At 41.5% G+C, this 576,716-nt stretch overlaps 3 protein-coding genes and 1 pseudogene across 3 annotated transcripts; 2 read left to right on the top strand and 2 right to left on the bottom strand.

The window, feature by feature from the left end:
* Positions 1-7,436: 7,436 nt before the first annotated feature.
* LOC126474025 (gem-associated protein 5) lies at positions 7,437-350,547 on the bottom strand. The gene is made up of 22 exons (XM_050101432.1): positions 350,062-350,547; positions 349,763-349,985; positions 321,032-321,257; positions 307,220-307,357; positions 306,471-306,595; positions 283,150-283,315; positions 255,028-255,136; positions 248,810-248,969; positions 220,216-220,305; positions 186,978-187,095; positions 173,970-174,163; positions 163,596-163,723; positions 142,558-142,732; positions 126,223-126,306; positions 113,623-113,694; positions 99,224-99,418; positions 78,052-78,199; positions 75,870-76,127; positions 64,560-64,770; positions 29,556-29,792; positions 16,487-16,649; positions 7,437-8,686 (listed from the first exon to the last, which is right to left on the bottom strand). Exons 1-22 carry the CDS (start codon positions 350,368-350,370, stop codon positions 7,791-7,793), a joined length of 4,425 nt encoding a protein of 1,474 aa, XP_049957389.1. The 5' UTR covers positions 350,371-350,547; the 3' UTR covers positions 7,437-7,790.
* A 93,722-nt stretch (positions 350,548-444,269) lies between these two features.
* Positions 444,270-444,387, bottom strand: LOC126475898 (5S ribosomal RNA; annotated as a pseudogene).
* A 14,819-nt stretch (positions 444,388-459,206) lies between these two features.
* LOC126474416 (trypsin-3-like) lies at positions 459,207-512,098 on the top strand. The gene is made up of 2 exons (XM_050101885.1): positions 459,207-459,617; positions 511,733-512,098. Exons 1-2 carry the CDS (start codon positions 459,207-459,209, stop codon positions 512,096-512,098), a joined length of 777 nt encoding a protein of 258 aa, XP_049957842.1.
* Positions 512,099-537,985: 25,887 nt separating this feature from the next.
* LOC126474417 (trypsin delta-like) lies at positions 537,986-551,035 on the top strand. The gene is made up of 2 exons (XM_050101886.1): positions 537,986-538,396; positions 550,688-551,035. Exons 1-2 carry the CDS (start codon positions 537,986-537,988, stop codon positions 551,033-551,035), a joined length of 759 nt encoding a protein of 252 aa, XP_049957843.1.
* Positions 551,036-576,716: the final 25,681 nt, after the last annotated feature.

Genomic DNA, 576,716 nt, shown 5'->3' on the forward strand with positions numbered 1-576,716 from the left:
ATAACCTGTGCTGCTGTGTGGTGTAGTGTTGAACACAAAAATTGCATACAGCACCCATTTGTCCCATGAACTTTGATCTCCTGTTACAAAGTGCCTGAGATATTCTACAATTGTTCTATGACTCCTTTCTAGAGCACCATTTGACTCAGGGTGGTGCGCTGTGGTATTTATACATTTTACCTTCAACAATTTACATACACTTTTAAACACGTCACTCAGAAAATTCGATCCTCGGTCTGTTAACAAAACCGATGGAATCCCATATCTTAGTACTATATTTTCTACGAATGCTTCCGCTACTGTTTCAGTGTCTTGTTTGTCAGTCGGGACTGCTACGGTGAATTTGCTCAGATCGTCTTGGAATGTTAGCATGTACCTTTTCCCTGTACTAGATGCATCTAGTGGACCCACTATATCCATTGCACATTTTGCAAATACTGTTTCAGCTGTGTCCGTAATTTCTAAGGGCATCCTTGTTTTCATCTGTGTGTTTTTGTTCTTTTGACATGATGGACACTTCCTAATATAATTTTCAATGTCTCGCTTCATTCCGTGCCACTGCTTGTACGTTTTTATCCTTTCGAATGTCCTATGCATTCCTTGGTGCCCTCCCAAGGGATTATCGTGCATCTCTTTTAATATACGCTCCTTTTCTTTGGGGCTAATTTCCTCACTACTATTTGTTTCCTGGTCTATCTCACCTGACACTTGCACTTGCCGCATGTTTACGGGACTCTGTTCCGCCTTTGCTTGTGCTACGGGGGTTCTTTCTGCCTCCACATTTCGCTTTGAACCTATCTCTTCCTTTCCTTCATGCCTTATCCAGCTTAACGTGTCCGCATTACTGTTTAGCCTTCCTGGCTTATATACTACCTCGTAGTCGTACTCTTCGAGCTTCAGTCTCCACTTTAGGAGCCTCGAACTCGGATCCTTCACACTAAATATCCATGTTAGTGGCTTATGGTCTGTCACCACTGTGAATTTTCGCCCATACACGTATGGTCTAAACTGCTTTACCGCGTACACTATAGCCAACAACTCTTTTTCCGTTGTACTACAGTTCAGTTCTGCTTTGTTCAGTGCTCTGGATGCATATGCAATTGGCAAGTCTTCGCCAATCTTTTTCCCATGTGATAACACGGCGCCCAACGCTGTGTTACTCGCATCCGTTGTGATTATAAACGGTTTCGTAAAGTCAGGGTACTGAAGTAACGGAGGATTCACTAATTTCTCTTTCAGTTCCTCGAACGCATTGTTCTTTCATTTTCCCCATTGGTACTCTACTCCTTTCTTTAAGAGATCGTGGAGAGGTTTTGCAATTTTGCTGAAATTTGCAATGAAACGTCGATAGTACCCTATCAATCCTAGAAACCCTTTTAGTTCTTTTGTTGTTCTCGGCTGTGGGAAGAACTTCACCTTCTCCACCCTTGCCATATCTGGTGATATTCCCTTGTCCTTGATACAATGGCCTAGGAAGATTACCTCCTTCCTCAGGAATTCACACTTGTCTGGTTGCAACTTCAAATTGTGCTCTCGCAACCTGTCAAATATTTCCCGGAGTTTTTCGTTATGCTCCTGCAGGTTTTTCCCATAACATACTATGTCGTCCAAATAGACAAAACACCCCACACCTGGCATCAAAAGTTTTATTTATGTCGCGTCCCATGCGTGGGTATTGCGAGGGATTGAGCGACACGGTTTGTGGATGGGATTTAGCCGGTTGACCTTAGTGAGAGGGAGACTTTTTGATCTGGCTAAGATGTAGAAATCCCTGGTGTGAAGGTACAAGGCTAGGAAGCAGGTACAATTAAAGTCTTGATAACTTTAACAAATTGCAGTTTATTCCGAATAAATACAGCTCACCCTAACTGCGTGGTGATTGCATTCACAGGAAGGCCAAGTCTAATACAGAGACGGTGACTGACTCCACCGTTCCGACTGCCTACTAGAAGCTCTGCAATATTTTCCAGCACCCTACGTTAGAGTCCCGCGGCTACGCCCTAACGCTCTCCAGCGACTATCTCCGGCTGCCTGCCTGCAGCCCATTCCTCAGCCCAAGTCGGCTGCTGCTATCATGCTCCAACTACTCGACCAGACAAGACTACAAGACGACAAAGACCCCCCAGAGTGGCGTGCTCTCGGGTTTTGTTAGCGTTTCCCCTTCGACCCCGCCAGCGCTTGGCATGACGTAGCGTTGAAGGCAACTTGTCCTTATTTGGTATCGTTAAAGCATTGTTGTTGCTATTGTTCTTCAGAGGCTGAGTGGAGGGATAGAGGCGCCTCTCCCTATATGGTCACGCACTGCGTCCTGAGCCCTTCATTGGCTCCTCATGATGTAGTGCTGTCCCCACCAAAAGCCCTCTTTCTTTCTCTCTCCACTCCCAGACCTCTCTCTCCAGCCAGGAATGCTTTCTGTTGATACTCCTTAATTGATTGCTTATCATGAGTCCCTACACAGACCTTCGTTTGTATCTACTGGCTGTTTACTTTCTTATCAAGTGCCGCTGCCCAATAGTTTGAGTGCCGCCTCGGCTGACTCTTCAGCCATGCCTGGCGTCCAGCGCTACAACTTTAACTTCTTCCTGCGTACTATTCTCAAGGTACTGCAATTAGACTTAGCTTGTTCCTGCGGTTACAACACTGCCTAGCCTAAAAAACTGCCATGTGCTCTCCACAGGTACTCTACCAACCGAGTAGCTGCTTCCTTTGTGCAGTACAGAAAGACAAGCCTGATGTGATCCCTCAGGGAGTTCACATTCTTTGTGTAGTTGTTACCTAAAAGGTCCTGAGCTGTCTGTCATATTTTTTTCTGATTTCATTTTCTACACAATGATCCTAACCTCTTACTATTCTGTATACTCTGTTTATAGTATTTATTATTATCAGTATCTATCTACATAGTGATTTATTGAAAAACAACAACATGGAAAGAATAGATTGCAACTCATCACGTAGAGGAGTCTTGTTTTTAGTCACAGACAGGCACTGTCAAAAGGACTGCTAAAATATTAAGCTTCTGAACAAAGTCCTTTTTCTGCCCTGTGACAGTGGCCATGTGCATGTTGCACTGGTGTGAATGTGTGTGTGTTTAATTTCTATTTTGGAATAAGGACTTTATCCAATAGCTCAATATACTAGCAGTAATTTTCATTGTGCCTGTCTGTGACTCAACGCCTCTTCTATGTGGTGAGTAGCAATTTATCCTTACGGTATTATTGTTATTCCATCTAGGACTTTCCATCATTTTGATTAACAGAAAAAACTAGAGACGAAAAGTCAAGGAACATTTATGAGGAGGATGGGTAATCCACACTGCCACACAATAGCAGGATGTTGAGATTAATTTCCACAGCCTATGGGGTTGAAGTTGGTCCCCTGGCCCACCAGGGAAGTCCTTCCTCAGCCCCCTCCAAAACAGATTCTGGGGTGGGGGATGGGAAGGGTGTCTGTCTTTGGGGCTAGCTAGCTTCTTTTCTTCTTTGGTCTCAGCATTCCTGATCTTTTTCCTTCCATACTTCCCTCTTTTGGGTAACATGCCTAGCTTTCCATCTGTCCACATTATTGATAGTTGATGTACAATTAGCCAGGAGATCAATCATCAAGACTGAGGATTGTTTGGCTGCCTCAAAGTGACTTTTCTTCAGCACCACCCAGGGGACACCTGTAGCTTTTTAAAGTGTTTACTGGAGAAAGAAAGAGCTCCACCGAGGTGCTCAACAATAGGCAAGCACAGGGCTCAGTCCTTGCCCCACTGTTGTTCAATCTTTACATTTCAGACATTCATAACACAATCTAGGAAGTTTGGCTATGCAGACAACTGGGCCCTAACTGCACAACATGGATCATTTGAGGTCACTGAAGACATCCTGTGCTCTGAACTGAAGTCACTGAGTGGCTACTTTTGCAAATGCAGAATGCAGCTAAACCCGAACAAGATCGAAGTATCGTGCTTCCACCTATACAACCACTCACCACTCAGCAAGAAGAAAGCTCAACATTATATTTGAAGGGAAATGCCTTAACTATAACAACTACTGCAAATATCTAGGAGTTACACTGGGCAGAATGCTCTCTTACAAGGAGCACCTGACAAAGACTGCAGCAAAATGAGGACAAGAAACATCATCACCCACCAATTGTGCAGCACTACTTGGGGCTCCACAGCAGATACACTCCGCACATCAGCGATTAGGCTTTTCAGGTCGTGCTCCAGTACAGATTAACAGCACAGAAATGATGTGGTAATAAACACACCATGTGCATCATCAGCGGCACAATAAAATCTACCCCTACTGTACGGCTGACAACCCTGAGGCATATACCACCATCAGAGATTCGGTTAAAAAAAATGCTATCCTCAGAGAATACAAAAACGTAATTAACAGCTCTCAGCTGTCCATACCTAGTGATACAGCTGACCTGGTGCACAGAAGACTTAAATTGAGAAGGCCACCACTACTCACTCCTAAAGAGATGATGACCTCCAACTTTGACATCCGCAATCTCTGGTGATAACATTGCCCATCAAAATGCCAAAGCTTTATGATAAATGATAACCCGCCCAATTTCAGTCAGTGGGGACAACTTTAAACTGCATATGCAGTGGCCATGGAAGAAGTCCTGATGCCCTCTACAAATGGGGAAAGATACCAACTCCAAATTGTGACTGTAGTGCTGAAAAACAAACAATCCAGCATATAGTAGAAGAATGCCCAGTTCGAGCTTACAAGACAACCTTTATCGACTCGCTAGCTGCAAGAGAGGAAGCTATCGATTATAGTCAATGCCTGGATGTCAATTTGTAATTAAATTTACATAAGTGTATAAGAATAGTGATTTATGCCATATAATAAATAAATAAAAAATCTGTCCACATTAATTATGTTCTCATCACGAGATCCTTCTCTTTTCCATTACACTTCCAAACCCAAAAATGGGATTTAGCTAGGATCATGCATTCACAATAAGAAATGCCTCTTGCACATATTAATCTTATGCCTTCTTTATATAGGAATACCGTCTCTGATGAGAAAAGTTGATGGGAAAGAAGAAGTGTGTGTGAGGCATGAGGGGAAAAGTGATACAACATAATTGTAATAGTATTGAAATATATAATTTGTGAGACTCACTCCAATGTTGGGCAGAATAAAGTGTGCCCAAGTTTTAGAACATTAAGGAAGTTAAGCAAATAATAAAATATTAAAAATATGAAGAGTATCTGAAACAATGTGGCAGAAACAATATAGATCAAGATGACAAAGGAATTACAGTAAATAGAATAGAATAAAGATTTCCATGTAATTACACACAGATTAACTTCACAAAAATGAAGCCCATTATGAAATGAAAGTGTAGACACAGTCTGTTACTGAAGAGAATTCAATGTTGAAAGTTCTTTCTTGCAACTACAGCACAAAAGAACATCAGTACAAATGTAAATGCATATTGCTTTGACTCTAATAAAGCACGCCGTCTTCAGGCCACAAGTGGCCCATCGGGACCATCCGATTGCCGTGTCATCCTCAGTTGAGGATGCGGATAGGAGGGGCGTGTGGTCAGCACACCGCTCTCCCGGTCGTTATGACGGTTTTCTTTACCAGAGCCACTACTATTCGGTCGAGTAGCTCCTCAATTGGCATCATGAGGCTGAGTGCACCCCGAAAAATGGCAAAAGCGCATGGCTGCTGGATGGTCACCCATCCAAGTGCCAGCCGCACCCGACAGCGCTTAACTTCGGTGATCTCACGGGAACCGGTGTATCCACTGCGGCAAGGCCATTGCTCTTTGACTCTAATATAGTTGTCTTAATTCTCTGATAGAGATGTGAGTGGATTTTTACTGAAACTGTATTCAGTGTAGTGTTTGTGTTATGGGTAGATGTAGGTGGGGAGGAATACCACAGACTTTATGACAAAGAGAAGAAGGCTTTTAAAAAGTACAACCTTACGTAACTAGTAGAGCAAATAACTATATTACAGCGAGATGATATGTCTTGGAGTGGAGGAGAATGGGGAGGATATGTGATGATAGACACAACTCCCTTCGTCTTTTTACCAACGAATGATACTTGCAACCGAAAATTATAAAATAAGATGTCTTAGGTAAAGATACAGATATTGTGAAGCTCGTTATCTTTATTTGTGTGTGGTGAGCTCTATAGAACTACGACATGGGACAGTGACCACAACTTGGAGAGAGAGAGATGAATCAAAGATCCATGGATTGCTAGCCTGCTTTGGAGATGCATTGAGTTCCAAAGCACAGACAGAAACAACTGAAGCTTGTTTCAAAAATAGATGTTAAAATAATCCTTGTTATTCATTCAGATTCTGACCTTGTTATTCATTCAGATTCTGATTTCAGACATGACATATTGCACATGATGGTGTAAACAAAAATAAATTACTGTTATGTTTTGTGAAGAGAATACACTCATTACTGAAGCTATCAAAACCTCACAAGTTATTTGATAGAGACTTAGAAATACGGTGTAATGATTCTCAATTGCACCCAATGAACAGTCCAGAAGTATGACAAGCATAAAAATTGATAATGATCATCAATAAAAGGCAAGGAAGAGCTAAATTATACTAAACATCACACCTCGGTATCCAGCTGATCTGTATGTACATCATTGTCCCTCACATAGAGATCTATGTGTCTCCATGTTCTTCTCGACATTTTCCAACGCAAAGCAAGAGTTTTGCTTCAAAAGGCCTTTCTCAACAGTTTAGCACAATTCTTCCTTAATCTTGTACTGATGGTGGAACACAAGGGGCACTATTATGCCACAACTGTCTGGTGTGGTGAGATGCAGGCTTGGTGGTGGCCATTTCACTGTGACTGGAAATGTTGCTGAAGCATGCCCAATCCATTGGTCTCAAAACTGTCCATCAAGGAACTCACACACTCAAAAGCAAAGTGTACTGGAACTCTATCCTGCTGTAACCACACATGATCCGTGACTTCCTTGTGTTTAAGCTCAGGTGTTGACCACATACGCAACATGTCTAAATATGAATTTCCATTCATGCAATTTTCTGAATAGGTATTACAATGACATCTCGGCCCATATCATAACACAAGATGAGCTGATTTACAACTTGTAAAAGCAAGAGGGATCTTATTTATATGAGAAATGCAAATACCGCACTTTCATCAGAAAATAACACTCTAGTGTGAGACACAATGTTTGGGAAATTGTGCAGGGCAGGGCGGCACGTGGCTTTACTAGGCTGAGCTTTGAAATCGTTTACCGATATGTAATTGCAACACTTAACCAAACAATCTAATATGCAAGTAATTGTTCTAAAAATGTGAGAATGATGCTAACCTTCTGTTTAGAACTTTAGCATTTTTATAAAGCTTCAAATAATATTTATGACTTGCAGAACTAGTATATTAATAAAATAATGAACAGCTTCTAAGTTAGCACAAAAAAGTATAATTTATTTTAGTATTCATCACAGCCATTCACAAATATCTGAAAATGGTAGAAAATCTGAATTGCGCATCCTTATAATTGGATCAAATGAGTTCTCTGTTACTAATGTGAAAACAATACTGTAATCAAATTCATTACTGTAACAAAAAATATAACATGATGTTAAAAAAAAAAAATAAGGTGTCAAAAAGTGCTTTAAATATGACATTTACATGTCTTAAGTTGGAATTTTAATTTCACATAACATTTCACACATTTTATGACATATTGTTGTCAGAAGCTGTAAAGTTTGAAGGGGCATCAGTAGTTCTACAACTCCAATGTCTGCATTGAAATTGCACCACACTTAACTTAATGAGCCAATTTTCAAATTCCATGAACTTTTAACGTTTTCCAGCAGTTCATTTCCCTCAACTGGAAATTTCTCAGCAATTATCTGACAAACATTAACCATTTTGCAGTAACTTATAAATGGGTTTGGTACATTAACTCTCTGGGCTTCAAACACTGTTATTTCTTGTTTAAGTTTTGTGAGTGTTGCCAAAAGTTTTTCATTTTCAGAGTGCTCATCTGATAATGGTGATGTATTTTGTTGAGATTTTGCAATGCAGTTAGCTAACTGTTGCTCCAGATTTTTTACCTCCAGCTGGTTCTTGAAATGTCTAATTGCACTTTCTTCTATAACATCTGGAAAATACTGTTTAAGAATTTCACATACACAGGCCCAATCTTCATTGTCCTTTGCAATAGTAATTTCTTTTAAATTACCTGCAGTGGTTTGTAATTGACTGATCTGTTCATTTTCTACAATTGTATATACTTTATCACTATCTGTGTTGACCTCTTCCCGATTCTTATCATTGCTTTCTCTTTCAATTATACAAAAGCTCTCTTCTGAGTTCTCTGCATCTTTTCCAGGCTGGACTATTTCTTCTGAAGTAATGGAGACCTTTAAACCATTTTTCTCTTCTGACTGAACCTTCTCATCATCTTTTGAAGTTGTAACTTCTTTGCCATTATAAGAGTGAGATGCAACTACAATATTGGTAGTGACGCCATCATCATGTCCATCGCATGAGCCTTCTACATCTTTGCTGGATTGGCTCACCCTCTTTGTTTCTGATCCCACAGAAATATTTTCAACCCATCGACATATCTCAGCAACTATATAACATCTTATGCTCTTATGCAAATACATGTTGCTGTGATCAGAAACTTTGAAAAGTTCATCTTGAAGGGGACCTGAAAATATAAGTGATATAAAATTTAATACCATTAAATTAAGAAAAATTCAATTATATTAGTAATAGTTAAAATTAATGTAATTTGCATGAAAATTATGCACCCTACAATGCAATTCATTCAGAATGATCACTGTATTATTTGCACTTGGATTCCCAGGCACTAAAATTTTTCCTCCGACACAATTCAAGCTTCCAAGCATTTCCATTTTAAGCACAAGTTCCAAAGAATGTAATAACAAAAAACTACTAAAATCAATTTTTGATATTTTGTGTAATGTGTTGAAAGAACACTAGTGCCTCCAATATACTCACACTGGAAGGGGTAAAACTGAAAAGAGTGAGAGACAAATATTTGGATTAAAAGTGATATAAAATTTATGCTGATAGCGAAAATGCATCAGAATACATATTTATAATAACAAAACCAACATCAATGTCAGTAGAATAATGTGAATGAGATTTAAAAACAGACTTCACTCAAACACCTAAAAAAGAAAGGAAGATTAAGATTTAATGTTAAACTGCTGATAGAGAGAGAGAGAGAGAGAGAGAGAGAGAGAGAGAGAGAGAGAGAGAGAGAGAGAGGGAGAGAGAGAGAGAGAGAGAAGCTCTGACAGTGAAAGGAAACTGGCTGTGCCCTTTATGAAGAAACTACATCAGCATTTATCTAAATGACTTATGGAAACCATGTAAAACCAAACTCTGGTTGGCAGGACAAGGTACCGAACTTCAATCTGCCTGAATGTAAGTTCTCTGCACCACCTTCCTTACTAAAATACCTGAAGTTCTACTCTTCTACCCCTACACACATGTATGTTCACATCAATCTGATGATTTTCAGTATTAACCATTCTTTTGATTGGATGTTGGCTCGATGTAGACAGAATTGGGGGACAATTTTTTCATCATACTTACTTCTTTTATTGATCTTTATAATCAGTCATAGTTATTCATATCTTTGTTTACAATCTTCTCCTTTACCATTCCTTCTGCTGTTAAAGCTACTACCCATAGATGCTACAGCATTTGATACATTAAAATACCTCCCTTTGTCATAGTGATACTACCAGTTGCATTATCACACATCTTCCAATGAGTTTTCTGTCTCATAGCTCTACATTTTGAAATTAATATGACCACTTAATACCTTTCTTGGATGGTACTGTTATTCTTCTTTCACCTTGGCACCATGCTGAGTGCCAAATGAAGAGATTCAAACATTTTAAGTCACTACTGAATCAGTTTTGGCTCCAATACACCTACAGGATATGCCATAACAAGATGCTCAATGTGGTTTTAATGCTGAACTGTGCAAACATAGCATATTTTTAACACTGATTTACAAATTTTATCGCAAATCTCCCAAGATGTGGGTTTTCAAATTCTGATCGAATTCATTCCTTCAAATGCTGAACATCAGGAATCTAGACAGAATAAGCATCATTTTTTAGTATACCCCAAACTGAACACTCCATGGGTATGATATCTGTGGATAGTGGAGGCCACTGAATAGTACTGTGTCTAACAATCCATTCATCAGAGCTTTCAACTTGTTGCCATACCAACTTTTTCCATAGCTGGCTGCAGGGGTTCAAAAGTGGACTATTTTCCAATTCTAACAACATTTCTCAAAGCATATCTAGGTAATTTACAGAACTGACAGTACCATTATGAAAATAAGCCCAATTAGCTCACCACTGAAAATCCCTACCCATATACTTACACTAGAGTAACTCTGTCTCCATACCCGCATAGGGATTCACAGAATCCCACTAGACATGTTGTGTGTGATCAGTCTGCCATTCACCTTAAATATTGCTTTGGTGCATCAAAGAATGCTTTGGTAAAACTTGGAATTAGCTTCTTGTCTGGCTGCGTACAACTCGCAGAATTTCATACGCCTGTATAGATCATCTTCATTTAGGCCTCAAAATAAAGTAGGTCTATATGGTCTCCATCCCAGCTTCTTCTGGATCCTTTGCAGGTTTGTTCTAGCTACTTCATGCTTCTTCAATACTTTTCTTTGAGATTTAGTCAGCAACTGCACGAAAAATTTCGTGGCAACATTAGGATTCTCTTCTGTAGTAACAGACTTTGGATTATGTGAGAGAGGAAGCTCCCCTACTGACCCACTCCCTTCAAGTCTTAAATTTACTTTGTGAATACCTTGTCAAGATGGAGGCTGCATTTTTAGAAAACATTTCACCATCAAATCACAAACACGACTTTAATTATGGTCATGCTCGCAACATGTTTTGCAAAACAAATACAACCTGTTCTGTAGTTTACTTTCTATTCATTGTTTTTCAGACAACATGAATAAAGGTAATCAGAAACTGTCAGTTGACTTGAGGGTACTATGACAAGTCAAGTTGACAACCGACTACCACCTTGACAGGCGAAACAAAGTATAAAGTCTAAGAATTGCTAGTGACAACAGACTTAGGGCCCATCCTCTACATTGCTTCCTAGGCAGTGACTACGTTTTCTGTAGCTAAGTTAAACATTAACAATGTAGGAAAAGATAGATTGCTACGTTCCATAAAAATGACACATTAAGCTGCAGACAGGGACAATTAAAAGACACTTATACGTAAGTTTCAGCCACAGCCTTCATCTGCAAAAGAGAAACACATACCACTCATTCACACAAGCAAGCACACCTAACATGCATGAGTGCCAACTGCATCAGTTCAGGCCAGAATGCAGCTGTCACGTGTGATGGAAGCAGCAATCTGGAGGGGACAGGGAAGGGGTAGGGATAACAATGTATGGGTGATAGGAGAGAGGAGTGCTATCTGGCAGATTGTACAGGGTCTAGAATGCCATCAGGCACAGCATGGGGCAATAAACAAAAAGGCTAGGAGACAAGAATGGGGAGGAGGTGATAGGACAGAGGGGATGGAAACTGTGGAGGAAGGGTGCAGGGATAGTATGTTACCATAGGTTAGCACAGGATAATTATGGGAGCTGATAATTTGTTGTAAAGATTAACTCCCATCTGCACAGTTCAGAACAGCTGCTGGTGGTGGTGGTGGTAGTGGTGGGGAGAATACAGATGGCTTAGGTAGTGAAGCAGCCATTAGACTAATGTACCCTGGTGACCATTCTACCTGTCCTCTGAACTGCAACTCTAAATCACTTACACATCCACCAATGTGTGTGCCCATATGAAGTTACACTGACATATGATCATGTCTTCTGGGTGCTTCACTTTTTTGTCAGGCAACGTTTTCTCACACAACTGTGTGAAGTATGAACCACATAGTGTGAACTGTAGTACACAGAAATTACTGCTAAAAAGGGAAATTAGTCTACGTCTTATTGAAAAAGTGTACTACTCTGCCATTGAGTAGTACAATGTCACAGTAATATAGAGTTCCTTATGAGGTAGCACTACTAGTAGTTGTAGTTATCTCTCTCTCTCTCTCTCTCTCTCTCTCTCTCTCTAAGAACAATGTCCTATACATGGATGGATCAGTGGCACTTCATCATGAAACACCATGGGGCCATTCCATTCCAAGTAGTCTAATTTTAGAAGAAACTCCTGTGTGAACATCATGGATTTTGATGAAATTTTGTGAAAACATTTGCACATGTTCCCAATGATCATTGGTAAAATTCCATGATCAATAATTCAATACTTCTGGAGATACAGCAGTTTGTTTGACCCCATAGCGCAGCAATCAACAGTGCACCCATGAGTTTTTGGCAAAATTTGAGACATAATAAATACCTCAGACAACATTTTCTTGTAAGAAATAAAATTTTATTGTACAGAGATCTTTGAACTCTCCTAAGCAAAATAATAATAATAATAATAATAATAATAATAATAATAAAGAAAAGATTTCCTGAGTGATTTGCATATGGATAATTTGAAGCAAAGCCGGCCAAAAAAACAGGCCCCCCAAGTCTAATTATGATGACACATGGGTCTACAGTTATGGTGTTGAGATCAAGGATCAATCTTCACAACGAGTCAGTGAAGGTTCTCCAAGACCTAAAAAAAAGCTCATCAGGTCAGCTCAAATGTCAAAGCAATGCTTATAGTTTTCTTCAACTTTGAAGGATTAGTTCATCATGAATACATGCCACAGGCACAAACTGCTAATCGATAGTACTATCTGGACGTGTTGCGATGTCTGTGAGAAAATGTGAGAAGGAAAAGGCTTGAAATGTGCCGAGACAATTCATGACATCACACTAATGTACCCACACATTCATCCCTGTTGGTGCGTGACTACTGCATAAAAAAACAAAATCACTGTGCCACCTCATCCTCCATACTCTCCAGACCTGGGCCCTGCAGTTTTTTTTTTATTTCCGAAGTTGAAAATCCCACTGAAATGATGAAGATTTGCTACGATAGATGAGAGAAACAAGAATTTGCAGGTGGTACTTCATGCGATCCAGACAGAAGTGTACCAAGCCTGTTTCCAGAAATGACACTGGGAGCAGTGTATCAATTGTGGAGGAGAGTATTTCGAAGGAGACCATGTACAATAAGAAAAAGGTAAGTATAGAAAAATTTTGTGGACAAAGTTCCAGAATTTTCTGAACAGACTCCGTAGATGTTGAACAGGGTTAGAGATAAATTTCATCCTCGTATTAAGCCTTTAAGAATTCACGCTTCTCTTTCAGTTTAGAGAGTGCTTACTTTCACTTCTTTCCTTGTATATTTATTTAATTATTCTCCTGTCTCTATAATCAAACTTAATTATTTTTTTTTTTTAGAATTTCCATTAGTTTGTTCTAGTTGAAAATGTTGAATACTTTCCTCAGATCTACAAAAGCTATGTCAATTTTTCTTTTGACTTTCTTCAATTATATTGCAAAGGCACAGGATGGTTTCATTTGTACCTCTTGCATCATGGAAGCTGAACTGGTCTTCACGTAAATTCACTTTAGTTTCATTCTTGATGCACTTGTGTATTATTCTTGTTCATATTTTCAAAGAATGCTCTACGTCTTAGGAACTTCGTGTGTACCTGTTTTGTCCTTGGGCATATTACAATATTTTTCTTAAAGTCTTCTGGAATATGGCCAGTTCAATACTTTTATAAAACCATCTGTGATGTTATCAATATCATTAGCTTTTTTATCCCTTAGGTCATTCAATGGTACTGAAAAGTGTTCTTTGGTGATTTCAAACTTCACTTCAACTTCTTACACTTATTCTTTGTGTTCCACATATTTAAATTGTTTTGTTAATAATAATAATAATAATAATAATAATAATAATAATAATAACAACAATAATACAAAATTGTTAAGGTTTTTGTGGCCACTTGTTGAGAAACTGCCTATTGGCTTCTATCTCGGGTTCTTCGGCCGACATTCATCTAATGATTTTACTGACGTTTCGCCAGCATGAGTGGCTGGCATTGTTGAAGCTTCACCCTCCATTGCCAGTGGTGAACTGGAGCCGAGCTCTCGGCTGCAGACTATATGTACCTCGCGCACCAACGTCCGAGGGCTCCTCTGCGGTCACTTCCGGTGCGGTTCTCCTCTTGCTACCTGTGACCGTCGTTCACTGCAGTACGGGAAGCCAGGATCCGTTTACCTTAAGGGTTTCCTCTTTCTTGTTGAAACAGTTCACGTGTTTTTGTATTTTTGTATTTCTACAGCTTCTCTGAACAAGTGCGTGTGATAGTGCTTCTCTACAGCCAGAACCAGCCGATTCCTCCACCTGCCCTAACCTGCAATATTGCTTATGTTCTTTGAGCCTGGTGTTGATCGATCGTCCAGTCATTCCGACATAAACTTTCCCGCATGTGCATGGTACATGGTATATTCCCAACAGTGCAAGTGGGTCCCTTTTTCCCTTTGCTGATCTAAGACACTCTTTGACCTTCCTTGTCAGTTTCAAAATCGTCTTTACCGCCAAGTTTGCGCAATATATGGCCAATTCTGTCCGTCACTCTGGGAATGTATGGCAGAAAGGCTATACATGACATTTCTTTTTCTGGTTCCTTACTTCGCCGAGTGTTTGGCTCTGTTACACTTCTAATATAATTTGTGGAATACCCATTGCTCCTCAGACCACTTTCCAGGTGTTGCATTTCGCATCTGAGGTGCTGTGGCACACACATTTGTCCTGCTCCCATTACGAGCATATTAATCATGCCTCTTTCCTGGCTCGGTTGGTGGTTTGATAGTTTGTGCTGGTATCGGTCTGCATGTGATGGTTTTTGATGCACACTGTGTCCCAGGTTTTCACCATCCCTTGTGACCAGCACATCTAGAAATGGCAGTTTTTTGTTCTTTTCTACTTCCATGGTAAATTTTATGTAGGCATGGAGGCTGTTCAAGTGTCTTAGGAAGTCACTGAGCTGTTCTTCACCATGGCTCCATACAACGAAGGTATCATTGACATATCTGTACCACACCTTAGGTTTGCAAGTCGCCAAGTCCAGTACCTGTGCTTTGTCAAACCACCACCCAACCCAAAAAAGAGGCATGATTAGTACGCTCGTAACGAGAGCAGGACGAATATGTGAGCCGCAACACCTCAAACAAGAAATGCAACACCTGGAAACCGTCCTGAGGAGCAATGGGTACTCCAAAAATTATATTAGAAGTGTAACAGAGCCAAACACTTGGCGTAGTAAGGAATCAGAAAAAGAAATGTCACATATGGCCTTTCTGCCATACATTCATAGAGTGACGGACAGAATCGGCTGTATATTGCACAAACATGGTGTAAAGATGATTTTCAAACTGACAAGGAAGATCAAAGAGTGCCTCTTAGATCGGCAAAGGGAAAAAGGGACCCACTTGCAATGTCGGGAATATACTGTATACCATGCACATGTGGAAAAGTTTATGTCGAAATGACTGGACGATCGATCAACATCAGGCTCAAAGAACATAAGCAATATTGCAGGTTGAGGCAGGTGGAGGAATCGGCTGTGGCAAAGCAGGCACTGAGTGTGACCGATCACGTAATAAAATTCGCCGAAACGAAGTTCTGGCTGTAGAGAAGCATTATCACACGCGCTTGTTCAGAGAAGCTGTAGAAATACAAAAACACGCGAACTGTTTCAACAAGAAAGAGGAAACCCTTAAGGTAAACGGATCCTGGCTTTCCGTACTGCAGCGAACGACCGTTGCAGGTAGCAAGAGGGGAACCGCATCGGAAATGACTGCAGAGAAGCCCTCGGACGTTGGCACGCCAGGTACATATAGTCTGCGGCCGAGAGCTCGGCTCCAGTTCACCACTGGCAATCGAGGGTGAAGCTTCGACAATGCCAGCCACTCGTGCTGGCGAAACGTCAGTAAAATCATTAGATGAAAGTCAGCCGAAGAACCTGAGACAGAAGCCAATAGGCAGTTTGTCAATAATAATAATGATAATGTAAAATTAATTTTACATATATGAACTTTTGATCAAGACTGTCATGATTTCTGTTTATTCTTATGTGAAACTGACTGATTTCAGCTCCAGTACCTTACAAAGTACACACAATACTAACTCTATAAAAAACAAGAATAAAATTTTTGTTGTTATTACTATTATTATGGCCTTTTTCAGAGAAGTTGAGTGACTTTATGCCCACAATATTAATAATTTTAATGTAATGCAATACATGAAATTCCACAAAAATAATTCTTCATGAGGCAACTATAAAAGGTTATTGAACCTGATACCCAAATTATAATGCTATGAATTCTGAATATGAATACCACCGTAGTGCACAGTTAATAGTGAATTTACTCACTGATCATGTAGTATGAGAAAATCTTTATTTCTTGCACTGAAAATCCCTTTTCAAAACAATTGTTCAATACTCACCTCTAGGTGCTAGCCACATACTGAGTTGAAGAAGACTGTTGTCATCAGGATTGCACAGTTCAAATTGATAACATTTACCAAGAGCATGAATTAAGTGATGTAACCTCTCCTCACCGTTTGTGCTGCACGCAGCACACACATTTTCACTTACTGCAAGCCACAACTGTCAAGACAAAATGAAAACAATATTAAATTAGAACACAGTTTCCTTCCACCAACTGTGTAATTAAAATTGGGATTCAACACTGCCACAAATGGGCTACAAAAATCCATAATTTACATGTTTCATTACAATATGTTGCAAGTAGTGTAGTGTAACTCTCCAGTTGAAATTTGGATGCTGTCATATTTTATACAAATTCCACATCTTGGCCTATAGTGTTTACACCTCTATATAACTTAACTTGCTCTTCAGGTCTTCAACTTGCCCTGTCTTTGATACCTTGTTGATGGGAGATATAACAGTGACCTCCCTCCCATTTTGGTGGTCTAGTGACCAATGACTTTAGCTTCCTTTACACTGAACAAAAGAAAAACTACCCACAAGTAACTACATTAATGATATACTCATTTGAGAAAAATCATATCCTAAAGTGATAACGCTTGTCACTTCAGTGTTTACTATTATGAAATATGTACTATTATGAAATCTGTACTTTGTTGTGTAAACTAGAAAGCCTTAAGCCTTCCTAAATTCCAGACCTACAATGGCATCCAATGCAGTCCCAAACAGTCAGTCTTTCCTATTCATCTCATACGGTAAGCCTCCCCTAACCTGCAGCTCTGGATGACTTTCTCGAAATCTAACCCTTTTCCTAGACCTCTCCAGGCCTTTTCCTTCACCCTTCTTCCTTCCCCTTCAACCCTACTGTCTGAAGAAGGAGCCAATGGCTCCGAAAGCTTGCCAATTACAACAGTCTTGTATGTGTGTATTCTGTCACCTCTTGGTGAGTAGATTTGTAATCTACCCAATTAAATAATTATGAAATGCTCCGATATGTAAAAATTATGATTACTGAAAATAGTACAAAAGCTAATAAACATCACTAAGAACTTCCCTCCACTAGTCTTTAGTTTCCATAAATGATCAAGTGCAGAAAGGTTTTGCTTTCAGACATGAAATTAGTAGCTCAAACCTCAGTATAATCAGTTCCCATGTAATGAATTTTATTGGCATACCTCTGAACAAAATTTAATTATACATAACCTTACACACTTCCCAAGAAGTACACCAAAATCTTGCAGCAATATTTTATGTCTCCATAGTTAATCTTTCACTCTGCAGTGGAGTGTACACTGTTTTAACACTTCTTGGCAGTTTAAAACGGTGTGGTGGACCAGGACACTAACCCAAACTCTTGCCTCTTGCAGGTAATGCTTTTACTGATAGCTGTGCAGGCACAGCTCACAACCCATCCTCATAGCTTTACTTTTCTTCTACTTTCCCTTCTTCCAGGAATGCTAGTCCAGAGAAGTATGCAGGAGAATTTTTATGAAGTTTGAGAAGTATGAGAGCAGTAATGGCAGAGGAAAATCTCTAATGGTGAGTTGTGAGTCACACCTCAACATCTGAGTCTGTAACAAAGGGTGAGGTTTAGCATTCCAGTCCCAACCCAGCACACTGTTTTAATCTGTTGTGAGGTTTCAAGGCATCTGATGCCGACTGTAGGGGTACTGTGGTGCCACAAGGCCTTTGTAACCAAAATGAGTTCCTTGGGTGTGCTCTGGCAACTTTGATGCATGCAGATCTCTCCTTTTGTCTATATACTAGCACAAGAGAAAGATGCGTTGTGTAGGCATTCTTTTAATAGAAGTCTTTTCTTGTGGTCTTCCTGACTTCTCTAATTACACTCCCCTCCTGTTTTCTTCCCTTCACTGCATATAGTGTTGAAGGAAAAATGGAGCGAAGCAGCAGTACAAACATCAATTCCATCTACACTGTGTGAACATGCTGTTTCCAAGTTGGACACAGGAAAATAATGAAACAAGTAACATTTATTATAAAATGGACATGGGTACTCCTTACATTTCTTGTACATAATGTAGTGTAACACACGGTTCTTTGGAGTAACATGTTCCACCACTATCCTTTTAGGCCAATGAAGATGTTTTGTGAGTGGTAAACATATTTTTGAAACTTCAGGTAGGAATATCAATAATGCAGGAAAAGATAGATTGCTACTTAATGTAAAGAAATCACAGTAGTTCACAGACAGGCACAATTAAAAGACACTTACACAAAGCTTTTGGCCACAGCCTTCAGTAGCAAAAGAGAAGTACACAGCAGTCATACACATAAAAGACCTGCCGAATCCACCCACCCAGCACTTCTTATTACAGTACTATCACACGTTTATCCTACCCCATCAGGGGCTGGCCCACGTGTGAAAGCAGGCATGTCGTCTACCAGCTTTGCTGCAATCATTACTCAGCTTTTCATGAGGGCTGCCCAGAAAGTATTACATTGCATTTTTTTTTTCTCGGCCGAAAACAATGCTACGAATGTGAAACATTGCATATGTATTATCTGAAGTCTCCTGAGTGAGTGCGCCAAGTTTCCATCACTTCTGACAGATAGTGTAGCTGCAGGACAGTTTCAAAATGGTGTCTGTAGGTGATGTACATTACAAGCAATGTGCCGTTATTGAATTTCTCACTGCAGAGAAAGAATATTCACTAATACTTGTGAAAAGTCTATAGAGCATTTGCTGTCGACAGAAGTACAGTTAGTCCTTGGGCACAGAGGATGAGGTCATCAGAAGGCAATGCCGGAGCTCCAAGATTTGTACTGATCTAGGAGACCATCCACGACTGTCACAAGTGATATGTTAAGTGAGCTGATGTTGGCGTTCACCATTACAGAATGTGATTTGTGGAAGACATTTTGAGGACGATGAGGAGTTGATTCACACAGTGAAACGTTGGCTCCACAACCAGTACAAGGATTGGTACTGAAAGGGCATACATGTCCTTGTGTTGCACTGGAGGAAGGCCATAGGATGGGATGGAGATTACATGGAAAAATGTGGTGTGTAGATAAAACACCATTCTTTTGTGTGTTTAGTTCTCATTGTTTTCAATAAAGAATTGCTGAAGAAACAAAATGCAGTACGTTACTTTCTGGGCAACCCTAGTAACTGGTACGATTACTAATGAGCTGTCCACCAGAATGAATGGCCGCCAATCTGTGGCCAAGAGCAAAGTAAACCACCCTGTGGTACAAAAAACAGCCGAACATAATATACTTGATTTCAATGGCTGCTTCACTACCCGAGCCATCTGGGTCCTTCCCTCCACCACCAGCTTTTCTGAAATGCACAGATGACAGTTATCCTTACAAAACATTCTCCACTCCTGTAATTATCCCAGCATCAAACTACGGAACAATATTGTCTCCACATCCTGCACCCAACAGTTACCACCACCTCTGTTCTATCATCTCCTCCCCATTCTTGTCCCCCATCCTCTTTGTTTGCTGCCCTTTGCCAACACACCCACATATCTTTCCCCGCTCCTCTCCTTCACTCCTATTTTACCCCACCTCCCTGTTGCACAACCTCCTAATGCTGCACCTGTTGGCATTCTAGTACCTGCACACAAAGCCACAAAGCATTCCTCTCTCCTCCCACCCGTATGCTACTATCGCTTCCCCTTCCCCATCCCCTCCAGACTGCTGCTCCCATCCCACTTGATAACTTCCATCCCACGTGATACAGTGAAACTTCGTTAACACGAATCCGAAGGGACCGAAAAATCAGGAGTTTGTGTTCAAAAAATTCGTGTTAAGTGAAAAACACAGATTTTAATAAGTATACGTGTACAGCAGTACACTAATGTGTAATACACTACACTATCAATCACATTATTGTAGACTTATAATACTATAAAGTGATTGTAAAATCCAAGTACTCACAAATTATGTACGTTACTTTCTTGGAAAAAAATCGGTCATGGTTCACTGACTTTCATGGGAACAATAATATTTTGAAATGTCACAACCAGTTGTAATGATAGCATCCATAAACCCAGCAGTGACGTCGGATGTTGAAGCGAACCGTTCTAAACAGTCCACAGCTGTAAACATCTCCTGACAGGTAGGTGGAATGGTATCTGTATTCTATTCCTCTTCACTTTCTTGCACCTCATTCACAGCTTTTGGCACACCCAATTCCACAGAAGAACATACAGCAACAACGTCGTCTACACTAATGAATTCTTCGAAATTAATCCCAGGGTTCGCAACATCCTGCAAAACTGTTCACTCATCAGGTGAAGTGGCATCTTCTAACTTGTGGACATCTTCAGTGTTGCTACGTCTCCAAGCTCCGTTAAAGCACTTCCCTATATGATGTGGCTATACTGAGTTCCAGGCTGCTGCAATGGCTTTTATTGCGTCAAGCAGATTCCAATTTAGGGTTGCACTATTGTTTTCAGCAGCACAAATTGCAGCTCTTACAAGCTGCTTACAATAAGCTCTCTTTATGAGAGAGATTATGCCTTGGTCCAAAGGCTGAAGGCGGCTTGTGGCATTGGGTGGAAAAAACTGAACCTTTATGTTGGATAGGTTCAGATCATGAACGTTATGGGCAGTACATCTGTCCAATGTAAGAACAACATGTCTATTTTGAGCAACCATTTGACTGTTGAAATGAAGAAGCCACTTGCGAAATGATGTGCCATCGATCCAAGCTTTCTTGTGGTGAGAGTAGATGCAACGTAAAGTGTCCATATTTATGTTTTTAAAACAACGTGGTTTCTCAGAGTTACCGATAACCCAGAGACGAAACTTCTCACTGCTGTCAGCATTACAGCACAGTACAACACTCACATGTTGTTTGCTTCGTGCTCCACCATGATACTCATCATCTTTTATCCCCAGGGTGTGATTTGGAAAAAGATTGTAGAAAAATCCAGTTTCATCCATGTTAAACAGATCACACGAGGCATACTTTTCCCTCACTCGGTTGAATTTATGCAACCAGCTGTTCACACTTTCTTCTTCAACTTTATTTGCTTAACCACAAATTTGTACAGATGAAATTGAATGTCTCTTTTAGAACCGATACAACCAACCAGCAGAACAACGGAAGTCTTCGATGCCCATATCTTTAGCAATATCATTTGCTTTTGACTGAATCACAGGGCCAGTTAAAGGTTTGTTAGATGCACGCATATGATTGAACCATTCTAGCAGTAACGTCTCGATGTCCTCATACTTGATGGTACGAAGTCATTTAGATTTGTTTCCAGAACCTGATATCGCAGCATTAATAATTTTTTTTCTATTCTTAATAATTGTAGATTTAGGTATTCCAAACTGCTCTGTAATTGCTGTTTTCTAGGTACCACGGTCCACTTCACCTAGAATCTTCAGCTTTAACTGTACATTTAGAGCTGTCTGTTTCCTCTTTGCCATTTTCGCGTGCTACGGTACCAGTTGTAACTGTAGTTTTTATTCAGTATTCCAACTCCATAAGGCTATGAAAAACAGAACACCTGTCAAATCTGGCACTGAGTACATTCCTAAATGCTGCTGCACACATTATTCAATGTCTTACAATGACAGCATACGCTGATTGTTGAGGTGATAATTGCGGCTACAGACCTACAATATGTTAAAAACGAGTCAACAATAAGTATAATTAGCTTTGTAGCTACATTTCCTACATTCACTTCCGAAAAAAATTACACTTTCGAATATTCTAAGGTCGGAAGTTTGTGTTACAGTGAAATTTAATTACGGTAGAAACTGAAACAGAGTTCGTAATTTGCCTTAACCGATAAAACATACCATAAGAACTAATGTATTCCTGGCAGGACCAATATTTTTTTCGCATTAACCACGAGTTCATCTTATGCGAGATCGCACTAACAAGGTTATACTGTAGTTGTATTCTGGTTCAAGCTGCCGAAGTTGGTGGTCATGTGTGCATGATGTGTGCTTGCGTGAATGTTGTGTGTTTCTCTTCTGTTGTTGAATCCTATGGTCAAAAGTTTCATGCAAGTGTCTTTCAATTGTGCCTGTCTACAACTTAATGTGTCTTCTTTGCAGTGAGTAGCAATCAATCTTTTTCTGCAACGTTAAAAAGTATTTCAGGTAGTTACTAAGGTGAGAACACCCTTGTACGAGGGTTGGAACTTTAATAGTGGCGACTATTTATTTACAGCTTGTAGAAAATAAATACAGGGCTATTACAAATGATTGAAGCGATTTCATAAATTTACTGTAGCTCCATTCATTGACATATGGTCACGACACACTACAGATACATAGAAAAACTCATAAAGTTTTGTTCAGCTGAAGCCGCACTTCAGGTTTCTGCCGCCAGAGCGCTCGAGAGCGCAGTGAGACAAAATGCGACAGGAGCCGAGAAAGCATATGTCGTGCTTGAAATACACTCACATCAGTCAGTCATAACAGTGCAACGACACTTCAGGATTAAGTTCAACAAAGATCCACCAATTGCTAACTCCATTGGGCGATGGTATGCTCAGTTTAAAGCTTCTGGATTCCTCTGTAAGGGGAAATCAACGGGTCGGCCTGCAGTGAACGAAGAAACGGTTGAATGCGTGCGGGCAAGTTTCACGCGTAGCCCGCGGAAGTCGACGAATAAAGCAAGCATGGAGCTAAACGTACCACAGCCGACGGTTTGGAAAATCTTACGGAAAAGGCTAAAGCAGAAGCCTTACCACTTACAATTGCTACAAGTCCTGACACCCGATGACAAAGTCAAATGCTTTGAATTTTCGGCGCGGTTGCAACAGCTCATGGAAGAGGATGCGTTCAGTGCGAAACTTGTTTTCAGTGATGAAGCAACATTTTTTAATGGTGAAGTGAATAGACACAATGTGCGAATCTGGGCGGTAGAGAATCCTCACGCATTCGTGCAGCAAATTCGCAATTCACCAAAAGTTAAGGTGTTTTGTGCAATCTCACGGTTTAAAGTTTACGGCCCCTTTTTCTTCTGCGAAAAAAACGTTACAGGACACGTGTATCTGGACATGCTGGAAAATTGGCTCATGCCACAACTGGAGATCGACAGCGCCGACTTCATCTTTCAACAGGATGGTGCTCCACCGCACTTCCATCATGATGTTCGGCATTTCTTAAACAGGAGATTGGAAAACCGATGGATCGGTCGTGGTGGAGATCATGATCAGCAATTCATGTCATGGCCTCCACGCTCTCCGACTTAACCCCATGCGATTTCTTTCTGTGGGGTTATGTGAAAGATTCAGTGTTTAAACGTCCTCTACCAAGAAATGTGCCAGAACTGCGGGCTCGCATCAACGATGCTTTCGAACTCATTGATGGGGACATGCTGCGCCGAGTGTGGGAGGAACTTGATTATCGGCTTGATGTCTGCCGAATCACTAAAGGGGCACATATCGAACATTTGTGAATGCCTAAAAAAACTTTTTGAGTTTTTGTATGTGTGTGCAAAGCATTGTGAAAATATCTCAAATAATAAAGTTTTTGTAGAGCTGTGAAATCGCTTCAATCATTTGTAATAACCCTGTACATGGTTCAAAGTTTTACTGACCTTCAAAGTAGTCAGCAGCATTGTGTATAACCCATTGCCAGTGATGTGGAAGTCGTAGGATACTCTTAGCAGTGCCAGTTGTGTTGACAGTTTGAGTGGCGCAGTCTATTGCCTAATGAATTTGTAGCAGTTCTGAAGCGAATGCCGTGAAGTGTTTCCTTCAGTTTAGAAATGGAGTTGAACTTATGAGGGCTTAAGTCAGGGGAATGCAGTAGGTGGTATAGCACTTAGCAGCCCCATCAGTCAAACAAATCATTAACAGCTTGCACTGTATGTGCTTGAGCATTGTCCTGCAAAATGATGGTCAGGTCCTGCAGGAAGTGTCATCACTTCTGTCTCTAAGCTGGTCGTAGGTTGTGTTCCAAAAATGGACAGCATAGAGACAGAAGAGATGACACTTTCTGCAGGACCTGACCATCATTTTGCAGGACAATGCTGAAGCACGTACAGTGCAAGTTCTTACTGATTTGTTTGACTGATGGGGCTGCTAAGTGCTATACCACCTACTGCACTCCCCTGGCTTAAGCCCTCGTAAGTTCAACACAGTTTCTAAGCTGAAGGAAACACTTCACGGCATTCACTTTAGAATGGCTACAAATTCATCTGGCAATAGACCACGTCACTTGAACTGTCAACACAACTGGCACTGCTAAGAGTATCCTGCGACTTCCACATCACTGGCAATGGGTTATAAACAATGCTGGTGGCTACTTTGAAGGTCAGTAAAACTCTGAACAAAGTATTTATTCTGTACAAGCTGTAAATAAATAGTTCCCACTATTAAAGTTCCATCCCTCATATTATGTTTGGGCAGACGAACAGTAAATTAAGTCAGATCTAGACACTGTCAAGACACGAAGGTGGAAAAAATGCTCCATCTGCTATGCCACAGCACTTGTTTTTTTGGACATGGCCTTCATGGTGCCTTGGTAGACAAGGAGCAAAAAGAGGCATGCAAGAATATCAACAAAAAATAAATAAAAAATTAAAAACAACAATGACCAATAATCACAACTGCCTCTCAATCGTTGGTTAATGTCAAAGTAAGGTGAATGGATGTTGAAACCGTCTGAGCTCTGTTGACCCAGAATTACCACTGAAGTTGTACAAAGAGAAAAAGTGAACATGAAATACAGAAGAATTAACGTCATTTTGTAAATTGTTGGAGTAGATCTGACATCTTGTACAGCCCTGATCTGACATCTTGTACAGCCCTCGACCTTCTGCAGAAGGAGATGAAGTCACACAGCCAGAAGTAGTAGCATTGCATAGCAGGTCCACAGCTCATCAAGTTCGAAGCATCAGGGTGACAGATGGATCGAGAAGTGAGGACTTAGTTACAATCTGTACCCAGAGACCTTTATATTTCAGTCCCATTCTTAACTCAATGGCCAAAAAGGAATGCTAATGGGAGCATCCTGATACTGTCTCAATAATTACGTAAGTAAAGTTCAATATCAGTCCATATTATAAATTTAAGTCCTCCACCATGGTTTCAGCCTGTATCTTCAAGGTAATCTCAAAATTACAGTAGGGATTTTGACACATTTTCACTAGGAGGTATACTGAATCACAAGGAAGGCTCATGTATACATTTATTTCCACTCAGTAATGGTAAGTGAGTAATTCATATATTGTTATCTGCCCTATATTTAACTGTCACCTGGGAGTGACATTTCCCGGCAATGATACTAGCTACAAGCTGTTACACAGCAGGTAGTATCTGGTACAAAGCAGGTAGTATCTGGCACAAAAAGCAGTAGCATCTGGCATGAAAAGTAGTAAAGTAATCAGCTGGTGCAGACCCAGAGAGCAGTGAAGCTTGACCAGAATCTACATCAGGCATGTTGGTCTTGCAGGCAAGTGCGTGCCTGGAAACCAAAAGGGATTGAATTCCAGGCAGACCAAGGTATTTCACTTGGCCTTTTAACCAAGCATTCACCTCTCAATGGTGTTGAATTTTGCCAGAAATGATGCATAGTCTGAGTTCGGAATTAAACTGTTGGTCCCCTTTCTCCTGTTGGATAACTGGGATAGGTTAGAGATACACAGGTAGCCGATATGGCATCCAACTGAAAGATTTACACATGGACAATGAACTACATAAAATTATTATTACCAGAAGCTATATATAACTTTCTTTTTCAACACATATTATGAGAATGTATATTACGGCTAATCCTGGGAAGTACTGTAGGGATTTTGAAAAATTATGAAAAAGATAGTTACTATTAACCATAATCATGACACTAGCAAACAGGCACAACAACAAGAATGTTACACACTAAGGTTCTTGTCAAAGCCTTCTTCACAGGAAAACTAAAGAAAAGAGAATAACATTCACAGAAGCAAGCACACATCAAGTACACATGACCGCTAGCTCTACCCACTCTGACCAGAATGTACCTGAAATGCGTCCATAGGGAGCAATAATTCTGGGCAAACTGGGGAACGGGGAGGAACAGCAGGTTATGGGTGGGGGGAGAAGGGCCAGTTCTGTCTGGCAGAGCATGTGGGGTGGAAGGACAACACTGCCATGCACAGCATCAAGAGGCTGTGGGGGGAGGGAGAGGAGTTAAAAATGGAGTAGAAAGGAGAGGAGCACAGAAGGGCATGGGACTAGTGAGTGCATTGGCTTAGAGCACCACACAATAAGGTTCAGGGGATGTGAACTAGACACAATTGATAAGACAGAGGGGGCAAAAACTATTGGGCGGGGACAGTCAATTACTGCAGTTTGAGGCCAGAATGATTTCAAGAGGGGAGAATTTGTTGTAGGGATACTCCCATTTATGCAGTTCAGAAAAGCTGGTGATTGAGAGGAGGACCCAGATTACGTGACTGCACAGATTGTCAGTGCAGCTTCTGATGTCCCAAATTCTTCCTACAGATACTTAAATTATTCATGCTGATCCCATTGCCTCCCTAACCCTCATGTATTTTTGTGTGTTGTTTTCCACATCTACCTGTGCAAAACAAACGTGTGAACCTCAAGTAAATCAATGCCCCCCCCCCCCTCTTCCTTTATCTCAATAGGCAAATATTGCCTGGCATGTATTTTTATGTATTTGTGTGGCTTTTTGTTCTTTTTACACGTTTGGTGAATTTTTGCACGTTTATACATGAAGTAAGACCTTGCTTTTATGTTCCCGGAATTAATCCTTCCCCACTGTTTATGACATTTCTTATTGTGTCCACTATGTTAATCTGCACCCAATTTTTCGTCAACATACTTTTCCCATAATTTACACATTACAAAAAATGTTCATGGAGAAAAAATGATGCTGGACATCCAGTAGTGTTTACAAATATTATGTGGTTAAGTGTCTTGACACCAAGGTATTCTACTCAGCAGACTTGAACCGATAAAAGTGTAACAGTTGGAACAATTCATGCCGTATCTTCCGCCGCTGCCAAGCTTTACTTGCCATGATGGCTGATGACATGGGCGTACCCAGCGAGGGTCAAGGAGAGCGGGGGAGGGGGGGGGGGGGTGCAGCATTTCTTATTAAATAAAACAGTAAACTAGTGCACAGTACAATCACAAATGTCTTCACATACAGGCACTATCCCCCAGACCTAATCCACAAGAACATTTCCTGGGCCACATGAGTGAGCCACATCCTACGCCAAGGACTTGATGATCTATCACCATGCACTGAAATGAGTGACATCCCACCCAAGATTCTTCTCACCTCTCCTAAAGTGACGTTTCGCTACTTACCCAATCTCCACAATATCCTGGTCCATCCCTATGCCACTCCCACTCTCAATCCCAACCCCAACCCCTTGTCACAGGGACTGTATCACTGTGGAAGACCCATTTGCAAGACGTGCTCAATCCATCCACCCAGCACCTCCTATTCCAGTTCTCTCACATGCTTATCCTCCACAACAAAGGCTGGGCCACCTGTGAAAGCAGCCATATATCTTATCATTTACCAGCTCTGCTGCAATCACTACTCAGCTTTTCATGTTGGCACGACTATCAACCAGGTGTTCTCCGGGATGAATGGCCATAGTCAAACTGTGGTCAAGAGCGAAGTGCACCACCCTGCGGCACAACATGCAGATGAACGTAACATGCTTGATTTCAATGGCTGTTTCACAGCCTTGGCTATCTGGATCCTCAAATCCATCACCAGCTTTTCTGAATTGTGCAGATGAAAGTTATCCCTACAACACATTCTCCATTCCTGAAATCAACCTGGCCTCAACCTACGGTAACCTACTGCCCCACACCCTCCACCCAATAGTTTCTGGCCCCTCTATCCTATCACCTCCATCCAATTCACATCCCCTACCTTCACTGCACACTGCTCTCTGCCAATGCACTCACTTGTCTCTTGCACTTCTCTGCTCCTCTCCTTCCCACTCCCCTTTTTCACTCACCCTCCCATCTCCAAAGCCTCCAGACACTGCATCTGGCAGCCTTGTCCTGCCACCTCTAGTCCGTGCACACTCCATCAGGAAGTGGTGATTCCTCTTCTCCCACCTGTCACCTGGTATCCCTCCCCCCTTCCCCACCTCATCACGGATTGCTGCTCCCATTCGACACATTTCATTCTGGTAGGAGCAGGCAGAGAGAGTGATCGTGTGTGCGTGTGTGTGTGTGTGTGTGTGTTTCTTTTTCTGAAGAACATTTTGGCCAAAAACTTAGCGTATAACAGTCTTTTTGTTGTGCCTGTCTGCAACTCGGCATGTCATCTTCATGATGAGTAGCAAGCAATCTATCCTTTATCATAATTAACAATACTCCACCCTAAATGATTTGATATGGTTTTCCATAATACATCGACTGATTAATGTGGAAGGCTTGTGTATATAATTTATTACCGCTATCTCTGGTCTTAGTACCACCTCTTGCAATGAGGGCGGGCTGCACCTGCAATACAATTTTTGGAACGATTTATATTCATGGAACTGACAATGTGCCTGAAATGGTTCAAAACTAGAAATGGAACATTTAATTAAGTTGCTGGTTGCAACTACTTGTAACTATGACTGACTGCAACAGTGATATTATCACATTGTAACACAGATTTATTTCCTTTGCATTTTACCGAGTGAGGTGATGCAGTGGTTAAATTTAGGTTTTCCACGATTTCCCTAAATCATTTCAAACAAATACTGGGATGGTTTCTTTGAAAGGGCATGGCTGATCTCCTTCCCCATCCTCATCACAATCTGAGCTCTTGCTCCATCTCTAATGACCTCGGTGTCGATGGGATGTTGAACCCAATATTCCTTCCTTTGCATTTAGTCATTTGGGGAATATCCCCTTCATTATGCCTATTCAAAATGACAATTTTTATTGTAGCACCCCTCCCTCACACACACACACACACACACACACACACACACACACACACTACTTCAGAAGACCATATAACAATCATTACGAACTTCTGAAAAATACAAAATTAAAGAGTCTATAAAATCTTTTCATCAACAACATTTGAGCAAGAAAATATGTAGCTCTGCGGCATGGATGCCCCACTGAAATTCTATGCTAAATTTATTACCTCTTTTGCAGATAAAGGAAGACTGAAGTTTTTTTCCAAAATTCCTTCTTGGATAACATCAATTGATGGTGTACCACTATAGTCCACCCACAAAGCTTTTATTTTCTCAGTCAGTGGTTCAGTATTTTTTGAATAACCTTGCAACCATGCCCAGTTATCTTTATCAGATGATTCCATTGATGAATTTCTCATGGTAATCAATGTTTTATGAACAATGACCAAAAACTTCAAAGTGTTCTGAAAAACAAAACAAAAAGAGTGTCTAATACAAGCAAATATTTTAAGATGTAATAACTGCATTAAAACATAGCAATGATAAACAGAAAGTGAGATATGTGGTATGTGTGAGAATAATGATCAACAACAAAATATGACATTTATGCCTTTATAACAAAATATATTAAATTTATATTGGACATTAACAAATATATCTTTTCTATAAATGTTTTTCTTACTGTTGCAAGTCTGCTATCTATATCCTTTCTATTTTGGCCATCAGTTATTTTGCTGCTCAAATAGCAAAACCTTCCCACTACTTTTAGTGTCACATTTCCTTTACCAACCCCCTCAGCGCAGCCCAATTAAATTCAATTATATCCCATTAGCCTTATTCTTTTACAAATTTCCCCTTGGTCTCCTTAACGGCTTGCTCAATGCACAGATTGAATCACATATGCTATCACCTTGTCTCACTCCTCTCTCACTTACTGCCTTCCTTTCATGTCCTCTGACTGCAATCTGGTTTCTGTCTGTATTGTATTCCTACTATCTTCAAAATTTCAAAGAGAGTATTCCAATTTGTCAAAAGCTTTCTGTAAATCTATTAACCAGTAAATGTCAGTCTGCCTTTTCTCAACATGTTTTCCAAGATAAGATGTAGAGCCAGTGTTGCCTTGTGTGTTCCTGCACATCCAAACTGATCTCCCCAGAGGTTGTCTTCTATCAATTTTTCCATTCTTCTGCAAATAATTCTTGCCAATATTTTACAACCATGACTTACTATACTGATAGTTTGGCAGTATTCAACTGCAGTCTTTTGAACTGGAGTTATTGCATTCTTCATTCAGTAAGGGGATATTTCGCTGTCTCATGCACTGTATCTTGCACATTAGGCAGAACAGTTTTGTCATAGTTGGCTCTTCCAAGAATTTCAGTAATTCTGAAGGAATGTCATCTACTGCAGGAGCTTAGGTCTGACTTAACAGATTGACCTTAAATTGGATTTGTCTTGTTTTTCCTTATAAGCCATACACCATTATTGGACAAGAGTTCCCAATTTTTGAAACTGATGTTTGGGCTTTTTCATATGGCCCCTGGAAAGTTTATATAAGAATTATGGAAGCATGTTATACTTCTTGCTTGATTAAACCTCTTCAAATTTTAGCATTTGTATAAGGCAACATCTCAGTTGCATTTGCCTTAACTGTAAAATTGCTAGTACTTATATCTGGTCATTCAAAATACCATACCTAACACTGTTAGTTTCCTGTTCATAAGACTAGATGACATGAAAAGGATACACAAGAAAAGTGGATAAATGAGGTGATTGTGAACTGTTGTAAATTTGTGATCTGACAAATGAATAATGGAAACCATTTCAGGATGATGATAAAAATTTCCTTGTTTTTGCTACAGGAAGCTTTTGAAATATAAACATATGCTAAGTCTTCAGCTTGGTCACCTTCCAGAATATTGTATTTTCCTCCTACAAACCCTTTTTTTCCTTGGGAAAAACACAAATCTTTGAATAATGTATCTAGTGACTTTGTTTCCCGACTTATTAGTTTTGTCCATGGTACAGAACCTGAAAAACTAAACTGACAAAACTCTCAACAAGTATCATCACTTTGGCATTCTATTACCTTCTCTCCAACATATAATTAATATCTGTGACTTTCCTGAAGTCAATTTGTCCTTTTTATTGCCTGCACTCCAACTCACCAAACAATTCCTCACTTTCTTGTCTGTGTGCTGTTAATGTTGTGTTGTTGTTGTTGTCATAGTCTTCAGTTCAAAGTTGGTTTGATGCAGCTCTCCATGCTGTTCTATCCGGTGAAAGCCTGTTCATCTCCAAATAACTACTGCAACCTACACCCTTCTGAATTTTCTTACTGTATTCCTCTCTTGGTCTCCTTCTAAATTGGTGATCCCATTATGTCTCAGAATATGTCCTACTAACCAATCCCTTCTGTTAATCAAGTTAGGTCACACAAATTTATTTTATTTTCAATTTTATTCAGTGCCTCTTCATTAGTTGCACAATTAATCCATCTAATCTTCAGCATTCTTCTGTAGCAGCACACTTTGAAAGCTTTTATTCTTTTGTCTGAACTTCTTATCGTCCACATTTGAAGGCTACTCTGAAGACAAATAGAAAAGGCTTCCTAACGCTTAAATCTATATCTATTTCTCTTCTTCAGAAACACTTCTCTTCTCATAGCCAGTCTACATTTTATACCCTCTTTACTTTGGACATAATCAGTTATTTTACTGTCAAAATAGCAAAACTCTTCTTCTACTTTTAGTGACTCATTTCCTAATCTAATTCCCTCTGCATCACCTAATTTAATTTGACTATATTCCATTAGTCTTGGTCCGGTTTTTTTCATCTTATATCCTCCTTTCAATATTCTGTCCATTCGTTCAACTTCTCTTCCAAGTCCTTTGCTATCTATAATGGAATTACAATGTCTTTGGCAAACCTGAAAGTTTTTATTTCTTCTCTCTGAACTTTAATTCCTAATCCAAATGTTTCTTTGGTTTCCTTTACTCCTTGTTCAGTGTACACATTAAGTAACATCGAGGATAGGCTGTAAACCTGTCTCACTCCCTTCTCAACCACTGCTTCCCTTTTGGGCTCTTCAACTCTTATATTGCCACCTGGTTTTTGTGCCATTTGTAAATAGTGTGTCACTCACTGTGTTTTACCTTTGCTAGCTACAGAATTCCAAAGAGTGTATTCCAGTCAATGTTATCAATAGCTTTCTGCAAGTTTACAAATGCTGTAGACATAGGTTTTCCTTTCCTTAATCTATCTTCTAAGAGAAGTTGTAGAATTAGTACTGCCTTGCATGTTTCTAACTTTCTCCTGAATCCAAACTGATCTTCTATGAGGCTGGCTTATACCAGATTTCCCATTCTTCTGTAAAGAATTCGTGTTACTATTTTGCAACTATAACTTTTTAAACTCACGTCATGTAGAGTAAAGTGTGCTTCTCTAAGCTGAATTAATTTCTGTGATGTTTGAAAAGTTTCACTATCTGTGCCACATACAGTACCACACTCATCTATAAACTGCATTTAGGCTCTGACGGTATATTTTAGAGCATAGCCTTGTACAGAAATGAAACACAGACAGCAAGTAATTCAGACAAGAAGGGAGTAGACGCTTATGAAATGTGGTGCTACAGAAGACTGCTGAAGATTAGGTGGGTAGATCAGGTAGATAGGTATACCAGGGTGTATACGCGGGCAAGGAAAAAAGTTCCCAGAGTTTCCAGTTAAAAATAGTTTTTCCCAGATGAAAATACACTTTTTCCATGTTAAGTGACAGTATTCTTTCCCTAGGAACTGAAAAACTTATCAACCTTTTAAATGGTTAAGGTTTTATACACCGATGTGGAGCTTTCCAGCACTTTACACAAAAAAACACGTGTTTGAAAGATCTTTGACGTGAACAACATGTATGCTGCATATTTTCGTGTTACAAAAGTATACATTCGAATTCCACCAAAAACAGCGTGTTAGTTTCCGACGTGTTGAAATTCAGATTGCGATGCCCTCTTGTAGCCAATCATAGCTCATATCATGTGATCTCGCCAGTCAATGACAGCACACATTCAGAGCATAGGGCACATGATGTAGACAGCCAATAGCAGCATCACTGTTAAGCAGCGCGAACACACAAATTGGAAAGTTAATAATTTAAATTAATACACACGGTGTAGCTACAAGAAAAGCTAGACTTCCTCATATAAAATTGGTCTCAAAGATTAATAAGCTACAAGAAAAGCTAAGCCTTCAATTGTAATATTGATCTTTTCCTGCGTGTGTTACACTCACAGATATATCACACAAATGCCCAATAAAATTTTAATAACGACATACATGTCTGGTTTTATGGGCTTGAAATTCTTGTAAGTGGCTGGTCCTCAAAGTGTTAAGTTTTAAATGTCAGTTAAACACTCTGTGATTTAAGAAATTCATCACACATTCTCACAGGTAACATAATTCATCTTGTGCAAAAGGAAATTTACTTTGAAAGTAACGCTTTTCAAACCACCATTCACAATATTTTCCTGCTATCTGTTAGAAATAGGTTTGTTTCAGCATTTGCCAGAGAGCGCCAGAAAACACGCATTACTGCGCGCGTGCAGCTATCATGGTGGAGGAAGCCCCTATGTTCATGTGTATAAAGCATTAAGAGATCTTACATTACGTCATAAAAAAATAAAAAAAAAATAATAATAATAATAATAATAATAATAATAATAAAAATAATAAAAAAAAAAACAGGACATCAGAGGATACTCCAAGAGCATTGGAATTTCATAAACCACACTAAAATAAATGATTCAGCTTAAAGTGCACATTAATATGTCCAGATTCTTGATGAAGTAGGCCCTAACCTGATATTAAACTTTTCAATGTGGTTTTCGGGATGTAAATTTTCTTGGAACACTCTGACCGTATTATCTCATGATTGGTTCTTTATTATGGCATAATGCTATATGTGTCAGAAGATGAACACACGCACTTGTAATTCAGCAAACAGTTGAAACCAGCCAATTGTGTGGAATGAAACCCTTTGTTTCAACTAAATTGACTGCCTGGAAGGAAAAGATTAATAAAAGGGAATTTTCTTTAGCAAGCTGACAAAAATAACTTCATTGTCCTGCAAGGTGATTAACACTTGACTGCCAAAAATGTGGAAATAAGAAAACTGTAACTAATAACATACACTCCTGGAAATTGAAATAAGAACACCGTGAATTCATTGTCCCAGGAAGGGGAAACTTAATTGATACATTCCTGGGGTCAGATACATCACATGATCACACTGACAGAACCACAGGCACATAGACACAGGCAACAGAGCATGCACAATGTCGGCACTAGTACAGTGTATATCCACCTTTCGCAGCAATGCAGGCTGCTATTCTCCCATGGAGACGATCGTAGAGATGCTGGATGTAGTCCTGTGGAACGGCTTGCCATGCCATTTCCACCTGGCGGCTCAGTTGGACCAGCGTTCGTGCTGGACGTGCAGACCGCGTGAGACGACGATTCATCCAGTCCCAAACATGCTCAATGGGGGACAGATCCGGAGATCTTGCTGGCCAGGGTAGTTGACTTACACCTTCTAGAGCACATTGGGTGGCACGGGATACATGCGGACGTGCATTGTCCTGTTGGAACAGCAAGTTCCCTTGCCGGTCTAGGAATGGTAGAACGATGGGTTCGATGACGGTTTGGATGTAACGTGCACTATTCAGTGTCCCCTCGACGATCACCAGTGGTGTACGGCCAGTGTAGGAGATCGCTCCCCACACCATGATGCCGGGTGTTGGCCCTGTGTGCCTCGGTCGTATGCAGTCCTGATTGTGGCACTCACCTGCACGGCGCCAAACACGCATACGACCATCATTGGCACCAAGGCAGAAGCGACTCTCATCGCTGAAGACGACACGTCTCCATTCGTCCCTCCATTCACGCCTGTCGCGACACCACTGGAGGCGGGCTGCACGATGTTGGGGCGTGAGCGGAAGACGGCCTAACGGTGTGTGGGACCGTAGCCCAGCTTCATGGAGACGGTTGCGAATGGTCCTCGCCGATACCCCAGGAGCAACAGTGTCCCTAATTTGCTGGGATGTGGCGGTGCGGTCCCCTACGGCACTGCGTAGGATCCTATGGTCTTGGCGTGCATCCGTGCGTCGCTGCGGTCCGGTCCCAGGTCGACGGGCACGTGCACCTTCCGCCGACCACTGGCGACAACATCGATGTACTGTGGAGACCTCACGCCCCACGTGTTGAGCAATTCGGCGGTACGTCCACCCCGCCTCCCGCATGCCCACTATATGCCCTCGTTCAAAGTCCATCAACTGCACATACGGTTCATGTCCACGCTGTCGCGGCATGCTACCAGTGTTAAAGACTGCGATGGAGCTCCGTATGCCACGGCAAACTGGCTGACACTGACAGCGGTGGTGCATAAATGCTGCGCAGCTAGCGCCATTCGACGGCCAACACCGCGGTTCCTGGTGTGTCCGCTGTGCCATGCGTGTGATCATTGCTTGTACAGCCCTCTCGCAGTGTCCGGAGCAAGTATGGTGGGTCTGACACACCGGTGTCAATGTGTTCTTTTTTTCATTTCCAGGAGTGTATTTTAGCCTTCTGTAATCATGTGAATGTATTTTAATTCCCTTGATGGCTCCCAGGCACAGAAATCTGTTTTGTGTCCATTTGACGTGAGAGTTGTAAATGAAGAGGAAACAGCAAAATCACTTCATGTAAACACTGGTCAAGTGGGGACTACTTCCTCCCCTCCACAATTCAAACTGATCTGCGCATGCATGAATATAGCAGTTTGGGCGTGCAAGAAAAATTGTTCTTGGTAGCATATGACTGCTTGTTACTACTGCCGATATAGCCAACAGCCACACGTTAAGAAGCCAGAAGTGGGAGAAGGTACTGCTCATATGTGACTCAATTGCGCATCAGCCCGCTGGCAACTGCTCAAACAAACCTAATGTTAACAACTGTGAGGTCACGCACATCATTGGTTGTTGTGAAGTTTTGCATAGTCTTTGTTCTAAAGCCTTCGACATATTTTGTTGTTTGCAGACGCTTGTGTGTATGCTGTGTTTTGTTTTGCAATTGGAGCATTTCCTTTGCAAGTTAGATTTTATTTCTTTTTTTCCCTCCCATTTATGTTTTTTTGCTGCGCACAGTATTATTCTGAAGTAGCAGGATATAGCAATATTCTTTGTTAGAGAATCAATTCTTATCAGTCACAATTACTAAAATTTAACTGAAAACAAAAACAATGAAAAATTCCCAGAATTCTGAAAAATTCCCAGGTTATTCCCACTTTCTCCCGGATGAAAAAATTCCTGGGCTTTTCCCGTATTTTCCAGGGCATATACACCATGTATACTGAATAATTAAGGAGGACATACTTGATGGAATTAGGGAACTTGACATAAAGAGGGGATCACTCGACAGGACACATCCTGAGGGATCATGTAACAGTCTATTTGGTAACGAGGGAAGTGTGGGGGATAAATATTCTAAGAAGGGGACCTAGGCATGGATACAGTAAGCAGTTTCTGATAGATGTTTAGTTTCAATAAAATAACTTTGTGATTGACAGATTGCAGTGGCAAGGAAGATGTTGCCGGTGAGCTGCATTCCATGCTTGACAAAGCTCTGCTTGCACTTGCAAAACAGGCAGCACTGTGATCACGTGGCACTCAAGAAAGAAGCTGACGGCTGTCCCTTACCACTTTCCTTGCTGAAACATCAATCAAAAAGCTATTTTAATCCAAGTATAGGCCACAGTTCTTACTCTGAGATGGAGTGGCTTGCACAGGACAGGATTGGAGAGCTGCACCAAATCAGTTTTGAGGCCAAAGATCACAATGACAGTTAACTGATAAAGATGACAAGATATGCAGAGATTTTGAAGAACTAATGTTATTTATTTGCACAAGACATTACATTCACCATAGCTGTTTAAAGCGGTGCCCCAAGGTTCTGCAAAGGAATATATATGGGCTCTACGTCCAAACACTGATGGATCACTCAGTACCTACCAGTTGCAATGCCTCCTCTACCAGTATCGTCATTCAGATGTGGTATGGATGATATTGCTGCTAGCATCACAATCTCAAGACTGCTTTCAATTTTCTAAACTTGGAACTGTTACTTCCTACTCAAATAGATCCCCAATCGCCACCATGAGGCTGAGTGCATCCCAATGCAGCCTTCCCACCAAGGAAAACAACTGAACTGAACCTGGGTCCTCATCCACATGCCAGTCAGGCATGCTGACTTCTCAGCTGCAGGGTGGACAACTATGTACATAATAAATGTATTTATTATGTCACACAAACACCACCTCATAGATTCTCTTATGCCATTGGCACAGTTATCTCACTACATATATAACCACAACTACTGACTCGGTCCTTACTGGATCAGAATCCCTTATTTCACACTGATATCTCTGCCAAAGAACTACAACACCAGTGAAAAAAGTAATATCTTTACACCCATTTAACTCAGAAATCATTTGAAACAGAACATAAATGCATTTGAACATTTCTGCAACAACTCTCAGTAAAAATCTGCAAGAGCTGAAATTTCTCAGATTTTGCCATCATGAACATTTTGGTCATGGGTTGCTTGACGATTTTTGCAGTTTCTTCAGTAAACAGTAAACCTTCCAATGATGTTCAGTGTATCTCTCTTAGTATGTGACATTGGAGCTGGATGGGCAACTGTATGATCTGCGATGAAATGTCCTGCTTCATTCTATCAAACCTACTTATCTATTTCATAATGATCGACCCCTACTTTGGAGCTCATATTATGTTTACATCAAGTGATGAACATTGATGTGTTGTACCTTGCCAGAACTGTGGAAATGTCTACTTTTATATGTGATTATAAATATTGCATTTTAGTTGAAGAGAGGGTGATGTACATGGTAATATTTAAGAGAAAACATGCTTCTTAGAGCATTTTTTTTGTTAGTGTCAATATTGGCGAGTCACAAAAGCCTGACTATAATTACAACAACAATTTTCTTTGCACAAAGATACAACCATTTTCTACTTACAGGTGCGTTTTTGTTGCTTTCTGATTAAGCATTCTCTCTTAACAACAGTGAGTGCAGATTGCCACAATTCTTCTAATGGCGATATATACAAACAAAACGAAAAGTGTAAATGCAAGCTCTGTCATTACCTTTCAAACTGTGATCTTTTTATGCACAAAAATCTACAGAAATCACATCATATATTGAGTTTATTTACTTTTGTATTTCTTTGAGTCATGAGCTTGTGTTTGCTATGTTGCCAGACCTCCGAACTGTATTTCTATTTCATTGCTTGCTGCTGCAGTGTTTACATTGAGGCTTCCTCTTGGGTAGGAAACACTTTAGTTGTCATTCTTTGCTGTGTGCTCAAGTTGGACTTTGCTCATGATATATTTAATTGCTTTGTAGTTTGGTGAAATTGTATGTCCTTTACAAAGCTGTGAAAAGTCCATAATGATCAGTGTGCATACTTGCTGTGGGACCAAAAAAGAAAAGAGTGAAGGGTGTGAACAGTTCCATATCACAGCCAGTAAAGAGAGCTTTCAAATAACTTTGTATTAGTAACAGTACTGTCAAGTGCATTCGATGTGTGTGTGTGTGTGTGTGTGTGTGTGTGTGTGTGTGTTTGGAGCATTCACAAAAATTCCCAATAGATCTGCAGTTATTACAGATTAGGCTCTGTACCAATAAATCCATTATTACAAAATACATCTATGAAATGAAGGAAGGGTTCTGTTATTGAATGGGTGGAGAGCAATAAAAATGAGCTACTATCTAAAGCCATGTCCTGAGAGGAATTTACTAATGCCTACTGGAACACTTGCAACCATATTTAAAATCACACGAATACCTTCTGGGAAGTGTACTGCTCTCAGTGAACAAGGAATTTAAACCTCTGTGGTTGTCTATGGTCACTGCAGATTTGATGCTACTGATCTTACTTGGATATTTACCAAGAACAAGGTAACAAAGGCCAGCAAGAATATTAATATAAATTATACTTTCCAGTAGTGTCGCTCCATTCCAGTAAGTGTTCCCCAAAGCGCCTGGAGGAATTCAGTGAGTAATGAGCACAAACTTCAAAACATGTGTTCACACAAGGCCCACAATCTTGACATAGTAATAGAATGGTTGCTGATCCAAGTAGATGACTGCAATAGCAAGAGCGAGACCTTAATCAGCAGCAAAACGATTAAGATAGGTTTTATTTCCCTCATCATTTATTTCACAAAATTTATTCGAGCTAATCAATTTTTCATTTACTGTTAAAAATGTACAATGTATTTCACTGTTCATTTATTGAGTGCTGATTGTATATCAAGTGTTCACTTGCAATTTCTCATTTTATTTTCCTCTACTCGCAACAGCAATAGAACACATGACAACAGAGGCAGCACTCCGAAACCACCCAACACAGATTGCTGCTACTAACGCAACTGCTTTATAAATTCTTAACTGACTAGAGTGGAAAGTATTCATCCGTAATGACATATGATGCAACCTAAAAAGTTCAACCACTTGTGCTCTCTCCACCACAATAGCTACAATGATAAGCTCAATCGCAGTGTCTTGCATTTGACTTCACAGTGGTGAAACAAAGATTTGCGTGCAAATAGGGGGAAAAAAAGACTTTCTATCTTTATAAACTGTGCAAAGGAAATTTCTCGCATAATTATGGTCTGTCTTCTATGACTCCTCGGAGTTGACACTCAACAAAAAATGCTCAAAAAGGCGCTCTCTCTCTCTCTTCAATATTAATATATATTGCATCCCATTTTCAAGTAAAATGTAATTTTCATGTTCTAAATTAAAGAATATATTTCCACAATTTCGGCAAGGAACAACACATCAATGTTTGTCAAATTAGGTAACTACAACATGAGTTAAAAGTCTGAAATCAATAATTATGAAACACACAATAATACTTCCTGGCAGATTAAAACTGTGTGCTGGACAGAGACTAACTTTGAACCTTTGCCTTACTCTATCGACTGAGCTACCCAACCATGACTCATGACCCGTCCTCACAGCTTTAATTACGTTAATACCTCATCTCCTAAATTTCATTCTGGAAACATCCTCCAGGCTGTGGCAAAGCCATGTCTCCGCAATATTCTTTCTTCCAGGAGAGCTAGTTCTGCAAGGTTCGCATAAGAGCATCTGTGAAATTTGGAAGGTAGGAGATGAAGTACTCGTGGAATTAAAGCTGTAAGGACAGGTTGTGAGTCATGCTCGGGTAGCTCAGTCAGTAGAGCACATGCCCGCGAAAGGCAATATGTCCTGAGTTCGAGTCTTGGTCCAGCACACAGTTTTCATCTGCCAGGATGTTTCAAATCAGTGCACACTCTGCTGCACAGTGACAATTTCATTCTGAAAACAGATAATAGTTAGCATTCCAGGCAGATGAGCAACAGCCTAATCATGAAATGGTTGAAGGAAAATTTTGTAGGTTCTCTCACTCTTTGTTGGTCACATTACATTTCTTTAGCATTCGTACAAGAATTCTAGTATGACAACTGCTTTGCTGTTATTCCACTTTAGGTCATAACAGAAACAGTCTCCTTTTGTTGTACTATCAACATTTTCAAGTACGAACTTACCACCTATCATTTAATTAAACAATAATGAGTCTTTCTCTCTATTTAATCCCAATTAATTACATTTGTTTATGATTAAGGTCAACTGCCAGTTTCTGCACCTTGCATGTCTACGTGCATTTTTCTGCAATTTGCTCTAATTTTCCTTTGACTTTCATTTGTACTAAGGAACTGTCCAGGAACAGTCTCCACCACTATCCTCCATTTCATTTATGCATACCATGAACAATAATGACCTTTTAAGAACTCGGGTGCTATGCCCTAAGAACACAATTTAAGTTTTTTCTCCACTGTGAACAATATGCAAGTTATTAAGTTCTAAACCACAACCTTGACCAGCAGTCTGTAGCCTCATACATTGTAGACCAGGCAACAATGCAGACAACTGCAAAAATTGCAGAACAAAATGAACACTACAGCAACAAGGGCATTACTATCTACTGCCTTGTGGATGAATAGAGCACAGGTTCACAATTTATATGTTACTGAAATCTAGGCTGATTCCTACCAAAGAGACTCATAGCCCTCCAGAAACACAGTACTATATAAGCATAAAACATGTTTCATAACTTTAAAACAGATCAGAGGCAGTGATAGAGGTATACTGTTATGTGCGCCTGTGTAACAACCCATCTTATGTATGGGAATGACCAAATCCTCTTTCTAATCACTTGCAAATGTTTAATTTCTCATATGATCTACAATGAACTGCTGTAAGGATAGCAAGTTTGGCTGCATAATATACATATCCAGTAGTGTAGATACCCCAACAGGTCCAGATGCCTTTCCTCTTTTGAACTATTCTATCTGATCTTGAATATTTCTCCTCAGTTATTCAGCCAGCTAGCATCATCCAGAAGGTGTATTATTTTGGCAAGCTGACTTATTGCCATTTCAGATGTTCCTGATTTCTGGTGCACACCATCTTTATATCCTTTCTCCCCCCCCCCCCCCCCCCCCCTTCTGCAACCTCCAGTCGGCTGCCTCTGGACATGGACCTGGTGCGGCAGTGAGAGAAGTGTGACACTGGAGGTTGATCCACGGTCCTTGATAGTGCCGTGGTCAGTGTCACAGGAAGGGGTCTGTCGGTGAGGTAACAATGCATCCTCATCTTCTTTGGTTGTTATAACAGGAGCGGATTTCCATATGGTTTGTATTTGTGCTTTGATCAAAGCACAAGGCTCGAACTCAGGCCTTGCTTAATTGAAAGCTGTTGTCTTTATGTATTAGTCCGCTGTGTATTTCGATATTTACAGCCTCGTTTAGAATATAGTCCTAAAATTTTCTGGCTTGTTGCAACAACTTGGAGCCATCAAATATATGGCATGTCCGTAGGAGATTCAGTGTTCCACCACAGTGGATTTTGTTGGTTGTTCATTGTCTGTGTAGCGTTTATGCTCAGTGCATCTCTCCTGTACTATTTGGTTGCTCTGGCCTAGACAAATTTTCCCATGCTGGCAGGAGATGTGGTAGACTGCCAGTTTCCAGAGTTCTAGGTCATCCTTAACTGATCCCAGTATGACTTCAGTCTCAGTTATTGGTCACAAGTAACTGTTTGTGTGGAACACGGCCTGTAAGTGCTGCAGTTTGTTTGTTAGACTATAATGGTCTGTGATCTCACACACTCCGTGAACTTGTGTACTTAGGACACCTTCTCGTTGTGAAGGGACATAACAGTTGGAGGCATGCAAGTACAAATCTGTATTTGCTGGTTGATGGTAAATGCTTGTCATAGTGTGCTGTTTTGTCTTTGCTTGATGAGTACATCGAGAAAAAGAAGCTGATTGTTTTCTTCTATCTTCATCCTGAATTTGAGGTTCTGATAAAAACACAAATGAGGTTTTGTAGACTGCCGACTCCAGGGCTGCTTTTTTACTAATTTCTGTTGAATAGAAAGTTGGAAGACATCAGCACAAATTCAAACAGTTTCATTAGCATTGGGTCAAATTTTGCTCCTATGAAGCTTAGGGAGTCTCTTAGTGGCACTTCATAAAGAGCTGGAAGTTTTGCAGCTGCTGGAAGAAATGAGCAAAATTCTGTTTGATTTTCTATGCTGCAATTCCTTATCAAAACCTGTAATTTTGGAGTTTGTGTTATAATTAATAGACAGAACTGTGGAATGATCTACCTAGGCAAAACGATTTTAGAAGACAAATTAAGGGTTTTTGGCCATTTTATACCGTTCTACTAGAATAATCACTGAGCTATTTATAGACTTTTAACGTAAGACCAATGTTTTCTAGGATTTTTGTGAGATTGTTAGACGGAATTTTACTTCCAGATACAATGAATCCTTTTTGGAGTGCTTTTCCTTGCACTCATTTTGACAGTTTGGCATTGAATTCATTTAAGTCTGTAATAATGATCTCTTAACTTTTAAAGCAACTTTCAAACAGGTCTTTCCCATCTCTCACAAACTTGTCTAGCACATACATGTCAACAGCATATTGTTCAATAATCTCAAATTTTTTACTTTGATAATCCACATTTTTATCTACAGTGATAAATGTTTGATGTTGACTGCTCAGGTAAAGTGCAATTTGTTTCTCATCACATCTGCTAAAACAATATTTTCTTACCTTTCCTAACATTTATTCTTAACACTCATAGTCATTCACATTATGACAACTGTATTTTCACCAGTTCCCTCCTTTGGGAGAACTGAATTCAAAAGAAGAGTCAATTTCACAGCTGTTGATCCAAAATGTTACCATCCAAACTGCTCAAGGTAATATTTGGATAAGATATTTACTAGAGTATTACATGAATCCTTGCCCATGGCACTCTTTCGACTCGTGTGGGTCTCCCCTGTAACCACTGCATGATCAAGAAAATTACGCACAACATTCTTCGTGTTTCTCATGTATTCTGTCAATACAGATTTCAAGGTACCTGCATAGTCCTGGTACAGGTAAAGTAAAAGCTGCAGCTGATCCAACTGTCCCAATCAAAGAACTGAACCAGTACTTCACAATACTTACAACCAGTGGCGCCGACTTAGGGGGGTGGGGGGCAAGGTACTTTGTGCTTCCCCAATAGTTAAAAGTAGGGGCCTCGCCCCGCCCCCCAATATTCAAATATGCATTTCACACCGCTCTCTCCCCCTTCCTCATCCTTTACTGGGAAATTTGTTAAAACTTGCACATGCATTTTTGCATAATAGTATGTAATGATTATGTAGGAAAAAAAAATACTGATTTTACGAGCTTTTGCGTATTCCTTTCTGTTACTCCTCCAACCTCTGCATATGACGAACTGTTATGACAGGGTTTGTCCCCTGCATCTGTACTATTCGCACTTTTTTACTGTATGGAGGTATGCGGGGAACGAAAGCTGACCATGAGCTTGCAGTGCTGTAGCTGCTAGGACGAGCTCCACTTCCTCCCACAGCAGCCTACTGGCAGTTTCTAAAAGAAACTAATGAGCAATAGTGACACCGATTTTTATGGCGATCGCTAGAAGGACTTGGTAACGTTAAAGACTCTTCATTTTTGTAAATTCTATTGACAATCACTAGGTACAACACCACACAAGCCAGCACCGGCTCCATGGATTTTACCACCCTGGACGAACATGTCAAGCGCAACCCCTCCCCCCCCCCCCCCTTTTCGACATAGTGAACTTTTCCCACAATATATTTCATACATGACGGCTTATTTTCACATATCACACTCATTTGTCTCTTTGTTGTGAATAAGTCTTTAAGATCAAAGTAGCAGTCAGTGATATGTTTACAGTGAAATACATTTTAAGCCATTTTTGTTGGAGGAAACATTTCTTTCGTAAATCGGAGCACACTGTTTCTGTACCATAGATAATTTTCAATAAGACCCTTGACTTTATGAATAATTTGTATTTCCAATTTATTCTCACATTCCTTCATTTACGCAAGATGGATTTGCCGCCCCAAAAATCTGCCGCCCTAGGCGATGGCACGGTTCCCCTCCCCCCCCCCCCCCCTCCCTCCCTCCATAGAGCCGGCCCTGACAATAATCAACACTATTCTTACATGGCTACTTCTTGTTAGGCGCACAGTACTGTTAAGCAGGCTGCAGCTAATGTTGGCAGCGAACATAAATACTCCGGAGCTGGGCATTGCCAGTGGTCAGTTAGTCTTACTTTTAAAATGGACAAGTTTATAATTAGGAAGAAATGTGACAATGTGGCAAGTGTTAGTGATGGTGAATCTAGACCCAGTGTTAGTGGTGCTGCGTGTTCTCACAAAGACTCAGATAGTGATGGAACTGTGGCAGTGACAAAAAACACTGTTCCTGGAAAAAAAAAAAAAAAACACTGTTATCAGCCCTCTTGGAAACAGCAATTTGCATGGATCAATTACAATAAGGTAAAAGATGTTATTTTTTGCAAAATTTGCAGACAGGTGTTTGAAGAAAATCGTTTTCAGTTTTCTCACAAAATGGAAAAACCTTTCATGGAAACCGGTTTTTCGAACTGGAAGAAAGGGGTAGAAAAGTTAAAACCACATGAAGCATAGGGCTGCCACAGAGAAGCTAAACTGAAATTCGAATCCTTAAAATTGAATGTCAATGTATTTAGCCAGATTTCCAAAGAAAAACTGACACAAATAAAAGAAAACCGAGCTTGTATACCAAAAATCATATCTTCCCTCTGTTATTTAGCAGTGTAGGGGCTTGCAATACATGGGCATACTGATGAAACAAGTAACTTTGACAATTTATTATGCCTTCGATGTGAAGATAACCAGCTAATTTTAATATGGCTACAGAGCGAAACTTACAAATGGACATTCCATGATGTGCAAAACGAAATTTTCGCTATTTTAAGTCATACACTTCTTAGAAAATTATTGGAGGATATCAAGAGTGCAGAGTATTTTGCAATAATAGCAGACGTAACAAAAGACATAGCCGCCAAAGAGCAATTTAGTGTCTGTATAAGGTTTGTTGATGCTTCGCTAGAGATAGAAGAATATTTTTCAGGGCTATATTCAATACAAATTACCACAGCTAAGGCTCTGTTTGATATTATTATCGACATTTGAAGACGATTTGATTTGCCTACATCTAACTGTAGTGGCTAATGCTTTGACGGTTCAGCTAACATGGCCGGATTACATAATGGTGTCCAGGCAAAGTTTATGGAAATGGAGAAGAGAGCTGTGTTTGTGCACTGCCTTGCACACTGTTTAAAATTAACACTACAAGACACTGTGAAAGCAGTTCCAGAATGTCGAAATGAATTGAATGTTATGAAGGACTTAATACATTTTGAGAGAGATTCACCTAAAAGATTAGATCTTTTTGCTCACCTGAATGCAGATGCCTCTACAAATTTGTAACCACTCTGTCCTACAAGGTGGGCCATAAGATACTTGGCAATGTCTTCAGTTTTGTCCAACTATACAGAACTTCAGGAATTTTTTCTAAATGTTTCAAGAAATGACAATTCAGACACTGGGGCCAAAGCAAATGGCTTTTTGATTAATATGCAGACATATGATTTCTTTTTCATGCTATCACTTTTGGTAAAACTGTTTGGTCACATTGATACCGTAAACATAGCACTACAGAGGAAATCCCTACACTTAGAGGAGGCCAATAAGATGATTTCCACTCTTGTAACTTCCATTAAATTTATGAGAAACAATTTTGAATCATTTTGGGATGAAGTAACTTCAAAATGTCAAGATATGGATGTTGATTCCCCAAAATTACCCCGTAGAAGAAAAGTCCCTAAGAAATACGATGACTCTATCAATTCATCTGTAGAAACATTCACTGAAGTATGTGACAAATATAGAAGATTGTATTATGAAACAATGGATACATCCATCAGCTTCTTGGAATCACGGTTCAAAACTCAATCATTCATGTATGTAAATCAAACTGAACAATTTCTTCTTGGTGATAACAAACATTCATTTGATATTTTATCTTTCTACAAATCAGATACAGACAAAGAATGCTTGCTTCTCCACTGAAGCAGGTTTCATGAAATTATCCAAAGTAGTGATTCTGCAAGTATTAGTTCGTTGGATGACATAGTGAAATACTTAAAACAGGAAAACCACCTGTTTGACCTACTGCCTGAGCTAGTGAAATTCATGTGTGTAGTGCTGACAATTCCAGTAACGTCCTGCACCGCTGAGCGATCGTTTTCTTGTCTGCGGAGGGTGAAAACATATCTTTGTTCTATAGTGAGGCAGGATCGTGTTAATGCCATTGCCCTTCTCAACGCCCATAGAGATGAATCGATGAAACTCGCCTTGATACCACATGTGACGAGTTCATATGCAGGAATGATCTGAGGAGGAGTACATTTGCCATCAAAAATTAAGGTATGTTTCTTCAACTTTATTTATATATTTGTTTTGTACCACTACTGACCTATACTCCGACTGAAATGACATTGTGATTGATGTTTCCGCGAGTCGAGGGGTAGGGGCTAGTCGCCAGCCAATCGTAGTTTGCATGATTTTCAGCTGTTTGCATTTTTCATTATCCTCACAATCTTTTTTTGTTTTTTAAAAGTTGTTATGCTGTGAGGGGAATCTCCCAAAAATATAATGTCATAACACACTTGTGTTGTTCCGTATAATTCTCATTGCATAGGTCATTTTAGATAGCTTAGAATTTAAGAATGTGATGTGGGAATTCCATTTCAGATTGTCTTGTAAGTAAACAAAGCAATTTTGTTTCAGTGACACTTAATTTTTTGGTTTTCCAAAGAAACATTTGGTTTTAATAGATTTTTAATTTTGCCTTTTCATTTGTGACTTCAGCATACAGCCTAAGAGCCTTTCTACTTCCACCTCTAATCAATACACTGGTGTCATCTGCAAATAGGACTGGTTTGGAGTGTCCAACATGTAGATGAAAACGCAAAGTTATCTGTCAAATGTAATACCTAATAAAATGATAAAATGATTCTGCCCCCCCCCCCCCCCCCCCAAAAAAAAAATATTTTCAAGTTGGCACCTCTGCTAACAACCATACATTGTCCAAAGCCTTAGAAACAACTATCACGTGCTTTCTTAGAATTCAGCAAAACCTTTGACACGGTTGACTTTGACATTTTACTTGCCACACTTGGTAGCCTAAATTTCTTACCAAGTGCAGTTCAGTGGTTTTGCTCACACCTGATGTATTGCCAGCAAAGCATCATGTCCAGCAACAAAGTCACGTAGTATCAGGCATCACCCATGGTTCAGTAATGGGTAGGGACATGAAAACTTCATTTAAACGATAACACGAATTTGGTGGTATTTAAGAAAATAGTGTGAATTCAGCAGTTTTTAAGGAAGTAATGCTAATTTGTTGGTCTTTAAGGAAGTAACGCAAAATAAGTGTTTTTCAACAAAATTTCTCAGTGTTCTCATAAGAAGTGTTATAAAACTAATGATGTCAGTGACATATTTAACGTTGAAATGTTCCATGTTCAACTGTCGCACTACTTTTTGCAGTCGTGATGTCACTAGTGACCTTCTGACCATCAACTTTTGCAAGCACGAATGAACGACTACTGAGTGAATTTCAATTACTTATTTCTTTTGTAGTGTATGTGCTGCAGCATGCCATTTCAAAGCAATGGCACAATGAAAATCTATCACAAATGCATCACCCTGCTCATAAAATACGGTTAATAATGCAGCAACGATGTAAGGTTTGAAGAAATGTGATCATTGAAACTTGAGACTGTAGCCGAATGAGTAAGCCACAATGTAATAGATAGTTTCGCGGTTTACGATACGAATGGATGTAGGTTTGTGTCCCACTGCATGCTAATATACAGGGTGTTACAAAAAGGTATGGCCAAACTTTCAGGAAACATTCCTCACACACAAATAAAGAAAAGATGTTATGTGGACATGTGTCCGGAAACGCTTAATTTCCATGTTAGAGCTCATTTTAGTTTCGTCAGTATGTACTGTACTTCCTCGATTCACTGCCATGATTTCATACGGGATACTCCAACTGTGCTGCTGGAACATGTGCCTTTACAAGTACGACACAACATGTGGTTCATGCACGATGGAGCTACTGCACATTTCAGTCGAAGTGTTTGTACGCTTCTCGACGACAGATTCGGTGACCGATGGATTGGTAGAGGCGGACCAATTCCATGGCCTCCACACTCTCCTGACCTCAACCCTCTTGACTTTCATTTATGGGGGCATTTGAAAGCTCTTGTCTACGCATCCCCGGTACCAAATGTAGAGACTCCTTGTGCTCGTATTGTGGACGGCTGTGATACAATACGCCATTCTCCAGGGCTGCATCAGCGCATCAGGGATTCCATGCGATGGAGGGTGGATGCACGTATCCTCACTAATGGAGGACTTTTGAACATTTCCTGTAACAAAGTGTTTGAAGTCACGCTGGTACGTTCTGTTGCTGTGTGTTTCCATTCCATGATTAATGTGATTTGAAGAGAAGTAATAAAATGAGCTCTAACATGGAAAGTAAGCGTTTCCGGACACATGTCCACTTAACATATTTTCTTTCTTTGTGTGTGAGGAATGTTTCCTGAAAGGTTGGCCATACCTTTTTGTAACACCCTGTATATTTTTTTCCATGCCAATATATATTTTTTTCCATCTTAGCATTGTCAAGGAGCTGGGTGCAGACACTGCCAACACCATCATCAATCATTGAGCTTATGGCCCTACCACTTTTTACAGTAAAAGTAAAGGAAAAATCCGAACGTGTAATACAAGTATGTTCTGCAATAAATGCTGTTAACATTTCTGTCTGATTAGGGACTGAAGAATGAGAGAAATATTTGGGTGTTTATTTCTGAATCTGTGATGAGTTCCGAATGGTTGGTGAGGCAGGTACCTTACAGAACAGCATTAATTTTGGCTATGGAAATAAGCAGCTACAAAATTCATCTTTTTGGATTTCTAGCATGCTTGATTAATAACAAGACAGCAACTTGAGTTAACCAGTTTTATGTAAAAAACAGCCAAAGTTGCACAGCTCAGTTACTTTTGTTTAATTGATGACCGGTTTCACGTATCAGAACCCATTCTCAAATCACCCAAACAAAGAGAAAGGTGTACTCCCTTGTAACACTCAAACCACTTTAATATTTTACATGCTTGTGTTTAAGCTATTAGTCAAGTTTACAAAGACCATTCATTGGCAGGACAACTGTTTTGCGTATTCTAGCTGCCAATCCTTGCAAATAAACAATACTGTGTGCAATACCAACAGCCCTGTAGTATTCAAGGCTGAGTGAGTATTTTTCTGCAAGTATTAGCTTATGAAAATTTTAATTAATATTGATATGATTGTTTTCAAATTTCCTTGAAACAAGGTTTGGAGACCGGCTTCTGTGATCTCCACAGTTCAAGAACGACATGAAGAAGCACGAAACATGCCATCAGTAAAATATGTGCAACATACAATTATTTTCATTTTTACCTTTGGTATTTGTTTTTAAGTAATTATTTGTGTCAAAATTTTTGGTTAAAAAAATTATTCTCTACACTTGTCTCATGTTTGGCCCACCCTACCTGAGGAAAAGCTCCATTTTCAACATAGCATTGAAAAATGGTTAAATATGACACAAATAAATAACTGGTAATAGAAAAAGCTTGTCAGAAAATAACACTGGTAAATAACACTGAAAAGTGCAAAAAATAACACCGGTTTTGGCCTTAAAATAACACCGTTATTTTCTTGTCCCTAGTAATAGGTCCTACACTCTTTTCACTGTATGCAAATGTTAGTATTTTTTAAGCTTAACATTTTTATTACCTACACCATTCCCTTAAATAGCACAAAATGCATATATTATATGTATAGATTTATTTAGTCCTATTCAAGAATTCATATACAGTATAGAAGGAGTTGTCAAGGAGATATGATTTCAATTTATTTTTAAAACTGCTACTGTTGCCTGTCAGACATTTTATTTTTTACCAAAAAATTTTACAGCAGCACATTTTAACCCTTTCTGTGCCAAAGACAGGTTAAGTAGAGGATAGTGTAAGTCATTCTTTCTTCTGATATTATAATCATGAATGTCACTGTTGTTTTTAAACTGGTCAACCCTAACTGGGACAAATATCAACTTCTCTCCTTAAGCTAAGGCTGTAGGAGTAATAATTGATGAAAAATCTAAATTAGGCTGAGCATGTAACTGCAATGTGCACAAAGGCATCAGCATCTCTCCATGCTCTGCAAAAATATAAAAAGCTTTTCTCTCATGACCTGAAAAAGAAACTTATACAAACATTCATACTTTCAATCATTGATTACAGTGATGTTGTCTTGCAAGGCCTTTCTCAGGAAAGCTCTCGGCACCTGGAACTGGTTATGAATGCCTGTGCTTGTTATATCTGTGATGTTCGATTCTATGATCATATTCCACATCATATGGACAGCTATCCTGGCTGCGTGCAGACAAGTGCAGGGATTTCCACTAACGGGGTTCTCTACTGTCTTATCAATGTATACTGTCCCCCATGTCCCTACTCGAACTTAATGCTCTTGCCTTAACAACATGGCAGAAACACGCATTACCATTGGAGCAAAATCCTTTCTGTCCCATTCCATCATTCAGCCACTTTCTCGACGTCTTTCCAGTAGCCGAAACATGACTCTGGAATAACCTCCCGCAGTACATTAGATAAATGAATTACATCTCCAGCTTGTGAAGACAGTTACTGACATATCTGATTAAGCAACAATAATGATTACCATTGTCCCTGTATACACTTGTTACCCTTGTACATCCTTCTTTCCGATGAGATCTTCCTCATTTCCCAATATTCTTAGCTGGTGCAGTCTCCTTAAATTTTCTTTCCCCAGAAACTGTTATAGAAGAAAACATGTACCTTGTACACCTACAAATTCCTTCTATATCTGCCACTATCATCACTGTCATTATTGTTATTTCTACTTCTACTACTACTACTACTACCACTGATACTCCTATTAGTAGTAGTGGTACTGTCAGTATTAACTTCATTAGTTAATAGTCAGTAGTGCTTCCTCAAATTGTCACTATATACACTCAAATCATTTTAATATTATTTCTTACGTAACTATGAAGTAAAAAAAGGTCTTGTTGGCCCCAATCAGATCAGGTTAAATAAACACATAAATGCATCTGATTACCAGATGTGACTCGCCTTTTATCCTCACCACCATTATTTCACATTTCGAAAGAAATAATTGAATTTATATTATTACAACCCCCCCCCCCCCCCCCCACACACACACACACTGCACCCTGTTTCTACTTCAGGCATCATCCATTCAGCCAGAATGGTATTTTCTTTGGCAATAAATACACTACAATCACAGGCCCAGATTGTCTTGTGACATGCAATCAGAAGTGAATCCTAATGAATATATTAGCCCTCCAAAAGATGATGCCCCAAGAAATAATAGAATGAAAATAAGGAAAGTACAGTAACCACAGAGAACATTACACATAAGCTGTAGAAGTAGAATTAGTCAGATGAGGAAAGTATGGACAGACAAAGAAAGGGGAAAAATTATAAATGGATTGGATGGTTGGAGGGGTTATAGCACGAGTTGTAAAGTCAAGTCACTGAAAGCGAAGTGATGGATGAGAAATGAATGAGAAATAAAAGCACTTAGACAAACTACACACAGAAGGGGCTCATCTGCAATGAGAGGAGACCTGACACAGAAGAATAGAATAAATAATTCCTTGTAGCTGGGTTAAGAGGTGGTCTGTAAAAGTAAAGGTGAACAGGATAAACAGTTAATGAACATTAGGAGGTCCAACTATAGCAAAATAAGGTGAGAGAAATGATGAGACTGGTATGTGGGTGGGGTGCAATTCAGAGTCATGCAGGGTTCAGCATGTGATGGAAGGCAGCCCTCCCAACAGCCCCAGATCTGTTATAGTCAAAGTGTTGAAAATAGGAACAGAACCCACTCTCTCAGGGGTAGCATGAAATCTTGTAGCAGTCCCCTCCCCCTTTCCAAAATCATCATCAGCTACTAATAAAGCTAGGGAATCTTTAATGTCTTGCCTTTTATTGGAGTGCTGTATGAAGGGGAATCCCTAAAATAATAAAATAGGGTGCAGTAGAAGAAAAGGGATAAGCACTTCTAGAAGTAATTAAAAACAGAGTAAATGATGACTGACCAGGATGGTTGGCAGAGAAGATAGGGGTTAGGCTCTTCAGGCTCAGCAAGTGGCAGGGGACACCCCAAACTTAACCATCCTGACCCCACTCGAAAGCAGTTTAACATTTAGATCTATGAACGAAGACCATTTTCTCAGAGGAAATGAGGAACAATTTCAACTGTCCATATGTCGTCGACTAACATTAGAGGCAAAGAATCTGGAAGACCATGCTTCGCATGGAGAATCAGGAAGAGGGGGTGTACCACCAGGATGTGAGCTACCGTATGTACAGCTCTGCAACCAAAACGTGAGGGTTGCCGATTACATAAGATAAAACTATAGACCAGTCTTACAGGTGTGAAGGCAACACAGGATGTCAGAGCAGAAGAATGAGTGCCAAGCAGCTGTAAACTCAGTGATAGAACAGAGTTTATTAGAGGGCAGGGCACAGTAGGCTGTCAAATGATGTGTGATTGTTTATATGATTTTTTTCTGAAAGTCTGATGGTATACTATGTCTTCACACTCAAACAGTCTACAGATGAACTTGAATAGTCATTTCGTTGCCGCTTACCCCGTTGATTTAACTAATTCTGAGGGAATGATATCTGCATCTTCTGCCTTATTTGATTGCAACCTACTGCAAATGCAAAAATCATTGACATACAACACAAGGGTAACCGCTGGTCCAGTGGTGGTCACTACCCCATTGATGGCAATAAGGCAGAGTGTAACACTCACAAGGGAACCTCCCCATCGCACCCCCCTCAGATTTAGCTATAAGTTGGCACACTGGATAGGCCTTGAAAAACTGAACACAGATCAATCGAGAAAACAGGAAGAAGTTGTGTGGAACTATGAAAAAATAAGCAAAATATACAAACTGTGTAGTCCATGCGAAGATAGGCAACATCAAGGATAATCTGAACTCAGGAGCGCCGTGGTCCCGTGGTTAGCGTGAGCAGCTGCGGAACGAGAGGTCCTTGGTTCAAATCTCCCCTCAAGTGAAAAGTTTTTCTTTATTTTCGCAAAGTTATGATCTGTCCATTCGTTCATTGATGTCTCTGTTCACTGTAATAAGTTTAGTGTCTGTGTTTTGCGACCGCACCGCAAAACCATGCAATTAATAGACGGAAGGACGTGCCTCTCCAATGGGAACCGAAAACATTTGATCGCAAGGTCATAGGTCAACCGATTCCTCCACAGGAAAACACATCTGATATATTCTATATGACACTGGTGAGGGCATGTGCGTCACATGACAGGAATATGTTGTCGATCCACCTAACTTGTACACTTGGCGAATGGGTAAAAAGATTCTACATTGCCCGATTTAGGTTTTCTTGTGAATGTGAGAATTACTCCCAGAAAAGTGATGAAAACATAAGAGTTTGTCACTGTAACAAATGAATCCAACAGTTTGACAGTCACACACTTTTTCCTGTGCTCTGTCAAAACATATGTTTTTAACGTTTTCAAATTTTTCCGTGTGTAGACTGTCAAATCCTGCATATGTCCAAGCAAATCTGAACATGTCCTGGAATTTTGGAGAGCGAAGTTGAATATGTCTGAGTTCCTGAACATTGATAATTGCCTGAAAATAAAAAATAAAATTTTACGCTCGAAGGAAGACTTGAACCAAGGACCTCTTGTTCCGCAGCTGCTGACGCTAACCACCGGACCACGGCGCTGCTGAGCTGAGGTACTCCTTGATGTTGCTTATGTCCGCATGGACTATTCAGTTTATTTATATATATATATATATATATATATATATATATATATATATATATATATATATATATATATATATAAAAAAAACAAAGATGAGGTGACTTACCGAACAAAAGCGCTGGCAGGTCGATAGACACACAAACAAACACAAACATACACACAAAATTCAAGCTTTCGCAACAAACTGTTGCCTCATCAGGAAAGAGGGAAGGAGAGGGGAAGACGAAAGGAAGTGGGTTTTAAGGGAGAGGGTAAGGAGTCATTCCAATCCCGGGACACAAGCAGACATATTTAAAGACCAATATGTCTGCTTGTGTCTGTATGTGTGGATGGATATGTGCGTGTGTGCGAGTGTATACCTGTCCTTTTTTCCCCCTAAGGTAAGTCTTTCCGCTCCCGGGATTGGAATGACTCCTTACCCTCTCCCTTAAAACCCACTTCCTTTCGTCTTCCCCTCTCCTTCCCTCTTTCCTGATGAGGCAACAGTTTGTTGCGAAAGCTTGAATTTTGTGTGTATGTTTGTGTTTGTTTGTGTGTCTATCGACCTGCCAGCGTTTTTGTTCGGTAAGTCACCTCATCTTTGTTTTTATATATAATTTTTCCCACGTGGAATGTTTCCTTCCATTATATATCGCAAACATGCCTTCGCCCTAGCCAGATTACGCTCGCATATTTTATTTTCTCAGGCTTGTCTGACATTTGGCATTACCCCCAAAGGCCTCACACTTAAAGTTCCCATCTCTGGCTGCAACCCTTCCTTCCATCAGTCCCTATACCAGTTCCAAACTGAACAATCCATTGCCCTCACCCACCTAATCCTTCACCTACACATCAACTAAGCCAATGAACACACCCGTCAACTCCTATCCTTAATAAAAGTCCTTAATCTTTCCTCTCCCACATCCACACCGGCTGTTCAGAGCATCCTCCTACAGGCCAACCGTAAATTAGAACAGCATGCCACCCTCCACCTCAAAAAACTATCCAATCTCCTGGTTTCCCACCTCCGGAAAGGCAACTCACTCACCCTTCACAACCTTTCCAGCAAACCTCAACCTCCTCTCATTGCACACAAACCCAGTCTCTCCCATCTACTCAATCTCCCACTTCCAGCTCCACTCCCTCCAAAACCTCAAAATTCCGATCAACACAATCTGGAACCACAACACCCGAATTCAGTAGTTAACCTTTCCTCCAAACCTCTCTCCCAATCCGAAACCTCTGTCCTATCCAAAGGCCTCACCTTCAGCCCCACTCCCAGATTCAACCAAACAGCCCTCGTCAAAGATTTACTGTCCTACACTCGTACTCTCTGCTGGAAGTATCACTTTGCCACGAAGAAAAATGATCCTAATCCTAATCCTAATGATCCGACTCCTCAAGACACCATCCAAATTGAACCCTGCCTGGAACAGTTCCGTCCTCCGTCACAGCGGGACCCACCTCCTCTTCCTCAAAATCACCCTCTCCAAACCTTCCAGGAATTTCTGACTTCCAGCCTTGCATCTCAATCCTTCTTAAAAAACCTTAATCCTACACCCAACATCACCACTGCTGAAGCCCAGGCTATCCGTGATCTGAAGGCTGACCGATCCATCGTCATTCTTCCGGCGGACAAGTGTTCCACGACCGTGGTACTTGATCGTCGGGAGTATGTGGCTGAGGGACTGCGTCAGCTTTCAGACAACACCACATACAAAGTTTGCCAAGGTAACCCCATTCCCGATGTCCAGGCGGAGCTTCAAGGAATCCTCAGAACCTTAGGCCCCCTGCAAAACCTTTCACCTGACTCCATCAACCTCCTGACACCACCGACACCCTGCACACCTACCTTCTACCTTCTTCCTAAAATCCACAAACCCAATCATCCCGGCCGCCCCATTGTAGCTGGTTACCAAGCCCCCACAGAACGTATCTCTGCCTACGTAGATCAACACCTTCAACCCATTACATGCAGTCTCCCATCCTTCATCAAGGACACCAACCACTTCCTTGAACGCCTGGGATCCTTACCCAATCTGTTACCCCCGGAAACCATCCTTGTAACCATTGATGCCACGTCCTTATACACAAATATTCCGCACGTCCAGGGCCTCGCTGCGATGGAGCATTTCCTTTCACGCCGATCACCTGCCACCCTACCTAAAACCTCTTTCCTCATCACCTTAGCCAGCTTCATCCTGACCCACAACTTCTTCACTTTTGAGGGCCGGACATACCAACAATTAAAGGGAACAGCCATGGGCACTAGGATGGCCCCCTCGTACGCCAACCTATTCATGGGTCACTTAGAGGAAGCCTTCTTGGTTACCCAAGTCTGCCAACCCAAAGTTTGGTACAGATTTATTGATGACATCTTCATGATCTGGACTCACAGTGAAGAAGAACTCCAGAATTTCCTCTCCAACCTCAACTCCTTTGGTTCCATCAGTTTCACCTGGTCCTACTCCAAATCCCATGCCACTTTCCTTGACGTTGACCTCCACCTATCCAATGGCCAACTTCACACGTCCGTCCACATCAAACCCACCAACAAGCAACAGTACCTCCATTATGACAGCTGCCACCCATTCCACATCAAACGGTCCCTTCCCTACAGCCTAGGTCTTCGTGGCAAACGAATCTGCTCCAGTCCGGAATCCCTGAATCATTACACCAACAACCTGAAAACAGCTTTCGCATCCCGCAACTACCCTCCCGACCTGGTACAGAAGCAAATAACCAGAGCCACTTCCTCGTCCCCTCAAACCCAGAATCCCCCACAGAAGAACCACAAAAGTGCCCCACTTGTGACAGGATACTTTCCGGGACTGGACCAGACTCTGAATGTGGCTCTCCAGCAGGGATACGACTTCCTCAAATCCTGCCCTGAAATGAGATCCATCCTTCATGAAATCCTCCCCACTCCGCCAAGAGTGTCTTTCCGCCGTCCACCTAACCTTCGTAACCTGTTAGTTCATCCCTATGAAATCCCCAAACCACCTTCCCTACCCTCTGGCTCCTATCCTTGTAACCGCCCCCGATGCAAAACCTGTCCCATGCACCCTCCCACCACCACCTACTCCAGTCCTGTAACCCGAAGGTGTACACAATCAGAGGCAGAGCCACGTGTGAAAGCACCCACGTGATTTACCAACTGACCTGCCTACACTGTGATGCATTCTATGTGGGAATGACCAGCAACAAACTGTCCATTCACATGAATGGACAGAGGCAGACAGTGTTTGTTGGTAATGAGGATCACCCTGTGGCTAAACATGCCTTGGTGCACGGCCAGCACATCTTGGCACAGTGTTACACCGTCCGGGTTATCTGGATACTTCCCACTAACACCAACCTATCCGAACTCCGGAGATGGGAACTCGCTCTTTAATATATCCTCTCTTCCCGTTATCCACCATGCCTCAATCTCCGCTAATTTCAAGTTGCCGCCACTCATACCTCACCTGTCATTCAACAACATCTTTGCCTCTGCACTTCTGCCTCGACTGACATCTCTGCCCAAACTCTTTGTCTTTAAATATGTCTGCTTGTGTCTGTATATGTGTGGATGGATATGTGTGTGTGTGCGAGTGTATACCCGTCCTTTTTTCCCCCTAAGGTAAGTCTTTCCGCTCCCGGGATTGGAATGACTCCTTACCCTCTCCCTTAAAACCCACATCCTTTCGTCTTTCCCTCTCCTTCCCTCTTTCCTGATGAGGCAACAGTTTGTTGCGAAAGCTTGAATTTTGTGTGTGTGTTTGTGTTTGTTCGTGTGTCTATCGACCTGCCAGCGCTTTTGTTCGGTAAGTCACCTCATCTTTGTTATATATATATATCTAAAAACAAAGATGATGTGACTTACCAAATGAAAGTGCTGGCAGGTCGACAGACACACAAACATACACACAAAATTCTAGCTTTCGCAACCAACGGTTGCCTCGTCAGGAAAGAGGGAAGGAGAGGGAAAGATGAAAGGATTTGGGTTTTAAGGGAGAGGGTAAGGAGTCATTCCAATCCCGGGAGCGGAAAGACTTACCTTAGGGGGAAAAAAGGACGGGTATACACTCGCACACACACACACATATCCATCCACACATATACAGACACAAGCAGACATATTTAAAGACCATATTTAAATATGTCTGCTTGTGTCTGTATATGTGTGGATGGATATGTGTGTGTGTGCGAGTGTATACCCATCCTTTTTTCCCCCTAAGGTAAGTCTTTCCGCTCCCGGGATTGGAATGACTCCTTACCCTCTCCCTTAAAACCCACTTCCTTTCGTCTTTCCCTCTCCTTCCCTCTTTCCTGATGAGGCAACAGTTTGTTGCGAAAGCTTGAATTTTGTGTGTATGTTTGTGTATGTTTGTGTGTCTGTCGACCTGCCAGCACTTTCATTTGGTAAGTCACATCATCTTTGTTTTTAGATATATATTTCCTACGTGGAATGTTTCCCTCTATTATAACCATATATATATATATATATATATATATATATATATATATTTTTCATAGTTCCACACAACTTCTTCCTGTTTTCTCCATTGATCTGTGTTCAGTTTTTCAAGGCCTATCCACTGTGCCAACTTATAACTAAATCTGAGGGGGGTGCGATGGGGAGGTTCCCTTGTCAGCACTGAGTGTTGACAGATGCCATTCTCTTATATCTGTATGAGATGAGTGATTTACTAATTCTACTGTGAATGATTTGAGGGGTAAAAACTGAATGAATGAATGAATGAATAAATAAGTAAATAAAGAAATAAATAAAGTAGAGAGCCTTGAAAAGTAAAAGGTAACCTGAAGCATTTCCCAGTCTGTGAAAGGATCATTACATGATTCACAGTGGTGGAAGGCAAAGCATAGGGGGAAGTCTTCAATCTGTATTTCATGTATTCAAAAGGTAGCTGGATAAGAAGAGCATGTCAATATTTGGAAAGTGGGCACAATGTGTTCCATAAGAACTGAACAATCAGTAGAAATACCACTATGAAGGAGAAGACCTGGAACAGTTACGTAACCCAGTGGACTACAGAGATTGGCCCACGCCTGAGATGAAGAGGGACATGTTCCTAAGGAAACGACACAGTGCACCTAACATTCCTTCTTACTGTGTTTAATTAGATAGCAAGCCTTTGTTTGGATTCCCTTAATAGTGATGAGGGCGGTCTGTGAAAGATGACACCTGACTATGTTGCAGGCCTTCTGACAGTCCTTTGGTCTACAATGGTATTGGCCTCTCAGAAAGGGGGATAGCTGTTCCAGTGGGTCTGACGATTATGCTGAAGACATAGCTAACAACCTCGTTGATACACTCTAATGGAGAGGGGATGAAGGTGTTAGAGATACATGTTGCCATCTGGTCCTTCAGAGAGCCCACCATGGCAGGTCAAAAATATTATAATATAGCGACCACTGTAGTAAAAATACAAGATTGAGGAAATAGAGTGTATAGTCGATAGCCACAAAAGGGCCATAAGTGGAGTTAAATAAGTAAGAGGTGCTATCGTTGAGAAGATACAGATCAAGGTGTGCGAGACGTTGGTCAGTCAGAAGGCCCCTGCCAAAAGACATTATACTCCTCAATTATGTAGTGTGCATTAAAAGCACCAACGGGGGAGGGGGGGAAGAATAATTGTCGGATTAAAGTGTCCAAAAGTGCCACTGTCCAGTCCCCAGGTAAATCTGGCCGGTTACAAAGTAATTTACTGCAGTTCCACTGAATTATCATGTTAAATGTGTCCTGCTTAGGTATGAAGCTCACATACCAGGATCACTGTCTGTCAGCTGTGTGTGCAGAGCATCATCTGTAGACACAAGTTTTGAGTCCAATGGCTAGGGGGATATGGTACCTCTGGAATCAATAGAGTAGCCTCTCCCAAGACTTCTTATTTTCCTCCATAACTACTTTACAGACTGAGGCTCTTGGGAGGACTTATCCGCAGCGAGGGTAGGAAATGGAAAGGAGCAGGGAGCTATTGGATCCACATTTCATGACTCCTTCAGCCAGTTGGTAACAGGTTGCTGATATGTAAACGTTGAGGGACAGGGTTGCCTATCATCAGTAGATGCCAATAGGCAGATGCTGCTTCTCTAGACAGTTGAGAAGATGGTATTGTAGCAGCCACAACAGGGAAGGGCATATCTCCCTTATGGACTAATTTACTTGCACACCTACCAGATGTTGGCATTGAGAGAGTAAATACTCAAGTTACTAGCGATGACCTAGCCTCAATAGTGACAAAATTCAATATTAAGCTGTTGTACTTTTCCTATGCCTCAAAATATGAAAGGCGATCTTACATTCCTGGACTTGGCATTCTTTTTTTTATGTTTATGAGTGCCTGGTAACAATCTAGTTGTCTGGCAAACCTTAAAGTATACAACATACGATGGTGGTTTGAAAAGTTCTCAGAACGGAATAGAAAAGAAGTACTTACATCACTTTTTTTTTTATTTTTCAATGTAGTCTCCTTGTAGATTAATGCACTTGGTCCAACGATGTTCCAGTGCCTTGATCCCGTCTCGAAAATGAGTTTCCTCCAGGCCTGCAAAATGGTTGTCAACTTCGGCTATCAATTCTTCATTTGAAGTGAATCTTTGTACACCAGCAAAAATTTTCAGTTTTGGGAAGAGATGGAAGTCTGACGGAGCCATATCAGGTGAATAAGGTGAGAATGGCAACAATTCATAACTTAGTTCATGACATTTTGTCATGGCAATGGCACACGTGTGCGGGCACGTGTCGAGAGTCACGGCAGCCATCTTGCAGGTAATTTTTTCATTCTAATTCTTCAGTTAAAATCTGATATACTCTTTCAGATGACATCTGACTAGTTTGAGCAATTTCACACACTTTCAATCGGTGATCCTCCATGATTATTTTGTGCACTTTTGCAATGATTTCTGGAGTAGTGACATATCTTGGCTGACCACTGCAAGGATCATCATCTAAGCTCTCACGACCAAATTTAAATTTATTTGTCCACTTGGCAATAGGTGATTATGAATGAGCAGAGTCACTCAGTGAATCCTGGAAATCGACATGAATATCCCTTGCTTTCATACCTTTCTTTATGGACCTTTAGACACTGCTCGAATCTCGATTTTTTTCCACCTTCGCAAATCACTATGTGGGAACAACAACAGAGCCATGTCACCACCACAGCTCTCTTCCAAGAGCACTGATGTGGCACATGTTTACAGGCAACAGTCCACTGAATATCACATGAACAACTCGTTGCACTAGCACTGACCTCTCGTGGTGATTCTGAGAACTTTTCTAACCACCCTCGTACTAAGTGGACCCCTATCTTCCCCAATTTTTCACATAATTTTTCATAGGTCTGCAGTGTTAAGTCCTGGTGAAAAATTAAACCTCGTACCTTGTTCAGGTTGTCATAACAGGTATGTCACCAAGTTTTTTGCGAGAGAGTAGCACTTGAGACTACACAGAATTTGCCGATTAGATTGACACAGGATGACCTCTTAAGTTTCTGAGAGAATAGATTTCTCCAAATATATTTTTGATATTGCCTACAAAGAACATTGGCTTACTAGATAGAAAAAAGACTCCCCATCAGTCTGGGTGCAAACCAGGAATTTAGGAGATAAAGATTCTTCAGTGCTGTTGATTTTACTTTTCTCTGTGGCATGGGCAAGGACTGAAAGTTCTTGAGGCTGTAATGATCCTATTGAAGCATTCAAATCTGTCTGAAGAGATTGCTGGAGCTCACAGCCACCGCCGATACCTTTTATTTAGTCACCACATGACAAATCTGCCATGACACGGTCTGTTCTGAACAAGAGCTCGAGCATGTGCATCACCCAGCCAAAGTAATGGCCACCAGGTTTGATGACTACTGCGTGGAGACCTGATGCCCCCAAACGGACAGGCACATATTCCTCCGCATGCAAAGGGACATAACAACTTGGACAATGATAGTGCATTTCCTGCACAGTCCAGGGGATACTACTGTACAGGTACCTAAAGTGATAATCAATGTCCTTCAAACAAGCTAGTGTGCCAACAGGAGATCTGTCCTAGAGGACAAGTCTGAGAGAAGACATAGGCAGAGAGTAAAACTGCAGGACAGGATAGAAAAAAGTACTGTCTCCATTCCTTCCAGTCTAATCATTAAGTGTAGGACATATGTGGTTTAGCTTCAAAGAAATAGTAACAATTGTAATTGAGGAAGATGTACCACATAAATTAATAAGAGATGGTACTGATCCCTCAAGGTACACAAAACAGGCCATAACACAAGGGAAAAAGCATGCCAACTTTAACAGAAAGATGTACCACATAAATTAATAAGAGATGGTACTGATCCCAAAAGGTACACAAAACAGATCAGAACACAATGGAAAAAGCATGCAAACTTTAACAGAATGCAAAATTTGCAAGATTGGCAAAGTTTTACAGAAGTGCAAAATTTAGTGCAATCTTCAGTGCTTTTAATAGTTTCCACAATGACACTATGTTTCGAAATCTGGCAGAACATCCAAAGAGATTCTGGCAGTATGTAAAGCACACCAGCGGCAAGATGCAAACAGTACCTTCAATACGTGATAACAATGGTAATGTTACTGATGACAGAGTCACCAAAGCAGAATAATTAAACATGGTTTTCTGAACTTACTTCATAATCGTAGAAGACACAGTAAATATTCCAGAATTTGTACCAAGAACAACTGCCAACACGAGTAACTTATAAGTATATATACTTTATGTAGCAAATCAGCTTAAGTCACTTAACAAAGGCAAGGCCCTCAGCTCAGATTGTATACTAGATAGGTTCCTTTCAGAATATGCTGACACAATAGCTCCACACTTTCCAATCATATACAACAACTCAATCGTCAAAGGATCCATACCTAAAGACTGGAAATTTGCACAGGCCACTCCAATACCCAAAAACGAAAATAGGAATAATTCACTGAATTACAGACCATTATCACTCATGTCCATTGCGGTAGGATTTTGGAACATATACTGTGTTCAAACATTATGAATTACCTCAAAGAAAACTATTTATTGGCAAATAGCCAACACAGATTCAGAAAATATTGTTCTTGTGAAACACAACTAATTCTTTATTCTCATGAAGTAATGAATGCTATCGACGGGAGATGTCAAACTGAGTCCATATTTTTAGATTCCCTAAAGGCTTTTGACACAGTTCTTCACAAGTGGCTTCTAATCAAGTTGTGTGCCTACGGAGTATTGCCTCAGTTGTGTGACTGGGTTTGTGTTTTCCTGTCAGAAAGGTCAAAGTTTCCAGTAATTACTTGAAAGTCAGGAACATCTCATGAAATTTCAATCACCTACATTCGCCGCTGAATGCAAAAATATTTTGCTTGCGCCTACCAGCTTATGAAGAAAAGATCATCATAATAAAACTAGAGAATTCAGAGCTCACAAAGAAAGGTTTAAGTGTTCATTTTTTACTGTGAGCTGTTGTTTGTGAATAGAATGGTAGAGAAGTAGCTTGAACACAGTTCAATTAACTCTCTGCCAGGCACCTGATTGTAGCTCATGTAATCATGTAGAAGTAGATGAATGGCTAGCGGCCTACCTTTGGTACGTACTCAAAAGAGTTGTGGGGGAGGGGAGAAGTTTTCTGGGGAAAGAAACCTGCACACAAGAAGTACAATGTTTCTGAAGGAAGATTTAAAGGGATAAGAGAAAAAATAAAGGACAAATCACAAGAAGGCGGAAATGTTATATGAGCTGCCATTATCATTTTTGATGACAACAGAATTCAACACTCACGTTGTTATTTATGTTGTGGTGAAGCATTTCAAGTGCAGATTCCCACTTCTCATGAAGGAGATATTCACACACACTTTTCTTTAGAAAAGCATTAGCAAGGTCTAGATCCCCTGCTTTCTGTGCAATCTGGACAGCAATGCACAGAGCCTCTGGTTCTGGTCGCTTCGCAATCACTTTAGCTGCATCCACCATATCACCTGTCGCCAACAAGCTGCAAATATTTAATTCAGCTCATAACATACAACAAACAACTATAAGCACCACAAAAATTACTACTGCTGTTACTTCATGCAGGGGGGAAAAACACCATATTCACCAGACAATGTGAGTATGGCTAAATTAAAAGGTATCTGAGAAATTGCATGCATAGGTAAATCCTGGAAAATCTAAAATTGACCTTAAAATAATAACACATGCTATGAATTTCTTTCATACACTACCAGAGCTTCTTTCATTACATTTTAAGTTCATCTGAACATAGACGATTCAATATGTTACTCAACCTAAGGTTTAGTTTACCAACTACCAATAACGCTTCTGTCTTCTTTCTTCCAGATAATGTCAGTCTGAAGCTAAATAATGCAGTAATTCACAGTTCTGCTTTATATACCTTTTGTACTTTTTATGCCCACCAAAGGAACGGTCAACAGCAACAGTGGCAGTAAGGACTTTAAAACAAAGTGGGAATGGCCAGCCTATGCTTTGGGCCACTGCAGTTACATTCTGACACTATCAATTCAGAAAAAATTGTCATTGTTGTAACTATCTCAATCTTCTTTTTTCCACTTATGACTACTACATTACACATAATTTTAATATAAAACTGATCAGATCCTTAATTTTTAATTACATAATGCAATTAATAACCTAATCACCTAGTACACAATGTTCTGTATGAAAAAATTTCATTTCTATTTGTATTTAGAAAAGGAAATAACACTAATATCCCAATGTGCTCCCCAAATATAAAGTCAAGATTATTATAATTTCTGAACATTTCAATTATATTTTGAGGATACAAGGAGAATATCCCAAAAGATCATCTTTTAATTATCTGAACATAATTAAACTATATCTTGGGAATCCAGATTATGAAAGTATTTATTTTGGTATTGATTAGGGAGATAAATGGACTAGCAACTGTAATTGAATGGAGAAGGCATTTCAAGTGGACTTTGAAACAATGAATACAAATTAATCACCTATTAAGAGACACAGTAGTGTAATTTTGAGCTGAAGGTCTGAAATTAAGTTGGTTTTTCACATGTCAGTAAATAATTTACACTTCTCCATGGTTAGACAATTAGGCAAAAACAAAAACAAGTAAGTGACAACCAATATCATAAGCAATGACCACTGAATAATTCAGTTCTTTTCACAACAAATGTGAGTGCAGCTAATAACTGCATCACTACACAACAACAGATATTAGGGTATCCAGTATATGAATTCAGTTTGAGAGGATTGCAGCGATTTCTTTTGCAGACAAATATGTCAATTTCTCTACATCTGGCTTTTGAAATTACAAAATGCATGCATAAATGGCACTACATCTGTAAACAGAAAATATGTCTGTACAAAATCAACATCAGTATGGGGTACGTTACACGCAAGGCTGCAAAAATTATATACGGATAAGTCACGAAGTGCCGAGTATCATCTTTACAGAAAGGAGGTCCAAGGTTTTAATGATGGTCAGAGCTTCTTACAGTATTGTAAACTAAACCAACCACTGTTCAATTAAGTTTCGTGTACACTCAATGGACAGTCTGGTGACTATGCTTGGGGGAAATATTTCACAGATGGCAAGTAGTTTGCGAACAATAATTGAGGAGCGTTTTCATCAAAATTGATAAATGCAAGAAAGTAAATTTTTAAGGTATGACATCTTTTAAAATCTTAAGAATACTAATTACATAAATGAGATAATTTAACATTTACACAGATTTTTAGGCACACTTCTGTGTTTATGAGTATAAAATTTTCATTGTTGATCTTAAGACAAAAGAAAAAAGTCTGCAGGTTTTTTCGAAAGTCAATAAATGTAAAGATGGTAGTTAAATGTTTTGTTAACATACTCATTCAAATTTTTTCAATTTCTTTTTTATCTTTAACAATAACTGCAGAGAAAGCTACTTTACTTTTCATTTTGCATAGTAATACAATTACGTACTTCAATATAACATTTTAGTATTGCACTTTTCCATAAACGTTTGATAAGCAAATGTGTAACATAGCAACAAATCAAAATACAACACAAAATACTGTCAATAACAATATTAAACTGGAAATCTTTTGATAACTTTTAAACAACGCACTTATAAAACTCTTCAGATTATTCTGGTTCATGAAAGTGCGTCATAGGTTTTAAGACATACTTTTTCTCTTCTTTGCTGCTCATTTTATTCTTTTCCAAAGTGGCTGCTTTCTTCACTTCCTGGTTGCAATTTCTGGATTTCCGTACCTCTACAGGGCTTCCATTATAAGTGTCTAATACCAACAAAAATACCTTCTTGTTAGACCTTTTATAAGGCACACACACTTCTACATCTACATCCATACTCCACAAGCCATCTAATGGTGTGTGGTGGAGGGTATCTTGAGTACCTCTATTGGTTCTCCCTTCTATTCCAGTCTCGTATTGTTTGTGGAAAGAAAGATAGTCGGTATGCCTCTGTGTGGGCTCCAATCTCTCTGATTTTATCCTCATGCTCTCTTCGCGAGATACACGTGGGAGGGAGCAATATACTGCTTGACTCCTCAGTGAAGGTATGTTCTCGCAACTTCAACAAAAGCCTGTACTGAGCTATTGCACGTCTCTCTTGCAGAGTCTTCCAGTGGAGTTTATCTATCCTCTCCACAACGCTTTCTTGATTGCTAAATGATCCTGTAACGAAGCGCGCTGCTCTCCGTTTGATCTTCTCTCCCTCTTCTATCATCCCTACCTGGTATGGATCTCACCTGATGAGCAGTATTCGAGCAGTGGGCAAACAAGTGTACTGTAACCAACTTCCTTTGTTTTTGGACTGTGTTTCCTTAGGATTCTTCCAATGAATCTCAGTCTGGCATCTGCTTATTTGGAAAGGCGTCTTAGAGGGAAGGGCTAAGGATCCATTGCTTCTCAACCTTTATTTAGTATTTTGACAATACCATGTTGTTCCAGCAGTTTATAGTACTGAGACAGTAAAAGAATATCCTCCCTGTTGTGGTAGTCTTTATCCACTCTAGCAAACAGTCTGTCGGGATTACAGACATGGCCACAATAAGGCAAATAATGTACCAGCTTATTAAATTTTCTGATTTATTCCATGAAGTTCATTAGTGTGCACAATTACTGTATTTTTATTTTGACTGGCACAGGAGTAATAAAATAAATTAATTTTATTTGAACCATTTTCTGGCTGGGTCGCCTCAACGTTTTTGAGAAAATCCAACAGAGCATAGGCTACTTGGCTGCTTTTGTTTCAAGTTAAATAAGAAAAGTAATACTTTCCTGTGCCTGTGTTTGGGAATAAATTGTAAAGTACACATTGTATAGCCAACCCAGTCTCAAAGATAATACTTCACTTATGGAGAGCTTCAGTATTGGCTGATTCTGTTGTATATTAAAACATACTTTAAACAATGGAAAATCTAGGATGGAATGAAGCAGTATTACGAAAAGGATAATTGCTATTCACCACATACTGGAGATGTGGAGTCGCAGACAGGCACAACAAAAGGACTGTCAGAAAGTGAGCTTCTGGCCAACAAGAAAACAACCACCACCACACACACACACACACACACACACACACACACACACGCACGCACGCACGCACGCACGCACGAGCATGGTAGCTGCATTTGCCTGCACTCAGGCAAATGCAACTACCATGCTCGTGTGTGTGTGTGTGTGTGTGTGTGTGTGTGTGTGTGTGGTCTATTTTCAATGAATGTCTTGTTGGCAAAAAACTCAGTTTCTGACAGTCCTTTTGTTGTGCCTATCAGCAACTCAGCATCTCCATTATAGGATGAGTAGCAACCGTCCTTTTCAAAACATACTTTATCCACATTTGAATTTTTGTCCTCCATTACAGCAGCATGGAACTTTTTTGCGCAAATGTGGTATGACTGGTAGTTGGTTATTAATTGATTTCCTTTTGAGAATCTGTCTTTGGACATCCCTGATGTTGCGGCACATAAGGTACTGCCTGGTGAGCCTTTTTCCTTATGCTGAAATTTACTGAAACAGTATTCATCCTTTCTGCTTCTTTCTTGATGTTCCTTCTCCATGAGAAAACTGGTTTCAACTGGGCAATAATCAGGAGTTAATGTTGTTAATGTAAACCACTAATTTACTTCTATTGCTAGTTCTGGCAACAAGTGCTTGCATACAGTTTATGTTCCTTTTAGGGTTCCATTCCTTAACTGAGAAAAACGAACCTAGATCACTTTGTTGTCCATCTGTCTGTCAGTCTGTCAGTAAATAAACTTTTTTCACAGGAGTGGGTAGACATACCATGTTCAAATATGTCACATACTAAGGTTCCTTGGCTGTGTAGAAAATGTAAGCGTGCAAATCAATGCAGTCAAAAGATATAGCCTTTTATGTCAAATATTTTGATATTTGCAAACTCATTCATCAAAACCTATAGGGTACTTCCCATTGACCTCAACCCATGAAACTTGGCAATGGCAAGCAGCAAGATTTGACAGTACAGGTAAATGTAAAAATCCAAAAATTGTTAATGTGTAATTAAATCCTAGGAAATAGTGTGTGTGTGTGTGTGTGTGTGTGTGTGTGTGTGTGTGTGTGTGTGTGTGATTGTTGTGGTCCATCTGTAAGGACCCATTTTCTCAAGAAAGGTAAGATGTATGATGTTCACATTTATGTGACATAACAAGGTCTATATTTCTTTGGTGGTGTCAATCAAAAGATACGGCCATTATGTCACATTCTCATTCATCGAAAACTGTATGGTTCTTCCCATTGACCTAGAATCATGAATTTGGCAAGAAGTATGATTTTACAGCAAAACAAAAAAAATCTGGAAACTGTTAATTTGTAATTATACCATATGATTCCCCCCACCCCCACCCAAAAAAAAAAAAAAAAAAAAAAACTGTCTGTCTAACAAAACTCCTTTTTGTCATGAATTGCAATAGCAAATGTGAAATTACACAAAGAACTTAAACTTAAAATTAAACTATTCTCAAAAGTCTTGGAGGTCCTGGGACTGCTGAAATTCTCAAAACCTCAGGGCCAAAGCCTTCCTCACACTTCACCAATTTTTTGTTGTTGCAATAAACATTCTCACATTATCATCAACAATGATGTCCAGGAGCAAAGCGCAGTTTGCTTTTATCAACTTTTGCTTTAACTGGCTGAAAGCAAATATAGAGTTATGCATAAACTAATAGTTTTCAATACCCCATAATAACACCAAATATTGGCTTCTGACAAAACTGTTTCACAGATTGTATTTGGCAACGAGTGCAATTTTAACTATAAAAATCTAAATTTTGAACAACTGAGCATTTATCGACATTTGAGGAAAAAAAGGGGGGGGGGGGGGGTCCTCGATTATATGGATAGAAAAGCAAATCCCATTGTTGTTGTTGTTGTTGTTGTTGTTGTTGTTGTTGTTGTCTTCAGTCCTGAGACTGGTTTGATGCAGCTCTCAATGCTACTCTATCCTGTGCAAGCTTCTTCATCTCCCAGTACCTACTGCAACCTATATCCTTCTGAATCTGCTTAGTGTATTCATCTCTTGGTCTCCATCTACGATTTTTACCTTCCACGCTGCCCATTACTGCAGTAGAAATAACTACAAAACAGTTTAGTAGCTATCCTGAATATATGCTCTGCCAGTGAGTACATTTTGTATGAAACTTGGAGATTAGTGATCATTATAGGGGATGGTTTCCAATAGCCTGGTGCAAGAAATTGAACCTCTGTAAGACTGCCTTTCACATAAGGCCATAAGTAAGCGACCTCACAGATTTCTGTGGACAAGCTAATCTCACCAGAGAGTGAGTACTAGAACTTGTCTAATCTATTTATACTTCCAATTACTCACAAGTTACTATATCAAAATTACGCATTCCTATTTGGTTGAAGAAGTTCAATTTATGTCATAATTAAGATTTATTTAGCCTTGTTTGCCTGTTCTCTAAAATTTCTTACAATGGACAACACCAGTTTTGCAATTGACTGCCTCAAATGTTTACTATATGAAGATCGCACACAAACAATGGATTAGTATCACTATACTCAACTGCAATTAGCATCATCATAGGCAAGATGGACAGAAACCCAACATTCATGACAGTAGTACAAGTTTACATGCCTGCTAGCACCACAGATGATCAAGACACTTGAAGAATGTAGGAAAAAAATGTTCAGGTCCTTAACAGGTCCAATATCCTGAATCATTTATGAAATACAGACAGTAGGATGGACAATGGACAGAACTGGGTACACTGCATATATGCTGCATAAGAACCTTCTGCCATATGTACAAACTAGTATCTTGAGAATTGAGGTAGATATTTTTCTGCTCTCACCTTTAAATACAATGTTACTCCTAAAATTTTGTCCAATGGGTTACTTAATTTCAATGCTTTCACTATAATGGAAAAAAAAAAAAACAGTTCCATCATCAAGCAAAGATGTGAGGCTATAAGACTTGGAAAAAAAAATCTACTAGTTTTCTTAAAATGGATGAGAAATATTTCATAGTGACTGGCATGTCTGCTCCAGCACTTTGGTAACAATTCATATAGCAGCAATGGGTACAGTGGATGTCGTGCCTAGCCTTTTCTGCGATTGGTGGCACAATGAGCCTTCATGTCAAGTGGTGCACAGAAAAGCTCAACATATGCAGCAGTGCTGCATGACCTGTCACAGAGAGAACCGTAGCACTGTTACTAACATTTCTGTAAGCCAAGCTCTAGGGGTACATGGCCTTTTAAGGTTTGTACAGGAAAGGGTCATGTGGAAAATTAATGGAGAGAAAAATTAAAAGGGGAAGGGTGATTAGCAGAGGTCTAGACCAAGAGGATTGTGAGAATGGAGAGTACGCTAGACAGAGATTTTTTCCTGTTGAGGTAGTTGAGCAGGTATGATCGCCGGAAGTGGAACCAAATCACACACACATTTAATCAGCTACTAAAATCACTGATGTGGTGTTAAGCAGGCTCACCAATTAGGTAGGTGAGTTTGTGATTCTCCACGAGTTGGCAGTGGCCACTGAAGTGAATGAGCAACTTGTTAGTTGTCACATTCATATTAAATACTGTGGACTAATTGTAGTAAAGCTGGTTTACACTAAGGTGACAAAAGTAATACAATACCTCCTAATAAATGTCGGACCTTCTTTTGCCCGGAGTAGTGCAGCAATTTGACGTGGAATGGACTCAACAATTTGTTGGAAGTCCATTGCAGAAACACTGAGCCATGCTGCCTCTATAGCCGCCCATAATTGCCAAAGTTTTGCCAGTGCAGAACTTTGTGCATGAATGATCTTTTGATTATGTCCTGCAAATGTGTGATGGGTCATACTGAGTGATTTGTATGGCCTTAACTTGAATTGTCCAAATATGCTTCAGACCGGTCGTGAACAATTGTTGCCCAGTGACATGGTGTATTATCATCCATAAAAATTCCAACATTGTTTGGGAACATGAAACCCATGATTTGCTGCAAAAGACCTCCAAGAAGCTGACCAACTTTAAACAGAACTTGATTAATTTTCACACACATTTATTAAAATAATAAAAAGCATAGACATTACGTAACTTGATTTTGGATGCTGTTTACAACTGACAATCTGAAATTCCTTTGGTCTTGGTGCGTTAATCTTATTCTCACATATCTCTGATACTTGACAAAGTGTCTATACATTTATCTTCATGGCTATGTACAGGAATATGACAATCTTCTTAGGTGCAGACTGAAACTTGACTATAGACTGGTACAGACTAATGCAGACTGACTAATCGGAGGTCTGTACACTCGTTATAATACCTCGCGCGTTCAAGTATCAGTGTGCGAGTGTGATCCGCGAGGAGAAAAGGTTCTACGTAAGCAGCAATCTCATTCGCTGCGTTACATATTAATACGTGGATCGGCGGAAGCAGAATTTGGTCCGTCTCTAAGGCAGCGCCATCTCGTACTGCGGAGACGGACGAGCGTTGCGCCTGCGCTGTTGTGCTTAGCGGGGCGCACTCTAGTGGGAAAGTTGTGTACACGCTGACTACGTGGAACTATGTACACAACATGTACATAACAGAGGCGGGAGGGGGCAGTGAAAAATAGACAGGAAAGACAATGAGAGATGGGTGAAATTAAAACGGAGTGAAGCGAAGGGTAGTTACAGTGAAGAAAAGCTGAGACGGAAGAAATTAACGTAAATTAAGGCCTGGTAGGTGCCAAGAGCCAAGGACATGTTTTAGTGCTAGTTCCCAGCTGTAGAGTTCTGAGAACCTGGAGTCTGGGGGGGAAGAATCCAGATGGCAAATGTGATGAAACAGGTGCCGAGGTCACAAATGTCATATTGTACAGCATGCTCTGCAACAGGATATTGCAAGTTGTCAGTATATACTCTCTGCCTATGCCCAGTCATCCTAAATGATAATTTGGTGGTAGTCATGCCAATGTAAAAAGCCAAACAGTGTTTACATAACAGATGATATATGGTGCGTCATTTCACAGGTGGCTCTCCCTTTGATAGTGTATGTTTTGCCAGTTACAGGGCTGGAATAGGTGTTGGTAGGAGAGTGCATAGGGCAAGTCTTGCAGTGGGGATGGTCACAGGGGTAGGAGCCATACAGTAGAGAGATGGGTGCAGAAGAAGCATATGGTCTGACAAGAATACTGTGGACACGGGGCAGACAATGGAAAGCTATGGCTTGGAGGGCAAAATTTCAGGCAGAATGGATCTCATATCAGGGCATGATTTTAGGAAATTATGGCCCTGTCGAAGTAGCTGATTAATCCATTCCAGACCAGGATAATACTGAGTCACCAATGGTGTGTTCTGAAGCTTTTTTGTGGAGGGCTCAGCAGTAGCAGGATTGGATGTGATGGCCCAGGAAATCTGCTTTTTAACTAGGCTGGTGGGGTAATCAAGTGCAGTGAAGGCTGAGGTGAAATTGGGGGTGTATTCCGTGAAGAGTGTGCATCTGAACAAATACATTTGCCTTGGATGCCAAGGCTGTATGGAAGGGAATGTTTGACACAGAAAGGACACCAATCATCAAAATGTAAGTACTGTTGTTTGCTGGTAGGTTTAATGTGAATGGAAGTGTGTAGCTGGCCTTCGGTGAGGATGTGATCAACATCAATAAAAGTGACATGGGATTCAGAACAGGACCATGCAAAATTTAATTAGGAGAAGCTATTCACAGATTCCAGGAATTTTAGCAGGTCAGCCTCACCATCAGTCCATATAGTAAAGATGTTATTAATGTACCTAAACCAAACCAGGTACAGGTATAAAGTTGAATAAGGGGAGTAGGAAGGATGTCATAGGTTTGGGATCAGGTGGGCACCGACTAAGGAAATGTTCAGCAGCAGGCAGACCATATACGTGAGGGATGTTTGTATAGAGATATACGTGAGGGATGTTTGTATAGAGGGAAGTGGCATCGCATCAATGGTGACAAACAAGGTGTGTAGTGGGACTGGGATGGGCATGGAACTCAGACAATCTATGAAATGATTGGTATCTTTGATGTAGGAGGGGAGTTTTTGTACTATAGGTTGCAGATGTTGGTCAACTAAGGCAGATATATGTTCAATGGGTGCTTTGAAGCCAGCAACTACTGGACGACCAGGATGATTGGGTTTGTGGATTTTAGGAAGAAGGTAAATGTTGGGGTGTGTGGTTTGGGTGTGGTGAGAAGTTCTATGGATTGAGGTGTTAGTCCTTATGAGGGGCCTGAGTTTTTAAGGAAGGACTGCAGGTCAGTTTGAATCCCAGGGATGCGGTCTTGATGGCAGATGCTGTATGTAGAGGTGTCAGACAGCTGGCATAGACCTTCACTAACATATTCGTTTCGGTCATGTACTACAGTGGTAGATCCTTTGTCGGCTGGGAGGATAATGATGGAGTCATCAGATTTTAGGGAGTACTATCCAATTAAATAATTTGATCAATAATTGATTGTTTTCGTTTTTATAGGATAGGAAATTCATGTGACTGGACTACAGTAGCAGGTGGCGGAAGGCTGTGTAGGACATGTCTTGTATCTTGACTGTCTAAAGGTGCATTACCTGAATATTGCAGAATTGCTTTAGCTTAAGGATGGATTGGAATATTGAATAGATTTGATGGGAAGCAGCATATTATGTTTGGTGATGATGGTAAGATTTTGGGTAGGATATTCCTTATTTTGGGATAGAGTGAGAGGTAACTGAAGCCCTGGTAAAGAATGTGATTGAGATCTTCCATGCCTGTGTGCTACTAGGTGGTCAGAAGAGTTCTAATCGGTAACTGGTTCACAGATGCCACAGATTTGCTGTTGTAATTGAAGGAGACGTCATAGAAATCTGTTTCAGTTTTGTTCCATAGATGTGATGTTGGACTAAAAGATCAATGGGGACTAAATGAGAAACAAAATTAGAGGTGAAGAATTATTGAAAGGCATTCAGTGGTGACTGGGTGGAACATCCTGTTCCACAGGTGTGATAATGGGCTCATTTGTTTGACACCAAAAAACCAATAGCCACTGTCAGTCAATCACTAACCAGTACATCTCTCTTCATGGAATGTCACACAGGCCTTGAAAAACATAGCTACATCCACTGCCAGTGCTTTTACCACTTTTCAAATTGCCCTGAGATAATGAATATCCTGTCTTATATCCTACCCTCATAGTCCAGGATAGCATTCTGTTACCCATCCAACAAATGCAATATCCTAGTCTATTATCACACAAACCCTACCTGCAATCCTGCACCACCTGGGTCTTTTTCCTGCACACAACCCAGGTGCAAGACCTCTACTACATGCCAATCCATTATCTCCTATCGCAGTTCTGTGACACGCAATTCCTATCCTCTAAAAAGTAGGGTCGTATGTGAAAGAAGTCATGCTACGTATTAGCAGTGCTGCATTTCAACATTCAATTTAGGGATTGTAACTAACCACCTGTCTAAAAATTCCTCCCCCCTCCGCAGCTAACACACACACACACACACACACACACACACACACACACACACACTTCGAATATTAAAATGTTTAGGCCACTGATGTCATATTCATAATGATACGACAAGAGCTAGAAGTTATTACTTATATCTTATTTGTCTTAACTTACCACTCTGTTGCTTGTTCATAGCTGCCACCATTTATGAGATGAGTTGCCCATTCATGTAGCACATTCTTAATCAATGGATCGTCTTCTGAAAGTCTGCATTTAGCTATGCTCAATGCTTCCCGATGAAGTTTGTTGGATGACAACATTTTCACTGCTTCATTCACTTTATTCAACACCAATAAATATGAGGCTGCTTTATGATAAAAACCAGCATCAGTTAGCTGCTTGGCATAAACCTCTACTGTCTCTCTCCACACTCTGAAAATCATAGATATACTTGATATACTTTTAAGTATTGTGTAGATACAGGAAAACAATGCACAAATCAGACTAACCAAAAATTAAGTGACTTTGCTATTGTCAGAAAAATTCAAATAAAAACGTAAAAATAACATCCTTGGGTGAAAACTGTCCAGGCCCTACACTCCTTCACATCTTCATTTTATGTTATGTAATCAACAGATGACACACACACGTACAGTTACATTTTTAGCGCATTTTTGGTCTTCATTTTAATCAAATACTTAGTGCTTCCCAATTAATTATACCAACTAACACACAATCAGGAGAAGTGTCAAGGTCTAGGAGTGGCATCTTTGATTAGTAATAAAAATGTCATGGGTCCTGGATTTGAACCCAGCCACTGCTTAAATTTTGAATAGAAATCATCAGACTTCCAGCATAAGAAGAAGAAACAAACATACAGATTTTTTCTGAGATACAGTAGGCAGTAGGCCTTACAAAATAATCAGTATATCACGAGCAAAAGCAGTTTTCTTGGTCAAGCCAAATACAGGTCAAGTATAGGGTTTGCACTATGTGAATATGCTCAAAAACTGCAATCCACTTGTTACCTAGGAATGTACACCATCATATTCTTGGTAACTGGAATGAAATAATAATTCAATCCTTTTACTGACCTCCCAACTCAGATGATACAATTACTGAAAGGTTCAAAGAAAACTTGAGTTTAATTTCAAACAAGTAACTGACTCATGCAATCATAGTTGGTCGTGATTTTAATTTACCGTTGATATGTTGGTGAAAATACATGTTTAAATCAAGACGTATGCATGAATTATCATCTGGAATTGTGTTAAACTATCTGAAAATTAGGGCTGTAAAGAGTCTAGAAATACAAGCAAGAGTAAACAGGAGGAGGAACAAGAGGAAGCTGGAGGAGGAGTTTGCAGAGGATGAAGATAATCCATCCTATGGACCTGGAATGCACTAAAAAGTTAATCCAATCTTTGTCGCTCGATTCCCAAAACTTTTATTTTCTCATACTAATTACATGTTTTCTAAGGAACTTCCAAACATATTTGTTTCAAACTTTCAGTAAATGTTACACAGTACCTTCTGCATAATTTAACACAGCCTTTTTCCAAAAAACTGTATATTTTTGAATATATAAATAAAAAATTGCAAAAAAATGTTGTGAATTTTCATTACAATTGGAAAAAAAAATCATCTTTAATAACTGAACTAAAATTTTGTAAAATCCCTGTGTTAAGTTGTAGCCCATATTCCAATAAATAATCTGTAAAAAGTTCAACTTCCTACCTCAAATACTTTGTGAGGAAAGATGTAATTTATAAGCGTTATTTTAACATTGGAAGTATAGGGCGTTCCGGAGCCCCTTAAGATGACAGACGGCAATCTAAAATAGTGTTCAAGGCATACTCAAGTTATATATATATAAAGCATACCGACAGCTTTTACCACAGTCACTCGCAAAATTTTATGCCACTGTAGCTGATCACTATTCTCTGAAATAACTGGATTTGAGTCGAACCCAAAAACCGAATCTTTATTATTACTTTGATAAACACTCAATTATGACAACCAGTAAATTACAAAGAATAAACAATGATGGTGAACTTCCCAGCTTTTCCAACTATCATCTCTGAACTACTGTCACTATAATACATTGCCACATCATAAAGGTTACACAAAACCAAGAAATATTACAAATACAAAATTAAACTGGCTTTGTTGTCTCTTAATGACCCAAATCCCTACATTTGCTGTAGAAATGAGGGGTTGACAGTTACATGCATTGTAAGTAATAACCTTCTAATTACTCCATTTTTAACTGCATGAGTTTTGCAATATCCATGATGTTTCAAGTGTACTATAACAGCACATTATAAAAAGTGCAGTACCTCACAATAATGTTTACCTTTGGGAGATCATAGGTGATAATGAAACCAGCCAATCACTTAAACTCTTTCTCTCAGTTGCTTCTTTTATTATATTTGCCAGGTTTCCTTTCCAATGTTCCATTTCTTGCACAAACTCAAAATGTCCATTTTTTGTATGCAATTCCTCTGTAAAAAAAGGAACGCACTAAGTGAAGCAACTTCTCTACTATTTAACAAATATATGTCTCTCTGAAATAAATGCAGAAGTTTTAGAGTAGGTAGTTGACAAAATCTGTACCAAGACTATCATTTCTAAGTAAAGAAAAAAGGCTACCATAAATTACAAAGGAACAGCCTAAAAATTACAGTAATAATCAACCAGTGGTTTGTTACAACACCACAATGTTATAATTATCATGGTGTATTGAAAATTAGATGATGTGTATCTTTCCCCAGAGAAATGATGATCAGCGTTTCATGTACTATCGATGACTTTAGACACTGGGCACAAGCTACGATTGGGGAAGAATGAGGAAGAAGTCAGCCATGCCCTTTTCAAAGGTACTATCTCAGCATTTACTTTTTGAGATTTAGTTTAACCATGGAAAACCTAAATGTGGAAGGCCAGATGTCATTTGAACACAAATAGAAGTCCTATGTTTTAATCACTGAACCATCTTGTTCAGTTCTCATCAGATTCAGCTCAATTCAAAGTGATGTGTTTATACTGAGGTATACAATACAACACAATTTCAAATTTTTAAATAAATACAATATTTTATGAGCTGTAAAACTATTAAGTGTCTGAAAAAATCCTGAGAATTACTAGAGACAGAATTTGGAATTTATGATTTGATATTTAACAAACGCGGCTGCTGTTCCAACATCAACTGAAAATTTATTAGGGAGAAAAAATAATGACACTTGCAAAATATTTTATTTCATTATTTAACTGCAACAAATTATTCCAAGGCAACAACAGTTTCTGAATAATATTACCACAGAGAAGTTACATGAAGGAATAATGATATAAGACACAAGAGAAACTCTCAAATTAAGCAGGGCACTGGAGAGCCTCCAGCTGAAACCTGTCAGAAGACAGATACACTACGGAAGAAGACAGGCATATGATAGTGGCTGGGGAGTACACAACTAAAAACTAGTGGAGTTCAAATACTTGACACAGCAGGATGCACACTCGATTACATTTAATTTACTGCTTGTAATTTATTGTTAACTTGTTTTACAAGTGATAGATAAAAACTATTATTACTCCTCAGCTATACTAATTATAAAATTGTAAGGCCATCATGTCTGTCTGTCTGAATACACTGATTTCCAAAATAACTAGACAAATTTTCGTGGGATTTTACAGGAAATATGAGCATAGGTTGGGGAAACACAGAGGGATTACTTCATCAAAATCAGATCACAGAAAAAAATATCACAATTTAAAGTTTTATAAATGCGAAAGTGTGTTTGTCTGTTATCTTTCCATAATGAAACCACTAAACTAATTTTGTGAAATTTGATATGCGGATAGCTTGTATCATGCAGAGCACAGACTATTTCGTGTAAAATGAGGGGAGGACAACTTTTTAACATCAATGCACATAAACGATGTCAAAAAATTATTAAATTTGTTGCATAATATATGCACTGTATAATGTTCAGCTACCTCAATAGTACAATGCATAGATGTGCACAATTGCTCGTGCCCGATCAAACGCACAGCTCGGCAACAACAACGTACGTGTGCCATGTCGTAGTGCAATGGGTTAGTCAAAGGACTGGGGGGGGGGGGGGGGGGGCACCTATGCATTATACCACAAACACAAAACCCCCAGACAGACAGACAGACAGACATGTGAGAGCAGCTGATATTATTGCATGCACAATAGCTTCCTTATCATAAATCATCATAACAAAATTACTGATATGCATGCATAGCTGTGGGTAACAGCAAGTGTGAAATATCCAAGTGCTCAGACAACAACAATACAAGGGGCATTGGAAAATTACATGCAAAAATTAAAAATACTTATATATTTGGGGTAAACCTTTTTTTATTTTTCGACATTGTCTCCTTTTAGACTTATACACTTCGTCCAATGCTGTTCTAATTTGTTGATCCCTTCTGAATAATAGGACTTGTCCAAGACTGCAAAATAGCTATTAGTTTCTGCAATCACCTCCTCGTTTGAATAAAATTTTTGTCCTGCCAGCCATTTCTTCAAATTGGGGAACGAATAGTAGTCCGAGGGAGCCAAGTCTGGAGAGTAGGGGGGGATGTGAAATGAGATGGAATCCTATTTCCACTAATTTTGCGACCACAACTGCTGAGGTATGTGCTGGTGCATTGTTGTGATGGAAAAGAATTTTTCTGCGGTCCAATCGCTGGTGTTTTTCTTGCAGCTCGGTTTTCAAACTGTCCAATAATGATGATTAATATTCACCTGTAATAGTTTTACCCTTTTCCAGACAGTTAATGAGGATTATCCCTTGTGAATCCTGAAAAACAGTCGCCTCGGTAACACATTGTTTAGATTGTTGTTTGGTCTCAGGAATATAGTACTGTATCCATGTTTCATCCACAATGACGAAATGATACTTTAAGTCCTGCAGATTCTTCCTGAACAACTGCAAACCATCCTTGCAACACTTCACACGATGCCGTTTTAGGGCACGCGTGAGCAATTGCGGATCCCATCTTGCAGATAGCTTTCTCATGTCCAAATGTTTATTCAAAATATTATGTACCCATTCATTCGAGATGCCCACAGCACTAGCAATCTCATACACATGAACTCTTCTGTCATTCATCACCATATCATAGATTTTATCAATGATTTCTGGAGTCGTAATCTCCACAGGGCGTCAAGAATGTTCAGCATCACTTGTGTCCATATGGCCACTCTGAAAATTTTGAAACCAATTATAAACTGTTCTAATCAAAGGTACAGAGTCACCATAATGTTTATCAAGCTTCTCTTTAGTCTCCCGAGACGTTTTGCCTTTCATAAAGTAATGTTTAATCACCACGCGAAATTCTTTTTTGTCCATTTTTTGACAATCACTCGACTTCCTTGATTCACACGAGTGCCAAACACAAAGGAATAGACCAATATGCCCGATACATGGTGTGCGTTCTTTCCAAAGATGCTACTAACTAAACATGACCTCGATAGGCGCCAGTGGTGCATCTCTCGGGCTTTGCATGGACTTTTCACACACCCCTCGTAATAACATATTACATGAGCATCTCAACATACTAGTGATAAACTTTACAACTATGCCTAGTCTAGTTGCTGTAGACTAATTATTATTTGGATTGATCCACAATCAAGTTTCCCTAATAGCTTAAAAGAAAAAAAATCCCCCTTCTTCACTCTTGATCAGATGTGACTGAGCACTGAAGCTCCTCATCAGTTCCGATTCTCTGGGCATTTTTGGATTATATAGCAAATGAACCCATCTGTCTAAGACATCAGAACATCTTTTCCCCTCAAATCAGTGTAAACAGCTACCAAATGCTGCTTACTAACACACATTAGAAACCACAGTAATGAGATGGTAGACAGAACAGTTGAACTGGCTTGTGGAGAAAAGTGTGACATCTGAATGCACTATTATCCTGCATACAGCAAAGCCATTCTTGAGAAGGGCTGTTAGCCATAGATAGGAAGTGGGCGAGCTGGTTGTAGGGAGAATAAAACAATTATGACATGCCTCCGTTCTCTAACAATATGAGGTAATTCTAATTAACTTCCATACAGGACCTTGTCCTTTTACATATAGGTTTTTCAACTGTAAAAAAGAGCCACCAGAATGTGATGACCATAGCACAATCCTAACAGGGCATCACATTTAGACCAAAGATTGTTTATGCGTAAGTGAATGGGCATGAAGTAATTTTACACCTGTTTTGCCATTACCATTGACAAACATCCTACAAAATTTTGTGAAGGAACAAGCATAAGCTCTTAAATAGATAGATGTAATTTCTTTCCAATTTGGCTTTAACTACTATAAATTTTCCATTTCGCAGTACTTCTTTCCTTTCTAAAGATTTAATCTCCTGTTTTACTGTTTTCCTGTTCCTCCTTTTTAGACTGTCACAGAAAACACATGCTTTACAACAGAGCCTCAACAATCAAAGTGAAATGTAAACTCTGTCATCTCCTACACCACCTTATCTCTCTCTCTCTCTCTCTCTCTCTCACACACACACACACACACACACACACACACACACACACACACACCATGCACATGCACACACTGCCGGAGAAAATCATTGGTAACTCAATAATACAACTTACGTGGTGTGTCTAAAATGTTTTGTTAATGCTATCAGACAACAAATAAAACAACAGATACAAACAAATGTTCTTTATGGCCCTTCAAAATAGTCACCACATGCTAAAACATACTTTTGACAATGTTCGTACAGCTTCTGGAAACTATCAGTAAAGGCTTCCTGTGCAATCGACTGCAGAATGGCTGTCACACAATCTTAGATCGCATTCACATCTGCACAACGTTCACCTTTCATGGCTGCCTTCAAGTGGGGAAACAGGAAGAAGGCCGCAGGAGTCAGATCAGGGGGTACAGAGGGTGTTCAAGAACAGTTACCATCTTCTGTGCCAGGAATTGGTGCGCATGGATCACGCAGTGTGCAGGGTCATTGTCATGGAGCAGCATCCATTTTCCAGTCCTGTGTGAACTTTGGCTGAACCCGCCAGATACACTGTAGCAATCAGTTCAAAATGGACTGGTAAAATGCAGCATTAATGGTTTGACCTGCAGGAACAAATTCCTTGTGGAGATGCCATTGTTGTCGAAGAAGGCAATCAACAGTATTTCCACCTTGCATTTTTGCAGACAGCTTTTATTTGGTCATGGGGAAGATTGTGAACACAATTACATTGATTGCCTTTTTGATTCCGGATTGAACTGATAGCACCAGGTCTCATCTCTCATGACGATGGTGTTCAGAAGCAATGGATCCTGATCACACATGGAAAGGAAATTAGCAGAAGTTCCCATCCGTTTTGCTTGCTGCTCGTCTGTGAGCTTGTGCAGTACAAATTGGGAGCTGATCTCCCACTTACACAAATCATTACAGATAATAGTGTGCACCGTGTCCTCGCTAATGCCTAATTCCTCTGCATTCAATCTCAGAGTCCATCGGCGATATTGTGCCAGCATTTGTCACACTTTCTCGATCTTTTCTGGGGTTCTGCTTGTCAATGGCCAACCTGAACGTGGCTCAGTCTTAGTTGTTTCCTTCCCTTCGCAGAAGCATTTAAACCATCTGTAAACACATTTTCTGCTCACAGTTTCCCTCCCGTACAACTGCACCAACATCCCATGTCTCTGCTGCAGTTTTCCCTGACTGGTAGCAGAACTTGATGTTTAAAAGTTGCTCCATTGCACTATGGCATTTCTCTGACAATGATTACGTTCAACTGGCCTCATGCAGTGCATGCCTTGTATCGATTCTCCTCAAGTCTCTCAATACCCCTGCGCATGCAAGCACACGTGCCACATTGCCGTTCAGATATGACACTATTCACCGAACTTTTTAGACACATCATGCATAGACTTGTCCTGGTTGGTTGTTACTACCCACTATTATTTTCGTGTTCCTTTCTGCATCAAACTACAGAGTTCATTATCATGGTAGCTTCTAATTGAGACAGTGCTGGCTGTGTGTGTGCAGCTTTGTAGAAAGTATGACAAAGAGAAAACATATGTGACAGCATAGCACGTAATCTGGAAGACTTTCCTGTTGTTTCTCCCCCAACTCAATTATCGACTGCCTATACAGTATGTGTGTACAGTGCTAGCTTTAAAAGTTTTTTCTTAAGAAACTTTCAAACACTGCAACATCCTCTGTACAGCCCAGATCTTTCACTAAGTGATTTTCACATATTTGGTGACCTGAAGAAAGACATGGGCCAATGGCCTTGCAGCAGTAGTAACACTGGTTCTCATCAGATCACTGAAGTTAAGCGTTGTCGGGCTGGGCTAGCACTTGCATGAGTGACCATCTGTTCTGCCGCTGTTGACAAGTGGAGTGCACTCAGACAACCTGAGGAGCTACCTGATTGAGAAGTAGAGGCTCCAGTCTTGTAAACTGACATGTGGTCAGGAGAGCGGTAAGCTGACCATGTGTATCCAGGACACAAACTGACCGTGAAAGAGCAAACACACTTTTGGCTTCTTCAACACTAAGAACAAAAGACTGCATCAGTAATCACCTATAATGACGCTTGAATATGAGTGCAATCTCTCTTGTACTGCACCAAATCTAAAATCACTCTGAGCCTCTCCAGTAACCAGCGTGGTAAGTGGTTAAAACCCCAGATTTGGGGGCCATATGGGCTCCACACCGAGCACACGAACACAGATTCCAAATGGAATCATGGCTCGGGAACGGTGGGGAAAAAAGACAATCCAGAGGAAAATGAGCAACAATATGGTTAGCAGGTGAGGTTGGAGATGCAAGAAACTTACACATCTGGCGTACCAGGAGAAGCTGCTGCCGGATGGTAAGTGGCAGTTCCCCGGCCTCAGCACAGAGGCTGTGTATGGGACTGGTTCGATAAGCACCCGTGGCCAGCCGAATACCTGTATGGTGGACAGCATCAAGGATCCGCAAATAAGAGGGCCTTGCTGACTGCTGTGCACCCGTAGTCCAGCCACGAATGCACAAAAGCCCAATAAAACTGGAGGGGAGACACCCTGTCCACTCCCCAAGACCTGTGGCTGAGGCACTTGAGGACGTTCAGTGCCTCCAGGGTTCCGGCTTTCAAGTCTTGCAGGTGTGGCAACCATGACAATCTGGATTCAAAAATATGGCCCACAAACTGCACTGCCTCTCTAAAATGTAGGATAGTGTCCCCCATATGCAAGGCAAGCACATTAAAAGGATGACGAGAACGATTAAAGTGAACACATACACACTTATCGGCAGAAAAATGAAAACCTGTCTTGGCAGCCCACTCCTCTAACCACTGCACTGTAAGTTGCAACTGACGGCTCATCATTGCAACACTGGAGCACTGTACTGGACTCCATACCATAGATGTTATACCGCTGATGGCTATTGCAAAGAGGGAAACACTTAAAACACTGCTCCTGCTCAAATTGATCAGACAGTGTGTGACCAACTCGGGTCCGAAAAAAATGCTGAGACAGGAAAGACCGAATAAAAATGGGGAAGTGGCCATGAAAGCGCCAATGATGCAGTTGTGCGAGAATACAGTGTTTCCAAGTAGTATCGTACGCCTTACTGATATCGAAGAATATGCCGATATAGTGATGCTGACGGAGGAAAGTCTGCTGAATAGCCGCTTCTAGGAACATGATACCTGTCAAATTTTACGTAGCTCAATGAGTTTTGTGTAATCTAGAAACTTGTCCAATTTGGAAAATTATTGTAGTCCCAGCCAATTCTGTTTTGAGTGAGTTTTACATTACTTTATTTTATGTAATTCCCATGTAAATTTGAAGTTTTTTGCTGCTTTCCATTGAGTGTTATATATTATGTAGCTCATATAGAGGACGCCATACAGCCAATCGATGTGTTCTCCACACAGCCTACCTTCATTATACAGCAGTATTCAAAGAACTGTGACTGACGCCCAGACAACAGGAAACTGACATGCATTGAGACTAGAAAATAGTGGTATGTAATCTAATGTATAAGATATATATGGATTATGCCACGAGCAGTAACTTTTTATAGTATGCCTGACCATGTACTTCTTGTATTTTTTAGCACTGATAATGGTGATAATGGCAATTATCATTATCCATGTGCACATTCTCATTGTAAGGGCCAATGAAATGAAAGTGAGGCAGGTAAAAAGTAAGTAAACTGTTTATTATTTAAAAACCAAATGCCACAGCTGCAAATACATTTATCCGACTGTGAGACAAGATGGTTAATGCCTTCACTGTCCTTGCACAGTACAATTTCCAAAATGCCGCACATGAAAATGTGAATTTTCAGGGGGTCATACCTTGTGTTCTATCGGTCACTGCGATAAGGGGTCAAGTGTTCTGGATAGCCCTTAGCCCAGCAACCATTTGTACACCTATCAGAAGAATGGGCATACTGTAGCTTTCTTACAGTACAGGGTCAAAATTTAAACATTATACACTTCCTCTAGCCCAGGCAAATGGAGCAAAATGGTTGGTACTTTTGCATTAGCTCTTAGGCGGCTTATAAAAGCAACTTTTGTTCATGGGTGATTCCTGAGAAAATGCTGAAAAACCATGACTTTTGGGAACGAGAAGTACCAATTGTGGGAATGGCCACTTCCATCAATTCTACTCCTGGTAGATAGTTGAAATTGGTAGATAGCTGAAATTTTTATCACATGTTCTTAAGATGATATTTTTTCACTATCATCATACATTACTGAGATCCAGATGTTCAAAGTTACCGTACTTATGTAGGAAACAGCAAAACCCAGTTTTTATCTGTTTTTACACCATGGGTCACTATTATCTAAATGACTAACTATAGCAAATGGTTCTCATTTTAACTGTACGTTCTTTAGATATTCATCTAGAAATTCCATTCTTCCATTTTTGAAAATATGAACCCATTATCAAGATACACCCAGAAAAATCACAATTTTTGGGTATCTAAAATACTGAATGGTTATACTTACAGTGCAACTACTCACAGAGGTTCAGTGTGGCTGTAATTATCATATGGCAGTGAAACTTTGTAGATGTGCTAATGTGTTAATGTTGAACCAATTTTAATTCCAGTTTTAGCCACTAGGTGCAAATCTGTAAATGCAAGAAAGATATATAGACTTGTTTCCATGTGTAATGGATTAGCAACAGAATGTGGGCAACAAAGGTCAAACAAGTGAGAAAGGCATAACACTGATTTTATTATTGCCTGCCACTTACATAATTTGTTCAATGCAACCACCGGAGACATCGACTAGATGCTGGATCCATAAAATAATGTGACCAACATTTGCTTGCAGCAATTCCAGTGGAATCTGAACACGTTCCTGTGTGCTGGCCTCCAGATCACGTAGAGACCGAACTTGTCCATGGCAAATGCATTCTTTTAGATATCCCCAGAGCCAAAAGTCACATCGAATTTGATCCAGTGATCTTGCATGCTATATATCTGGAAAACCTCTGGCATTAAAGCGTCCAGGTATCACACCACACTCAACTGTGATTTCGAACTTCATTCATGTCTTCTTTAAAATATTAAAGACGTCAGATCTCTCCTCAAATCTTTCAGTTGGCAATAATCTCTGAATCCACCACTGTAATTGCTGTCATTCACATAAAACATTTTTACTAATAGCACACAGTCTCTCATCTTGATAGTCATATTGTTCACTTACATTATGGCTCGTCAAATGACAGCGTGGATGCCATACCATCATACAAATAGTGTACAGGGCCAGATTCGCACCTATTGACCGCAATAGGAATTAGTTTTTTTCCAGCTTCAATTGGTTTGGCATTAATGCATTATCACGTCTACCGAGTTTCATTGCCATAAGATTATTACAACCCAAACTGGATCTCCATGAGTAGCTGCACTTTGTAGCCACCCAGTATTAATTATGTGGCTGGCCACTTATATAATTTCTGTTCATAGCAAATCATTGATATTTTTATCATAAGTTTGTTCTAAAGATGGTGTTCTCGGGGAACCTTGAAACTTTTTATGATATCAGTATCTGGAGGTTCAAAGTTACAGTACACACCAAGCAAACATATGCACATAATATTATCTGGTATGAGGCATAAGTGTAGTTTTAAGCAATGTAGTGAACACAAGGCAAGAGCTCTAAGTCATTTCACCAATAAGATTTTATGTTGAGCTGTCTCTGTGTAATGGGCACTTCACATCTGTGCAAATATACCCACAAGGTATTACAGTGACAAAAAAAACATTGCTGCAGGCAGAGCTTGTGTAGTATGCATTTCTGCCACTAGGTGTGCATAGTGCAACTCACTGCCAGTTCAGCACCGCCTGTGTTGTCAACCTGGCTTGTTCTCTTTATCTGCAGTGATTGTTTTTGCTAGCGCTGTTTTGTACATGTTTTGGTTTTTATGGTGGCAAGATAAAGTGAACAATGTTCACCTGTGAAATTTTGTTTTCTACTCGGTAAAAATGCTGCTGAAACTGTTTTAATGTTGAAAACAGTTCACCAAGATAACGCTATGGGAAAAACTCGAGTGTATGAGTGGTTTGCTCGATTTAAAAATGGCGACATGTTGATTGATGGCAAACCTCATTCTGGACATCCAGCAACTATCCAAATTGACGAAAATATTGAATAAAACTGCTCCCCAAGTCAGACCATTAATCAAATCTTTTATTTGAAAATTTTAAGGAGATTGTGCAACAATGTTAGTCCAAAACGAGCTGATTTGTGGCATACAGGAGACTGGTTCTTCCACCACAACATCATATGCACAGACAACCATCTCTGTTAGACAGTTTTTGGCTAAAAATGGCATGGTTCAGTTGATGCACCTTACTCACCTGACCTAGCTCCATGCGACTTTTTCTTATTCCCACGCATGAAAAAGGGCATGAGAGGACACCCATTTGACCACACTGCAGACGTCAAGGAAAACACGAGGGAGGAGTTGTAAGCCGTTTCTAAATATGACTACAAAAAATCTTTCGAACAGTGGAAGCACTAGAGGGGCACATGTATTAATTATAATGGAGAGTCTTTTAAAGGGGATAAGACTGTTTTGTAAACAGTTTGAAAATATATAGCTTTTAAGAAATAATTCCAGTTTTTTTATACTCCTCGTAAAAATCATAAGCCAGGTGTTTTTTGATTAATTGTGATTGATGAACAAAGTATTCAGTACAAATGTAAGGCAAATGATTTTGTGTTAACCTTATATTATGCATACTTGTTTGTTGTTTACATGTGACAAAGAATAAGTTGTCAAAAACTTTACTGACCTATAAAATATGTTTTATTTAAGCAGCACACCTCGCTGTAGGAGAGTAAAGAAGCCAACCAGCGAAAAAGTGCATTGGAGCACTAAGAAAATGAATATGTTCCTCTTTAAATGACTTTGACAGAAGAATGGGGAACCAGCTGCCTCGATCCCCATTCTGCCTTCCATCACCAAAAATTCTGGCATGCAAACATATTCACACTTCTTTGTGCTGAGAGAAAGCAGCAGAGAGGCAATGGTGTGATTGAAAAGAAAGGATACAGTGTCATTGGGAGGGAAAGAGAAAAGCGGGGGAGAGGGGGGAGGGGAGGGGAGGGGAGGGAGGGAGGGGGAGAGAGAGAGAGAGAGAGAGAGAGAGAGAGAGAGAGAGAGATGAATTGCTGAAGACAACAGCACTGGGAGCCAAAGAGAGAGAAGATATTAATGGTCAGTAAGAGACAGTGGCAGTAAAAGAGAATGAGAGATGGATGGAGATAGAAGCAGTGTGAGCAATAGAGAGAGGAGACGTGGAAATGAAAAATACAGAAAAGACCATACATAGGTTTAGGAGGTCTGGACCCTCCCAGTCCAATAAACTTTAATACATAGGTATAAGCGATGGCACATTTTGGCCCGAAATTACAGTAAAACATTTTTGAGCTGCTGAAGTATAGTGGAGAAGGTGGCACTGGAAAAAAAAAGACAGAAGCAGACAGTGTGAGTGACAGACAGTAGCAGTTAAGTATGAAGGCTTAAACACAAAGATTGTATTCACGTTTACAGCTCTTCATCTGAAGCAAATTAAAGGCAATGAAGTGTCTTTCTACAGAGCTCCAAAAAGGTGTAAATCATGAGAAGAGATTAGGACTGTATGGAGTATGTATAAGGGCTTCCCAATGAAACTTCTGTAGCATACTCTCAACAACCATGGCAACATATGAATCAACCATTTGGATGGCAGGTTGTTTTTATTACGCTGCAGAAGTTTCACTTGGAAGCCGTTACAGATCCTCTATACAGTCTTGATCTCTCCCCACAAAACTTCCATATTTTTGGAGCCCTAAAGAAAAACATATGTGGCCGTCGATTTGCTTCGCACAAAGAGGAGCATCCCTGGGTACAATCACAGTTCAACAGGCAACTACAAACATTTTCTCATGAAGTCATTGATCATTTTCTCTCACATTGAGATAAATGTATTAAAAGTTATGGCAATTATTTTTGAAACAATAAAAGTTAACTTTTTTTCTGTCTATCTGTTTTCATCTGGCTGGCAATTATACTGTGTCTAAGTAACAATTCTCTCTGTCTAACTGTTTGTCTTTCAGTCCCACCCATTAGTATTCTTCAAGGCATAGCCTAAAACAAATACAGTTTCCATATACTAAGGGAAGTCACAGCTATCCAAAATGAGGAAACTGAATGTTAGGAACTTATTTCAAATTCTGTGGTAATGCAGACCAATGAACAAGAACTAAAAGTAATGCGATATGTGTGTGTGTTACTGCAACTGGAGTATCCACAACATTTAAATATGAACATCCCTAGAATGAGATTTTATGAACCATTGTTACTTACAAGCGTAATTTCTACCATAGCCCCTAATTATTATGCAGGACAGAAGTTCATAGCAGTGTGAGACACAGAGGAAAACTTTTTACATGTGCGTACGTCTTCTTTCTTTTACCTCTCTTAATGTCAACATACACACAATTTTTTGTGTGCATTTCTATACCAAAGCACCTTCGAATGCATGTTTCACTGGTTTCCTTCTATAATTAACATCAAAATTTGCTATTTCCATTTTCAATGTTAAGATATTAATATTAATAATTCTTTAGGTCTCTTGTGATGGTGTATTTAGGGAGACACTGATCTGATTGTTTTACTCAGTGTCTATTATTCTTGTGTTAAATGTTGATGGGGGAAAGGGGGGACGAGGAGATAGAGGGCGAAAGGGTTTGAGGAAATAGGGAAAGGAGGGATGGACAGAGAGAGAGGGAGGAGGAAAGGGACAGAGAGAGGGAGGGGTAGAAGGAGGAGGAGGAGGAGGAGGAGGAGAACGGAAGGAAGAGATTGACAGGGGGGAGGAGGCAGGAAATTATAAAGTACATCCAATTCCAATACATATTTAGCACTGCGGGGTTTATAATGTCTTAGCTCAACAGCAGTGGACAAAGAGGCAAAAGTGTCCCCCCTCCTCCCTTCCCATATAGGCTGCCCTGTAGGACACGTATGTTGTATGGGAATAATAGCAGCGTACTTCATCAACCTGCATTGCAGGACAGCCTATCGTTGGGGCAAAACCATTTGTCAAGCCCCCGGCGTGTAGGCTACCACGCACGACAGGTGTTTTATGGGAGTAGAGCTACATATACAGAATGGCATGGGTGGTGGCAAGGTTGAGATGAACATAGATGGAATGGACAGAGAGAAGGGGCAGACAGCAATGGATAGGGAGAGAGGGGGGAAGAATGATGTGGACAGAGAGAGAGAGAGAGAGAGAGAGAGAGAGAGAGAGAGATAGAGAGAGAGAGAGAGAGAGAGAGAGAGAGAGAGAGAGAGAGGAGCAGGGGATAAACAAAGAGAGGGGGAGGATGATGTGGACAGAGAGGGGGGAGTAGGGGATGGACACGGAGGGAGGGGAGGGGGAGGGGGAGAGGGAGGAGAGAGAGAGAGGTGGGGGAGGGGAAAGGAAGGCAGAGGAAGAGTTGTACAGAGAGGGGAGGAGGAGATGGGCAGACAAAGGAAGAGGGGGGGGGGGAAGAGATGTACAAAGAAAAGTGGAAGAGAAGATTGGGAGAGGGGGAGGAGAAGATTGGCAGAGGGGGGAGAGGAGAAGATTGGTAGAAGGGGGGGGAGGATGAGACAGGCAGTGAGGAGGCAGGTGGAGGTGGAAGGGGCGGAGGGTAGATGTAGATGGAGATGGAGGTGGAGAAGGAAGAGGAGGAGGAGGAGAGATAGGAAGATACCGTATGTTCGGAGAGAGGGAAATGACGAGATGAAGTGGAAAAGGAAATGAAGAAACCGACAAGAGTGGGGAGTAGGTAATGGACAGATAGAGGTGAGAGGATGAGGTGGTTAGAGGGGCTGGGCAAGGAATAGGTGAACACATGGGGTTAAGAGGGGAGGGGGGGGGGAAGCAGATGTATGTTGAATACATACAGGAGTGAAGCCACGGGAAACGGCTAGTAATATATAATGAGTAGTCAAATGAAAACAGTGCAGATGGAAAAAAGTAATTAAACTGTTCAATATTTTAACTTTTAACACATTTACCTAGCGATTGACAGAAGAGGGTCAATGCCTTCATGAAAAAATGTTAAGTGATTGCCTACTGAACCATGACTGTACTAAAGCAAACTGATGGCCACAAATACAGGCAGACCCACATGTCACCACGGTCATTTAGACTACACTGTAGGAATTTCACTGGGAAGTCCTTACATATCCTCCATATATCTTTCCACATGCTATTCCATACTTTTGTACTCCTGAAGAAAGACATCTGTGGCCACTGATTTGCTCTGGATGAAGAGGTGCACAGCTGGGTACAACCATGGTTCAGTAGGCAAGGTAAACATTTTTCCATGAAGGCACTGGCCATCTTGTCTCACAGAGGGATAAAGTGTTAACAGTTATGGCACATACTTTTGAAACAATAAGCAGTTGAATTACTTTTTCCATCTATCTTGTTTGCATTTCACTCCCCTTATACAATGAGATGACAAAAGTCATGGGATACCTTTTAAAATTGTATTAGAACTCCTTTTGCCCAGCATAGTGCAGAAACCCAACATGGCATGGACTGAAGAAGTTGCTGGAAGTCTCCAGCAGCAGTATTGAGCCATGCTGATTCTAAAGCTATCCATAATTGCGAAAGTGTTGCTGGCACACGATTCTCTGCACAAACTGACCTCTCAATTATGTCTCACATATGTTTGATGGAATTCAAGTCAAGCAAACTGTGTAGCCACATCATTCACTTGAACTGTCCAGAAAGTTCTTCAAACCAGCCATGAACAATTGTGGCCCAGTGACATGGCACATTGTCATGGGAACATGAATTCCCTGAATAGCTGCAAATGTTTTCCAAGAAGCTGAACATAACCATATCTGGTCAATGATCAGTTTAGTTGGAACAGAGGACCCAGTCCAATCCGTGTAAACACAGCCCACATCATTGTGGAGCCACCACCAGCTTGCATGGAGCCTTGTTGACTACTTGGGTCCATGGCTTTTGGGGTCTGTGTTACCCTCAAATCCTACCATAATCAGCTCTTAGCAACTGAAATCAGGACTCACTTGACCAGGCCATAGTTTTCCAGTCATCTAGGATCCAAATAATATGGTCATGAGACCAACAGAGGCACTGCAAGTGATGTTGTGCTGTAGCAAAAGCACTCGCATCCATTGTCTGTGCCACAGGCCATTAATGCCAATTTAGCCAAACTGTCCTAATGGATACATCTGTCATACTTCCCACATTGATTTCTGCATTTATTTCATGCAGTGTTGCTTAGCATTGACAACTCTAAGCAAACACTGCAATTCTCTGTCATTAAGTGAAGACAGGTGGCTGCTGCACTGTCTGTGGTGTGTGGTAATGCCTGAAATTTGGTATTCTCGGCAGACTCTTGACACTGTGGATCCCAAAATACTGAATTCCCTTATGATTTCCAAAATGGCACTTCCCATGCATTTAACTACAACTAGCATTCCATGTTTAAAGTCTGTTCATTCCCATTGTGCAGCCATAATCACTTCAGACACCCTTTCACACGAATCACCTGAGTACAAATGACAACTCCGCCAATGCACTGCCCTTTTTTACATTGTGTATGTGATACTACCAACATCCATGTACGTGCATATTGCTATTCCATGACTCCATCAACTCAGCGTATATGGTCAGCTTCACAAGACATAGTTGTTTCTACCAATGGTTTTCTGTTTCTCAAACAGTATACTAGCTAAGTGTTGTACCTCTTACGTTCATAGAAAAGTGATTATTTTCCAAACTAATACCCTTTCTCTTAATTATCTGGAATACATTCTGACACACATTCCCATCCTGTTACTGGCCATCTTTTCTGAGCTGAAGCTCACAGCAGTCAATACGGATCTCTTTTCTGATCCTATTGGGGACATTTCTGTGTAATGAGTTCACCATGGTGATCCCAAAAGCAGCTAACAATACAGAATACCACCCAGAGCCCACCTGCCTTGTGCAACTGAGGTAGCTGGTTGATGACCGTTTCACCTCAATAGCTGCCCACCCCTTCAGCACATAGCACAATTTGAGGTTAGGTGTTTTACCTTTCTTTTTTGCTTATTTCTTAATGGAGGTTTATATTCTCCTTGTGATCTAGAGCAGCTGAAACCCTGATAGAACACACAGTGGTTGCTGAAACACAAACAATGTTTATGATCAGAGAGCATTGGCTGGGAAAAACAATTCCCAGCACAGGGAATCGGGTTTCACCAAACCTGAACTCAGCCACAAAAGCCTAAGATCACAAAGATACTGCTTTTTGGCTTGACCCAAGAGAATTGTATGGCTTAAACAGTGGATGTCACAGATGCAGGAAACTCCTTTTGAGAATGACTTGGTTCTGGTATACTGTCACACTTCCAAGAAATATATGTGGTAGCATTCTATTCCACTGATACAAGATTCAATAGTGTGTAAGTATGAGAAGCACTATTAGGTATTCATGTTAGCCATGGACACAGTAAAAGTTTAACAATGTGATTTCGAAGTGCTTTTGAGTGTGGGTGAATGCCATGAACAATTGCATTTGGCATTTGGGAATTACTGTCCCCCTACTGCTTTGGACTTTCTTTGCTTTCACACAATGAAACATTAAATAAATACTCTTGAAGGTGAAAATTTGTAATTTCAGTCCACACAAAGTTAATGTTTATCATCATAACTGGTCAAGAAATGCAACTACACAAATCTGAGCAACCGACAAAGTGGTAGTAATGTGTCTGAATCTTCTCACAGATGCTCTTATAAGAAAAAGAAAAATTGGAAGGAGTGTGTGAAAACACCTGCGTACACTTTCTCTGCTGCATGTGAACACATTGTCAAAACCACAGAAGAAGATCATAAGACAGTGACAATGGATTTCTGTACTGGAGGAAGACTTCTTCAGGTTGTTTGAAAGAATTTGGAAGAATAGTTTAGAGGCTTTTCTTCTGCTAGGGTAATGCACACACACAATTGTGAAAAATATTCAAATTAAGAAATTACTGTTTTCACCTTAGAGCCCACATCCCCTTAAATGGGTGACTGGGAAATGGGGTAGGGAGGTAGGGGCCACACCCAGGCCAGGAATGTTATTTCAAGTCTCCAGACATAGCCTTATAAGGAAACATAGCAATGAGGGAGAGGTTTCACATATATTAAATGTGACATAAGAGAATGATGCAATGTGTGGACAATTTCTTGAAACTGAGACAGTGACAGGCGTTTCTGTAGCTTTTCAAGTGAGAGATCCACCTGATCTGTACACATACAGGTGTCTCCTTTAATGATGCACCATTAATGATGGGTAGATTTCTCTTGCTTGAGTACAGTTTGGATTTTAGGAAGGGTTATCAACACTAAAATATGATGTTAAGACCACACCCTAAATCATGTTGAGAACACTGTTTCCCATGATGTCAGTTGAAACTTTTCTGAACATCAGGATGTAAATACAGTGGAACATCGATTTTCCTTTTTTCGCAATTATACGCCACAAATTCATAGCACCTGTGAAAAACCCATAAAAGCAACACAAAAAATTACCTCATTTTACTTTTCTTCCTAGTAAGGTTTACCTCGATCCTACATTGTTCTTGACGTCTTGCTTGATTTCATCCTGTTTTCTTCCTATTGACATTTGATTTGACTGAACGAATTACAAGTGGCACAAAAGATACATGGTTCGCACCATGAGTGGTTATGGAGTTAAAGGAATATTTTATGCTGTTGCAGATGGGGGAGATGTGAGATGGGAAATGTTGACATAATCCACAACCGGTGTTGCCAATACAACCTGCAATGTTTAGCTTCTCCATGTAGTTATGATACGACTACTGCTAGTTTGTGGCAGCTATGGGAAAACAAATTAATCGACACGAAGTGCTCCAGAATGAGCCAATGCATGACCAAGGGGCCCAGCTGCTCCCTCTTCTTGTGCCGCTTATAACTCAGCCTCATCTTTTTACTTGCATTTCCAATGTACTGTATTCAGCAACAACATCAATCATCAACCTTTTAAGTTCAAACACTGATTCTCAAAGAATACGCTCGGTCAGAATCAAGGAAATGTCGACCATTTCCAGCTAGTGAGCTCTTATCGGCTGGCGACTTATTATGTCACCCAACAGCCAGTGCAGCCACCACACCACACTAATACACACAATACGAGCTCACCTGCTGGATGCGTAGAGAGGAGGAGAGGCCCTTCAACCATGGGAGTTCACGTAGGGGTGAAAGCATTCTGTAAAGTGCTGAAAATGCACTTTTCATCCGGATCATCTGCATGGCAGAAATGTCACACGAAACAGAACAAGAGTTTTGCAATAGCACGCTTTAAAGACTTTGGTGTTCAAATCTGATATGATACAGTCACAACAGCTACACACACTACACACATACATAGTTTGCACCACACACTGTTGATCATAAAGATTGGCAACAGTGATACACTACATGAAGCAAAGCTGTAGCACCTGATCTTTCTTTTAAATTTACATTTTACACAGTGTAGAGAAATTCACTGAGCCGACTTCTAATAAGCTTGTAACGTCAATTGGGGAAGTGAACTAATTTTTTCAAGTCTCTGTTTCTCTCATTGAGCCTAAAATAACATTTTGAAAGTGGCAAGCATATGATGCATGGTTCATAACAAAGACAAAGTTTGTCATTAAGCAGGTGTCTACATTTATGCTTATGGTTTAATAACTCAGCTGCTGTGATATTATCAGTTTAATTCACCACGTTCACCAATTTTGACTTTTTCCTAGGTGAGTGCAAAGGAAAGATCTCTAAAAACACTTGTTTTGACATATAATTTGTGCTCGTAGTCGGAAACTTGCTTGATTACCTTGTACCCAGATACCAATTTCAACTTTTTTCTAAGTTTTCACTTGTTGCTACACATCTGTGATTTTTTAAGAAGTGATGAAATTCATTACCACAAATTAAATTAGAAACATTGTATTATACATTTAATTTCATTCAGTTATATAGATTTTATACAATGTATTGGAGAAGATTGTGATTTTTAATAATTTGTGCCAATTACATATTTGTATTTTGGGGGTCTTAATGTTTTCCTCGATTTCGCATTTTCCTCAATTTAGCGTTTTTTACATCTGGACAGCATGAAAACCTAAAATAGGGGTTTCACTGTAACAGCAACATGAAGTACTCTCAGAAAGCAGCAAATATCAGAGGAGCAGAGGAGTGCAATTAGCAGAAAAGGTGCAAAATCACATAGAATGATTGTTACTGAGGCAAAAGCCAGTAATTCAGTAGCACTGAAAGACTAAATAAACATGGGGAAACAATCTGGATTTGCGAGTTCAGTGGATCATCATGGATTGAGGAGAGATTCTTGGCATCTTAACGGACATGGAGAGAACATAATCATTTTCCTCAGTTTTTCATTTTCTTCACATGGAAGTTGTGATCTCTTAGAGATTTGGAGACTTATATTTCACGTACAGAGGCCTAGTATGATTTCAGTCGCTTGCCTCTGCAGGTGGCTGCTGTAGAAGAATTTACTGGAGAGGCTCAAGCACTACAGATGAGCTCCTTAACCTACAAAATGTGGTATAGGAAAACACAATGTCACTGAATCTACACAAATAACATGAACATCATACAGCAGGGAATAGGCTTGACATTTAACTACAAGTGTCATTCAATAAGAATGCCCCACATTTTCTAAAAAAAAAAAAAAAAAAAGCCATTAATATAAATAGACAATCCTTGTAGGTGCTTCATATTTGATGTTTGTTCTGTACACCGGTGAAGTTTCGAGCCATTCTGGCAGATGGCAGAGCCATAGTACAGCATCAAAATGGCATCTACGTATGACTCACATTACAAGCAGTGTGCTGTTATTGAATTCTTGTGTGCAGAAAAAGAAACCATGGTGAACATCCATAAATATTTGTGTGCAGTTTATGGCAATGCTGCAGTTGATAGGAATACAGCTGGGCGATGGGTAAAAAAATTGACAGCCTCAGGAAATGCAGAAACAGAGCTCCATGATCAGTCATGCTCGGGGTGACCTGTTACAGCCACTGTTGCAAGCACGCTGAATCATGTGGATGCCATTATTCATGCCAACCGGTGCAACAAAGCTCGAGAATTGGCTCTACGTTGGTCAGCACTGGAGTGCTGAAACATGAAAACATGGCTATGCCTACAGGACAAGAACTTTTACCAGCAGGGAATACATCCTTTTCCACAATGTTGGCGAACAGCCACAGAACGTGATGGAGACTACGTAGAAAAATAGGACATGGACAAGAAATGTTGATATATATGGTCATCAAATTCTGACTATTTAACAATAAATAAGTTCTGAGAAAAAAATGTGGGGCATTACTTATTGAAGGACCCTCGTACATTTGTCATCAATAATCTGGATCCATGAACAGGATTACACTGTGTTGTCAATAGGATAGCAAGGTTAAAAGTGGAGTTTCATCAGTTTGGAAGAGAACACATACCTGGCAAATCCTCAATCCTGGAAAGGAGAAGGTATTTCAAAATAATACCAAGATGTTAGGCCTGATCTGTCGATTGCACACTTGGCCACATGACAGCAGGCCATCAAGGACATAAATGAGTTCAAGAAAAATTGGGCCATGACAGATATGCTAATAGTATCTCTTCATCTGGCCCAAGAACCGAACCACCTAGTCAGTCAGACAGTAATACTAAAATTTTGTCAAAACCGCAGTGTGAACTATCATTATTTATATTCATTACGTGGGTCTTTGAAAATGAAATACCTAACTTCCTTAGCCTGTTGTGTCTCTAAAGGTGTTGTCATCAGCCAGGCTTTAAATTCTAATCTTACTTCCTTTGTATTCATTAAGACTTATCAAATTAACAACAAGAACAATCCTAGGAACACTGACAGATGAAATGCAGGGTGGATAAGAGATGAGAGTTATGGACTGTGTACAAATCGCCTCCGTCACTGCATAAGTATCCCCATATACACTTACCTTCAGCATCTAGAAGCTTCACAAGATCCTCACGGGGCCCAAAAAAAGAAGGGCCAATATTAGATCCTGATAACATCCTCTGTATACGAGCGAAGTCCTCTACTTTTCCTAGACTTCGCTGCTGTGATGAGACTGGAAAGTGTGATTTACGAATCTGAAGCCTTGTTGACTTGGACAGTTGTTTTCCAATGGAACCTAAAAAATCAATTCACAACTAAGAACATAAATAGGAACATGATCGGGGACTGTTAATGGTGCGTGCTTCATGAAAAAATTAATTACCAATAATATCCCAAAAATAATTACATTAATTAAGAAAGTTGATTTTGTAAGCAAGAGCTTCCAAATTGTTCAAATCTGTGTTAAGCTCAAATTCACAACTCACACTTATATGACTACTGCCTCTGGCAGGTGAGGCTGGATTGTGCACAGAAACTGTGCCTGATGGGAGAAGCAATAAGCAGGTGGTTCGGGTAAGGAGGAGGCTTGAGGAGGGAGGAGGTGGGAGGTGGTAAAGGAGAGACATAGAGGCAAAAGAACAAAAAAGGCTAGTGTGTTTGTTGGCAGAATAGAAGGCTGTGTTGTGTTGTGCTGGAGTGAGGGCAGGGAAGGGGATAGCCAGGTGGAGGACAGGAACTAGCAAAGATCGGACCAGAGGGTGGGTGGGGGACAGTGGGTACATGAACATAGGATGACTGCAAGGAGATTTCCCACTCACACAACTGAGGAAAGCTGTATTGGCAGCAAAGATTCTGTTGGCACAGGTTGTGAAGCTGTCATGTAACTGAAGCATGTTGTGTTGGGCAGCGTTTTCACCAACTGGGTGATCCACACGCCTCTTGGTCACAGTTTGTCAGTGGCCATTCATGTGGACAGCCAGCTTGTTTGTTGCCATGCCCAGATAGAAAGCAGCACAGTGGCTGCAGCTTAGTTTGTAGATCACGTGACTGCCCTCACAGGTAACCCTACTTTTGGTGGGATAGGAGATGCCTGTGATTGGAGTGGAGTAGGTCCTCTTATGTGACCTTCAAACTAAGCTGCAACCACTGTTCTGCATTCTACGTAGGCGTTATAACCAACAAGCTGTCTGCATGAATGGCCACCACCAAACTGTGTCCAAGAGACAACTGGACCACCCAATATCTGAACATGTTGCCCAAAACACCATGCTTCACCTCCGTGACTGCTACACAGAGTGCACCATCTGGATCCTTCCTACCAATATCAGCTTTTCTGAATTGTGCAGTTGGGAACCCTCCCTGGAATATATCCTACGTTCCCACAACCACCCTGACCTCAACCTTCACTAGTCCCTGCCCTTCACCCACCTAAATCTAAAGAGACTTAAAACTGGTTCACAGCAAAACTCAATCTCTTAATTTTCTGAAACTCATTATGACCTTCAAAACCAGTATTGATGATCTACAGTTCACTATGATATCAATTAATATACACTTTAAATGAACTCTAGTCATAAATTTACATGTACAAATGAATACTGTTAGACTGAAACCACAATGAAGTCCAAGTCCAAAGACAGTGCTGTAAAAGAAGTACAGCACATAGTTCTGAAAGCTTGTTTATTACTGACAACAACATCCAGTCAGAATAGAACTGAATTCCTGGACAGAGAGTGCTGCTATTTACAGAAACATGAAACACTCCAGAATACACAAACACAAGACATTTTGAGAACCTTCCTAAAATGATATACAGGTTGTATCAAAAAGAATCATCTGATTTGGCATTTCTATATTTCTGAAATTAACAAACATATGAAGCTTGCACACGAATAATGCTGTATGGCACAATTTGATATTTCATAGAATCCCGTGGAATAAAGCCGTATACGGCAGTTTGCATCGCCTGTTGTTATAATTGACATGTTCACCGCCCGAGGGCAGCACTAAACAGAGACGAGACGTGCACAATTTTCTCGCCTCTGCGCGAACAATGCTGTATGTTACAAGAATGGCGGAGTGCAGCAAGGTGACGCTTACCGCAAGTGGTTTGAAACGTGCAGATAATGCATGGAAAAGGAAAATTAACATTGGCAGTTGGCAGGATATTAAGAGGAAAAGGCTTCGTGATGCTGGACTGGAACATAAATCACGAAAAGGAAAAGTAGTTCCTGCGAAACAGCCTCCAACACAGGTGAGCGGAATAATGCTGTATGGGTTTTGTAAAAAGGTGTATGTCTTTAGAGAAGCATATGTGTCCTGTAAAGTGGCGACGTGCCCTGTAGAGTACATGGCTCTAATGTGACGTTATGTGTATCTTCTGAAAACATTACAGTAAAAGTATGTAATGTGAATGAAATTAACTGCAGTTCTGTAGTTATCATTGGCGAAAAAATAGAATACTCAGCCTGAGTAATGCTATATTATTAGAAGAGAATGTGAAATTTGATAATCTAGTTGAATATTAGGTAGTAATAGTGATTGTTTTCGTGATTCAGGATCGTGTATGCAATGCAGAAGTGTGTTCAAAAGAAGGACGCAAGGATATAAACCTGGAAATGAAGTTAAAGCTGTACGAAGAATATCATGCCTTAACATACGATGAGCAGTCCATATACTTAATAAAATCCATGGAAATAGGCGTGCCAGCCAGGCGCAAGAGAGGTAAGACAGACGATACTTCACGAAAACAAGCTACTTTCAAATACAAAGTTTACTCAAAAGAAGTGTGTCAAAAAACATTGCTTGACATATTCTCCATCACCTAGCGATGAATGCAGACTCTGAAACGTAAAGTAAAAGGTGGAATAACCACTCCTAAAGACAGTAGAGGAAAACATTGCAATAGGCCACATGCCATATCAAATGTCGACAGACCTCTTATTCGGCAACACACGTCGAGTTTCCCAAAGCAGATGAGCCATTACAGCACGAATAAATCCTCAAAAGAATGTCTGCACCCCGATCTCAACCTCTGTAGAATGTATCGATTGTTTACCGAAAAGTTTCCTGATAAGTCAGTAAGCAGGTCATACTATCAAAGTGTGTTTCAAACAGATTTTAATCTGCGTTCCAGAACACCTAGATCAGATACTTGCAGACTGTGTGATTTGTTGTTTAACAAAATGATTGCAGCTTCGGATGAAATAGAACTGCACAAGATCGAAATTGAGAGTCAGTTGCATCATTCAAGGGCAGACCAAGCATACAAAGCCCTAAAAACGATACGGAAATGGCTAAGAGGAATAACAATATACATGTTATATGTGTTGACCTACAACAGGTTTTACTTTGTCCTACATTGACTCATTCCACGGTATTCTACCAGAGACAGCTGTCGTCGTATAATTTCACGGTTCATGACACTGGTACTGGAAACATCACCGTAAATTTGTGGGATGAATCCACCGCAAGGAGAGGTTCAGCCGAATTAGTTTCCTGTCTGCTTAAATTTGTGACGCACAATTATGATACGCTTGAACAAGGTATGGAACGAAAACTAATTGTTTGGTCTGACTGCTGTGTCGGGCAGAACAACAACTGGAGAGTTTTAGCGCTTTTTTTCTATCTGATCAGCTGCAAGTACTTTACAGAAATATATCAGACGTTTTTATGTTCGGGTCACTGTTTCCTACCTTGTGACAGGGATTTTGCAGTCATTGAGAAAAGAAAGAAAGTGTCAAAAGTTATGGTTCCTTCAGAATGGAAGCACATCATTGTTGAGGCCTTTGTCGATCCTTCAAAACTGACCATTCATGAGATGATGATGGAAGACTTCAAGGACATAGGATCCATCAAGTTGCTTTTGAAGAAGCCGCCTCCTTTGAAAATTACCGATGTACTTTGGTTGAAGCTGTGTAGTGATGATCCTCGAGGTTTAAGCATGCACCGTACCCACAATGTGCTTCGCCGATGGGAAAGACACTGTATTGTAAAGCATGGTTGTGAACATCAAGTAAAAAATTGTCCATTGCCTTCTGAATTCTGGTTGTTCTATAACAGGACGCTGAAAGTTCATAAGGAGAAGAAAAGGGATCTATTGGACATGACGAAATATTTGGAACCAAAATACAGGCAGTTTTATGAAAACCTGCAGTGTGACAACTGACTATAATGTACTAGATTTGAGCCTAAACTTGATAAACTAATGTTGTATTATTTTTTTTAAGATCAAGCAATTCAGTTTACAATAAATATTATTTAGTATCTTGTTTTAAATCTCTTACTTACTATTTTTGGATTCTAGACACCTTATAATTACAGCAGAGCACTGGCTGATCTGGAATAACGCTGTATATCCATTGCCATACAGCGTTATTCCATTTTAAAACTTACTTATTTTCGAAAAATCTGTACTTAGCGCAATTTTAAAAACCAGAAATTAGTATTTTCCACAGTCAGTATGCACAAACAATACATATCTGCTATTACATTACTATATCATATTAATTCTCTGGAACTAACAGTTTTTGTCAATTTCCCAACAACTGCAAAATGTGCCATACAGCATTATTCGTGCACATGCTTCATATAATGTTTTTTTTCATAGCTTTTCTTAGGTGTTCAATATCCCCCCCACCCCCCTGAAATGCATGGCATATGTCAATGTGGTATTAAAATTGTTCCCACATAGTAGCAAGCATCTGTTGAGTTACAGCTTCCAAAGCTGCTGTTATGCAATGTCTCAATTCATTCATTGTTGTTGGTAACCAAGACACAAAGTCTTTTATAAAAACTCAACAAGAAATAATCACATACAGTAACATCCAGTGACCTTTGAGGCTAGTAATATAAGGCTGAATCATTTGGTCCAGTGCGACCAATCCATCGTTCAGTAATCCTTTGATTTAAAAATTCCCACACTTCCAGATGTCAATGTGGAAGTGCCCCACCTTGTTGGTAGATAAAGTCATTTGAATCAGTCTCCAACTGTACAAAAAGAAAGTTCTCAAGCATATCGAGATATGTGCTTCCTGTAACAGTGTTCTTGGCAAAGAAAAATGGACCATACAATTTTCCTGTGAAACTGCACAAAATAAATCAAATTTTGGAGAGCCCCTCTCACATTGTACAACTTCATGTGGTTGTTCCATACCCCATACTCTCACATTATTACAGTTCACCTTTTCATTTTAAGGGAATGTTGCCTCGACGCTAAGCACTAAGTGTGGAAGAAAACTGTCATCCCCCATCTTGCCAAGAATGAAGTTACAGAACTCCACACATTGTGTTTGTCACCTTCATTAAGAGCTTGCAGTAGCTGAATTTTATATGGTTTCATGTGTAAATGTCGACGCAACACATGCCATACAAACATCGGAGGCATGTTGAGCTGTCGAGCTGCACATGCGAATGAATTTCTGCAGACTCCTTGTGAAACTATGGTGGATGTGTTCGACATCTGCGCCAGGCACTCGGCGATGGCCCAGCGATTTGCCTTTACACAAACAAGCTGTCTCTTGGAATTGTTCATGCCATCATCTAATGTTCTGTGCTGTGCGAGGATCCATATCACACCTAGGGCGAAAGTCAGGCTGCGCAGTTATTACTGACCCACACTGCGCAACATGTAGAACACAAGACACTTTTTGTTGTCACAACACCACTTTTATTTGAACTGAAGTGGGTGCACACTGCTGTTACCTAGCGGGAACCATGTAAAACTCGCAAGTTTACTCTTTCCAACAGTACACTGTTCGTGCACATGTCTCAAATAACATAATAGTAATGATTTTTTTTTAATTGGGTTATATTTTTTATACTAAATAACAAATAACTGCTGGTGGTTGGGTTTGAAATGATGCACCGTGACACACAAGCCAGCAACACTAGCCACTAGGTCACACTGCTAGCACCACAACTTATGACTGGATAAGAATCTCATAACCCATACTGCATGGGAGGGGATTCAAAATATCCAAATGGGAATCCATGTCAGTGCTCTTCACCAGCTCTTTCTACAGGAATTTGACAGCAGCTATTTAATTAATTAGCTCTGCTGTGAAACTTCCTGGCAGATTAAAACTGTGTACCGAATCGAGACTCAAACTCAGAATCTTTTCTTTCACAGGCAAGTGCTCTACTGACTGAACTGCACAAGCATGACTCACAATCCATCGTCACAGCTTTACTTCTGGCAGTACCTAACCTTCTGCCTTCAGAATTTCACAGAAGCTTCCCTGCACAGGAGAGCTTCTGTGATATTTGGAAGGAAGGAGACAAGGTACGGTGGAAGTAGAGCTGTGAGGACAGGTAGTGAGTCGCGCTTGTGTGGCTCAGTCGGTAAAGCACTTGCCAGCGAAAGGCAAAGGTCCAGAGTTCAAGTCTCGGTCCTGCACACGTTTTAATCTGCCACGAAATTTCACATCAGCACACACTCCACTGCAGAGTTAAAATTTCATTTTGGTAGATCTGTTGTATCGGTGTTTTTGCTATATTTGGCACCAAAATTAGCTACACATTTTTCAAAGTAAGATGCAGAGATTTCATTTAGCTCTTTTCTGCCAGAAAATTAAAGTGAAATGAAACATTGGGTTATATACGTGATTTCTGTTTCCCATTTCATTTATAAGCCTATCAAATATATTGAAGCAGTCTAGATTAAACAGTTTCATTTCAGTCCTCAGTTGGCAGAATTAGGAAGCCTTTGGTTGAACAACATATTACTTTCTTCGAGTCCCAACTGCCAATCTTTGAGATCCTAAAAATACTACAGCGAAGTAGCACAAAAGCTCCATTGTTGAACATGAGCTAGCTGTCTAGGCAGCAGCTGTACGAACCCAGTGCACTGTTGACACACAACTCAAGTGACACATGTTCAACAGTAGTCATTTATGTGCTACTTTGACGAAATGACACTGTGACTACGATGCGCATTTTCAGTCTCGTGCAGAGGGAAGGCTTCTTGCAGGCAGGAGATAGGATCATGTAGGGCAGGAGCTCACATGCCTTCCCCAGTCAGTTTTTAAATCATCTTTCTTGTTGGTTTAACTAGGCAGTTTTTGCATACCCTCTGTGCTCGCACTCACGGCGGGGGTCCTCTTTCTTCACGGGCTTGGTACAGGCCTGCCAGTAGCTCAAATTTTCACTCTCATCGCTTTCCATATTCTGGAGCTGCGTCGTTAAAGCCTGAGTATTCTCATAGTGATTTTAAAATGAAAAAGCAGATTGTTTTCTAAACATGGCCCTTAATTTGCTAAGTATGGAAAAGGGCTAAAAGTCACACGTTTAAGTGCATATCAATCGATAAAAATACTACACACACAAAAAATTGCTGAGTTCACTTCTGTCTGTACTTTACTATTAGCTTCAGTATTTTGTGGATTATGTCAATATTTAGAACTGTACAATTTACCATATTTACTACTTTTTAAGCAGTATGGTGTAAATGAAGTTTATATAACAAACAATTTGGAACAATTTCATTACAAAGTTTATTGACATTTTATTTAGGCTGCACCAATGAAATTGAGCTCCAACCACCAGTGGTTGTGACTGTGTCAGGCAGTACACTATTAACACTGCATTCTAAAATATGGGATTGTTTTTCCCACTTACTTGCATTAAGTTACATTTTTGTTAATTCAGAGCAAGCAGCCATTCATCAAGCAAAATAAAATTTTTGTCTAAGTCATCTACCAAAAGGGTCATGCATGAAGGTTCCCAATATGCCAAAGGTTCCCAATATGCCACCTCAATGCCATCATGTGTGGTAATGATAACAACAATATTATGTAAAAGATGATTTCCACTCATCATACTCAAGAGAAGTTGAGTCACAGATGAACACAACAAAAAGAATGTTAAACACTTGAGCTTTCAGCCAAAAGGTCTACTTTTAAAATAGGCAAAACACACACACACACACACACACACACACACACACACACACATTCACCCAAGCACAATTCACTCACACATAACCACTACCTCCGGCTAGACAAGCAATCTGGGTGATGAGGGTAAGAAGGCTTGGACAGGGAGCGGGAGGGATAGCGGATAGTGGTGGTAAAGTACTGCTTGTGTTAGCATGCAGGGATGTGGTGGGGATAGAGTAGAGCAGCTAGGCGCAGTCGGAAGGTTAGCTGTGGGCTGGTGGAAGTCGCCCCTTGCCCCCCTACCCCCACTGTCTAACATTATGACTGCATCTCGCTAGGCATATTAAAACTTCTACTAAAGATTCACGCTTTTTTGTATAGTAATAAAAATGTGTCTTCTACAGCCTATTAATTTTTGAGGCAGATAATGTTATTGAGATATGTTCACAATGCTTGATGACAACTCCAGGTACAACATATTCCAAACAGTTGAGACACCACTTAAATATCACTACAAAGCATGACGTTATTACAATGAACAACTGTTTCAATGCTGGACACACCACTTGGCTGCCCAATACCTTGTATTTCACAAGTAACCATTGAGGTTACCTGTGACTTTTTGCTTATAATTCTGTAAAAAGTTGTGTAATGTAATTGGATAGATAAAAACTTACTCACCATGCGGTGGCAGAACACGCACATAAAAAAAGATTGTGATTATGCAAGCTTTTGGAGCCAGTGGCTTCTTTTTGCGACAGAAGGGTTGAAGGGGAAGGAAGAGGAGTGAAGGAAAAGGACTGGAGAGATCTAGGAAAAGGGTTAGTCGCACACAACCTCGGGTCAGGAGGGACTTACCGGACGGGATGAGATGAAAAGACTGATATATGAGGACTGCTCTGGATGAGAGTTAAAAACATGAGAGCTTAAAAGGGGAAGACAGGGTAATATGCAAGACAGAGATTACTGCACAAGTTAATGAGAGTGAAAAGCTAAGTACATTGTATGTAACACAGGTGGGAGGAAGAGGGCAAAAAATAAGAAAATGGAAGATGTAGATAACTAAAACAGGGCGAAGAAAGGAATAGTTTCTGTGAAGAAATGACAAGATGGAAGAAATTAACGTCAATTAAGGCCAGCTGATGGTGAGAATCAAGGACATGTTGTAGCACTAGTTCCCACCTGCGGAGTTCTGAGAAACTGGTGTCCAGTGTCCAGATGGCGCATGTGGTGAAACAGACACCAAGGTCACAACAAGATACTGTGTGTTGCATGTATATACCCTCTGTCTATGCCCAATCATCCTAACTGATAATTTGGTGGTAGTCATGCCAATGGAAAAGGCCAAACAGTGTTTACATAACAGCTGGTATATGACATGTCATTTCACAGGCAGCTCTCCCTTTGCTGGTATATGTTTTGCCAGTAACAAGGCTGGTATAGGTGGTTGTAGGAGGGTGCACAGGGCAAGTCTTGCAGTGGCGATGGTCAAAGAGTTAGGAGCCCTGTGATAGGGAAATGGATGCAGAAGAAGCATAGGGTCTGACAAGAATATTGTGGAGATTGGGAGGACGATGAAAAAATATTCTAGGTGTGGTCTGCAAAATATCAGACAGAATCGATCTCACTTCAGGACATGATTTATAGAAGTCATGGCCTTGTTGAAATAGCTGAAAATACATTCCAGATCAGGATAATACTGAGTGACAAGTGGTGTGCTCCGAACAGATTGGATGTGATGGCTGGGATATCTGCCTCTGAACTATGCTGGTGGGGTAATTATGTCCTGAAGGCTGAGGTGAGAATAGTGGTGTATTGCTGTAAGGAGTCTGCATCTGAACAAATACATTTGCTTTGAATGCCAAAGCTGTGTTGGAGGGAATGTTTGACATGGAAAGGTTGTCAACTGTCAAAATGTAAGTACTGTTGCCTGTTAGTAGATTTAATGTGGACAGAAGAGTGTAGCTGGCCTTCAATGAGGACAAGATCAACATCAAGGGAAGTGGCACAGGTTTCGGAAATAGGACCACGTGAAATATAATTGGGAGAAGGTGTTAAGATATTCCAGGATTTTTAACAGATCAGTCCATATGATAATGGTCTCATCAATGTATCTAAACCAAACCAGTGGCAGAAGACTTATGAATCCCAGGAAAGCCCCCTCCAAGCGACCCATGAAAAGGTTGGCATATGAAGGAGCCATCTTGGTTCCCTAGGCCATATCCCTGATCTGCTTGTATGTCTGCCCCTCAAAGAAGAAGTATTTGTTGGTCATCTCATCATTTTTTCTGTTTTCCATTGCTCATTAGTTGCTTCAAAATTCACGGAGGTATGTTCCGTCCATGCAACTGATTGAAAGCAGTTTGTTTATTGTCTATTAGTTGCCCAGACAGAACATACCTCCATGAAAGTTGTTGGTAAGTATAACTCTACACCAGGATCTTTTACAGTTTCAAATACAGCAATTTCTTGCACTTACCCAGCTAATCTGTGACCTATATGCCTCATCAACCATTTTCCGCTCCCTCAGACGTTTCTCTTTCTACAAAATCCTGCAGTTATCAGCCCGTTATGACTCTACCTTAGCTTTTGGAACAAATAGGAAGGAATAAATATTTCTGAAAGCTACAATTGTGCCATCACTTTTACTTTTATGTTTTTCTATGGACACTACTACATATCTTGCCTCCAGCAGGGAAGCACCAGCCAGCAAGCCGTCTCATGATTTATTAGTTCTCTTGTTTAAATTTTTCTTTGATAGAATATTATCGATTACTCAAATGTATCCTCATTTTTATTGGTCTATTTTCTGTGCAGATACGCCACAAACTAATCATAACCTACAACACACAGTTCAAACTGAACATGGAGATGCTCCATCATCACACGGAATTTATGAAAATGTCAAGGTAAATGTAAATCTGATAATGGAGATAGGAATATAAATACACCGTGGTCTAGGGAGTGGTGGCATGCTCCTTTAATCCAGTGACCTGGAGGCCGGGTGTAGTGGATAGTCTGAGGATGGGAGTACTGTTTCACAGCATCCTGTGTTGATGGGGCGTCCGCACTGAGATCGCCATCAATATGGTCAATATGGTCGCTTATAAGGAGTCTTGGGCGACCAGGTCAAGTAAGGAAGGGGGGGGGGTTCTCATCCGAGATGTGGAGGAGGCCCTGCCGGTGGCGATTGAGAGCACTGGGTGCACCCTACTGCAAATTGTCGCTCATGTCGGCACCAATGACTCCTGCCCTCTTGGTTCAGAGGTCATTCTCAGTTCATACAGGCAGTTGGTGGAGTTGGTGAAGGCGGAAAGCCTCGCTCACACGGTGGAATCTGAGCTAACATTTGTAGTATCGTTCCCAGAACCGATCGTGGTCCTCTGGTTTGGAGCCGAGTAGAAGGCTTAAACCAGAGGCTCAGACGATTCTGCGGAGATCTGGGGTGCAAATTTCTTGACCTCCGCTATTGGGTGGAGAAATGTAGGGCCCCCCAGAATAGGTCAGGCGTGCACTACACGCAGGAAGCGGCTACAAGGGCAGTGGAGTACGTGTGGAGTGCACATGTGGGTTTTTTAGGTTAGAGAATTCCCTCCCTAGGCCCAAAAAGACGCCTCCTGAGACACGGCAAGGTAGGAGTAGGCAAAATGCAACAGGGAATAACAATATTAATGTGCTAATAGTAAACTGCAGGAGTGTCTATAGAAAGGTCCGAGAACTGCTCTCATTAATAAACGGTCACAATGCCCACATAGTACCTGGACAGAAAGTTGGCTGAAACCAGATGTAAACAGTCATGAAATTCTAAACTCAGATTGGAATGTATACCGCAGAGACAGGCTGGATAGTGAAGGGGGAGGCGTGTTTATAGCGATAAGAAGTGCAATAGTATCGAAGGAAATTGACGGAGATCTGAAATATGAAATAATTTGGGTGAAGGTCACGGTTAAAGCAGGCTCAGACATGGTAACTGGATGTCTCTATAGGCCCCCTGGCTCAGCAGCTGTTGTGGCTGAGCACCTGAAGGATGATTTGGAAAATATTTCGAGTAGATTTCCCCACCACGTTATAGTTCTGGGTGGAGATTTTAATTTGCTGGATACAGACTGGGAGACCCAAACGTTCATAACAGGTGGCAGGGACAAAGAATCCAGTGAAATTTTTTTAAGTGATTTATCTGAAAACTACCTTGAGCATTTAAACAGAGAACCGACTCGTAGCGATAACATATTAGACCTCCTGGTGACAAACAGACCTGAACTATTTGAAACAGTTAACGCAGAACAGGGAATCAGCAATCATAAAGCGGTTACTGCATCAATGATTTCAGCCGTAAATAGAAATATTAAAAAAGGTAGCAAAAGTGACAAAAAGCAGAATTCAGAGTACCTGACGGCTCAACACAAAAGTTTTGTCTCAAGTACAGATAGTGTTGAGGATCAGTGGACAAAGTTCAAAACCATCGTACAATATGCGTTAGATGAGTATGTGCCAAGTGAGATCGTAAGAGATGGAAAAGAGCCACCGTGGTACAACAACTGAGTTAGAAAACTGCTGCGGAAGCTAAGGGAACTTCACAGCAAAAATAAACATAGCCAAAGCCTTGCAGACAAATGAAAAGTACGCGAAGCGAAATGTAGTGTGAGGAGGGCTATGCGAGAGGCGTTCAATGAATTCGAAAGTAAAGTTCTGTGTACTGACTTGGCAGAAAATCCTAAGAAATTTTGGTCTTATGTCAAAGCGGTACGTGGATCAAAACAAAATGTCCAGACACTCTGTGACCAAAATGGTACTGAAACAGAGGATGACAGACTAAAGGCCGAAATACTAAATGTCTTTTTCCAAAGCTGTTTCACAGAGGAAGACTGCACTGTAGTTCCTTCTCTAGATTGTTGCACAGATGACAAAATGGTAGATATCGAAATAGACAACAGAGGGATAGACTAACAATTAAAATCACTCAAAAGAGGAAAGGCCGCTGGACCTGATGGGATACCAGTTCGACTTTACACGGAGTACACGAAGGAACTTGCCCCCCTTCTTGCAGCGGTGTACCGTAGGTCTCTAGAAGAGCGTAGCGTTCCAAAGGATTGGAAAAGGGCACAGGTCATCCCCGTTTTCAAGAAGGGACGTCGAGCAGATGTGCAGAACTATAGACCTATATCTCTTACGTCGATCAGTTGTAGAATTTTGGAACACGTATTATGTTCGAGTATAATAACTTTTCTGGAGACTAGAAATCTACTCTGTAGGAATCAGCATGGGTTTCGAAAATGACGGTCGTGTGAAACCCAGCTCGCGCTATTCATCCACGAGGCTCAGAGGGCCATAGACACGGGTTCCCAGGTAAATGCTGTGTTTCTTGACTTCCGCAAGGCGTTCGATACAGTTCCCCACAGTCGTTTAATGGACAAAGTAAGAGCATATGGACCATCAGACCAATTGTGTGATTGGATTGAAGAGTTCCTAGATAACAGAACACAGCATGTCATTCTCAATGGAGAGAAGTCTTCCGAAGTAAGAGTGATTTCAGGCGTGCCGCAGGGGAGTGTCGTAGGACTGTTGCTACTCACAATATACATAAATGATCTTGTGGATGACATCGGAAGTTCACTGAGGCTTTTTGTGGTTGATGCTGTGGTATATCGAGAGGTTGTAACAATGGAAAATTGTACTGAAAGGCAGGAGGATCTGCAGCGATTTGATGCATGGTGCAGGGAACGGCAATTGAATCTCAATGTAGACAAGTGGAAAGTGCTGTGAATACACAGAAAGAAAGATCCCTTATCATTTAGCTACAATATAGCAGGTCAGCAATTGGAAGCAGTTAATTCCGTATCTAAAATGGAATGATCATATAAAGTTGATCGTCGGTAAAGCAGATGCCAGACTGAGATTCATTGCAAGAATCCTTAGGAAATGCAATCCGAAAACAAAGGAAGTAGGTTACAGTACGCTTGTTCGCCCACTTCTTGAATACTGCTCAGCAGTGTGGGATCCGTACCAGATAGGGTTGATAGAAGAGATAGAGAAGATCCAACGGAGAGCAGCACGCTTCGTTACAGGATCATTTAGCAATCAAGAAAGCGTTACGGAGATGATAGATAAACTCCAGTGGAAGACTTTGCAGGAGAGATGCTCAGTAGCTTGGTAAGGGCTTTTGTTGAAGTTTCGAGAACATACCTTCACTGAGGAGTCAAGCAGTATATTGCTCCCTCCTACGTATATCTCGCGAAGAGACCATGAGGATAAAATCAGAGAGATTAGAGCCCACACAGAGGCATACCGACAATCCTTCTTTCCACAGACAATACAAGACTGGAATAGATGGGAGAACTGATAGAGGTACTCAAGGTACCCTCCACCACACACTGTCAGGTGGCTTGCGGAGTATGGATGTAGATGTAGATGTAGATGTCTATAAGCACTGCTTGTCCCACATACTGCTGCATTCAATAATGCTGATGATTTTTTCTTTTTTCATGATCTGTTTTATGTTCCTTCAGAAAAGTTAAGTATTTTTTTTTTTTTTTTTTTTTTTTTTTTATACATACATTACTAAGCTACCTGTCTGAGTGTGTATATGACCAACTAACACAAAACAGAAGAGAAAATTGTTTACCTTTTTCAGTTGTTGCATACTCAATCCCACCTGCCACTGCATCTGAAGTTCCATTATTTCCCACGCTGTTACCTAAAAAGAAAATCGAAACTAGAATGTAGAATCTTACCAACTACATTTCATTTTGCATACAGAGTATTAATATTGAACCAAGATTATAATGGGAAAAAATCTGTATCTGCAGCAATTCCTAGAATGTATGGTTTCTCAAATGCACAAAGTCTTAATTATGTGTATAACAATAGTGAATGGTGGTCAAAACAATATTTACACTGTCTCAGTGGGTTTTAGGGGTAAAATGACTAAATGAACTTGATAAGAAGAATTTTTGTATGAGGGTTAGCCATGAAGACTTAATTATCACATAAAAAAGAAAGTGCCCTGTTGTTGTTGTTGTTGTTGTCTTCAGTCCTGAGACTGGTTTGATGCAGCTCTCCATGCTACTCTATCCTGTGCAAGCTTCTTCATCTCCCAGTACTTACTGCAACCTACATCCTTCTGAATCTGCTTAGTGTATTCATCTCTTGGTCTCCCTCTATGATTTTTACCCTCCACGCTGCCCTCCAATGCTAAATTTGTGATTCCTTGATGCCTCAAAACATGTCCTACCAACCGATCCCTTCTTCTACTCAAGTTGTGCCACAAACTTCTCTTCTCCCCAATCCTATTCAATACCTCCTCATTAGTTACGTGATCTACCCATCTAATCTTCAGCATTCTTCTGTAGCACCACATTTCGAAAGCTTCTATTCTCTTCTTGTCTAAAATATTTATCGTCCATGTTTCACTTCCATACATGGCTACACTCCATACAAATACTTTCAGAAACGACTTCCTGACACTTAAATCTATACTCGATGTTAGCAAATTTCTCTTCTTCAGAAACGCTTTCCTTCCCATTGCCAGTCTACATTTTATATCCTCTCTACTTCGACCATCATCAGTTATTTTACTCCCTAAATAGCAAAACTCCTTTACTACTTTAAGTGTCTCATTTCCTAATCTAATTCCCTCAGCATCACCCGATTTAGTTTGACTACATTCCATTATCCTCGTTTTGCTTTTGTTGATGTTCATCTTATATCCTCCTTTCAAGACACTGTCCATTCTGTTCAACAGCTCTTCCAAGTCCTTTGCTATCTCTGTCAGAATTACAATGTCATCGGCGAACCTCAAAGTTTTTACTTCTTCTCCATGAATTTTAATACCTACTCCGAATTTTTCTTATGTTTCCTTTACTGCCTGCTCTATATACAGATTGAATAACATCGGGGAGAGGCTACAACCCTGTCTCACTTCTTTCCCAACCACTGCTTCCCTTTCATGCACCTCGACTCTTATAACGGCCATCTGGTTTCTGTACAAATTATAAATAGCCTTTCGCTCCCTGTATTTTACCCCTGCCACCTTCAGAATTTGAAAGAGAGTATTCCAGTCAACATTGTCAAAAGCTTTCTCTAAGTTTACAAATGCTAGAAACATAGGTTTGCCTTTTCTTAATCTTTCTTCTAAGATAAGTCGTAAGGTTAGTATTGCCTCACGTGTTCCAACATTTCTACGGAATCCAAACTGATCTTCCCCGAGGTCCGCTTCTACCAGTTTTTGCATTCGTCTGTAAAGAATTCGCGTTAGTATTTTGCAGCTGTGACTTATTAAACTGATAGTTCGGTAATTTTCACATCTGTCAACACCTGCTTTCTTTGGGATTGGAATTATTATATTCTTCTTGAAGTCTGAGGGTATTTCGCCTGTCTCATACATCTTGCTCACCAGATGGTACAGTTTTGTCATGACTGGCTCTCCCAAGGCCATCAGTAGTTCTAATGGAATGTTGTCTACTCCCGGGGCCTTGTTTTGACTCAGGTCTTTCAGTGCTCTGTCACACTCTTCACGCAGTATCTTATCTCCCATTTCGTCTTCATCTACATCCTCTTCCATTTCCATAATATTGTCCTCATGTACATTGCCCTTGTATAAACCCTCTATATACTCCTTCCACCTTTCTGCCTTACCTTCTTTGCTTAGAACTGGGTTGCCATCTGAGCTCTTGATATTCATACAAGTGGTTCTCTTCTCTCCAAAGGTCTCTTTAATTTTCCTGTAGGCAGTATCTATCTTACCCCTTGTGAGACAAGCCTCTACATCCTTACATTTGTCCTCTATCCATCCCTGCTTAGCCATTTTACACTTCCTGTCGATCTCATTTTTGAGACGTTTGTATTCTTTTTTGCCTGCTTCATTTACTGCATTTTTATATTTTCTCCTTTCATCAATTAAATTCAATATTTCTTCTGTCACCCAAGGATTTCTATTAGCCCTCGTCTTTTTACCTACTTGATCCTCTGCTGCCTTCACTACTTCATCCCTCAGAGCTACCCATTCTTCTTCTACTGTATTCCTTTCCCCCATTCCTGTCAATTGTTCCCTTATGCTCTCCCTGAAACTATCTACAACCTCTGGTTCTTTCAGTTTATCCAGGTCCCATCTCCTTAAATTCCCACCTTTTTGCAGTTTCTTCAGTTTCAATCTGCAGTTCATAACCAATAGATTGTGGTCAGAATCCACATCTGCCCCTGGAAATGTCTTACAATTTAAAACCTTGTTCCTAAATCTCTGTCTTACCATTATATAATCTATCTGATACCTTTTAGTATCTCCAGGATTCTTCCAGGTATACAACCTTCTTTTATGATTCTTGAACCAAGTGTTAGTTATGATAAAGTTATGCTCTGAGCAAAATTCTACAAGGCGGCTTCCTCTTTCATTTCTTCCTCCCAAGCCATATTCACCTACTATGTTTCCTTCTCTCCCTTTTCCTACTGACGAATTCCAGTCACCCATGACTATTAAATTTTCGTCTCCCTTCACTACCTGAATAATTTCTTTTATCTCGTCATACATTTCATCTATTTCTTCATCATCTGCAGAGCTAGTTGGCATATAAACTTGTACTACTGTAGTAGGCATGGGCTTTGTGTCTATCCTTGCCACAATAATGTGTTCACTATGCTGTTTGTAGTAGCTAACCCGCACTCCTATTTTTTTATTCATTATTAAACCTACTCCTGCATTACCCCTATTTGATTTTGTATTTATAAACCTGTAATCATCAGACCAAAAGTCTTGTTCCTCCTGCCACCGAACTTCACTAATTCCCACTATATCTAACTTTAACCTATCCATTTCCCTTTTTAAATTTTCTAACCTACCTGCCCGATTAAGGGATCTGACATTCGAAGCTCCGATCCGTAGAACGCCAGTTTTCTTTCCTCTGATAATGACGTCCTCCTGAGTAGTCCCCGCCCGGAGATCCGAATGGGGAACTATTTTACCTCCGGAATATTTTACCCAAGAGGACGCCATCATCATTTAATCATACAGTAAAGCTGCATGTCCCTGGGAAAAATTACGGCTGTAGTTTCCCCTTGCTTTCAGCCGTTCGCAGTACCAGCACAGCAAGGCCGTTTTGGTTAATGTTACAAGGCCAGATCAGTCAATCATCCAGACTGTTGTCCCTGCAACTACTGAAAAGGCTGCTGCCCCTCTTCAGGAGCCACATGTTTGTCTGGCCTCTCAACAGATACCCCTCCGTTGTGGTTGCATCTACGGTACGGCCATCTGTATCGCTGAGGCACGCAAGCCTCCCCACCAGTGGCAAGGTCCATGGTTCATGGTGGGGAAAGTGCCCTATAATTATTTTTATTTGTTGGTAGGTACATGTCTGCAATCCTGGTACATACTGAACTTCCCACGTCCACAGTACCATAGCATACCATTAGATGTGCCAAAACAAAATGGTACAGCTCACAGATAAAAGAGTAGTATCATGCAGTAAACTGATTTCCGCTGCTACCAAAAATGAATTACCGCATGAAACTACACTATATCAACAGGGCTGCACCATTTTGGTTTGGCTCATCTAGCAACAAGCTAGAGTGGTGTGTCATGAAGACATGTACCTATGAACAATGAACAAACAAAACATTAATCACATTTTCCCCCTGAGGGTCACTATTACAACTTTTTGACCATCTCTCATATATTCCTGTAAATAATGATCTTTAAGTTACCATAACACTCAAGATGTACCAGATTCAACTGAGTGATATGCTTTAAAGAGAAGAACTCTCACTGATGTTCAGTCTGGGAGTTAGTAATTGCACATCAGCAAGGGGTAAGGAGGGTGAATTTTTTTATATGGGGTGTGTGGCTTGGGTGGGAAGACTGAGAAGGGGGAGGCCTTTCTTTTCCCACTCTCATCAGATTTTTTTTGTTTGTCACTCTGTCAATCAATTTTCTTTCACCCTTCTCTGTTGTGTCCACAGTGAAAAGCCTCCAGCCTCTTCCTGTCCTCATTTCTCACAATCCAAGTTTTGGCACCATACAATAAGATACATCAAACAAAAAATTTTATCAACTTTCCCTTCATCTCAGTTACAAATTTTTCCACAGCTGTTCTAAATTAAATGTCTATGTTGAACCTCCGATTATTTTCTATTTGACTCCCTAGGTACTAAAAATATACATATTCCATTTCCTCTCAAGTCGACATTATTTTTGTCATTTCATCTCCAGCTCTTGTCACCATTTCCATTTACTTTCATTCCATGATCTCTTACAATAGTTTCAATTTCCTCTGCCATTTCTTGGACCTCTTTTCCATGCCCGGCTAAAATAACCATACTATCTGTAAATGTCATGTGCTTCAACCACCATTTTTTGCCCCCTTCCATTAATAATGCTCAATCCTGCCTTTTAAATATATGTTGAAGAGTGGGCAACAGACAACAATCTTATCTTGTCTTAGACTATTCCTTAATTCTATCGGGTTGGCATTCTCTCCTTTCTGACTTGTCAAAACCTTTTGTTTCCAATACAGTCAGTTTAAAAGTGGTCTGCCTTTCCAGTTCATTCATCTTTCCTTCAATATATTCACAAGCTTTTTCCAGTTCATACTGTTTAAACTTCCTGCAAGCCTATGAAACAATTTTTAAGCTCTTTCCCCTCTCAATAAATCTCACCCTTAAACATAAATTGCTCATTACCAATGCTTTTTTTAAATTTTTCTTTTCAGTTTTCTGCTTACCACTCTGAACCAAACCGTGTAGCATGAGTCTGGAGGGTTCTCTGCTCACTACATTTTCAAGTACACGATTGACACTAATGATGGAGGACGGGCAAAGGGCGAAACAGTTTTGAAATGTCACCACAAATGGCTCTAGGTACATTTTTACTAGTTTATATCCATTACCAGTTTTGATTGTCTTCAAACTGATACCGAATTGTTAAGTCTGATTGATGGAGCGGGAGAGGAGTGCAGTTTGTGAAGATGTTGTTTGGGGGGTGAAACGGCAGTAGGCTGCCCCTGGGTATGTCCTTGTTGTAGTACTGTTTATTCAGTATTGAATTAATTACTGCAGCCATCTTTAAACAATTCACCCTGTGTCATGTATTTTATTGTAGTCACAATGTAGGAAAAGGCAGATTGCTACTTACTGTAAAGAAGACAAACCAAGTTGCAGATGGGCACAATTAAAAGACTCTTACATATTCCCCCTGGAGTTTCCATTGTTTCATTATTGTAGTCACAGAAATTCCACTACTTTTATTCTTCACATAGGCACTTAAAGATTTCCCTTGCAATAATGTATGTTTCTTTTCTACTCTTCACTGCATTTAAGGCAGTCCTTACTTCCTATACTGAAATTCATGGCCCTTTCATCCTCATCCATCTCATCCAGTGACACGAAATCTAACATTCAAGGTTTGTGCCCAGAGTGTCAGTGTTAATGGGATATGAACTAGAAAACGGAAGTGGAGAAGTGTTTTACATCTTAAATTACGAATTACAGCTATAGGTAAAAGTCTGAAGATGCTCATCTAAAAGAGGTAAAGATCTATCTGGCTCTCCACCACAACCTAAAGAGTCCTTAAAAAAAATTACATTGGTACTAATCAACATAGTATAATTTTGCTAAGATTCCTCATCATTCCCAAGAATGGCACATAGGATGTCTGGTTTGATCTCCATTATCATCCTAACAGAATTCAGTTAATGCTGCAGCTGAAAGAAGCCTATCATGAGAAAATGAGACTTTTGTTGACTGTATTCTAAGGAGACAACAGTTTTGAGAGGAAAATGATCTGCAGTGATGAGGTGCACTTCACTTAAATGGATTTGTGAATAAACAGTACTGCCATATCTGAGGATCTGAAAATCCTTATAGGGTTCAACAAAGGAAAATACATACACAGCAAATAATGATTTGGTGTGGCTTTCAGGTGGGTGGCATCATCAGCCCTTGAAGCGGGTCACCAATGCGATGAAAATAAATTTTTTTCGTAGCGTAATTTCAATGGAATGGATGTTCAAAATTTGTGGTTTTGGCAGGATGGAGACACTATCACACTTCCCACAAAACAACTGAATTATTCCACGAACAGTTTCCAGGTTCCCGAATCGCCCACTGCGGTGACCAACAATGGCAACTAAGATCAGAAGACTTTTTTTCTTTGGGGTTATCATAAATCATTAACGTATATCAATAAACCACAAAACATATGCAAGTTAACAGAAGAAATCTGTAGTGTTGTCAGCGAAGTGCGAAAGTCTTGTCAGACAGTCATGGCAAATTTCATCAACAGTTCTTGCATGCCAGCACAGTAGAGAAAGTCATATGCCAAACATTTTTCGTACCTATAATGGATTGGTGTGATCAACACATTTATGTATTTTGTAAATGTTTTTTAGAACAAATAAAGATCATAATTTGATACACCAAAACAGTGCACTTTTTGAGGATGCTATATGATCTTACAACCATTCTGGACATAATCTCTGCCAGTAATGGGGCAACCTTAACTCATACCAAAAAGATATTCTTTTATGTTTGTTAAATGAATTTCTAAATACTGTAAGAAAATTCACAACCGTACATACAAAAAACTTTTTGGCGTAATTAATTCACAGTCCCCATCATGAATATGGAGACACGATAAGACAACGCTCTATAGATACAGCAATATCCATGAAATGGCGGGCAGACTCATACGGAAAATATGTTTGTTTGCATGACCATCTCCACAGCAGTTACTATTGGTTTCTCCATCTTCCTACTGCAAGAAGTAGTGATTTGGAAAATATGTAAGCAAGAGGCAGAAACACCGAAAGTAAAGTACACATCAAATGGCTCTGAGCACTATGGGACTTAACATCAGTGGTCATCAGTCCCATAGAACTTAGAACTACTGAAACCTAACTAACCTAAGGACATCACACAGATCCATGCCCGAGGCAGGATTCGAACCTGCGACCGTAGCAGTCGCGCAGCTCCGGACTGAGCGCCTAGAACCGCGAGACCACCGCGGCTGGCAAAGTACACATCAACTTTACAAATAAAAATACTGTTTTCAATATAAAACAATCAAAACTGCACAGACCTATATATCCAATCTGCAGAATAACCACAGGAGATGCTTTATAAATAAAAGTGTCTGCTGTAAAACACTCTTTAATTAAACTACAGTAAGATTAAAATGGAGAATCCGATAACAACTGACATATGGAAAAAACTGAGACCTTTAAAACCAAACCTTCCTGTATTGGAACCAAGAAGAGAACAATAAGAGTTGGTAGGTTGCAAGAAAGACAGCTCAGCTGACAAAAGAAATAAAGATTCATTTACACTGACTAGAGTATGAGCTCACTTTTTTGGTGTCACTTATCTGTGTCCCAATGGAGGTGTGGAGATAAAAAATTGATGCACAGGATAATTTTTTCAATTAAGACAAGAAAATTACTGAAGAGTAGCAACAATGAAAATGATACACATGAATACAGAATTTTTTCTACACTGTATTTCTAAAGTTGAAGAAACGGTTTACAGAACAGTATATTCAGAGGATACTGCAAGGAAGTGAAGTGTGAAAAGTGGAAGTCTAGGAAAGAATACAATACAAATACCACAAATTACAACCACACAAATGAAATTTGACTGCCAAATCCAAACACATTCCAATAGGCAAAGAAAGAAGTCAGTCAGAGAGCCATACTGAAGAAAGGAGTAGTTGGCAGGTTATGTAGCCAGACACTGTGCAGTAAGTAAAATAACTGTGAGACTAATTGCTAGGAAAAGAAAGAATGGAAGATAGCACAGATTGCCTGGACATGCGCATAGCAGATTTACGGAGTTCTAATGACAAAAAGTAAATATGTGATAAATGTCAAAGTTATGGAAAGATTAATGACTAAAATCAATGTAAACACACAACATTTTTGTTGTGCCTATCTGCAGCTCAGCATATCCGCTCTATGGTAAGTAGCAACTTTCCTTCTCACAATACTGTAAACACATAAATAAGCATTTATTTTAATGAAGAGGTAGCCTTTGACACTTGGGTGTGTTGCATAGTTGTAAATAAACTGAAAACCTGTAACCAGACATCACTAAAATAATGTAAAACATAGAAATAGACGTTGTTGTTGTTGTTGTTGTTGTTGTGGTCTTCAGTCCTGAGACTGGTTTGATGCAGCTCTCTATGCTACTCTATCCTGTGCAAGCTTCTTCATCTTCCAGTACCAACTGCAGCCTACATCCTTCTGAATCTGCTTAGTGTATTCATCTCTTCGTCTCCCTCTACGATTTTTACCCTCCACGTTGCCCTCCAGCACTACATTGGTGATCCCTTGATGTCTCAGAACATGTCCTACCAACCGATCCCTTCTTCTAGTCAAGTTGTGACACAAACTCCTCTTCTCCCTAATTCTGTTCAATACCTCCTCATTAGTTATGTGATCTACCCATCTAATCTTCAGCATTCTTCTGTAGCACCACATTTCGAAAGCTTCTATTCTCTTCTTGTCTAAACTATTTATCGTCCATGTTTCACTTCCATACATGGCTACACTCCATACAAGTACTTTCAGAAATGACTTCCTGACACTTAAATCAATACTTGATGTTAACAAATTTCTCTTCTTCAGAAACGCTTTCCTTCCCATTGCCAGTCTACATTTTATATCCTCTCTACTACAACTATCATGTTTTTTTTTTTCTCCCCAAATAGCAAAACTCCTTTACTACTTTAAGTCTCTCATTTCCTAATCTAATTCCCTCACCATCACCCAACTTATTCGACTACATTCCATTATCCTTGTTTTGACTGTGCTGATGTTCATCTTATAGCCTCCTTCCAAGACACTGTCCATTCCGTTCAACTGCTCTTCCAAGTCCTTTGCTGTCTCTGACAGGATTACAATGTCATCAGCAAACCTCAAAGTTTTTATTTCTTCTCCATGGATTTTAATACCTAGATCGAACTTTTCTTTTGTTTCCTTTACTGCTTGCTCAATATACAGATTGAATAGCATCGGGGATAGGCTACAATCCTGTCTCACTCCTTTCCCAACCACTACTTCCCTTTCATGTCCCTCGACTCTTGTAACTGCCATCTGCTTTCTGTACAAATTGTAAATAGACTTTCGCTCCCTGTATTTTGCCCCTGCCACCTTCAGAATTTGAAAGAGAGCATTCCAGTCAACATTGTCAAAAGCTTTCTCTAAGTCTACAAATGCTAGAAACATAGGTTTGCCTTTCCTTAATCTTTCTTCTAAGTCGTAGGGTCAGCATTGCCTCATGTGTTCCAACATTTCTACGGAATCCAAACTGATCTTCCCCGAGGTCCGCTTCTACCAGTTTTTCCATTCGTCTGTAAAGAATTCGTATTAGTATTTTGCAGCTGTGACTTATTGAACTGATAGTTCGGTAATTTTCACATCTGTCAACACCTGCTTTCTTTGGGATTGGAATTATTATATCCTTCTTGAAGTCTGAGGGAATTTCGCCTGTCTCATACATCTTGCTCACCAGATGGTAGAGTTTTGTCAGGACTGGCTCTCCCAAAGCTATCCATAGTTCTAATGGAATGTTGTCTACTCTCGGGGCCTTGTTTTGACTTATGTCTTTCAGTGCTCTGTCAAACTCTTCACCCAGTATCGTATCTCCCATTTCATCTTCATCTACCTCCTCTTCCATTTCCATAATATTGTCCTCAAGAACATCGCCCTTGTATAGACCCTCTATATACTCCTTCCACCTTTCTGCTTTCCCTTCTTTGCTTAGAACTGGGTTTCCATCTGAGCACTTGATATTCATGCAAGTGGTTCTCTTTTTTCCAAAGGTGTCTTTAATTTTCCTGTAGGCAGTATCTATCTTACCCCTTGTGAGATAAGCCTGTACAGCCTTACATTTGTCCTCTAGCCATCCCTGCTTAGCCATTTTGCACTTCCTGTCGATCTCATTTTTGAGACGTTTGTATTCCTTTTTGCCTGCTTCATTTACTGCATTTTTATATTTTCCTCTTTCATTAATTAAATTCATTAAATTAAATATTTCTTCTGTTACCCAAGGATTTCTACTAGCCCTCGTCTTTTTACCTACTTGATCCTCTGCTGCCTTCACTATTTCATTCCTCAGAGCTACCCATTCTTCTTCTCCTGTATTTCTTTCACCCATTCCTGTCAATTGTTCCCTTATGCTCTCCCTGAAACTCTCTACAACCTCTGGTTCTTTCAGTTTATCCAGGTCCAATCTCCTTAAATTCCCACCTTTTTGCAGTTTCTTCAGATTTAATCTACAGTTCGTAACCAATAGATTGTGGTCAGAGTCCACATCTGCCCCTGGAAATGTCTTACAATTTAAAATCTGGTTCCTAAATCTCTGTCTTACCATTATATAACCTATCTGAAACCTTCTAGTATCTCCAAGGTTCTTCCATGTATACAACCTTCTTTCCTGATTCTTGAACCAAGTGTTAGCTATGATTAAGTTATGCTCTGTGCAAAATTCTACCATGCAGCTTCCTCTTTCATTTCTTAGCCCCAATCCATATTCACCTACTACGTTTCCTTCCCTTCCTTTTCCTACTGTCGAATTTCAGTCACCCATGACTATTAAATTTTCGTCTCCCTTCACTACCTGAATAATTTTTTATATCTCATCATACATTTCATCAATTTCTTCATCATCTGCAGAGCTAGTTGGCATATAAACTTGTACTGCTGTAGTAGGCATGGGCTTCGTGTCTATCTTGGCCACAATAATGCATTCACTATGCTGTTTGTAGTAGCTTACCCTCACTCCCATTTTTTTATTCATTGTTAAACCCACTCCTGCATTAGCCCTATTTGATTTTGTATTTATAACCCTGTAATCACCTGACCAGAAGTCTTGTTCCTCCTGCCACCGAACTTCACTAATTCCCACTATATCTAACTTTAACATATCCTTTTCCGTTTTTAAATTTTTTAACCTACCTGCCCGATTAAGAGATCTGACATTCCATGCTCCAATCTGTAGAACGCCAGTTTTCTTTCTCCTGATAACGACGTCCTCTTGAGTAATCGCTGCCCGGAGATCCGAATGGGGGACTATTTTACCTCCAGAATATTTTACCCAAGGGGACGCCATCATCATTTAATCATACAGTAAAGCTGCATGCCCTCAGGAAAAATTACGGCTGTAGTTTCCCCTTGCTTTCAACCATTCACAGTACCACAACAGCAAGGATGTTTTGGTTAGTGTTACAGGGCCAGATCAGTCAATCATCCAGACTGTTGCCCCTGCAACTACTGAAAAGGCTGTCGCCCCTTTTCAGGAACCACACGTTTGTGTGGCCTCTCAACAGATACCCCTCCGTTGTGGTTGCACCTACGGTACGGCTATCTGTATCGTTGAGGCATGCAAGCCTCCCCACCAATGGACCAATGGCAAGGTCCATGGTTCATTGGGGGGGGGGGGGGGGGGGAGGGTTGAAATAGTAGTGGTTGAAAATGTATATGAGGTACACATCTTGGTTAGTATTCCATTGGCACTTTTCAGTTAGGGACTGAGTAACCATGGCATCAGAAGTCATCCATTTCATGTATCCAGCAATATCTTCTTGGCATGCTCTTCCTTTTTGGACTGCTCATGGATATTCAGCTGGGTAACATTGCTCTAAATTTTATAACACTGTTGCAAACTATCTTAGTCTAGGCTACAGATTATGTATCTGCTGGCCGCTGCTGTTGATCTTAGGTTCTCCATAGTTGGGTCTGGCTCTGCTGGAGAAGTAGAAGTGGAAGTATGGTGTTGGCTTTAGGATGCATTGGATCTGCCAGTAATTGTAGCAATTTTTCAAAAAATCTGCAAGTTTAACTCAACTTTTTGACTCCCTTGGTCATGGACTATGTGGATCCTGTGTCCACACATGGATTCATGTCATGGCAAATAATGGCACCTGCAGGCTTGTATGTCTACATCTATGTCAATTCAGAAATTGTTGAGATTCTGAAGTTTTAATATCAAGAATGGGACCTAGTGTTTATATTTTTACGGAGCACAAGTGTTCAAAAATTAAATAGCTTTTGCAGTAACTACAATTATTCATCTGAATAACATAACGTAGGGTACAGAAAATATATTAAACTTCTTACTAAAGCTCCTTCATGTTTCATATATTTCAACAGCTTTTTCTAAATGAAAGAAAGATAAATGACGTTCCGGTTTTTGGTAGAATATTAATGTATTTCAGTATAATTCTTCATTTTGATCTTCTTACCTTGGGGCAATTTATCCTCTGCATTTTGTGCTAGCATTTTTGAAACAGTTTTGCTGTGCATTTTTGCCTGTTTCTTCTGTTTCCCTGAAAAGAAAGAAGTTAAAGGTCATTGTAAAATGCAAATAAATAGTAAACAACAGGAAAGCTAGAGTATATTTCTAGCTACAAATTTTAATCGCTCATTGCTCAGTCAGTGTGCTCCCTGCCGCCGTTGGATAAGCAGCTGCAGCAGCAAGTCGTATACTCCTAGCTCACTCATTTGTTACATAGTTTAATTCTTAATTTCTTTGCGTGTTTTTGGTACTTGCATTGTTTAATTCATAAATTTCGGGCGTATTATAGTATTTGAGAGTTGTAGCATCGCGTTTTAGTACCTGAATAGTGTAAATTCGCGTAGTCGTCTGTCTTCTGTTTTTGTTTTGAACAGCCAGTGTCGGTTGGTCACAGTCAGTGTGCTCCCTGCCGCCGTTGGATAAGCAGCTGCAGCAGCAAGTCGTATACTCCTAGCTCACTCTTTTCTTACATAGTTTGATTATTAACTTCTTTGCGTGTTTTTGGTATTTGCATTGTTTAATTCATAAATTTCGGGTGTATTATAGTATTTGAGAGTTGTAGCATCGCGTTTTAGTACCTGAATAGTGTAAAATCGCATAGTCTCCTTCCGCCGCTGAGCAGTGTGTCAGCAGGGCGCAAGTAGCAGCATTACTGTATTTACTAGGCAATCTTGTATTTTAATAACCGTTTAAATTTTATGTCGATTTGTTTGCGCTCTCTGTAGATTAGTTCAGACGTTCTTTGCACAACAGTTTTTAGCATGGATAGGGACTGCAACTGCTGTGTTCGGATGCAAGCTGAGTTGGCATCCCTTCGCTCCCAGCTTCAGGCAGTATTGGCTTCGGTCACACAGCTTGAGGCTGTTGCCAATGGGCATCAATGTGGGGGTCCGGATGGGGGTTTGTCAGGGATGGCCAGCTCGTCCCACACATCCCCCGATCGGACTACGACTGTGCTTGCCCGGGATACTGCCTGCATTGAGGCTGATCCCTCACCTGGGGTAGAGTGGGAGGTCGTCTCAAGGTGTGGCAGGGGGCGAAAGACATTCCGGAGGGCTGAACGGAAGGCCTCTCCAGTTTGTCTGACGAACCAGTTTCAGGCTCTGTCTCAGGCTGATACTGATCTTCGGCCTGACATGGCTGCTTGTCCTGTTCCAGAGGTTGCCCCTCAGTCTGCAAGATCCGGGAGTTCGCAGAGGGTGGGCTTACTGGTAGTTGGGAGCTCCAATGTCAGGTGCGTAATGGGGCCCCTTAGGGATATGGCAGCAAGAGAGGGGAAGAAAACCAATGTTCACTCTGTGTGCATACTGGGGGGGAGTCATTCCAGATGTGGAAAGGGTTCTTCCGGATGCCATGAAGGGTACAGGGTGCACCCATCTGCAGGTGGTCGCTCATGTTGGCACCAATGATGTGTGTCGCTATGGATTGGAGGAAATCCTCTCTGGCTTCCGGCGGCTATCTGATTTGGTGAAGACTGCCAGTCTCGCTAGTGGGATGAAAGCAGAGCTCACCATCTGCAGCATCGTCGACAGGACTGACTGCGGACCTTTGGTACAGAGCCGAGTGGAGGGTCTGAATCAGAGGCTGAGATGGTTCTGCGACCGTGTGGGCTGCAGATTCCTCGACTTGCGCCATAGGGTGGTGGGGTTTCGGGTTCCGCTGGACAGGTCAGGAGTCCACTACATGCAACAAGTGGCTACACGGGTAGCAGGGGTTGTGTGGCGTGGGCTGGGCGGTTTTTTAGGTTAGATGGCCTTGGGCAAGTACAGAAAGGGCAACAGCCTCAATGGGTGCGGGGCAAAGTCAGGACATGCGGGGACCAAGCAGCAATCGGTATTGTAATTGTAAACTGTCGAAGCTGCGTTGGTAAAGTACCGGAACTTCAAGCGCTGATAGAAAGCACCGAAGCTGAAATCATTACAGGTACAGAAAGCTGGCTGAAGCCAGAGATAAATTCTGCCGAAATTTTTACAAAGGTACGGACGGTGTTTAGAAAGGATAGATTGCATGCAACCGGTGGTGGAGTGTTCGTCGCTGTTAGTAGCAGTTTATCCTGTAGTGAAGTAGAAGTGGATAGTTCCTGTGAATTATTATGGGTGGAGGTTACACTCAACAACCGAGCTTGGTTAACAATTGGCTCCGTTTACCAAGCTCCCGACTCAGCAGCATTAGTGGCAGAACAACTGAGAGAAAATTTGGAATACATTTCACATAAATTTTCTCAGCATGTTATAGTCTTAGGTGGAGATTTCAATTTACCAGATATAGACTGGGACACTCAGATGTTTAGGACGGATGGTAGGGACAGAGCATCGAGTGACATTATACTGAGTGCACTATCCGAAAATTACCTCGAGCAATTAAACAGAGAACCGACTCGTGGAGATAACATCTTGGACCAACTGATAACAAACAGACCCGAATTTTTCGACTCTGTATGTGCAGAACAGGGAATCAGTGATCATAAGGCCGTTGCAGCATCCCTGAATATTGAAGTTAATAGGAATATAAAAAAAGGGAGGAAGGTTTATCTGTTTAGCAAGAGTACTAGAAGGCAGATTTCAGACTACCTAACAGATCAAAACGAAAATTACTGTTCCGACACTGACAATGTTGAGTGTTTATGGAAAAAGTTCAAGGCAATCGTAAAATGCGTTTTAGACAGGTACGTGCCGAGTAAAACTGTGAGGGACGGGAAAAACCCACCGTGGTACTACAACAAAGTTAGGAAACTACTGCGAAAGCAAAGAGAGCTTCACTCCACGTTTAAACGCATCCAAAACCTCTCAGACAAACAGAAGCTAAACGATGTCAAAGTTAGTGTAAGGAGGGCTATGCGTGAAGCGTTCAGTGAATTCGAAAGTAAAATTCTATGTACCGACTTGACAGAAAATCCTAGGAAGTTCTGGTCTTATGTTAAATCAGTAAGTGGCTCGAAACAGCATATCCAGACACTCCGGGATGATGATGGCACTGAAACAGAGGATGACACCCGTAAAGCTGAAATACTAAACACCTTTTCCCAAAGCTGTTTCACAGAGGAAGACCGCACTGCAGTTCCTTCTCTAAATCCTCGCACAAACGAAAAAAGGGCTGACATGAAAATAAGTGTCCAAGGAATGGAAAAGCAACTGGAATCACTCAACAGAGGAAAGTCCACTGGACCTGACGGGATACCAAAATTCGATTCTACACAGAGTACGCGAAAGAACTTGCCCCCCTTCTAACAGCCATGTACCGCAAGTCTCTAGAGGAACGGAAGGTTCCAAATGATTGGAAAAGAGCACAGGTAGTCCCAGTATTCAAGAAGGGTCGTCGAGCAGATGCACAAAACTATAGACCTATATCTCTGACGTCTATCTGTTGTAGAATTTTAGAACATGTTTTTTGCTCGAGTATCATGTCGTTTTTGGAAACCCAGAATCTACTATGTAGGAATCAACATGGATTCCGGAAACAGCGATCATGTGAGACCCAACTCGCTTTATTTGTTCATGAGACCCAGAAAATATTAGATACAGGCTCCCAGATAGATGCTATTTTTCTTGACTTCCGGAAGGCGTTCGATACAGTTCCGCACTGTCGCCTGATAAACAAAGTAAGAGCCTACGGAATATCAGACCAGCTGTGTGGCTGGATTGAAGAGTTTTTAGCAAACAGAACACAGCATGTTGTTATCAATGGAGAGACGTCTACAGACGTTAAAGTAACCTCTGGCGTGCCACAGGGGAGTGTTATGGGACCATTGCTTTTCACAATATATATAAGTGACCTAGTAGATAGTGTCGGAAGTTCCATGCGGCTTTTCGCGGATGATGCTGTAGTATACAGAGAAGTTGCAGCATTAGAAATTTGTAGCGAAATGCAGGAATATCTGCAGCGGATAGGCACATGGTGCAGGGAGTGGCAACTGTCCCTTAACATAGACAAATGTAACGTATTGCGAATACATAGAAAGAAGGATCCTTTATTGTATGATTATATGATAGCGGAACAAACACTGGTAGCAGTTACTTCTGTAAAATATCTGGGAGTATGCGTGCGGAACGATTTGAAGTGGAATGATCATATAAAATTAATTGTTGGTAAGGCGGGTACCAGGTTGAGATTCATTGGGAGAGTGCTTAGAAAATGTAGTCCATCAACAAAGGAGGTGGCTTACAAAACACTCGTTCGACCTATACTTGAGTATTGCTCATCAGTGTGGGATCCGTACCAGATCGGGTTGACGGAGGAGATAGAGAAGATCCAAAGAAGAGCGGCGCGTTTCGTCACAGGGTTATTTGGTAACCATGATAGCGTTACGGAGATGTTTAACAAACTCAAGTGGCAGACTCTGCAAGAGAGGCGCTCTGCATCGCGGTGTAGCTTGCTTACCAGGTTTCGAGAGGGTGCGTTTCTGGATGAGGTATCGAATATATTGCTTCCCCCTACTTATACCTCCCGAGGAGATCACGAATGTAAAATTAGAGAGATTAGAGCGCGCATGGAGGCTTTCAGACAGTCGTTCTTCCCGCGAACCATACGCGACTGGAACAGGAAAGGGAGGTAATGACAGTGGCACGTAAAGTGCCCTCCGCCACACACCGTCGGGTGGCTTGCAGAGTATAAATGTAGATGTAGATTGCAAAGTGATAAGAAGAAAATGACTATGTGGGTGATAGGAAGCTAATAATAAAAAGAAAGGCTCAAGATGGGCAGGGGGTGGGTGGGAGGCTCGAGGTGGGGTGGGAGTGGGGGGGGGGGGAGGCACGAGGTGGGCTGGGGGTGGGGGTGGGGGGGAAGCTCGAGGTAGGCCGGGGGTGGGAGGAGGCTCGAGGTGGGGTGGGGGCAGGCTCAAGGTGGGCTGGGGGCAGGCTCAAGGTGGGCTGGGGGCAGGCTCAAGGTGGGCTGGGGGTGAGGACAGGCTCAAGGTGTGCTGGGGGTGGGGGCAGACTCAAGGTGGGCTGGGGCTGGGGGGCAGGCTCAAGGTGGGTCGGGGTTGGGAGGAGGCTCGAGGTGAGTCGGGGTTGGGGGGAGGCTCGAGGTGAGTCGGGGTTGGGGGGAGGCTCGAGGTGCGTCGGGGTTGGGGGGAGGCTTGAGGTGGGTCGGGGTTGGGGGGAGGTTCAAGGTGGGTCGGGGTTGGGGGGAGGTTCAAGGTGGGTCGGGGTTGGGGGGAGGTTTGAGGTGGGTCGGGGTTGGGGGGAGGTTTGAGGTGGGTCGGGGTTGGGGGGAGGTTGGAGGTGGGGGGAGGTTGGAGGTGGGTCGGGGTTGAGGGGAGGCTCGAAGTGGGTCGGGGTTGGGGGGAGGGTCGAGGTGGGTCGGGGTTGGGGGGAGGGTCGAGGTGGGTCGGGGTTGGGGGGAGGCTCGAGATGGGTCGGGGTTGGGGGGAGGCTCGAGATGGGTCGGGGTTCGGGGGAGGCTCGAGATGGGTTGGGGTTGTGGGGAGGCTCGAGATGGGCCGGGGGTGGGCGGAGGCTTGAGATGGGTCAGGGGTGGGGGGAGGCTCGAGATGGGGCAGGGGAGGCTTGAGATCGGGCAAAATGAAGAGGCCAAGGGGAGTGAAGAGGCCAATGGGGCAAGGGAGATTTTGTGGCGGAGAGAAGGTGAGGAGGAAGGATAGGTGGGAAAGGGGAGGGATGGCAGAAATGAGTTGGAATGGTTGGTTGGTTGGTTTGGGGGATTAAAGGGACCAGACTGCTATGGTCATCGGTCCCTGTTTCCAAAGACAAAGAACACCCACAGAGAATAAAAACAAGGAACAGAAGAGATCACAGACGATACAGAACAAGAGATACTGAGAAAAAGACAAGACAAAACAAACTAAAACCACACAGAGTGTGACGGTGGTTGGCCGACCATAGACATAAAAAAGGAAAGGCCAACCACTTAGAAACACATTAAAAAATCAGTTTAAAACCATAGGCCAAAGGCCAGAATCAACACAAAACAATAAAATAAAACAGAAACACTCAGAGTAAATGATAAAATCCCCCTGCCCGAATAAAACGTAAAACTAAGTCAGCCATAGTGGAGTCGTCCGTTAAAAGGGCAGGGAGCGTAGCAGGCAGCGCAAATGTCTGCCGGACCACAGCTAAAAGGGGGCAGGCCAGCAAAATGTGGGCCACTGTCAAAGCTGCCCCACAGCGACATAGAGGAGGGTCCTCCCGGCGCAGTAAATAACTGTGTGTCAGCCGGGAGTGGCCAATGCGGAGCCGGCAAAGAACTACTGAGTCCCTGCGAGTGGCTCGCAGGGATGACCGCCACACAGCCGTCGTCTCCTTGACAGCACGGAGTTTATTGCGCATTGTCAGTTCGCGCCATTCATCGTCCCATAGCGCCAAGATTTTGCGGCGGAAGACTGCCCGCAAATCAGCCTCTGGGAGGCCAACGTCCAGAGATGGCTTACTGGTGGCCTCTTTCGCCAGGCGGTCAACATGTTCGTTACCCGGGATGCCGACATGACCGGGGGTCCACACAAAGACCACAGAGCGGCCGCAACAGGCGAGAGTATGCAGAGACTTGTGGATAGCCATCAGCAGACGAGAACGAGGGAAACACTGGTCGAGAGCTCGTAAACCGCTCAGGGAATCGCTACAGATAACGAAGGACTCACCTGAGCAGGAGCGGATATACTCTAGGGCACGAAAGATGGCGACCAGTTCAGCAGTGTAAACTGCTGCAGCCATCCGGCAAGGAACGTTGTTCGGAAAGGTCCCCTAGAGTGAGCGCATATCCGACACGACCAGCAACCATCGAACCGTCAGTGTAAACAACACCAGAGCCCTGATACGTGGCCAGGATGGAATAAAAGCGGCGGCGGAAGGCCTCTGGAGGGACTGAGTCCTTAGGGCCCTGTGCCAAGTCGAGCCGAAGGCTAGGGCGACGAACACACCCTGGGGGTGTATGCAAAGTAGCCCGGAAAGGAGGTGGAACAGTGAAACCCTGGAGCCCAGAGAGAAGCTCTTTGACGCGGACCGCTATTGTACAACCAGACCGGGGCCGACGTTCTGGCATACGGACGACCGACCGCGGGAACAGGAGGCGATAGTTTGGATGCCCGGGCAAGCTTAGAACATGGGCAGCATAAGCGGCCAGCAAACGTTGGCGTCGGAACCGCAGTGGAGGTACACCTGCCTCCACTAGTACGCTGTCCACAGGGCTAGTGCGGAAAGCACCAGTGGCAAGGCGTATCCCGCTGTGGAGAATCGGGTCCAGCACCCGTAACGCAGATGGGGATGCTGAGCCATAAGCCAGGCTCCCATAATCCAGACGGGACTGGATTAACGCCTGGTAGAGCCGCAACAGTGTAGAGCGGTCGGCGCCCCAGCGGGTGTTGCTCAAGCATCTCAGAGCGTTTAGATGCCGCCAACACGTCTGTTTCAGCTGCCGGATATGAGGCAGCCAAGTCAACCGGGCATCGAAAACCACCCCCAAAAACCTGTGGGTCTCCACCACAGCAAGGAGTTCGTCGGCAAGATAAAGCCGCGGCGCAGGATGGACTGTTCGGCGCCGGCAGAAATGCATAACGCAGGTCTTGGCTGCCGAAAACTGAAACCCATGCGCTACAGCCCAAGACTGCGCCTTACGGATAGCGCCCTGTAGCTGACGTTCAACAGCTGCAATGCCAGTAGAGCTGTAATAAAGGCAGAAGTCGTCAGCATACAGGGAAGCCCGTTAATGGCTATTAAAAACAGACAGACACTTAAAACAGAGCCCTGTGGCACACCGTTCTCCTGGACGTGGGAGGAACTATACGAGGCCGCGACTTGCACGCGGAAGGTACGACACGACAGAAAATTGCGGATAAAAATCGGCAGAGGACCCCGAAGACCCCATCCATGAAGCGTAGAAAGAATGTGATGACGCCATGTCGTAGCGTACGCCTTCCGCATGTCGAAAAAGACAGCGACCAGGTGCTGACGGCGGGCAAAAGCAGTACGGATGGCCGACTCCAGACTCACCAGATTGTCGGTGGCGGAGCGGCCTTTACGGAACCCACCCTGAGACGGAGCCAGAAGGCCCCGAGACTCCAGTACCCAATGCAAGCGCCGGCTCACCATCCGTTCAAGCAACTTACAAAGAACGTTGGTGAGGCTAATGGGACGGTAGCTGTCCACCTCCAGAGGGGTCTTCCCAGGTTTCAAAACGGGGATGACAATGCCTTCCCGCCATTGCGACGGAAACTCCCCCTCGACCCAAAGACGGTTGTAAAGATCGAGAAGGCGCCGCTGGCAGTCCACTGAAAGGTGTTTCAGCATCTGACAGTGGATGCCATCTGGCCCAGGAGCGGTATCAGGGCAAGCAGCTAGGGCACTGCGAAATTCCCACTCACTGAATGGAGCATTGTAAGATTCCGGGTGGTTGCTGCGAAACGAAAGGCTCCGATGTTCCAGCCGATCTTTAATGGAGCGGAAGGCCTGGGGGTAATTCGCAGAAGCGGAACTCATAGCAAAATGCTCTGCTAAGCGATTTGCAATGACGTCGGAGTCGGTACAAACGGCTCCATTCAGTGAGAGCGCAGGGACGCTGGCAGGGGTCCGATAGCCGTAGACGCGTCGAATCTTGGCCCAGACCTGCGAGGGAGTGACATGGAGGCCAATGGTGGACACATACCGCTCCCAGCACTCCTTCTTGACTTGGCGGATAAGGAGGCGGGCATGCGCACGCAGCCGTTTGAAGGCGATAAGGTGGGCTAAGGAGGGATGTCGCTTGTGACGCTGGAGCGCCCGCCGGCGATCTTTAATCGCTTCAGCGATCTCAGGCGACCACCAAGGCACAGCCTTCCGCCGAGCGGACCCAGAAGAACGGGGAATGGCAGATTCGACGGCAGTAACGATGCCGGCGGTGACAGATTGAACCACCGCATCAATGTCATCAGTAGAGAGAGGCTCAAAAGCGGCAGTGGAGGAGAACAAATCCCAGTCAGCCTTATTCATAGCCCATCTGCTAGGGCGCCCAGAAGAGTGACGCTGTGGTAGTGACAAAAAGAGCGGAAAGTGGTCACTACCACACAGGTTGTCATGCACACTCCATTGGACAGACGGTAAGAGGCTATGGCTACAGATGGAAAGGTCAATGGCGGAGTAGGTGCCATGCGCCACACTGAAGTGTGTGAAGGCGCCATCATTTAACAGCGAGAGATCGAGCTGCGACAACAAATGTTCAACGGTGGCGCCTCGACCTGTGGCCACTGACCCACCCCACAGAGGGTTATGGGCGTTGAAGTCGCCCAATAGCAAGAAAGGTGGCGGCAATTGGGCGACCAGTGCAGACAGGACATGCTGCGAGACATCACCAGAAATGATTTGGAAGAGATGGGGGAGTGGTGAAAGAAAGGGAAAGGGAGAGGTAGAAGAAAGGGAGGCGGGAGGTGGGAGAGATGAAGGAGGGCTGTAGAAGCAACATGGGGGGCGGGGGGGGGGGGGGGGGGGGAGTTGTTGAGGGGATGTGGAAGGGTCCGAGGGGGTGAAGTTAAAGAGAATGCATGGAGCAAGTGTTAGAAAGGGGAGGGAGACAGGCAAGAGATGGAGGGAAATCACAGAAAACCTAAATCAGGATGGCCGGACGCGGGATTGAACCATAATCCTCCCTAATGCAAGTCCAGTGTGCTAGCCACTGTGCCACCTCGCTCGGTTTGGAGGGAAGGGAAGGGAAGGGAAGGGAAGGGAAGGGGACAGATTGAGGGCGAGATGGGAAACTGAACGGAAGGTGGGAGATTGTAGGGAAGCAGGTTAGATTGAAGGGAAGGGAGAAAAGACTAAGGGAAGGGACGGGAGACTAAGAGAAGGGAGGGGAGGCTGAAGGGAAGGAAGGGGAGGCTGAAGGTTCAAATGGCTCTGAGCACTATGGGACTTAACTGCTGAGGTCATCAGTCCCCTAGAACTTAGAACTACTTAAACCTAACTAACCAAAGGACATCACACACATCCATGCCTGAGGCAGGATTCAAACCTGTGACCGTAGCGGTTCCAAACTGTAGCGCCTAGAACTGCTCGGTCACACTGGCCGGCCGAGGCTGAAGGGAAGGAAGGTTATATGGAGGAGAAGAGAGGAGAGATTGAAGAGAAGGGAGGGGAGGCGAGAGTGAATAGAAGGGAGGGGAGGTGAGAGTGAATAGAAGGGAGGGGAGGCGAGAGTGAAGAGATGGGAGGGGAGGTGAGAGTGAAGAGAAGGGAGGGGAGGCAAGAGTGAAGACAAGGGAGGGGAGGCGAGAGTGAAGACAAGGGAGGGGAGGCGAGAGTGAAGAGAAGGGAGGGGAGGCGAGAGTGAAGACAAGGGAGGGGAGGTGAGAGTGAAGAGAAGGGAGGGGAGGCGAGAGTGAAGAGAAGGGAGGGGAGGCGAGAGTGAAGAGAAGGGAGGGGAGGCGAGAGTGAATAAAAGGGAGGGGAGGCGAGAGTGAAGAGAAGGGAGGGGAGGCGAGAGTGAAGAGAAGGGAGGGGAGGCGAGAGTGAAGAGAAGGGAGGGGAGGCGAGAGTGAAGAGAAGGGAGGGGAGGCGAGAGTGAAGAGAAGGGAGGGGAGGCGAGAGTGAAGAGAAGGGAGGGGACGTGAGAGTGAAGAGAAGGGAGGTTTGGTGAAGGGTGTGATGAGAGGTGTGGGGAGGTTGAAGAGAGGGGAGGGTATGTGTAAAGGAGAGGTGGGGAGGTGAGGTGAAAGAAATTGGGAGGCAAGGTGAAAGAAACTGGAGGGTGAGGTGGAAGAAATTCAGGGTGTATACGTGGACAAGTAAAAAAAATTCTCGGATTTTTCCCGGATTCCCCAGTTAAAAATACACTTTCTCCCGGGTGACAGTATATTTTCCCTTATCAGTCCTTTGAATGGTTATGGTCTTATACACGGGCATACAATTTCAGGGAGTACAATTTACCGGTACTTTGGAAAACGAAACTCATGGAAAAAGACACGTTTTGGATATATCTTTGATGTGCAGCAACATGTACGTTGCATATTTTCGTATTACGAAAGTCTACATTGGAATTCCACCAAACACCCCATGTTACGTTCTGAATCATTGAAATCGAGATTTCGATGCACTTTTGTAAGCCGTTCGTAGCTCATGTCATTTGATCTCGACAGCCGATGACAGCGGATATTGAGAGCATAGGACACGTGATGTAGTCAGCCAACAGCAATATCACTGCTAAGTAGCACGAACACACAAACAGGGAAAGTTAATAGTTTAATTTAATATACATAGTGCTCCTATGAGAAAAGCAAAGCTTTCACATATAATAGTGGTCTCAAGCTGCAAGAGAAGCTAAGCTTTCGCATATACTGTTGACCTTTTTTGCGTGTGTTACACTTTAAGATATATCACACAAATGTGCCAGTAAAATTTTTAATAATGACATAAATGTCTGATCTTCAGGGTTCGAAATTCTTCTAAATGGCTCATCATCAAAGAGTTGATTTTTAAATGAGGGTCAAACGTTCTGTTATTTAAGAATTTCGTGGTACATTCTCATACATAGTTCAACTTACGTAAAAGGATATTTACTTTGAAAGTAACACTATTCAAACCACTATTCGCAATATTTTCCCGCGACCTCTTAGCAATTGGTTTGTTTCAGTAGTTGCCAGAGAGCGCAGATAACAGGCAACACTGCGCTTGGGTCGCTATCATGACGTAGGAATCCGGTACGTACGTATGTGTAAAACATTGAAAGATCATACATTATGTCATAAAAGAAACAAGACATCAGAGGATACTGCAAGAGCATCGGAATTTCGTGAACCATATTAAAATGTGCACATTTAAAGTGCATACTTAAAGGGCATATTCGAGTGTCCAGGTTCCCAATGAGGTAGACCTCGACCTGATATTAAGCTTTTCAGCGTGGTTTTCGCGATGTAAATTTTCTTGGAGCACAAGTACTGTATTATATCATGTTTGGTTCTTCATTGTGGCATAATGCCATACGTGCTAGAAAATGAAAACATGCACTTGAAATACAGCGAATGGTTGAAACTAGCCAGTACTGTGGACTTAAACATTTCGTTTCAAATACATTGACTGCCTCTGCGGAAAAGGTTAACAAAAGTCAAATTTCTTTAGCAAACAGACAAAAATAACTTCATTGTTCCTCAAGGCGATTAATGCTTGACTGTCAGAAAGGTGGAAATAAAATAAAATCTGAAACTAATGACATATTCCAGCCTTCCGTAATTATGTGAATGTGTTTTGATTCACCTGATAGCTCCCGGCCACAGATACCAGTTTTGTTTTCATTTAACATGAAAGTAAAAGAAGGGGAAACAGCAAAATCACTAAATGTAAACACGGGTCACATGGAGACTATCCACTATAACTCAGACTGCTCTGCGCATCAGCCCCTGATCTACGACATTTGCGAACCGGGTCAATACTAAAAAAATCGAATTTTCAAAATATGTTCATCTTTTAGCGCACATCTTTCTGAAAAGTCAAACATAAACAGGAAACGTAAGACATATTATTTGGTCTTAAGTATGCCAAAGTGCAGTGCCACGCCTCTTCATAAAGCATTTTTCTACCGCACGTCCAAACTATATTCAGGAGAGTGGAAATTGAAATGTCCTGTGGTGCCTCTCCTGCTCCCAGTCGGACGGTTTGACAGCCTGCCCCTCTTTAAAAAAAATCTCGCAATTAATAGCGGATGGGATTATTTGTAATCAAGAGAACGAGAACTCTTCAGAAAATCTGAACTCTTTATGGCCTATTAGTTAATAACTTGCTGTTTTGTGTGACATAAAATTAAATATAGGATATATAAAACCAATACTGTCAAGAGATAAGCAAGAAATTACACATTTCTTCAAACCTTAGCTCTTAGCATTTTTTTCTCTCTAATCTTGCTACAGCTTTACATGGCATGCTTTCCTTTCTGCGAAAGAATCTATTACTTCATCAAAGTTCGTGAAACGTTTTGCTACATGAAAAATCGAAATGTCATTATCTAATACTGAAAAAGCTGTTAATACAAATAATACCCAAGACTGGTGTGGTTTCTCGATCTGATTACGTCTATTTTGTCACTGTCTGCTAGATAAAACAGAATAGGCCTTTCTAATATTGCAGCAATTTTGTAACACACCAAATAAACGAGACTGTTTTGGCACAAATGGCCATCTTTATAACACGACAGAATATAAGCCACCAAGTACCAATATCAAATGCCTATTAGACCTACTACAAGCAAAAAGCTTTATGTTAGGAAATAGTTTCAAAAAAATGGTTCAAATGGCTCTGAGCACTATGGGACTTAACATCTGAGGTCATCAGTCCCCTAGAACATAGAACTACTTAAACCTAACTAACCTAAGGAAATCATACACATCCATGCCCGAGGCAGGATTTGAACCTACGATCGTAGCGGTCGCGCGGTTCCAGACTGAAGCGCCTAGAACCGCTTGCCACACCGGCCGGCGAAATAGTTTCACATTTCATTCATAGGCACCAGCTTGTCAGGCATGAGATAGCAGTACTGTGAAATTTTTATATAAATTTGGAATCGTCTTATTCTTCCATAATTTGTGTGATGTCCCCATTTCTTCCCCTTCCTCGTTTTAACAAACAATCTTGTCATCACAAATTCTGTAGCTATTGCTGCCACTGTCAAAATTTGTTCGCCGATTAACTTCACTAACCCTGCCAGAATCACAGGTTTAGTTATCCCGCGATTATTTTTGTGGTGTCACCGCCAGACACCACACTTGCTAGGTGGTAGATTAAATCGGCCGTGGTCCATTTAGTTCATGTCGGACCCGCGTGTCGCCACTGTGTGATCGCAGACCTAGCGCCACCACAAGGCAGGTCTCGTGATACGAACAAGCACTCGTCCCAGTTGGACGGACGACCTAGCTAGCGACTAGATGTACGAAGCCTTTCACTCTCATTAGCCGAGAGACAGAATAGCCTTCAGCTAAGTTAATGGCTACGAATTAGCAAGGTGCCATTAGCCTTACAGTGATTGTAATTAAAGTCTCCTGTGTATAGTCAAGAGCGATGTACCACAATGATTGATTAAAGATAAGTATTAATCCAGCTACGTACTTTTCTTCATAGCATTAATTACGTAGCCTGTTCCAGTACTTGATGCCCGTCGGCGTGTGTGTGTACGCGTGCCTTTCTTTCGGCTACCCGTCACTGTGGACTGGCTGCCTTGTCAGTCCACTTCAATTTTCTGGTTATGCGTATTACGTGCTCGAACAACACGTTTTCCACGTTACTTCCAGAATAGAATTTACGCGGCTGCTAGCTGGGGCTGTACTACCGGTCCTTACTAGTGTAGCAGCGATCTGGCGAAAAAATTTCTGTCAAAATTTCATTTTCTTGGATACACCGAGAAGATAATACATAATCTTTCTCACCTGTTATTCCTGTCAGTCGTTTAATTCCATTCTGGTAGTCTGAATCTATGGATTTCGCTAGTAATTATAACAACGCTGATCATTTGCAAACCCAATCAACCATATAATCAGACAGCAATTGGAATTCATCCATTCGGCTTTACTCCCTCAGCTCGTATTGCCCCGTCCCCTTTTGTCTGCGGAAAGTTTATTTCTAGATGCAACGAGGATTCTCCTGACAGAGACATCATGTACACTATGCATGCATTCAAAAGTCAACTTATGATTCATTCAGAAATCAACTTAAAATGTGTTCAAAAACCAACAGGGAAGCGTTTCAAAATCATATGAATAATCGCTAGACAAACGTGCGCTGGATGCTAGGCGCTTTGTGAACCAAGTTTTTTTCCTCAAGAATATGAATTTGGCGCCCCCTTTTCCCGGTAGCATCTAGCTGCTTGCTGCGACTGCTTGCACAGCCAACAGCCACATTCCTGTAGCTAGAAGCGGGAGAATCTACTACCCAAACGCAACTCAACTGCGCACGCGCATGAGCCCGCGTGTAACTGCTAAAACAAATCGAATGTAAACAGTTGCGACTTCACGCTCATTGGAGGCAATTTGTTGTTATGAAGCACTCCATAGTCCTCCTAAAGCCTTTGACACATTTTCAGTTGGCAGAAGCTGGCATGATCACTGTGTGTCGTCGTATATGGCGCATTTCGTTTGTAATTTAAGTTATTTTCATTTTTTTCTCTCGTTTATGTTTTATTGTTGAAGTATTATTCTGCAGTAGCGGGATACAGTAATATCCTTTGTTAGAGTATCGGTTCTTACCAGTCAAAATTACAAAAATTTAACTGAAAACTAAAACAATGAAAAATTCCCGGAATTCTAAAAATGTCCCGGGTTTTTCCCGGATCTCCTGGGTTGTATACACCCTGAAATTAGAAGGTGAGGTGGTAGAAATTAGAAGGTGAGGTGGAAGAGAGGGAAGTTAAGGTGGAAGACATATGTTGAGGTGGAAAGCAGGGGGGGGGGGGGGAGGGGGGGGGGGCAGGGAGGGTGAGATGAAAAGAAAGAGAGAGAGAGAGAGAGAGAGGGGGGGGGGGGGGGGGGAGATTACACCACAATATAGATATAGGGTGCCAAAACAATAAAAAGGAAAACAATCATCATATAAACATTGTTCACAGACTCATAAACAATTGATTCTCAGATAATGGGTGGGATGGAAAGAGAGCACTCTCTTCTGCCATTAAGAAAAAACCAGTCTGGTCTGCCACATGACTGTGATGCTGTCTGTCTAACCTAATATGACAGACCATGGATCAAAATGTGATTCATCAAAACAATTGGTCTTAGCCAGGTTGCACGAGTCTAATGTTGGGGACAAGGCAGCTCCAAGGTCATGCAGGCACTGGGTTTTTCACATTTTCACAGCATCATGTGTATACACTGTGAGAGCACCTTGATTTGGCCAAAAGTATCACCACTCTGCCACTATCATGGATATTATTGTATTTTTATTAGGGGTTTTAACTTGAGATAGAAATGTTTAAGTGTAGTAAATCAATTGTCTATTTCGAAACCATAGAGCTGGTCTGGGTGCTGACACATGCAAGCACATACACAAGCACAGGTGTGCGCGGACCACACGCGCGCGCCCTCACTCTCTCACACACACACACACACACACACACACACACACACACACACACGATGTTTGGGTTGTGAATCACATTTATTTCACTAGTTACAAGTTCTATAGGGGTTGATGTCACACACACACACACACACACACACACACACACACACACACACACACGATGTAGTTTGGGTTGTGAATCACATTTATTTCACTAGTTTCAAGTTCTATAGGGGTTGATGTCTCTAAGAGAATAAATAATTTATTTAAATATTTTCAAGCACACTTTTACTTTTAAATAAAACCAAAATTATGACTATACATACTGTTTTCAATGGGAACCTTATTAGTCTGTTTGCTGATTTTCCACACACATAGTGTGTTATCTGCTGAGCCAGTTATAATATAATCAGGATCAAGAGGGCTCCACAGACAACACAGTACAGCATCACTGTGCAATGAACAGTTTGCTATCGGCTGTTGAGATCTAACGTCCCACACCTGAAACATAAGAAACAAACAGTTATTTCTTTCCTGCAGAGTGCAGAACACTGGAGTAAGCAGGAAAAATGTCTCATTTCATCACATTTATAAAGATGTGGAAGACAATTTCTATCTTGCAAATTAATGTATTGCTTCGATTGTTTCAATGACATTGTAAGTCAATAATCTTATTTTAATAAATACAAACCAACTGTCTGTTCAAAGACATACAACGTGACTGTGTTTAATCCAGGGTGCCCACTATGCAAGTAGGAGTGAAAAACCAATATATATAAAACAAGAAAAAATTCGCGCTACAACATGTCCTTGGTTCTTGCCACCCATCTATCTTAACTTACATAGTACTTTCTGTCTCAGCATTTCTTCTCAGTAACTTTGTCTTTCTTCACTCCCTTTTTGTCTCCTATATCTTTCACTTAATTATCAACACTTATTAACTTGTGAATAATGTTTCAGCAGTAATCTTTGCCTTGCCTACTACCGTATCTCTCATGTTTTCATATCTCATCCAATGCAGTACCCAACAGTCAGTCTTTCTTGTCATCCCATATGGTAACCTGATCCACAGTTATGGGCGACTTTTCCAAAATGTAGCCCTTTTCCTAAACCTTATCAGTCCTCTTCCGTCACCCCTCTTCCTTCTCCTTCTACCCTTCAGCAAGAAGTAGGAGCCGCTGGCTCCGAAAGATTGTAAACTTTAATACCTTTATTCATGTGTTCTCCTGCCATTGGGAAGTAGATTCCATTATTTCTTCAAACATTGATTACTTTTGTTGCTATGTTAGCCCGTGTAGTCACAAATTTTGCTCGATATCCACTACAATCCTATTTTTGATAACAAGCATAGATGTGGTACTCAGTCAAACGCTTTTCAAAAATCCTGAAATACAGTATCTACCTGACTGCTTTGATCTATGGCTTTCAGTATGTCAAAAGATAAAAGAATGAGTTGGGATTCAAATGATTGATGTTTTGGAATCTGTGCTAGCTGGCATGAGGAGATCATTCTGTTTGAAATACCTCATTACATTTGAGCTCAGAGTATATTGTAAGATTCTACAACAAATGGATGTCAAGGATACTGATCAGTAGTTTTGTGCATCACTTTTGCCACTCTTCTCGTAGACAGGTGTGATCTGTGCTTTCTTCCGACTACTGGGAATGGTTTTTTGTTTGATTGATCTAAGGCAGATTGCAGTTAAAAGAAGGGCTAACTCAGCCGCAAAATCAGTATAGAATCTGACAGGGTTCCCATCCTTGGTGTCCAGAGAGACTTAAAAAAAGTTCCCTGTGTTTTCCAGGTTTTCTAGGCCAATTTTTTATTTTCCCAGGGTCACACTGTGCTTAGAGCCTACCCAGTTTTTATTGATTTCATGACAAAAACTAAAAATTTTGCCAACATGTAGGAAGTAATGAGGGATATACTCAGAGTTCAAACAAAAAAAATTAGTTTAAAATGAACATGGTTTATTTTAACCAAGAAATAAACATACCGGGATATGACAACAGAATTAAGTGGGAAATGTGTTGTGGATTGGGGGAGGGGGGGGGGGCACAGGAAAATTAGATGGTTCAGTCACATTAATTTAACCATTGCCTGTGTTTGAAATCAATGTCCAAGAACTACTCACTGATGGATGTGGCAGCACTAGTAGGGGATGGTATGGTATATAAAGACCATTGGGTGATGCAGAATATAGTGCAGTTGTTGTCGTAATGCGGACATGGAGCAATTTATCTGATGTCTAAATGGGTATGATTGTTGGCTTTCGGGCCAAAGGTGGAAGCATTTTCATTGCTGCTAAATCTGTAAACTGTTCAAATACTGCTGTGGTATAGTATGGTGTGCATGGTAGTATGGTGCTAGAGTGACATTTTCACCTGCAGCAGAGAGTGCGGTGATATGAAACTTCCTGGCAGATTAAAACTGTGAGCCGGACCGTACTTGAACTCGGGACCTTTGCCTTTCTTGGGCAAGGTCCTGAATTTGAGTCTCAGTTTGGCACACAGTTTTAATCTGCCAGAAAGTTTCAAAATGGCATTATCTAACAACGCATTGAGGCAACAGTGGTACATCACAGGCCATAGGTGATGAAGGGGAATTACGGCTGCAGAGATGTGTATAGGTGAACAGATGTGCAACTGTTGCAAAACTGCCCATCTAGATGAATCACAGGGATACCAATGGTGTCTCCTCAATGACTGTTCAGCGAATGTTGCTGCCGTTGGCCCTCCACAGCAAGCACCTAGTTCATGCACCTATGCTGACTGCTGTTCAGTGGCAATTATGTCGGAATTTGCAAACTAATAACAGCAACTGGACATCCACTGAGTGTTCTGATGAACCTAGTTTTGTTCCATCAGACAGATGGCTGTTGGTGAGTATGACATGAAAGCCTGAAAGCAAGGGTCCAGGCCAAAGGGGCAAATGTTATGGTCTGTGGGAATGTTTTTGTGGCATTCCCTAGATCACATCATTCTGGAAGGCCCAATGGATCAACACAAGCACGTATCTGGTCTTTGAGATCATATTCAGGATTTTGGCAGTTGGTCCATTAATGTGACTGGACAATGTAGAATGAGACTTGGTAGCAAAGGAAGTATGAAGTAACATTATTAATAACTAGACAAATTAGGAACAATCAGCTGTTGGCAGCACACAAGACATAAAAATGAAGAGCATTATATATGCAAGTAAAAAATTACACTTTTTACATAGAGATTTAAGAATAAAATCCAAATACCATCTGAACAAAATGATTAAGGAAGGAACAGTAACAGACAAACAGTCCATGGGTGTATTGCTTGTTCATTGTGTCCAACGGGCACAATATTTCATGATAAGAAATGTCACCATTAATGAACTGAGCTTCTGAGGTCGCGCGGCCAACTAATATCCCCTGCCCCCAAAAGCCATCCCTTCTACGGTCCGCGGTTGGGGAGATGCTAGCGTTGGCATCTGTGGCAGCATTGATGCAAGTGCTCTGTTCATCCTGATCACCAAATCATTTTGTTAACTGAGAGTCTTCTTGATTAAACTCAGTGCTGGTTCCCAAGTCTTTCTGAGATTATAGCAGCAATCTCAATTGCTGAGATCGTCCCTGGTGCGAATTTCTATGGCCCCTCTATCAACACTGTCCCAGTATTTGGAAGTCTGCGTCAAGATCCTGGTACATTCGTTCTCCATTGTGTGATTCTCAGACAAATAGTTCACTGCAACCGCTGGCTTGTTGGGATACAGGAGTCGAGTGTGACTCTGGTGTTCTTGGCAATGATCTTTAACAGTGTACACTGTCTGTCCAATATATATCTTTCGACATTGGCATGGAATCTGGTATATACTGGCCTTCCCCAAACCGAGCTCACCTCTGAGGCTTCTCAATGATGCCCACTTTTATTTGGTGGGCAAAAGGCAATCTTTACTCAGTGCTTCCTTAATGTGCTTCCGATTTTTCTAATAGTGTACCAGTGTATGGTATAAAGGCAGTGACTGCCTCTTCCTCTTCCATCTCCACAGGTTGTACTGTTGTGGGGTGAAGAGCGCATCTAGTGTGTTTTCTGGATACCTGTTATTTTGAAATACAGTTCTGAGGTTTTCCAGTTCCTCAGGCAGACACTCTGCATCTGAAATAGAGGATGACTAGTGTACTAGTGCTTTTAGTACCCCATTCCTCAGCTAAGAGTGGTGGCAACTGTCTGTATGCAAATACAGGTCAGTGTCTGTCTTCTTCTGGTACATGCCATGAACAAAGGTGTCATCAGCTCTTCTCCTGGCCATGAAGTCCATGAATGGCAGGTAATCTTCCTTCTGCTTCCGTCTCCATAGTGAATTTAATGTTGGGATGTATTGAGTTAAAATGTGTAAGGAAGTCAGCAAGTTTGCCCCTTCTGTGGGGCCACATAACGAAAGTGCCATTCACATAAAGAAAAAACAAATGGGTTTCAATTTGGAGACGCCAGGGCTTCTTCCTTGAAGTATGCCATACACAAATTCACAACCACAAGTGAGAGTGGGTTGTCTACTGTGACTCCTCCTATTTGTTCATAGTATTCTCCATTAAACAGAAAATATGTGGAGGCCAGGACACGCCTAAAAATCCAGTGGTCTGTGTGTCAAATTTCTAACCAATAAGCTCTAGTGACTCTCACAGAGGTACCCTGGTGAACAATGAAATGACATCAGAACTCACCAGGATATCTGAGTCTTTCACTCTGAAGTTGTTGAGACATTTTACAAAAACCACGGAACTGCAGATATGATGAGTGCATTTACCCACAAGAGGGCTTAGTATTTCTATCAGGTAATTTGTCAGCAAATATATAGGTGCCCTAATGTTGCTGACAGTGTGGTACAAAGGCACCTCATCTTTGTGGACTCTAGGAAGTCCATATAGTTTTGAGAGTACAAGTCCTTAAGGTAACAGTTTCCTGGCAACCCCCTCTTGTAAACCCGTGTCCTTGAGAAGAGACCTAGTATCGTTCTCCGCCTTCTTTGCGGGGTGAGTGTTGGTCTTCCAGTAGGAGACTTCATCTAGCTGGCTCTGCATTATCCCAAAGTAGTCCTTGTGGGAAAGAACAACAGTTGCGCTGCTTTTGTCAGGAAGTAAGACAACACTTTCAGGGCACCCTCTCAGGTCCCAAATGGCCGCCCTTTCTCTGCTGGTAATGTTATGATTTCAAAGGCTTAGTTCTCGTCAGAGCATGGCAGGTTTCACAACATACTTCTTCAGCTGTTTTAGGCAGTAGTTGTGCTGCAAACTGTTCAACTATGCTGATGATGTCCATGACCAAAGTGAGAGCAAAGTTAACTCCCTTCTCAGGAAATTAAACTGCATCATTACTCCGCTCCAAGTCAGTCAGATTGTTCACTGTCTTACTTGGTGCCTCCAGTGATGAATTGTCAGAGAGACGTGACAACTTTAATATTTGACGTCCTGTAGCTTTCCTTTGAGCAGAATTGGCTGCCACCCAGGTAACACTATAAATCCAGTCCTAGGTCCAATAATTAAAATGATTAGCCAACTACAAATATCATTTAAATAGTTCCTGGGAAGTATACTCAAGGCTCCAGCGAGAAAAGTACACTCTCTCATGTACCAAGGCAAGGCTGGCCCGCTTTTCAGTTTTCCTGGCTGCTGCAGAATCGATGTGCTGCCTGACCTTAGCAAAGTTCGGCACAACATGCTGGGCACAACATCTCTTCAGAAATGCTAGAGCACTCAGCAAAAGGCATCTCTGATGGTAAAACTTGTCGAATTTCTTCATGTTGTGATACATCTCCTCCCCATAAAGTTCTATGATGTGATTCTTTAGTTTCTCCCAATTCATTTGTTGACCAAACAGTCCACAGGTGTACTGTCAGTTCATTGTGTCCAACGGCCACAATATTTCGGTGATCAGATGTGTTGCCAGTTTTTTTTTTTTTTTTTTTTTTTTTTTTTGTGGTTTTAGGGCGCACAACTTCAATGGTCATTAGCGCCCTGACTACTCTAAGAATACACCGCGAGGCACAAGTTGACCACAACAACTAAAAGGGAAAACACGATAAAAGACAGACTGACAGGCATAGGATTAAAAAACAGCATCATCAAATGTCCTTAGCGAGGTTTGTCAAATTGATAAAACGAAGAACACGAGCAGCTGCTCGTGGGTCATCCGCTAAAATGGCATCGAAAGTATTTGGCAGGTTAAGATCGAGGCGCAGTGTGTTAAGATCTGGACAGGACATTAAAATGTGTCTAACCGTCAGCAAGTGCCCACATGGGCAGAACGGCGCCGGCGCAGCCGTCAGCAGATGGCGATGGCTGAACCGGCAGTGTCCAATTCTTAACCGGGCTAAAACGACCTCCTCCCGCCGAGAAGGGCGTGAGGAGGACGTCCAAGCCACGGGAAGAGGTTTTAAGGCCCGAAGCTTCTTGTCGGTAAGTGCAGCCCAATCGGCATGCCACAGAGATAAGATGCGTCGACAAATCACCCTGCTAAAATCGGACGAAGGGACGCAACAAAAAGCTGTCCGAGGCTGGAGGACCGCAGCCTTGGCCGCGGCATCTGCAGCTTCGTTCCCAGGGATACCGACACGGCCAGGAACCCACATAAAGCTAACTGGAGAACCGACGTCCACCAGCTGCTGAAGAGAGCGTTGGATCCGGTGTACGAAAGGGTGAACCGGGTACGGATCACTGAGGCTCTGGATGGCGCTCAGGGAATCTGAGCAGATGACATAAGCAGAATGTCGGTGGCGGCAGATGTAAAGAACAGCCTGGTAGAGGGCAAAGAGCTCAGCTGTGAAGACAGAACAATGGCCATGGAGCCGGTATTTGAAACTTTGTGCCTCGACAATAAAGGAACACCCGACCCCGTCATTGGTCTTAGAGCCATCTGTATAAATGAAAGTCATGTCGATGAACTTCGAACAAAGTTCCAAAAAACGGGAGTGGTAGACCGAACCGGGGGTGACCTCTTTTGGGAGCGAGCTGAGGTCAAGGTGAACGCGGACCTGAGCCTGGAGCCAAAGTGGCGTGCGGCTCTCGCCCACTCGAAAGGTTGCAGGGAGTGAAAAATTAAGGTGGTGAAGGAGGCGACGAAAGCGAACTCCAGGGGGTAGCAGGGCAGAGACATACAACCCGTATTGACGGTCAAGAGAGTCGTCAAAAAAGGAACGATAAGACGGATGGTCGGGCATTGACAGTAGCCGACAGGCATACCGACAAAGCAGTATATCGCGCCGGTAGGTGAGTGGCAATTCGCCAGCGTCAGCATGAAGACTCTCTACGGGACTGGTATAAAATGCTCCGATCGCAAGTCGTAAACCCCGATGTTGTATGGAGTTGAGGCGGCGTAAGATGGATGGCCGTGCAGAGGAGTATACGAAGCTCCCATAATCCAGCTTGGAGCGGACGATCGACCGATATAGACGAAGTAGGACGGTTCGATCCGCTCCCCACGACAGACCACTGAGAACACGGAGGACATTTAAAAAACGGGTACAACGGGCGGCCAAATATGACACATGTGGAGACCAGCTAAGTTTCCTGTCAAATGTAAGGCCTAAAAATTTGGTTGTCTCCACGATTGGGAGAGCAACGGGACCGAGTCGTAAGGACGGTGGGAGAAACTCTTTGTAGCGCCAGAAGTTAATACAGACCGTCTTCTCGGCAGAAAAACGGAAGCCATTGGCGACACTCCAGGAGTAAAGACAGTCAAGAGAACGCTGAAGACAGCGCTCCAGGACACGTGTACACTGCGCGCTGCAATAGATGGTAAAATCGTCCACGAAAAGGGAGCCTGATACATCAGCTGGGAGACAATCCATTATTGGATTGATCGCGATGGCGAAGAGAGCGACGCTCAAGACTGAGCCCTGTGGCACCCGATTCTCCTGGCGAAAGGTGTCGGACAGGACAGAACCCACACGTACCCTGAACTGTCGATCCATTAAAAAGGAACGAATAAAAAGAGGGAGGCGACCGCGAAGGCCCCATGTATGCATGGTGCGGAGAATGCCCACCTTCCAACAGGTGTCGTAAGCCTTCTCCAAATCAAAGAACACAGCCGCGGTCGGGCGCTTCCGCAAGAAGTTATTCATAATGAAGGTCGACAAGGTAACCAGATGGTCAACAGCAGAGCGGCGCCTACGAAATCCACATTGTACATTGGTAAGTAGGCGTCGAGACTCGAGCAGCCAAACCAATCGAGTGTTAACCATTCGCTCCATCACTTTACAGACACAGCTGGTAAGCGAGATAGGTCGATAACTGGAAGGAAAGTGCTTGTCCTTCCCCGGCTTAGGAATCGGGACAACAATAGACTCGCGCCAGCATGCGGGAACATGTCCCTCAATCCAGATGCGATTGTATGTACGAAGAAGAAAACCTTTACCCGCAGGAGAAAGGTTCTTCAGCATCTGAATATGAATAGAATCTGGCCCTGGAGCAGAGGACCGTGATCGGCCAAGTGCGTTTTCGAGTTCCCGCATGGTGAATGGGGCATTATAACTTTCACAATTCGAGGAGCAGAAGTTAGGTGGCCTAGCCTCCTCTGCCTGTTTGCGGGGGAGGAAGGCAGGGTGGTAATGAGCGGAGCTCGAAACCTCTGCGAAAAAGCGGCCGAAGGCATTGGAGACAGCCTCAGGGGCTACAAGGACGTCATTCGCGACCTTCAAGCCAGAAACTGGTGAGTGGACCTTAGTGCCAGATAGCCGGCGCAGGCTACCCCAGACAACAGAAGAAGGAGTAAAACTGTTGAAGGTGCTTGTGAAAGCAGCCCAGCTGGCTTTCTTGCTTTCTTTGATAATACGACGACACTGAGCACGTAATCGTTTATAATTGATACAATTCGCCACTGTAGGGTGGCGTTTAAATGTGCGTAAAGCACGTCGACGAGCACGTAAAGCGTCTCTACATGCCGTGGTCCACCAGGGGACCGGTACGCGACGTGGAGAAGAAGGAGGGTGAGGGATGGAATATTCAGCAGCAGCGAGAATGACTTCCATGAGGTGTGCGACCTGACGATCGCAGCTTGTAAAGGTTTGATCCTGAAAGGTCGCCCTGGAAGAGAAGAGCCCCCAGTCTGCCTTGGAGATGGTCCAATTAGAGAAGCACGGAGAGGGGGTATGCTGCAGGAGATGGATAACACACGGGAAGTGGTCGCTCGAATATGCATCAGAAAGTGCATACCACTCAAACCGGCGTGCAAGTTGGGGAGTACATATAGAGAGGTCTAAATGGGAATAGGTGTGAGATGTGTCCGAAAGAAAAGTACGGGCGCCAGTATTGAGGCAGACAAGATCGAGCTGGTTGAAAAGGTCTGCTAACAAGGAGCCCCTCGGGCAGGATGCTGGAGAGCCCCAAAGGGGATGGTGGGCATTGAAGTCTCCAGTTAACAAAAATGGTGCAGGTAGCTGAGCAATAAGTTGCATCACGTCTGCCCTGGTAACGGCAGATGACGATGGAGTGTAAACGGTACAAAAGGAAAACGTAAAAGTGGGGAGAGTAATGCGGATGGCAACTGCCTGCAGGCCGGTGTGCAACGTGATGGGATCGTAGTAAATATCATCCCGGACCAGCAACATAACCCCTCCATGAGCTGGGATACCTACCACAGGGGGTAGGTCAAAACGCACAGAGGTGTAGTGTGCCAAGGCAATTTGATCGCATGGGCGTAGCTTCGTTTCCTGGAGGGCTACGACGAGCGGACGGTGCAAGCGGAGCAGCAACTTCAAGTCCTCTCGGTTGGAGCGAATGCTGCGAATATTCCAGTGAATAAGTGCCATCGTAAAAAAAGGAAGATGAGAGAAGTGGTCACCTCGAAGGCCGCTTAGGGCCTGGCTTCGAGCGAGCACTGCCGCCGCTATCAGTAGGCGGACAGTCATCGTCCATGTGGTCTATAGGGTCATCGGCCATCTCGGGAGGATGGCCGGGAGGGGGAGCTTCCTCCGCCAGTGAACGGCCAGATGTACGGCTACCAGCGGTGCGGCCAGGCGAAACAGATGACGGCCTGGGGCGGCAACCGCTGGGTGGCGCAGGAGAAGGAATGCGCCGTGGCGGAGAAGGAGAACTGTGCTTCCTATGCGCCTTTTTGGAAGGACGTGTAGTGGAAGTACCGGTCGAAGGCTGGGAGGTCGAGGTACGGAGGAAGTCTGCACGGGATGGTTCCTTCTTGAAGGCCCGTGCATCTGACTTCGATGTCTTCGTCTTAGCAGAAGCTGAGGAAGGTGCTCGTGTCTGTGGGGTGATGGGAGGAAGAGGAGACGTCGACCGCGCGATCTTAGCACTGGCCGAACGGACGACCGTGGTGCTGAAGGTCAGATCGCATGTCTGGGTTGCTACCTCCCGGGTAGTCCGAGGAGAGGCGAGGACAGTACTGTATTTCCCCGCTGGGAGCAGCGTGGGCTTCCTACTAGCCAATAGCTTGCGAGCAGCCGAGGTGGACACTTTCTCTTTGAGCCGAATTTCTTGGATACAGCGTTCTTCCTTATAGACAGGACAGTCGCGGGAGGATGCGGCATGGTCACCCTGACAGTTCACACAACGAGGAGACGGAGGTGGACAGTCACCCTCATGGGCATCCCTGCCACAAGTGACACATTTAGCCGCATTGGAACAAGACTGTCTAGTGTGATTGAAACGCTGACACTGGTAGCAGCGCGTAGGTGTCGGGACATAGGGGCGAACAGAAATAACCTCGTAGCCCGCCTTGATGCGCGATGGCAGCTTAATACTATCGAAGGTCAAGAAAATTGTCCGGGTCGGTACAAGGTCATTGTTGACCTTTTTCATGACCCTATGGACAGCCGTCACGCCCTGCTCAGCGAGGAATGATTGAAGCTCCTCATCAGTCAATCCGTCGAGGGAGCTAGTATAGACTACACCACGATACGAGTTCAAAGTTCGGTGGGCCTCCACCCGGACAGGGAACGTGTACAGGAGGGTGGCCCGAAGCAGTTTTTGTGCCTGAAAGGCACTCTCAGTTTCTAGTAATAAGGTGCCGTTTCGCAACCTGGTACAAGATTTGACAGATCCGGCTATGGCATCTACGCCCTTCTGAATAACGAAAGGGTTGACAGAGGAAAAATCCTTTCCGTCCTCAGATCGAGAAACTACGAGGAACTGTGGGGCAGGCGGTAGTACTTTTGTCACTGTTGGCTGGTCACGTTTCCGTTTTTGAGTCGAAGTCGAAAGAGATGGAGTAGAATCCATTGCGGAGGAATCCCCCATGATTGCCAGCGTCTCCGATGGCGCGCTCCTTCCTTGTGGGGACCCTCTCAGAGGGCACTCCCGCCTTAGGTGAATGTTTACACCTCAGGTCACACCTCCCGAGAAACAGACGGAGGGACCAATCGGCATGGTCAGAAGGTATCAGCTCAGGCAATCACCCCTCCCCGGGCCTGGCCTTTACCAGGGGGTACGCGCGTGCCTTACATGTCTACCCAGGGCGGGGAATTACGCGTTACCCCGTCACCGGCTACGCGTGCGAACGCGTGGGTTGGCCTTCAGGCACGCACAGGGAGGAAGGAAGAAGAGGAAAAAGAAGAGAGAGAGGGAGAAAGAGGACAGACTGTCTCAAACGCCGAGGCGGAGACCAGAGAAGGCAAGGAGAAGAAGGTAATGAGAAGGCAAGGAGAAGAAGGTAATGAGAAGGCAAGGAGAAAAAGGCAAGGAGAAGGCAAGGAAAAAAGGCAATGAGAAGACAAGGAGAAAAAGGCAATGAGAAGGCTAGGAGAAATAGGCAATGAGAAGGCAAGGAGAAAAAGGCAATGAGAAGGCAAGGAGAAGTCAAGGGAAAGAGTAAGGAAGACAGTGAGGTCGAGAAGAGCAAGGAAAGGAACCAACAAAAGGAAGGAAGAAATGAGAAGTGAAAAACCAAAAAGACCACGATTATAGGTCGTGGAACCGTCCGTCTCCGGACGCAGGCGCTAACTACCCCCGTGAGGGGGATGGACTCCTTTTAGTCGCCTCTTACGACAGGCAGGAATACCGCGGGCCTATTCTAATCCCCGGACCCGCAGGGGAGTGTTGTCAGTGTCAGATGCGCTAACAAATTGAGCTCCAGAGGGCACGCGGCCCACTATATCCCCTGCTCCTGCAAGGCATTCCATCTGTGGTCCACATCATGTCCTTGCTTAGGCGGTTACAGAGACACTAGCATTGACATCTGTGGTATGGATGATGTAGGTGCTCTGTTCCCCTGGTCACCACATTGTTTTGTTTGCTGAGAGTATTCTTCACTAAACTCAGTGCTGACTCCCAAGCCTTGCTAAGATTAACCCCAATCTCGGTTGAGAGATCGTCCCTGGTGTGAATTGGTATGACATCTCCAACAAGGCTGTCTCAGTATTTGGAAGACTGTGCCAACATCCTGGCACTTTCAAACACTATTGCGTGATTCTCAGACAAACAATGCCCTGTGACTGCTGACTAACCAGGATACACGAGTCGAGTGCGCCTCTGGTGTTCTCGGCAACGATCTTCAGCAGTGCTCCCTGCCTGTCCAGTACATGTCTTTTAACACTAACATGGAATCCAGTACATGCTGACTGTCTGCAAACTGAGATCATCTTTGATTTCAAAGAGGATCTCAGTTTGCGGAAGGCCAGAGTATAACAGATTCCATGTCAGTGTGGAAAGACATATGAGGCGCGTTCAAAAACTAAGGTTACTTTATATTTTTACGAAAAAATATTTACTTATTCATCAATATGCATGTTGTTCCCTTCAAAGTAATCCCCCTCAAATACAGTACACTTGTGCCAACACTTCTTCCAATCCTCAAAGCATTTCTCATAAGCACTTTTTGGTACAGCCTTGAGTACTTCCAGCGATGTAGTTTTTATTTCTTCAATCGTTGAAAATCTTCATCCTTTTATAGATCTCTCCAGTCTGGGAACAGGAAAAAGTAGAAGGGGGCCAAATTCGGTTAATATGGCGGCTGAGGCACGGTTATCGTGTTGTTTTTGGCCAAAAAATCTCTCAAGCAATGATGAATGAGCAGGTGCATTGTCTTGATGCAAAAGCCATGAATTGGTTTTCCATAATTCTGAACTTTTTTGTGCATTGCTTCTCGCAAACAGCACATAACATCAAGGTAATACTCATTACTGACCCTACGACCTTGAGGCAAAAATTCAAGATGAATTACGCCACAGTAATTGAAAGGAACAGTGAGCGGAACTTTGACATTTGATCGAACTTGGCATGCTTTTCTGTCTTGGCTCTGCGGGATGCTTCCAGTGGGATGACTGGGCTTTGATTTCGATGTCATAACTGTAAACCCACGTATCATCACCAGTTATGACCCTTTCCAGCAATCAGTATCATCACTGATGTCATTCAAGAGCTCCTGAGCGATGCTCATGCGACAGTTCTACTGATTGGAATTGAGACATTCTAGAACAAACTTCACTGATGCACATCTCATGCACAAAGCATCAGAAAAAATTGCACGACAAGAGCCGACTGATATGCCAACATTCTCAGCAACTTCTCTTAAAATAATCCGACAATTTTCGAAAACAATTTTCTTCACAGCTTCATTATCACCTGTTATTGATGTGCTGGGGCGTCCAGAGCAAAGTTCGTCATTGGCATCTCCTCGGCCATCTTGGAAGAGCTTGTATCATTCGTAAACATTTTTTTTTATTTAGAGCAGACTCACCATATACCACAGTCATCATTTCAAGTGTTTTAGCACATTTGATTCCATTTTTCACACAAAATTTGATGCAAATTCTTTGCTCCACTTTTATAATAATCGAAAATCGTCAAGCACACTAAGACAGGTCTAACCTTTCTATCTGCCAAACACAAAGTATGCTGTTCACTTGAAAACGGTGAACATATGGCCGGGATGTGTGTACCAACATAATAAAAAAATATCAATAATGTAATTTACATTGCCTGCAAAATTTGAAAAGTCACCTTACTTCCTGAACAGCCCTCATATATTGGACAGACAGGACACACCATTTAAGATCATTGCCGAGAAAACCCGAGGCACGCTCAACTCATGCATCCCAACATGTCCACAGTTGTAGAGCACTGTTTGTCCAACAATCACGTGATGGAGTATGAACGTACCAGGATCTTGGCACAGGCTTCCAAATACTGGGACAGCATTATTAGAGAGATCATAGAAATTTGCAACAGGGAAAATGTCACCAACCAAGACCGTGGCTATAATTTTAGTATGACTTGGGAATCAGCATTAAGTTTAATCATGAAGACTTTAACCAAACAAAACGATCTGGCAACAAGGGAAAACAGGGCATCTACATCAACGCTACCACAGATGCCGACATTTGCATCTCTGTGACCCCTGACACAAAGACAGGTGTGCGGATCACAGGTGGAACGGCTCTCAGGTTAAGGGATATAGTCAGAAGCACACCCTCAGGAGTTCAGTTTGCCAGCGCACCTGATGATGGCGACATGTCTGAATGTCTGATCGCCGAAATAGTGTGTCCATTGGACACTATGAACTGGACAGATGGACTGCTTACTCAACAAATATGCCAGGACAAACTGACGAATCACAGTAATACACTAGTCTAATGAGGACACATAAGTGGACAGTAAGTCACAAACAAGTCGTTGCAGTGATAGAATTACTACCTCAATCAGATAAATCTCTCTCTCACCTCTTTCCATGAGCTTTGTTTTTTATTGTTTGTAGTGCTCTTGGGTTGTCTCTACTCACTTTTTTCTTTCTCTCATTTTCTTCTGACATCTCAACTGTCCTTTTCTCTGGTACTATGTCATGGCATCTATCACATGCATTTCTAAAGCTGTGTATTAACTGTTTTGTGATGATTACAGATCAACCCCCCCCCCCCCCCCCCCACCATGCCGTGACCTTCATGACATCGCCAACAGTATGAACAGCTATGAGAAAGGTTTCAGTCAAATTATTACCAGAATGGAGTTGTCAGAGAAACCTCTTCTAAGGCTGGCACAGTCATGGAAAAGACTGCAAGAAATCTTGATAAATCTCTTCAAATTTTCATGTCTACTCTTCACCCAAAATGGCCATAATCCAGAACTGACTGACGCGAACATGATCCCCATCAAATTCTTTGAGGACTTCCTTTACTGACATCATCTCCACTAAACTTTGGAACTCATCGGCAAAGGCGCCATCATCATGGCCACCAAAGCAATATAAGGTAGTGAGACATATCAATGCAGTGCATAACTGTCTATTCTCATGGTCAGCATTAATTGGCACTTTGGGGACAGAACATGGAACGCCTTTATAAAGAAATAAGCCAGGGGCTATTTATCCATAATTGTGGATACCGTACTCTTCACAAATGTAAGGCACTCATTCTGGAACACCAAGATATATTTCTCCGATATGTAATATTGACCCAGATTGCTTCTTACCTGATGTCCACTTTCTGAGGCTGCTACTGATTTTAATTGTTATTCAGATCTGTGCTGATGCTACACTGTTTCTACAAACTTCTGCTTGGACAAATTTTCTCAATTAATTCTTTGACAACCAACAACAGGGAATTACAAAAGAAAGGAGTTACACAAGCATATCACTGAAATTTAGTCATAAACAAGTCAACCTGAGCAGCCACAGTTTCAAAAAAGGTGAAATGAACTGTCAGCATCTTGCCCCTAAACGACTCACACACTACCCTGTAGTTAAGACTCCCAGGAATTACAGTAGTGACCTTAGGCTTTGGTTTTGCCCACTTCTGTTCCTTCTTCACTCTTTCTACTGCCTTTACACATTTTTAAACATTTGCTGAGTCCAGACAGGCACAATTTTATTTTCCACCCAACAAACAGCAAAACGCTTCTGTGGGAAAACAGACGTGCTTGTAATATTGTTGAAATCAGCTTGGCAGGAGGGAACATTGAGAAGATTACACAAAGCTCTCAGAAACTGAACAAGATTCCAACTAAAGCTAGTAAAATCTGTCTTAAAGCCATCTTGCACTATATGTAGGCCACATGTCCTAAAGTCCAAAAGCACGGTACCCTCTCAATTACCCTTGCCTTTGAGCTGGCTTTTCAGCTCTCTTAGAAATGCTTCATTAACACAATGGCCATCCATGGACGAATGAATAACTTGCGTTTTTAGATTTACCTCCGATTGGATGCACCTGCCTCAAATTCAACTAAACCTTTTATAGCACTTTTTCTCAAAAACACTGAAGTGAGGTACCAGCTTGAAATGTGGCACAACCACTATTCGAAAAACATGCAAACATATCAAACACCATCACTATCACATCACATGCAGCAACACTCTCCTGTAGTTATTTTGTGAAAAATGGCTCCAGTCTAAATGCAATGCCGCATTTTATTTTTGACTTCTGAAGCTGCATTTTAGAGGCAATGTTACTGGCTGCTAAGGTGCCAATATCCTGAGAAGACTGGTGCCTCACAGCAGCCAACAGATAGAAATGGATCTCTGTCTTCATCATGGCATCCCTCTGCACATAATCTAGTATCATCAGCCACAGTCCAGAAGTTCCTGTAGTAGGTGCTTGATGTGACTGCCTCAGGGTAATGCCTGGTAGCTAGGACACACCACAATTGCATGATGCACTCCCTGCCTGCATTGTAGCAGACTAAAAGTACATGGAAGCTGATTAGAAATGCTGCTTTTTTTCACTGAAACTGGTTATTTTATTTCCGGTACACATGGTGAATCAAGTGCATCATCAAGATTGTCCTTTCCATTGTCAGAGTTGACATTTAGCTGGAGGCATCCAGAGGTGGCAGGTGGCACTGCAGAGGCCATGTTCAATGCAATAGCAAAAGTTGAACTGAGAGTCGCATACGGAGCAAAAATCACAAACTCATGTCTATTTGCAGCGAACAGCATGGATATAGACAATGTAAGCTTCCTAGCAGCCTGGAGCCCAGCTTACTTCTTTCCTTTGCAAGACTGGACAAGGTTTGCTTGTCTGTATTTCTGAGTGACAAGTTGATTTTAGACAACATGAACCAAACATTGAATTTTTCAGATGTGTGCTCTATGATCCACCAAAATTCTCGATACTCAGTCCAGCAAGGGTTGAATGCACATTTACAGTTCTTTGAGTAAGCCTGAGGTAACATAGGCATTAGACAGGATCATACTTAAACAACAAAGTGAGATGTGATCCAAGAGTTCACAGAGACAGGATGCCACTAGAAAATTTCACAACTGTGCTTTTTTCTTTGTCATGAGCAACTTCCACCACTCCCCCTCACTTATGTGTCTCCCTGAGTGGGTCCAAAGCAAAGTGATAAAATCTTCCTTGCATGTGTGTAATTGAAAGTAGTTTATGTTGACCAAAACCCACAGCAGAATTGGAAATACTGGCCATTGTGGGTAGAAGTGATGCAAAAAGTCATCTCACCCCAATACCTTAGGCACCTACTTCCACAGTCCCCACTCAACATCTGACCCCCTGCATTCCACTGCAAGCTTTAGCTCAATGTCAATTAAGCCAACAACTACATGCCGAAGCCCCAATGACTCCTGGTTAGTGTTCTAATTACACAATAAGGTTCCTACCACTAAAGATCTGCAATCAATCTTATTTGTACACAACATAATGAGATAGACAGCTGTTAGCATGCACAACAGTAATTTTTTGTTATATGTCCAAAAAATGAACTGTGTGCAAACCTATCACACCCTAGTATTCCTGGTTCCAAATTAATGGATTTGAATAGGCCACAACCTCCCATAAAAGCACATGTCTTTGTGATAAAAACCATGTTAGCAAACAAAGCAGTACATCTGAAAAGATGTAAATGTAAACCACCCAAACACATCACAGATCCTTGAGCATCACATTGTGTTACAAACACAAAGAATCATGACACAACAACAAACTAGCATAGGATGGCCAGGCTATGGTGACAGGCATACCAGCTATTCCATGTAAACAACAACAAACCTCTGCATAGCTAATCTGGACTTGGCCAGGCTGAGCTGGTTGGCTTGCTGCTGATGGTGAACAGTTAGCACAGTACTGCATCAAGCCAAGCAGAGTGCAGACAAATGCATCTGGCCAAAATCAAATGAGACATCATGTCTTTCCAGGGTTTTTATGGAAAATGGAAAAAATTTCTTGTGTTCCCTAGAACAAAAAAATTCCCTGAGATTTCCCTATCTTCTAGGTTTTCCAGGATGCTGTACATCCTGCCATTGAGCCCTAGTAGGAAGAAAGGAAGACTTATTTTAATTCCTGTTGACATCAAGGCCATCAGAGACTGAGTGCAAGTTCGGATTATGTCGATGGGGAAGGAAAACATCCGTCCCTCTGAAAGCAACCATCCCACAGGAAACCTAAATTTGGATGGATGGATGTGAGTTTGAACCACTGTCCTACTGAATGCGAGTCCAGTGTGCCATTGGGCCCTGAAGCTTTATTCATGTTTAAGGATTTCAGCTCTTTCTTACCATCAATGACTCTAATATTTGTTTCAAGCACCTTTTCAGTGACATGAGTATTAAACTGGAGGCAATGCTCCTGAGTGTTCCTTGGTAAAGATGCAGCTCAAAATCAGAATGAACAAGGATGGGTAATAAAAACAACTGTCCTTTTGAAACATACTATCAGGCCATTACCCCCAGGTAATTTAGGGAAAATCTGAAGCTCGAAGGCTTTACAGACAATCTTGAATATGAACCTGTGGTCTTAATCATTACACCATCTTAATCAATGAACAAGTCACAAGTGATGAGAGTGATGACTGGAAACATACAATGGATAAACATTTTATGAAGACAGCGTGGATGTTTTAAAATTTCAAATCGTTCGCAAGATGAATGAAAATCACAAATGGTCGAAAATGAAAATAGTGATATTCTAGAAATACTGCCAAATGAAGTACATAAAGCCACTTGAAGTATGGAAAAAGGAATTTTTCAGTAGAAATGATTAAAGCAGGATGATAAGTCATACAAAAGGAACTTCCTGGAGTACAAGCGATGTTGGCGCAGATACTGTGGTGGCAACTTCCACTAACAAATGTAAACAACAGAGGTGCAGTAACTGTGGTGGCAACTTCCAGTAGCACCTGTAAACAACAGAGGCACAGTAACTTTGATAGCAGTTTGAACTGACAACTGTAAACAACAGAAGTGCATTTAACCGATCAGTTGTTAGCAGGCAGTGTTAAGTATTGGTTATGTACCTGTAGTGTGTCAATGTTGTTGTAATAAATCTTAATGAAGCAATATCTCTCAATCAAGTGTTCAAGACATTCTCCAGAATGTTTTGAAGAAGGCAAAAGTGTGACCCAAATCTGTTCCTCACACCGTGACTTCCGAAGAAAAATGATGCATGTTCACCTGCAATGACTTGATTGAAATCCAAAATGTGAAAAATTCTTTTCTCACATGTGAGAAGGGGGGGGGGGGGGGGGGCAGTTTTATTGTCAAAGGTTATGAGACTTGGCATCAATACAAACCTACCACAGAAGGACAAAGTATAGAAATTCACATGAACTGTCAGCACTTTGACAACATAAATGACATTCAAGACTGTCACGCGCGAGTTGAACAACACTGCAAACAACGTTTCCAACAGTTGCACTTGGTTGTATTTATGTTCAGTAAATCAAAGTGTAAATGTAAGTGTAGGTGTGTGTGTGTGTGTGTGTGTGTGGGGGGGGGGGGGAGATATGTAAACTATCTGATGCATTTAAACCACCATCTTAAAACATTTTTCTATTTTTTTATGAAGCCAGCCCCGAAACTATTTGTACTTATGGAGTATACCTATTCACTAAACTTACCAACAACACAAAGAAAAACATTAGATTTTAAAAAAGCAAATGAACAAGCAGCTATCAGTAGCTGGTGTACCATTCACAAGGTGCGAACAAAATTTAGAAACAAGCCAAAAGTACAAATCACAACTTTGAAACTCTTAGATTTTGAGAAAGCTTTCGACTCAGTTTCAACCAAATCTACACTAACCTATGTTAGTATACAGGAGAATACATATGTGAACATTATAGATTTCATCAGGTTTCTTCAGGATACTCACAAATACAAAAAAGAACAAAGTGTCAGGCACAGAGATTCTTTAATGAAAACTATTCTCAACAGCACCAGATGTAATTTTTAGACCTCAAATGCATAATATATACACTGAAAAGAAATAGCATGCACAGTAAAAACAATCTGGATTGGTTTTGGTTAAGTAAATGACTTTTTCAAGACAAAGATTATACAGTGTCTGAAATGGACAGACAAAACTGTAAAATTGCAAGGTGACAGAATGGCCAGTACTTGCCTTCAAGATGTGAAACTTCAGTGTAGCTAATAGACACTTAAAAGAATACTCAGCTTTTGATCTGTTAGTTCCTTTCACAGGAACAAATGAGGAATATGTTTGAGAAGATTGAGAAGAGGTACCAAACTAATTGTGAGGACAAGAGGGGCGGAGGGGAGAGGCATGAAGGAAGCCTGAGTGGTCTTCCCCTCCTTCCCAACCTATCCCTCTTTCCTCTCATGGGAAGGAAAAAACACTTCTGATTACTAGGGAGTTTCTTTACCTTTAAATTTGCCAACTGACCATACTGCAATTGTCGCCAGAAATAAGTATCATTGTTGTTGATGTTGTCAACACTGGACTATGCAGTCTTTTGTTGCAAGTTATTTCTGAAATATCCTTTTTTATTCCAGCTTTAAAACTGTTGTTTTTGTTGAGGTCTTCTGTCCAAAGAGTGGTTTGTGGCAGTCCTCCATGCTACTCCATCCCATGCAAACCTCTTCATCTCTGATAACAACTGCCATATGAACTTACTTATTGTAGTCAGACCTTGGTCTCTCACTGTAATTACCCCCCCCCCCCCCCCCCCCCCATCGCCCAATGCACAAACTTCCCTCTATTACTAAACTGATGATTCCTACCAGCCTCAGGATGTGTCCTATCAACCAGTCTCTCCTTTTTCTTTGAACTAGTACTCTGAGACAAGTACTCCTCTCTCCCAACATGACCTTCAATGTTTATATTTTAAAAGAAGAGCAACATCTACTTATCAAATGTTGAAACAGGGATAACTGAGTAGGATTTCCGGCATAAAAACTTCACAATGATTACCGTAACCTTTATTTATTTTCCACATTTCCTACAGACCATTTCTGATGAAATACCTACATATTATAAATTGTTGGGATGTATTTGTATGTGTGTCAGCTCCGCAAACTGTTAAAAGTAGAATCAGATATTCTATATGAAATAGTGGACCACAGCTCACAATAATTAAGCACGAGTCCAACAGGCAAAGCACTGATCATCTCAATAATAAAGTAATTCATCCTTTTCTTAATCTACTAAGTTCACTGACTCATATACAATTCATTTCAATAATCCTTATTAATATGAGATACTTAACTGCGCTGTTCCATCATACGAAGCAGATACAAGCTGGCCACTAATATGTGGACTCCAAGACACACTCACTACCCTGCTCAAATGTCCACTCAACTCAGCCATTGGTTTTCTGTCAGTGGTTGCACTACCTAAAGCACAAAAAAATAAACTGGAATCTAATATTTACAAAATTAGCAAAAGATTACCAAGCAATTATTAGCATGCCATTCAAAGTTAAACGCTTTTTCTAATAACACGGAAGATAAAAACTTAAATCTGATGGGCATAGTAAGTGCAAAAATAAATTTAAAAATAATATCAGTGCTACAAACCAACAATGAAACCTGACAAAAATACAACATAACAAAACAATTAAAAGTATCAGTTCCATCAATCAGCAATCAACTTCAAAGTGTATAATCTGCACTATACCTATACCCATATCAAAAACAAATTCAGAGAGAGGCTGTGATTAGGGTCACTGATATGTATCTAATGACAAGTCTGTTAGAAATATATGTACTTAGGTGGAAAAAATGGAAACTAAAATAGGATATCTGAGTTCAATTCCCCATGTGCAAATACATTTTTCTGACATTTACGGCTCAAACTATATTGAACAATTTATATTCTTAAACAAATAATTTCTACACAAAACAATAGGTCGGTAAAACAGACTTGGTCGAAAGAGTAGTCTGATTAACATAATGTCTTAACAACTTTATTGCCAGTTACAATCAGCGAACAGGTGAAAGTGCTGTGTCTGACAATAAAATTGTTAAAACAAAGTGTGTTTGTGGTTGGCATTAATGTTAAAAGTCAACAAGGAATACTGCAGTATCAACGGTCTGTTCATTGACTGCACTAGGTGCATTGCCCACAGCTCTCATCTTCACAGAAGATACCTTTAAATCAGCTACCAATGAACTGCTGCTACAGAGGGCTCGTTACATACAGCCAGGTGGTAATACACATGCCATCAGGTGATGCTGAATTCGCATCACCTCGCTGCCTGCAATTATGACTGATCCATGTCTTTTTAAGCCACTGCACTCAGAGCTCCACTTCTGATTGTCTTCAGATTATCATCAGGGATCAGACTACTACCCGATCACACCAAGTGTACGGATGACAGTGGAGTGAGATCTTATGAACATAGTAAAATGTCCAGTGTAATGGCATTGCTACTTCAAGTGCTAGCAACTATTCGAAACTGGTACTAGTGGAACAGAAAAAGAAAGAAAGAAAAAGAGAGAGAGAGACTAAAGGATTATAACTTAAGAATGCTTTATAAAGGATTATGTATTATCCTTCTATAGTTTTTGAGTTCTCAAATGTACATCCAGTTCATTACATCAATGGATGTAGCAGCTATTTCTGCTGACAAATTCATGATAGTGACTACTTGGATCCGCAGAAGTAGTTTCGACACAGTTGCATAATAAACTAATCAAAATTTTCTTCACTGCCAATGGAATTAACTGAAATTTGTCTTTTCTAGAAATATCTAGGAGTGGAAAGTGTCTCAATTTCACAATTTTTGCATTATTATTATTATTATTATTACTATTATTATTCTTTCTTTCTTTTCTGAGACATAATGTCTGGTCAAAAATGGAAAGTGACGCGGACCTTGATAAAGTGCGACTTCCTTTTAACTGTACAGTATATGTTATATTGCATTTAGGAACTTTCGGGTAATTGAACATGTATCAATAATTACGGATTTCTGTAGTTGTACATATAAGTTTGGATGTAGCTGTATTGCATTGATGTACTGGTGGATATTGTGTGGTATGACTCCTGTAGTTCATAGTATAATTGGTATAATGTCAACTTTATCCTGATGCCACATGTCCTTGACTTTCTCAGCCAGTTGGATGTATTTTTCAATTTTTTCTCCTGTTTTCTTTTGTATATTTGTTGTATTGGATATGGATATTTCGATTAGTTGTGTTAATTTCTTTTTTTTTATTGGTGAGTATGATGTCAGGTTTGTTATGTGCTGTTGTTTTATTTGTTATAATGGTTCTGTTCCAGTATAATTTGTATTCATCATTCTCCAGTACATTTTGTGGTGCATACTTCTTTGTGGGAACGTGTTGTTTTATAAGTTTATGTTGTAAGGCAAGCTGTTGATGTATTATTTTTGCTACATTGTCATGTCTTCTGGGGTATTCTGTATTTGCTAGTATTGTACACCCACTTGTGATGTGATCTACTGTTTCTATTTGTTGTTTGCAAAGTCTGCATTTATCTGTTGTGGTATTGGGATCTTTAATAATATGCTTACTGTAATATCTGGTGTTTATTGTTTGATCCTGTATTGCAATCATGAATCCTTCCGTCTCACTGTATATATTGCCTTTTCTTAGCCATGTGTTGGATGCGTCTTGATCGATGTGTGGCTGTGTTTGATGATACAGGTGCTTGCCATGTAGTGTTTTCTTTTTCCAATTTACTTTCTTCGTATCTGTTGATATTGTGTGATCTAAAGGGTTGTAGAAGTGGTTATGAAATTGCAGTGGTGTAGCCAATGTATTTGTATGAGTGATTGCTTTGTGTATTTTGCTAGTTTCAGCTCGTTCTAGAAAGAATTTTCTTAAATTGTCTACCTGTCAATAATGTAGGTTTTTTATGTCGATAAATCCTCTTCCTCCTTCCTTTCTGCTTAATGTGAATCTTTCAGTTGCTGAATGTATGTGATGTATTCTATATTTGTGACATTGTGATCGTGTAAGTGTATTGAGTGCTTCTAGGTCTGTGTTACTCCATTTCACTACTCCAAATGAGTAGGTCAATATTGGTATTTATGAGTAGGTCAATATTGGTATTTATAGCTTTTGTCTTGTTTCTTGCTGTCAATTCTGTTTTCAGTATTTTTGTTAGTCTTTGTCTATATTTTTCTTTTAGTTCTTCTTTAATATTTGTATTATCTATTCCTATTTTTTGTCTGTATCCTAGATATTTATAGGCATCTGTTTTTTCCATCGCTTCTATGCAGTCGCTGTGGTTATCCAATATGTAATCTTCTTGTTTGCTATTTTTCTTACATTTGTCTGTTCCAAAAGCCATATTTATATCATTGCTGAATACTTATGTTATCTTTAGTAATTGGTTGAGTCGTTGATTTGTTGCTGCCAGTAGTTTTAGATCATCCATGTATAGCAGATGTGTGATTTTGTGTGGGTATGTTCCAGTAATATTGTATCCATAATTTGTATTATTTAGCATGTTGGATAGTGGGTTCAGAGCAAGGCAGAACCAGAAAGGACTTAATGAGTCTCCTTGGTATATTCCACGCTTAATCTGTATTGGCTGTGATGTGATACTATTTGAATTTGTTTGGATATTCCAATTTTTCATTACTATGCTTAGGAACTGTATCAATTTAGGATCTACTTTGCATATTTCCAATATTATTATTATTATTATTATTATTATTATTATTATTTTCGATTATTCCCAATTAAGAGAGCGTTTGAACTTGAATTCCTTTATGATGATTGTTTGTGTTTTTTCTGAGCCCAAATTTTCTTCATGTGTTCACTGTGTTGTTTCTTTCGCTCCACTGTCCATTTGCATCCTGGTCTCCTCTGTGTTGTGGTGTCAAATTTACGTTTTTTGATGATGTTCCTGAATTCAGTTCTATTGTCTGCATCGTTATATTATATTATACTATTATAACAAAAAGTCCATATCCATTAACGCAAAATTGAGGCACTACAGTACTGTCGTACTTCCGGAGGCACTGTATTGTTTGTGTTTGAAATCCAAACTGGAGTGCGACAGGGTGACGGACTTTCACCATTATTCTTTAATATCAATTTCCAATATTATTATTATTTTATTATTATTATTATTATTATTATTATTACAGTATTCCTTAATTTGTTATATCTGTTCTTGCAGTGTTTTAAATTTTGTATATAATGGCAACTTCTGGAGCACAAACACTGCACTTATTCAGTTTCAGAGCCAACAAATTCAACAGTTACTGGCAAGCATTACCAGACTGCTAAATCCATAGTAAGCACAAGAAACTATAGCTTAAGCACAGAACTCTGGAGGCCAAGTGCCACCGCCGCCACCTCCCTTCCACTATTTTGATGAGAAACAAGAGGAATGGAAGGAGTACTAAATCCAGCTCAAACATTTCACAGCCTACAAAATCACAGGTGACTCATGATGTTCTTTCTTTTGTCCTTGGGTAAGGAGTATCCATATTTAGGTTCCATACAAAACTGTTCCCACATGCAGAACCCCAAGCCCTATCCTACGAGGAAGTCACTAGCAAACTTGATGAATTTTTTTGAAGTGTAGATTCATGTAACTGCTGCTCATTTTAAACTTTTTCACACGCATCATAATAGTAATCAGTTTTGCTAAAAGTGGATCGCTGAACTCAACAGCATGACTGGAAACTATAAATTTAGCTGCACTTGTGGAGCTTCTATTCAAGATGAAAAGTTTCATGATGCCTTTATTCAGAACCTTGCAGACAACATAATGAGATTCTGAAGCATTGCAATCCTTGTCATAATGACCAACTTAAAGTAATCAAAGCTCAGAGAATATGAAAATTAACTTTAATTTGCTTGTTGTTGCATAGCGCAACAGCTGGAAGCCATGGCATAAGCAGGACATGAGATGACCAGTAACTTATACTGCAAATTCACATGCTCTGAAGTCTTGTGTCACGTGTTATGTCATACACGATCACAAACACTCCTCCTCCAGATAAGCGAAATTCCAACACTGTCAAAAATCAGGACACAAGCAGCAAGTGTGCCTCCAACAGAAGCACAAAGCACACTCTGTTCCAATTCAACCTAGATTTGAGCAAATGGAGACTAATATGATCTCACATTATGAATTTATACCCGCTTCTCTTGGCAATGCTCATAGGGGCTGTAGATGCAAGTGCAAAAATTGTGAATCAACACACAGAGTACAAAACTTGGCTAATTTGCATCAGCTCTCCTCACATGAATAAACAGCAAATGGCTTTGTCCCTCGCAAAACAGAAAAAGCAGTCCTCCAAAAGCTGAACTGACAGTTTCATACGGAGAAAACCCACAAGCTCCTTATATCTTTACAGATTTGCAATCAATTTGTACCATTCCAGTTACATAATACTGCTTCAGTCACAATTGATTCATCAAACTACCTATGAGCAATTGAGGACAAAGTATCTCTGTGTTTGAGATGTATACTTTGCTAGTAAAATACTGAAATATGGCTGTATCAATGCTATTCACAATAGTTCAAACACACTCATGTCTTAATATATTTGGCATCTACGCGTTTGATTTGTTTGGATTATATATTGAGGACAATGTACATGCTATTGATATACAAGTTTCTCATGTCAGCATTTATAAATCATTTGAAAAATGAGGACATTTGTTTGATGGTACATTGAGATGTGCAAAGCATTTTCTGACACAAATCACAATCAAATACAATGCTCAGACAAAAGTATCACTCCAGCCTTCCAATGCCTCATGCCATTAATGATGAAGTTGTTTCTGAACTTGTCTTAAAACCTATTTCAGCTATTCAATGGGCATCTGCTCTGGTTATCACAAGAAATCTGAACAGGAGAATTAGACTTTTGCTGACTTTAAGCACCACTTGACACTCAAATGGTTATCGATTCTTTCGCAGTTGTATGTACTGAGGAGCTAACTGGACAATTCTTCTCTAAGACCGATTTAGTTGATGCTTACCTCCAACTTCCCCTGGATGAGGAAGAAAAGGGGGAAAAAAAGGAGGTCAATAAAGATGTTAGCTCATATCAGTACCAGCATCTTCCCTTTGGAAGCGCATCTGTTTCTGCGTTTTTTCAACACTTTCTTGAACAAGCTATGTTGAAATTTTTGTCATGTTCAAATTATTTGGATGACATCACTGTATCCTGAACAAATGCTGGAGCAGCATCTCAACTCTCTTTTTCTAGTTTTAACTGGCACAGGGCATAAGTCTAATTTATAGAAGTGTTCATTTTTCAATACAGAAATTGCATATCTGGGATATTTCATTGACATCCATGTCGCTCGCCCCTTGACTGAGCATTTAGTGGCCATTTGGAAATTGCTTCCTCCTAAGGATGTATGAGACCTTCAGCCAGTTCTGATAAACTGACCTATTATATCAAATTTATTTGGACTGCAGTGCAAATTGATGCTCCTTTGCATCACCTCCAGTGTGAAAATGTTCCTTTCCAATGGACTGGAGAATGCAAACTACCATTTAAAAAGTTGAAAAATGCACACTTAATTACGCATGTCTTATTCATTTCAATACTAAAAAATATCAGTGGTGCTTGCAGTTGATGCGAGATCATAGGGAGTGGGGACAATTTTATCTCACAAGGTTGGAAACACTGAATGCCCCATAGCTTTCACTTCGAAGACACTGAATGAGGCCCAAGCCACTTATATTCAGCTGGGAAAGGAAGCCTTAGCCACCATCAACTGTGTCATGAAATTTCATCAAAATCGGCATGGTTGAAATTTCTCATGACGGATCAAAAGCTGTTGTCTGCTCTTATTCGTCCGATGAAAGATAAGCTTGATCATACAGCACGAACCTGCAACACTGGTCACTACTTCTGCCCAATTATCAGTATGAAATTCTCTATCGCCCTACTGCACAACAGCAAATGCAGACACTCTTGTCTCATTTACCTATGGGAAATGATCAGGAATTCAATGCATCAGAAGCTTCTTGTCTTCAAACTGACCAACCTAATACGCACACGCAGCAAGATTTTCCCATTGATTGTTGAGAGATCACACAAGCTACTGAACGAGATCAATCACTACAATTGCCCAAGTATTACATTTGGATTGGTTGGCCTGTAATCTGGAAACAATTCCAGATGCCAAAGTATGCAAATACTATGCGCAATACAACAGCCTTTCTCCTCAGAATGAACAAACAATTCATGATTACCACTTCACTGCAACAATATGTTTTGAAACTATTACGTAGAAGACACTGGAGAATCATTAGAACTAAGCAGCTAGTGCACCAGCACTGTACATGGCTTGAGGTGGACGAGCAAAGAGAACAGATGACTGCTCCACAGTCATGTGTGCATTGATAACCAAGCAGTGCCACGCCAAAAATTTGTAAATCGGCTTCAACCTGACAGTCACTGGAAATGCATAAGCGCTGATTTTGCTGGTCCTTTGCCAAGTACATGGTGGGTGATTACCATCGATGCACACAGTAGATATCCATATCTCATTCCAATGAATTCGACAACTAGTGCTATCACTTGCTAGATGGTGCAAATCTGTTTTCATGTCGAACTTGTGGCTGCCTAGGCTTGTTAGCCGTCTAGTCTGATGATAGCAGCAGTTTGATGCAGTTGTTTCTCTCTAAGTTACCTCGTGACTGCCATTGTATTTCAATGGAACATTTTATTCCAACTGACAAACATGTTATATTTTTACAGTTTAATTTTTATTCTTGTGATTTTTTCAACTTGACAAGAGCATTTTTGCTCAGATGTTTTTCACCTATGGTGTGATTACATGTAAGTACACTGTTTGTACAATATATTGAAGTAATCCTATTAATTATATTGTATTTTTGAGCCGTGTCATTATATTTTTTAGATAAACCTATGTAATTTTTATTCTGATGAAGACCGACTTAGAGCTGTCGAAACCATGGTCAATTTGACAACGATTTTATGCAGCCAAGGTGGCTATACGTACATTCTGTAATTAAACACTGATCTTTCATTTTTTTAAATGTTAACTTGTGGCTTCTTTTTCTTGTTTTCAACTCTTAATACAGCATAATTGTGTTTGTACTAAATGAAGTAAGTTATTTTTTCTGTAATTAAATTTTAATTATTTTATTAAACAATGTCTATTCACTATCTAAGGTATTGCATGGCTGAGTGTACACAGATCTATCAAGACTCCAGCGACCTGGCAGCCTCATTAACTCTTCACATCACTGCCATTTACTGCTGGCCCTTACACTCCCTAATGCCTTCTATATAACCAAATATTTAACTTTCTAAACCATTTCCTCTTGGCATAAATGATGACAGAGCCAAGTAACCAGTTAAACTGTTCAAGGTAGGGAATTATGCCTCGAGATATTATTCGTCTATGCTCTAGATAAGACAAACTGCATATGAGGAAAACAATGATGAACTGCATTCTCCACCATATAAGTATAAAGCAGAAGATTCTCACATCAAGTCTGCATCTGCATTGCTTCCACTTAATATTTATACTGTTGTTAAAGCTTGCACAAAATCATCAATCAAATGAATGTCACATTAGATCATCAAAATCCTGACATGGTTGGAGGGCCCTGTCCTTAATGCTCCAAATGTTCTCAATTGAGGAGAGATCCAGTGACCTCGCTGGCGTAGGTAGGGTTTGGCAAGCACGAAGACAAGAAGTACAAACTCTCGCCATGTGTGGGTGGGCATTAACTTGCTGAAATTGCAAGACTGTGATGGCTTGCCATGAAGGGAAACAAAATGGGGCATACTGTGCTGTAGGGCTGCTGTGGATGAGAACCAAAGGGATCCTGCTATGAAGAGAAATGGCACCACAGACCATCATTCATGGTTGCCAGGCCGTATGCTGGGCAAGTCAGACTGGTATACCACTGTTGTCCGGGACATCCCCAGACACATCTTTGGCTTGGAATCTCATTGACTGGAGTAGAACTGTCTTTGGTGATGAGCCCTTCTTCGAACTGAGCTCCGATGACCAGCAAAGATGTATCTGGAGACACCCTGGGCAGCAGTGGGATACCAACCTGATTGTTGCCCACCCTACGGCCTGACAGACAGGAGTAATGGTCTTGTGTGCCATTTCATTTTATAGTAGAACCCCTTTGGCATCCTAGCAGCACAGCAGTATATCGACTATCTTCGATGTCCTGTTTTTTTGCCCTTTGCGGCAGGCCATACTGGGCTTACATTTCAGCAAGTTAATGTGCACATGGAGAGAGGTTCTACTGTTGTCTTCAGGCTCACTAAACCCTATCTTGGCCAGCAAGGTCATTCAATCACTCCCCAATCAAGCATGTTTGGAGCATTATGGGCAGGGCCTTCCAACCACTTCAGGATTTTGATGATCTATGTGCCAGTTGGACAAAATATGGCATGATATCCCTCAGGAGGAAATCCAATAAGTCTATCAATTAATGTTAATTTGAATAAATGCTTGCCATAAAGACCAGAGGTAGACCAACACGTTACTGATGTGCTCAATTTATGAAGCATTTTCTCTTGAATAAAACATCCATTTTTTTTCAGAAATTGTAATCATTTGTTTTCTGTGCATGTATATCATATCTATAGATTTTCGTCCCATTTGTATACTCCCTTTGTTGTACGTAGTCTTCTTTAATATAGTTCAGAGTTATTTATATCTACATGTATTTGTTAATAAATTATGCATCTATTAGTCATCTACAACATCTACCTCGCAAGTCAGCAACCTGATTAACCACTGACTATTTTAATAGCTTGACTAAAATACTAGTGCTACACACTGCTCTGTTATCTACATTACAAAAGTCACTTAACAGTAATTCTAATGGTGCACAAGAATTGTACTCTTGTGTCATTACTGTTCCACTCACAGTGTCATTCTCTAACGGACAATGTAGATGGCTAGCAAGGTCGGGAGTGTGCTGCACACTTGTTCAACAACCATTAATTTACTCTTAATATTTTCTTAGCTTTTCAGATTGTCTTTCAAAATATTTGTAACAAGTGTTTATACTTAAGAGACCACAGCAACAATATGCCAAACATAAAAATGGACAATCTATGACATACTAATGAACAGCATGGAGTACAGCTGGCCTTTTCTACACGAACATCTGAGACAAAAACAGCCCCAAATATAAAAAAAGGTCACTACAGATGCCTCAAATGATTTGGCAAGAAATATCTGAGTAATAAAAACAACAAACTATAGTTAAAAATACAGCTAATCATTCACAAAATCACACAAACCGAGGATTGATGAGCACTGGAATCAACATTGTTAGTGTCACCAATGATCACATTTTTGCAAGTGTGAGTGACAAAAAGGAAATAAAAAATCACACAACATTGCAAAGGATTGTGTGAGACCTTCTCAATACTACAATTAGTCACAGTGTTGTTTACATCCTCGAGCATTTAACATTTAAACTTAATGTTCTTTAAATCAACCTGAAAAAATGTTATGATAAACTCTGCTCTTACATGAACTTGTTTTCCATCAATAAAACATCTTCCATTAGGTTAAAGGAATGGAGTGGGATGATTTTGGACACAATAGGATAATGCAGTGATACACGACTCATTAAATACACCACATGAACGTTGCTCTTTTCTTATAAATAATTACATACCTTCCAACAGGCGCTTTAAATCATATACTTTAATTACTGTTTCATTAGATGCAACTGCCAACCAGTTTCGACATACTGAGAATTCTGTATCAGTATAGGTGCTAGCAGGATGCCACACCAAAGACTGTATTGCTTTCTTATGAGGGTAAAGTTTGATTTCTAATAAATCAGGAATTTTCCAGACTTGGACGGACCTGCAAAAAGTAAAACAAAATAAAACTCAATCTGTATGGTGATTCTGTACGGTACAGTTATTATACATTATTTGTTTTATTCTCTTTATTTGTTATTTTTTATGCATATTTACTACTTACTATTCACTGCTTTCTATAATCTTTGACCAAAAGAAGACAGTGCTTACTACATTTACATGTCCCACACCTTTTTCTTCAAGTTTTCTTACACACACACACACACACACACACACATTTTCACCAATGGGATGCTCCGATCTATTAGTGGTATACTTCCGGGTGTACAGCCAATTTGTTGTTTCCATTTTATGCACTATTTTCGACAACCTTCCCTCGATGTGTTAGTTAACAGAAGACTATCTGAAACACTGGATCACAGTGTAAATAGGCAACTCAGAAGGTGTTCCATACATAGAGCTCTAACACTCTCACAATGAGTGACTCGCTCAGTAATTACATCAACAAACAGTACAGGGCGAGTCAAAAGTCCTTGGACACCTTCATAAGTTGGAAGATTAAAGGGAAAATTGAAATGTGATAATGGGAACATAGGTTTGACGTGGGGCCGTAACTTTTGGAGTGAATGTCATTCATGGCCGCCATATTGAAATCCGCCATTTTGGATTCAAGTATTTTTTTTTAAATGGGAAGAGGGGTGTATGACACACCAAATGACACTCGCTTGAGCTCTGAAATCGAGTGATGTAATTTGTTTTTGTCCATCTTGTACAGTTTAGAAGTTATTAATGTTCAAAGTTACCTTGATACATGTGTTGTAGCAGTCGGTATGAAGGTAATTTCCCAACTTGACTTGATTGAAATGTGGAACATGGATAATTCTTTTCTCAAAAAAATCGTACAGGGTGGCAAGACTTGATGTTATCAATATGAACCTACTGCAAAACAACAAAGTGCAGAAATTCTAATGAAGGGACAACAGCTTGATGACATAACTGACATTCAAGCCGATGTGATGCCAGAGATGAACAAGATTCCAAAGAATTACTTTTCTGACAGTTTCACATGCTTGTAAGAATTTTCTGCGTGTTGTACTCAGACGAAGGGAACTTTGTTGAGTATCTACAACATTCAAAACACCATTTTAATGCTTCTCTATGTTTTATTAATCCAGTCTCGACACTTTTTGGACTAGTGCATTACACGAATCCCTGTGAAAAAGTCAGTACATTTTCCCATCCCAGAACAGTCCCGAGGAACTAACAGTATAACAATAATAATATTAATATCAATAATTTAATGATTTAGTCAACTTCACAAATAAATGTGCAAAATAATGCCAAAGAACTAGTGTGTGTCACAATGTAAACTATAGTAGTTTTCTTGTGCAAGGCAATTCAATTTGTTCCGTTGCAAATGATAAAAATCAAAATTTTTGCATGAATTTCATTATTAGTTATCAATAGCTACGATGGAAATGCAAGTAACCTAGCCCTTGGAGTCCAGAAGACAATATTGTTGTATGTAGATTTGTTATGCGTTTCAGATAAAACCTTACGAGAAAAAAAGTTGTCCTCAAAGGAATTTTTAGAGGCTGAATAATTATTCATGACATCTTAATACAACCACAAGATGAAAACAATTACACTACTAATCTTTAATTAAATAGCAAAACTAGTTACATGAGGTTCTAGGCTTGCAGCTGGATGACACTGACATCTTACCATATTTAGGCCCCTGGGGTATGACTCGTGGCAAGAGGTTGAGAGTAAATGTAGCATTGGCAAGGTGAAGAGATTGGTCTGCTTAGCCATAAAATGCAGAATTAGCAGCATACCAACTGCTGCGATGGTGACCATGCTGATCATGCCCCTCTACACCTTTGGATTACAATGGAGGCTACAGCAGAGGCATTGTAGTGATTTATTGCGCAACACTTACAGAACCTGTGACGAAGCAAGCTGGGATATTTTTTACCTCCCTTCTTGTTTTGCCATCTGCCTCCTTCAATTCGTTTTTTTCACTTTTAACTAATTACCATTAACATGTGTGAATATAATCTGTGTTTTCACAAAAGGGAAAGGTTGGCCCTCAGTTTTAAAGAATATAACACCAAATCTAATCTTGTGCTTAGTTTTATGTAGGTAATTGGTTTACTAATTGATATTGACTATTCCTTGTTAGTATCTTTTGTTGTTGGGGGAAATCAGTAATTGTCTCGCAACTTAAATTCTACTTTTGACGTATAAACAAACATAAGTTTAGTATTCATTATAAACATTTGGAGGAACAACTAATAGTAATCTTAAAGTATCTATTTGGCTCTATTTGTAAACATGTTAGCAAAACCACCCCTTCATTAATTCCAAAGTAGTTAACAGTTTTGTCAAAAGTATTGTTTGCGTACTTATATTTGTTAATTTCATGATTTAAACAAATAATTCGAACTACCTCTTCTAGTAGAAAAAACTGTTAAAAAAGAACAAATTTTTCAATGCATTCAGTTAATTTAATGAGTTAAGTTTTAACTGTAATTTCTGTGTAGTTTCAGTACCTATTATTGTGAGGATAAATAAAGGCCCAATTTTTTGTCAAAAAATAGTCAGTCCACAGCCGAGTTTCAGACGAGGAACCTGTGTTGGTTAGAATGACAACAATGCATCAACTAAACAGTGAAATAAGTGTTATACCAATAGGCCGTGTGTTAAAACAATGAATGTCTGCTCCATACGTACCTTTCTATTCTTCAAGAACTGTATACTTTGTGATTAGGTTTTTACTGCTTGCAGATGATCAATAATAAACTATTGTAGTAGTTTGCCTGCAAACTATTAATGTGGCTCATGGAAAATTAAACAATAGTGCACTGGCCATATTAAATGTGTATATGAGGTAGTTGTGAAAAGTGGAAGTAAAAGACTGTAAAACGCAACTGAGCATCTGTCACCTACATCATTTAAAGTAGTCTGTATTTGAGTTCCACACCCCATTTTTGAGCTAGTACATTGACACCGAGGACAACAATCGAAGAACTAAATAAAGCAGGTAGAACTGCTACAAACCAATGAATGATGATCGCCACCAGCAGATATGTTTTAGTTTGAACAGTGCGTTTAGACTTTTATACTCTTTGGAAGTTTCAATGGTTTGGGCATGTAATCTGATCTGGTTGGAAGCAACATTTCTACACGGCATGACAATAGCTGCTTTATTATGATCCATGGTATCTGCTGATTTATGTGGTTTCTTCCAAGCACTCTCATCCTGGCTCAGGGATGCACCACAGATTAAATTAGATTAGATTAATACTTGTTCCATAGATCATGAATATGACACTTTGTAATGATGTGGAACGTGTCAGGTTAATCAAAGATGTCTATACAAGATATTACATTACACAAAATATTGCATGACACTAATTTTTGCATGCCACTAATGTTTAAGTTGGTTTTCTATCCCCTTAATTTATATCTAAAAATTTAGCCAATGAGTAGAAGGGGTTGTCATCTATAAATTCTTTTAATTTATTTTTAAATGTTGGTTGGCTACCTGTCAGGCTTTTGATGCTGTTTGGTAGGTGACCAAAGACTTTTGTGGCAGCATATTTTACCTCTTTCTGTGCCAAAGTCAGATTTAACCCTGCATAGTGAAAATCATCCTTTCTCCTGGTGTTATAGCTATGCACACTGCTATTACTTTTGAACTGGGTAGAAGCTTGCACAGGATAGAGTAGCATGGAGGGCTGCATCAAACCAGTCTCAGGACTGAAGACCACAACAACAACAACAACGAGGATGAAATAATGATGAAAGACACACAACACCCAGTCATCTCGAGGCAGAGAAAATCCCTGACCCCGACGGGAATAGAACCCGGGACCCTGTGCGTGGGAAGCGAGAACGCTACTGCAAGACCACAAGCCCCACATACCATAGAGCAGTGGGTACCATGACAATTGGCATTATGTCACAAACAAGAGAAGATGTTAAACTTTCATTAAGATTTTGGAGACCTGTCACTTTATGTAGAACCGAATGCATGAAATACTGTATCCCATGTACTGGAATCAATTATTACAAAATGTTAACATTTATTGAAATGGAAGAAGCGCATCCAGACTCGACCACTACTAGGGAAGAACATAAAATATTGTGGTTGACTGTTTGTTCCTAAGATACTTTGCATTTCCCCACAGGAAAGGTAATGGATAATCCATACCTAAATATGGGTCAGCGCATATGAAAATTCAGAAAAATTATGCTCCTTCTGTGGTTATGAAGAAATGTTTGTCTTTCTTGATTAACAATGAACCATACAGTAAGAAAGACTCTCTTCTGTTACTCTTAAAACTTAGTTAATTATGGCATGCCAAACACTATGATGCAATTTTAAAATCCATTCACGAGTGGTTAATCGTGGAGCGAGATCCGATCATTCAATGTTGCCACAAAAAACTTTTATCCCTTGAATCTGCTCAAAAATTTCACTGTTACAAAAAGAAACCAATTTATACCACCACTCATTTTCCTTTCTATAAGAGGGTCATTGAGAAAACCAACATATTCTCAGATACAGCAGAACTTAACGTTTTAAATATAGGTCTTAAATATAATATCTCAACTTGTCTAGATCAGACTACTGTTAATCAACTTAGTGTGTGAAAATTGCCAGAAACTATTAACAGTAGTCATAGAAAGAAAAAGAAAAATAACCAATACATTTTTTTTGTAATCTAAAACTCCGCTGATTCTTGTATTACATCAAAAACAGTAAATTCCTACCTAGCCATTATACAAAGTATTATGAGTTTTCAAAATGACAGTTCATTCTTACATCTATCTATAAGTAGTTGGACATCATCCAAAATTGTCAGTCTGCATTTTTAAAGTAAATGAGTAACATCTATGTAGGACGTGCTCTCGTTGTTGACTCACATCACAATTACATACATCCAATATGTGAAAATACATGGACTGACAACTGTGAAACTCAATAATTTTTAAACAAGTGGACTGTCATTGTGAACTGATTGAGCTATTGTTAGAGTCAATGACTCATTTGATGGACTCACTTAAATGAACCACTGGAATGTAGCTGTCTTTTAACAGGAACAATACTAAGTGATAACTGCAATATTTTCAAATCAAAATGAACTGTTTACTTCATTCTGTAATTGAAAATGTTACCACTGTGATTGTACATGCTAGCCTTAAGACCTGTGTTAATAATTTGTTTGTAGTGTAAAAACTGGACACCGTAATCAATAACTGAACTTCAAAGGAATTAAATGTGTGCATTACCATCATCTAAACTGTGGTGTCATGTACGTCAATGAACAAACACCATTGTTGTTGTGGTCTTCAGTCCAGAGACTGGTTTGATGCAGCTCTCCATGCTACTCTATCCTGTGCAAGCTTCTTCATCTCCCAGTACCTACTGCAACCTACATTCTTCTGAATCTGCTTAGTGTATTCATCTTTTCGTCTCCCTCTACGATTTTTACCCTCCATGCTGCCCTCCAATACTAAATTGGTGATCCCTTGATGCCTCAGAACATGTCCTATCAACCGATCCCTCCTTCTGGTCAAGGTGTGCCACAAATTTCTCTTCTCCATAATTCTATTCAATACCTCCTCATTAGTTACGTGATCTACCCATCTAATCTTCAGCATTCTTCTGTAGCACCACATTTTGAAAGCTTCTATTCTCTTCTTGTCCAAACTATTTATCGTCCATGTTTCACTTCCATACATGGCCACACTCCATACAAATACCTTAAGAAACGTCTTCCTGACACTTAAATCAATACTCGATGTTAACAAATATCTCTTCTTCAGAAACGCTTTCCTTGCCATTGCAGTCTGCATTTTATATCCTCTCTACTTCGACCATCATCAGTTATTTTGCCCCCCCCCCCAAATAGCAAAACTCATTTACTACTTTAAGCATATCATTTCCTAATCTAATACCCTCAGCATCACCCTATTTAATTCGAATACATTCCATTATCCTCGTATTGCTTTTGTTGATGTTCATCTTATATCCTCTTTTCAAGACACTGTTCATTCCATTCAGCTGCTCTTCCAGGTCCTTTGCTGTGTCTGACAGAATTACAATGTCATCGGTGAATCTCAGAGTTTTTATTTCTTCTCCATGGATTTTAATTCCTACTCCGAATTTTTCTTTTGTTTCCTTTGCTACTTGCTCAATATACATATTGAATAACATTTGGGATATGCTACAACCCTGTATCACTCCCTTCCCAACCACTGCTTCCCTTTCATTCCCCTCGACTCTATGACTGCCATCTGGTTTCCGTACAAATTGTAAATAGCCTTTCGCTCCCTGTATTTTACCCCTGCCACCTTCAGAATTTGAAGGAGAGTATTCCAGTAAATCTTGTCAAAAGCTTTGTCTAAGTCTACAAATGCTAGAAACGTAGGTTTGCCTTTCCTTAATCTATTTTCTAAGATAAGTCGTAGGGTCAGTATTGCCTCACGTGTTCCAACATTTCTACGGAATCCAAACTGATCATCCCTGAGGTTGACTTCCATTCGTCTATAAAGAATTCGTGTTATTATTTTGCACCGTGGCTTATTAAACTGATAGTTCGGTAATTTTCATATCTGTCAAAACCTGCTTTCTTTGGGATTGGAACTGTTATATTCTTCTTGAAGTCAGAGGGTATTTCGCCTGTCTCACACATCTTGCTCACCAGATGGTGGAGTTTTGTCAGGACTGGCTCTCCCAAAGCTATCCGTAGTTCTAATGGAATGTTGTCTACTCCCGGGGCCTTGTTTCAACTTAGGTCTTTCAGTGCTTTGTCAAATTCTTCACACCGTATCACATCTTCCATTTCATCTTCATCTACCTCCTCTTCCATTTCCATAATATTGTCCTCAAGAACATCGCCCCTATATAGACCCTCTATATACTCCTTCCACCTTTCTGCTTTCCCTTCTTTGCTTAGAACTGGGTTTCCATCTGAGCTCTTGATATTCATGCAAGTGGTTCTCTTTTCTCCAAAGGTCTCTTTAATTTTCCTGTAGGTAGTATCTATCTTACCCCTCATGAAATAAGCCTGTACAGCCTTACATTTGTCCTCTAGCCATCCCTGCTTAGCCATTTTGCACTTCCTGTCGATCTCATTTTTGAGACGTTTGTATTCCTTTTTGCCTGCTTAATTTACTGCATTTTTATATTTTCTTCTTTCATTAATTAAATTAAATATTTCTTCTGTTACCCAAGGATTTCTAATAGCCCTCGTCTTTTTACCTACTTGATCCTCTGCTGCCTTCACTATTTCATCCCTCAAAGCTACCTATTCTTCTTCTATAGTATTTCTTTCACCCATTCCTCTCAATTGTTGCTTAATGCTCTCTCTGAAACGCTCTACAACCTCTGGTTCTGTCAGTTTATCCAGACCCCATCTCCTTAAATTCCCACCTTTTTGTAGATTCTTCAGTTTTGATCTACAGTTCATAACCAATAGATTGTGGTCAGAGTCCACATCTGCCTCTAGAAATGTCTTACAATTTAAGACCTGGTTCCTAAATCTCTGTCTTACCATTATATAATCTATCGGAAACCTTCACATATCCCCAGGCCTCTTGCATGTATACAACCTTCTTTTATGATTCTTGATCCAAGTGTTAGCTATGCTCTGTGCAAAATTCCACCAGGTAGCTTCCTCTTTCATTTCTTACCCCCATTCCATATTCACCTACTACATTTCCTTCTCTTCCTTTTCATACTACCGAATTCTAGTCACCCATGACTATTAAATTTTCGTCTCCCTTCACTATCTGAATAATTTCTTTTATCTCATCATACATTTCATTAATCTCTTCATCATCTGTGTAGCTAGTTGGCATATAAACTTGTACTATTGTGGTAGCCATGGGCTTCGTATCTATCTTGGCCACAATGATGCATTCACTGTGCTGTTTGTAGTAGCTTACCCGCATTCCTATTTTTTATTCATTATTAAACCTACTCCTGCATTACCCCTATTTGATTTTGTATTTATAACCTTGTATTCACATGACCAGAAGTCTTGTTTCTCCTGCCACCGAAATTCACTAATTCCCACTATATCTAACTTTAACCTATCCATTTCCCTTTTTAAATTTTGTATCCTACCTGCCTGACTAAGGGATCTGACATTCCATGCTCCGATCCATAGAGCGCCAGTTTTCTTTCTCCTGATAACAATGTCCTCCTGAGCAGATCTCTGACCGGAGATCTGAATGGGGGACTGTTTTACCTGTGGAATATTTTATCCATGAGGATGCCATCATCATTTAACCATACAGTAAAGCTGCATGTTCCTGGGAAAAATTACGGCTGTAGTTTCCCCTTGCTTTCAGCCGTTCACACTACCAGCACAGAAAGGCCATTTTGGTTAGTCTTACAAGGCCAGATCAGTCAATCATCCAGACTGTTGCCCCTGCAACAACTGAAAAGGCTGCTGCCCCTCTTCAGGAACCAAACGTTTGTCTGGCCTCTCAACAGATACCCCTCCATTGTGGTTGCACCCACGGTACGGCTATCTGTATCGCTGAGGCACGCAAGCCTCCCCACGAACGGCAAGGGCCATGGCTCATGGGGAACAAACACCATACCATACTCAATTAGATTTTCAGCTTTGCCATGATCAAGAATGGTGCTAACTAGGAGAGGCTACAAAATCTAGGTAAGTTCTGCAGCACACAATTACAAGAGATGTATTCTTCAGTAACAACTCATAAGCATGTTTCTAGGTTCTCATCTATGCAAAACCTCCTTAGTTCAATATTTTTCACTCTGTGTTCAATTTTTACATGTGTGAATATTTTTTGTAGATCATGTTCGGTGCCTTCAATAAAGTGTTAGAGAGAGACATCTCTTTCACTCCACCACTGCTTCAACTATATTTACTTTTTTGCAATTAGTTTCACCAGAGCCCATTTTCAAGAGGTACCTTTTTATGTCAAACTCAGACTCCCAGAATCATAAAAGTTATGTTGAAAAATGCAGATAAAATAATGTTTTGCTTATCATGGAAAAAAAAAAACTATTGTAATCAAACAAAGGAAAATCCACAATGGAATGTACAAACATTATGAAAAGGAAAGTTGCATCTCACCATATAGTGGAGATGCTGAGTCGCAGATAGGCACAACAAAAAGACTGTCAAAATATAAGCTTTTGGCCCTCAAAAGACTTTATCGAAAATAGATGACCCCCCCTCCCCCCCACACACACACAAAGTGCGCCTGCATGCACGCACAGACGTAACTCACACATGTAACTGCAGCCTCTGGCAGCTGAAGTCACACTGCAAAAACAGTAGCACTCTGCATGATAGGAGTGGCAATTGGGTGGGGGTAAGGAGGAGGCTGGGGTGAGGAGGGATAGCAGGACAGGGCTGAGGGACAGTGAAGTGCTCCTGGGGAGTGTACAAGGGCGAGGTGGAGAGTGGGTAGGGCAGCTATATGCAGTTGAGAGGTTAGACGGAGGGCAGGGAAGAGGGGGAGAGGTGGAGGGTATGGGGTGGATTGTAGAAACATAAAAGGTAAAAAGACTGGGTATGATGGTGGAGTGAAGGCTGTGTAGTGCTAGAATGGGAACAGGGAAGGGTCTGGATGGGTGAGAAAAATATCTAGCAAAGGTTGAGGCCAGGAGGATTACAGAAACGTAGGATATATTGCAAGGGGGAGTTCCCACCAGTGCAATTCAGAAAAACTGGTGTTGGTGGGCACAGGCTGTGAAGCAGTCACTGAATGGAGGATGTCGTGTTGGGCAGCGCACTCAGCAAGAGGGTGGTCCACTTGTTTCACCACCAACCCTACCAATCAGACTCAACCAAAGACCAATGTTAAACTCTGCTTGACTCAGTTCAGTCCTCCAGCCAACCGTGATCCACCCCCACAGCCCCCAAATCACCCCCTGTTAACAGAACTTTTAAACCTCGAACCTTGCCTCACCATCATTCCCCAAATTTCTCAACATGCAAATTAATCTTACATCCATAGAATCAGCAGCAGTCAACCATATAAAAACAGAGCCCAACCTTACGATCCTATCTGCCGACAAAAGCTCCACCACTGTTGTTTTCAACCACAAAAGGATTCTGCCAGCTGTCAGATACATCTACCTACAAATCTTGCCACAGTGACCCCATTCCAGAAATCCAGCAGGATCTCCAGTCTTTCCTCAAATTCCTTGAGCCCATCCCAGAACCTCTCACCGGAGTCCATCTCTCTCCTCACCCCTACCACTCCCTGCACTCCTACCTTCTACATGCTTCCTAAAGCCCATAAACCCAACGACCCAGGACACCTCATTGTGGCCAGTTACTGTGCCCCCACTGAGATAGTCTCTGCTTTCATAGACCAACATCTTCAGCCTACTACCCGGAAAGTACTCCCCTATATAAAAGATACCAAACCATTTCCACCACCAACTCTCCACAGTTCCTGTCGCTATACCACACAGTGCCCTGCTCATCACTACAGATGTCATCTCCCTTTACACTAACATCCCTAATGCCCATGGCCTTACCACTGTTAAACACTACCTTTCCCAACACCTGATGGATTCCAAACCAACAGCCTCCTTCCAAGTCACCATGACCAGCTATACTCTCACCCACAATTACTTCTCCTTTGAAGGCATTACCTACAAACAAATCTGGGGTATGGCTCTGGGCATTCGCATGGCACTATCTTATGCCAACCTTTATGGACCACCTAGAGGAATCCTTCCTGAACAACCAGAATCCTAAACCTCTCACCCTGTTCAGATTCACTGATGACATCTTTGCATTCTGGATAGAGGGTGGGGGACACCCTATCCACATTCTTCAGAATCTCAACAGCTTCTTCCCCATTTGCTTCACCTGGTCCTACTCAACCCAACAAACCACCTTCCTAGATGTTGACCTCCACCTCAAAGATGGCTTCATCAGTACCTCTGTCCATATCATACCTACTAACCACTAGCAATACCTCCACTTTGACAGCTGCCACTCGTTCCATACCAAGAAGTCCCTTCCTTACAGCCTAGCCACCTGTGGTCATTGCATCTGCAGTGATGAGCAGTCCCTCTTGAAATATATCGAGGGTCTCACTGGGGCCTTCACAAACCATAATTATCCTCCCAACCTTGTACAAAAACAAATCACTCATGCCTTATCTTTCCCGTCTCCCAGAACTTCTCAAAGTCTCACCGTATGGCCACAGAGGAGCATTCCCCTTGTAACTTTGTACCATCCAGGACTGGAGCAACTGAATTACATTCTCCACCAGGGTTTCGACTACCTCTCATTGTACCCTAAAAAGAGAAATGTACTGCCCACTGTCCTTTCCACACACCCCACAGTGATATTCCGCCGTGCACCAAACCTACACAATATACTCGTCCATCCCTACACAACCCCTGCTCCCAACCCCTTACCTAATATCCCTGTAATACACCTAAATGCAAGAACTGTCCCATACATCCTCCTGCTACCACCACCTACTCCAGTCCCAGCACAAGCATCACCTATCTCATTTAAGGCAGAGCTACCTTTGAAACCAGTCATGTAATCTACAAGCTAAACTGCAACCACTGTGCTGCATTCTATTTGGGCATGACAACCAACAAACTGTCTGTCCACATAAATGGCCACCAACAAACTATAGCCAAGAAACAAGTGGACCACCCTGTTGCTGAGCACACTGCCCAACATGACATTCTTCATTTCAATGACTGCTTCACAGTCAGTGCCGTAGGGATCCTTCCCACCAACACCAGCTTTTCTGAATTGCGCAGGTGGGAACTCCCCCAGCAATATACCCTACATTCCCTAACCCTCCTGGCCCCAAACTTCGTTGGTCATTTTTCTCACCTATACAGCTCCTTCCCTGTTCCCATTCCAGCAATACTCAGCCCTCACTCCATCAATGCATCCAGTCTTTTTACTTCTCTCCTTTTCCACATCTAATCATTAGCATGTTTCCTACTATATCACTTGATCTTTCTCCATCAAAATATTTGCACAAAGCCCCTATGTTCTCTGTAATCTGGCTATGTGCAGCTTTGCTTCCATCACACTGTTACCTTAATATTACACCTATGCATCTCCCTCATCCTACATTTTACAAATTCTGTACCCTTGTCTTTCTCTTGTTACTATTTCCCAATTCCCACTGCCTCTTTCCCTTTAATCAGTCTAAATAAAAAAAAAGGCGTTTCTAATGAATCATTCTTCTCTACTCTATCATTCTGTTATTACTCTTACACAATCCACAACTTCTTGAGAGAACCTCACCAAATCCTTCATTTGCCTTCATGCAACTGAAAGACCAACGCACAATTCTCACATTACTGACTAATGTATCACAAATAACTATTCAACAATATCAAAATCAGTTCTTAACATATGATGAACTGAAAAGCAACGGCACAACATGCGTTGATTTGTAGGCAGAAGTAACCACTAGGAAGTAAACACTACACAGATAACTACTTAAAGGGAGATTTCGTGACACAGAAAACAAGAAAAAAATTAAAAATAACTACTGTAGTATGCTGAACAACAGTATTATGCAGCAGCTATTATGAAAAGTATTCCAGTGAATCAGAATAACAGAGTATTCTGAAAAGTAACCTGTCACTAATTCACAGTGAAGAGTATTTTTTGCTAGAATCATTCAAATCACACAGCAGCAGCAAAAACCAAAGAGGAGGAAGTCAAAAGTACTGTGGTATCTGCTAACTGTGAACTAATTTTTGTGCATACTCATCCATCAGAAAGAAACAGAAACTTTGGAAAGTGGTGATTAGGTTCACATTTACCTACTAAACATGCAAAAATAAACTTACTAACCCATCGTCATTACCAACAGCCAACAAGCTGCACTCGGAATTCCAGGAGACTTCTGTCTTAGAGCCTTTATTCTGTAGACTGCTTTCTTTTCTCAGTTCAGAATTCAGGAGATGTGGAGCTAATGAAAAAAGGAAAAGAAAGTAAAATATAAAATTTTGTTCATCATTTTGAGAAGGCAAGATGCTTTTTTTTATATCTGACCCATAAACACGTACAACATTGACAAGCGAAGGACAAATCATAAGACGGAGAACATGAAATCTTATAAGACACAAAATCATTCTAATTTTTTCCAATTACATTAAAATTCTGCAGAATTAGTTATATACAAACTGCTGCTTCACAGAACAAATATGACTGATATGACAATAATGTAGCTGCATCTCAGCAGCAAGGTAGAATGCATCCAAGTCTGTGACATAGTGCTGGTAGACGCATCATTTTTATTACAGTGACGGGTAGCTCCTATGGAGGTAAAAGATTTGTCATGGCATTACTATCCGTCTGATTAGCCTGAGCCGGGCAGTCTGTGGATGGTTTTTAAGGCGGTTTTCCACCTGCCTCAGCAAATGTGGGCTGATTCCCCTTATTTTGTATCAGTTACACAATGTCGGCGGTTGCTCCACAAACACTTTCTCCACGTATGCGTACACCATCATTACTCTACCACGCAAACATTGGTGTTACACTCATCTGGTGCGAGGCGTTCCCGGGGGGTCCACTGGGGACCGAACCACACAATAACCCTGGGTTCAGTGTGGGGCGGTGGTGGGGTGAGTTGACTGCTGTAGCCTGTTGTGGGGTTGCGTACCACTGAGGTGATGGAGGTGATGATTGCTGGCTTGGGGGAAACGGGCAGGGGGGCGGGGTAAAATCTGCAATGACTAATAAGCCATACTGCTGAAGTTAAAATTTGTCACAAACCTAACTAGATAAATGTTTTCATTTGAATCTAGGATTTTCAGAGTGAAATTTTTAATTTTAAAATGGTTTTATCAGGGTGTAAATTATAGGAAAAACTATCACAAATCAGTCCCGAAACACATTTCTTCTGACAATGAAAAACATGAAATAACACACACAAGTTTATAGCACAACATGTGAGCATTTGACAAACCACGCACCAATGTTTTCTACATTATATGAAGTTTCCTGGGGCATACACATCCTATTGCATGCAAATTATGTACAAACCAGCTGAATTACTTAATGTGTATAGTAATGTTTCCACACAATAACTATGATGTAAGCAAAAGACAACAGTTACCCCAGGCATTCTTGGAATGGAGAAGAAGGTGACATAAGGTGACATCGTGAAAATGATGCCCTGTGCCAGCCATAAACATGTACCACCTCATTTGATCACTCACAGCCTTCTATATATCCATTCCATGGTCTGCAGTATTTTTCTTCAAGTTCCGAAAGCATCTCACTACATCGTAACACTAGACAGTTGTGAGATGTAGAAGTCCCAGTGGTCAAAAGTTTGTATTATTTTAGTGGGACATGTGTGATGATAAATAATAATAACAATAATAATAATCATCATCATCATCATCATTTGTTGAAATAATCAGCAATCGGCTGCACAAAGAAATTTTATTCCTTTACCAATTTCAGGCACCTCATGCCCAACTTCAGAAGATAGTACCAAAAAAAATACCACAAATAACTAGAAGTTCGATAAGAATAGCAAAATTTAAGAACAAAAAATTTAAAAATTTAATGCTCAATAAATGGTAGATACTTACAATTATTGCCTTACTTAGCTTCAAAAGTAAGATGTGTGCAGCATATTGCTGTGGTCCTAGAAAGTATACCAACAATATATAATACAACAATGAATCCAATAATGCAAAAAGAGCTCATAAATGCTTTCATGTGGTTCACAGTTTCTGTACAAAAATGGGGCCGATTCCACTTGTCGGCTTTGAGCAATGTCGTTGGCAATACCTAAGGCAGAGACACTACATCTTCAACAGCAACTGATCATACCCATAAACAAATGAATGTAGCATATGATAAAATTACATTCACAGTTCACGTGATTAATTACTTAGCTGTTTACTATATTTTACTGCTCAAAAGAAGAATTAATGTTTTTAAGTTGGTAATATTAAACTCGCTGTTACTGAACTAGTGTGTGTAGTGTCTCTGTTTGCAATATTCTGTGCGGTGTTGACAACCCCCACAAAGTACATAATTTTGTACATGTAGACAAGTTACTCTTGTGGTGGAGAAGCAGCTGCCAACTGCAACGGTTGCCTGTAAAATTACTGAAATGTAAGAGAAAGAAAACTTCTATAGGATCTTCTGAGATTGGAACACTGCCATTCGCATTTGGTCATTCGATGATTGTCTGCGAGTGAAATGAGTTCCTTTTAGCAGAGAAAACTTTCTCTATGCTTTTGACCGTGTTATTGAAGCAGGTTCTACAGCAAACATCAACCACCAAATGTTCGAAGTCCTATATAAGCTTACAGTAGATAATAGTTCATCACAGAATCCTTTGATCAAAATTACATACATGCAATTACCTTTGAAAAGCTACAGACTGTATTATGGCCATTACTAAACTCCACATTAACATTACATATCACTTACGAATCTCAAAAAACACAAATTATACAATATGGTGGCTAACAATGACTGTTTCATTGCACACATTTCCTACACATCCTCTCGGTATCCTGTCTCGTAAGAAAGTCCTGTCACATACTGATTTTCTTACTTTTCTTTGCTTGCCATGGAGCAACTCTAAGTCACGGAATAAATATTTCACTCGCACAGGCGAAACGCGCCACCTCGTGATATACTGGGTGATCAAAAAGTCAGTATAAATTTGAAAACTTAATAAACCACGGAATAATGTAGATAGAGAGGTAAAAATTGACACACATGCTTGGAATGACATGGGGTTTTATAAGAACAGGATGGCACTCCACCCCATATTGCTAGACGCGTAAAAGATCTCTTGCGCGCATCGTTTGGTGATGATCGTGTGCTCAGCCGCCACTTTCGTCATGCTTGACCTCCCAGGTCCCCAGACCTCAGTCCGTGTGGTTATTGGTTTTGGGGTTACCTGAAGTTGCAAGTGTATCGTGATTGACTGACATCTCTAGGGATGCTGAAAGACAACATCTGACGCCAATGCCTCACCATAACTCCGGACATGCTTTACAGTGCTGTTCACAACATTATTCCTCGACTACAGCTATTGTTGAGGAATGATGGTGGACATATTGAGCATTTCCTGTAAAGAACATCATCTTTGCTTTGTCTTACTTTTTTATGCTAATTATTGCTATTCTGATCAGATGAAGCGCCATCTGTCGGACGTTTTTTTTAAGTTTTGTATTTTTTTGGTTCTAATAAAACGCCATGTCACTCCAAGCATGTGTCAATTTGTACCTCTCTATCTACATTATTCCATGATTTATTCAGTTTTCAAATTTATAGTGACTTTTTGATCACCTGGTATATTCAATTTAAAACAATAACAATAGGAAAGTCGTTGAACCGATTTGTACCCGCTAGCATGGACCAATGGATATTATATGGCACCCCATGGGAGCAAAAATTGGTTTACAATGTTTCGCAAACCCCTTCTGCACTCACTGCATACGACTATGCCTTCTTCAGGCTGGACTACACTTAACAAACACCGTTGACCATAGGTGATTGGTAGGGCCACGGCCTTTTTAGATTTCGGACCTCCCCGTCTGGGATAAGCCCCCACAGGAAACCATTGAAAACCAGAAGTGGGGTCAGTTGTAAATGAAATTTCTTAATTTAAAATACAATCTTATTGTTCAGTTTTTTCACAATTAGTTATTGCAGAGCAGCTGGGTCACATCAGTCAATCTCACAGAGAAGCTGGGTGCTGCATGGCAGGCTGGTCCCAAATGATGATTCTCTCCCTCAAAACTACTACTGGGACGTGCAGTCGATGGATCGGGATCGGGTTGTCCCTCGCGGTGGACCAGGTGTTTACGGGCTCACATCGGGATCAGGAATGGGAAGTGGTGAACATGAAACAGAATGACCAGTCTGAGCCTTCTGAAGCCTTACTCTGAATTTTTTCTTGGCCCTGAAATTGTTAGTCGATTGGCATACTAACAAGTTTCTGCACTGGCATGATAGTTTCAGATCAAGTTTTTCTCTGTACATTTTTCACCATTCTTTCTCATTTATGACACTTTTGTTAAATATCACTGTTTTTATACCCTATTTTCATCGAATTACACTGTGGATCCATCTCAACATGATATGAGTTCTCATAATGTTCCTAATTATGGTGCATTGTTTGTACCCTATCAACAGTCACAGGTTGTCCATGGGCACGCAAGATTACACTGCACTTATATTTTGACAACTTCATACATAATTTAATCAGTCATATATTCCCTCATATACAATGTCATATGACTTTGCTTGCTTCACTGTAAGTCCATTTGCTCAAGTAATACAAACAATTAACCACCAATACATGGTAATTTCTCGCTAGCATCCGAATCTAACATAACTCAGCTCAGCCACCATTAGTTTACCTTTTACAAGACACTGAAATTTTGGTTATGTAGCAAAGGTCCTCCTAACTGTAGTAAAGTCAATCACAATAGGACATGCACACTCCTGCTCTTTGGTATCTAGTATCCCCAGAAAAATTATTTTGCATTAGCATACTTCTCAGACAAGTGCATGAAATTCACTGTCCAGAGCTACTTGGAATCATTTCCTATCAAAATCCTTGCTTCCAGTACATACTGACACGATCACTCATAAACTACTTCACTCTTTATACTTAAATGAACTTAAATGAGAACATGAGCACATACAAAATTAAAATTAATTCTGGAAATAAACACAAAAGTTATTCACATACACATAACAGTATACAATCAGCATCAGCTTCCTCCTGTGGTTCTGCTAAAAACAAACATCAATACACTTACTTATCTAACTACACCTACCTCCACCTAAAAACGAATTGAAATAAAATCTCCTTAATATATACAATCTTTACTAGAGACTGGACTAATTATAATTTCGCATAGTACTTTTTAATATCATGGTGAGGATAGAGTCCCTTCACCTTTCCCGTCACTGGGTAGGCCAATAGATATGTCCCAGGATGTGGAATCCTTATTATTTCAAACGGACCAACAATTTCTATTTCTTGTACCTCTTCTTCAATAAGATACCAGTGGATGAGTGTGCAACAACACACTATCCCCTAAAGCAAAAGTTTGTGTTTTCTTTATCTTACTGTCATATTTTACCTTTCTCTTTCTGGCCCTTTCGGCCACTAAAGCCAACTTAATCTTTTCTTCCCAAGTAGACTATTCACCCACTCATTCCTTTCTTCCTTTTGAAACGTTAATTCCTCTGGTGTGAAACCCGTTGAGGTATGCGGTAAAGAATTTACAATGTTTTCGAATTCTTGCACATATTCTATCGACCATGTTTGACTATTCGGACAATATGTCCTCATAAATCAACTAAGCTCATGAAAAACCCTCTCAATCGGGCTCGCTTGTATATTAAATCTTGATGTTAGTATTTGTTTAATTTCTTTTTGCTCCAATGTGTTCCTCCAGCTGAATAATTACTGCCATTATCTGATATAATAGCTTGTGGTTTCCCTACTTGCGGTACATATTCCAGCAATAATTTCAAAAGATGGTGTTCATTGGATATAACTTTACACGTTTTGTAAATACATCCAAGAAGCCTTCAATGTATCTATATCCTCCTCGTGCTCTAGGTAATGCCCCACAGACATCTAAGGATACCTAAGCTAGTCATTTCTCTGGTAATACACTCCTGGAAATGGAAAAAAGAACACATTGACACCGGTGTGTCAGACCCACCATACTTGCTCCGGACACTGCGAGAGGGCTGTACAAGCAATGATCACACGCACGGCACAGCGGACACACCAGGAACCGCGGTGTTGGCCGTCGAATGGCGCTAGCTGCGCAGCATTTGTGCACCGCCGCCGTCAGTGTCAGCCAGTTTGCCGTGGCATACGGAGCTCCATCGCAGTCTTTAACACTGGTAGCATGCCGCGACAGCGTGGACGTGAACCGTATGTGCAGTTGACGGACTTTGAGCGAGGGCGTATAGTGGGCATGCGGGAGGCCGGGTGGACGTACCGCCGAATTGCTCAACACGTGGGGCGTGAGGTCTCCACAGTACATCGATGTTGTCGCCAGTGGTCGGCGGAAGGTGCACGTGCCCGTCGACCTGGGACCGGACCGCAGCGACGCACGGATGCACGCCAAGACCGTAGGATCCTACGCAGTGCCGTAGGGGACAGCACCGCCACATCCCAGCAAATTAGGGACACTGTTGCTCCTGGGGTATCGGCGAGGACCATTCGCAACCGTCTCCATGAAGCTGGGCTATGGTCCCACACACCGTTAGGCCGTCTTCCGCTCACGCCCCAACATCGTGCAGCCCGCCTCCAGTGGTGTCACGACAGGCGTGAATGGAGGGACGAATGGAGACGTGTCGTCTTCAGCGATGAGAGTCGCTTCTGCCTTGGTGCCAATGATGGTCGTATGCGTGTTTGGCGCTGTGCAGGTGAGCGCCACAATCAGGACTGCATACGACCGAGGCACACAGGGCCAACACCCGGCATCATGGTGTGGGGAGCGATCACCTACACTGGCCGTACACCACTTGTGATCGTCGAGGGGACACTGAATAGTGCACGTTACATCCAAACCGTCATCGAACCCATCGTTCTACCATTCCTAGACCGGCAAGGGAACTTGCTGTTCCAACAGGACAATGCACGTCCGCATGTATCCCGTGCCACCCAATGTGCTCTAGAAGGTGTAAGTCAACTACCCTGGCCAGCAAGATCTCCGGATCTGTCCCCCATTGAGCATGTTTGGGACTGGATGAAGCGTCGTCTCACGCGGTCTGCACGTCCAGCACGAACGCTGGTCCAACTGAGGCGCCAGGTGGAAATGGCATGGCAAGCCATTCCACAGGACTACATCCAGCATCTCTACGATCGTCTCCATGGGAAAATAGCAGCCTGCATTGCTGCGAAAGGTGGATATACACTGTACTAGTGCCGACATTATGCATGCTCTGTTGCCTGTGTCTATGTGCCTGTGGTTCTGTCAGTGTGATCATGTGATGTATCTGACCCCAGGAATGTGTCAATAAAGTTTCCCCTTCCTGGGACAATGAATTCACGGTGTTCTTATTTCAATTTCCAGGAGTGTATATGCTACCTTTATTATTAGGTTTTGTTTTTTGACACATTACACACATTCTAATGACCTTCTGTACTTTCCATTGCAAATTAGGAAAAGAGCAATATGTTCGTAGCTTAATGGCACACTAAATCACTCCAATGTGGCCCCATGCCAGATCTGTATGAGGTGTGTTTTTTAAGTAAGTACCGTTTTGAAATTAAAAAAAGATGTGCTAAGATATCTCAATAATTTTATTTTTACCTGAAAGCCTGTACCTTAATCTACACACTGACGTCCTTGTTTACATTGTGTACTGAGTGTTTAAGATGTCTCCGATAATCGTGAGTCCCACCGACTGTGAAGTATGGGCTGTTGTTAGATTTCTTAGTGCTAAAGGCCTAAAAGCAATCGATATTCATCGTGAGATCTGTGCAGTTTATGGAGAAAACATTATGAGTGATGGAATGGTCAGAAAGTGGGTGAGAGCATTTAAAGCTGGCAGCACAAATGTGCATGATGAATAACGGAGTGCACGTCCTTCGGTCGTTAATGAAAGTTTGGTGCAGGAAGTGGACAATAAGATGAGAAAACAGACACTTTACGATTTCTTCCTTGCGGGATGTCTTTCCTAATGTTTCCCGTAGTGTTTTGTATGGCATTGTGGCCGAGCACTTGAATTACCAAAAATTGTGCGTACGTTGGGTACCGAAAATGTTGACAGATGTGCACAAAAACCAAATGTTTGGACAGCGCATTGACTTTCCTTGAGTGGTACCACAAGGACGTTGATGATTTCTTAAGCCAAATTGTTACAGGCGATGAAACATGGGTGGCCTACATCACACTAGAATCAAAGCGACAGTCCATGTACGTTGAGCAAGGGCATCATTTTGCTGCAAGACAATGCCTGTCCGCCTGTGGCGAATCAGACCAAAGATCTCATCACATCTTTTCGATGGGAAACTCTACATCATCCTCTGTACAGCTCCGATCTTGCGCCCAGTGACTACCATCTGTTCCTGCACTTGAAGAAACACCTGAGCGGTCAGCATCTTCAAGACGATGACGAAGTCAAAACAGTGGTGATGCAGTGATTAACAAGTCAGGCGGCAGACTTCTATGAGGAGGGTATTCAAAAACTGGTACAACATTATCACAAGTGCCACAATATTGACAGAAATTATGTATAAAAGTAGTTTAAGGTACGGGCTTTAATGCAAAAATAAAATTATTGAGATATCTTAGCACGTCATTTTTAAGTTTCAAAACGGTCTTACTTCAATACACGCTTCGTATATTGTATCAACTTGACTTCATGGCTTTCAGAAATACATACACACCAATTATCTCCTTTCGTATTCCCCCGATGGAATAAAACTCCATTCATCACCTTAAAATAGTCTTTAAGGTTGGTGTACTCAGATTGTTCCAATTTCTGTTGGCCACCACACCAGCATATATCCTATTTCTGCAACTTCTCCATCCCTTGGCATAGTTCCAAATAAGACCTTCTTGCCAGTGGTTCTTTCATTAATATGATAGTAAATTCTACTTTGCGATCACCAAAGTGTTCTTCCTGATCTGATCTTTCTGGGAGCCTAGGTAGGGCATCTGCAATTCGATTGTCCTTTCCTTTAATATAACGTATGTGAAATCGATACTCTTGTAACACCGTTGTCCACCTTAATAATGTCAGTGTGAGTACCTTGCATGTTTGCAAGAAGCTGAGGGCTTAGTGATCACAATAGACTATTGTTTGTGCCCCAAATAAATAATGATGGAACTTCTTGAAAGCCCAAACTATAGCTAATGCTTCCAGCTTAGTCATAGTATATGCTCTTTCACAACTCGACAATATCCTTCTTGCAAAAACTATAGGGCATAATGTAGGTTGCCCATTAACTGTCTTAATTTGGAAAAGACAAGATCCTAATCCAACATTTGAAGAATCTGTCATCAAGCAAAAATATTAAGTCCATATCTGGATAATGCAAAAATTTCGCATTTACCAGAGCGTATTTAATTTTCTCAAATGCATACTGACAGTCATTTGTCCATTGCCAAGAAACATTCTTTCTTAACAAATTTACTAATAGCTCTGCATTCATGACCTGGTCCTCTATGAACCATCGAGAAAATGAGGCTAAATCCAAAAATGCAAGTTGTTTCTTATCCCTAGGTGCAGGAAAATTCTTAATAGTGCTTATCTTGGCACTGTCTGGTAAAATTCCTTTGACATCAATTAAATGACTCAAAAATTTTAACTTCTTCATCCCGAAATGAAACTTTTGCCGGTTTGCAGTTATTCCAGATCTCCTAAAAGTTTCCAATTATCTCTTTAATAAGATGATGTGTTGTTCCCATGTTGTGGTAGTGATTAAGATGTCGACGAACAGGGTGAGCCGACTTCTTAGTTCTAACACTGCATCTAATGCAATTATAAAAATTCCTGCACTCACATTCAAACCGAAAGGCAATACCTTAAACTGATAACTTCTTCCGGCATATATGAAGGCTGTCTGTTGTTCCGATCGTTCATCCAGTTTGATATGCCGATATGGAGTCTGGAGGTCAATACTGGTGAAGTACTCCATAAAACTTCTGAATGAGTCCGTCTATATTTTCTGGGTGAGGTCTCACTGGTACAATAATTGTATTGATGACTCTTGCATCCAACATCAATCTTACTTTTCCCTCTGGTTTGGGTACAACTAACAGTGGACTGCAATATGGACTGACTGATGGTTCTACCAGGTCCCAATTTATCATCCTGTTTATTTCTTCACTTACTGATTTCCTCAATCTCCAAGGAATTGGATATGATTTGTTACAGTATGTATCATGAAGAAACACCTCCAAATGGCACGTAAATCCCTTAATGATTATTGGCCTTTCTCCAAAAATCTGGAAGTATTTCCCCAAAAGATCTACCAATGGATCATTTAGTTCGTTGGACAACTTCCTTTGCCTTTTCTTCCGCTTGTTCTGCTAACCCAAGTACGTTGCTTTCCCTTACCTCTTCTGTATGTTTACACCTCCTTTCTTTTATGCCCTGGACAGTAATTTCCAATGCTCCTTTCTTCCCTGATCAGATCAACTTGAGGCATTTACCCATTATCACAAAAGCTGGGATAGTTTTACTTCTCCTCTTGTTTTGCAATCTGCCTCCTTAAAATTCATTTATTCACTTTTAACTAATTAGCACTAACATATGTGAATATAATCTGCATTTTCATAAAAGGGGATTGTTTGTGCTCAGTTTTAAAGATCATAACACCAGATCTAATTTTCTGCTTAGTTTGATGTAGGTAATTGATTTTCTAATTTATATTGACTATTCCTTGTTAGTATCTTTTGTTATTGGGCAAACTCAGTAATTGTTTCACAACTTAAATTCAATTGTTGATGTATAAACAAATACAAATTCTGTATTAATTATAAGCATTTGGAGGAACAACTAATAGTAATCTTAAAGTATATATTTGGCTCTATTCGAAAACATGTTAGCGAAATCAGCCCTTCATTAATTCCAAAGTAATTACCAGTTTTGTCAAAAGTATGGTTTGCATAACAATATTTGTTAATTTCATCATTTAAACAAATAATTTGGCCTAACTCTTGTAGTAGAAGAAACTGTTAAAAAGAACCAATTTTTCGACGTATTCAGTTAATTTAATGAGTTAAGTTTTAATTGCAATTTCTGTAAATTTAACTTCAAACAATGTGTAGTTTCAGTACCCATTATTGTGAGGATATAAAAGGGCCCAATTTTTCGTCTCAAGACAGTAAGTCCACGGCCAAGTTTCAGACGAGAAACCTGTGTTGGTTAGAACAACAATTGTTACATAATCAGGCCATGCGTTAAAACAATGACAGTGTCTGCTCTATACGTATCTTTACTGTTCTTCAAGAACTGTGAACTTTGTGGTTAGGTTTTTACTGCTCGTAGATGTTCAATAGTAAACTATTGTAGCAGTATGTGGAGTTTTGCCTGCAAACTATTAATGAGGCTTATCGAAAATTAAATGTATATAGGGGGGTTGTGAAAACTGAAAGTAAACAACTGTGAAAAGCAAATGTGCACCTGTCGGTTACATCATTTACAGTAGACTGTACTGCACTTTCACCCCTTATTTTTTCAGCCAGTAAAGAAGGCAAACCATCACAACCGACAAGAAGTCTATTTTTACCGACAAGAAGTCTATTTTTAAGTCGTCCTTCCTCATAGTCTCTAATGATACAATCTTCTATTAATTTTTGAATTACTAGGAACATGCATATTATTGCTGTATTTCCTATTCTTACAGCTAGCAATGTTTCTATCTGGACTGGTTGTGAGCGGGTACCTAAGGCTCCAATGATCTTACAATTTCATATCGGCAACATCAGTAACTCTGGCCTCTGGGATAGCTGATTAAATAATTTGTTGGAGATCGCATTTATCGAAGCTTCGGTATCCATGATTACTCTGATAGATATGTCTATTTCGGCACGGGTTGCTGATACAGGCAGTTTATTACAAAGTTGTTCCCCAGGATTTACATCTTCCATTAACTCCTCAATGATCCTCATTCCATTGTTGTATCTAAATCAGTTTACAGGCGATTGCTTGCGAAATTGTTCGTGGGTTTGCTTCATACTATTTATTTCTTTTCTTATTTCTGTCTGTTCGTTTGTCAAAGTAGTCACATCAGCTAATACTTTAACAAAATCTTCCCTTGTGGGCAGTTCGTTCACTTTATTGGTTATACCCTTTACTTTCTCAGCTAACTCTGCCTGTTCTGTAACTAAATTACCCACAGTAGTGGTCAGGTTTGTTACTTTAGCCACTAAATTTGCCTGTTGCACAGTTACGGTTTCTGCATTTGCAGAATTAGCCACCTGGGCAACTGACATACTCGCTTGCTCAGCGAACAGTTTCACCTATGTAGCAGACATGTTGGTCTGTTCCGAAGCTAAATTTTCAACTGTTGATGAAATATTTGCTTGTGTAGCAGATATGTGAGACTGTTCCAAAGCTAAATTTTCAACTGTTGTTGAAATATTCGCTTGAATAGCAGACAAATGAGACCGATCTGCAGCTAAACTAGCTACGGTATTCATCAAAAGTTTCATTTGATTTAAGAGTTCGGCCACAGGATCTTTGGATTATCCTTGGCCAGCATCTGCCGATTGCCCTGGGTTTTGTTCATCACCACTGGGCTGCAAATTCACTTCCTGTGTGACGTCCAGTACTATGTTCCTTGTTTGTGGACAACTTCTCCATCTTCTGTGCATCCTCCAGCCTCACCACGGATACTCAGCAATTGCAACCGACGATCAGGCGGTTGGAGGAATGGTCTTGCACCACAGGTTTTAAATTCTCATTACGGAAAACAGTTTGTGTTGATTTTAATCGTTCCCGCTGTCTGTTTCATTTGCCTGTTTTAAAACTGGGGGACACCGTTCTCACTTTTAAGGAAAAGGTGAAGTATCTGGGTCTTATCTTTAATCAGAAGCTAATAGGTTGCCACACCTTAAAGAACTGAAACTGAGATGTCTCAAGGCCTTAAACATCCTAAAATGTGTCAGTCATAGGTCTTGGGGAGCTGACAATGTGTGTCTGCTCCAACTTTATATGGCCTTGGTTGGTGTGACACTGGTTTGAATTTGGATGCCAGATTTATGGGTCAGCAAGGCCGCGGAAAGGCCACAAAGATAAGATCAGTGAGATTAGGGCTTGTACAGAGGCATATAGGCAGTCATTTTTCCCTCGTTCTGTTTGGGAGTGGAACGGGGAGAGAAGATGCTAGTTGTGGTACAAGGTACCCTCCGCCAAGCACCGTATGGTGGATTGCGGAGTATGTATGTAGATGTAGATGTAGCCCTGTTGTTAGTTTGTGTGCAGAGGCTGGTGAGCCTCTGCTGTCTATTCGACGTCTTCTTCTCGTGGTATGCCAAGCATATAGGGCATTGTCCATTCCTACATCGCCAGCATCCAGTTACATTGTTCGGCCACCACTGGAACGGCTGTTCAATCGTCTACCACAAGGAACGCGGCCATTTGGGATCTGTGCAAGGGATAGCCTTCAGTTATTATGGGTAGGGAGCACTCAGGTCCAAAGCCAGGGGTGCAGTAGGGTCTCCCCATGGCTACTACCAAGGGCCAGATTGCTTTTAGAACTGACTGCTTACAAGAAGCATTGTACCCCAGACCACATTTTTAAAATAAAATTTAATAAAAATTTTACATAGCCACACATATTTTATTACTGTCTACATGGATGGTTCTAAGCAGGGAGATGTTTTCAGTTGTTCGGTCGTGTTCCCCGATATTGTCCTCAGGATAGGGCACCCAGAGGAGTTTTCAGTTTATTACGTGGAACTGTTTGCTATCCTGAGGGCAATGGAGCATATGAGACTGTGTTGCGACAAAAATTTTATCCTCTGTTCTGATTCTCAAAGTGGCCTTCTTGCTGTTGGGCAGATGTACCCAACAGATCAGATGGCGCAACAAGTGCAGGATCTCTCCTTCTCTTGCAAAGACAAAACAAGGTCAGTCCTTTTTTGCTGGGTTCCAGTGCACATAGGCATCCAGGGAAATGCACTCGCTGCTGCTCCTGCTGCTGCTGCTAAGGAGGTTTGCTCCCTTCCTCCTGCTGCCCGCTGTTCAGTACCTCTGCAGGCTGTCACTTCATTTGTGACTAGGAAGGCCATATGTTGGTGGGAGTCTCAGTGGCTGGAAGTGAGGAACAATAAACTACGTTCCATCAAGACTTCAGTGCGACCGTGGATCACCTTATTTCGCTCGCAACAGTGTGAAGAAGTAGCCCTTATTCAGCTTAGAGTGGGACATTGTCCATTGACACATGGCTTCGTCATGCATCGGGAGGAGCCTTCAGTATGTCAGAGATGCAGGACACAGCTGTCAGTATGACAACTTTTAACTGAGTGTGTTTTATATTATGACCTGAGGGTTGAACTTCCACAGGATCTTCCCTATATTTTAACTGAAAACAAGGTGAGTGTTGTTCGTGTCTTAAAATTTTGTGTGGTGTCCAAAATTCTTCCTGAAATACTGGGTGTAATATCTTAATGTGTCAGAGTGGCTGGGTCACGAATTATGTCTAAGTCGTCATCCAGCCACAGTTATTTGTCCATGATTTTATTTAGTTATCCCGCTGTGTCTCACTGGGGTTTTGTTACGAGCTTCTATGAACCTCACCTTCTTGGGATTGCTTTATGTTTCCTGTGGTGGGATCCAAAGTAGTTTTCCAGTTTACTGATCTTCTTCCATGGATTGTGAAAATCTTCTTCGATATAACATTAATGCAAGGGCACTGATGACCTAGCTGTTTAGCACCCTCCACCATAAATCATCCATCATCAACATTCTATGCGACCTACATCCGACGTCAGGCAGCCAAGATAATGCGGGTCCATCACATATGAACTTCATGCGGTTCTATTCTGCAGTAAAGGCAAGCACAAGAATGGCATGCTAACTCATTGCACACATTAATCTGGCCTTTGCAGATAATGACTAGGTTAGGAATATTTGTAGATTTAGTTATTGTATGCTTTAGTATATGCAGAGTAATATATGCTTCTCTCTCTCTCTCTCTCTCTCTCTCTCTCTTTCTCTTTTTTTGACATGTTCAAATTGTGGAGAAATGTTCTGGAGTATAGAACCTGATGTGTATTTTCATGGGGCAAAGCTGAATTGTGTCCAGAGTAAAGTAATTAAAAAAATAGAGAACAACTGAATTCTTATGGTTAAAACCAGATCACAGTTTAAAATGGAGAGGGAACAGGAAGTGAATTTGCAGCCCAGTGGTGATGAACAAAACCCAGGGCAAACGGCAGATGCTGGCCAATAATCCAAAGATCCTATGGCCAAACTCTGAAATCAAATGAAACTTTTGATGAATACTGTAGCTAGTTTAGCTGCAGATCGCTCTCATATGTCTGCTATTCAAGCGAATATTTCAACAACAGTTGAAAATTTAGCTTTGGAACTGTCTCGCATATCTGCTACACAAGCGAATATTTCAACAACAATTGCAACAGTTGAAATTTTAGCTTTGGAGCAGTCTCACATATCTGCTACAGAAGTGAATATTTCAACAGCCTTATTTTGAAAATTTTGCTTCGGAACAGTCCAACACGTCTGCTACACAGGTGAAACTGTTCGCTGAGTAAGCGAATATGTCAGCTGTCCAGGTGGCTATTTCTGCAAATGTAGAAACCATAGCTGTGGAACAGGCAAATATAGTGGCTAAAGTAACAAACGTGACCACTACTCTGGTTATAAACTATTGATCACAATGGTGAAAGCAATGACACTTAAAACACTCCCATGAGCGACACCATTCCCCTGCTTAAAATGGTCAGACAGGGCATTCCCAACCCTGTATCTAAAATATCTGTCTGAGAGAAAGGACCATATGAAGGTCGGTAGACGTCCACGGAATCCCCATTGATGGACCTGCGACAAAATATTATGCCTCCAGGTAGTGTCATAGCCTTTTACAAATCGAAGAAAACACTGATAACGTGTTGTTATGAAGGAAAGCTTGTTGAATTGCAGATTTGAGCAGGGTTAGGTTATCGAGAGTGGAATGGTACCTCCTGAACCTACACTGGGAGCAACTGAGTAGGGACCTGGTTTCCAGAACCCACACTAGGTGCCAATTGACCATATGCTCCAGTGTATTTCCTATGCAGCTTATCAGGCTAGTACTATGATAACTACCAGGGTCCGTCTGATCCTTTCCTGGTTTTAAAATTGTGATTAAAATAGATTCCTACAACGAGTTGGGAAAGTCACCAGTTATCCAAATTTTATTGAAGAGCTGAAGGAGGACTTCCATCGACTGCCGGTCCAACTGTTGCAACATGCTGTTGGTCATCAGGTCGTTTCCAGGGGTTGTATTACAAGCAACTGACAATGCAGAATCCAGCTCCCACAGAGAGAAAGGCTGTTTGTATTCTTTCATGTTGGTGGAACGAAAATAAAGATCAGCCTTCTCCTGTGCCTCCCGATATTGACAGAAGGTGGGATCCTGGCTGGAATCGGCCGTAATGGATTTATATGATTCAGCCATTGTCTGAGCTATGTCCCTTGTCGATGTTACAAGAGACCCCTGTATTTGTACAGCTGCTATTGGCGGTCAAGAGTTGTGCCTTGAGATCCTCCTAATGGCTTCCCATACTTTACTTGTGGGTGTGGACCTACTGATGGAGTTCAGGAGCTCTTGCCAAGAGCTCTGCTTACTCTACTGAATTATTCTCCTTGCAAAACTTCCTGGCAGATTAAAACTGTGCACCAGACTGAGACTCGAACTCAAGACCTTTGCCTTTCACGGGCAAGTGCTCTACCATCTGAGCTACCCAAGCACGACTCACGCCCCGTCCTCACAGCTGTACTTCTGCCAGTACCTCGTCTCCTACCTTCCAAACTTTACAGAAGCTCTCCTGTGAACCTTGCAGAACTAGTACTCCTGAAAGAAAGGATATTGTGGAGACATGGCTTAGCCATAGCCTGGGGGATGTTTTCATTCTGGAAATGTTTTCCTTGCCTTTACATGCACCATTCTAAAGTCCACAAGATTGTCATCTGTAGGGCATCAATTGAATCTGCGCATAGCTGCCATCCTGTGCCTGATAGCAAAACGACACTCATCATTCCACCAAGGGACAGGTTGTCTAGTAGGCACTTCACAGTCTCTGGGATGGATGCATCAGTGGCATGGTGAATCACAGCTGTAATGTGATCACCCAGTCCTGGATGCCTTCACTTTGCTTGAAAACAGCTAACTGCCTGTAAAGCATTCAGTTAGCTTTCTTGAATAACCATCTCAGTAGCTTTCTTTCAGGATCTGTTCCATCAGGCAGATGGATCCAGACAGTCACTGCCATGAAGGTCATCGTCCACTGCCCACTGAGCAGTGTCCCCAAGAGCAAGCAAGCACAAGGTGAGGTCTATGGCTGTAGACAAACGTGTTGCAGTGCTAAAATGTGTGGCTTGACCCATATTCAGCAGTAAAAGATCTGTTGTGTGTAGCATATCCTCAGGTACCCGACCCTTGCGGCATGTGGTGTTAGAACCCCATAGTGTACTGTGTGCATTGAAGTCCCCCAAAAGGAGAAAGGGTTGAGGTAGTTCATCAAGAAGATGAGTGAGGACCCCACTATCAAGAGGCTCATGGGGTGGTAAGTACACAGAGCACACTGTGATGTCAACATGGGCCACTATCCGAACAGCAACTGCTTGTAATGCTGTTGTCAATGGAACAGGTGAGGAATGAAAAGTGTCCTTTACGAACACTGCAACCCCCCCTTTTGCCCTGTCACCAGTAAGGTCGTCTTTTCTATAAAGGTGATAGCCTCCAAGAACAGGTGTGTTAGTCTCTTTAAAATGAGTCTCTTGAAGGCTGAGGCAAAAGGGTCTGCCCTGTACAAGGAGTCTTAGTTCTGCCAGATGAGTACTGTATCCATTTGTATTCTATTGAAGTATGGGAGCCATTTCATCAATGTGGTCTTAATTTACTCCTTTATTTATGACTGGATGGTGAGGCACTTGTACGGTGAGGTGGGGTTTTAGGTTTGACTGGGTCTGGTGATGAGGCATCAAAATCCATGATGTCTTCATCAGTCAGATGTGCCAGAATGACTTCTGATGGCACCCATGTCAGCTTCTGACCCAAATGTTGGGATCCTTTCCCTGCTCCATTTCCCAGCAAGGATGAGGGGGGAAAGGGGTGGTTTTTTTTTTTTTTTTTTTTTTTTTTTTTTTTTTTTTTTTTTTTAAGTAACTTGGCATTGAGGGGCACACTGCTTTTGGGCTGTTCACTGTGGTAGGATTGCTGGTCTCTGTCATCATAGCTGTCTGGATCGCTATGTCTTTCACTTTACTTTGGCACGTACACGTGCAAGTACAGGTGCCAGAGGTAGATAAAGGAACAATGGACGTCATCTGAGTCGAAGCGTCAACTGTAGTAACAGGTTTGTGCACCAACAAAGCACAAGAAGTGGCAAAGACAGGGAGTTTCATCGCCTGATAGTCCTTTTTGGCTTCTGCGTAGGGGATCCGCTTGGTCACTTTGATTTCCTGAATTTTCATTCCTCTGCCAAAACAGGGCAGGCTCGGCTCCAGACTGGGTGGCTTCCAGAGCAGTTAATACAGACTGATGGAGAGGGACAGTCCATCCCAGCTTCATGGGCTGCCTTTCCACACTTCCCACAAGTCGCTTCACCTCTGCAAATCAGCATTCTATGACCAAAATGCTGGCATTTGAAGCATCACATTGGGTTAGGTACACAGGGCTGAACCCTAAGTCACAGGAAACCTGCCATGATGTGTTCAGGTAGCGTTGGAGAATTGTAGGTCACAATATAAGTGTCAGCCTTCTCAGTTTCTCCATTGTTCTTGTGAGTCCTTTGCTCCACATCTATGATCCCCTGTGGTGCCCATTCTTGTCTGAGTTCAGCAACATCTATTTCCATAATATCACAGCGGGTTACCACACTTTTGCTGGAGTAAAGGGAGTTATGCAACTCAACAATGATGTCGTACTCACTCAATTTCTGTGGCTTCTGGAAGAGTTCCACCTGCTTTGCCTGGTTAGTCTCAACAAACAAGGAACCATTGCACAACCACTTAATAGACTTTAGGGTACCAGCCAGCCCTTCTAAGCCTTCATGGATATAGAAGGGGACACTTTTTCAAATGTCTCCTCCTTCCTCTTGATCACTACAAAGACATTGTTATTCATGACTCCTTGAGCCCCGTTACTGACAACAAAATGATTAGAAGATGATTAGCATCCCTCATGCTTTTGGATGAATGGGTGTGAGAACTCCCAGGTGGTACACCCTTCCCACTGGGAGGAGAAGAAGAAAATTTTGAGGGTTCCATCTCAGTCGCATGAGCAGCTAGGGAAATAAGGGTCCACTCAGACAGAGTCCTGAGTGCCTGAGTACACCTCATACAACTGAGGTGCGGCAGGTTCCCCAGAGGTTGCCCATTAATGACTGTTGCCTCTCATCGGCGTGCAGCATACCTTGATATTGAGGTTTTTTTTAATAGAGGTTTATTCCATCCTCGCGATCTAGGTGGCCAAGCCCAGATCCCCGTTCCCTGAGACACACAATGTTCCACCACCATGCCGCATGGTGGTCGCTGCAGCATGCCCAGACCTTACGGTGGCAGGAGACTGGTGACGCGTACCAGCCCAGTTCAGAAACCCCGGGGTCACCAAGCCTGTACTCAGCAAACAAATGCTGAGCCCCTGAGGGCCACATAGAATGATTCCATCAGTCGTACACGAAATTATACAAAGCACAACCTTAGTACAAATACATAACATAAAATACACATTTATGACAACAAATCTCAATAGATACCATCAATACATATAACTGAATGATCATGTATTAATTTGTTTTTGAACACGAATAGTTGACGGTGTCTATGTTTCACTCCTTGTACGTCCTGTCTTGTTTTAGCCATTTTTACTGTATTTTACTGCTCAAAAGACGAATTAATGTTTAAGCTGGTAATATTAAACTCATTGTTATTGAACTAGTGTGTGTAGTGTCTCTGTGAAGTGCAATATTCCATGTGTCGTCGACAACCCCCACAACATACTTAATTTCGTACACACAGACAAGTTTACTCTCTTGGTGGAGAAGCAGCTGCCAACTCCGATGGTTGGCTGTAAAATTACTGAAATGTAAGAGAAAGAAAACTTCTATAGGATCTTCTGGGATTGGTACACTGCCATTCGCATTTGGTCATTTGATGATTGTCTGCGAGTGAAATGAGTTCATTTTAGCAGAGAAAACTTTCTCTATGCTTTTGACCGTGTTATTGAAGTAGGTTCTGCAGCAAACATTAACCACCAAATGTTCGAAGTCCTATATAAGCTTGCAGTACATAATAGTTCATCCCAGAACTCTTCGATCAAAATTAAATACGCGCAATTAGCTTTGAAAAGCAACAGACTGTACTATGGCCATTACTAAACTCCACATTAACATTACATATCGCTTGTGAATCTCAAAAAACACAAATTATACAAAATGGCGGCTAAAAATGACTGTTTCATTGCACTCACTTCCTACACATCCACTCGTTATCCTGTCTCGTAAGAAAGTCCCATCACATTCCGATTTTCTTGCTTTTCATCATTCGCCACAGAGTAACTCTAAGTCACGGAATAAATATTTATTCACTTTAATCCAATAACAATAGGAAGGTCGTTGAACCATCTGTATCCGCTAGCATGGGCCATGGGATACTGTAGCCACAAATTATATCAAAGAGAACTGAAGGTAACGAAAATAAATAAGAACAGAAAAAGGAGTATACATGTCTGAAATAAATTATCATAATATGTGAGTAAGAAAAGCACAGAGAACCTGCAAATCCATTACAGTATATTACATGATGACCTCATCATATTATGAAAGAGCGAAAATGTTTAATCGTTATTGAATCTAACGGGGCTAGTAGACAAGTAATGAAAATTCACAAAAAGCAGGGTCTATCAAATATTGGAATTGGTAGCTAGAAAAAAGATATATACTTAAATTCTCGTTACAGATTCCAACCATTTCACAGTACATTGTGTACTGAACTGTAATAAGATTTCTGCATTTATAATTGCTGTCTGAACTTCAGCGAAAAAATGAATAATATTAGAAATGGTAACTAGAACTGGCCTATATAGTTTAATTCTACGATTTGTTATTTAGGCTGTTTTAACAACTAGTGTGTGCACTAAAGTGTTACAGGATTTCTACATTCCATATTCCGCTACTCACTGCCATGAGAAAGAGAAAGTCTGGAATCTGTACCTACAATATTTGTTACTTTTTTGTAGTAGTTCTGAGATCAATAAGTAATCTAGAATTCCTACAGAAACCTAGCCCATAAATTTACTGCAAAAATGTCCAAAATTATGAACCATCAAGTATTTGGAATTGGTAGCTAGGACTGACCTTCTATATGGGTCAAATCTAGTTATCGATTCCAACTATTTGATGGTTCATTAATCGGATTGTTTTTTTCGGCAAGTGTCTGCACTAAAATGGAGGGTAATAAGATTTTTGCACTTTTAATTGCTCTCTGAATTATTGCAAAAAAGTTACTAATATTGGAATCGGTAACTATAATTGACCTATGTATACGCTCAATTCTAGTTATTTTATAATACTTTGACTTCAACAAGTGCTTTACTGTGATGCAATTTAAAGATTCTCTGTGCTTTTCTACTAGCATAAATTATGAGAATAAGTCTCATCAGACAGGAAAATTAATTTTTAATTCTTGTTCATATTTATTTTCAATATCTTCAATTCATTTCGATATAATTCATAGCTAAGTAAATAACTGCGTCAAACGTGATTGTAATTTTATCGCATGCTACATTCATTTGTTTACAAGTATGATGCGTTGTTTTATGAGATTGCTTATACGTATCGCCTTTGCCTTAGATACGATGTCTTTGCTCAAATCTGACGAGTGGAATCGGACACTAGAATTTATCCCTAAAATAGTATAAGGAAACCAAACAACACATGCAGGCAACATGCCAGAAATGGAGCAAATCAGCTAATGGCATGCATATCTTGAGGCTAGTGTTGGGATGGGAATAAAAGTATGATAAATTAATGGAACAAAAACTTAAGCAACTGTGGTTGCTGAAAGACATCAATGAAAATGTAAATGTAGGTGAGCATAAGCAGTGTAATAAGTACTACATAAAAACCTAATGATAAATAAAATAAGTTACAGTCTTAGAGACAAGTCTTTGGTATTGACAGCTCAGTAGCGTCGCTCCGTTGGCCAGCAACTGCAGGTAACTAACTGACGAAGGACTGCACTTGACCAGGTAGCAGGAGAGACGTTTGCTGCTCTGCAAACCTGATGCGCATGTGTCTAAAACGTACCAGTGAGTGCCTCATGTGCAACCAGTGTTGTCATTTTGTTGTTTTGTCTTTAATAGTTCCAGTTCGTTGTTTATTTCATTTTTGTTGTTTTTAGTGTTTATTTGTTTATGTTTTGTTTTAAACAATGCCAAATGCGATGAGTGGTGCCAGCTCAACATCTAAAATGAAATGGAGGAAGAAAAATATGCTACACACCCAGGCCTGCAAATTCGTGTGCTTGATGAGGGACTAGTTTGAGAAAGAAAAGGAAAAAAGGTGTGCCCTATTTCCTGATGCTCAGGTCGTTAAGAGGACTGCAAAAGCATTGAAAATAAGCAAGAACACTGTTGTAATGATAGGTAAAGAGTAGTACAGTACAGGTTGTGATGCAAGTGCCACAACAAGGCTGCACACACCAGGGTAGAAACAGACAAGGTCTATTTTCAGAAAGACACTATTTGTCATCATACATATAGTTATTATAAGAGAAGGAAACATCCCACTTTATCTAAATTACTTGTTTCACTTCAGAAAGACAATTTTTTTTTTAAAGGAAGTAAATTTTCATTGCATACAGTGCTCAATGACATAGGTTTTATTATTCAGTGTTTAGTGGATACAAAATATTAACAGAAAGGACAGATGTGGTTGCATGGTGGTGCAGATTTCTGCATACGATAATGGATGAGATATTCGAAAATATAGTGTGCATAAATGAGTTACTGCCGAACGAACAGTCATTAAACATGCAGGGGCAGCAAAACATGCAGGGGCAGCAGGTGATTTTGTGTCAAACTGCTTGTTAACATACGCAATTGCAGTCTTTATTGGCGTATTCCACTGACGAATTCTTCTTGGGTTATCAGCCGAGTGGTGGAAGATGATGGGTAAGAAACTCATTGAAACGTTGTGACAAGACGAACGAGTGGGCTGGTAGCTATCCACATCAAGTGGGTTTTTACCGGGTTTGAGCACCAGAATGATTGTGCTCGCCCGCTATTGCAATGGAAAGATGCCATTGCACCAGATCAGGTTGAAGGTGATGAGGAGATTTCACTTGTAGTCAGACGAGAGATGTTTAATCATTTGACCGTACATCTGATCTGACACAGGAGCTGTGTCGGGGCAATGTGCAAGGGCACTGAGGAGCTCCCACTCTGTAAATGGGGCATTATGGGGTTCACTGTGGCATGCAATGAACGAGAGGACTATCCTTTTCATCTGCCATTTGAGGGTGCGAGGACTGGTGAGGTTTAGGAAATGGGGAGAGTTCAGAAAAGCTGCCCAGAACCCCAGTTCAAGGGAGGCTTGGGAAGGTGATGTATGGCACCCAATGGTTGACACGTATCTCTCCCAACATTCCTGTTTCCATCTTTTTATAAGCTGGCAAATGCGGGCAGGGAGCCGCTTAAAGGCTATTAGGTGTCCCAGGGAAGGGTGCTACTTACGTCACTGTAGAGCTCACGGATGCTATTTAATTGCCTCACCGACTTCTGGCAACCACCAAGGGACTGTCTTTCACCGAGGGCACCATAAAGGACGAGGGATCGCGTATTCTGCCACAGAAACGATTGTTGTTGTGACCTGCTCAACGACTATTTGGGGTCGTATTTCTTAGCATTGAAGTTAGACCTTGACCACTTAGAGACTGCTGGTGTTTGACCACCAGCAAGAGATGACATAGTACACTTCATGGCATGTCATCCGCTCTGATGCCACCTACTCCAACTAGGGGCCGTCCCCACGGGTGACACCCAGTGGCAGCAAAGGCCATCTGGCAGGATGGCCATTGCTGGGAGTCCTGATGCCCCAGGGTGACGGGCATCTACTCTTTGGCATATGTATATGTGGGGAGTTAATGGCGAAGGCATCAGCAGAGCGATCCCTATGTGGTCAGGGGGCTACACCCACAGACTGCTATCAAGATGGATATCAGGTGCAAACGAGCTAAGGAGTCCATTATCGTTGACAATGCAGAAAGCGATACTGCACAGACGATGGAGGAAAACGCACCCAGGAGGGTAACCTCAACCAAGAGCTGGAGAATGAGCGGAAGTGCAGATCTACGTCAATGAAGGATGCGAGAGGTCTCAACGCATGATCGACACTATGCCCCATGCAAGGCGCTCTTCCCCAATTGGCTTACTCTTCGGGAAACTTTTGAACAATGGAGATCAAAACCAACAGGGGACCATCACATAAAGGTCGAAACATGTGTGACTCCTTTTAGTTGCCTCTTATGACAGACAGGAATACCTTGGGCCTATTCTAACCCTGGACACGCAGGGTCAGCGGAGTTGACTCAAGGATAATCGGAAATTTTTGTAGGAAATCTTCTTCCCATCACTTCAGAGATTCCTTGCAAGTCTTGTAATCTTCTGTTCCTGGCTTCTGATACTTTTTAAGTGCCATTGTGCATTCGTCCCAGAAGATAATTTTAGATTGCTTTAGATGTTCATCCTGTCCAGATGCTCTTGAGATTTTACATACCGGGAACTGTTCTTCAGCTATATTCAATGGTAGTTGTAGGGCAGACTGAGCAGTTCATTGGTCACCCATAAGTGTGGCTGCAAATGCCAGATGATAGGAGTGCAAGAGCAATGTGTTGTTTAGCACGTATTTCTGCCAGCAATAGATTTATTAGAAACATTTTTCCGGTGCTGCCTGGTGCGTCCAAGTAAATAATTCTGCCAGTATTGTTGATCTGGCCCATGATAACATTGTAAATTTCTTACTGATTGTCATTGAGTAGTGATTTTGTTGTGAGCAATGTATTGAAGTAATTCATTAATGTTGTAGCTTTTTCCTTCCTAATTTTGAATTTTAGCACTGACAGCATTTTTTCAGGATGCTTGCAACTGAAGTTTTACTAAGGTCTGGTTGCTTATTGCTAAACATTCATATTCTAGGCAAATGAGTGTTCCAATGAAGATGTTGTCGTTTAATTTGATGGTCAGTTCATGGTGAGGTTGTCGAACTTGGTACAGGATGTCATCACTCAAACTCTCTTTAAAGGAGTTCCACAGCTGTTGTTTTGAATTTGATGGATTACATGTTCTTAGAATCATGGCAAATTAAGTCTTTCACTCATTCAGCTGAGGCTGTGAGTGAGGCTTCTTGTAGTGTGAATTCCTAGTGGTTGTTGTTATCCATTAGTCTTAAGTGGCATGCTTCTCTCTGTACATCTGTCATAGGTAACTGTCAATGGTCTTGAGATTTGTTAAACTTGTTGGTCCCCATGTTTCGTGTAGCAACATCCAAAGATGGAAACATTCAGCATTGTTCAGATGTATGATGTATACTTGGCCTAATGCCACCAGTTTTCATGATTCCTGGATGATCTCCTACTGGAGTTCCTTGTTTTTGTCATCAAAAGATTTTTCCCTTGTTGTGTTCCACATATAATTTGTAAGGATGTCGACATGTAGTCATGTTTTCGTGAATAGATCCATTTGGCACAGTTGGTAGAAAGCTGTTGATGTTGTGGTCCGAGTTGGTTTGCTTGCAATTTTTCTGGCTGTGTCTTTTGTGAACTAAACTCTCTATCCATTCTCCAAATGTACAGCTAGATATTGCATAGCTGGTTCGCATTCTTATATGGGAAAACTAAAAATGTGACATGCTGCTTCATTACTGTTTATGTATCTTCCCGTTTGGTACATGAGGAACTCATTGTTTCTTTTTTTTTGTTCACAGTCTTTGGCGATTTGAAATACAACCTTGCCACTACCTTTGTTCACATACTTACAGACATATTTGACAGATTTCACTGAATTCCAATATTCTAGTTTTATGTGTGCTTGGAACATTTTAGAAAGTAGTGTGTTATATGGTAATACCCATTGATTATTTGTTTCCAGTTTGTCACTGCTTCATATTCGTATTTTTGCTGTGAAGCCACTGTTTTTGGGTTGTCGTTTTCTGTACTTGACGCAGCCATCAACTCCGGTTTGTGTGTCATCCACGTATGGTTCTGGTTACTTTTTTTTCCCTACATTTTCAATCACTCAAACATGGCGAATTGGGTTGTAATGGCTTGCATGCTCCAGGAAACACCTTTTTCACAACTATGTCGTACAGTTCTGTATTTTCTTGTGGATTGGGGAATTCAGCTCGGATGATTTTGTCAAGGTGCGTGGGATGAATTCTATCATGTAGTCATGTGAGATTGTGTGAGTGAGGTAATCCTCATTTTTCCCATTTGATTGTGTACATCCAGCATCTAACAGTTCAAAAGATGTGGTATTTTATGATGACTTTAATACATCTAATTTGTTTTTGTTGGAAAACTCAAGCTATCATGTCGTGTCAGTGCCTGGGGGCTTGCACGTATTTTAGCTGTTCTTTGATTTTTGGCCATGAGTTGCATGTGAATGTTCTCAAGAAGTCAGGTTGTCTGCATGTTCGTATGTAGTTCATGGCATCTTGAGTGTATTCGTGCATGTGTATGATGAGGGTAGGATTACCACTGTTCCAATGTCATCAAATGTGGATGTAGTCTTCTGTGTGTAGTTTCTTCTGATTCAGTCTTACGTAAAGCATCCATTCCACTTCTATTTTTGCATACATACCTACTTTTACATTTGGGCAGTGCCTAAAATATAAATCAAATTAACTTTTTATTCATTCCACAACATTCGAGAGTGTTCTGGAATGTTATGGCATGCTCTCAAATGTTTTGGGAATGTTCTCGAATACCCATGAACGTTCTGGAATGTCCTAGAAATTTCTAGAGGGCAAAACTTCCCAGCTCTTATATCTTCAAGAGCACACCCTTCAGGTAAAAATGGGAAACTTCTCCATGGGTGGGAATGGGTGACAAAGGGCTACCACAACATATAACTCCCTTGATCGTACCAGGGCTTGTTTCTGAGTTTTAGCAGAACACACATTGTACACTTATTTTTGTAATATATAAATATGGACTGATTATAGTGAAATGGCTAGTACTGCAATATATGCAGGTCACAAGTACAATTTATGAAAGAATTGTAACTAGCAATTGTATGGGACTGTAAGTTTTAGAACACTTTGCTGATCTGGTGTAGAAGGGCCAATAGCATGCAGCAGGAAATACAGTGTGCAAACACCACCTGAGATGCACTAAGGGGTGAGAAGCAGTAACTGGAGTAAACGGAGAAACAATTTCTAATCAGTGCAAAAATGAAGGGCTGAAAATAACTACACAAAAAAGGAAATGTAGGCATCATTGTGTACTTCTGTTACAGTGGAATAACTAGTTCATAAATGTGTACAAAGTCCTAAATAGGCTTCATTAAGTAAATATAACTAGTGACACTCATAAGTACAATAGGTTTGATTATCTAACACTGAATGACTAACAGTGCTTATTAACAATCAACACTATTTGTAACTATAAACTAGAGCATCTGTAACTTTAAGACTAGCATCTCTATAGGCCACTGTTTATATAGAGCTAACCATCTGTAGCAAAAATGCACCTGTAGGTTGTTGCAGATGGCTTAGTATCTGCAATAATAAATGGTTATCTACCTGATAAGGTAAGTGGTGTCGGCCACTGTAGCTGAGTGGACAGCATATCCGCTTGTCATGCTGGGGAGCTCAGGTTTGATTCCCGGATGGGTTGGAGGTTTTCTCCACTCAGGGACTGGGTGTGTGCATCATCTTCATCATCATTTCATCCTCATCGACGCACAAGTCGCCGAAGTGGCATCATCTCAAAATACTTTCACCAGGCGATCAGGTCCACCCATCAGGAGGCCCTCACCACACGAAATTTCATTTCATTTCGTGTAAGTGGTAGCAGTTCTCATAGGTAGAACACTGTCATTCGGTAAGTGACAAACGTTACTACAACACTTTGTTTGTAGTTATGTTCAGTAAGTAATAGTCAGCAGGTTGCAATCGCCACATTAGTCTCAGTAATTTGCAGAAGTGGCTATACATGGATCATCATAAATTTGCTATTTACAGTCAGTAAATTGTTAGTATATTACACACTGTAGCTTGGCAATATAACGCTGTGTTTAGCTGCTACTTGCATATATTTCTGAAGTAGTTATTCCACTGTAACAGAAATGTACAATGATGCCATTTCCTTTCTCCTCCAATAATTTTTGACCCTTCATTTTGGATACTGACTAGGAACTGTTTCTCTATTTACTCCAGTTATTGCTCCTTACCCCTTAGTACATCTCCCACACTGTTTGTGTGAAAGTATTTCCTGGTAGCACACTACTGACATCTCTACACCATTTCAGCAATGTGTTCTACAACTTACGGTACCATACAATTGTTACGAATGCTGCTCATTACTATTCTTTTGTGAATTGTACTTGTGACCTGCATACATTCCAGTACTAGTTGTTTCACTATTGCAGAAGTACACAATTGAGCCAACACTTTCTGATACTTAATACAAGCTAATGATTGAAAATTCTCTCTCTATGTGCCAAGTTACAGGTTCTAGCCGCACGATGCACTTTTCACTTTGTTTTTGCCAAAAGTTTCCCAGCTACCGCACTACTGACACCACTAGAGCTATTTCTGAGACTATTTCCCACAATTCTCATGCACAGCACCACTTGTTTGTATTAACTTATTATATTTATCATAGGTTTTTATACATTGCTTACTACATTGTGTATTTGCACTTACAATTTCATTAATGCCTTATGGCAACTAAAATTGCGTAAGTTTTTGTTCTTTATTTGATTATACTTTAGTATAACCTCAAGATATGCATGTCATTAGAAGATTAGCTTTAGTTATGTCACAATATCTACACTTGCGGTTTCGTTTGCTTATATCATTTTTGTACACACACTATGAACCACATTTAAGCATATAAGAGCTCTTTTTGCATTAATGGATTCATTATTGTATTAAATATTATTGATGTATTTTCTAGGGCCACAGCAATATGCTGCATATCTCTTACTTTTGAAGCCTACAAATAATGTGAAAATTATAAGTAACTACCGCTTATTCATTGTTAAATTTTTAAACCTTTTGTTATTAAATTTTAATATTCTTATCTAATTTATACTTATTTATGGTACATTTTTCAGTATAGCCTTCTGAAGAAGGGCACTAGGTGCTTGAAACAGATAAAGAAATAAAATTTCTTTTGTGCTGGTTGCTGATTATTCCAACAAACAGAAACAAAATTGCTGATGATAGAAAAATTATTATCATTATTATTGTGTTTTCTTAAACAATAACAGATCTAGATGGAATAATCTACATCTACATCTACATTTATACTCCGCAAGCCACCCAACGGTGTGTGGCGGAGGGCACTTTACGTGCCACTGTCATTACCTCCCTTTCCTGTTCCAGTCGCGTATGGTTCGCGGGAAGAACGACTGTCTGAAAGCCTCCATGCGCGCTCTAATCTCTCTAATTTTACATTCGTGATCTCCTCGGGAGGTATAAGTAGGGGGAAGCAATATATTCGATACCTCATCCAGAAACGCACCCTCTCGAAACCTGGCGAGCAATCTACACCGCGATGCAGAGTGCCTCTCTTGCAGAGTCTGCCACTTGAGTTTATTAAACATCTCCGTAACGCTATCACGGTTACCAAATAACCCTGTGACGAAACGCGCCGCTCTTCTTTGGATCTTCTCTATCTTCTCCGTCAACCCGATCCGGTACAGATCCCACACTGATGAACAATACTCAAGTATAGGTCGAACGAGTGTTTTGTAAGCCACCTCCTTTGTTGATGGACTACATTTTCTAAGCACTCTCCCAATGAATCTCAACCTGGTACCCGTCTTACCAACAATTAATTTTATATGATCATTCCACTTCAAATCGTTCCGCACGCATACTCCCAGATATTTTACAGAAGTAACTGCTACCAGTGTTTGTTCCGCTATCATATAATCATACAATAAAGGATCCTTCTTTCTATGTATTCGCAATACATTACATTTGTCTATGTTAAGGGACAGTTGCCACTCCCTGCACCAAGTGCCTATCCGCTGCAGATCTTCCTGCATTTCGCTGCAATTTTCTAATGCTGCAACTTCTCTGTATACTACAGCATCATCCGCGAAAAGCCGCATGGAACTTCCGACACTATCTACTAGGTCACTTACATATATTGTGAAAAGCAATGGTCCCATAACACTCCCCTGTGGCACGCCAGAGGTTACTTTAACGTCTGTAGACGTCTCTCCATTGATAACAACATGCTGTGTTCTGTTTGCTAAAAACTCTTCAATCCAGCCACACAGCTGGTCTGATATTCCGTAGGCTCTTACTTTGTTTATCAGGCGACAGTGCGGAACTGTATCGAACGCCTTCCGGAAGTCAAGAAAAATAGCATCTACCTGGGAGCCTGTATCTAATATTTTCTGGGTCTCATGAACAAATAAAGCGAGTTGGGTCTCACACGATCGCTGTTTCCGGAATCCATGTTGATTCCTACATAGTAGATTCTGGGTTTCCAAAAACGACATGATACTCGAGCAAAAAACATGTTCTAAAATTCTACAACAGATCGACGTCAGAGATATAGGTCTATAGTTTTGCGCATCTGCTCGACGAGCCTTCTTGAAGACTGGGACTACCTGTGCTCTTTTCCAATCATTTGGAACCCTCCGTTCTTCTAGAGACTTGCGGTACACGGCTGTTAGAAGGGGGTCAAGTTCTTTCATGTACTAATATGTAAAATAAGGGTAAGAACTCACTTACCTGTAGCGGACTGAGGTGTGAATCACAGAAAGACCATTCACATTAGCTTTCCAGCTCTTGTTGTTTTACATGTAAAAGTTCAAACATTCATTCACACACAATAACCAATCTATATGGTTATGTGCGTGGATGTAGTACTTTTTTAGTAAAATAACAAGAACTCAGAAGTTAATATGAACAGTGTTCCCTGTCATGTGTTTCCATGCTGCTATAGGTGAGTGGTTGGCTTTCCCTTATTTTACATACTGTTTTCTTAGCAACAATGTTAAATGGTCCAAGAATTCCAAGGAAAATGTCACATAACTTCAGCTGATAGGACACTGAAAGACAGTTTACTGGAAAGCAACTTAAAAAAACAATCAACTGCTTAATAATAATAGAAGGATATTTTTAACAAGGCACTACTTCTCCACAATTTGAAAGAAATTATTTCCTGCATCTGGTCTACTTATAAACCAGTGCAGCTGCCAGACTTTCTCAGAGTACCAAGTGATGTTTTTCATGACCAATGACCATTCTACTTTCTGAGAGGCATTATCATCTGTCTGATATGTTCATACAGTATTTGTAAGAATGCCAGTCATCAGTATTTACCCAGGGAGAATTTTGTAAGACTACAGGAGCAAAATATGAGCAATTCTTGGATCTTGGAGTCACGTATCTTGAATTAACAAAAACATCCCCGTTACTTGACACTTGGAGAGAATAGGGGGGGGGGGGGGGGGCTTTCAGTAACAAAGAGCATGTGGCATTAATCAATACCTTTATCAAAATTGCAAAATGGTTATGTTAAAAGAAGTCATATTAATGAAACTTGTGTGCCATACATTGGACTGATTACAATTCTCTACAACTGATTATGCACAGGAGTTCGTACTGTGCTGATCAATAACAAGCTTATTAAAGCCCTTACTCCAATAACTAGAGATGAATGTGTATAAAAACACAATGACATTATACAAAACTAATTACTTGCTCCCTATGAAATATTTACTTTTTCTAAGATAATAAATAATCTCGTAACTCTTGGTATGTACACAATCTTATATATTTATGGATGCAGGATTACAATTTCAGGCATATACATTCAGTCTTTATGTGTTCACACAAAACTGGTGAACTGCAATAATTATAAACAGTCTTTTAAATCCACAGTACATAACATCCACAGTTTCATAACATATCCTTGCTTGCAAACTCCATCTTTTTATTCCTTTTGTAGATCCTTACAATCAGTATTCATAACATCCCTGCTTTTTGCTATATCTTTACTGACGTCTGCTTTTGGTTACATCTTCACTGAAGTTAATTTGATGTCCACTTCTTTCAGAAATAACCATCCTACACAGAATCGGTAATATCAAAAAGGAGGGTTTCATTATTCATTCACTACCCTGACTTAAAAATCACTTCCATATCTAAGTGCGAACAGAGAGGATAAATTCTCAAATGATATATTTGCATCAAATGCAGCAAAAAGATGCCAGCACATCGGTAGTGTTTCATTATTACATCTTACTTTAATATTACTGGAAAAAACACCTGTCCTATGAACTGAACAACTCTCAACGTAAGTGTCTAAAAGGGGGAGGAGGGGGGGGGGGGGGGGTTAAACCATATGTAACATTAATTTGTTGGCATAATTCTTCTGCCAATGTCTCGAAACTTGGGGTTAGCCTAACCCAAAATCCAGCCATATTTGTCATGTTCAACTTCTAACAGCAGCTTATGGATTGGTGTATAAATAACAAGGAAAAAAACATTCATGGATTTTTCCTGGATTTCTTGGTTACAAATACTCTTTTTCCTGTGTGAAAATACACTTTCTCCTAGATGAAAATACACTGTAGGTCTACCCTGGATGAAAGTGTTAAGTGACACTATACTTTATCTCGGAGCTGTAAAACTTATCAGTCCCCTGATTGATAAAGGTTTTATATACTGGCATAGAACTTCCAGACATTTTAGGAAACGGAAACAGGAAAAACAGTGTGTTTTGGAAAGATCTTTTATGTGTGGCAACATGTACACTACATTTTTTCATATTACAAAAAGCTTGCGTAATATGAAATTTACTTTAAGAGTAACTCTATGCAAACCACCATTCCCAATATTTTCCTGGACCTATTACAAATGTGAACAGTTGTGAGGTCACATGCTTTTTCCCTCCAAGATCTTAATTATCAATATACTAGATTGGTAAACTTACTTCGTTCATCAACAGAACTTTTTACTGATATATTTTCCACACAACTAATACACAAAAAATAATTTACTCGAAATTAGCAGCAACACACAGACTTCCTTTCATTAACGCTTTGAAATCAGTTCAGTACACTGTACAATGGCCTCATTGGTCAGAACCAAATTAATACATCAACACACAAGTAAGAGTTATGAACAAAATATTTTCCAACCTGCGTCTGGTTTCTTTGGATCATATATGACAACCTCACCATCGCCACATGAGTAGAGCAGCAAATGTTTATCAGCAGCTTCAGAGGAACCTGGAAAGGTTACCCATTGTTTTGTGAATCAATGCAAACTGAACACAAAATCGAACTTCACAAAACATTAGGAATGCATAAAGTTATTAACGAAAACATACTGTGTAAAAGTTGTCAGTGTATAAGCACTTTTGACACACATCCAGAACAGTGAATAAATATCTTAACAGTGATTACTCACAAAATTCTTATCAATAATGCACATTTACATCTACATGATTACTCTGCATCTCACACCTAAGTGCTTTGCAGAATGTTCATCAAATCATGTTCAGACAATTTCTCTACCATTCCACCTTATACAGTGCACGGAAAAAATTAACATTTAACTCTTTCCACACAAGCTCAGACTTCCCCTGTTGTCTTACGACAACCATCTCTCCCTATGTAGGTGGGCTTCAACAAAATATTTTCACATTCAGAGGATAAAATTGGTGATTAAAATTTCATGAAAAGATCTCACCACAACAAAAAACACCTTTGTTTTAATGACTGCCTCCTTAACTCATGTACCATATCTGTGACTCTCTCTCCCCTATTCCACAGCAACACAAAATGTGTTACCCCTCTTTAAACTTTTTCAATGTTCTCTGTCAATCCTATCTGGTTAGAATCCCTTACTGTGCAGCAACACTACAGAAGAGAATCAACAAGTATAGGGTAGGAGTCTCTTTAGGGGACCTATTGCATAATGACAATCTATTGAAAGGACATCACTTTTGTTTATCCCCTTAAGTCATCAGTTTTCTGACTGGTTTGATGCAGCCAACCACGAAGTGCCAATTTCTTCATATAATACAGGGAGCGAAAGGCTATTTACAATTTGTACAGAAACCAGATGACAGTTATAAGAGTCGAGGGGCATGAAAAGGAAGCAGTGGTCAGGAAGGGAGTAAGACAGGGTTGTTGCCTCTCCCCAATGTTATTCAATCTGTATATTGAGCAAGCAGTAAAGGAAACAAAAGAAAAATTCAGAGTAGGTATTAAAATCCATGGGGAAGAAATAAAATCTTTGAGGTTCGCTGATGACATTGTAATTCTGTCAGAGACAGCAAAGGACTTGGAACAGCAGTTGAACGGAATGGACAGTGTCTTGAAAGGAGGATATAAAACGAACATCAACAAAAGCAAAACGAGGATAATGGAATGTAGTCGAATTAATTCGGGTGATGCGGAGGGAATTAGATTAGGAAATGAGACACTTAAAGTAGTAAAGCAGTTTTGCTATTTGGGGAGCAAAATAACTGATGATGGTCGAAGTAGAGAGGATATAAAATGTAGACTGGCAATGGCAAGAAAGTGTTTTTGAAGAAGAGAAATTTGTTAACATCGAGTATAGATTTAAGTGTCAGGAAGTCGTTTCTGAAAGTATTTGTATGGAGTGTAGCCATGTATGGAAGTGAAACATGGACGATAAATAGTTTGGACAAGAAGAGAATAGAAGCTTTCTAAATGTGGTGCTACAGAAGAATGCTCAAGATTAGATGGTTTTCTCCTATAGCACATCATCTCACATGCCTTCTGTTACAGTTTTTCCGCAGTCCATGAAGCACTACCATACGACGTGGACAAAGCCCGACCAACAGGCATTACATGCATTGACCAAAAACGATAGTGCATTGAGAGTGGCTAGTTTCTAGCTGAAATCTAGATCTGCCAATAAAAATTCCAAAGGATGACTGATAGCTGAAATCTATTATTTACAAGTCAAAATAACAGTCACTGCATGCAACAGCCTCTGAATGGAGGTTAACCTGAGTTTTTTTGTTTCCAAAATAACATATTTCCTTAATTTTGTCTACTTTGTGATCACTAATTTAAGTTTCTCACCCTTCTGACTTCTGCTGTGTCTCATTACATTTGTCTTTCCTTGCTTTTCTCTCAATCGATATTCTGTATTCTTTGGCCTGTTGATTTCATTCATTAGTAGTTCTTCACCTTCACTGAGGATAGCAACATTGTCAACGAATCTTATCAATATTTTTTCACCCTGAATTTTAATCCTTTGACTTCTCTGAACATGTTAACAGTTTTCGCTGATTCCATTCTGTAATGCTCAGGAGGCACTGACGTGCTTCTCTGTTCCCTCCATCAGCTGATCTAGAAGTGTATACACATGGCCCCTTGCTGCCACCTTTGTGCTCCCAACAAGTCCGCAAGAGGTACTTAACAGCCAGATAGAGGGGCCAGGTAGAGCAGCCATGTAGCTGTATTTCTGTTCTGAGTGCTCAGTAGTTTTTCAATGCCTGGGTTGTGTGCATTTGATACTGATATTTTATTTGCATTGCTGTTTGCATACTCATTTTCGATCGGGAAAATGGCATGCCATCATGGTTGTAAACAGGAAGAAGTCTTAGAGATTCTAATTAGAAGTGGCAGTCAGAATGAACTCTTTGACAGTGACGACACTTCAATAGAATTTTGAAACAACAGTTCTGAGTCAAGTACAACACAGCCATCTGTCTCTACAAGAGACGAAATTTCTTCAGAATCTGAAGTTTCTGATAATAAGAGCTAACTGTTTGGTAAAAGAGCACACTTTAGCGACATGTTTGACTAGGAAAAAAGTGATTTTTATTGATTTCTGCATGCATTCGATGTTTCAGCTTTGGGATGCAAGTGTGTATTAGATCAAAACTCCAGTATTCTCTCATATTTCCTGATATTTTTCACAGAAACGCTGATGAAATCTGTTGCAGACGAAACCAATAGATTTTATTTACACACCAAGGCAAATATGTCAGAATCGGTGCATCCTCATTTGTCCAGATGGATAGAAATGGGACCTGAGGAACTCTATTCCTCCACTGTTATTTGTCTGCTTATGGCTCATGTGAAAAAGCTGGAAATTAGTGACTAATCATCCAGGGAATGATTCTGGAACACACTAGTTTTTGACAAAATTATGTCCAAGGACTGTTTTCATTTTATTTTGAGAACACTTTATTTTAGTGATAACTCTGCCAGCAACAATTGAAACAGGCCATTCAAAATTAGAAACATTGTGGATAACGTTTGCACAACATTCCAGACTGTATTTCATTCGAACTGAGGCTCTGCATTGATGTTTAAAGAGCAATTATCTTTCAAACAATACATTCCGTCCAAAAGAATTAGGTCTGGAATAAAAACGTGTGTTGTGTGATTGTCGGAAAAGTTACGTCCTAGATTTAGTTGAGTATATGGATGCAACCATGGAAAATGGCTTCCACAATTTGGGGAAAACTGACAACATAGTGGTAACACTCATAAAGCCATATCTGAACCTGGGTCATGCTGTTTACATTGACTATTGGTATTCAAGCGCACACCTCTTCCTCTGGCTTCATAACAATTTATATAACATGTGTGTTACTGTTAACAGCAACATGCACAACATGCCCAAAACTACAAGACAAACTGAAATGAGGAGAAATCCAGTTTATATCTACTGATCCAATGTTTGACCTGCCCTGCAAGTGGTACCACAAATGAGGAGTGTAGTTGTTGACCACAAGTAATATTACAAAATGTTTCAGACTGAAAAGACTGACAGAAACACTGGTAAAAGGATTACAAGACCTCCATTTGTTATGTATTATGACTTGAGTATGGGGGCAGTTGTCTGTATTGGCATGCTACTGAGTCCAGTCAAACCAGTGCAGAACAGTTTGAAGCGATATAAAAAGCTCTTTTTGCACTTACTCCATCTGTACATTTTAAAATGTTCATGCTCTCTATTGAGTATTAATGGCAAAAACATGCCAATACCAGAGTTTCTTCTGTCTCTGGTGTGACAAACTGTTGAAATGGAGGAAGGCTAGCAAGGAAAGAGCTTTGATGATAAGGATCTTCTACCATATATTGGCAAAGATTTTCTGAACAATCCTTTCCAAATCAAAGCAGGATACACCAGTGCTTAGATGAGCTGTGTGCTCAGAACAGAAAGTGCATCCATGAGCCAGGTATGAATTCAGAACATGGAAATGCTACTGTGTGTGGTATCACATTTTGAAGCTTATCATATAAAAAAAACTTATTAACCATGCATAACCACACAGAACAGATGACATACAGAGGTATGTCTCTTTTTGAAGAGGGGGAGGGGGAGAGGGGGAGAGGGAGAGGGGGAGGGGGAGGGGGAGAGGGAGAGAGCGGGAGAGAGAGGGAGAGGGAGAGGGAGAGGGAGAGGGAGAGGGAGAGAGAGAGAGAGAGAGAGAGAGAGAGAGAGAGAGAGAGAGAGAAAAGCAAAATAAAAATATATTTTTAACTTCGCCTGCACTTGGCCACATCAAAAAGAAGATTGGAAAATATATGCAGAGGGTGTTTAAGGTATTAGTACTTGAAGTACAAGAATTAAAAGTACAGTATTCATTGTGTCAATGAAACAAAATTCCCGATATTCAAAAATTATTTAGAAACTAAGTACCTGGTTTGGGGTCTGCGTAGAGAAATTTTATTGCATTTATGATCTTGACACAGAATGATGAACTTCCAGTATGCAGATTACTTCTCTCAGAAGTTGCCTGCAGAAGAGCTTTTGAACTAACACTGATGAAAAGGAGAAGTTTGAATTTTTTACTTTTTCAGTGTTTACCTTCTGTTAAAAAAAACTAAGACTGATGCATCACTGCATCACAGAAAGCTCAAATGGAGGCAGTTGCCCATTTCCAATACACAAGAAGTGATTGGAAAGGATCCCACAATAGTGCATACTAGAGGAAAAAAATCTAACATTCATCATTTTACTGAAATATTTGAATATACTGCATTTTAATGATATTGAAGTGTTGATGTAGCAATGCTTTCTTTGATCTCTCTGAAGTCCAGGGGTCTTTTGTCAGTTAAACTAAAGTAAAGCTTGTTAGTACTGACTTTCTTTGAAGCAGTGCACAGTGTTAGATTTTTTCCTCACATGGAAGTTATTAAGTAACAATTTCTTCTACACTTCTGAATCACCACTGTGCTTCTCTTTCAGTTTGTTTCTTTGTGCTAATAATGTGTGACTGGGTCAATTTTTCCTCCTGCACAAATTCTGCATATATTAGATCCACTATAAGAAAGGTTAAGTATTCTCATTTACATACTGAATGAAGCAGATGTGTACATGGAAAACATGACATTCTCTGTCAGCTGTAAAAATATATTAAATTTTAGAGGGAATGAGTCATAGTATACAAATAGCTATTAATGTGGCTAGAGAAAGCAAGAGATGAGAGTATTCATGTAAGGGACTTGTCTTCAAATACCAATGCAAAGTCAGAGCGCGAAGAGTTCAACACAGCAATAGAGCAGTCTGCAAGTGATTCCATGTTCACAATGACCATCTGCACATCTGGTCTGAAGTATTCAATTCACATCAACACCTTCCACTCTCAATGCAGCTTTCACTCAGTTCTGAATCAGTAGTCTGAGAGTGCAGAATATTTTCTAGCCAAGCCCAAATTAATTAAATTTGCTTACGAGATGCTTAGTCTGTCAATGCTGTTATTTGTGAAGTTATAAAAATAAAGAAATCAGTAAGAAGAAGATGGACAAAAGAATGGCCTGCAAAACATGAAGCGTTTTTGCATGTTTATCTTTTGAAGGAGCTAAATACTGAAAAAAGAGGATTTGTTTAACTATCTAGGACAAAGACACATACTTTGTGCTACTGCAGCATATTACATTGTATGTAAGGGAAAATGACACTGTTATGGGAAAATCAAGTCTTTATGAAAGCCTTATAAAAACATTGAAAATAACCAGTTTTCGAAAAGATAACGGGGAAAAAGGTACTATGTATGCAAGCTTTTGACACCAGTGGCTCCTTCTTCTGGCAGAAGCGTTGAAGAGGAAGGAAGACAGATTAAGGAAAAGGACTGGTGAGGGTTAGGAAAATGGAGAGACTTCGGAAAAGTGTTTCCTTCTCACCCGTCCAGTAAGTTTCACCTGATCCGAGGTTCTGGGTGCCTTTTCTGAACTCTGCCCTTTTCCTTAAACCTCACCAGTCCTTTTCCTTCACCCCTCTTCCTTCCTCTTCAAACTATCTGCCAGAAGAAGGAGCCACTGGCTTCAGAAGCTTGCATTTGTAGTACCTTTTATATGTATGTTCTCCTGTTGCCATTTGGTGAGTAGAGTTTTTATCTATCTAATTACATTATAGTAACATTGACATATTTGGCAACTGGCATACGCTATTCTGATCTAAAATTTGCTGTTGTGGTATCACCTACATCGGTGAACCACATCATTCTGGAACCACGTAATTTTATACATTAAATACAAATGCATTTCACTTCATTTGGACACTGGGTCTGCGTCAATTCGAGCACCACCAGAATTCGCACAGGCTGAATACAGACAGTGACAAAGAAAAAAATTTAAGTCAGTGATCCATTCATAAGCAATAATTTATCTGTGCAGACACTGCCTGTATGGAGTGATGGTGTCAGTATCCATGTAAATACAGGGCCCTTAAAACTGTTTCTATTGTACCCCCAGTTTTTGCAAAATGTGATATGTATCAAGATAGGGATGAAAAAACAAAATGGTTCAAGCATAAAGCCCCTCTAGCAAAAACTGCTTGCCATAATATCGGGAAACAGCTTCCAGGTGTGAAGGGAAAGCCAAAAATCCAAAAAAGGTTCTGGATTGTTGAAAAAAAAAAAAAAAAAAAAAAAAAAATTCTGAGATGGTGTGATTCACCGCGTTGTAAAATACACAAACAAAGAACTAGACAGAATGCCAGGAACTTATCCATGAAGAGCTCAAGACTACCCACATACAGATTTCGAAGAATTATCTGCTTTCCTTGGTGTTTCATACTTCAAGAGTGAAAAAGTCACAGCATCTCACTTCTGCTGAATTGTGGGCCACCGATGGGGCTGCACCAGAGTTTTGTAATTGCACCAATGAGCGAATGGGGGTTTGATACTCTTCTCCAAGCTGTAAAATTTGACAAAAAGTCTATGAGGGTGCAGAAGAAGGAAACACACAACCTGGTACCTATTAAATGTTCAATGAGTTTGTGAATGTGTATGAACATTAACAACAACAGACAATAATCTGGAAGAATTCCATGGACTTATTTGTATGTACATCTCCATTATCAGCAAATCTTTCATTGATTTATAATTAGATAATATTTCAGGTCAAGCTGTAGCTTATAGTTAAGAAATGGTGGGATACAATAGATTTTTATTTATAGTGGATTTGATGGGTGAAAAAATGCTAATGAAGATGGGATCTGATAGTACTTTAATTCAATTAATTCAACTGATATTGGCCTTGAGGTGTGTAAACTTCACCCGAAACTCTCATTACTGATTATTCTATCTACAAGTAATTCAGATGGAATACTCCAAATAAGCCATTAAAATACTGTATAAAACTATGTGTTCTCTGTCATGGAAGAATTTTTCACAACCTAAATATGGAAGTATATGCAGGCAAACAGCCTGCTGGACCACTTCAAATACCCAGTGATGAAGGAATGAGATGTTACTATAAATTCAATACACTGACAACACAGATAGGAACATGATGATGGACCACTATTTTATATCCATACCAGTCGCTAATGAACTGCACACTGATCATCGACACACAGTAGTAGGTACTCTGCAGAGGAATAGGAGAACTTCCACCGGAACTCCTGTCAGTAACGAGTAGGCCAATAAACAACAATATTTTCATGTTGGGAGAGTAACCAGGTAACAATTGCAACCTTTGTGCCTATGTTCCACACAAAAAAACAGAAAATTAATTTACTAATAGCATCTACCACCCACAGTGACAGGAGTACAGTCATTGAAAGTGGTGAAGTGAATAAATATGAAGTGATTACATTCTACAATCCCACAAAAGGAGGTGCAGATGTTGTCAATGATCTATAATTGGAATATTCTGTTTCAAGACTAAGCAACTGGTAGTCTGTTAAACTGTTTTTCAGCTTGCTCATGGGGGCAAAAAAGGCTCAAATAATATACAGGGCAAAGACAAATGACTTAATGCAAAGGAGAAGATTCCTTACAGAACTGATTATAGTGCTTACAGCATTAAACTGGTACAGTTGGATCTCGTTACTAAATTCCTCATTGCCACATTTTCCCACATAGTACATCCAGGTTTGGAAGTTCCAATCCTAATAGCATTGAAATGCGTGTTAACAGATTCATTTATATGTTCTCTCTTCCCTCTTAGTGCATTCAAATTTGATGGTGTTTTACAGTGCCAGCAACTGTGCAGTTCATCAGCTATGGCGGAATTGACCAATTTGACACATGGGAAGTACAGGGTAGTACTGTAGTTCGTATAGGTTGGCACTAGTCCAAGAACTTGCGACCTATTGACAAGTGCCGATCAGAAGCAGGAGCGATGTTGTAGCACCCAAATATAAACGATAAACCATGTGTAACTCAGTCACTGGCCTTTCTTTGTTTGAGTGTGGTATAGCGTAACATCAGAGCTTGTTTAATCTCAGTGCATAATTTTCTTTCTTGTGCCAAAAAGTGTATTGATACACCATGGATAAGAGACAATTCACTTATGAAGAAAAGTGGAACATTATTCAAGAAGTGTACAAAAACTCCTACATGAAGCGTGCTGATATTGCACGAAAACTGAACAAGTGAAAAAGAATTTAAGCTAAATATCTACACTCCTGGAAATTGAAATAAGAACACCGTGAATTCATTGTCCCAGGAAGGGGAAACTTTATTGACACATTCCTGGGGTCAGATACATCACATGATCACACTGACAGAACCACAGTCACATAGACACAGGCAACAGAGCATGCACAATGTCGGCACTAGTACAGTGTATATCCACCTTTCGCAGCAATGCAGGCTGCTATTCTCCCATGGAGACGATCGTAGAGATGCTGGATGTAGTCCTGGGGAACGGCTTGCCATGCCATTTCCACCTGGCGCCTCAGTTGGACCAGCGTTCGTGCTGGACGTGCAGACCGCATGAGACGACGCTTCATCCAGTCCCAAACATGCTCAATGGGGGACAGATCCGGAGATCTTGCTGGCCAGGGTAGTTGACTTACACCTTCTAGAGCACGTTGGGTGGCACGGGATACATGCGGACGTGCATTGTCCTGTTGGAACAGCAAGTTCCCTTGCCGGTCTAGGAATGGTAGAACGATGGGTTCGATGACGGTCTGGATGTACCGTGCACTATTCAGTGTCCCCTTGACGATCACCAGTGGTGTACGGCCAGTGTAGGAGATCGCTCCCCACACCATGATGCCGGGTGTTGGCCCTGTGTGCCTCGGTTGTATGCAGTCCTGATTGTGGCGCTCACCTGCACGGCGCCAAACACGCATACGACCATCTTTGGCACCAAGGCAGAAGCGACTCTCATCGCTGAAGACGACACGTCTCCATTCGTCCCTCCATTCACGCCTGTCGCGACACCACTGGAGGCGGGCTGCACGATGTTGGGGCGTGAGCGGAAGACGGCCTAACGGTGTGCGGGACCGTAGGCCAGCTTCATGGAGACGGTTGCGAATGGTCCTCGCCGATACCCCAGGAGCAATAGTGTCCCTAATTTGCTGGGAAGTGGCGGTGCGGTCCCCTACGGCACTGCGTAGGATCCTACGGTCTTGGCGTGCATCCGTGCATCACTGCGGTCCGGTCCAAGGTCGACGGGCACGTGCACCTTCCGCCGACCACTGGCGACAACATCGATGTACTGTGGAGACCTCACGCCCCACGTGTTGAGCAATTCGGCGGTACGTCCACCCGGCCTCCCACATGCCCACTATACGCCCTCGCTCAAAGTCCGTCAACTGCACATACGGTTCACGTCCATGCTGTCGCGGCATGCTACCAGTGTTAAAGACTGCGATGGAGCTCCGTATGCCACGGCAAACTGGCTGACACTGACGGCGGCGGTGCACAAATGCTGCGCAGCTAGCGCCATTCGACGGCCAACACCGCGGTTCCTGGTGTGTCCGCTGTGCCGTGCGTGTGATCATTGCTTGTACAGCCCTCTCGCAGTGTCCGGAGCAAGTATGGTGGGTCTGACACACCGGTGTCAATGTGTTCTTTTTTCCATTTCCAGGAGTGTAGAAGGGGGAAAAGGCAAAAGAAAACTTAAGCATGATGGTCAGTTTCCAGTACTGGAAAGTGTCCTGCTAAAGTGGTTTAAGGAAGCTCGCACAGTGAACATTCCAGTGATGGTACTGAGCTTCATGCTAAAATTACATATTTGGCACAACTAAGACTCAAAGATTTCAAGGCATCCATGGCTGGATCGAAGCCGACACAATTTAGTGTGCGAATCTGTTCAAGGTGAGATTGGAAGTGTGAACACTAAAACTACTGAGTCATAGAAAATACTCTTCCATCAATCATTGAGATATGATATTTACAATACAGAAGACACATGCCTATTTTTTCACCTTCTTCGTTACAAAACCCTTGAGCTCAGAGGAGAGAAATGTCATGGTGAAAAATTCAGCAAAGAGAGGCTGATTGTTCTGTCATGTTGCAATAAAAACGGAACAGAAAAGTTTGTGCCACTAGTAACTGGCAAGACAGAAAGTCCATGATGTTTCAAAAATATGGGGTCATTTCCACCCAGATATACATATAATTGAAAGCATGGGTAATGACACACATATGTGAAGAATATCTAAGTGCTTGGGATGGAAAGCTGGGTTTATTGACCAGTGTGCAGCACATCCTCAAGATACATCGTAAATTCATAATATAAATGTTATGTTTTTCCTGCCAATTTTACAAGTCACCTTCAAGCACTCAACCAAGGCATTATAAAATGTCTGAAACAAAAACACAGAAAAATTCTTATACAGAAGAGGCCGGCATGTCTTCATGGTACAACAAGAAAAGTGATGATCTTAAATTCTATGCATTTTGTGGAAAATGCCTGAGATTCCGTGCAAGAAATCACAATATTCAACTGTTTTCAGAAGGCTGGCTGGTTTTAATCGGATACTGGCACTTACAGGAGAGATCACATCAGCAAATAATGCCATTGCAGAAGAAGACACCACACCAGAAAACAATGCAGCTGAACAATGACAGCAAATAATAGGGCAACATAAAAATACCACTTGCCTTAGCTTCAATGTTTATGGAGAGTGTGATGAAGGTGTTGCCATCTGTCAGTCCACGACAACTGATGAAGTGTTGCAGGAGTAGATGGCAGAGAAACAAGAAAGTGAGGATAAAGATGAAACAGAACCTCTGCCAGTCCCTACAATATTGAAAGCCGCTGAAACCATGAACACAAAAAAGCACTGTGTGTTAAGCTTTGAAGCTGATGAAGTGTTGAAAATGTTAACGAAGATGGACAAAGATTGTCAACATGATATTAAAATTAGGAAAAAAGAAATAAGCAACAATTGACATGTTCTTTAAATGCCTGTGAAGACAAGACTATGCAGTGCAGTGTAGTGTAATGTTGTGTAGAGTAGCGTAGTTAGGTTAATACGTACAGTATACCAATTGTTTTAGCAATGACAATCTATATTATCAGTAGTGACTAAACTTACGGGAAAGCCGTGTAAACTCTGCCCCTCTTTGGGAATAAATAAAATCATCATCTGCCAGGTTCATATTTATTTATTTATTTATTTATTGTTCAAATTGTTTTAGGTGGCAGTATCTCTCTATTAACCAGTTACTTTATTTATACAAAATATTACTTTTACTAGTTACATATGAGTACTGGTGGTTTTATCCACAGTAAAACTTAAATTGGATTTTAATGTGATTAACATATACATGTACATATTAACATATAAAAAATCAACTTGAATTGAAATTAAATGTTGATATCCAAGTCTTTTAGATATGTTCCTAAAATATGGATTTGTACTTTGGATGCTAGGGGCTATGCTCTCATACCATGTTATGTACCTACACTCCAATCGGCTGTTGGCTTAAGTGTAAATATCCAGCAGCATGGATGTTGCCAGTATCAATGAATTTCAAATAGGTTTGCTTCTTATATAGTTTTGAGTTTTTGGGTGAGATATTTCGAATGTTGTTGTGGCTCGCCGATCTTTCAAAAGTACTGCCGCACAGTTACGTGCGTCCTCTACATGCGGCACTGTCTGCCAGCCGTGCTGCAGCAGTGCCACCTAAGTGGCCAGCCAGCCAGCGGCTGCTAGACTTGGACTCAGTTATGAGTTGACTGTTAAAGTGTACACACGTCTTACTCTGTTTACTTGATCTGTGACTTCATGTATTGCGTCATCCTTGAAATATATTTGTTCAACTTGAAGTTATAACAAATGTATTCTCAAAAAAGTTTTGTTTAAAATTATAATTCATAGCTATATCATGTTAGGAAGTGTGGCATTACGAGATTGCATATTACTCTGAATGTGCTACTTTTACTTTCACATTTTCACCGCTGAATTAAAAATAATAATAATAATAATAATAATAATAATAATAATAATAATGGCAGATGATGATTTTATTTATTCCCAAAGAGGGGCAGAGTTTACACGGCTTTCCCGTAAGTTTAGTCACTACTGATAATATAGATTGTCATTGCTAAAACAAACGTATATACAACTTAACCAAGTATGAATATTTTGAAATGCTGTTAGGAGAGATCTGACTGTAACACTAACTATGTCTAAGTATTACAAACAATAATAATAACACATTATTGCCAAATTAGGTAGTTTTTGGTTGCATGTTTACTCCACTTATGATATTCAAAATCTGTGGTCCTTTCAAAAACATACTAACGAAATTGCACTATATGCCTAAACACATGTCAATTCTTGGCACACCACACCACTTGCAAAAGAAAACAGAAGGTTTTGTATATTTCCACAGCAGAAGGAACAAGCAAATCAAGAGAATAACCAAGATGTCAATACTGCTGGAAAAGTCTTTCTGAGTTGCCATTCTGTGGTAGACAGTGAAAATCACTAACCAGTAATTCCACTATCAAAGAGAAATTTGAAAGTGCATAGATTTCTCTAATCTGTCAATAACTACAGAGCTACAAAACAGTCACACATGTAGCAACTTTATCTGTACCACTTTATATTATTTTTTTAGAATCCACTTCTGCTTCCCCTGTAAAATGTAACAAACAGAGTTATGAGGTTTTTCACTGTCTGCCATTACATTGTGGTGTTAGGTGAATGAGCATGCTAGGACATCGGCACATCAGTATTTGAGTTCTACATTTCTGGTATTTTATATGTGACATACTGATCTCACTTGGTATTTTTTATTGTAAAGTGACCCAACATTACTATGTGACTTGTGAGTTTGTAAAGATTAACTTCTTTTAATATGTTACAAGATCCAATGATGACAGCACAGATATGTCAAAACTGATAGTCAATAAAAAGATTTACAAGCAATCTTAGCGATTCTGTTCTTTTTAAGAATAATATAGCAATTTAGATTACCCCAACAGCTGACACAAAAACGTATATAAAACTTAACCAAGTATGAATATTTTGAAATGCTGTTAGGAGAGATCTGACTGTAACAATTAACTATGTCTAAGTATTACAAACTGAAATATTTTTATTTTAAGCAATATATATGCTTAATTTTATGTTTATACATATTTTAATGTATTGGTGATAATAACCGGAAAGATGCAGTTCTTAGTATTGAAACAATGTTGATATACCCATGTGTTTTACAATGCAGTAATTCATTTCTACAGGACCTTTAAAATGAAAAACTTTAGTTGTCAGAGTAGCTGTATTTATTATGTACTGATAATGGTGAAACCTAGAGTGGCAGACGAAGTTGTCACTCCAAGGCTGCAGAAATATTCAGCACATGGAAGCTGGACTGTGCAACGGTACCAGTACAAGATGTGATCAAAAAGTAACACGAATTTTTCTTTTATTTAAAGAATCTTTATTTCTTCATCATCATCAACTTTTTCCCTTTAGTCAGGTTCTCCCCTCAGATATAACACACTTGTGCAAGATCTTTTTCCAATCTTGGAAGCACTTCTGGAATACACTATATGTTATGGTGCTCAGCTACTTCAGTGATTCTGTTTTTATCTCATCAATGATGGCAAAATGACATCCTCTGATGGTGCTCTTCAGCATCAGGCATAGAAAGAAATCGGAGGGGGGGGGGGGGGGGGGGGGGCATGTCTAGCAATTATGGTGGCTGAGGCAATGTAATAGTTTTGTTTTTTGTCAAACAATCGTGAACAAGCACTGAGATGTGAGCGGGAGCATTACTGTGACACAATTTACACAAGTAGTTTTGCCAGAATTCTGATCGTTTTCTTTGGATAACTTTACAAAAACGGTACATAACATCCAGGTCAGGTAGTATTCCTTACTGACTGTATGGCCATAATGCAGGAACTCATGGTGCACTACCCCACTGTAATCAAAGAAAACAACGCGAAGAAACTTCACACATGATCGAACTTGAATTTTTTTGGTCTTGGCTCTTCAGGCAGTTTCCACTGGGACAACTGGCCCATGGTTTTGATGTCATACCCTTGTACCCATGTTTCATCAGTTGTTATAACCACATTTAAAAGTTCCTGAGTGAATTCTACATAACTGTTTGGTGAAGAATGTGGAAATGTCAATGTTGCAGCCATACACTGGTTCTTGTGGTTCTGTCAAGAGTACCCATCTTGCACAAAATCTGTGGCAGCCTAGTGTCAATGCAATGATTTGATGCAACAAATTTCGTAAAACTTGTGAAAAACTAAATCAGAGTTCTGACATTCTGAGTTGGAAGGTTTCTTGGATCTTCTCATCGACATTTGCAACCAGTTCATCAGTCACAACAGTTGCCTGTACACTTTGCTCTTCATCATGAAAATTAGTCCAGGCACTTTTAAACCATTGGCACAATGCACATTCATTCAGTGATTACATTGTTTCCTTACAGTACACACAGCTGCCGATAAATTTCAATTGGTTTATGGTTCTACGAACAAAAACCTTATTACTGACTGTACTTTAAACTTTTGAGATTTTCAACTGTTGTACACATTTAAAACTGTTATTGTGAAGTAATGGGAAATCACACAACTTCATAATTTTGGCATAGCTGGATGTCAACTGGACAGATGAATGCTCAGATAACAATAGGGTTGTGCTAGCCCCGCCCAATGTTGCTGCAGACAAAAATGTAATCTACTTTTTGGGTAGCCCTCATATATTCTAAAACTGAAATGCGTATAAATTTATATACATTTTGGAGATCTATAGTGTGATGCCATGTGTGCTGGACTGTTGTTAAAATTGCTCATCAATATTTTATAAAATTTTAATCTTCAGTTACTTATTTTAAAGTTTATTTGTATTAATATTTGCTTAAAAGTAACCTATTACTGGATTTGCATTCATCTCAGTCTTTCTTTCTGTGTTATTGACTCGAGTCGTCTGTTATTCATGAGTGTGCTTGTGTCCTTCATCCATGTCTCACACCTCAGCAGTGTTTACATTTCGCAGCGTGCAGTTCCAGTTGTAGCGGTTATAAACCTAAGTACTGTCAAAATTGTTTGTGCACTGTATTCAAATATTAAATCTAGTAGTTTTCAATCGTTCATCCAAATATGAGCAGTGTGTTTACATTTCGTGGCACGCAGTTGCAGCTGCAGCAGTTCTTAAGCTCTGAGTGTCTCATGCTGTTCGTGGCAAAATAATTGTTTAATAAATTTCTGGAAACATTCACTTACTGTGTTTTTTACAGTTTTCTGTGTGTTGAAGTCATTCAGTAAATTTTGTGCGGTAGTTTTCAGCTGACTTTTTTACTGTTCCTAATGAAATATTTCAGTAAAATTTTCAATCACAGCTTTAACTTTGTTGCTCCTTGAATTTTTGGTTTTAGCTAATAAAATGTGTGAAGTTTTGTTGGTACTGGTATTAGTTGTTGTTCAGTAGTATTAAGAAAAGTTAATGCTTTCTTAGTAGAGAGAGAAATCAAGACTACTATTGTTAATTCTATAAATAGTTCTATTGGTGTAATTGGACTTAGGTAATGTAGACGTTTAGCTTTTTTTTTGAGTAACTGTAAAATTTTACCATGAGTGAGAAGTGTGGGCTTTGTCGTAGGTTTGTGAGTAGTGGGTTACAGTGTGGGATTTGTTCAAACCATTTTCATTGCGCGCGGGAGAGGGGGTGGGGTGGGGTGGGTGGGGGTGGGGGTGGGGGGGGGGGGGGTGGGGGGAATGCAGTGGAGAACCCAGTGGGCATTCTAGTGGCATCCTCTCCTGTGAATGCAGAATCTGTAGTAGAAATAAGTTGACAGAGGAGCAGGAGCATAAGATCTGTGTCCTTCAGGTGCAGTTACAATACGCAAAGGAGGAACTAGATACGCTGAGGAGGGTGAAAGGTGCTGGGAAATGGGAACTGGCTGTTTGCAAGAAGGCAGCTAGGAGGAGGAGGTATTCAGACAGTTTTACTTTGCGTATGTGCAATAGATTTGATCCACTGTCAGAGTTAGTGGAGAGGAGCCTCTTGTAGCTGTAGGTGTAGGTGTAGGTAACATGCAGCAGCCCTCAGCAGTTAGGAGGCCTTAGCCAGTTGCAAACTCTAACAGAAAGAAGAAGGTTCTGCTGCTAGGTGGTTCTCATGGTAAAGGTGTGGGCCAGCAGTCACATTAAGTGTTGGGGAATGAGCACCAGGTCACCAGCATTGTGAAGCCTAGTGCAGGATTGGCTCAAGTGACTGACAGCATAGGGGACTTAGGCAGGAATTTTATGAAAGAGGCTCAGGTGGTGATGGTGTTTGGAGCAGAGAAAAGCCTTGATAGTGACGGGGAATATAACGTAGGTGGTGAAAAGATAGCTACTCAAACTGGTGGCACTAACATGCATTTTGTGTGGCTGTTTCAGTGTCATGATCGGCCTTATCATAACACGGCTGTTAGGCATGTTAACATGGGGCTAGAGAAGGCACTGATGGCAGAAGGCATGGGTCACAATGCAGTGGTGCCAGTTGAGTCTATCAATAGAGTGGATTTCACTAGGCATGGCCTGTACTTCAATAGGTATGGGAAGGGAACACTGGCAAAGCTTATAGGTGAGTGTAGTGGGTGGTCATGGGATTACTCACGGAAATTTTTTTTGTAGCAGTTGGTGATAGAGCTGTACCTTTTCTAGATTGAAGTCAGCTGATAGGTATACATGCTTAAAGGAAGACCCTGTAAAAGGAATCACCTTCAGAGGTGGTCAGGTACCCAAGTAGAGAAGGAATTAGCACACTTCATCAAAAAATAAGAGGTATTATAGATGAAGTTAGTAAACCGCTTATAGATGTTAACTCTGACATTATTGCTATAATAACGGAGCACCACTTAGATAATTAGACAACTTAGAGGCTTCCTTTACCAGATTACAGATTAGCTAACTGTTTTTCAAGGAGATACTTGCGGAGTGGGGAGTGGCGATGTATATAAAAACCAGTATTCCATTTGAGTCCATAAACGTATCACAGCATTGCACAGAACAGATATTTGAATGCTGAACAGGGGCAGTTGAATTCAGTGAAATTCAACTTCTAATTGTTGTTGTTTATAGGTCCCCTAACTCTGACTTCAGAGCATTTCTGCTCAAGCTAGGGCGGGTTCTTGGTTCACTTTATAGGAACTACCAGAAATTAGTTATATGTGGTGATTTCAGTATTAATGTTGTATATGATTATGCAAGAAAAATGATTTAAGTAGATCTCCTAAGCTCATTTGATCTGATGCAGACTGTGTTTTCTCCAAGTTAGGGTCCAGGGAAACACTAGTGCCGCCATAAACAATATTTTTATTCATTCTTCATTACTAGATGTGTATTCTGACAGTAAAGGGATGAATGGCCCTTCAGATCATTATGCACAAATTTTAACACTAAAAGGCTTTTGTGCTCAAACAAATGTCACATATAATTACAAACTATGTATGAAAGCTAATCCAATGTAACCAGTTTTTTTAAAAACCTTGTTAAGGAACATGAGTGGCACGATGTTTATAGTGCCAATAACATAGATGACAAGCATAATGCTTTCCTTAACACATTTCTCATGCTCTTTGAGAGTTGCTTTCCATTAGAATGTTCTGAACGGGGTACTGGCAATAAAAGGCAGCCTGAGTGGCTGACTAGTGGGATAAGGATATCATGTAGAACAATGTAGTCACAATCAAGCTACAGTAGTCCATTACAAACAGTACTATAAGGTGCTTAAATATGTTATTAAGCAGGGCAGAGAGTATGTGGTACACAAACAGAATAGCTAATTCATAGGATAAAATGAAAACCATATGGTCAGTTGTGAAGGAAGTGTCTGGTCAGCAGCACAAGGTCAATGATACACAGTCAGTTTGCACTAAAAATATTTCTGTTACTGATAAGTCAGATATATGTACAGTATTTAACAATCAATTTCTGAGCATTGCTGGTGAGTTAAATAAAAACTTAAAGTTTCCACAGGTAATCATATAACACTCTTGGGAAATACCTTTCCGAGACTGATGTCTGAAATACTCCCCTGTGATACTGGCAAGAGGGAGATTGAGTCAATAATTAAATCACTGAAGACTAAGGACTCTCATGGATATGATGGGAGTGCCTAGCAGAATATTACAGTATTGTGCTGCACATATTAGCTCTGTACTTAGGCATATTCGTAATTTTTCCTTTAAGAATGGTCACTTTCCTGAACTATTAAAGTACTCAGTACCGTATTTACTCGAATCTAAGCCGCACCTGAAAAATGAGACTCGAAATAATGGAAAAAAAAAATTTCCCGAATCTAAGCCGCACCTGAAATCTGAGACTCGAAATTCAAGGGGAGAGAAAAGTTTTAGGCCGCACCTCCAAATCGAAACAAAGTTGGTCCATTCTAATATGGGACACAATTTGGGTATAATGAATGACGATACAGCTACAGTAGTTTGGTTCGAGTCGTAAGCTTAGCAGTTAAGCTTTACCAGGTAGCCATTGCTATGCGTCAGGCGCTCCGTCCGTATTTATACGGGTACCCTTCCTTTTTCACGTGCTTCGTCGATTGCTTATTTTGCTATGATCTGATAAGTGCCGTTTTCTTTGTTATAGGTGTTTACGTCACTCTAAGCTGAAAATGCATTACTGTGCTGTGTCATACATTGTTTGTCGCATTCTGATAGTGCGTTTTTACGGCGTGTCGCCGCTCACGGCATGGTTTGCTTTTGTGTGCGCTACCGCTGCTTACAATTAAAAAACAAGAGAGAGGAATCGTCTCATTAGCGAAAAAATGGCAAGAGACTGCTATTTGTTGTTACTTACAATGCTGTTTTCTTTGATAATGATCAACAAGAACCAAATAATAGACTGCGTATGATAGAACATGTTCTCAACGAGAGTTAGGCGAAAATTTTTCTCTGTTTGAAAATCTTTGCGGCTGCTTCTTTAGTACGTCAAATTCTGCACAGAAATTAGAGTCGTCTTAGATTTAAAAATCTAGTCAGTTGCCGTGCTTCATTTCTGACTGTATCACTATTAGGCATAAGAATAATACGAATATAAACATGACACGATACGTATATTCTTCCGCGTTTGCTGTTGTCTCTAGTTTCGTAGTTTATTAGGCAGTGGTAGTTTATTAGGCAGACAGGATTTAAATGAGATAGCAGGAAACACGAAAGAATACATGGCAAAATGTTTATATTCATATTACTCTTATGGTGAAGAGAATACTGCATATGATTCAAATTTCATCAGGTTCCTATTAGCAACCATCTCTCCTCACAAGTAGGAAAAAGTTCAGAACGTAGAGTTGGTCATATTGACAAACATCCCAAACAGTCTCGCCAGTCGGATTTTCGTAGTACATTGAAATTCTGCTACATTCGAAGATGAACAATACGGAATTTGTATTATTTCGTTGGATAATGTATGAAAATGCAGTGGTCGAAACTCGGGGCGGAGAAAAAAAGCTCGTCTTCCATCTTTTTTTAAAAAAAATTTATTTACTGACGCATTGGTTTTGGCGCCAGTATTTATCTTTGTGCTCATAAAGCATGCCTGTGTAGCGCTACATATATTCGACTGCAGAAGTTAGTTGTGGTGACACCTACCAACATTTTTCAGAACTTCCACTTGCTTTGCACTCGATTCTAAGCCGCAGGCAGTTTTTTGGATTACAAAAACCGGAAAAAAAGTGCGGCTTAGATTCGAGTAAATACGGTAGTAATGCTGCTTTATAAAAAGGGAGAAAGGTATAATGTGGACCACTTTAGACCTGTTTCTATGGAATCAATGTTTGCTAAAGTTGCTGAAAGGCTGTGTATGTAAGGAAAATTGATCATTTTATGTCACCTAATTTGCTATCAAATGTACATTGGCTTTAGAAGTCATTTAACAACTGAAAATGCTATATTCTCTTTTCTCTGTGAGGTACTGGATGGACTGAACAAAAAGCTTCAAATGCCAAGAATATTTTTTGATTTAACTATGGTGTTTGATTGCGTGGATTGCAAAATATTGCTCCAGTAGCTAGACCATTATGGAATAACGGAAGAAGCACACAATTGATTCACCTCTTACTTTAACAACAGACAGCAAAAGGTCATTATTCACAGTGTTCAGAATGGTTGTGATGTGGGGTCTGAGTGCGGTACGGTCAAATCGGGGGTGCTCCAGGATCGGTGTTGGGGCCACTCCTGTTCCTTATTTATATAAATGACATGCTGCATCCATTTTCAATAAGCTGCCAAAAAAAAATTCAAAAATCTTAGCGGTAATCGATATGCTTTCAAATCAAACCTGAAGAGTTTCCTCATGGGTCACTCCTCCTATTCTGTTGAGGAGTCCCTTGAAACATTAAGCTGAGTCTTATGTTACACTGTTGATTGCATTTACTTAAACTTATGGCATGACTTTTGTTGGGTTCATAACATTTTATTTTATCTGTTGTTACTTTTATGTTGTAATTTCATATACTGAAATGTTGCATGACCTTGGAGATTTGCTCCTCAATTTGGTCCTATGTAATGAGATGTGTAAATAAATAAAAAAAAATTAAATCATAACTTTATGCCTGTATGTAAAGCTTTCTGTAGTTCTGCTCACCATGTCAGCACTATCTAATGCACTTATTTAATCAAATAATAAAAATTTTTGCTTTGCCAGAAAAATAAAAAGTAAAAATTACACACACATAATAAACTCCAGCTTATAAGAGCATGCTGCAACATTTGCTTCTTACAAGTAGTTGCACTGTGCTGCAAATACACCATCTTAAGTTTTTCACGTGTGCAACCTTCAGAATATATTATTATAACTCTCACATCCACTCGAAATATCATAGTGGTGGGGGAAGCTGGAGTGCTGAGCAAACCTAGCTGCACTCATGGTTGGATTGTGAGTGCGTTCTGAGAGCACAAATCTTAGCCAGGCTGCGCGACATCAGTTTCCAGGCCTTTAGAAAGTAAGCAATAAGTTACTGGAGAAAGGGAAGAACCACCAATACAAACTGCAGGTAGCTGAAGATAGTATGATGCATGAACATTAACCTGGTGAGTACAAAAAGTAGATTAGAAATATACAGCACGACCTCTCTTTTTTTTTTTTTAAAAAAAAATAGTAAGGTGGGTTTCACATGTTTACAGTTCAATGGTACTATCAAGAATGGATTGATGACTCTACTTTTAAGTATCAGGGTTCTAAACCAAAGATTTGGAGTTCAATCCCTGGATGGTTTCATCCTTTCTCCACTGATATCTTATATAACTTTACCTGAGCAATGTTTGGTGTACTTAAATTTTTTCATTATTGCTCAGAGTCTATATTAAATAATACAGCCCTACTACAACTAGCTGTGTCAATTGATTTTTCAATGAGGGTGAACTGGAGATGTACCACCATTAATCGAACCAAAGCATCTTAGAGGACAACATTTATAAATTTTAGTATTCTCAGTGCCACAAAAATCCTGACAATCTCTCATGTCTGTAAAATTTTTTCATCTGATTCTTGGGCACAGTAACAGGTTAACACAACTTTTTTCAAAATTCAATAATATAAGTATTTATATAAGAATATCTCACTACTTAATACTGGCTAAGTTGAACAGTTAATAGATGGCGGATTTGGAGTAAGAGAAAGCAATAACAAAACAGATAATAGAGTGATCGGGGATGGTTTTACAAAAGTACCAATCCTGTACAATCTTTCCTAATCACTGCCTTTTTTTCATAGATCTCTCTGTTTCGTGCATATCTGCTACTAAATGTCTCCTTCATTTGGTGAGTTGTGATGCATCCTCATATAATTTGTATTATCCTTAGATTTTTACTCTACTATGTATAACATTGGTTTATCATGAGGTAACAGTGCAAATACAGTGTATAAAGTACTTATTTATGCTTGGACAATGTTATGTTTCATGTCAAAGTAATTTCTCTCTCCAACAACACACACTCTAATTGAGCATAGCAGAATATAGACACACACACACACACACACACACACACACACACACACACACACACACACACACACACACACCATACAAATAAGCCACTGATAAAGAAATATCTAAAAACTAAACAATAACATAGGAAGAGAAGTGTAAGTGGATGAGGATAAGATGGAAGACATATATAAGGATTTGATAGGGCACTGAAACAAGGCCACTGGAGTAGATGACATTCCCTCTGAATTATTGACATTCTTGGGAGAGCTAACAATAATAAAACAATATATATGAGACAGGTGAAGTGCCCTTAGACTAGAATGCAATAAAAAAAAAGTACCGATAGATGTGAATATTATTGAAACATCAGTTTAATAACCCACGGTTGCAGATTGCAGAATACTGACACAAATTATTTACAGCAGTTAGCAAAAATTGGTAGAAGCCAACCTTGGGGAGAATGTGCAACTACAACTTATCTTAGAAGATAGACTCAAAAAAGACAAACCTCCATAAATAGAAGTTGTAGATTTGGAGAAATATTCTGACACAGTTCATTAGAATACTTTGAAATTCTAAAGGGAGAAGGAATAAAATACAGGAAATGAAAAGTAGTCTGTAACTTGTACAGAAACCAACTGCAGTTTTGAGCATTGGGGGGCATGAACGGGAGATGGTGTTTGAGAAAAGAGTGAGATGAGGCTGCAGTCTATCTCTGATGTTATTAAATTGAGTGAGCGATAAAGGAAGTGAATGAGAAATATGGAACTGGAATTAAAATTAAGGAAGAACATATAAATATTTTGAAGTTTGCCAATGATACTGCAATTTTGTCAGAGATGACAAATGACTTGGAAGAGCAGTTGAAAGGCATGGATAGTATCTTGAAAAGAGGGTATACAATGAACATCAACAAAATAAACAAGGGTAATGGAATGTAACTGAACTCAATCAGATGATGCTAAGGGATTGAGACAGTAAAAGTAGTCAATGAGTTTTGCCATTTGGGCAATAAAATAAGTGACAATGGTCAAATTACAAAGGCTGGCAAATTGTATCTGAGAAAGAGAAATTTGGTTAAAATTGAATATAAATGTTAAGTGTTACAAAGTCTTTTCTGAAGATATCTGTCTAGAGGAGGCCTAGTCAAACAGCACTCTGTAAGCATGAATGCTCTGGCCACGCTCCTGCCTAGCTCTCAGAGCCCAGCGGTGAAATGTCAGCAGTATGGGATGAAGGGAACAGGAAAATGAAGGCTATATCTGAAAGCTGCTAGAGCAAAGCAGTCAACTTGTCAGAACCCAAGCGCTTTTCTGACAACACTACTTGTATTAAATTAGGTTTATGTTCTGCATTGGAAATACTGTAGTTTCTATGCACTATTGCGTTACTGTTCCTATCTTTTACAGGCCATGCAAAGTGCTTACTCATAATATAACACTGCACTATTATGAGCTGCAAAAACACTTATTTGAATGTCACTACAACACAAGCCAAAGAGACAATATGATGCACGTGTTGTCTGACAAACGACAGTGACTGTTAGCTGAACTGAAGGCAGCCATTAGGCAAAAACTGATTTAAGGATGAGTAGGATGGTGACAAAATCTTTTACGCTCAACACCACACATTATCTAAATTCACTGCATGTCTTTATGCAAAGGGAGACTCATGTGGGAACGGATATAGCAGACAAAAAGTAATCCTGTGGTAAAATCAGATTCACGTTCATGGCATGGAACATTTCCCACAACTCAAGGCAGTTACTTGTAGACCTTACATGACTGACTACATTTCAGTGACAGAAACATTTTATCATGACTGAGCAAAGAGATTCCAATGCACTGCACAGCTGAAGAGGAATTTTGATTTATTTGTCAGACAAGTCTTAATTTTGGCTGCTAATGTACCTCATTACTTCCAACTTGAGGTAACATATGTACAGTATAGCACTGACGTCAACAACATGTTTGACCAACTCAAGAATTTGATAAAATGTTACCTCATAAGCAACATCCCTTACTGCACAGACAAGCCACTTAAAGTTATTTCAATGTTTGGGTCAACATGTGTGTGCCAACTTTATTTTTTTATGAAAATGAAGAAATCCTGGCAATGTTCATGTTTAAAAGATTTTAATCCATGTAAGTCCCTGTGTTTAGCTGTATTATGAACCATAGTTCCACATATGTTACATATTCTAAAATCAAAATGTACCCCAGATAAGTGAATAAAGTGTCCTGCGATGATATAGCTACAATACTGTAGGTGGGTCATCAGACGAAACATTCATTATACCTAATTAATGTTAAATGGCTGTACGCAAAGCATTTTGTAATGTTTTTTAGCACTATTTAACATACTTATTTAATCAAGTAATAAAAGTTTTGGTAGGAAAATAATAATTTGAAAACAAAAACACATGATAAACTCCTGCTTATAAAGGTATGCTGCAATATTCCCCTCTTAGAAGCAGTTGCATTGTGTCGCAAACACATCTTCTACATCTACATCTACATACATACTCCACAATCCACCATACGGTGTGTGGTGGAGGGTACCTCGTACCACGACTAGCATCGTCTCTCCATGTTCCACTCCCAAACAGAACGAGGGGAAAATGACTGGCTATAATGCCTCTGTACGAGCCCTAATCTCTCTTATCTTATCTTTGTGGTCTTTCCGCGAAATGTAAGTTGGCGGCAGTAAAATTTTACTGCAGTCAGCTTCAAATGCTGGTTCTCTAAATTTCCTCAGTAGCGATTCACGAAAAGAACACCTCCTTTCCTCTAGAGACTCCCACCCGAGTCCGTAACACTCACGTGATGATCAAACCTACCAGTAACAAATCTAGCAGCCCGCCTCTGAATTGCTTCTATGTCCTCCCTCAATCCGACCTGATAGGGATACTAAACACTCGAGCAGTACTCAAGAATAGGTCGTATTAGTGTTTTATAAGCGGTCTCCTTTACAGATGAACCACATCTTCCCAAAATTCTACCAATGAACCGAAGACAACTATCTGCCTTCCCCACAACTGCCATTACATGCTTGTCCCACTTCATATCGCTCTGCAATGTTGGAGTATTCAAACATTGCAGGATTATTTTTCCTATTTATCTGCATTAGTTTACAATTATCTATATTTAGAGTTAGCTGCCATACTGTACACCGATCACAAATCCTGTCCAAGTCATCTTGTATCCTCCTACAGTCACTCAATGACAACACCTTCCCGTACACCAGGCATCATCACCAAACAGCCGCACATTGCTATTCACCCTATCCAAAAGATCATTTATGTAGATAGAAAACAACAGCGGACCTAACACACTTCCCTGGGGCACTCCAGATGATACCCGCACCTCCGATGAATACTCACCATCGAGGACAACGTACTAGGTTCTATTACTTAAGAAGTCTTAGAGCCACTCACATACTTGGGAACCAATCCCATATGCTCGTACCTTAGTTAGGGATCTGCAGTGGGGCACCGAGTCAAATGTTTTCTGGAAGTCAAGGAATATGGCATCCGTCTGATACCCTTCATCCATGGTTTGCAAGATATCATAAGAAAAAAGGGTATGTTGTGTTTCGCTTCTAAAGCCGTGCTGATGCATGGACAGCAACTTCTCTGTCTCAAGGAAATTCATTATATTCGAACTGAGAATATGTTCGAGAATCCTTCAACAAACCGATGTTAAGGATATTGGTCTGAAATTTTGAGGATCTGTCCTTCTACCCTTCTTATATACAGGCGTCACCTGCACTTTTTTCCAGTCGCTTGGGACTTTACGTTGGGCAAGAGATTCGCGATAAATGCAAACTAAGTAAGGAGCCAATGCAGTAGAGTACTCTCTGTAAAACCGAATTGGAATCCCATCAGGACCTGGCAATTTATTTATTTTCAACCCATTCAGCTGCTTCACAACCCCAGGGATCTCTATCACTATGTACTCCATATGGGAATCTGTACGAGACTCAAACGGTGGTATGTTTGTACAATCCTTCTGCATGAAAGATTTCTCAAATGCTAAATTTAAAATTGAAGCTTTTGTTTTGCTGTCTTCCGTTGCCAGGCCAGACTGATCAGTGAGTGACTGGATGGAAGCCTTTGACCCACTTACCAATTTTACGTAAGACCAGAATTTCTTTGGGTTTTCAGCAAGATCTTTTGCTAAGGTATGACGGTGGTAGTGGTTGAATGCTTCGCGCATCACTGTTTTTACAGCAGCATGAATCTCTACTAACTTGTGCCTGTCCTCATTATCCCGATCTTTCTTGTACCGCGAGTGCAACTGCCTTTGCTTCCTGAGCATTCTTCAAATTGCGCTGCTAAACCATGGTGGGTCTTTTCCATCCGTAACCCACTTTTTCGGCACATACTTGTCCAATACGTGATTTACAATGTGTTTAAAATTTGCCCATAATTCTTCCACGTCCATCGTACCAGAAATAAATGAAGTCGATTCATTTACTAAGTGGGATGCTAACAATTGCTTATCTGCTCTTTCTAGTAAGAATACTCTCCTAGCCTTCTTGACAAACTTTTTAATTTTCATAACCATAGTCGTAATGACAACATCATGATCACTCATCCCTGTCTCAACACTGACACCGTCGATGAGGTCTGGTCTGTTCGTGGCTACCAGATCTAAAATATTTCCATTACGCGTTGGCTGTCGATTTAGCTGCTCAAGACAGTTTTTGGATAATGTGTTCAAAAGTAATTCATACGACAGCTTGTCTGTACCACCTGTAATGAATCCATATACAACCCAGTCTATACTAAGTAGGTTGAAGTCGCCTCCGACTAATATAGCATGATCCGGGTACTTCTGTGATACAGAATGTAGACTCCCTTTGAATGATTCTAGAACTGTCACGGTGGAACCTGGTGGCCAGTAATAACAATCCACAATCAGATTTATTTCCCTTAGCCCTGTTTAACGTGTCCAGATAACTTCACAATCACACTCTACTTCAACCTCAGTAGACACAATATTTTTGTCAACTGCAATGAAGACACCACCTCCTATGGTGTCTAATCTGACTTTCCGATACACGTTCCAACCCTCACTAAATGTTTCAGAACTTTCTATCTCAGGGTTCAGCCAGGTCTCAGTCCCGAGAATAATTTGCGCGCCACACGCTTCCTGGAGAGCAGTAAATTCAGCAACTTTATTCCGAACACTCTGAAAATTTACTGCTAATATCGTGATAGCTGAAGTGTCTTTACACTGAGCGCGTCGACTGGTGAGTGTTCATCAGGACAACTCGCACTACTGCCTAGCCTAAAAAACTCCCATGTGCACGCCACAAGTACTCTGCTACCCGAGTAGCCGCTTCCTTTGTGTAGTGCAGCCCTGACCTATCTAGGGGTGTCCGACAATTCCCCACCCAATAGCGTCTAGAAATCTGCAGCCAAGACAGTCACAGATACGACGAAGCCTCTGGTTGAGACCCTCCACTCGGCTCCAAACTAAAGGACCCCGATCCACTCTGGGAATGATGCTGCAAATAGAGAGCTTCCTTCATGTGCACCCTTCTTACTCACACAGCTGCTCTGAATAGTGCAGTGGTGGGTGAAGCCAGAGCAGTGAATACACTCAGCTGCACTCACAGGATGCGAGTGCACTCTGGGAACACACATCTTGGCCAGGCCTAACCTAGAGTGTAGCTCTGTACAGAGGTGAAATATGGGCAGTAAGCTGCTTGGAGAAGAGAGACTAGAAGCTCTTGAAATATGGTGGTACAGAAGAATTAGATCAATAGGTGAAGTAAGTAATGAGGAGCAACTACATTGAACTGGAGAGAAAAGCAATTTGTGGCAAAGCTTGACTAAAAGAAAAGGACCCATCCTGAGACATCAAGAAATCACCAATTTGGTAATGGAAGGAAGTCAAGTGTTTGTGTGTGGGAGGAATTGTACTGTGTGGGAGACTAAGACTGACTACAGTGAGCAGATTCAAACGGATGAGGTTGGAATAATTATTTGGAGATGAAGATGCATGACAGATAGATCAACATAGAGAGCTGCAACTGCAACAACAACAACAACAAACAGAAATTAAAAAAATGAGTTAGTGTACACAATCTGTAAGACTGTAAGAATAGCTCAGTTAACTGTGTAGCTTACAATTAATCTTTTACCTTTTGATAGAGATGGACCCCAGGTAAGTGAATAAACTGTCCTGCGATGATATAGCTTCAATACTGTAGGTGGGCCACCAGACGAAACATTCATTATACCAACTCGGCCCTCAGCAGTTCCATAAGCGAGTCGATCCTCTTCTATAGGATGCCAGGCCAACTAAACATTAAGCAAGAAAATATGTAAGATACATAATCAACATATAAAATGTGAAATATTCACTGTTTACTGTGCATGTGTAAGGAGTGTTCAAGTGAAAAGGTACGAAACTTTATAAGAACCAAACCAGTTGAAATGTGCTTATGTTGCTTTGCGATAACATAGTGAGATGTGTAGGACGCAAATGTAGTGTTATCGCCTCCCCCCCCCCCCCCCCCCCTCAAAAAGAAAAAAAAAAAAAAATTCTAAGTTGTGCCCTCAGCAGGCAAGATGATGCTCACTGTGTTTCCCAAGAACTAAGGTCCCATACTCATCGAATTCCTTGAACACAGACAAACCCATGATGTATACTGACCCCACAGCCTATGGAAGTCCAACAACAACAAACAGCCTGGGCTGTTCATGGAGGGAAGGATTCTGCTCCAAAATAACACACGTCTACATGTGTCCTAGGTCACACAAAGTGTAGTGACAAAGTTCAAGTGGGAGCAGCTTGGGCATCTGCCCTAGAGCCAAGACATGTCACCCTGCAACTTCCATGTATTTGGTCCACCAAAAAGACATCTCCAAGGGAAGCGTTTCAACTAGGATGATGAACTGAAGAACACAATGGAGGACTGGCTCCTGTCATGGCCACAGGGATTCTCTGAACAGGAAATTCTTCAGCTCCTGAAACAATGGGATAGTTGTGCTCAATCCTCTGGTGATTACTTTTGAATAAAGACGTCAATTATACCCACAGTGTTGTTTCGTGCCTTTTGTTTTGAAAACCCTTTTGACATTTTCCCACAAGCAAACAAGCTTTATCAATATAAAGCTCAGCACCATTACTGAAGGAATGCGAACCCATTGGTCACATACAAAGCATATGATCCAGCACACAGCGCATGTAGAAGATGGCAAGGAAACAGAGAAATTATTGTGTCAAATCCTTAATAATCAGACACTAGGAATGGCAGTGTATTTTAGTGACTTTGATAAAGGTCGGAATGATGGCTTGGCAGCTAGGAAACTACAAGAAAGGCATGTTTATGTGCTCTGAAATGAGAAATGACAAAGAAAAACAGCAAGACATAAACATCTATGGCTCTTCTGTGAATGAAGACAGTGGAGGCTTGCTCACCCAGTGAATCATTAACAGACAATAACCTGAGACACAGCTGAAATTGGAACACAATGCCACAGAAACATATGTTCCTGAATAATTTTTAATTGTATTTTGTTAGTTATTTGCCCACTAAAAAAATAACAGGCAACAACCTGCAGTAAAGAACACACACGGGAAAGGGAAATAGCATTTGCCATTAACACTGTTTTATTACTGAAAAATTATAATATGTTGTGTGTGTTCGTAGATTTTCCCGGCGAATGAGATGCTTGAAAGTCTCTCGGGCATGCAGTCGGATTGACTGGTCGTTGTAGAATGAATTTTCGACGGCGTAACATGCCATCATCATCAGGTTACTGACGTCCTAGGCTAGCGGGTGGTGTGGTATATATACTTGTTGCCTCTCCCCTCCACTGACTCCGCATATGGACCAAGGGATGTGCAGGCCATGGTGGTGGGGGTAGCTTGCGCTGACGAGATGACTGACGGGTGTCAGTATGCATGCCGCCTTCGGCGGGTGTGGTTCCCCGTTTCCGCTGCTCCTGCAGAACTTTTATTGCTGGATTCCATGCTTGGCTGAGTTGAAATCCATTGTCCTTGTTAATAAGGTTTTCGTGCAGCTGGATTTCAATTGCTTCCTTGTATACACAGTAACAAAAGTGGGATGTGTTGCGCAGGACTTCTGTGTTCTTGTATTTCATACGATGATTTGTCTCGAGGCAATATTCTGCAATTGCAGATTTTGTAGGCTGTTGGAAATCGGTGTGCCGTTTATGTTCAGTACACCTTTCCTCGATCATGCAAATGGTTTGCCCTACATACGCTTTGCCACATTCGCACAGTATGAAATAAACTCCAGATTTCCAGAGTTCTAAATCGTCCTTCACTGTCCCTACAAGGGACTTGATCTTTGGTGGTGGGCGGTAGATGCATTTGATCTTATGAAGTCCTAGAATCCTGCCTATTTTTCCAGATACATTGCCTGCGAATGGTATGTAGGCTGTCGCTTTCGGTAGATCATCATCAGGGGTTGGCTGTGATATGGTCTTCTGCTTGAAGGGGTGTCGAATTTGGCGGTCTGTCACTATAGCCGTTCTTCTGGAACACATACTTGAGGTGGTCTAGTTCCGGTTTTAAGCTTTCTTCGTCGGAGATCACACGAGCTCTGTGAACCAATGTATTTAGTACTCCTTCCCTTTGTGACGGGTGATGACAGCTGGAGGCGTGAAGGTACAGATCCGTGTGGGTTGTCTTCCGATAGACGCTGTGTCCCAGTGTTCTATCAGGCTTTTTCTGTACCAGAACATCCAAGGCTGGTAGCTGCCCGTTTTTCTCCACCTCCATGGTGAACTGAATTTGGAGGTGGATAGAGTTCTGATGTTGTAAGAACAGTTGGAGCTTCTCTTCCCTGTGTGGCCAAATGACGAATGTGTTTTGACATATCTGTAGAAGACTTTTCCATATACATGTTGGCCACCACAGGTGACAGAGGGCTACCCATAGGTACACCGTCTGTCTGTTCGTAGTAATATCCATCAAAAAGAAAATACGTTGACGTGAGCACAAAGTTAAATACTTTCGTGAATGTGGGCCCAAATTTCTTCTCAATAAGATCCAGCAAATCCTTGAGTGGAACTCTCGTGAAAAGTGATACAACATCGAAACTGACCATAAGATCTGAGCTAGCCAACTTGAGTTTCCCCATACGTTCCACAAACTGAGCTGAGTTTTTGATGTGGTGCCCACATTTGCCAACCAATGGGCTCAATACTGCAGTCAAGTGTTTGGCAAGCTGGTATGTTGGTGCTCCTATAGTGCTCACTAACGGTCTCAGAGGAGTGCCCATCTTGTGTACCTTTGGAAGTCCGTAGAGTCTTGGTGGTGCAGCAGCACGCGGCCGAAGTTTCTTCGCTGTCTCGTCTATAAAGGTACTTCGAAGAAGTTCAATGTGTATACAAGGAAGCAATTGAAATTCGGCTGCACGAGAACCTTATTAACAAGGACAACAGATTTCAACTCAGCCGAGCATGGAATCCAGCAATAAAAGTTCTGCAGGAGCAGCGGAAACGGGGCACCACACCCGCCGAAGGCGGAATGCATACTGACACCCATCAGTCATCTCGTCAGTGCGAGCTACCCCCACCACCGCGGCCTGCACATCCCCCGGTCCATACACGGGGTCAGTGGAGGGGAGAGGCGACAGTTATATATACCACACCACCCGCCAGCCTAGGACGTCAGTCAGCAGGAGTAACCTGATGATGATGGCACGTTACGCCACCAAAAATTCGTTCTACAATGATCAGTCAACCGGCTGCATGCCCGAGACACCTTCAAGCATAATATGTTGTATCATTATATTAGTCAAAACACTATTTATGTTCGTTCAGTTTAATTAGCTGTGTGTTCCAAATATCACATTTATCTTAAACATTATTATGTTCATATTGTATAACAGTATTCAAGAATAATGCCAACTCTAGACACACAGTGAGGGGCGTATTTGTGGTGGCAATATTATGCCACAGGCGACATTCAATTTGGGGTCTTTATCACATGCGGCTAGCAGAAGAGTTGTGAATAATGAATCTCTTCAGATCTATTTCCTACTACACTGAACATTGTGGTTTCCAGCAGGACATTTATCTATGATGTATGGCCAGCAAAGTACTAAAGTGATTTGAGGAGCACATTTTAGAAATACAGCTGCCCTGGTCCCCAAACTTGTTAGGTACCATCTCCTTATAATAAATCTGGGTTAGATATATTTAGTTTGCATCATGGAAGGTGCAATACTATATCTCCACTAACAAAATCCCCATTACAAGATTTGGCAGAGAACTGATAATTAACTTGGATTTCAGCTGCCATTTTATTTCAAGCACCTACTACACACTGGCTTCTTCCATGGTATTCTCTTTTTCACTATATCTCACAACATCTGTTTTCAAATTTCATCAACTCTCCATTCATCCTTGATGAAAAATTAATTATTCTCTCTTCTTCCCACACCCTAAAGTCAATATTTCTCACTCTTTTTAATCAGAGCAGAATTACTGTTTCTTATAGACATAAGTTTTTCTTTTTCCCCTTGACGCAGTTCACCATAGGTAATCTGAGGCCGATGTAGTAAACAGAAAAGTAAAAATAATTTTCACCACCTCTTATAACACGTAACTCTTCGCAGGTTGTTCCTATTTTTAGTCTTTCATTTATTTCATGATCATGGAATTTCTTCAGTTACTTTTTAAGAACATGTTAGTTTTCACTCTGTTGTTTATGACTACAAATTCCTCAAAATGGAAACATAGCTGAGATCCAAAATTAACCCTTTGACTGCTGCATGGAACACTGTGTATGTACAGTAGTAAAGTAGCAACATCAGAAGACTCGTACGTACTCCAGGAGGACCTGCAGAGGATTAATGCATGGTGCGACAGCTGGCAGCTTCCCCTAAACGTAGATAAATGTAATATGATGCGCATACATAGGGGCAGAAATCCATTCCAGTACGATTATGCCATAGGTGGTAAATCATTGGAAGCGGTAACGACCGTAAAATACTTAGGAGTTACTATCCGGAGCGATCTGAAGTGGAATGATCACATAAAACAAATAGTGGGAAAAGCAGGCGCCAGGTTGAGATTCATAGGAAGAATTCTAAGAAAATGTGACTCATCGACGAAAGAAGTAGCTTACAAAACGCTTGTTCGTCCGATTCTTGAGTATTGCTCATCAGTATGGGACCCTTACCAGGTTGGATTAATAGAAGAGATAGACATGATCCAGCGAAAAGCAGCGCGATTCGTCATGGGGACATTTAGTCAGCGCGAGAGCGTTACGGAGATGCTGAACAAGCTCCAGTGGCGGACACTTCAAGAAAGGCGTTACGCAATACGGAGAGGTTTATTATCGAAATTACGAGAGAGCACATTCCGGGAAGAGATGGGCAACATATTACTACCGCCCACATATATCTCGCGTAATGATCACAACGAAAAGATCCGAGAAATTAGAGCAAATACGGAGACTTACAAGCAGTCGTTCTTTCCACGCACAATTCGTGAATGGAACAGGGAAGGGGGGATCAGATAGTGGTACAATAAGTACCCTCCGCCACACACCGTAAGGTGGCTCGCGGAGTATAGATGTAGATGTAGATGTAGATGTACCCCAGATACTACATCATCACACTCCTTGTGCACTGAATGATGAATACTTCCGACTTACTCACAATTTCTCAACTTGCTTATTGTTCAGATGTTTGAACTGGCACCGGGAAAGTTGAGAGAATTTATTTATGATATTTATAATTTTTATTGTAGTCTGTACTAACAAAACAGTCTCACAGCACAATGCAGGGATGACAGAAAACACACAATGTACACGAAGCATCATCTACTGCATTTACAGTGAACTAAGAAATGTGGTGAAATTTTACTGAAAACATTGACATCAGCTTTACAATGAAATCAGGTGCTGCATGCTGAATCCCTGCCTGTTGCTTTTATAGCAAAGGTCAATGATTGGTACATGCCTACCAAAAATTAGACTGAAAACAAAGCAGTGTATTGTACATTGAAACAGCATCTATTGGATTTACAGCAAATTAAAAGATTTGTTGAGAGTATACCAGAAGTGTCGTAAGCAAATGGGCCTTGTATTCTATCATATGTAAATGATAAACAAGCATATGACTCAAAACTTCTACTGCAGTTGACAGCACCATGAGTATGCCAATGCTGTAGTCAATGGCACTCATGTCAACGAGTGCTTTGACTGTTGTAGCAATCCACTGTAGTCATAGCATTAACAAAAGTGAAAATATTACTTTCTAACATTTATGCCCTCCAAATAATCATACTTGCTGATAATACTTTTCATAGATGCTGTGTAAACCATAAAAATATGTGACCAACAATTACTATTGCACAAATATTTAATACTTACTGCTGTTACTTTCCCATTAATCTTCTGCCAAAATGCGGTAATATCAATCTTACTTTTATTACTGAGATTCCACACACGAATCATTGCATCCCCTACTCCAACAGCGATCCTGAAAATAAAGGAAGACAAAAATTTGTTTGCTTTTTGGATATAATTTCACATTCCAAGTATCATTCATACGATTAGTCATAGCGATATGGAACAAGTCATTTTACATTTACAGTACACATTTTTGTGAATGTGTGTGCCTGCTGACCGAGGACCAAGAGTTTTTTTTTCCTTTCTTTGTTTTAAATAATAAAGATGCAAATTAGTATTCTTACCCATGATCTTTTCCATTATTAAATAAACAAAAATTCTTCTACAATACAGGAGGATACGTCAAGGACAACATTTTTCAATTTTTTTTTTTTTTTTTTTTTTTTTTTATATTTTACTTTGCTGTATATCAGAAATATTATTTTATTGAGTAAGTGATCAACAACTTTTGTAGCAGCACTGTCCGCACCCCTTTTGTGCTGAAGAGATACTTAATGTGGAATAATGAATGCCATTTTTTCTTCTGGTATTGTAATTATGTACTTCATTGTCCCTTCTGGAGTGTAGTGGGTTATTTACATCTAACATATTATTTTCTCAGCATGTGTCATACTTTTCATTGGTGTAGTACTTCCAGACATGTAGAACTGAAACACAGTGAGACCATAAGCAGAAAAATCACTCAATAATACTTTTACAAACAGTATTTACCATTTCTTCCACTGTTTTGTATATATTTGGATTGACTAAAGTACTAGTGTCATCTGAAAAAAGAAACAATTCCCTTATCAGAAGACTCTCACCTGTATGTCTCAAAATTTTTCTGGCATAAAGAGTATTCCATGAAGTTTTAGGATCACAGTCACATTATGTTGACTTCTTGGCACAGCATTTTGGCTGACAATAATTCTGACATTTTTAGGTGAGTGTTTTGTACTGGGGATTGATAGTTCACATTGCTAACTTTATACCAAAAATTGGCATGGAGAAACATGCATGAAGACAGCCACTACATGAGCGCCCTCTTCGTATATTGCTCCATTTGTGGCACGCAGGCAGATGCATAATGGTGAAACTATAAGCATGCTCTCCATCGAAACGCGTGCTTGTGCTCTTTTGGAAGAAATTAAAGAAATCACTGGTTCCCACACCTTACCCAGTTAAAAGTTGCCTCCAGAAGGGCCTCACTGAGGCCAAGATTTCCATGGCAGAATAATCCATGGAATGTCCCGTGGAGATACAATGCTTGGCTATGGCTGACTTATCAGGTTGCAAAATTCTCATGTGGTGATCATATTCAATGCATCTTTCACGAACTGCGCACATTGTCTAACCAATGTAGGCTTTGTCATACTGGCAAGGTATTCCGTAGATTCTAGCCCTCTGCAATTGCAAATTGTCCTCTGCCAAACTGACAAGAGCAGAAGTCTCTATAGGTGAGTGGGAGATTGCTTTGGCATACTGTTTCTTTAAGATTTTTGGCATAAACTTAGTGAAATGAACTAGCAATCTCCATTGCAAAACACTCACCTGAAATGGCTGCATGATTATCAGCCAAAATATTGTGGCAAAAGGTTGGCATAATCCAGCTGCAATCCCAAAACTCACCTATTTACATTATGAAGAACAATTTTCTGCATTCTTTTGGTTAGATATGATATTGGTTGGCTATATCACTAATTCCATAAAACTTCCATTTATCTATGAGCATTCTGTGATTCACAAATACAAAGGCCTTAGAGAGATCAAAGAAAATACCAGTCAGTGCTGTCTGATTACCTAATGCTTGTGAAATTTTGGTGAATGAACACATAAATGGCATTCTCAATTGAGCAATTCTTATGAAATTCAAGCTGTGATTTACCAAGGATATTACTGTTGCTCAGGTGTTATACTGCTCTACAGTGTGCCACCTACTAAAAAGTTTTGGAAAATGTATCAGTACTGAAACAGGTTGGTAGTTATTGACATCACTCCTAATCACCTTTCTTATAGAGGGTTTTAACAAGCTCATATTTCAACCTCTATGGAAGAATGCCCTCCATGTATCATATACATTAGAAAGGTAGCCCTTATTATACGGGGAACAAGTCTTCAGTGTCCTATCGGACACGCCATTAAATCCAGATGAGCTTTCATTTTTGAGAGGAGATATAATTTTCTTAATTTCAGAAGAAGAAGTGCTTGAGAAATGCACTGATTGAATTTTATTAGCATTTCTTTTTCTACGTACTGCTCTGATTTTAATTCCTGAATAATTTGTTCTTATATTTTCTACTACTTCTAAGAAATGATTATTCCATATATTTATTAGCTGTGACTGATCACTTACAGCCATCCATTTTAATCATTAGTGATGTTACCCTGTTATGTGATGTACTGTTCTGTCTCGTTTCGCTGCATTTCATACAGACTTAAGTCTGTTGTCAGAATTACTCGCAATTACCCTCTGCCAGGCACTTAAATGTGATTTGCAGAGTACCCATGTAGATGTAAATGTGCCATGGTGCATGTTCCTTGACTATCTAAAAACTTTTAATTTTGAGTAATTTTTGTAATGTGCAAGTACTACTGGACCTCCACTTTTTCTTGCCAACATATACACTTCTCTTTTCCTTTCAAAAGATACCTTAAACCTTTTAGTTATCCATGGATTTTCATATGATTGTTTAATGTCCTTTCTGATTACTTTTAGAGTAAAGCTATTTTCAAATCATGATAAGAATTTATCATTGAATAGATTAAGGTTTATGTCAGCATTTGGTTCAGTATAAATTGCATCCCCAACCATCTCAAAATATTTGTCCTAGAGTGATTAATTATTGAATTTGATTTTAGCTGAGGGAAATCTGTAATGAAAGTCTCCGTAATTTTTATCCTAACAAATGGTGCATCACGATCAAAGAGCACTTGTTACTGAGTTCATAGTAATTTTTTGCTTTGAGCTCCATCTAAGAAAACATTGTCAATTATAGTCATATTGTCTTTATCCATACATAATTGAAAAATAATTACAGAGAGAAAATTTTATGGCCCAAATAAGATTATTTTCACATTTAATAATAATAATAATAATAATAATAATAATAATAATAATAATAATAAAGTCATAATAGTTTAAAAATACATCTGTTATATATTGTTTATTCAGACAAGACAGGTACCTGGAATAAATGCATTTATGAGCTTGATAAGCAAAGTTCAGTATAAGACATTCATTAACCCTTAACTGATATCATACAACTTTTTACTGTAAATGATATTGTGGTGTCTTTCCAACTCCAGGAGTTTGTTACTGATTTGACTGATTTAAAAGAGGAGGGGAAGGGACCAAACTGCTTGGTCATCAGTCCCTTGTTCCAAATGAAACAATGCCACAAGGGGGAGAATAAAACAAACAAGACATACAACACAAAACGGAAAGAAAGGAAAAGCCACAGGAATAAAGGAAAGGTAACAAACACTAAAATGAACAAAAGAGGACAAGAAAACAACAGAGAGACTAAAGAAACAGTTAGAAGAGAGTAAAACAAGAAAACGGATTACAGTGGCCATGAGAATAAAAAGGGAGAAGCCAGCCACTCTGCAACACATTGAAATCTCCACCATAAAAGCACTAGGGTGGAGGACACGGAGGGACAAAGTACATGCGCGAAATCTTAGATAAAATGATAAAAGCCATCCTCATGAATAAAACATAAAACTAAAGCTGCTGTTGAGGCATTGTTGCCCAACAATGAAGGTAGGATGCTGGGAAAGTAAAAGTCCACCGCAGAGTGGCTAAAAGTGGGCAGTCCAGCAAGAGATCAACGACAGTCATTTGTGAGCCACAGCGACACCGAGGTGGGTCCTCGGGATGGAGGAGGTTACCATGGGTTAGCAACGTATGGCCAATGCGGAGACTGCAAAGGACAACTGATTCCCTGCGAGAGGCCTGCATGGAAGACTTCCCCACATTCGTATTCTCCTTAATGACACGCAGTTTGTTGTGAGTACTGTTATGCCATTCCATCTCCCAAAGCTGAAAACCTTGTGGCATAAGATAAAAATGGTTCAAATGGCTCTGAGCACTGTGGAACTTAACTTCTAAGGTCATCAGTCCCCTAGAACTTAGAACTACTTAAACCTAACTAACCTAAGGACATCACACACATCCATGCCCAAGGCAGGATTCGAACCTGCAACTGTAGCGGTCTAGACTGTAGCGCCCAGAACCGCTCGGCCACCCCGGCCGGCTGCGGCATAAGACAGAACGCAGGTCAGGTTCAGAGAAGCCAATCCCCATAATTGGTTTCCGCGTAGCCTATTTGGCCAGCCTGTCGGCAAGTTCGTTGCCTGGGATTCCAACATGACCTGGCATCTGGGATTCCAACATGACCTCGGGTCCAGACAAACCTCACTGAACGACTGAACTGTTCCAGGGCTGTACCCCTGGATGGTCGCTACCAAAGGATGACGAGGGTAGCACTGGTTGATAGCTTGTAGGCTACTTAAGGAGTCAGTACACAGAAGAAATGACTCCCCAGGTCATGAATGGATGTGCTCAAGAGCATGAGATATAGCCACCACTACTGCAGTGAAAACACCGCAGCCATTGGGCAAGGAATACTGTTCAATATGTCCTCCATGGACATATGCGAAGCAGACGTGACCATCAGCCATCAAGCTGTTGGTGTAAAACATTTCATGGCCTCGGTACATGTCAAGAATTGACAGGAACTGGCAGCGGAAAGCCATGGGGTCAACTGAGTCCTTAGGGCCATGTGATAGGTCCAGGGGAAGCCACGGCCTGCGTGTACACCATGGAGGTGTAAGTGAATGGACCTCACATGTAGGTGGTAAAGACAAGGACTCCAGTTCAGATAGAAAGGATCAGATGCGAACTGCAATTGTAAGCCCTGACCTGGGGTGCTGATGCGGGAGATGAACCACCGTGGGTAGGGAAAAAGAGATGGTAATTCGGACACGCAGGAGACCTACGAACACGTGCAACGTAACTGGTGAGCAGTTGTGCATGCCTAACCTTCAATGGAGGGACCCCAGCCTCCACCAAGACACTAGTCACTGGACTCGTTAGGTTAGGTTAGTGTTTTTTAACGTCCCGTCGACAACGAGGTCATTAGAGATGGAGCACAAGCTCGGATTAGGGAAGGAAGGGGAAGGAAATCGGCCGTGCCCTTTCAAAGGAACCATCCCGGCATTTGCCTGAAACGATTTTGGGAAATCACGGAAAACCTAAATCAGGATGGCTGGAGACGGAATTGAACCGTTGTCCTCCCGAATGCGAGTCACTGGACTCGTCCTAAAAGCTCCCGTCGCTAGTCGAACACCACAGTGGTGCACTGGGTCGAGTAAATGAAATGCTGAGAGTGCCGCTAAACCATAAACCACACTCCCATAGTCAAGGCGGGATTGAACGAGGGCTCTGTAGAACTGCAGCAGTGTAGAGTGATCTGCACCCCACCTAAGCTGACAAAGGTGATGAAGCCAAGTAAATCGGGTGTTGAAAACCAGTCCTAAGAATCAATATGTCTCTATTACAGTGAGTGGATCGTCATTAACGTAAAGTTCTGGTTCAGGATGAATGGTACAACACCAACAGAAGTGCATAACACATGACTTTGCAGCTGAAAACTGGAAACCATGGGCTAGAGTCCATGACTGCACTTTTTGATGGCTCCCTGTAGGTGCCGCTCAGCAACACCAGTACTGGTGGAGCAGTACAAAATTCAGAAGTCGCCTGCATAAAGAGAAGGTGTGACGGGCGGCCCTACACTGCTGCTAAACTGTTAATGGCCACTAAAAATAGATATACAATCAATACAGAGCCCTACGGGACTTCATTCTCCTGGATATGGGGGCGAACTGTGGGAGGCACCAACTTGGACACGGAAAGTAGGAAGTGACAGGAAATTTTGGATAAAAATCAGGAGCAGGCCTCGGAGACCCCACTCGTATAATGTGGCAAGGATATGATGTCACCAGGTGGTGTAATATGCTTTTTGTAAATCAAAAAAGACGGCAACAAGGTGTTGGCGTCTGGAAAAGGCTGTTCAGATGGCAGACTCGAGGGACACAAGATGATCAGTGAAGTCAGTAGGCCACATGACTCCAAAACCCAATCTACCCCTAACACACCATACGTTCTAGCAGCTTACAGAGAACGTTGGTGAGGCTGATGGGCCGATAGCTATCCACATCAAGTGGGTTTACCAGTTTGAGCACTGATATGATGGTGCTCTCCTGCTATTGCAATGGAAAGACGCCGTCACACCAGGATGTCCATTGCTGGGAGTCCTGATGCCCCAGGGTGACGAGCATCTACTCCTTGGCATACACGGGGAGTTAATGGCGCAGGCTTCAGCAGAGCAATCCCTATGTGGTCAGGGGGCTACAACCAACAGGGTACATGGTGGCCCTACCACAACGGACTGGCTACCGTGCTGGATATCAGGTGTAACCAAGCAAATATGTCCATTATCATTGTCAGCGCAGAAAACGATACTACTCAGTGGATGGAGGAAAATGCACCCAGGAGTGTGACCTCACCCAACAGCTGGAGAATGAGCGGAAGTGCAGATCCACATCGACAAAGGATGGACGAGGCCTCAGCGCATGATGGACGTGATGCACCATGTAAGGCGCCCTTCCCCAATTGGATCGCTCTTTGGGAAAAATTGGAAAAGTGGAGGTCAAACCCGACAGTGGACTATCACATTAAAGGCCAAAACATGTGAGATTCCTTTTAGTCGGCTCTTATGACATGCAGGAATACCTCGGGCTTATTCTAACCCCCAGACCTGCAGGGGGTACTGATTTATACAGTATTGTCTTAACTTATTAGTTCTTTATTGACCTCAACTCTGGTAAAATGTAAAAGAGGGTCTGATGACACTATGCAGATCAGGTTAAATAAATAAATAAATGAAATACAGAAAATACGCAGACGATGTTCCGAGAAAGTGAACCTTCCTATATTTCCCAAAAATCTAGAAATATAACTTTTAATTATTAGTTCTGCACTATGACAGTCATTCTTAAATGAACAAGAATCAGAAACAAACAAAACTGCCTGAAAATTTCAAGGATAAATTCATATTATGATGGTAACTTTTAAATTGTTTAGAAGCCACAGTGCAGGCCTTATATAAATACTGGGCTCTGGTGTCTGTCATACATACAATCTCTAACCCATATTTCACCTGTTTTCTTGGCACATGAATCAACAATCTACATCAAACATGAAAAGCCACAACCATTTAATCATTACACACAGTAGAGCCTGGATATTTTGAATGCTAGTGACATTTCACAATAAATATTAAAAATATTTGACACAACAGCAGTTGCATCTTCATTTTGCTTTCTGGCCTCTCATCTGTATGCTAAGAATAAAAACCTTTTCTTACAGTGCTGTGAAAAATAATACATCCGGTTCCACCCAGTGACCAAATATTATCTATGGATTCACTGCCATATCTGGAGGTTGCTATGAATATAAGTAAGTCTAAAAAGCTTTCAGTTCATGAAAATCAATATCATATACAAAAGATATGTTCTTTTGAGAGTATCTATACTTTACTGATTTTATTCTTTGACCAATGGAGAATCACATCTAAAACGTTATGGGTAAAAAGTAGACCCCATACTTGTTTTTCATGTGGATTCCTATCCAAGGCATTAGCACTAAACCGCAGAGCAGGAATCTGTAACACTATGTTATGTTTCCTTGTACTGACATTAGCTGGCAGTTGTGCTTTTCTCGATCTGATTTCCCCATCCACAGAAGTAGGAATCACAGCAACTGTTTTTTTCCTCATATTGTCTTCATCATTTGTCCTCCATTCCATCACCACCATCATCCATTTTCTGTTTTGAATCTGTATCGTCATCACTTTCTACCTCGTAATCTGGGCCAATATCACTGCTGTCCAAAACTCACTGCTGTCCAAAACTCACTGCTGTCCAAAACTCATTGCTGTCGTGCAGATTAACTACAAGACACTGTCAATAATAACCATACATTATTACACCAGAATTATCACATAAACACAAAATGTTGATAAATAAGACAGACAAATAACAACTACACAACTGGTGTCATACGTCACCAAGATGTTACGGAGACTTTATTGTGGATTTACTGAAGGTCAAATAGTGCAACCAGCACCCCACCTTTACAGCAAGAAGCCAGCACTACAGCTAAAAGGTAAGCAGAGGGGAAAGGTCAGCCACCCCTAATGGGAAGTGAACAGGACATTTTGGAGGGACTGGTGCACCACAGTCTGCTACAAGGAAAATAAATGAATCAGAATATCAATAAGAAACACAATTTAATATCAGCATTTCCACTATTATGGTAATAAATGTGCATCTAAAAAGCAATGTGAAGCAGCACAGTATGGTAACATACGCACATGTATCCATTTAACTTTAACAAGCACACTGTCACTTGGGGAAAAATAAAGCTTGAAAAATAAAACTTACAATCTCCTCCTACACAGGGCCACCAAATGAAATGATGGACATGAACACTGAGAAGACGGAATGGGCAGATGGATGATAATGTGTAACTTTACAAAGGAAAATGTGCAACTATGGGATGCACAAATAACAGTTACATGTAAACTTTGAGTACCATTATACTGAAACAATGTTCATGACACAGGCTTAATAAAAACTATCAGAGTGGGATGCTTTAAATTATCTTATTTTTATTTTTTCTTTCAAAGAAGCACAGAAAAAATGTCACACAGTCCCTCATTATGGCAATACATTCAGTGAATGACAAAAATAGTTCCTGGAGCACAGGCCTAGGTCTGCTCACTTCTTCCTTAAGGTGTGTCTAAACGAGTACAAAACATGTTCCACAACAAAACCACTGTTCCAGGGCTGTGTCATTACAGATCAAGGGATTTCTGTTCTTGGCCTGCTATCAATAAATGCTGCTACACTGTGCTAGTATTCGATTTTGCTCTGTCTATAGTGTTGCATAATGTCTTTCCATGTGGTCCTTGATAAAATGAAGTGGAAAAGAAGCAAAATTTACAAACTTCTCACACACTATGAGGCACAAGAATGCCTCTGGAATGTTCAGAGCCATAGTTTTAAAAATATTAAAAAGAAACATGACTCCCTGCAAAATATTGTTTCGTTACTTGGCACCATCAGCAGTGATGTAGATAAAGAAATTAAGTAATTCATCTGTCAATACTGCAGCAACAATAAAGATAACAGAATTAGTTACCTGACTTCAGAAAAAAATTGTTGTCAGGGAGCTAAGTGAGCTGTGGTCCTATAAAAGGTTGGTGACGACGGCAACAACAAAAGTGCAACACTTTGTATGAGACAAAAATGAACATATGTAGGAGGCAGCAGTCAGTAGGAAACAAAGCCCTGAATAAAGAAAGCAGCGACAACTTTTTATGTCTGGATTGCCAAAGGCTGAGTGGTACCAATGGCCAATCGAACATCACATGGTACAAGGAAGCCATTTTGGACCTGATTAGTATACTGCTATTCGAGGGCAGAGCTTGGTAGTAGGCTTCACCAATTTCCATAAGGCGAAAGGAATGCAGAAACATGCAAAATATATTTGCATCAGATTGGAAGAAAAGATACATTTCCATATGTGTCTGCTAGACTATGTGAAATGACTAAACATTTCTCTTGTCATGGATTATGTACGTATCATATGTAACATTATCTGGCAATTAATGCTTGCCGTTCTTTGTAAAGTAACTAGTAGAACGCTAGATTTGTAATGCAAAGTTTGTAAGATTGATCCTCACTCCTTTTTTGCCCTCTTTGCTTAATATTACTGCCTTCTTAAGTTTACTTTATTCATAATACAGTTGTGTAAGAGCTTTACATTCTATAACACATTATATTTTGATATCCACAGGAGTGATCCCAAAAGTAAGATCTTCAGTTTTTTTTTTTAATATAAAGAAATGTTTACTTACAATAAATTGTACATAATTTTGAAGCTTGAACATTTTTCTAGTTGTCCACAGAATTTCCATTTCGATCGATACATTTCTGTATGACCATGACATAACAGGCTGCCGTCATGCTATTAAAGAAACATAGGACCTCATATTTCACCTTGCTGTTGTCACTGAAGTACCTTTCAACTAGGGAACAACTGGTACCCACTGGGTACTAAGTCTGGGATACAGGGAGGACACATGATGATGTCTTATCCAAACTGTAGCAGAAGATCCGTAGTTTGATGGGCGATGTAGGGGCGAGCATTGTCATGGGGAAAGGCTTATGCCCTTGCTCAACATTCCTATTCTTCAGTTCTGAATCACAGAAGTCGATCAACAATATCCCCTTTCGATCCGAAAACATAGCTGCCATGACTTTACTGGCAAACTGTGTTCTTTTCAATTTTCTAGATTTCCAGAAAGCTCTGACAATGCCCCACCGCAGACTGTTAACAAAGATACTACCATGTTGAGTAGGTTCTCATTCATTACAAGAGTAATCGTTAGTTGGGGTCAGGTGTGAAGTCCAGCACAAGTTTCATCACCCATGACTATTGAATCCAAAAGGTTGTCCTTTTCATCTGCATGGCACTGAAGAAATTTGCGGGCAGTTTCAATGTGTTGCTGTTTGTGGTCTTCTGTCAGCATTCTTAGGACTCATCTTGCGGACAAATCGTAAATCATGGTCTGTAGAATTATGCCGTCGTATGTGGATTAAGGCTGGAAAAGACCCACCATAGTTTAACAATGAAATTTCGAAAATGCTGATGAAGCAAAACCTGTGGCACACTCAACTCAAAGACAATGTGCAAATGATGACAGGCATAGGTAAGTGGAGATTCATGTGTCTGTAAAAAGATCTATATATGAAGCATACAACAACTACTGCCATTGTACCTTAGCAAAAGATCTGTTCAAGAACCTGAGAAAATTCTGATCCTATGGAAAATTGCTAAGTGGGTCTAACTCTTCCATTCATTCACTTGTTGACCAGTCTGGTAGGGCAGCTGAAGACAGCAAAACGAATGCTAAGGTTTGTTTGCGCTTAAGAAATTTTTCATGCAGGAGAATCGCACAAACATACTGTCATTTGATCATCAAAACGACTTCAGTATGGACGACATCCCTGGTATAGAGAAACAACTGAAAAACTTCAAAACAAACAAATCACCAGGTCCATGTGGAATCCCGGTTCAGTTTTACAAAGAGTATCCAGCACAAAGTTCCAAGCAAGTGCAAAAAATGGCAGGTTACACCTGTATATAAGAAGGGTAAATTACAGACCAACTACTTTAACATCAGTTCTCAGCAGAATTTTTCATTCAAATATAATAAATTTCCAAGATACCGAGAGTCTATGTCCACAAATTAACAAGATTGTACAAATTATTGCTCATGCGAAACTTAGCTTGCCCTTTTCTCACATGTTATACTGCGAACTATGGATGAAGGGCAACAGGCAGATTCCACTTTTCTAGATTTCCAGAAAGCTCTGACAACATCCCACCGCAGACTGTTAACAAAGATACTACCATGTTGAGTAGGTTCTCAGGTACATGATTTGCTCAAAAACATCTTAGGTAATAGAACCCAGTATGTTGTCCTGTTGTAAGGAAGAGGCTCCAGTAGAAGTAGATGTAGTTAAGATGCAACAGAATCTCACTAGGAAACCAAATGTTTCAAAAAAAGTAAGAGGAAAGTTCTGTTGGTTGGTAGCAGCCATGGAAGAGGTGTGGGTGAGATTTTGCAGGAAAAATTAGGTGACAGGTATCAGGTCACAAACTTTTTCAAGCCAAGTGCATGTCTTAGCCAGGTAGAGGATATATGTTCCTTGAGCAAGGGTTTCTCAAAGCAGGATCATGTGATAATAGTGGGTGGAGTGGGAAACAGTATTGATACGGATCAGGGCTACAGTATTGAGTGTGACGTGGTGAAAATAGCCTCTGCAGCGACCCATACCAATGTTGGGCTGGTCCTGCTTTCGTGCGGCATGATCAGCCCCAGTTGAACCGCTCTGTCAGGAGGGTAAATATGGAGTTGGATCAGTTGTGTAGGGTGGCCACTCTGTCAGACATTGGACTGGTTACTGTCGAGGCTATTGATAGGGGGGGATTTCACAAGGCATGGCCTACACCTCAATAGGAAAGGGAAGGATAAACTGGCAGGGTTGTTAGTGAAATCCATAAGAGGGGACACTAGTACTCATGGATGTACCTCTTTTTTTAGACTAATATCAGTGTCCAATGAGAAGTTCAGGCAGGAAGGTGCTAAAGAGATCCAAAACTCACAAGATTCTCACAACAGTAAAGTAAATAATAATGTTACCATATTTAACCAAAATATTGGTGGATTAAAGAAAAAAGTAGATTCTCACAAAAGTAAAGTAAAAAATAATATTACCACTTTTCACCAAAATATTCCGGGATTGAAGAATAAAGTAGATGAGCTCCTGGCTTGTTTAGATGACACTGAATCTGATAATGTAATAGATGTACTATGCCTGTCTGAGCATCACATTGTGCCTGATATGGAAAAGGTAAATATCAGTGGTTAAAAACTAAAAATTAATGACTCAACAATTAGAAATTTCAGGGAAAATCTTCAGCAGTTAAACTGGGATGAGGTGTACAAGGAACCCGATGCTCATTTAAAATATAACTTATTTCATGATACACTTGTAAGAGAATTTGAAAACTGTTTCCCCAAGAAAGTAGCTAAATCTAATTATAAGAAACCATGCAAAAAACCTTGGCTTACTAAAGGAATAAAAATATCTTGTAACCACAAAAGGGAACTGCATCTAACAACAAGAAAGAGTAATGACCAGAAACAGCCACATATTATAAAAACTACTGTGCTACATTAAGAAAGGTTATTAAAAAGTCCAGAAGCATGTGCATTATGTCTGAGATTAATACCTCTGATAACAAAATCAAAGCAATTTGGAATATTATTACAAGGGAGACAGGGCAACCAAGAGTACAGGATGATGGCATTACCATCAAAGTGAATGGAAACTTGACAAACAAGCTGGAAGTCAAAAACATTTTGAAAAATCATTTTTTAAATGTTGTGATGAAAATAGGATCCAAATGTTCATTAGAAGAAGCAAGGCAGTTAATGAAAGAGGTCTTAACCACACAATTTGATACAATTGAAATTCCACTCACCTCTCCTTCTGAAATTAGGAAGATAATAAACTCTCTCAAGAATAAAAGCTCACATGGAATTGATAGCATTTTCAGCAGGATAATAAAAGCCTGTTCCCAAGAGATAAGTGGGATTCTTAGCCACATATGTAATAGCTCTCTGAAGCAGGGTATTTTCCCAGATAGACTGAAGTATGCCACTGTTAAACCACTGCATAAAAAAAGGGGATACGTTTGATGTCAACAACCACTGCCCAATCTCTCTTCTGACTGCCTTATCCAAAATTCTTGAAAAAGTAACGTATTGTACAGTAGCTTCACACCTTTGTAAAAATAAAGTTTTAACAAAATGTCAGTTTGGTTTCCAGAAGGATTTTTCAATGGATAATGCTATATATACTTTTACTAATGAAATATTAAATGCTCTGAGTAACCGGAAGTCACCTGTTGGGATTTTTTTGTGATCTCTCAAAGGCTTTTGATTGCGTAAATCATGGAATACTTCTAGATAAGCTCAAGTACTGTGGTATGAATGGGACAGCACTCAAATGCTTTAAATAATACCTAACTGGAAGAGTGCAGAAAGTTGAAATAAGAAGTTCACATAATATGCAAAAAACTGGTGATTTCTCAAACTGGGGAACAATCAAGAAAGGGGTGCCGCAAGGTTCGGTCTTGGGTTCTCTGCTGTTCTCAATATATATTAATGACTTGCCATTCTATATTCACAAAGATGCAAAGCTGGTACTTTTTGCCGATGATACAAGTATAGCTATCACACCCAACAGACAAGAATTAACTGATGAAATTGTAAATGATGTTCTTCAGAAAATCATTAAGTGGTTCTCTGCAAATGGGCTCTCATTAAACTTTGACAAAACACAGTATATACAGTTCCACAAAGTAAATGGAATGGCACCATTAATAAATATAGACTTCGATCAGAATAGTCAAAATTTATAGGTGTATGCATTGATGAGGGGTTGAAATGGAAAAAACACACTGAAGATCTGCTGATACGTTTGAGTTCAGCTACTTATGCTATTAGGGCAATTGCAAATTTTGGTGATATACATCTCAGTAAATTAACTTACCATGGCTATTTTCATTCTCTGCTTTCGTATGGCATCATATTCCGGGGAACTCATCATTGAGTAGAAGAGTGTTCATTGCACAAAAGTGTGTAATCATAATAATTGCTGGAGCTCATCCAAGATCATCCTGCAGACATTTATTTAAAGAGCTAGGGATCTTCACTGTGGCCTCACAATATATATATTCACTTATGAAATTTGTTATTAACAATCCGAACGAATTCAAAAGTAATAGCAGTATACATGGCTACAACACTAGGAGAAAGGATGATCTTTACTCCTCACGGTTAAGTCCAACTTTGGCTCAGAAGGGGGTAAATTAAGCTGCCACAAAAGTCTTCGGTCACTTACCTAATAGCATCAAAAGTCTGACGGATAGCCATATAGCATTTAAAAGAAAATTAAAAGAATTTCTGAATGGCAACTCCTTCTAGTCATTAGATGAATTTTTGGATATAGTAAGTGGGTAATTACCCCCCACAAAAAAAAGTGTGAAAGTCGAGTGTTTGTAGGACGATACAAGATGGCTTAAAAGGGGAGGCCATGATGCTGGGGTCACAGATTTACTTCAAACTTTGTACACCTTTAGTAGGCCATTGAAACAACATGATGTGCAAGTAGTAAGAAGCACTACTCTGGCAATTCCAAGAAATGTTGTGGCTTCCCCTTGATAGACAAAATTTATAGTTGGAGTGACAAATGGCAGCTGGGTCTAAATGTAGAGAAATGTAAATTGATAAGGATGATCTGGAAAAACAAACCCTTAATGTTCTGATACAGTATTAGTAGTGTCCTGCTTGACACAGTCAGTTGTTTAAATATCTGGGCTTAACACTGAAAAGCGATATGAAATGGAACAAGCATTGGGAGAAATTTGGGAAAGTGTGGTTCATCTGTAAGGGAGACTGCAAATAGGGTACTGGTGCAACCTATTCTTGAATACTGCTCCTCATGTCTGGAATCCACACCAAGTCAGATCAAAGGAAGACATTGAAGCAGTACAGAGGTGGGCTGCTAGGTTTATTAGCAGTGCATTCAAACAACACACAAGTACAGGGTGCGGCAGCATTCATAGCATAATCTGACTTCCATAGTACCATGACATACTACAGGAATGCACACCAGCTCATACCGCATTCATGTGCTAATGAGCTGCCATTTCGAGTGTAACAATGATATGGAGCATTGGAGAGAACAGCATCATGCTATTGCTGTTGAAAGTTATTTCAAGAATAACAACTCTGTTATTGCTACCCAGCGTCTATTTCAGCAACATTCAAACTTGAGACGTCATGGGGAAGTTTCAGATGGATGGGCCATTGTGAGGTGGGTACATGCATTCCGAACAACAGGTCCTATTTGCAATGGCAAACCAGGAAGAAGTGAAAGAACTGTGTGGACACCAGAAGCTGTGGAAAATGTTCATGCTGCACTATTGCGTAGCACAAGAAGATCTGCTCGTTGTCATGCGCAAACTGTGCATATGTCCGATCGATCATTCAGGAGAACATTGCACGAAGATCTCCATTTTCAGTCATATAAGCTGCAGATTTTTCAGGAAATTAGGCCTCGAGATTGGGTTTCATGCGAAACGTTCTGCTTAACCATGCGTGATCTCCTTTGCCAAAATCCACAAATGTTGCACACCATCCTGATGTCAGATGAAGCTCATTTCGAGTTATGTGGTTCAGTGAATAAACAGAATATGCATTATTGGAGTGATGTAAACTCTCATGAACTGCACATCAAGCTCTTGTATCGTTCTTGTGTCACAGTGTGGTGTGGAGTTGCTTCCTTTGGGATTATTAGCCCTTACTTCTTTGAGGATGGCAGCGGTGTGGCTCCAACTGTCACCAGTGAACGGTACCTAAAGATGCTGTCAGACCTCGTTCTTCCCCAATTAGGTATGGTCGATGTGGATGTGGAGTGATTATGGTTTCAACAAGATGGAGCAACCTCATACACAGCCAGAATTTGCATGGATTTCTTGTGACAGACATAACCCGGTATAGTAATTTCCCGATTTGGTGACATTTCCTGGCTGCCTCACTCACCTGACCTTTCATGTGCAGACTTTTTCCTTTGGGGTTACCTGAAGCAAGAAGTGTTCTGAACATGTGCCATCATTCCCGAGTTGAAGGATCGCATCAGAACTGCCGTCAGCAATGTCCCAGGGAATACATTATGACGAGTTATGGAAAGCTTCCAACACCGCCTAGATGAATGTATTGTGCGGAGGGGCATCATTCGACAGGAGACATATTCAAAAAGCAATCCACGCAATGGACAATGACTTACACATTAGTAAATGGCTTAACTTTAACTATTAATTGACATAAGATGTAATAAATAAATTACAGTTACTGCCTGACTGTGTTTTTAATATCCTATTATGCCACACCTTGTACTGCAGAGATGCTTTGGGAACTCAAATGGAAATCCCTAGAGGGAAGGCGATGTTCTCATGATGTGGCTTGTGGAGCATGTATGTAGATGGAGACATTGAAGCAGTTTTTAACATTATTCAAATAAGAAAAGGTACTCTGTGTCAATAAAAAACAATTTTTGGAAGTGAAGTTGCTACTGTAAGTACTGGAGAGAGATGCATGTACAGCAGCCACAATACTCTCTTGCAGTATTCCATCTGGTTACATTGTCACAGAGAAAATTGTACATTTATTTTTGACAGCAAGAGTGTATATTCTTTTGAGGAAACATAGCCGCAAAGCAGAAATGGATGCCACTGCAAAATGTGGCACTAAAAGTACAAGCATGAGAAATGAAGAAATGTAAATTTACTACATCAGGGTGTATACAAGGACAAGGAAAAAAAATTCCCAGATTTTTCAGTTGAAAATACACTTTCTCCCGGGTGAAAATACATTTTTCCCCGTGTTATGTGAGCGTATACTTTTCCTCGGCACAGTAAAACTGATCAGTCTTTTGAATGTTTATGGTTTTGTATGCTGACGTAGAATTTCCCGGCTCTTTAGAAAACAAAACTCGGGTGGGGACATGTTTCTGAAAGATCTTTGATGTGCAGCAGCAACATGTACGCTGCATGTTTTCATGTTACAAAGATAGAAATTCGAATTCCACCGAACACCGCATCTTACTATCCAAGGCATTAAAATCGAGATTGCGACACACTTTTGTAAGCCAGTCATAGCTCATGTCATGTGATCTTGCCAGCTGATGACAGCATAGGACACGTGATGTAGTCAGCCAATAGCAAGATCACTCTTAAGTAGTGCGAACACACAAATAAGAAAAGTTGATGGTTTAAATTAATATACATAGTGTTGCTACAAGAAAAACAGAGGTTTCACATATAATCGTAGTCTCGAAGATTGATTAGCTGCAAGAGAAGCTAAGCTTCCACATATAATGTTGATCTTTTTTGCGCGTGTTACACTTTTAAGATATATCACACAAATGCGCCAGTAAAATTTTTAATAATGACATAAATGTCTGATCTTCTGGGCTTGAAATTCTTCTAGATGGTCGTCCTCAAAGAGTTGATTTTTAATTGAGAGTCAAACGCTCTGTGATTTAAGAAATTCATCGTACATTGTTGCATATAGTTCATCTTGTGTAAAAGGTAATTTACTTTGAAAGTAATGCATCAGCCCCAGATCTACGGTATTTCCGAACCGGGACAATATAAGATAGTGGTGCCCAGCCATACATCCGCAGCCAGAAGTGGGAGAAGGTACTACCCATATCCGACTCACCTGCACATGCACAAGAGCCCGTCCGCAACTGCTGAAATGAATCTAATGTCAAAAGCTGTCACATCACGCTCATCGGAGGCAATTTGTCGTTATGAATCATTGCATAGTCTTTCTAAAGACTGACACACTTTGCTGTTGGCAGATGCTTGTATGAGCACTATGTTTTTTTGTTGTATATGGTGGATTTCCTTTGCGACTTAAGTTTTATTTTCATTTTTTCTTCCTCTTGCTACCGTTTTGTTGCTGCAGTATTATCCTGCAGACGCGGGATACAGTAATATCCTTTGTTGGAGTATTGGTTCTTACCAGTCAAAATCACAAAAATTTAACTGAAAACTAAAACAATGAAACATTCCCGGAATTCTAAAAAATCACTGGGTTTTTCCCGGATCTCCCGGTTGTCCTGGGTCATATACACCCTGTACATATTTTTGGGCTAATTAAATTGATAGTTATGCAAATGTAAAGCGAGTTATAATCTGCAAAACAAACAGAAACATTACACATATTTAACATGTAAACAGAAGTAGGCTTAGGTATTTGTGTTTGCATATGGGCTACAGTTCCCAAATATCTCCCTCCGGCAAACGAATGGTCATCATACACAATGCTATTATACCTAGAGAATATATTACTTACCACAAAAGTGACTGCTCGCAGATTTTATGCATATTTTGAGTAAAATTAAATGCCATCATTTTATTCACAATATTATGAAAAGGACAGACTGCTACTCACCATATGGTGGCATGCTGAGTCACAGACAGGCACAACAAAAGAAGACTGCTAAACTATTGAGCTTTTGGGAAAGGACTTCATCTAAACCACACACACACACACACACACACGTCACTGGTCGCTGAGGGCAGACTGCAAGCAATTGCGCATGAAATCTGGGTGGTGGAGGGAGGAGGCTGAGGCGGGGAAGGGGAGGGGAATGGGAGGGATAGCAGGGTAGAAGTAGGGCTAGTAAAGTGGTGTATGTGGGAGCATACTGGGACAGGTGGGACAGGGTAGGGCAGCTAGGTGTGCAGACAGGAGGTTTGACAGGGGGCATAGGGGAGCGAGCGGGTAAAGAGAAAAGTAAAAACACTGTGGGTGTGTTGGTGGAGCAGAAGGCTGTGTAGTGATGGAATGGGAACAGGGAAGGGGACAGGTGGGTGAAGGACAGTGACTAACAGAAGTTGAGGCCCGGGCCATTACGGGAAAATAGGACATATTGCAGGGAGGGTTCCAACCTGCATAACTCAGAAAAGTTGATGCTGGTAGCGCAGGCTGTGAAGCAGTCACTGAAGTGAAGAATTTTGTGTTGGACAACATACTCAGCAACAGGGTGGTCCAACTGTTTCTAAGCTGTAGTCTGTCAGTGGCCATTCATGCGGACAAACAGTTAGTTGGTTGTCATGCAAATGTAGAACGCAACACAGTGGTGGCAGCATGGCTTTCAGAATGGTTTCACAGGTAGCCCTGCCTATGATGGGATACGAAATTCTTGTAACCAGACTGGAGTTGCTGGTGGTGGGAGGACATATGGGACAGCTCTCGCATCTAGGTCTATTACAGAGATATGAACCTTGAGGAAAGAGGTGGGAGTAGGAGTGGAGTAGGGATTGTTGGTCGATGTGGGGGGAGGGTGGACCAAACAGCAAGGTCATTGGTCCAAGTGGATTAGGGAAGGACGGGAAAGAAAGTCGGCCATGCCCTTTCAACAGAAACATCCAGACATTTGCCTGAAGAGATTTAGGGAAATCACAGAAAACCTAAATCATGATGGGCGGACATGGGTTTGAACCGTCATCTTCCTGAATGCGAGTCCAGTGGACTAACTACTGCACCATCTCGCTCAGTGGAGAAGAGATGGATGAGGATATTGTGTAGGTTCGCTGGGTGGAGGAATACCACTGTGGGAGAGGTAGAAAGGATAGTGGTAGGATATTACTCATTTAACGCACAAAGAGAGGCAGTTGAAACCGTGGCAGAGAATGTGATTCAGTTTCTCCAGTCCTGGGTGGTGCTGAGTCATGAGGGAAATGCTCCTTTGGGGCCAGAAGGTGGGACTTTGGGAGGTGGTGGATGACTGGAGAGATAAAGCACGAGAGATCTGTTTCTGTACAAGGATGAGAGGGTAATTTCAGTCTGTGGAGGCATCAGTGAAACCAGTGTTATATTTGGATCCTTGGTATATACATTTGGTATATTTATATATTATTTTATTCACATTACATTTCCAGTAGAAACAAGATAACAATTAAAAACTCTACTTCACTGTTTACTTTACACCCAAGGATCTAATATGCAAGTTAGGTCCCCTCCACTTTTTCATACATTAGAATTTAACAGTTCTGTCTATACTGCTGCTAGAGCCACTCAGATTCAAAATGGCAGCCACTGCTGTGTTGGTGGTACTTTCTTTATTAGGCGGTTTAGTAAATGTGGACGTGACAGAGGGATCATCAAATGCAGATTCCCCCATCACATTCGTTGGGAGTTAGAGAGACATTGAGACTGAAGTAGTTTTCTTTATGGAAATGACAATCTGGATCAATTTTAATTCGAAAATAAAAATAAATACATGTTTCAGTGCTACTAAGTAACTGAATTAGGTTTACACAATCCTTCAACCAAACCTACACAAACTGCAGGGACTATCTGAGGTACGGCTGGCTTCCAAATGTGAAATATGCAAGGCTTTTATAGGAATCTACTGTTGCCAAAAAACAAAGAGAAACAGCAACTCTTTACTTCACAGGAACTTCTTTTCAAATATTTATGTCTTTCTTTGAACAACTTACCCCGTAATATTAATTAGAATTTCAAAATTGGACAGTGACACCCTAGTGAAGTTATGAAAATGAGAACTGTCTTCCAAATTCAGCTAACACAGCATGTCATTCCTGCCACACCTTCTGTAGTATGTTTTTATCTACCAACGATGACTGCATTGCTTTCTACATCTGCTTATTTCATTGAGTACTGTTAAAGCAGCACGACATATCAGTAATTTTTCCTCTTCACTTGTCACACAGTTCTCAACACAAATACGCTGGCAGTTCAGTATAGTAGACAAAGTGAGTACATATGCAGAAATGTGTGACAGTTGTGTAGACGGGGACATGAAAAATGTTGCTAACATGTTGTGAACATGTTTTCAAATTCAATGTAAATGTGGCTTTAGTGATTAAACTGACCTTCATACAAACAAATACAATTTTCATTTTCTCTGCACCTCTCTGCTTCACCCGCACTGTAAGATATGAGTAGATACCATGCAAGGGCTAAATTGCACTGTCATCAGTATCACACAAAAAATCTTTTCCACGTTGACAGACATACTGACCAGCCACAAACAAGAACATCTCTCCAATTTCCCTTCTTCCTTCGATGGCATCCAGACTTGGTACAACTAGATCCGATCCTCCAACAAGGCATTCACTATTGTCCAGTAAAATGAGGAATATCCTTCCCAGCCCCCCTGCCACAGTACTTCACTGCCCACCCAAACAACACTGTCACTGTCCCAACCTCATAGACCACATGTATGTGGAAGGGCTAGGTGTCACATACATCTGCACACCAATACCTGTATCATCCCAGTCACTGACATTTCCTACACAAAACACCTTCACAATCAGATAAATCATAAACCAAATTCATGCAACCGCTGTATAGCTTCTGCATGGGTATGTTCACAAATTAGTCATATGGAAGAATGACCATGCCCATGACCACCTCCAAACTATGTCCACAAGTCAATTAAATGACACAGTTACAGAGGTTTCAATACAGTCCAATCTCCAATGGTCTCCTTTTCTCACACTCCAATCTTCAGCCCCTGAATCAGCCTCTCAACTTTAACTGTTACATTCTTAAACCACCTTAAATAAACCACTGTAATTTTTGGCTATCTTTTCCTCCTGGGTATCTTTTACATTCTCCCCATATTTCTTCTTTCGTCTTGACATTCCTCCTAGAAGACCTCTAACTTTCATCTACACATACCAACACGTGCTACCCCCAGTGCCATATATGCTAACACTTTCCCACCCAAATCTTCCTCTTTCCATTACATTCAGCCCTATCAACCATCTGAGCCAGGATATTATTTTCCCACATGCATTTCTGTTACACAGCACTTCTCCCAATCAAGTGATCTACCCTCAGATACGGTGTGCCCAGTGTAACTAGGTACTTTTACTGGGGGCTGCTACTAGGAGTGGAGGAATCAACAGAAGACAGGAAACAATCCATACCAGCTCAAAACCAATACGCACTTGTGAGCTTAGTTATCAAACAGTGCTATGTGTATACTGTCTTAAGGAAACATGATGATTGTCTTGTAAATATTTGGCATTGGAAAAAAAGGCACTTGAAATTAAACAAACAGGTGAGAAGGACGATTTCCTAAATATGTTTAAAATATTTAAGAGCATAAGTGTTTAAAAGGATTAGGAGAAGAAAAATGTCAGGGTGTATACGTGGACAAGAAAAAAAATTCCTGGATTTTTCCAGGATTTCCTGGTTAAAAATCCACTTTCTGCCGGATGAAAACACACTTTTTCCGTGTTATTAAGTGACAGTATATTTTCCCTCAGAACTGTAAAACTTATCAATCCTTTGAATGGTTATGTTTTTATATACAGGCATAGAATTTCCCGGCACTTTAGAAAACGAAAGTCAGGGAAGAAAACTCCTTTTGGAAAGATTTTTGATGTGCAACAACATGTACGCTGCATATTTTCATATTACGAAAGTATAAATTTGAATTCCACCAAACACCTCATGTTACTTTCCGAACCACTGTAATCAAGATTACGATATGCTTTTGTAAGCCAGTCATAGCTCAAGTCATGTGATCCCGCCAGCTGATGACAGCAGATAGTCAGACCACAGGACACGTGATGTAGTCAGCTAATAGCAACATCACTGTTAAGTAGCGCGGTACACAAAAAGGAAAAGTTAATGTTTTAAATTAATATACATAGTGTTGCTACAAGAAAAGAAAAGTTTTCACATATAATATTGGTCTCTAAGGTTAATAAGCTGCAAGAGAAGCTAAGCTTTCACATATAATGTTGATATTTTTTGCGTGTGTTACACTTTAGGATATATCACATAGATGTTCAACTACAATTTTTAGCCGAGTCCAGTGACATGACCTCAAAGTTTCCCACAAACAAATTAGCTACTGCAGAGGAGAGAGAGCTTCCCGTAGCACTACGTCAATTTGCTCATAATAACGACATGAATGTCTGATCTTCTGGGCTCGAAATACTTCTAAATGGTTCGTCAACAAACACTCTGTGATTTACGAAATTCATCGTACATTCTCGCACATAGTTCAATTTGCATAAAAGGAAATTTACTTTGAAAGTAACGCTTTTCAAACCACCATTCGCAATATTTTCCTGTGACCTGTTAGAAATAGGTTCGTTTCGGTAGTCGTCAGAGTGCGCCAGATAACAGGTGCCACCGCGCTTTGGCAGCTGCTATGACACAGGAAGCCCATATGTTCGTACGTGTAAAACATTAAAAGATCTTACATTATGTCATCAAAGAAAGAAGACATCAGAGGATACTCCAAAAGCATCGGAATTTCGTGAACCACACCAAAATGGCACATTTAAAGTGCATACTTAAAGAGTACATTTGTATGTCCAGATTCACAATGAAGTAGGCCTCAACCTAATATTAAGCTTTTCAGTGTGGGTTTTGGGTTGTAAATTTTCTTGGAGTACCAGTACTGTATTAACTCATTTTTGATTCTTTCTTGTGGCATAATGCCATACGTGCTAGAATATGAAAACCTGCACTTGAAATGCAGTGAGCAACTGAAATTAGCCAATAGTGTGGAACTAAACACTTTGTTTCAAACACATTGACTGCCTCAGCATAATAGATTGATAAAAATCAAATTTCTTTAGCAAACCGACAAAAATAACTTCATTGTTCTACAAGGCGATTAATGCATGGCTGTCAGAAAAGTGGAAGTAAAATAAAATTTGAAACTAATAACGTATATTAGCCTTCTGTAATTATGTGAATGCATTTTAATTTAATTCACTTGATAGCTCCCGACCACAGAAATCTGTTTTGTTTTCATTTGACGTGAGCACAGTAAACAAAGAGGAAACAGCAAAATTACTAAATGTAAACACCGATCACGTGGAGACTACACACTTCTCCACTATAACTCAGACTGCTCTGCACATCAGCCTCGGATCTACGATATTTCCAAACTGGGGCAATACTAAGATAGCGGCGCAGTTGTTACGTCACGCCCATCGGAGGTAATTTGTTGCTATGAAGGATTGCATAGTCTTCCTTTGACACATTTTCCTGTTGGCAAATGGTTGTATGAACAATGTGTTTTGTTGCTGTATATGGCACATTTCCTTTGCAATTTATGTTTTATTTTCCTTTTTTTTCTCGTTCATGTTTTATTGTTGCACTATTAGTCTACAGTAATATCCTTTGTTAGAGTATCGATTCTTACCAGTTAAAATTACCAAAATTTAACTGAAAACTAAAACAACGAAAAATTCTTGGAATTCTGAAAAATTCACAGGTTTTTCCAAGTTTTCTCCCAGATGAAAAAATTACAGGGTTTTTCCCAGATCTCCCGGTTCGTATACACCCTGAATGTTTAAAATTTTGAGAGACAGTGATACTGAAAACAGTGCAATAGCAGAATATATGGAATGAGGTGAACTACAGTTGAACACCAAACTGAACAATTGAATAAACTGCTTTTACACTTTTCAAGAGACTTTAAGAAAATTAGTGTAAAATGCAGGGAAACAAAATTTGAGAATTAACTTTCCAAGTGACCAAAGTTACGTATAAGGCCTCTACCCTCCTGCAATTTCACAGTATATATTGTAATATATGTACATAACAGGTATAAAAATACTTGGCAGGGATTTGTTTATTATCTAATAAAGGTTATCTGAATTCTGTACTAGGTTTAGCCAATAACAAAACTGTAACTGGTAACTGTCTGGCAAGTAAAAACGTTTGACTTCACTTTGTTCATCATAATCAATGTTTTTGAAAAGCCTACAACTATGTCATTCATTAATAAAATAATGAAAATCTGCAACCATTACATATTTTGTCATGTTTAACATGACACACTTTGAGAGAGGGAGGGAGCCAAGAGACACACGAGGGGGGGCAGAGACGGAGGAGGGGAGGGCAGAGACGGAGGGAGGGAGAGGGGGCGAGGGGGCAAGGGAGGGAGGGAGGGAGAGGGGGCGAGGGGGCAAGGGAGGGAGAGGGGGCGAGGGAGGGAGGGAGGGAGAGGGGGCGAGGGAGGGAGGGAGGGAGAGGGGGCGAGGGAGGGAGGGAGAGGGGGGGAGGGAGAGGGGGCGAGGGAGGGAGGGAGAGGGGGGGAGGGAGAGGGGGCGAGGGAGGGAGGGAGAGGGGGGAGGGAGAGGGGGCGAGGGAGGGAGGGAGGGAGGGAGAGGGGGCGAGGGAGGGAGGGAGGGAGGGAGGGAGAGGGGGCGAGGGAGGGAGGGAGGGAGGGAGAGGGGGCGAGGGAGGGAGGGAGGGAGGGAGAGGGGGCGAGGGAGGGAGGGAGGGAGGGAGAGGGGGCGAGGGAGGGAGGGAGGGAGGGAGAGGGGGCGAGGGAGGGAGAGGGGGCGAGGGAGGGAGGGAGGGAGAGGGGGCGAGGGGGGGAGGGAGGGAAGGAGGGAGAGTGGGCGAGGGAGGGAGGGAGAGTGGGCGAGGGAGGGAGGGAGGGAGGGTGGGCGAGGGAGGGAGAGGGGGCGAGGGAGGGAGGGTGGGCGAGGGAGGGAGAGGGGGCGAGGGAGGGAGAGGGGGCGAGGGAGGGAGAGGGGGCGAGGGAGGGAGGAAGGGAGGGAGAGGGGGCGAGGGAGGGAGGGAGGGAGGGAGGGAGAGGGAGGGAGAGGGAGGGAGGAAGGGAGGGAGAGGGGGCGAGGGAGGGAGAGGGGGCGAGGGAGGGAGAGGGGGCGAGGGAGGGAGAGGGGGCTAGGGTGGGAGAGGGGGCTAGGGTGGGAGAGGGGGCTAGGGAGGGAGAGGGGGGATACAAGGGACAGGAGGAGGAGATGGAGAAAAAAGATGGGGAAGAGGGGGGAAAGGCAGGGGGAGAGGGGGTAAAGACGGGGTAAAGACGGGGGAGTAGGAGAAAGACGGTGGGAGTGGGGTGGTGGGGAGACGGTGGGAGCGGGGGGGGGGGGGGAGACGGGGTGAGTGGGGGGAGACGGGGTGAGCGAGGGGAGACGGGGTGAGCGGGAGGAGAGGGGGTGAGCGGGGGGCGACGGGGGGGAGACGGCGGGAGATGGGGGGGGAGACGGGGGAGCGGGGGGGGGGGGGTGAGACGGCGGTAGACGGGGGGGAGACGGGGGAGCGGGGGGGGGGTGAGACGGGCGAGCGGGGGGAGGGTGAGACGGGGGGGGTGAGACGGCGCGAGCGGGGGGGACGGGGGGGAGCGGGGAGGGGACGGCGTGAGCGGGGAGAGACCGGGGGGGAGCGGGGAGAGACCGGGGGGGAGCGGGGAGAGACCGGGGGGGAGCGGGGAGAGGCCGGGGGAGCGGGGAGAGGCCGGGGGAGCGGGGAGAGGCCGGGGGAGCGGGGAGAGGCCGGGGGAGCGGGGAGAGGCCGGGGGAGCGGGGAGAGGCCGGGGGAGCGGGGAGAGGCCGGGGGAGCGGGGAGAGGCCGGGGGAGCGGGGAGAGGCCGGGGGAGCGGGGAGAGGCCGGGGGAGCGGGGAGAGGCCGGGGGAGCGGGGAGAGGCCGGGGGAGCGGGGAGAGGCCGGGGGAGCGGGGAGAGGCCGGGGGAGCGGGGAGAGACCGGGGGCTGGAGGTGACCGGGGGCTGGAGGTGACCGGGGGCTGGAGGAGACAGGGGGAGGGAGGAGACAGGGGGAGGGAGGAGACAGGGGGAGGGAGGAGACAGGGGGAGGGAGGAGACAGGGGGAGGGAGGAGACAGGGGGAGGGAGGAGACAGGGGGAGGGAGGAGACAGGGGGAGGCAGGAGACAGGGGGAGGGGGGAGACAGGGGGAGGGGGGAGAAAGTGGGAGGGGGGAGAAAGTGGGAGGGGGGAGAAAGTGGGAGGGGGGAGACAGTGGGAGGGGGGAGACAGTGAGAGGGGGGAGACAGTGAGAGGGGGGAGACAGGGAGAGGGAGGAGACTGGGAGAGGGAGGAGACTGGGAGAGGGAGGAGACTGGGAGAGGGAGGAGACTGGGAGAGGGAGGAGACTGGGAGAGGGAGGAGACTGGGAGAGGGAGGAGACTGGGAGAGGGAGGAGACTGGGAGAGGGAGGAGACTGGGAGAGGGAGGAGACTGGGAGAGGGAGGAGACTGGGAGAGGGAGGAGACTGGGAGAGGGAGGAGACTGGGAGAGGGAGGAGACTGGGCGAGGGAGGAGACTGGGCGAGGGAGGAGACTGGGCGAGGGAGGAGACTGGGCGAGGGAGGAGACTGGGCGAGGGAGGAGACTGGGCGAGGGAGGAGACTGGGCGAGGGAGGAGACTGGGCGAGGGAGGAGACTGGGCGAGGGAGGAGACTGGGCGAGGGAGGAGACTGGGCGAGGGAGGAGACTGGGCGAGGGAGGAGACTGGGCGAGGGAGGAGACTGGGCGAGGGAGGAGACAGGTGGAGGGAGGAGACAGGTGGAGGGAGGAGACAGGTGGAGGGAGGAGACAGGTGGAGGGAGGAGACAGGTGGAGGGAGGAGACAGGTGGAGGGAGGAGACAGGTGGAGGGAGGAGACAGGTGGAGGGAGGAGACAGGTGGAGGGAGGAGACAGGGGGGAGGGAGGAGACAGGGGGGGAGGGAGGAGACAGGTGGAGGGAGGAGACAGGGGGGAGGGAGGAGACAATGGGGAGGGAGGAGACAGTGGGGAGGGAGGAGACAGGTGGAGGGAGGAGACAGGTGGAGGGAGGAGACAGTGGGGAGGGAGGAGACAGTGGGGAGGGAGGAGACAGTGGGCGAGGGGTTAGAGAGGGGGGAGAGGGGTTAGAGAGGGGGGAGAGGGGTTAGAGAGGGGGGAGAGGGGTTAGAGAGGGGGAGCGGGGTTAGAGAGGGGGAGAGGGGGTGGGGAGAGGGGTTAGAGAGATGGATGGGAGAGAATAGTTTGTACTTTCAAATTTACCATACCTGTTAGTGTCAAGGGGTGACACAGCAAGACAATATACAAATCCACCCATGGTGGCTATATCAAAAGCAACTTTTCCTGTATGTAGGTCACAACCAATGATGTGTCTATCTTGTGCTGCTGTCCATACAATGTGGTTTTTTTCGCATTGTTTGGCGTCAGTTTTCACTAAAACAAAAGATACATTTATGCAGTATACAATCATTATATAAAAAGAAATAATTAAAACACAGTGAAAACTGTAAGACACAAATTGTACAGAATGATTATGAAAGGCATGTTTATGCAATGTCTCACAAATGTAACAACTATGTATTCCATGATACTGCATAAGCTTTAGAATAACAATTTATAAAAAGGATCCCATAAAACAAATGCTGACACAGCAGTTTTAAATTTATTATGAGCAGTATGATTTCAATCTGGATCTACACATCAATTTCAATTAATAGTGCAGCAGGAGCAATTTTAGGTTTGCTTATAGTTCAAAACAGGGAAAATTATAAATCTGAACCCAGATCCCTGCCTTTCACAAAGTATATTACCAATGACACTTCACAAATTAAATTAAGTTTTCACTACAAAAGGGACCCAGGACCAAGTCTGAAGCCAGAAATCTTTCTAAGACAAATTGTGTTATAATGTTAGCAGAAAAGAGTCTATGCTGAAGTTCATCTGCATTATAATTTTTTACAGTACTGAAGTGATTTCATTACTAAAGTAAAATTATAAACAACTTTTGATTAGTGTTTCACATGGATATCACATAATAATCATAAATTTAGTGCAGTTTCCCTCAGGAAGCAAAACCTGGCTCACAAAGTGACACTTAATAAATGTATGCACACACAACCTTTCATATGAGAAGCTTTAAATTATGTGGCTAAGAGTGTTTGAAGGTTTCTTCTGGTTTTTAGAGAAAAACAATTAAAATTTTTGTTAATGCATCACGCTGCCTCTAAGATTTCACCATGGGCGTTTCAGTATTACGAATTTTTCCTATCAAACAAGGAAACTTTAATCTTTTATTTCCATTAATAAATGTCATGTAAATGCTAAGTCTCACAAAATACATAAACAAACCATTTTATAGCATTATGTTAGAAAAACTTGTATCACATCGTTCAATGGTACATTACCACTTGTTTACGTCTGCTGCATGGAAACCATACATTTAAAAAATCACTAAGCTGACATTCCATACATACAACATTTTGAGCCACAGCTTCCAAGACAAATTTGATCAAATGAAATGGTAGAGAATGTCTATGAATGACCTGGCTGTGGAACACTAACAAAAAATTGTGAACTGTTTACCCCTGTTTTTGAATCTGGTTGTTCTCCCCCATTCTTTGAGGTTTCAATTCTCTGGAAAAATATTTCCACTTCCTTTCCACTGCCCAAAAGGCACTTGTCAGTTTACACAATGATATTAGATTAGATTAGATTAATACTAGTTTCATGGATCATGAATACGATATTTCGTAATGATGTGGAACGAGTCGAATTTTCCAATACATGACATAATTAGGTTAATTTAACAACATACTTAAGTTAATATAACAACTTTATTTTTTGTGTTTTTTTGTTTTTTCCTTAATTTATATCTAAAAATTCCTCTATGGAGTAGAAGGAGTTGTCATTCAGAAATTCTTTTAATTTCTTCTTAAATACTTGTTGGTTATCTGTCAGACTTTTGATACTATTTGGTAAGTGACCAAAGACTTTAGTGCCACTATAATTCACCCCTTTCTGTGCCAAAGTTAGATTTAATCTTGAATAGTGAAGATCATCCTTTCTCCTAGTATTGTAGTTATGCACACTGCTATTACTTTTGAATTGGGTTTGGTTGTTAATAACAAATTTCATAAGAGAGTATATATACTGAGAAGCTACTGTGAATATCCCTAGATCCTTAAATAAGTGTCTGCAGGATGATCTTGGGTGGACTCCAGCTATTATTCTGATTACACGCTTTTGTGCAATAAATACTTTATTCCTCAGTGATGAATTCCCCCAAAATATGATGCCATATGAAAGCAATGAGTGAAAATAGGCGTAGTAAGCTAATTTACTAAGATGTTTATCACCAAAATTTGCAATGACCCTTATTGCATAAGTAGCTGAACTCAAACGTTTCAGCAGATCATCAATGTGTTTCTTCCAATTTAATCTCTCATCAATGGACACACCTAAAAATTTGGAATATTCTACCTTAGCTATATGCTTCTGATTAAGGTCTATATTTATTAATGGCGTCATACCATTCCCTGTACGGAACTGTATGTACTGTGTCTTATCAAAATTTAGTGAGAGTCCGTTTACAAGGAACCACTTAGTAATTTTCTGAAAGACAGTATTGACAATTTCATCAGTTAATTCTTGTTTGTCAGGTGTGATTACTATACTTGTATCATCAGCAAAGAGAACTAACATTGCCTCTTCATGAATATAGAATGGCAAGTAATTAATATATAATAAGAACAACAAAGGACCCAAGACTGACCCTTGTGGAACCCAATTCTTGATAGTTCCACAGTTTGAGGAATGTGCTGATTTTTGCATGTTACGAGAACTACTTATTTCAACTTTCTGCACTCTTCCAGTTAGGTACGAATTAAACCATTTGTGCACTGTCCCACTCATGCCACAATACTTGAGCTTGTCTAGCAGAATTTCATGATTTACACAATCAAAAGCCTTTGAGAGATCACAAAAAATCCCAATGGGTGGTGTTCGGTTATTCAGATCATTCAAAATTTGACTGGTGAAAGCATATATGGCATTTTCTGTTGAAAAACCTTTCTGGAAACCAAACTGACATTTTGTTAGTACTTCATTTTTACAGATATGTGAAGCTACTCTTGAATACATTACTTTCTCAAAAATTTTGGATAAAGCTGTTAGAAGGGAGATTGGACGGTAATTGTTGACATCAGAGCTATCCCTCTTTTTATGCAAAGGTATAACAATAGCATATTTCAGTCTATCAGGGAAAATGCCCTGTTCCAGAGAGCTATTACACAGGTGGCTGAGAATCTTACTTATCTGTTGAGAACAAGCTTTTAGTATTTTGCTGGAAATGCCATCAATTCCATGTGAGTTTTTGCTTTTAAGCAAGTTTATTATTTTCCTAATTTCACAGGGAGAAGTGGGTGAGATTTCAATTGTATCAAATTGCATAGGTATGGCCTCTTCCATTAACAGCCTAGCATCTTCTAATGAACACCTGGATCCTACTATATCCACAACATTTAGAAAATGATTATTAAAAATATTTTCAACTTCTGACTTTTTGTTCGTAAAGTTTTCATTCAATTTGATGGTAATACTGTCTTCCTCTGCTCTTGGTTGACCTGTTTCTCTTTTAATAATATTCCAAATTGTTTTAATTTTATTATCAGAGTTGCTGATTTCAGACATGATACACATACTCCTGGATTTTTTAATAACTTTTCTTAATATAACACAGTAGTTTTTATAATTTTTGATAGTTTCTGGGTCACTACTCTTTCTTGCTGTCAGATACATTTCCCTTTTCCGGTTACAAGATATTTTTATACCCTTAGTAAGCCATGGTTTGTTACAAGGTTTCTTACGAGTATATTTAACTATTTTCTTGGGGAAGCAGTTTTCAAATGCATTTACAAAAATGTCATGAAATAAATTATATTTTAAATTGGCATCAGGTTCACGGTACACCTCATCCCAGTCTAACTGCTGTAGGCTTTCCCTGAAATTTGCAATTGTTAAATCGTTGACTGAACGTACTACTTTGGAGGACTGTTTAGTATTGCTGAATGGAGCTATGTCATATATTGTAACTAGCTGAGCACCATGATCAGAAAGACCATTCTCAACAGGCTGAGCATTTATCTGGTTAAACTTATCTTGGTCTATAAAGAAGTTATCTATCAGTGAGCTGCTATCCTTTACCACCCGAGTAGGAAAATCAATAACGGGTGTCAAATTGAAAGAACCGAGTAATACTTCAAGGTCATTTTTCCTATTACCCTCTTTCAGAGAATCTACATTGAAGTCCCCACAAACAATAATTTGCTTCCCCCTGTCTGACAGATAGCACAACAAGGAGTCCAAATTTTTCAGAAATAGATGAAAATTTCCTGATGGGGACCTATATACAGTTACAATTATAAATCTGCCTTTATTTAATTTAAGCTCACAGGCACATGCTTCTATATGTTTCTCTACACAAAACTTTTTTGTTTCTATACTTTTTGCACAATGATAACTTTTGACATATATGGCAACTCCTCCTTTCTCCATATTTTCTCTCATTACATGTGCAGAGAGCTTATATCCACTTACATTTACCTTATCCATATCAGTAACAATGTGATGCTCAGACAGGCATAGTATATCTATTTCATTCTCAGCTTCTAAATCTTCTAAACAAACCAGAAGCTCATCTACTTTATTCTTTAAACTCCCAATATTTTGATGAAATATACTTACATTATTTTTAATTATACTTTTATGAGAACCTTTCCTTATTCTAACATCTGCAGTACTCTCCTGTCTGGGTTTCTCATTGTGCTTAGGCCTAGTTCCTATACCAATTGAGGAGAGTGTGCAGGTCAGATAATTAAGTCTGCAGATAGCAAAGAGGATAAAAAAACTTCAAAAGACATTTCAAGCAGCAGATCATGCACTGAAAGGTAACAGTAGATGTCATTAACATTGCCCCAAAGAACGTTTAGATCATGTCCATCACACATACAGTATAAATCCTCTGGTAACAATTTGTATGTCCCCAATAACTGTAGAAGCTAGGAGCAAATGAGCAACAAAATCAAAGCACAGGCAAATGACATCAGATTCTTCTAGAACCAAGACGGAAGGAATGAAACAATCTTCTAGTGCTCAGTAAGATTTTTAGTAGACACAATATACTCAGTGCTTCACAAACCAGACAGTTGCTTTGTGTTCTGTCCAGACAGTTCAAAGTGTGTTGAACCTTGAGGTCCATGGAGTGCACATACATAATTACACATGAATTAAGATTAACTTAACTGAAAATGCCGCACAGAGATAATAATGAATGCTGCCATTTTAACAGAGCTCCATGACTCTTAAGACAAGTAAAACAGTTTGATTTGTTATGAGAGAGAACCTAAAGCTGTTCACCCAATCTATAGCTATTTAAACAGAAAACACCAGATGGCTGAAGCTCTAGTTAGGAACCCATATTGGCATAATCCATTAGATGGACAGTACAAACAACCACCACAGACTTGTTACACTGAAGAAAACATATTCAACACAAGGTTCCTCTGTCGAACAAGCAGTTTGTCCAATATAAGACAAAATACTTTTACAAACTTCACAAGCAACTTAATACCTGTCTGTCTTGTGGATTATAATATCAGTATTCATAACCTACAATCTTAGCTGGCAATAAAATATCACTGGAACCTCATGTTTCTTGAGGAATTAGGATAGTTCAAAGCAAATACTTCCCCTGAACTGGAGAAATGTCATTGTCTCTTATTCATGTTTTTGTAACTGGTAGTAAGAATTTCAGTTGGAATTTGCTGGAACAAATGTCCATGAAGTACTGAGTATTCAACACGAGGTCCAAAATTGGCTTGACTATTCAACTCACTGGCAAAATTTATGAGTGTCAGTCACCACAGCCAGTTTTCAAATGAGCTGTTACACTGGAACTGCAGAAAGAATTGCTTTTTGACATAAGTTGCATTTTTAATTCAACTACATATTAGTGTTCTCTGTAGTACACATCATGTGAAGGAATCTGAGAAACCACAAAATTTCGGGGAATACATACCAAATATTTCTTCACTCCGTGTTCAGTGCATCAATTTTTCTGTTATGAGTTCTATGTGTTACCTAAACTTCAATGGTGGCAGCAAAACCTTTCTGAATTGGCCTTATCTTGGTCTCACTCAGTGGACAACAAGATACGAATATTCAATGACAGAGATTGTAAAACGGCATTTGCACTCAACCAAATCACGTTTGACACCATACTTCCCAACTTGGTCGAGTCAACTAGCTGCCCTTTGGCCACAGTTTGGCAGAAGCTCTGCATCTTTGTGGATGTTTAGTTTGTGCTGATACTCAAATAAAATGTGGTCACATCAAAGTTAAGATATGAAGTTGGTCTATAGGTACTGCCAATTAAATAGGAAGTGGGTGTCAATGAAACAGTGGAAATGTGGAGGGAAACACAGTCAGGCCAGGTTTGGGGAAGGGTCTAGGTATTTGAGATGGGGCTGGAGTTTATGCTGCATTTCTGAGACTGGGCTTGTAGGCAGGCCTTTTGAGTGGACATGCTGGACACCTGGAGAAAGACCCTCCATTACACAACTACTGTGATCCACAACAATTATGGTGAGGTCTTTATGTGGTGGGAGGATGGTCAGGTCACGGTAAGTTTTGAGGCACAGAATGGTATTTCTTTCTGTGATTATAAGGTTGGTCTCCTGGCAATTAATCTAGGGAACAAAAATAGGTAACACAGGGGATTAAAAAATCCTGAAATGTCATCAGGCGATGTTCAGGAGAGCTTCTGTGAAGTTTGGAAGGTAGGAGACGAGACTCTGGCAGAAGTAAAGCTGTGAGGATGGGGCATGAGTCATGCTTGGGTAACTCAGCTGGTAGAGCACTTGCCCAAGAAAGGCAAAAGACCTGAGTTCGAGTCTCGGTCCGGCACTGCCAGGAAGTTTCATATCAGCACACACTCCACTACAGAGTGAAAATTTCATTTCGGAAGTTTTCTTAAAACTACTATAACACTAAAAAGAAAAACAAGTGAAAGAGCTAAGTGGCTCAGTGCTGCAGCTAATATGCATGTATTTAGAAATTGTAGCACATGGCCGAGCTAAAGTTAACTGAATAACATACATTAATAAGTTTTATAGAGTAATGTTAAAATCTTAGAAACCTATTAGAGAAATTGAGCATAAACTTTGGTTAATTGGGCATCCAATATCGTAGTTGGGTGAGATAGCTGCTAGTTTCATATGCCTCCTCTTTACCAAATAAAAATATATCTGTTTAACCAAACCTGTTTCAAATACTTCACTGAATGTTTGTTCCAGTGAATGCCAGTAATTTCAACCACATAATGACAAAATTTGTTTTTCCCAGCCATTTTCGTTAGCCAGAAGTTCTGGGCTTTTACGGTTTCTTTTTCTGCTCCTGGCGGCTGCAGTAACCTGTAGACTCAATCAATTTTGGGTTTTCTTCATTAGAAGTTGAAGAATCAAACTGTAATTTCAACTTTTTCTTTGCCAGAGCCCCAACAATATTTCTTCTGTTAGTGATGTCCTTATTCATTATCTGCTTACGTGCTTTGTCAACCCACTTACTTTGTTTTGCTAATGATTCTGTGATTATCTGTAATTTTTTAAGAGTGTCAGTCAGAATTCTGAACTTGATTGTAGGACTTCCTCCCTTTTAACCTTTCTCAGCATGGCCTTTAGAAAGAGATACGCTCGTTTACTTAGGATAAGACATGTAGTGTTGCTGTTCCCTTCAGTAGCTGATGCACTCTGTAAGGTGGACGAGATGGCAGATCTTTGGGTTTGTCAGAAGCGGCAGCATGACAGTTTCTGTTGAAGGATGATTTCTCATTAGGAACATTGACACCGCTCTATCAGAGTTACTTTGAAATTCAGAACTCATCTTCATTGATTGTGAACATATGTCCTATTATTTGGCCAAATGCATGTTACTCTAAAACTAGTCATTATATTATCTGGCATGAAGGCTTTTGGATAAGTTTTGTCAAAGTTCTAGCAATACAAATAGAGTGTGGCATACTGGGTGCAAATGAAATCATTCATTACAGGCACAGCTGTAACACTCTTTGAAGGGACCACGCACTGAATGATGAAGTGTGGTGGAAATGTGAGTGAAATTACACCATTTTCTGACATATCTAATGTCTATATTATAACATGTGTCTCACAACTGTCTGTTTCCGCCAAAACATTTTCACCAAGACTGGGCACAGCATGATAAATAACATTTGCATCCTGGAGAAGAAAATGAATCCTGGGTGAAACAGAATTCACAACTTCATTAATACCACAAATGATAGTTGGATTTAGCTCTCTCCCTGCCCCCAAGGACATGCATCTCACTTGCTCGGCTCCTCTTCCAGGAGCAAACACTTTTCTGAATATGATGTATCCACATGGCTGATTCACTGATGCTGTAGATATGTTCTGGAATGAATGTGTGTTTTTCCATAACTTTAGAATATTTTTCAAAAACAGTTGAAAATTAACTTCATTAAAATCAGTAGCTATTGCTCCTGGTTTTCTTAAGCTAAAGGCATATTTAGGTTGACATGATGGTATCAGGAAAAGTATCGTTTAAGGGACAGTAGAAGGGAAAAAAATAAGAGACACACCGAGACTAGAATACACCAAACAGATCATGGAGGATACCAGCTGCACCACCTGTACTGCTCTCAAGAGGAAGGCTGAACACAGAAATTCCTAGTGAACTGCTGCAGATACTCAACAATCACAAATGGTCGTGGTTTGGTTGTTGTGATCTCACAATACAGCAGTGCCTTCGATAGTGGTATTGTACTACGATAGAGATGTAGGCCTATGGTTGCATCAAAAAGTCTCGCAGCTTGCTGTTTGGTTGTCGCATTGCAGCGGGAGTTTTGAAATCGACTGCGTCAGTGATTGCTTCGACCCAAGAGAGAGCATCCACTGGTATTTTCAGGTCTCCCTGGACATGGACTATATGGGTGATGAACTGTCCGATATGATGGTGCAGCTGACAAGGTGATGCTTTCTCCGGATGCTGGTGGAAACCGTATATCAGTGGCTTGTGGTCTGTGACTAGGGTGAACTGCCATCCCTCTAAAATATGGCAAAACTTCTTAACGGAGGTGTACGCAACATACAGTTCACAGTCACATGAGGAACAGTTCCATTAAAATCCCCACAAATACTAAATTTTCACTTAAATGGTTCAGATGGCTTTGAGCATTATGGGACTTAACATCTGAGGTCATCAGTCCCCTAGAACTTAGAACTACTTAAACCTAACTAACCTAAGGACATCACACACATCCATGCATGGAGCAGGATTCGAACCTGCAACCATAGCGGTTGCGCGGTTCCAGATTGAAGCATCTAGAACCACTCGGCCACTCCGGCCGGTCTTCACTTAAATCTCTAAACTCTTGTTACCACAGTAACTGCTGGATGGAACTTGAGAAATTCCTGCTGGTAACTCATAAATACTTGTTAGTATGGTCCCAGACCAACCTCTATGGTACAGCATTCAAATAACAGTTTCAATAAAACTGTCAGCCTGGGATGTAACAGTAATTACTGTATTTGCAACTACTCCCTGGAAGAGTATGACGTTAGCTTTTATCCATCTGGATATCCAATTTTAGTAATTTCTGGGGATAAAGACAGCTATCGATATCTCACTTGCCCTTTCATTTTCTTGTATTGACATTGGAAGTGTATTCTATTTGTTCACAAGGCTTCATGTTTTGATGGAATACACTCATGAGTGTTCTCTATAATATCTATGGATTTGTCTAAGTTGCACTATTTTGCTCTGCTAGTAGCTGCTTCATTGCAAACAATATTTATTCTGGAGTTCTACCTTTTACACGAATTTACCCTAAAAGTCTTAGTAAAAGCACTGGCATACATGTGAACCCTCAATAACCAAAAATCAGGCTATATTAATGGTCAAAAACGGTGACTCTTTTCAGTAGAATCCTGAGGCAACTAATGCGGGTTTTTCCCTATGACATCAAAAATTTATACGATGGCTATAAACACACAAATGAAAACACTACACCTATCCAAAATATTGATTCTATCCCCTTATCTGTAGTGTAGCCCTGGTAAATGGAATTAGGTTGAGATGTTTTCTAACTGAAGATAATAAAAAAAAAGTGACTGACATAATATGGTTTTAATCATATTGCTTTATGACATACATATGAAAATTGTAAACATAGGCTTGGCACGTTTGAAGTTAGTTGGTATTACGTATCTTCATGGAAAATATGTCATTAAATAAATCTGTAAAATTCTCATGATATTTATAACTCTAGCTATGTAGCCCATTGATATTCAGTTATGCTTGAATATTGAGTAATACTAAGCAATCATAAAAACAAGCACTGTACTTTTCTTCTCATGGCTGAATTAGAAATTGCTTCCACAGTACAGAATCAGAATGATGGTGATGTGTGTGTGTACTAATGAACTGAAACAATTAACAGATAAAATAGAAGTTCATTCTTTAAATGTTCTGAAATACACAAATTAATTTGTGTCCCCACTTACTGAAGAAGAAAGCATTTCTTCAACCTGTTCAGGACCTATCATGTTTCTCCTTAATTAAACATCCAATACATGGTGAGGATGGAGAAAGGATGGCAGCACAGAAATGTAATTATCTGTACACAAGCACTTTACAACATACTTGTATCGATTCAAGGAAGAAACTGTTGAAGATTTTGTCTTTCTGAGAAATTCTTTGTCAAAGATTTACTGGAAGCAGTCACCTTCTATTCTTAATTTTACTATCAACAACATCTCCACATGTTCATCACCAGTTGATTATCTAAACCAGGGGTCTCCACACTTCAACCCACAGGCCAACAGCATCCCATGGACACCATCAATCCAGCCTGTGGTAACGGGTCAGAAATGCAAGGTATCTGGCCCACCGTAATCTTTTTTATTGCGGTCAAAATTTGCTGAGTGAGTGACCGCACATGAGTAAAAGAAAACATAGGAAACTGATTTGCGTAATGAACAATATTTTAGATAAAGAGTCTATTAGCATTATGTTTTCAGTCTTTAATAACGATTTCAAAAACCACTTTCTGACCTGGATCGTTATCTATGACTTCTAGGTATGAAAAATCTTTCATGTATTCTACTGTAAACTACTGCTCTCATTCTGCAGCTTTTATCACTCACACACACAACTTCTCGGACTTCCCTGGTAATGCTGCAAATTCTCTGGAAGAATGTAGCAATATTCCCCCCCCCCCCCCTCCCCCTTCACTAGCACATGGCGACCTTTTCCCTTGCAGTATCTGTTTATGAACTCCAATTCCTATTTGTCATCGCTAACTAATACAAATTCATTAAAGATTCCCATAAGGCAGTAGCTATGGCCACTACGAATTTAATTAATGATAATGCTATGTCACTTTTTTGACAAATTTTGAAGCACAGGCATAAACAAATATCTTAAGACAAATTTCTTCTAAAATAGGATGTATGCATTATAACTACAAGATTTTTATTATGTATTACAAATGTGTTCGAGTACCTATATTTTTGGAATGGAATGCATTAACCTAATCCATATGGATTCATATGGAAAGAGTATTTAACTTAATGACTGTTGATTACGAACATAATTCAGGACTGAATCTTGCTCACTAAGTGGTGTAACACTACAGTGTAAAATTTAGAATGCAAGTAAATCAAAATTTGTACAATAATTGGTTGTTTTTATTTTATGACCAACTAATATACACATTACGTGACATATTCAATGTAATTTAACATTTTAACTGCAATTAATCATCAATATCCTGAAAATTTACTGTGCTGAAGTGGCATACACAGGCAGCTCACATAATGAAATCAAGCATAGTAAGTGTTACTAATGAGATTTAGGTGACTGTAATTTTCTACTTAAAAATTGTTTGCAGATGTGGATGAAGTTGCGGTGGGAAAATAACGCACAGTGCTAATGCCATATGCAGCTTGCACTACATTCTGACCACTCGTTACAATTTTAATGACACACAGAAGTAACAACGTTTCATGAAAGCTCATTATAATGACCTACATGAATAGTATGTATTTTCAGCAATGTATATGAAATGAAATTAAGGGCACAGTTCAAGATCAAACGATGAGCATATGACTGCATAATAACTGCTGTGAAGACACTCAATGTCAGCTCCTAAAAACTGGTAGCAGTGGTAAGCATCACAAAAACTTCTGAATTGTACTGAGAAGTTCCGAGCAACAGTAGATTACCAGGCCTTAAGAAAACTTAAGAGTGTATAGGTATTGGCCCTTGGGAATTAGTGGAAGAGCCAGTGTGACCCTCAGGCTAAATTGTTTGAAGACCCCTGATCTAAACTGTGTTTCTGTTCTTGTCCAGAAGTATTTTTTCACTATAGTGCTGACTGGGAACATTTTCCTGAACAGGTGACCTGCATGGTCAGCACAATACATTGGCAAATTGTGTTATAAAATTAACTTGGTACATAAGCATTCAACATTTATCACTCCATCACTTTCACTTTCGTTATTGTTATTCACACACTTAACATTTTCTGTTTCTGTGTTTTTCGAAACATTGATTTTTCCATCATATGATATACAAATGCCACATCAGCAAAGGGTACTAAATCCAAACAATGAACCTTTCACTGACTTGATAATCTACGGAAATTGTTCTGAATATTGCTTCCAGAAAAAGAGTTGTATTTTTTCATCATAATGAAAAACAAAAGACTGGATCAAAATACTACAAGTATGATGATTAAGACACACTATATAACCACTCACACACACAACACACACACACACACACACACACAAAAGCCTTTCAGGGAATCAGATAACAAAATAACACTCAGAACCATCCAATCAAAAAACATGTCTCCAGTCCATGCACTGGTTTGATGCAGCTCTCCATGCTACTCTATCCTGTGCAAGCTGCTTCATATCTGAATAACTACTGCAACCTACATTCTTCTGAATCTGCTTAGTGTAATCACCTCTTGGTCTCCCTCTATGATTTTTACCCTCCACACTTCCCTCCACTACTAAATTGGTGATCCCTTGGCGCCTCAGAATGTGTCCTACCAACCGATCCCTTATTTTAGTCAGGTTGTGCCACAAATTCCTCTTCTCCCCAATTCTATTCAGTACCTCCTCATTAGTTACACGATCTACCCCTCTAATCTTCAGCATCCTACTGTAGCACCGCATTTCGAAAGCTTCTATTACCTCCTTGCCTAAACTATTTATTGTTCATGTTTCACTTCCATACATGGCTACACTCCATACAAACACTTTCAGAAAAGACTTCCTGACACTTACATCTATACTTGGTGTTAACAAATTTCTCTTCTTAAAAAATGCTTTCCTAACCACAGTGAGTCTACATTTTATACCTTCCCTACTACTTTAAGTGTCTCATTTCCTAATCTGAGTCTCTCAGCATCACCTGATTTAATTTGACCACATTCAATTATCCTCATTTTGCTTTTGTTGATGATCCTCTTATACCCTCCTTTCAAGACACTGTCCACTCAGTTCAGCTGCTATTCCAGGTCCTTTGCTGTCTCTGACAGAATTACAATGTCGTCAGCAAACCTCAAAGTTTTTATTTCTTATCCATGGATTTTAATTCCTACTCCAATTTTTTCTTTTGTTTCCTTTACTGCTTGCTCAATATACAGATTAAATAACATCAGTGATAGGCTACAACCCTGTCTCACTCCTTTCTCAGCCACTGTTTCCCTTTCATGCCCCTTGACTCTTATAACTGCCTTCTGGTTTCTGTACATAGCCTTTCGATCCCCATATTTGACCCCTACCACCTTCACAATTTGAAAGACAGTATTCCAGTCAACATTGTCAAAAGCTTTCTCTAAGTCTACAAATACTTGAAACATAGGCTTGCCTTCCCTTAATTTATCTTTCCTTAAGCAAAGTTGCCTCGCGTGTTCCAACATTTCTACGGAAACTAAACTGATCTTCCCCAAGGTCAGCTTCTACCAGTCTTTCCATCCATCTGTAAAGAATGTGTGTTAGTATTTTGCAACCGTGACTTATTAAACTGATAGTTTGGTAATTTTCACACCTGTCGACACCTGCTTTCTTTGGGATTGGAATTATTATATCCTTCCTGAAGTCTGAGGGTATTTTACCTGTCTCATACATCTTGCTCACCAGATGGTAAAGTTTTGTCATGGCTGGCTCTCCCAAGGCTATCGGTAGTTCTAATGAAATGTTGTCTACACCCGGGGCCTTTTATTGACTTAGGTCTTTCAGCATTCTATCAAATTCTTCACGCAGTATCATATCTCCAATTCACCGTCATCTACATCCTCTTCCGTTTCCATAACATTGCCATAAGTACATCGCCCTTGTCTAGACTTTCTATATACTCCTTCCACTTTCCTACTTTCCCTTTTTTGCTTAGGACTAGTTTTCCATCTAAGCTCTTGATATTCATACAGTTGGTTCTCTTTTCTCTAAAGGTCTCTTTAATATCCCTCTAGCCAGTATCTATCTTACCCCTAGTGATAAATGCTTCTGCATCCTTACATTTGTCCTCTAGCCATCCCTGCTTAGATATTTTGCGCTTCCTGTCAATCTCATTTTTGAGACATTTGTATTACTTTTCGCCTGCTTCATTTACTGTATTTTTATATTTTCTCCTTTCATCAATTAAATTCAGTATCTCTTCTGTTACCCACAGCTTTCTACTAGCCCTCATAGTTTTACCTACTTGACCCTCTGCTGCCTTCACTATTTCATCTCTCAAAGCTATCCATTCTTCTTCCACTGTATCTCTTTCTACATCTACATCCATATTCCACAAGCCAGCTGAGGGTGTGTGGCGGAGGGTACCTTGAGTACCTCTATTGGTTCTCCCTTCTTTTCCAGTCTCGTATTGTTTGTGGAAAGAAAGATTGTCGGTATGCCTCTGTGTGGGCTCTAATCTCTCTGATTTTATCCTCATGCTTTCTTCACGAGATACACGTAGGAGGGAGCAATATACTGCTTGACTCCTCGGTGAAGGTATGTTCTCGAAACTTCAACAAAAGCCCGTACCGAGCTACTGAGCATCTCTCTTGCAGAGTCTTCCACTGGAGTTTATCTATCATCTCCATAATGCTTTCGCAATTACTAAATGATCCTATAACGAAGCGCGCTGCTCTCCATTGGATCTTCTCTCTCTCTTTCATCAACCCTATCTGGTACAGATAACACACCGGTGAGCAGTATTCAAGCAGTGGGCTAACAAGTGTACTGTAACCTACTTCCTTCGTTTTCAGACTGCATTTAATTAGAATTCTTCCAACGAATCTCAGTCTAACATCTGCTTTACTGACGATTAATTTTATATGGTCATTCCATTTTAAATCACTTCTAATGCCTACTCCCAGATAATTTATGGAATTAACTGCTTCCAGTTGCTGACCTGCTATAGTGTAGCTAAATGATAGAGGATCTTCCTTTCTATGTATTCACAGCACATTACACTTGTCTACATCGAGATTCAATTGCCATTCCCTGCACCATGCGTCAATTCGTTGCAGATCCTCCTGCATTTCAGTACAGTTTTCCATTGCTACAACCTCTCGATATACTACAGCATCATCTGCAAAAACCCTCAGTGACCTTCTGATGTTATCCACAAAGCATTTATATATATTGTGAATAGCAACAGTCCTACGACACTCCCCTGCAGCACACCTGAAATCACTCTTACTTCGAAAGACTTCTCTCTACTGAGAGTGACATGCTGCATTCTGTCATCTAGGAACTCTTCAATCCAATCACACAATTGGTCTGATAGTCCATATGCTCTTACTTTGTTCATTAAACGACTGTGGGGAACTGTATCAAATGTCAAGAAACACGGCATCTACCTGGGAACCAGTGTCTACGGCCCTCTGAGTCTTGTGGACGAATAGCGCGAGCTGGGTTTCACATGATTGTCTTTTTTGAAACCCATTCTGATTCCTACAGAGTAGATTTCTAGTCTCCAGGAAAGTCATTATACTTGAACATAACACGTGTTCCAAAATTCTACAACTGATCGACGTTAGGGATATAGGTCTATAGTTCTGCACATCTGTTCGATGTCCTTTCTTGAAAATGGGGATGACCTGTGCCATTTTCCAATCTTTTGCAACGCTACGCTCTTTTAGAGACCTACAGTACATCGCTGCAAGAAGGGGCAAGTTCCGTACTCTGTATAAAATCGAACTGGTACCCCATCAGGTCCAGCGGCCTTTCCTCCTTTGAGCAATTTTAATTGTTTTTCTATCCCTCTGTCATCTATTTCGATATCTGCCATTTTGTTATCTGTGCGACAATCTAGAGACGGAACTGCAGTGCAGTCTTCCTCTGTAAAACAGCTTTGGAAAAAGACATTCAGTATTTAGTCCATTAGTCTGTCATCCTCTGTTTCAGTACCGTTTTGGTCACAGAGTGTCTGGACATTTTGTTTTGATCCACCTACCGCTTTCTTAGGATTTTCTGCCAAGTCAGTACACAGAACTTTACTTTCGAATTTGTTGAACGTCTCTCACATAGCCCTCCTCACACAACATTTCGCTGCGTGTAATTTTTGTTTGTCTGCAAGGCTTTGGCTATGTTTATGTTTGCTGTGAAGTTCCCTTTGCTTCCGTAGCAGTTTTCTAACTTGGTTGCTGTACCACGGTGGCTCTTTTGCATCTGTTATGATCTCGCTTGGCACATAGTCATCTAATGTATATTGCACGATGGTTTTGAACTTTGTCCACTGATCCTCAACACTATCTGTACTTGAGATGAAACTTTTGTGTTGAGCTGTCAAATACTCTGAAATCTGCTTTTTGTCATTTTTGCTAAACAGAAAAATCTTCCTACCTTTTTTTAATATTTCTATTTATGGCTGAAATCATTGATGCAGTAACCGCTTTATGATCACTGATTCCCTGTTCTGCGTTAACTGTTTCAAATAGTTCGGGTCTGTTTGTCAACAGAAGGTCTAATATGTTATCGCCACGAGTCGGTTCTCTGTTTAACTGCTCAAGGTAGTTTTCAGATAAAGCACTTAAAAAAACTTCACTGGATTCTTTGTCCCTGCCAGTCTATATCTGGCAAATTAAAATCTCCACCCAGAACTATAACATGGTGGGGAAATCTACTCGAAATATTTTCCAAATTATGCTTCAGGTGCTCAGCCACAACACCTGCTGAGCCAGGGGGCCTAGACACACATCCAGTTACCATGTTTGATCCTGCTTTAACCATGATCTTCACCCAAATTATTTCACATTTCGGATCTCCATCAATTTCCTTCGATACTATTGCGCTTTTTATTGCTATAACACGCCTCCCCCTTCACTGTACAGCCTGTCTCTGTGGTATACATTCCAATCTGAGTTTAGAATTTCATTACTGTTTGCATCTGGTTTCAGCCAACTTTCCATCCCTAGTACTATGTGGGCATTGTGACCATTTATTAATAAGAGCAGTTCTGGGACCTTTCTATAGATGCTCCTGCAGTTTACTATTACCTCATTAATATTACCATTCCCTGTTGCGTTTTGCCTACTGCTACCTTGTTGTGTCTCAGGAGGCTCTTGTCAGGCCTGAGGAGGGAATTCTCTAACCTAAAAAACCCACATGTGCACTCCACACACACTCTGCTACCCTTGTACCCACTTCCTGTGTGTAGTGCACGCCTGACCTATTCAGGCGGACCCTACATTTCTCCACCCGACAGCAGAGATCGAGAAATTTGCACCCCAGATCTCCGCAGAATCGCCTCAGCCTCTGGTTTTAGCCTTCCACTTGCCTCCAAACCAGAGGACCACGATCGGTTCTGGGAACAACACTACAAATAGTTAGCTCAGACTCCACCCTGCAAGCGAGGCTTTCCACCTTCACCAAATCTGCCAACCGCCTGTATGAGCTGAGGATGACCTCTGAACCCAGGCGGCAGGAGTCATTGGTGCCAACATGAGCAACAATTTGCAGTCAGGTGCACCCAGTGCTCTCTATCACCGCCAGCAGGGCCTCCTCCACATCTCGGATGAGACCCCCCGGCAAGCAGACAGAGTGAACACTGGCCTTCTTTCCCGACCTTTCCGCTATTTCCCTAAGGGGCTCCATCACCCACCTAACATTGGAATTCCCAATCACTAATAAACTCCTCCCCCCCGTGTGCCTGCCAGGACCTTGCTGAAGGAGCGGCTGCATGTCCACTCACAGGCAGAGTGGGCAATGCCACATGGTCAGCCTCCACATTGACCCTCCGCCTCAGGTGACGCGAACGCCATTGAATCGGCCACTCCCCTTGGGGAGAGGGTGACCCAACCACGCCCGGTACCTGTGAAGATGTCTCGACAGCAGGGACCGTGGGCGAAGCATGTAACACCTGAGGTGTACCATGTGACGCACCAGACTCCCCACTGCCGCTGCACTCCGAGGCAGCAGCCTGAAGACGGCTGACAGCGGCCATCCGCATGTTCAGCTGTTCGTGAACAGTGGCCAGCTCCTCCTGCGTCCGTACACAGCAGTCACACATCCTATCCATCCTAAGAAATCAACAATTTACTGTAGAGAGTTAAGTAATCAATTTTTAACTAGACTGCTAATTCACTAAAGGGGGCTGATAGCTGACTAAACTGTGGTTACTAGACACTTCTTGTTGGAATCAATGAAAATAAGCACTAACTGTCCCTGGACTGTATTCAAAACAAACACTAAACCTATGGAACACTACTACTAGTACTCGAAAATTAAAGCTTCCTAAAAGCAAAAACACACAGAAAATGCCATTGTTCTTGTCAATCATTCCCTAATGCTGTCTCTGAAACCTCTGGTTCTTTCAGTTTATCTAGGTCCAATCTCCTTAAATTCCTACCTTTTTGCCGTGTTTTTCAGTTATAGTCTACAATTCATAACCAATAAATTGTGGTAAAAGTCTACATCTGCCCCTGTAAATGTCTTACTATTCAAAAACTGGTTCCTAAATCTCTGTCTTACCATTACATAATCTATCTGAAACCTTCCATTGTCTCTCTGAAACCTTCCATTGTCTCTCTGAAACCTTCCAGCGTCTCCAGGCATCTTCTACAAATACAACCTTCTTTCATGATTCTTAAACCAAGTGTTAGCTATGATTAAATTATGCTCTACAGAAAATTCTACCAGGCAGCTTCCTCTTTCATTCCTTACCCCCAGGCCTTATTCACCTACTACTTTTCCTTCTCTTCCTTTTCCTACAATAGAATTCGTCTCCCATGACTATTAAATTTTCATCTCCCTTAATTATCTGAATAATTTCTTTTATCACATCATATATTTCTTCAGTCTCTTTGTCATCTGCGGAGCTAGTTGGCATATAAAGTTGTACTACTGTGGTAGGTGCGGGCTTTGTATCTTTCTTGGCTACAATAATGCATTCACTATGCTGTTCGTACTAGCTTATCTGCATTCCTACTTTTTTATTCATTATTAAAACTACTCCTGGCATTACCATTATTTGATATTTTATTTGCAATCCTGTATTCATCTGGCCAGAAGTCTTCTTCCTCCTGCCACTGAACTTCACTAATTCCCACTACATCTAACTTCAACATATCCATTTCCCTTTTTAAATTTTCTTACCTACCTGCCCAATTAAGGGTTCTGAAATTCTATGCTCTGATCCATAGGAGACCAGTTCTGTTTCTGCCAATAACGATGTCTTCCTGAGTAGTTTCTGCTCGTAGATCCAAATGGGGGAGTATTTTACCTCCAGAATGTTTTACCCAAGAGGACACCATCATCATTTAAGCATGCATGTCTTCGGGAAAAATTACAGCTGTAGTTTTCCCTCGCTTTCTACCATTCGCAATACCAGTGCAGCAAGGCCATTTTGGTTGATGTTACAAGGCCAGATAAGTCATCATCCAGACTGTTGCCCCTGAAACTACTGAAAAGGCTCCAGCCTCTCTTCAGGAACCATACATTTGTCTGTCCTCTCAACACATAACCCTCCATTGTGGTTGCACCTATCTGTATCATGAGGCATGCAAGCCTCCCCACCAACGCCAAGGCCATGGTTCATTGGGCGGAAGGGGGTAGGGAAACAAATCTTTAGTACTCTATCCACCAAAACCAAAGGAGCTTTTACTTCTGAAAGAATGTATAATTTTCTTAATTTCAGAATGAGAAGTGATATAATTTTCTGAGAGTTACTTTTCCAACACACCACTGTGATTTTTCTCTTAAATTGTTTGTCCCTATACTTTCTTTCTCCTATATTTACAAAATGATTATAAAATACATTCACGATCTGTGACTCATCCAGTTCAATAGTGATGTTAACCTGTTCTGTGGCTGGTTGTTTTCTCTCTTGTTTCACTGCATTCCATAAAGCCTTAAGCCTGTTCGAATGACTGATTTCTGACATCATGTGCATATTCCTTGATTCTTTTAATAACCTTTCTTAGTAGTTTTGAGTAGTTTTTGACTACTGTAGGGTCTCTAATTGTTCTTGCCAAAAGAGAGGATTTCCTTTTTCTGTCACAAGATACTTTAATCACTCTAGTGAGCCACAGTTTTTACATGGCTATTTAATGTCCTTTCTGATTAGCTTACGGAGAAAGCTATTTTCAAATTATGATATGAACTTATCATGGAATGGAGTACATTTTATGTTATCATTTGGTTCATTATAAATTTCATCCCAGGTTATCTCTTTTAAATTATTCTTAAAAACACTTGTCATGGAGTCATTAATTACTCCAACTGATTTCCACTGAGAAGTATCCATACTGTAAGGCACTATGTTATTTATCCTAACTAACTCTGCATCATTATCAGGGAGAGCTTTTGTTAGTGGGTAAACAGTTATTTTCTTATGTTGAGCTTCACCAATGGTCCTACTGCCTATCAGAATTCTTTAGAAAAACTACACTGAAGTCACCACAGACTTAATTGCTTGCTACTCTCTGACAACACATAATGAATCCAGATTCCTCACAGACAGTTTAAAATTTCCCAGTGGATACCTATCTATAATTACAATTAAAAGGGGTCCTTTTTCTGTACAGAATACATAATCAGTCCCTTATAAGTAAGAAGGCTCATAACAATGTCATGTAAAAAGAAAAGATCCAATGGAGAAAAAACACTGTTTCTGAAAAACAATTTAGTTGCAAACGCTATCCTGAGCTGATGTGGGTATTACTTTATTTTTAACAAAGTGTTAATCTGGCACTTTCAGAAAAGTGCAAATGAAAAAAGTTAACTTTCCGAGAGTCCTGTCAATTATCTGTGGTTGTTTGTGAACATCTCAGAAAGTGGCTAAAATTGTGTCACGCATATCTACGACTACACTTCTTTACAAACTGTGGACAAAATAATGTTATTACTTTGAAGGGTAGCTAGAGTGTTATAGGCCACTGATTAGATATTGGTGACTGCATTATAAATTAATGACTGTTAGAACGAAGAGCAAGCACTTGGATAGCTGAGCTGGAATTTGGGGAGACGTGCCTGCCCTGGATCAAATACATATTGCAGACTAATGACAAGGCCTAGTGACCCAGCTAGCCTGAATGTGGTTTTAGGTGGTTTCTCACACCCACCTAGATAAACACTGGGCTAGTACAAATGTCCTGCCCCAGATACATGCTGCACAAACATTTAGTTAACATTTCACACTTCAATGTGAGATTTACTCTAAATTTAAACAGATTGGGTACACAAATTTTGCCCCAGGAGAGAGTGGTGACTTCAGGAATGGCATCTGCGCAGACATTTTCTCTTACAATGCCAAAACCCTTATAATAATGCTGACCCCATAGAGAAAAACAATGCTTGAACCAATAGAGAATTAGGAAAACACAAGAAAGAAGAAGAAGAAGAAGAAGATGATGATGATGAAAATACCTTCTTTGGATGATGTAGATATTTATACAACTTGCTTATGGTTTTAAGTTTCATGTGACAGCTGTCAGGGTTAAATGGAGCAGTAGTGGTATGTAATTAAGATTAACAGTTCAAATTGAATTTGGAGGATTTCAGACAAAGGAAGTCTGCAGTGCCTTTGTGACTTTAGTTTGCTGTGTCTCTGCACAACATTTGCAAGAAAGCTATGACTGATAAATTCCCAACTATAAAAAGATCTAACTGCTTCATAACAAACTTATGGACTTATTGTGAATTTACGGTAATGCAAATTGTTGGAAATTGTGATCTACAATTAGTTTGTCTCAAAACAACTACTTTTAATCTTGGTTTCTATGGTCCCCAAGGTAGTCATGGTTTTACAAATTATGCCTTCATTGTAACTTCACTGTTTCAACCAAATGTGTTTCATTTTGTTTCAAAGCTCCATCAGTGGCTAATTTGTTATCTCCTGGCACTGCCAAGAAGTGTTCTCCCAGAAATTGGTGTCAATCTTCACCATAAGTAACGTTTATGTACTTGGTTGTATTATATACAGAAATGTACTTCTGTATATTTGTACAGAACCACAATTTTGGTATCGCAGACTCTATACCCCAACAGAAGACTATATCATATTTACATAAATGCTACATAGAGTAGTACTATGAGTAATAAAAACTTATGATAATGTTAAACAAAACACACTTGGCTAATTTAAGGAGAGAACAAACTGATTACTGATGATACTTGTAGTAATTTAAAAATTCATTTGGTAGAAAGAAAGACCTACTCCAGCTATCAAAAAGCACCATAGTAAAGCCATTACTTACAACATCATAATACAAATAAATTTCTGACTGTTTAAGTTCAACATATTGAAATGAACTGGCATAAGAGGCTACATTATTTGATTGAGGGCTGTGCCATTACTTCAGTGTTTAGTGGAGCAACATTGGCTGTGCTTGCTCTGAAGTGCGCTGAGAACATACGAGTTCTCAGCAATTGGTTGTAAGTAACCAATGAGAGAGCAACACACAATGTGTTCACATTGAAAGCACAAACTGTGTCAAATCCTAATGTCAATATAAGGACAAATTGCACAGTGTATTCCAAAACACAGGTATTGTAATCACAAACTAATGGCCATAAAAATTAAAATAAATTTGTCGCACATCTTACAGCCTTCATGACAATTTAAAGGAATGTGAGACATACGTAACCAGTGATAACTTACTGTATCTGAATAAGTACTTCAACTGCGCAACAAATTTATCAAGATCCTTGCATTTTAGCACAAAATTTCTTACTTTGCCAACTTACAACTAAACCAAAGCTAGACTTCAGGCTATGCCTTAAGCCAATCAACATAACCCACATTCCATCAAAATACGTCAAAGTTGTAGAAATGAAAAGATTTCACCTTCAGTGTTTAAAAAACATTGCCTCTTTTCTCACTTCTCATTGGATAACTAACACTAGCCTCTCACTCACTGTGTGCCATGCTGAGGCTGCCACTATCTCTGTCAAGACTTCAGCCATGATCTACACACACACACACACACACACACACACACACACACACACACACACACATCCATCAGAGAAACAAAAATTTCAAAATTAATCACCTTCTTCCAAAGTGTTATTGAGAACTCCACATTCCATGCATGGAATGCACATTATGCTGAACAAACCTCGTGCATGACAGGAATGAATTAACTTCCATGGTTTCCTTTGAGTGCCTTCACCTTTTCTAAACAAAGTAATAAGGACAAAAAAATTATTGTACAAATATTATGGAAGGGCTAGATGACACATTTATAGTTTATTAAGTCTGCAGCATATTATCAATAGGTATATAATTTTTAATTAAATGTAATACTATAAATGAAGAATAAAACTCTGAATTAAAGTATCCCCAAAGTTGGAGAAATATTCCACAGTACAATAAAAGCAAAATGGAACACTCAGCTACTAGAATTTTAAAATGGCAGTTTTTTTCCCTCTTATGAAGATTAACACTTGCAAAAAGGTGACAGCTTATAAAGATGTTAAAAAGAAGGCATTAATACTAAGTAACAGATCTTCCTATAGTGTCGCTAATATAACAACGAAAACAATCAATTATTGATAAAATTATTTAATTGGATGGATAAAAAATTACAAAGCAGTGGCAGATTACACAACAGTCTTTTATGTGTGTGTTCTGCCACCACTTGGTGAGTAGATTTTTTATCCATCCAATTAAATAATTTCATATAGTGTTGGATGGTTAACCACCATTATCAAAAGCAATGCAAACTGGAATCAATACGAGTGTATTTAAGAAGCAAAGATTTATAAACCAGACCAAAAGTTTTATTGTTAAATCACGTACCTGTTAGCTGCAGCGATCTTTCGTACATTCCAACTTAGGAGCTCTCCCCATAGTGAATTAGTCAACAGTGTCTCTCCAGTTGCCCAGCACACAGAAACCCAGTTCACTGAACCACCAGCAGAGGCAGAAGGTCCCTTTCTTTGGTGGCAGGAAAGAAAAGACGAACATATTACAAAACACTCATCATTACATGGCACCTAAACAACTTAATGTTTTAAGTCCTGTGAGTTCTGAACTGTCACTACATGACATTTGAGACTCATTTAGTACAACTGATATCCACTGTCGAAAATGTCATAAATGAAGGGACGCAAGTGAATTAACAGTAATACTGATACGGTCCACAGTTTTCAGAGTGACTTCAATAAAAACCAAAGGTCTCAAATGAACTTATATTTTACTGTTTATCTGTCTCTTACCTATCTTCTTTTTACTTTAAACTGCAGTACCAGATTATGATGGCTTTGCTCAAGGAAAATGGCAATGTCATCAAGCAAATGATATAGATTCACCTGTAGATTTTTTTCTACTATAATAAAATAAAGACTGCAGAAAGTGGTTCTGATATTAAGAAATGGCCTACTTATTCAGTGGTTTAGTTACACTTCAGAATATGGTGCAGAAAAACAATATCTATCATCCTTCTTGCACAGTGTTCAGGAAACAAAAAGATGCCCATCTTGTCTTCCTCAAAAAAAGGCAGCAGTGATACAACTGCTGAAAGTAGCATTCCACCCAAAACATACTCTCACCAAACAACATAATCTCCTGTGAAGCTAAATGGAAAGCCTATTGGCGCATTCTGAATCAGCTGACTGCTTATCAGTCTTTCAGGATAACGCCACCTATAATAACGCGATGTCACAGAACATGCACCCTTGCAACTTCAACAGCTGATACAACACCAGGCTGATCAACTTAGCCACAATAGTAACAAAACATTTATCTAAGTGCCATATAAGCAGAAAATTTCCATTCACGGATTTATTTCGTCTGTCAGAAAGAGAAGGCTGCACAGCAGCACAAATACACTCTGTTGTACATACACACTACTTGTTTTATGTTAAGCAATTAGGGTGTTTATGAATATAGTTCAATCTCACTGTGAAACTTGCCTTATATACTTATACAGAAATGTCAGCATTATTAGTGTACCCACAAAGTAACCTGGCAACCTGCGCAAATGGCACTGTCGGGAAAAGGAATCGATAGTAGTGCGGGGTTGCGATATAACTGACCACCACGCATTTTGGCAGTTGAAGCCCACGCACATGCGCATCTCACATAAATGTGAGCTACAGCTAGCATACCCGCAAAGGTTTACATTAACACGTTATGTCAGTACAACCAATAATTTCACAAATACGAATGTTGAAGGTCGAGTTTCACACTAGAATACTGAAAAAGACATGATCGGCAAAACAAAAAAAGTGTAAAAAATGAAGTGTTGCATATGATGCTTACTACAATATCGAAAATGTGAAAAAAAGAACATAAGTCATACGGAAGATAGATGTCGGTCTCTTGACAAACTGTTCATCAATATTACCTAAATATAAAATTCCCCTTCTCGTTTTCCACATCTTTCCTGGAGTGAAGGAGCCTTGGGAAGTACTTTTAGATATGTTTTTCTTCTCCACCTCCATTCTTGTTATTGTGTGATATAAAAGTTATTGGTTACTGCAACTCTCTCAAGCACATTTTTAATGAAATTTTTGTGTCCTCATTTGCCTTTTCCAATGGGGTAGCATATAATCGCACATGCAAAATTATGAAGAACTTTCCTGGCAGCTACGGTGCATGAGGACTCCAGTGCACTGCAAAGTAGTTAAGAAATTGCAAATTCTAGAATCCTCAAAGTGTGCAGGTCAGCAGACAACAGTTAACTGAGGGATGGCCTCGGTCACAGCTCAAAATCGAAATGTGTTTCTGTCAAGGCATTATGCTATTTTTGTGCAAGCTGTAACAAAGACTTGTGGAACATGGAATACACGTGCAAGAGAAAATGGAGATAAAAGTATTTGAGGGAGTGAGGCTGATAGTGTTAGGACCAATGGACACAGAAAAAAGAAGGTACAAGGCATTGGAACACTAAAAAATAATTCTGTATTCACATATAGTGAATATAGACAGACAAAAAATGCAAGAGTAGTATCAACAATGCACATGGGATCCAAGTTTAGAGCTAACATCTTCCATCATGGTGTATGGTACTAATTATGATAACAGGAATGTGGATAAAAAAAAAGATTCTATGAAAAGCTTCAGAACACAGTGAATGACCCTCTTGCAGAAGTTATAGCATTAGAAGACTTTAAGGTTAGAATTAGAAATTAGTTGGAGGATAAAATGGGGCAGCTGGTAGATAAAGGGAGCACAGAGTTACTCAAATTAGTTGAAAATTAAGTGGCTAATGACCAAGCAGTGACAAATAGGTTTTCACACCAGTGGATCCACCAACAGGTAAACAAGAATTCTGACAGAATGACCACTTTTCTAACAATAATTAAGATAACAGCAAAAAAGAATTATTTTAACATGGAGAAGAATTGTACAATTTATTAATGTTTTGAAATAAGGAGCAACCAATATTTGCTGATACATACATAATATCAACAACACGGAGAAAAGGAAACAGTCAAGGAACAATAAAAAAAAAGTGAAGAATGAAATTTGCCAATATGTGATTGTTTATGTAAGTACGACGAAGTGTTAACCTCGGGTGTCGGGCTGTCACATTTACTGGCTCACATAAATTTTGTTACAGTCCGATTCGGGTGATTTTTAAGGTCACTTCATTATTTTGTCATTAAATTAATTTCAATTTTATTGAGTACAACAACATCTCTGGTTTGGTTTGACTGCTAGTAATTGATACTTGAACATAAATCATAAACAACTCTCATTTTGTCATTCCAGAATCCAGAATACTTTTCACAAGAAGTGAAACTAACTTTTTGTTTGAATTTATGTAAAGGACTCGTGTACATGGCTGGCTGGTTGGTTGGTTGATTCCGGAGGGGAAGGGGGCGCGCAAACAAACAGTGATGTCAATTGGATTAGGGAAGGATAGGGAAGTGAGTCGGCTGTGCCCTTTCACGAGAACCAACCCAGCACTTAACTGCAGTGATTTAAGGAAATCACAGAAAACCCAAATCAGGATGGCCAGACGTGGGTTTGAACCATCATCCCCCTGAATGCGTGCCCAGTGGGCTAACCATTGTGCCACCTTGCTTGGTCATGTACATGTTAGCAAAAGCTAATAACTCTCATGATATAAGCGACTTTGTGAAACACATTGTTAGTGAACATTGTTTGTAAATTTCAGTATTAGAAACTAAGAGTCAAGTACAACTTAATGTTGGAGCACGGTACGAGAGAATTAATGCTTAGTACTATCAGGCTGTAAACCGCCAACTGGTTTTTGATTATAAACTTTAAATTTTCTGTCTGTAATAATGCATGATGTCACCTGAAATTATTGGAATGATATGTAAGAAGTGGCGATTCAGTCATGAGGGAGTCATTTTTATTAAAGTTTTTGAGTGCCAGTTTTGTTATGGCTTCGAGAGAAACACTTTTGTTACAGTTACAATAATCTTGTAACTATGAAACTGAAACGTCGTGTCAAGCTGTTTACTTAAAATTTCTCTTGGCATAATAAATTGTTAGACTGACTGATCAGCTTAGGAAGTTGCAGCAAATTTGTTGGAGCAGATAATAATCACATTGCAGCACTGGACTTCACTGAAAATGAAGATAAGTATTTTCTGCTAACCACAACACATAGACAGTCCTGTGATACTTTAATTTTGATGGAGAGTCTGGGATTATGGCTGTCCAGTCTGGGATTATGGCTGTCCTGCTAATGAGGTTTTGCCTACAGAATTCTGACTTTCAAATCAAAAAATGATTCAAATGGCTCTGAGCACTATGGGACTCAACTTCTGAGGTCATTAGTCCCCTAGATCTTAGAATTAGTTAAACCTAACTAACCTAAAGACATCACACACATCCATGCCCGAGGCAGGTTTCGAACCTGCGACCATAGCGGTCTCGCGGTTCCAGACTGCAGTGCCTACAACCGCATGGCCACTTCGGCTGGCTTTCTGACTTTCAGGGTGATTTATACAATAATGGATGATACAATGGAAAATTTAAAAGAAAGCACTGGCATGGAAATCTGAAATGGATTATATATTGACACCAAAAAGTGAACAGAGAGACGAGAACTGAAAAGTGGACACCAAAAAAAATGTTTGAGGAGTGGAATTATGTCATCATGGACAATTAAGATAAGTACTTTGATTGTTATTCTTTTTCATGTGTGGTAAAAAATTTTGTTTGAAAACTAGAATTTTAGTGTGAGGACTGAAATTTTCATTCAAAGTATTCAGCACTGTGTTTGTTTATCAATATGGCAAGCAAGAGTAAGCAAGGCATTGTACCAGCAGAAAATCAGGAACAGGTAGCATACAATGTTTCGAGTTTGAACAACAGCATCACCAATAATGAAAGTGAAAGCAAAGCTAACAATGAGGTAGCACAGAAATAGATTTGTTACAGTGAGCAGCAGGAAGTGGTAATGTGAGTGCTTGTCCATCATTTCTTGGTTTTGACATAACTGAAGCTGCAGGCTTGAACGGTGGAACTGTAGAATTATTGTCAAGGTTAATAGGTGAAACAAAGAACATAACTGGTAGAATAACTAAAACAACTGTAGCTTTAGGTGGCAGAATTACCGAAACAGCTAATAGTTTAACTAATACCTCAGATGGTCAAATTGCTGAAACAATACACTGAAGGACCTTAAAACACAACTGGAAAATAGCAACACAAGAATAACTAAAAACAAAGAGGAGCTAACAAAGCTTAAAAATGAAGAAGAAACAGATCGGAAAAAGGTTTTGTGTTTGTGGAAACTAAAGATGGTACTCCTGACACAACTCATCATGGAAATTACTCGTACTGAACACAATTTCATAGTTGATCAGAAAATTACGAAGAAAATTACTTTTTAACAAAAAAATGTAATAAATAAGAAGAAGTCAGAAAATTAGACAATCATTGTAATAATAGTATCGGATTAGACTCCAAAGTAGCAAAACAAATGATATGAACAAGAAATTTATTGAGTTGCAGGAAAATTTTGTAGCTAAAAGCTTCAGTAACAATCGTGCTTGCTTTTGCTTAAGCAATTTCCAGGTGACAGTACAACTGACCCTACTGATTTTTTACCCAATGTGGGGGAAACTTTGTAAGTAGTATGACTGAGGATTTAAAAATCAAATTTGTAAAGAAGTTTTTGGATAAGTAGACACTATCATGGGTAAATCAAAATGTTAATACCGATATGTCTTATGATGAATCTAAGAGGTATTCTTTTAATACATTTTGGTCTGAAACAGAGCAAGTAAGAATAAAGAGTGAATTTTTGAATGGAGTGATTTATAGAAAGGGGCAGGCAAGCAAATTCATTTTGCAAAAAACAACTTAGGAGACTAATTCATTTAAACAAACCATGTAATGAACTCACTCAAATTGATGCATTGAAAAGACTTCCAAATAGAGCACAGCAGGGACTTGTGTATGGACTACACAAATTTGCAGAGTAATTCCGAAAATACATGGACAAAATCAACAGCACCTTAGAATGAAATGGAAAGCAAAAGACAGTAACTTTCGTATTAATTAGAGATATCAACCAAACTGGTGGAATCAGAGTAATAATCAGGATAACTATGTGATGAACGATGGGCATGACTTCAGAAATGAGGAAATAAAAGGGACAATCAATGGAGTGATAGAGACATGAAGAGTAACAGAGAAATAGATAACATGAATAGCCCATGGGAGAGAGAGGAGGGAATACCATATCTTGAGACAAGATCAGGATGACTGAAGGTTACCTCAATAGGTGTCTGTCAGTTTGGAGTGAGAGAAAACACTGGAATCAGGCAAAACACTATAGGACCAAAGACGGTAATGTGAAATCTACATCTACATCTACATCCATACTCCGCAAGCCACCTGACGGTGTGTGGTGGAGGGTACTTCGAGTACCTCTATCGGTTCTCCCTTCTATTCCAGTCTTGTATTGTCCGTGGAATGAAAGATTGTCGGTATGCTTCTGTGTGGGCTCTAATCTCTCTGATTTTATCCTCATGGTCTCTTTGCGAGATATACATAGGAGGATTCAATAGTAAGGGCGCTCAGCAGATGGGTAGATTACATTTTGATAGAAATTTTTTGAAATCAATAGGAGAGATTTAGAAACTGGGTGAAGATATGAATGTAGACTAGATGTAGAATGTTTTCATAATCTACACAGTGAAGAGACGAGTAAGAATGTTGGGGGGAGGAGGGGGTGAAAGCGTTAATGATGATGATGATGATAACTTTGATCTTTATGATACAAATAATATGATGAGTAATGAACATATGGAAAGTGTGTGTGAATCTATTTGTACTGATGCTGAAACTTTTAAGTCTGGTGATCTTGCCAAAGGGGGAACCAGAGAATGTTAATTGCAGTGCTGAGGCTAAGGAGGTTCACAATGAGTCTACGACTCTTTTGTAGGGCTGCTCCTGTGGTGAAAAATAATGGATTCACAAATAATGCACACTCATACCCAACAATTAGGAAAGTTTGCAGTGCAGCTTGGACTAGATTTTCATTTTACTTTTCAAATTGTTCAGTTGTTTATGGAGTCTACTCTATGTTCCTTCTGTCATTTTTCTTACATCCCTCCAGATGGTCATTTAGAAAAATTTTGTTTTGTGTAGCACATTCAAGAAGATGGTGAAGATGTAGGGTGTGCCAAGAAATGGTTGCAACTGATTCATTATTTCTGGATGAGGTGTTTTTACAATGCCTGATACTCTCTCCAAGTCTGGTTTGACACCTTCTGGCTTAATAATGTAGCCTAAAGAGTTTATTTTCTGAGTGCCAAACAGACTTCCCTACTTTAATCTTCAGACCATACTTAGCAAGATGTTCAAAATGAGTGGTTGGATGTCGCAAGTGTTCTTTTTCTGAACTTCATGCAATGAGAATGTCATCTATGGACTGAGCCAAAAATCAGTTGCCACTACATCTACATCTACATTTATACTCCGCAAGCTACCTAACGGTGTGTGGCGGAGGGCACTTTACGTGCCACTGTCATTACCTCCCTTTCCTGTTCCAGTCGCGTATGGTTCACGGGAAGAACGACTGCCGGAAAGCCTCCATGTGCGCTCGAATCTCTCTAATTTTACAGTCATGATCTCCACAGGAGGTATAAGTAGGGGGAAGCAATATACTCGATACCTCATCCAGAAACGCACCCTGTCAAAACCTGGACAGCAAGCTACACCGCGATGCAGAGTGCCTCTCTTGCAGAGTCTGGCACTTGAGTTTGCTAAACATCTTCGTAATGCTATCACGCTTACCAAATAACCCTGTGACGAAACGCATCGCTTTTCTTTGGATCTTCTCTATCTCCTCTGTCAACCCGACCTGGTACAGATCCCACACTGATGAGCAATACTCAAGTACAGGTCAAACGAGTGTTTTGTAAGCCACCTCCTTTGTTGATTGACTACATTTTCTAAGGACTCTCCCAATGAATCTCAACCTGGTACCCGCCTTACCAACAATTAATTTTATATGATCATTCCACTTCAAATTGTTCCGCACGCATACTCCCAGATATTTTACAGAAGTAACTGCAACTAGTGTTTGTTCTGCTATCATATAATCATACAATAAAGGATCCTTCTTTCTATGTATTCGCAATACATTACATTTGTCTATGTTAAGGGCCAGTTGCCACTCCCTGCACCAAGTGCCTATCCGCTGCAGATCTTCCTGCATTTCGCTGCAATTTTCTAATGCTGTAACTTCTCTGTATACTACAGCATCATCCGCGAAAAGCCACATGGAACTTCCGACACTATCTACTAGGTCATTTACATATATTGTGAAAAGCAATGGTCCCATAACACTCCCCTGTGGCACGCCAGAGGTTACTTTAACGTCTGTAGATGTCTCTCCATTGAGAACAACGTGCTGTGTTCTGGTTGCTAAAAACTCTTCAATCCAGCCACACAGGTGGTCTGATATTCCGTAGGCTCTTACTTTGTTTATCAGGCGACAGTGTGGAACTGTATCAAACGCCTTCCAGAAGTCAAGGAAAATGGCGTCTACCTGGTAGCCTGTATCTAATATTTTCTGGGTCTCATGAACAAATAAAGCGAGTTGGGTTTCACACGATCGCTGTTTCCGGAATCCATGTTGATTCCTACAGAGTAGATTCTGGATTTCCAGAAACGACATGATACGCGAGCAAAAAACATGTTCTAAAATTCTTCAACAGATCGACGTCAGAGGTATAGGCCTATAGTTTTGCGCATCTACTCGACGACCCTTCTTGAATACTGAGACTACCTGTGCTCTTTTCCAATCATTTGGAACCTTCCATTCCTCTAGAGACTTGCAGTACATGGCTGTTAGAAGGGGGGCAAGTTCTTTCGCGTACTCTGTGTAGAATCGAATTGGTATCCCGTCAGGTCCAGTGGACTTTCCTCTGTTGAGTGATTCCAGTTGCCTTTCTATTCCTTGGACACTTATTTCGATGTCAGCCATTTTTTCGTTTGTGCGAGGATTTAGAGAAGGAATTGCAGTGTGGTCTACCTCTGTGAAACAGCTTTGGAAGAAGGTGTTTAGTATTTCAGCTTTACGCGTGTCATCCTCTGTTTCACTGCCATCATCATCCCGGAGTGTCTGGATATGCTGTTTCGAGCCACTTACTGATTTAACGTAAGACCAGAACTTCCTAGGATTTTCTGTCAAGTCAGTACATAGAATTTTACTTTCGAATTCACTGAACGCTTCACACATAGCCCTCCTTATGCTAACTTTGACATTGTTTAGCTTCTGTTTGTCTGAGAGGTTTTGGCTGCGTTTGAGCTTGCAGTGAAGCTCTCTTTGCTTTCGCAGTAGTTTCCTAACTTTGTTGTTGAACCATGGTGGGTTTTTCCCGTCCCTCACAGTTTTACTCGGCACATACCTGTCTGAAACAGCATTTTACGATTGCCCTGAACTTTTTCCATAAACATTCAACATTGTCAGTGTTGGAACAGAAATTTTTGTTTTGATCTGTTAGGTAGTCTGAAATCTGCCTTCTATTACTCTTGCTAAACAGATAAACCTTCCTCCCTTTTTTTATATTCCTATTTATTTCCATATTCAGGGATGCTGCAATGGCCTTATGATCACTGATTCCCTGCTCTGCGCTTACAGAGTCGAAAAGTTCGGATCTGTTTGTTATCAGTGGGTCCAAGATGTTATCTCCACGAGTTGGTTCTCTGTTTAATTGCTAGAGGTAATTTTCGGATAGTGCACTCAGTATAATGTCACTCAATGCTCTGTCCCTACCACCCGTCCTAAACATCTGAGTGTCCCAGTCTATATCTGGTAGATTGAAATCTCCACCTAAGACTATAGCATGCTGAGAAAATTTATGTGAAATGTATTCCAGATTTTCTTTCAGTTGTTCAGCCACTAATGCTGCTGAGTCGGGAGGTCGGTAAAAGGATCCAATTATTAACCTAGCTCGGTTGTTGAGTGTAACCTCCACCCATAATAATTCACAGGAACTATCCACATCTACTTCACTACAGTATAAACTACTACTAACAGCGACAAACACGCCACCACCGGTTTCATGAAATCTATCCTTTCTAAACACCGTCTGTGCCTTTGTAAAAATTTCGGCAGAATTTATCTCTGGCTTCAGCCAGCTTTCTGTTGGTTGGTTTTTTGGGGGAAGGAGACCAGACAGCGAGGTCATCGGTCTCATCGGATTAGGGAAGGACGGGGAAGGAAGTCGGCCGTGCCCTTTGAAAGGAACCATCCCGGCATTTACCTGGGGCGATTTAGGGAAATCATGGAAAACCTAAATCAGGATGGCCGGACGCGGGATTGAACTGTCGTCCTCCCGAATGTGAGTCCAGTGTGCCAGCTTTCTGTACCTATAACGATTTCAGCTTCAGTGCTTTCTATAAGCGCTTGAAGTTCTGGTACTTTACCAATGCAGCTTCGACAGTTTACAATTACAATACCGATTGCTGCTTGGTCCCTGCATATCCTGACTTTGCCCCGCACCCTTTGAGGCTGTTGCCCTTTCTGTACTTGCTCGAGGCCATCTAACCTAAAAAACTGCCCAGTCCACGCCACACAACCCCTGCTACCTGTGTAGCCGCCTGCTGTGTGTAGTGGAGCTTGAAGTTTTGTTAACTGTTGTTATCTGAGAAACAATGAACAGAAAGTTAGCTACACTTCAGTGTGCACATTTGTTTTGTGAACAAGATAGAAACATGGTCATAATTACAGTGATTAGTGTGATTTTATAGAATGTTTTCCAAACATCCAATCTCCATCTTAACAAGATATCTGCAAATTGGATTTATTAAGATTTGAAGAGACTGTGTCAATGGTGGAGCTTCTTCATTTAGGTAAGCCAAAGTCTGCTACTGACTAAACCTCAAAGAAAAGTGCCCAAGGATTATGGAATTGCACAACCAAGCCCACAGAGAATTCAGAAACACCTGAAAGAGATCATATAGGCCTACTTTACCCTAAATGAAGATGATCAAGATAGGCGTATGGAATTCTGTATTTTATACACACTGCGACAAAAATCATGATGTAAGTTGTGCAAAAGTATTCATTGGAGTGACAAAGCAACTTTTTAGGTGAATGGCAGAGTGAGCAGACATAACTGTGTCTACTGGGATTCTACAAATCCACTTGTGGCAATGGAGAATAGTCCATTTTTAGAACACAGGAAAGTTTATGTAGTGACAGGATGGGGCACCCCAGCACTATGCAGTTACTGTCATGGACTTCCTAGATGAAAAATTTGATGAACGGATTGGCAGACAGGGTACTTAATGGATGGTCCTCACAATCCCCAGATACATACCATCATAACTGTTAACATCTACATCCCATTGTGACACAAGACAGTCAATGGCTACATGGCAATGTGTTTGCCACTGCCTACAGAATCATGATTATACTCAGGTGTGCAGCTCTTTGGAGCAAATAGAGAGCCATGAATGTCTTTCTTCAGAGCTCCAAACATATGGAAACCACATGGGGAGAGAATGGACCCTTATGGAGGACATTTAACGGCTTCCAGCAAAACTTCTGCAGCATATTCAATATATCCTTGGCAACATGTGGGCCGGCATTATCCACCAAGAGAACGATGGTATCTGGCAACATTCTTGAGCATTTGGACTCAAGGGCAAGCTTCAATTTTTACAAAGTGTGCAAGTGCTACTGTGCATTAAACGTGTTGCTGTGTTCTGGAAAGTGGATGAGAAGCAGGCCCTTGCAGTCGAAGGAGGTCATGACTTTCCAGGAGCTGGTATGCCTGTTGTTTCAACTACCGTGCAGAAGTTTTGCAGGGAAACCCTTACACATCCTCCATAGTCCTGATCTCTTCCCTTGTGATTTGCAAATTTTTGGTGCCCTGAAGAAAGGCATTTGTGCCCACTGACTTGCCTTGGACAAAGAGATACACCCTTGGGTACAATCATGATTCTGTAGGCAACTGCAAACTTTTTGCCATGAAGGCATTGACAATTTTTTCTCATACTGGAGCAAATGTATTACAGTTACATTTACTACATTTGTAATAATAAACAGTTTACTTACTTTTTTTCAGTCTGTTTGGTTTTCATTTGACTGCCCATTACACATATACATACAGGGTTACCCTGATTGAATAGTTAATTTTCAGGGATACGACAGGAACAACCAAATGAAGGAAAAAACTTCATATGAATATGTTATGTTCTATTCCAAATTGTTTCTGGGACAGAATACATTTTACAAACGTCATCATTTTTTCTGTATTATTCAATACATAGTCAGGTTAAACATTAAACCATGTGCTTTAATAACTATCAGCATGTGCTCGTGGGACATAGATTCGCACAGAAAGTAGCTGTGTTGCGGTAGTTGGACCACACTGCACCATTTCAACAGTGTGTTACGAAAAATGGGAACTTGAAAAAATACCTGTTTCACGTAATGCACAGAAAGCTCTCGTAAACTATCTATGACCAGGAATTCCAGATGTCTGAAAGTGCTGACAGTATTCTTCTTCAGCAGCAGCAGTACAACCATTGTACAAACCATAAACGTCTGCCATATCTGCATAATCTTCATTAATAAAGGTGTGTGGAATTTTAACCAGTAAATGTACAAACACAGTTAACTGATGCTTCCCTCTGATACACTCTCAATCCCTCGCACTACTTCACTCACATCACACCATGGATGAAAATGCATTCAGCACACTAGTTCCATGGCAGAAAGGCATCCTGAGCAAAGAGGTTCCAGGCAACAAGGTAGGTTGGGCTCAAATAAGAAGCCACAGAGTTTGGGTAGGTAAAACACATATATGCATATTATTATATCAAAAGCAAATGTACATGAAATGTGTTCTATCTCAGAAACCATCTGGAATAGGGCTTATGTTGATATGAAATTTTTTGCTTCAAACAAGCATTCCTGTCATATCCCTGAATATTGACATTTTCCTCCTCTCTCTCTCTCTCTCTCTCTCTCTCTCTCTCTCTCTCCCTCTTTCACACACACACACACACACACACACGCACACACACACACACACACACACACGACAATCATCACGTCCAGCAATTCCGTACGTTGCAGCAATGCCTCAGTGTGCAGTTATACTTGTAAACTCGTGTACTCACTCTCCTTTCTAAGCAGATTGAGTCCGCTTGTACCTGACAACAGGCTAAGGTGATGAGTTTTCAGTTAGATGAGCAGTAGCAGAGGCTTCTAAATTGAATCTCGAAGCACACAGACACAGAAAGTTTGGCAATGACATCACAGAACCTCACTGGCGAGTTTAAAGTTAATATATAAGCTGATCCCTGATCTATAACACAAACAGATGAAGAACATGGATGTAAATATTTGATGGGATGTAAGAGTGCAAAAAAGATGCAAGGAGAAGCAATAAGATACTTCCAAAATTGCAAAACCAAACTGGCATAGGTAAGTTTCAAAACATTGTCATTCGGAAAAACTTAAGTGAAAAGGTGCTAGCGAAAACTTACACAAGCAAGTACTGAGGCGGTCTGGACATCTCCAGTAAATGTCAAAAGACTGCTTGCTAAGGTAAACGGAGGAAGTAAAAGTGAGAGATAAGATAGGACTAAAGCCCTCAAAAATGACTTTTTAAGGCTGATCTGAAGATTCACTGCAGGAGAAGGGACTACTGGAGAGTGAGGCAGTAGGCAAAGTTCCATACGGCAAAAGATTGACGTGCCTCATTGTCCTCTACACCACAGGGTAGATGAATATCAGTTTAACTATACAGTAAATGTTACACAAATGAAAATTGTCACCTACGCAAAATGATCACCCTGAAATGCTTGGCAGAAATCTATAATAAGGCACTAAATTTCAAACAGTTCTGTATTCAAAATGATTTGATACTTTCCAAGGTTTTTAGGTAGACAGCTACTGTGCACGGCACCTTTATCAGATCTGATATGTCTTCTCCTAGATTAAACTTTTCACATTTGTAATCAAACGGTAACAGTTACCTTTATTAGCAGAAAACTATAAGAGATATCACTATTACCAGAACTGCACAATGCATTAATAAAAATTCACTCAAATGAGAACATATCAAAAGTTGCTTATTTTACAAATAATAATCTTTTTAAATATATTGGTAAATTTCGGCAACTACAGAAGATTCCAAGCTTCCAAACCTGTGTTGACCAGTTAAAGGAGCATCAGGTAAATTCAGCAACAGCTCGTAGCGGCCATCACCTCCAGCACGCCAGACGTAGACTTCTTTGTCTTTTCCACCCGATGCAAGCAACATGTCTTTGTTCTCCTCTTGCTGACTGCACACATTTTGGCTGACAGGGCACCATGACAGTGATACAACTTCTGTCGAATGACCACGCATTCGATACAGAATTTTACCATCACCTGAAAAGTACCAAAGAAACTATTTTAGATGTTGTAACAGCTGTATTCAGTTGGGTAACAGTAAAAATTGTGAAAAAAATATGATGTTCAAATACTGGCACATTATTTTGCATTTCTGTTAGATATAGGTTTGCAAGCTTTCTCTGACAGATGCTCCTGTCACACTTTTCACAAATAGGCCACTTCACTGTAAATTAACTTTCCCTATTGTGCACTATAGTGATTGTGTGGGAGTTGATGATGTGGTTGCAGAGATATGAGTGAACTGATCACCATCACATCCTGGTGGTCACTGGGGTATCATTTGTCTTTTTTTCGTCAATATACATTTCATGGAAAAAATATGGGACTGTTCTATAATGTTCTCAAGCTTTTATGAATATTTCTCAGTGTTTATGAATATTTTCAAATGTTCTACAATATTCTTGAATGTTCTGGGATGCAACTTGGAAATGGTACATATCACATTGATCTGCACTCTGGAAAAATTGTCTTACCCAATGAGTTGTGCAATATAATAAAGACAGCTGCGACTACAGAATAAGCAGTCATGGACCAAGGCAAAATAAAACCAAATCAACTTTATGTCTGTGTTGGAGCAAGTGGCAAAGTGGTCAATGTCAGTTCACCAGTGGTGTGGCTGAAATTTATATTCTGGAACTAACCCTTCCAGGCTTAACATACTGAGTTCACTCAATGAGTCTACTCAACCCCACAAGATTTCAGGTACAATCACCACGGAGCATTTTGATAATCACAGTATTACCCCAGGTGGTCAATTCACTGCCAGTATTACTGTCACAACTGGTCTTTCGGATTCTGGGGCGGCCAGGTTAAACTGCAGTGTGATTCAACAGAGGGTGTCCGAGTCTCTGGTCAACTTAAAACTGAAAGAAATAATTTTTTTGCAACACTTAACATACCAACACTTTTGCAACCAGGTAAACTTCATAAATTGGAAGATACATTAAAAGAATAGAATATTCAAATTCTGCCAATTCCAGGAACACAAATGATGGACAATAACACCATGGATTTCAGCAATTATTGTCTTTTTAAAAGTAAAACTGATAAAAAAATACTTCATAATACACGACATCTGGGACTTGCTTTTGCAGTCTCCAAAAATATTTTTAAATCAATAATGGAGGTAAAACCAATAAATAGCTGACTAATGACAATTTCTCTTGAATGTGCAAATAAGGCACACATTTTCATTAATGCCCATATGCCAGTCAATGAGGATAACCATAAAAAACCTGAAGAAGTTAATGAAGTTTGGGAATTGTTAGAAAGCATCATCTTGAAAACTCCCTCAAACAATGTTACAATTTTAATGGGTGATTTTAATGCTCATAATAGAGGATGGATTTCCAGTGTGTAAATGGATAAACCAAAATGGCCAAGGACTTGTTGAAATATGCAAAAATTTTCCTTAAAATCATGTCATCACAGTTTAAAAAGAACCCTTCCAAACAAGAAACTTGGCAGGCACCCAATACATTTATTGGGGAGTTTTTTCAAATCCATCATGTAGCAATTTCATACCCTAACTACAGAGAAATTTTAAACGTCCAAGTTAGGAAAGGGGCTAATATAGATTCTGACAATTATTTAATGCGAATAACAGTAAAACTTCAACCTCAAAAACTCTTCAAAACAAAAATTGTTATCCCAAAATTTGACACTGCTAAAATAACCCTAACTCTAACAAGCAAACTTGACAAAAAACAATTCACTAATTGGCAAAGCCTAAAAGAAAAGTTCATCACAACAACACAAAATTTAATTCTGCTTCCAAAGAAACAAAAACACCCTCGGTGGAAAGCGGATTGTGAAACTGCAGTTAAGTCTGGGCATACGGCATTCAAAAACTGGAATAGCAACAAAAGTGAAAATATGAACATCATCTTTCTAACAGTAAAAAAAAGAAACATCTAAATTAATCTGACAGACTAAAAGAAACTACAAAAATACCCAACTTTTAGAAATCGAAAAAGACTTCCAAAAGAACAATACAAGAAACTTTTATAGGACATTCAAAACAAAACTAACTGGTTACCTATCTCAAAGTCAAATACAAGAAACTTTTATAGGACATTCAAAACAAAACTAACTGGTTACCTATCTCAAAGTCTTTGCTACAAAAATGAAAATGACTGATTGGCTCCTAACAACCAGGAAAATTGTAAGATACTTGCTAATTATTTTGAGAAACAGAACCAGTGAATAAATTCCAACCACTGCAAATTAATAACTCCAACCCTAACTCTAAAGAACCCAACAAAATCGAAATAATTAAACAAATTAAGAGATTTAAAAACAATAAAGTATCTGGGGAAAACTGTTTTGTTGCAGAACTACTAACTTCAGCTGGCTCTAACACTATGAGAGAGATCATTCAACTAATAGGACATATCTGGCAAATTGAGAAAATACCTGAGGACTGGAAAACTGCCCTAATCCATCTATTGCATAAAAAAGGGGATAGAACTGCTGTTAATAATTACAGAAGAGTATCTCTTCTCTTGGTCACATAAAAAACTCTCTCGCATTATTTACTCTATCAAGCAGAACAGTTACAGCCTAAAACTGGTGAATACTAAGTAGGCTTTTGACCACACAGATCCTGTCCAAAACAATTTAAAACTAATCCTTAGGTACCAAAGGAATTCTGGTAACAATGTCGTATGTACATTTGTGGATTTTAAAAAGGCCTATGACTCAGTTGATCATGAATCTCTTTTCCAAATTTTAAAGGGGCAAGGGCTAGATAATAAAACTCTAACACTGATTAAGGAAACATTAACTGACATTAGCGCTAAACTAGAATTCATGGCAGAAATTTCTGAACCATTTGATACAAAGACTGGTGTTAAACAGGGAGATGAACTTTCCCCATTACTGTTTAACTGTGTTTTAGAATAGGTGATTACAGAATGGCGAGAGCAAAAGTCAAGTCAAACCATAGATCAATCAATCAATTTAGAGTAGATTGCCTCACCTTTGCAGATGATCTAACAATCTTAACTAGGGATATTACCACAGATCAAAACAAACTGAAATTCTTAAAGAAGTTGCGGAAAAAGTAGGACTACAAATATCATTCGAAAAAACGGAATATATTCATACATGCAACAAACAAGCACCAAAGTTTTTGAACACAAAATATGGAAAAATAAAAAGGGTTTCTCAGTTTGAATACTTGGGGGAAATCATACAAGAAAACACTCTGGAAAAAGTTGCGAACGAAGATTGCTGACAAAAAATGACAACTGCATTCAGATTAATACAAAATATTTATAATAAAAAAATCACTTTCTAGATTCAGTAAACTTAGGCATTACAACACTGTAATTAAATCTGAATGTCCTTATAAAACAGAAACATTAAATAGAAAGAGGGATATTGAAGAAATTGAAAAGAAAAAAAAAAAATATTATTAGGAAAATATTAGGCCCCAAAATTACTGATGGGGAAACTTATAGGCTGAGAAGTAATAAGGAAATAGAAGAATATGCAGACATAAATGGTGACATGAGAAAACAAAGATTTAAATATTATGGACACATTAAAAGAATGGCACCCAGTAGGTTCACAAAACAAATAGTAGAATTCTACGAAAAAATAAATACAGCCAAAACTGAGCCAATTAAATGGATCACTGCTATTAGGGAGGATCTTAAAGTAGCTGATATAGCTCAAGCAGATGTTACAGATAGAAAAACGTTCAGGCAAAAGATATTTGCTTGGAAAGTTGGGCAGAGGGAAATTAGAAAACGGACTGGAACACCATGGTCTGGTGAAAGAAAGAAACTTCATTCTGAAAGAATGAAACAAATTTGGACACAAAGGAAGGCCAACCATCAAAAGTGACATTGATGGATTGTATCTCGAGTGGTCCTTTTGGGCCCGTATGTGAATAATAATAATAATAATAATAATAATAATAATAATAATAATAATGATGATGATGGATTCACTCAGTGTTCCCGGTATGTCCTCACAAAAATGTTTCTAAACAACATCATAGAAGTGAAAATACTAATCAGAAAAAAAGGCAAATCAGAGTTCACATCATGAATTCCACTCGTTTCAACTAACTTAACATTCAGCTTTTTAAGGCTCCACTTTCCAGTAAGACTAGTGTACAATGTGACTATCAAAAAAGTTTAAAGGAAAACATTCTAATGTTGCACGGTGAATTTAAAATAATCACGTTTTTACTACAGCCAACTCGTGTAGCATGTTCTCATGTTGAAGAACCGCAAAACTTATTCTTATTATTATTATTATTATTATTATTTGCAATCGAAAGCAAAACAACAAACGTGGTTTATGAGAGTACACTCTGAACAAGTTAGTCACTCTGCTAGAGCACTTCCTTTGCAATCCAGAAAACAAATTGACGTAAGGAATAAGCAAAACTGGTTCTTTTCAGCTAATAATAAGGGCAGTTTAAGACTTTGCCTGGATGGTCAGAAAATGAAATGAACAGGAAAGTAAAATCAGCCTACAGTACATTTGGTAAATTACTTTTCAAAATTAAGCTTCCCAAGTACCCATTACTGAAAGTGGTACCATTTGTGACTGCAAGACATGGACTTTTAATGTGAAAAACTATCTAAAACAGACTGGAGTTGGAGACAGAATTCTGACTCCAATAAAAATGAAATGGAGGTGGACAGTACATGTAGCTGTATGTATAGATGCTAGATGGGCCAAGGAAGTTTGTTGTTGGACTCCAAAAAATAACAAAAGACTGAGGCAATGACCTAATGGAAGGTTGGTAGATGACATCAAAATACATACAGCATCAACATGGATAAGTGCAGCTGAATACATTAGTACATGGAGACGCATATAAGAGCTCCTTATCCAGCAATAGTTTTCTAATGCATGGTAATGATGATGGAAGGTAAAGTGAATGAACATTCAACAAACACACACACACACACACACACACACACACACACACACACACAACTCCAGCACAAGTATCTTATTAATAAAATCATTCTATGAATGAAATTAAAATATGTTCCCAGAGATTGGACCTGTTGAATATCTAGATTGGCACCTGATACCATTCCTGGAGGTCTGGAATTTTGCCACTAGTATCAGTAGGTCAGCTCTAGTGCAAATCCTACATGTGAGGGAATTTGAAAATGTTGGTTTCATGGCTCGGCATTCAACCAGGTAAAATACTGGTAATTATGGGTCTGACAAGATCATGCCTTTCACACCAACAGGAGTTGCTGCCAGATAGCTAGTAATTGAAATTTCGCATTTGGAGGAGAAAGTTGGTGATTGAAATTTCATGAGAAGTTTCCGCTGCAACAAAAAATGCCAGATGTAGTAAAGTATTTTGGTATGAACCTGATCCTGTAGGCACCATTGGCAAACCCCATCCCCTTACGGTGGATGGCATAAAAAATCTCCAAGCAAGTAGGACTTCTTGAAAAATACAACTGGAACGCATAATGCAAACCACTTTTAAAACTACCTTTTAAATTGGATCAGATGAACTCTGCTCCCTATAACCTGCAGGTAAGACACTTCATGATGTTAGATAAGGAGCAATTCAATTCAATCTACTAACAGATGGTTGGTTGGTTGGTTTAATCATTAAAGTGACCAAACTACGAGGTTGTCAATCTCTCCTACCATTAACAGACAAGTCAACAAAACTAAACACCAAAGGAGGACCTAGTGTGCAAAACCAAAGGAAAGAAACCCCATCTACACTGATACTCTGCAAATCACATTTAAGTGCCTGGCAGAGGGTTCATCGAACCACCTTCACAATTCTCCATTATTCCAATCTCATATACTGCGCGGAAAAAATGAACGCCTATATCTTTCCGAGCAAGCTCTGATTGCCCTTATTTGATTTTGGTGATCATTTTTCTCTACGTAGCAAAATATTTTCGCATTTGGAGGAGAAAGTTGGTGATTGAAATTTCATGAGAAGTTTCCGCCGCAACAAAAAATGCCTTTGTTTTAATGATGTCCACCCCAAATCCAGTATCATTTGAGTGACTCTCTCCCCTATTTCGCGATAATACTAAATGTGCTACCCCATGATCTACTGAAGGTCAACAAAGCCAAGAAAAGGAACAAGGAAGAAGAAAAGGAGGGAAAGGAAGAAAGGCAGGTTAGATGCCCTACCAAGGGAGTAGCCGGAGGCCACCAAAGGCATAAAGTGCAACGGCGAACAACCTCCCCCACTTACCAGAGGCACCCCACCTGACAACACTCAGAAAAGACTAGCGACACAAACAGGGTGAAAGAAGCACAGGAAAACAAAGGAAGAACATCAAGTCAAAAATAGTACATGAGAAGGGGGCAAAAGAGCACAAGAGCAGATAGGGCGAGGGCTGGAGTGGACCACTGTGGCATCATCTGCAAACACCAAGGGTAGTCATGATCAGTTTGTGGGGCGCTCAACTGCGCAATTATCAGCACCGGTACAAATTTCCAACCTTCGCTCAGTCCAATCTCACCACTTTCATGAATGATGATGAAATGATGAGGACAACACAAACACCCAATCATCTCGAGACAGATGAAAATCCCTGACACCGCCGGGAATCAAACCCAAGACCCCATGCTCGGGAAGCAAGAACGCAACCACGAGACCACGAGCTACAGACACATGTCAGGAAGATTATTAAGTCTGGCACAAAAATCAGAACTTCATGGCATAATACCGATCGATGGTCCAATGTTGGAAACTGATTGCGAGGAAGTTTGCCAATAGTTAATTTAGTCAGTCTGTCAGTGATTTTGTTCCCCGGGATCACAATGTGACCTGGGGTCCAGACAAAGACTACTGAGTGTACACATTGTTTGAGGGCAACAAGGGAATCCAGGAAAATCAGGACCAAGGGATGGAAAGGGTAATACTGGTCAAGAGTTTGTAAACTGCTCAAAGTGTTACTACAGATAAGGACAGAGTCAACAGTGCAGGAATGGATATGCTCAAGAGCACGAGAGAGGGTTACCAATTCCACAGTGAAAACACTGCAGCCATAGGGCAAGGAGCGGAGTTAATTAAATCCCTCATGAATGTAGGCAAAGCCAACGAGACCAGCACACATCAAGCCATCAGTATAGACTACTACTGAATCCCAGAATGCACTGAAAATGGAGAACAACTGGCAGTGGAGGGCTGCAGGGTGAGCAGAATCTTTTGAACGTTATCATATGTCAAGACAGAGTTGTGGCTGGGGGATGCACTACGTAGGTATACGTGAGTGGGCAAGATGAAGAGATGTTAGAGGGGAAATCTGGAGTTCAGAAAAAAAGGGTCCAGATGCAGATGGCGATTGTAACTCCATACCTGGGCTGCCATTGTGAGAATTAGATTTCCGTATCTCAAAAGACGAGATGGTAGTTTGGGTGCTGTGGGAAGAAGTTTATGTGTAACACATACGTGATTAACTGTTGTTGGTGCGGAACCTGCAACTAAAGGCACCAGTTGCCAGTCATACGTCATAAAGGTGTATCGGATCTAGTATTTGTAAAGTCATAAGTGATGCCAAGCCATATGCGAGACTCCCATAATCTTGATGGCACTGGACCAATGCTGTGTAGAGCCATATCAGAGTAGAGCGGTCTGCACCCCAGTTGGTGTTGCCAAGGCATCAAAGAGCATTGATATGTGACCAACAGGTCCACTTTACCAGACAAAGATGGAGAAGCCATGTCAACCACGCATCCAAGACCAATCCCAAAAGATGGTAAGAGTCCACCATGTTGAGGGATTGGCTGTCAAGGTTGAGATGTGGATGGGGATGGACTGGACAGTGAAGACAAAAATGCATAATGCAGGTCTTAGCAGCCAAAAAATGGAAGTCAAGAGTTAGAGCCTGAGATTGCACTTGGTACATTACTACCTGCAGTCTACGTTCAGCAATGCCTATTGTAGATGAACAAAAATAAATGCAAAACTCATCAGCATACAAAAAGGAGGACAACATAGGCCCCCACAGTCACCACCAGACCATTGACAGTCACTTGAATGAGAGGGGCACTCAAAACAGAACCCTGCAGAAACCCACTCTCCAATAGATGGAAGTTGCTATGGAAGGCACCATCCTGTACCTGAAAAGTGCGGAATGAAAGGAAGTTCTAGAGAAAAATCAAGACCAGCCACCAGTCACTCATGTAAGTTGGCAAGGATGTGCTGGCATCATGTGGTACCATAACCTCATACAGCTCAAACAACACTGTGTTGATGCCGGACAAATGCCATTCGGATAGCAGACTCTAGGTGGATTAAATTATCTGCAGTGGTGCTGCCTCAGTGAAAACCACCCTGGGTCGGAACCAAAAGATTCTGGAATTCAAGGATCCAATACAACCTTTGACACATCATACATTCAAGTAACTTTCAAAGGACATTGGTTAAACTACTCGGATGATAGCTATCCATCTGACGAAGTAGTTAACCCGATTTTGAAACTAAAATAATGACACTTTCTCTCCACTGGGAAGGAAATCCCCCCTTGCTCCAGACACGGATGAAAAGGGCAAGTACACAAAATTGACTAGTCACCAAAATCTGTTGAAGGATTTGGTTTTTGTACCTGATCTGGTGCAACGGTTTGCACCTGGTATGGTCCAGGAGCCAAGTTAGGGTAGATAGTAAGGGCAATGGCGAATTCCCACTCGCAAATGGAGCATTGTAAGGTTCCCGGTGGCGGGGAATGTAAGATAAAGGGAGTCTGTCTAGAAGGTGTTTGAGAAGACAGAATGTGGGAGAATAGTGGACAACACTGAGGCCTGGGTGAAATGCCAAGCAAAATGCTCAGCGGTAAAATCCAGACTGGTGAGAATAACACCATTCAGGGAAATTCTTGGGACACCAGTAGGAGAGCGGCGGCCAAAAATGTGCCTGATCTTTGCCCATGTCTGCAAAGAGGGAGTGTGGCACTATGACAGCGACATATTGTTCTCAACAAATTGATTTCTGGCCTTTAAGAAGGTAACGGGCCTGGGCATGAAGCTGTTTAAAGGCCAGGAGATGTTCAAGAGATGGATGCCGTTTGGAGCCTTGAAGGGCACTAGGGTGCTCTTTGATAGGTGCAGCAATTTGGGGGTACCACCCAGGGACACTCTTCTATCGGGGAGAACCCGAGGAAAAAGGCATCGCCAAAGCAGCTGCCAAACAGATGGCGTCAGTCAAACTCCATATGGAGTCATCAATGTTGTCGTGTGGTGGAGCGGTTGAGATGTCAGCCAAGGAAAAGGCTTCACAAACCACATTAGTAAAGGCCCACCTGGGTGGACATCCAGGCTAGTGATGCCAAAGGGAAGATAAGACAATCAAAAAATTATCACTGTCGCAAAAATTGCCACGAAATCCCCACTGAATGGAGGGGAGGAATCCTTGGCTACAGATGGAAGTTCAACTGGCTGAGAAAGTGCCATGTGCCACACTAAAGTGTTGTGGGCTCCAATGTTGAGGAGGCAGGTTATCAACAATCCTGCCTGAGTCAGTCATCACAGTACCACCCCACAAAGGGTTGTTGACATTAAAATCTCCAAGGAAAAGGAAGGGGGAGGGAGTTGTAAAAGGAGCGCAAGAAGAGCAGGAATTGTAGGAGGCCAGTCGGGGGTGGGGGGGGGGGGGGGGGGGAGGAGGAGTTGGAGGGGGAGGGATAAAGACTGCATGTTGTTACTGTAGAGAATAAATCCCACAGAACTAACAATGTACATGCAGACCAACATAAAGACAACATCAGAAGCTCCCAAATGCCCAATACAGTGCCAGCAGAAGACTTGGAAACCACAAACAATTGGCAAATGAGTATCCACAAAACAAGGTTCCTGCAACACAACACTAGCTACAGAGTAGGTAGGAAGAAGAGAATGCAATTCCAGAAGGTGACGATCATAATCATTACAGTTCCATTGAAGGAGAGTAGTACAAGACGCCAGATAGATCATAATTGACAGGGTGGGGGTGAAATCCCCTGAGGCGTTATGTGGTTGGCAGGAGGGGGAGGGGAACGTGTTCCAAAAGACTTAAGGATCTTCTTTCTCTGTTTCAGAGGACAAGAAGAGGTGCGGTTGGGACAGTAAGAGAGCAAGTCACAGCAATATCAGGACCTGAAAGATAACAAGCAGCCTTGAGGCCCACAGAACATGAGTCTCACATCCAACTAGAAGTAAGAGGCTTCTTGTGTCTGAGACACCAGGGAGGGAGGTTCCTTGAGTGAGTCCCATACCCAGCAGGTACCAGAGAAGAGGATATCTTCTCCAGCTGAGGAGAAGGAGCAGTTCTTGAAGAGGAGGAAATGGGGAACCATTAGGGAGAAGGAAAGAGAAGGGAAGGGAAGGTAGACAGGATGGACGTAAGGAGGGTCCAGGAGGAGGGAAGTATGCAACAAAAGCAAAGATACACATTAAAGATACTGGCTGGAGTATGGTCAAATTTCTGTTGGGCCTCAGAGTAGGATAGACGATCAACAGTTTTGAATTCATGATTCCTGTTTTCCTTTTTTTATAGATTGGGCAATCTGGTGAGCGAGGAGAATGTGGGACAAAACAGTTCACACAATCGGGCAGTTGGGTGCAAGGAGTCCACACATGAAGTGAGTGTCTGCTAATAGGATTCACCTCACATTGCAAATACGTGTGACCACAATGGAGACACTGGAAACAACGCATGGGAGATGAGATACAGGGTTTCACGTTACAACAGTAAATCATAACATGTTCTGGAACGGTATCAACATCAAAAGCCAAAATGAAAGCAGTGGAATAAACTTGATTGTCCTTAGGACCACTCTGGACAGGCCACACAACATGAACGCCTCACTGTTCCAAGTAAGTCCTGAGTTCCTGGTCAGGCTGAAGAAGGAGATTTCTGTGAAAAATAATGTCCTGAGTCACATTTAAAGACTAACGAGGAGTAATGTTCACAGGGATGTCTGTAAGTGCTAAAAGGAAGTCAACTGACTGGCAGAAGTTTTAATCAGTAGGGAACCACATCACATCTTGTTAAGTGAGTCAATTTCACCAAAATTATCTTCTCTGTATATCCGTTTTTTCTGACTTTCTGAGCTTATCTGCAATAGGTTCTACAAAAAAATAAAAAAAGGTGTGGATTGGTAGTGGCAAAAGTTTCCCAATCTGTCTTAGAACAAAGCAGGTAATGTGGAAATGGTTTCGTCCCAAACAGCAGGCCTGGCACTCCTCCCAGGGGGTGGTCAGGGAGGTGAAGACTGAGTAAACAGAAGTAGGAGCAGAAAGAGAACTGTTCCCACCTCAAGAGATGGCTGCAGAAGAGTAGCCAGAAGTACAGAGCTTAGTGCACTTCATTTGCAGTGTGTCCACCACCCTAATACACCCACTCTGATCAGGGGTTCACCCTGTGGGCACCACCCAGCTGCGGCAAGGGTCACTTGGCATGGTGGGCTTTGCCAAGAGTTCTGATGCCCAAAAAATACCAGCAACCCTTCCTAGGCACACAGGGGACAGTGACACCTCAGGTACCAGAAGTGTGATTTCTTTGTTGCCAGGAGGCTCAGCCAGAGGGGGACATAACCCACCACACAGACTGGCTACATGTGCTGGCAACCTTGCAGGGAGGGGGAGGAGAGGGGGCTACAGCAGAGTAGGGAGGGGACAAGGAGGAGGGCTCATATGACAGTAACAGAATTTAGAAAGAGAAGTCAAAGCCCAAGGGGGAGGAGTGAAAATATGAGAGACAAGCCAAAAAGGCATAGTGGAACTGAGAGAGTAGCCAGGTCATCATAACAGGAGGAAGAAAGAGCGGGGTTGAAGGCAGGGAGGGAGAGTAGCAGGGATGGAGGGTCACAGAAAGGGGAGGAGTTGGGATGGGAAGGAGCAGTATTGGGAAGGAAATGCAGTCCAGGAGAGAAGAAAGGCTGCAACAGCTCGCCCAGTGCATGCAACGATGTACCCACAAAAGATCTGGGGGAGCTAACACATGGTAATCATGAAGATTCATAATCTAAGGAACATTCATGCTCAGAATTATTTACTCAGTTGAAAAACGCAACTACAAATGCGTCAAGAACAGTTGACGAGAACAAAGTCTTTCACGACAGCACTGTCGCATAAAACATTTTTGAACTTCTTGCCACGTCAATTCAGAGTAAAATCTCAAGCTTTCATTTTTGCCAGGAACAATTGACTGTCAAAACTGCTGTTGTTGTGGTAACGTGTAGCCAACAGACAGCTCCCAATTGGTCGGTAATTATGCAATGCTGTCTCAGATGGTGTCAACGTCTGTGCTGCTGGTGCCACCACTCCAGCCATCGCGTAAACACTGTGATTAATATCTCTGGCTCTTCTCTGCACTGAGAGCTCGCTCCCATACACCGCTGAGGTTATGCCCACTGCCACAGTTGGAGATCTTCTCACACATTCTTACTTCTGAAGCCTCTCTAACTACAGAATCCCAGTATGTAGAAGCCTGGGACAAAACTTTTGTTTTGTCAAATAGTACTTTGTGTGTAACAATGCCAGAGAAGGAAAGTTGCTACTCACCATATAGTGAAGATGCTGAGTCACGACAGGCACAACAAAAAGATTCACACAATGTGTGTGTGTGTGTGTGTGTGTGTGTGTGTGTGTGTGTGTGTGTGTGTGGCTGCGCTCAGCAGCTGCAGATTGACGAAGGGTAGCCAAATTTAATGCATGTTCATCAAAATGTTCCATCTTCATTTTACTGTTACGTTGATGACAGGTATTTAATCTGGCCACACAGCAGAGAAGTTTTGAGCCTTTTCATGAACAGTATGCACCCAAACATCCAGTTCACTGTCAAGACAGAGAAAGAGGGAATGCTGCCACTTTTAGATGTTTTGGTACGCTGAAATTTAGATGGGCGTCTTGGCCACTCAGTGTGCCACAAGCTGACTCACACCAATTTATACCTTAGTGGTTCCAAAAGAACAACTGTGGAACTTGTGATATGGAGTCACCTTTCTCCAAGAAAAGGAAATGTGGAAATATTGAATATTTATACGTTGAGCCACTGATTGCATTCCTTCCTTTTTGTGCCGCTACATCCAGCAAAATAGGTAGAGTCCTGTAAAGATGAGGTATAAAACTATTTTCCAACCTCTTAAGGAGATGCTAAGAACTGTTGAGGACAGTCTCGTTTCAGGATCCTTGGGATTTACAACATACCTAGAGTATGGATGCAATTACATGTCAGTCCATCTGCACCACATCCAACTGCTGTGCTGAACATGAACAGCATATTAAAAATCATGAACTGGAGAAATCTGCAGTTGCTGAGCACAGCCTCACAAACAAACAAATGAGGGCAATTTAATGGAAACCTTAAAGGTGCTATATTTTCAACTGTAACAATGAACAAAATACACTGAATGCACATATCACGTATTCCACCGCTTTGGAGGTGTGTAGATACCACGTTGGAGGAATTGTTTCGGAGAGTGTGTGTGTGTGTGTGTGTGTGTGTGTGTGTGTGTGTGTACCAGTCATGCACCTCCATTTTCACCTCTTCGTCGCTGAAAATCACTAGAAGTGAGGTCTGCTGAATAAGGAGGGTGTAGCAGACATTCAAATTTAATTTCCTGAATAGTTTCAATTGTTGTAACAGCGACCAGAATGGTCGCGAGGTTGTAATGACGGAAACGCGACGGGTCCCGCGGAGCGGCCCACGAACAACAACACAACAGGAGAGGACGGACACGACCAACGAAGGACCTTACGACACAACAAGAACAGACAACAGAGTCACGAACCACAAGAAAACCACGTCCACTCATAAAGAAAACTCGAAAGTCAATACGCTGTCTAATGCGAGGCGATATGTCCTGAGACGCATGCGAGGTTAGACTGGCAGGCCGAGCGACAGGCAGGCATTTAAGTACTCGATCGGCGATGCTGCTATTGGCTGCTGCAACCACGTGTTCCACTGTGGCGCCCTCACTCTAAATGAGGGCCAGTAGGCGTGCGCCGCCACAGCTTACGGTGCAATGGTACAGAGACCTCTATGGGTCTTCGACGTCCATGATGTCTGGTGGGGATTCAAATTCCGCGGCGCGCGGTACCAGATCAACTGTCTTACAGGCTGTTTTCAGTCAGGCATTGCCATGGTATGGCAGTACTCCTGAAGTCAGATGTTCTCGTCATTTACTCCTGATTGTTGCAGGTGAAGCTGATTTTTTCGGTATGTCTGAATATGAATAATGGCTACCATAACTTTTCTATCCATGTAATGCCCCATTATTACTCCACTTGCATCCTAGAAGAGAATGAGCATTACTTTTCCAACAGAGGGTTAAATGCAGAATTTTTCTGGTTTCAGCAATGGGCCGTAGCGCCATTCCTTGCTTGATCTTTCCGTTTCTGGTTGGCGATGGTAGTAGACCCAAGTCTCATAGCCAGTACAAATTTTTTCCAGAAACGAATCACCTTTGAAGAGCAGTACACAGTGAAAATATTCTGCACTGAACCAATACTAATCTTAGCTCGCCCAGTTAGCCATGCGGTCTAACACTGCTTTCCAGATGGAAAGGCGTGCCAGTCCTCAGCATGAATCCGCCGAGCGGATTTGTGTCGAGGTCTGGTGTGCTGGTCAGTCTGTGGATGGTTTTTAAGGCACTTTTTCATCTGCCTCACTGAATGCAGGCTGGTTCCCCTTATTTTGCCTCAGTTACACTATGTCAGCAATTGTTGGGCAAACACTGTCTCCACATACACGTACACCATAATTACTCTACCACGTAAACATTTGAGGTTACACTCGTCTGGTGTGAGACGTTCCTGGGACGGGTCCACTGGGGGCTGAACTGCACAATAACCCTGGGTTCAGTGTGGGGCGGCGGTGGGGTGAGTGCACTGCTGTAGCCTATTGTGGGGCTGTGAACCACTGAGGGCTAATACAATGGTGACGAAGCCTCTCTGTTGTTTCTGGGTCTCCACTTCAATACAGTACAATACTAATCTTCAAACTTGTTGCTATTTCATTCACAGTTAAGCGTCTGTTCTCCTTTACAAGCTCCTCTACTAATGCAATGTTCTCATCCGTCGCTACACGGTGAGCCTTCCCTGTTCTTGGGGCAGCCTCCACAGAAGTTACATGGTTTTTAAACTTCCTATACCACTCATACATTTAGAGCAATGATAAGCATGATTCATGATACTGCACTGTCATTCTGCGAAAAATTTTGATTGGTTTAACATCTCCAATAGACAAAAATGCATACTGCTCAATTACAGTGCATGTGCCAGACAGTGGGCTGACCATCTTGTTTGGATGCTGCTGCCTTTTCCTGTGTTGTAGCATTACTCTGCCACCTATCTGTCACTTTCTGAACCTCAAGAAACACTAATACCACCTACTAACTCTACTGCACAACTCTTCAAAATTTTGTGGATGTTCAAAGTTTTTTCATTTGAATTACCATAATAAAATACTATTTGACAAAACCAAAATGTTGTCCTAGGCTTCTATAAACTGGGATTCTGTAATTAAAGAGGCTGCAGAAATAAGAATGTGTGAGATCTTCAGCCTTGGCAGTGGATACAATCTCAGCAGTGCATGGAAGCAGCTCTAAATGCAGAGAAGAGCCAGAGACATTTGTCGCAATGTTTATGCTACAACTGGAGCAGTGGCGCCAACAGCACAGACACGACACCACATGCAGTAACACTGCGTAATAATCGACCAATCAGAAACTGCCTATGGGCTATATAATGCCACCACACCAGCCATTTTGACAGACAGTTGCTCCTGTTGAAGACAATGGAGATAATCATCGAAAGCTAGAGGTTTTATCCTAAATTGACATGGGAAGAAGTCCAAAAATTTTTTTTATAGGAGAACAGTTGATACTGATGCACACTGGTAATTGTGTTGAGAACCAAAAGCTAGTGCAGTGTATTCATTGCTTCAACATGGTAATGATCTGTGACTTGTGAACTGCTGCTGGAGGGTCAGAAGAGAGAGTGAATTTATTCATATATAAATAACACTGAAATGGCCTCCTAACAGTGAATGAAATACTTCCGATGGCAACAGCTCTTCATAACACTGAAAACAATGCCTTGAGGGACTCCATTCTCTTGTCTAAACAGTTCCAACAGATTTCTCCATACTGACAGCGGAAGAAAACTGCAAGAGAAAGGGTCATAATGAATGTGCATAAATATTCTCAAAAGCTCATTGGTGGAACACACTGACAAAATACACCTCCATGTATTACTGCACACCTTTTCAAGACTGAAATAGATGCTAATGAGTTGTTGCTTGCATAGGAAAGTTGAATAGCTACCTTCAACAATATCAAGGTATCAGCAGTAGAAGGATATACCCTGAAATAAAAACTGAAAGTGACTTAGGAGCTGCCTGCACATGAAAGAACAAAGTGGTACACAATCAGTACCACAGGCCTACTGACAAAGTGGGATGAACACTTCGACAAGCATTAGGGGCACTAAAGGATTCCCTTGGACAGTTGGTGGAGTTTCCTTTATTCCACATACAAATGAATAGGGTAAGGAGGGTATTTATAGTTGTCCTTGTGAAGCACCACTAAGGGCACATCAAATTTTCTAACCAGGTGTTGTGCCACAAACCACAGATAGTGCCTAATGCAGTTGTCACATGGATAAGGGACTGTTGTAAGGTTTCTTGGTGATGGAACTCGTGGAGATTAGTGGTGGTAACCCCTTGTGCAATGCTCTCTGGCTGGTCTGGAAATAATTTCTCATTAAGCCAGTGAGCAACTCCCACATTAGTCAAACACCGTCGAACATCTCCCATAGTAATGTAATGTTTTTAGTAAAATGTATGAAGTTCAGGAATCATTTCACAATATCTTCTTGTTCTCCTTAACAATTAAGGAAAGCAAGTTAGAGTAATTAAAGACTCCATGACACATTTTTAAGAGTAGTTCACAAAAAGATTACTTGGGATGAAATTTATAATGAACCAAATGCTAACACAAAATCGAATTTATTCTACGATAAATTCCTATAATCATTTGCAAATAGCTTTCTGCATAACATAATCAGGAAGAATTAAACAGCTACGTAAAAAACCATAAATCACTAGACGGATTAAGACGTCTTGTGAAAAAAAAGGGGAAATGTATAGATTGCAAGAACAAGTACGAGACCCTGTAGTAGTTGCGCACTACAAAAACTACTCAAAATTACTAAGAAAAGTTATTAAAAAAAATCAAGGAACTTGCACATGATGTCAGAAATCAGTAATTCCAACAGGCTTAAGGCATTACCGAATGTAATGATTTGAGAGACAGGACAACCAGCCATAGAACAGGATAACATCACTACTGAACTGAATGGAGGGGCTATAAATGATGAGCCACACATAGCAAATATATTAAATGGTCATTTCTTAAATATAGGACAAATAGTTCAGCACAAAACTCACACAGCATGTTGAAAAATTAACTCTCATAAAATTTAGTAATATAAATGTAACATCAACATTTCCTTCAGAAATTAAGAAAATTATATACTGTCTCAAAAATAAAAATGTGTCTGGTTTAGATGGTGTTTCCAATGGAGTACTGTCCGCCCCCAGTAGCAGAGTGGTCAGCACGACAAAATATCAATCCTAAGGGCCCGGGTTTGATTCCCGGCTGGGTCAGACATTTTCTCCGTTCAGCGACTGGGTGTTCTGTTATCCTAATCATCATCATTTCATCCCCATTGACACGCAAGTCGCCGAAGTGGCGTCAAATCGAAAGAATTGCACTCGGCGAACGGTCTACCTCAAAGTGCCAATTGTTATATGCTGCAAGCTATCTAAGACATTAGACTGTGCGAATCATAGTATTCTAATACATAAATTGTAGTTTTATGGGATTGATGGTATAGACAATCAATGGTTAATGTCTTATTTACCCAAAAGAATGCAGAATGTTGAACATAGTAGTTCAACCAATATAGTACGGGGATGTATTTCCGGCTAGAGAGAAATTAATCTTAGATCTGCTATTGTTCCTCACAGATTTAAACTAGATTCCATCTTATATTCAACAAGCAGAAATAGTTCTTTTTGCAGATGACACTAGTATTGTAATCAATCCAAGCATACATACAAAAACAGGAATAATGGTAAACAATGTTCTTAAAAGTGTCACTGACTGGCACTCTGCGAATGGTTGCATCCTCAATTACAAAAAGATGCAGCATATTTAGTTCCACATATCTAGGGCTACTACAGCAATGATAAGTGTAACACATGGCGAGAAAATAATAAACAGGGCAGAAACTTCAAAATTGATGTGTGTCCTTAATGATGAGAATTTAAACCAGAAAAAGCACAATTTTGAAACTCCTAAAACAACTTACTTCAACCACATTAGCACATAGAACTCATTGCAAATCTCGGGGAGAGAGAAATCAGTAAGTTGACAAATTTTCATTCACTAATGTCATATGGGATAAGGTCCTGGATTAATTCATCTTTCACCCTCAAGCATTTTTTATGACACAAGCGAGCATATGGCGTACTTTGTGTACATGTAAAGAATAGATGTCTTCATGTTACCAAGGTACCATGTAAGAGCAAAACCAGTTTTGTCTCAGCTTAATTAAACAATGACAAAATAAACTTACTTTATATGAGCTAAGTCACTGTTTAATCAAAAAAATAATGTAATAAATTTTCGTTATATAAGTCTGTTGTCACGTACAATGTTACCCACTGTAACGATCAACTCAAAGCATTAAACAGCACAGTTGCAAGAGATCCTAACCAACTGCTTATTCAATTGCTAATTATCTTGTAAGCAAACACCTCACTGTAGGAATGTGCTGCCATCTCAGAAAGTGGGTCATTTACTTGACAGATCGTAAAATTTTTCTTAGCTAGTTTGTGGTTTATTTTATAATATTGCTGCTCACTTGAATGTACAACAGCACAACATCTCACTGTGTTGGCTGAAGCAATAAAATTTTAAAAAAACAATGGAATGGTATAGACAATGTTGTTTGTGATTGGCACACTTTATACATAGGTGTGCCTTCTTGAGGGTTAAGAAAGAAAGCCTTCACTGCTCAAAAATGTGCCATAAGAATATGTGGTGCTCACCCACAATCATATTGTAGAAATCTGTTTAAAGTATTAGACATTCTGATTACTGCTTCAGATTATATTTCTTCCCTCATGTATTTTGTTGTAAATAATACACTACAGTTCATATAGAACACCAATGCACATAATTAAAATGCCAGAAGGAAAAACAAAATTCATTACTCCACATTAAGGTTGTCTTTGGCCCCAAAAGGCTGTGCACAATGGTGAAACCAATTTCTGATAACCTCTGAAAAGGACACTGTGTTCTCTGCAACTACATTGATTTTTGAATGGATGCATCGGCAATTATTGGATCGCGGTCATCATGTGATCCACCCATCCTGTCACTGAGGTGTGTAAATGCAGCCAACTGGATAAATAGTGACCAGTTTGTGTTACTCAGTATCCAAAGCGATGGCTTCCTTACAAGCACTGCTCAATATGCTAAATTTATTAAAATGGTGATATAGAGTGCCAATAAACAACCACTTTCTGCAGAGCACTGTCTCCACAGGTGGAGGAGAATATTGAGAGGTAAATGATAAGGACCTACACAATTGCTCGTGTAGCCCCATCCACAGAAGATAATCTTTCCGAAGGTGTAAGATTCCCCAACAGTTTGCTCATGAGGCCGATGAAAGAGTGCCTCAGCACACATAATATGCATTAGAAAGTCCCCAGAAAGGAAGAAGGAATGGAGCATCTGTACAATAAAAGTTAGTGAGAGCCACACTGTACATATTCTTGCTCCGTAAGATGTACACATTGCTAAAATAACTGTAGCAAGGCACTGAGAGGGGCAAGGAGCAGTATTCATTCTTGAGAAAATGCTTATATTATCTTAAAAAGATATCCTTTCTGTGAATGCTGTTAAGTGGTGTCAGGCTCATTTCCATATCTCTCTCAAAGGCACAGATGTGTTCTCTGTGTTAGGAGTTAAAGTTCCTCCACATGAATCTTGGCCACATTTAGATTCCACTGAAGTAAATGAGTAATTTTATTGGAGAGGCTTTTCTACGTATACCCTCTCATCTTGCTGCCAATACTGTAAGCACATACCAGGCCACACCATCTGCAGCTTCTGTACAGATGACATTTTGCATTCCTTTGACAGTATTGGCGGAACATGTTCCATTTTGTCAGCAAGGTTTTTCTAAGTATGCTCCCTCATCTTGTTGCCAATATGTAAGCATACAGCATGGTACATTGTCCACTGCTTTTAAGAGATCTTCCAGAGTCCTTTGACAGCACTAGCAAACATGTTCTGATGGCTTCTGAATCACCTCTTTGTTTCTAGTTCTTGATTGAGCTTTAGCTACATAGTATTGGTGGTGTTTATTTTGGCGTTCTTAGGATGGATCACCCCTTTTTGTTTCGTACTATCACTAGTAGCTTCCCATGTGTTCCACTCCTTGCTGCAGCTAATTAGATGGGTATTAGAATGAAGGCAATAATGTAAAAAGTTCACAGCGATGAACATGTATTTGTACTTGTTACGTTGTTGCATCCGGATGGCTGCATAAAATGTTGTCCCAGGCTACACTACCACTGAAACGAAAGGTAGAGAGGGGGTTTCATGAATGGAATATCATCTAACATTTTATGCAGGTATACAAGGTAGTTACAAGTCCATGCAGCTGACTTTATTACAATAATTCACAGGCTGGAGATGTGCATGTGTAACCTGCTTCATGACCTCTTCCAACATTTGGCTTCTTGTGTGCACTACTTAAATTAAATATCAGTGTATCTTAAAATACTGATAAAGGTTGTTTTTATGTATGGTTGCCTTTCAAATACAGAAGACTGCCTGAATGTTAATGACAAGACAAATGAATGGTTTCAAAAACTGATTTTGTTCAGTCAAATGAAACAACCTAATAAAACTAGAATGAAACAACCTAATAAAACTAGGTTCTGTGGTGACATCAGCTATATACAAATTTTGCACTCGCTCCCCAGGTTTGAGTGGTGTCAGTCATGTGAGACAACTGGCTGACTAGTCTCTTGACAGTTACCCCGTTACACTGAAATTTTCACTCCATCTCTGGGATGAATAGTTCCATTTACATACTTGCTTACCCTTTTCAGTTATACATGAACTATAATTATGTTGTCAAATGCTGAGGTGGTGTGAACAAAAAAACAATATTTTTAAATTATTCGGTGGCTTAATCATGTGATTCTCGGGCACATACTGTCACTTGTTGAAAGTATTTTTTGTGAAAATACTCATCTTCATTTGCTAATTTTCTTTGAAATTCTTTAATTAATGTAGTTTCAGAATATGAATCATCCTTGCAGATATTGTACACTGTAAATCGTGTGGAACTTATCTTGAGGATCACTTTCTATGCAGTCATACAATTTGTCCCATTTCCACACCACTGAATATTTCAATATTCTGATCAACACAAAGTTCACTATTAAGGAAGTGCACTATTCAAACTAAAAGATATGTACTGGCAGTAGATAAAAAGGAAATACTGGAATGACAGTAAGAGAGAGAGAGTGAAGTCAGCAATAATGATTTAATGACATGAAAGATCTAGATTGATACTGAGTCCAATTGTCTCTCCCAGCTGCCCAGAGGTTTGCGAACACACTTTCAGGCTGTTGTGTAGAGACAAGTATAACTTTGAAACTGAAATAAGGATATGAATAGCACTTCTTCACACCCATTAAATACTGTACCTACAACTTTTCACAACCTGTGAAATTTAAAAAGGTTCGTGTGCATTACTGTGATTTGTGCCTACATATCTGGTGATTTTCTTTACAGTATGTTTACTGTAAGGAAGGCAATGGCAAACCACCTGCACTAGGACCTTGCCTAGTATGACGGCGCGGGTCTCCCGCACCGTTCCCCTACGCTCTGTCAAAGAGTATGGGGCTTCATCATCATGTTTACTTCCACACAAATAAATGGCTGAACAAATGTTTACGAGCTAGATTCAAATAATTTACCCTTTAAGTAAAATGGAATGCAAACTACTGCTAAAATTTGGCAATGTTTCTTTCTTTTTCATGTACCCCTAAGGGAACTTTTTCACTCAACTTTGTACCCCAAACAATATATAAGCTAAACTAGTAATGCATTAACTGCATTTGGAACAATTTAATCCACAGCAATTTATTAATCAATTGCAAATTATGAAAAGAAGAATTAGTGTATATTCAGTACATAAGTAAATGAACATGTCTGATCTGGCTTACTCCCTGAAATGTCATCACAGTCCCCCCCCCCCCCCCCTTCCCCCAACAGCACAGGTATCCTTTGGGGTATGCGTACTCCAACTCTGTATCACTGCTGTAGTTTAACATATGGAAGTAGTACAGACTCCGGGTTCATTCATAAGAAATGAGTAATAATCCAACCATACGTACAAACTACAACCAACTGAGTTGACTGGAAATAATGTTATTCCCATAGACTGGTTTTACTCAAATAAAAAATGAATAACTCAACTTTTTCATTAAACTACAAGCAAATGAGTTGACTGTTTTTACAACAAACGACTGAACAACTTTTTGTTTCACTGTTCCTATCATTATTTAATCTAACCTGGCAAAGTAAGTGAATCACACAAAATATACTGACATATTGTATAGTTCAACATATGGTATTCATCTAACATTTTACACTCAAGAGCAGTTCTGATTGCTTCAGTTTATGATTCTGCAAGTGATAATTCAATTCTAGAGGCATCTGACAGATCTTTAACTTATAAAAACCAGTTCAAATGCATTTTCAATATATACAGGGTAGAGAAAATTGTCACAAAATTTTATCCTGGATAGCTGATGCCATTAGGAACCAAAATTACTAATGCTGTGTAGGTCGACAACGCACAAATTTTAAACTACAGAAACTTGGCGCCACACGCTCTGATTGGCCACGGGATTGCCCTGTTGCTGGATGCTCTTCACAGCGCATAACTGGGAATGTTTTACCTGCCAGAGATCATGATGTATCCAAGGCGGCCCAAAAGCTCATTAGTGGCGCGCCAGCCTTCCACTTTGATGGCGAATCCATCAGGATCCAGACACATTCACTGTAGTTTCACGATGAGACGTACAGGGACAAACCCGGCGACAGCTGTTAGACAGCATACAGGAAGTCTTTTACAAATTGTGCTGGTCCTGAAACGGACCTTTTCTGTAGCTAGGACATTGTTTACTTAAAGCAGTTGCTTGAACTGGCGACCCTCTGATGCGACAAGCTTGGTAACATCGAACGGTGTTTTGACGAACTCTTTCAAAGATTCATGGAATTGCCCTGATGTGCATGGTGACATGTTAAACGCGATCCATTAATTCCTGTTTGTTTCTAGGTGGTTCACGTCTGGGTGGGTGAATCGAACCTTGAAGAGTCCCCACAGAAAAAACTCCGGTGGCTTGAGATCTGGCGATCGCGAGGGCTATGTCCTATGAGCACCTCCGCCAATTACCCGGCCGTCGAAGAGTTCATTTAAATATCTGCAAACAGTATGACTTATGTGCGGGCGCATCATCATGCTGCAACCACATGCATAGCCGTATGCCCAGGAGGGGAACCTCTTCCAGAAGGCCAGGTAGAGTTTCTTGCAAAAAAGTAAAGGTAATTTGCTCCCGCAAGTCGAGGAGGTAAACGGACCAGTCCAATCAGATTGTCACCAACAATCCATGCCCAAATGTTGAGCGAAAATCATTCCTGGTGTCCATGGACATATATGATGTGAGGATTTACCCCTGCCCAGTAATGAAAATTTCGAGTGTTGTATGGAAGGTGCACTCGTCGGTAAACAACACAATGGCGGGGAAGTTGGGATCTCGTGCAACATGTCGCAGAAGACACCAGCAAATGTTCATAGTCCGCCACAGGATTTAGGTCTTGGACAGGGTGGAAACTAAATGGAAGCTGACCATCTCCCTCAAAACTGCCCAGACTAACCAATGAGTGAACCCCATCTCATGTCCAACCACTGGAGTACTTGTCGTCGGTGCTTCCTCGAAGCCCTCGAGAACAGTCTCTTCAAATGTAGCATCCTGTCATGTTTGAGGTCTTCCAGCACCACCATATCCTCCTAATGAGCCAGTTTCGCCAAGTCGTTGGTGAACTGCTGTAAACATTTGCGGGTATGGGTGGCGTCTTGCTGGGTACCATTCCTCATACAACTGTCAAACTTCATGCACATTACTGTAGGCTAGTACATAAACAAAAGCCGTATCTCGTTGTTCTTCAAACAAATACTGTGCCGCCATGCTTACTGTATGACTAAATCACAGGTGATGTGTGCACGCTCCGAAGCGAAGCTTATGTATGAATGCCTCCGACATGAGGTGGAGACGAACAGCAAGACCTATTCGACACATGTGCGTATCATGTTGGGGCAGTGACGGGGCAAGGGACGTTTCTACGTGTGAACTGATAACCATAGCGCTGTCCGTCAACCGACAAACGGCAACAGGGCAATCCCACAGCCAAATCATAGCATGTGGCGCCAAGTTTCCATAGTTTAAAAATGGTGCATTGTCAATCTACACAACTTTAGTAATTTTGGTTCCTAGTGGCATCAGCTATCCAGGGTTAAAATTTCATGACAATTTTTCTCCACCCTGTACAAGGATTAGCCTTCTAGAAAGTTTGTTCTTTCTTTTTCTTTAGAATGATTATCCTTTACTACAGATTTATTCTGTCATTATTGAAATGTTTAAAAATGTTTTATTATAGTCTACAGTTGCATTTTTTATACAATGATAAGTTTTGTTCAGTTACAGAACATCTTTGGATTAATAGTAGTTGCAGCACAACCAGCAATTTCAGATGTTTTTTTTATTACAGTTTCTATGAGCCACACTGTATACAACCCTCAAAACAGACTGGTAACTGTGCAACTTCTACTGATCCAATGTCGTCCTGTGGCCATACCAAATCAACTGACAATGTGGATAAAATGAGACAGTACTCCATAAAAAAGGATATTTTAATAATCAAATTGTTACAGGTTTTTCCACTCAACAGTATGTGCAGCTTTCATCAGCAGTTTAGTCTTTAACTACAGACAACTATGGAGGACTAGAAAATCGAGGACTCTTAGATGGCAGTTCCAATTGACCTATCAAAAGAATTTTGAGCAATTTTGGTCCCACCATAAGTAATGGAAATAAAAATCAAGTTGAGCACGGCCCTGCATACCTGCAAAGGTGTTGATCAGTTCAGGAATCACCCACACCCAGCTAAAGCTACCCAAATTCCTCAGTGAACTGACCATTCAGAACTACACTGGTGTCCAAAATTAAAGCAACAAACCACTATTTTCCCGTCCTGTGTCTAATTCATGACATAATCATACAAAATGTCAACAGATGTCTGTATGAACGTGTTGTGCATGGAAGATGGCATTCTGGTCAACAGACAACCACGCCAACAATGTCAGGGCACCTGTCAAACATTACAGTGTTTGCCAGGTAGTCCCATATCCACAATCGCTGTAGCCCAATAGCTTAATGTGAATCGTTCTGTTCTTTTTTGGATGTGGCGGCAGTTTATAGAGATCAAAACTGTCCTGAAGACAAGGGCCGGGCCGATCATGTGTAACATCAGGAAGAGAGAACCATTATTTGGCTGTAAGGTACCGCCTTAGTACTGAATCTCGTTGCATCCACTGGATGTGTTGAAGTGCGGCAAACAGTGTAAAGAAGGCTTCAGCAGAGTTGGCTTTATTGTTGGACGTTTGTTTCTACACAGAAGAGAACATCTAGAGTGGTGCCACCAACATGCTACCTGGACAGTTGAACAGTCCAATGGCCTTTTCACAGATGAGTCACAATTTGGGCAGGACAGTGGTTCTCGATGGATTCGTATATAGAGAGAACGTGGAAAATGATTTCGGAACCCAACCATTGTGGAAAGAGACTGGTATCTAAGATGATCCCTAATGGTGTGGGCAGTGATTATGTTCACCACTCAAACACCTCTTCATGAAATTGTATGGTTAAGTCAGCAAGGTTTAACTGCCGTCAGGTATCGTGATGATATCTTGGGACCTCACGCGCAGTTCTTGGAAGGAGCTGTAGGCAAAGACTTCGTAATGCTGAGGATAATGCTAGACCTCATAGTGAACAGGTGGTTGATGTTTTCCTGGAAACGGAATATATTGCACGCATGGCTTGGACTGCTTACTCTCTCGATCTGAATCCCACTGAGCACGTCTGGGATGCACGAGGGACATGGGTTGCATCACGTCAGCACCCACCAAACCCTCTCCAAGACCTGCAAGTAGTGCTGCAGGAAGAATGGGCATTATTGGTTCAACATGAGATTGAAGGCATCATTCACAGCAGGCCCCATCATTTGTCAAGTGTGTATTACTGCCAGAGGTGGTCACACTCCACACTGAATGCATTAACCAGTTGTCAGAAAGTGTATGTAAATCTGTTACATTGGGAAAAAATAAAAAACACTTTTGACTCCCATTATGCATGTTGCAGTTGTTTACATTCTGTATTCTCTATATTATTTCTGTTTCACTGTCACCTGATAATACTGTTTTGTGGCAAAATAAATGCAACCTTGCAAGATTTCGGTTTGTTCCTTTAATGTTGGACACCAGTGTATTTAGGAGGCACTTAGCTATACATTGCAAGCAATACCCACAACTGTACAAGCAACAAAACATCTGTGCAATGGTAAGCGGTAAATCTTTGCTAGTATTAACACGTAATGTAATAATTGAATACCAGCAAAAAAGATAACATGTGAGCAACTGAGACAAAACAGAATACAACAAAAACGTAAAATAAAAATACAAATGAGAAAAATGGCAACAAAAGTGTTAGGTGCAATGTTTGGAAATTAAAGGAAAATGAAATAAAATGGAAAGCGGCAACATAATAGAAGCAATAAAACAAATGACCAATTAGTGGGGCTATCAGCAGTGACATCAGACAAGGAAAATAAGAATACTTAGAGGTCAAGAAATTAATAAGAAATGGGAGAGATGTTATACATTTAAAATAAAATTTTAAAAAAAGCTGGGGACAAATTAGTATACTGAGCAACAGGAGTTAAAAGGACATTTTAATAATTCATTTATTGCATGTTTCTCCATTTGACAATGCATAAAGTTCCCACTGGTAATTCTGTTGCTGACTACTCTGCACAATACTCTCTCTGAGAGAGACATCATGTAAACCGCAGTTACTACCTAATTTGTAACACTACTTCAGGCTTGTGTCGAGTTATCCACGGACTTAGAGGTTGCAAGTTTGTAAATAATAAGCTTGAAATACGCAGCTAAGGTGCATATTTTCTCAGATTTGATGAGTTTGCCAGCTAACATGAAAGCAAAATTGCCACTTGTTTCGATAGAGTAAGCTTTAGCTCAGACTATTTGAAAATATCTCCACTGAAATCATCTTACAGTCACCATGTTGTTTATGACACTTACCGCACATTTGAGACAACACTGGTCAAACCCAAGGACTACTATCAGATATTACTTTTTACCCGCAGTACGCTTACTGCACACAGTGCAGTCAGACAAACAGAAATTGAGTTATGCTTTGTCCATTACCCCATTCATCTATGAAAGTTAGTAATGAACAGTAGTAATTAATGACTAACGTCTTGTAGAGCCTAAATTAAGAATCATATGATGTTGAAGAGTACACAAAAATGATTAACAGTGGCTTCACTCATCTGAAATCTTGGTTTTGGTGACACACCAATCTGCAGCATAGGCCAAGGTTAAGTTGAAATGCGTTTGAGAGTTGACAAAGTGTCAAACACTTCAGCTAATCCAACAATTGCGCAGAATTTAGGGCATCTATGTATCCCAACAAGTGGGACCATGCCTAATGCAAGAAAAATGTCATATTTAAGTGTAATTTATCTCTCTGTCAACAAATTTAGTTCAAACCCTTATGTGCCTATCAGAACATATGGTCTTTACTCTTTCAGGGGCATTACAACACAAATCACTGCCACAAACTTTACAAGCACGTATGTATTCTGTACATATCTGGAGAATCTATAAATGATGGAATTTGAAATATATTTAAAATTAACTCTCTTTCAGTTTTGTAGACTAAGTACAGAGTTTAAAATCTGGAACAGAAAATCAGTGTCTACAAGCAACTGAATTGTCATTTGTCCACATTCTAAATATATATTTCATATTAGTAACCTATCACAGCATTTAACTATGATGAAAGAAAAGGGCAAATCAGAGAACTAAACTATAACTTTTCAGTAACATTGTCTTCTTGCTAGACACCAAAATCATAAGCACCTGAATAAAAGTTTTATCAACCAACAATGCCAAGTTTTGCCTCATGAACAATTTCATTTCACATATATATTATTTAGCTGAAGTACTTGCACTGACACACTAAACGTCATGTGGAATATGAAAATTGTAGTAAAAAAAAAAACATACTGTATTTCCCCTACCTCTTATATCAACAACACATACTAATCCGTATTTTGTGCCTAATGCAACAATAGATTTTTCATGCGACGAACAGGAGAGGCTGGTAGGTAATAACTTTCCAGGTTTGACACAGCGTGTTGTGTTGCTTTTCAAATCCCAACAAACTAAATTCGATTCGTCGGCAGACACAACTAAATGAGGGTCAGCCGGTGACCAATCCATGCATGTTATCTTGTCAGCCATCTGGAATGCCAAACTCTCTCGTTATACGGTGAAAAAATATTACACAGTGTAGTATGTGTATATAAATCTTACGTACTCCATGAGCGTTATGAGCCAAAACTACGGTACACAGGTTTGTGTCCCACATTTTAACTACCGAATCGCCGCCGACAGAAGCCAGCCAGTTTGTGTAGCTATTATTCCCAACAGACTTACAGAAAGTTATGGCATTTACTTTATCTTTATGTGCTTCACATATTATCTTACAGTCAACAGTAAGTGCTGCTGGAGTGTTAACTAAAACTATATTATTCCGAGAAGCATAAGCAATGCGACCGGACTCCCCGCAGGATATCACGTTACTAGAATACCAATTCGGCGATGGGGGAAATATTTGTTCATCCATATCTCAAACATACAACACGAAATAAATACGTAAAAAAAGTTCAATATACAAAATCGACAGGCTCTGTAACGCAATATATCGTTCACTTCTTGCGAAATAACAGCTGTTTTTATGCAAATGGGTTAGTCACTTCAAACCCTCAAACCACATTTTCAAAACACTTGTTAGTCGCGCAAATTGACATAGCATAGATATTTAAATACTGGATGACTGAAACAAATGAATGCATTCAAATTCGCCCGTCAGAGTTACTATCCCTAAAACCACCGCGACCTTCGACCATACTAGTATCTATGGTCGAAGACCGCGACCCATAGAGTAAATATCTCTGGAGTGAGCATTGCGTTCTGCGCATGTTGTCAACATTAAACCAGGATTGTCACGTGTTTTCGGGACTTCGCTGTGCGTGTGTGCTTTCCGCAGAGTTTGAAGTTTATAATATCAAGAGTTTTTGTTGTGTTTTCACCGTTTGTTGATAGTGTAATAGCGATGGTGAATTGCTTTTGTTGCTACGGATGCAAAGAAAAATATGTGAAAGGAGGGATAGTAACTTTTCATGGGTACTATGTTTAAAAATTTCGAGACGCGTTATAATTATTGCTTGATTCTGTAGACCTATTTTTCTACGATTTTATGTCTATAAGATAGATATTACGGCTCGTACAAAAGCTTACAGACAATCGCTTCTTCTCGTAAATTTGCTAGTGGAACAGGAAAGGGAATGGTTAGTTGTTTCAGCAAATAGTATCCTCCATTCATTTATCAGTGACTTGTCGATTATGTAAATAGATTTGAAAGACGGGAGACAGGTAAATTCAATAGAGTGGGAGTCTGTAATTGTCTTCGTATAATATGTGTGTCCAAACATTTTGGTTTACGATAAAGTTACAGTAGGAGACCATGTTAAGTGTGTAGGACATGGAGAATGATTATGTGTGATTTATATTTTAGTTTCCCGAAGGATGAACAACGAGTAAAGATGTGACTCCAGAAAATAAGGAGGAGTAATTTTGTCCCCACAAAATATTCCAAAGTATGTTCAAAACACTTTGAAGAATAATGTTTAGACAGAGAAAAATTTGGACGTGTGTGGCTGAAGGTAGATGCTATAACAACTATTTTTAATTTTCCACAGTACCTACTACAATTCCAGAATTCAGCTTAAATACATTTTCTGCACAAATCAAATAAAAAACACAATAGTGTAGCCTATCAAAGTACACATTCATCTTCTTTGGTGTATTTTGCCTTCAATTTATTTTCTGCACCATTTGATTAAGAAGCGTAAAATATTAGTAAACATTCCCCAAACTCTTTCATTTATGTCACTTTCCACTTCCCTTAATTGTGTTATATGGGTTGACTGTTACATGACCAACTGCATTTGCTTTACAATACACTTATTCTCCGATCGTCTTTTTCCCCCTTCTTACTCAGTCTACTATTTATTTAATAAACTGGGAGCAAGTACGTAAATTGCGTTAAATAAATACTTCAAAGTGTCACCAGTAAGAAAAATTGTGTTTTAGGTCGCAAAAACGAGAAAATAAATACGCAGAAGTAGCAGAAAAATGGACGAATCAGCAGGGATATAATCCCTAATGTGTGGCAAATTCGGTGTTTTTCAGACACTTGCAAAAGTACTAGCGTACTATCAAATCGTTTTGCAAGACTATCACTGCAAAAATGTACGTCAGGCTCTGTAATACTATAAAGTGCCGTATCATATCGAAAACTACCAAAAATCGAGTGCATCTGAACTGTGACACATATCGTAAAGAAGCAGAATGCAATATCACTTGCCCTTTAAAGTTACGTAGCTGGTTTATTCCTGGTATCAAATGGATACTGCTAAAACGTCTGTGCAACATATATAAATAATCCATGACACGTACGAAAAGAATCCGTCTGTACTAGGGATGCAGTGACATTCAAAATATACAGGGCGCTATACGGACAAACACACGACGTCCCGAGAACACGTGACCAGGCCGGCAATGTATGTTCAGTTGACAACACAAAATCTGCTCTGCGCTTGTGAATGCTCACTCCAGAGATATTTACTCTATGCCTCGACCGTAGGGTATAGATTAACTTGTGTGTGGGGCTTCGACCATAGCGAACATAGATACTAGTGTAACTTGTGTCTGGGGCTTCGACCATAGCGAAAATAGATACTAGTAGACTGGCCTTGCTGTGCAGAAGCTATAGGCCTGGTGTGGCTCCAACATAAACCACGTGACTGTTGGCCAAACGTGGCGGGATTTCAAATCAGCAGTATGCCATCCTATGTTTGTATCGTATTTTCCCCACTTTTCTCAATTGACTGCCAAACGCTTCCAACAAAAATTACTTTTTATTTGCGAAAAATTATGCCAGAACTACATTTGACCTGGATTTGTTCACAGTACCATTTATAAAATCTAACAAATACATCGAACGCCACTCTGGTGCCCAGCAGGACGAAATTACCATAAACTATCAATTAAAGTAAAATTTCGTTAAAATTCTTTTAAACAGTAAGAGTGGGCTCGTGTGAAAACTTTAAACATTGGATTCGCCGCGTTTTGAGCTCTAGTCACTTATAAAAGAAAGTGGGATATGGGAATCATGTCAACTACAGGTGCTAAAATTTTCAGTATCAATTTTAGGTGTACTTCAAAGGTTCATTTCCCAATATTTTTACAAAAGTTTAAACTATCAGTTTTAAAACAAAATTAATTTTAGACGAAAGGTGAGACTTTCAAGTTTCAGAAAATAATTTTGGAGCCTACATTTATTTAATAGTATTAGAAGGTAGAAAAAATTCTCTTAATGTGTCGACTATAGGTGCTCTTACCTTATTGTAATCTTACTTGAATATACAAATCCTTGCTACCTGTGGGCTATTAAGTGCCACAAAATGAATAATGCATATACCAAAGTGAATATTGTGCACCGTAGTAAAAGATGTCAATTATGACTCAAGAAACACCTATAAAATTTCAACTGAAACAGTCGTTACAGCTCTCAATTTAACCAGGGCAGGCCATAAATTAAAAGTTCCAAGAGACTATGCAATGATTTTAATTTTTTAACAGGTATTTCTTCACAGTTGATGAAAACAATCTCAAGGAAATCTCTTTTCAAGGTTAAAACACTGTTGTCAACTTCTGTCTTAAGATAGTCATTCTGTGGGAAACAAACTGCAAAAAATTCCCACAGTGAACTGTGACAGTATATAATTTTTTAAGAAAACTATCTAAGGGACACTTTTCACTCCTAATATCGCAAAACTGTACTGACCCTCATCCAGATTAAGAGCTATTTTCCAGGGCACAAACAGGTTAGAGCTCATCTGCCAAAACAAAAAACATTTGGCAGTCTCTCAGTACAATAAAAATAGGGGCTCTTATTTCAGAAAAATAATGCCTGTACAGTGATCTGATTTTGTTCTGACACTGTGTGGGATCATGAGGAAATTTTTCCTTGCCTCTGAATAATAATCATGTGGGCATAAATCAAATAAAACTCCCCTTTAATTACATATTAATGATTATCATTGCAGTTTGTGAACAATTTGAATAGCTTACTACAAATGCAGCAGAAGACAATTAGTCAACCTAGAGCTTAAAAACTCACAGGAAAAGTTGTTCTTACACTGAAAAGTGAGGTCTGTTTTCTGCAGAGTTGATAAACTGCCAATGCCATGCACAATGTCACATTTTCATGACTCTTGTATCAAATTTTGGAAATTGTTGCGTATGAATGAAATATATATACCTGTACTTGCTTCACTCAAACATCATTCCGAATTTCTTATTGCAAGCTTATGCGACAAATCCTTAGTACCTGGTGTCTGTAGTGGATGCATATTGCCAGAGGTGAACACTATCCATTGCAGTAACAACTGAGGTAATAGAAATACTTTTGTGCTCGACACTCCAATATTTACAAACATGCACTGCCAATACCATGCACAATCTCACATTTTCACTAAGTTCCTTGGCAAATTTTGAAAGCTGTTGCATATGAATGAAATATATGTACCTGTACATGCTTCACTCAGAGCCTACTGAATGTTGTATTACAATCTCATCTGACAAATCCTTACTACCTGGTGGCTATTATGTATCTATAGCAGACAATTTACTGAAGTGAACACAATCCATTGCACCAACTACAGTTGATTAAGAATCAAGAAACTGGTTTAAACTTTTACATGAAACAACTTTTGGGCGTTTGAGTTTCCATAGATAACATGAAAAGAAATACATGTGGATTCTTTCAAGTGCTTTTCTCATTTTAAATTTATTACACTTTTTTCTCAGTTGCTGCAAGTATTCAAAGAAAACTAACATCTCTTGGGAAAAAATAGATACTCAGAAAAAATTAACTCAATACTTTATTTCACAACATTATTTTATTTCTTACAAAATTTTATTTCACATTTTCTTTCTTGCAACACAATATTTTCCAACAGATTTATTTCTTAAGCCCATATTCTAAGAGGGCAGAACAATGTTTAACAGATAAAAAGATATAGAAGACGCTGACAAGAGAATAAATCTAGTAAAAATATAAGGGCCCAAACAAATTAACAACACAACATACAGACCTAGAAGGAACAAAAAATAAAAAAAGATAGTACATAAATATATATATTCTGTTAAGAGCAAAAGAATATCTACATAAAACAAATGAATCCAATTGGTCTGAAAACAGAAGTAAAGTCCAAACATATATTGAAAAAGGCTTTGTGGATGCAGTAAGGGCACATAGAAAGGCATAGAACTCCAGATACCTCTGTCTGTACTTTGTGTAGACATCATGGTTCAAACATTAATAATAATAATCAACATAACATTGGCAATTATTAACTCTAATGTAATAGGGATCAGGCATAGAATATTTAATGTCCCTTAAACAGCACAGTTTTTGTGTATAAACTCCTCACACAACCTTTCTGGAATGTCACAGACGCTCCAAAATGGTGATTTCTAATTTTAAAATACTCAAATAAAATTGATTTAATTAGAGCATTTCTGTGATTTTCTGTGGGCTCAAAGTCCATAATATGTTCGTTGATGGATTGAAAAACACTACAATCAACATCTGCCATAGCACATGAAACAAGAACAAGCATAACATTTTTCTTTTACAACATTCCCTTCGCCTGTTGCAACCGATAAGCTTGCTCTGCTGCTTTGCAAATTTTAATAACGTCAGCAGAAGGCGTAACTAAACCTCCCACATTCTTTCTTCTGATTAGGCCAATGTCACTGTCCACTGCCCCACACAAGGAATTTGCACATTCTACACAATGTACTGACTTAGTCAATTTACGCACAATGAATCCTGCTATGTATGCAACAACATTCCGTACATAATTTGACAGCTGTTCAAATGAGGTAGCAGGAATGCTGTATGAGTGATCATGAGAGACTGATGCAACATCTAGGCCTAACTTCTCTGAATTACAATTGATAGCTGATGTAAATGGGTTAGATTGCATCACATCCAGTCCAGAAGATACACTGAGAATGGAACAATCTGCAGTATCGAAAGTAGATCCAAATTCTGACCCTCTTACCTGCTGATGGATAAGCAATCGTTTGTAGGCTGCTTTGAATTGAGCTGCTGTGGGATTGTTGTTATCACCACCATATCTTCTGATTGAGCTGAAAAATGTCTCTATGTGGTCCTGTAGCAATTTATATGTAAGCAAGAAATTTAGTTTTGGTTGAGAGCTGTCTATGAGGGAAACATGTAATTTTCTTAGGCTCTGTATACATACAAGAAAGCCAAGGAAACCAGTCCTTCTGTTAGTATACAAAATAGATGGCCCATTAGCCTCAAGTCTCAGCTTCTTAATATGTTTTTCCACTTCATCAAGAAATGGTAAAATATGGCCAGCTGTCTGCATTGACAGAGGTGATTTATACCCTTTGGACAGGAGATTCCTACTATTGAAACAATCAAAAAGGTTGTTCTTTGTCCTTATAAATTTAACTGTATGTTCACATCCTTTAAAGTCAGATAGCTGCAAATCTTTGTCAAGGAATTCTAGAGCATTAGCTACACTACCACTAAATGTTTGCACAGCAATCCTTACATTCATTTTATGACGATGCCACTCAACGTGTTTTGTTCTTACTTTTGTAGCAACCAGAAGTTTCTCGACTTTTTGCAGCTCATGTAATTTTAATACATAATCTCATTTTATTGGATTTCTGTTTCCATCGAAAATGACACCTTTACCAGCTAATGTATTGCGTATTAACTTGAACATGTGACATGGATCAAGGAATATGCAAACATCATCCTTACATAGAGCGTGTTTGAAAAAAGATTTCATTCTGCACGTTGAAAGACAGGCCCCTAGCTTGTCTACCATTGCAGTGTTTATGTGAGCACCACAAAAAGTAACAGAAATTACTTCTACTCCAGCATCATATGTAAATTTCAACGCCTCCTTAAGTAGGTTTGATTTTTCAACAGCACCCAGGCCATTCACTAAAAAGTAGCCAATAGGAATTTTCCATGAACCATTAAGAGCAGTCAACATGAATGTTAATGCCTCATTCGCAACGGGCAGATTGTCATTGTCAAGATCTGTACCATAATCTATGTAACCAATAAACTTATTTCCACAGAATTCAACATGCTTCCTTATGGCAATCTCATAAAATGACATGGCACAAAGCAATTTCTTACCTTTGCTAATGAGTTCCTGACTCTTTATTCTAAGCGCTATTGCTGCTTCTTTACTGAAACCAGGATCCCCATCAACAACACTGTACCATTTTCTTAATGTTCGTGGATGTGGCAGTGATGTTTTAAAATTTTTCCTTACGTAGCTATATGCCTTGCTACTGTAAAAATTCAGTGTTAGAGCAAAGGTCCGAAGAGCTGCTGGATACGTATTTGCTTCTTTACCTTTACTGACACGTTGGAGCAACTCAGTAGCAGCATCTGATAGCAAAAAGCCACATCATTTAAGCATAAGTATTCCAACCTGCAATCAGTCATACATTTTAAAAATGAAAGGCATTGTAAATATACTTGCCTTTAGTAAATTAGCCAGGGATTCATTTATAACACGATTATTTTCAAGATTATTTATCAAAGATTTCAAAGACAAGACTTTCTTCTTCATCCCACGAGATGACCGCTGCAAATTCTTTAGCTTTCTGGCTTTGATGCTAATCTGCCGTCTTTCAACATCTATCACTTTTTCTGCTATGCCAGGAGTACACAAATCGCTATTCGAAAATTCCCCAATATACCTGAAACTTTTGTTTTTCGGGGTGTTCGTTTCCATATCGCATAACGTCCCTGTAAACAAAACAAAAATGCATGTTTTGAGGTATAATTTGTGGGCGAAGCATGTCCGAAATGGCACTTAACGTAACGTGCTACAGTTCTATTCTAATACAATATTTTACTAACTCGCAGTTGTTACACACATTCTAACAATATTCAGACTTACAGGCATTGGAAGCACAGATTTCAGAAGACGAGGCATCATCTAACGAACGCCTTCTAGTGTGTGATTTACGGAGCTTAGCCCTCTTCGATTTCATATGCTCCGGAAAATCGAAAAGTGTCGGGATAGCATCACTTCTTAGCCAATTCCCTCCAGTCTTAGCCCTATGAAAACATCAGGTTTAAAAATGACAGACATTGTAAATACAAATTATAAATATACATCGTAAATAATAACTAACCTATCAAAACATTTCTCCTCGAAGCGTTTCGAGCAAAGGCGCATATGTGTAGATGGCTTAAAGTTTTTCCGCTTCAGGGCCTGTATCCAAAGCTGCCTTCGGTGTGTGTGTGTGTGTGTTGGGGTTTATGGGCGCTCAACATCGAGGTCATCAGCGCCCTGACACACAGTAAAAGGAACGAATGTGGAGAGACCTAATAAAACTGAAAAACACACTCAAAGCAGGAAAAGAGAGAAAATGCGACCTGAGAAGGTAAAACCTAAGGTAAGGGATAACATAGCGACAAGGATGACATAGGAAACCGTCAGTGTCTGGCCACTTACATAAAATATGGGCGAGCTTGTCACACAGGAAACAAGTTAAAATCCCCTCCCTAAAATCTTTGTAAAAACATTCGACATGGCACAGAACTTTAAAACTTTAACCACATTCGTCCGAGTGTTGCCTAAAAGAGTTGGCAGGTCCGCTGGCAAGGCAGCCGCGGCCCGCTGGTCAAAAAATAAAACGCAATCCAATAAAACGTGGCGCACAGTGACCTGGACGCCGCAAGCACCACACAGTGGAGGGTCCTCCCGCCGGAGCAGGAAGCCATGCGTCATAGGGCTGTGGCCTATTCGAAGCCGAGTGAGGAGAACCTCGTCCCGTCGATGGGGCTGAAAGGAAGTACACCACACACGCGTTGTGGGCTTGACTAGACGGAGCTTATTGTCAGTCACGTCCAGCCACTCGTCCTCCCACCGACACATGACTCGGGAGCTCAACAGCGAGGTGAGTGCGTGCAAGGGGATAGCACACTGAGATACGTGTGGATCAAGACACGCTTCCTTGGCTGCGAGATCTGCCCCTTCATTCCCAGCAATGCCAACATGCCCCGGAACCCAGCAGAAAGCTACAACCTTCCCCAGTCGCTGTAGTCGGAGGAGGGCATCCTGGATGGTCTGGACTACTGTAACTGCCGGATACAAATGGTGCAATGATTGAAGGGCACTGAGGGAATCGGAACAGACAAGAAATTTAGGAGAGGAAGAATGTCTCATCTCCTCCAGCGCCCGCAAGATCGCAGACAATTCTGCATCAAAGACCGTGAAAGGCGGAGGCAGTCGGACCTTAAGGACACGATCCGGAAAAACAACGGAGCAGCCAACGGAATCCCCTTGTTTCGACCCATCCGTAAAAACCGCTACATAGTCGTGGTGCTCAGATAAAACAGCAGAAAATGCTGCATGAAAAACGGTGGCAGGAGTGCAACCCCTCTTGTACTGCAATAAATCTAAAATCACTCTGGGCCTCTTCAGTAACCAGGGTGGCAGGTGGTTAAAACCCTGGATTTGGGGTTGTACAGACTCCACACCGAGCGACTCTATAACACGTTGCACACGGATCCCAAATGGCAACGTAGCCCGGGGACGGTGGGAAAAAAGGCGGTCCAGAGGTGGATGGGCAACAAGGCGGTGAGCAGGCGAGCTGGGAGCCGCAAGAAACTTACAAGCCTGGCGCACCAGAAGGAGCTGCCGCCGGATGGTAAGTGGCGGTTCGCCAGCCTCAGCACAGAGACTTGGTATGGGACTGGTCCGATAAGCACCCGTGGCCAGTCGAATCCCAGCATGGTGGACAGCGTCAAGGATCCGCAAATAAGACGGCCTCGCTGACCCATATACTGTGCACCCATAGTCCAGCCGCGAACGCACAAAAGCCCGATAAAACTGAAGGAGACGCGCCCTGTCCGCGCCCCAAGACCTGTGGCTGAGGCACTTGAGGATGTTGAGTGCCTTCAGGGATCTGGCTTTCAAGTCACGTAGGTGTGGCAGCCATGACAACCTGGAGTCAAAAATTAGTCCCAGAAACCGCACTGCGTCTCTAAAATGTAGGACAGCATCCCCCATATGCAAGGCAGGCAAAGTAAAAAGACGACGAGAACGATTAAAAGGAACACAAACACACTTATCGGCAGAAAACCGAAAACCTGTCTTTGCAGCCCACTCCTCTAACCGCCGCACTGTTAGCTGCAACTGACGGCTCACGGTTGCAACACTGGAGGAGGAACAGAAAACAGCAAAGTCGTCCACAAACAAGGAGCACTGTACTGGACTCCTCACTGTAGACGTTATACTGTTTATGGCTATGGCAAAGAGGGTAACGCTTAAAACACTGCCCTGGGGGACACCGTTCTCCTGCTCAAAGCGATCAGACAGTGTGTTACCAACGCGGGTCCGAAAAAACCGCTGAGACAGGAAAGACCGAATGAAAATGGGGAGGCGGCCACGAAAGCCCCATTGATGCAGTTGTGCAAGAATACAGTGTCTCCAAGTAGTATCATATGCCTTGCTGATATCAAAGAAGATACCGATACAGTGATGCTGACGGAGGAAAGCCTGCTGAATAGCCGCCTCGAGGAGTGTCAGGTTGTCGACTGTGGACCGAAATTTTCGGAATCCACACTGAAAGCGGCTAAGGAGCTGCCTGGTCTCTAGCAGCCAGACCAGACGACGGTTAACCATTCGTTCCAGGGTCTTTCCGACACAGCTTGTCAAGGCAATACTACGATAACTACCGGGACATGTGCGGTCCGTTCCTGGTTTGAGTAGAGGGATGAGAATTGCCTCCCTCCACGAGGTGGGGAACACTCCTGTCTGCCATATGAGATTAAAACATTCGAGGAGGATTTCCTTTGACGCCGCTGGCAGATGGCGAAGCATGGAGTACCGGATGCGGTCGTAACCTGGTGCGGTGTCAGAAGCCGCAGTAAGTGCCGATTCAAGTTCCCACATGGAGAAAGGGGAGTTGTAGGCCTCAGAATTGTTCGACCGAAAGTACAGCTTCGCTCGTTCGACAGTCGCACGGTAGCGACGAAATGCTGGATCCTGGGTTGCAGTGGCAGTACTTTGTGCAAAATGCTCTGCCAGCGTCTGAGCGATGGCTCTGGGTGTTGTTTGGAGGCATCCCTGGTTCAGGACTGCAGCTATTGGTAGACGGCTGCGTTTACCGGAAATCCTCCGGATGGCTTCCCATACTTTTGTGGAACAAGTGGAACGGTTGATGGAGTCCAGGAACTCCTGCCATGACCTTTTCTTGCTCTCTTTAATGACACGGCGTGCCCTGGCTCTCGCGATGCGAAAGGCGGTAAGATTGACTGCTGTTGGGCGGCATTTAAATCGGCGAAGAGCCGCACGCCTGTCCCGGATGGCTGAACGGCACTCATCCGTCCACCAAGGCACAAGGCGCCGCTTAGGAGGGCCAGAAGACTGTGGCATGGACAGGTCAGCAGCATGATGGATCACAAGTGTGATGTGATCCACCCATTCCTGTACGCTGTTGTGGCGTTCAAAGACAGCCAATCGAGTGAACAGAGGCCAGTTAGCCCTGCCAACCATCCACGATGGCGGCCTCTGCTCCAGCAATACACCATCCAGGAGATGAATGAGGATGGGGAAGTGATCGCTGGAATGAAGGTCGTCAATGACCTCCCAGTGAACAGAGTCGGTGAGGGTTGGAGAGCAGAATGATAGGTCAATGGCTGAGAATGACCCTGTAGCAGTAGAGAAATGAGTCGGAGTACCTGTGTTGAGGATGCACAACACTTGAGATGTGAGGAGGCTCTCCAAAATTCGACCTCGAGCGCAAAGAGAAGTGGAGCCCCACAGGACATGATGGGCATTGAAGTCTCCCAGGAGGAGAAAGGGGCGCGGGAGTTGGTCGATAAGATCTGTGAGAGCGTCTAAGGTCATTGCATCCAGAGGGGGTAAATAAAGGGAGCAAACAGTAAGCCTTCGACGGGAATGAATTGCAACTGCAACTGCTTGCAGGTCAGTATCCAGGGGGAGAGCAGAGGAGTGGTGGTCATTAGTGACAAACACGGCGACTCCGCCTTTGGCTCTGTCTCCAGTCAGGTCATCTTTGCGATACAACGTATAGCCCCTGAGTACAGGAGCATCAGAGGGTTTTAGATGTGTTTCCTGTAAACACAAGCACAGGGGGCGTTGCCGTGCTAGGAGGTGCAGTTCCTCCACATGTGCCCGGAATCCATTCATGTTCCACTGTATAATGGGAGCCATCGATCAGGGTGGGAGGACCTTCAGTCACACTTTCTGTCGGGGAGGAGAGGCCACAACAGGTGGAGGCTCAGTTTTGGGGCGAGATGATTGCCCCAGTCTGACATCAACCTCCATCGCCTCTGAAGAGGAGTCGAGAGAGACGTCAGAAAGAACGACATCAACATCAGCAGACTGTAGAACTTCAGTCTCCTTGAGCGGTCGAGTCTTCACCTTTGGTTTGGGCTTCGATTTTCTGGCCAGAGGTGGCAGTGGAGCCAAAACCTCAGAAGCAGTAGGGGGTGTAGCAGCGCTGGGCATTGCACAAGACTGGACCTGGGAAGGGGCAGGAGGTTCCATGACGTCAGCGACCACGGCCCGGTCAGAAGGCCGGGGAGGAGCAGCAGGCTTCACAGGGACAGCAGCAGCACACGTACATTGACAAACGCAGGTGCTAGTGCTGACAGTAGCAACCTCCGTTTGTGTAGCGGGATCAGTTTTCAAGACTGGCTGTTTCAGAACGGAAGAAAAGGAAGCAGCGAACGTGGGTGGCTGCAGGGACTTGTAAATTTTCTTTGCCTCACCGTACGGGATGCGTTTGGTGGTTTTAAGTTCCTGGATCTTCCGTTCCTCAAGGAAAACTCTACATTCCCTACTCCACACAGGGTGATCCCCAGAGCAGTTGACACACTTGGGAGGAGAGGAGCAACCAACTGCCTCATGGGCGGCTTTACCACACTTCCCGCAAGTGGTTTCCCCTTTACAGCCGAGAGTAGTGTGTCCAAAGCGTTGGCACTTAAAACACCGCATGGGGTTGGGGTAATAAGGCCGTACACTGAGACGTAGGAAACCTGCCTTCACATACTCGGGCAATTTGGTGCTGTTAAACGTAAGGATGAACGAGTCAGATTTCAGGAGAGCACCATCCACCCGTTTCATAACGTGTTGCACGTCGACAATTCCTTCCCGGGACCATTCAGCCTTCAGTTCGTCTAGGGGAATATCAACGAGATCTCGGCAAGTCACAACACCCTTGCTGTAGTTCAAGGTGTTGTGAAATTCAGTCTCAATCGCAAACTCCCCAAGAAATTGTGCCTTCTGAAGGTTCTGGACTTGCTGGAAGCTAGATGTTTCAACCAACAAGGTGCCATTTCGCAAGCGCTTTACAGATTTTAATGTACCAGCAATACCTTCTAAGCCTTTCTGGATGTAAAATGGCGAAACTTTGTCGAAACTCCCATCTTTTCTTTTAATTATAAGAAACACATTCTGCGAAGCAGCATGCATTCTGTTACTACTACTACCTGAATCAGGAGGACTGGCTACACGAGCCCTCTTGTGAGATTGGGTGTTAGAACCTACCAGCGGCCCACCCTTTCCGCTGGGGGGAGAAGAAGAAAAGTTCGAGGGTTCCATCTCGGTCCCACGAGCAGCTAGGGAACTAGGAGTCCACCTAGACAGAGCCCTGCATGCCTAGGTAAGCCTTATACAACTGAGGTGCGGCAGACTCCCCAGAGGTCGCCCGCTAACGACTGTTCCACCTCAACAGCCATGCATCTCATCGGCGCGCAGCACACCTTGAGATTGAGGGGTTTTTTATAGAGGTGTATTCCATCCTCGCGACCCGGGCGGTCAAGCCAAGATCCCCATTCCCTGAGACACACAACATTCCACCGCCGCGCCGCACGGTGGTCGTTGAAGTGTGCTTAGAGGTTACGGTGACAGGGGACTGGCGGCGCTTACCAGTCCCCAGCTCAGGAACCCCGGGGTCGCCAAGCCCGTACCCAGCAAACGAATGCTGAGCCCCTGGGGGCACTGCCTTCGGATTTCATCCTTAGGGAACCTATGAGTAGGAATGAGAAACAGTTATACTTACTTCTGTAACCGAATTATCACAGATACTTTCCAAAATGTAGTATGAGTCTGACTTTACAGGCACCACTTTCAACACTTTAATTTACGTGATACTCTATTTCAAGTGTAAAAAACATATAAAAGTCACTTCAGCAGATTTCAATAAACGCATATGCACTATCATAGGAACACTTACACGTGAAATCTAATGCCGTTTCCCCCGACAAAACGCTGAGTACAGCCATAAGCGCAACACGAAAAAACCATGTTTTGCCAACATTCACGTGACTTCAGCCCAGAGGTGTTGGAGCCATGAAAATGACGTCAGGGCCAGTCTATTATATTTATGGCTATATTTATGGTCGAAGGTCTGGGGACAGCATATCTCGGTGCCGATTGGGTGCACTCGGCTGGCTTCGGATAAGCAGTTCATAGTGCTCTCTGGTGGCAGACAACGAAAGCTTACAGACAGTAGTCTTCTCATTCTGTGTCCTGTCCGCGTGGTTTTCTTTTGTACATCTGTTTACGTTAAGACAGCTTTCATTTAAAAAATGGAAAACTATAGGAACAATCTGTGCAGAGCAATATATGGACATAATAAAAGCTTTCATCATTAGACTGACCAAGATACAGGCATGATAATCAAAATTTTTCTAAAAATTAATGTAAAAGTTATGTATTGGAATCCCTCCCCCCCCCCCCCCCCCCCGCCACCATGCTGCATTTTTCAACATGACAGGAACACAGATGTATACATTAGGCTTCACTACCTGTCAATTTGTCACCATAACGAGATTTTCTGCTTTCACATTATTTGGCTTCGCCTACTCATAACCAAATTGTCATCTTCCACTGTAACCTAGATCTCGGGCTGCATTGCAGATCAATCTGTCGGCACAACCAACATTTCAGCTGGGGTCTAATGCATAATTTGAGCCAAAAGTAAGAATACTTACAAATGAACGTAGCTTCTTTCTTTACTTTAGGAGAGTGAAAGTCACTTGAGAAGCTAAGGGAATACAGATTTCTACTTAAATTGCAAATCCTTATTACAGTTTATATTTAAAGATCATTCTCCGTGACTTTTAATCTTGTATGTTTCAAATCTTGCTAACCCACAAAAGTATGGAAAGAACAATGTTGCCATCTTCTACAATCATACCAAAGAACAATGTTGCCTTTTTCTAGTCTCATACTAAATATTAGGCTTATCATATGTGTAATTTATGTCCTTTCATTAAAACCGAAACTGATGAAATGAAAAAAATTTTTTTGAACAATCTGATATAGAATGTCTCATTTGTTGTATGTGCAATTTAAAATCTCATTTCTGAGACATTTCTAAATTTCAGACTGTCTCAAAGAAACATACCGTCACCTACTTTGTCATGGTTCTCAACATAAAAACAGAGCTGTGAGAGCTTGCTTTGTTTTTTAAGTTATCTTCATTAGCAGTAACAATTTTTTGTTTGCTTTTTATTGAGCAGTGAAAATACTGATGGCAATCAGTCAGCAGATGCAGATTTTATTCTAAACTCATACTGTTGATGGCACTAAAGAAGGCTTCATAATTAAAAACACGAACTCCTGCAAAAGTTTGCATGTTACTAGCAATTTCTGCATCTGTCACATCTTTACCAGGAAAATTTCCTTTGTCACCCAGCATACCCACTATAAAACAGTTCATCTAATTTTAAAAATATGTCATGCCGTGGCAAAAACTACGTAAACACTGATACTGCATAGAAGCTGCTCCAATAATACATAAAGTTCCGCTACTTAAAGAACAAATTCATCTCCAGGTTAATGAAGGGAACCAGTCTTCATGACGTCTGAGCAGCCATCGCCGGTAAACATGGGATTCAGACCAATCCATGAGTGTATTACTCTATAGTCAGAAACGCATAGTGTTAGTCAGTTAATGTAATAAGAACTGGAACACTTTTCTCTTGTAAAACTATTGGTATTTTTTGGAGGACTTACCTATGTTTTCGGCTATGGGAAAATTTTCCAGAAATTTTTGTATAGTTCTTCATTACCATAAACAGTAGGTCCAAAAATCTGCATAAGTGGCCTAGGCACTTTGATAGATTGTGATGGGAAGACTGTGACAATGTACATGAGCTTTAAATCTTCAGTAACACATACAATTTTGAATTGCGCTCAGAATAAACCAAACAGGTTCTTGATCGAAAAGCAATTGTAAGCTTTCACACTCTATCAACAGGGAGTGCTGAGCACAACCAGTTGGCACACCCTATCGGCACCAAGATTTGCTGTCCCTAGATCCATCGGTTTAGAGTGGTCTAATAACTGTTTTGATGTAGGAGTAAAATCTCCCTATCTTGACATCATTGTACTGTATGCTGAATGTGTGGCAGTGGGCCTTGAAGTCTCCTACTACCATCTGACGGTGGGAGTTCAAGGTTGGCAATAAGAAGTGACACAGCTGCATAGATAGCTATAGTGTTGGCTGTACCAAGGATTTCATATAATGAGTGACCATATCAAAACTGAATATTATTAGTGGCTGTACCAGGATTATCATTAGCTGTATCCAAATCCGAGTCCTTGAAGATGATAAGAGGAACAAGGTGGCGGCGCCAGAGCTGGGGAGTTATGGTGCCAATGTGTTGCAACCCATCGACCATTTCGTGCAGTCATTCACATTGTCATAGAGTCGCCTTGCCTTCTCTCAAACAGACACCTTTAGAGAGACGATGTTTGTCTCCTAGTACAGTGTTACAATCCTCATGAGTTGAGGGGCAAGCAGGTTCCACCAAAGCACCTTAGCTGAAGGCGCTGGAGGGTCTGCACCCAGTGCAGTGCAGCCATAGGTGAAGGAAGGGTGAACAACCATTTGGTACAGACAGAGCACGATGTCTAAGATCACTTCCCTGCTGGTGAGGAGGGGGCACAATGTTTTATCAGCTTCAGCCCCTTTTGGGTGATGTAATCTGCATATCGGTGGAAAAGTAGTTTGTTGTCCATCCGGACTCCTACACATTTGGTATCCAGGGACCATGGGACCTGGACGCCTGCAAAGTGATGTGATGAAGGATAGGGTGCCATTTAACGCAGTAGACCACTTAGTTTTGTTAGCATTGAGGGCAATCTTGTTTCAACAACACCAAGTGACCATTGCATCCACCTACCTCTGAGACAAGCAATGAGATGGTCTGGGTTGCGGCCAGTCATATAGAGCGCCTTATCATCAGCATATTGCGCCAGGTGGCGCTGTGGGATGATTGGCATATCATTAACATAAGTGTTAGAGGGTATTATATATCTTAAAAAATAATGTAACTATTTATTTAGAGGAAACACTCTCCTAGTAAATTTGTTTGTCCTTTGATTTATCGTGATCTGTTACTGATTTTTAGTGAAGTTAGTTTTTACGTTTAGCTTTAAAAAATACAAAAGAGATATAATAAGCAAAATAATGAATTTCGTAGGTTGCCAATTACGTATTGTATCTGGTTTTACCGAGCGCCAGGCTCCCTACAAATTACTGTAAATGCAATAGTGTAGTATTACTCAGCTCTCACATTATTACTACCGCAGAAAATAGACAAGTTTTAATAACATTATTTCACTGAATTCCTTCAATTAATCTCACTAAATATTTTAACATAATTTCTTCCTCTTCGGCTATCAGACATCGTGCTGTGAAAAAATATTTTTAAATGTACCGCCTAATGGCGGCTTATTGTTAACAGTCAGAGATCACTGTTACTCGCTCTGCAGCAGCTGGAAACATGATAAATAATTTTCATTAAATATTCTTTTCATAAGATAAATGTGGCGTAGGTTCTTGAAATAACACACGGAGATCACTTTATACTAATATATTCGTACTAGGACACAGTTTATATCATTAAATATTTGCAATCACGTTACGGCCGAAACAAATGCTAGCGCAGCACAATAGCTTGCGTACCTTATTCCAGCTAACACTAGAGCGAACAGAAAAAAACAGACTAGACAGAAGAATGAGCATTGCATTGTGTTTTCTGCATATATCGATCTATATTGTATGTTTTTACAGTTAGTGTTATTAACTTTCGCAGATAAATCGATGTTTGCAGCTCATTTTGAGTCACATACAGTCATTTTTATTTATGTTTCACCTCGATAAGGGTGAATATGGCAAAAGGAACACTACAAGGGGATGAAAGACAACACAGAGCCTTGAGGGGTACTCACCGATGTGTGACATATGCTCAAGCATTTGCCTTTCTGAATAATCAGGAAGGTCCTGTCATGAAGGAAATCATCCACGATCTTGACATACAAGTCCAGGATGATCGTCTACGTCAGCATTGTGTACACATGATTGTCCTGCCAAATCTGGCCATAAGAATTTTATAGATCCAGGTATGACATGGATTCAGAGTCCTTGCTGACTTGTTCTGTGACCCTGAGAACTTTTTGTTTGGCCAATGAGTGGGAAGTGACACCGAGTTGTTCTGGACAGATTGTCCCACCCACTGCCAGAGGTTGAGAAATGTTGTGTAGATTCAAATATTGCAGGACTTTCGCCATGGTATTCAAAAGGCATTAGTTGTTGGTATGGACCATAGGCTCCTTCAAGGGCTTGAGGATTGCAATCAGTTTTTGCTGCTTCCACTGGCGAGGGAAATGGCCAGTCATGAGATGTTGGTTCAGAACATTGGTGAATAAGACCAGTGGCTTCACGGGAGCCAACCGAAGTGTTTGTTTAAGATGTTGTCCAGTCCTGGAGCTGACTGCCCACACTTCTGCTGGAAGATCTGTCGGACTTCTGCCAGGGACATAAGGTGAAGGTCAGTAAGATTTGGACTGTTTCTGAAGGCAGCAACTGCCTTCTGAATAATGTGTTCATTCCGGAGTTCATCAGGCGTGAGGTCCTTAACGAGCAGTTGATTTTGGCCTTCAAATGCTTTGGGCAGAGTTCCCACTACACAGAGGACATCAAAGTTAAGCCCTCTGCCATGCAAACGGGATGACTGGTTGTCACCATGGACAACCTCAGGGCTCAGACAACAAGCCATTCCGACTTATGATGGAGGAGAAAGGCGGTCATCTTGCCCTCCCATTGTTCCATGTTCCAATCAGCGAGGAGGTGGCAGAATTCGCGCTGGGGATGCCTCATGTGATCATGTCCAGAGGGTCGGAACTGCTTCCACCACTGCAGTATTGGTTCTTCTGGATCTTCAGTTTGTGCAATAGGGGAGGCAAGTCATCCAAGGGGGTTAAAGCCTGGTTACAATGGAAGTAGAGGCCTTTATTGCCTTCTGGATTTTCGGAGTTAGGTAATCGACGGAGTTAGGTCATCGACAGCACTAACCAGATTGGTGGGTGTTGTCAGGTTGAGGTTTTGCTGGCTGATGATGTTGAGGACTTTGGCAAATTTGTCCTGATCTGTGATGGTCACGGCAGAATGGTGGTCTAAGGACAGAGCTACATTGGTAAGGTGCAGGAGAACTGGGATGCGGTCAGATGTTTGTTGAGAGTTTCCAACGAAAACGGCGCCGCTACGTTCTCCAAAATGGACACATCCAGAACATCTGGCTGGCAGTTGGAGTGGACTGGTACATGTGTGGGAATCTGTGAGCCATAGACAGATAATGCTGGAATATCTTCCAGTTCAAGGAGGAGTCTACCCTAGGGATAAGCAATGTGTGAATGTCAAGCCGAATGCTTGGCATTCAGATAAACTCTAACAATGAGTCTGTCAAATGACGTCAACTTGGAGAGGTCTGCTTCAAGAAGTAGCAGGTTAGAGCAGCTGCAGCAGAAATAGTGGCTCCAAGGTGGGCAAAGACTGTGGCCACTGTGAACCCTACATATTACAGTGGTTGGATAGCCTTGTGACTGTGGGTGATTGTCTTATGTAGGAACTGTGCCCCCATCTCGGCGATTGAGGCCGTCTGTGTGATTGCAGACGAAAATCGTCGGCCTGTTTGAGGTGGGGTTCTATAACAAGTAAAATGTTCACCTGGTGGTCGTATTCATCTGTTAAACGCCCTTAGCATTAAAAAGACAGGCTACTGGAACCCAGGGGACTGGTGGATATGTGGTTGGCGATCTGCCACTATAACAAAATCCAGTTGAGTCCTTCAACAGGATGATGATCTTTGTGAGTCTGTCCTGTGACCGATGGATCTTCTGAGTTGTTTCACGAGTGACAGCTCTGATGTGGGACTGCATGAACAGCGAGATGACCTGCAGGATCTATCACATGTCATCCTGAAATGAGGCATCTGTCTGACCCTGGGTAGGCTGCTTGATCCTGAGGTGGGCAGGCATAGGTGTTGTGATAGTTGGAGAAGGTGCCACAATGGGGGGTGGAGTCGCTTTGACAGGTTGGCGCTAGGAGTCAGAACATGGTTTTTCTGTTTGGTGGGCGTTGGTATTCATCACAGGAGACGAATTAGCAGGAGGATACTGAGCTGCACCAGCAAAGGTAGTTATAGGAGATGGAACGAGAAGAGGTCTCTGTGTTGCAAATGTGTCAGGCACTTCATCATCTCTGTTTCGATGATTGTTGGGTTGGCTCCATAACATAGGGAAATGGGTGTGTGTCTGCGATGGCAATGGTGGCTGATTCGTCCTTGGTTTCCTTCTTGGAGGATGGGAAGACTTCATCGCCTTTTGACATGTAGGACAAACCTTCGAGGAGGCCATATGGTGGAGTTCAAGAGAGGTGCTGAAGCATTGTGTGCATGTGGGTTTCTTTTTTGAGGCTGTGAGTTTACAGTTCTCTGATGCTTGCAGGCTGGCACAGTTGACACATTGCAAAGACAGTGGTGTATTGCAAACGTTGACACCTATGGCAGAGTAGTAGTTTGTTGCTCTTCATATGATTCAATACGCACCTTGGCATACGAAAAACTTGATTTGGCGGATACATTCGACATCTTCTCTCCTAATATGGAAGATAACATGTGCTGCTTCCTGTTGTTATGTTAGTGGACCAAAAGGTCGAGGAACTTGAGACAGAGTATCCCTAACATCCGTTTCTGTAACTTCTGTCGCTTGAAGCCTGATGTGTGTAGTAATTCATGGTCTTTGACTTCACAAATTTGAGGACTGTGAGACAGTCGCCCTTTGTGTCAAGCAGGTACTTTACTTGGTGTTTCTGGTAAAGTGCCTGCAGCTAACATGTAATAAGGCGTTGCAGTTCAGTGTTCAGTTTAATGTAATTCATGGAATTGTAAACCATGATAAGAGGTATCTTCTCCTTTTTTTGGTGGTGTTGGAGGTTGATTCTGAGAAGTGGGATCGAGAGGGGGACCCGTGACCTGGTCCATGGCACCAACAGGTGCAGCTTCCTGTGGGAGAGATACATCTAAATTCCAACTACAGCCACTGTGAAGGGCATGAGTGGATGACCATTTGGATGTCCAGCCAAGGGGGAGGGGGGGGGGGAGGTGACCAACAGGGGTAGAGTCCCCAGAAGGCCCACTGGGCCATCGAGACTGTATAGCTGAAACAGCACTTGATAGGGTGTCCACATGGTGGTTGGTTGCATCAGCGTTTAGTGCCGACATGACCTGAGTTGTTGAGCATGAGGTCTATTACCAGGCAGCGATGCGTGTCATCGAATGACAAGGTAGAAGATTGGTCCATTATGAGGGGCTCGTGAATTGGTATCACTGTCAGTGGTTACTGGTGACTTGTGGTGCAAGGCAAGGTGAGCTCAGTCCTTAACCCATTGGGAGGTGTTTGTACCAGCGCCTCTGGTATCATGCCAAGGTAGACCTCGATCAGCAGGCATCACGTTGTCATGTGGAGGGGCATCGGAAGATTCATACAGCTGTGGAATCCTGTCCTTGGCACTATTCACAGTCAGCCTCGACCTGACTGACATAGCCAGAGCCCTGACTGGCGAATACCCTAACTCCTGTCGCCTATAAATTCCATTTATTCCGAGACACCAAAAACAAGTGTGTTAGGAGGCAAACGACAAATCAAAGTCGACTCAAGTACTACGACTAGCAACACTCAGCAGAACTCACAAGTATTACAAACGACATTCATGCACTCACAAGTAAACACCGTCAGAGCTCCAACATGACTGACACCTAAATATAAGTTATACATTGTATATTTATACTCCATGGTCTCGACACTCTCTGATGCGAAAGTCGTTTCTGTTAGACAACAGGAGCTACTCTAGCGCTCCAAGCGGTTAGAAAGCAGACAGTTATATGTGTTGTAAGAATAATGCTTTTTAAGGGTTTTCTATTCAATTAACGAAATAATTTGTATTCCATGCATTGGTAAATTACCAAGAGACATACATTATCGCGAAATAAACGTAGAAACAGCCGAATCTCACTTATCCAATGACATAATCAACAACTTATTCATGGTGAAATATTTTAGAATATATGTATGATTGCAGCTTACTCTGCTGACAGCAGGGGAATATAAGCTCCTACTTCATGCAAGCGAAGTACATATTTCTGTTGTTGACTGTTCTTATCATGATAGGCATTTTCCTTGACATGTAAAAATTTTTTTATTTGCCCTAAAGATTTACCAATTCTTACATCTCACTCGACTTTGTCCAGACACGAATATTTTTGTAAAAAATATGTAATGGTGAAATTGGTTTCTTCATGTTGGAAAACACTTTTATAAGTTTTGATATTTTATTATCATGTCTGTGTGGTTTTCCCTACAGCTACGGGAACAGTGTTTTATTTAGTAAGTTAACTATCATAGGTATTACATTCCATATAGGTTTCCTATGTTTTACATTCACTGATTTCGCTGGAAGCGTAGTGAACAAAGCTTGACGTTGTTGGGTAAACATACTGTACGTGTAAACTTAGCTGACAGTCGATGTGTTGGCTGATAGTAGCGACTGTAAAGCCATTTCCCATTTATGGATGTTCCCAGCAGCCATCATGCTGATTGTCAACTTAGTCTGCACGAACAGTACGACGTCTTTCTGCAAAAATTCTGGTCTTCTTGTGTTTTGTCCATTATGATTATCCGGGCTGTTATGCCTAGTCGGTTGATGAATTTTGTCTCAATTCCCAACGTTTCGTTCCCGTCTGCGGGAGACATCTTCAAGGGGGTCTGTAGCTCGATGGAAGGTCCAACACACCGCTGGCTCGCTACTGACTGCCGCTAAATTACGTGTCCGTGCGCTCCCGCGCCGCGGCGTGACGTCACGTGTTTTGAAAACGTCAGTGCAATTGGCCTCTGTCCGCTGCCGTCGATCGCCGTTGCCATCACCCAGTAGTGGACGGGTGGTACACATCTTCTTTAACACCGGCATCCATATACCGTTTAATTTCACGCCCTCCTCCTTTCGACTGAAATTATTAGAGTGTTTAGCGGTTTCGATTGCCTCCCTGTAGAGCCTTTCGTAATATCCGCTTGTGGCTGCTAGTACCTGCGCCTCCTCGAAACGATTATGGTGGTTCCCTGGCTGGAAAGCATGCTCCGCAACAGCTGATCATTCCGTTTCTCCTCTTCTACAATTGCTCTTGTGCTCTTCCAAACGTTTTGAAACAGTTATTTTAGTGGTACCCACATAAACATCTCCACAGCTGCATGGGATCCTATACACTCCAGCTTTTTCCAATGGTTTGCGAGCGTCCTTGGCAGGCTTATGGTATTCCTGTATCTTCCTGGTGGGCTTGTAAATTACGGTAATATTCCGGTTCGTCAAGATCCTCCCTGTTCTTTCCGTTACATTTTTAACAAACGGCAGGAAAACCTTAGATTTTGCAGTAGCCTGTACGTCACTATGATTTCTGCATGGCAACGCACGTTTTATTTCGGCGGACGAATATCCGTTCTTCATTAGTGCATTGTGAAGATGCTCCATCTCCACGTCGAGCAACTCAGGGTCACAAATATTTCTAGCTCTGTCCTCTAACTTCTTGATAACGCCCCACTTCTGTTGTGGGTGGTGGTTCGAATCCCGGTGCAAATAACGGTCCGTGTGCGTGGGTTTGCGGTATACTGAGTGGCCCAAACTACCATTTTCGTTTCTAAAAACCAGCACATCGAGGAAATGTAATTTTCTGTCTACCTCCTCCTCCACTGAAAACTGAATTCTCGAGTTCATACTATTCAGATGTTCGTGGAACCGGCTTACTTCCTCCCTGCCATGTCTCCACAGCACAAACGTGTCATCCACGTAACGGAACCATACATTTGGTTTTTTGCTGGCAGTACCTAAGGCCTGTTCTTCGAATTTCTCCACAAAAAAGTTTCCAGTTACGGGACTTAGGGGGCTTCCCATAGCCACGCCATCCGTTTGCGCATAAAACTGTTCATCCCACTTGAAGTATGTGGTCGTCAAACAACACTTAAACAGTTCTGAAATATCGGCAGGAAAAATTCGATCCAGCTGTTCCAATACATCATTAAGTGGAACCATGGTAAACAGCGATACCACATCGATCCTGACCAATATGTCCTCCGGCTGGTCCACTATGCCATTCAATCTGCTGATGAAATGTGTCGAGTTCTTTATATAAGAGCCCGAACGGCCCACATGTGGTTTTAACAGCGTAGTCAAAAACTTGGCTAACGAGGAGGTGGGCGAACCAATGGCACTTAGTATCGGTCTTAACGGTACATTTTCTTTATGAATTTTGAGCAATCCTTAAAGCCTCGGCGGTAGCTCAACCGAATTGCAGAGACCTTTCTGTACACTCTCCTCAATAGGAGGAGTTTTTTTTTATTAACCGCCACTCAGTTCTACGAACGTTGTTAGTGGGGTCCTTATTCAGCTTCCTATATGCTTGCGGATCCAGTAGATCAGTAATTTTACTCTGATAGTCGGCCACATTCATAGCCATCCTTGCACTTCCTTTCTCAGTTGGGAGAATCAAAATACTATCGTCGTCATTTAGGAGTTTTAAAGCTCTTCTCTCACCCACCGTTATATTACTCTTCGGCGGTTTTGTATAGGCTAATATTCTCACTGTTTCTATACGGATTTCTTCAGCTGTTACAGAATCTACACTGAGAATTCCTGCTTCTACACTGGCTATTACTTCTTCAGTGGGCACAAACCCTCGACTAACAGCAAAATTTCCTCCCTTGGCAAGCACAGATGTCTCATCGTCAGATAACGAACGTTTGGATAAATTGATAACGGTCTGGGAAACGTCTAAATGCCGAACAGTCTGATTAGGTAGCAAATTATCAAACTTCTTCTTCTGTCTACTAGACGTTGTCGACATGCGCTTCCCCATGGTATCATGCAGTAGTTATTTGCACCGGGATTCGAACCACCACCCACAACAGAAGCGGGGTGTTATCAAGACGTTAGAGGACAGAGCTAGAAATATTTGTGAACCTGAGTTGCTCGACGCGGAGATGGAACATCTCCACAATGCACTAATGAAGAACGGATATTCGTCCGCCGAAATAAAACGTGCGTTGAGACAGCCATGCAGAAATCATAGTGACGTACAGGCTACTGCAAAATCTAAGGTTTTCCTGCCGTTTGTTAAAAATGTAACGGAAAGAACAGGTAGGATCTTGACGAACCGGAATATTACCGTAATTTACAAGCCCACCAGGAAGATACAGGAACATCGTAAGCCTGCCAAGGACGCTCGCAAACCATTGGAAAAAGCTGGAGTGTATAGGATTCCATGCAGCTGTGGAGATGTTTATGTGGGTACCACTAAAATAACTGTTTCAAAACGTTTGAAAGAGCACAAGGGCAATTGTAGAAGAGGAGAAACGGAATGATCAGCTGTTGCGGAGCATGCTTTCCAGCCAGGGAACCACCATTATCGTTTCGAAAAGACGCAAGTAGGCTACTAGCAGCCACAAGCGGATACTACGAAAGGCTCTACAGGGAGGCAATCGAAATCGCTAAACACCCTAATAATTTCAATCGAAAGGAGGAGGGCGTGAAATTAAACGGTATATGGATCCCGGTGTTAAAGAAGATGTGTACCACCCGTCCACTACTGGGTGATGGCAACGGCGATCGACGGCGACGGACAGCGGCCAATTGCACTGACGTTTTCAAAACACGCGGGAGCGCGCGGACACGTAATTTAGCGGCAGTCAGTAGCGAGCCAGCGGTGTGTTGGACCTTCCATCGAGCTACAGACCCCCTTGAAGATGTCTCCCGCAGACGGGAACGAAGCGTTGGGAATTGAGACAAAATTCATCAACCGACCACGGCATAACAGCCCGGATAATCATAATGGACATGACATTTCCGGCCGTGAAAGTCTGCGTTTTAATATCTTCTTGTGTTTATTAACAGTTTTTTGTTACAGTAGAACGAAATTCTTCAGTAAATATCTGCATATTACAAGGGAATAGTAAGTGGCCTGTCCTGTAACGCACTATTTCGTATTTCCTACAGTCCTTCAGAAACTAAACAATGACATGTGGTGTAAATTTTTAGTTGTTATCGATTTTTATCGCACTTCACGATTCCTATTCTAAAAGCGATGTTACAAATCAATACAAGACATAATATTCACATTCATACGATATCAAATTTTGGAAGTGTCACCTGCTGGCTGCTTGGTGCGTGGCTATCAGAGTCACCTCACGTTACCTCACATCAGTTTACTTATCCCAGTACCAAACAGTGAAAGTGAGCTTAAGAGTTACCACCTGCTAAGACTAATTCAGACTGGACATCTTGTCATATGAAGGGCTTATTTCAATAGTGGTACAAGTCCATTTTTGTTCATTTTGAGATACAGAGTCCTAAAGTTAAATGAGCGCTGAAAAATCTGCAGTTGAGATACCATAAATATTCAAGCATATGGCTTTTTGCTAGAGATGAACCTTTCTTTCTGTTTGTTTGGCTCGTTAATTTCCGTAACATTATAGACAGAAAAGTGGAGGTAATTGACTTGTACCACTATTTAAATAAGCCCTTCATATCATGTCAGAACATTCTGCAATGCATTTCAGATAACGACACCCATAATGTCTGTCTTGTTGTGTCACATTATTATCTAGGTTTCTCAGGAAAAAATGTTTGAATGACGAAAGATTATCTGAAGCAGAGATGCAGCAGTCTGAATTGTATGATACAAGCATATAAATTACTTCTCCTGTTCTATATCTGTTTAGTGGACACCAGTTCCATTTGAACGTTTTACTATGGAATGGGTTGCAATGTCATTGCAACTTGAAGCTAAAAAAGTACTATGGGTAGAATCAGATTTGTTAGTAAATTGAATTTGTTTGTATATTGTCAGGCACTTGTAGTATATGAAAAAGAAATAGACTGAAGCCTCAGACACTATAATAGTGGAAAAATCCTTTTTTTGTGAAGTATCCATTCAGTAATATATTAGAGTTGTTTGTTTAAATATGTTTTTGTGGCAGCCTTATTTATTGTTAATTAGCTCTCTGGATTGTGTATGAAACCATTTTGCAAGCATCCATGGTCATTATTTAAGTGGTTTTAATAGCTAACCCCTATAGAAATAAGGCACTTGAACTATTAAATGTCAAATACAAGAGTTAAAGAAAACCAATAAATCTTGAAGGAAAAGGTATTGAGGGAGATGTGAGTATTGTACAAAGCTTTGTGCAGGACTGGCAACTAAATTTAATATTAAACTAGTTTTTCATGGGGTTTAATGGAAGCTAATAACACCATGTTCCTTTTGGTAATTCTGGATGCAATTTGGCGGAAAAATAAAAAAATAGTTTTTCGACTTTTTAAAATGTTTATAAAATATAGTTTGCTCTTCCTTGAGCTCTTAGAGTGTATGAAGCTCCCCTAATGTAGCACATAATGACACTTTTCAGACCACATCCTTTTTTTTGCATTATTTCGCACTCATGTCTCCCTTCTGTAATATGCAAGCTGCCCCAACAAGCTACAAAACATTTGTGTCCTGTAAATACCATTTTCGCAAATTTTGGCTCAAGCAACCATATATATAAGCTACTGTATTGTATATGTGCATTTCTCGCATAAAAATGGTTAAGAATAACCTTGTCATTCCAGAATGAGATTTTCACTGTGCAGCGGAGTGTGCACTGATATGAAACTTCCTGGCAGATTAAAACTGTGTGCCCGACCGAGACTCGAACTCGGGACCTTTGCCTTTCGCGGCAAGTGCTCTAAAGTAAAGCTGTGATACTGGGCGTGAGTCGTGCTTCGGTAGCTCAGTTGTTGGGGAGCAGAAAATCTTGCTGACAGTGGACTGTGGTAATATGAGGCATTATGCAACGGTATTATGTGCATTACACATGGAATAATAGTAATCGGCCTTCGTGACATGAAATTTTATTGAAAGGATCGACTTGTAGAGAATACAAACGTGCATGTAACGTTGCACAGATGGTGCACACATCTCCAAACCAATCGCTTCCCAAAGTTACTTTAAGCTGAACCAAACACACCTTAATACATTATTGGTAACAGGATTTCTACTGCATGGTCATGAAATAAAAATATAAATGCATAATGTTTCATGATTATAAGTAGGGAAAATTTGAGTAACAAGAAAATGTGTCCTCACATGAAAGTGGACAGAAGAAGAAAGGCGATCGTCAAGAGGCTATACATGCATTTATTATTTTTAAAGTTGAATGACATATTTTTTTAAATGATGTCAGTGGAATAATGCAGATATTATGTAGGATATTTATCTCTGAAATATCGAAATTTATTAATTTACTACAAGTTGCTGGTGATAAATTCTTCCTCATAACTGACTACATGTTGTTAGAAGAAGTTTGTGGGACGATTTTGGTTTTGCCTGTCTTCTTTTGCTTCTGTGGGTGACATTGATTTCATGGATTTTCTTCCCTTTGTAGGATGTGACTGATGTGACTATGTTTACACACCATTTAAATGAAAGCCGTAGTCCGTGTAGCGTTTAATAGGCTGTAGAGCATTTACATATATGGCACTTAAATGGCCCTATACGCCAGCTGTATCCCTTATTATATTGTTTACTTTATAAATTACCTGATTAATTTTAGGTCTGCCATACCAACAGGGAAAAGGTGTGTCGTACCAATAGGGAAATGTACATAGCCCAATTTTGGTATTACTACGAACTGAAAATGGTTTCTTTGCAGCAATCTTGAAATTGATTTTATTTTTGAAAATTCATTTGAGCATTGTAAGGGTACAAATATGGATTCTATATTGGGAGAATTTAATCTACCCTTGCTCTCCTTTGCTACAGCAGGGTAACACACTAATGGGGATGCTCCATAGTTCTAGAAGGGTGAGATTGGCGCCTGGAGATCGTAAGCGCGAAGGAGTGAGTCAGTCGAGCCAGAGAACACAGGGCAGATCCCGAGTGTCTGCGCTTCTCGCTCTCACGCATAAAAGTGAAATACTTTGACAGTCCCACCAGAGTTAATACACTAGTAGAACACTTAAGTGTATGAGCATAGTTAGAATTTGAAGCTCAGAATTATATTTCGTATCTGGGAGAATTGTCATGTAATGAAAGGGCGACCATACAGTAATGAACCGGCAAGGATAAGCTCATACAAGTATGTGACAAGTGAATGACTGCAACTGTAGCAGGAATGCAATAAGAACCAGTAGGGGGGGGGGGGTGTTACTTGAATTTAAAGTGCTCACGTACTGAAACCTCTTCATTATTAATAGAATATTTTGGAAGGCACAGGATCACAGAACAGCGTGGGAAAATAGGTAGGGCCACTGTGTCATAGGCTCACGGTCAGAACTTTAGTTCTCTGTGTGTGTACCTTGGGAGTAAGTTCATCATCTACAGTTGGCTACTAATTAATGTCTGGTACCTAATTTTTCTAACTATCCAGACTACAGCAAGTATCAGTTACCTATATTCATCGAAAAAGCAATAAAATAATAGGGGCAGTTTACATTTGAAGACAGTTGACAACAACAAACTGCTTAAACCTTCAGATGCAGGCATGCAGAAAAAGTCAAACGCCGAAATATATTTGTTGAAAGGTGATAGCATCGAACTGTTCAATCTTTGGAGGCGATTGGAGGAATAAGGGAATGAAGGCAAGAAGTTTTTGAAACATTTGGATACAATGAAACAACCGCTACAAGAAAGAAGAAGGAGCTGTACCATATAACAAGATAAGAGATCAAACAGATATGACATCACAATTTACAGCAGCCACCAACAGCAGCAAATATAGAATGTCACAAGTTGCTGTAGGCCATTAACAAAAATTATTGCTGTAGAAATAGTTTAACAGTGCAGCTTAGCCATGGAAGTGATTAAAACTGCATGTGATGGAAAGTGATATTCCAGAAATTTTAGTATTGAGGAAAATCACATAATATTCAGAAAACACAAAAGTAAACCTACAAGTTAAAAGAAATTGACTCAAAGATGCCAAAAGATAAGATAAAAAACGAGTGTCTCAAATGTGGACAATTGTCAGTCGAATATAGAGGAATGAAACAACTTCTATATGAACATGAAATCAAACAAGAAAAAGGGGACAGGAAAATATGGGAAGCTTAGCTGCACAGCAAATGATAAATGCAGGAAACATGAACACACCCAGAGCAGAAAGGCAGGGGACAGTAATGGCGAGCAAAAATAGTAGGACTGACATATTTATAGATACTTCAGACCCAAGGATAGGAACTGGCATCAACCTGAAACAGTTAATGGAAGCATTGAGAGGAATGTTAAGGAAATAAAATGAAAATATTGGTAATAAACTGGAGAAACAAAAGGAAAATATTGGAAAATTATTACGGAAGGAACAAATGGAAATAAAATGTTAATCAATGTATTTGAGTCAGCAGTACTACAGAATATGGACAAGAAATTGAAGAAAAAAAGAAACAAGAGGAGAATTTCAAGGAAATATTTAAAATATGGGAGGAAGGGATGGATGAGAAAATAAAGAAAGCAAGGGAAGAACAAAAGCAAATAAATGAAGAAATAAAATCTCAACTATGAAAACAGGACACAGAAATCAAGAAAATAAAGTGTACATCTGTAAGTTGGCTGTTTAGGTTTTTATGTTGGCAACGCCATGTAGCGCTCTATATGAAAATCATTGACTGTGCTGTGTGAACGCTGTGGTTAGTTTGCATTGTTGGAGTAATATTCGCCATTTCAGTGTTGGGCAGTTGGCTGTTAACAGCACGTAGCGTTGTGCAGTTGCAGGTGAGCCGCCAGCAGTGGTGGATGTGGGGAGAGAGATGCCGGAATTTTGAGAGCGGACGATCTGGACATGTGTCCATCAGAAAGAGTAAATTTGTAATATTGGATATCATGGACTGATATATATATTATGACTTTTGAACACTATTAAGGTAAATACATTGTTTGTTCTCTATCAAAATCTTTCATTTGCTAACTATGCCTATCAGTAGTTAGTGCCTTCAGTAGTTTGAATCTTTTATTTAGCTGGCAGTAGTGACGTTCACTGCATTGCAGTAGTTCGAGTAACGAAGATTTTTGTGAGGTACGTGATTTGTGAAACGTATAGGTTAATGTTAGTCAGGGCCATTCTCTTGTAGGGATTATTGAAAGCCAGATTGCATTGCGCTAAAAATATTGTGTGTCAGTTTAAGCACAGTCATTTGTAATTTTTCTAAGGGGACGTTTCACATCAAAAAGAGCAGCATGAGAACATAATGAAAGAATTAGATGCGATAGCTATTCTGGAAAATATAAATACACAAATAAAAGAGTAACTAGTAAATGCATAAAGGAGATTGAGAAAAAAGTAGATGTCGCAAACCAAGTGGTAGGAGAAGTAGAGAAAATACAGCAAACTATTGAACAGCAGGTTGAATAGGCAGTATAGAGCAAATTACAAAGTTAAGTAAAGTCAGTGGCTGCCCAAAATTGCAGTGGTGGCCAAGACGGACCACCAAGTGGAATGGGATGATAAACATAAATTGCTAACATCACAAATTAAATGCATGGCAAAGCACATAACTGGGGTGTGCTGTTAGAAAAGGAATGCTTAAAGTACGCAGAATTCGAGAAAATGTTCCTAAAGAAATATTGGTCCAAGAGCAGCCAGGTCGATATTCTAATTTCCACATGTAATTATCCATGTAGCAGGAGCACACAGAACTTACGTCTTGGAAATTCGAAAGAAGTCAATACCTTGACACTTCATGTGACAAAAGAAATGTGGTGAGACAGGTGGTACAAAGATTGCAATGTGAAGTATGTAGCCATTTAATATGACAAATTATTGACTCAGTTGAGCAGGCCAGGATAATATTTTCGCAATCAGAACTTGAGGACAGGCAGCATGAAATGTGAAGAGATGACTTCAGTAATGCATCACTGCAGCATGGAATGCACCATGAACAAGAGTGGCGAAAATAAGAATGTGGGAAACATATAGGGGTTTCAGGATAAGACCTGTTAGAAAATGATATTATAGTGAAGGATAGGCAGTAATCACTCCTATAATCGGGATTAAAATATGTAGGCATGTCACTAAATGGTTAGTTGACTGAGGAAGCCAACTGTGCCATCGCAAACAATGTGAACCACGAATTATCAACATCCAGAAATGAAACCTGAGTTTGCCAGTTAGTACATTCAAATTAAAAGGGGATGTGGGTTAATATGGGAAAAACACTAAGTATCAGGTAATGCAGCAGGTAAAAATAGAAGGAGAATTGTACAGAATACATGTTGTGGTCATGCCTAATTTGCAAGAAGAAATCATTACTGTCTCGAATTGGTTGATGGAGAACAATACAGACATAGATTGTGAAATGAAATGAGATTATACCATGAAGAAAAGGAGAAAAAGTAATATTTATTAACAAAACGACAGAAGATGGACAACAAGATTTCTTACACATTTACCAATAGCAACTTGTGGAGGGGAAGTAGGATAGGAGAACTTAGTAAATCCTACCCAAAGTGGTACATCTCTGCTTAGGAAGAAGCATATGAGCTAAGATGCGAAGACATTAACAGCAAAATAAATGGGATTAATAGCGTCGGGAATGTAGCAGCTGGACAGCTATCCTGATTAACTGAAATATTCAGGGAGGTTTTTGGAAAAAACGGAAACAATAAAAGCCGCACCATATTGTTTAAAGCAAATCCCCAAAAACCATATCTTAAGTTACCATATGCCATTCCACAGGACAAAAACATACTGAATACAGGAGTAATAGAACTCGAATTTGGTACATAGGCTTTTAATCATAGTGGCACACATAAACGGAAATGTGTGGCTTGTGTTGGAAACAAGTCAAGCCAAAAATGTATTTGAACCAGAAAGGGATTGACCAGTGAGCATATATGAGCTAATTCAAAAAGTGAAAGTAATAACAATATTTATAGGTCGTGATTTAGCAGATGGATACCACCATGTTCTGCTTGACCCAGATTCAAGTCAGTATACCGCATTTTTATGTGAAGGGAGATGTTTTGGATTGAGCATATTGGTATCAGCTTTTATCAGGACACTACACTAATGCTGTGAGATGAATTGTTGAAAAAATTACCATTTACGTCGATGAAGTGTAGACAGCCAATGAAACGTGCTAGAAACACACAAGGATTTTTGGAGATAGTTTAGAGAAGTGTCCACTTGCAGGCACAAGACTCAGTTTTCTAAAAACTGGATTTGGAAGACTTAAGACCCCTTTCCTAGGGCATATTATAGGGCCAGAAGGGATCAAACGCGACACAGTAAAGTGGGCAGCCATAAGGGATTTTCCAATACTAAGAAACAGGAAGCAATTAAAAAGCTTTATCGGCCTCTCCAGATTATGTTGATAGTTAATCGATATTCATAAACTTTGAATAGCGAGACACTGCATAGAGTACCGAAGAAAAACAGTGCATGGTTTTGCACATTGGAATGTATGACAGATTTTGAGAAAATAAACAAAAGCTCTGTAACATTCCCATACCAGCTCATCCTAATATGACAAAAATATTATACTTAGGATGTGAATCATTGGGCTATGGTCTCAGGTCCGTTTATATCCCATAGAAAAAGAAGATGGAAGAGAAGTGGCAAAAAATTTCCTTTATTAGTCAGCTATTAAGTGTATACCAGAAAAAGTATTCCATAAATGAAAAGGAGACGTTGGCAGCAGTGTCTGGATTTGAAAAATTTAGATACTATCCAGTAGGGCGATAATCAGTCATGGTAACCTATCATAAGGCACTGTCTTTGATACATACAAACAGTAATCCTTGTTCTGTAGATCATGAATACGACATTTCGTAATAATGTGGAACGTGCCACTTTAACATAAGTTTTCTTTACAGAAAAAAATTAATTAATTAGTATTTTTGCAGTTACTACTTCATATCTAAGAATTTATCTATTGAGTAGAAGGAGTTGTCATTCAGAAATTCTTTTAATTTGCTTTTAAATGTTGGTTGGCTATCTGTCAGACTTTTAATACTATTTGACAAATGACTAAAGATTTTTGTGGCGGCATAATTCACCCCTTTCTGTGCCGAAGTGAGATTTAATCCAGAATAGTGTATATCATCCTTTCTTCGAGTGTTGTAGCTATGCACTTCCCTGTTATTTTTGAATTGGGATGGGTTATTAATGACAAATTTCGTAAGTGAATATATGTATTGCGAAGGTACTGTGAATATCTCGAGTTCCTTAAATAACTCTCTGCAAGGTGATCTTCGGTGGACTCCAGCTATTATTCTGATAACACACTTTTGTGCAATGAGTATTTTCTCTCTTAATGACGAATAGCCCGAAAATATGATGCTATATGAAAGCAGTGAATGTAAATAGGCATAGTAGGCTAATTTACTAATACGTTTATCACTAAAATTTGCAATAACCCGAATAGCATAAGTAGCTGAACCTAACCATTTCAGCAGATCATTGTCTTGTTTCTTCTAATTCAATTTCTCATCAGTGCACACATCCAGAAATTTTGAGTATTCTGCCTTAGCAACAAACTTCCATTCATAGTCTATATTTATCAATGGTTTTATGCCATTTACTGTACAGAATTGTATAAACTGTGTTTTCTCAAAATTTAGTGAGAGTCCATTTGCAGAGAACCACTTAATGATTTTCTGAAAGACATTATTTTGAAATTTTCTCAGCTGATTCTTGCTTCTTGGATGTGATTACTATACTTGCATCATCAGAAAAGGAACTAACTTTGTATCTTCACGAATATAGAGTGGCAAGTCGTTAATACATATTAAGAACAATAAGGGACCCACGACTGAACCCTGTGGGACACCTTTCTTGATACCTCCCCAGTTAGAGGACTCTGCTGGTTTTTGTAGACAATCTGTACTGTTAATTTCACCCTTCTGCATTCTTCCAGGTAAGTTTGAATTAAACCATTTGTGCACTGTCCCACTCATGATTCACACGATCAAAAGCCTTTGAGAGATCACAAAATATCACAATGGGTCCAGAATGAGATTTTCACTCTGCAGCGGAGTGTGCACTGATATGAAACTTCCTGACAGATTAAAACTGGGGGCGTGAGTCGTGCTTGGGTAGCTCAGTTGGTAGAGCACTTGCTCGCAAAAGGCAAAGGTCCCGAGTTCGAGTCTCGGTCCGACACACAGTTTTAATCTGCCAGGAAGTTTCATATCAGCGCACACTCCGCTGCAGTGTGAAAATCTCATTCTGGAAACATCCCCCAGGCTGTGGCTAAGCCATGTCTCTGCAATATCCTTTCTTTCAGGAGTGCAATTTCTGCAAGGTTCGCAGGAGAGCTTCTGTAAAGTTTGGAAGGTAGGAGACGAGGTACTGGCAGAAGTAATGCTGTGTGGATGGGGCGTGAGTCGTGCTTGGGTAGCTCAGTTGGAAGAGCACTTGCCCGCGAAAGGCAAAGGTCCCAAGTTCGAGTCTCGGTCCGGCACACAGTTTTAATCTGCCAGGAAGTTTCATCCCAATGGGTGATGTTCAGTTATTCATTGCATTTAATATTTGATCAGTGAAAGCATACATAGTATTTTCTGTTGAAAAGCCTTTCTGAAAACCAAATTGGCATTTTGTTAGTACTTCATGTTTAGAAATATGTGATGCTACTCTTGAATACATTACTTTTTCAAGAATTTTGGATAAAGCTGTCAGAAGTTAGACTGGGCGGTAGTTTTTAGCATCAGATGAATCACTTTTTTATGCAATGGTTTAACAATAGCATATTTCAGTCTATCTGGAAAAATTCCCTGTTTTAGTGAGCTACTACATATGTGGCTGAGGATCCTATTTAGCTTTTAGTACTCTGTTGGAAATGCCATCAACTCCATGTGAGCTTTTACTTTTGAGTGAATTTATTATTTTCCTAATATCAGTAGGAGAAGTGGGTTGAATTTCAATTTTATCAAATTGCGTAGGTATGCCTCTTCCATATACTGCCTTGCATTTTCTAATGAATAGCTGGAACCTATTTTCTCTACAACACTTAAAATATGATTATTAAAAATGTTTTCTACTTCTGACATGTTATTAACAAACTTTTCATTGTGTGTGATAGATATACAGTCTTCCTGTGATCTCCGTTGTCCCGTTTCCCTTTTCACAATATTCCAAATTGTTTTAATTTTATTATCAGATGTGCTAATCTCAGACGTAATGCACATACTTCTGGACTTTTTAATAACTTTTCTTAATACAGTGCAGTAGTTTTTATAATGTTTCATTACTCCTCCCTGCTATAAGATACATTTCCCTTTTCTGTTTACAAGATATTTTTAACCCTTTGGTAATCCATGGCTTTTTACATGGTTTCTTACAATTATATTTCGCTGTTTTTTTTAGGGAAACTGTTTTCAAATATACTCACAAAGGTATCATGAATTAGGTTAAATTTTAAATTAGTGTCATGTTCCCTGCACTCCTCATCCCAGTCTAGCTGGTGCAAGCTTTCCCAAAAATTCTGAAGTGTTAAATCGTTAATGGAACACACTATTTTGGAGGACTGTTTTGCATTATTGTATGGAACCATATCATATACTGTAACTAGCTGTGCATCGTGATCAGACAGACCATTCTAAACAGGAAAAGTTTTTATTTGATTGAATTTATCTTGCTATATGAAAACGTTATCTATCAGTGTGCTGCTTTCCTGTACCACCCAAGTAGGAAAATCAATAACTGATGTCAAATTGAAAGAATCAAGTAATACTTCAAGGTCAAACTTTCTATCTGACTCTTTCAAAAAATCTACTTTGAAATCCCCACAAACAATAATTTGCTTTCCTTTGTCTGACAGGTAGCAGAACAAAGAATCCAAGTTTTTAAAAAATAGTAGAAAGTTTCCCAATGGGGACCTATACATGACTACAATTATAAAAGCGCCTTTATTTAGTTTAAGCTCACATGCACATCCTTCTATGTATTGCTCTATGCAACGTTTTTTAGTTTCCAAATTTTTGATGCTGTGACTGATTTTAACATATATGGCAACTCCTCCTCTCTCCATAGTGTCTCTACTTACATGTGCTGAAAGTTTATACCCACCTACATTTACCATTTCCCTACCTGTGACTATATGATGTTCAGACAGTCATAGAACATCTACTCCGCCCTCTGTTTCTAAATCTTCTATACAAACAAGAAGCTCATCTACTTTGTTTTTTAATCCCCTATATTCTGATGCAATATATTAACATTATTTTTTACTGTGATTTTATGTGAATCTTGTGACATACTAACATTATTTTTCACTGTGCTGTTATGAGAATCTTGTGATTCTCTCATGATATTTTCACATCACTAGTACCTGCCTGTCTGAACTTCTCATTATGCTTAATTTCAATCAATGAAAGATGATTGGATACTGATCTTATCCTAAAAAAGTACTCCCATGTGTTTCAGTCCCCCCCCCCCTTAATGATTTTGCTATCATCCTAACCAGTTTACCCTCCCCTTTCCTATTGAGATGCAGGCCATGTCTTGTGAAGTCCCACCCACCAATACCATCAACAGGAACCAAACCTATCCCTGACAAAGTAGCCACCCGAAGCAGCTAATCTAGCTCCATATTGAACCCCCTGACAGAGCTGTTCAAATGGGGCCAGTCATACCGCATGAAAGCAGGAACCAAGCCAACACTTGTATGGTTTGTTTGAGATGCTATTTTTACCAGGTCACATTCAATATTGTAGCCCTGATCAATATCAACACTGTTTCCCACTCCACCCACTACCACAACATGATCCTTCTTTGCACAATGATCTTACATACTCTATCACTTGGCTAAGACATGCATTGGGCTTGAAAATACTTGTGACCCGGTACCTGTCACCCAATTTTTCCTGCAAAATCTGGCCCACACCTCTTCCATGGCTACTACCTAACAACAGGGCTTTCCTCCTACTTACTACTTTTTTTGCAACAGTTGGTTTCCTAGTGAAAGTCTGTCGAGTGCTGACTACACTTACATCTACTTGAGCCTCTTCCTTAGCTGACTGAGGTAGCAAGGCAAATCTATTGTTTGTGCCAATGATGAAACTGTCTGATACTGTTCTCTTTCTGTGGCCCCTGTTCCTTGCTACCACTTCCCACCTGTCTTCACCCTCCTCCCCCCTTAACCTCATTAGTTCCTCCCTAGCACTGTCCAGTTCAGCCTGAAGGGCTCTAATCTTCCCTTCCTGTTCTGCTATTTTCCTATCCCTTGAACATAATCTGCAATATTATGGAAGAGACCCATTTACTTCCCTGAATCCCATGCCACTACATTCACCCCAATGTAACCATCTACCACAACAGCTGCACAGAACCCCAGAACTGACATTCCTATGGCAGCTAAAACACTTCTTTCTCATGGTTGTTTACAATATTTTTACAAAATTTATCTAGGCAATAACAATAATATTCTATTAACTAAAGATCATAAAAGCCACCAAAGTTATGTGTATACTAATAATATAGTAATGTAATGCAGTTAATCTAACGTTAAAAATCAAAACTTGTATACCGAAAAATTAGGCCTAAGATCGTGTAAGCGAGATATGTACTTTACACGTTTTGAAAGGAAATAGATAGGAGATAAAACCTTTAATTCCTCGAGTAAATACGGTACTACTAAATATTGTTGTTGTTGTTGTGGTCTTCAGTCCTGAGACTGGTTTGATGCAGCTCTCCATGCTACTCTATCCTGTGCAAGCTTTTTCATCTCCCAGTACCTACTGCAACCTACATCCTTCTGAATCTGCTTAGTGTATTCATCTCTTGGTCTCCCTCTAGGATTTTTACCCTCCACGCTGCCCTCCAATACTAAATTGGTGATCCCTCGATGTCTCAGAACATGTATTACCAACCGATCCCTTCTTCTAGTCAAGTTGTGCCACAAGCTCCTCTTTTCCCCAATTCTATTCAATACCTCCCCAGTCGTTATGTGATCCACCCATCTAATCTTCAGCATTGTTCTGTAACACCACATTTCCAATGGAATGTTGTCTAATCCGGGGGCCTTGTTTCGACTCAGGTCTTTCAGTGCACTGTCAAACTCTTCACGCAGTATCATATCTACTACTAAATATATATGTAATTAAAACAACCTAAATTCGTCACTAAAGAAATGTCTTAAATTTGTATGTAAACATATGTCTAAATAAAGTACATGGAAACCGCCCCTTATGTTGCTTTTTTTTTTCGAGGAATTCTTTGAAACGAGTGAAACCTTCAGTAGATAATATAAAACAGACTCTAATTAACTTCATAATAGTGTAATAGTAACTTAATTGACAGTTATTATAGAATTAATTACTTATCTTGAAGAGCTTAATATTCAAGCGTGTGCGATCTGTGCCAGTGCTGCCAACTACTAACATGTAGACTTTGGCACACCAGACTGATAAGGTGGATGCTGATTTTGATATTCATTACGTGCCAGTATTCAACAGCTAGTGCCGGATGCCCTGTCATGTCTGCCTAGAGGGCTAGAGGAAGCACCAACACCACCTCCACCAAGGAAAAATAGTATTACTCTTATAAAGAGGTGACTCACGAAGGAGTGGTGCAAAGAATGTTAAGAAACATTAGGAGAGAACAAAATGAAAACGAAGAGCTAGTGCTAATCAAGAGAAAATGTAAAAATTCAGAGGAAGATAGAATCAAAACATATCATTTTGTGTATGATGGAGTATTGTACGACCAAAACAGTGCAAATGAACAGGAATGGAGAATGTGTATCATGGAACAAGGTGTACCCACTTAAGTTGCAGGCATTTTGGTCTGAAGAAATTTATGGAAAACCTTAAACAATATTGTTGGTTTTTGAATATGGAGAGGCGAATAAGAAAATGCTTGTGTAAATGCGAAATATGTCAAAAAATAAGGACTACTACAGTACAAAAGAACCAAAAGAAACATTGTGGTAGACCTCCTAACACCCCCAGGTGTGCTAATAGCTCATATATTGATGGCCATTGAATATTTTCACATTACGTTTGGTTACACCCATCAAAGAAAGCCACTAGTAGAATGATGGTTGAGAAGATGGACAAAGATTCCTTTAGCATGATATGCTTGCCTAATAGCATTATCAGTGGCAATGGAAGTCAGTTCATTAGTAAGGTAGAGAACGATATATTGAAACAATATAATGTGGTCCCATTATATACATCATGATACCGACCTGCTTCAGACCCTGCCAAAAGAGTAATGAAGGAAATCAGCAGGTTATGCAGAGTATATTGCCACAACTACCGTAGCAATTGGTTACAATGGATTAGCACATTTGAAGAGTTCATCAACAATGTCCCTCATGATTTGATGGGTTGTGCCCCAGTGGAGATGGTCTTTAACTAAGTTGTGAGCAGCTAATTAGAGAGAAAATACAAAACACTTCAGATTAAGATGTTATATGAGAAGAAAAGATCGAGAGGGTTGAACAAACGACTTTTAGATGGCTGAAGCAAGAAAAGGATGTGATAAACTAGTGTTTCCCATAATTAACAAAATGGGGGATCTGGTGTTAATGTTGTTGTTGTTGTGGTCTTCAGTCCTGAGACTGGTTTGATGCAGCTCTCTATGCTACTCTATCCTGTGCAAACTTCATCATCTCCCAGTACCTACTGCAGCCTACATCCTTCTGAATCTGCTTAGTGTATTCATCTCTTGGTCTCCCTCTACGATTTTTACCCTCCACGCTGCCATCCAATACTAAATTGGTGGTCCCTCGATGTCTCAGAACATGTATTACCAACCGATCCCTTCTTCTAGTCAAGTTGTGCCACAAGCTCCTCTTTTCCCCAATTCTATTCAATACCTCCTCAGTCGTTATGTGATCTACCCATCTAATCTTCAGCATTGTTCTGTAACACCACATTTCGAAAGCTTCTATTCTCTTCTTGTCTAAACTATTTATTGTCCACGTTTCACTTCCATACATGGCTACACTCCATACAAATACTTTCAAAAACGACTTCCTGACATTTAAATCTATACTCGATGTTAAGAAATTTTTCTTCTTCAGAAACGCTTTCTTTGCCATTGCCAGCCTACATTTTGTATCCTCTTTACTTGTACCATCATCAGTTATTTTTCTCCCCAATTAGCAATACTCGTTTACTACTTTAAGTGTCTCATTTCCTAATCCAATTCCCTCAGCATCACCCGACTTAATTCGACTACATTCCATTATTCTCGTTTTGCTTTTGTTGATGTTCATCTTATACCCTCCTTTCAAGACACTGTCCATTCCGTTCAACTGCTCTCCCACGTCCTTTGCTGCCTCTGACAGAATTACAATGTCATCGGCGAACCTCAAAGTTTTTATTTCTTCTCCATGGATTTTAATACCTAATCCAAACTTTTCTTTTGTTTCCTTTATTGCTTGTTCAATATACAGATTGAATAACATCGGGGATAGGCTACAACCCTGTCTCACTCCCTTCCCAACCACTGCTTCCCTTTCATACCCCTCGACTCTTATAACTGCCATCTGCTTTCTGAACAAACTGTAAATAGCCGTTTGCTCCCTGTATTTTACCCCTGCGACCTTCAGAATTTGAAAGACAGTATTCCAATCAACATTGTCAAAAGCTTTCTCTAAGTCTACAAATGCTAGAAACGTAGGTTTGCCTTTCCTTAATCTTTCTTCTAAGATAAGTCATAGGGTCAGTATTGCCTCACGTGTTCCAACATTTCTACGGAATCCAAGCTGATCTTCCCCGAGGTCGGCTTCTATCAGTTTTTCCATTCGCCTGTAAAGAATTCGCGTTAGTATTTTGCAGCTGTGACTTATTAAACTGATAGTTCGGTAATTTTCACATCTGTCAACACCTGCTTTCTTTGGGATTGGAATTATTATATTCTTCTTGAAGTCTGAGGGTATTTCGCCTGTCACGTACATCTTGCTCACCAGATGGTAGAGTTTTGTCAGGACTGGCTCTCCCAAGGCTGTCAGTAGTTCTAATGGAATGTTGTCTGCTCCGGGGGCCTTTTTTCGACTCAGGTCTTTCAGTGCTCTATCAAACTCTTCACGCAGTATTATATCTCCCATTTCATCTTCATCTACATCCTCTTCCAATTCCATAATATTCTCCTCAAGTACATCGCCCATGTATAGACCCTCTATATACTCCTTCCACCTTTCTGCTTTCCCTTCTTTGCTTAGAACTGAGTTTCCATCTGAGCCCTTGATATTCATGCGAGTGGTTCTCCTTTCTCCAAAGGTCTCTTTAATTTTGCTGTAGGCGGTATCTATCTTACCCCTAGTGAGATAAGCCTCTACATCCTTACATTTGTCCTCTAGCCATGCCCGCTTAGCCATTTTGCACTTCCTATCAATCTCATTTTTGAGACGTTTATATTCCTTTTTGCCTGCTTCATTTACTGCATTTTTATATTTTCTCCTTTCATCAATTAAATTCAATATTTCTTCTGTTACCCAAGGGTTTATACTAGCCCTCGTCTTTTTACCTATTTGACCCTCTGCTGCCTTCACTATTTCATCCCTCAAAGCTACCCATTCTTCTTCTACTGTATTTCTTTCCCCCATTCCTGTCAATTGTTCCCTTATGCTCTCCCTGAAACTCTGGACAACCTCTGGTTCTTTCAGTTTATCCATGTCCAATCTCCTTAAATTCCCAGGTTTTTGCAGTTTCTTCAGTTTTAATCTACAGTTCATAACCAATAGATTGTGGTCAGAGTTCACATCTGCCCCTGGAAATGTCTTGCAATTTAAAACCTTGTTCCTAAAGCTCTGTCTTACCATTATATAATCTATCTGATACCTTTTAGTATCTCGAGGGTTCTTCCATGTATACAACCTTCTTTTATGATTCTTGAACCAAGTGTTAGCTATGATTAAGTTATGCTCTGAGCAAAATTCTACCAGGCGGTTTCCTCTTTCATTTCTTAGCCCCAATCCATATTCCCCAACTATGTTTCCTTCTCTCCCTTTTCCTACTACCGAATTCCAGTCACCCATGACTATTAAATTTTCGTCTCCCTTCACTACCTGAATAATTTCTTTTATCTCGTCATACATTTCATCAATTTCTTCATCATCTGCAGATCTAGTTGGCATATAAACTTGTACTACTGTAGTTGGCGTTGGCTTCGCGTCTATCTTGGCATCAATAATGCGTTCACTATGCTGTTTGTAGTAGCTTACTCATACTCCTATTTTTTTATTCATTATTAAACCTACTCCAGCATTACCCCTATTTGATTTTGTATTTATAACCCTGTATCCACCTGACCAAAAGTCTTGTTCCTCCTGCCACCAACTTCACTAATTCCCACTATATCTAACTTTAACCTATCCATTCCCCTCTTTAAATTTTCTGACCTACCTGTCCGTTTAAGGGATCTGACATTCCACGCTCTGATCCGTAGAACGCCAGTTTTCTTTCTCCTGATAACGACGTCCTCCTGAGTAGTCCCCGCCCAGAGATCCAAATGGGGGACTATTTTACCTCCGGAATATTTTACCCAAGAGGACGCCATCGTCATTTATTCATACAGTAAAGCTGCATGCCCTCAGGAAAAATTACGGCTCTAGTTTCCACAGTACCAGAACAGCAAGGCCATTTTGGTTAACGTTACAAGGCCAGATCAGTCAATCGTCCAGACTGTTGCCCCTGCAACTACTGAAAAGGCTGCTGCCCCTCTTCAGGAACCACACGTTTGCCTGGCCTCTCAACAGGTACCCCTCCGTTGTGGTTGCACCTACGGTACGGCTATCTGTATCGTGGAGGCATGCAAACCTCCCCCACCAACGGCAAGGTCCATGTTTCATGGGTGGTGTTAATACATACTCATATTCAATCAAAGAAGGAGGAAAATGACATAAAAAGTTCCACCGTGTGTGTAAGGGACCATATAAAATAATAGCATTGAATCATCCTAATGTGAAACATCCTAACTTGAAGAATAAAGTGGTAAGCACTATGGCAATGAAGATACTGACAATGTAAAGAAATATTTTTTAAGTTCTTGGACAGTCTGAGGAGAGGAAGAAGGGAAAAATAGAACAGGAAATTAAGAATGTTGTAAAAATAAGACTTCAGTGTGATATAAGTGACTGTTAGAAATGAATAGTGTCAGTAATGTGTGGCTAGTCTTAGATTTGCTTCTTATAAGGACAATAGCATGTCTTTATCTTGACTGTTTTATTGAACAATGATAAGGAAGTGTTACATGTGTAAACTTGTGTTGTGGATTAATTAAGGTTGCTTCGAACATATTGTTACACAGGCACATGGACTGCACAGTAATATGGGAAGATAGGTAGGGTGTGCCCAGTACTTGCGACACTTGTTAGGTGGTGTGGCAAGTGCAAGTGGCTGTAGAAGGAAGGAGCTGTGGCTTACACAGTGTAATGTGTGGCAAGTCGAGAGCCGGCTGGGTGCCCCATTAAACTGTTGAGTGGCGCAGCAGAGAGCAGCCTGGCCATTGGTGAGCCTTAATGCAAGTAGTGTAATATTAATATATGAAAAGTAGGATAATACAGTATCATATGAACATTTTACTTATGACATACATTTATTACTTATTTTCTAAGAACAGTTCTATGCTTATAATATTAAAACCTGCTATTTATTGGCATCGGTTTAAGTAAATTATTAAAGTATTAAAATAAATGGAAGCAACCATTCTTATCCTAATGGTGCATATAAATAAATAAGTTTACATTTATCATCATTAATCAAATTGAAATACATATTTTCTCATAAGAGTATATATTTTTATCCTAATGACATAAACCAAATTCACACTCATATTCATAATTTGAGTTACAATACAAAATATTTTCGTCTTGGTCTAAATACAACATTTTTCCTGTAAGAGTGTATTTTTAGCAAAGCGGTTTCTTCTGTTCTTACACTAAAGGATGCTATATAACTCTTAGGACTCATTCATTTTATAAAAACTTGGTTCAATGAGGAATGTTTTTTTGAATAATTGTACATTATTAATTTTCTTTTCGTATTGATGGGAAGTTTATTTTGTATAGTTGCACCGAACTCAGTAATTCCATGAGTACTTTTGTGAGAATTGCAGAGGATTGGTGGAAATATAACGCTGACTTCTGTTGTGGTTGTTGATACTAATGTTTTTCTGAAATAATTCCCTTTTGTAGGCTACAAACACCGTCATTGAGTAGATACATTGACATGTAATAGTAAGTAACCCGAGAGACTCGAAGAGATCCTTGGAGGATATTCTGGTACAAAATCCACACACTGATCTCACTGCTTGTTTATGAAATTTGATGGCTTTTTCAGATCCTGCAGCATTCCCTAGAAGGTTGTATCATAGCAGAGTATGGAATGGAAACATGCAAAATACGGCAATAGCATTATTTCTGTGCCGACAAAGTAAGATATGGCTCCTGGTGTGAAGGATTCTCAGCTAAGTTTCTTGATCAGCTGATCAATTTGCTCTTCCAGCCTTAGCTGACTATCTATCTGGATTCCTAGGAATTCTGTATGAGTTATTTCAAATATTAGCTGATTGATAATATCCCATTCAGGAAATTAAGGTTTTTCATTTGTTGCCTGAAACTGTCTCATATTAGTTTTTGAAAAATTTAGGTTTAGGCTATTTGCTGTAAACCATTTGTGTACTTGGTTTGTGACCATTAGGGTGGTACCCTGTGTTATGGAGTTGGGGCCTTTGATCAGAATGCTGGTATCATCAGCAAATATGACAATTATAACCTGTCCTTAATTATAACTGACAGATCATTAATGTACCATTAGATCAAGAACATCAGCAGCCCAAGGTTCGAGCCCTGAGGTACTTCATATATTTATAGTCCTACAGCCTGAAGCTCTTTGTTTGCTATTGTGTAAATGAGATTCTAGATGGGTGATAGATTAGTCTTTGACTCCATAATGTGGAACATTTTAACCATGTGTTACGATCTATGCAGTAGAATACCTTAGTAAGGTCACAAAACATCCCCATTTAGTACCTTCTGAAATTTATTTCACCAAAAATTTCATCTTGTATGCCAACTATAGCTCTCTCTGTACAGATTCCATCGCAAAAGCCAAACTGTTTATGTGTCAGTAAGACATTTTGTAATAGTTGGCTATAAAGCCTATCATATATTATTCTCTCAAATACCTTTAAGTACACTGGCAGAGATAGATGGGCTGTTAGTTGAACACTACATTCCTTTCTCCACCTTAGTGGAATGGCATCATTATCATATGTTTTAGTCTATCTGGAAACACCTCTGTTTTCGCTGACTAGTTAAACAAGTAGCACAACATGTGACTGATTACGTTTGCACATGATTTTTTTGCGCTCTGCTTGACATATGGCTCAAACACCAGCAGACAGGATCACCGTCCTGCATGTGAAATCAGGTTGCAGTTACTGGTGAGTGTTCTGCTAGCTGTAATCCCACAATTTATAATAATTGTCACAGCTTCCTGATGTCAGAGATATGTCCTATGACTTTCTTTTGCCCTGAGTTTGTTTTTAGTACATATGCTAGGTGTCTTAGCACTGTCTTGCACTCTCTTGTGTTATAGCCTTCTTAGTCAATGAATTGACTAAAAGGTGGTGCTTTATGATGTTGTTTTAAATAAGCTGAATTACACCAATATGAATATTTACTTTATCCATTGATATTACTTAATTTCCTCTTTGTCCTCTTCCGATTATTTTTAATGTTTGTGGATAGTCCTCTTAATACGATGATACAATGCATCAGGAGCTATTGTCCCAGTCTCAAGTGCTCACAGTGCGTTCCAGATAAATAACTTTTCTCTGTTTTTTTTCCGATTCCATGATAATGAAGTCCGATGCCGATTTATGAGCGTCATTCTACTGCAAAGCTAATTCTGACTCACAAAACTGATTAATCATCTTTTTACTGTTATACATCATGTCAGAAAAAGGTCTACAACTAAGGCTTCATCGGTTTTCGTCCTTCCCCTTATTATTATAATCGCCCTTTTTTGCTTTTGCCTTTCATATTCATTACAATCAGTATTAACAACTTACTAAACGAGAAGACAGACTACAAACCGTGATTTTGCGAAAGGACTTATAATCATCGACCATAACATTGTTTATTTTTCTATGTTGCATGTACTGTATCGCAAAGGCGAGTTTACATATAAAAAGGGAAAAATGTAAACAATAAAAAAGAAGAAAAGTCCCGATTAAACCTAGAGAACTCTACTTATTAGATTCAGGTAACATTTTGAGAGTGTCAGCGCATCACTGTTTGAGGTAAGGACAATCTGCAGAGATTTATTTTGGCTTCTCATGCTGCGTATCATGTGTAATACTGAAATTTTCGTCCAAATTACTCATTACCACTCTCTTCTGTGTTGGCATTGCCGTCAGCGAGATAAGTGAATGTAAATCACAAGAGAGCTGACTCCATAAAAATTTCTCAGTAATGGAGTATGCTGCTTTACTTTGTTGTACCAGCAGTCGTGAGTTGGATATTGTTACCTAGTAGATGTTTTTTCGGATAGTAGTTATTCAAAATTCTAGCAAAAAATTTTTGCTTTACATTAATGTTATGGTGAAAAGAGGACAGATTTCTAAAATGACTACTCAGGCAAATAGTGGTGTAAAGCTTAGCGTAGACAGAATGAGTTTGCTAACATGGAAGTTAAAAATGGATGCATTTTGGAAACCGACATGGAATTGTGCTCTGAAACTGATGCAGAAGTTAAACAAATAATTCATTGTGTGGAAATGACGCTCATTTAGGTGATCCTTCACGTAGTGTAATTCGCCAATGTGATGATAATGTTTCATGTGAAGAGGCGATATTTCGCATGAAACAAACGCAAAAATAGCTGGACAACCAAATGATGTCATTGCACAATTGTCACAAAATTTTAAGACAATAAGGGATGCCATAACCTTGCAATTTTGAGAACCACTCCAAAGAATAAGAAAACCAATAACAGCTATACTTTTATAAATATGTAAAATGTGTTTTGACGAAGCCAATTGCAGAGTAAACATGCTGAATGGCTCATAAATAAACATATAAACAATCCAAAGAATCACAGAACCAACCCAAAGACTTACAATAACATCCTAACGGTTTGAAAAAAAAGAGAACAATCAAGTAACATAGAGAAATTGGCTGTTAATTTCAACACATTGTCATTATGGTACGAAACTCAAGCAAATGATGTATCAGAGTTAAAGAAAACTTATCATGGCCTGGAAGTTGTACAGACCATGTCTACAGTTGAAAAAAAAAATAAATAAATAAAATTAAAAGCTACCACTGTGCTGCAGGAAAATGAAGTCGATACTTCCATAGAGGAGCAAGGAATATAGGCTCAAAAACAGTTAAATGAACAATGCAACCACATTGTAAATGATTTTTCATGATGGCTTTTGCAAAAAGATGTAGAGGTAAATGACAAACTAAATTCAGGGCTAGAGCATGTCATAGCTGAAAGGTCACAGGTACCATATCCTTGCAAAGCAATACCGATAAATCGCTAAAATCTGAATTAGAACAAATTAAAGTTACTTTAAATTGTATGAGCAAGTAACTGCCCATATCACGGCTGTACAACAGGAATTGTCTACAGTATGGTTCAAAGTACTTCACTGACTGTTAATAAAGTATGTGATTGTTACGGTAGTTCTACTTCAGCAAATCACACAACATATGGTAAGGACAGAAATTCTAATAATCTATCACCAGCTCGTCTACCATATGAAGGAGGAGCTGCATCATCGCTGTCCTGCTGAAACATACAGAATTCCAAGTCTTTGTACCAGTTAATTGCATCAAACTAACACCTACAAGAACATCCACAATCATCTATTCACACCTGTACTCCACTCCTACCTCTACTTTCTACTTTAACCCCTACTTTCTGTCCACTCCTGCTCTTCCCTCCTTACCAACTGCTCAGATAAACCTACCTACCTTCCCACTCTCGCATACAGCATCCTCAGACTTAATTAACTCCCCATGTAAAGATGTCATCACTCCAGCATACACTGCAGCTCCATTACCACCGCCACTGCCATGACCACTGCCCCCCATCATCAGCAAAGACCAGACCAGCATCAACAACATATAGTGCAGCTGTGCCCACATCAGCCACATCTGCAGCAGCTTCAACCCACCAGCTCCAGGTAAGAAAAATTAAGAAAAGTCTTTCAAAGTCCCTTCGCATTCCACAGTCAATACCCACTGACATCCCATCCTCAAACGATTCCTGCAACTCACCTAGGACAGACAGACCACCTGTCTGTGATATCCAACTGGTGTCCCACAAGCCCCGCTCACCAGGACCTATGGAGTCTGATCCCATCTCATCCAACACATCTTCTCTGACACATTCCTTCATCTTATCACATCTCAATGTAATATTCCGCAATCTGAAAACACTTTACCTCATAATATAGAAGTGCCTTCCAAATGTCAACATATCACAACTGATGTTCCACAAAGACTCGTTAATCATCAAATCCTCACATCCTGATTTCCAAAACCACCTACCACAGTGAGTACCTTTCATCACCTTTGGTTCCCATGCCCCTTGCTGCCACTCAGCCCACCATGACCCACACAAACCAAGCCCCCCACCCCGCCCCCAAGCTGCCCACTGACTCTTACTGCTGTGAAAAAGGGGCTGGACCCTTAGATTACAGTAGAGGAAGTTGAATGGGAGCTAAATTACAATACTGGCCTCAAAATCAGAAAAGCCCTTGTAATTCATCACCATTCTGGGTCCACATTCCTCATTTGCGTCTTTTCTGAAGATCTGTCAATCATAGATAACCTCCTACAGAATGGAGTCTTCATGTATCACCGCAAACACAAAGTTGAGTCTTCCCAATCCCAAGCCCAAGCCTATAATAGCAACAATTGCCTCACTGACAGTGATCATTTAACTTCTGACTGCAAAAATCCTCCCACCTTCCCCCACTGCAGACACAGCCACCTGTATCAACACTGTCCCAACCTCCAGTCCACACCACCGGCATACAGACATCTACATCTACATCTACATTGATACTCCGCAAGCCACCCAACGGTGTGTGGCGGAGGGCACTTTACGTGCCACTGTCATTACCTCCCTTTCCTGTTCCAGTCGCGTATGGTTCGCGGGAAGAACGACTGTCTGAAAGCCTCCGTGCGCGCTCTAATCTCTCTAATTTTACATTCGTGATCTCCTCGGGAAGTATAAGTAGGGGGAAGCAATATATTCCATACCTCATCCAGAAACGCACCCTCTCGAAACCTGACGAGCAAGCTACACCGCGATGCAGAGCGCCTCTCTTGCAGAGTCTGCCACTTGAGTTTATTAAACATCTCCGTAACGCTAACACGGTTACCAAATAACCCAGTGACGAAACGCGCCGCTCTTCTTTGGATCTTCTCTATCTCCTCCGTCAACCCGACCTGGTACGGATCCCACACTGATGAGCAATACTCAAGTATAGGTCGAACGAGTGTTTTGTAAGCCACCTCCTTTGTTGATGGACTACATTTTCTAAGCACTCTCCCAATGAATCTCAACCTGGTACCCGCCTTACCAACAATTAATTTTATATGATCATTCCACTTCAAATCGTTCCGTACGCATACTCCCAGATATTTTACAGAAGTAACTGCTACCAGTGTTTGTTCCGCTATCATATAATCATACAATAAAGGATCCTTCTTTCTATGTATTTGCAATACATTACATTTGTCTATGTTTAGGGTCAGTTGCCACTCCCTGCACCAAGTGCCTATCCGCTGCAGATCTTCCTGTATTTCGCTACAATTTTCTAATGCAGCAACTTCTCTGTATACTACAGCATCATCCACGAAAAGCCGCATGGAACTACCGACACTATCTACTAAGTCATTTATATATATTGTGAAAAGCAATGGTCCCATAACACTCCCCTGTGGCACGCCAGAGGTTACTTTAACGTCTGTAGACGTCTCTCCATTGATAACAACATGCTGTGTTCTGTTTGCTAAAAACTCTTCAATCCAGCCACACAGCTGGTCTGATATTCCGTAGGCTCTTACTTTGTTTATCAGGCGACAGTGCGGAACTGTATCGAACGCCTTCCGGAAGTCAAGAAAAATAGCATCTACCTGGGAGCCTGTATCTAATATTTTCTGGGTCTCATGAACAAATAAGGCAAGTTGGGTCTCACACGATCGCTGTTTCCGGAATCCATGTTGATTCCTACATAGTAGATTCTGGGTTTCCAGAAATGACATGATACGCGAGCAAAAAACATGTTCTAAAATTCTACAAGAGATCGGCGTAAGAGATATAGGTCTATAGTTTTGCGCATCTGCTCGACGACCCTTCTTGAAGACTGGGACTATCTGTGCTCTTTTCCAATCATTTGGAACCCTCCGTTCCTCTAGAGACTTGCGGTACACGGCTGTTAGAAGGGGGGCAAGTTCTTTCGCGTACTCTGTGTAGAATCGAATTGGTATCCCGTCAGGTCCAGTGGACTTTCCTCTATTGAGTGATTCCAGTTGCTTTTCTATTCCTTGGACACTTATTTCGATGTCAGCCATTTTTTCGTTTGTGCGAGGATTTAGAGAAGGAACTGCAGTGCGGTCTTCCTCTGTGAAACAGCTTTGGAAAAAGGTGTTTAGTATTTCAGCTTTACGCGTGTCATCCTCTGTTTCAATGCCATCATCATCCCGTAGTGTCTGGATATGCTGTTTCGAGCTTCTTACTGATTTAACGTAAGACCAGAACTTCCTAGGATTTTCTGTCAAGTCGGTACATAGAATTTTACTTTCGAATTCAATGAACGCTTCACGCATAGCCCTCCTTACGCTAACTTTGACATCGTTTAGCTTCTGTTTGTCTGAGAGGTTTTGGCTGCGTTTAAACTTGGAGTGGAGCTCTCTTTGCTTTCGCAGTAGTTTCCTAACTTTGTTGTTGTACCACGGTGGGTTTTTCCCGTCCCTCACAGTTTTACTCGGCACATACCTGTCTAAAACGCATTTTACGATTGCCTTGAACTTTTTCCATAAACACTCAACATTGTCAGTGTCGGAACAGAAATTTTCGTTTTGATCTGTTAGGTAGTCTGAAATCTGCCTTCTATTACTCTTGCTAAACAGATAAACCTTCCTCCCTTTTTTTATATTCCTATTAACTTCCATATTCAGGGATGCTGCAACGGCCTTATGATCACTGATTCCCTGTTCTGTACATACAGATTCGAAAAGTTCGGGTCTGTTTGTTATCAGTAGGTCCAATATGTTATCTCCACGAGTCGGTTCTCTGTTTAATTGCTCGAGGTAATTTTCGGATAGTGCACTCAGTATAATGTCACTCGATGCTCTGTCCCTACCACCCGTCCTAAACATCTGAGTGTCCCAGTCTATATCTGGTAAATTGAAATCTCCACCTAAGACTATAACATGCTGAGAAAATTTATGTGAAATGTATTCCAAATTTTCTCTCAGTTGTTCTGCCACTAATGCTGCTGAGTCGGGAGGTCGGTAAAAGGAGCCAATTATTAACCTAGTTCGGTTGTTTAGTGTAACCTCCACCCATAATAATTCACAGGAACTATCCACTTCTACTTCACTACAGGATAAACTACTACTAACAGCGATGAACACTCCACCACCGGTTGCATGCAATCTATCCTTTCTAAACACCGTCTGTACCTTTGTAAAAATTTCGGCAGAATTTATCTCTGGCTTAAGCCAGCTTTCTGTACCTATAACGATTTCAGCTTCGGTGCTTTCTATCAGCGCTTGAAGTTCCGGTACTTTACCAACGCAGCTTCGACAGTTGACAATTACAATACCGATTGCTGCTTGGTCCCCGCATGTCCTGACTTTGCCCCGCACCCGATGAGGCTGTTGCCCTTTCTGTACTTGCCCAAGGCCATCTAACCTAAAAAACCGCCCAGCCCACGCCACACAACCCCTGCTACCCGTGTAGCCGCTTGTTGCGTGTAGTGGACTCCTGACCTATCCAGCGGAACCCGAAACCCCACCACCCTATGGCGCAAGTCGAGGAATCTGCAGCCCACACGGTCGCAGAACCGTCTCAGCCTCTGATTCAGACCCTCCACTCGGCTCTGTACCAAAGGTCCGCAGTCAGTCCTGTCGACGATGCTGCAGATGGTGAGCTCTGCTTTCATCCCGCTAGCGAGACTGGCAGTCTTCACCAAATCAGATAGCCGCCGGAAGCCAGAGAGGATTTCCTCCGATCCATAGCGACACACATCATTGGTGCCGACATGAGCGACCACCTGCAGATGGGTGCACCCTGTACCCTTCATGGCATCCGGAAGGACCCTTTCCACATCTGGAATGACTCCCCCCGGTATGCACACGGAGTGCACATTGGTTTTCTTCCCCTCTCTTGCTGCCATTTCCCTAAGGGGCCCCATTACGCGCCTGACGTTGGAGCTCCCAACTACCAGTAAGCCCACCCTCTGCGACTGCCCGGATCTTGCAGACTGAGGGGCAACCTCTGGAACAGGACAAGCAGCCATGTCAGGCCGAAGATCAGTATCAGCCTGAGACAGAGCCTGAAACCGGTTCGTCAGACAAACTGGAGAGGCTTTCCGTTCAGCCCTCCGGAATGTCTTTCGCCCCCTGCCACACCTTGAAACGACCTCCCACTCTACCACAGGTGAGGGATCAGCCTCAATGCGGGCAGTATCCCGGGCAACCACAGTCGTAGTCTGATCAGGGGATGCGTGGGACGAGCTGGCCGTCCCCGACAAACCCCCATCCCGATCCCCACAGTGATGCCCATTGGCCTCAAGCTGTGTGACCGAAGCCAACACTGCCTGAAGCTGGGAGCGAAGGGATGCCAACTCAGCCTGCATCCGAACACAGCAGTTGCAGTCCCTATCCATGCTCAAAACTGTTTTGCAAAGAACGTCTGAACTAATCTACAGAGAGCGTAAACAAATCGACAAAATTTAAACGGTTATTAAAATACAAGATTGCCTAGTAAATGCAGTAATGCTGCTACTTGCGCACTGCTGACACTGCTCGGCGGCGGAAGGAGACTAAGCGAAATTACACTATTCAGGTACTAAAACACGATGCTACACTCTCAAATACTATAATACGCCCGAAATTTATGAATTAAACAATGCAAGTACCAAAAACACGCAAAGAAATTAAGAATTAAACTATGTAACAAATGAGTGAGCTAGGAGTATACGACTTGCTGCTGCAGCTGCTTATCCAACGGCGGCAGGGAGCACACTGACTGCGACCAACCGACACTGGCCGTTCAAAACAAAACAGTAGACAAACGACTACGCGAATTTACACTATTCAGGTACTAAAACGCGATGCTACAACTCTCAAATACTATAATACGCCCGAAATTTATTAATTACACAATGCAAGTACCAAAAACACGCAAAGAAATTAAGAATTAAACTATGTAACAAATGAGTGAGCTAGGAGTATACGACTTGCTGCTGCAGCTGCTTATCCAACGGCGGCAGGGAGCACACTGACTGCGACCAACCGACACTGGCCGTTCAAAACAAAACAGTAGACGAACGACTACGCGAATTTACACTATTCAGGTACTAAAACGCGATGCTACAACTCTCAAATACTATAATACGCCCGAAATTTATGAATTAAACAATGCAAGTACCAAAAACACGCAAAGAAATAAAGAATTAAACTATGTAACAAATGAGTGAGCTAGGAGTATACGACTTGCTGCTGCAGCTGCTTATCCAACGGCGGCAGGGAGCACACTGACTGCGACCAACCGACACTGGCCGTTCAAAACAAAACAGTAGACAAACGACTACGCGAATTTACACTATTCAGGTACTAAAACGCGATGCTACAACTCTCAAATACTATAATACGCCCGAAATTTATTAATTACACAATGCAAGTACCAAAAACACGCAAAGAAATTAAGAATTAAACTATGTAACAAATGAGTGAGCTAGGGGTATACGACTTGCTGCTGCAGCTGCTTATCCAACGGCGGCAGGGAGCACACTGACGACCAGTACCATCCCACTTATTCATCTTACTGTACAGCCAAACCCTTGTTATCAAACCGCAACTGATGTCCAAATCCACCCTATTGATGCACCACTCTACCCAAGTAAATTCCTGTGTCCTGCTCCTACTGCTAAAGACGTCATCATACTCCTTAAAAACATCCACCCATTCAAGCATTCACATATCCTCTCTCAGGTCACCCTAGCAGCACATTCCATATTTCATTTAAATTCCACAATCACATATTCCCAAAACAACTGTCACTTCATCTTTCCCCAAGTACACTCATGCTCATAAATTAAGGATAATGCTGATACATGGTGAACCAACGCTCTGATGGGCGGTTTGTGGGTTTAAATCACCTTGGGGTGTGACCATGCAGTGCATTTGACCTGCGCTCGTCACACGGTGGCGCTGGCAGCAGTCCACATACGCAAAGGTGTTGGTGCATGTCAGAGTATGGCGCAGTGGGTAAGTATGCAGACGTTTTCAGACGTGCTAATGGTGACTGTGTGTTGAAAATGGCTCAAAGAACACATATTGATGACGTTACGAGGGGTAGAATACTAGGGCGACTGGAGGCTGGTCAGATACAGCAGGTTGTAGCATGGGCCCTCAGTGTGCCACAAAGTCTGATCTCAAGATTATGGCAACGAACCAGCAGACAGGAAACGTGTCCAGGCAATAGAGTACAGGACGTTCACAGTGTACAACACCACAAGAAGACCTATATCTCACCATCAGTGCCCGCAGACAGCCACGGACTACTGCAGTTAGCCTTGCTCGGACCTTACCACAGCCACTGGAACAGCTGTCTCCAGACACAGTCTACAGACGACTGAAAAGGCATGGTTTATTCGCCCAGAGACCTGCGAGGTGAATTTCACTGATCCCTGGTCACAGGAGAGCCCATAAGGCCTGGTGTCAAGAACACATTACATAGTCATTGGAACAGTGGTCCCAGGTTATGTTCATGGGCGAGTCCAGGTATAGTCTGAACAGTGATTCTCGCCGGGTTTTCATCTGGCATGACCCAGGATCCAGATACCAACCCCTTAATGTCCTTGAAAGGTGCTTGTATGGAGGTCGTGGTTTGATGGTGTGGGGTGGAATTGTGATTGGTGCACGTACACCCCTGCATGTCTTTGACAGAGGAACTGTAGCAGGTCAGGTACATCGGGATGTCATTTTGCACCAGCATGTCCAGCTTGTCAGTGGCGCAGTGGGTGCCACCTTTTTCCTGATGGATGAAAACGCACGGCCCCAGTGAGCTGCCATCATGAAGGAGTACCTTGGAACAGAAGATACCAGGCTAATGGAGTGGCCTGCCTGTCCTCCAGACCTAAAAGCCCATCGAGCACGTCTGGGATGCTCTCAGTCGACGTATCGAAGCACTTCTTCAAACCCCTACAACACTTCAGGAGCTCCGACAGGCACTGGTGCAAGAATGGGAGGCTATACCCCATCAGCTGCTCGACCACCTGATCCAGAGAACGGCAACCTGTTGTACGGCATGAGTACATGTGCATGGTGATCATATCCCATATTGATGTTGGAGTATATGCGCAGGAAACAGTGGCGTTTTGTAGCACATGTGTTTTGGGACGGTTTTCTCAACTTATCACCAATACTGTGGACTTAAAGATCTGTGTCGTTTGTGTTCCCTATGTGCCTATGCTATTAGCGCTAGTTTTGTGTAGTGCCACGTTATGTGCACCACATTCTGCAATTATCCTTAATTTATGAGCATGAGTGTAGATACCCTCCTTTAACACATTCCATCTCGCCCTTGAGCAGCTGCCCCGCACGAGAGCATGCTAGATACCTTTCATCATCACCCCTTTCACAGCCACACTAACAACCCTTCTCCTCCAACACAATTTCAGTGCCAGCGCTACATCTTCTCTTTTATGTCACTCTCCACCATGCTACAGCAGTCTCTTCAGTCTACCTAGAGCAGATGCTACACCAGCATCATCTCCTGCAACTCATCGCCTTTGATCAGCTTACCACGAATTGTGAACTCGAACACATCGGTAACATTCAGCAGTTTTCAATACTCATATTTTGCTCACCTGTCTATGTTTTAAAGCATTATATTATTATGTTCAGAACTATAGACTGAGGAGTGGCAACATCGCTGCTGCCAACGAGCCTCCAGTTGGGGAAATGAAAAGATAAAAAGTAATGATGTACATGTCGAGGTAAACACTTATTGAGTGTGTAACTGATTTTTGACACTACTCTGCTCTTATGGAGTCTTCATTTCAGAAAATCGAAACTCGTAGTAATCTAGAGTACCAGGGAAGGCACACAGTGTACTGGGAATGTACAGCAGGAAGCAGAATGTTCAGTCATATGAAAGTGATTATGCAATTTCCAATTCAAACAGCCAGGGTGCTAATGCTATTATAAAACGTGGATCTGGTACAAGTTAGAATACAGGCAGAAATGAAAATGTTATCGTTTATGCTGTGGGCTTATCTCAAAAACAAGTCTGGGAACAGCGTATTATCCTTGGTAATGTGTATGCTGCTTATGACAATCTCAAGGTAAATTGAGGAGCTACTTGATTGAGAAGCAGCGACAATGATCACGAAAACAAAGGCCAGGAGTGGTGCGCTGACCACATCCCACACCCTATCTGTATCAAGTGACAACTAAGCGCTGAGGATGACACGTTGGCCAGTTGGCAATGTTCAGCCTTTAAGAAATGTTAAGATACTGCTTGTTTGTTTTTCTTTTTATATATAGTTATTGTCCTACATAACTTTCCCAGATATTCAGATTTCACACAGTCTCACAGTTCTTCAATAAACATGTAGTTCAAAGTTGGCACTTTTTGTGTTGCCTATGAATTCACTAATCTCACTGAAGTGTGTCACTGGGCTGTCTGTTCTGTTTAATGCCAACAAGAAAGCCAAAACAAAGAAGATTGGTGTAGTGCAAGTATTCAGTAATATACACAAATCAGTGAAAAGTATTTGTAAATAGTGACATGCTATTTACTTTGGTTCTTCATTGATTGCACACTAGACACACAAATTCTGTGCGTGGTGAAAATGTGAATGCTTTGCGCCATGAACTGTTGTTGAATGTGTCTCCGTAGGAAAATACTCTGAAACAGCTAGCCCAGTCCTGCCTGCGTTCCAGCTGTAGGCTTCTGTGAGCATTTACTTGCACTCCCCTTCCCTTCCACAACAGCACTACAATTGTAGTTTAAAAAGTCCATACTGTGTTGCAGGAAGGGATTGTGTAAAGTTTCCGTATAAAACATGATTATCAAGTGAATTTTCAAAACTGACAATTTTTCTTTACTACACGATTGTGTGGTCTGCAAGCACACAGCGAATGAGGCTTTTGTTGAGAGATCAGATAGTTGGCTAGAATTTCCTTCCCAGTAATTTTCAGAGAACTGAATAATGGAGGTATGGGTTTTAGTCTTGTAGGATTGCCGAATCCAACGATGCACACTATACTGTGTGTAATAAGCACTATTTTATTTCTTGAAAGCACACATATACAGTATATACATTCTTTATTCTCTGCCCAAATGTGTTCACTTTCGCCCGCGGCCACAGACTGCTGCAAATAGCTTGGGAAAACAAAGATATTACACGCAACTTGGTCGATAGTCGCCACATTAGACCCCCCCCCGCCCCCCCCCCCCCCTCACTAGTGTGTGTAGCACAAAACATAAATATTAGGGCATACATGTAAAGGAAACACCCAGGGGGGAGGGAGAGGGTGTTTAAACCGAAACCATACCTTACATTACATTAGTAACTGAAGTCTTCGAGCTAGCAAAGGAGCAGGTGGTCCCACCTGACTGGATGAATCCTCGTACAGCAGTTGAGAGATCCGGGTAGTGGACAGTGGGTTGTGAGGGGCTGGGGTAGCGCACCCGAATGCCCGTTGTGGTACATAGTACCTTTACCATTAATGGGTCAGTACCAACAGGCAAGGGTACAGACTGGAGAAGATGAATGTGGATTGAGTTTTCATTTGGGGAGCTGGCTCGTTCATAGAAGATACACACATTATTGGGTTGCATAAAAAAAAAACTTTAGAGCTGCAAATAAAATCTGTGTTGACATTCACTACCACTTCAGTATACGGGCTGACCAAATCTCCACATGAGTCGTCGGAGGTAACATCACACATTCCAAGGCTGGTCCCTGATATGTCACTGAATCCTAACTGGGGAGAGGTGCGGGGCTGCCTGTAGGAGGGATAGTTATCACAAGCATCACTCTGTATGGGAATGTCACATGTACCTGTAGCACTGTCACTCGACTGGGAATGGGTAACAGCACACATGCAGGAATTGGCTTCACTCATCTGTGGACTGTCGGTAGATCTGCATACGAAGCAAGTGTAGCAGGGGGTTACGGTTGACTGGTTGGGGTATCGGGCAGTTCTCCCAGAGACCACGCCTGTTCGAGGCAGCAGACAGATACTGTTTGAGGTGTGCCGTTAATGAGCACTTTGAACGTGATGGTACGCCACGAAATGAATCTGTGCAGGCCCAAATATGGAGGTCTGAGTGTCGGTCAGACAGTGTCATCGCCCACCATGATGTGAGTGCATGATGCCAAGTCCTTATGCAGAAATATGGGAGGGAGCGAGTGCGGTCGAGGAGGAGGCACTCGAATGTTAGCGATTAGCTCCTTGACATGCCCAACGAATGTCGAGTTGCAGATTTGATCGGGAGGAAGTGAAGGCTTGACTGGCTCTGCCAGGAGTGTGAGGGGTTCTACATACAATACTGGCGACCCTGGTCAGTAGTGATAGAAACTGGGCAGCCGAAGCACGAGATCCACTTCAATATAAGGGCTCAGGCCACTCCACCAGCTGTGACAGTAGTGAGAGGAATTACCTCTACCCAGCGGGTAAACCTGTCAATGGCTGGGCAAAGGCACTGTACTAATGGCATCGACCTGTTTGGGTAGGGGCAGATGCCATCGGCAGAAACCCCGTGGCCCAGAAATTTACCCTAGTGTGGCAGAGTTGTGATTTAGCATTGTCCACTGTGAAACTGTTTGCTTTTAATAGTTGGAACACGGTATTTAAGTGTAGATCATGTTCCTTGAGGGAGGAAGAAAAAATGAACAAGTGGTCCAGGTAGACATATGCAAAGTCCAGTTTTCCGACCAATGAGTCCAGGAACCGTTGTCACGTCTGTGCAGCATTTTTAAAGCCGAATGGCATTAACAAATTCTCGAACAACCCGAAGGGGGTAATGATAGCGGTTTTTTCAGCGTCCTCCGGTGCCACTGGCAGTTGGTGATCAGCCTTGTGACAGTCGATTACACTGAAAATTTGTGCCCCATGCAGTTGGGAAGCAAAGTCTCGAATATTTGGGATGGGATAATTATCTAGAATTGTTCTGGTGTTAAGCATCCGATAATCACCGCAGAGGCAGAAAGTGTCATCTTTCTTGGGCACCAAATGAATGTGTGATGACCAACTACTAGAAGAAGGGCGAGTAGTATTATTATCTAAAAGTTCCTGAATAATAGCTTTGGCGTGTTTAAGTTTATCCGGATTTAAACACCTAGCCTTTGCATGCACTGGTGGGCCTTCTGTGGTATTTATTTTGTGGACAGCACTGTTGTTGATCGCGAACACTGATGGTGATGATGGACCTGCACCCAATGCACTATGACTACCCTGTAATGCAAACGCTTATGTGTCCCAGTTCGGCGGGTCATCAGCAGTGGCGGTGATCCACTGGTAGTGCTTGTGGTAGAGCTCGGTGGGGTACTTGGTAGTGTTGCAGGCACAGCTTCTGTCCGGCAGTAGAAATGTAATTCAGCGACGGTGGCGGGTGCGAGGAAGCGGTGCGGTGGTTGGGGGTGTGGCTGTGTGTGACTGCTGGGTGACCTGCTTATGAGCGTCCGTGGTCCGCGAGCTTGGCTTGCATGGCGGCGATGCATAAGCGGAGAGAGCACTGCAACAGCGGATTCAGCTAGCTCACACAATAGATTGGCGCTCTCAGATGAGAGGGAAGAAGTACCTGAACCGGTGGTATGGTCTATCGAGTTAAAGGTTAGTGTACCTCGTTGCTGGTCGGGTGACAGTGCATGGGCTAAGAGAAATACTACCCTGAGCATGTGTGTGCGTGGTCCTTGCGAAGGGGTGGTAGCTTTGGCTAAAGGATGGGGAAGTCTTGACATAACTGTTTATCAGAAACTGTCACTCCTTGTCCATAGTTCTTCAGCGTAATTTGTTTGGGTGCAGTAGCGGTGCACCACCTTCTGACACTGTCAGTGGCATGCGGTACAGTAGGTGCGGCTGGCTCGACCTTTATCGAGAAATCAAGGAATCGTGCATTCGAGAGAGCAACACCAACAGGCATAGAATGGACCGACGAGGTAGAGTCGACCGTAGTCGCCTGATGTGCAGAGAACGCTGGAGTACAGTTTCTGGGCCCTTCCTCTACAGGTGCATTAAAATTGTTAAAATTACCTAATGTTTGTGGAACACACGGTAGACGCGGCAGGAACGGCGTGTGCCATCGGAAACACTCGTATAGGGGACGCTGCTAGTATGGTGGGGGGGGGGGGGGGGCGGAGGGGCGCTATTGCAAAATCCGGAGTTCTGGAATAAACATGAAATTTCCCATCTTGAGCGTCCAGCTCGATTTGTAATGCCACTGATTCGGGTGGAAAGTTCACACAGGCACTTGGGAAACCCGTAAACACAGTCACTGGGGTTTGAGCACATTGTGTTGGCCGTTGCTGAGCACTTGGATCACGTGGGAAGTTCATATTCGACGTAAAACATTCGCATTCAAAGTTTTGTGCGTAAAAAACGTTGGCACGGAACACTGCTACATGACTGCTGACTCATGTACGGTAATGGAAAGTTATTGTTTGTACCTGATGCTGGCTTATGTGATTGTGGGAATGTAGAAGTACTGTGCTGTTGAGTACAGCTAGTAGGTGTGTTCGAGAACTGCATCGAACTGTTGCTAACGCAAGGCGGATAATTGGAAAACCATGCCGAAGAGTCCATTGGGAAAGTTAGTTGGCACTTGTGCGGTGTAGCAAGCGGCAGGAGATCCATTGAGTAACGCTTGACGGTACGAGAATTCATTGTAGCAGTCGCGAACAGAATTTGGGTTCACCAGTATGGGATTTAGTATTGTAGGATTGCCGCATCCAACAATGCACACTATATGACATGTAATAAGCACTATTTTATTACTTGGAAGCAAACATATACAGTATATACATACTTGATTCTCTGTCCATGTGCGATCACTTTCGAGCGCGGCCACAGACTGCTGCAAAGAGCTTGACAAAACAAAGATATTATACGCGACTTGATCAATAGTCTCAACAGAGGCACTGCCTTCTTATCACATTAGAGATGCAGTTGACTGGTGTTTTTTTACACCTTTTACTAAATTGAGGTGACTTCTGCAGTACACGATAGTGAAATTCATGTGTAGAGAAATAAATTCAGTAGTACTACGCTGATAGACAAAGTTTTGATATTGTCTGTAACATGAGGAATATATCTAGATTTTGAAGAGATTTTCTGTATACTGATCTGTGTAAGTGAGTATCTGGACCTGAATTTCAATTTTTTAGTTGTTTGCGTAGAATTATTTGTGCGCTTTCTGTTGAGCCTTCAGTAAGATGTGGTTTAGTATGCTAAATATGTTTACTGCCTCATGTGTTTTCTCTTACATCTTTTCCTTTTAGGGATAGATTTGTATACAGTATACAGTAAGACCAGAGGCTCACAGTGAAGCTCAGATTGTAATCTTCAGTAATAATCATTCACCAATACTTCTGTTTGAATATTGTGACTTTAAAGGCTGATGTTCTGTTCGACCAGTTGTGCCGCTGTTCTTTTACAAACGTTATGCATGTCTGCCTCATGATGAAACCAGTATATAAAGCGTGTTGAGGTAGCAATTTGTTCATGTATGAACTTCTAATGTTTTCATTTCTCTGCTTGTATATGTATAAGCTAATGTGCTACTTAACTTACCCAGATATTCAGCTGCTGCACCATCTCACAGTCCTACAATAAACTTGAAGTTTCTAGATGGCAGTTTTGGTGTTGCAAATGTATTCATTCTTTGTGAAAGGCTCAATGAAGTGTGTCACTGAGATACTTATTCAGTTCACTGCTGACAGGAAGACCAAAATGAAAACAATTCGTATAATGCAAGCATTCAATGGTATACATAGAAGTGGCAAAAAGGTCAAGGAAATTCTAGAGTAAGCATTGGGACCGTTGAAGGATAGGAGTGAGGGCAGGGAAGGCGGTGTCATCAGCATACTGCAGGAGGTGGACTGGAGGAGGTTGGGTTGGAGCATATCTGCTGTGTACAGGAGAGGCGAGATGACAGAGCCCGGGGGCACACCCCTGGAGGGGTAGAAGGTGCGGGAATCAGTGTTACGGATTGTAACGCAGGAGGAGCGGCGGGAGAGGAAGGAGGGAAACTGGCGGACATAGTTGAGAGGAAGGGTGTAGGTCTCGAATTTAAACAGGAGACCAGGAAGCCATAAGCGGTTGTAGGCCTTTTTGAGGTCTAGGAAGACAAAAATGGGCGAGCAACAGGAGTTAAGCTGGAGGGAGAGGAGATGAGTGAGGCACTGGAGTTGGTCATCAGCAGAGAAGGAAGGTTGAAAGCCACATTGAGTGTCGGTGGAGTGGTGCTGGATGCACTGGGTAAGGATGGATTCCAAGAGTTTCCTGAACACCGAATTGAGACATATTGGGCGATAGGAAGAAGCATCAGATAGAGTCTTGTTAGATTTGGAGAACAGCGGGATACAGGAGGTTTTCCACAGGTTGGTGTAGAAGCCTGTGGCAAGTATTATGCTGGAGAGTGCGGCAAAAACTGCAAGGAAGGAGGGAGGACAGTGTTTGAGGTGGCAGCGGGTAACATCATCATGGCTGTGGGCAGTGTTGTGTTTAGTGTGGAGTGTGAGGCTGATGTCCTGTGTAGTGATGGGAGTGTTAAGTTCTGATGGTGGTCTGTGGTCCAAGTACTGGAAGCTAGGAGCAAGGGCAAGAGCAGAGGTATCCATACATTCGATGATGCCGGGGAAGACGGGATAGTCAAATTGGGGATCATCTGGACTGGAAAAGAAGTCGGATAGGTAGGAGGCAAAGTGGTTGGCTTTACTGAGGTTGTCAGGCAAGGGACAGTCATCAAGGACAAGAGGGTACTGTGGGTTAGTGAGATTCCCAGTAAGGCAGTGGAAATCCGACCAATACTTGGAAGAGTTTATTGGTAGTGTGGCGTTCAGTTTCGTGCATGTCTGACGCCAGGCATGGCATTTATACACAGTAAACATGTTGTGGATGTGTCATTGTAATTGCCAGTGGTGGGTGAGTGTGTCCCGATCATGAGTGCAGAGGTTGTTGGTTGTTTTTGGGGAAGGAGACCAGACAGCGTGGTCATCGGTCTCATCAGATTAGGGAAGGATGGGGAAGGAAGTCGGCCGTGCTCTTTCAGAGGAACCATCGCGGCATTTGCCTGGAGTGATTTAGGGAAATCACGGAAAACCTAAATCAGGATGGCCGGACGCGGGATTGAACCGTCGTCCTCCCGAATGCGAGTCCAGTGTCTAACCACTGCGGCACCTCGCTCGGTGAGTGCAGAGGAAGGATCGATAGATGTGGCAGGATTCACAAAGGAGAAGGATGGCCTGCAGGGGCAGGGCTGGGCGGTGATGGTGGATTGGCTTTGGTAGGGATATGGGTAGCTACGGTGTCAGGCAAGGTCTGGTGGAAGAAAGCATATATTTTAACTTCGATCATCTCCATTTACTGTGTTTTTTATGTCCCCTTTTTTATCCTCCTTTTTAGGTAAGAGTTCACCTTTCTGTATTTTTGTAAAACCATTTGGCTGAAAAGTGGTGGACTGTGCCACTGCCAGCAATGGCAATGGCAATGGCAATGGGATGCCAGACACAGCATAGGTGTTCTGGAGGTCAAGGGAAACAAACATAGTGGAGCGACGGGAGTTAAGTTGAAGGGAAAGAAGATTGGTAAGGTTAAGGAGCTGGTCGTTGGCTGAGAAGGAGGGCTGGAAGCCACACAGGGTAAGGGGAAGGAGGTGGAGCTGGTTAAGGTGGTGGTGAATATGGTGGGCGAGGATGGTCTCGAAGACCTTACTGAACACAGAGGTGAGGCAGATGGGAAGATAGGAAGAGGTGTCAGAGGAGGGTTTGTTGGGTTTAGGGAACAGCAGAGCATGGGGAATCCTCCACAGGTCGGAGAAAAGCCAGTGGAAAGGAGGACATGGTACAGGGTAGCAAGGACAGCCAGTAAGGATGAAGTGATTCCTTGAGGTGGCAGTAGGTGACGCTGTCGTAACCAGGGGCAGTGTTCCTTTGGAGCAGAGGAAGAGTGTGATGTCGTGTGCAGTGATGGGAGTTTTGATGTCTGAGGGGGGGTAACCAATCCAAGTTCTGGAAAATAGGGGCGAGCGGTGGGACAAAGGTATAAGTGCAGTCAAGGACGATGGGGAAGAGGGAATAATCAAAATGGGGATCGTCAGGAATGGAAAAGATCTCAGATAGGTGGGAAGTAAAACGGTTAGCCTTACTGAGGTTGTCAGGGAAGGGGAGATGGTCGTGAAAATAGAGTAATGTGGGGTGGGATGGCTACCAATAAGGTTGTGGAAGGCTGACCAGTACTTGGAGGAGTTGACAGGTAGGGTGGAGTGAGATGTGCGCATCCCTGGGGTCCCAGTGTTTCTTTGCTGTAAGGAGGTTGTGGATGTGTTGCTGTAATTACTGGTGGCGGATGAGTGTTTACCAGTCACGGATGCAGAGAAAGGAGTGGTAGAGCCTGGGGGATTCATGAATAAGAAGGACAGCCTGTGGAGGAAGCGTAGGGTGGTAAGGGTGGATGAGTTTGGTAGGAAAATGAGCTCCACAGCGTCAGTGATTTTCTTCCCAAGGAAGAAAGACAGATGAGTGATGTCAGTGAGATGATGAAAGGTGAGGGTGTGGCTTTCAACTTGTGAGGCAATGGATTCCCAGTAGACATTCCATTCGGTGCGGCAGTAGTTGGAGATGGACTTTGGAGGGGCAGCTGGGCAGGGGCTGCAGGGGGGCCACAGATGGAGGAGATGATGAGAAGGATGGGGAGATGGTCACTACCAATGCGATCGAGGACATCCACGGCGATACGACCAAGAAGGTTGGGGGAAGCGAGAATAACATCAGGGTTGGAGTTACTTTCATAATGGGTGTTTGTGGGAGAGGAACCAGGTCACCATGGAGTGTGGCAAAGAACTGATGCTACTGCTGAAAAGTGGCAGGGTCACGGCTATAGATGTTGACATCAGTGGCAATCACATAAATGGAGAAAGTAAGGTCAACATGGGAAATGAAGTCGTAGAGGAGAACGGCTGCAGGCTGGATATAGATAGTGGCACAGGTGATGTTGAGGGACGGAAAAAAGATGCAGAGGTGAAGGTGTTCAGTCAGCTCATTGAATAGGGGTTGTGGCCAGACAGGGAAATGCTTGAGGTGACCAATAGCAACTCCATCTCAAGCGAGGGGAAGGGGGTTGTTGACGAGGTGAAGGAGATAGGGAGAGGTGCAGACAAGATGGTGAGGTTGGAGGAAGGTTTCATTAAGGATGAAGGGGTCGACCCGGTGCTGGGATATGGTATGCACGAAGAGGTATTTGTCTGCACGAAGGGAGCGAATGTTTGGGTAAAGGAGACAACAATGTTTATGAATCAGGAGGTGGGAGGGGGAGAAGGAAGTGGGGAGAGGAGAGAGGGACTTAAACGAGGGTGTCTAGGTGAACGAAGGTAAAGTGAGCCTGGTTGTGGGAGTTGGTGGCATATGTATTTAAATGAAAACAGAGCGAGTGAGAAGGGAAATCCGCTGGAGAGTGTGGGGGCATTGGAAGGGGTGGATGTTCTGCAGGATGATGGTCAGGAACTGGATGATGTCTTCAGCTGTAGGGGAGGGCGGAGGAAATTGTTGGGGTGGATGGGCTGGTTGATGCAGCAAACGGGGACAATGTGCTCATGGTTGGTGGGAGAGGGTTGGCTTTGCATTTGGAGGAGTAGATAGGGTGTGCTTCATTGCAGGTGTTCCAAGAAAGGGGAGAGGCGAGTTTAGGACACCGTTAAAGGTCGTGGGAGGCTTTACAATGGGGGCAGGTGGGGGAGGGGGTTCTTGCGGTTATGGGTGATGTGGTCATTGTACAAGAGACAGTACTGCAGTGGTAGGAGTGAGGAGGGGAATGGGACGGGTCAACGGGGTGGTAGTGGTTGAAAATCAACGAATGAGGTGGACTCCGGAAAAATACATATGAGGAAGGTAGGGTCAGAGGAGCTGTTTCTGATAAACAGTTATGTCAAGACTTCCCCATCCATTGGCCAAAGCTACCACCCCTTCGCAAGGACCACCCACACACATGGTTTGACTCGGTCAACCACGTCCTGCAGCTACATGGCGGCGCTGTCCTTTGCTTACTATGTCATCTCCATGATGAACTGGATCTGATCGGGGATATTTTGGCTTTGCCCCCCACCGCAGGCAAATATGCCTTCGCCCGATGAGCCATCCTCGAGCGTCTATCCACATAGACATTGGAAGCTATCCACCACATCAGTCACGAGTCGCTGGGTTCCAGATCCCTGTCGCAACTCTGGCGTCACCTCCACGCCATGATAGACACACATCACATGCCAGACGTTACATTTTGGTCCATCTGCTTGCTAAATTTCCTCTGGAAGTTCAAATTCAACTTCTCCATGTGACTTTAGCCCCAGTACACGCAAAACTGAAGATCTCAGACCAGGTTTACAACATTCTGCCTGCCCCCCCATACTCCCTGAGGCGCCTATCAGGCTTCAGTGGTTGCCACACCTTCGCAGCAGCTTCCATCATGTGGTACAGAGAGCACACGACCCGCCACGCCCAAAGGTGCGGACCCAACGCCGCCTGGTAGCCGCTGCCATAACTCCTCTCCTACCAGCACTACTGCAACGCCGCTGTCAGAGAAAGCTACAAACAAGAGCCCCTCCACTGCCACTTCCACCTCAGCCAGTGCAACGGACGACGCCATTCGCCATCCTAGTTGGTGTTATTTCCATTCCCACTTTGCCAATGCGACTAAGAAATGTCGTTCTCCATGATCGTTCCCAAACTAATAACGCGACCCAATTCACGCTCTTCTTCATCTCACATGCCAGGACACTTGTACGTGAAAGACGTGGTGTCTTGTCTTTCATTTCTAGTCGACACGGGGGCCGAGGTTAGTGTGATACCTTTGTCTGCAGGTATTAAATTCGAGCGTTAGCCTTGCCCCCGCTTCCAGCCCCCAATAAGTCCCTGATCCAATCTCATGGAACAACTAATTTAAGCCTTAAACTGCAAGGCATTAATACCCCCTTACAGTGGACTTTCGTTATTGCAGAGGTGGATGAACCTGTGCTCAGGGTAGTATTTCTCTTAGCCCACGTACTGTCACCCAACCTGCAACGAGGTACACTAACCTTTAACTCGATAGACCATACCACCGTTTCAGGTACTTCTTCCCTCTCATCTGAGAGCGCCAATCTATTGTATGAGCTAGCTGAATCCGCTGTTGCAGTGCTGTCTCCGCTTACGCATCGCCGCCATGCAAGCCAAGCTCACGGACCACGGACGCTCATAAGCAGGTCACCCAACAGTCACACACAGCCACGCCCCGAACCCCCGCACCGCTTCCTCGCACCCGCCGCCGTCACCGCTTTACATTTCTACTGCCAGACAGAAGCTGTGCCTGCGACACAACCAAGTACCCCACCGAGCTCTACCACAAGCACTACCAGTGGATCAACGCCACTGCTGCTGACCTGCCAACCTGGGACACATAAGCGTGTGCATTACCGGTTAGTCATAGTGCATTGGGTGCAGGTCCATCATCACCATCAGTGTTCGCGATCAACAGCGGTACTGTCCACAGAATCAATACCATAGAAGGCCCACCAGTGCATGCAAAGGCTAGGTGTTTAAATCCAGAAAAACTTAAGCACGCCAAAGCATTCAGGAACTTTTAGCTAATAATACTACTCGCCCTTCTTCTAGTAGTTGGTCATCACCCATTCATTTGGTGCCCAAGAAAGATGACACTTTCTGCCACTGCGGTGATTATCGGGTGCTTAACACCAGAACAATTCTGGATAATTGTCCCATCCCAAATATTCGAGACTTTGCTTCCCAACTGCATGGGGCACAAATTTTCAGTGTAATCGACTGTCACAAGGCGGATCACCAACTGCCAGTGGCACCGGAGGACGTTGAAAACACCGCTATCATCACCCCATTCGGGTTGTTCGAGAATTTGTTAATGCCGTTCGGCCTTAAAAATGTTGCACAGACGTGACAACGATTCCTGGACTCATTGGTAGGAAAACTGGACTTTGCATATGCCTACCTGGACCACTTGTTAATTTTTTCTTCCTCCCTCGAGGAACATGAACTGCACTTAAATACCGTGTTTCAACTATTAAAAGCAAACAGTGTCACTGTGAACAATGCTAAATCACAACTCTGAAGCACTAGTGTAACTTTTGTGGGCCATGGGGTTTCTGCCGATGGCATCTGCCCCCTACCCGAACATGTTGAGGCCATTAGTACAGTGCCCTTGCCCAGCCATTGACAGGTTTACCCGCTGGGTAGAGGTAATTCCTCTCACTACTGTCACAGCAGATGGAGTGGCCTGAGCCTTTTTATTGATGAGGATCTCGCGCTTTGGCTGCCCAGTTTCTATCACTAATGACCAGGGTCGCCAGTTTGAGTCCACCCTCTTCTGACAGGTTTGTGAACTGTATGGGGTAAAACGATTTAGGACTACAGCATACCACCCAGAGAACAATGGCCTTGTCAAACGCCGGCACTGAACCCTTAAAGCTCCCTGCTGTGCCACAGAAGTGTGTGGGCGACGCCTTACCATGGGTAATGTTAGGTTTTTGGGCCATATACAAAGAGGACCTTGGCGCGTCCCTGGCAGAAGTATTGTATGGAGAACCCCTTCCATTCCGGGCAGAGCTAGTCGAGCCTTCACTTCCTCTTGATCAAATCTGCAACTTGACATTCGTTGGGCATGTCAAGGAGCTAATCGCTAACATTCGAGTGCCTCCTCCTCGACCACACTCGCTCTCTCCCATATTTCTGCATAAGGACTTGGCGTCATGCACTCACGTCATGGTGGGCGATGACACTGTCCGACCGACACTCAGACCTCCATATTTGGGCCCACACAGAGTCATTTCGTAGCGTACCATCACGTTCAACGTGCTCATTAACGGCACACCTCAAATAGTATCTGTCTGCTGCCTCGAACCGGCGTGGTCTCTGGGAGAACTGCCCGATACCCCATCGAGTCAGCCGTAACCCCCTGCTACACCTGCTTCGCACTAGGATCTACTGACAGTCCACAGATGCGTGAAGCCAATTCCTGCATGTGTGACGTTACCCACTCCCAGTCGAGTGACAGTGCTACAGGTGCATGTGACATTCCCATACAGAGTGATGCTTGTGATAACTAACCCTCTTACAGGCAGCCCCCCACCTCTCCCCTGTCAGGATTCAGTGACATATCAGGAACCAGCCGTGGAATGTGTGATGTGTGATGTTACCTCCGACGACTCATGTGGAGATTTGGTCAGCCCGTATATAGCAGTGGTAGTGAATGTCGACACAGATTTTATTTGCAGCTCTAAAGTGTTTTTTGTTATGCAACCTGATAATGTGTGTCTCTTCTATGAACGTGCCAGCTCCCCAAATGACAACTCAATCCACATTCATCTTCTCCAGTCTGTCCCCTTGCCTGTTGTTACTGACCCATTAATGGTAAAGGTACTATGTACCACAATGGGCATTCAGGTCCACTACCCTAGCTCCTCACAACCCACTGTCCACTACACGGATCCCTCGACTGCTGTACGAGGATTCACCCAGTCAGGCAGGACCACCTGCTCCTTTGCTAGCTCGAAGATTTCAATTAACAATGTAATGTAAGGTATGGTTTCGGTTTAAACACCCTCTCCCTCCCCCCTGGGTGTTTCCTTTACATGTATGCCCTAATATTTATGTTTTGTGCTACACACACTAGTGAGGGGGGCGGGGGGGGCGGGCTATTGTGGCGACTATCGACCAAGTTGCGTGTAATATCTTTGTTTTCCCAAGCTATTTGCGGCAGTCTGTGGCCGCGCGCGAAAGTGAACACATGTGGGCAGAGAATCAAGAATGCATTTACTGTATATGTGTGCTTTCAAGAAATAAAATAGTGCTTATTACACACAGTATAGTGTGCATCGTTGGATTCGGCAATCCTACAAGACTAAAACCCATACCTCCATTATCCAGTTTTCTGAAAATTACTGGGAAGGAAATTCTAGCCAACTATCTGATCTGTCAACAAAAGTCTCATTCGCTGTGTGCTTGCAGACCACACAATCGTGTAGTAAAGAAAAATTGTGAGTTTTGAAAATTCAGTTGATAGTCATGTTTTATACGGAAACTTTACACAATCCCTTCCTGCAACACAGTATGGACTTTTTAAACTACAATTGTAGTGCTGTTGTGGAAGGGAAGGGGAGTGGAAGTAAATGCTCCAACAGAATTAGTGTGTCTAGTGTGCAATCAACGAAGAATCAAAGTAAATAGCATGTCACTGATTACAAATACTTTTCACTGATATGTATATATTACTGAATACTTGCACTACACCAAACTTTTTTGTTTTGGCTTTCTTGCTGGCATTAAACAGCACAGATAGCCCAGTGACACACTTCAGTGAGAATAGTGAATTCATAGGAAACACAAAAGTGCCAACTTTGAACTTCATGTTTATTGAAGAACTGTGAGACTGTGTGAAATCTGAGTATCTGGGAAAGTTATGTAGGACAATAACTATATATAAAAAGGAAAACAAACAAGCACTATATTAACATTTCTTAAAGGCTGAACATTGCCAACTGGCCAATGTGTCATCCTCAGCGGTTAGTTGTCACTTGATGCAGATAGGGGGAGCGATGTGGTCAGCGCACCACTCTTGGCCTTTTTTTTCGTGATCATTGTCGCTACTTCTCAATGAAGTAGCTCCTCAATTTACCTCACAAGGTGTGAGATTGCACCCCACTTGCCAACAGCACTTCGCAGACCCAGACAATGACAATGTGATAGCCAATCCTTACAATGCTTAACTTCGATATTCTTATGGAAACTGGTGTTGCCACTGAGGCAACACTATTGGCTAATGATACATATAAGAGTACAAAAACGTCTTACTATTTGATACATGCTCAGAAAGCAACCTCAGCACACTTTTTAGACTGGTTTCATCATGTGACTGATATATATATAACGTTTGTGAAAGAACATGCACTGATGACGAAACAGGACATCGGCTTTTAAAGTCATAATATTAAAATAGAAGTATTAGTGCATGAGTAATACCGAAGATTATGACCTGAGGTTTACTGTGAATTTCTGGTCCTATGTAGTAACACATTCTTAAGACAATGATCTATTCTCTTGAAACTTAATGGGATAGAAATTCTGGTGAACTATGCATATCCTTGAACAACAGTGTCACTGACTACATTCCTAGATACCACACAACTATGTATAAAACAAATTCCACTGTTTGAAATCTCACTTCATAATCATATCTCATACTTATTCTTGACATAATCCATTCTTGCAACACAATATTCACTTCTTTAATTACAATTGTAAAGATGTTGTGGAAGGGAAGGGGAGTGCAAGTCAATGTTCACAGAAATCTACAGCTGAAACACAGGCAGGATTGTGCTAGCTATTTTACAGTTATGCCACTTTTTCCCTAGAGGGACAGATTGATCAACAGTTCACTGCACTTAGCATTCGACTTTCGTACCCTACACTGTCTACCAAAAGGCTTTCTTTGATATTGTCATAAGCAGCATACACATTACCAAGGATAATACGCTGTGCCCATACTTGTTTTTGAGATAAGCCCACAGCATAAACGATAACAATTTCATTTCCGCCTGTATTCTAACTTGTACCAGATCCACGATTTATGATAGCATTAGCACCCTAGCTGTTTGAATTGGAAATAGCGTAATCACTTTCATATGACTGAACATTCTGCTTCCTGCTGTACATTCCCAGGACACTGTGTGCCTTCCCTGGTACTCTAGATTACGAGTTTCGATTTTCTGAAATGAATACTCCATAAGAGCAGAGTAGTGTCAAAAATCAGTTACACACTCAATAAGTGTTTACCTCGACATGTACATCATTACTTTTTATCTTTTCATTTTCCCAACTGGAGGCTCGTTGGCAGCAGCGATGTTGCCACTCCTCAGTCTATAGTTCTGAACATAATAATATAATGCTTTAAAACATAGATAGGTGAGCAAAAAATGAGTATCGAAAACTGCTGAATGTTACCGATGTGTTCGAGTTCACAATTCATGGTGAGCTGATCAAGGGCGATGAGTTGCAGGAGATGATGCTGGTGTAGCATCTGCTCTAGGTAGACTGAAGAGACTGCTGTAGCATGGTGGAGAGTGACATAAAAGAGAAGATGTAGCGCTGGCACTGAAATTGTGTTGGAGGAGAAGGGTTGTTGATGTGGTTGTGAAAGGGGTGATGATGGAAGGTATCTAGGATGCTCTCGAGCGGGGCAGCTGCTCAAGGGCGAGATGGAATGTGTTAAAGGAGGGTATCTACACTCATGCTCATAAATTAAGGATAATTGCAGAATGTGGTGCACACAACGTGGCACTACACAAAACTAGCGCTAATAGCATAGGCACACAGGGAACACACACGACACAGATCTGTAAGTCCACAGTATTGGTGATAAGTTGAGAAAACCGTCGCGAAACACATGTGCTACAAAACGCCACTGTTTCCTGCGCATATACTCCAACATCAATATGGGATATGATCACCACGCACATGTACACATGCCGCACAACAGGTTGCCGTACTCTGGATCAGGTGGTCGAGCAGCTGATGGGGTATAGCCTCCCATTCTTGCACCAGTGCCTGTCAGAGCTCCTGAAGTGTTGTCGGGTTTTGAAGAAGTGCTTCGATGCGTCGACTGAGAGCATCCCAGACGTGCTCGATGGGCTTTAGGTCTGGAGGAGAGGCAGGCCAACCCATTGGCCTGATATTTTGTGTGCCAAGGTACTCCTCCATGATGGCAGCTCACTGGGGCCATGCGTTTTCATCCATCAGGAAGAAGGTGGGACCCACTGCACCCCTGAAAAGGTGGACATACTGCTGCAAAATGACATCCCGGTATATCTGACCTGTTACAGTTCCTCTGTCAAAGACATGCAGGGGTGTACATGCACCAAACATAATCCCACCCCACACCATCAAACGACAAAGTACATGCGAGTACCTTTCAAGGACATTAATGGGTTGGTATCTGGGTCTTGGTTCATGCCAGATAAAACCCGGCGAGGATCACTGTTCAGACTATACCTGGACTCGTCCATGAACATAACCTGCGACCACTGTTCCAATGACTATGTACTGTGTTCTTGACACAAGGCTTTACAGGCTCTCCTGTGACCAAGGGTCAGTGAAATTCACCTCGCAGGTCTCTGGGGGAATAAAACATGCCTTTTCAGTCGTCTGTAGACTGTGTCTGGAAACAGCTGTTCCAGTGGCTGTGGTAAGGTCCCGTCAAGGCTAACTGCAGTAGTCCGTGGCTGTCTGCGGGCACTGATGGTGAGAGATTGGTCTTCTTGTGGTGCTGTGCACTGTCAACGTCCTGTACTTTAGCGCCTGGACACGTTTCCTGTCTGCTGGAATCGTTGCCATAATCTTGAGATCAGACTTTGTGGCACACGGAGGGCCCATGCTACAACCTGCTGTATCTGACCAGCCTCCAGTCGCCCTAGTATTCTACCCCTCGTAACGTCATCAATATGTGTTCTTTGAGCCATTTTCAACACACAGTCACCATTAGCACGTCTGAAAACGTCTGCATACTTACCCACTGCGCCATACTCTGACATGCACCAACACCTTTGCGTATGTGGACTGCTGCCAGCGCCACTGTGTGACGACCGCAGGTCAAATGCACTGCATGGTCATACCCCAAGGTGATTTAAACCCACAAACAGCCCATCAGAGCGTTGTTTCACCATGTATCAGCATCATCCTTAATTTATGAGCATGAGTGTACTTGGGGAAAGATGAAGTGACAGTTGTTTTGGGAATATGTGGTTGTGAAATTTAATTGAAATATGGAATGTGCTGCAAGGGTGACCTGAGAGAGGGAATTGTTGCTATTATAGGCTTGGGCTTGGGATTGGGAAGACTCAACTTTGTGTTTGCGGTGATACATGAAGACTCCATTCTGTAGGAGGTTATCTATGATTGACAGATCTTCAGAAAAGACGCAAATGAGGAATGTGGACCCAGAATGGTGATGAATTACAAGGGATTTTCGGATTTTGAGGCCAATAAGGCGATGGAAGTACTCACTGTGGTAGGTAGTTTTAGAAATCAGGATGTGTGGATTTGATGATTAACGAGTCTTTGTGGTACATCAGTTGTGATATGTTGACGTTTGGAAGGCACTTCTGTATTATGAGGTAAAGTGTTTTCAGATTGAGGAATATTACATTGAGATGTGATAAGATGAAGGAATGTGTCAGGGAAGATGTGTTGGATGAGATGGGATCAGACTCCATAGGTCCTGGTGAGTGGGGCTGGTGGGACACCATTTGGATATCACAGACAGGTGGTCTATCTGTCCTAGGTGAGTTGCAGGAATCGTTTGAGGATGGGATGTCAGAGGGTACTGACTAAGGAGTGCAGAGGGGTTTTGAAAGAGTTTTCTTAATTGTTCTTACCTGGAGCTGGTGGATTGAAGCTGCTGCAGATGTGGCTGATGTGGGCACAGCTGCACTATATGTTGTTGATGCTGGTCTGGTCTTTGCTGATGATGGGGGGCAGTGGTCATGGCAGTGGCGGTGGTAATGGAGCTGCAGTGTATGCTGGAGTGATGACATCTTTACATGGGGAGTTAATTAAGTCTGAGGATGCTGTATGCGAGAGTGGGAAGGTAGGTGGGGTTATCTGAGCAGTTGGTAAGGAGGGAAGAGCAGGAGTGGACAGAAAGTAGGGGTTAAAGTAGTAAGTAGAGGTAGGAGTGGAGTACAGATGTGAATAGATGATTGTGGATGTTCTTGTAGGTGTTAGTTTGATGCAATTAACCGGTACAGAGACTTGGAATTCTCTATGTTTCAGCAGGACAGCGATGATGCAGCTCCTCCTTCATATGGTAGACGAGCTGGTGATAGATTATTAGAATTTCTGTCCTTACCATATGTTGTATGACTTGCTGCAGTAGAACTACCGTGTTAATCACATACTTTATTAACAGTCAGTGAAGTACTTTGAACCATACTGTAGACAATTCCTGTTGTACAGGCTTGATATGGGCAGTTACTTGCTCATACAATTTAAAGTAACTTTAATTTGTTCTAATTCAGATTTTAGCGATTTGTCAGTATTGCTTTGCAAGGATATGGCACCTGAGACCTTTCAGCTACGACATGCTCTAATCCGTTTTGAAAAATCCATCATGAAAAATCATTTACGATGTGGTTGCTTTGTTCATTTAACTGGTTTTGAGCCTATATTCCTTGCTCCTCTACGGAAGTATCTACTTTATTTTCCTGCTGCACAGTCATAGCTTTTAATTTTTTTTTAAAACTTTAGACAAGGTCTGTACAACTTCCAGACCATGATAAGTTTTCTTTAATTCTGATACATCATTTGCTTGAGTTTCATACTGTAATGACAATGTGTTGAAATTAACAGCCAATTTCTCTATGTTACTAGATTGTTCTCTTTTTTTCAAACTGTTAGGATGTTATTGTAAGTCTTTGGGTTGGTTCTGTGATTCTTTGGATTGTTTATATGTTTATTTATGAGCCATTCAGCATGTTTACTCTGCAGTTGGCTTCGTCAAAATACATTTTACATATTCATAAAAGGATAGCTGTTATTGGTTTTGTTATTCTTTGGAGTGGTTCTCAAAATTGCAAGGTTATGGCATCCCTTGTTGCCTTAAAATTTTGTGACAATAGTGCGATGACGTCATTTGGTTGAGGAGCTATTTTTATGTTTGTTTCACGTGAAATATCGCCTCTTCAAGTGAAACATTATCATCACATTGGCGAATTACACTATGTGAAGAATCACCTAAATGAGCATTATTTCCACACAATGAATTATTTGTTTAACTTCTGCATCGGTTTCAGAGCACAATTCCATTTCAGTTTCCAAAATGCACCAATTTTAAACTTCCATGTTAGCAAACTCATTCTGTCTATGCTAAGCTTTACACCACTATTTGCCTGAGTAGCCATTTTAGAAATCTGTCATGTTTTCACCATAACATTAATGTAAAGTAAAAATAGTTTTGCTAAAATTTTGAATAACTACAATCCGAAAAAAACATCTACTAGGTAACAATATCCAACTCACGATTGCTGGTACAACAAAGTAAAGCAGCATACTCCATTACTGAGAAATTGTTATGGAGCCAGCTCTCTTGTGATTTGCATTCAATTCATCTCACTGACGGCAATGACAACACAGAAGATACTGTTAATGAATAATTTGGACGAAAATTTCAGTATTACACATGATACGCAGCATGAGAAGCCAAAACCAATCTCTGCAGATTGCCCTTACCTCACACAGTGATGCGTTGACACTCTCAAAATGTTACCTGAATCTAATAAGTAGAGTTCTCTAGGTTTAATCGGGGCTTTTCTTCTTTTTTATTGTTTACATTTTTCCCTTTTTATATGTAAACTCGCCTTTGCGATACAGTACATGTAACATAGAAAAATAAACAATGTTATGGTAGATGATTATAAGCCCTTTCGCAATCTCACGGTTTGTAGTCTAACTTTTCGTTTAGTAAGTTGTTAATACTGATTGTAATGAATATGAAAGGCAAAAGCAAATAAGGGTGATTATAATAATAAGGGGAAGGACGAAAACCGGTCAAGCCTTAGTTGTACGCCTTTTTCTGGCATGATGTATAACAGTAAAAAGATGATTAATCAGTTTTGTGGGTCAGAATTAGCTTTGCAGTAGAATGACGCTCATAAATCGACATCGGACTTCATTATCATGGAATCGGAAAAAAACAGAAAAAAGTTATTTATCTGGAACGCGCTGTGGGCACTTGAGACTGGGACAATAGCTCCTGATTCATTGTATCATCGTATTAAGAGGACCAACCACAAACATTTTCTGAAAAACATTAAAAATAATCGGAAGAGGACAAAGAGGAAATTAAGTAATATCAATGGATAAAGTAATTATTCATATTAGTGTAACTCAGCTTATTTAAAACAACATCATAAGACACCACCTTTTAGTCCATTCATTGACTAAGAAGACATCAGGAAGCTGATTATAAATTGTGGGATTACAGCTAGCTGAACACTCACCAGTAACTGCAACCTGATTTCAGATGCAAGACTGTGGTCCTGTCTGCCGGTGTTTGAGCCATATGTCAAGTAGAGCGCAAAAAATCATGTGCAAACGTAATCAGTCACATGTTGTGCTACTGGTTTAACTAGTGAGCGAAAGCAGAGTTGTTTCCAGATAGACTAAAACATACGATAATGATGCCATTCCACAAAGGTGGAGAAAGGAATGTAGTGTTCAACTAACAGCCCATCTATCTCTGCCAGTGTACTTAAAGGTATTTGAGAGAATAATGTATGATAGGCTTTATAGCCAAGTATTACAAAATGTCTTACTGACACATAAACAGTTTGGCTTTTTCGACGGAATCTCTACAGAGAGAGCTGTAGTTGGCTTACAAGATGACGTTTTGTGACCTTACTAAGGTATTCTACTGCATAGATCCTAGCACATGGTTAAAATGTCCACATTATGGAATCAAAGACTAATCTTTCACCTGTCTAGAATCTTATTTACACAATAGAAAACAAAGATTTTCAGACTGTGGGACTGTAAAATATGAAGTACCTCAGGGCTCGAAACTTGGGCTGCTGATATTCTTGATCTACCAGTACATTAATGATCTGTCAGTTATAATTAAGGACAGGTTATAATTATCATATTTGCTGATGATACCAGCATTCTGATCAAAGGCCCCAACTCCATAACACAGGGTACCACCCTGATGGTCGCAAACCAAGTACACAAATGGTTTACAGCAAATAGCCTAAACCTAAATTTTTCAAAAACTAATATGAGACAGATTCAGGCAACAAATGAAAAACCTTAATTTCCTGAATGGGACATTAACAATCAGCTAATGTTTGAAATCACTCATACAGAATTCCTAGGAATCCAGATAGATAGTAGAGCTAAGGCTGGAAGAGCAAATTGATCAGCTGATCAAGAAACTTAGCTGAGAATCCTTCACACCAGGAGCCATTTCTTACTTTGTTGGCACATAAATAATGCTATTACCATATTTTGCATGTTTCCATTCTATACTCTGCTATGATATGATCTTCTAGGGAATGCTGCAGGAGGTGAAAAAGCCATCAAATTTCATAAACAAGCAGTGAGATCAGTGTATGGATTTTCTACCGGAATATCCTCCAGGGATCTCTTCGAGTCTCTTGGGTTATTTACTATTACATGTCAATGTATCTACTCACTGATGATGTTTGTAGCCTAAAAAAGGGAATTATTTCAGAAAAATGTTAGTATGAGCAACCACAACAGAAGTCAGCATTATATTTCCACCAATCCTCTGCAATTCACACAAAAGTACTCATGGAATTACTGAGTTCGGTGCCACTGTATAACATAAACTTCCCATCAATACGAAAAGAAAATTAATAATGTACAATTATTCAAAAAAAACATTCCTCATTGAACCAAGTTGTTATAATGTGAATGAGTCCTAAGAGTTATATAGCAGCCTTTAGTGTAAGAGCAGAAGAAACCGCATTTCTAAAAATACACTCTTAAAGAAAAAGTGTAATGTTTAGATCAAGATGAAAATATTTTGTATTTTAACTCAAATTATGAATGTAAGTGTGAATTTCGTTTATGTCATTAGGATAAAAATATATACTCTTATGAGAAAATATGTATTTCAATTTGATTAATGATGATAAATGTAAACTTATTTATTTATATACACCAATAGGATAAGAATGTGTGTTTCCATTTATTTAAATCCTTTAATCACTTACTTAAACCTATGCCAATAAATAGCAGGTTTTAGTATTATAAGCATAGAACTGTTCTTAGAAAATAAGTAATATATGTTTGTCATAAGTAAAATGTTCATATGATACTGTATTAACCTACTTTTCATATATTAATATTACACTACTTGCACAAAGGCTCACCAATGGCCAGGCTGCTTTCTGCTGCGCCACTCAACAGTTTAATGGGGCGTCCAGCCGGCTCTCGACTTGCAACACATTACACTGTGTAAGCCACAGCTCCTTTCTTCTACAGCCACTTGCACCTGCCACACCACATAACAAGTGTCGCAAGTACTGGGCGCACCCTACCTATCTTCCCATGTTACTGTGCAGTCTACGTGCCTGTGTAACTGAATATGTTCGAAGCAACCTTAATTAATCCACAACACAAGTTTATCATTGTTCAATAAAACAATCAAGATAAATACATGCTATTGTCCTTATAAGAAGCAAAATATGGTAATAGCAAAATATGGTAATAGCATTATTTCTGTGCCACACATTACTGACACTATTCATTTCTAACAGTCACTTATATCACACTGAAGTCTTATTTTTTCAACATTCTTAATTTCCTGTTCTATTTTTCCCTTCTTCCTCTCCTCAGACTGTCCAAGAACTTAAAAAATATTTCTTTACATTATCAGTATCTTCATTGCCATAGTGCTTACCACTTTATTCTTCAAGTTAGGATGTTTCACATTAGGTTGATTCAATGCTATTATTTTATATGGTCCCTTACAGACACAGTGGAACTTTTTTATGCTTCAGCCCTCTAAAAGTCGTGTGTTCAAACCTCTCGACCTTTTCTTCTCATATAACATCTTAATCTGGAGTGTTTTGTAACTTTTCTCTAATGAGCTGCTCACAACTTAGTTAAAGACCATCTCCACTGGGGCACAACCCCATCAAATCATGAGGGACATTGTTGATGAACTCTTCAAATGTGCTAATCCATTGTAACCAATTGCTTCGTTAGTTATGACAATATACTCTGCATAACCTGCTGATTTCCTTCATTACTCTTTTGGCAGGGTCTGAAGCAGGTCGGTATCATGATGTATATAATGGGACCACATTACATTGTTTCAATACATCGTTCTCTACCTTACTAATGAACTGACTTCCATTGCCACTGATAATGCTATTAGGCAAGCATATCATGCTAAAGGAATCTTTGTCCATCTTCTCAATCATCTTTCTACTAGTGGCTTTCTTTGATGGGTGTAACCAAACATAATGTGAAAATATTCAATGGCCATCAATATATAAGCTACTAGCACACCTGGGGGTGTTAGGAGGTCTACCACAATGTTTCTTTTGGTTCTTTTGTACTGTAGTAGTCCTTATTTTTTGACATATTTCGCATTTACACAAGCATTTTCTTATTCACCTCTCCATATTCAAAAACCAACAATATTGTTTAAGGTTTTCCATAAATTTCTTCAGACCAAAATGCCTACAACTTAAGTGGGTATACCTTGTTCCATGATACACATTCTCCATTCCTGTTCATTTGCACTGTTTTGGTCGTACAATACTCCATCAGACACAAAATGATATGTTTTGATTCTATCTTCCTCTGAATTGTTACATTTTCTCTTGATTAGCACTAGCTCTTCGTTTTCATTTTGTTCTCTCCTAATGTTTCTTAACATTCTTTGCACCACTCCTTCGTGAGTCACCTCTTTATAAGAGTAATACTATTTTTCCTTGGTGGAGGTGGTGTTGGTGCTTCCTCTAGCCCTCTAGGCAGACATGACAGGGCATCCGGCACTAGCTGTTGAATACTGGCACGTAATGAATATCAAAATCAGCATCCACCTTATCAGTCTGGTGTGCCAAAGTCTACATGTTAGTAGTTGGCAGCACTGGCACAGATCGCACACGCTTGAATATTAAGCTCTTCAAGATAAGTAATTAATTCTATAATAACTGTCAATTAAGTTAATATTACACTATTACAAAGTTAATTAGAGTCTGTTTTATATTATCTATTGAAGGTTTCACTCGTTTCAAAGTATTACTCGAAAAAAAACAACATAAGGGCCAGTATCCATGTACTTTATTTAGACATAGGTTTACATACAAGTTTAAGACATTTCTTTAAGTGTTACGTGACGAATTTAGGTTGTTTTAATTACACATATAATTAGTAGTACCGTACCTACTCAAGGAATTAAAGGTTTTAACTCGTATCTATTTCCTTTCAAAACGCGTAAAGTACATATCTCGCTTACACAATCTTAGGCCAAATTTTTTGGTATACAAGTTTTGATTTTTAACGTTAGATTAACTGCATTACATTACTATATTAATAGTATACACATAACTTTGGTTGCTTTTATGATCTGCAGTTAATAGAATATTATTGTTATTACCTAGATAAATTTTGTAAAAAATATTGTGAACAACCACGAGGAAGAAGTGTTTGAGCTGCCATAGGAAAGTCAGTTCTGGGGTTCTGTGTTGTGGCAGATGGTTACATTGGGGTGAATGTAGTGGCATGGGATTCAGGGAAGTAAATGGGTCTCTTCCATGATATTGCAGATTATGTTCAAGGGATAGGAAAATAGCAGAACAGGAAGGGAAGATTAGAGCCCTTCAGGCTGAACTGGACAGTGCTAGGGAGGAACTAATGAGGTTAAGGGGGGAGGAGGGTGAAGACAGGTGGGAAGTGGTAGCAAGGAACAGGGGCCACAGAAAGAGAACAGTATCAGACAGTTTCATCATTGGCACAAACAATAGATTTGCCTTGCTACCTCAGTCAGCTAAGGAAGAGGCTCAAGTAGATGTAAGTGTAGTCAGCACTTGACAGACTTTCACTAGGAAACCAACTGCTGCAAAAAATGTAGTAAGTAGGAGGAAAGTCCTGTTGTAAGGTAGTAGCCATGGAAGAGATGTGGGCCAGATTTTGCAGGAAAAATTGGGTGACAGGTACCAGGTCACAAGTATTTTCAAGCCCAGTGCATGTCTTAGCCAAGTGATAGAGGATGTAGGATCATTGTGCAAAGAAGGATCATGTTTTGGTAGTGAGTGGAGTGGGAAACAGTATTGATAGTGATCAGGGGTACAATATTGAATGTGACCTGGTAAAAATAGCACCTCCAACGAACCATACAAATGTTGGCTTGGTTCCTGCTTTCATGCGGTATGACTGACCCCATTTTTACAGCTCTGTCAGGGGGTTCAATATGGAGCTAGATCAGCTGCTTCGGGTGGCTACTTTGTCAGGGATAGGTTTGGTTCCTGTTGATGGTATTGGTAGGTGGGACTTCACAAGACATGGCCTGCATCTCAATAGGAAAGGGGAGGGTAAACTGGTTAGGATGATAGCAAAATCATTAAGGGGGGGGGACTGAAACACATGGGAGTACTTTTTTAGGATAAGATTTGTATCCAATCATCCTACATTGATAGAAATTAAGCTTAATGAGAAGTTCAGACAGGCAGGTACTAGTGATGTGAAAATATCATGAGAGAATCGCAAGAATCTCATAACAGCAGAGTGAAAAATAATGTTAGTATGTCACAAGATTCACATAAAAGCACAGTAAAAAAGGCGGTGTCAGCAGCAAATTGAAGGAGGTGAACACACGGGGGAGGTTTGAGCATATCGGCAACTTATAGCAGATAGAGGAAAGGGGAAAGAAGGGGAAAGGACAGAACCTTGATGCACTCCAGTGGTGGGAAAGCAAGTGTAGGAGTTGGTATAGTGGATAGTGACATAGAAGGGGCGACAGGAAAGGAAGGAAGTAACAAGACGGACGAAATCGATGGGAAGAGCAAAGGTCTGGCGTTTGAAGAGGAGCCTGGGTTGCCAGACATGGTTGCGTTCTGGATGATTGGGGGAAACAAAGACAGTGGAGCGATGGGAGTTAAATTGGAGGAAAAATTGGTAAGGTTAAGGAACTGGCCATCTGTGATACATAGTACTTACTGGAATTAAGGAAAACGTGGAAGGGAGGACACACCAGTATAACTTTCTTTTCACACAACCTGTTCATTTAACAATATATAAACTGTGTTTCACAGATAATCGAAGCATTTAACCATAAAATATTCTTTAACAAAATGAACAAATTTGCAAAATTGTTTTGACCTTAAACCTTAAGTTGAATAAGCTTTTAATCCTTGCAAAAGGAATCTGAAGTGCTGTATTGTAAAACAGAAAACAATATGACAATGATTACAAGGTGGCCAAACCTGCAGCCCGCCCATTATTGGGTGAAACAGTGATGTTTACTACTGCGCTGGACACCGTCCATCTTATTAAATACCCTTCTGCAACACATGAAAACTATATAAGCACCATTGATGACAAGAGCAATTCAGTTACTCAAAACAGATGACTTAACTTATAATTTGAAGGGAGTATGTCGAAAGGTTCAGGGTTAAGATGCTCACCTGTGATTAAAGGTTAAACAGATTAGCAAACAATATGACAATGACAAGGCTCACTTCAAAGCAACCAACCTCTTAATTTCAATCGGCAGCCAAGGTGAGACCAGATCCCAACCCATCCATTCTGACAATTTTATTTTGACTAAAACCGTGGTGACAGTTAGCAGGGGATACGGAATCGGATTTTGGGTTAAAAAATCGAATTTTTTTTTATTGGCGTATTATATTCTGCCATGTTTCCTCTTTAAAATGACGTATCATACATAGCTCTACTACAATTATAACTATTTTATTTTTATATATTTGTGAGATCGGGTATTGCGCTTTAGTTATACACGTCTCTCGTGGCTGACCATGAACTTTTTGGCAATACCTTTGAAGTGACATGAATTCAAATATCCCGGTTTCCAGCGACTATTTATACACTAGTTGCCCGAAAATGTTTCTCTCTGGTTTCCTCAAGTTACTCTTTGACTTTGTGGCGGGACTGTTTTGTCAACAGTGTGATATAAGAAAGTAGTTGTTGTTGAGTTATTTCGTATTTAGTGCTTCATTTTTCGCAGTGAAAATGCCTAGAGCTAAAGCAAAAGTATTTAAAAAGCGTGTGAACTGGCAAAAGAAAAGAAATAATGATTCATTAGCAAAGCAAAGCAGTTCATCATCATCACTGTTGGAAAATGTGAATCCACTTATTACTGATTTGCCGAACGAACTTACACCAAATGAAAACAGTGCTTCTCATAAAAAACTAAGAGATTTGGAAGAGAAATATAATTTACTTGATAGAGGGAATGAAGTTTTTGAACTCATTGATACGAATATATTGTGTGAAGCTCTTGAAAACAGTTTGTGCTGCAAAAAATGTCATGGAAACGTTTCTCTGAAAGTAGAATCCCATGTTGGCCTGGCTGCCCAGTTTAATTTAATATGCAGTGTTTGTAAATACAGCTGTAAGTTCCCAAGTTCGGTTTCAGTAACTGTAAATAATGGATACAAGAAAACTGAACTTTATAGTGTAAATATTAGGTTAGTTTATGGATTGCGAGCAATTGGTAAGGGCAAAGCAGCTGGTGATATGCTATGTGGTGTTCTAAATCTTCCAAGTGCACCTTCAAAGTTTGAAGCTTACAATTATGTACTAGGATCTGCAGTTGAAGATGTAGCACAGAAGTCAATGCAGGTTGCTGTGGAAGAAGCAGTGGAAGAAAATGACGGCAGTCGTGACCTCACAGTGGCGTTTGATGGCACGTGGCAGAAAAGGGGCCACACCTCCAACAATGGTGTTGTAACAGCAACTAGTGTTGATACTGGCAAGGTTATTGATGTTGCAATAATGTCTAAATACTGTAGGTGCACAGGCAGGCTGAAAAATGAACACAGTGATGACTGTATTGCTAATTATTATGGTAGTAGTGGTGGCATTGAGGTTGCTGGGGTGAAGAAAATTTTTCATCGCTCTTCACAGTGGTATAATGTTCGCTATGTCAAATATCTGGGAGATGGTGACTCTAAAGCATTCAAAGAAGTTTTGGAAAGCAAACCATATGGGAACAGTGTAAATATAAGCAAACTTGAATGTATAGGACATGTGCAGAAGAGAATGGGTGCCAGGCTGAGAAGGTTAAAATCAGTTATGAAAGGGAAAAAACTAGATGATGGGAAAACCTTGGATGGCAGAGGAAGATTGACTGATTCCATAATAGACCACATTCAGAACTGCTATGGCCTTGCAATCAGGCAAAATACAGGCAATCTTGAAGAAATGAGGAGAGCTATATGGGCTTTATATTTCCACACCGCATCCACGGATGAGCATCCACAACATGGTTTGTGCCCCAAAGGTGAAAACAGCTGGTGTAAATACAATAGGGGACTAACAACAGGAGAGAAATACATTCACCACCACAGTCTACCATCAGCCATCATGGCAGAAATAAAGCCCATTTTCAGAGATCTGGCTGACAGAAGTCTTCTGATGAAATGTCTTCACGGAAAAACGCAGAACCCCAACGAGTGCTTGAATAGTGTGATATGGCATCGTCTCCCAAAAACAGTGTTTGTCGGAATTAATACACTACATTTTGGTGTGTATGATGCTGTGGCAACCTTCAATCTTGGAAATATAACTAAATGCCAGGTCCTTCAAAAGTTGGGTATGTGTGTTGGTTTCCGTACGGTACGTGCTATGTTCTTTTTAGATCAGCACAGACTAAGGCATGCTGATAATATAATCAAGACATTAGTGAAAAAAGCAAGACAGGTGCAGAGGGGTGCCAAAAGAAGACTTGAAGATGATTATGAAGACTGTGAAGGGGGTATTAGCTACGGATCAGGAATGTTTTAATCTTCTTTCTCCGTTTCCCGTAAGTTTACTTTTTACTTCATCTAGGAACATTATCTCAGGTACTGGTCAACCTAGAAGTCTGAAATTTTTATGACGTAGTGACATAGGTCCCTATTACATACTGAAACAACGATTTTTTAATTACTTGATTTACAAAAGACTTAGGGGTGATAGTCTAGTAAAAAGCGATGGAAAAAATTTACTTAAAAATAAATGTACAATATCTCTGTAAGAAAATACTTTGACAATAAACTGTTGTTTCAGTATTGTTGTAACATATGAATGCACATACAGTAAAATTTTTACCTCTCTGTCTCCAGTAGTTTGTGAGAAAATGTTCCCTATAGTAGGCATATATTAACATTGCGGGGATAGGTGATTCCGTATCCCCTTAAACAGATTAGCAAACAATATGACAATGACAAGGCTCACTTCAAAGCAACCAACCTCTTAATTTCAATCGGCAGCCAAGGTGAGACCAGATCCCAACCCATCCATTCTGACAATTTTATTTTGACTAAAACCGTGGTGACAGTTAGCTGTTAATATTTTCAAAGTTAAACTGAATGTCGGTTATTAAGACCACTCTGAAGGAACGTCTTAAAACATTACTTATTACAAGAAAACTCACTTGGTGGAACCACAAAATCCAGCTAAAATACACTAATAATGACCCAGTCTTCACATAAACGAACAGCTTAGTACAACAGCTTGTTGAGGTTATAACTAATGACTGAGAAATGCAATTACAATCAAAGAATTGAACCAGTTAACAGCTAAATCTAACCACATGGTCCCTCTTTTGTTTAACAACAACTTGTACCTTAGTACAATTGTTCCGGTTGTGTTTACGACCAAAAGCTGAGTAATTAGAACATTAATGATCTGATACAAACCAGAAAGGGAAGGCAGTATAATACTGGGACAAATTTTCAAACAACATCTAGTGGCTTAGTTCAATACTACTGCCTGTATTTACGACCAAAGAGCTGACTGAGTAAAACTCTGAGGGCCAGGTACAAACCAAGAAGTAATAAGGAGGGCAGGTAGACAATGAAATAAATGACCATGAGGATTACAGGATGTTACTCCCCTTTATCAGCAAGCAGTTCCATGGATCCATTATGCATCACAGCAGTTACTGAGTGATGCCAATGAAAGCCAGGTAGGGGAGGGCAGCCAGGGCATGAGTGGTTGGCCGACACAAATGTTGCCAACCAACTGATGTGATGTCGGCCTGCTGCTTGTAGTCGATGCTGACACCAGTGAAGTACTCTGGTATCTTCACTCTGTGCAGGCCCTCATTGCATAGCTCATGGCTTCGGCTGTTTGGACCTCATAACCACCTCTTGTCATGTCACTACCACTAATCCCCAAACTTCATGCCTCACCTCATGGGCCATGGATCCCTGTATATATATCGGGAAATAAAGACGTCCTAAGGACAGAACCCTCAGATACCAACTCTTCCTCATAGATAATGGCAATGGAGCCCGCAAGAGGAATAGTCGATACTACACCTGAGCCAGTGGCGCCAGAGAGAACAGTCTACTAACTGAATGGCGCTACAGCTCAGTCTGTAAAATAAGGCCAGAAGCCACACTGGGTAAGAGGAAGGAGGTGGTGCTGGTTAAGGTAGGGATGAATACAGTGGGGTAGGATGGACTCACAGACTTTACTGAACATGGGGAAGAGGCAGGTGAGACGATAGGAACAGGTGTCAGAGGGGCATTGTTGGGTTTATCGAATAGCAGGACACAGGAAGTCTTCCACTAATCAGGGTAAAAACCAGTGGAGAGGAGGACATTATACATGGTAGCAGAGACAGCTAGGAATGAGGGGGGAGTCCTTGAGGTGGCAGTAGGTGATACCATTGTGACGAGGTGCGGTGTTGCATTTGAAGCATAGTGTGGCATGGTGGTGTTAAAATAGTTCACTAGCACCGAGTGAAGTAAGTGGCAAATTAAAATTCACCTACCTCAGAATGGTGTCTGCCCAATGTCTCTTCACTCGGCAATGTACACTCCTGGAAATTGAAATAAGAACACCGTGAATTAATTGTCCCAGGAAGGGGAAACTTTATTTACACATTCCTGGGGTCAGATACATCACGTGATCACACTGACAGAACCACAGGCACATAGACACAGGCAACAGAGCATGCACAATGTCGGCACTAGTACAGTGTATATCTACCTTTCGCAGCAATGCAGGCTGCTATTCCCCCATGGAGACGATCGTAGAGATGCTGGATGTAGTCCTGTGGAACGGCTTGCCATGCCATTTCCACCTGGCGCCTCAGTTGGACCAGCGTTCGTGCTGGACGTGCAGACCGCGTGAGACGACGCTTCATCCAGTCCCAAACATGCTCAATGGGGGACAGATCCAGAGATCTTGCTGGCCAGGGTAGTTGACTTAGACCTTCTAGAGCACGTTGGGTGGCACGGGATACATGCGGACGTGCATTGTCCTGTTGGAACAACAAGTTCCCTTGCCGGTCTAGGAATGGTAGAACGATGGGTTCGATGACGGTTTGGATGTACCGTGCACTATTCAGTGTCCCCTCGACGATCACCAGTGATGTACGGCCAGTGTAGGAGATCGCTCCCCACACCATGATGCCGGGTGTTGGCCCTGTGTGCCTCGGTCGTATGCAGTCCTGATTGTGGCGCTCACCTGCACGGCGCCAAACACGCATACGACCATCATTGGCACCAAGGCAGAAGTGACTCTCATCGCTGAAGACGACACGTCTCCATTCGTCCCTCCATTCACGCCTGTCGCGACACCACTGGAGGCGGGCTGCACGATGTTGGGGCGTGAGCGGAAGACGGCCTAACGGTGTGCGGGATCGTAGCCCAGATTCATGGAGACGGTTGCGAATGGTCCTCGCCGATACCCCAGGAGCAACAGTGTCGCTAATTTGCTGGGAAGTGGCGGTGCGGTCCCCTACGGCACTGCGTAGGATCCTACGGTCTTGGCGTGCATCCGTGCGTCGCTGCGGTCCGGTCCCAGGTCGACGGGCACGTGCACTTTCCGGCGACCACTGGCGACAACATCGATGTACTGTGGAGACCTCACCCCCCACGTGTTGAGCAATTCGGCGGTACGTCCACCCGGCCTCCCGCATGCCCACTATACGCCCTCCCTCAAAGTCCGTCAACTGCACATACGGTTCACGTCCACGCTGTCGCGGCATGCTACCAGTGTTAAAGACTGCGATGGAGCTCCGTATGCCACGGCAAACTGGCTGACACTGACGGCGGCGGTGCACAAATGCTGCGCAGCTAGCGCCATTCGACGGCCAACACCGCGGTTCCTGGTGTGTCCGCTGTGCCGTGCGTGTGATCATTGCTTGTACAGCCCTCTCGCAGTGTCCGGAGCAAGTATGGTGGGTCTGACACACCGGTGTCAATGTGTTCTTTTTTCCATTTCCAGGAGTGTAGATACTTAAAAGATGATGTGAAAGAAGTGTTGATGAAAAACACCAACTAATATCCACAATTACTGAGGCCGCAAAACTCTAGTTATGAAAGAAATTTCTGTAGAAATACAGTACTAAAATATAATTGGATGGTAATGAACTGGATTGACTTCTGGAAAATAATGTCCAAAATTTCCACACAAAAATGTTTATTTTGTTCTTCATAGCCAAAGAAAACGTACTATTTAGTCAACATTTAAAATATTGGCTATTTCCTTCCAGTTCACGATTCACATGCACAGCAGCAAGAAATCTGTCCAAACCCGACCTGAGTTAAACAACGTTTTCACAGTCATTAATCTCACCGCTAATATGAGTTATTACACTCGGTCCTTCTTGTGGATTTCTAAAAATCTGCTCGCCAAAAGGTGCTCAGTGGTCAAATACTGAAACATGCCATGCAGATACTATGAAGGCCAATATTTCACACGCAAATATCTGTCAACAGATTTAGACAAAATCTCTGAAATGTTGCCAAGCAGTCCTCAACAACAACTGCTATCGACTTAGCTCACCAATAGCTCAAACACTAAGTAATTCTTTATCTTACACATTATTTTGATGGGCACTAGTAACATGACCGACTGCATTCAAAGCTAGCCAGCAACTCCCTTCTTCCAGCCTCACTCACAGTATAACTATTAGGTAACGAGCGGGAACTGCCTCAATCCTGATTGGCTGACCAAACTCGCTGCCAATCAGAATGCTCGCTCATGATCAAACTCTCGCCAAAACTGACCTGCACTAATCCTTACACACAGACGCATTTGCGTCAATCTGACAAACAAATATTAAAGTAATGTTTAGTAAACGAAAACGAAAAGACAATAATTCTGGAAATACTCTTTAGATACAGATTTTACTCCAGGTGACTTTCTGGCTGCTCTGTTACAATAGTAATTACACCTAGACTTACGTCATCAGCAAAGTGGGTAAATCCCCTAGAATCATTTTCCCACGACAGGCTCGTGTAACTCTTGCAGGTTACTAAAGACGGTATATAATGCAACCTTAAAATTTTACAAATGTTCCACGTACACACTCTCATTTACTCACATTTACTCCTACAGCAATATTAGACACAAATAATATTTTTGTCTGATTTTTATAATACGAAAACGAAAAATAATTAAAATTTTAATATTAATAGGCCGCTAGATGTCAGCCTCCGAAATTGCATGCAGCAAGCTATCCTAAAACAAACGTTCGCTCGGAACAACTTGCGATGCTACACACCCCCTACGAACATAAAACTTCTTTTAATTACGTGTTATGGTTCTTACTGCATCCAAAGTTGAATTTTTAACTACCATGACACTGTCAATCAAAATGTGTTTTCCTCAGTTAACCAAATATGTAAACTACATGACAGTATTATATACAAATACATTGAATATCAAAAGCTAGGACTGAATAGCATACAATCAAATTAATTTACAAAAATTTCCATCTTTCTCCAAAATAACATTTTTCTCACAAAATTATACTCTTGAATATTTTTCCCAAAACCGAATTAGCAGAATATTTACATTGAACTCTTCTTGAAACTACAATTTGCTCAGAACTAAAAGCTCTCTATCTTTCACATTGACATTAATCACAAATAGTAATTTTATTATGTCGCATCAGCATTCAGTAAAATACAATTGATCCAGTGTGTAGGGTGACCTTTCCTGGACCTTAACATAATATCTTCACTTCGATATGTGGGTCGTCTCTGAACTTCTTACAAAATCTTCACGTCGATATGGGGGTCGTCTCTTTTGCTTAACACTTTTTTCACAGTACTTTAGGGTCCTGATAACTGTCTCCCATGAAACAAATGGATTCTAATTACTTCAGATCAAGACTTACATATCGGTAGCATTACGTTCTCGTCACTCGGGTACATAATCCAGCTCTCAGTCATAGATTGGGGTTCTCTCTCGGTCATGTATCAGGATCTGTACAGTTTTTTCGTACCTGCAAAACACAGTATGTGTAAGTGTGCGTACTTAATATCTACATCGTAAGCTAACACACAGATATACTTTAGTCAGCACTTGCTCCTGTCCATTCAAAACCAAAGAACTCCATGAAAAATTTTTCTAAAACTTTACTGTCCTCTACAATTTACTTCTTATTTACACAAAGCTTTTTTTCAGACAAATTCATTTTCTGAAAAAATCTATCATCTTATATACAGTAGTGAAATTTAATACCAATCCTCTGAGTAAAAAGTTAATTAACTGTCCCTAAAAAAAATCAGCAGTACCCAAAATTGGCACCACCACTGAATTTTTTTTCCAAAATCTATTTTAATCATTAAGCAGGTTACTGTTACAAATTCTGCTGACTCAAAATATTACTCTTTCTTAACTCTCTTTCAGAAAACAAAATTTACTACTTGCCTTCACACAAATAAGCTACTGTACACAAAGAACAAAATACAACAACATAAAATATCCTGCAAAGTTATCTCCGGCACCACCAGCGGCTCTGAAAAACAACATTACACATTACGTAAAGAAATACAAAATTATTGAGCACTGAAAATCATTCAGCCCACCTCTTACAGTCCTGCAGCACCACCTATATACATCATACAAAAAGAGATAACAATTTTATCACGTTACTAAAATTTACTTCTGTTGGCTTCAGTAGCTCTGAGGCACATCTTACATACTACTAAATACAAAGAATACCTAGTTTATAGAAAGTCCTTATAAAATCTCTGAAAAATATCCTTGCCTTCATCTGTGGCTGGAGCGAAGTCCTCACATTTATCCTATTCAAGAAAATTAAAAAGATCCTTATAGAACAGTACTGAACCTGATAGCCAATTACAGTGGCTCTTCATCATCTCATGATCAAATTACAATATATATAATACATACAAAAAAGGTCCTCAAATTACTATATATATATATATATATATATATAGATAAACATTAAGCACAAGTTACGCCAACTAGTGTGGCTCTCCAACACATCTCATTCATTATATTCAACAAAACATACATTACTGAAAATATTAAATACGTTTAAGTCAACCTCTCTCTGGCTTTCAAGTCAAGTAATTTATCTTTATGTTAGTTTTGGTCAGTATCTTAGTTCACTATTACAATTAATGTGTCAATGTAAATCTGTGCTCTTTGGTTGAATAACCGTTCTGCCGATTACCTATGTCAAGGATAGGAGGGAGGAGTATTGTTGCCAAAGTGTTCACATCACTCAACAGGTCCATAACCTGTTGGTAGTGCTGAGTGGCAATATAAGGAATTGCAATGGATGGATAGAAAAGTGTTCCTTCCCCACTTCCGAAGGTGGGAAGCACTCCATCATCAGGCCACAAGTGGCCCATCCAGACCATCCGACCGCCGTAACATCCTCAGTGGGGATGCCGATAGGAGGCGTGTGTGGTCAGCACACTGCTCTCCCAGTCGTTAAGATGGTTTTCTTTGACCGGAGTCGCTACTGTTCGGTCGAGTAGCTCCTCAATTGGCATCACGAGGCTGAGTGCACCCCGAAAAATGGCAACAGCGCACGGTGGCCCTGATGGTCACCCATCCAAGTACTGGCCACGCCCGACAGCGATTAACTTCGGTGATCTGACGGGAACCGATGTATCCACTGCGGCAAGGCCGTTGCCTAAAGGTGGGAAGCAAGGTCGCATAGATTAAAGAGACAGATAGGCGACCGGTTTACGAAAATGAAAATTGAAAGAATAAACCGATCAGCTGAGCGCTCTGCGGGCGCCAACCGCAACGTGCAAGACACATGGCCCTGGAGGAAAAAATCAGGATGGAGAATAGGGTAGTAATCCCGTGTAGTTACTAGGGTTTTAGACTTCCTTCTGAATGTATCTTTTTAAATCACTAATGTTTCTTAATCCAAAAAGTTTATGTGATTTCACGTTCTCCAGTCTATAGGCATTAGCATGCGGCTTTTCTATAACACTAAAGGGTCCTATATACTCGTCCGTAAATTTCTTAGTTTCAGCCGTAAGCTTCTTAGATTTTTCCTTAGTCTTTACTAGCACTATATCACCAATCTGAAAGCTCCTTGGCGGCCTCTGTGGCCGAGCGGTTCTAGGTGCTTCTGTCTGGAACCGCGCTGTTGTTACGGTCGCAGGTTCGAATCACGCCTTGGGCATGGATGTGTGTGATGTTCTTAGGTTAGTTAGGTTGAAGTAGTTCGGAGTTCTAGGGGACTGAGGACCACAGATGTTAAGTCCCATAGTGCTTAGAACCATTTGAACCATTTCATACCTCCTTGGATTAGCTCTCGCATCATGTCTCCTTTTTCTTTCCAACACCTTTTTTCTAATATTGGCATGAGCTACCTTCTTTTCTTATACAGCCAATTCTGTGATTTTAGGGAATTCTACTAAATCAAATAGGATGTTGTTAGGTCCAATCCCTTCCATTAATTCTACTGGAGCAAAACCTTTGGCTTCGTGTTTTAAATTATTAATTACTTCCTCAAAGCTCCCCAAGTAATTAGCCCATGCTGAGTGCTTCTTATGACAGTATGTCCTACAGAGACGGTTAACGTCTTTCATGATTCTTTCACACATTTTTCCCTGTTGAAAATATGCCGAAATTTTGATGTGCTCCGTGTTTTTCTTACTTAAACATTCTTCAAAACGCTCAGATATAAACTGTGGACCATTATCGGACAAAATAGCTGTTGGCACACCAATGTTGACAAAATAGTCTGTCTCTAGTTTACTTACAATTACCTAAGAGTTAGCCTTCTTAAGCGGATAAAATTTCACATATTTAGTAAGTCCATCTACCAGTACGAACACATACTGACAACCTCCTCTTGAAACTGGTAGTGGACCGAAAAGATCTGTTGCTACTAAATCTAGTTTGTTTTGGGGTTCCACAGAGTACATCAGTCCCTGTGTAATTCTGTTACTAGCTCGTACCTTTTGAAACCTGTCACAGCATTCCAGCCTCTTCTGCACACTGCGCCACATGTTGTCAAATATCACAACTTCACTTAACTTTCAATGCATTTACGAGCTCCATAATGCCCATATTTATTTTGTACAAAATCAATTAACACATCCACATGTTGTTCAGGTAAACAAATACGCCAATCCTCATTAGTGTTCTTTCTCCTCCTAAAAAGAATATCTTTGTAAACTTGGAAATGTTATGCTAGTTTTGGAAAATCGAGGTGACCTATTCTACTTTTCACCAATTTAAGATTATCCTTTTGATTCTGTTCTCGTCTAAGGTTCTTAAATATGCGTTTAATAGATCCCTCTTCCTGTGGTTGAAATACTGCGATCAATATCTCATCATAACCCCTGTTCGTTACTGGATCCACTCCCTACTCTTTATTCTTTTCATTTCTGGATAGCACATCTGCCACTGCGTTTTCAGCACCCTTTATAAACTGCATCTCATAGTTAAATTGTTGCAAATACACAGACCACCTCCTGAGTCTACCATGTTTGACCTGACAAGTATTTAAATAAATTAGAGCACTATGGTCCGTAAAAATCAACACTTCATGTCCTAACAGGTATTGCTCAAACCTGTGCAAACCGAAAAGAACCGCTAAAGCTTCCAGTTCAGAGATGCTGTAATTTTTCTCCGCTTGTTGTAACGATCGACTTGCAAATGCGATCGTTTTGTGGACCTGTTCTTCTCCAGCCATCTCAATCTGGAAAAATTCTAACCACAGACATCCGATCCTAGACAAAAAGGTCCTGAAAAGTCAGGATGATTCTAAACCTGGCTGTTCACTAGTGCTTCCTTAAGTTTTTCAAAAGCGGTTTGAGATTCCGGGTTCCACTTATAGGGAACATTTTTCTTCAACAATTCCCTTAAACAAGGATCGTTAAATAATTGCCCTGCCACAAATTAGCGATAAAATTCAAACAAACCGAACATTCCTTTTAATTCCTTGCGTGTGGCCGGTGCTGTATAGTCCCTAATAGCATTTATTTTACTTGGACTGGGCATAATTCCTTCCCCGCTTACTATATGTCCCAGCAATTTAATCTCTTTTTTTCACAAATTCTGTCTTATCTAACTTCATTTTCATCCCCCTCCCCCCCGTTTTAATAGCATTTAACACATTGTCTAATAACAAACAGTGCTCTTCCCAAGTGGGAGTCTAAATCAATACATCGTCCACATAAATAGTAATTCGCCTCAATAACTGAGCACCTGAAACCTGAGAGATTGCCCTGACAAATGCACAAACACTGATATTCAACCCATAAGGCACAACCTTATACTGGTAACATCGTCCTTCAAACAGGAACGCTGTATACTTTCTGGATTACTTAGCCAGAGGTAGATTCCAGTATCCATACAAGTAAAAAATTTAGCCCCTTTGAACTTTTGTAATAGTTCTTCAATGTTTTCTGGCCGGTCACTCTGGTAAAACAATCTTATTCAACGCCCTAGCGTTTAAAACCAGCCTAACTGAGCCGTCCTTCCTAGGTACTACAACCAATGGGTTATTGTATACACTAACAGCCTTTTCAATTATCCCCCAATCGAGCATTTTCTGTTTTAAGTTCCGAACGGCTTCCTTATGCACTTCTGGAACGGCAAACGGTTTTTTGAAAATATATGCATCTTCTTAGCATTCGTAATTTCGAACTAATCCAAGCTGAGCTGAAAATACCTCACAATGTTTATTCAAAATTTGTCTTAAATTGACCTTTCGCATTTCAGTTAATTCTGTAAGTTCCTGTAATTTCTCCACGATCCTAATACTGACACTCTAACTCAGAAGGATCCACTTCTTTTCTTTCACCATATTCATTATATCCTTCGATCAATGTAGCTACCCTACAGTATCGTATTGGAATGTCACTTTGTTGACGGCCGGAGTGGCCGAGCTGTTCTAGGCGCTTCAGTCTGGAACTCCGCGCCCGCTAGGGTCGCAGGTTCGAATCCTGCCTCAGGCATGGATGTGTGTGATGTCCTTAGGTTAGTTAGGTTTAAGTAGTTCTAAGTCCTAGGGGCCTGATGACCCCAGCAGTTAAGTCCCATAGTGCTCAGGGCGATTTGAACCATTTTTTTTGTCGCTTTGTTATTCGTTTACACTCTGTCTTTTTCCAATGAATGGAATAACTACAGGTTTTCCACTGATTCCTATAATTACATCATTGGGTCCAAAATTTAACCATCCTTCGTATTTATGCAAGAAGTCAGTACCCACCAACATTTCCACACTGAGTCCATTTATAACTGGAAAATTCTGTTTTATGGCTACCTCACTTACAGTTATGGGTGATAGGACTTCTTATTTAACAACTTTCTTAGTTTTTCCAGTAGCTGCAATAATGTGTAAACCACTCTCTGGCATGACAACTTCTTCTTTATTGTTTGAGAGAGTATTTACCAAAATCTGTGATACAGCACACACTTCCGAACCGGTATCAACTAGACAAGGAACTTTTTCTTCAAACAACATTACTTCAATAATCGGTTGTCCTACATACTCTCCCCTGATTACATACTCAGGCTCCTCTAACAAATCCTGCACCACTTCTCGTCTGTCAAAGCCTACCTCCCTTGTGGAAATCATACTAACATTTACTGGGTCCTCCTTTTGCTTATTATTAGTAGTGGCAGCTTCCACAAGTCTGTCCACTATTGATGACTTAAAATACTTCTCCAACTTCTCGCCATAATTTTCCTCTGATTCTGCAACCCCTTCCAAGATATTGTCAGAAATTTCTACACCACTTTCTTCTTCCCCTTCTTTCGATTATCCATTCTCACTTTCAGAAATTACTTCAATTAATTTACTCAAAACTTCCTCGACCCTTATTCCCGCATTAATTCCACAATTCATTGGTAGCCTCTCATCTGTTCCGCCGTGCTGATTCACCCCCATTTCCTCATCCGAGTCTTCACTTAAATTTATTTGTTTCTTGTGATTATGGTCCTCAGCGCCGGCTTTAGGGTGGGGCGACTCGGGCGGTCGCCCAGGGCGCCGGGGACCAAAGGGCGCCACGTACTAAACGCATGTAAAAAAAAAAATTACAATTTACAATCACCCATTTCGCGATACTAAAATATTATTCAGTCTCATTCAACATACGTCGCTAATCTCAGGAATGCGCGATGAATTCGGGGTAGCAGAAGAGAAATCATGCTAAATGCAATCTTCGTATTGTCTGCAACCATCCATGTTTGACGCGGGCTAGCACGGGCCCTGCCAAAGCGCCTCTCTTATTTGTTTCATGAACTGCAACAAGGAAGAGCCCATGCAGCCGCACCATCTTTCGTTTACAACAGAAACTACCGGTCGCTCCAAATAAAAGAAAATACAGACTGTGAAATATACATTACATTATGATTTAATTAATACGAATGTATTTATATCGAATATTTGTGACTTAATGACTCATGTACATTAATTAATAGATCATGCAATGCGTGCACTGCATTCATAGAGAATTCTCCCCTAACTTACTGAAATAATACAGCGCCACACAATGTTTGTTAGACTGCATATGTTGGCAGCGCTATGATTTGCACCCACATGTCAGTAATTGTCAGTAAGAGTCGGAGGCAGCGGTCATGTTTTCGTAGCTGAATAATTGTGAGTGAAACGAGTGTCGTGACTGTGTCAACATTTTAATTTTCTGGTAGGTGCGAAAAACATTTTTATCTTTCAGTTCAGGTTTTTTCCTAGTTACGTCTACTGATAGGTGAATTTCTTTATTTGTTATAGATCGAATATTGTGGTCGCGAAATAGAGCAGTGTCCAAGCAATAATTTGTCAAATTATTAAATCATGCCAGAAGAAAAGGAAATGATTAAAAAAAAGCTTTCTGGTTCAGAAAATCGGAAAAGAAAGGCTGAAAAAGAAAAAGTTCTTGAAGAAACTAAAAAGCACATGAATATTTACAAGTACCTTAAAGGAAATTCTAAGGCAAATACTTCAGATATTGAATCAAAAGTCCATGTATCAGCAAATATTTCTTCAGACTGTGAACAATTATACACAAAAAATATACAATCACCTATTGAAGGTGATCAAATTGACCAGCGCAGTACATCTTTGCATGAATCCTCTGATATTTCTCCAATTCAAAATCGACACATGACATCTGTGGTCGATGAAAGTATCAACGTTCTTGCAGTAAAAGAATACAATGTTTCTGATGTAGGTACGTGGACAAAAGTACTTAATGCTAGAGATATAGATCGCATTATAATATGTGGACCCTCACAAGTATGTCTAAATAACTTCCCAAAAGATGAAAATGGGCGTCATTTCTCTTCAACTCATTACACAAGAAAACTATCAAACGAAGAAACTATCAGACGACGGTGGCTAGTTTATTCTGTATCAAACGACAGTGTCTCTTGCTTTTGTTGTCGACTGTTTGATTTAAAGTCAACTACTAATTTGACTACCACTGTGGGTTACAGAAATTGGAAACATTTAAGTGAAGCTCTGAAACTGCATGAAAATAGTCCTAACCACAAAAAAGCATTTACTCAATGGACTGAAGCTGAAATCAGGTTTAAAGCTGGATTAACTATTGACAAGGAAGAACAAAAGCTAATTTCTAAAGAAAGTTTACGATGGAGCAATGTGCTTCAAAGATTGATGCGCATTACTTTGTATTTGGCTGAGAATAATATGGCATTCAGAGGGTTATCAGATAAATTATTTACCCCAAATAATGGAAAATTCTTAGGTCTTGTACAGTTATTGGCAAAGTTTGATCCAATCATGGAAGAGCACGTCAGACTGGCATTGAATGGTGATTTGGCTGACCATTATTGCGGCAAAAATATACAAAATGAATTAATAGAACTCATGGCATCACACGTTATGTCTACAATCGTATCTCGCATAAAGGGTTCAAAGTATTATGCAATCATAGCTGACTGTACTCCAGATATAAGCCACAAAGAACAACTTTCGATAACTTTAAGATGCGCCAACATAACAGAGGATGGCGTGAGTGTAAAAGAACATTTCATCTCATTTCTGCAAATAGATGATATAACCGGTGAAGGCCTCACAGAAAGCATTTTAAAAACATTGAGTGATCTTGACCTTAACATTAATGACTGCAGAGGACAGGGCTACGATATCGGCGCGAACATGAAGGGGAAAAATAAAGGCGTCCAGAACAGAATTAAGAAGTTAAATCCACTAGCTTTTTTTGTGCCATGTGGATGCCATAGTTATAATTTGGTATTGTGTGATGCGGCAGAATCATCAGTAAAATCCGTGACACTGTTCGGAATGTTACAAAAAATGTTTAATCTATTTGCTGGATCGGTAAATAGATGGAAAATTTTGACCGACCATTTGAAGATATACACCCTGAAAAATGTAAGTGACACACGCTGGGAAGCTCGAATTGATAGCGTCAAAGCGGTTCGTTATCAATCATGCGAAATGCATGACGCTTTGGTTTCCTTGGCCGATGCTACTGAACAAAGCGATGCTGCGGTGTCACACGAAGCGACAACACTAGGAGGACAATTAAAAGACTTCAGCTTCATTGTTTCTCTCGTGACATGGTATGATGTTCTGTTTCAAATTAACGTTGTGAGTAAAGCAAGTCAGTCACCCACAATCAACTTTGTCGAGTTTATGGGAATCCTTGACAAATGTTGCTCTTATTAGGAAACATATAGACAAACAGGTTTCGAACAAGCTATTGTAACAGCAACTGAACTGGCTTCGGATCTTGATACGCAGCAATTATTTAAACCACAAATGCGATTAAGACGTATTAAACGCAGGCCGGGTGAAGAGGCTGTTGATGATCAAATAACTGACCCAAAAAAGAAGTTTAAAGTAGAGTTTTTCTATGCACTGTTGGACACCGTGCACATATCCATGAAAGAAAGATTTGAACAGATGCAAGAATTTTCTGCGACGTGGTGTTTCTTGTTTGACATTAAAAAAAAGTCAAAATAAAGAAGAACTATTACAATGCTGTTCTAAATTACAAGAAAAGTTAACTGTCAACATGAAGTCAGATATTGATGGAAATTTGCTGTGCGACGAAATTTTAGGCCTGCAACACTATCTCGAAGACAGCCAGGCAACGCCTATTGAAGCCTTAAACTTCATAAAAAAAGCATAATCTTCAAGAGTTATATCTCAACATCTGGATAACGTTATGTATTTTGCTAACAATACCAGTGACTGTCGCAAGCGGCGAACGCAGTTTTTCCAAACTGAAGTTGATAAAAACGTACTTGCGGTCTACAATGTCTCAAACAAGACTAACCAGTTTGGCCTCACTGTCCATTGAAAATGAAGTTGCAGAAAACCTGGACTTTGCTAATCTGATCAGAGACTTTGCCGACAGAAAAGCGAGAAAAGTAAAATTTTAGTCGTTTATAATTGTTTTTCATTAGGCGTAATATGTTTTGTGTTCAGATGACTGACAGAAAATATAGGTTTATGGCTTACAGTTATATTAAATTCAATAAAAATATGGTACCCAATTCAAAATTAGTGATTTTTCGTTATACATATTACCTCCTATATATAAAAATCAATTGTTGTGTGTTAGTCTCACCAAAACAAAGAAATGGCTTGACCAATTTGAATAATTTTTGTTTTGTTTTGTTCGCTTTAGTACAGGGGTGCTTCAGAAAAGAAAAGAAATATTTGGGATATACGAGCCTGTTTCAACCACATTTTACGCATCTTTTCTTTGTTTGGAACACGCAAAAACAATTTTCTGGAGTTGTTGTAGATGTACACTGCAGTACTACGCAATACTTTTAGACAATTTCCCAAAACGTGAATGCCCAAACAATATATCACTGCTATACTGACCGTTACGGCAGCGACAGCAGCATGCTGGACTGACGTCACAGGCTACACAAGACTCACATGGAGCGTCTTAGCGGGTTTTCAGATTATTTGGATTTCATTTCCATTTAAAAAAATAAAATACTCAAATTTACGATGGAAAAAACCATGTTATGATCATAAGATGACGCCATTAACCACTTAAGACGATTTCTAGAAAACAGTCAAATACCGTGTTGCAAAGCACTGCCAGGTTCGCTATTTATACAATAAAGGGCGCCAACTGGACGACTCGCCCGGGGCACCCGGATGGCTAAGGCCGGCCCTGATGGTCCTTATGATCTTTATTTGCACTATCTGTATCATATAATGCTACTGTATTTACCGGATATACCTTTAGTTTCTCCGTGTCACTCCCCTCTGCTCTCTCAGTGGCGAAATGATTATTACCAATATTTTGTTTTGTAGGCGCCTTCCTTAGTAAGGGTGTTCAAAAAAATGGTTCAAATGGCTCTGAGCACTATGGGACTTAACTTCAGAGGTCATCAGTCCCCTGAACTTAGAACGACTTAAACCTAACTAACCTAAGGACATCACACACATCCATGCCCGAGGCAGGGTCCGAAACTGCGACCGTAGCGGTCGCGCGGTTCCGGACTGAAGCACCTAGAACCGCTCGGCCCCACCGGCCGGCGAAAGGGTGTCGCTAGCGGGTTTAACCTGCAATGTTTTCGTCTGCGAGCGCCAGCTTCATCGCAGACAGCTAACAGTTTTCCTGTCGGGTGTTGTTATTGTGTCTAAAATGCCTGCCATCGGGTGGGCATCGCCTCTCTGTTACATCAGCCAACAGCTGATGGCAGTCATAATACTGAACCCGTTCGTTGAACCTATTCCCGTTAGTATCTCCTCGTCCTCTAAATCTACCTCTGTATCCATTACCTCTTTGGACGATAATTCTGTTTACATTAAATTCAACACTGTTATCATTGTGTCTGACAGTAGGCCTATATTCTCTCCTAGCATTTTCTCCTTCCTTTAAAATACTTTCTACCTTTTCCAAATAGTGGATAAATCTATTAAGATTATCTCTAGGAACTGAAATTATTTTGTTTCTCCAGTACAAAGGCAGCTTCTTTTCTATCCCCATAATTATTTGCTCAGTTTCTACTTTTGAACTTAGATACGATAAAGTAGTTACCCATTTTTGTACAGACCTTTTAATATTATCTTTCTTGGGATTATATCTCTCCCCTGACCAAAACTTATTCAAAACATCCATGTTTCCTCTTGCCCCAATATTCTTCAAAAAATGCCTGTTTGAAGTCCGCGAACTTATCATACTTATCAGAAGCTAAATTACCCCAAATTCTAGCTTCTCCCATTAAATTAGATGTAATAAAACCTATTTTTTTGCTTGTCATTCCATACTTTAGGTAACACATCATCGAAGTCGCTCCAGAATTCTTTCGGATGCACACTCTTGTTTGGATCAAATTTCAAAAACTGTCGATGAGTTACATGCGCTATTTCAGATGAGTCTATTACACTGTTAGATGGGATACTACCACTACTGCTGTTGACTCAAGGTTCTACTTCTGTTAGGCTACTGTCATGTTCACACAACTGTTGATTCACACTGGTACCTAACTGACTAATGTTAGTTTCTAGGTTAGTGATTTTATTAGACACTTGTGCTCCAAACTTCGTACACCCGTCTTTCCCTTCTTTAATTTTACTTTCTAAGGCAGCATGGTTAACCTCACAGTAATTTTCTACACGCTCTACATGTTCATGAATTTTATCCACTTCGGAATTTACATATTCTTTGAACTGTTCGCTACCCTCGGCAAACCTGCTTAATTTGTGAAGTCAGTTCACTTTCCGCTGTTACAATTACAGCATTACATTCTAGCCTGTCCTGATTAATATCGCTCTTAATATTATTGCCACAGTTCCCTCAAATTCGAAATTTTATTTTCCATTTTGGGTTCCATTTCTACAACCTTACTGTGTAACTAATTTATATCCAAACCTAGTTTATTCATTTTAGTATCAATGTCAGAACTTATTAAAGCTTTAATTTCTGAACCCATTTGACTCATTTTAGCGTCAATATTTAATCTCATTTTATTGATTTTTTCGTCAGTATCAAAACTCAATGACGTTTTAATTTCGCAACCCAAACCATTTATTTTACTATAAAATCTGATCCCATTTCTTTCATATGCTGGAGAATATTCACAAACATATCTGAAACACGATCTTTTGGTTCACAAGCCACTGACATTGGCTCCTGTTTCATTTCTTTAACAGTAACAGGTATATATTTAGCATCGGCTTCTACCACACTCAGTTCATTATCTACACCATTGGTAGACGACATTGACTCAAGTAAACCACTGTCATTATATTGTGATACATTAAAACAAAAATTAATGGCATCATTTTCGTCCTTTTCCTTATTTAATTCTGTCTTCCCTCCTCATCCACAATTTTCTGCTTACTTTCAGTGATTTCAGACAGTTTTTCAGAACACACACAATGAAGTAAAACACTAGTTAACTTTTGTCTTCAGACGTCTCCACTACAGCAAGATGGAACAGCAGGTTCATACAGCAGGCTCACCAAATTCAAGTCCAGTGTAAGGGCTACCACGTCTGCTATGGCTCCAACCTCCCCATCTGTTTGGTTTGTTTACTGCAGAGGGACGGCGACTGTCGGTCGTCAGTTGTCGGCACATCGTATGCTACAGTGCACCGTCAATTGTTCTCGCTGCATGGTACACTTCACTAATAGCTTTGCACTCGAGTTCTTTGCTGCTGCGCTCCAACAACGATTCATTAGCACACGTGTCTATTGTCCCACAATAGTTCCTTTATCACTCGCATGTGAATACTTTACTAGTCCATTTAAACACTGCTGCTTTTTATAAAGTTCCTACACAGCTGAACTTTGCTATTGTTTTTTTTTACGTCCGATAAAGCACAAATTGCGGCGTGGCGGTTTTAAAAAGTTGGCTAGCACTGACTGAAGCAAGTGGCAAATTAAAATTCATCTACCTCAGGACGGCGTCTGCTCAATGTCCCTTCACTCGGCAATGTAGATACTTACAAGATGATGTGAAAGAAGTGTTGATGCAAAAGACCACCTACTATCTACAATTACTGAGACCTCGCAACTCTAGTTATGAAAGAAATTTCTGTAGAAATGCAGTTTTAAAAATTTTACTAGGTGGTAAGAAAATGGATTGACTTCTGGAAAGTAATGTTCAAAATTTCCTCACAAAATGTTTATTTTGTCCCTGATAGGCAAAGAAAAGGTACTATTCAGTCCATATTTAAACTTTTGGCTATTTCCTTCCAGTTCATAATTCATACAAACATTTCACATTCACAGCAGCCAGAAATCTGTCCAAACCCGACCTGACGAAGTTTTCACAGTCATTAATCTCACCACTAATATGAGTTATTACATTCAGTCCTTCTTGTGGATTTCTAAAAAAAAACCTGTTCGCAAAAAAATGCTCAGTGGTCGAATACTGAAACATGCCACGCAGATACTGTGAAGGCCAATATTTCACATGCAAATATGTGCCCAACAGATTTAGACAAAATCTTTGAAATTTTGCACAGCAGCTCTCAACAACTGCTATCGAATTAGCGACTCCCTTCTTCCAGCCTCACTCACAGTATAACTATCAGGTGACGAGCAGGAACCATCTCAATTCTGATTAGCTGACCATACTCGCTGCCAATCAGATTGCTCGCTCATGATCATACTCGCGCCAAAACTGTCCTGCACCAATCCTTACACACAGATGCATTTGCATCAATCTGACATATAAATATTAAAGTAATGTTTAATAAACGAAAACGAAAGACAATAATTCTGGAAATATTCTTTAGATACAGATTTTACTCCAGGTGACGTTCTGGTTGCTCTGTTACAATAGTAATCACACCTAGACTTACGTCAACAGCAAAGTAGGTAAATCCCCTAGGCTCATTTTTCCCGCGACAGGCTTGTGTAACTCTTGCAGGTTACTTAAGACATTATATAATGCAACATTAAAATTTGACGAATGTCCGACATACACACTCTCATTTACTCAAATTTACTCCCACAACAATATTAGACAGAAATAATAATTTTATATGAAGATATCTATTAGGTACATTACGTATGTAGATTGTGTACAGTTGACAGTGTTGGTCTCACGGTAAGCAGGCAAGGGATAAGTCCCTGCAGTCGCGCTATTCATCTGTGTCCTCAGTGGCTCAGCTGCCGGCACGGTAGCTCAGTATGTTCGGTCAGAGGGTTAGCTAACCTCTGTAATAAAAAAACTGAGTGAACGGATCAACGAGAAACATGAACGGGTGTCACCGGATGTTCGCCCTGAATGAATTGAACGAACAATATAGAACAAAATGAGATAAAAATAGATGGATAGAGCGTCTGCCATGTAAGCAGGAGATTCCGGGTTCGAGTCCCGGTCGGGGCACACATTTTCAGCTGTCCCCATCGAGGTATATCAACTACACCTGTCGGCAGCTGAGGGTTTCAATTAATAAAAATTTTGTCTGATTTTTATATTATGAAAACGAAAAATAATTAAAGTTTTGATATGAAAATTGAATTAATTAATTCTGCACAGTGAGAGTTCTGTTTATGCTTTTTTAAATGATACCAAAAGATAAACTATTATAGTTCGTAACTGAATTTAATTCCCTAAGTGTTGGTTTTTGACTTTCCAAGTAATTTTTTCTATCTCTGAAACTATGATAGTTACATTGTGAAATTTTTGTACAATCTTCTCCTGAATAACAAAAGGCAGTCTACCGATTTTGAAAATGATTGAATAATATTTAATATCGTTTATTTGTCTCCCGAGTAGGCAGCTAGATGTCAGCCCCCGAAGTTACCTGCAGCAAGCTATCCTAAAACAAACGTTCGCTCGGAACAACTTGGGACGCTGCAATAGGAGGGGGTTGATGTCGTATGCGGCAATGGGAGTGTTTTGTCTGATGGGGGTAACTGATCCAAGTACTGGAAACTGGGGGCAAGTGGCAGGACAGAGGTATCGGCGGGTTGAAGGACTGTGGGGAAGAGGGAGTAATCAAAGTGGGGATGTTGGTAATGGAGAAGACCTCTGAGGGGTGGGAAGCAAAATGGTTAACCTTACTGAGGTTGTCAGGGAAGGGGCCGTTGTTGTGGAGAAGAGGGTAATGTGGGTTGGGATGGATATCAGTAAGGCAATGGGCGGCAGACCAGTACTTGGAGCAGCTTGCAGGGAGGGTGGAGTTGAGGCATGTACATGTCTGGCATCAGTTTCAACGTTTCTTTGGTGTAAAGAAGTTTGGATGTGTCGATGTATTTTCCTGTGGCAGAGGAGTGTATTCTGTCCACGGGTATGGAGGAAGGAGAGGTAGAGCCTGTGGGATCACGGAGAAGAAGGAATGCCTGTGGAGGAAGAGTAGGGCAGTGAGGGTGGATGAGTTTGGTAGGAACAAGGGCCTCCACAGCGTCAGGTGTGGTGGAAGGTGAGGAGGTGGTTTCGCCCTGTGAGGCAATGGATTCCCAGTTCGCATCCCAGTCAACTCGGTAGTAGTCGAAGTCAGACATTAGAGGGGCAGCTGGGTGGGGGCTGCATCATGCAGTCATCACGTCATGGATATCTGGTACAAATTTGTTCTCCTTCAAATGTATAACATTGTATTAAATGGTACCTCAATTCGAGGAAGCATTTTGGAAAAAAATGCATCAATTTCTTTGTAATTTTTTTTAATAACCCTAAGCAGGTTCAAAAATATTCAAAATACTTTTAATTTGCTTAGAAAGTGTGCTGAATTACCTGATATCAACAAAAAAATCTGTAAAACATATACATTATAAACAGTGCCTGAAAGAAATAGGTGTTGATTTTTACATAATATTGTGTGAAATGTGAATCTGGTGCAAGCTGGAATAGAGAAGAAAAGGAACTTGTTGTGTTTTATATTGTGGACTTTACCACTAAACTAGGTCTGGGAACCAGCTGAACGCCATGATGAAACGAGAACTCAAAGAATACAGATCAGAAATGTGCGCAAGCGTATGCCAGTATCTTGACCACAACTAGAACACATTTAAAAAGAGGGAAGGATTAACTCGCACAGCAGAACCTCCATTACTCATTGAAGGAAAATCACATCAGGCGACAGTGATTAAGCGGATATTTTCAAAACTATTCTGTTGGAGGGATACAAACTTCAAATAAGAACGTGAACAACTCGTAAACAGAAGCATGGAAAACCTACTACCCACCCAAGACACTCTAGCTGAAGAGGAATCAAAACTTAGAGCTACAATGACGCAAGAAGGACTCGAACAATCATTACTAAAAGTCTGAAATCCGTACAGTCATTCGCTCATAATTAAAGGACCTGCACACGCTTAACGACAAATCTCGTTCAAGTGTTTTCCGTTTCTTCTTGTCATTTGGAGATCACTATCATTAAGAGTCGCTTGGTTGATCGTATCGTCTGTGGTCATAAAATGACGCATTCCTGAAACCCGAAGTGTCGCTTTCCGTGATGTAGCCTCTTAACTTGGTAGTTGTTCTTGACTTGTTTACGCTACAGAAGCGGTCCCTTTGGAGTATGTCAGATAGCTGATAAGAGCGGCTCATATAACAATCGTAGTGCTATGCAGTACCAGCCAGAGATGAAGTCAGCCATTGCTTTGTTGCTGTTAGCTGCCGCGTGCAGTGCTGCGCCCTCCGTGAGGCACCGCCCCCTGGGACGCCGTCCCGGCGGGCGTATAATCTCTGGTGATCTCGTGGACGTCTCGCAGCACCCGTATATGGTCTCGTTGCAGTATCTGAACAAACACGCCTGCGGCGGCTCCATCATAAGTTCCTCGTATGTGCTGACTGCTGCACACTGCATCTATGGCGTCAGCTGGAGTTATTTCTCAGTTCGGGCAGGAAGCTCAACGCGCGAGAGCGGTGGGACCGTGTACGAGGCCTCTGGTGTTTTCTGGCATAGCGGCTTCAACCTCGCCACGGGAGAGTACGACATCGGCTTCGTCGGGTTCTCCGACCCTATCTCATTTCAGGTATGAAAACCAGAATATCTTACGATCATTTCCAAACTCTAATGAGGTTTCCTGTGTCACGCTGAAACGTGTCTGCCTCTCCCCTTCCCCCCCGCCTTTTCATTAAACCGTTTCTGTGGTAATTTGATTATGTTTCGAGTGTATCCAACAGAAATTATAAAATTTTGAATAAGGCTGCCATTTCCGAAGAAATCTGACACCGATTACTTGGCAGAAAATCCTGAGAAATTTTGGTCTTACGTCAAAGCGGTAGGTGGATCAAAACAAAATGTCCAGACTCTCTGTGACCAAAATCGTACTGAAACGGAGGATGACAGACTAAAGGCCGAATTACTAAATGTCTTATTCCAAAGCTGTTTCACAGACGAAGACTGCACTGTAGTTCCTTCTCTAGATTGTCGCACAGATGACAAAGTGGTAGATATCGAAATAGACGACAGAGGGATAGAGAAACAATTAAAATCGCTCAAAAGAGGAAAGGCCGATGGACCTGATGGGATACCAGTTCGATTTTACACAGAGTACGCGAAGGAACTTGCCCCCCTTCTTGCAGCGGTGTACCGTAGGTCTCTAAAAGAGCGTAGCGTTCCAAAGGATTGGAAAAGAGCACAGGTCATCCCCGTTTTCAAGAAGGCACGTCGAACAGATGTGCAGAACTATAGACCTATATCTCTAACGTCGATCAGTTGTAGAATTTTGGAACACCTATTATGTTCGAGTATAATGACTTTTCTGGAGACTAGAAATCTACTCTGTAGGAATTAGCAAGGGTTTCGAAAAAGACGGTCGTGTGGAACCCACCTCGCGCTATTCGTCCACGAGACTCAGAGGGCCATAGACACGGGTTCACAGGTAGATGCAGTGTTTCTTGACTTCCGCAAGGCGTTCGATACAGTTCCCCACAGTCGTTTTGCCGGGATGGTTCCTCTGAAAGGGCACGGCCGACTTCCTTCCCCATCCTTCCCTAATCCGATGAGACCGATGACCACGTTGTCTGGTCTCCTTCCCCAAACCAACCAACCAACCCACAGTCGTTTAATGAACAAAGTAAGAGCGTATGGACTATCAGACCAGTTGTGTGATTGGATTGAAGAGTTCCAAGATAACAGAACGGAGCACGTCATTCTCAATTGAGAGAAGTCTTCCGAAGTAAGAGTGATTTCAGGTGTGCCGCAGGAGAGTGTCATAGGACCGTTGATATTCACAATATACATAAATGACCTTGTGGATGACATCGGAAGTTCACTGAGGCTTTTTGCAGATGATGCTGTGGTGTATCTAGAAGTTGTAACAATCGAAAATTGTACTGAAATGAACGAGGATCTGCAGCGAATTGACGCATGGTGCAGGGAATGGCAATTGAATCTCAATGCAGACAAGTGTGATGTGCTGCGAATACATAGAAAGATAGATCCCTTATCATTTAGCTACAAAACAGCAGGTCAACAACTGGAAGCAGTTAATTCCATAAATTATCTGGGAGTACGCATTAGGAGTGATTTAAAATGGAATGATCATATAAAGTTGATCGTTGGTAAAGCAGATGCCAGACTGAGATTCACTGGAAGAATCCTAAGGAAATGCAATCCGAAAACAAAGGAAGTAGGTTACAGTACGCTTATTCGCCCAACGCTTGAATACTGCTCAGCAGTGTGGGATCCGTACCAGACAAGGTTGATAGAAGAGATAGAGAAGATCCAACGGAGAGCAGCGCGCTTCGTTGCAGGATCATTTAGTAATCGCGGAAGCGTTACGGAGATGATAGATAAACTCCAGTGGTAGACTCTGCAGGAGAGACGCTCAGTAGCTCGGTACGGGCTTTTGTTAAAGTTTCGAGAACATACCTTCACCGAAGAGTCAAGCAGTATATTGCTCCCTCCTAAGTATATCTCGCGAAGAGACCATGAGGATAAAATCAGAGAGATTAGAGCCCACACAGAGCCAGAGCGAGAGCACCAGCAGCAGCGAGTACTGTTTGTATAAAGCGTTTATTTTGCATTTTGTTTACGACCTTCCACTAAGGAAGGGATTCTATTTGTGTTTATCTGCTCTGCATAGTAACTAACAGTTCTTGATAAAACTTTACGTAGTTTTCGTGTTAGATTTCTTAGTGTTTTCTTGATCGTTTAGAACAGAAAGCGCCCTAAAACCGTCTTTTGTTTGTTTCGCGGCCGTTAGCCACTAGTCACTTGAATCAGCAGTTGTCTTGTGACAGCCAGAGCGAGAGCACCAGCAGCAGCGAGTACTGTTTGTATAAAGCGTTTTTGTACTTATTTGCTGCGCTTAGCTTTTAAATAGTTTTTCTGGGAAAACCTAGCGTAGTTTTCGCGTCTCGTATTTCAGTGAGTGTTTCTTGATTATCAGAGTAGCTCATCAGAAGATTATCTTGGGAATTTGTTACCGTATAGAGTAGGGTAAACATAGTCATGTGTAGGGGCTGTGGTTGTTGTGAGCGGACGCAAGGAGAATTGGCCACTCTTCGGGGGCAGGTGGAGGCTTTGTCTGTTAGGCTCATCGAGCTCGAGGCGCAGGCGTCGGCTCGTAGTGGCGTTGGGGCAACTGTGGTGAGACCTATGCCTACTTCGGTGGCCTTGGAATCACATGGAACCCCTGATGTCGCTGCGTCTTCCGGCAGTGAGCATCTTACCGGTCAGCCATCACTCCAGGGTGAATGGCGGACAGTGGTGGGCTCGCGCGTGCCTGGCCGAAAGGCGAAGGTGGGATCTGGCCGCGTGGCAGCTGCCTTACCCCTTTCCAACAGGTACGGGGTGCTTCCTAGTGGTGATGACATCGTTTCCGAGCCACCACAGGATGCCTCGCCTGTTGGGCCAGTGGCCGATTCTCCGGCAAGGTCCCGACAGTCACAGAGGGCGGGCCTATTAGTTATAGGGAGCTCCAACGTTAGGCGGGTTATGGAGCCCCTCAGGAAAATAGCGGGTAGGTCGGGGAAGAATGCCAGTGTGCACTCGGTGTGCTTGCCGGGGGGTCTCGTCCGTAATGTGGAGGAGGCCCTTCCGGCAGCTATTGAACGCACTGGGTGTGACCGGCTGCAGATAGTAGCACATGTCGGAACGAATGACGCCTGCCGCTTGGGTTCTGAGGCCATCCTTGGTTCCTTCCGGCGGCTGGCTGATTTGGTGAAGACGACCAGCATCGCACGCGGAGTGCAAGCTGAGCTTAATATCTGCAGCATAGTGCCCAGAGTCGATCGCGGTCCTCTGGTTTGGAGCCGTGTGGAGGGTCTAAACCAGAGGCTCAGACGACTCTGCGACTATAATGGTTGCAAATTCATCGACCTCCGTTATTGGGTGGAGAACTGTAGGGCCCCCCTAGAAAGGTCAGGCGTGCACTACACACCGGAAGCAGCTACTAGGGTAGCAGAGTACGTGTGGCGTGCACACGGGGGTTTTTTAGGTTAGAGGGACCCCCCCTTGGGCGAAACGATAAAATACCTGACGGCTTACCAGAGAGGACATTATCATCGTTGATAAAGAACGTCCGTCCTCAGAGACCAAAAACAGGAAAAGTTAACGTAATATTGGTAACCTGCAGGAGTATCCAGGGCAAGGTTCCTGAATTAGTATCTCTTATTGAAGGATATAGTGCGCATATAGTATTAGGAACGGTAAGTTGGTTAAAACCGGAAGTGAACAGTAACGAAATCCTAGACACAGAATGGAATATATACCGCAAGGATAGGATAAACGCCAATGGTGGAGGAGTATTTATAGCAGTAAAGAATTCAATAATATCCAGTGAAGTTATTAGCGAATGCGAATGTGAAATAATCTGGGTTAAGTTAGGTATCAAAGGTGGGTCAGATATGATAGTCGGATGCTTCTATAGACCACCTGCATCAGCAACCGTAGTAGTTGAGCGCCTCAGAGAGAACCTGCAGAACGTCGTGAAGAAGTTTCGTGATCATACTATTGTAATAGGGGGAGACTTCAGTCTACCAGGTATAGAATGGGATAGTCACACAATCAGAACTGGAGCCAGGGACAGAGACTCTTGTGACATTATCCTGACTGCCTTGTCCGAGAATTACTTCGAGCAGATACACTCCTGGAAATGGAAAAAAGAACACATTGACACCGGTGTGTCAGACCCACCATACTTGCTCCGGACACTGCGAGAGGGCTGTACAAGCAATGATCACACGCACGGCACAGCGGACACACCAGGAACCGCGGTGTTGGCCGTCGAATGGCGCTAGCGGCGCAGCATTTGTGCACCGCCGCCGTCAGTGTCAGCCACTTTGCCGTGGCATACGGAGCTCCATCGCAGTCGTTAACACTGGTAGCATGCCGCGACAGCGTGGACGTGAACCGTATGTGCAGATGACGGACTTTGAGCGAGGGCGTATAGTGGGCATGCGAGAGGTCGGGTGGACGTACCGCCGAATTGCTCAACACGTGGGGCGTGAGGTCTCCACAGTACATCGATGTTGTCGCCAGTGGTCGGCGGAAGGTGCACGTGCCCGTCGACCTGGGACTGGACCGCAGCGACGCACGGATGCACGCCAAGACCGTAGGATCCTACGCAGTGCCGTAGGGGACCGCACCGCCACTTCCCAGCAAATTAGGGACACTGTTGCTCCTGGGGTATCGGCGAGGACCATTCGCAACCGTCTCCATGAAGCTGGGCTACGGTCCCGCACACCGTTAGGCCGTCTTCCGCTCACGCCCCAACATCGTGCAGCCCGCCTCCAGTGGTGTCGCGACAGGCGTGAATGGAGGGACGAATGGAGACGTGTCGTCTTCAGCGATGAGAGTCGCTTCTGCCTTGGTGCCAATGATGGTCGTATGCGTGTTTGGCGCCGTGCAGGTGAGCGCCACAATCAGGACTGCATACGACCGAGGCACACAGGGCCAACACCCGGCATCATGGTGTGGGGAGCGATCTCCTACACTGGCCGTACACCACTGGTGATCGTCGAGGGGACACTGAATAGTGCACGGTACATCCAAACCGTCATCGAACCCATCGTTCTACCATTCCTAGACCGGCAAGGGAACTTGCTGTTCCAACAGGACAATGCACGTCCGCATGTATCCCGTGCCACCCAACGTGCTCTAGAAGGTGTAAGTCAACTACCCTGGCCAGCAAGATCTCCGAATCTGTCCCCCATTGAGCATGTTTGGGACTGGATGAAGCGTCGTCTCACGCGGTCTGCACGTCCAGCACGAACGCTGGTCCAACTGAGGCGCCAGGTGGAAATGGCATGGCAAGCCGTTCCACAGGACTACATCCAGCATCTCTACGATCGTCTCCATGGGAGAATAGCAGCCTGCATTGCTGCGAAAGGTGGATATACACTGTACTAGTGCCGACAATGTGCATGCTGTGTTGCCTGTGTCTATGTGCCTGTGGTTCTGTCAGTGTGATCATGTGATGTATCTGACCCCAGGAATGTGTCAATAAAGTTTCCCCTTCCTGGGACAATGAATTCACGGTGTTCTTATTTCAATTTCCAGGAGTGTAGTTAGAGAACCAACTCGTGAAGCTAACGTTTTAGACCTCATAGCAACAAATAGACCGGAACTTTTCGACTCCGTGAATGTAGAAGAGGGTATCAGTGATCATAAGTCAGTGGTTGCATCAATGACTACAAGTGTAATAAGAAATGCCAAGAAAGGAAGGAAAATATATTTGCTTAACAAGAGTGATAGGGCACAAATCGCAGAATATCTGAGTGACCACCATCAAACGTTCATTTCTGAGGAAGAGGATATGGAACAAAAATGGAAAAAATTCAGAAACATCGTCCAGTACGCCTTAGATAAGTTCGTACCGACTAAGGTCCAAAGCGAGGGGAAAGATCCACCGTGGTATAACAATCATGTACGAAAGGTACTACGGAAACAAAGAAAGCTTCATCATAGGTTTAAGAGTAGTCGAATCATAGCTGATAAGGAAAAGCTGAACGAAGCGAAAAAGAGCGTAAAGAGAGCAATGAGAGAAGCATTCAACGAATTCGAACATAAAACATTGGCAAACAATCTAAACAAGAACCCTAAAAAGTTTTGGTCATATGTAAAATCGGTAAGCGGATCTAAATCCCCTATTCAGTCACTCGTTGACCACGATGGCACCGAAACAGAGGACGACCGAAGAAAGGCAGAAATACTGAATTCAGTGTTCCGAAACTGTTTCACTGCGGAAAATCGTAACACGGTCCCTGACTTCAGCCGTCGCACGGACGCCAAAATGGAAAATATTGAAATAAACGATATCGGAATTGAAAAACAACTGCTATCACTTAGTAGCGGAAAAGCATCCGGACCAGACGAGATACCCTTAAGATTCTACAGTGATTATGCTAAAGAACTTGCCCCCTTTCTATCAGCAATTTATCGTAGATCGCTGGAAGAACGTAAAGTACCTAGCGACTGGAAGAAAGCGCAGGTCGTTCCCATTTTCAAGAAGGGTCATAAATCAGATGCGAATAATTATAGGCCTATTTCGCTTACGTCAATCTGTTGTAGAATAATGGAACATGTTTTGTGTTCTCGTATTATGACGTTCTTAGATAATACAAATCTCCTTCATCATAACCAACATGGATTCCGCAAACAGAGATCATGTGAAACTCAGCTCGCCCTATTTGCCCAAGAAATTCACAGTGCCGTAGACACTGGCGAGCAGATTGATGCCGTATTCCTGGACTTCAGGAAGGCATTTGATACGGTTCCGCACTTACGTTTAGTGAAAAAAATACGAGCTTACGGAATATCGGACCAGGTTTGTGATTGGATTCAGGATTTCCTAGAAGAAAGAACACAACATGTCATTCTTAACGGTTCAAAATCTGCAGATGTAGAGGTAATTTCGGGAGTACCGCAGGGAAGCGTGATAGGACCTTTATTGTTTACAATATACATAAATGACTTAGTTGACAACATCGGTAGCTCCGTGAGGCTATTTGCAGATGACACGGTTGTCTACAAGAAAGTAGCAACATCAGAAGACTCGTACGTACTCCAGGAGGACCTGCAGAGGATTAATGCATGGTGCGACAGCTGGCAGCTTTCCCTAAACGTAGATAAATGTAATATAATGCGCATACATAGGGGCAGAAATCCATTCCAGTACGATTATGCCATAGGTGGTAAATCATTGGAAGCGGTAACGACCGTAAAATACTTAGGAGTTACTATCCGGAGCGATCTGAAGTGGAATGATCACATAAAACAAATAGTGGGAAAAGCAGGCGCCAGGTTCTACATCTACATCTACATCTACATCTACATTGATACTCCGCAAGCCACCCAACGGTGTGTGGCGGAGGGCACTTTACGTGCCACTGTCATTACCTCCCTTTCCTGTTCCAGTCACGTATGGTTCGCGGGAAGAACGACTGTCTGAAAGCCTCCGTGCGCGCTCTAATCTCTCTAATTTTACATTCGTGATCTCCTCGGGAGGTATAAGTAGGGGGAAGCAATATATTCGATACCTCATCCAGAAACGCACCCTCTCGAAACCTGGACAGCAAGCTACACCGCGATGCAGAGCGCCTCTCTTGCAGAGTCTGCCACTTGAGTTTATTAAACATCTCCGTAACGCTATCACGGTTACCAAATAACCCGGTGACGAAACGCGCCGCTCTTCTTTGGATCTTTTCTATCTCCTCCGTCAACCCGACCTGGTACGGATCCCACACTGATGAGCAATACTCAAGTATAGGTCGAACGAGTGTTTTGTAAGCCACCTCCTTTGTTGATGGACTACATTTTCTAAGCACTCTCCCAATGAATCTCAACCTGGTACCCGCCTTACCAACAATTAATTTTATATGATCATTCCACTTCAAATCGTTCCGTACGCATACTCCCAGATATTTTACAGAAGTAACTGCTACCAGTGTTTGTTCCGCTATCATATAATCATACAATAAAGGATCCTTCTTCCTATGTATTCGCAATACATTACATTTGTCTATGTTAAGGGTCAGTTGCCACTCCCTGCACCAAGTGCCTATCCGCTGCAGATCTTCCTGTATTTCGCTACAATTTTCTAATGCAGCAACTTCTCTGTATACTACAGCATCATCAGCGAAAAGCCGCATGGAACTTCCGACACTATCTACTAAGTCATTTATATATATTGTGAAAAGCAATGGTCCCATAACACTCCCCTGTGGCACGCCAGAGGTTACTTTAACGTCTGTAGACGTCTCTCCATTGATAACAACATGCTGTGTTCTGTTTGCTAAAAACTCTTCAATCCAGCCACACAGCTGGTCTGATATTCCGTAGGCTCTTACTTTGTTTATCAGGCGACAGTGTGGAACTGTATCGAACGCCTTCCGGAAGTCAAGAAAAATAGCATCTACCTGGGAGCCTGTATCTAATATTTTCTGGGTCTCATGAACAAATAAGGCGAGTTGGGTCTCACACGATCGCTGTTTCCGGAATCCATGTTGATTCCTACATAGTAGATTCTGGGTTTCCAGAAATGACATGATACGCGAGCAAAAAACATGTTCTAAAATTCTACAAGAGATCGACGTAAGAGATATAGGTCTATAGTTTTGCGCATCTGCTCGACGACCCTTCTTGAAGACTGGGACTATCTGTGCTCTTTTCCAATCATTTGAGATTCATAGGAAGAATTCTAAGAAAATGTGACTCATCGACGAAAGAAGTAGCTTACAAAACGCTTGTTCGTCCGATTCTCGAGTATTGCTCATCAGTATGGGACCCTTACCAGGTTGGATTAATAGAAGAGATAGACATGATCCAGCGAAAAGCAGCGCGATTCGTCATGGGGACATTTAGTCAGCGCGAGAGCGTTACGGAGATGCTGAACAAGCTCCAGTGGCGGACACTTCAAGAAAGGCGTTACGCAATACGGAGAGGTTTATTATCGAAATTACGAGAGAGCACATTCCGGGAAGAGATGGGCAACATATTACTACCGCCCACATATATCTCGCGTAATGATCACAACGAAAAGATCCGAGAAATTAGAGCAAATACGGAGACTTACAAGCAGTCGTTCTTCCCACGCACAATTCGTGAATGGAACAGGGAAGGGGGGATCAGATAGTGGTACAATAAGTACCCTCCGCCACACACCGTAAGGTGGCTCGCGGAGTATAGATGTAGATGTAGATGTAGATACCGACAATCCTTCTTTCCACGAACAATACGAGACTGGAATAGAAGGGAGAACCGATAGAGGTACTCAAGGTACCCTCCGCCACACACCGTCAGGTGGCTTGCGGAGTATGCATGTAGATGTAGATGAGATGTAGAAGATGTGTTCAACAATCTGTTTTAAAAATAACTTGTTCCTCTCCTAGTACTCTGCTGCTATTATACTTTATGCTGTCTCAGTTGATAATTAGTGCAATCGCTCGCGTGAAGTACTAATAGGAAAGGAGTGTCATAATGATCGGCTTGGCCATAACAACTCATGCGTAATGATTTAAGATAATTAATAATTACGGTCACCAGCCCATAGGGCATTTACTGCTCGATAAATTAGTAATGGCCTGAACAGCAGTCGCTTGAAACAATATTGAAATAATCGCAGGGCAGCACAAGGTGTACACAGGCATAGTTGAAACTCCAAGAAAAAAATAAAAATAAGTGATTACTGCCAGAAATAACTTAAGATAATATAATATAGTTAAATGAAATAATTAGGAATGTGCTATGAAATACACGACACTCAGTTTCGTAGAAGTGTAGCTCGTTATTGTTACGACAAAACTTACGGAACCTCACGCTGCTGGTAACTAGATATTTGCATTTCTGAGAAAACATAAATTAATTGAAGTTTAACAAAATATTTTCTAGTAGAATTCTTCATCACTTTTGAAAGTTAATTGGACTGGAAACTAATCATGTGCTTGATTATGGGAACTGCAACACATACCGATAATGAACTTTGAACCAAGCCCATACACTCAAGGGTAATGATATTCAGAAATTATTATGTGCAACTGCTAATTAAATTTTATTCTAAAACTCAAAGTGAACAGTGCCTCTGATTGTTATGCAAGAAAACTGTTAGCTAAAAGCGGCATTTCTACCGGTTGCATTTAACTAAATTTTAAATAGAAAAGTAAACTGACAGACTTACAATTTACTTATTCAGTTCTTTTCATCCACTCAGGACACTCGGATTAGCACACATAGGAAAGGTTTGGACCCTATCTAGGTTACGATGACTTAGATTAAAGAGTGTAGTAGGAAAATGTTATTGTCACACTTATTATTTGGGAAATGATCAGAATCAAGTCACTGGGAAATTTCTCACAATATCTACATAACGCGAATGATTGTATAATATCTTGCAGCTTTTTGTAGTCGTCGAAATGCTGTAGTCGGCGTAGGCGACAATGTTCCAACAACTCCAACTTCGACGAGCGCACTCGCATTAACCACAGCAGATTTAGGGCCACGATCTCGCTGTATAGGTGTTTCCTTAATCTGCTCGCACCCGCCATGGAACAGTGCCTCGCAGTATATTATATTAAGTGGCTTCACATAACCGTAGCCACATAGAGCACGCCACTTGCGCGTGAAACTTCTTCCATCACTCAGCCCTCAGTGGATGTCTTCAACCTCGCTTGTTCTCTGACGTCGCGTCTGTCATTGTCAGTTATCCAGTATCATTACAATGTCTGATATTAAGAAATATGCATTACATAACACAACATCTGACGTATTTACAGTTCAAATAAATGCTAAACATTACAATTTTTCATAATATAGATTACACAGTACATAAACTGGCGAAAACTTATCTGTCCTTTTGTATTCTATGCATCACAAGATCAGAATCTATGATTTTACAGTTCAGTAAGTCTGGTAACAGACCAGATAAAAATTAGGTAGCATTACAACTACCGTGGCAGACATATAAACAACCCAAAACAAATTTGGTACCATGCCAAGGCTTTCTATCTCAACATGGAATACGCAAAACTGACTTACAGCAAATTATAGTCATTCCTTAACAAATTAACGAATTGATCATTGTTGATACACCTAGGAATGGAACACTACGAAAAGACAGAAAGCATAAATGAAACTTTCATTATTTCTTAACCATTTTTCTATTACTAACACCATCGTACAAATTCATGATGGTGTAATATATAAACATAAAATTAAAGCATATAGGATGTATTGAGCTAAGAACAGAGGAAGTAATTTGTCAATAAACAATAACCTTAGTGCCGAAAAATCCTTTGTGTCTAAGGTCGCCGGCCGGTGTGGCCGAGGGGTTCTAGGCGCTTCAGTCTGGAACCGCGCAACCGCTACAGTCGCAGGCTCGAATCCTGTATCGGGCTTGGATGTGTGTGATGTTCTTAGGTTAGTTAGGTTTAAGTAGTTCTAAGTTCTAGGGGACTCATGACATCAGATATTGAGTCCCATAGTGCTCAGAGCCATTTTTTTTGCCTAAAGCCAAAGGCTACAATAGAGCTCAAGCTTATCTCAGTTTTCAGAGAGCAAGCCTATAATTTTATTCCTAGTGTTGAGGTTCAGGCCCTGTTTGCTATTAGTAAGCTGCCAGAAGAGAAGCCGTTTACTTAAATGGTTCAAATGGCTCTGAGCACTATGGGACTTAACACCTGTGGTCCTCAGTCCCCTAGAACTTAGAACTACTTAAACCTAACTAACCTAAGGACATCACACACATCCATGCCCGAAGCAGGATTCGAACCTGCGACCATAGCGGTCACGCGGTTTCAGACTGAAGCGCCTAGAACCGCACGGCCACACCGGCCGGCCCGTTTACTTAATTTCGGTACGGAAGAGGTATACAGGGTGTTACAAAAAGGTACGACCAAACTTTCAGGAAACATTCCTCACACACAAAGAAAGAAAATATGTTATGTGGACATGTGTCCGGAAACGCTTACTTTCCATGTTAGAGCTCATTTTATTACTTCTCTTCAAATCACATTAATCATGGAATGGAAACACACAGCAACAGAACATACCAGCGTGACTTCAAACACTTTGTTACAGGAAATGTTCAAAATGTCCTCCGTTAGCGAGGATACATGCATCCACCCTCCGTCGCATGGAATCCCTGATGCGCTGATGCAGCCCTGGAGAATGGCGTATTGTATCACAGTCGTCCACAATACGAGCACGAAGAGTCTCTACATTTGGTACCGAGGTCACGTAGACAAGAGCTTTCAATTGCCCCCATAAATGAAAGTCAAGAGGGTTGAGGTCAGGAGAGCGTGGAGGCCATAGATTGGTCCGCCTCTACCAATCCATCGGTCACCGAATCTGTTGTTGAGAAGCATACGAACACTTCGACTGAAATGCGCAGGAGCTCCATCGTGCATGAACCACATGTTGTGTCGTACTTGTAAAGGCACATGTTGTAGCAGCACAGGTAGAGTATCCCATATGAAATCATGATAACGTGTTCCATTGAGCGTTGGTGGACGAAACTAAAATGAGCTCTAAGATGGAAATTACAAGTTTCCGGACACATGTCCACATGACATCTTTTCTTTATTTGTGTGTGAGGAATGTTTCCTGAAAGTTTGGCCGTACCTTTTTGTAACACCCTATATATTCCTGTCATGGTCATGGGCATTCATCTGCACTGTATGGTAACAGAATAGATAATGCGTTGAAAAACTCAAAAGCAAAGATCTGATGAGAATAGTTCTGTCGAAAACGGCCATTCAATAAAATGTTTTTTTTTTTTATTTTTTATTTTTTTTTTTTTTTAGCGGTCTTTGCTCATGACGTTTTATTTAGTTACCAAACAGTAGAGGTAATTCCCATCATTATTCTGACTTGTTTCTTAAAACTGGAAACTATTAACTTCGATGATTTAATTGTCGCTGCTTTATCAGGTAAAAAAATGAGTAGTGAAGGAGAAAACAAAGGATGATGATCAAAGCTACATGGAATTAAGGATTAAAAAGGGTTAATTGCTTTGCCTGATAAGGGAAGGTTCTTTGTTTCTCTCTCGGTTCGAGACAATTTTTCAAGCAGTCAGAAAGTTCATCACAGTGTACACTCCATTGCACAACTGTTGAATCATTGTAATCAAGACAAATGAAAATATACTTTTACCTTTGTTCCACAAGTCCTTCTTGCACAGGTCTAGATTTCACTTTCCGACAAGTCCATCTCCAGAGCACATTGTTTCAGCGATGTTATTACACAATAATGTTCTATCATCAATCGAATTATCTACAACCAACACAAAATATAAATTATAGTTCTGAGTACACTGAACATCAAACACGAAAGAAATAATAATAAACAATTACGAATGTTACGGCATACGAATTACAACGCCAGTTATCAGTGCACCATGTTAGCATTGTTTATTACAGAACACAGAGGATGGAAATTTATCAATGTTTTTGAGCTATTCCCACAATATTTCAAGATGGTATGTTACTATGAAGTACATGAACCATAGAGTGGTACTACACAGGGCTTAGGGAATCAGAGGTGACCCCTTCCACTATTTCAGCATTATGTAGAAAAGACAAGCTAGGAAATTGGAATGCTAATTCAACTGCTTTGGTGTTTAATCCAAGACTCAATGTATTTAGAAATATATCATAGATTCTTTGCTGACTGTGTATTCATCGCTCAGAATGCAGTGATGACACATCTGAAATACTGTAACACAAAAGAATCGTATAGAACATAAATTGCAGGTCGTTTCACATTTCCTTACATTAATAGTGCTCCGTGGATACCACAGATAGTGGCATCTTGGAACAGAAACAAGTCAAAGAAATCGATGTAATTTTTAAGTACAGTACAATGTAATGACTTACACTGATGAAAATTATTGTATTATAGTGCTAGTTCTAACTGCAAAATTACCTAAAATATTAAATTATGAGTTTCTATAAAAATTCTCTTTAGTGGAGTAGAAGTTGTCCAATAGAAAACTCTTTTATTGAATCTTACAATCCATCATATTATCTACATTTCATTTAACATGCTCCTGCAAGTCACTGAATACATGCATCCCCTTGTTCTGACTAACTTAAGTTAACCCCTTGAAGACTTTTGAGAGATATTTTTGGTCCTATTGTGTTATATATGATGTATGTTGTGAAGAAATTGTTAAAATAACAAGTTTCTTTGAACAGGTCTTGGCAGGATATTCCAAAATTAAAAGCAGGTATCACTGATATACCATTCTCCTTTGTTTAAAAAGATATTGACCCTTCAGGTTCAGTATTCCCAAAACATAATTAGATAACCCATTACAGATTGAGAATATGCAGAATAAACTAACTTCTTCAATTTAAAATCACCTATAGTAGTCATCATGCATACTACAAAAGTAGCTGAAAGTATGGTGCACCATCAATCCTAAGCCATCAGTTTCACAAAAAACGTTGTGCTCTGTATGTAATTTTCAACCTCTTAACACTTCCTACTTTTTATTTCATTATTTGAGTGTTATAGCTCTTGGAGTTCTATCAAATTACCGAACTGTGGGTACGATCTCGCCAAAATTTTCATCATTAATTTTTATGAGGTCTCATAATGCAGACAACTTATCTTGCAGGTGTAGTGATAAGCTGAATGATATCAGACTTATTTGGGATGGTGTTTCTTAGATCTATGAACTGTCTACTGTGTGGATGAAAAGTTAGTGAAAAGTAGGAAAAAGTGCCTTTTCTTGTGATAAAATATATACACATGATCCTTAAATGACCATAAAATACGGAAATATGAAAATTTCGCTAACAGATTGCAGTGTACAGTCAGGGAAGTGCAGGACATCAGTGCAGAATATATCACCAGTTCTTGCTCATAAGACACGGATATGAAAACTGTATTGTTGCAGCCCTACAAATTAATTGTACTCTTGCGTTAGGTGGAACTGTTTGAATGAACGTTATTTAGTAGTTGTAATCACCTATTACGAAACTAGTGACGGGAATTCGATTCCTAGTCCTGAGACACCTAGGAATTTGGTTCACTAGGAACGTATTGTGGATGTGAAAGTCACAAAAATTTCATGTAAAAGCTTTTTTCTTAGGATAATTAATTTACTTTTATACTAATGTGTGTGTACTGAGCGTAAAAGATCTTTCCATAGATATGAATATCCAAACAATTTAATATTCTTATTTTCTTATTTTTCCTCAGACATCATCCACTCGTGTTTTGCGTCATTTAATTAAGGAAGACTCCACTCCTGTAAACACACACACACACACACACACACACACGCACGCACGCACAAACACACACACACACACACACACACACACACACACACACACATTCTCACATACTCATAAATGCTCCGTACTCAGAAACAATTGCGACAAATTATCTATGGCGCAAAATTCGTTCAATGATTCCATAGATACTCTGAAACAGTCTGTAACAAGACTTGAAAATAATTCAGCATAGCTCTAAACAGAATTATTTGGTACTGCTTGAGAAGATAAGAGAAATTTGCGAAAAAACTTTCAGTAGCGTTCATTTAACGTGGAGTATTTACGATTACATCTATTTATTAATTTTGATTCCATTTCACCAACCAACCACTCAGCAAATCTACTTAGACTACCATCTACATCTACATCTATACTCCGCGAGCCACCTTACGGTGTGTGGCGGAGGGTACTTATTGTACCACTATCTGATCCCCCCTTCCCTGTTCCATTCACGAATTGTGCGTGGGAAGAACGACTGCTTGTAAGTCTCCGTATTTGATGGCCTCAGCGTTATAAAATCTAACGTCATTTTTCATGGTGCTGGAGTTAGTTACAAGAGGAATGGTCTCATTTAAGAAAAATGACATCTTTATTCTTCGCTGAGTATATTTTGTTTAAAGATTTGTGGTTAGCTAAAGCTTTGTATTGTATCAGAACTAGGAATCAGAAATGTGTCATTTTCCTTTAATGCATGCAGGCATACATCATAGACTGACTCAAAAATTGATACAGTTTGGTAGATATGGACAGAATCATTTGACTTGTCCAGTAGGTTGAATGATCACAGCGTCTGTTACCTCGGTCTGTCATGCATAAATGTAAGTCAGATATAGTGTTTTCTGAAACGTGAAATCCGCATTTTCCTATTTTAGCCACTATTATGCTGATGTTGTCACTCTATCTTGTACATAATTTCCCTCTTGCCTCATTTATCTTCATAGTCAGTTGTATATTCCTGTGTGACAAAAAGAGTCAGCTACTTCTGCTTGAATCATGCTGTGATAGCTCCTAGCATCCCTCGTTACGCACTGTTGCGTTGACATTTAATAGTATTGCAATTGTTACTACTACTTCTTCACTTTTACTTTTTCTACCAATACTGATTACCAGCGCTACTACAATTACAACTTCGGGTTGAAGACCCATGATTTTATGCATAAAAAATTGCTTCTACTGCATGTGCCATTACGACGCCTTTCACGACTATTTAAGTTTGTCAACATCTTAGCACCTGTCAGTTAACTTAATAAAACCATGAAATGATGTATTTCATTGTTTCAGTTTCATAGTTGTCCACATACACATTATTTGAAAATGCACAGTACTGTTCAAAGATTGCAGTTAACTTGTCATTATGTCCTGTAATAAGTCGCCCATGTCATCTGATTCGATGTTATTTTACCGAAGCCATTGAGGGATGGATCAGAATATATTTTCTGGGACAGGAGCTTGTCGATTGTTTTGTTACATATTACCTTCCTCCTTTCACATCTGTTACTGGTGCAAGTGGCAATACGATTACCGTTCTAGATCTACTTCTATATCTATTCGCTGCAAACCACTGTGAAGTGCATGGCAAATGGAACGTCCCAATGTGTGTGTTATTATGGTTTATCCCATTCTATTCCTGTATGGAGAACAGGAGGAATGATAGTATAACCCCCCCCCCCCATGCAAGCTGCAACTAATCTAATGTTGTCTTCATGATCTCTACTGGAGTGATACGTAGGGGACTGTAGTATATTCCAAGAGTTGTCATTTAAAGCCAGTTCTTGAACCTTGTAAGTAAGTTTTCTTGAAAAACTTCACGTCTGTCTTCAAGAGTCTGCCAGGTCGGTTTCTTCAGCATCTCAATGACACTTTCCGGTGGGTCAAAGAAACCTGTGACCATTCCTGCTGCCCTTGTATAAATGCCTCCATGTATGCTGCAGTTAACCTAATCTTGTCCCCACAGTCCTACTGCAGAGATATGTGTGGTGTTGTAGTATATTACTAGACTCATCATTTAAAACCAGTTCTTGAAACATTGTAAGGAGGCTTTCTCAGGATAGTTTACTTCTATCTTCAAGAGTCTGCCAGTTCAGTTTTTTCGGTATCTCAGTGACACTCTCCCATAGCTCAAACAAACCTGTGACCTTTCGTGCTGCTCTTCGCTGTTTACTTCCGACATCCCCTGTTAGTCCTATATGATATGGGTCCAACACATTTGAGCAATAATTTGGAGTGCGTCCCACGAGTGATTTTTAGGCAATCTTCTTTGTTGACAGACTGCATTTTCCAGTATTCTGCCAGTAAATTGAAGTACGTCAACTACTTTACCCTGAACTGAGCCTATGTGATCATTCCAGTCCTTATCTCCACAAAGTGTTACACCCAGGTATTTATGTGAGTTGACTATTTCCAACTGTGACTCACTGATACTATACGTTTGCTCGTTCTGTGAAGTGCTCAGTTTCACAAGCTGTCAGTTTCTGCACCACACTGAGATCTTACACAGTGACATTTATGGAACTATATGAAAAAAAAAATTACAAACTACGGCGTGCACACACTTTATTCGACACGTAAAAGTCACTGCAGATATTCGAATTTAAGTTATTACATGTTCGATGCGCTTGCCACTATTGGCGATGATGTGGCGCAGATGAATAGCAAAATTCAGCATGACCCGCTGAAGTGTCGGAACATCGATGCTGTCGATGACCTTCTGGATGGCTGTTATCTGATCAGCAATTTTTTGGGGTTATTGCTGTACACCCTGTCTTTAATATAGCTCCACAGAAAGAAATCTCATTTGTTCATATCCGGAGAATCCAATCGAGGACCTTGCCAGTGGCCTCTGGGCACCCCAGAGCGAGAATGTAGTGCTCAGAGTGACTGCTCCTCCAGGACATCAAACACTCTCCTGCTTCGAAGGGGTCAAGCTCCGTCTTGCATGAACCACATCTTGTCGAAATCAGGGTTTCTCTGGATAATGGGGATGAAATTATCTGCCAAAACCTTCACGCACCGTTCGGTAGTCACTTTGCCACTAAGGAATATCGCACCGATTAGTCCTTTACTGGACATTGCACACCATACAGTCACCCGCTGAGAATGAAGAGCCTTCTCGATCGTGAAATGCTGATTCTCATTACCTCAAATGCGCCAGTTTTGCTTATTCACGAACCTGTCTAAGTGAAAGTGGGCTACGTCGCTAAACCAAATTGTAGTAATTTCCATCATGCCCTGTGGACAACCGCGTAGTTTGAACGTCCTAACTCAAACTGTTCAGGAGTTATGACGATTCTATTTGATATAGTTTAATAACGGTCACCATGTATCAAGATCTGACTGAAAATTTATTCAGCTTTTCTCAGACAGGACTTCGTTATAGAACATTGCACCAATTGCAGAAAGTCTGATGTTACTATTAACTTTGTTCGTAAGCTCATTAATATATAATATGAACAACAAGAGTCCCAACACATTTCCTTGGGGCACACTCTAAGTTACTTCTACGGCTGTCAATGACTCTCTCAAAGATAGCTTGCTGCGTCCTCCCTTCTCAAAACTCCTCATTCTAGTCACAAATTTCACTTAATATCCCATACGATCGTAAGCTAGCCTTACTCGGCATAATGCTCCAGCACAGCAACAATATACAACATAGGCAAGGCGATGGCTCTATTGTTGGGGTTTCCATGGTGTTGCGACCAGGAATGGAACATAGCTACTAAAATTGCGCTGCTGTCTGGCACAAATAACCCTTTACTTTGTAGCGGTCATTTAGAGTCCAGCAGTACCACCAAAATGTAGGTACTGTGCCAGATGAGGAGAAGACACGGAGACGCCAGCTGCAGCTGCAGCCACATGTTTGATTCCCAGCTGGGCTGTCTGCCTCCCACACTAAGTTCACACCCCTCTCCCCCACCCCTCCCCCAGAATTGGTACCACAGCGCAGCAGGCCTGTCGGTCCACTACAGTAGTAGTCAGGCTGCTGCCAGGAAGCAATGCGTTGCACCCCAAGCACAGCAGCTGCCTACTGAGGACATGGTGGGCACACCTCTTGCTGCTCGCCTTGGCCACCTGTGTGAGCTCATTTAGCACAGAGTGGCTACGTCTGCAGACCCCAGTATGCACTGCTGACATCAGTGCTGTAGCTCACGCAAAACAACTGCGGGGTTAGTATTGGTTGAAGACATTAGCAAAGCAGGATACCAGCAAGAGCTGTAGCCATTTGGATGGACGCTGGCTACCAGCGTTCACTTCTGTGGGGCAGGTGTGTGGTCGCTTCCCCACCACGCCGCAGAACCGACGTGGCAGTTGGAAATAAAGTGTTAATTCCGGCAGCCACTTCTTGGACCCTATCGGCCTGCCATCCGATCTCACCCACGGCCACTTAACCCCCGTCAGCGTTGCTGCCTAGGGTTGGCTATATAGTGGTGTCGTTCTGACGTCGTTTCAGTGGGTAGCAGGATGTGCGTCGTCCACACAGCACGATGTCTGAACCACGGTCGTCAGTATCGACATAGGGGGTGAGTGGAGAAACTGTTTGTTACTTTTTGTATGTGTGGCAGGCCTAGGATTAAACAGTGAGTGTCATCGCAACTTTAGGGTGACTTTGTATAGAGCAGAAGAACTGGCTGATCTTTCTAAATTACGTGGTAACAGTAAAGAGCAATGTTTAGAACTGTGATGTGTTCATAGTGTAATCTGCTTGGTCATTCTGCACCTTGTGCTGAATCTGTGGATGTTACTTCTTTTACATGTCATAGTTTGGGTCATGTTGGGAAGCAGTGTGGGCAATGTAGATAGTAGATAATAAGGCTCAAGGTGTAATTTTTTCTTTATTTTTAATTTTTTTAATCAGTTATTAGTTATTACGTATTTGTATTGCATGTGAATGCAAAATAAATTTGTTGTAATAGCAGAGACACAGGGCGTCACTGAGTCAGAGGCAGTTCAGGCATTAATTAATGAGTGCGATGGAGATCAGAAAATTTAGTCTTGATTAATAAGCTTGTAGAAAGAGGTGAGGAGTTTGCTTTGCTCAGGATACCGACCCTTCTAATAGATCCAGCTCTCACTAACCTAGTTAGTCCCTTTTCTAAAAGATCTTATCAGGATCTGATGTTGTTTGTGGAGGAGCTGACAAAGTCGGCGAGTATTGGGTGTTGGTCCGATAAACAGTTGTTGCATGTCGGGAATCTGCGTTTGACGGGAGAGCCGAAGACTTTCGTGAAATGTACAAACGAGTTGAATAAGGTGGAGTAGTTTGAGTTGTTGTAACAGGGGCTTCTGCAGAGGTGTAAGAAGCTGAAAAATGCGAGATTCTTTTGGGAGCAGGTCTGTGCTACTACGAAGCGGTAATGGGATCCCGTGCAAGATTTTGCCGACAGAATAAGAAAAGTGAATGTCTAGGCATATGAACTGACTCAGAGTGACGATGCGAATAAGGTTTTGCTGCAGGAGGCCGAGCAGAGGGCCCTCGAGGCTTCCCTAATAGGTTTGACACCGGATATGTCGAGGTGGGTGCGCAAAGAGGGGACTAGGGATCTACATTCATCTGTGAGTTTAGTGATGGAACGTGAGGAGATCGATGTGTCGGTGGTTGTGAGGTATAGACGTGGTGTACTCTCAGCAAGTATGAAATGTTACAACTGTTGGTGTACAGGGCATGTGTAGAGGCTGTGCAGCCGCCAACCAGCAGTTAAAAGGGTGGTATGGATCATCAACAACATTATTCAGTGGTCGCACGGGTGGACAGGGATGAAGCAAATAGCAGTTAAACACAAGAGGGAACTGGAAGTCCGCCGAAAGGTGTTCCTGTTAAAATTAGATGTAAGAAATGTTCATGCAGAGGCGGACTGTGCAATAGTGGGTGTGGTGAAGGAACGAAAATATAAGCTTTTATTAGATACAGGGTGCATGTGTCGGTAGCTACTGGGGGCCTGGTTGGTCAGAGGTGATGGAATCCATCACGCTGCAGGTTATGTGGGGGCATGGGACAATGATATAAGACCACTGGTATCGCTGGAAATAGATTAAGCAGTGTGTGGAAGTAGTGCATCATGTGAACGTGGGCTACAGCTCGAACCTGAGGTTAGACTTTCTGCATCAACATCATGCCACAATTTACCTTCGGTGATGTTTGGTTGAACTTAATAGAAACACGTTCCAGCTAGATGAAGCTATCCAAATGTAGGCCTGTTACAAGGTGTATCCATCACAGCGGGCAATCAGATTAAACTGTGTACGAATGCATTGAGTCTCGATTCGCACGACTGTGGGCTAAGTGGCATAGAAATGAAGCTTTGGGTGAGAGTGGAGCCAGACTTACCATTTTATATGTTATGGGCAATAGAACCGCAAGAAGGGAACAATATGTTAGAGTCATCGAAATGTTTGGTTAAAAGGAGTGTTGCACATGTACCAAGGAAGGACGGTGGGAAGATAGTACCCATCACTACTGACAGTTTTCGAGCCGAAGAAGTAAAGCTGACAAAGGGGATGTTGACAGTGAGATTGGACGCTCCAGATGAGGAGAAATGCTGCACAGACGCTTTAAGCCATAAACAGAAACAGGAGGCCACTAAGATTGCATTACATAAGAGAGTGGAGCATCTAAAGAGAGCAGGGAAAACGAATGGATGAGTTACTGTTAGAGTTCGACGATTTGTCTCAGGGTCCATTGTCTGTGGTGCCCATTAAGCAACACACAATTCCAACAGAGAAAGAAACACTGGTGTACCGCAAATCATATAGACTGCCTCGCTATTTGTAACTGATTCTGGAGGATTTTACTAACCAGAGATTGGCTGACGGGGTCACAGAAGAGAGTAATAGTACATGGAGAGCAAGATTTGTAAGGGTGCAGAAAAGTCCATGGACGGTTTAGAGAAATACGGATTTTCAATCATTAATAGTAAGACTTTAACGGATGTGTACCCCATACCCAGCACCATAGAGCCCGTCGATAGCTTGTGGCAGTATGTAGTATGGATTTAAGAAGCGGATACCATCAGTTTTAGGTATTTCGGGACAGATTTTTCGTCATCCTGGGACTATTACATCTGAGGATGCTGTACCTCGTCTCCTACCTTAAAAACTTTACAGAAGCTCTCCTGCGAACCTTGCTAGTTCTGTAAGGTTCGCAGGAGAGCTTCTGTAAAGTTTGGAAGGTAGGAGACGTAGGTACTGGCAGAAGTAAAGCTGTGGAACCGGGGGGTGAGTCGTGCTTGGGTAGCTCAGATGGTAGAGCACTTGCCCGCGAAAGGCAAAGGTCCCGAGTTCGAGTCTCGGTCTGGCACTCAGTTTTGATCTGCTAGGAAGTTTCATACCAGCGCACACTCCGCTGCAGAGTCAAAATCTCATTATGTAGTTACTTTGTATCTGAAAATACATTTGACTAAAGCCTGATTTAATTTCTACAAAAATCTCTGAGATGCACCACGAATAGTGCTACTGACTAAAGGTTGCTATTATTAGAGCATTAATAGTCCAATATTAAGAGTAAAAATTTACTAGTAGAGTCTGGTATATGCAGGATGTCCCAAAAAAATACGACTAGCTTTAGGGGCAGGTTCCTTATACAGAAACAAGAAAAAAATATCTAGTAAACATGGGCACTAAAATACATACCTCAAGAGCTATGAGCACTTGTTCATCTTTGATACTATCAAACAGATCTCTTCTACTACGAGGACTTTGCTTTCCATATTTTATGAGGAGGTAATATGGACCAAACCAAGAAAAAAGGACCAATGAACATGGGGACTAAAATGCGTATTTTAAGAGCCATGAGCGCTTGTACATCTTCACTAAATTCTACTGAACAAGTAACCACAGCTCTTAAGGAATGCATTTTATAGCTCATGTTTACTAGACATTTTTTTATCGTTTTGGCCCAAACAACCTCCTCCTGATGTTTTTTCTTGTTTCGGTGTAAGGAAACTACCTCTAAAAGTTGTCGGTGTTTTTATGACATCTTGCGTAATTGTAGAAATTTGCAGAAACATTTTGTCACTCTTTACTGGGAATACGAGTAAGCTGGAATACATGTTTAACCTCAAATTTGGATCTCAGTGACTAACGAAGGCCGCAAATTGTTAATACTATCTGTATCATTACCACTGTTATCTCAATAAGAACGTTTCTAATATATTTTATCCCTTGCTTAAATATTTTTCATTATAGGCGTTGGCTTAAGTAAAGTTATAAAATCATAAACTCTACTTAAATGTGAAAATGTGACATGCATAAGGCGGATGTAATTTCTGACAGCAATATCAAAAACATTTTTACACATGATTCTAATAAAGCTAATTCGAACGAAGTGTTTGCCACCAAACTGATCCGTTGTCCAGCCATGTGTGAATGGTGGAACACTTGATGCATGATTAAGAAAAAAAGGGGAAATCCACTGGATAAAACATGATTACGAAGTATGCACAAAAATAAAATTAAATAAAATGGTTCAAAATATGTGTTTCATTGTTTTACTTGATCGAATATTATAACGATAACTGTTGCATTAGTATTCTTTTTCTTCTTCTTCTCATACTCCTTTGCCTTTCCTCCTTATTTTCTATGGTGTCAGTACTGTTATATGGGTTGAGGCCTTGTTAGTGTCAGTGGGTGGCTGGATCCTCTTCCTGATACTATACAGGAAAACTCCTTTGGCGTCCCAGAAAACGGTGAGTAGCATTTTACCTGCAGATGGAGTGCTTTTGAACTTCTTTCGGACAGGTGATGATGGATGTTTCCACTCCATGGATGCAGCCTTCGACTCGGGCGTGTAATGGTGGACCCACGTTTCATCCCCCGCCACCATCCGAAACAGGTTATTGCCAGATTCATGGTAACGAACGAGCTGTTCCAGGTTGAACGCCGTGCGTTGTTCCATGTGTGTCACGGTCAGTTGGTGGGGTACCCATTGTGCTGACACCTTCCTGTATCGAAGAATGTCGTGGATGATCTTGTGAGCTCGCTCATGTCCGATTCCAAGTTCTGCCGCTACACCATCGATGGTGATACGCCGGTTCGCTTTAATCATGTAATCCATCTTCCTGACATTTGCACCTGTAGCGACCGTGTGCGTCCGTCCAGGTCTCGGTATGTCCTGCCGTTGCTAACGTCCATCATTGAATTGCTGGCACCATCTCTGCATCATTTTCCTCGACATAATACCTGACCCATACGCCTCAACAAGCCGGTTATGAATTCCTGTGCCTGATACTCCACGTGCCCATTCATAGCGGATAACAGCTCTTACTTCCGCCTTTGATAACGACTCCAAAACGCACCTTCTATCCATAGCTTCGGGAAAAGACCGAGCGTCTGGCCTCCCCTTTTCACTGGCACTGCGACAGCGCCATCTGCTTGATCGCGGTCGACGTCTATCCAATGGTGTATGGGTGCCTTGCACGTGCGCGTTCACCTGCCGTGTCGTCTTTCGCCCATATCGCACAACTCTGCCCACAGTCGAGAGGGGAAACTTATTTTCCAACTCCCCCTCGTACATACATAAATTCTTGTTGCAAGCTTCAGGACTTGTAGAGGGGAGTGAGTAAATAATATTTTGAATAGGAACCCATGTCCAGAAATGTACCGCTTCCGTTCTACGACGGTTTCAGTTGAGTCGCTCGAGGAACTGAACTGGGCTTGCCGCAGTACAATTATTAGGCAGCAGTTCGAAAGGAAACATAACGCAACAACCATTTATCACTTCTGTTTGTATTAACACTTAAACATTACGTATTTACGTTATTCCAAAATAAAAAAGAACCCAGCATACTGTGCATACAGAACAGTAATGATGCATTACAACAGCGGCTCGATGTGCAGACTTCCAACGTTCTTACAGACCTTGTACCGACAAAGCAAGTTCTAGTACACACTGTCAATCCCACCTGGTCCCTCTTTAATTTCTAGAGCAGTGACCAGTGGCCAGAACTCTTGCAAGCAGATCTTTCTCTGTCTCTACACGAGTCTCGTAAATTAAACATTGCATACGACCCCATAAGAAGTAGTCCATTTGGGTTAAATCCGGTGATCACGGCGGCCACACTGTTGGATCACCTAGGCCTATCCATGTCTCACCATATTGTCTGTTGAGATGTCCCTGAATGGCACGTGAGAAGTGAAGGTGGTGCACCATCATGATGAAACCATATACGCTGACGGACATTCAGTGACACAGCTTTCAAGAACAGATCACATGCGCTTTGTAAGAAGATCAAGTATGCAGGAGGTGGGTATGACCCAGTAACATGACCGTCCAGAATACCTGCCCACACGTTAATCTCAGACCACTGCTGAAATCCCTGCACCTGTGTCACACGACAGTTTTCGTCTACCCCGACATGTTTTTTCGCAAATTCAGAACACACTCTCTTCAGAACTAACATTTATCTGTGAGCAGACCTCGAGATGGGAACAGAGATGTGTCGATGCAGCAGTGCGGGAACCACGTTCAGTAGGCAATAAATTGTAGAAAATCGGTTGGATCCGTAGCGAGGATCCTTTTCAACTGCTGCGGATGTAATTGTTGCTCACGCAGAACGTCCCACGATACTACTACTCACACCCGTTTCACGCGTACTTGTTCGAGTACTCGTTGACGGATTCTTTTCAAGGCGATGCAGAACATTATCTTCAAACTCGGGTGTGCGGCATTGCCATGGAGCACAGTACCACAATTGTGCCTTCTCGCGGTGAAGGTACCTGTTTCTCGGACCCGTTGCGTAACTTGGGCAAAAAGTTTGTGCGATTGGGTGCTACATTGCGAAAACGTCCGTGATACAGCCGACTAGCAGCTCTTTCGTTACCTCGAGCTTCGTCATACACAGGAGCGTGTCAGTATATTCCGAAAACTCGTACCGAACCATGTTTACTGTATCGGAGACGCATAGGCAATGAATAAGTCTCGCAGCAAGGTAGACGTTGAGTGAAATCGGGTGACCATATGACGTAGTACATGTCATCCTGTCTACCCTACTGCATAGCAGGACAAGCAGTTCTGAGACGTTTCTCTTTCTCTCAGCGGACATGGACGCATTACATATCTGAACTGAAACCGTCCTAGAGCAGAAACGGTACGTTTCTAAAAATGGTTTCGTATTCAAAATATTATACACTCATTCTCCTTTGCAAGTCCTAGAAGTTTGTAACGGGAATTTCTGAACACCATGCACACACATACATAAGTTCATATGCACCGTGTTTGTTTTAACCTGAGTCAAGTAAATGACTCGAAACGACGCATCTAGATGAAAAGTTGATTTTTGTAAAGGGGGCATTGTGTTGCAAATGGCCCCTTCCTAACCAACCCTCCTCCGTGGACAGGGTCAACTTTGTATTTTCAAATGGGATTCCACTATTTTTATTGCGTATTCGCATTCTAAGACAAAAAATACGTATGGTTTACTTAAACCATTATTTTACATTCGTGGTAGATGACACTGTAATCGACAAATCACAAATGTGCCTGTCTTTACAATTAAGAACGGATGCATTTGATTCTACATTTCATTTACGATGTAAATGTTAATCTTTGTGTTCTAACGGTTGATATTTATGTTAGAAATTAATTTCAGTGTTATAAATTTGGCTGTACGTTACAATGCGCTTAGCAATTTCTGTGTGTGGCTAGAAACTATATTTAGCGTGATCAAGGAATAACGAAGTGGATGCAGTAGTTTTCTGTTCCCATCAAGCCGAAATCAAACACCCCAATGGTGAGAGGCAAGAGGATTCACCGACATCGAAGACTATTATATTCACGTCGTTATTCCTGGATCACGCTATACGTGGTTTGTACCCAGACATTGAAACGGCTGGCCATATTGTACTGTACAGTCAGATTTGGAACACTTAAGTAAATTACAAACATAAATATCAACTGATTTGATCCATTATAAATGGTTCTGAAAGCCTGCGTCTGTGAAAACAATAGGTTTGTTTATAAATAACTCATCTGCTACCAGACACGATTTTCTTTATTTTATTTTCCGCACGACGTGTTTCGGGAAATGATTCCCATTTTCAAGTGCGTTTTTTGTGTTTGTTATGTCATTCTATGTGATGTTGTCGACGTGTGGGATTCTGCTTCATTTCGTTGACTTTACTGCAGTATATACGAAAACAGGCGATTTTTAGTTGGTTGTGGATCTTTTTGTGAATTTAGAAGAATTTGTACTTACAGTTTCCTTATGGTCCATTTGTACAGAGTCTCTCTCACACACACTACCATCACACACAACTTGTACACTTTTAAACATCGAAAACATTTTACACATACAAAACAGTTACACAGATGTTCCTTCAAGTAGTCAACAGAGATGACACTATAGGTCTTTCACAGAGTATGATGTGCTTCTGTACAGAGATTATTTACCTTAATAATTTGGATCATAATTTACATATGTCTATTTTACAATTGTGTTTATTTCTGTGTGTTATTATTTTTATTTAAGAATACTATCGAAGCATCTCAAGAAATTCACTGATTCATTTTCAAGTTTTTCGTTTAATATTTTATCTTCATATTTTCTGTAATGTGAATATATCTCCAGTTCTTCTAGCAAATCCTTTTTATGTCCTTTATTTAGTCGGTGGAGTACTTTGACATTTTGCTCTATTTTTCCAAATGAGTGTCCTGTATTAAGTACATGTGTTGCTATGGCTGATGTAGTGTGTCTGTTGTGTGTGTAGGATTTTATGTCCTCTGTGCACATGGTGTTGAAATTTCGGCCTGTTTGTCCTAGGTATAATGGACCATAAGGAAACTGTAAGTACAAATTCTTCTAAATTTCGCCACTAACTTCACAAAAAGATCCACAACCAACTAAAAAAGCGTGTTTTCTTATATATTGCAGTAAAGTCAACGAAATGAAGCACAATCTCACACATCGACAACATCACATAGGAGAAAACACAAAAAACGCACTTGAAAATGGGAATCATTTCCCGAACACGTCGTGCGAAATAAAATAAAGAAAATCATGACTGGTAGCAGATGAGTTATTTATAAATAAATAAATATCAACTGTTAGAACACGAAAGTTTACATTAACATCATAAACGAAATGTGGAATCAAATACGTCCGATATTAATTGCAAAGACAGGCATACTTGATATTCGTCAATTGCAGCACCAACTACCTCCAATGGAAAACATTGGCTTGAGTAAAATGTCTGCATTTTTTGGCATAGATGATGGTTTATGGTGGAGGGAATCGGCATATGCAATAAAATGGGGGTTCCCATTTGAAAATATGAAGTTGCAACGGTGTTATGATAGAAACATGACTCACAGAAAAGAGGATTAGGTGGTCTGTTGGGCTGATGATAGGTTTTTATACCTATGGTCTGGGTTCGATTCCCACTTCTGTCAGTGATTTTAGATAGGGAGAGAAAGATTCCATTCTCTTCTGGCTACACCAAGTGAAGAGGATATAATGGCAGTGTGGTCTGAAATTCACATTAAAGATGATATTCTTTCTCTGCCAAGTACAGGTTGAACCACAATAAAGTCTGGAGTGGCGACATGTAGAAACTCTATCACCAGTAACCTTTCTTATACTAGTTATTTATTTCTATTGACGAAACAAACGCTATGTAGTGTCACAGGACACTTATTCCATCTTTTATCTGAGCTTCTGTATGTCGATGAAATTGGTTCTGAACTGAGAATGCAACTCAGACTGCCCTTAACTCGGAATTTGATCCCTTCGTGACAATACAGCTCGGCTACAATTTGTTGTTTGTTCAAAACTGCAGATTCCTCAGTATCTCCACAGTTTACGCGTGAATGGGTTCGAATCCTGGCCCGGCACTAAAGATTTCATTATGTATTATCAAGCTCTAGCATGAGAACACCTATCTGCTGTTGGCTAAGAATTTTGATTTTTAATGTTTTTTCATTCGTTGTCAACACTAGCGATATCTGACGTTTCTGACTCCCAGTGGGACACAGAAATATTTGCGAGATCACTGTAAGTTGTTATTCCGAGCTGCTGGTGGAGAAAAATTCGGTAGCTGACGTCTCTTCGTGTGTAGTCAACAACGATATGTGTGGGGCTCTATTCCCAGTGAGCACTGAACTCTTCGTCATATTATTTCTAGTTCAAACATGCTCACATGTCGCTGCTGGTGCAACAAACCCATATTTAACATTCGTTTTCTCTAGAATATTACAGCGATAGGTGCCGGGTTGGAGTCCTGGGAAGGGAAAAAAATAATGTTTCGTCTCGTCATTTTAGTTAAAACATCGAGCTACTGCCGAGAAAATCCGATATGTCACAGTTGGCTGTGCTTCGATATCAATCCGCTTAGGTTCTGGGTTCGAATCCCTGTCCAACACAAAGCTTTGCCTCACGGCCTTTCAAGTAAGTTACTTATGAAGGAGCAATATTTAACATCTCTCGTAGTTCGTTAACAGGGACAATAGATGGTGGGTAGGAATTCGCGTCCGTTAAAAACGTTTGCGTTATGTAATTTAAAGTTGATATTTGCTAACTGATACTGTCTAAAATCGAGGTATATCACTCTCTGTATGCCTAAACAGGAATGACTGTTAGTTTGCGTCAGTCACGAAATCTTTGCTTAGTCTGCCTGACCTGGGTTTGAATCCATATGCAGAACGAGACGGTTCGTCGTGTCATTTGCAGTTCATACATATTCTCAACTAGCTGCTCGTGGATAACTTAAATATTTAATGTCATTTTGTGTTAAATAATAAGTACTGTATGTTACTTTGAAGAGGAAATCATGAATACGACGAACTTACTACGTTCATTACCTATCTGACGTAATAATCAGAGTGGTAACAGTTCAGGTATGTCATTTATTGTAATAAATGTGAGCTTACAAGCCTTAAGGACAGTCTTATCTGTGATAAGGTGTTCCCTGATATTTGTGGCATCGTAGTATTACTTTACATCTTGAGTTACTGCGATACAGAGCAGTGTTTTCTAGTGGTGACATGTTGGAACCATTTTCAATAGTCAAACGACTGTACCAAGGAGCGATTAGAGGACCTGCTAGACAGCCGCATTATGCCGGTAGCATGCGAATCAGGCGAAATGCAGTTCAGGTCGTTCGGATACTTTTGAGTATGACTGTACATCCATTTATATAATATGTATGATTATGATACATGTTTAGATTCGTATAATCATGTGTAATGATTGCCGATTTCTTAACCGAGTGGGGTGGCACAGTGGTTAGCGCACTGGACTCGGATTCTGGAGGACGACGGTTCAAACCCACGTCCATGCCATCTACGTAGATTTAGGTTTTCCGTAAAATCGCTCCAGGCAAATGCCGGGGTGATTCCTTTGAAGAAGCACAGTCCATTTCCTTCCGAATCCTTGACACAATCCGAGCTTGTGCTCCGTCTCTGATAAACTCAGTGTCGACGGGACAATAAACCCTAATCTTTCTTCCTTCTTATTTTTTGCAAACTGGAATGCTCCAAAAAACAATTTGACGATAATTTTTTTATGTTCTAGTTGTTTTATCTGTAGAAGATTATACTACATTAAAGATATCGTGGCACACCAGTGTATCGCGAACCGTGGTTGAGAAACGTTGTGCAAGAACATATTATGAAATCGTCTCTAGCTAATTATGTTGTGCATATACACTGATGAAAATGGTGTTAGGCAGTGAAGCACCAGACCGATAGTTATCGAACAGTGATGCTATGTTTGTCACATAATGGATGCTAAATGATTAAACTTTTATTCTATGCGGAAAGGATGTCCAACATCGGTATCAGTATAAGCTCTGACATTCATGAACAAAAATAAATGTACTGATGATGGAACAAAAGCAAACACCCTCAAGATGTCGCCATGAGCAAATTTCTTGCTAAACCTGAAACATAATGCGTCAGTTCATGGATATTACTGCCTGGTGCTCGTTATGAAAGCGTAAATTTCCCATCGCATCCCAGACATAGCCGACCGGTGTGGCCGTGCGGTTAAAGGCGCTTCAGTCTGAAACCGCGTGACCGCTACGGTCGCAGGTTCGAATCCTGCCTCGGGCATGGATGTGTGTGATGTCCTTAGGTTAGTTAGGTTTAATTAGTTCTAAGTTCTAGGCGACTGATGACCTCAGAAGTTAAGTCGCATAGTGCTCAGAGCCATTTGAACCATTTGAACCCAGACATACCCAGTGGGTGACAGATCAGGGAACAAGGAAGGCCTGGCAAGAACTCATGCATTCGTCGGGGAATATTTTGGTATGAACTGCAAAGTGGGAACCTGCATTATCCTGCTGGAATACCCGTTTTGGTACCCCTGTCAAAACGGAAGAGCAGATTGATGAGCACATGTCTCTCCATACTGCATCCAATGATGCAGTTAGCAGAGCATGACATGGTGGTCGATCAGTCCCGATTGGCGCGTCTAGGGCCAGAATACGGAACTTTAACTCCAGTCAAGATGGTGATAAAATTATGTACCACTCTTGCCTTATACTGGTGAGTATTTAGCCTTCCAACAATTATCATATGAGTCTTCTTGTCATATCAGTTAGCTCCTCATACCATGATTCCAGGTGTTGAAGAAGTGTAGGTCTCGAAAAATAGTGTATTCTGTGATCCCTCAGCAGATCGTCTACATACATGTTGATGTCAGTATCACCACCACAAAGAAGAAGGAGACTCAGCTCTGAACACTAGAGAATGCCAATGTCCCAGTGCCCTCTGGCTCTACACCTTTGAAGTGTCTGTTGGCTACGATGTGGTGCCAGCAGTGCACGCCGCTACGCAAAATGAAATTACTACTTAGCTTCCAGCAGTGCGTTGCTCTGCTATAGAGATCTATCTATTCGTCAGGTGTAGTCCTTCTAGAATAACCCACGCACACTCTTCTTGCCACGTTGTTATCCTGAATCCATATCGTCACCGTCCATTGTGCGTCATTGCACAACAGCCAATTGTATGTACGATCCGTCGGCATAACGTTGCTCTGTCTCTTAAGCGAATGATTCGACCAGTCTCTAATTCCAAAAGATGATGATATGCTGCAAGTTCACTTGCTCTGGGCATGCTCTGCTGCAGTCCCCACCTGAAAAGTTCCAATACCGTTAAATGCTTCCAGTAACCATCGCGTACTCACAACTCTCTTCGTCTGAGGGAATGGATTTATTTTCTGTACTGAAATTATTTATTTATTGACAAGGGGGAGTCAAGCGAAACCCTTCGGTAATTTTTAATTTCTTAATACTCCAGCGCATTGTAAATGCACGGATTCCTCTGAAAAAAAAAAAAAATCTTTTGGTCGTGAGCGCAGCCACTCGCCCGCTACCTATTGCATCTCTTCATCGGAACGAAATTTCTTTCCTCTCACCGCCTCTTTGAGTGGTCCAAACACGTGGTAATCACCCGGAGCGAAGTCTGGTGAGTATGATGCATGTGGAAGAGTAACAAAGTGCAGTTGATCGATGGCTGCAAGTGTTGCATGGGCAGTATGAGGCCGGGTACTGTCATATTGCAAAATGACACTCGTAGTCAGAAGTACCCGATGCTTTGATGTTGTTACAGGCGAAGCAGATTTTTCAACATATTGGAATATGAGACACTGGTGATGGTGTTTTCCCTAGTCATGTAGTGTTCCAAGACAATGCCTCGTTCATCCAAAAGGAGAGTGCAGATGGCTGCGTCCGGAACTTTTTGAGTACCGAAAAAGTATACTTTTGTGTCTACAGCAGCAACTTATTTATTTCAGTAGTGTATTGGTTGCTGTTCGACCGAAAACGTGTCAGGAACAGATTCTTAGGTTTTCGTGATGAGAAGGGACGCCTTTCCTTGCTTGCTCTCTTAGTTTCGAGTTGTTGGTAGTGTACCCAGGATTCGTCTCCAGTAACGATTCTCACGAAGAAACCGTCACGTTCTGCTTCGCCGCAAAAGCTCTTCATAGACGCCAGTGTGTTGCTTTTCAGTTCTAGAGTGAGCTGCCGTGGCACCCATCATGCAGACACTTTGCGAAATTTTAGCATTTCATAAATGCTGTGATGTACTGAGCCATGACTAACGTTCAGATGTACGGTTATTTCATCAACCGTCGTGGGATGGTTTTCCATCGCATTGACTTCAACTACTTCAGTAAACTCTGGTGGCACAATGCGGTTTGCCTGGCGCGGGCGCTGAGCGTCTGTCACATAAGTCACGCCATTTTCAAACTCTCTATGACTCACGGACCTGCTGCTGTGATAGACATGCATCAGCATACTGGACCTTCGCTTGCCGATGGATTTCAGTAGGTTTCGTACCTTCACCGCTCAGAAACGTATGACAGAATGTTTTTCCTTGGTGCATGTCGCAAGCAGAGCAGCCATTTTGAACCGGTACTATGACAGCGTTTCGCTTGTCTGTGATATATTGCCGCCTATAGGACATTTATGAAATCGTTGGTAATAGTACATCTACATCTACATCTATACTCCGCGAGCCACCTTGCGGTGTGTGGCGGAGGGTACTTATTGTACCACTATCTGATCCCCCCTTCCCTGTTCCATTCACGAATTGTGCGTGGGAAGAACGACTGCTTGTAAGTCTCCGTATTTGCTCTAATTTCTCGGATCTTTTCGTTGTGATCATTACGCGAGATATATGTGGGCGGTAGTAATATGTTGCCCATCTCTTCCCGGAATGTGCTCTCTCGTAATTTCGATAATAAACCTCTCCGTATTGCGTAACGCCTTTCTTGAAGTGTCCGCCACTGGAGCTTGTTCAGCATCTCCGTAACGCTCTCGCGCTGACTAAATGTCCCCATGACGAATCGCGCTGCTTTTCGCTGGATCATGTCTATCTCTTCTATTAATCCAACCTGGTAAGGGTCCCATACTGATGAGCAATACTCAAGAATCGGACGAACAAGCGTTTTGTAAGCTACTTCTTTCGTCGATGAGTCACATTTTCTTAGAATTCTTCCTATGAATCTCAACCTGGCGCCTGCTTTTCCCACTATTTGTTTTATGTGATCATTCCACTTCAGATCGCTCCGGATAGTAACTCCTAAGTATTTTACGGCCGTTACCGCTTCCAATGATTTACCACCTATGGCATAATCGTACTGGAATGGATTTCTGCCCCTATGTATGCGCATTATATTACATTTATCTACGTTTAGGGAAAGCTGCCAGCTGTCGCACCATGCATTAATCCTCTGCAGGTCCTCCTGGAGTACGTACGAGTCTTCTGATGTTGCTACTTTCTTGTAGACAACCGTGTCATCTGCAAATAGCCTCACGGAGCTACCGATGTTGTCAACTAAGTCATTTATGTATATTGTAAACAATAAAGGTCCTATCACGCTTCCCTGCGGTACTCCCGAAATTACCTCTACATCTGCAGATTTTGAACCGTTAAGAATGACATGTTGTGTTCTTTCTTCTAGGAAATCCTGAATCCAATCACAAACCTGGTCCGATATTCCGTAAGCTCGTATTTACTGCTAACTTATACTGCCACCTTACAGCCCAGCGGGCGAATCGTCGATTTTTAATTATACTTTTTAAGGTTTTCATTTGACTCCAACTCGCATTTAATCTGGAAGGATTTGAGGCATCAGGTCCCATCTTCCATGTAAGTAGGAATTCTACACTCATGCTAATAAATTAAGGATAATGATAATACATGGTGAAACAACGCTCTGGTGCGCTTTTTGTGGGTTTCGATCACCTCGGGGTATGACTGTGCGGTGCATTTGAGCTGCTGTCGTCGCACGGTTGCGCTGGCGGTGACACCTACGCACAGGTGTATTGGTGCATGTCAGAGTAAGTGTGCAGACGTTTTCAGACGTGCTAATGGTGACTGTGTGTTGAAAGTGGCTCAAAGAACACATATTGATGATGTTATGAGGGGTAGAATACTAGGGCGACTAGAGGCTGGTCAAACACAGCAGGTCGTTACACAGGCCCTCCGTGTGCCACAAAGTGTGATCTCAAGATTATGGCAACGATTCCAGCAGACAGAAAACGTGTCCAAGCGCTACAGTATGGGACGTCCACAGTGTACCACAACACAAGAAGACCGATATCTCACTATCAGTGCCCGCAGACGGCCACGGAGTACTGCAGGTAGCCTTGCTCGGGACCTTACCGCAGTCACTGGAACAGCTGTCTCCAGACACACAGTCTACAGACGACTGAACAGATATGGCTTATTCGCCTGGAGACCTTCAAGGTGCATTCCACCGACCCCTGGTCACAGGAGAGCCCGTAACGCCTGGTGTCAAGAACACAGTACATACATGGTCATTAGAACAGTGGTCCCAGGTAATGTTCACGGACGAGTCCAGGTATAGTCTAAACAGTGATTCTCGCCGGGTTTTCATCTGGCGTGAACCAGGAATCAGATTCCAACTCCTCAATGTCCTTGAAAGCGACCTGTATGGAGGTCGTGGTTTGATGGTGTGGGGTGGGATTATGATTGCTGCACATACGCCCCTGCATGTCTTTGACAGAGGAAATGTAACAGTAAGTCCGCCTTTTCATGGGTGCAGTGGGTCCCACCTTCCTTCTGATGGATGAAAACGCATGGCCCCACCGAGCTGCCATCGTGGAGGAGTACCTTGAAACAGAAGATATCAGGCGAATGGAACGGCCTGCCTGTTCTCCAGACCTAAAACCCATCGAGCACGTCTGGGATGCTCTCGGTTGACGTATCGTTGCACATCTTCATACCCCTAAGACACTTCAGAAGCTCCGACAGGCACTGGTGCAAGAACGGGAGGCTATACTCTAGCAGTTGCTCGACCAACTCATCCAGAGTATGTCAACCCATTGTGTGGCTTGTGTACGTGTGCATGGTGATCATATCTCATATTGATGTCGGGGTACATGCGCAGGAAACAGTGCCGTTTTGTAGCACATGTGTTTCGTGACGGTTTTCTCAACGTATCACCAATACCGTGGACTTACAGATCTGTGTCGTGTGTGTTCCCTACGTGCCTATGCTATTAGCGCCAGTTTTTTGTAGTACCACGTTGTGTGGCACTACATTCTGCAATTATCCTTCATTATGAGCATGAGTGTACATATATTGCATTACTTGATTTTCAATAAACGTGTTATATTACATTCAAAAATAAAAAAATACAAAAATACAGGTAAAAAAACACATGGACAAAGTTTTTGTTTTTACGTGATGCATACAGTAATAATTAGAAATTAAGGTAGGGCGAGTTTTTAATATGAGTGCCAAGAGCAATGTGCATGAGAGAAGAGGGTGGAGGAGGGAATGAAAGATGAACGTGATAACACTCTGTTAAAGAATATAAGGGAAAAGAAGATGGCGCGACTCATAGAGAAAGGAAAATAGAAAGGAACATAACTTGGAGGAGACAGAAGCGTTGGCGTCACTATTTGACAGAGAACTTACGTGTTAATTTTCGAGGAAATGTTATGGGGGTGACAGAAGGAAGTGCTTCAGCTGCATCTTAAAAGCAGCAAGGCGTTGAATTGTGCGCATGATGCAGAGCAGCATGTTCCAGGGGCGGCCAGCAGCGACAGAGAAGGAGTATGCTGCGTTTTCTTTTGTGAATGGCACAACTAAGATAATAAATGAATAGGACCGTGCGTTTCATTACGATCGTATGGAAGGTGATTAATTTCTAATGTGGAGTAATGGGGTCTTTGCACACTCAGGAGCTGGTAAATTTGTCATAGCGTGTTGTAGTCACTAATTCGTCTGCCCTCAATAATGGTAACTGGGCGTATGAGACAAACGTGGTCATGTCGACAGAGGTTGCATATGTACTTACACACGTATTCTTTGTTAGTTATTATGTGTTAAACTTCTCGTGCCTTGTTGAACTGCATGGCGATAGTGGAAGTTCGATTGAACGAGTGCTTGCACGAGTTTTCGTTCCACATACTGTGGAAATATATCCCGAAACTTTTTGTGGGTATACTACCAAGCAAAAGTCTTCCAGCACATTGCGACAGTATTCTCTGTCCAGTTTAGATGCTCATCCAAAGTTATTACCATATTCTTCACCGTTTTCTGGTACGGTAATGGAATATCGGCCAGCTGAATAGGAGGTAAGTGTTCGCAGAATTCTGAAGTTGTTAATTTATGATGGGATACTAAGATTTCTTGCGACCATTTCTTCATTTACTTTAAACCTCAGATTTATTGCCCATGTTACCGCTGGAGAAGGATCACCATTCATGATGATCGCAGTATTTAAAGCTAAACATCTGGCACTTAGGTAAAGGTGGAGATCGTCGGGATAACATTTACAGAACAGAATCGACGATATATCATTGCCATACACGGACAACAAACGTGGGCATACGACTGGCGTCAGTGGGATGTGGCGTTAGTTAACGGTTTTCTGCTGCGTAATAGCTCTCTACCCAGCAGTCCATAAGAGCATACCACTTGCAACGTAAACCGATGTTGCTCAAATTGGGCTATGCATGGCTCTGTTTAAAAAGAATACCTCGATAATGGCGTGGGGTCAAGCAGCACATGCCTGCTTTCGTGGGTTGGGTTGTTTTGGGGAGGAGACCAGACAGCAAGGTCATCGGTCTCATCGGATTACGGAAGGATGGGGAAGGAAGTCGGCCGTGCCCTTTTCAAAGGAACCATCCCGGAATTTGCCTTGAGTGATTTAGGGAAATCACGGAAAACCTAAATCAGGATGGTCAGACGCGAGATTGAACCGTCGCCCTCCCGAATGCGAGTCCTGTGTGCTAGTCACTGCGCCACTTCGCTCGGTCCTGCTTTCATGCCCAACAGCTAACTCGCTGGAAATGATAAGCTGTACATGTGATCTTATAGTCTAATAGTCTACACATTAGCTAGAATTGCGAATTACTAAAATGCACAGACATGTAGAATAAATATAAATGAGTATTTAAAAAGAAGGTTCTATTCTAATGTCTGTAATTGATGTAGACCATATCAGAGAATTATGGTGAATAACGTTTATTCATGAAAGTTATCTCAAATAATCGGCAAAGTGGTCCTACGATAATTAAGTATAATACAGACAGAAAATAACCTTATCAAAATTAATAAGGTTGCGCTGAGAGTGTTACAAAAATAGTGGTAGAATGCCCAAGCGAAAGAATCATCCAAGACGTGCGAAAACTATGTCAATTTGTGATCACAACAGACGAAATATTAACCGGCTCATAATAGTTCAGAGTTCAACATGATGATTTACAAAGTAATACACACGAGATAACGAGTAGAAACTCATATTCCGTCTACTCTCAAGTCCGTAGCGGCCATTCACTGCCCTACACGACCAAACCACTCACCAGGGGCAGATCAGCCTTCTTCCAGAACTCGACATAAAGTGCCTTTTTTCTTCGAGATCTAACTCACATGTATCTCGAAAGTTAGTAAAGGCCGTTCACCACCCAGAATCCAATCGTTTCCTAGCGCACTACCCAAAAAGAGTCCCTCTCCACTTGACTCCTATGGTGTCCCGCCACTGCCTGCCTCTCCATGGCTCAAGGCCATCCCCGTCAAAAATAAATCGTTCTTAAGTTCTACAGATGATCTGGCTCAGGTTGACCACGTCTCGCACTAAACTAATGTTTTATAACTATATTTAAATTAAGAATTGCTATAAATATTCAGTCACACTTAGACCATTCACAATAATTAGCAATAAAGGTTTGTTCATACATAAATAAGCTAGTATTCTGGGGCAACTGTACTTACATTAAATGATAACAAATTGTCGTTAAATATTGTTTAAACAATGATTTATGTCTGCATGGTAGAAGCATCCTTCGGTTCTCCTTTTAATAGTAGTGTCAGCTACACATGCGACTGGCCACTTCTTAAATTATCATGACTTTGTATTAGCAATTGTAATCAATAGTTAAATAAATATCTGGCAAAAGTAGTAATATATTCACTAAATAAATACACAAATACGACAAGATATGAGGTACTAATGCTGCATACGTGTGCTGTGTTATTGTGGAGAATACTATGTTCTGACACACAGTTGAATAATGAAAGGTTATAAAAAACGCAATAAATCAAGAATTAATACAGATACAGATACAGAACTTTCAGGGATGATAGCTATAACGCAATGCTGCCATCTGACATATCGTTTGTTGAACTCGCATGAAGGGTTTAAAAGTTGTTAATTCAGAGGTTCATTGTGAAAATACATAGTCACTGTGAAATATTAACTTCTGTGGTTTTAGAGGCATTTATTTTATTGCTATGTCATTGGATTCATGTCATTTACCCGAGATTGATGAAGTATTCAGATTTGATTTATTATGCAACTGTGATTTATTGTCAAATTTCTTAGTGCTGTATGAGATCATCTTACAGCCTGTATGACACTCTACCATTTGTGGTGCATTAGAGTTTTTGCCAAATGAGCGACCACTGTACAGCTTCCCCAGCCAATTATATAGCATACATATGCGTAACGTTAAAGGCATTCCTGAGAAAAAAAGTTTCCAGGACGATTTTTCGTTTCCAGAAACAGCACATTTCTATCTGTTTTTCAAAATAACTTTCAAAACACTTCAGTGCATCAAATGAGAAATGTAGCTGTTGTATCCTTCTGAACAGTACGTCAAAGATGACAGTATCAAAAGTTTCCCTAAAGTCTAGTAGTGTCAATATTGTTGCCGCATGGTCATCGATAGCATATTTCAGATCATCAGATATCTTAATTAGTTAGTGTTGTGCTATGGTGTTTATGAAAACCAACAGATATCTGTCATACGAATTCGTGTACGTGTTCAGTGATTTGCATGTGAACGATGTTTTACAAGGCTTTGGAAACAGCGGATAGTACGTTAATTGGTCTGGAATCCCTAGGCAGTTGTAGGTTTTAGGTCTTAGAAATGGGTCAGGCCATGCTTCTTTTCTATGTGTAAGGCATCTGTGGGAAGTTTAAAGTACCTTTGCGATACTACAGATTTTATCCCCAGTGACCTATAGTGATAGAAACCTACAAATAACGTCATGTGAATTAAAAGAAAACAAGGTCGTACAACAGATAACGGCTTATCTACCGAAATTACCAGGGTTGGTTTAGTTAAGCATGAAAGTATGGGTAACACACCTCACACAGACGAATTGATAACAAAATCCATCAAAATATGACAGGAAACTAATGGCCACTATAATAATCTTGTTTATTATGAAATGATATAAAATGTTTCATCCACTGAATCAAAAATAAAATGAACTATTAAGGGAACAGCAGATTGAAAACAAATACAACAGTCTTGGCACACTTTGATGGATATATAAAGAAAAGATGTAAAACTGTGTCATAGATATGGCCAGTGATTACGGAAAAGTTATTAAATTAAAGACAGGGCTCGGAAAAGTATGAACAAATACAAATACTTCCACACAAGCGCATAGCGGGGCAGCTAGCTGGTTATGAAAGTTAGAATAGGAAAATGAAACCTGAATCCATGATAATTGACTTCACGCCCAATTCGTCTTGGTGGATGCAAATACGATCTATGGTCACCACTTTAATGAGGCATCGGAGTAGAAGATGGTTGCAGCAGCAGCTGAGAACTGTAATTTAGCCACGACATCTGAATCTGCTCGGAGTCATCTCGCTTTGCAGTCCTAAGTTCAAGAATACTGTCTCAAGCAATGTGGAGAGACATCTTCTAGTGCGCACTGAGGGGATATACCCTCTTACTCTGCAGTACAAAATTTCGCTGGTTCTGACAGCATCAGAATCTCGGCAGTCGATTGAAAGAGACGTTGAGCGTTCTGACCAATGATAATTTAAAGAAAGTGCTAAGAAATTTCCTGCTCTGACGGATTTTTCCATGGCTAACCCGTGAAATATATTTCTCCCTCGTCGTGTGGAAGGAGCAGAAGATCTCCCTCACCATCTAACATCAGCTACAGCCGATGAGAAGGCATTCACGTACACATATGTAAGAGCTCTCCCCCACTACCAAAATAATTGCTATGGGATAATCACAGACCTTCTTACTGAACAAATATTTCAGCTGGCATCCTTTCGGCCTAAAGGCTGTAATCACACTTGTAGCCTCATGTGTTCTCCTGACCTTCTCATCTCTAGCTTTTCTAAAAGGGGTTGTATTTGCTTTATTCAATATGAAGCCTTATGGTAGGCTGGCCAACCTCACTTGTAGCTCCTGTTGTGCTTAGGCGGCAGACTGCTCTCCCACGTTTTTACCTGCATGAGACTCTGGCTTTCAGCAGAAACATTTTCATATCCCTGTAGTTACCCCTTGTCACTCTTTTATTACTCCAACCAGCTTAAAGCACCAAGGCCTTCACTGCACTAAAAGAAGAGGAGTTAGGGTTAATAAGAGTTGCAGTCACTGACAGTTGTTACAATTGCAAGCAGTTTTCATGCAGCATAATGATTTGATTTGAGCTGCTAGACAGATTTGCGAAATTGATTATTAAATAGGTTATGTGACAATTTCTGGAAAAAGATGCCAAGGAACACATACTAAGGTATCAGCGACATTCCTGATCATGGTTAAAGCGGTTTCTGGTCTTGCCTTTCCAGCACCCAAGCTACGGGGATTCTTTCAAAGAGTTACAGGTCTCATATCGTTGTAAGCAGGGGAACGAGTGTGCCTGATTTCTGCGTTGTGAACACACTGCTTTATCTTGCTTCTCTAATCTTCGTAAGGTTTGGGTTTTGGATATGCCTTGAAACATCTGTATGAGCATTTGGCTTAATTCAGTTGTCATCATGGAGCAGGAGGTTTCCCTACACAGAGAGCAGTTGCAAATTCATCGATTTTGCCATAGATTTGAGGCTCTGTGATTATTCGATATTATGAGGGTTCCGAGTGTCACAATATATTTAACGTTTCTACAATATATGTAAAGCAATTTGAGCTTCTCGAACTACTCAGAGTAGGTCAGGAATATTAGATCATGTGCTGAGAGGCGTGGAGCTGAATCCATATTTTTGCCTTTGTTAATGTTTCTCGTTGTGGTTAGATCCATACGGATGTGAATGTGCACTTTATGGTGTGTACGTTATAAAGGAAGGATGTCCACGTTGTTGTAACGAAACAATGTTCTTAGGTTTATTGTGGAGGGCATGTCTCTCAACAAATGTATGTACATGTCTGCCATCACAATGATGTGTTCGTATTGACATTGCGCTGAATGTAATTTCGACTGAAAATAAGTCAATGGGGTAAGTTTTGGTAGCTTATAGATGACACCGCTGAAACATTTCAGACTCTGTGCACGTATTTCAATGAACAGCAAATCACCATCTCTTTCTTCAGTAGAGTTTGACATAGTTAAGACTTTGAGTCTATCATTTCTTCTATATGCGCCAACATCCCCATGGCTCTTGTTTGGTCTGCCTACCCTGAGAAATGTACGTCCTGCTGAGAATAACTGCTGTAGCTATGTTTCGGACAAGAGGATTAAGTGGATGTTAAATCGGTGGAAGAGGACTGTCAATTTTTTGTAATGTGCTGCTAAGGACTGGATGTTAGAAAACGCTACTAACATCTCTGATCCATTCTGCCGAGCAGCCTGCAGTCTTTTTGGCAGGTTCACCATTTCGTTCGCCCTTACTTCTGGTGAAGGGTTGCGACTAGCATTTCAGGGGAGCGGCATTACTCGGAGGTTGTCAAGATTTTTCACGCGCTATTGGTTGTCACTGAAGGGCGCTGAATGAAAGGAGATAATAAGGTTAAGATTTTGTGGTACTACAGAGGTATGGGGAATAGGGAAGGAGTATTCGTTGTGAGGAATTATGCCAAGATAGTGTCGATCTTGAGACAATTTACCTTCTGCCTTTAGGACGAAACGTAACTGGTGTTTGTAGGGCTCACGATGGAAAGAAAAAAGAGGGATAATTTACAAGGTGTCAGCTGCCAGCAAAGAAATATAAATTTAACTAGCGCATAATCTAAAATTAACTTGGTTTTGTTTTCTGTTATTGATAGTTTTAACCAAGAAGGTGAATGAGTAATGAACCCAAGCAAAATAGCATAATTTCAGTGCTACCATTACAAAAGAAGTAAAGAATTTTTGGACGAACGAAAAATAGTGTTAGCAGTAACTAAAATTAAATAATAGTTACAGCTACTGTTAAAAATACAAAGTGAAACGTCCCCTTTGAACAATTATACATGACTGTGCTTAAACTGACACACAATATTTTTAGCGCAACGCAATCTGACTTTCAAAAATCCCTACAAATGAATGGCCCTGACTAACATTAACCTATATCTTTCACAAATCACTTACCTCACAAAAATCTTCGTTACTCGAACTACTGCAATACAGCGAGCGCCACTACTGCCAGCTAAATAAAAGATTCAAACTACGGAAGGCACTAACTACTGATAGGCATAGTTAGCAAATGAAAGATTTTAATAGAGAACAAACAATATATTTACCTTAATAGTCATAATATATATAGCAGTTCATGACATCCAGTCTTACAAATTTCAAAACTCCGCCATTTCTCTCCCCACATCCACCACTGCTGGCGGCTCACCTCCAACTGCCGAACGCTATGCGCTGTTAACATCCAGCTGCCAAACACTACAATGGCAGACAACAATGCAAACTAACCACAGACTGCACACAGCACAGCCAGTGATTTTCATACAGAGCGCTACGTGGCGTTACCAATAAGAAAACCTAAACAGCCTACTTACAAAAGATAATTGCAGAGTTAATATAATTACAAGAACATTAGGCGAAGACATAAGTATGAAGATAATTACAGTGTTAACACAATAACAGGATAGTATTTAAGAGTATGTGAGATGTAACACTGTTTCTATTAAACCAAAGGAAGTGGTGTTACTCGCATAAGTATGAACCAGCATACGCCTCTGGCGTAGAAATGCAGGACTATTAGTTCGGCAGCTCCGTAGCATGAGGCGAAGGTGTTCCAATGGCTCTGAGCACTATGGGACTTAACATCGGAGGTCATGAGGCCCCTAGAACTTAGAACTACTTAAAGCTAACTAACCTAAGGACATCACACACACATCGATGCCCGAGGCAGGATTCGAACCTGGGACCGTAGCAGTCGCGCGGTTACGGACTGAAGCGCCTAGAACCGCTCAGCTAACGTGGCCGGCTTCGGCGAAGGTGTCTCTATTGTAACACTTTTCACTTCCATTAGTATATAAAGGTTGTTTGCCTGTTATAAGTACAAGGAGAGGGTGAGTAGAAGGCAATGAAACAAGTGAATAACCCTAACAAACACAGGTCCAGTGATCCAAAGTACTGAATGCAATTGAGGACAGTTGAAGTACAAGTGTTCCACGCTGACACAGTTCGTGTAAAGGTAGACAAGACTTTTCTCCTTGATACCATGCACTTTCTGAATGCGTTGACAATAAGCCTCAATGTGTTCCCAGAGTTCATCGACACTATCAACAGGTCTAAAATACAACAAAAATTTTAAACAAACATACATAAAAGAATCAAAAGGATTCAAGTTTGGGGATTTGAGAAGCTGTGATGTAGGCAAGGCATGATTGATACATTTGTTGTCGAAGTTTCGTGCTGCGTATTCACGAACATCCACATGTAACTGTAACCAGTGCGCCATCATACATTACCACATACGCCTCCTTTCACCACAGTGAGCATCATATGAACATCATTAAAAGTGTTGTAATACTGGAATGGCTGCACTTGTTAATACATCTTATCAGGGAGACCACTGGTATTATACATATGAAGTGCGTTGGGGTTATAGATACAGATATTTTTCCTACTGACTGACGACAGTGTACTGAATAATATAACATTAGTATTTATTTCATTTGGAGGCTAATAATTATAGCTGGTAGATGATGATGATGATGTTTGGTTTGTGGGGCGCTCAACTGCTCTGCCATTAGTGACCGTACACATTCCCAATCTGTACACAGTCCAGTCTATCCAATTACATGAATGATAATGGAATGATGGGGACAACACGAACACACAGTCCCCAAGCAGAGAAAATCCCCATCTCGTCCGGGAATCGAACCCGGGACCCCGTGATCCAGAGGAAGCAACGCTATCCACTAGACCACAAGCTGTGGACTATAGCTGTTAGAAGTCGTATGTTAGTAGGTCACATGTGGCAAGAGCAAGTCATTAATGCTTATTTTCCCTTGAGAGCAGGTCAGATGTTGAACTGTGAACACATGAATACAAAATGGTTAGTTTAGAGTGACGGGCGTAGTCCACATAATGGTGCAGCTACAACTAGACAGAAAACAACAGGTAGTTAACTATGTGACGTGTTTGCAGAAAAACTGATAGACGCAGAGAAAAAACTATTAACAAGTTGAAGTGGCTAATTATTAAGTTATCAATGATCACAGTATTTGCACGTACTACATTTAAACGCCTAACATCCTGTACATATGTACAAAGTGTTCCTTGTAACTGAAGACATTGAAATTCTCGAAAACTATACATCGGATCAAAAAAAGTCACAATTCCAATTTGTTTGTCTCGAAGGGGGACATCCAGCGTTACTACACTCGATCCGCCACCCCACCCCATGCATGAGTGATGGGGAGAAACTTTGAAATCTTCAGTGGGAACACCCTTTTTTATTGCAGATTAGGCTTCTGTGGCAAAACCTACATACGTTTCGTATGAAGCATTTTCTTCGTTTCGCCTCAGATGACGCTGTAATAGGCGGAATAGAAATGGGAACACAATCGTAATTTACGACATGCTATTTCATGGCCCTTGAATATCCAATGCACGTTGGATTCCATCACCATGCTACGAGGGTAGGAGAGGCCAGTATTTAATATCTTCGCAAAGTTGTGTTCCTCCGACATAGCCGGCCGGCGTGGCCGAGCGGTTCTAGGCGCTACAGTCTGGTACCGCGCGACCGCTACGGTCGCAGGTTCGAATCCTGCCTCGGGTATGGATGTGTGTGATGTCCTTAGGTTAGTTAGGTTTAAGTAGTTCTAAGTTCTAGGGGACTGATGACCACAGCAGTTAAGCCCCATAGTGCTCAGAGCTATTTGAACCTCCGACATATCAAACAGGCAACTACTCGACGCGCCACCGACACCATGTAGTGAACTACGACGTACGCTATGTGATCGAAAGTATCCGGACACCTGGCTGAAAATCACTTACAAGTTCGTGGGGCCTTCCATCGGTAACGCTGGAATTCAATATGGTGTTGACTCACCCTTAGCCTTGATGACAGCTTCCGATCTCGCAGGCGTACGTTCAATCAGGTGCTGGAAGGTTTCTTGGGGAATGGCAGCCCATTCTTCACGGAGTGCTGCACTGAGGAGATGTATCGATGTCCTGACGCCTGGTACGAAGTCGGCGTTCCAAAACATCTTAAAGGTGTTCTATAGGATTCAGGTTAGGACTTTGTGCAGGCCAGTCCATTATTGGGATGTTATTGCCGTGTAACCACTCCGCCACAGTCCGTGCATTATGAACAGGTGCTCGATCGTGTTGAAAGATGCAATCGCCATCCCAGAATTGCTCTTCAACAGTGGGAAGTAAGAAGGTGCTTAAAATATCAAAGTAGGTCTGTGCTGTCATAGTTCCACGCAAAACAACAAGGGGTGGTAGCACCATCCATGAAAAACACGACCACGCCATAACACCACCGGCTCCGAATTTTACTGTTGGCACTTCACACGCTGGCAGATGACGTTCACCGGGCAATCGCCATACCCACACCCTGTATCGAATCGATACATTGTGTACCGTGATTCGTCACTCCACACAACGTTTTTCCACTGTTCAATCGTCCAATGTTTACGCTCCTTACACCAAGCGAGGCGTCGTTTGGCATTTACCGGCGTGATGTGTGGCTTATGAGCACCCGCTAGACCATGAAATACAAGCTTTATCACCTCCCACCTAACTGTCATAGTACTTGCAGTGGATCCTGATGTATTTTGGAATTCCTTTGTGATTGTCTGGATAGATATCTGCCTATTACACATTACGACCCTCTTCAACTATCGGTGGTCTCTGTCAATCAACAGACGAGGTCTGGCTGTAAGTTTTGTGCTGTAAATGTCAATTCACGTTTCCATTTCACTATCACATCGGAAACAGTGCACCTAGGGATGTTTAGGAGTTTGGAAATCTCTCCTACAGACGTATATCACAAGTGACACCCATGTTCGAAGTCCGTGATTTCCGCTGAGCTCCCCATTCTGCTCTCTCACGATGTCTAATAACTACTGAGGTCGCTGATATGGAGTACCTGGGAGTAGGTGGCAACACAATGCACCTAATATGAAAAACGTATGCTTTTGGGGGTTTCCGGATACTTTTGGTCACAAAGGGTATCAAACAGGCAGTACACTGTACCTATCATTTGAAGAACAGACGTGCAAGTGGACGATGAATGTAGCAATCACAGAAGAAAAAACCGGAATAATCCTGATTTACGAAGAATCTAGGAAAAACGTTGAAGCTGCGGTCGCCTTGTTTGCCAAGAGTTCTTCAGGGAAAACTCGTTCTCGTTCGTTGTTTTGCAAGGTTGTGGACGCGTTTGTGTCTGATGCCAGCGTACAGACTGGCATAAAGGAACGAAACGTGTTACAGGAGATGCTAATGAAATGGCTGCACTAGCGGCAGTACACCACAACCCACAGATAAGGGCCCGGCAATTACACTGCGATTTCTGAATGTTCGTTGATAGTATTGTCACAATACTGCATCGTCATAAGTATTATCCACACCACGTGTCACTGAATCAAGAACTTCATGGCTCTGATTTCCATAACCGGCTAGTGTTTTGTGAATGGGCACGTCAGTAAATGCAAATGACCCCCACGTTCCTTGCTGAGGTACTATTTTCCGATGAGTCTACATTCGCAAACCTTGGTACCATTAACCGGCATAACATGGATTACTGGAGAGTAGACAATCCCCACTGGTTACGGAAAGTTGGTCATCAACGTCCTTGGTCGGTTACTGTATGGTGTGACAACATGGAGAACAAACTCAATGGATCGTATTTTATCGACGGCACGTTGAATGGGAGCAAATATCGATCTTTTATGGAACAGGGCCTACTGGTAGTAAGCAGGATGCTGCCGTGGACGTTCGACAACGTATGTGATTTCAGTATGACTGTTGCCCAACGCAATATGCACTTGAAGCACGGGAGGTATTAGACTGTTTTTACATTGGTCGGGGAATCGGCAGATGTGGCACTACTAATCGGTCCGCTAGGTTGCCGATTTGACATCGCCGCATTTCTTTCTGTGGGGCTATTTAAAAGATAAGGTGTAACAGCAGGTGCGAACAGCCTGTGAAGAGATGGTCAACTGCACCAGAACCGCCTGTGCTGATATTCCCGCAGATACGCTTCTGTCTGATATACGGTCATTTGAAGAGCGGATCAATAAGTGTACTGAAGTTGGCGGTACTACTTTTGAACATTTGCTCTAATTGAAAAGCTTTTAGTATTGTAGATCTAAGAGAGGCCAATTCAACAGAATTTCGCTCTTCAAGATCGTATTTGCAATTCTGGTGGAACAGAATTATTTAGAATATTGGATTTATATATTTTGATTACGAAACAGACTGCTCTCTTATGCTAAATTAGTACTGTAGTACGAAACCGTTGTGCCAGTCTGAAGGCACATTCCAGACTGATGCAGCTAAGAGTGTACTTGCAAAAACGCATTAGTGGAGAAAAATTAAACTTAAAACAGATAATCACTCATGGCTAGATGAGGTTGTACCAAAACGCCAACTAGAAGGTAAACGACAGACATCTAAGTGTGACTCACCAGTTAACTATGATAACAGTACAGCTTTAGTTTATGCCACAAGCTTTAAGTAAGGTGTGGCACGTCCAACGTCTGCTGCAATACACGTTTGCAGTCAATGGTGGACGGACGTCTCGACAGACTGAAGAGAATCCTTCCATGTCGTTGCAGAAACTGTCACAATGCAATATTTTAAATCCTCTTGGGTCTCGACAGACTGAAGAGAATCCTTCCATGTCGTTGCAGAAGCTGTCACAATGCAATATTTTAAATCCTCTTGGGTCGGTGGAACTGGTGCATAGTTTTTATCCTAGCGTTTACCTCAGAGAAAAAAGATCGCTGGTGCCAAATCAGGCGAACGTGCAGACCAACTGATAAAGCCTTCACGCCCAGTCCAGCGTGGGTGGGCACTTACCCGGCCACGAGTGAGTAATGACTCGGTCACCCATCGTGCTGTGTTTCAAGTGGTATCTACTGTAAGAGACCTGGTAACACTTCACCGAGAAACTGTGCGTATTTTTTACGCATTCAGATTTCTCCAATGAAGTGAGGACCAATCATATAGTCTTCAATAATCCCCTCACCAAAGGTTTACACGTCACTGCCTCTGATTCATTTGTTCAGTATCTTGTTTAGTTTTCCAGCACACAATCTAACAATTACTAGCAGAGCAACCCACAGTTTTTGAATGATTTTCATAACGAAAGTCCATATCTCACTGCAGTAAGTCAAAAAATCTTCTGACTGAAAGTTTCCAGTTTCAGATACGCTGGAAACTTCATTCTGAGAAGTACACAGTGTCAGTTTTACTGTTCTGTTTACTTTATTTACTGTGTGCCCACTTCTCATTTTCAACCCTTATCAGTAATTAATTAAAATAGGATCAGATTTCCTAATTTGGAAAATCAACGGGTAAATACTTGAATTCAAACACAATTTTCAGTGAATGAAAGAATACCTTCAGGTAACAAAAAAGTCAAGCCAAAATACAATTCCTCAATTTTCGACGACAATGCACTGGAAGTAGGCTTTGATAGTACGGAAGTGGTAACATTGTAGTAAACAGTTTGTGGTGAGTATCTGTTCTTATCAAAAGCGCCTGATGGATGCTGATTAAACCTGCTACAACTTATATAAGTGAAACTAGATCCTCTGTTCTTGCAGAAATGACGACAAAAATGAAAAACCAAATAAATTTGCTACATGACTTACGATACGCCTGAAACGACTACAAATTGAATAGAAAAACAGTGGTTAAAACTTTTCATTGATTCACTAATTATTAGTTTAATAAAGTACCTGCAAAACACAGAAGGTTATTGATTAACACATTAAGTAACATAAGCATCATTTAAGAAATTTTAAATGTTTGTTATTTACTTTAAATTTTAGTTAGGTTCTAAACTTTCTTAAGTTGACATATTTTCCCGTTCACGGATGTTGATCTAAGAAAGGTTGGGAACCTCTTGTTTACAACAATGCCTGCGGGAAACTAGGACTTACACAGCTGGGAGGGTTGACTGTGGAGCTCGACTTTGAAGAGGACGTTCTTCGTCACGTAGAAGAAAATTCAACGACGAGTGCTTGAAACATTATCCATGCCGTGGGTTACTTCAGAGCACACACCTCAGAGCTGCTGTGTGTGTACCGTGAACCGAGGGATTTGAAAGTGATCCGATATTCAAACTTACCGTTATTTAACATCGAAACCACAAATTTTCGGACATTGATTGTTTATCAAAACATCATCCGCCAAGTTCCTTCGTAATAGGAATTGTTTGTCAACCTAAGAGTTCTCAGGCGTGCGTTCTATGATGTTTTGACAGATATGTGCAATTTACTTTTTGCAGTGTGTAACTGGAGCCAGTCCAAAGGAAAGCTTCTTATCAGGACTTTCATGCGACGCCCGGAGTCGACGGAAAGTGTCGGCTTGTTTCCTATTAAAAATAAAATAATTTTTAAAGCGGAGTTTTACTTGGACATTCGGGAGAGTGGTCGAAAATTAGTACGATATTCGTTTTATCGGTATAAATTAAAAGGGACAGCAAAAAACAAGAAATAATCAATATTCCGGCAACGACCGCACCACCCTGGCCTGCAGTGACTGCTAGTACCATGCAGCAGCGGTGTTCAGTCCCTAATTTGTCGATTTATACCGATAACCCAAATATCGCACTAGATTAATGTGGGATCGCACTGTCGACTCGGCAGGTAAAATCCCTCTTTAAAAATGATTTTGTTTGTAGTGAGAAACAAACCGATGCTTTCCGCTGGCACTGGGTGTCGCATGAAAAGACGCGATGAGCTGTTTTCGTTTTGGCTGATTCCAATTGGACATTACAAAAACGAAATTGCAGATATCTGCCCAAACACCAAAGGAAACGTGCCTGACGTCTGTTAGTCTGTGTGTATGCAGAGTGTTTCAAAGTCTTTGTGACAGACTTCTGGGGTGGTAATTCACGTTAAAGGAACAACATTTGTTACAGACAAAATTTTCGCTGATGCTTCCTGGCTACACTAGGACTCATTTAAGAATGTTACGCCGCTAGAGGCTACAGGGCATGGGTGGTTTGCGGCGTCGGTATGCAATGCATGTTGCCTAACGTCCCGTCACCTGCTCTGTGTGGCTGAGCCACTTGCAAGTTCCCGATTCGCTTCTATTTTTCTTGTTGAAAACCACTATATCAGTTTACTGGGGTAGGTACTGCGCTGCACGGCTGATTAGTAGACCCTGTTAGTTCGGTGAAATCTAATCGTCCCAGGGTAGGCGAATACTAAAGAACACATAGCGTCACCGAGAAGCGTTAAGTGAACATTTCGTCTCTAACTAACGTTACCCCGGCAGGTGACCCAACAGTCAGCACACCGGGGAGTGGTTCAAGTCTGTGTCCGGCCATGCAGTTTTACAGGTTTCCCATGATTCCCATAAATCACTCCAGGCAAATGGTGGGGTGGCTGCTTCGAAAGGGCGCGGCCAGTATTCTTGTGCTCCATCTCTAAGACCTCCGTGCTGACAGGACGTTAAACCTCACTCTCTCTTACTCCCTTTCTAGCGAAATTTGTTCCCCCATTACGTGATCTATCATCCCTAGACGTTGGCAGTAGAGTCTTTGGAACACACACACACACACACACACACACACACACACACACACACACACACATGGTTATCTGCACACATAAACACTGTTGACACCTTCGTCGTTTGTAGGCGGTGAGCCTCGCAACGTCGGAACTTGAGGCTGGCAGTTCTGCGACCGTCACCGGATGGGGCAGCGTGGCTTCTGGAGAGGACGCGTCCGAACAGCTGCGCGCTGTCACCGTGTCCATCGTGGCACGCTCCACGTGCAGAGAGAAGTTGGGGTCCGGCATCACGGAGAACGTGGTGTGCGCAGGCGACGCCGACGGCGACAACGTGGCGTGCGACGGCGACGACGGCGGGCCGCTCGTCGTGGGCTCCACGCAGTACGGCGTCGTTTCCTGGGGCCGGGGCTGTGGTGTGCCTGGATACCCAGGGGCCTACACAAACGTCGCCGCCCTCCACGACTGGATCACTGCGGCGACGGGTGTTTTCTAATTTGCTGATCATCGTTCTTGTTATAGTAAAGTAACTAAATCAAAATAAAAAATTGATTTGTGTACCTTTTTTAATTAACAATATCACTTCAGGTTCCAGAGAAATGTGGGATCATCCATAAGGACACTGGATATGGAAGAGAACATCCATATTAATAACATTTGTAAATGTAGACAAAGCCTTTCGCAGTGTCCTCTGGAATAAACACGCTGAAATTTAAAGTTATCACGGGACTAAACTGCACGGAGCGGAAGGTTATCTACAACTTGGCCACAAAGCAGGCTATTGGTCCAAGAGCTGCAGAACATGAGAGGTGGACAGTACTTGAGAAAGGACTTGAGACAGTACTTGTGTGGCGGCGGGTACAATTTATCAAAGACAGATGGATGACGGTTGTTTTGTTTGGTAGTTCACGCGAGCTTGGCAACTATTTTTGTGGTCAGCCTGAAAGCGATGGAAAATATACTGACCTTAGTTTCCAGCCTGCACGGCCACATTCTGGTCCAGCCCACTGAAAGAAATGTTTCTATTCTCTTTCTATTTAGCGGGATCATAACTGTGATTATATATGAAGGTATAAAGTTCTGGTTAAGTTGAGTAAGTTGAGTAAAGTATCTCAAGTACAACACTTTGAAAGTCGCTATGTTCAATAGACAGTACATCTTTCTATTCTAATCAGCACAACTAGCCATTCAGAGGTGACCTCTAGTGTATGTTCTTACCAATTTGTCTTTCGCCCTGACTACTAATACTCAAATAAATATTCAAAATAAATGCTCTCCTGAGAAGTGGAAATAATGGTCACCACAGATCATGCGGATTTGTAATTACCACGGACGGCACACCAACTGTTACCTTACCGAAATCTAAGCAATCCAGGACGGTGCACAGTCCTCACGAGTTCACTATCTGTTATTACAGAATATACGCGTTTTGTCACAGGTCATCTCTGACGTCATCCGAGGCAGAGCGTGATCCGACTTTTGACAGACGAGGATCTTACAGTGGTTGAGTGCGAAGTGAACCTTTTTCCTACCTCTCGGGCTGTATTTATATAGGTACTGCAGCGGACGGCCGAGAGAACATCTGTTGTCATCTGGCTTATGGACACGTCAACAGCCTCTGAACGACAACTTTCTCGGACACATAACCTTTAATAATAAAGTTATGAATTAATTTAGAATCTTCTTAATATTTACATGTATTTAGGTACGTAGCTTGAAAGCTCCATAGGCTTGCTTGAATAAAAACTTTGCCTTCTATAATTTTTGTAGTGGAACTAACGGTAGATCGTTATCTGTGAAACATACATTTATTAGAACTTGTATTGGATGTTATTTCTATTAAGGTTCTACAATTTGGTATAGCTTTATTATTTAGTAGGTTTTATCATGTGCTGAAACTAAAATTTTGTATCATTAAAATTAGAGGTACTTAATCTACTACAAATGGGTATATTTTTGTTACAAATTTGGTTTCCATTAAATTACTCAAAAACTATCAGAGGTAGCTTAACGTGGTCTCTTAGTTATGGTTTTTAGGGTGAACTTAAGCAAAAAACAAATTTTTACGTTTCTAAGTCCAATTTTCAGCACCTTCCATTTTTCTTAAAAACGTGTATTCCGGTTTTAATTTTCATTCCTTTACTTTGAAACTTGCGCCAGTTATTTACGAGCTCAATAGGAACATTCTGTCCAAATTCTGGCTTTCTAGCTTTATTATTTAGCGCCACTTACTTTTTTCATAAAACTGCATTTCTACGGAATTCTAATAAAGTCTGGGGAAAGCAATAAAAACGTTCATGTTTGAGGATGATATTGTATATTAGATACGAGAAAGGGCTTGGAAGATCAACTGAAAGGAGTGCATAGTATTAGCAAAGATGTTATAAAATGAACACGAACAAAAAAATTACTGAAAGTAGAAGTCTTCCTATTTGGTCTGTCAAACAACTGACAACGGCAGAAACAAAGAGTAAATAAAATTTAGAGACGCATTAGCAACAAGAGACTTTCAGCACAAGAGAAATTTTTTATGGTAGAATACAAATTTAATACTTGGGTGAAAGTTTCTAAAAGTTTGTAGAATGAATCTTTCACTCTGCTACAAAAGTGTCGTCAAGCAGGCACTTGGATCTTTCCCAGGTAGTTCAGTAAGTAAGAACCCTGCCTGCGAAAGCCTAGCTGTTTTATAACGGATTAGACGATGCAGTCAGTTTGTTTCTAGATTTGTATATGGTACTGACGTTTAAATTCTCTATCAGCACCATTTACTTTAGTTTCAAGTCGTTTCGTTAAACCATGATTTCCAGGACGTACCCTTCATCTTCTGCAGAAGAGCTTTCACCGCAAATGACGCCAATGTTGGTACTACTTCCTTTCTTTCAGGTCAACTTTTATCTAATTTGAGAAAAACTTATTTCGGATATATCACGCAAGCGCAATTTCACCAAGACTAGTCCCTGTTACAACACTATAGTAGTACAGCAGTGCTTCTGTCACAGTAACAGAATATACTCGTGTAATGCAGTCATGTCGTGGCAACGACAAAAATAACACTCGACTGAATTTCTGATTCCGTAAATTCAGTTAATGTTACCCCTTTTCACACGATTGTAACTGACCGTCAACATGTATCTAATTGAGTAAGCAATCGGACTATGAACGTGTTTTCATAACTAAGTCTCGTACAAAATGGAGTGAACTGAACAATAAGGAGATTAGAACCAATGTTCCTCGAATAATAGCAACAATAAGTGGCAAAATGAATAAAGACAACCACCAATTGAAATCTAGTTGATAATTTTGGAACAACTATTGACAGTATTTACACACAAAGAATGAAAGAAAGAATGAAAGAAACTCTCTACTTCCAGAATGCAAAAGAAAAATGGAATCTGGCGAGAACCCACTAGCAGGTTCAACTATTTACTATCACTTGGCATTTATCTGTTGACAAGCAAGACTAAAGCAATAAACTCTGTTACAGTAACATGTGCTAACGCACAAAGTATGTTCTCGAATGAGCATTATTTGAATTATACCTAGCACACTTTTTAGCATACACGAACCCAGCATCTGTTATGTTGTATACTTGCGCTGTTGACTAAACTTTTATCATACACCAATATGCAAAATGTAGCCAAGCTATTGTTATGCGAAAGTTTCTCTGATTGTTAAAACTCACAGTGTCTGACACAAGGGGACCTGAAACTGTTATCATATATAAATGCACTTCTAGTCAAACTTTCACTATGTTCAAACACATAAAAGTTTATCAAGACAGTCTTTAATGAAATTTGATTGATTAAACAATGTGCACTCTGTAAAAATTATGAAGGCCCTCGAACTATTATTCTCTACTACCCACTCTTCAACAAGTGCTTTATTACAGATCAGCTTCTAAAATGTAGATACAATACATTGAGATAAAAGTTCTCTGATTATGAACCTCCATAACATTTACAATATGATGTAATGTGTGTACTACGTATTCAACAAGCAAATGTAATACATAGTTGCCTCTCTTATCTGGTGACACAAGCCAAGAATGTAAACAATTTTTCTGTAAGTTATTGTGAAAGATAATGTCTGAAATAGGTTTCGAAGTTGCAGGCCCAAACTATTACCGCTATTGATATGAATCTGTACCGTCTCCACTAATTGCTTTTCCAGATAAGAACAAAATACATTCACACCTTAAATCAATTATGAATCCTACCTATCCCTGAAATTTAACTTCGCTTTAATATGGAAACATATCTGAGCGAGTGAAGGTTCGTAATGAACAAGCAATGCGTGAAGAAAAAGTGTAACACCAATTCACATTTATTACTCAATAGACACTTGTAACTTCGATGTTCATCAGCCAATGGAGGAAGCAAGGCAAAAGTGAGTTTTTAATATGACCGTTCTAAGTTTTATAATAATTTTTACCAACTAGCGAGTGGTACTAGAAGACGACAGCGATTCATATTGTGCACGATACCTATGGAGGTAAAGATGAGAGCGTCATCATGTCACAAATATAATGCGAGTACATATTCAACAAGCAAACGCAATACATAGTTACCTCTCTTACGCAGATGTCCGCCACCTTAACTAGCGCAAAACATTAGGGTCATCACATTCATACCCCATAGTACACCGCGGTGACACTTCCTAGTGATGTCACTCTGACATGTCCGTCCCCAGTTTCGACCATGTTAGGTGCTATGATGGTGCGGAGACATAGTTATTTCATAAAAAATGCCAACTTGCGTTGTTTACAGTCATAATAATCGATTCGATCGTTATCTTAAGTTTAAACGAATCACATTTCATTCGTAAGTGGAGCAATAAAGGCAATATTATCTTTTGTATACATGAATTATTGTTGCAGTGTTTACTTTTATTGTAATCGTTTTACTTCTGTCATTTGACTTTAGATTTGCCTTACTTTACTCAGTGTTCGTGCTTTCTCTTCTTTCCTGTGTTTTACATTGCCTTCTAAATAGCAAACGCACCGACATCCGGGTTACACTGTACCAACGGTCTCATCCCCACACAACACATGGCAACGTAACGGCGCTGATTGTTGGGGCAGCATCTGATGCCCCTAAATTCCTCTCACCGATAATTATTATTCATCGTTCATACGTCCTCCCCCTTTAAATAAAAGATATGGATAGAAAAGCCGGAGATAGCGGTCATGTGTGCGTGAGTTTCGTGTGTATGACTGTATGAATGGGCATGTGTGCTGTGGTTTCCGTCTGAAGAAGGCTTTGGCTGAAAACTTACGTGAATACTCTTTTCGTCGTGCCTGCCTTGTGCTCGGTGTGTGAGTAGCAGTTTATCCGTTTCACAGTATAGTTGTTATCTCACGAAGTTTGTTGTAAATAATTCACTGCTCTTCAATAGGAACAATTATGTATGTAATTAAACGCCACAAGAAAAAAATGACATTCATTACACCACATTAAGGTTATCTGTAGCACAAACAGGGGTTCACAATGCTGCTTTAAGAGTTTTGATCATTTACCAATTGATATAAAATGCCTGACACTCAGGAAAGTAAAATTTGAAACTAAACTGAACCATTTATCTTTGATATCTCCTATTCTACGGAAGATTATTTATTACTATAATATCTAAAGTGTTGGGTAGGAATTATTGACTAACATCTGTCTGTATTTAATTAAGAAACGTAATAACCAATAGGTGATCAGCATGTAAGCATATTTATAAAAAGATAGTGACATCAATACATAATAATTTGTTCCATATCATTACGATTTATCGTGCAAATGATACATGGAACATGAAACTAAATAACAAACTATTGCCGCGCGGGATTAGCCGTGCGGTGTATGGCGCTGCAGTCATGGACTGTGCGGCTGGTCCCGGCGGAGGTTCGAGTCCTCCCTCGGGCATGGGTGTGTGTGTTTGTCCTTAGGATAATTTAGGTTAAGTAGAGTGTAAGCTTAGGGACTGATGACCTTAACAGTTAAGTCCCATAAGATTTCACACACATATGAATATTTTTTTGAACTAACTATTGGTATATCACAAAACATGGTATAGACTTAAGCGAGTCAAGTATACATCACACAGTGTTCGAACTGTTCCATTTCATTTCGTGGAAGTTATTGCGTTATTCTCTCTCTCATAACTTAAAAAATACTATCAGTAGCAGGGCAGTTGTAAAAGCAAGCAGTGAGATGACAGAGCGCTGAGGGTGCATATTCCATCTAACGGCAGCTGTAAGCTGCTGCCAGCAGCCTGCGAAGTACACAACCAATAATCTGTAACTGTGTTTTAAATGTATATCTGTAAATAATGTTTTTTGTATTAATCTCTATATACTGTTAAGTAGATCTTAGTATTGAAAGTATAATGAACCTGTGTAATTAAAGCTGTAACGACTCATGGCTTTACGCTTAAGTTAAAATATAAAGGGACTTCCCCGCAGAAGGGTGAGGTGGGAGAAACGTTGTGACAGAAAGTTCCAGAACAGTTCTCTTTGTGAGTCAGAAGGATTGTAAAGTAGCTTGTGGTGCGATGCCCATGTACTGTATTGTGTGGTGATTAAAATGAGTGCAGTCATTGTTAAACGGCCTCGGATGGACGGGAAATTATTGCTACACTTAATTCTATAGTATTGAGCAGCTATTTGTCAGCCAAGCAGAAATAGCAATGTTACTATGAGGATCAAAGGGAAGTCGTTGTTTGATGTTAGGGAGGCAGACATTTCGTTGCAGCATTAACCACTGCACTGACCAAACATTACGATGGGAATTACGACTTGGTAGCCACTGTGTAAAAGCTGCTAAACCATCCATCGGCAGCAAAACCTTGTCAGAGGCTGCAGCACGTTGCTCAACAGCACAAAAGGTCTGAAGTATTTATTTCTATGGTGAAGTTCAGTATATTCTATTTTTCATACTGACGGACATATTGTAAAAGTAATGATTCGTCGTCCTCTGGTACAGGTAAGTAACACAAGTTAAATATGTAAAAGCAACAAGCTTTGTCACAGTGTTGTTAATTCAGTGGATGTTTAGTATGTCCTTTTCACTTACTGTGATATTTAACCAGCACCATTTTCAGATCAAAAGCTGGTTATATGTAGGCCTATTGTTAGTGTCCGCAGAAGAAAACATAAATATACCAGAGTTCCATGAACTGAAGAGGACTGTATAATGGTTCACATCCATTCAGACTGTAATGGAGCACTAGAGTTGAGATCTTATTATTCATAGGTAAGTCAACAACCAAAATATACATCTTTGCCGTGTACATGGCGCACGTGGCCACGAGCTAAGGACAGCCGCCTGGCTGACAGCCCATTCATCACTGCCAAATCTCTCAAGCCGCGGCGAGTGTACTGTTGGGTGCCCTTAGAGGGGTGGCCCACTGACTGACCACTGTCTCTCATGTACACATACCTCCAGAGAGGGCAGCACTGTCCAGAGACTCAGTCAAACGTTACAACCGAATATACCGGACGCCAAAGAAATATTAATTTCTTTCCAACATAATACATGTAACACAAGTTCTGCTAAATCACAGAATATAACGTAAGTAAATACACGTGAGCAAGCTCAGGTTGGCTGTACCTAGATCTGGCTGAGGGCGCTTGTGATTGCGGTTACAATCAGGAAATGACCTGGGATGAGGGCTTGGGGATCAATAGGATCGCAAGACAGTGGTGTGAGAGGACGAGAGTTCAAGCAAGCCTCAATCTGGCAAGTCAGGGTTGTCAACTCTTCGAAAGTTGGACATTTGATTCCCATCGTTTGCCGCAAGTGGTACTTGTAACTCACGAAGTTCCCGACTAGCTCCAACGAAGTTTTTCCCATTGTACAGGTTTTGGCACCTACTCCGCCATGAAACAATCCTTCCGAGGGCCGACAGGAATGCTTCACTCGTCATCTTGCCAACTACCTCCAAATGCACTGCTCACGTAGCCAGGCAAAAAAACAGGGCAACGTAGCACTTTTCCTTTAATTTGGATCTCTGTGAGTCTATTTTCACATAGAGCGGTCCTGTGTAATCAATTCCACAATTAAAGAAAGGCGTTACAGCTTCTACACGTGGGTGTGACAGGTGCGAGCACTGGTGCAGAACACGCTGGATTGCATTTCGTCCAGTATCCAGTATTGCTTTCTGAGAGACGTAAACAGCAGTTGACACCCAGCATGGGAAAGATGACGATGTTCACTTTCCACTATCAGTCATGTGAGGTGATGGTTAGGTGGCAGTACGAGTTGATACTTCTACTCATATGACAGATCAGCATTCTGCAGCCTGCCTCCAACCTGCAACAGTCTTATGTCATCGAGGATAGGATGCAGTGATTTGAGCTTGCTATTTTTATCCACTAGCTTTATGGTCTTCAAGTGGTAAATTTCCATTGCGTATGTATCTTCTTGTGCTATCCTGACACACTGTAGCAAAGTGTACTGAAGTTCATTGCGAGACAATTCAGCGGTTACTCTCATTTTCTTTGCAGTATTGCAGTTATTAATGAAACTAAGACAGCATGCCATAATCCGCTGTAGTCGTGACAACTTTGAGAATCGACAGATGATTCCTTCTCGAATTGCTCTGCTGATGTGACAGAGGATTTCAGCCCATTCTTCTGGCAGCTCCTGGGCTGGAAAATCACTAGAGGTGTCTATCACTGACCGTGAAGTGATGTCTTCCTTAAGCCAAGCTGGTCCTTCCCACTACAGGCTGTTTTTATGCAAGTCTGCAGGAGACACCACTCACGAAGTCAAATCAGTTGGGTTTCCCATTGTAGATACATGGTTCCACACCACAGCTGCTGTATTTTACTGTATCTCAGCAACACGGTTCCCCACAAATATCTGCCACCACGTGGGTGGAGATGCGAGAAATGCCAGTACGATGAATGGGTCAGTCCACAAGTAAGTTCGTTCTATACCTATACTCAGCGCGTGAACACCACAGAGCTGTAGGCGAGGTAAGGACAACATTTTCAGTGGAGATACTTGTGTTTTGGAGTTTAAGAATTTGACACATGTGATTTCATGATGATTAGTTGATCGTACATATACACAACAGCCGTAGGCCTACTCTGCAGCATCACAGAATCCGTGCAGTTGAATGCTGACAAGTTTTTCTTCTGTATTGACTCTCCGATGAACACGAATATTATCTATGATACGAACCTCTCTGTATAGTGTCTGCCACATGCAATTAATTCAACTCTTGAGGCAAGGGCTTCTCCGATGTTAACTGAAGCTGCCACAGACATTGCAAAAAGGTTTTGAATGTGATAACAATGGGCCTGATTAATCCCAGAGGATCAAAAATGACGTGACAGCCAGTACAATTCGTTTTGTGAACCTGTAGACCTTACGTGCTGACTTGACATTATTCACAATTTGGAACTAATCTGCAGCTGGGTGCCAAAGTAAACCTAAAGTTTTAATATCCTCGTCGTTGTCAAGCCGTAAGGGTACTTGTGCCTCTCTAAACTCTGAGGGGATATTTTCGAGGAATTCCACACTGTTACTAGACCACTTCCGTAATGAGAAACGACCTTTCTTCAAAAGCTTCGTGAGATATTGCTGGACCTTGATTCCAGCCTCTACTGTATCGCAACCTGAGATACAATCGTCCACATAGAAGTCATTAGCAAGAACGTTTTCTGCCTTGTTACATATGCTCTCTTCATGAGCGAATTGTAACAGACATCGTACCGCAAGGAAAGATGCACAGGTCATTTCGTATGTGACTGTCTTTAACTGATATTCCTGCAGTGGTGCAGATCTGTCACTCCTCCACAGTATTCGGTGGTAGGCGCGATCATCATCCGCTACCAGAACTTGTCGATACATCTTCTCTATGTCAGCTGTGAAGGCAATGCGATGCAGGCGGAAGCGCAATATTATGGAGCACACATCTTGTTGAATCGTTGGTCCGACCAATAACGAACTATTTAGCGACATATTAGAGCTCGTTTTGACCGAACAATTAAAAACTACTCATGTTTTTGTAGTCGAACTGGCTTCCTGACGAATTTCATGGTGTGGCACGTAGTATGAAATGGCAGCAGGTGTGCAGCTTTCTTTAAGCTTCGGGTGTCTCACCAGTTTCTGTTCAATCTGAGAGAAGCGTTTTGCTGCAGTGTTGAAAGATTCGCCTAATTTATTTGACTCTTCGCGAGTCGGAAGATGGACAACGAATCTGCTTGTGGAATCTTTCGTTGTGTGTTGCACGAACTGTACTTCACATTGTTCCTTTTCTTTCGTCATTAGAGCATGATTTAATTCTTTCATCTCCAGAATTTCTTCAAGAGCGTTTGAACATCAGTGTTCGTTTTTACAAAACACGACATGACCGGCCACCATGACGAAATGTTGTGTTCTACTGGTTGATACTGACCAGCTATGACCCAACCTAGTTCTGTCTCCTGAAGCACAGGATGATCAGTTCCTACGGAGATAGTCCCTGATTTGTGAATGTATGGACAAAATTCTGCTCCTAGCAACAGGTCGATTTTTCCAGGTGACCAAAAAACTCTGGATCAGCAAGTTGTGCATTTGGCAAGTGCCACGTACAGGGATCAATTATTTGTTCAGGCAAGGTGTCAGTTATCTTTGGCAAAACTAAACATTCGACAGATGACATAAAACGGCTTACACAGGAGCCCACTAGTATAGAGACACGGTGTTTTGTTTCTGAGCGGGTTGCACCTATTCCTTGAATCGGTATCTGCTGTGCCACCTTTGATGTATGAGGTGTTGTGCACATGTTTCCGATATGAAGCATGACTGCGACCCAGAATCTAATAGAGCACGACAAGTCTGCCATTTTCCATTGATTCTTGCAACCTTATTCAAGGAGTACTCGTTTGGCCGAACTGATCTTCAATGAACAATAGCTCCATGTAGTTGACTGATGTTTGCCATTGTTTTCGTGTTGCATATCACCTGTACACTCCTTCCTTGCTGCATCTTGTGTAAATTGTGATTCTGCATGTAATAACTTGTGGTGTCGTTTACCACAGGTATGACAGGTAATGGAGTTGCTTTAAAAAGTCCTGTGACCATTCTTCAGACAGTTGTAGCACATGTTGTTGCGCATCACAACAGCCTTGCTTTCACTACATGTGACTTGTTTGAATTTGCTGCACTTGTGCAGTGCGTGAGGCTGGTAGCACATGACACATGCAGTACCTGTAGCAACGTATGGCTCTTTCGAATGCCCAAACTGCTTGGTGTTGGGCGTATTCTGATGTTTATTAACAGTTGTTTCGTGACGTTGTGGTGCTATAGTCTTGGCTATTTCTAAAGATTTACATTTATTCTCGAGAAGGCACAAGTTTCTTCAAATGTTGGAAAGCTACTCGAACTCAGACTGGCTTCAAACTCGGTTCTTATAGAAAGTTCAACCCTTTCTACAAGGAGCTGTGATGTAATTATGTCTTACAAAGAGACATCTAGCTGCAATGCCATCAGCACATGCACATTGCTTAAAACTTCGTTTAGTAGTGCACGAAGTTCACTTGAACAATGCTATGTCATTGCCGGTAGCACTAGTAGTTTCTTTAAGTGTATTGATGCAATCGGTCGAGGATTATTGTATCTATTACAGACAAAATCAAAGGCTACCTTAAAGTTAGTGTTAGTCACAGGAAGATGGACAGTTACATTGGCTGCTACACCTGTTAGTGAATTCAGCAAATGATGGTACTTAGCAACTTCCTCTAGTTCCCCATTGTTTATGACGAGATTCACAAATGTGTCGTGAAAATGACGGAATTGCGTTACATTACCGTTAAATGGTGGCAGTTTTATGGTGGGCAGCTGGATGCTCCGTTTTGATACACTCAAGGCAGACTCAGCATCTGACGAAACCTTGTCAACTGCGTTTGTGTGATTCATCTGAGCCAGCCGGAGTGGTCGTGCGGTTCTAGGCGCTACAGTCTGAAACCGGGCGACCGCTACGGTCGCAGGTTCGAATCCTGCCTCGGGCATGGATGTGTGTGATGTCCTTAGGTTAGTTAGGTTTAATTAGTTGTAAGTTCTAGGCGACTGATGACCTCAGAAGTTAAGTCGCATAGTGCTCAGAGCCATTTGAACCATCTGCTTCATCTGAATCGCTCTCATTTGTTTCGAAACCTCGAAGACTATATTTTCGAAAGTTTCTCTGTCCCTAGCACGACTCTTCAAACAATTAGAGCTGTGACTGCCCGTCTTCATACTTCTCCACGATCTTTGGCAACCGTTGTAGCCTGACAGTAATGTCCAAAGTGTCCGATTTGCCTGTTACATCGGATTCGTTTGCAAACTTTAACAACCGTGTGAGGCTTGCTTTCGCCACCGAGCGTGTGGTTACAAGTTTCCTTCTTAACACTTCGTCCATCATGGAAAGCTAGCGGTGTCAGGCAACAGCACAAGAAGCAGTTACAATGAGTGGGAATTACAGGAAGCAGCAGATACTTAACTTTCAGATGCGTCGTCTCGACGCTGCAAGCTGCGTCTCCGTGTTGCTCCGTCGACACTCGTCGCTGCCGTTCCGCCGATTGATGGCTGTCTGTGCACTTTACTTCGTCGAATCCATCACAGTCCGGCCCCGAGACCCAAAATGTTAGCGTCGGCAGACGAAAACGTAAATGTACCGGAGTACCATAAACTGAAGAGGACTGTATAATGGTTCGTATCCATTCAGATTGTAAAGAAACACGAGATGCGTATTACTTATTATTCATATTAATATTCATAGGTATTATTATTATTATTATTATTATTATTATTATTATTATTCATAGGTAAGTCAACAACCAAAATATACATCTTTGCCGTTTACATGGAGCGCGTGGCCACGAGCTAAGGACAGTCGCTCGACCGACAGCCCATTCACCACTGCCAAATCTCTCCCTCGCCGCGGAGAGTGTACCGTTCGGTGCCCTTGGAGGGGTGGTCCATTGTCCCTCCAGAGAGGGTAGCACTGTCCAGAGTCTCAGTCAAATGTAACAACCGAACACCTATAAAAGGGCTTAAAATTATTATTGCCATATTAAGCGAAGCACCAGATTGTGTGCAAAGTACAGGCTGTTTTATTACGCTGACAAGCGTAATAAAAGTAGCGGCAGAAGAAGACATCAAAAGGTACTGTGCACATTTTAATTACTACCAAGAAGATTATTACTGTGGTGTTCAGAATATAAGATTTTACTGACTCATGGCGTGTGACAAAATAAAGTTATCTTTCAACAAAAGTGCAGGAAAATATTTTTGTTACGCTGCATTGAATTGCTATCAGTTAAAAAATTCTCACGTTGAAAATTATCAGGAAACAGCGTAAAAACTCATTTTCGGTCAGTGGTCAATTTTGTGTAAAGATAATGTTAAAGAAAGATGTTTAGTAGTTACAAAAATCACAAATAACACTACCACAGTTGCTATGCATCTTCAATGCTTAGGAGAATCTTTTCACTCAACATTTCAATGTTATTTTGCATAAAAGTGTCTCAAGTTTAAAATATATTTATTCTGTACTGATGAAAGTGTCTTTTGCTGCGGTAACGAAAGTAATGCATGTGTAGGATGCATATTGCACATATGCAGTGTATGTCGCTATTTCGAAGTGGTTATGACTTATGTTGTATGCTCTCGTCCCCCTTTGTTTGCTTGTCAGGTTACTATAACGGTTCCAGTTATTCAAAATTCAAGATTGTGTGATAAGAGATTAGCTTTGCAGTGCTTAGAGCGATTAGTGAAATCAGCAGTGTGGTCTCACTGCATGTGTGTGTCTGCCCATTATAATTACGACTCCGGTTACCAACCGCGGTCATTTATAGGCGAAAAGTGATCCATATGAGGAACGAACTGGGTGGGGAATTGCAGCTTTTCGTACGCATTAAAACAAAAGTTAGATTTGCCTTGCTGACACTATGTTATTCATGTAACCTTTATAATTTTTAGTATTTATAGCAGTTTTTGCGCGCAAACGACGGAAATAATGAACAAGAAATAATCGTAAACAGTAGTTGGCTTATGTTTTGGGCCACTTAAAATGGTGGCAGGCTCTGTCCACTCTGGCTTCAAAACAACGTACAGCATTAAGTCTGTAGGCTACGTCCCTTCTTTTTTTACCTTCAAGGCGAGACCAGTGTGAAATTACATAAGCTCTGACAAAGATAAAATATGTAGCGAATTACTGGAATTACAAAAGAGATAGAATACGATTCAACACCGTGACAACAGTGAAGCAAACTGCACAAGCTTCCATCATGTTTTCAGAAGTCAAAAGACATGGTATGTGAGAGTGCATAAGGAAGTTACGAAACTGCAGCTGTTATCGTTTATTAACAATATTACCTCTGAGTATAGCGTATTAACACTTTACATACACCATCTTCTGACATTGTCAGTTGCTTTCATCTAAATTCTGTAACATTAGATGGAAACTAGCAGAGCATTTACAACTAAAAGGTACCGTCTGTAAAATTTAGTTTAGGATCCAGTTTCGTTTGTTTTAGTATGCCATTTCCTACAGAAACCTTTCGAAGGATAACAGTCATTTCAGTGAAAAACATAATACAGATAGATTACGTTTGTTTCGATTGTACTTATTCATTTCACATTCAAAGCAAAAGCTGTGCTACACAGCGCAGGGAGATACCACCCTATTCAGTAGGTATAGCAAGATCCAAGCCACACAGGCACTTGAATATATAAGGATATTTTTGACTGTTGTTGTTGTTGTGGTCTTCAGCCTGAAGATGCAACCCTTCATGCTACTCTATCCTGCCAAGCCTCTCCATCTCCGAGTAACTACTGCATCCTACATCCTTCTGAATCTGCTTAATGTATTGAACTCTTGGTCGCCCTCTAAGATTTTAACCCCCTCCCCTTCCATGTTTCCCTCCAGTACTAAATTGGTGATCCCTTGATGTCTCAGAATGTGTCAGTAGGAGGACAAGCTTCGTTCTGGCGCATTTTGTTAGTGTTGGTTGCCTACATAGGCAAACCTACTGTTCTTCTTTGACTGACAGGTCATTAACCTAATGTTATCCTTTGACTGACAGGTCCTTAACCTATTGTTCTGCTAAAAGGATACCTCCTTTTGATTGACAGGTCCTTAAGATATTGTTCCCCACCCCCATCCCCTCACCCTCCCCTGATCCCTCAGCAAACTGCCTTCCCTCACTGTTACAGGTACACTTTCAAGTCTGAGTTATTGGAATATCCCCACCCACTCTTATCAATTTGATTGTCTACTTAATTAAATTGATCAATTGATTAATCTCTCCCCCTCTGGCAAGCTCATCACCTCCCCCCTCACCTCCTCACTCCCAGAAAATGGCAGTAAGTTTAAATTCCAGCTGGACATTGTGACACACCTTAGCTACCTCCATTAACCTAAGAAAATGGCGGGAAAGTAGGTCACTTGGGCCATCTCCACTAACCTAAGTCGTCCGACCACCACCTCTGCCTAGGAATTGGCAGAAAAAGGGCTGAGCCTGTGCTGCGCTGCTGGATAGGATGGATGTAAGTCTTTATTTTGCAGATACTCTTTATTTAAACAATTTGAGGCAGTAGCTTCACCCACTGTGTTCACCATGAGGTCCAGAGTCCAACTGATCTAGTACACAGTCATGCCGCCAGAGGGCGCTGTCGCCCCCTCTGTGATGTAATCCAAGATGGCGGTCTGGAGGGGGAAAATGGCGGGAAAAGAACTCAGCTTGTTCTGAGCTGCTGGAGAGAGGAAGGAGTGTACTTTATTAATTTTTGGAACCGTTTATTTAGGGCCTGATTTCACGTAGTTTATTTATTACACTGATACGAAACAATCGCTCTAACATGCTTGGGGTCACAATACACAGGCAACAGACCGGCAAACTAATCGTAAATTATCTAAATAATGCAGTACATTGATGTACAGACATGAAAATAGCTCGTAAATCGTCAAAATAATGCACGTATAACGCTCTGCAAACACGTTTACTAAATGTAAACTGTCAAATAATGGACAGCCCGCAGACCTGCAAACTACTCGTAAATCACCGAAATAATGCAGTTCACTGATATGTAGACACGCTCATTAATTATAGACTGTGGAAATAATGCATACAATTTATTTAGGGACGGATTTCGCGAAGTTTGTTTATTACACTTATACAAAACACTCACCTTGGCGTGCTTGAGGTCGCAGTAAATAGTCTAAAGACATGCAAACTACTCGTAAATCACCGAATAATGCAGCACATTGATGTGCAGAGACGCCAACATCTCGTAAATTGTCAAAATAATGCATGTAAAAGGCTCTTCAAACACGCTTGCTAATTGTCAACTGTCGAAATCATGAATTGTACAGCCTGCACACCTGTTCACAAAATAATCCAACAGACACGAAAACAGCTCGTAAATTGTCAAAAGATCATGCATGTGTAGCGCTATGCAAACATGCTGACAGCACGTAAATAGCTGAAAATAATGCAGTGCACAAACACTCATTGCACATAAAAAATGCTTTTGAACTATTGTCAACTGTGAAGTATCAGCAAACTGCCCCCCTACAGAACTCCAAGGTGCACACACTGTGTGGCTTGCTCACACCAGTCCCATATGAAAGCCGCCTCTGGGCAGCACGTGCATGTTTACCGTTGGTGGCACGATACCTCTCTACGTGTGGATACTGACATCACAGGCAGCGCTATAGAAATCTGTTCCAATGCTTCACAGAATAGCACAGGGTGTATTGTTCCTAGCGATCCTAATGGGATGTGCAGGCTGCGTCTAGCCATGCACACGTTTACCTCCCCAGTGTGGCTGACTCATTGCCACGAAATTTTCATATGGCAACTCACCATCTAAAACGTTCTCAATGTTATACTGATGTCACATGGCTATGTTAATAAGAGCCAAGTCGACCTCTCAGAAATTGGTGGAGTGCTGCAGAAAGGGTTAACGGTCGCTTTTGTAGGAGCTTTCGTGATGTCTCAGCTTGTCCGCATGGAAATTCTTGTCCTAACAGAACCTGTTTACGAAAATAGCCCAGAATAACGCCGAATGCATTCCTCCTGATGGTTGTAACATGGCATCCCATCCATCACATGTTACCCTTCCTGGAAATCGAGATGTCCTGCTTTCAACATATGTGTCAGAAATGCAAACGCTCTCACTGCTATGTAGAGGCTCTTATGCACACTATGCAAACATGCTGTGAACATTTTTGCATAGTTTTACACATGCATTATCTTTTGACAGTTTAAGATCTGTTTTCGTGTCTGCTGCATTATTTTGTGACCAAGTGGGTAGGCTGTGCAATGCATGATTTCGACAGTTGACGATTAGCAAGCATGTTTGCAGTGCCTTTTACATGCATTATTTTGACAATTTACGAGATGTTTGCGTCTCTGCACATCAGTGTACTGCATTATTTCGGTGATTTACGAGTAGTTTTCAGGTCTTTAGACTACGTACTATGACCTCAAGCACACCAGGGTGAGTGTTTTGTATCAGTGTAATAAATAAACTACGCGAAATCCGTCTCTAAATAAATTGTATGCATTAATTCGACAGTTTATAATTAGTGAGTGTGTCTGTACATCAGTGAACCGCATTATTTCGGTGATTTACGAGTAGTTTGCAGTTCTGCGGGCTGTCCATTATTTGACAGTTTACATTTAGTAAACGTGTTTGCAGAGCGTTATACATGCATTATTTTGACGATTTACGAGCTATTTTCATGTCCGTACATCAGTGTACTGCATTATTTAGATAATTTACGAGAAGTCTGCCGATCTGTAGGCTGTGTATTGCGATCCCAAGCATGTCAGAGTGAGTGTTTTGTATCAGAGTAATAAATAAACTACGTGAAATCCATCCCTAAACAAACTGTTCCAAAAATAAATAAAGTACACTCCTTCCTCAGTCCAGCAGCCCAGAACGGGCTGAGTCCTTTTTCCGCCATTTCCCCCAGACCGCCAAGTTGGATTATGTCAGAGAAGGGATGACAGCGCCCTCTGGTGCCATTACTGAGTACTAGGTCATTGGACTCTGGACCTCATGTTGAACACACTGGATGGAGCTACTGCCTCAAATTGTTTGAATAAAGACTGCCTGCAAAATAAAGACAAGTCCATCCTATCCAGCAGCCCAACACAGGCTGTGTCCTTTTCCCGCCAATTCCTAGGAAGAGGTGGCGGTCGGATGACTTAGGTTTGTGGAAAGGGCCCAAGTGACCTATTTTCGCGCCTTTTCTTAGATTAGTGCAGGTGGCGTGATGCATTGTCCTGCTGGAATTTGATCTTACCTCATTTTGTGGGGTAGGGGGTGAGAGGGGAGGGGGTTTTCTAGTGGGGGAGAGGTTAATTACAAAACTTCTTGGTAGATTAAAACTGTGTGCCGGACTGAGACTCAAACTCAGGACCTTTCCTTTTGCGGGCAAGTGCTCTACCAACTGAGCTACCCAAGCACGACTCTGGCCCTGTCCTCACAGGTTTACTTCTGCCAGTATCTCGTCTCCTACTTTCCAAACTTTACAGAAGCTCTCCTGCGAACCTTGCAGAACTAGCACTCCTGAAAGAAAGGATACTGCGGAGACATGGCTTAGCCACAGCCTGGGGGATGTATCCAGAATGAGATTTTCACTCTGCAGCGGAATGTGCACTGATATGAAACTTCCCGGCAGATTTAAACTGTGTGCCGGACCGAGACTCGAACTCAGGATCTTTGCCTTTTGCGGGCAAGTGGTAGAGCACTCCATGCTGTGCCTCATTCAACACACACTGGAAATCTTTCAAGAAGATATCCTAAGTGGTGTGTTGCCTTCTGCAGTATATCCTGCAGAGGTTCCCCAACTCGTTTGTTACCCACACGGCCGGGTTGGAGATCGGGTGGTGGTGCGATGACGTAGTTACTTTCGTCCATTACCTGCAGCTACCTGTGAATTCGTTACAACAGATCGCCAGTAGGAAAACCGAGCAGAAACCTACTGTACTGCGATTCGCACTATGATGCATCCAATGTAACTATTCTAAAAATCGGGAACAGGTCTTAATTTGGAATGAAAGGTGGAAATACTGGCAGAACTTCGATATATTCTGTAGTCGAGAGTTACAAGTTCACTGTCAAGCCCGTGCTAATTCTGACACAGTCATGCACGAACCCTTTCATTCTCGTTAGCAAGTTTTTGTTCTACCCAACAGGAGGCCCTAGCCACACGACATTTCATTTCATTTCAGTTCATTTATGGTAACGTATTTCCCGAAATCTGAACAGCTACTAAGCACGGATTGTTCTTAAATGAAAATGCTCGCCGTACTATTAATTGGTCACCGATCTGCTCGTATGCCACGCGGGATCACTGTGTTTTCTCATACACAAAATTACTTAACAAATCCGTACTTTCTAATAACACACGCCGGAATAAACATGCCTTCACTTTAAAGCACTTTTGAGGCATGTAGCACAACTAAAACCGGCAAACTATAACTTCTTTCGGAGGTCATACTACACACGACCGTATCATTGAAAGGCTGGGCTCCGACTATTTCATACTGCTGTAAGCATTCTCTGTCTCTAAGAGAAAAGACGTGCAAAGAATACTCTGTTCTGATTGGTCAATTTTTATTTAAGGCCAATAGAAAAATATTATTCTCCCGCGTTAGTCCGCTCTTTTCATAACTAACCAATCAACAGATGACACACTTCCGAACTGTACTTTTTCCCGAAATAAATATTTAACATTCTGATATTTGTACTCGAATTAGCTTTCCTTTTACCATAAACTTAATTAACATATTATGATACAAAATTCCCCGTCGTCTACATTCACACTGTCTTAAAAAATTTTCACGCTAGTTCGTACAGCGTTTGTCGGTATAACAATTATCTACATATTTCTTTAGACCATCACCATTTATACTACTAAAAACATATACAAAACTGTACAAACATAAATAAACATAAGAACCTTCAAGAAATAAATAGAACAATTCACAAAAACATTCTCTTGACCTGTTTCTTCAATCTTCCATGTCTCTGTCCGATACTATACTATGGTGGATGAAAATTAGAACTTCGTACTAGACTGAACCCTCTTCAGACCATCTGTCAATGCGCACGCATGTGTCATTTTCCCGATACACAGCCTCCAGACAGGAGCGATATAAAGGCGCCACGCATCACAATTCTCTTCAGCACTTCAATTTCGCTATTATTTCCGTTATTGTAACATAAAACTGCATCATAGGCACCTATTTTGAGTACTTCAAGTCCACAGAATGTCCGTTTTGAGGATCTAATTTAAATTAAATTATTGAGACTTTCATTTGCATTTTGTATCTTTCCGTGCAGACACTTCCTCAATAAATCAGGGTTTGCAAGAAACCTGAATGTGGGCTTAATTGTGTTCATAACAGGTTCTGGTAATGAGCGTTTATGTGAATATGTCTCATTTCTGTTTTTGAATTTACATCAATCATCTTTTGGACACAGATTGTGCATTGGTGTTTGGTCAGCGAATAGTTTGAGAAAAAAAGTTGCCCACACAGCACGCCTCATTGCCTCTAAATTAAGTGTGTTTTTCCTGATAGCTCTCTCATGCAATAACTGAAGAGAATCAGTTTCTTTCAGAGTAAACCTGCCTTTTCTTCCTAGTGGTTTTCCATCCTCAAGTACTTCACCTTTCATCTCTTTCAGCAAGCGACGAAGCCTACCATGAAGTCTCTTTTGTATGTGGCAAGCACTTTCCAACTTTTCTATTGTTGTATTGTATGGATTTTTATCTGTTACAACTTTGAACGAAGAGGAGTCCCCATCACCAAGGAATTTAGTATATCTAACATCATACTGATCCTCAGATCTGGTGAACATTCACACAACAGCAGCCTTCATGCCCCGTCTTGAGCCACTATAATTGTTAGAGCATGCTACTGTATGCTCTAGTTGCCACATTTTCTCATTGTCTTCATTGTTGGACATTTTCCTTGTTGCACACTGGTGTCATTAGACATAATTTCTACATCTAAAACTTTACCTGAGTCAATACCAATAACAGATGCAACTCCATACAGAGATGTGTGACCCCTTTTCATTCAGGTCCCATCTACAGACACATAGGCCAGTAACATTTGCATGAGTTTCACTGTCATGAATATATACCCCAGGATCTATTTTTTTTGTTTATTTCCATCAATTCCTCCACTGCTTTCTTCATAGAAACTTTGGCAATATCGCATATAGCATCAGACATTTCTTTATTTATTTTTACAAACCTTGCACAAGGTGGAGGCATGTTCAGAAAACCACACAATAAATTACCTCCTTCCCTGCCCTGTCCAAGGCATCTCAGAGCATATGCTAATCTAAAATTGCTTTGATACGTACCAGTGTCAGTTTTTCGTGAGGAGGAAAATGAGCCGGCCGGTGTGGCCGTTCGGTTCTAGGCGCTTCAGTCTCGAACCGCGTGACCGCAACGGTCGCAGGTTCGAATCCTGCCTAGGGCATGGATGTGTGTGGTGTTCTTAGGTTAGTTAGGTTTAAGTAGTTCTAAGTTCTAGGGGACTGATGACCACAGATGTTAAGTCCCATACTGCTCAGAGCCATTTGAACCATTTTTGGAGGAAAATGAAAATTCATAGCCGCACGAATTACAAATTAATTTAAAATCACAAGCTATTTCCACTCTTCTTTCTTCAACAACAATCATGCATTCGGTACTTTTACAGCTAACACATGAATATGAAATTTTACAGCCTGGCAGAGAAGCTCTAAAACAATACCTCTGAATCCAGTGGAATTCATATCATCATCATTCATACACCAGTACAATACTCCTGCCCCAAGTTTCGATGCTGAAGTTCAGAGCTTATGTTCTTCATTTCGAGCTGCTTCCTCTTTTTTGTTGGTAAACCGATTTCCAGGAAACCTCCCTTTCCTAAACACAGTTTTTCCACCACCCGTTATTCATAAATCTTGATTACCACATAAAGGTTTGCGAATTCAACCTTCCACCGACTAATATATGTTAGTATTGTCAGAACGTAAATAAACCAAAAGCCAGTTTTCAGGCAAAGATATAGATATCAGCCAGAGATATAAATGTCAGCCAAAGATATCGAAAGAAAGTAGCCTTCGCACTGACAAAAATTCCGCTGAAGCAAGCAGTTTCTCAAATGCCGGAAAAGATGGGAGTGGCCGCCAGTGCAGAGTTAATCAGCTTAACAATTTAAAGGCATTTCTAAAGCTGCTATCACGATAAAATTCACACACAACATAGATTAAATTGTGTAGATCAAGAAAATAATATTTTTGTAAAATCTATCTTTTGTCCAAAGTCCATTACATCCCCCCTTAAGGTAAATGGGGTCGTCTAAAATTGACAGATGAATCGCAATACGACGGCTATGGTTTGAGTTGTACATTACACCATCCGTACTGTACAACGCGCATGAGTGTGCAACTTCGGCTTACAACAGCTGTGGCTCATTCACCACGGCAATATCATACCACATCGGATGGGAAACATCGGTATTTAACTGTCCTGAGGCCAAAAACCGCATAGAAAGCAAAACTACATCGCTTTTTAATTCTCCTTGGGCCAAAAACCGTATAAGAAGCAAAATGGCGCCGGTTTTTAATTTCATAAGACTGCCGCAAAACATGTTCGATATGCTGTGCACCGTTTTCTGCTACAAGTTGAAATCGAGAAGTGGCATGCTCCGCAACAGCTCGGAGTCTCTCGGGGAAAACATTCAGAATGCGTTGCGCATTGTTTTCCCTGAGTTCAGCTACGCTCGTAGTTGGACTACTGAATACGACATCTTTCAGATAACTCCACAGCCAGAAGCCACACAGATGAAGATCAGATAATCCGCGCGTCCAGGCTGTTGGGAAGTGACGGCTGATAATTGTAGCTTTTCCGAAATGCCTCCTGTAACAGCCGCTATACTGGCTGTACAATATGCATACAAATGATCCTAGCGCTGTTGAAAGGTTGGAATGATGTTGATGCGCAAGATACTGTCATAGCGTTTACCAGTGACGGTACAGGTACCAGGAGCCGCAGGACTCATGAAAGAAATACAGCCCTAAGACCAACGATGCCGTCAACAACACCACACAGTCACCTATGCAGAAAAAATGTGGTACCGGCTGCTGTGCGCGCAAATTTTCCATTGCCCATATTCTGCAATGTTGCACATTGACATGTCCTCGCAGATGGAAATGAGCTTCGTCTGTCACAGAATATTCCATGGCCATTCATTGCCCACTTCCACACCAGCAAACGTTTGTCTCGATGGCAGGTCAGCAGGAAGCAATTCCTGAACGTGGACAATTTTCTCTATATAGCAACGCAGGATGTTTCGTAGGATTTTATGCACCGTGCTCGCAGCTACGTCCAACGTTCGGGCAGTTCTCCGTGCACTGTATGCACAGCAGCGCTCGAACCCTCCTGCAGTGCTGTGGCCACATATTCGACAGACGTCGGATCAACTGCTTTCCTCCCTCTGCCGTTTCGAATTTTGTAATCATTTGCTCCAGATGGACCAATGGCTTTTTTCATGCCCTTGAGTGACGGGAACTTCTGCAGTGCTAATGGCGAACAGTCAATGTTGTTGTAAACGAGCTTTCCCAGCAGCGGGCGATCCATCATGGAGACAGCAATGTTTGGCGTATGTTGGTGTGCGTAGTTTTTCGACACTCGCCTTGCGTTAGTATGACCGGTCACAGAACCTATTGGCGACAGATCTGAACTCGGCGAGGTTTCTCGTGGAGACGTGCATGGGGACATGCACACCGAGCGGGGTGGCGCAGTGGTTAGACACTGGACTCGCATTCGGGAGGACGGCGGTTCAATCCCGCGTCCGGCCATCCTGATTTAGGTTTTCCGTGATTTCCCTAAATCACTCCAGGCAAATGCCGGGATGGTTCCTCTGAAAGGGCACGGCCGACTTCCTTCCCAATCCTTCCATAATCCGATGAGACCGATGACCACGCTGTCTGGTCTCCTTCCCCAAACCAACCAACCAACCAACATGCACATCCTGCGTCTTTAAGATGATGATGTCCCCTCGGAGCAGTGGAAGCGCTGGCCATAGACTCGCCAGGTTTAGAATTCGGTGATGAATGGCAGTAACGATGTAGAGTGATGTGAAGTCGAACAGGAGTTAACAGTCGAATAACAGCGCGCACGTTGTTTTGAAACGACGGCATTTTCAATCTAGTAATTTCCCTTGTGGTGGCTTACAAAACACGTTTACAGAATCATACATCTGCGTTATATGCAGATTACAACGGTCTTGCACTTGCGTATCGCGCCTAAGCAATGGCAGTTACGCTATGTGATCAAAAGTATCCGGACACCTGGCTGAAAATCACTTACAAGTTCGTGGCACCCTCCATCGGCAATGCTGGAATTCAATTGATGTTGGCACACCTTAGCCATGATAACAGCTTCCACTCTCGCAGGCATATGTTCAGTAAGGTGCTGGTAGGTTTCTTGGGGAAAGGCAGCTCATTCTCGAAGGAGTGTTGCACTGAGAAGAGGTATCGATGCCGGTCGGTGAGGCCTAGCACAAAGTCGGCGTTCCAAAACATCCCAAAGGTATTCTATAGGATTCATAGGATTCAGGTCAGGACTCTGTTCAGGCTGTTCATTACAGGGATGTTATTGTCGTGTAACCACTCCGCCACAGGCCGTGCATTATAAACTGGTGCTCGATCGTGCTGAAAGATGCAATCGCCATCCCCGAATTGCTCTTCAACAGTGGGAAGCAAAAAGGTGCTTAAAATATGAATGTAGGCCTTTGCTGTGATAGTACCATGCAAAACAACAAGGGGTGCAAGCCCCCTCGATGAAAAATACGACCACACCATAACACCATCGCCTCCGAATTTCACTGTTGGCACTACACACGCTGGCAGATGACGATCACCGTGCATTCGCCATACCGACAACCTGCCATCGGATCGCCACATTGTGTACCGTAATTTGTCACTCTACGCAACGTTCTTCCGCTGTTCAGTCGTCCAATGTTTACGCTTCTTATACCGAGCGAGGCGTCGTTTGGTATTTACCGGCGTGATGCGTGGCTTATGAGCACCCGCTCGACCATGAAATCCAAGTTTTCTCACCTCCCGCCTCATTGTCATAGTACTCGCAGTGAATCCTGATGTATTTTGGAATTTCTTTGTGATGGTCTGGATAGATATCTGCCTATTACACATTACGACCCTCTTCAACTGTCGGCGGTCTCTGTCAGTCAATAGACGAGGTCGACCTGTACGCATTTGTGCTGTACGTGTCCCTTCACATTTCCACTTGACTACCACATTGGAAAAAGCGCACCTAGGGATGTTTAGGAGTGTGGAAATCTCTCGTACAGACGTATGACACAAGTGAAAGCCACGTTCGAAGTCCGTGAGTTCCGCGGAGCGCCGCATTCTGCTCTCTCACGATGTCTAACGACTACTGAGGTCGCTGATATGGAGTTCCTGGCAGTAGATGGCAGCATAATGCACCTATGAAAAACTTATGTTTTTGGGGGTGTCCGGATACTTTTGATCACAATTCAAGAAATTCCAAACAGTGCCATAATGTAACTGATAAGGCATATTGTACAGTGATCAGCGACCAGTGGGGTGTATGCCCGACACGCAACCACTAACCTCCGCCCATCCCAATTGCCGCTTAGTTACCTTGACACAGAGTAGGAAATTGCTTGTGTTTCGAGCGAATCAGAGCCCTCCGTTTTGTTGGCTATGTGTATATGTTGTCTTCTGGGGTTGCCGAATGGCCATCTTCTTTTGTATCTGATGTAACGCCACATCCCCAGGGACGCTACACATGACGCTTTCTGACCCCTGTTCATTTAGTTTCTCTCTCTCACAATCCATTGGCAACGTGTGGCTAACATAGCGTTATCATAGGTGTCACCCACTGAGTACCCTCTGTTAACATGATCATTTCATTTTGACGCTTACAACGCCATGTATTTGTCAAATTTTTGTTGCTTTTTTTTCAAAATTTTTGTACCATGTGGTTTCCCCCTGCGTCAATAGTAATACGCGGTTCAAATTTGACGTCGTTCTGAGTAGTGGTTCTCTTTGTACAGCGTTTTGATACTGGACACCCTGCATAAAGACTGAACATTGAACAAATGGATGAGTACAAACATCACCAAGTTTCATGGCTGTAGTTCGATTTTTTTGAGATGATAATTAAAACGTTTTGTCTCTCTGTTTCTCCTCACTTCTGCGCTACGATTCGACAGTGTTAATGACGTCATCCTCATCAGGTTTGAGTGCCTCTAGAGTTGTTCTTGATGAGAATGAAAACAGCACTTTGACCTAGACAATTAGAGATAACAGATAAAAGAGACGATTATAAAAAGCTATTCGGCTACCGGCGCGCCAGAGTCATGTTTACAGCGGCCGCCGTCCTGTGCCTGCTGGCTGCAGCCTGCTACGCCGCACCCCCCGCCAAGCCGCCCCTCTGGCTGGGGCGCGTCCGCGGTCAGCGCATCATAGGAGGTGAGCCCGCCGACATCTCGCAGTACCCGTGGCAGGTGTCGCTGCAGCAGCTCGACGCCCACTACTGCGGCGGCTCCGTCATAAGCCTCAACTGGGTGATCACGGCCGCTCACTGCCTCTACTTCCAAGACATAACGCTGTTCTTCGTGAGGGCGGGGACGTCCACGCGCGAAAGCGGCGGCTCCGTCTACGGCATCGCTGCTGCGCACCTCAACGAAGCCTTCGACTACGGAACAGGGGATTGCGACATCGCTGCCGTCTCCATATCTGGCTCCTTCACCTTCGGCCCTAACGTTCAGGTATGCTGCTGCAATTACCTCTAACAAAGGGAGTCTCTGACTGAGAACTCGGCTTTCGAAGAGTGCAAAAGAATCACATGTAGAGGACCGTGGATGTAGTGCGTCTTAAAAACTGTAGACATTTCCCATCAGCAGACTGTCTACAAAACGTGTTTAATTGTTTCAATTTTGAAGTGGTATGAATGTTGTGTATTTATTAAAAGGTAAATTTCATAGATATGGAAAAGAAATTGTAATAATATTTTATTATACGGGCGATTGTACATTTAGTAAATTCAGTTATATAATATGCCATTGCTCTTTGTCGTTGGAATGTGCAAAGCGGCCTGAACTGCTGCTGCCATCTAAGTGATGCATGTAACATACTAACGTGATATCCCTTTAGCTGCATTTTATTGTACAATAAGGAAAACTTTTCTTCGCAGATAGAAGTTCCACAGCTCCAATGTGCTGTTTTCATTTGAATAATTTATATTTATTTTCCTGCGACTAGTTTGAGGACCGTAGCAGGATTCGCAAGTGTTGGTGTGGAACTTTTGTCTCACAAAGAAAAATACATCATCAGTTATGGATCCGAAAATGAAATTACCCTTCGATTGTGGAGAAGATCATGAGAAGGAAAAACTTGTACAGGACTACTGTCGTTACGAAGCTGTTTGATGCTAAAAGAAAATGACCGAACCCTTACCATTCGATGTTTTCGCGGTACTTATACGCCAGTGCCAAACTACAGAAGCGAAACACATAACTTAATTTGCTAAATAATCTGTCGATCTTCGGCTGAAATGACATAACAGCACTTTTGTTTCTCATGAGATGTCGCAGAAACTAAATCACTAGATATCGCAAAAAAAAAAGCAACTGCGACTACTTCTAAATTTAAACCAACTGATGATGAGAAAAGCCTACTGTTCTGCAGACGCACAACGTTCAAGTTTGTTCTTTTATTTTCACACTTTGGAAGTCAAGGTCTCATTCCAGGATTACCGTTGTAAGACAAGTCCTATTAGATCAAAGTGTTTTTTGAAACTAGCATTAATTTATTTCTTTCCATTCTCGAATATTTGTCTCGAAATGGAGGAATCTTTTACTAAGCAAACAATTTACATGTAGAACGAATTAATAATAAAATTTTTATGCCTTCAGAGATCACCAATTAGGGTGCTACACAGTGAGGTGACAAAAGTCATTCGATAGCGATACGCACGTTTAGAGACCGCGGTAGTATCGAGTACGCAAGATACAAAAGGGCAGTGCACTGGCGGTGCCGCCATTTATACCCAGGTGATTCATGTTAAAAGGTTTCCGACGTGTAGATTGGCCGCACGACAGGATCTCACAGACTTTTAGCGCGGAATAGTAGTTGGAATTAGTCGCATGGGACATTCTGTTTTGGAAATCGTTAGGGAATTCAATATTCCGAGATCCACAATGGAAGAGTGTGCTGAGAACGCCAAGTATCAGTCATTTCTTTTCACAACGGCCAACGCAGTGGCCGAGACCTTGATTTAACAACCGAGAGCAGCGGCGGTTGCGTAGATTTATTAGTGCTAACAGACAAGCAACACTACGTGAAATAATCGCAGATATCAATATGGGACGTACGACGAACGTATCCGGCAGGACAGTGCAGAGAATTTGGGCGTTAATGGGCTATGGTAGCAGACGACCGGCGCGAGTGCCTTTGCTAAGAGCACGACGTCGCCTGCAGCGCCTCTCCTGGGGTCGTGAGCATATCGGTTGGACCCTTGGCGACTAGAAAACTAGGGCCTTGTCGTATGAGTCCCGATTCCGTTGGAGAGAGCTATGGCATGGTTAGAGTGTAGCACAGACCCCATGATGCTATGGACCCAAGTTGTCAACAAGGCACTGTGCAAGTTGGTGGTGGCTCCATAGTAGTGTGGATTGTACTTGCATAGATCATTGACGGAAAATAGGAGTGTTCGGCCACTTAGAGACTATTTACAGCCATCCATGGACCTGATGTTTCTAAACAACGACAGAACTTTTATGAATGGCAATGTGTCGTGCCATGTCAGCGGGCCACAACTGTTCACGACCGATTTGAAGAACATTCTGGACAACTCGAGATAATGATTTGGCCACCCAGATTGCCCGACTGTATGAAATACGCCGCCGAGTCACAATAAAGTATTAAAAGCATTTAATTACATTGTGCATAACATTGTGTGAGTAAAATTACTTTCTAATGGACCAGCTTGTGTATAATTTTTCTAACTTACTTGTTACTTAAGTAGAAGAACGCAGAATGTAATGCTGTACTGTATAGGTAATTCACAGAGGAATTTCACATCATCCTCTTGAAGATGAATTCAAATGGCATTTCACACAGTTCAGTCATGGATTGTTGCTCTACATGAAGGATATATAATGTTATTTAACTTTCAGTTAGTTATTTTTGCAGATTGTGCAACCATTTGTTGCCAAGCCCAAAACAATAACAACAAGAAAGAATATATGAACTTTTATTAATAGGTCTGGGTTGGGTACGTCGATGAAAATTTTAGTTACAGAAAACCTGTAGCCTACCCACAAAACTTTATGATACATTGATGTGATGGAATAATATTTTTCCGGAGACATATGCGTCTCAGATTTTTGTTAGGTAGGTATAGAAACTGAAGCAGGAATTGAAAGTTATGCCACAGCCAGGACGCGAGCAATGATTTCCTGCTTACTAGGCAAATATGCTAGCCATCACATCACAGCAGCGTCGGGGTTACTGTAGCTGCTAAGTCCAATGCTCTCCCTAACACAAACTACAGTTCAAACCTTCAGTCTATTTTTCCCTTCTCACATCGTCACCATTGACGGAGCTCTCCGACAATGAGACTCACATGCCTCTCTGGAACAACGTTATTGCATCAGATCAATAGATCACCTATACCTGGGGTACAGGCAGGATTTCCCGATTAAGTGCAAAGCTGTGGTGCTCTTGCAGTGTAGGAGAGCCTTGATCATATTGACAATACGAGAAGGGGAAAATGGCCTGCAGGTTTGAATTGACGTTTGTTTCAGGAAGGGCGCTGGCCATAGGTAGTACATGCAGCTGCTGAAGCCTCAAAGCCGTTGCGTGACTGCTAACACATCTACCTAGCAAGCAGGAGATCCGGGGTTAAGTCCTGGCCGTGGCGATAACTTTAAATCATTGCTTCAGCTTCTATCCTTATGGAAGATAATTTTATGATAGTGTTTCTTTATCCATAATAATGGTCTGGGTTATGGAATCAATATATGAAAATATTTTGTGTCTTTTGCATTGGATAATAATACTTTCGAGCAATTTAACATTTAAACGAAAACATTTTCGTTTTACAGAAGAGAAATGGAATTACTTAATGATTTTGTTCACTTATATCTTGTTATGATCTGTTCATTCACTGGGATATACTAATTACGTAACCAGAACATACTGATTCACTGATGAACTTTATCGTTACTGATTTATTCGAATTTGAGAGTAACAGTGATATTCACAGAAACAATCGTCAAGAAAAAAATTATCTTTGATGCCCATAATGAATCTAACTTTGACGCAGAAACGTGTGATGTATAACTCTCAAAATTTTTCGACGAACTTCCTTCGAATATACAGGGTGTTACAAAAAGGCACAGCCAAACTTTCAGGAAACATTCCTCACACACAAAGAAAGAAAATATGTTATGTGGACATGTGTCCGGAAACGCTTACTTTCCATGTTAGAGCTCATTTTATTACTTCTCTTCAAATCACATTAATCATGGAATGGAAACACACAGCAACAGAACGTTCCAGCATGACTTCACTTTGTTGCAGGAAATGTTCAAAATGTCCTCCGTTAGCGAGGATACATGCATCCACCCTCCGTCGCATGGAATCCCTGATGCGCTGATGCAGCCCTGGAGAATGGCGTATTGTATCACAGCCATCCACAATACGAGCACGAAGAGTCTCTACATTTGGTACCGGGGTTGCGTAGACAAGAGCTTTCAAATGCCCCCATAACTGAAAGTCAAGAGGGTTGAGGTCAGGAGAGCGTGGAGGCCATGGAATTGGTCCGCCTCTACCAATCCATCGGTCACCGAATCTGTTGTTGAGAAGCGTACGAACACTTCGACTGAAATGTGCAGGAGCTCCATCGTGCATGAACCACATGTTGTGTCGTACTTGTAAAGGCACATGTTCTAGCAGCACAGGTAGAGTATCCCGTATGAAATCATGTACATGCTCCATCGAGCGTAGGTGGAAGAACATGGGGCCCAAAGCAAAATGAGCTCTAACATGGAAATTAAGCGTTTCCGGACACATGTCCACATAACATCTTTTCTTTATTTGTGTGTGAGGAATGTTTCCTGAAAGTTTGGCCGTACCTTTTTGTAACACCCTGTATATACAGGCTGACAACAGCCATGATTTCATATGAAAGTTTTCGTTGATTTACATGACAAATGTTTTTACATCACAGACAAATGTTGAATAGAACAGAGTAGTCAGAACACACTGACTGACAAAAAAAAAAAAGAAACACATGGTCGGATGTCAACGTAACTTCGTACATATAAAGACCATCGGCAAGTGTCTAAGTAATTAAGATTTCCAATTCTCTGTGACAGATACAACAGCTACAAGTGTGCATTAGTGTTATTCATGTTTAGTGTTGTCACTAGGTCTGAAAGCGTAAATAAGGGGTGTGAACAGCGTCCAGTGTTGAGTGATCACTGTGAAAGACACGGAGATGCTGCATACCTTTGTGAGACAGCATTATCAGTACCCGACAGGTTTTGAAAGGGGCATCATTGCGTGTCTCCATTTTGAGGACAGGGCGAATCGCGGAACAGAGAGATTTGTGGGGCATTCAGTTGTGAGAGTGACCCGATGTTGGACTACATGGGGATGTGAGGGAAACATACTCGCCAAGGTTCCTGTGTCCAATAATGACCGCCATAAAGGAGGATCACCATATTGTGCACCAAGCACATCATCCCTTCTCATGCCACCTGAGAGCAAGTGATGGACTCCGTGCTATATCTGTGCCATCCTACGGCGTTAGTCAGAGACTAAGAGCAGCAAGAATTACAGCCGCATGCATAGTTTGCCATTAGCGCCACAACAGAAGCGGCTGCGTTTTGGGTAGTGTTGTGACCAAGAAGCATGCTGGCCGTGTGGGCGACCGGTTCTAGGCGCTTCAGTCTGGAACCGCGCGACCGCTACGGTCGCTGGTTCGAATCCTGCCTCGGGCATGGATGTGTGTGATGTCCTTAGGTTAGTTAGGTTTAAGTAGTTATAAGTTCTAGGGGACTGATGACCTCAGATGTTAAGTCCCATAGCGCTCAGAGCCATTTGAACCAAGAAGCATGGACTGTTGATAAATAACGTCGCATTGTGTTCACCGTTGAAGCACGTTCTGTACTACTCCGGATGACCATCGTCAGAGAGTGTGGCTGTGACCTGAGGAAAGATCTTAGTCCTCCACTGTTGTTGACAGGCACAGTGGTGTTGCTCCTGGTGTCACGGTGTAGAGAGCCATCGAGTATGACTTCGGGTACCTTCGGGCATTCATTGAGGGAATGTGATAGCATAACGGTAGGTCAGGGACATCCTTAATGTGTTGCCTGGTATGCAGCTGTGTAGTGGTGGTATTTTGCTATGGGACAGTGTTTGCTCACACACGGAACATGCCTCTATGAACAGCCTCACGATTTTGAGGCACTCCTGTGGCCAGAAAGAACCACATATTTATGTAAGTCTGCAGGCTTTCGTGGCCGTTGTCACTGAAATTAAAATCTTCTGGGTTATTAGGCTACGTCGTGTTTCTTCTAAAATGATCGACGTTTCAACCCCTCTGTTGGGATCTTCCTCAGCATCTGATGTCCACTATTGTCAGAGACGAGTGTAGCGTCCTCTAATAAAGGGGGATTTTTCACGCGTTCGTACTGGGGAAGTGATAGTATTGGTTACAATTCATATGGCTACCATTGGTGGGCCATAGTCATAGGTTAATATTCCCACTCTGATGCAGAAGAAGGGGCGTTGTGAGCTAATCTTCTGTGGATACCATTGGCGGCCCATCGTCATTGGATAGAAAGGCACTATTCCACACTTACGATGGAGAAGGGTTATCGGTTGAAATTCCCGCTACCGCTATTGGTTGGTAGTCGTCAGTGGCTAGATTCGAAACGGACAGAGCAAGAGAGGGGAAATGTTTACCCAAAATATTATTGTCCGCCGAGGTGACTTGCAGCGCGTTGTTTATGTCACTCGCACTGCGGCCGCGTATTTGCTTCTTGATGGCGGGGAGCCACGATGACGGAAGCCTATAGCCGTACTCTCTATTAAAATTAGATGTATTCTTAGAAATTTCAACCGCTTCTCGAATCTTGCTTCTATAACTGTTTGTTTTCTTAGCCAGTACACGTACGTCATTAAAATCGATGTCAGAGCCACAGTTCTCATGATGTTCCGCTACTGCCGATTTTGAACTTTGTTTTAGCCGCATGTGCCGTTCGTGTTCCTTAATGTGTTTTTTAATAGTTCTTCCCGTTTCGCCCATATACACTTTGCCTCAGTCACATGTCACTTGATGGACGCCTGCATTGCGGAGGCAATGAGGTGCATCCGTTTTCCGTCGGAAAAAATCTTTTATTTTGTTTTGACTAAAGAAAGATGTCTCAATACCATTTTTTAAAAATTCTGCTTATGCGGTCAGTGACCCCAGAAACGAACGGTAACCTGACGGAGTGAGAAGGCGGTTCCTAGTCATTTTTATCAGCGGTATAAGTATTCCGCCTAAAAGCCCTGTCGATTGAATAACTATCATTCCCATTTGCCTTCAATGTCCTCTCTAAAAAATTCAACTCTGATTCCAAGTTGTCGTCATCACTGTGGCCATATAACAAATGTATCGTCCACATAGCGGAACCAACAAGAAGGCTTCAAAGGAGCACTACTTAACGCCTGTTCCTCAAAATGTTCCATAAAAACGTCAGCTGCAACTGGCGAAATGGGTGAGCCCATAGCAAGGCCATCAGCGTGTTCATAGAATTCACCATTGGATTTAAAATATCTCGAACGAAGACATAATTCAATTAAGTCACAAACATCTGGAGCAACATTCTTCCTTATGATCTCCATTGTATCTGATGCTGAGACGTTAGTAAATAACGATGTCACATCGAAGCTAACAAGAATGTCACCCGCAGATATCTTCAGTGTGCGTATAATTTCTAAAAAATGATTCGAATCTTTTATAAAAGTATTTCTTTTACCAACTAGATGCCTCAGTTTGCCAAATAAATGACGTGACAAAAAATAAGTCGGTGAGTTAATCCCACTGACTAAAGGCCTCAAAGGAACCGATTCTTTAAGCATTTTCGGTAGTCCATACATTCTGGGTGAGACAGGTATTCGAGGTGTTAGATTCTTCGTAATAGAGATGTCCAGTCTGGAGTCTGATATCAGATTTTTCACTTTACTAACGATTCTGCTCGTCGGATCGCTTTTTAACTTGCGATACACAGGATCAGCTAGTAGTTGTTCCATCTTGCGGTGATAATCCACAGCGTCCAAAACAACAGTAGCATTCCCCTTATCCGATTTTGTTGCAACGATGCTTTCGTTTCTCCTGAGTTCAATAATAGATTTCCATTCGTGCGCCGATATGTTGCTTTTCGGAGGTTTTCCGTAGAACTTTCGACACATCTTGTCTTACTTCTTCCACCTGCACCTTCGGAAGACTAAACAAGGATGCTTCGACGGCACTTACGATTTCTCCAACAGGTATTCTCTTCGGTGTAGTTGCGATATTCAGACCTTTACCGTCGGCCGGAGTGGCCGAGCGGTTAAAGGCGCTACAGTCTGGAACCGCACGCCCGCTACGGTCGCAGGTTCTAATCCTGCCTCGGGAATGGATGTGTGTGATGTCCTTAGGCTAGTTAGGTTTAAGTAGTTCTAAGTTCTAGGGGACTTATGACCACAGCAGTTGAGTCCCACAGTGCTCAGAGCCATTTGAACCATTTTTGAAGACCTTTACCCAGAACTGGAACAGTTGCTTCATCGAGTACTTCTGACGAGGGATTCACCACTACTCGCTTCCGATCCATAGCAGTGTCTTCCTTCTGAACTTAACTGCTAACTTCCGAGGTCCGAGAAGCGATTGAAATTTTTAAGAATGCGTCTACACTCCTGGAAATTGAAATAAGAACACCGTGAATTCATTGTCCCAGGAAGGGGAAACTTTATTGACACATTCCTGGGGTCAGATACATCACATGATCACACTGACAGAACCACAGGCACATTGACACAGGCAACAGAGCATGCACAATGTCGGCACTAGTACAGTGTATATCCACCTTTCGCAGCAATGCAGGCTACTATTCTCCCATGGAGACGATCGTAGAGATGCTGGATGTAGTCCTGTGGAACGGCTTGCCATGCCATTTCCACCTGGCGCCTCAGTTGGACCAGCGTTCGTGCTGGACGTGCAGACCGCGTGAGACGACGCTTCATCCAGTCCCAAACATGCTCAATGGGGGACAGATCCGGAGATCTTGCTGGCCAGGGTAGTTGACTTACACCTTCTAGAGCACGTAGGGTGGCACGGGATACATGCGGACGTGCATTGTCCTGTTGGAACAGCAAGTTCCCTTGCCGGTCTAGGAATGGTAGAACGATGGGTTCGATGACGGTTTGGATGTACCGTGCACTATTCAGTGTCCCCTCGACGATCACCAGTGGTGTACGGCCAGTGTAGGAGATCGCTCCCCACACCATGATGCTGGGTGTTGGCCCTGTGTGCCTCGGTCGTATGCAGTCCTGATTGTGGCGCTCACCTGCACGGCGCCAAACACGCATACGACCATCATTGGCACCAAGGCAGAAGCGACTCTCATCGCTGAAGACGACACGTCTCCATTCGTCCCTCCATTCACGCCTGTCACGACACCACTGGAGGCGGGCTGCACGATGTTGGGGCGTGAGCGGAAGACGGCCTAACGGTGTGCGGGACCGTAGCCCAGCTTCATGGAGACGGTTGCGAATGGTCCTCGCCGATACCCCAGGAGCAACAGTGTCCCTAATTTGCTGGGAAGTGGCGGTGCGGTCCCCTACGGCACTGCGTAGGATCCTACGGTCTTGGCGTGCATCCGTGCGTCGCTGCGGTCCGGTCCCAGGTCGACGGGCACGTGCACCTTCCGCCGACCACTGGCGACAACATCGATGTACTGTGGAGACCTCACGCCCCACGTGTTGAGCAATTCGGCGGTACGTCCACCCGGCCTCCCACATGCCCACTATACGCCCTCGCTCAAAGTCCGTCAACTGCACATACGGTTCACGTCCACGCTGTCGCGGCATGCTACCAGTGTTAAAGACTGCGATGGAGCTCCGTATGCCACGGCAAACTGGCTGACACTGACGGCGGCGGTGCACAAATGCTGCGCAGCTAGCGCCATTCGACGGCCAACACCGCGGTTCCTGTTGTGTCCGCTGTGCCGTGCGTGTGATCGTTGCTTGTACAGCCCTCTCGCAGTGTCCGGAGCAAGTATGGTGGGTCTGACACACCGGTGTCAATGTGTTCTTTTTTCCATTTCCAGGAGTGTATTTTCAGTAGAGAGGACGGCTATAGCCTTCCGTTATCGGGGCTCGCCCGCAGCTCGTGGTCGTGCGGTAGCGTTCTCGCTTTCCACGCCCGGGTTCCCGGATTCGATTCCCGGCGGGGTCAGGGATTTTCTCTGTCTCGTGATGGCTGGGTGTTGTGTGATGTCCTTAGGTTAGTTAGGTTTAAGTAGTTCTAAGTTCTAGGGGACTGATGACCATAGATGTTAAGTCCCATAGTGTTCAGAGCCATTATCGGGGCTCCCCGCCATCAAGGAAGTAAATACACGGCCGCAGTGCATGAGCGGCATAAACAACGCGCTGCAAGTTACCTCGGCGGACAATAATATTTTGGGTAAACATTCCCCTCTCTTGCTCTGTCCGTTTCGAATCTAGCCAATGATGACGACCAACCAATAGCGATTAGCTAACAACGCCCCTTCTTCTGCATCAGAGCGGGAATATTAACCTATGACTATGGCCCACCAATGGTAGCCATATGAATTGTAACCAATACTATCACTTCTCCAGCACGATCGCGTAAAAAATCCCCCTTTATTAGAGGACGCTACACTCGTCTCTGACAGTGTTCTAGCAGTAGTGGACATCAGAAGATCCTGAGGAGGATCCCAGTAGAGGGGTCGAATCGTCGATCATTTTACAAGAAACATGACGTGGCCTAATAACCCAGAAGATTTTAACTTCAACCACATATTTGTATCCTCAATAGAACTGATGTGGTATCAGCTCACGTATAAACACCGTCCCATTGCTAGTGTCCAGGATATCAAGGACCAGTTACAAAGATTGCGGACCAGCTTGCCTCAGGAGAGGATACAAGACTTTCCCGGCCGAATCATCCGTACCATCGATGAATGGGAACGATGTTAGTGAAAGAACTGTCCTCCGCATTGTTTGAAACTGCCCTGCACCCAAGAGAAGCTCTCTGGAATTGACTAGCGTCAGGAGAACTTCAGCTAGTGTTCATCAGAGGCAAGGGTATCGTCAGGAGTGCTCCAGAGAAATCTGATAGGACTGCTATTATTCACTCTATATATAAAAGCTCTGAGAGACAGGCTGAGTAGCGATCCCTTTGGTGATGACGCTGTGGTATACGGGAAGGCCTTGTCGTTGAGTGACTGTAGGTAGATACAAGATGACTTAGACTAAATTTATTGTTGGTGTGACGAATAGGAGAATGTAGAAAAATATAAGTTAATGCAGATGAGTGCCAAAAACAGTCCCAGGAAGTTCGAATACAGCTTTAGTAATGTGCTACTTGACACATGTCAGTTAAATATCTTGGCTTAAAGTTGCAGAGCAATATGAAATGGAGCGAGCACGTAAAAATTGTAAGCAAATGGTTGACTTCGGTTTATTGGTTCAAAATGGTTCAAATGGCTCTGAGCACCATGGGACTTAACTTCTGAGGTCATCAGTCCCTTAGAACTTAGAACTACTTAAACCTAACTAACCTAAGGACACCACACACACCCATGCCCGAGGCAGGATTCGAATCTGCGACCGTAGCGGTCGCGTGGTTCCAGACCGTAGCGCCTAGAACCGCTTGGCCACTCCGGCCGGCCTCGGTTTATTGGGACAATTTTAGGAAAGCGTCATTTATCTGTAAGGGAGACAACGTACAGGACACCGATGTGACTCATTCTCGAGTACTACTCGAGTGTCTGGAATCCCCATCAGATCGGATTAGAGGAAGACATTGAAAAGCAGGCTGCTAGATTTTTTGCTGGTAAGTTTGATCAGCACTCCAGATGGTTTGTTAAGTTAAACGGGAATCCCAAGTCGAATGGGAATCCATGGAGGAAAGGCGACTTTCTTTTCGAGAAACGAATTGAGGAGATTTGGAAAACCGGCATCTGCAGCTGACTGCAGAACGATTATATTGTCACTAACGTACATTTTGCTTAAGGACCACAGAGATAAGATAAAGGAAATTAGGGCTCGTACAGAGGTACATAGGTAGTTATTTTTCCCTCGCTCTATTTGCGGGTGCAACAGAAGGGAAATGATTAATTGTGTTACACCCTTCCGCCGCAAACGGCACTGTTGGTCGTAGTTGCTGTTACACTATTCTGTATCGCACCCAAATGGACCGAGGAAGACGTGCAGACGTTCTCCACAAGAGAGGCAAATCTTCATCACCAACTTGTGAGTGTGATGCTGAATGACAGACAATTGTTCGTCTTGTATCAATATATTCCACACTTGCCTACAAGGGTCCCTCCTGAGATTTCCTAACAGTGATGAGTGATGTGGTAAACTACATAAAATACTTTGATGTTCTCGTATAGCTATTGTCATTTGTGTTATGTTATGCTGGAGAGCTGAACTGAAGTCTTCTTGTGATTGAAAATTCTTCATGTATGCAACATTTTAAGGCATGCATACAGGCTAGAGGGGATACAACGTCATACTGCTAGGTAGACTGATAGTGCCAACTTATTTGTAAATTTGACTAGATTTTGTAATCACTGAATAACATCATGTAGCCTTTGAACCCATGAAGTTTCATTTCTTTTCCCTCCTCCCCTACTGCGTGCTGCTCTTTTTTTCATCTGGATATGTATATTACTGAATAAATGCTTGTGGATATTGGTCAAGTGATACGGTTCACCTGCTACATTTATGGTGTATATGACATTGAAGCACATAGGTAACTTATTGCTTTTTACTAGGCTGTGAACATTGGCGATGTGGAACCTGAAGAGGGTGCACTGGTGACTGTCTCTGGTTGGGGCGCCCTGTCATCCGATGCGGATGTTACCGAGCAGCTGCAAGCTGTGACGGTGCCTGTCGTGGGCCGTGACACGTGCTACAGTGTCTGGGGAGCCACGCAGAACATGATCTGCGCTGGTGGGCAGGGCGCTGGCATGTGCTGGGGCGACAGCGGCAGCCCGCTGGTGGCCAACTCCACGCTGCTCGGCGTCGCCTCCCAGGGCTTCTGTGCTACTCCGGGGATACCTGAAGTCTACACCAACGTCGCTGCCCTGCGCACCTGGATCAGGGAAACAACTGGTGCCTAGCTAACGTTCCTCACGACAGATAATGAAAGTTTCTTCAAAAGTGCTGAATAAAATAATTTTTTGTTAGCCATGTAATTGCTCTATAAGTACTTGTTACCTCTAATGACAGGATCTCATTTTATCACCCTTGTAAACATAAAGACATGTATTATAACTATGCAACTCGAACAAAACTTGTTGTTAAAGTCAGTCATTAAAACAACATGATGCCTGAATGAATACTTCAGTCTGTACCAAAGTGGTCTGTGAAATAGTACGTCTGCCAGATCGAGACTGATACCGACAGTATTCAAAGATCTAGGTTCGGCTCCACATCAAATAACCAACTTTAACTCGTCATAAAGTTTCTTCCCTGCTTATGCCCTGCTGCAAGGTAAATATATCGTATCAAGGTCAAGGCAATTCCACAAAATACTTGTTCCTAATCCCGTGAGGTACGCATGTTATTCTCTGATCGTAGCTTAGACCAGTTTTTGAGGCGTTCTACGACGGATAATATAGCAGAACGTTGCTTGAGGAAGATTACGATTCACGTTCTGTCTGGCAGAAAGTTATCAGACTATCCGCATCACAATATCATTATCTCAATGGATCTCTCATGGAAAGCTTTTTCTTGTATGCTTAAAGGAATGCTACCTGCCAATATTATTCACAGCCACTTCTGAGTAAGATTAACACTGAGGTGACAAAAATCATGGGCTACCTCCTAAAATCGCACTGGACCTCCTTTTGCCTGACGTAGTGCAGCAACTCGAGGTAACATGGACTCAATAAGTCGTTGGACGTTCCCTGTAGATATATTATCCCACGCTGCCTCCATAGCCGTCCGTAATCGCGAAAGTGTCGCCAGTGCATGATGTTGTGCACAAACTAAGCTCTCGATTATGTCCCATAAATGTTCCATAGGATTCGGCAGACAGTCTGGATGTCCAAATTGTTCCCTTGAACTGTCCAGAATATTCTTCAAAGCAGTTGCGAACTATTGTGTCCCTGTGACATGCCATTATTATTTGGGATCATGAAGTGCATGAATGTCTGCAAATGATCTCCAGGTAGCCGAACATAGCCATTTACAGTGAGTGAACGGTTTAGCTGGGCTAGAGGAACCAGTCCATTCCATGGAAACACACCTCACCGTTATGTAGTCATTACGAACTTTCATAGTGGCTTGTTGAGAACTTGGATTCATGGCTTCATGGGGTCTGCGCCACACTCCAACCCAAGAGTCAGCTCTTTCCAGCTGAAATGGGACTGATCTGATCAGGCTACGTTTTTCCAGCTCTTTAGGATCCAACCGATACGCTCACGACTCCATGAGAAGCGCCGCAGGCGACGTCGTGCTGCTAGCAAAGACACTCGCGTCGGTCGTGTGCAGCCTTAGCCCATTAACGCCAGATTTCGCTGCACTTTCCTAAGAGATAAGTTCGTCGTTCATCCCATATTGATTTCTGCGATTCTTTCATGCAGTGTTGCTTGTCTGTTAGCATTGATAACTCTGCGCAAACATCGCTGTTATCGTTCGTTAACTGAAGGTCGTGGGCAACTGCACTGTCCGTCGTGAGGGGCAACGAGCGAAATTTGGTATTCTCGCCACATTCTTGACATTTTGGATCTCGGGATATTGAATTCCCTAACGATTTCTGACATGGAATGTCCTATGAAACTTGCTCCAGTTAATATTCGGCGTTCGAAGTCTGTTAAATCCTGTCGTGCGACCATAATCACGTCGCAAACCTTTTAACACGAATCACCTGAGTACAAATGACAGCTCCTTCAATGCACAGCCCGTTCATACCATCCGTACGCGATACTACTTCCATCTGTATACGTGCATATCGCCATCCCATGACTTTTGCCACCTGAGTGTATATTGTCATTATTAATTTTCAGATTGCATTTTTCTCTATCTGTTTTCGTCCTAATGCGGAATGTAACAGTAAAGTAGATCAGTAAGACGTCTAAAAATGTCCGAGGAGAGGAAACCATACGCTAATGTGACTACCAATAATGTAACTCAGTAATAATTGGCAATTGCAGTGACTTTAACTTTCGAATAACTAAAGAATGAAGACATTGTTTAAATAACTGATGAAGAAGTGAGTTGTTTCTACCTTTCATTCAAAAATGTATTGCGCCACTCACTTTTACTCCCTCTCCCTCTGTGCGTTTTACGTTTCATTCTCTTTCTGACTACCTTTTATTTCCTCCTTTCCTCTCCCCTCTCTCCTTTAGCTCCGTTCCTAACTTCTCAGTCTCCTCCCAATCCTCATCTCTTCTACCCACTTAGACCCCTCCCATTTTCTTTCTCCTACTCATTTTCTGTCCCATAATTCTCCCATCATAATCCGTTTCTTGCTCTCCTCTCCCACTTCTCCGTCACTCATTCACTCACTGTTTTGTATCCTAGTCAATTTCCACTCTGTGTCACCTCTCCCTCAGTTTAACGCCTCTACCCGTGGTCTATGGGTCAGGAGCGCCATGGTCCCGTGGTTAGCGTGAGCAGCTGCGGAACGAGAGGTCCTTGGTTCAAGTATTCCTTAGCCGGCACGGTAGCTCAGCGTGTTCGGTCAGAGGGGTAGCAGCCCTCTGTAATAAAAAAACTGAGTTAACCGATCAAAGGCGAACTTAAACGGATGTCTTACGACGTCCGCCCCGAGCACATAGAACAAACGAAAATGAAGGAAAAAAAAAAAAAATGGGTAGCGTCTTTGATTCATAATCAAAACGTCTTCTGTCCCGGGTTCGATTCCCACCACTGCTTAAATTTTGATAAATAATCAGCATTGGCCGCCGAAGACTTCCGGCATAAGAAGTCAGCTTCATTCTGCCAACGGCCTTGTCAAAGAGGGCGGAGGAGCGGATAGAGGTTCAGGGCACTCTCTTGTCCTAGGGGTGGGAAATTGCCCCTAAAGGCGGAAGACTCAGCAATGATCAACGACATGAGGATGCAGAAGGCAATGGAAACCACTGCATTAAAGACACGTAACGTGTATCCACAGGACATGTGGCCTGTAAATGAAGAAGTGTCATGATGATCTCTCCAGTGGCAAAAGATTCCGGAATAGTCCCCCATTCGGATCTCCGGGAGGGGACTGCCAAGGGGGAGGTTACCATGAGAAAAAGATTGAATAATCAACGAAAGGATAACGTTCTACGAGTCGGGGCGTGGAATGCCAGAAGCTTGAACGTGGTAGGGAAACTAGAAAATCTGAAAAGGGAAATGCAAAGGCTCAATCTAGATATAGTAGGGGTCAGTGAAGTGATGTGGAAGGAAGACAAGGATTTCTGGTCAGATGAGTATCCGGTAATATCAACAGCAGCAGAAAATGGTATAACAGGTGTAGGATTCGTTATGAATAGGAAGGTAGGGCAGAGGGTGTGTTACTGTGAACAGTTCAGTGACTGGGTTGTTCTAATCAGAATCGACAGCAGACCAACACCGACAACGACAGTTCAGTTATACATGCCGACGTCGCAAGCTGAAGATGAACATGTAGAGAAAGTGTATGAGGATATTGAAAGGGTAATGCAGTATGTAAAGGGGTACGAAAATCTAATAGTCATGGGCGACTGGAATGCAGTTGTAGGGGAAGGAGTAGAAGAAAAGGTTACAGGAGAATATGGGCTTGGGACAAGGAATGAAAGAGGAGAAAGACTATTTGAGTTCCGTAACAAGTTTCAGCTAGTAATAGCGAATACCCTGTTCGAGAATCACAAGAGGAGGACGTATACTTGGAAAAGGCCGGGAGATACGGGAAGATTTCAATTAGATTACATCATGGTCAGACAGAGATTCCGAAATCAGATACTGGATTGTAAGGCGTACCCAGGAGCAGATATAGACTCAGATCACAATATAGTAGTGATGAAGAGTAGGCTGAAGTTCAAGACATTAGTCAGGAAGAATCAATACGCAAAGAGGTGGGATACGGAAGTACTAAGGAATGACGAGATACGTTTGAAGTTCTCTAACGCAATGGATACAGCAATAAGGAATAGCGCAGTAGGCAGTACAGTTGAAGAGGAATGGACATCTCTAAAAAGGGCCATCACGGAAGTTGGGAAGGAAAACATAGGTACAAAGAAGGTAGCTGCGAAGAAACCATAGGTAACAGAAGAAATACTTCAGTTGATTGATGAAAGGAGGAAGTACAAACATGTTCCGGGAAAATCAGGAATACAGAAATACAAGTCGCTGAGGAATGAAATAAATAGGAAGTGCAGGGAAGCTAAGACGAAATGGCAGGAAAAATGTGAAGACATCGAAAAAGATATGATTGTCGAAAGGACAGACTCAGCATACAGGAAAGTCAAAACAACCTTTGGTGACATTAAAAGCAACGGTGGTAACATTAAGAGTGCAACGGGAATTCCACTGTTAAGTGCAGAGGAGAGAGCAGATAGGTGGAAAGAATACATTGAAAGCCTCTATGAGGGTGAAGATTTGTCTGATGTGATAGAAGAAGAAACAGGAGTCGATTTAGAAGAGATAGGGGATCCAGTATTAGAATCGGAATTTAAAAGAGCTTTGGAAGACTTACGGTCAAATAAAGCAGAAGGGATAGATAACATCCCATCAGAATTTCTAAAATCATTGGGGGAAGTGGGAACAAAACGACTATTCACGTTGGTGTGTAGAATATATGAGTCTGGCGATATACCATCTGACTTTCGGAAAACCATCATCCACACAATTCCGAAGACGGCAAGAGCTGACAAGTGCGAGAATTATCGCACAATCAGCTTAACAGATCATGCATCGAAGCTGCTTACAAGAATAATATACAGAAGAATGGAAAAGAAAATTGAGAATGCGCTAGGTGACGATCAGTTTGGCTTTAGGAAAAGTAAAGGGACGAGAGAGGCAATTCTGACGTTACGGCTAATAATGGAAGCAAGGCTAAAGAAAAATCAAGACACTTTGATAGGATTTGTCGACCTGGAAAAAGCGTTCGACAACATAAAATGGTGCAAGCTGTTGGAGATTCTGAAAAAAGTAGGGGTAAGCTATAGGGAGAGACGGGTCATATACAACATGTACAACAACCAAGAGGGAATAATAAGAGTGGACGATCAAGAACGAAGTGCTCGTATTAAGAAGGGTGTAAGACAAGGCTGTAGCCTTTCGCCCCTACTGTTCAATCTGTACATCGAGGAAGCAATGATGGAAATAAAAGAAAGGTTCAGGAGTGGAATTAAAATACATGGTAAAAGGATATCAATGATACGATTCGCTGATGACATTGCTATCCTGAGTGAAAGTGAAGAAGAATTAAATGATCTGCTGAACGGAATGAACAGTCTAATGAGTACACAGTATGGTTTGAGAGTAAATCGGAGAAAGACGAAGGTAATGAGAAGTAGTAGAAATGAGAACAGCGAGAAACTTAACATCAGGATTGATGGTCACGAAGTCAATGAAGTTAAGGAATTCTGCTACCTAGCCAGTAAAATAACCAATGACGGACGGAGCAAGGAGGACATCAAAAGCAGACTCGCTATGGCAAAAAAGGCATTTCTGGCCAAGAGAAGTCTACTAATATCAAATACCGGCCTTAATTTGAGGAAGAAATTTCTGAGGATGTACGTCTGGAGTACAGCATTGTATGGCAGTGAAACATGGACTGTGGGAAAACCGGAACGGAAGAGAATCGAAGCATTTGAGATGTGGTGCTATAGACGAATGTTGAAAATTAGGTGGGCTGATAAGGTAAGGAATGAGGAGGTTCTACGCAGAATCGGAGAGGAAAGGAATACGTGGAAAACACTGATAAAGAGAGGGGACAGGATGATAGGACATCTGCTAAGACATGAGGGAATGACTTCCATGGTACTAGAGGGAGCTGTAGAGGGCAAAAACTATAGAGGAAGACAGAGATTGGAATACGTCAAGCAAATAATTGAGGACGTAGGTTGCAAGTGCTACTACCAGTCAGTAGCCTGATGACAAAAAAAAAAAAAAAAAAAAAAAAAAGCACCTCAATTCTCCCACTTATGCTCGTCCCATCTGACATATTGCCACTACCTCTTGCTATCTCCCTCTCTTGTTCTCTGTCTGTTCTCTGTCACCCTCAGCTCCAATCAACTCTTCCTCCTCTCCTCCTCATTTCTCTCTCTGGCTCTTTCTCTCCCATTCCCCTTCTGTTCTGTATCTCCCTTCCTCTCATTTTCCCTCATTCTCACACCCTTTCCCCTCTCTTTCTCCATTCACTCCTCTCTCAAACACACACACACACACACACACACACACACACACACACACACGCAGTGAGAGAGAGAGAGAGAGAGAGAGAGAGAGAGTTCATCTGTCCGGTTTGGTGTGTATACGTGATCATTTCACGTGGCCCATGAAAACTCAGGGCTTAGGGGGCATATGTATTAGGATATATACTGCCAGTTTCACTGTATGAGGAAGACACAAAAACCTACTCACACCTTCAACCTTCGACAGGCTACTCCCCTTTCCCTCCTAAATTCTGCTCTTTTTCATTTCTAACAGATCTACTCTTAACTAGTTCCCTAGAAAGACGAGTCAGTGTAGTATCTAGCATGATATTCTTAGTACTGACTAGCATTAAAAATAACTGAGAAATTTCCTTGTTCGTAAAAGGATTGCTACATTGTTTGAATTTTCTGAGCTACTGATAACTGCTGTCATTGTTGTTAAAAGTTTCCCTAGTGGTTTCGTACGTCGTAAGTCGTTATTATAAATAACGATAGCTCGACTATAATCGAAAACCTACTTACGTAATACAGCCAGTCACACACTGAAGATTGCAGTCTTTTCTCTTCGTGATGAGAGTAAGGTAATTTTCAATTCAGTTTTTTATGTATTAAATAAAATATATGTCCAAAATTGTTATCCATAATGAAGGCTCTCATGGTTCCGAAAAATTAAAGAAACCGGAGAGTCGTAACAGAGGTGACATTTCGCTCAGACCAGCTTTGAAGCCTTAAACATTGCTGTCGACGTTTGTTAAGTAATATGCAATTAGCAGAAAACTGATGAAGCTGAATGGTACTTAAATTCAGAGATGAACAAGTTATTTCACACCATGAACAATCACTAGCTGATACTGATAGTTTCGTTACCTCCAAAAGTGAATCAGAAATAGTTCAGAAAGGAGCTCAGAATTTGACCCACGGTAGGAGGCATACAGTTATCTTGAGACACTGTGTAATGATCATGTTATCTGCATTAATTTATTTATTTTTATTCGTTTTGTTTTCTAAATCGAGACATTATGATACTGTGGCCAGAGTATTCTAGATTGTCTGTTAGCAAGGAAGTGGAACTGGTCACATAGTTTTGTATATTTAATTTAATCATTTATATAAACTTTTACATGGGCTAAATTATTAAAAAATTGACGGCGTGGCTAAATTCTGATGTTAGTGGTGTATAATATTTGCGGGAATGTTTAGTTTTCATTTTATTAAGTACTGTATTAAAAGAATATATTTGATCTTGATTAATTGAGTGTTTGTTGAAACGTCCAGGAACATATGCAAATTCCCTTGATCAAGTAGTCGCTCAGTTACACTTCTCTATAATTGCAAATCTGGGTCAGCATCGCCAGTGGTTCATTTACTTTTTCTTCCCTTCTCTCTGCAGTGCGCTGGAGGCCTCCAAAAGTTGAGAGCGAGGCTAATAGAAAAAGATAAGGGCTTTTTTGAGGAATAGGGCTGAATTGTAAACATGATGAGGTCTAGAGTGAGTTTCAAGATGCGGCCACAGCGACATTCACCAGGCACCCCAAACCCTCACATGAGCAGTGTTACCAGGGTCGTTTACTGTGAAAGACACGGATTCTGGAAGGAGGCCCTTTATGGACACATAAAAAGCTTCTACACTGGTATTGCTTCTCTTAGCCCTCTGTGGGAAACACCATTGAGTCCGTGGCATAGTCAGTTAACGTCTTGCTCAAAATTGTTAGAATACAGAATTCCTCTTGTTTCAACCTCTAAACCTCTATTCATCAAGATTTCATGCGCTTTTGACTTGGGGCCTACGTGCCGAGTTTGCCATTCGTCAGTTTCAGAATCACAGCATGGGAAGGGAGAAGTCTCCTGTCTCCTTTTGCTATCTCTGATCGATCAGCTTAAGAGTAGTGAGATAGGATGGAGTAGGAGAATCTGGTGATGAATTTTTAATGCGTCGGAACTCGCGATCTCCGCATTCACTGGCCAGTGAGTTCCCGATCTAGTGGAAAGTCAGGCAAATTATGGAGCATTTACATAGAAACACTTTTCTTCAGATGTTCAGAGAGTATACTTCACGTTAGAATTTGACAGAGAAAAGATTTCATGTTAAGCTTTTGCAGAATTTTGTATGAGACAGAGATTTATTAAGATATGACTGATGAGACGAGCTTTCCTGTCACCGGAGGGATTAGTGCACATGAGTATTAAGTACGAAGGGAGGGCTGAAATCATATTCTCCAACTACTGCTGCCACAGGTTTCGTTATTCACACTCTGTAACCAATATCGTTCAGCCAAATACACGGCTTTAAATAAACGCATCCAGCTTGTTGCTCTCAATGCACATTTTGGGAATCTTACGGAGTTTGCTCCTATCTTTCTGTCTAATTCCAGATTTAACTAACAACATACGCAATCGCTGGCCATGTTAGCAAATTATTAATGTAACTGCGTTTCATCGTCCCCACCCACCAGTTCTAAGGTTACACTTTAGAGTTATGATCCCTTGTCTGTCTGTCAATGGTTCTTTTGATATATCAGTGGGTAATTTTCATGTTTGAAGACAATAAATGTAATTGTCATAGTGACAATTTTTTTATGGTCTTATCTAGGAGATCCTTCCCCCCCCCCCCTCCCCCCCTCCTCCCATTAATACACAGCTGGAAAAAAAATTAGTACATCCCTTTAGAGGTTTCAGTTCACTCGAGATTTATTGTTCAACAGTGCATACGGAGTACGTGAAATGAATAGATTTACAGATCAGTAGCACAAGCAGTTCTGAGGTACCAGGTATCGACCCATGCTGAAACACCCATATTAATACGCAGTGTCGTCTGCATGAGCGGCAGTGCACGCGCTGACTCTGGTATCCAGTCGATCATAGAGATGGCGAATACTGTACTGGGATACCATATACCACACTTGCCCGACTTGTTCAGGTAGTTCTGTAAGAGTTGTTGGCTGACGAGTCGCACGAATCTATTTTGTTCCATCGTTTCCCACACGTGCTAGATTGGAGACAAGTTTGGAGATCGTGCTGGCCAGGTAAGTTGTCGAGCGTCTTGCAGAGCACGTTGAGTTTCACGGGCAGTGTGTAGGTGAGCATTATCCTGTAGGAGCAATACATCATCTTCCTGTTGCAAGAACGACAAAGTAACCGGTACAACAACATTCCGCACGTTCCGAGCGCCGGTTAGCGTCCGCTGCAGAAACACCAAAAGTGAACGAGTGTTGAAGCTTGTCGCACCCCCGACCTTAAGTCCTAGGGTAGAGTAAGTGTATCTTGTGCAAATGCATCTACGAGACAGTGCTCACCAGGTCTATGTCATAAAACTCTAACATCACTTGTGTGCAGGTAGAGTCTGCTTTCATCGCTGAAGATCACGGCACGCCATTCCATCTTCCTAGTTATCCTCTGATGGCACCCGTCGAGCCATGCACGTCGATAGCGTGGCGTGAGTGGAAGACGGGCTAGAGGTGTGTGTGCCCATAGTACCACTGGTAATAACAATTTCGCAACAGTTCGTGTTGACACATGTCGGCTGACAAGCTCTGTTGTCTGTGCTAGCTGTGCGACCTACCCTGCTGTTCTCACAATACGACCATCCTGGTGGACATCTGTGCTGCGTGTGTGAGAAAGTTCACGTGACGACTGACACAAGCTTCGCAGCACGTCCAACTTGTGTGGTAGTTCTCAGAAAGGACCATTCCGCCATTCAGAAGGCAATAATTTGACCTTCTTCAGACTAGCTTAGTTAGCTGTAGAAAGCAGGAGTGCATCTCTGTGGCTTGGTTGCCTTCTTGTTTCACATGTTTGCATCACAATGATCCTTCTGGCTGTGAGTATTCCCTATTAAAGGATAGACACAGATGACCACTACACTGTCTGTTGGCGGACGATGTTGAAACGTTGAAACCATTACCAGTGCATGTACTATATTCCAAGTGGCAGATGCAGTCATTGGTTCAAAATCGGTGTCGTCTTTTCAGGTGTACTAATTTTTTTCCGGCTGTGTATGTTAGTGTGAGTGGTGTGCTACCCATTTGTTTCATGCTTAATTGGGCCATCCCTATTCACTTAAATAAGACGTTCCCATTTCGGGAGGGTATGCTGTTGGTCACTCAACCACAACTGACACCCCACATATCTTTAGTCCAAAGACGGTGTGATGCAGCGCTCAAGCTAGTCTGTGCTGTCCTGTTCAAGCTTATTCATCTCTGAATAACTACAGCAACCTATTTACGTCTGAATCTGCTTACTCTGTTCATGCATACATATATCCCTGTATGTGTCGTATCAACCGTACCACTTTGGGCAAGGATTACAAAAGCTGATACTGAGAGCTGCCAATGTTTATTAGCACTGGCCTTAGATTTCTTTTCGTCCAGGGCTGCAGGCCCACAGCTTCATTAAGGTTAGAAATGATAGCTGAGAGTGGATGCTATAAATAAAAACTTAACGGAGTATTTGTTTATTTGGCTTCTGTGCATAAAGAACAAGTGAGATGCACTGAAATTTATTGCACATCAGTGCTTCCGTGTCACACAAGGTAAAAGAGCTTAGGCTTTCTACACCTATCGATTTTGTGCCGATACTGCCAACCTTAGCTGAGGTGTTTGCTTTCAACGTGGTAACTTGTAACGTAGCTTTTTCTGACATCAGCTGAGTTTGGCTTTGAAACTGCAGTGCGTTTTATGATTCAAATTTCCGTACGTTTGTAAAGTAGCTTTTTATGACATCATCTGAGTTAGGCTTCGAAACTGCTGTGCGTTTTATGATTCAAAGTTCCGTACAATTTCATATTGCGCACATGACCAGTTATGTGGCTGAGTGCATCCTTCCCCTACTGCCGATTGTGTTAGTATGGAAATTGTACTTACAAATAGATTGACTGAACTAGGTTTAAAGCGGGGGACATAGAGGCTTAAAACATGAAAACTAAAAATCACTTCAAAAATCCTAAAATAAAAGATCATACAGAACGTATCTGTGATGTGTATAAAACTGTTCAATTTGCTCAGAAGAATACGAAACTGAAGCTGGATTTCATCTAGGCAAACTATTACGATAATAGTCGTTGCATCTTTATCAATGATAATGTTAATAGTTAATGTTAATAGTAACTAAAACGTCGTCTTGTAAGTAAAATTAGTTATCATAATAGACGTAGTTTGACCTTGTGCTTTTATTGACAAATCTCGAATAGTTCAATGAGCTCTTCCAAAAATGAATCAAAATTAAGATGAGCAGTGCTCTCGTCTCAGGTGTTGTGCGAATAGTTAACTGGAGCTGTCTCCTACAAAACCTGTTATATCATTGTTTTTGACTACCATGAATTGTTTCATCTTGTTTATCGATGATCTCAAGAGAGGAATGGCAATATGGGATGCCTGATAGTTGGACGTTAGCGAATACTTCAGTCTGCGCTGCTACTAAGAAACTTTTACTACGACACCGAACAACGGTATCCAGCACTTACCTTTGAATTTTGCTACCTTACCTACCTTAACTTCTAACATCGGTTAAGAAGCTGCATAGCGACCCCAAACCCTTTTTCTAACAATCATAAAGCTACAGTAAAAAAAAAAAAAAGCCTTTCTGTTACGTTTAGAGACTGCATGAAGTGCTGCTATCGAAGCTGGATGTCACAGTGAGCAGAAGTGGAATTATTTTAATTACCAAAACTATTTATCCAGTATAAACGGAGAAAATAATACGCGAAGCCTGTTGTATCTTCTGTCACTGATACTTAAATCAAAGGTTCCCATTCTACAATACCAATTGTTATATTCAAAAAGATTTGTTTCGAATCTGGTTGAAATGATGTCATATAAAGCATTTTGTTAATTATATAAACACTTTAGAGCTAGAGCATGTGTAAAATTATTTTATGTATTGCAGTACGCTAATAACGTCTTTATTTTGTAGATATTCTATATAATTCTTTTATGCTTTTCATTCTCCGCACCTAACTGCGGTGTCTTCGGAGGAGCGAGGTGCCAAAGCAACGTTGATACCTTGGCGAGTGAACCACAAGGAAAGATAGACGCTGCCAGAAGCAACGGCGAATGAGAGAGGATGGCGTATCGATGGCGTATACACGCCCGTAAGAGTTTCCGTAGACGGCCGAGTCAGTTCGCTTATTTACTTCATAGCGTAGTACCGCTCAGCCGTACCTACAATCATCGCCGAAGACGACAGCATCGTCTCTCTAAGGAGCCAGCAGTGCGTCAGTTTACGGTGTGGGGCAAATAAAAGTGGCTCGGAGAACAGAATTCCAGGATACAAAGAAACACAGCAGAGGAAAGGAAATACTGAAATAATGTCACTATAGTAGATGCTGAAAATGGCCTCCATTCATGTTTTGGCACTTCTGGGCCCTGGTCAGCAATTTGCTAAAAGCAGATCGAAGCTGGACTGCTGAAATTGCTGCAATCTCATCCGAAATGATTTGCTGCAGTTCTTGAAGACTATCAGGGTTGTTGCGGTACACCTTATACAGGAGGTCTCCCCATACAAAATAATCGCTTACTGACAGGTCAGGTGACCTGGTGACCAGCAAGGGCCGCTATTGTCTGCGTCCTCTGCTAAAAGCTCTGCCAGTCGCGAACGCCGTGTAAATGTGCTCCTGAGTTCGGTCGGCTGTAAGGGCAGTTGCTCCATGCTGTTGGAAGAAATTGTACGTCTTTTTGTTCTCCGCTAGCATTTTCTGGCGAACTGCAGCCACATTTTCTGGTTTGAGGGCATGTTTCGATATGTTTTTGGCTTGTTCGAAACAGATCCTGTCTGACGCCATTTTCGGACTATACGCTGCTGGTACTCTGACACCATTAAACTTCTCAGTAAACAAATGACCACACTGTTTCCACGACTTTGTTGTCACGTAACTTTGCACAACGAGCACCTGCTGCTCCATTGTGAGTGCCATCGTTCTCTTGTCACTGCTCCACTGACACTGACACAACCTGCACTACGCTCTAAGCCGGTGTGGATCACGTGGGTGCGCACATGTCGTGTGCGCGTCACGGGCTGTGGTTATATGCATACATTAACGTCCAACCGTATCCACTCGTCCGGGCCACTTTTATTTGCCCCAACCTGTGTTAGACAGAACTGTACATAAACCTTTATAAACAAAACTTCTATGTGTGTTCTGTGTGAAGTGGTACGTTAATATTCAGTGACAGTAATAAATGCTCGTGATATTCCTGTGGAAGTGGATTGTAACAAAGTATTTCATCTTGTTCAAAATGAAATGAAGAGATGTAATAGTTTATGTGTTGTAGCATCATTTCGGCACCTCCAACAGTAAACCTAAGAAACCACTTCTATACCATCGAACGCTATTTCGTCCGGTACAGCATTAAGGGTAGAGCCATTTGTTAAATTGTGACCAACTGCTGAGCCAGCGTCTTTGCAGCCAAATCCCAGACGACCTGGTTGTGTGGCAGGGGGAGACACATTTGAGAAAATTTTGAAGGGTGATTACCATTTTTTGGATCCTTAAAGCTTTGGCCAGAAGTGGAGAGCGGCTTTAAAAGAATAGAGCTCAGACAAAAACGTGAAGGTTTTGCGTATGAGCACGAGTAACAGACTTTACCGACGTTGGCAGTATACAGTCGATCGCAGGCGAAACGTGTGTTGTCCAACCGTAACCTGGACTGTAGTTATGTTAATCTATAGTTCTCTCCGTCTGTGAGAAAACGCACCTTGTTCTTGCAGCGTATTTAAAAACTCTCGTTCCATTTTCAGCGTGTTCAGGTAATTTATGATAAAAAATTGATAATCACTGGCATGCACAGTGTAGATGTTGGAGACAGTACATTACAATACGTCACATTAATTGTATTCCGTAGAACCAATGGAAAGTTGTCTCTGAGATGTGGAAAGAGGCCGAAGATTAACATTTAATTTAATTTAAATATAAAACAGGGAAATGACATTATATTACTGTCTAAAAGTGTTATTTTAATTACACATTAATCTTAAACTTTAAATTAAAGAGTTTCAGTGAAGATATTATTCAAAAGAGTAGAAGCAGTTGAAAATTGAAAGTGCTTTATTTCAAACGTTAACTCCATCATATTATCTACACGTTAGTTAATGTGCTCTGTAGTTTGTTGAAAACATCATATCTGCCTTCTTTCTGTACTGCTGCACAGCGAAATAATATATTTGGTAGAGCTTAGTGAAAATTCGGACTCCTTCTTTGGAGAAGCAAGAAGCAGAGGAAAGTGAGTTAAAATCTTAAAAGACGAGGGGAATTTCAACTAGCAGTGTTCATCGCTATTGCGGTATTACGGGCGCGCCACGAACTGGTTACCTCACCCTGTAACCGCACCGGGTAGCCTGAGTCGTCAGGCCACCGATGCAGCAAAAAGATGGAGCAGCTACGACTCGAATCGCTTGATTTCCTATTTACAAGTCGCAGTAGTGTTATGAAATGGGTCGAAGAAATAGATATAGTAGCGCAACAAACACGGGCTAGTCTCATGTAAATACTGCTCATTTTCCAGCGGGGATACGTTGGACTGCAGCTAACCAGCCTCGAGAAGGAACCTACAAGCAGGTCTACCATCTGCTACTCTAGCTGTATGCAGTTCTATGGAACAGAAAGTCCTTCCCTGGGGACTTTCGATCAGTGGCCTAATTTACACGGCCAGACCTGCAGCTGCTCCTCTGTCATCGCGGGGGTGCGCAGTCTCCAACTCCCGCCTCCTGCTTCTAGGGGCAGACACCTCTGCTGCTCGTCGGAAGCCGTCATTGTGAAGCACGACTTCACAAATGACTCCGTGTGTAGTACTTGACTGCCAACGATCAGTGGCCTACCTCATGGGGCCAGACATGCAGCTGCTCCTCCGTCATCACGGAGGTGTGCAGTCTCCAACTCCCACCTCCTGCTTCTGTGGGCAGACACCTCTGCTGCTCGTCAGAAGCGGTCATTATGAAGCACGACATTGTGATTTAGCATGACTTCACAGGTGACACTGTGTGTAGTACTTGGCTGCCTATGATCAGTGGCCTACCTCACAGGGCAAGATGTACAGCTGCTCCTCCATAATCACGGGGTGTGCAGTCTCCGACGCCTAACTCCTGCTTCTATGAGAAGACAACTCTGCTGCTCGTCGGAAGCGCTCATTGTGGCACACGACACTGTGATTTAGCATGACTTCTCATATGACACCGTGTATAGTACTTGGCTGCCTATGATCAGATGCCAACCTCACAGGGCAAGATGTGCAGCTGCTCCTTCACCATCACGGGGTGTGCAGTCTCCAACGCCCACCTCCTGTTTCTATGGGAAGACAACTCTGCTGCTCGTCGGAAGCGGTCATTGTGAAGCACGACACTGTGATTTAGCATGACGTCGCAAATGACACCGTGTGTAGTACTTGGCTGCCTATGATCAGTGGCCTACCTCACAGGGCAAGATGTGCAGCTTCTCCACCATCATCATGCGGTGTGCAGTCTCCAACGCCCACCTCCTGCTTCTATGGGCAGACACCACTCCTACTCGTCAGAAACCTCAGTGTCATTTAGAACAACTTTACAAATAAAGCTGTGTGTAGTACTTGGCTGCCTTCGATCAGTGGCCTGCCTCACAGGGCAAGACGTGCAGCTGTTCCTCCATCATCACAGGGGTGTGCAGTCTCCAACGCCCACCACCTGCTTCTGTGGGCAGACACCACTCCTACTCGTCAGAAACCTCAGTGTCATTTAGAACAACTTTACAAATAACTCTGTGTGTAGTACTTGGCTGACTTCGATCAGTGGACTACCTTACAGGGCCAGATGTGCAGCTGCTCCTCCATCATCACAAGGGTGTGCAGTCTCCAACGCCCACCTCCCGCATCTTTGGGCAGACACCACTCTTACTCGTCAGAAACCTCAGTGTCATTTAGAACAACTTTACAAATAACACTGTGTGTAGTACTTGGTTGCCTTCGATCAGTGGCCTGCCTTACAGGGCCAGATGTGTAGATGCTGCATCCATCATCACTGGGGTGTGCAGTCTCCAACGCCCACCTCCTGCTTCTATGGGCAGACACCACTGCTGCTCATCAGAAGCCACAGTGGTTTGGAACAACTTCACAAATAACACTGTGTGTAGTACTTGGCTGCTTATGATCAGTGTCCTACCTCACAGGGCAAGACGTGCAGCTGCTCCTCCATCATCACGGGGGTATGCAGTCTCCAACGCCCACCTCCTGCTTCTATGGGCAGACACCACTGCTGCTCATCAGAAGCCACAGTGGTTTGGAACAACTTAACAAATAACACTGCGTGTGGTACTTGGCTGCCTTCGAATTGTGGCCTACCTTACAGGGCCAGATGTGCAGCTGCTCCTCCATCATCACAGGGGTGTTCAGTCTCCAACGCCCACCTCCTGCTTCTTTGGGCAGACACCACTGCTGCTCATCAGAAGCCACAATGCTTTGGAACAACTTCACAAATAACACTGTGTGTAGTACTTGGCTGCCTTCGAATTGTGGCCTACCTTACAGGGCCAGATGTGCAGCTGCTCCTCCATCATCAGGGGGTGTGCAGTCTCCAACACCCACCTCCTTCTTCTATGGGCAGACACCACTGGTGCTCATCAGAAGCTACAGTGGTTTGGAACAACTTCACAAATAACACTGTGTGTAGTACTTGGCTGCCTTCGATCAGTGGCCTACCTTACAGGGCCAGATGAGCAGCTTCTCTTCCATCATCACAGGGGTGTGCAGTCTCCTACGCCCACCTCCTGCTTCTATGGGCAGACACCACTGCTGCTCGTTGGAAGCTGCATTGTGATTTAGCACGACTTCATAAATGACACTGTGTGTAGTACTTGGCTGCCTATGATCAGTGGTCTACCTCACAGGGCAAGACGTGCAGCTGCTCCTCCACCATCACGGGGGTGTGAAGTCTCCAACACCCACCTCCTGCTTCTATGGGCAGACACCACTGCTGCTCGTCGGAAGCCGCATTGTGATTTAGCACGACTTCATAAATGACACTGTGTGCAGTACTTGGCTGCCTATGATCAGTGGCCTACCCCACAGGACAAGACGTGCAGCTGCTCCTCCATCATCACGGAGGTGTGCAATCTCCTACGCCCATCTCCTGCTCCTATGGGCAGCCACCACTGCTACTCGTCAGAAACCTCAGTGTGATTTAGAACAACTTGACAAATAAAGCTGTGTGTAGTACTTGGCTGCCTTCGATCAGTGGCCTACCTTCCAGGGCCATACGTGCAGCTCCTCCTCCATTTTCACGGGGGTGTGCAGTCTACTACGCCCACCTCCTGCTTCTATGGCCAGACACCACTGATACTCGTCAGAAACCTCAGTGTCATGTAGAACAACTTTACAAATAGTACTGTGTGTAGTACTTGGCTGCCTTCGATCAGTGGCCTACCTTACAGGGCAAGACGTGCAGCTGCTCCTCCATCATCACGGGGGTGTGCGGTCTCCAACGCCCACCTCCTTCTTCTATGGGCAGACACCACTGCTACTCGTCAGAAACCTCAGTGTCATGTAGAACAACTTTACAAATAGCACTGTGTGTAGTACTTGGCTGCCTTCGATCAGTGGCCTACCTTACAGGGCCAGATGTGCAGCTGCTCCTCCATCATCACAGGGGTGTGCAGTCTCCTACGCCCACCTCCTGCTTCTATGGGCAGACAGCACTGCTACTCGTCAGAAACCTCAGTGTGATTTAGAACAACTTTACAAATAAAGCTGTGTGTAGTACTTGGTTGCCTTCAATCAGTGGCCTACCTTACAGGGCCAGATGTGCAGCTGCTCCACCATCATCACGGGGGGTGTGCAGTCTCTTACACCCACCTCCTGCTTCTATGGGCAGACACCACTGCTACTCGTCAGAAACCTCAGTGTGATTTAGAACAACTTTACAAATAAAGCTGTGTGTAGTACTTGGTTGCCTTCAATCAGTGGCCTACCTTACAGGGCCAGATGTGCAGCTGCTCCTCCATCATCACGGGGGGTGTGCAGTCTGCTACACCCACCTCCTGCTTCTATGGGCAGACACCACTGCTACTCGTCAGAAACCTCAGTGTGATTTAAAACAACTTTACAAATAAAGCTGTGTGTAGTACTTGGCTGCCTCTGATCAGTGGCCTACTTTACAGGGCCAGATGTGCAGCTGCTCCTCCATCAGCCCGGGTTTGTGCAGTCTCTTACGCCCACCTCCTGCTTATATGGGCAGGCACCAATTCTACTCGTCAGAAACCTCAGTGTCATGTAGAACAACTTTACAAATAACACTGTGTGTAGTACTTGGCTGCCTTCGATCAGTGGCCTACCTTACAGGGCCAGATGTGCAGCTACTCCTCCATCATCACAGGGGTGTTCAGTCTCCAACGCCCACCTCCTGCTTTTTTGGGCAGACACCACTGCTGCTCACCAGAAGCCACAATGCTTTGGAACAACTTCACAAATAACACTGTGTGTAGTACTTGGCTGCCTTCGATCAGTGGCCTACCTTACAGGGCCAGATGTGCAGCTGCTCCTCCATCATCATGGGGTGTGCAGTCTCCAACACCCACCTCCTTCGTCTATGGGCAGACACCACTGGTGCTCATCAGAAGCCACAGTGGTTTGGAACAACTTCACAAATAACACTGTGTGTAGTACTTGGCTGCCTTCGATCAGTGGCCTACCTTACAGGGCCAGATGAGCAGCTTCTCTTCCATCATCACAGGGGTGTGCAGTCTCCTACGCCCACCTCCTGCTTCTATGGGCAGACACCACTCCTACTCATCAGAAACCTCAGTGTGATTTAGAACAACTTGACAAATAAAGCTGTGTGTAGTACTTAGCTGCCTATGATCAGTGGCCTACCTCACAGGGCAAGACGTACTACTGCTCCTCCACCATCACGGGGGTGAGAAGTCTCCAACACCCACCTCCTGCTTCTATGGGCAGACACCACTGCTGCTCGTTGGAAGCTGCATTGTGATTTAGCACGGCTTCATAAATGACACTGTGTGTAGTACTTGGCTGCCTATGATCAGTGGTCTACCTCACAGGGAAAGACGTGCAGCTGCTCCTCCACCATCACGGGGGTGTGAAGTCTCCAACACCCACCTCCTGCTTCTATGGGCAGACACCACTGCTGCTCGTCGGAAGCCGCATTGTGATTTAGCACGACTTCATAAATGACACTGTGTGCAGTACTTGGCTGCCTATGATCAGTGGCCTACCCCACAGGACAAGACTTGCAGCTGCTCCTCCATCATCACGGAGGTGTGCAATCTCCTACGCCCATCTCCTGCTTCTATGGGCAGCCACCACTGCTACTCGTCAGAAACCTCAGTGTGATTTAGAACAACTTGACAAATAGAGCTGTGTGTAGTACTTGGCTGCCTTCGATCAGTGGCCTACCTTCCAGGGCCATACGTGCAGCTCCTCCTCCATTTTCACGGGGGTGTGCAGTCTACTACGCCCACCTCCTGCTTCTATGGCCAGACACCACTGATACTCGTCAGAAACCTCAGTGTCATGTAGAACAACTTTACAAATAGCACTGTGTGTAGTACTTGGCTGCCTTCGATCAGTGGCCATCCTTACAGGGCAAGACGTGCAGCTGCTCCTCCATCATCACGGGGGTGTGCAGTCTCCAACGCCCACCTCCTGCTTCTATGGGCAGACACCACTGCTGCTCATCAGAAGCCACAGTGGTTTGGAACAACTTCACAAGTAACACTGTGTGTAGTACTTGGCTGCCTTCGAATTGTGGCCTACCTTACAGGGCCAGATGAGCAGCTTCTCTTCCATCATCACAGGGCCGGCAGTCTCCTATGCCCACCTCCTGATTCTATGGGCAGACACCACTGCTACTCGTCAGAAACCTCAGTGTGATTTAGATCAACGACAAATAAAGCTGTGTGTAGTACTTGGCTGCCTTCGATCAATGGCCTACCTTACAGGGCCATACGTGCAGCTCCTGCGCCATTTCCACAGGGGTGTGCAGTCTCCTACGCCCACCTCCTGCTTCTATGGGCAGACACCACTGCTACTCGTCAGAAACCTCAGTGTCATGTAGAACAACTTTAGAAATAGCACTGTGTGTAGTACTTGGCTGCCTTCGATCAGTGGCCTACCTTACAGGGCCAGATGTGCAGTTGCTCCTCCATCATCACAGGGGTGTGCAGTCTCCTACGCCCACCTCCTGCTTCTATGGGCAGACAGCACTGCTACTCGTCAGAAACCTCAGTGTGATTTAGAACAACTTTACAAATAAAGCTGTGTGTAGTACTTGGTTGCCTTCAATCAGTGGCCTACCTTACAGGGCCAGATGTGCAGCTGCTCCTCCAGCATCACGGGGGGTGTGCAGTCTGCTACACCCACCTCCTGCTTCTATGGGCAGACACCACTGCTACTCGTCAGAAACCTCAGTGTCATGTAGAACAACTTTACAAATAACACTGTGTGTAGTACTTGGCTGCCTTCGATCAGTGGCCTACCTTACAGGGCCAGATGTGCAACTGCTCCTCCATCATCATAGGGGTGTGCAGTCTCCAACGCCCACCTCCTGCTTCTATGGGCAGACACCCCTGCTGCTCGTCGGAAGCCGCATTGTGATTTAGCACGACTTTTTAAATGACACTGTGTGTAGTACTTGGCTGCCTATGATCAGTGGCCTACCTCACAGGGCAAGACGGCAGCTGCTCCTCCATCATCAAGGGGTGTGCAGTCTCCAACGCCCACCTCCTGCTTCTATGGGCAGACACCACTGCTACTCGTCATAAGCCTCAGTGTGATTTAGAACAACTTTACAAGTAACACTGTGTGTAGTACTTGGCTGCCTTCGGTCAGTGACCTTTCTTACTGGGCCAGACGTGCGGCTGCTCCTCTGTAATCGCGGGGGTGTGTAGTCTCCAACACCCACCTCCTGCTTCTGTGGCCAGACTCCACTGCTGCCCGACGGAAGTCGGAGTGTGATTTAGCTCGACTTCACAAATGGCACACATAGTCGTCAGCTTGTGGTATTCATGCAGCTGACGCCTGAAGCCGTTTCACTACCTGCTCTTGTCAGTGCAGCGTCCATGTGGATCAGATGGTGCAGTCGACGCGTTCCTGATGAACTTTACGCTGTTTCAGCTTTGCTGCCGCAGGCAGCCTGGGACGCCATCGCATCATCTTTGTTGACCAACGAATGTTGGGTCTTTAACAGTGTTTCCTTAACACCCATAGAGCGTCAGACAGGCACCCACGCATCAGACTGTTATTCACACATAACCTGGGGTGGTGGTCTAGGGCATCGTTACTTCGACCTGCTCTTGACCACTGTTCTATGTTATGTCCGGAACTGGGCGCTACAAGACTGATGTTAACACCTTGAGACTTTTGTAGGATCGTTTTTCCCCCTAGAGTCATGTTCATGATTTCAATTTTTTTTGGTGATGAGATATACGGTAATGACCAAGTACAATAATGAATATATATGTATTGTAAAGGCAAAATACCTTTCTGTAGCAACCATTACAGGATCACTTTATCATCGTTCTGTTTGTCCCACTGTTAAGAACCCTTTCCCTCAGGAATTGAAATCTACGGTTCCAAGGTATGGTTCTTAGGGAGTGTCAAAAATTTAAGATTCTAAGTCAGTGCAGTCAAAAGATACGGCCATTTATGACACAAATTCTGATAATCGTCAACTCACCCGTCAAAACCTGTAGTGTCTTTCCCATTGAACTAGCATCATGATACTTGGGAAGAAGAAAAGTTTCACAGTTCACATTGAGCCGTGCTCACTCCCAATTATGCGTTTTCGTGAACTTCGCTGTCTATTTGTGTTTGGTTTCCTGCCTTTGTTGTGGTTACGTCGTGGTTCTTCTTCCTTCTACTTGTGGCAGCAGTGATGTGTATCGATATTTGCGCCGTGTACCATCTTTGGGTTGGTGCATATTGTTTCCGGCTAGGAGGTCCGGAGGCAGCCGGTCGCTTGTTGCGGACGAGGGAAGTTATCTCCACCGGGTTCTGTCGGCTGGGTCCGTTGGCAGCTCCTGCGCAGTGTCGATGCGTGTGTGGAGCTGTCCGATCGCTACGAACTTCGTGATTCACCGACCCAGGACGTCAAAGTTGAGTAGTGGTTTCAACTACCCCAGCCACGTCTTTTCATGTTGTGGTGGTTCGTTTCAGTGGTTTGCTGTTGGGGAGGTTTTCCTGTGAGCAACACCGAGTATTTCTGCTGTTGAAATTTAGCCGCCATGTGGTGCAATTAACTTTTGGTTGACTACAATTAGAGTGCACCAGTCGAATTTTCTGCCTTGTGGCCGCTAGTGTTCTGGTTACCTGCCCTGGGCACTGACATTAATTGAGGCAGTGATCTTTGGGTGAAGTTAACTATATTACCGTGTTTCAAATTCAAGTGCACCAGCGGAATTTTTCTGCCTAGTGGCCGTTAGAGTTCCGGTTACCTGTCTTGGCCACTAACGAATTGCACGCAGCGTCCTTTCCTCACCTATTGTCGCTGTCCAACATGGTGTGTAATTTTGACAGCTAATACACACTCCATCGTGGATTATCATGTTTGTAAACTTTTCTGTTTGAGTTATCATATACCGATTGGTGGCAAGCAAGTCGTTGTGTTGGTCGGTCTGTGGCTGGTTGGGTTCCGATGGATCAAGTGTAGTTAGGTTCACGACCTGTCTCGCCTAAGTGAACGAGGGTAGACCGACCCCCCTGGAGGCGTCTGAGGGCCACCGGTGGCTAATTATGTTTTTAGCTGCTTAAAATTTAAGGCTTATGGTTATTTTTTCTATTCATCTTAAAAATTTTGCAAAATTAATTCTTTAATTTATTTTTCAAGCTTGCGGTCTTCTGCCTTCAAAAGATTATGGTAATATATTTTAAATTTTTGAAACTTAATTGTGGCCTTCAGTCTTTGGTATTGCACCTTGCATGTGTTTGTTCTATCTACTTTGCTGTGATGTTTTTTTAAATTATTTTATTGCTGTCTTAACTGGATTTTTATCTCGTTGCTTTGTTACGATTTCTTGTTTGGAGGCCTTCAGCCGTGAAAGAGTTGCATTCGGTAAAGGTCCGGCTATGTGCCGCTTTGGTTGTAAAAGCGTTATTAAATTACAGTAAGTTACAATTAGAAGGTGAAACTGACCCCAACCTTATTTGGCCCTTTCCACAATCGTAATCACCTCTTCTGCCCAGCGGGTTTAGAGGGCAAATCACAAATAAACTAAAAATAATCTGAAAATTGTTAATTTGTAATTACATCAAATGGGAAAATTATTTTTTTGTTATTTTTATGTCTGTTTGGCTGTTGACCTTTTTTTTCTCAGGAACAGGCATGCGTATAAAGCACAATTTTATGGCACATACTGACATGCAAACATAAAATGTAGGCTGCAGTCACGTTTTAGTAAGTAAATAAAAATATTTTATTAAATCTTCTTTCTCTACGTATATAAATTGAAGTTCCATTCTCGCTTCTATGTCCGGAATAGTTTCAGTAACTATTGTAGAGGTTATGATATGGTCTTAGAATTCCCACGATCGATATCTAGCCAAAAGGCACAAATCTTCGAGATTCTCTATTCCCGGGATGGACGAACTATCTGTATACATAATTAAGTTTGTACGAAGCCCTCACTATGGAAGTTCTACTCGCACTTGGCAAGTTCTTCTAAGAGATCCCGTTTTTGAGTTAATACCAGATATTTCATAACACGTTTCTGTATTCCGATAATACTATCTACCTAAATTGATGAACCTCAGAAAAAGTCTTCATGTCATCAGTTTCTAGAAATAGGCAGACTAAATTGTTCGGTGATTATGTATGGGGCAAACAAAGCTGAATCAGGCCGCTTATTAATTCCAGGTAATGCGTTTTTCAGTTGAGATTGTGCTCTCTAGTAGCAAACACTTAACACTTCGTAGCCGGCCGGTGTGGCCGTGCGGTTAAAGGCGCTTCAGTCTGGAACCGCGTAACCGCTACGGTCGCAGGTTCGAATCCTGCCTCGGGCATGGATGTGTGTGATGTCCTTAGGTTAGTTAGGTTTAATTAGTTCTAAGTTCTAGGCGACTGATGACCGCAGAAGTTAAGTCGCATAGTGCTCAGAGCCATTTGAACACTTCGTACTAATTGTAATTCATTGTTCGAGAAATTTATTTTTATAGCTTATGGAGCTATATGAGATGTACTGAACTGTATTTACTGGGTATTGTTAAAATTCAACGATAATCCATCTTCCTTGTGACATGTGTTGACATTCGAGTAAACATGTCTATGAAAATACAGTGAACAGGTGAGAATATCTCTCCGATCATTCACTGGACTGCTGAACTCTATTTTATTAACTTAATAAAAAGGTTAAGTTGAATTGCTTTATTTTTAAGAAATTGGAGAACAAATTAGAAATCATGAATTTACACTCAAAAGTAATTTTCAGACGAACAGGTTTTACTTTCTTTATTATTTTTCATCAACGTTGGACACTTATCTTAGCAGGTTATAATACCGCCAGCGCAACGCAGTTTTCTTTGCCTGAGCGTTATAGGTGAGAGTGAAGTTATTGGGGTCTGTCCAATAATGAAAACTTCCTAATATCACGAAGCCTACCGTGAAGGCGACAGAAACTCAGCTGTGCGGAGACGTCTGATTTATCTAGGCAACTATGGGACGACCTCCTCCCGCAGCATCAATAACACCTTCCACAATTCTCCTCATAGTTAAATAAGTCCTCATTGTTAAGTAACTCAGGCAAATACCGACAACCAATAAACAAAAGAGGTGGAGGGTGCATATTTTTCACTTGCTTGTTGGCAGAAACTATTTGAATGCCTGTCCTGATTATTTATCTGGTGTTAACGATTCTCAATGTTAACATCATTCATTATTGAGAGTATTTAAAGTGAAACAGTAAATATTTAAGGAGCAGGTAGTGTAGGCCAATTCGAGTAAGGCCTTATATGTAACACTTGTTCAGGTTTTTTTTCTTTTTTTTTTTGGTTACTGATACACAACTATTAGAATGCAACCTAACCAGTGTTGAGCAAAGTCCCAAATTTACGTTAAAGTTGATTTGCATAAAATTGCAGCTCTGACTTCAATGCAATTTCGAATTCTCTTGACAACATCACGTGTAGCTCTTGTGAGGTCCTTTTGGCAGTCTTCCATGACGACAGCATTATGATAATGCGGACGATCGGTTTGCACCCTGTATTTGCTTCTTCTTGGTAGATTTCGAGTTTCAACGACCCCCAAGGCCAAATCTAATAGGTCAAGGTATTGGGATCTTGATGGGCAAGAAACATGATAATTTCTGCTGATATATATTTTGGGAATGTTAAGTGTCCTATCTATATATAAAGTTCAACTGCATTTCCTTTGATGGATATTTAAGTTGTGTTTTATGCCATTGTATCGAAATTAGTCATTACGGTAGATGTGCAGTGATTGAAAGAATTATCCGCAGTACCATTTTCCACGGAGAAGCAATATGGGCGCCACT

The sequence above is a fragment of the Schistocerca serialis genome, chromosome 4, assembly GCF_023864345.2.
Source record: "Schistocerca serialis cubense isolate TAMUIC-IGC-003099 chromosome 4, iqSchSeri2.2, whole genome shotgun sequence".
NCBI lineage: Eukaryota > Metazoa > Arthropoda > Insecta > Orthoptera > Acrididae > Schistocerca > Schistocerca serialis.

Bases quoted from the DNA above. Each gene is read 5' to 3' on its own strand.
- LOC126474025 (XM_050101432.1), bottom strand. From the start codon at position 350,370: ATGGATGAACAAATATTTCCCCCATCGCCGAATTGGTATTCTAGTAAC. The intron at 321,258-349,762 runs GTAGGGGAAATA...GGTACTTTTCAG, and splicing joins ATGTGTTGTTGATATAAGAG to GTGATGGTAAAATTCTGTAT. The intron at 8,687-16,486 runs GTGAGTATTGAA...TTATATTTTCAG, and splicing joins TATGTGGCTAGCACCTAGAG to GTCCCCTTCAAGATGAACTT.
- LOC126474416 (XM_050101885.1), top strand. From the start codon at position 459,207: ATGCAGTACCAGCCAGAGATGAAGTCAGCCATTGCTTTGTTGCTGTTA. The intron at 459,618-511,732 runs GTATGAAAACCA...CGTCGTTTGTAG, and splicing joins CCGACCCTATCTCATTTCAG to GCGGTGAGCCTCGCAACGTC.
- LOC126474417 (XM_050101886.1), top strand. From the start codon at position 537,986: ATGTTTACAGCGGCCGCCGTCCTGTGCCTGCTGGCTGCAGCCTGCTAC. The intron at 538,397-550,687 runs GTATGCTGCTGC...GCTTTTTACTAG, and splicing joins CCTTCGGCCCTAACGTTCAG to GCTGTGAACATTGGCGATGT.